General features: G+C 42.7%; 6 protein-coding genes and 1 long non-coding RNA gene across 27 annotated transcripts; 3 read left to right on the top strand and 4 right to left on the bottom strand.

The window, feature by feature from the left end:
* The first annotated feature begins 11,143 nt into the window (after positions 1 to 11,143).
* ZC3H8 (zinc finger CCCH-type containing 8) lies at positions 11,144 to 53,173 on the top strand. Of its 4 annotated transcripts, none has more exons than XM_008520269.2 (9): positions 11,144 to 11,343; positions 15,245 to 15,341; positions 25,333 to 25,567; positions 26,526 to 26,659; positions 28,299 to 28,421; positions 28,819 to 28,930; positions 29,942 to 30,051; positions 30,940 to 30,989; positions 43,872 to 45,844. In XM_008520269.2, the coding sequence occupies exons 1-8, from the start codon at positions 11,264 to 11,266 to the stop codon at positions 30,967 to 30,969; spliced, it is 921 nt and encodes a 306-aa protein (XP_008518491.2). In that variant the 5' UTR covers positions 11,144 to 11,263; the 3' UTR covers positions 30,970 to 30,989; positions 43,872 to 45,844. The 4 variants fall into 4 exon arrangements, with proteins under 4 accessions (XP_008518491.2, XP_070428256.1, XP_070428254.1 ...); XM_070572153.1 differs by lacking the exon at positions 43,872 to 45,844 and adding an exon at positions 52,619 to 53,173 and having other exon boundaries at positions 11,156 to 11,343; XM_070572154.1 differs by having other exon boundaries at positions 11,156 to 11,343; positions 43,316 to 45,844.
* Positions 53,174 to 58,564: 5,391 nt separating this feature from the next.
* On the bottom strand, positions 58,565 to 103,070 carry FBLN7 (fibulin 7). Of its 2 annotated transcripts, XM_070572151.1 has the most exons (9): positions 101,789 to 102,899; positions 88,228 to 88,308; positions 82,385 to 82,544; positions 77,897 to 78,067; positions 68,728 to 68,853; positions 66,431 to 66,571; positions 65,278 to 65,415; positions 64,426 to 64,564; positions 58,565 to 63,008 (listed from the first exon to the last, which is right to left on the bottom strand). In XM_070572151.1, the coding sequence occupies exons 1-9, from the start codon at positions 101,861 to 101,863 to the stop codon at positions 62,636 to 62,638; spliced, it is 1,404 nt and encodes a 467-aa protein (XP_070428252.1). In that variant the 5' UTR covers positions 101,864 to 102,899; the 3' UTR covers positions 58,565 to 62,635. The 2 variants fall into 2 exon arrangements, with proteins under 2 accessions (XP_070428252.1, XP_070428253.1); XM_070572152.1 differs by lacking the exon at positions 88,228 to 88,308 and having other exon boundaries at positions 101,789 to 103,070.
* A 16,528-nt stretch (positions 103,071 to 119,598) lies between these two features.
* On the bottom strand, positions 119,599 to 174,706 carry TMEM87B (transmembrane protein 87B). 4 transcript variants are annotated; one of them, XR_011525905.1, is made up of 19 exons: positions 174,033 to 174,688; positions 170,392 to 170,452; positions 165,663 to 165,754; positions 163,039 to 163,170; positions 162,025 to 162,078; positions 160,656 to 160,746; positions 159,125 to 159,186; positions 158,670 to 158,853; positions 155,646 to 155,745; positions 150,711 to 150,804; positions 148,775 to 148,845; positions 142,658 to 142,767; positions 142,515 to 142,573; positions 140,468 to 141,085; positions 139,203 to 139,276; positions 130,793 to 130,866; positions 128,720 to 128,772; positions 124,684 to 124,714; positions 119,599 to 123,548 (listed from the first exon to the last, which is right to left on the bottom strand). XR_011525905.1 is itself a non-coding variant. In XM_008520266.2 (19 exons), the coding sequence occupies exons 1-19, from the start codon at positions 174,348 to 174,350 to the stop codon at positions 123,489 to 123,491; spliced, it is 1,824 nt and encodes a 607-aa protein (XP_008518488.2). In that variant the 5' UTR covers positions 174,351 to 174,706; the 3' UTR covers positions 119,599 to 123,488. The 4 variants fall into 4 exon arrangements, 2 of the variants coding, with proteins under 2 accessions (XP_008518488.2, XP_008518489.2); XR_011525906.1 differs by lacking the exon at positions 148,775 to 148,845 and adding an exon at positions 144,437 to 144,508 and having other exon boundaries at positions 142,658 to 142,766; XM_008520266.2 differs by having other exon boundaries at positions 140,982 to 141,085; positions 142,658 to 142,766; positions 148,774 to 148,845; positions 174,033 to 174,706.
* A 20,038-nt stretch (positions 174,707 to 194,744) lies between these two features.
* On the bottom strand, positions 194,745 to 319,318 carry MERTK (MER proto-oncogene, tyrosine kinase). 6 transcript variants are annotated; one of them, XM_070572136.1, is made up of 21 exons: positions 319,097 to 319,318; positions 302,424 to 302,516; positions 297,330 to 297,641; positions 271,276 to 271,696; positions 261,112 to 261,212; positions 258,970 to 259,143; positions 243,988 to 244,074; positions 241,082 to 241,197; positions 235,826 to 236,009; positions 228,570 to 228,721; positions 220,884 to 221,070; positions 218,234 to 218,387; positions 215,647 to 215,732; positions 213,796 to 213,891; positions 213,003 to 213,083; positions 209,293 to 209,385; positions 207,837 to 207,955; positions 204,550 to 204,659; positions 202,560 to 202,719; positions 201,728 to 201,864; positions 194,745 to 195,766 (listed from the first exon to the last, which is right to left on the bottom strand). In XM_070572136.1, the coding sequence occupies exons 1-21, from the start codon at positions 319,140 to 319,142 to the stop codon at positions 195,271 to 195,273; spliced, it is 3,405 nt and encodes a 1,134-aa protein (XP_070428237.1). In that variant the 5' UTR covers positions 319,143 to 319,318; the 3' UTR covers positions 194,745 to 195,270. The 6 variants fall into 6 exon arrangements, 5 of the variants coding, with proteins under 5 accessions (XP_070428237.1, XP_070428238.1, XP_070428241.1 ...); XM_070572137.1 differs by having other exon boundaries at positions 220,917 to 221,070; positions 319,097 to 319,204; XR_011525899.1 differs by lacking the exons at positions 297,330 to 297,641; positions 302,424 to 302,516; positions 319,097 to 319,318 and adding an exon at positions 296,722 to 296,936 and having other exon boundaries at positions 194,745 to 195,002; positions 195,137 to 195,766; positions 220,917 to 221,070.
* Positions 319,319 to 319,331: 13 nt separating this feature from the next.
* On the top strand, positions 319,332 to 429,291 carry ANAPC1 (anaphase promoting complex subunit 1). Of its 4 annotated transcripts, XM_070572134.1 has the most exons (49): positions 319,409 to 319,680; positions 320,301 to 320,421; positions 321,718 to 321,954; positions 322,998 to 323,159; positions 328,022 to 328,073; positions 328,287 to 328,387; positions 328,986 to 329,068; positions 330,161 to 330,234; positions 331,962 to 332,107; positions 332,329 to 332,549; positions 333,231 to 333,440; positions 335,957 to 336,052; positions 337,209 to 337,299; positions 337,391 to 337,456; positions 340,302 to 340,436; positions 343,157 to 343,297; positions 344,093 to 344,153; positions 346,294 to 346,481; positions 350,168 to 350,242; positions 353,490 to 353,758; positions 355,067 to 355,158; positions 355,933 to 356,081; positions 360,578 to 360,656; positions 361,051 to 361,087; positions 361,180 to 361,250; positions 366,314 to 366,492; positions 368,807 to 369,021; positions 371,192 to 371,310; positions 375,951 to 376,222; positions 378,826 to 379,060; positions 381,077 to 381,168; positions 382,539 to 382,673; positions 382,849 to 382,931; positions 383,809 to 383,887; positions 384,614 to 384,688; positions 395,512 to 395,588; positions 396,121 to 396,211; positions 396,310 to 396,363; positions 397,340 to 397,533; positions 401,630 to 401,716; positions 403,552 to 403,669; positions 404,605 to 404,682; positions 405,289 to 405,356; positions 406,386 to 406,524; positions 408,380 to 408,466; positions 409,693 to 409,788; positions 411,717 to 411,915; positions 422,801 to 422,935; positions 428,940 to 429,291. In XM_070572134.1, exons 3-49 carry the CDS (start codon positions 321,742 to 321,744, stop codon positions 429,053 to 429,055), a joined length of 5,835 nt encoding a protein of 1,944 aa, XP_070428235.1. In that variant the 5' UTR covers positions 319,409 to 319,680; positions 320,301 to 320,421; positions 321,718 to 321,741; the 3' UTR covers positions 429,056 to 429,291. The 4 variants fall into 4 exon arrangements, with proteins under 4 accessions (XP_008518483.1, XP_070428235.1, XP_070428236.1 ...); XM_008520261.2 differs by lacking the exon at positions 320,301 to 320,421 and having other exon boundaries at positions 319,332 to 319,680; XM_008520263.2 differs by lacking the exon at positions 320,301 to 320,421 and having other exon boundaries at positions 319,675 to 320,020.
* A 9,617-nt stretch (positions 429,292 to 438,908) lies between these two features.
* LOC103551009 (putative speedy protein E7) lies at positions 438,909 to 444,394 on the bottom strand. Of its 2 annotated transcripts, none has more exons than XM_008520257.2 (10): positions 444,293 to 444,394; positions 443,203 to 443,314; positions 442,917 to 442,985; positions 442,646 to 442,759; positions 442,263 to 442,460; positions 440,690 to 440,748; positions 440,239 to 440,324; positions 439,549 to 439,723; positions 439,360 to 439,456; positions 438,909 to 439,084 (listed from the first exon to the last, which is right to left on the bottom strand). In XM_008520257.2, exons 2-9 carry the CDS (start codon positions 443,216 to 443,218, stop codon positions 439,397 to 439,399), a joined length of 777 nt encoding a protein of 258 aa, XP_008518479.1. In that variant the 5' UTR covers positions 443,219 to 443,314; positions 444,293 to 444,394; the 3' UTR covers positions 438,909 to 439,084; positions 439,360 to 439,396. The 2 variants fall into 2 exon arrangements, with proteins under 2 accessions (XP_008518479.1, XP_008518480.1); XM_008520258.2 differs by having other exon boundaries at positions 443,203 to 443,282; positions 444,293 to 444,372.
* Positions 444,395 to 494,560: 50,166 nt separating this feature from the next.
* On the top strand, positions 494,561 to 504,859 carry LOC139075699 (uncharacterized). Of its 5 annotated transcripts, none has more exons than XR_011526362.1 (3): positions 494,561 to 494,879; positions 495,716 to 500,889; positions 501,381 to 504,859. It is a non-coding gene; the product is annotated as an uncharacterized lncRNA (long non-coding RNA). The 5 variants fall into 5 exon arrangements; XR_011526363.1 differs by having other exon boundaries at positions 495,716 to 500,342; positions 500,572 to 504,857; XR_011526361.1 differs by having other exon boundaries at positions 495,716 to 501,607; positions 502,092 to 504,857.
* Positions 504,860 to 531,231: the final 26,372 nt, after the last annotated feature.

Genomic DNA, 531,231 nt, shown 5'->3' with positions numbered 1-531,231 from the left:
GCGTGACCTTTAGAAATTTTTAATGGCTGGTCAATGTTGTGGCCTCTAGTATATTACTTCGTTTTGAAGGAATATTTTTTATTAAAATGCTGGACATAGTAATTAATTCTCCCAAACGTCTGATTTCCTGTCTTTGCTTAGTGAATGCGTTTTGCTAATGCATAAATGCAGTGCATTTAGAAGCAACTGCAATGAGTAGATTAAAAATAAAAAGTCTTGGATATGTACGTTGAAAAATCGCACTTTCTCTTTTTCTTTTTCTTTTTTTAAATTGAATGCAGCCATTGACAGGACCTGTACGTAAACAGGTCATTCTGCCAGCACTGGCAACATTTGGACATAATATGTTTCTAGGAAACTTTCAAAAAACAGATCTATTTTGTCTGGAGTAACGGTAACTAGCATTTAGAGTTACATTAGCATCTCATGGCTTTGTCTCTACTGTAACCATTTTGCTTAATATAGGTGTTAGTAGCTGATTTGGATAGCCCATTTCTTTGAGTTTCCAAAGGCATTTGAGGTAAGCAGTTGTCCTCCTTTCTTTGCATTTCAGTTTTCCCTGTCACCTATATCTGGAGGCCTTAGGATCTCTTTCAAACCTTCTTCAAGGTCTTTGGTTTGTTACAGTGTGGGACAATGCAATTCTCCCTGGACAAAAAGCCTCCTTTCCTAACCCTGGGTATGCACCACTTATAAGAAGTTTACCAGCTAAAATGTGGCGTTAGGCCCTCGTCCTTTTCCTTCCATAACAAAGCGAGTGAGCCTGTGGCTGGCATGCAGGGCAGGAGGCAGTGCTTCTAGACATGCTCAGAGATCTGTTAGACAAAATATTTTTTTAAGTTAAAGGCTAAGCCCAGCATTTCTCAACTTGTTTTAATTGCCCCTGTTAAGAAGGAGTGCATCCACCACTGAGATTAGACTAGATCATTAGTTTTCAACCTAATAGATTTTACTTGACAATGAAATATGGACCCTAAGAACTGCAAAACTCTCAGCACAGAACAGCTCTACCTAAACCTCTGCACTAAAAGATGTCCATGCTTTAGCGTGACTTCTAGCAGCATTAGGCTGTGTCCCTAGGATGACCCCAGCCCCTCATTAAAATACTTGCCTGAAAATGCTCAAGGGCTGCCAGGAGAATTACTGGCAGTCCTAGCCAACACCTGACAGAGGCCCCAGACCTCCCATTCTTAGAGCATTTACTAAAAAGGGCTTACAACTGTGAATCCTTCCTCTGTCTCTTTGAGATGTACGTGTATCCCCTACAACTCAGGAGTGTCTTTCCTGAAGACCTGAAAGCCATTCCTTGCTCTGAGATGTAATCATCAGGAAGGATAGGTGTCTGTCGCCCAGTCTCCGTGGGAGGGTAGAATCCTAATTTACTAACTGCCACTAAGCAGACACAGCGGACCTAATCGCTTTACACTGCCCAGCCCTTTGCCATTTTGCACTTGCGGCGGTGGGATGAGGCCGCCTTCTCCCTCATTCAACCTTTAAAGCACCGGGTTACCTCTGCACAAACCGGAGTAGAGCTCTGCTCTTTCCCCTCAGCCAGTAGTTACTGAATAAAATCTCTTTTCACTGATTTAATATCTGGCTTTGTTTATCTTTGACAATCCCCACCCACCCATGCACACAAAAATAGTAACCAATATAAAGGTGCCAACATTTTATTTTGCCAAATAAGGACATTTAATAACCATATCATGGTTATTTCATAGAAGAAAGGACATTTTAACACCAAGAAAGTAGAAAGGGTATGCGTATCATAAAGCCAATTCTTTTTAATTGAATATATGTAGTTTTAAGAAAAATTCATTTCATTTTCCTTGTTTTGTCCCAAACCAGTATGATTAAGCCCTGGCATACCAGGATTCCCAATTATGGCAAAAATTTCAGAGGCCTAATGTGACCCAGGAGGAGCATACCATTAGACTTTCAAAGAGACCTGTCAGCCTTGGACAAAAAGGGTCTCCTTGTTGATCATCCTAGATGGAGGATTCCAGGCCTTTTCCTACCCTTCCTGGTAGCTTGTAAACTTCCTAAATGCTCTTGGGCCCTATGCAGGGGGAGGGAGCTCCTATCACAACTGTGTTTTCTGCCTGTCTCCCAGGATAGGGACTTAGAGTTGTATTTAATTTGGGAAAAAAAAATCCATATACAGTACACTTTGAGATTACAAATGAATACCTGCTTTATTCACATTCATTGGAAAGCTTCTGGATCTGGATATTAGTCTATTCTTTGCAAAAGTACTTTCAAAAAGTTGCCTCCTAACAAGATAAAGATACTGGCACAGTTGGTAGTCTTCATCTTCAGGAAAGATCGCAGTGGCCCTTTCTCTATTCTTGCTCCCTGGTGACCTTAGATGGAAAAGGTCAGGATTGGTCCATAGTACACTTTAGGTAGCTGTCTCAAAGGCAGAATTTAGAGGTCAGTTGTGTCGTATCAGCACTTCCTTAACCCTGTTGCTTAAATACTTTATTATTCTCCCCCAAAAATAATGAACTCAGAGGCAGCTCTCAGCTGTTGTGAAAGCATTTTCTGATACAAAAAATACAATAGTCTTTATTTTAGGATATCACTTGTGTACATCTGCAGTAGAAAGGTGGGTTTTTTTCAGTACGAAGAGAGATATGTGCTGAGCTATCTATACTCCCCTCATCCCTATCCCCTTTAAGTTGGAAGCCTTGATACATTCATTTGTTTATTCAGCAAGGATTTACTGATCATGTCACTATGTTCGAGATATTGTGCTATTTTCTGAGCATAGGTTTGTTCATATAAAACTTGGGATAGTTTTCCTTATGGAGCTTAGAGTCTAATAATTTGTATTTGTGAAGCTTGCATTTATCAAAATGCTAATTTCAGTTAAGCATGCTTAGTTAAAATTGAACTTGACTTCGAATAATGAACCCAACTACATGGCTTAGCTAAATACAGGTTTTAATTTTCTCTAACAACAAGATATCTGGGGGGTAGGAGTCCAAGACTGATACAATTGCTCACAGAAGTCATTAAAAACACAGCCTGCTTCTAGCATCTTGCTCTGCCATCCGTAGCCTGAAGCTTTCATTCTATAGCTGATAAAATGCTGCTTCACCTCCAAGCATCCTTTCCAAGCTCTAAGCAACAACAAGGGGAAGATGAAAAGGCAATGCCAGCTGAGTCGATTTCTTTTTTATCAGGGATAAAATATCTTTCTCCTACACTTCTCTAACACTTATACCTCGTTTGAAAATGTAAGGAAAGGTTTTCCTTCTCTGTGTATGTATGTACTCATGGATTCTTTATTCTACGGATTATAATTCATCACTATCTCTATTTATTTTGATGCTCAAATTGTCCAGGTTTGGCCAGCTGGGAGCCCCTTTAGGCTGGCTCCTGTGTCCTTTGACATGTCCCTGTTTTTCTTTGATTACTTCCTGGTGCAGTAAGATGCTACAGGCTCATGTTATCCTTTACCATCTTCTGCCTTGGAAGCAGGCATTTCTTCAAAGATCTGGTGCTAGATGTGCTCGTGCTAATGCAGTGTCACTGCTTCTAGATTCTGTCTCAGGGCAGAGCTGAGAAATAGATACATATAAACATACATATCTCTAGCTAGCGAGCTACCTTCCTACCTAGATATAGATGTAGATAGATAGATGGATGGATAATCTGTAATTTTCCATTCTTTTAATATTTTTGCCTGGATTTATTATCAGGGTTATGTTGACTTTGTGGAATGAATTGGGGAGTATTCCATGTTTTTTTAAATCCCTTGAAAGAGTCTGTATAAAGCTAGAATTTTCTGTTCCTTGAAAGTTTAGAAGAATTTGCCTACAAAACTATCTGAACATGGCATTTTCTCTGTGGGAAACTTTTCAAACCACTGCTTCAATTTCTTATAGCACTATTCAAGCCTTTTATTTTTTCTTCAGTCAGTTCTGGGAATTATATATTATCTGTGGATTTATACATTTTATCTAAATTTTCTAGGAATTTGCCCATGCCAGCAAAGGTTTCAAATATAATTGTTAATGGTATTGTACTATTAGTCTTTTAACCTCTATTAATTTGTAGTTATGTCCCTTTTTCGTTGTAGTGTTGATCAATATCATCAGGGGATTGTCTGTTTTGTTAGTTGGTTTTTTGTTTTGTTTTGTTTTGTTTTTTGCTGAGGAAGACTAGCCCTGAACTAACATCTGTGCCAATCTTCCTCTACTTTATATATGGGTCCCCACCACAGCATGGCTGACAAGTGGCATAGGTCCAGGCCCGTGATCCAAACCTGCAAACCCAGGCCACTGAAGCTGAGAGCACCAAACTTAACCACTAGGACATGGGGCTGGTCCTGATTTCTTTTTTTAAGAGTTCACCTTTAGATTTATTGTGTTTGTTATTATTTTCTATATTTCTGTATGTTATTATTTCCTGCATTTATTTTTTATTGTCTCTGTTTCATTAATTTTAACTCTTATTTTTATTATGTCTCCTGCCTTTTGGGGGGTTATTTTTTCTTTTCTGAATTCTTCGCTCATTAATTTTGATGCATGTTTTTCTAAGTTTTTTTTGTTTAGATTTTGTTTTTGTTTTTTGAGGAAGATTAGCCCTGAGCTAACATCTGTGGCCAATCCTCCTCTTTTTGCTGAGTACGACTGGCCCTGAGCCAACATCCATGCCCATCTTCCTCTACTTTCTATGTGGGATGCCTGCCACAGCACGGCTTGCCAAGTGGTACTGTGTCCTCAGCCAGGATCCGAACTGGTGAACCCCGGGCCGCCGAAACGGAATGTGCAAATTTAACCGCTGCACCACCAGGCCAGCCTCACTATTATAAGTTTTTAATGCTATCAATCTCTCTTTGAAGAACTGCTTGAATTGAATCCCGTAAGTTTCAATATGTGGTATTTTCATTTTCAGTTATTTTACAATTTTCTGTATACTTTAACCCCTTAGTTACTTAGAAGCATTTTTACCTTCTAGCTTAACTATCATGTGGTCATAGATCATGGTCTGTATAATGCCTATTCTTTAAAATTTGCTGATGCTTTATGTACATGATTAATTTTTGTAGATATTTCATGTGTGCATAAGAAAACATAAATTCTCTTGTTGAATGCAGAACTTTGCGGTTGTCCATTAGGTTAAGCCTATTTATTTCAAAGTTCTTATCTTCTGTATCCTTGCTGATTTTTCTCTGCCTGCTTGATAAAACAATCAAGTAAAGTATATTGAAATCCCTCACTATGATGTTGGATTTATCAATTTTTCTATAGTTGTTTCACATTTCACTTTATATATTATAAAGATGTTTATTAGGTGCATAAATGTTTAAAGTTGGTTTATCTTCTTAGTGAATTATTTAGTAACTTTCTCTATTTCTAATTATGCTGTTTGTCCTAAATCTCTTTTTTTTTTTTCATTTTTTGTATTTATATAGCTACAGAAGCTTTCTTTTAGTTTTTACCTGACTGGCCTTTTTAAAAATTGTTTTCTCAGCATCTCACAAGCTCAAGGCACTGTGTTACCCTGATTTTAATGTGGAGGACCCCTGTGCCAAGTGTGGGTGCAGTTACTCTTTGTCTAAGGCAATGGTGGAGGAAGCAAGAACACAGTAGAACAGCTTATTTTTTATTTTCTCTTCCCATAACCCTTCCAAGGTGCCTCCTGTTCCAGGCCTAAGACACCAACCCATGGACATGATTTCAAAATAACACCTAGTCCCACAAACTCCACCATCACTCTTGGATCCCCAGAGGTTCCTCACAGTTTTCTCTATTTCTTGTTACTTTGTTAACATTTTACTCTACTTGATTTGGTGCTCTACCAGTTATCGATTCTTCCCTCTATCCATCCATCAATCCATCTAATTTTTTGACACATTTAAATATTTTCTGTGGCTGCTTTAATATTCTTCTCTGCTTTTCTGCAGTTTCACTATGATGTATCTAGGTGTGAATTTCTTTTAATTATCTTGCTTGGTATTTGTTGAGGGTCTTGATCTGTGGATTGGTGTGTTTCATCAGTTCTGAAAAAGTCTTAGCTTTTTCTCTTCAAACATTTTCTCCACCTTGTTCTCTTTCTCTTCTCTTCTCATGTTTACAATTAATTATATACTAGACATTTTGACCTATCATTTGTGTTTCTAACATAGTATTCTCCTTTGTAGATTCACTTTTTTAAGGGGAGGTTTCTTTACAATGTATTCTGGATAATTTCTTTTGACTTGTCTTCCAGTTTACTAATTTTTTCTTCAACCCCGTCTAGTTTTCTATGAAAAGCCAAATTATTAATGAAGATTCAATCAGAGAAGCAGAATCACTAGGAGATAGATCTACAGGGACTTGGACTTATGCAATTGTGGGAGCTGTTTAAAATAGTCTCTGTAAAGCTCTTGCCTGAGGCTGAAGCTTAAGATCTGCAAGGCAAGTATTCAGGAAGGGAAGTTGGATATAAAGTGAAGGAGAGTGAAAATAAACTGGGATCCCTAAAGACAAACTAGAATCTGCAGTAGTCTCTCACTATATCCAACTTTTATGATGTGGGTGTTCTGCAGGAGAATCTTGTGCCCTTTATCTTGGAGCTAAACATATACCTTGCCTAGAATTTGGAGAAGCTGAAGGAAGATCTGGGGGAAGGTGTGTCAGCTGAAGGTCTGGGTGTTGCCCCATATCAACAAGGTGAACTAGCAGATAAATGGCAACATGCATGAGTTGCAACAGCATTTGTTGCCTCTTCACTGACCTCCTGCATATAAAAACAATATGGCTGCTCTTCACTTCTGCCTTCCAAATTGTTGAAAATCTCTCTTAGAGCTCACCCTAACTGAAACATGCAGGAATAGGAATCCTAGAAAACATAGTGCAGGCTGCTAACCAAGATGGCACATTATGAATCCACCAAGTATATACTTTTCAATGATGCACCCATAGGTACACCTTTAACTCATACTTTAATTCATACCAGAAAAAAAGACAATAGCAAAGTCATGCCTCTGCCTATCATGATGCAACTACCCCACATTCAACCAAAAACATGCTAACCTTTTACTCTAGAAAAGGATTAAAAATCTCTTTTCCATCTTTGGGTAATGTTCATTCTTCTTCTAATTTTTCTTTTAGCTCAGTCACACTCCTACTTTCATATCTGATAACTTACGTAATAAGATGTAAAGTTAATTACTATTAACATATGCATTAGATGCTAGGGGAATGGGAGGGAGAAGATTATTATTATTTATATTTGTCTATATACTTCACATGCACATATGTGTACACATATATATTTATATCAAATTAAGGATGAAATAGTCATAACTATCACAATCATTTTTGCTGCTGGCCATGTGGCTGTAATTGGTTTATAACTACCATCTGCCTCTATGCTTTGCCATGTTCACTTTGCCCTCAGCTGGTCTTAGCTCCTTCTTGGTAGATAACTCAAGCCTTCATTTCCGAAGGATTTGGGCCATCAGCAGTGCTGCTTGTGGGGTTGTTGTTTTCTATTGACTTTAATCACAGGACATAGGATTACTTAGAATCCCTGCAGGAAATTTCCTGCATTCTAGACATATTTTTCCTTATCCCCATGTGTAGCCAGGATAACTTGATAGTTAGGATTATTCACCCCAGCCAGTATAATAAGCCCCTTCTTTATCTGATGATTCATTGGCCTGAGGAGCCGTAAGTGGCCAAATGCCAGTCTCAACTTCAAGTTTAATGTCCTGTCCCTTGATGGCAGCATTTCTACTTTTGAAATTAATAACTCTAGACCAGTGGTTCTCAACTGGGGATGATTTTGCCTCCCAGAGGATATTTGGCAATGTCTGGAGATATTTTTGGTTTCACAACTGAGGAAGGAGTGCTACTGGCATCTAGTGGGGAGAGGCATGGATGCTGCTAAACATCCCAAGATGCACAAGACTGTCCCCCACAACAAAGAATTACCCAGTCCAATGTGTTAGTAATACTGAGGTTGAAAAACTCTGCTCTTGATAAGCAGAGTCCAAAATTGTGAGGATGGGAAGAAAAATTTTGCTAGGGCATCACTAGGGATAAAGAGAAGATTTATTCCCATTTCCATGGCTTGATTCCCAGACCCACGAATCCTGGCATTAGGAGAATCAGCACTATATATTGATTGTTGATTTGCAGCATATGTCCACAAAGTATGTACTTTGCACTAACTAATACTGTAACTGAGTCCTCAAGAGGCCTTTCCACCATTTTATCATGCCAGTTGCTTTCTTGTATTGTGGTAAAATATATATGACATAAAATTTGCCATTTTAACCATTTTTAAGTTACAATTCAGTGGCATTAATTACATTCACATTGTCGTGCAACTATCACTGTCCGTTTCCAAACTTTTTCATCACCCCAACAGAAACTCTGTAATCATCAAGCAATAACTCCCCATTCCCCCTCCCCTAGCCCCCAATAACCTTTAATCTATTATCTGTCTCTATGAATTTGCCCATTCTAGGTATCTCATAAAGTGGAATTATACAGCATTTGTTCTTTTGAATCTGGCTTATTTCACTTAGTGTACTGTTTTCAAGGTTCATCATGTTGTAGAATGTGTCAGAACTGCATTCCTCTTTATAGCTGAATAATAGTCCATCGTATGTATATATCACATTTTGTTTATTCATTTATCGGTTGATGGACACTTGAATTGTTTCCATGTTTTGGCTCTTGTGAATAATTCTGCAATGAACACAAGTGTGCAAATATCTGTTTGAGTCCTTGTTTTCAATTCTTTTGGGTATATACCTGGGAGTAGAATTGCTGGGTCCTATGATAATTCTATGTTTAAGCCAGCTGCTTTATAATGATAAGGACATCACTTTGCATAGCAAATTATCCCAAGACTTTGTGGTTTACAGCATAAACATTTATCTTCTTATATTCTCTGTGGGTCAGGAATCCAGGAGCTACTTAGCTGGGTGGTTCTCACACAGAGTCTCTCATGAGGTTGCAGTCAAGATGTCTTCTGGATTGACTAGCACTGAAAGATCTGCTTCCAAGGTGGCTCACTCACATCTGGCTCTCCTCAGGCTGCATGAGCATCTCATAGTGTGGGAATAAGGCAGAAACTGCAAAGCCTTTTATGACCTGGCCTCAGAAATCAGGCACCATTACTTTAGCCACATTGTATTTGTTAGAAGTGAACCACTAAGTCCAGTCCACATTTAAGAAGAAGGGAATAAATAAGACTCCCCCGTTTGAAGGGAGACATGTTAAAGGATTTTTGAACATATTTTAAAACTACCACACCATCCATTGGGTTTTCATTTTCAGTATCATATTTTTTTATTTCTAGAAGGTGTGCTTGGTTTTTTTTTCAATTCCTCTATGTCACTTTTTACAGTTCCCTTTTTATCAGCTAGATATAGCTGTACCATAAACTACTTTAATACTTAGTGGCTTAAAACAATAACCATTTATCCAGCCCACAATGCTGTGAGTCAGCAGTTTGGACTGGGATAATCTGGGAGGTTCTTCAGTTTTCCACTGGGCTCCATCATGTGTCTGTGGTCAGCTGTGTGTTGGCTAGGTGGCTCTGCCTTTAGGATCTTGCTGGCTGTTGACTGGATGTTTTTGCTCTCCTCCACTTGTCTTATCCTCCACATGTCTCTCACTTATCTTCAGCAAGGTAGCCTGGGCTTGTCCTGGAGGAAGCAGAAGGTCAAGAAAGAGAGCAGACACATACAGAGCCTCTTGGGGCCTATGCTTGGAATCCTCAGGCTATTTCTGCTGCATTCTGTTAAGTGAAGCAGGTCACAAATTCAACTCAGATTAAAGAGGAGGTGAAACAGACTCCACCTCTTGGTGGGAGGAGCCTCAAAGTCATGTTTTGAAGGATTTGCATATAGGGAAGGGTGGAGAATTGGGACTATTTTTGGAATCAATCTACCACAACCATATGTAGCCTTTTATAGTCTTTATCTGAAAATGGTAGTGTCTGATGCCTTTGCAGGTCAATTTTTCTTGTTGGCTGTTTTTTTACCCATCAATTTAATTTCCTATTGTGGCCTGGACAATTTCCTTTTGCTGTATGCTGGATATTTTATATGAAAACTCAATAATTTGAGTTCTGTAATATAATACTTTCCTTCAAAGAAGGGGTACTACCTTAATTCAATTTTCCTCTCAGTTTTTAGTAATGATTCACATACAAAAGAAGGTGATCGCCTATAATATAAACAACAGGGGAGAGCACAACTTCCCTCAGGAAGGTGTCTGGCTTCAAAGAACTTCCCTTCACAGTGGGTTCCCCCTGCTGGTTGCCAAAAGGTGGCTCTGGATATGGTGGAATCTACAAACTCATCATTATATTTTCATTAAAAAAAAAAAAATCAAGAACTTCCTTTCACTTGTCTGCGACTTGGACCCTGATTCATGCCAGGAATCTAACTGTCCCTCATTTATAGAAGCAAGTCAAGTTCTCAGTCATTGGCCTAACCCACCGTCTGAGCCTTCCTCCCTGTTATTCCTCTATACTAGCATTATATTAAGCAAAACTGAACAGTTCCCTGTTTTCCAAATGTGTACTCTATTTTCCCGCCTTGATACAATTCTCTCCACTTGGGATGTCCATTTACCCCTAACTCCATCTCTTCTTAGGGAAATTACGTCAAGATCGAGCTCAAACATACCCCTTTCAAGAACCCTTCCTAACCAATGTGCTTTTTTCTTTTCGAATCCTCTTAGCCCGTGGTACTTTTTAATGGACTTTCTGCCTTAAAGTTACGTGTTTATTTGAAGCTCGTTAGATTGTAGAGACTCTACAAGTCACACGGCCTGCTCACACCTTTGTTTACTCATCTGACAAACGTGGAAGGGACTAGCACAAACCTTCCAGGGCCAGTATGAGGCGGATCAGGTGAGCTAAAATGTAAAACGAGGCCTGTCATAGTCAGTGCTCAAATCAATGTTAGCTACTGCTACCATTCCTTAGAAGCATTGTGATTTCGATCGAACAGTTTTCACCGAATTGAAAGAAAGGATAATTCGAAGAACTAAGCCTGAAAACTCTACCAAATATTTGAAACAATTGATCAAAAACCCCGTCGCAAAGAAAGCAATTACAGCGGCGCCTGCGCAGAGCTCCGGAGGACCCGGAGAGAGCGGGCGTGCGCAGAGAGGGGCAGGGGGCGGGGCGTGCGCGGGGCGGGGGGCGCGTGCGCGGAGCTGCCCGCGGCCCTGTGCGCGGCGCTGGGTCCCTCCTCCTCACGCTGTGGTGGTTACCCTGTAGCTGTCCGGTTCTCCAGAGGATGATGGATTTTGAGAATCTTTTCTCCAACCCCCCCAACCCGGCCCTCGGCGGAAAACTGGCCACGGACTCTGACGAAAGGTGATCCCCGTCTTTTCATGCCTTGGTCGCAGGGGCCCCAGCTGGGTTCCGCGTCTTGGTTCCGTCTGGAGCCCGCCGGGCCACGTCTGGGCCACGCCGCGAGGTCCCTCGGGGAGCGCGTGGGGCCGTCAGGGCCAGCGCGACAGTCGGACATGGAGAGGTCCTTCGGGGTTGGGGGGATAGGAGCCGCAGTTGGCGTGCAGTTCGGGGGCCGCCGCGGCCGGAGGTCCCCGGAGCCTGGGCGAGAGGAGCGGCGGGGTCCAGGCAGCGATCGGGGCGAGGCGAGGGAGGCTCCAGGATGCCGCCTGTCCTCGCGCTGCGGCCCCTCTGCGCCTGGGTAGGGTCCGCCTCCGTGTTCCCATAGCACCTGTGCTTCCTTCCACCAGACGCTACGCTCCTAGAGGGCATAGATCACTTGTCATTTCTCGCTGACACGTGCTGGGCACTTTAATGTAGAAAAGACGAAACCCTGAGTTCATTAAATGGTGAAGGATAAGTAGTGAGTAGTCTGCCTTTAGTCCACTGATTTGTATCAAAAGACCGTAAAGACCATAATAAAGCAGCAACACGTTTTGGATTTAACATCTCCTTCAGCTTGAAAATGGAACTAGGCCTAATGGCGCCAATTTATTGATCTCATACTTGGCGACAGGTATAGTGTAGTTTGTTTATAGCCAGATAGTCATTGTTGTTGTTTTTTCTGAGTTTGAATTGCTAAAAACCATCTTTTCTTCTAAGCCTGGGTCTTTGCCCCAATTTCCCTAAGCCGTAACCGTGACACACATCCTTTATTTCTCTCATCCCCGGTATATGTTATTCTGGTTGATTTTATCGCTCGATATTACTTAAATCTGTTCACTTCTCTCCGTCTTAAATACCTGAATTGAAACTCTTAATTTAGGCTACCACCACTACTACGTGCTTTGCCTGAAGTGTGTTATTTAATCTTCACCAAACCTTTAAGAAAAGATATTATCCTCATTTTTGCAGTTGAGAAAATTGAGGCGCAGGGAGGATAACTTGCCAAGATTACACAGTGTAAGTGGCACAAATAGGATTCAGTTACCCAGACAGTCTTACTCCAGGATCCATGATTTCATCACCATGCTTCTAAGGCAAAATGACTAAAATAAAATAAGACCTATAAATATTGAAAAGAGACAAAAACACTCATTGCTCACAGATGATATCATCATCTACAAAGAAAAACAAGAGGAACCAATTAATAAACTATTACAATACAATAAAAGATGAATTCTGAGTGCAAAGTGAATCATCATCAAGAAGACAGTAGCAGCTATCAGTTTGAAAATGTGTTGGACAGAAGATTACAGTCACAAGAATTTTACTGGACTACATAAAAGACACTTTTGGATTTTTGTCCAAATGTTAGGTGAAGAGTGGTATTGAAGTATGGTGAGCATCTGTGAACTGTGTCTTGTTCTTATGCTTTGCCCATTTTCTCTTCCTTGGTCTTTCTCGTTAAAATTTTAGAATCTCTAGTCTGCAGATATTTTACCCCCAATTTGTGATTTGTCTTTTGACTTTGCCTGTGGCATTATTTTTAGTGCATAAAGATTTTTTGTTTTAAATGCAGTCAGATGAATCAGTCTTTTATAGTTTCTGGGGGTTTTTCCCTAGTAATTTTATGATGGGACTACTCATTTATTGAGCCTCTGCTATGTATGAGACATTATTCTAGGCCCTGGGGATGTAGCAATAAATAAACAAAAGAGATAAAAATTCCCGTACTCATGAGATTTTTATTCTTGGGGCACAAACAATGCCTAAATGTATAGTAATTTAGGTGATGATAGATGCCATGGAGAAAATGAAAGCCCGGTAGGGAGGTAAGAAGGGAGGATGGTATGGTAGGGAGGCTATGGCTGTTTTAAAGAAGGTACTTAAAGCCTCACTAATAACATTGATAAGTAACATTTGAGTGGAGACCTGAAGGAGATGAGGGAGGTTGACATCTAGTGAGGAGAGTGTTCCATATAAAGGTCCTGAGTTGGGGTGATTGGGTGGTGGGAGCAAAGTAGCCAGAAGGACAACTGGAGTGGAGTAAGAGTGGTAGGACTTGAAGAGAAGTAGGCTTGGGAACGGGGTAGGGCAGGCAGATCATGTAGATTATGGCATCTTGTAGGTGCTGTAATAAGGACTTTAGCTTTACCCTGATTGAGATGAGAGGCTGTTGGAGAGTTTTCAGCAGAGTGACATTTTAGCAGGGTCATTCTGGTTGTCTTGAGAGTAGAATGTAGAGGGGCAAGAATCACTTGGATCATAGTATTAGTGGCAAGAAGTGGTCAAATATGGACATGTTGAAGATAAACTAGATTTCCTTGCAGACTAGATGGAGGAGATGAGAGAGCAGTCAAGGTGAACTTCAAGGTGTTTGATCAGTATCATTAGAAGGATGGAGTTGCTGTTTAAGAGAGCAGGAGGATTAGATCAAGAGTTCAGTTTTGGATATATTAAGATTATGTCTAGTAGATATTCAGGTGGATATGTTGAATAGGAAGTTGGCACTGCCTGCTTGGGCTCAAATCTCAGTTCCACCATTTACTGTCTGTGACAAGTTACATAAGCTTCCCATAATTCAATTTTCTCATCTGTAAAATGGGCTTTTTAACAATAGTGTGTATGTCGTAGGGTTGTTGTGATATGTATAATGTGCATGGAACAGCACCCGGCACAGTGTGAGCATAACGCAAGTGTTAGCTGCTGCTGTTATTGTTGTAGTCATGATTGCTCTAAGGAGAGGTTGCTTCTTATTCCGTAAGATGATTCATTACTGAAAACTAGAGTGATGAAGGTGCACAGTGTTTATTTTATTGGCTCTTGAAATGATGGCTTTCCGTAGAAGGCTCACAACTTGGTACCTCATCTGAAGGATGTAACTCTGAAGCTCTGCCTCGGGACAGATCACTGGTAAACTGCTGCATTGGATGAAGCTGTGAAGCCTGAGTTCCTCTCTAACTTTGAAAGAAGCACAAAGCCACTGTTCACGTTCTTGTGCTGGCAGTGCTTTCTGTTTGTAACATGTTCTTTTGAGAATGTACATGTTGCCTGGTCCTTGCCTTAATCTGGCATATAACCTGTATCTTAAGCTTTTATTCAGCAGTCACTACTTGCTGAGACACACTTGTCTTATTTCCCATCTTCATCTTTTTGGGTTCATTTTTAGTTTTGCTGGAATATCCAAGTAGTTGTCTCAGACAATGTCTATGCATGTTCAACTTCTCAGTCCTTGTGAGTCTGAAAACAACTTTTCTTTTTCATCTCCCACTTGCATATAAGTTTGGCTCTCTCTTGACCTTGGAAGGCATCCTGTGTTCTACCTGAAATGCTCTTCTCTCTCATGTTCCTCTCGTTTGCTAACTCTTACGTATCTTTTAGGTTCAGCAAACCTCTGGCCCCCAAATCTTGGTTAAGTGTTCCTCATATATGCATGTGTACTTGTCACACTGTATCGAAATTGTTTTCTTTCTTTCTCTCAAGCAGATAGAAAATTCTCAGAAGGCAGGGACAAAGTCTGTCTTTTTCATTGCTGTATCCCAGGATTTAAGGCCCAGGGCCTGGTATCTGGTGGACATTCAGTATTTGTTAATGAATGGAATGATGAATGAATGGGCAATTTATATAGCTGCTAATACTTTAACATTAAGGTTATGTAATCTAAAATTTCAACTTTACTGTTTACTTATAAACATATTTTGACATTTACTGCTCATCATAATTTTGTACCTTATTTCTCTGGAGTATTTGGAGTAGAATTTGAATTTGGAGTTTCTTTGAGGGCAAGTTGAAGATAAGCCGAAGCAGTGAATTTTAATGCTGTGGTATGAACCCTTTTCAGGTTGAAAAAACCCTCTTGTGTTATTTGATATTTTTGCTACAGAATCGATGATGAAATAGATGATACAGAAGTTGAAGAAACACAAGAAGAGAAAATAAAATGGGAAGTAAAACTGGAGTGTGAGCAAATTCCCAAAAAAGTAAGATTAAGTTGGCATATTGAAAAAACAGACAGGAATGGATGTGAGAGATTTATTAGGGATCCTATATTGTCTCATTTTAGTCAGCACTTGAGACCCAGTTACTTATCAAGGAAACCTCGTTACATTTTTGAAAAAATTTATCATTCAAGAACTTTGTTGTCATTTAACTTGAACTGTTTTTAGTGCATTGCTTTTTTTTGGTTTTCCCTATTTCTGAAATGGGTTGTAAACTGTTTCAAAAACTTCTTCCTGTTCAAATTAGATCAAAATTTTTAAGGATTTTCATTTACTAATTTAACTAACTTTACTGATTTATAGTTTAAAGCTTGTGTTAGTTTGCTAGGGCTGCTGTAACAAAGTACCACAAACTGGGTGACTTCAACAGAAATTTATTGTCTCATGGTTCTGGAGGCTAGAAGTCCAAGATCAAGGTGTTGGCAGGGTTGGTTCCTCCTGAGCGATGTGAGGAAGAGTCTGTTCCATGCCTCTCCCCTAACTTCTGGTGGTTTGCTGGCAATCTTTGGTCTTCCTTGGCTTGGCTTCCAGAAGCCTCACCTTGATCTTTAACTTCATGTTTGAGTGGCGTTCTCCCTGTCTGCATGTGTCTGGGTCTCAATTTCCTCTTTTTTAAAAATTAAAAAAAATTTTTTTTATTTTGAGGAAGATTAGCCCTGAGCCAACATCCACTGCCAATCCTCCTCCCCCTGCTGAGGAAGATTGGCCCCGAGCCCACATCCTGCCCATTCTCCTCCCCCCAACATGTGGGACATCCGCCACAGCATGGCCCACCAAGTGGTGCCATGTCTGCACCCAGGATCCGAACCGGCAAAGCCTGGGCTGCCAAAGCGGAACATGTGAACCCAACCTCTGGGCTACCAGGCCGGCCCAACAAGTTCCTCTTTTTATAAAGACACCATTCATATTGGATTAGAGCCTACTCCAATGACCTCATCTTAATTAATTTCACATGCAAGGGCCCTATTTGCAAATAAAGTCACATTGTAAGTACTGGGAGTTAGGACATCAACATAAGAATTTTGGAAGGATACAGTAAATCTATGACAAAGCCACTATCTGCTCCTCTTGTCTCTTTTTCGCCCTTTTTTTTTCTCCTGCTTCTCCCAAAAGCCCCCCAGTACATAGCTGTATATTTTAGTTGTAGGTCCTTCTAGTTGTGCTATGTGGGACGCCACCTCAGCATGGATTGGTGAGTGGTGCCATGTCCGCGCCCAGGATATGAACTGGTGAAACCCTGGGCCGCCGAAGCACAGTGCGCGAACTTAACCACTTGGCCATGGGGCCAGACCCTCTTTTACTTTTCCTTTTTTTTTTTTTTTTTAAAGATTGGCACCTGAGCTAACAGCTGTTGCCAATCTTTTTTTTTCTGCTTTTTCTCCCCAAATCCCCCTAGTACATAGTTGTATATTTTAATCGTGAGTCCTTCTAGTTGTGGCATGTGGGACACCGCCTCAGCATGGCCTAATGAGTGGTGCCATGTCCGCGACCAGGAGCCCAACTGGCGAAACCCTGGGTAACCGAAGCGGAGCGGGAACTTAACCACTTGGCTCGTGGGCCGGCCCTTTCTGTTTTTTTAATTGTGAAATTTAACACATTACAAAAGAATGGGTTTGAATTGGCAGTGCCTCTCACAAGACGCAAGTAGGCTGTAATATGACACTCTTATACTTTGCTTTATAAAAGGATACAGGACAGAAAAATACAGCACGTACAGCATCTTCCTGTCCTCAGGAGGCCTCTCAGCTAGACAAGTATGTAACTTCTTTTGCCCTTTGGGGCATGTATGGCTGCTGTGGACAAGAGCTGAGGTTGACGCTGAAATTGCAGTTTAGATGTCCCACAAATTTTTTTATGCTGTTTTAGTCACATGGGCCCCAGTCCTTCATGCCCCCAATATAAAGTCCCCCAGTCCACGTATAACCCCATACAGGAGATAGACAGATACAGCATTCTGTGATTATTTTAAGTTTTGAAGAAACAGTACTGTGAGAAGATAGTCACCTACATGATTCCTAAGTATACTTGCTTCAGGCGAGGCTCTTTGCTTACAAGTACATAAAACATCAATGGATAGTGTCACAGCTAATTAAAAAGAGAACACCCAGGTAAACACTTTGTAAGTCAAGAAAGCACATTACCCACAAAGCCTCTATCTATGCCTCCTTTCTCAGTCATATCCCCTTGTTTTCTCCTAGAGATAACTACCATCCTAATTTATATACTGATCACTTCCTTGATCTCTACAGGTTTACTACTAATGCTGTCATCCTTAAGAATACAGTTTTTTCTTGCCTGCTTTTTGCACTGTATGTGTTCTGTTCGTCTTTTTCTCAACATTATATTTATAAGATACATAGATATTGTGGTATATACTTGTTTGTTTTCTTAGCTGCATGGTATTTCATTATTTGAATGTACTGGATTCTCTTGTTGGTAGATACTTGGTCTGATTCCCAGATTTGGAGGTTATGGGTAATGCTGCAGCATTCTTTCAGTTGTATCCTGCTGCACATGTACTCTGCATTTACCTAGGGGAGGAACTGCTGAGTCCAAGACAATAAGCATCTTTACCTTTACTGTAATGTCGCACTGTATTCCTGGGTGGTTCTACTGATTTTTATTCCCAGAGGCAGTGTATGAGAGACTGTTTCTCCTGCTCCACACGTGATATTGTGACCTTTGTTATTTATTGCTGTCTGGTGAGGTATGTCATTGTAATTTGGTTTGCATTTTCATGATTACTATTGAGATGGAGTATTTTTTCATATATTTGTCCATTTGGATTTCTCTTTTTTTGTGCCTGTTCAAGTCTTTTTTGTCCCTTTTTGTTTGTTTGTCTGTGGTTGTTTTTTTCTTGTAGTTCTTTATTCTGGATATAAGGGGATTTTTCCTTTCATTGTGGATTACGTGTTGTAAATATCTGCTCATTTTGTAGTTTTCTTTCCACTCAATGGATTTTTTTTTTTTTGAGGAAGATTAGCCCTGAGCCAGCTACTGCCAATCTTCCTCTTTTTGCTGAGGAAGACTGGCCCTGAGCTATGCCCATCTTCCTCTACTTTATATGTGGGACGCCTACCACAGCATGGCTTTTGCCAAGCAGTGCCATGTCCGCACCCGGATCCGAACCGGTGAACCCCAAGCCGCTGAGAAGCAGAATGTGCAAACTTAACTGCTGTGCCACTGGGCCGGCCCCTCTACTCAGTGGATTTTCTGATAAAAAGTTTCTAATTTTAATATATTCGTTTATTAATCTTTTCTTTTGTAGTTAGCGCTTTATGTGTTTTATTTAAATATCCTGAGATAATAAAAATATTTTCCTACAGTGTCTTCTAAAAGCTTTAATATTTTGCCTTTTGCATTTAAGTTTATAATCACTTAAATTGACTTTATGGTCACTTTAAATTGATTTTTGTGTATATGTATACAGTGAGGTGGGGGGACCAAATTTTATTTTACCTTTTTTTTTTCCATTATCCTACACCATTGTTCCAGCACCATTCATTAGGGGAAAAGAACTGTCTTTTCCCTCACAGGTGTCTAGTGTCACTGTTGTCAAAAACCAAGTGTTCGTGTTCAGGTGGGTCTGTTTCTGGACTGTGTTCTCTGGCACTGGGGTATTTGTCTCTTCCCCCAGGACCCCACTGTGTTAATTACTACAGTGTTATGATGAGTTTGGAAATCAGGTAAACAAGTCCTCTCACCTTGTTTTTCTTCTTTAAGTGTCTTGTCTGTTCTTAGCATTTCCATATAAACTTTAGAATCTCCTTGCCAAATTCCACAGGACATCCTAGTGGGATTTTCATTGGGAATGCATTGAATCTATAGATCATTTGGGGGAGAACTGAGATCTTTAGAATATTGAATTGTGCAATCTAAGGTCCTCTTTAATTTCTCTCAACGGTATTTTATAATTTTCTTTGTAGATGCCTTACATCTTATATACCTTTTGTTAGATTTATTGCTAGCTGTTTGATGAGGCTACTGTAAATTATATCTTTTTTTGAGTATTGTTTTCTAACTGTAGGTTTCTTATTTGGCTGATGTACACTGTTATACAGGAATGCATGGAATTAAACTTTTGAGTTCTTGTTAACGTTTCTGAAAATATCTTGAATTTATCCTCATAGTTGATAGGTAGTTTGGCTGAAATAGAATTAAGTTTGAGATTGTTGCTCCCTTTTCTTCTCCTATCCAGTGTTGCTGACGTGAAGTCTTACCAATCTGCTTCTAGTTCCTTTGTAAGTATCCTGTTCTCTCTGGAAGCTTTTAGGTTCTCTTTAATTCTTGGTGTTCTTAAAGATTGTGAATCTTTCTTCATTCATTGTGCTTAGTATTTGGTGAGACGCTTCACTCATACTCTTCATATATGAGGCATATCTTTTCTTATTTTTATTTTCTTTGTCTTTTTTCTTTATATTTAAGAAAGTTCCTCTATTTCTACTTTTCTTTATTTTGTAAATCGTAATTTTACTATTAGCGTTCTTTCTTGTTCTCTGTTTTGTTGTTTTAACTTTCTAGGATTTTTTAAGATATAATAACATCTTGAATATCTTTGGGTATTTTTTTTTTTAATTTTTGAGTTCTTTTCTTTCGCTTGAATCATATTTGTTTCTTCTGGATCAGTTTTTCTCTTTTTTTTCCCGCTGCTTTTTTGTTTTATTCTCCAGATGAGGAGTCAGTAAACATTTTCTTTAAAGGACAAAATAGCAAATATTTTAGGCTTTGCAAGCCAAGAAGCAAAATTGAGGATATCATGTAATATAATATAATGAGAGAGAGAGAAAACAAATTTACACAACTTTTTTATTGACATAATTTAACATATAATAATAATTGCGTTTTTGTAATATGGATTTACTAATGAGAAGAATGGGATTCTTCTTTTGGGGATAATAATTTAATTGGAGTTCAAAGTTAGTGTTCCTTATCAAAATTGATTGCAAAGATTCATCTGTTAATGCTCATCTGTAATTAGAGTCTATACATTTCAGCTTTCAAGATGTCTTTTCACTACAGATAGTTCACCAGCTAAATACTCTTATTAGTTCACCAGCATGATTTTCATTGAATGTATTCATTGCTTGGAAGGCATTTGTAGAATTTTATTAGATTCTTCTCTTGAGGTTTGTCTCTTAGCGTGTCATTACGTTGCAGATTAATCACTCCAGTTGAGGGTTAGGTAGTAACTCTGCAGTTGCACAGTTAAATGGATTTTGGAATGGCAGTTTCCTTTGCTCTTGCCTTAAAGTCTGAAAAACTCTGCAGGAACTGTAGTTTGAGCCTGGAAACTATATCTGCTGCAAATTTGTGTGGGAGTGGAGGTCTTGCTTCTAGTTTTAACTTTGGACAGCATAGTGATACTGAGCAGAATCAGTAACATCTGTCCACTCATCAAGAGCCAAGGAAAACAACTTGATATAATTCTTCTTCTTTCTTTAATTATCTAAGTTTCTCCAGATTGCCTCCTGTCTTTGAGCACCTGCTCTTGCCAACAGGCCAATTGTCTTAAACAGCTTTATTTTCTCTGGAAATTTCTTCAAGTGCTATAATCAGACATGATTTAATTAACTCACCATCAGCTTCTTTGATTGGCAAACAAGTGAGCCACTCAGAAAGTTACTTTGCAGCCTCTTTTTCATTTTTTATTTTTGTAAAGAAATAATTCTGTGGTGAGATATTTTGTTTATGTTTTCAAATTTTTCTGACCACTGCTTTCCTGTGAGTTGGGACTATTGTGATGAATGCTTAATACTGTAATGTCAACATATATTATGTTCTTTCAGCACTACTGTAGTATCATTACCTAATAACCATAATGCTTTTCCATCTAATTTGACAATAAAATAATCTTCATTGCACTGTACCCTAAATACATGGCATTCAAAGCCTTTTCATGTTTTGACATGGTTGGTATGCACTGGTAATGAAAAAAAATGACATGGCATGGTGATATGTGAGGTACTCAAAATGCTGTCAAGTTATAACTGTCATTGAAATTTATAATGCACTCAGCATCAGTGTAAAGTGATGAGAGAGCTATAGCCATATATGGTCTCTTTTGCAGTTACTCTGCTGTTGTAGTGTGAAAGCAGCCTGTATAATATGTAAATAAATGAGCATGGCTGTATTCCAATAAAACTTTATTTATGGATGCTGAAATGTGGATTTTATATAATTTTCGTGTGTGTGGATAGGTAGGTTTCCAGCAGCATAGTAATTCTTAACCTTTGTGCTATGCATCCCCTTTGGTAGTCTGGTGAAGCCCATTGGCCTCTTCTCAGAATAATATTTTTAACTGTATAAAATAAAATATGTTGGATTACAAAGGAAATTGATTTTATTGAAATACAGTTATCAAAATATTAAAAAGCTGGGGCCGGCCCCGTGGCCGAGTGGTTAAGTTTGTGCTCTCTGCTTTGGCGGCCCAGGGTTTCGCTGGTTCAGATCCTGAGTGTGGACATGGCACCGCTCATTAGGCCATGTTGAGGTGGTGTCCGACATACCACAACTAGAAGTACTCACACCTAAAATATAGAACTATGTACCTAGGGGATTTGGGGACAAAAAGCAGAAAAAAAAAAAATATATTAAAAAGCAAATGCAGGGGCTGGCCCCATGGCTGAGTGGTTAAGTTCGCGCGCTCCGCTGCAGGCGGCCCAGTGTTTCGTCGGTTCGAATCCTGGGCGCGGACATGGCACTGCTCGTCAGACCACGCTGAGGCAGCGTCCCGCATGCCACAACTAGAGGAACCCACAACGAAGAATACACAACTATGTACCGGGGGGCTTTGGGGAGAAAAAGGAAAAAATAAAATCTTTAAAAAAAAAAAAACAACAACAAATGCGATAAGAGTAATATGTTCTTTATTAAAGCACTAAGATCCAGCAGTACAAAATTATTGTAATTTTGACATAGTGATGAACACAAAAGATATTTTGAGATCTGCAGCAACTATAATGCCATATATGAAAGTAGCTGTGATTTCTGTTGGTGACAGTTGCAGGTGCTGCTGCTACTACTGTGGTTTGTTGCCTGTGTTCAAAACAGAAGAAAATGCTAAATGTCAATTTAGAGGTAGATGAAAATATTATGTGATTTTTATTCCCATCCAAGTTCATTGAATTCTTTCCATAGACCCTTGGGGAAGGGTCTCTGGACAGCAAGGTCAGAACCTCTGTTGTAGGGTGAGTGGATGGAGTGTTTTCCTGGTGGGGGCTGCTCCCAGATGCTAGAAGGTGGAGGATTTCACTCTGGGGTCTTAGCACTCACACAAGAAGACTTGGCTTTTATCAGACATTTTTTTCACTTCCTTTGGAGAACAGCCCTCTGTTTTTACCAGAATAACTTTCTGTTGGTGTTCTGGTGAGGGATGGGGCAGAGAGAATTTGTTGTAATAGTTTTGTCTGTTTTTATGTAGAAGTTTAATGCATCCCCATTTATAGCCCCATTTCCCACACTTTAACCTAAGCCCAACTTCCAGATCATAACTTGCTTTTTGTTTATCAAAAATTTACCAAGAATTTGTTGAACTCTTGTCAGTTACTGATGAATGTACTTCATATCCCCCTATACACTATTGTGGATCTATTAATTTCTGTACTTTTATTTCTGTGGAATCTCAGGAGGCCATACTAGTTCAATAAACCACTCTGAATCAAAAGCAAGAAAATCTTTTACTTAAAAAACAAAAAACTTTAATTAGACTCTTTTATAAAAGGGAAAAAAAGTTGTAATATCATGTTTGTATACTTTCTAAATTATATAGACACCAAAACAAACATCAAAGCAATGAGTTTATCGCTAGCTGCATGAAGGAAAGTATTTAAACAATCGTTTGTATTTTGTGTATTTTGGTGCCCTCTGAAAAGAATATCAATTAGAATCATCTCCAGTGTATAATAAAACGACCTAGTTGATGATTGTCCTGGTTTTATTAATGTTACCAAGTTATCTCTTCTTTTTTTTAAGATTTTATTTTTTTAACTTTTCCTTCTCCCCAAAGCCTCCCAGTACATAGATATATATTTTAGTTGTGGGTCCTTCTAGTTGTGGCATGTGGGACGCTGCCTCAGCGTGGCTTGATGAGCAGTGCCATGTCCGTGCCCAGGATCTGAACTGGCGAAACCCTGGGCCGCTGAAGTGGAGTGCACTAACTTAACCACTTGGTCATGGGGCCGGCCCCAAGTTAGCTCTTCATTTAATACAAATAAATCAAACGTTATTACTTAGAATAAAAGGGATCTGCTTCAGTGCTCTAGGCCTACATGTTCTGTACAAGGCGGGCACTTAATCACTCATTTGGACTCTTGTAATATTTTCATTCAGATACGCTGAGTAGGATCTCATCTCTGTGTGTTTAGCTAAGTTAAACTTTGGGGGAGCTATTTTGTATTGAATGATTTTTTTGGTTCTGCCTGTGCCGACTAAATAAAGTTAAAGGCCAAAACCAAGGTAAACAAAATAATGATCACAGGAATCTGCCAACATTTCATAAAGGACAAGGTAGTGTTCTTTTTGACTTTGTGAGCCATATAGTCTTTGTCACACTAAGCAGCCGTAGATAATACATGAATGAATGGGTATGACCGTGTTCTAGCAAAACTTTATTTACAAAAACAGGAGGCCAGGATGACATTTGCCACCCCGACCAGAAGTTATGTTTACAAGTTTGCTCTATGATATTAGTTGGGGAAAATGTGCCCTTGCTTGAGGAACTTGGTGGCCTGAAGATTGTGGGATTGGTTGGTGGTCTTGTCTGGTGTCATGCAGGTAAGGTGTACAGTGAGACCATTATCAGGTTAGGAAACTTTCTTGGCTTGTTTGGATTCTTCAAGCAGGGAGCACATTCATTTTCCAGGCCTACGACCAATCCTCTGGTGGTACAACTCCTAGCTTTGATGTTAACCATCAGAGGTAAACCATTGAATTGGACCACCTATATTTTATAGTAGGGATTCGTCTGTTTTGTTTTTTGTTTGTTTTGAGTTTGCTGCCTTTATCAGTTATGTGAAAGTAGATAAGAGACCAGGCCCGAAAGCATGCTCTGGAGCAGGATCACTGGCCAATTTAATCATAGATATGTCATCTCTTCCTGACATCAAAATAGGAGCCCTTTGACAGTTGGACATTTTTTTTTTAAATAAACTTTTTAATTGAAATGTAGCATACATACTAATTATAATTATGGACCTTGATACACCTGTGTCAACAAGTATAGACACCTATGTAACCAGTACTTGGACATTTTTATACACAGAGTGCTTTAAGTTGTCTGCTATGATCACCTCACGTGGCTCCAGGGTCAGCTGCCATACCTGGGTTCTGTTCCAGTGGGTGCCTGTGTTTGCAGCTGTCACCCTGGAGCAGCTCCTACAACAGAGTTAGAAAACAGTTTCTGAAAGTGAAGTTAACTTGTTTACAGAGAACAGGGCAATTCTTTCTTCCTTGTCATTGCTGCCACCTCCTCTGCCACCAGTGCTGTGAGTTATAGGAAAACGAATAGGCTTTGCTAGCTGTGATATATCTTAGTATAGTAGATTTTCTGCTGGACAATTACAGTTTATTTGCTCTTTTATCAGATGATGAGTTATTGTATTAAACTGTTTAAAAGTATAGTATAGTCGATGCAAAGGGAGAAATAAAATGTGAACTATAATACTGTAATTCCTTTGTATCAAATAATTAAGATTTGGAGGTTTAGTCTTAATTCAGTAAAGTACATAGTATACAAATCAGAATCTTCCCTCAAATTATGTTTAAGGATGAATATGTCATGCTGGCTCTTTTTTTAATTCTGGGAAATTTCAAATACATGAGATTGGAAAGAACAGTATATGAACCCCATGTGCCCATCACCCAACCTTAACAATGATTAATTCATGGCCAGTCTTTGTTTCTTCTTTATATGAGATTGTTTTATTGTTTTGACTCATACTAGGTTTTTATAATTGAAAATTTAATTTTTACTTAGTCTAGGCACTCAGGAAACTCTACAGCATCATCGAAGAATTTGCCACATAGAAAATCAAGAAGTAAAGACTATGATGTGTACAGTGATAATGATATCTGCAGTCAGGAATCAGAAGATAATTTTGCTAAAGAGCTTCAACAGTATATACAAGCTAAAGAAATGGCAAATGCTGCTCAATCCTTACCATTTCCTGAAGAATCTACGAAGAAAGAGGGAGTGAAGGATTCCCAAAAAGGTAAGGGTCAAACTATTTTATCATAGAAGGTTTATCTAGAGAAGCAATCACAGGTGCCCACACAGGGACTTGGGGGGAGTTTTTTTCCTGCATTGTATCTCATGATAACATCATGGTTTTCATGGATGTTTACACCAGATGTGAGCTTGCATGGCCTGAGACACCCCCGCATCCCCCTGCTGAGACCTGAATATTCAGTGTATAGGTGCTCAGTTTGCAGGAGGAGCCAAGAAAGCAGGGTGGGTATCAAAGACCATGACTGCTTTGAAAGGGAGAATGCTAAATCCCTGGCCTCTGCCTGTACGGAGGACCCAATATGCCTGTTTGTATTGCTGTTGTCTAAAGAGGAATTGACTTTATGTCAAGGTTGTTAGTGTGTCAGACTAAACTCAGAAATACATGCTTTTAGATTAGTAAAATGAAATTTAGCCATAGATATGAGGACAAATGACAATTGTAAATAAAATTCTTCATCCTCTCCTTTTTTATACTTGTCTCCCCCTCTTTAAATGTTTTTCTGTTTAAAATGGGTCTGTGGATGAATTTAATCTATATTAAATGTTTTCAGTGAAGAACCTGACAGTAATATATGAGGTCATTTTGAACATGTGAAGCTCTTACTATGATAGTGCTGTGGCCATTCCTAATTAGATCCATCATACTTGAACACTTCCAAAGGATTTGGCTTGTGGCTAGCAAGATGGATTTCGTTAATTATCTTGCTTTTGTTCTGATAGTAGCTTATATATTTTCACAAAGAATGAATTGGGGATCCAGAAAATATTGATTCTTTTTTTGGTCTCTTAATCACAGAGTTTCTAGAAAGACAGGTCAGCATCATACCGGTTTTCACTCACCAAGCGAAAGAGAACTTTTCTTGGATTATTATAGAATATACTTCTTAAGAACTGCCATTGTACTTGTATGTCATCTTTAAAGTTAACTTTCCTGGTTTTAGCTGTTAAACAAAAGAATAAAAACCTTAAAGCTGTTCGCAAGAATGGTAAACAGAAGAAAATGAAGCGAAAATGGCCTGGCACTGGAGACAAAGGACCAAATGCTTCATTGAAGGACAGTGGCTCACAAGAACAGGTACAAGACTGTATGCATGGAGGAGGACACCTGCGTGCTGTTGGAATTTTGTGTTACACCTCAGTGACAAGCCTTGTACAAGATGAGGGTTATCCGATGGTGGAAATCTCTTCTTCCCAGCAGTGGGCTCTCCATGTTCTTTCTTCTCCCTGTTGCAGCTGCCTTCCCTCTCACTCGCCAGCTGCCAGCACCCATTTTAAGCCTTAGTGTTGTGCCTGTTGCCTCTGAATACATGCAAACAGCCCCTTGATTTTTGAGTGTTGTATTGTCAATGACTATGGAAAAACAGAGGAAGCAGGAGAAGATTAATAGCCATGAGGACATTTCAAAGGCCACAGAATCTCACAAAGTTTCTACTGTTATGGTCCCTGATTTATTGCTTTTTGACTCCCTCTGGAAATTAAAAATGAGTATTTCTGAATATTGGCCTTACCAAACACCACCTACCCTCCTGGTATTTTGATTTTGCTTTGTAGAAGTTGTTCTTTCTTGGTCTGCACATCTAATAAGGATACAACAAAAAGTGACTACTCTGGACTCTGCTTTTCTGAGGGCCTCCAAACTGGATGGCAACCTTTTTTGTTAGGCTTGGTCCAGGAGGCAAGGGTTAAGGGTGGTAAAATATTAGAAGTACCAAATATTATAGATTGAAACATATTTATATAAAATGTTGCCCTGCCTCCATATTTAACAAATGAGGAATCTGAAGCCCTAGGGTTCAGGTAACTGCCCATGATCACACAGGCCAGGCCAGGGCTAGAACTTTGTTTCCTGATCACTGGTCAGTATTCCCTTTCATTTGGTTTATGTTGACTCAAATGATTATTCAACTGACAGCCCTTTTACATGAGGAACAAATTGTAAACTTATATGTTAGAATTTAATAACATAATCAAATAAAACCGAAGATATAGACCGACACATATTTATATGACATAATTTTGATGGTACTAAGTAGAAATTTGACATTGCAAAGCGGATCACCTAAATGTACATCTTTGCATGTACTGAATTCCTAAATCTATATTCAGAAATCTGGTATGCAGAAGTTGTAAGTTGTACCACAAGTTAACGCACCAAAAGTGATTTATGTTTCTAAAGAGCTAAATGTATTATGAAATTCCCCTTTTGTTTTTGTATAAAAGTTCCCTTTGTTTTTATACTTTTACTACCAACTTTGAGGGTGTATTTCCAGTTTGGTTTGTTGATTTGAGCTGGTCAGTTTACTTAGCTCACACCAATGACCATCTCATTGAAATTAAAGATTACACTGCTTTGCATTCACCTTATGATTTCCAGTGTTGTCTCCATTGTTCTAAAGAGGCTTGTTCTTAGACTTTGCTTTTTATCACAAGTAGTAGCACTTTCATTTTTTAAATTTTTATTCATTTTTAAAGGGCAAAGTACAATAAAATATTCACATTGCACCAACACTAATGTTCAATGATGGAATGCTATTGAAACTGACAAAGCATTTGTTTTTCAACTGATAGAAAAGTCCGAATCTTACACACGAAGGCCAATTTAGAAGAGCCGCTTTTTAATGTTTTCAAGGTGGTTTAAAATAATTTTGTGCAGTGGAATAAAATATTTAATTTTCTGTTTCTTATATCTAGTTTTTTTGTTTTTGTTTTCAAAGGATGGTAAACCTAAAGAGAAGCAGCAGCAAGTGAGAATGAGCCAGGCGTTCATCAACCAACACACAGTGGAACGCAAGGGAAAACAAATTTGTAAATATTTTCTTGAAAGGAAATGTATTAAGGTATAAAAAAATGTGTAAGCAAAAATGTACTAAAATGTAAGGTGTGGCAAAAATGTACTAAAATGAGCTCCTGTTTCCATTAGATACTCTAAAAGCATACCTGTGTGTTTTTAAAACTGCTTCCTTCTGGGAAAGGTCCAATTAAAAAGTTTTACTGAAATACTCTTTTATGTTTAAGAAAGTGGATAATTTCTTTGAAATGCTTTTTGTTAAAAATGTTTAGGACTCAACAAAATTTTAAGCAGATATAATTATAAGATAGCTCATTAAGAATTAAATTGTGCTGGTTCTAAGGCTTTGTTTTTCTCTGGAGTCATTTGCTTATGGAAAGTTTTTTAGGAATTGTAATGACTTAACTATGAGAAATAATGGCTTTTCCTTCTTTCTTTTGGCCCAGGGAGACCAATGTAAATTTGATCATGATGCAGAAATAGAGAAGAAAAAGGAAATGTGTAAGTTTTATGTACAAGGATATTGTACCAGAGGTGAAAACTGTCTGTATTTGCATAATATCCTTTATCACAAGATATAGTAACTTTACGTTTCATAAATATTTACATAAAAATTTTAAATATGTAAAATTTTGAATGAAACCAGTGTTTTAGCTATGGCAAAATTATGTTATTCAAGCCTGACTCAGCCTCAAAGTGATTAAATTGTACACAGAACTTTTTCCCAAGAAAGAGAAGAGGGATTCTTTAGAAATTCTCTCAGTTGAAGATCCTTTCTACTCAACCTGGGTAGTAGCATAGAAGGTTCAAGAGGCCTAGTCAAGTCTCAGAACAACTTTGTCAGAATTTCTGCTGTGACATTTGATAATTGAATCTGTATTTATATAAGCTACTTCATAAAAAGAGGCAAGAATTGCATAATTTGGGAATACTTGTTTTCTGTGTATTCTGTGCCGTATAAAGGTTGTTGCTTAATTTGAAGAACAACTCAAACTCTTCAGTGCAAACAGCACAGATATGTTGTAAAAACATGGAACATAAACATTTTAGGGTAATAGCATGTCATCACAAAAGTTGTTTTCCTTCAGTCATTCAGTACAAGGAATCTCAAATTCTAACTTGAGAATTTATTTCTAAAAAACAATATTGAAGTTGTGTAAATTGATTCTGTTTTAAACAAGCCTAAATATGAAGGATCCAGATTTGTAAGACATATCATTGTCATTGGCTTTAATTCCTCTACCCCAAAAGAATGCTTTAAAAATAATCACACTTCAAAGTATTTAAAACACATCCCTTTCTTGTATCAGTGAAACATACATGTAGTCTATTATAAGAATGGATATAAAGGAAAAGGCATCCTGTGATAGCCAATACACTTGATGTATGTAATCATCCTAAAATTAGATTTTTCATGTTACCCAATTAATAATTATCATATTTTAAGTAAAAAAGTCCATGTTTCTACTGGTAGGAAAGGCCTTTACATAGGAAAAGGAAGTCATTAAATCAAGAACAGATTATTTTAGTTGGATTTAAAATTGTTCTTTTCCTTAACATTTGGGTTACATGAATATCCCTGCAAGTTTTACCATACAGGAGCAAAGTGTTATCAGGGAGAATATTGCAAGTTTTCACATGCTCCACTGACTGCTGAAACACAAGAACTGTTGGCTAAAGTAAGTACCATTTTAATTTTTTTCTTTTTTTAAAGAGTATGTGTGAACAAAGGGTGAGTGTTTGAAAAGATAACGGTTCTTTAAGGAGAATGCCTCATAGCTTAGCATATAGGATATATCAGGGCTAATAATGTAAGAATTTACTTCAGTTTAGAAGATTATTATTCATATGTATATTTTTCCTTGTAGCTTAACGGAAAATTTGTACTTATTGCTAGTATAAATTGGAATGGTCTTAAAACCTTCAGTGTAGTTAGCAACCTTAGTAGCTAAGCTAACCAAAGGAAAACAAAGCAAATAGGAAAAACTGCTCCTGTTATACCTTTAGAGGCAAAGTTAAGGATCATTGGTTGATAAATATTTTAGAGTTACATCAAAGTTTACTCAAATAGTTATTTCAAAGTTTTCTTTAAATATTCTTTCAGTCTGTGAGAAAAGGTAATTGAAAAATAATAGTTGTTTATGTTCTTTATTTTCCCATATGTTAGTTGGAGCTAGTCTCTTCAAAATTAAATTGAAATATAAGTGAAAATAAAAGATTTCTTTTAAAACCAAACTATACCATCTTATTGCAGAAGTTCCCTTGACCATGTGCTGCAAACATGAGGTCAGAGGTGCTTATTTCTGATATTTTTAGGTTGTAAAATATGAAGGGTTACCCTGGAATTAGAAGCCATACCAAATATTTGGCTGTTTAGTAGTATGAAATATATATGGAAAAAATGATATATGTAAAAGTGGTTTTCAGTTCCTTTTATAGTAAATATTGTTAGATGATTACTAGAATGAATATTATTGGAATTATTGAAAAGTTACAAGAGTATGCTGATGTACCTTCCTTAGATTTTAATGCATAAAAATGATTATGTGATTTGTTTTTCATATTAGGTTTTGGATACTGAAAAGAAGTCATCATGAAAATAAAATACATAAAAAAGGTAAAATTAGAATTTAGCACTTTTTCTTTTTTGAGGAAGACTAGCCCTGAGCTAACTACTTCCAATCCTCTTCTTTTTGCTGAGGAAGACTGGCCCTGAGCTAACATCTGTGCTCATCTTCCTCTACTTTATATGTGGGACGCCTACCACAGCATGGCATGCCAAGTGGTGCCTTGTCCGCACCTGGGATGCAAACCGGCGAACCCTGGGCCGCTGAAGTGGAACATGCGCACTTAACTGCTGCGCCACTGGGCTAGCCCCTAGCACATTTTTTTTCCCTGAAACATCTCTAGAAGTTGGCATGGAAACATAGGGCTTTTTCTAGTTTCTTCAACAGAAGTCTTTTTCTCTCTTCCCCCCTACTGAAAAAAATCCATGTGTATGGAATATCTTTCCATTTCTTTATGTCATCATCGATTTCTTTCATGGTGTCTTATAGTGTTCATTCTACAGGTCTTTCACCTCCTTGGTTAAATTTATTCCTAGATATTTTATTCTTTTTGTTGTGACTGTAAATGGGATTGTATTCGTGAGTTCTCTTTCTGTTAGTTTGTTATTAGAGTATAGAAAGGCAACTGATTTTTGTAAGTTGATTTTATACCCTGCAACTTTGCTGTAGTTGTTGATTATTTCTAATAGTTTTCTGATGGATTTTTTAGGGTTTTCTATATATAAAATAATGTTGTCTGTGAACAGCGAGAGTTTCACTTCTTCATTGCCTATTTGGATTCCTTTTATTTCTTTTTCTTGTCTAATTGCTCTGGCCAAAACTTCCAGTACTGTGTTGAGTAAGAGTGGACACCCTTGTCTTGCTCCTGTTCTCAGAGGGACTGCTTTTAGTTTTACCCCATTGAGTATGATGTTGGCTGTGGGTTTGTCATATATGGCCTTTATTCTGTTGAGGTACTTTCCTTCTATATCCATTTTATTGAGTTTTTATCATAAATGGATGTTGGTTCTTGTCAAATGCTTTCTCAGCATGTGTTGAGACGATCATGTGGCTTTTATTCCTCATTTTGTTACTGTGGTGTATCACATTGATTGATTTGCAGATGTTGAACCACTCCTGTGTCCCTGGTATAAATCCCATTTGATCATGGTGTATGATCCTTTTGATGTATTGGGGTATTCAGTTTGCCAATATTTTGTTGAGGATTTTCGCATCTATGTTCAGCAGCAATATTGGTCTATAATTTTCCCTCTTTGTGATGTCATTGTCTGGCTTTGGGATCAGGGTGATGTTAGCCTCATAAAAAGTGTTAGGAAATGTTCTGTCATCTTCAATTTTTTTGGAATAGTTTGATGAAGGAGAGGCATTAAATCTTCCTTGAATGTTTGGTAGAATTTTCCAGAGAAGCCATCTGGACCTGGACTTTTATTTTGGGGAGGTTTTTGAGTACTGTTTCAATCTCTTTACTTGTGATGGTCTCTTCAGATTATTTCCTCTTGGTTCAGTTTTGGGAGGTTATATGAGTCTAAGAATTTATGCATTTCTTCTAGATTGTCCAGTTTGTTGGCATATAGTTTTTCATAGTATTCTTTTATAATCCTTTGTATTTCTGTGGTATCTGTTGTAATGTCTCCTCTTTTCATCTCTGATTTTATTTATTTGAGCCTTCTCTTTATCTTATTGAGTCTGGCTAAGGGTTTGTCAGTTTTGTTTATCTTCCCAAAAAAACAGCTCTTAGTTTCATTGATCCTTTCTAATGCTTTTTGGTTTCAATTTCATTTATTTCTGCTCTTATCTTTATTATTTTCCTCCTCCTGCTGACTTTGGCCTTTGTTTGTTTATCTTTTTCTAGTTCTGTTAGGTTTAGTTTTAGGTTGCTTCTTTGAGATTTTTCTTGTTTGTTAAGGTGGGCTTGAATTGCTATGAATTTCCCTCTTAGGACTGCTTTTGCTGTATCCTATATGAGTTGGTATGGTGTATATTCATTTTCATTTGTCTCCAGATATTTTTTGATTTCTCCTTTAATTTCTTCAATGATCCATTGGTTGTTCAGTAGCATGTTTAGTCTACGCATTTGTCACTTTCCCAGCTTTTTTCTTATAGTTGATTTCCAATTTCATGGGATTATGATGAGAAAAGATGCTTGATATGATTTCAGTCTTAAATTTTTTGAGTCTTACCTTGTTTCCCAACATATGGTCTACCTTTGAGAATTTTCCATGTGTACTTGAGAAGAATGTGTATTCTGCTGATTTGGGATGGAGTTTTCTATATATATTGATTAAGTCCATCTGGTCTAGTTTTTTAATTTAGTTCCACTATTTCCTTGTTGACTTTCTGTCTGGTTGATTTATCTGTTGATGAAGGTGGGATGTTAAGGTCCCCTACTGTTACTGTGTTGCTGTTAATATCTCCTTTTAGCTCAATTAATAGTTGCTTTGTGTACTCTGGTGCTCCTGTATTAGGTACATATATATTTATTAAGTTTTATGTCCTTTTGATGGAATGTCCCTTTATCATTATATATTGTCCCTCTTTGTCTCTCATTGCCTTTTTTATCTTGTAGTCTACTTTATCTAATATAAGTATGGCAACACCTGCTTTCTTTATTTGCCATTAGCTTGGAGTATCATCTTCCATCTCTTCACTTTAAGCCTGTGTTTGTCTCTAGAGCTGAGATGTGTTTCCTGGAGGCAGCATGTTATTGGGTCTTGTTTTTTAATCCATCTAGCCACTCTGTATCTTTTGATGGGAGAATTCAATCCATTTACATTTAGAGTGATCATTGATATATGAGAGCTTAATGCTGCCCTTTTGTCACTTATTTTCTGGTTATTCTGTATTTCTCTTGTTTCTCATCCCATGTATTTCAGACTGCCAATTCAGTTTGATGGCTCTCTGTGATGGTTTTCTCTTTATGTATCATTTGTGTCTCTGTTCTGATTTTTTCTTTAGTGGTTACCATGAGGTTTGTATAAAAGATCTTGTAGATGAGATACCTCATTTTCTTATCTTTTTTTATGAGGAAGATGAGCCCTCAGCTATCATCTGCCGCCAGTCCTCTTTTTGCTGAGGAAGATTGGCCCTGAGCTAACATCTGTGCCCTTATTCCTCTATTTTATATGTGGGACACCTGCCACAACATGGCTTGATAAGAGGTGCTAGGTCTGCACAGAATCCAAACTGGTGAACCCCTGGCCACTGAAGCAAAGCTCACAAACTTAACTGCTGCACCACCTGGTCAGCCCTGTTAGTCCATTTTCTGATAGCCTCTTGTCTCCTAGTGTCTAAGCTATCTTTCCTCTGCCCTGTCTAAGCTATTGTTGTCGCAACTTAATCTGTTTTGTCTGTGTTTGTGGTTAAAATGAAGTGATTATATTTATTCTTGATATCTTCCTTCCCTTTATCTTTAATGGTATAATTAAGTGTTTGCCAATCTGTTCTGATAGAGACTTGCAATGATGTTGTCTGTCTCTTTTTCTCCTTGCTCAAGGCTTTGTAAAAACCATTCTTTTTTTTTCAGGTATGAGAGTCTTATTGATTATATCTTGTAGGGGGTTCTTGCGGTGATAAACTCCCTCAGCTTTTGTTCATCTGGGAAAATTTTTATTTCTCCATCATTTCTGAAAGCTATTTTCACTGGATAGAGTATTATTGGCTGAAGGTTTTTGTCTTTCAGAATTTTGAATATATCATTCCACTCTCTCCTAGCCTGTAAGGTTTCTGCTGAGAAATCTGCTGAAAGCCTTATAGGGGTTCCTTTCTAGGTTATTTTCTTCTGTCTTGCTTCCCTTAATATTCTTTCTTTGTCATTGACTTTTGCCAGATTTACTAATATATGCCTTGGAGAAACTCTTTTTACGTTGATGTAATTAAGAGTTCTATTAGTTTCTCTCACTTGTAATTCCAGCTCCTTATCCTGGTTTGGGAAGTTCTCAGCTATTCTTTCTTTGTACCACCTCATTATCATTATTATTTCTTTGTAGAAAATCCTTTCTCCCTCTCTTTTCCCTCTAGAATACCTATAATCCGTATGTTGCATTTCCTAATTGAGTCAGAGATTTATTGGAGAATTTGTTCATTTCTGTTTAGTCTTAGTTCTCTCTTCTCCTCCAGCTGAAGCATTTCTATATTTCCAACCTTTAAATTGGTAGTTCTGTCCTTTATAATATCGGGTCTGTTATTTAAGGACTTCAGATTTTTCTTTATCTCATTCATTGTGTTTTTCATCTCCACCATTTCTGATTGGTTTTTCTTTGTAGTTTCAATCTCTTTTGTGAAGAATTACCTCTGTTCATTAATTTTGTTCCTGATTTCATTTAACTGTCTTTCTGAGTTCTCTTGTAACTCATTGAGTGTTTTTTTTTATGATAGCTACTTTGAATTCTCTGTCATTTAGTTTTTAGATTTCTGTGCCTTCAGGATTGATTTCTGGGTGTTTGTCTTCTTTCTCCTGGTCTGGATTATTAATATACTTCTTCATACTATTTGATGGGGTGGATTTATATCTTCACATGGTGATACTGTCTAGTTGCAGATTTCACCTGCTGCCACTGGGTGGGGTCAGGCAGGAGCCGTGTATTCTGAGCCTGCTGTGATCCTTGTCAGCTGTGCCTGTCCAAGCCTGGGCCACTCCTTGAGACCGCAGTGGCCCTGCAGGCTCTCCAACCGAATGGACAAGCGATCACATGGGGGCTCACGTCTGCTGCTGCCTGCTCTCCTGGTCCTCCCGAGATATGCTTCACCCTTCAGGGCCTCAGCGGTACTATAGGCATTCATGGCAGCCAGTAACTCGTTTGCCTGGGGGTGCAGATCCAGGTCCGTCTCCACCTGGGTGGCACCAGCTGTTGTGCTTGGTGGGTGGGACCTCCCTACTGGGTCAGAGCCAGAGCCACTCCCTGGGACTGCGGCAGTACTGTGGGCTCTTCCACTAGACAAGAAAGTGATCACACAGGGGCTCAGGGCTGCTGCCGCTTGCTTCTACAGTCCCGACAAGATGCATTCCCTGTTTGAGGGCTGCTGTGGTACTATTCGTGGGGGTGGGAACTCTTTCACCTGGGTGCACAGATCCACTGCTGTCTCCTCCTGTGTCATTGTGCTTGGTGGGCAGGGCCTCCTCACTGGGTTTGAACCTGTGCCACTCCCTGGGGACTGCAGTGGCACTGTGGGCTCTCCCACCAGACAAGAAAGCAGTCACGTTGGGGCTCAGGGCTGCTGTCACCTGTTCCTACACTCGTGCCGAGGCGTGTTCCCACCCTTGGGGCTGCAGCGGTGCTGTGGGTGCTCCAGCCAGGAGTGCAGTCACATGTGTGTACAGGGCTGCCACGGGGCTGGAGAGTGCTCACCTCTTTCTACCACCTCCCCAGAGGGTAGTCCATCCACCTCAGATGTATAGCTGCATGGGTCTCTCAGGTGTCCTGATGTGCTGTCTGGGTATCCTCTGCTGATCAATGAATGTCCCTTTAGTTGTAATTTAAAGGGGGAAAGACAAAAGGAACTGCTCGCTCTGCTGTGTTGCTGATGTCGCTGTCCTAAATTTTCTTTTTGTATATAGATATCCATTTGTTCCAATAGCGTTTTTTAAAAAGACTACCCTTTTCCCACTCTCCAGTTGTTGCATTGGCACCTTTGTCAAAAATCGGTTGACTATAAATCTAAGGATTCCTTGCTGGACTTTCAGCTGTGTTCTATTGATCTGTCTGTCTGCTCTTATATACTATCACATTGTTTTGATGACTATAACTTTATACTAACTTTTGAAGTAAGGAGGTATAAGCTATCCAGTTTTGTTCTTATTTTCAAAGATTATTTTGGCTGTTTTGTGTCTTTTGCTTTTCCATATACACTTTAGGATCAGCTTGTAAATTTCTGCAAAAGACCTTTTCTGGGATTTTGATAGAGATTGCATTGAATCTGTGGAGAAGTGGCATGTTAATGTGGAGTCTTCTGATGTACACACATGGAATGTTATCTCCATTTATTTAGATCTGTACGTTCTCTCAAAGAGTTTTATAGTTCTCAGTGTGCAAGTATACTGTTTACACTTCTTTTGTTAAATTTCTTCCTACATATTTTATTCTGTTTGATGCTGTTGTTGAATGGAATTGTTTTTTAAACTTTATTTTTGGATAATAGTATATAAAAATAGAATTTTGTATATTGATCTTGTTTCCTGAGACTTTGCTGAACTCATTTATTAGCTCTAGTGGGTTTCTTTGGTTATACATATGTGTGTGTGTGTATGTCTGTTCCTGAGGAATTTCTACGTATAGGATCATGTTATCTGAGAATAAAGACAGTTTCACTTCTTCCTTTCTAATCTGATGACTTTTATTTCTTTTTCTTGGCCTGATTTCATTGGCTGGAACTTCCTATACAGTTTGTAATAGAAGTGAGAGCAGACATCATTGCCTGTTTCCTGATATCAGGCAAAAAGCATTCAGTTCTTCACTGTTGTGTATGATTTTAGCTGTACATTTTTCAAAGATACTTTGTAAGTTTGAACAAGTTCCCTTCTGTTCCTAGTTTACTGAGAACTTTTATCATGGATGAGTATTGGATTTTGTCAAATGCTTTTTCTGCATTGAGATGCTTATATCATTTTCCCCCTTATCCTATTAATATGACAAACTACATTAATACAACATACTGCTTAAACTAGTCTTGCATTCTTGAGATGAATCCCAGTTGGTCATGGTATATAATCTGTATGGTACATAATATTTGCATTTGGTTTGCTAATATTTTATTTTAAGGATTTTTATCTCTATTCATTGTGTATATTCATGTGTAGCTTTCTTTTCTTGTGATGTCATTTTCTAGCTTCAGAATCAGGGTAATACTGGCCTCCTAGAGTAAATTGGGAGGTTTTCCTTCTTTTGCTCTTCTCTGGAAGAGTTTTTCAAAAATTGCTATTATTTCTTTTTTAAGTTTTTGATGTTCACCAGTGAAGAGAACTGAGCGTAAGCTTTTCTTTAACAGAAGATTTTACAAACTGATTCAATTTCTTTCCTTTTTATAGTTTATTCAGATTTTCTTTTTTCTTGAATCAGTTTTGGTAATTCATATCTTTATTTTCTATTAAGTTTGCTGTTTCCTCTAAGTTGTCTACTTTGTTGGCATAAATTTGTTCATAGTATTGTTTTATACACTAATTCATATTTTTAAAGTTGATTTTTCTGAATTAGTAACCTTGCTCATCTTTCTATTAAATTTGATGATTTTAAATTTTTTCTGTAGACAGTTATCTGCAAATAATGATTTTTATTCCTTTTACAATTCTTATTTCTTTTTGTTTTTCTTGTCTTGTACTGCTGACTAGAACTTGTAGTACAATTTTTTAAAAATCAACTATATTGAATTAACATTACATTCAATAAATTGCATCTATTTTAAGTGTACAGTTCAGTGAGTTTTGACACATAGATACACCCATGTAATCACCACCACAGTAAGCATTCATCACTCTGAAATGTCCCCTCGTGACACTTCACGATCCATTCTTCCCCTCCTTCAGGTCCCAGGCAACCACTGGTATTCTTTCAGTAAGGATAGATTCATTTTGCCAGTTCTAGAATTTCATGTAAGTAGAATCCTATAACATGCATCATTTTGTTTTATGTCTTTTGCACAGCATAGTGGTTTCTTTCAAGTTTCAGATTTTGCAGCTATCAGTAGTGCATTTCTTTTTATTGCTGAATTGTATTCCTTTATATGGATATACTTCAGTTTAATATTTATGTACTCATCTGTTAATGGACATTGACTATTACAAATAAAGCTTCAGTGCACAGTTATGCTCAAGTGGCAGTACAATTTTTTTTTCCTTTTTCTCTCCAAAGTCCTCGGGTACGTAGTTGTATATTCTTCGTTATGGGTCCTTCTAGTTATGGCATGTGGGATGCTGCCTCAGCGTGGCTTGATGAGCAGTGCCATGTACGCGCCCAGGATTCGAACCAATGAAACACTGGACCGCCTGCAGCAGAGCGTGTGAACTTAACCACTTGGCCACGGGGCCAGCCCCCAGCAATACAATTTTAAGTAAAAATAATAGTGCGCTTTATCCTAGATTTTAAAGGGACTGCTATTAATATTTCCTGACTGATTACAATGTGTGCTGTAATTTCTGGTAGATACTCTATTGGGTTAAGAAAATTCTCTTCAAATTGTAGTTTGATAAAAGTTATTGGGCTCTTTGTTTTATAATTGTGGATAGATGTAGAGGCTAGATTTAGAATTCTTTTTAGATAATCATAGAGTTTTTCTAATTACTCTGCTAATATGATGAATTTTATCTTTGGGTTTAAAGGTGTTAAGCTGCCATTGTGTTCCTGAGATAACTAAATTTTCCAGTTTAAATTAAAATTTTTCAAATGTTTTGGCATAATGTTCATGATATTCTCTTTTCTTCTTGATGTCTGGAGCATCTGAAGTTATATCTGTCCTTTTATTAATTATTTGTGCCTTCTGTTCTTCCTGGTCAGTTCGTCTGGAAGTTTGACCATTCTATTATCCTTTATAAAGAACCAAGTTTACTTTTGTTAATTCTATTTTATATTAGTTTTCCATTTCATTCATTTCTGTACTTTGTTATATCATTCCTTTTGTATTCTTTGGGCTTATTGTGCCCAGGGATTGATTGTTAGCTTTTTTCCTTTCCAAGACATGTCTAAACCTATAAATTTCTCTCAATCTACCATTTTACTTATATCTAGAAGTTTATTTCTTTCATTAAATACTTTTTATCAAGGTAATATATGCAGATAGTTTTAAAAGCCATGTGATTTTACAAGAATTAGCAACTTGTAAAAACAGCAAAGCAGTAGTCCTTCATTTCATGATTGTTTCTGTAGTTGCCAAAAAGGCTTCCTGCAAAATTCAGCACTCATTCCTTATTTAAAAATAAACACTAAAGGAAATAGGAGTGGATAGATACTGTTTTTGGTCATTTTTTTACTGTGGTAAAATACAGATAACATATTTACCATCTTAACTATTTTTAAGTGTACGATTCAGTAGTAGTAAGTATATTCATATTGTTGTGCAAGCCTCACCACCATCCATCTACAGAACTCTTCATCTTGCAAAACTGAAACTCTATACCCATTAAACAACAACTACTCATTACACCCTTCCCCCAAGCCCTTGGCAGCCACCATTCTACTTTCTGTCTCTCTGATTTCGACAAGTGTGGGTACCTCAGATGAGTGAAATCATGCGGTATTTGTCTTTTTGTCACTGGCGTATTTCACTTAACATAATGTCCTCCAGGTTCATCCATGTTGTAGCATACGTCAGAATTTCCATCCTTTTTAAGGCTGAATCATATTCCATTGTGTGTATCTACCACGTTTTGCTTATCCGTTCATCTGCTGATGGTTACTTGGGTTGCTTCCATGTTTTAACTGTTGTGAATAATGCTCTTATGAACATGGGTGTACAAATACCTTTTTGAAACCCTGCTTTCAATTCTGAGTGTATACCCAGAAGTGGATTTCTGGATCATGTGGCAATTCTATTTTTAATTTTTTGAGGAACCACCATACTGTTTTCCACAGCAGCTGTACCATTATACATTCCCACCAATAGTGCACAGGGTTCCAGTTTCTCCACGTTTTCACTGACACTTGTTATTTTTTGTTTTTTTGATAGTGGCCATCCTAATGGGTGTGAGGTGGTATCTCATTAAGTTTTGATTTGCATTTCCCTAATGATTAGTGATGTTGAGCATCTTTTCATGTGCTTATTGACCATTTGTATATCTTTGGAGAAATACAAAGAACTGTTCAAGCCCTTTGCCCGTTTTTGAATTGGGTTATTTGGTTTTTATATTGCTGAGTTTTAAGAGTTCTGTGTGTATTCTGGATATTAATCACTTACGATTTATACGATTTGCAGCTATTCCCTCCCATTCTGTAGGTTGCTTTTTCACTCTGTTGATAGTGTCCTTTGATGCATGACATTTTTTAATTTTCATGAAGTCTGATTTGTCTATTTTTTCTTTTGCTGCCTATGCCTTTGGTGTCATAGTTATGAAATCCTTGCCAAATCCAGTGTTGGGAAGCTTTTATCCTCTGTTTTCTTCTAAGAGTTTTATAGTTTTAGCTCTTGCATTTGGGTCCTTGATTCATTTTGAGTTAATTTTTGTATATGATGTTAGGTAAGGCTCCAAATTCATTCTTATGCATGTGGACATCCATTTGTTGAAAAGTCTGTAGATTACCCATTGAATGGTTTTAGCACCCTTGTCAAAATTATTTGACCATATGTGTGGAGGTTTATTTCTGGGCTCTCTTTTCTGTTCCATTGGTCTGTATGTCTGTCTTTATGCGAATACTACGTTGTTTTGATTACTGTAGCTTTGTAGTAAATTTTGAAGTCAAGAAGCATGAGCCCTAACTTTGTTCTTTTTCAAGATTGTTTTGGCTATTTGGGGCCCCTTGAGATTCCATATGAATTTTAGGGTGGATTTTTCTCTTTCTACAAAAAATGTCATTGTGATTTTGATAGAGATTGAAAAGAAACTCTAGATTGCTTTGGGTCGTATTGACAAGAATGTTAAGTCTTCTAATTCATGAACGTAGGATGTCTTTCCATTTATTTATGTCTTCTTTAATCTCTTTTAATAATGTTTTATAGTTTTCATTGTACAAGTCTTTCACCTTCTTGGTTAATTCCTAAGACTTTTATTCTTTTTGAGGTATAGTAAATGGAACTTTCTTAATTTCCTTTTCAGATTGTTTATTCCTAGTATATAGAAATGCAACAGATTTTTGTGTGTTGACCCTACTACTTTGCTGAACTTATTTATTAGTTCTAACAGGTTTTTTTTGTGGAATCTTTAACGTTTTCTACAGATAAGATCATTGGATGGATGTTTTCTTAAAATGAAAACATATGTTATACCTTAGTAAGAAAGTCAGCATCATACTTAATGGGGAAACAGAGGCATTTCCACTAGAAGAGTTTATGTTCCAATGGGACTGTCTAGTTTCTAAAATTGAATAGAATTTCCCTCTGAAAACATCTGCATCTGGTCCCAGTTTCATTTAAGAATGTCCTTGGTGAAGCAGTAAAAATTATTAATGTTATTAAACCTCAATTCTTGAGTAGATCTCTTTTCAATGTTACATATAGCAAAATGGCAAGATGTATAAGTATTTCTATATACTGAAGTGGTGTTCTCTAGGAAAAGCACTTGTGCTGTTATCTCAGTTGCAAGCTGAATTAGCTGCATTTTTTCATGAATACTCTTACCTGAACAACTGAGGGGAAGACTGGTTTTTTCAGGTGAGACTGTTTGGCAGGCACTTTTTCATAAATGAACAGAGTGACCCTGTCACTTTAAGGAAAACAACTGAAAATATTCATTATCAATGATAAAATTCTAGCTTTGACAAGAAATTATAGTTTTGGGACATTTGATCTACCTCTATGAGCTTTAAAGCTTTCCTATACTTAAAGTCTTTTTGGTGAGATGGGTTGGTGATATTAAAGAATGGTGATATTATTGAAGAATGTGGTTTTGGGGGCTGGCCCCTTGGCTGAAAGGTTAAGTTCGTACACTCTGCTTTGGTGGCCCAGTGTTTGCTGGTTTGGATCCTGGGTGCAGACCTACACACTGCTCATCAAGCCATGCTGTGGCGGAATCCCACGTAGAAGAACTAGAGTGACTTACAACTAGGATATACAACTATGTACTGGGGCTTTGGGGAGAAAAAAAAAAAAGAGGAAGATTGGCAACAGATCTTAGCTCAGGGCCAGTCTTCCTTACCAAAATGCATACCTTTAAAAAAAAAAAAGGAATGTAATTTTTTTAAAATACTGTATAATGAAATGTTTGAAAGATCTGCATAAATTAGTAAGCTAATATTTTCCAAATAAACAATGCATGATGTTACAAAGTTATGCATGGGTAAAACACCCATCCAACCTATAATATAGACTAATGTGTTTTAATGTGACAGTACAGAAAGTTCCTTGATATGGTTTCAGATTCTACATTGTAACTGGAAATTTGCTTGCATTTGCTTTTAATATTCATTTGCCTGTCATTTTATTTTTAGCTTTTCTGAGTAAGTCTTAGGTTTGTTTCTTGTATGGAGGATACAGTTGGGTTTTGCTCTGTGAGCCAAACCAAAAGTCCTTTTCTTCTTTTGAAAAGTGAATTAAGCCTATTCACATTTATTGAGATGACTGAAGATGTGGTTTAGCTTCTGTCATTTTATATTATCATTAATGTTTATATTATGTTACATTTGTGTGTTTTCCTCTCTATGATGCATTTTCATTTTTGCTCTTTAATAAATTTTACTTTCTTCATCGCATTTTATTTTTAACTGATTTTTTTTTCTTCTTCTTCTTCATCTCCCCAAAGCTCCCCCAGCACATAAGCACGTAGTTGTATACTCTAGTTGTGAGTACCTCTGGTTGTGCTTTGCGGGATGCTGCCTCAGCATGGCTTGATGAGCAGTGCCATGGCTGCACCCAGGATCCGAACCAGCAAAACCCTGGGCCCCTAAGCAGAGCATGCAAACTTAACCACTCGTCCACAGGGCTGGCCCCTCTTCATCTGATTTTTATTCTTTTTGTTCTTTTCCCACTTTTGTCCAATATACCTTTATTAAGTTTCCATTTAAATCTGTTCTGTCTTGTAATATAGTCTTCATTTTGATATGATTTTTTTTTCTTGTATCATTTCTGAGATCAGTCAACTGTTGTTTCATTACTTCCATTTTTTTGTTCAGTTTTCATCTTAGTTTTTGAATTTCAGTTCAAGTTGTTTTTTCATATTCCTAAACAGGGATTTTTAATTCAGTTTGGGTTTTTTGTGTTACAGTTTTCTTCTGCATGTTTTTTTGGGGAGAGGGAGTTGGGGCTAAGTTGATCATTTTCAACAGCTGATGTGTTTTGTTTTCTGTTTTCTTCTATAGCTTTGTATAGTTGAAGAGTGCTTATGTCTATGGCTGTTCAAGACTGTTCAAGACTGTTGATTTGGAGTAGTTTATAAGAATTCTCATTTAAAGTGCCCACCTGTGTCATTGTGATGATGTGCAGCTTCTTTAATGGATGGTGCGGAGGGACAGAGTCTAGTGTATAAGTCAAGGGGTTGGTCTTCACCAAGATGTCCCAGCCATTGGAACAGGAGAGGAGCATAAATGGCAGAGAAGCTGGCTGGTGGGTAAATGTTTTGGTAGTAAATTGTGGAAGTCTCTTTTGATTGAGTTTTCTCAATAAAATAGGAAGCAAGGTTAGACTGAGTGAGCATGGATGAAGAGGTGTAGGGGATTTGAAGGCAGAAAACTGTTAGATTTCTTTAGGAAGATGTTGGAATAGTAGACGATGAATATACAGTTAGATCTTCTCGTGTCATTCAATACATTCACAACATATTTTTAATAATTGCTCACAGTTCTGTTTTATGGCTTAAATTATCATTCAATGATTTTTTAACCAATTTCCTGTCGTTGGACATTTACTATTATAAATAAAGTGGAACAATATCTCTTGTTATACCATTCATAAACTTGGAGTTCTTAACGTTTTTGTTGTTAAGATATAAGAATTGTTCTTTCTCATTGGTTCATAAAGTGTAGACAGATTATACACTTGTGTAAAATGTAAATGTTAGGAGTATGATGATGTCTTTAACATAATATTCAAATATGAAATTTGCCAAGTACAAATAATAAGATTCTAAATATGCACTTTTATATGCTGATGCTGAGTATTGTTAGAAAAATACCGTGAAACTGAAACTGTCATTATCATATTGTTTTATTACTGGGGAAAGTAATAGCATCATTGACTTGCAGTATACATAAAGCACACCGGAGTTAGTGACACTTCTTAGCAAAGTCCTATTTGAAACTAGGACTCAAAGTTGTTTTAGTTGTAACTTAATCGCTCTAAAGCAAGAAAGGGAATTGTGTATACTCCAAGCAGACCTAGGAAGGATGAAACCAGGATAGATCCTGGGCCCTTAGTGTCAGGAGTCTGTGAGCTGGGTGTGAGTCATCTCTCAGTGCCCCATTGCTGTCTGCTGGGTTGACTGGTTCACTCCCTGGCTGTGGCGGGGGAGGAGGGCAAGACAAGGCACTAGAAGCTGCCAGAGGAAGTCACAGAAGAGAGAGGCTGAGTTGACACTTTGAATGGGTCCATTACAAAAACCTTCAATAATTCAATGAAATTGTGCAAGGGAATGCTTATATTATCTGAAGAATCAATACTTTGTATCTTCTTTAAAGATCACATACAATTTAAAGAAATTCAAGAGCTTGTCATAGCTCAGAAGTGTAGAAGGTAATTTTTATGGCAACATGTGTGTAGGCTCACATTGGCCAACACGTCAGTAAGCTAACATGAATGTACACTTACCATGCGCAAGCACTGTACTGTTTTATTTAATAATGTTTAACTTTCTTATTTAAGCCTCATAACCCTATGAGGTGAATAATGGGATCCATCGCATAGAAAAGGAATAAATAGGAACAGTTACAGTTTTTCTATTTTCATGAGCCTTGAAAAATACTTGCATTTAATCTTATGACAATTTAACAGTTTATTTCCTTATGATATTACCTCATGTATAGTTTAGTAATTATGAGGTATAAATGTTTATATATAAGGTTTATATGTAAGAAAAAATAATTCTTATATTCCAAGAAGCAATACTCGTCTCACCTGTAAACTTAACAGACCAAGCAGAGGTTTGAGGGACTGAGAAGTCAGAGAAGTTAAAGAAGCTCTTATTTTACAAAGGCGAGCATGTCTGTGTCAGTGAACTCTCTGAACTTGTTCTGTTAAATCAAGTGGAGGGAGAGACATATTCTTTTGGATGTGCCCATTGCACCTAAAGCAGCTGTGGATGTCTTATGTCTGGGTTATTATAGAGCCTTCTCATTGACCTCTTGCCTCTGTTTTCTTCTTTCTTCTCGACAGTTCACTCTTTTCCTCAGTTAGAACAGATTTCCCAGTGTACTGCTTCAGCCATGCCTCCACTGTGTAGTACCCTGAAGCAAGATCCATTTGTCCACCTGGTTTTAAGTGCTGTGTAGTCTGGCCATCTCAGTCATACCAAGCTTTAGTTCCTGCTGCCCTCTGCTCCCCGTTTTTCCTCCTGTGAAGTAAATCTCAGTGCTTTCTTGATGCAGCTCCAAGCAAGTACACATATAATAAAACCATTGGCGGTTAGAAAAATCTGGACCAAAGGAAATATAAGTAAGAAAGTTGTAATGGGAAGAGCTGTATATGGATTTACATGTCACTTGGCCAGCATGGTTGTCATGGCTGTATTAAATTTATCTTTGATCTGTTTTGGAGCCATATCAAAAGCGATGAAGTGGTTATCTACTTACCTCTCATTATCAGAAAGAAGGTAGGGTGCAAAAACCTAACCTCTCCTGGTAATGATTTCATAAAAACAATTCTTATGTAGGTCTTCATTGTGGAAATCACTGAGTAGAATGGACAGAATTCTTATTTCTAAGATTCTCTGTGACAGATTTCATAGAACTTTTTTGTGGTCACTTACCAAAAGCCACATGACAGTAAAACCCAATTTTTGTCAGCTGGTAAGATATTCACATATGTGGTCTTTTGGTGTTTTGACTTGATCCTATTGTAGAACTTAAGGAATTCAGATGCACAGATGTTAAATGACTTGTCCCCTGTCTTAATAGGTTTCCTGACCTCCGTACAAGCTTCTTAGTTCACTGACTAGTTCTGATAAGCATAACCATTGAGGGGTTACATTCAAGGATTTCTTCTGAGCTGTTGTTTGTTGAGATCAAAATACTATTTGGTTTGGTGATCTGGCCTAAAGAATATGGGGTTCATATTGCCAGTTAGAAGCTCAAACACCACATTTGGGCTGTAGTGAGATCAGAATGTCTCAGGTTCAGGTTCAGCACCTGCTGAATGCTAGGGTCATATATATGAAATCCTTTTTAATACCTATTAGAATTCTATAATAGGGATTATTATAGTAATAGTAGTTGTTATTACTATTTACAGATGAGGAAACCAAGTCTGTAAGAAGGCATTACCTTCCCCGAGTCTCCATAGTTTGTATTCTTAGTTGTATACCGTCACGTATGTTTGCTCCTCTTCCTAGCAGAATCTCAGTTTTGTTTAGGTGTCCTTCCCTCCTCCATGACATCATCTGTGCTTTGTGGATGATGGGCCCTGTCCCCAACCCTTAGGGTTGTACCATCAAGGGTCTAAAGTTGTGGTTCTCAACCTTGGCTTCACATTGGAATCATTTGGGAAACCTAAAAAAAAAATGCTGATGCCTGAGACTGACTCCCAGAAATTACGATTTTTTTCTGGGTTGGAGTGGGAGCCCTGGGGTGTGGACATGAGATTTTCAGTAGCTCCCAGATGATTCTAAGGCAAAGCCAAGGGTGAAAACCATTCATCTCAACAACTAATGGAAATGCCATTCTTCTGGCCAGTCGTTGGTTTAGACTTAAAATATGAATACATGTCGTCTGGTGCACTTCTGGAAAAGTTAACATCTCTTGAGATACACAAAGAAGAGGCTGGACATTGCTGTGTCTAAATATGACACCCAGAACTGATGGAGCTATCGATGACCTCAAGGGGAGCTAGCTAGCCAGCTGAAGATGATAGAGAGGAAAGGTGGGGAGAAGCTGGGTCCTGGATAACAACTGAGCTATGGAATTCATGAACCTTAGAAAGGAGACATCCAACCTTCAGATTGCATGTTATACCACATGAAATAACATATTTTCTTTACATTTAAGCCGTTTTGGTTTGAGTTCTCTGTTACCTGCATCCAAAGGCAAGCTAATAAATGTGAGCCAAGAATCAAACTTACATGCATTTATCCAAAGTCCATATTTCTCCCAGGGTCTCCACCCCCCTCTTCACTGACTGCGTTCACTGTCTCAGCCCCTGCAGACAGGACACAGTAAGAAACAGGTGTAAGAAAGGAGGAGACTTGACAACAGGGAGGGCAGTTTTCACGACACCGAGCAGAAACTGGGAAGGAGCAGATATGTTTACAAGGCTGAAGAGGAAAGGAGGGAATGTATTTGTGGGTAGGGAGGGATAAGATGCCCAACTCACCTCAAAGTGGTGTTGATTCCTGTGAAATGTGTAAGACTGTTCACATTATTTTAAAATAAAGTTAAAAAAAATGGCACTTTTTTGGTTAATATATGTCATTAATTTTGAGATACACATTTATTTTCATAGTTAACATCTCTGAAATTGGAATGTATTTTAAGTTGTTAGAATATCACATTTTAGTTGCCAGGTTATTTTTTTCTTGTTGGTACATAAAAAATGGTGGATCTTAAGTTAGTGATATATTTAGATTTGATTGAATGTAATTTTTAACTGAAATAATATATGTATATAGTCAAAAGCTTACTGTGAAATAAAATTTGTTATGAAATTTATTTTGGATTAATAAATTATGAAAACATAAAAAGGTTTTTTAATGAAAAAGAGTCATTCCCTGCCTCCCCCACCCTCTTTGTGGTAGGCGGAATTCTAAGATGGCTCCCAAGATCACTTGCCTCTGGTGTACGTGACCTGTATAAACTTCTCCCTTGAAGTGTGGGCATTACTGTGAGTGTGATTCATTTCACTCCCATGATTAACTTAGATTATATGTCAGAAGAAGCAGCTTTACCTTTAATATATTCAAAGTCTCAAATCAGTTGGTTTTGAATTCATCAAAAGGCAGATCTAGGTGGGCCTCAACTAATCAAATGAACACTTAAAAGAAACTAGGCCCTTCCTGAAGTCAAAGATTAGAAGAAGCATTAGAGAGGTTCTCCTACTGGCCTTGAAGAAGTAGGCTGCCATGTTGTGAGAGGGCCATGTGTCCAGAGCTAGAGAGCAACCCTCACATGACTTGGAAGAAATGGGAACTTTGGTCTGTCTTACACCCACAAGTTACTGAATTATGCCAACAACCTGAATGAACTTGGAAGAGGTGCTCCAGGCTTATTTTGTATGTTCTGACCCAGCCCTCAATTGGCCATTTCTCTAAGGAGCCCAGATTCCTTTACAATCCAAGATCTAGATGCTAGATGTGCTCATTGCTTTTGAGTCTGGTCAGATGAAGACAGGCCCTGAGGATGTAGTGTGAGCTGTCATACAGATCAAAAAGTGAGAGTTTCGGGGGAAGGGGGCTTTCGAGCAGTCCCAGATCTGTTCTGCCCTCTCTGGTGGCGGCCAGGGCACTGGTTCTCACAGTTACTGCTGTTGCGGGGCTGTTGATCTGCAAGGCTACCGTGAGCTGGGGAGGGGGAATGAGGTTAGGGCAAGCCATTGCCACAAGGCATTTTACCAAGATTCAGCCGATTCTCTTGAGTAAATTCTCTTTGAATTGTTGTAAGCCTTTAATTTTCAGAATTCTGATAAAATTGATTTTGACTGTTTTTGCCAGTGTTCTCCCAAAAGTAGAAACTGGTTCACTTTTAACTACTGTTTGACATAATACCTTCTTTATTTCATATCTTCTCTTTAGAAATATTTCTTTATGACTGATATGAAGACTGAGTGTGTGCCATCTTCTAGTCATTTTATTTCAGAATCCCCCTTTCCTGCCTGCTCTCCAGGGACTCATCTTCCTGGCTGGATGCTCCTCATTCCTGAGTATTTAGGACCTTTACTCCTGCTCCAAATTTTTAAACTACCTTTTTTAGAAGTTCCACAGAAGTAGCCTTATTTACCATTCATATAAGTCTTAAATAAATATGAATTTTGTATCACAGCTGTATCCTAGACAAAAATATTTCAAATTTATTTGCCGAGATATGTTGTTTGGCAGGTATATTTGTTACATAATAATGTAAACTGAAAATTAATCTTGGACTTCCTGAACAAATTTGTGATTCAGCCCCATATCTGCTGACACACCAGCTCTTTTCAGCTTTCTGTATGCCTGCAGACTGCAAGCCAATTTAAACTTCCTTGTGTAGCTGAACTCAGTTAGGTGAACCCGGAATCAACAGAAATGCTCCTTTTTTCAGCCAAATGCACATAAAACAGTCATTTCAGTCCATGAAGAAGGAAAACCTGGACCCGGTGAATTCCTGATTGTCTCAGAGGCTGAATGCCTGTCCTTGTGCAGCTGTGAAGGGTTCTATGTTCTCCCCAAGCTGGGAAGATGATGTGAGCGGCCTCTCAGGAAACAGAAACCTGCCCAGCCTCCCCTGGGCCCTGCTGCTCTAGTCTGCCAGCATTTCTGCAGGGCTGTGTTCTTTGGGATGCGCCCTACAGCTAAATCTGTACCAGGAAGAGGAAAGAAGGGGAAAAATGACCTTAATTTTAGATAGGATGTGTAGGCCCTGCTGTCTGAGGGGCCAAAAGGCAGGACAGGGAGCAGGGGTGCCCTGTAGCAAATGGGGAGGCCTGGGAAATACTCAGCTGGGAAGATACTCCTGGTGCCCACGGCCTTTGTTCTGTTAAACCTGAATCTCCTCAGTGGTCTCCCTCTTGCTTCTGAGACGTCACCCTCACTTCCTCTGTTGTCAAGGAGCAGCATTAGTGTACATCAGGCAAGGGCACCAGTCACCCTGTACCCTATTTTGGGCTCAGCAGCCCTCACACCCCTTGTCTTCAATTGACGTCCCTGATATTCTGGAAGCAGCACAAGGGCCTTCAGTATCTGTCTTGTTCAAGGCTGTATTCCCTGAAAAGATCAGGCACATAGAAGGCCCTCACTCCATATTTATTAAATCATTAAAATATTAAAGGGGCACTGTTTTTTTTCCCCCAACCATATGAAAAATGGTGGACCGTTAGAGGGCCAGCCCCATGGCCTAGTGGTTAAGTTCAGTGCGCTTCACTTCGGCGGCCCGGGTTCGGTTCCCAGCTGTGGACCTACAATGCTATGCTGTGGTGGCGGCCCACCTACAAAATAGAGGAAGATTGGCACAGATGTTAGCTCAGGGCGAATCTTCTTTAAGCAAAAAGAGGAAGATTGGCAACAGATGTTAGCTCAGCCTGCCTCTTCCTCAGCAGAAAAAAATACAGTGGTGCATTAGGTGAACGAATTAAAAGGGTTTTGTTTTTTAAGGGTTTTTACCACCTTGAAGTGGTAGAAGCCAAACCATGAAACAACGCAGCTGGAGATGATGTGTCCTTCTGCTCAAGAAATTCAAGAATTCCCCAGACAAAGGCAGAAATGAAGGCGGGTGGCTGACAGAGAACATGTGCCATCAAGCACAGCCAGTGGTTTCCCTGTGCGTAAGCCTGGTACATCCATGCCTCCCTGTGTGTGACGTTCACATGCACATGTGAGGTGCTGTCTAAGGCCAGTTCCTCCTGAGCAAGCCATCCTCTCGTCTCATTTCCTAACTTGGGACTCGTAACTAGTACCAGTCACCAACTACCTAGTACGCGCCTCACATCACCACACACCAGTGGATCCAGACACCCATGGTGGAGACCACTGGTGGTTACTTGGGAGTTGCTGCCCATCAGTCAAAGACCACCAGAACCCACTTAAGAGTCAACAAAGTCAGGTTTATTTGCTGGAGCAAAAGAGAATGCATATCAGGAGCTTGGGGGACATCTCAACAGGAGGGAGTTGGGGAAAGAAAATGACAGAGTTTTTGAGACTAGAGTAAGTCATGGGATGGTCTTGGTAGGGGTGGGTCAGATTTTGTAAACTAGAGTTACTGGAAGAGTCAGTGGTCTTGTCTTTGTGAATGAGCAAGTGTTAGGAGTTTACGCTGAAATGATTTGTGACATTCATGGTCTGAATGGGTGCAGTTATGGGGTGTGAGTCCTAGAGCAGCCCATTTTGAAAAGTTGTGGTTTCTATTTTCAACGCTCAGTTCTCCCCCACAGCCTAGCTGGCAGCAGGGCAGTTTTTCACTCTCTCGAGGGGAAAGTGTGATGATTTCTCAGATGCGGGCAAGGCCCTGACCTCGAGAGAACTTCTGTGGAATTCCCGTGTGTTCCTCTTTGGACTCACTTCTGAGCTAGCGTATAAGTGTGTTCCCCTTCCATTTGTGTAAGAGGAAGAGGAAACGGGGGTTGCGTGTTCTGGTTCTTAGGGCAGAACCTGACTCTAATCTAGCAGGTTGATTCACCTGCTCTGTAAGGTCAGCTGATGTTAATGAAAGCAGGGGTTACCAGGGGAGTTTCAGTCAGCCCAGCTCGTTCACCAGAGAGGAGGGGCTTCCGTCGCTGTACTTTGGGAGCGGAAGCTGCCTCACCTGCTATTGCAGGAATATTGCGGGAGAGGAGGGAGAGGAGGGGAGGGGAAGAGAGGGCAAGGTGGGGTGGGAGCGGTGGGGGAGGGAGGAGGGGTGGAGAGGGAGCTTTTGATCCTGTGGACCCTGAGGGGAGAAGGGTTTTGGTTTTGTTTGCAGTCCTTGAGGCTAATCCAGGGTTGGAATTACGAGTCTGAATTCCTTCATCATCCCCGGAGTCAGTGACTCTCTTTATGAAATATGCTGATCGAATCCTTTGTTACAGCGTTTACTGCTGTATAAGGAGAATTGTCATTACTAGTTACAAAATTAGCCAACTTCTCTTTCAAAAAAAGAAAAAAAGCCACAATGTTTGAAAATCAGCCTCCTGAATGTCCCCAGTGTGACTCTGCACTCAGTGCAAAATAACCTTCTTCTCTGACTCTAAATTTAGTGGCAGTTACACTAATAAAGTGATCATCTTTGTCGCTTTTAAGTGATCCAAGATTATTGACAAAGGAAAGGATGGCTGGGCTGAGATGTGGACTTCTGAAGAGAAGTGTGCTTGGCAGCTGGTGGCTGTCCATGTTCCCCAGATGGAGAGGAGCTCTTCCTCAGCAAGGTGAGGTGACGGACCCTCAGCAGATGTTCTGGACAGGAGACTGCGATACAAGGTGTATGGTGTATTCATATCCGTTTCCTAGGGCTGCTGTACCAGAGGACCACAAACTGGGTGCCTTAAAACAACAGAAGTTGGTTCTCTCACAGTTCTGGAGGCTGGAAGTCTGAAATCAAGGTGTGGGCAGGGCCGCACTCCCTCTGAAGCCTCCAAGTGATTATCCCTCCGTGCCTCTTCCTAGCTGCTGGTGGTTATGGGGCAATCCTCGGCGATTCTTGGCTGGGAAAGCATAACTCCACCTCTGCCTCCGTTTTCTCTCCCTGTATGTGTGTCTGTGTCTGTTTTCTTGTAAGGATACCAGTCATTGGATCCGGGCCCACCCTAATCCACTATGACCTCATTTTGATTTAACTAAATACATCTGCAAAAAAATGCTCTTTCCAAGCAAGGTCACATTCACAGGTGCCCCAGGCTTTAGGACATAAACATATCTTTTTGGAGGACATAATTCAACCTACAACACAAGGCCTAATCTGTTCCCAAGGCGAGAGGTTGGGATAGAGCTGGGGTCTAGCCTTTAAGATCTCCTAAAAGCCCTCCATGTTGCTGAGCAGCCTCCCTCCACCTTTGAGACATCCCAATCTAGCCTAGTTTTGCAATTTATCAATGTGTGTGTGTGTGGGGGGGGGGGAGTTTGTTTGTTTGTTTTTTATAAAGCAGGTGTAAGGAGTTTATTCCACCCCTCAGTCCATAGCATGATCACATCATCAATGATGGAGGGATTCTCTCTTATTTTTTCCCTTTCTGCCCTGAATCAGTCAAGATAGTTATGCTGGAGGAACAAACAACCCTAAAATCTCCATGGCTTAAAACAGCAAAGGACGATATTTTGCTCATGCTGCTCACATCGTGGGTCAGCAGTCCACTGTATCACTCAGGCACCTGAGTGGGGCCAGTTCCCGTACTAGAGTGAGGAGAACTCGGGGAGTTCCAATGTCTGCAGCTAGATACTTGGCCCAGGGAGACTTGGACCATATCTTAGCCAGGACCAGTCCCACTGCTACGTCCAAGCACGAGGGGGCAGAAATGCCAGTGAACCATGGGCCCAGAGGTGAGAGAATGGGAAAGATTTGGCCAAATTCACTGATGTCTGCTACGAACACCGTCTCTTTTATTTTGTGGCTTGTCCGTCACCTTGTCCATGGGTTTCCATTAAGAATTTCCATCTTGGGGCTGGCCGCCATTCCAGGTGGCGCAGCGGTTAAGTTCGCACGTTCTGCTTCGGAGGCCTAGGGTTTGCTGGTTTGGATCTCGGGTGCAGACCTATGCACTGCTTGTCAAGCCATGCTGTGGTAGGCGTCCCACATATGAAGTAGAGGAAGATGGGCACAGATGTGAGCTCAGGGCCAGTCTTCCTCAGCAAAAAGAGGAGGATTGGCAGCAGATGTTAGCTCAGGGCTGATCTTCCTCAAAAAAAAAAACAAAAAATTTCCATCTTTAGGAGGCCCTCACTCTCCTGTTTCCTTCCCACTTGCCTTTCTAATATTCCCTCCCCGACTCCACTGTCTGAGGGCCTGTTCTTTACAAACTAAACTAAAGCCAAGTTGTTTGTGGCAGCGATGGGTGGCCCCTCTTAGATAATGTATTCACATTGCTTCTCTTGATTGAAGGTTCTTGAGTCATCAGTCAGTAGACAAGTATTGAGCACCTGGGTGGGCAGGTGCTGGGACTGTATCAGGGAGCATGAGACAGGATGTCTGCTCTCATGGAGCTGGGATTCTAGCCCCTTACATCCAGGATGTCTTGGGCTACAAACAACAAGTCCCTCTCAAACACTGAAACCATAACCACGTTATCTCATATAACAGGAAGACCAGAGGCTGGAGAGTTTCCAGGTGCATTTCGACTGGGGCCCCAGCTCCATTTCCTTTGGCTCTGCCTTTTGCCAGGAGGCTTTTTCCTTATATTATTATATTATATGTAATATATATTATATTATTGTATTATATTAGCTTCATTGTCAAAAAATGGCTTCCAGCAGCAACTCTGATTCAGTGGGAAAGAAAGAGACCTTTCCAACCTTTCTTTTCACTCTCCCTGGGACAATCCCTGCACGCACAGCAGTCACCCGGGGAATGCCATGTATGGCTGGCTCCGGTCTGGGTCTCTGACACTCATTGCTAAGGATGATTCACTGTGGGTGCCTTGGAGCCTGGAGGGTGGGGGTCACCTTCCCCCAGGGTACAGGCTGGAATTGGGAGTATGTTAGATGCTACCATAACCAGGCACCAAGGACTGGGTGGCATAAACAGCAACTTTATTTTCTCACAATTCTGGAGGCTAGAAATCTGAGAGCAAGGTGTCAGCAAGGTTGATTTCTCCCGAGGCCTCTCTGCTTGGCTTGAGATGGCATCTTCTCCCTCTGTCTTCACATGGTCTTGCCTCGTGTCTGATTCCTAATCTCCTTTTATAAAGACACCAGGCATATTGGATTAGAGCCCCCCGTAACGACCTCATTTTAACTTAATTCTCTCTTTAAAGACCCTATCTGCAAATACAGTCACCTTCTGAGGTACCAGGGGTTAGGACTTCAACATAGGAACTGGCGCGGGGGGGTGGGGGTGGGGGTGGCACAGCCCATAACAAGGAGGGAAGGGGGTCTGAGCAAAACAGGTTTCTTTTCAGAAGGTAGAAAAGGGAAATAGATACTGGGTGGGCAACCAACAGAGTCCATGTACAGAGAGAGACAGAAAAAAAACCAAGTAAACAGATAATTTGAGATGGTAAAAAGTGCTTTTAGAGAAAATGAAACAGGGTTAGGTAATCAAGAGGGGCTGCAGAGGGATGAGCAGCATTGGCAAGGGTGGCTGGGGTCGCCTCTGAGGAGGGGATGTTTGAGCTCACAGCGCGTGGAGAGCTGAGCTAGGAGCACTGCAAGGGGGAAGCAGCAGGCCCCGAGGTGGGAGTGGGCTTAGCAGGGTCAAGGGGCAGAAAGGAAGCCTGTGTCTTTGGGAGCATCATGAACAGGGGGCCAGGAGGTGGGCAGAGCATTCGGGGCCGTAGGGATTTGAGGTTGCACCCTAGGATCCAGCTGCCTTCGGGGAACCACAACAATTATGATTGGACGTGGAGTGTGTTGAACTTCCATATAGCCAAGTTACTGCAAAGATACTGTCACATGGGCAGACTCCAAACTACCTAAAACCAGCATTGGAGGGAGAAAGACCTAGAGGATGTGTTCTTGTCTCCCGCTTTCAAGGCCCAGCCCCCAACCAAGTGTGGCACTACCTGCCGGCAGAAGGCAGGAATGAAGGAACTGGTACGACAACTTCTCTTAACCCACAGGACTCCATCCAGCAAGAGGTGAGGAACAAACTCTTCCTATGAGGGAGCTTGATGGCTTGGGTAGGGAAGATACATGAGTCTGTCTAAGAAGCAGCGATCTTTATCTACAGAAACGTGTCTGCCCAGTCAGTCAACTACAAAAGGAAGGCTAGTTCTTGTACAAGTGCCACTGTGTGGCTGTTGTGAATCCTGGTGTAAGCAAGCAATGTATACATACCATAGAGCCTGTTTTTCCCTTAAAAAGTATATCTAAAGAGCTTCCTGGAGATAAAGAGATTGCTAAAATCTAATTTTTCAGTTGAAGGTGGTCAGATTCAGAAAATTCTGTCAGCCCAAACCCAAGTTTTCACCAAGTCAAACTCTTGTTCGCAAGTCAGCTGACATTTCTGTGGCTTTGCCAATGCTGGATTTTGTTGGGAATGCTCCTCATGAGGATGTGGCCTGCATTTCCCACTAGGGTTCCTCTAATAGGAACCATTTTCAGTGCCAACTTGTCCATGAACTGGTCCTGACCCTTCCAGTGGTGTCTTTCCCCCAAGCTCTGACCTTGAGCTTGCAGCTCATGCACACTGGACTTTAACTCTGTTTCTCCCATTGTCAAAAGTACCCTCTTGTGATATAAGTAAAGATCTTATCTCCCAACTTGAATATAAACCCTGTCTTAGGCAAGGATCATCTGTTTGAAAAGAACACCCAAAAGAGCTTGAGCAAAGAAGGACTGAAAGGACACATCTGAAAAAAACCCACAGGCCTGAAGCCAGATTTCATGAGGCACTGGAACCCTAAACGGGAAACCAGGGGTGGCAGTTTTAAAACATGGTCCTCAAATCCTTGGAAACATCTCAGTTCAACTCAACTCTGAGGACTCACTGGTCCATGTCCACTTCTCTTTACTCAGTGGCTGCTTGTGACTGCTTCAACCAACAGGGTATGGCGGAGGTGACCCTAAGTGACTTCCAAGGCTAGGTCATAACGGCCATGCAGCTTCTGCCTTGTCTTCTGGAATACTCACACTAGGAATCCTGAGCCACCATGCCAGAAGTCTGACTACTCTGAGGCCACCAAGCTCTGAGAAAGCTAAGCCACATGAAGGATAGCTGTTCCAGTTGTCAGTCCTAGTCTTCAGGGTTTCCTGGTCCAGGTCAGGCATGCGAGTGAGTGAATGGCCCTCCAGGTAAACACAGCCCCCAGCCATGGAGTCTTCCCAGCTGAGGGAGGTGCAGACATTGTGGAGCAAACATAAACCATCCCCGTGCACTCTATCTGAATTCCTGACCCACAGAATCCATGAGCATAATAAAATCATTATTTTAAGATGCTGAGTTTTGGGCTATTTTATACAGCAATAATAACCAAAACACAAAATTAGGCTCTATCTCGGCAAGTCCCCGTGGTCTTGTTTCCTCTCTTTCCGTGTCAGCATCATTGTTCTCTTTCTGTGTAGATGCCTTTCCTTTGGGCACACGAGCCCAGTGTGGTCATCCCAGGCCTTGTATCACAACTTCCTTTGTACACTTGAGATTCTGAGTCATAATTCCAAACATCCAGGAAATGCGATCCAAGCATCACCACACCATTACAGTGTCTGCAACATCTAAGAGGCATGGATGGTATATCTACGTATATTTACGCATACACTTACTATATACTGACCAGTCTCTGTTGCTGCTTTTATTTTTATAGCACTCATCCCTCTTTGAAATTACATACTTTGCTTGTTTACATGTGCATTATCTTCTCGCTTGGTAAAATGTAAGCTCTATCAGGTGAGGATCTCTGTCAGTCTTATCATCTACTGCATCCTCAACAACTAGAACAGTGCCTGGAATACAGCAGACATTTAGGAATATTCATCCAGCTTATAAACACCTGCAGATTTTCATATGTATGAGGCAAAAGTTCTAAAAGTCCACCTTTCCATCTCTGCAGCTGAGCTTGGTAGCAGCTGAGGCGGTGGCTGGTGGAAAGTGACTTGAAGGTCTGACTTCTTCGTGTCTCTCCTTGGGACGTATGCTCAGATTCCCCATCATCCCACCAAGTTTACTGTAACTGTGCAGTGATATTTTGGTTTGGGCTTATTTTCCTTTTTGTTTACTAGTGTTGGAGGTGTTACACTTTAGAAATAAGATGATTTTAAAAAGTCATCCAAAAACCTAGCTAATTTTGCATCGCTCAGGAGCTAGTGATCCAGTTGGCTTGCCTCTCATGTCTTCCTGGTGGCTGTTGACTGCCACTCAGAAGTTCAGGACAGGCAAGTGGGCTAGCTGTGGAGCAGCCCTCCATTCAGGCCTCTCCGTCCTTCCAAAGGAGGGTCCTGTGGGTACGCACATGTGAGAACCTGGGACCCCACTGGGGCCTTCTATGATTGAGAAACAGAAACTCTCATACATTGCTGTTGGGGATGGAAAGTAGCATAATCCCTATGCAGGAAAAACTGGTACCAGAGATAATAAGGCAAAAATACAAGAAGACATATGCGTGTTGCTGCAATATTTTTAATAGCAAAGGACTGGAAACAACCCAAATGTCCATCAGGAGTATCGTATGTCCTCAGAATGGAGCATTTTGTAGAAAACCATTCTATATGGTTCTATGGAATGATATCCAATATATTGTTAAGGGGAAAAAAAAGCAAGATCAGGAAAAGTGTGAAATAGGATGTTATCATTTATCGTTTGTTTATATTTTTTAAAATGGAAGGGTAAAATGGAAAAAAATTGATTATAGCAGAAGGAGAGAATAGGGTGGAGGAGACTGGGTTAGAATACAGACTTCTCTGAATACAGCTTATTTCGTGGATTTGACTTTGGAACCACGTAAATAGTTTACATAATTTTAAAACAAAATTAAAATTAAAAAGCAATCTCTAAAAATTTAAGCAAAACAAAGTGAATAACCATAACCCTGATTCAAGTTTGGGGCACAACCACTGAGAGGGGAACTATTCCAAGTTATTTTAAAACAGTAATTTGACTGCACATCCCTAAAGGCATAAACCCTAAGGACAAAAAGAATTGCAAAATAAAAGTTTTAACTCTTTTCAGTAATTATTTTTTGTGATAATTTTGGCATTGTTATTCTGAGGATTTAAAATAATGTGTAATTATTTTGGTGATTTTTGAGAAGGAGGTTTTCAGAATGAGAGAAAGAAGAGCAGATATAAGATCAACGAGGTTACATGAAAAACCTGGTAGTCCTGAGTTGAACTGGAAGCATCAATATAAACTCATATAGTGTTTTTTCGTTAAAAAAAAACACAACACATATTTCCTAGCTCTGTGCACTAAAAACAAGAAACAATGACCAAACCACTACCAACAAGCACTCTTAGTACCCAGATTTTGATCTCTAATCATTCCCCACTAAAAGGAACCAGGGGTCTTTGGGGAAAACTGGATGACTTAAGGGCTGGGGCATAAAATATGCAAGATGAACTTGAAACATCTTGTCATACAAGATAACTACGAAACTATCAAAGACCACCAGGGTCATGTCAATGGACTCAGCCAACATGAAGCAGTTCCCAAGGGCCAAGGACAGGACAGTCTGAGCAACAGTGAGAATAATAACTGCAGTGCATTGAAACACACATCAAAGTCTGTTTAAACCGAGTCCATACTGTACTCAAAGAAGCAAACAGCTCTCCCTGAACAGCTTGGAAAGATGCCCAGCAAGCACCTTGGGAACTGACAGAGGCGAGAAAGTCAAGAATTTATCCTGCCTTTCCTATACAAACCAAACCTCAGGGTAACCACATAACTGATGAAAGGAAGTTTCTCTTTATAAAGTATGCCAGCTAATAAACAAAGAAGAAACCACAGCACTAAGAATATTATTTGCAACCTCTAAAGAAGTATTGGATCTATGCAATCATCATCAATGACTGCTAACATCAGAAAAGAGGCAACTAGAGACCATGTGGCTCCCACTGGAAGTACCTATCACCACCAATAAAGTAGTCTTGCAAAAAGAAGCCTGACTGGTCTCTGATTAAATCTCTAGATAGCACTACTGATACTTAAGAAACAGGACAGTGGAACATGTTAAAAGACACCACAGAGATGCACTTAGGAAAACCCAGACTCTGAGAAATTCTACAGGACAAAGGACACAGTACTCTAACAAGCCTCCAGGTTATTCCCATACAGGCTGAAATGTGAGAACCACTGCTACAGATTAAAGGAGACTTAAGAGGCATATCAGCAGATTACAGAGAGTGGACCTAATTCAAACAAACAAATCATGAGCCGCTCAGAAATTTGAACAATGACTATTTGAAGGTATTATGGAATTATTGCTAATTTTTAAGGTGTGATTGGTATTGAGGTTATGCTTTTTTTAAAGTCCTTATTGTCTAGAGATACATGCTGAAATATTTACAGATGAAATGATATGATGTCCAGGATCTGCTTCAAAATCATCATAGGGTAGAGTGGAGAGTAGAGATGAAAAAAAGATTGTGTTAATTGTTGAAGCTGGTGACTCCAACAAGGGGTTTGTCATACAATTCTATTTTTGTATATGTTTGCAACTGTGCATAATAAAAATTTTAAAAGCCCCTGCCAAATAATATAAAACTATATTACCTTAAAAGGGGTACAAATTAATACTACTAGCACTCTGACCTAGCAGAGATTGGAGCTATGTAAGGACAAAGGAAGAGTTGGTTTCCACAGAGGAAGGTGAGTTGAGAAGGTATAGAGAACAAGACATTCCCCAGGGAGGAAGGGCCCAGACATAATCCTCAATCCATAATCCCAAGCAGACAGTCATATGTTGGTGCTGTTGGGATTGGGGCTCAGTGTGGGATTTCATAAACAGGAGTCAGGTTTGATGATGGCAGATCTCAGTGATGCAATCCATTGCTTTAGACTGGGCCTGGTTGGCATCCAAGTCATCATTATACACCAGGTTAGGTGGGGCACCTGTTCTGTAGACCCCCAAATCACTCCTCACCTGCTGGGAGGTAAGAGGCTTGTCCCTCCGAACCAGCCCTGCCCCCAGCAGGAAGGAAGAGCACACCACTATGACATCTTACTTTCAGGAACATGGGCCAGGCCCTTGCACTCTCCCACTTGGTGTTCTGCACAGGCTGGCATGCAGGCATGCTTCTGACCTGTTAACAGCACGATCTGGAAACACAAGGCTCTGAATGATAGTTTTAATAAAGTCTTGTAACAACCCAGAAAAGCAGATTTGCGGGCCCATTGTTCCGTTGTTGGAGACATCACAGCTGAGCCCGATGTCAAGAGAAGAAAAATTTCGAAAGCAACTCTCGACTGTCTCACTCTTTGTCTGATAAAATAAGACAAGAATAGGTGTCCTAGAAACCATCTTGATGTACGGTTTGGTCACTAAACTGGCAACATTCTTCCTCTGTTTCCCTCTCTTACCAAGGCAAATACAAAGAATTTTTAAATAAAATGTGTGTGATGAAATCTCATCAGTAGATTAACATGTATTTGGATACTAAAACTTCCTCAGAGCTCAGCTGGCTTCTAAGTTTTAATTTGAATGGTCCCCCCCACCCGACTCCATCCCGCTCTCAGTCCCAGCGAGGGTTTCCTTTATTTCAGTCACCTGGAGGGCGTCACCCCTTGGCTCTTCCATCAGAAGTAGAATGCCCTAGAATCAAGGCAATTCAAGCACTTTCTTAAACTCTCCGTGGCCAGATGACACCTTACCAAGCTCCCGTTTGGCCAAACCACATTTCTATTGTTGGGAGCAATCCCAGCATCGTTGTGTTTTTTTCTTATTCATCTATCCCAGTGGGTCCAGCCTAGACAGGAAGAGAGCCAGGTATCCTCTCCTAGAAGGAACTGGGCTAGCTCACGTTCAGGGACAAGCCAGGTGGGCAGGGGGAAGCAACAGACTTTGTTTCTTCAGCTATAACATGAGGTTATGTTTTGAGATGTGACTTCGCAAAAAGGAATTAATTCAGGCAGAAACTATGCTTTAACACTGGTTCCTTGGTCTAGAAGAATCTGTATGGGAGTCCCAGGCCCTGCCATGCCTCTCTGATGAGAAGGCTGGCAGGCATGTCACAGAGGAGAATGCAGACAAGAACACCATGCTGGGTGGTGGCAGGAGACCCACCGCCTGGGCCACAGGTGCAGGGGCATCACTGGGCCCTCAGCATGGCTTCACAACAAGCCTTCACTGTATCAATACAGGAGGACTGACAATCATCTCAGACACATACCGTGAGCTTTTCCCTCCCAGCCAGTTCAAACTCACAGTGCCATTCACACAGCATTTTGGAAGGATGCCTATTCCCCTGTGAAAAAAAGTTGAGAAAGTTAGTGCATAATCTAAGGGAAGGGCCTTAAAGCAGGAAAAACTGTGATGGCAGCAGTTTGGGTTTTGTGGCTGCCCTTCTGTGCCGCTCCATGGGACAGCCTGCGGCACTGCCCTGGAAACCCCGGTGCACAGGCTGGTGGACAGGGGCAAGGCTGGGGGGAGATGTCTGTTGCAGTCAGTGCCCACAGCTGTGTCTTTGGGGAAGAGAAACGAGCCCGCATCTCCGCACCCCTGTGCCCCCCTGGCACTCTTAGAAGTCATAAGGGGACACAAAGATGGTAACCTTGGACACGTGGTTGGCCTGGAAGGAGCGGTCCAGATATTCTGACATGTCAACGTCCACCTCTAGTGTCTGAGGCCCCTCCAGGGTCTGGACCAGGATCAGTTCCCCCGTCTGCCGGTCTGAGCGCTGCATCACAAAGTGGCCCCGGCTGTTCCCACCCACGATCCCAAACCGCAGGCTGTTGGGTCCAGGTCGACCGGGGGCTGAGGCGGTGGCCATGCGGAAGAGCGTGATGGGCGTCTTCAGGTTGGAGGGCAGAGAAAGGTAATGGAAGGAGATGGTCTTGGGCAAGTGGCGGCAGGGTCTGCTGTCCATGGGGCAGGGGTTTCGCTCACACTGGCTGGAGCAGAGAGGCAAAATGTAGGGAGTCAGCCTTGGGGAAACTCAGGAGGGGCTGCTCTGACCTGCCTTGTCTGCCCCGCCTGCCCTCTTGCAGAGGCTGCCGAGTGACCTTTCCCAGCCACAGGTCCCTCACCACAGGTGCTCTGGAGCTACAGGCAACAGAGCGTGGCTCTGTCAGACGTGGCCAGGGCAGAGCGGCTCCCCTGACCCACCTGTATAGGTATGCATGTGTGTGTGCGCCTATATGTTTGCTAGTACTGTAGTTTTTCCAGAAAAATAAAGCTGGGGAAGACTAAATAATGATGGTGCTGGTATTCTAACCAGGTGCCCCTTGTACAAGTGCTGAGACCTCTCTCACTAAGAGTGGGACCCCAGCAGTTAGCTGGCAACATCCTGGAATGTGCTCCACCCCGGGTGAACTTTCCAAACACCCAATGTTCATTCTTAAAGCAGGAACCCGTCTTCCTTCCCTGTGGGGCCGGGGTCTTGTGGAAGTGCTTTGATAGTTCTCTACCTTACCCAGCATAAAAGTCAGATGCCATTTAGCATATTTGGTGACTTGTGTCATCATGGTTATGCAGGTCGAATATCACATCCAGCTGTTAATCAGCGATGTCCCCAAAGGCTATGACATACAGGTCCCTCTGTCCCTTCACTCATTGACTCTTGAGGAAGGTCCCGGTGTCTTCACTCTCAGTGAATAACTGCCACTCTTCAGTGCCACTGACTTCCTTGCTGCTTCTAATCTGCTCTAGCCCCAACAGCCATTCAGGTATCTGAGCTTGTGAAGTCATTCATTCTTACGACAATAAGACAAGGTAAGGCTCTTGTGATCTCTTTTTCAGAAGAAAATACATGTACTTTGCGACAGTTGTTGTTATTCTCCTAAAGGCCTGTCTTCCATCTTTTGAAAAAAAAACCTCTCTTAGGTGCTAAGGTTACTAGAAGTCAAACCTCCTAGTACCAGTGGAAAAGTAGAGTGATACAAAGCAAAGTGTACAGGATACACAGTCTGACCGGGCTCTACTAGTGACCAGCTCTGTGAACGTGAGAAAACGGTCCTCTCCCAAATCTGTCTGATATCCACCTGCCTCCTGCTAACGTCACCACAGCCATCTTCCCTCCAGTTGCCCTCCCCAACAGTGCCATCATCCCCCATGTCAGCAGGGGAGTACTTGGAACATCACTCCTATCAGGGCAAACTGGCTTCTTACTGCACAGAGCAGCAGTGCATTAAATGCAACCACTCATGGAAGCTCGGAGAAGCCAGACTCCCAGCTCCCTGCCTTCATCTTTCCTTGGACATAACTGTACCTTCTCCCAAGAACCTCCGGGAAGAATCTGGCCCAGCCACCCCGGGAGGCCTGGGTGAGGGATGTACATGCCCAGCTGTGGGTGGCCCTGGCTATACTCACAAGGGAGATGTCTTCACGTAGCTCACGTTGCCGCTGCCCTCGGGGCACTCCGGGCTGACGCACTGGAAGCCTCCACCCGTGTTGATGCACAGGGTTCCCCGGGGGCACACGTGCTGTGGGCTCGCACACTCATCGATATCTGAAATACGGGACACCCAGTGAGGGTGAAGATCCTCCGATGTCCCCTCCATCACTGACACAGCTGCACCAGAATGTGGTGCTCCACACGTGGTGAGCGTTCCAAATACCCCACGCTTCTTAAAACAGGAAACCCTGTCTTCCTTAACCATTTGAAATCCAGGTCTTGTGGAAGTGCTGCAGAACCATGCTGGGGAACTCCCCTCCCCGGGATCCTGTCCTCCTTCCCCCGGGTATGACAGGTTACAGAGGTGCCCAGAGCATGAATGAGTGGTACCGGTCACAGCACTTCTCTCAGACCTGCTCCTGCTCAGCCAAAGTGCCCTGGAGTCTCCCCTCCATGGCTACTGTGACGCCCTTTACATCCTCCTCCTTCTTGGTATGAGTTCTCTGCTCCCTTCCAGTGTGGGTTCCCCGGCTAGAGACTGTTTCTTCCCAGCGCTGCACAATCCTACCTGGGCCTTCACGAATACTTGTGGGATGGATGGACGGATGGATGGATGGCTACCTGGATGGCTTTTCCCCAGGTTACCCACTACTCTGAACCCTGCACTGGAGCCCCACTAGGATGTCACTGGGGAACCATCTTTTCTCTCATTCCATGTCGGCCCATAGAGGAGCCCTCTTCCCTGTAGTTCAGAGCCATTGTCTGCTGAGACCAGCTGGGCTCTGTCCAGCCCCACAGACGCCTGCCTCTGCTGCCGTCTCACTCACCCTCACAGCTCTTCCCGTCGGCCAGGGTCCGGTATCCGCTGGGGCAGGCACAGCGGTAGGAGCCCGGGGTGTTCACGCAGGCATGCATGCAGAGCCGGGGGCGTCCCTCCTGCCCATAGAGCTCGCATTCATTCACATCTGGGGATAGATGTGCCCAATATGACTCCAGGAACCATGCAGTGGGTGTACCCCCAGAACAGCTGTGCCTCGATTCCTGGAGGCATGGCAGCAGTGGCTAAGTGGTTGGATCTGGTGCGGCCACTAAGCCCTATGCCCGCAGAGCACTCAGAAGAGGAGCAGGCGTGCTCCCCTTTCTCCCCAGCCAAGGGCCCAGAAGGCTGAAGGGAGGCGTGAAGGCAGACCCTAGGTGGGCTCCTCTGTCTCTGGCTGAAGACTAACTGGGGAGACCCTACAGAGGCTGCAAGTCAGGCTGGGCAGCCTAGGGAGCAACGCTCGGGGCTGCAGACCCACACTTCCAGCTGGGTTTGCAGCCCCATCTTAACTCTCCTCCTCTTTGGCCTCATTTTTGGGAATGGCCTAACAGGGTCTTGTTTCTGCTGCTGTACAATAAGGCTGTTAGCACCAATTGATCAATTCTCAGGCTTGAACCCGCTGGTTTGAGTTGTTTTCAGAAGGAACTTGGGTAATCAGGAGAGGTTAGCAAAAGTGGGCCAGTCGGTAAGCTAAACCGAGAGGGGACCCGGGAATGAGTCCCAGGTGCCTGCACAGCTCCGGGGCCTGTCTCCTAGCTCAGCGGCTCAAGCTCCTCGCCGCCACCCGCGCTTGTGATTCCAGCCAGGATGGAGGGGATAAGGGGGCTCAAGGCTCTACCAGGCGAGTGAGCTTGTGGGGAGGCCCTGTCAGATTCTGACATGGGGGCGAGGCTGGGCTGCTTTCTCTACAGTCTTGCTTTCTAAGGACCGCTGATGTCTGCTGATGTCTTAGCAACCATTAGGTCAACACTTACCTAAAACGCAGCGTGGGCCGGGCTGTCTGAGACTGCGCCCAGGAAGCCGCCCCGCAGGTCCCCTGGACCCTGGGCGCGAGCTGCGTGCACCCGCGGCAGGAGGCTGGCGGGGGGAGCCCCTTGCCCTCCCGTGTCCTCCCCCCACCCCCCCCGCTCTTCCCCCATCCCGGCGGGGTCCGCGCCTACCCTGGCACACGCTGTCGCCGGCCGCGGCGCCGCTCAGGTGGAAACCGGCCTCGCAGCTGCAGTGCTGCGCCCGCTCCACCTGCGCACAGCGCGGCGCGCGGCTGAAGGCGGGGTCGCCGGCCACGCTGCCCTCGGCGGCGGCTGCGGGGAGAAGACACCCTCAGTGCAGGGCCCTGGCGCACCTGCCGTGGGCCCAGCCTTGGGGAGGGGCCGGGAGGAGAAGCAAGCCGGGGGTGTGGCCCTTTCTCCGAGCTTACTCTGGAGTAGGGAAAGGAAAGACAAGCAATTAACCAGAAACCCCGCAGACGGTCCAGGGCCCACCCAAAGGGGCGGAGGGCAGGGAGCGCACCCGAATGCAACTTGGCACGACAAAGCAGGCAACGCAGCTGCACGCAGCGAAGGACCGCAGTGATGCTAAATCCACGTTTGCACTTAAAAAGGCTTAACAAACACCAAAATGCTAACGATGATCACTGAAGTTTAAAACTATAAAGTGTAAAACATTGTTTTCCTTTGTTGTATTTTTTATACCTTTCTAAAGTGTCTAAACTTTTTGTTTTTTAACCAAGAACGTAAATCAATTTTCTAATCAGAAAAAAGTATTAGTTTTTGGAAGTTATCAGAGGATTTACAGCTCTCATAGGGTTAGGGGAGACGGTAGAGAAACCGGTGATAAAAGGAATGGGTCACACAAGGGGACACATACTGCATGATTCCACTTATGTCAGATTCTTAGAGACAGAAAGCAGGGTGGTGGTTGGGAGAGGCTAAGGGGAGGGAAGTCAGTGTGTCACAGGCATAGAGTTTCAGTTTTGCAAGATGAAAAAAGTTCTGGAGATGGATGGTGATTGCATAGCAATGTGAATGTACTTAATGCCACTGAACCGTATACTTAAAATAGTTTAAATGGTAAATTTTGTTATATATATCTTACCACGATTGAGAAAAAGGTGACTGGATTTAAAAAAAAAGTAATCGGAGAGAGGCTCCCCTCGGGGAGCTGGAAAGACACAGGCAGAGCTGACGGGAAGGCAGGCTCCAGGCTGAGAGACCAGGTGAGCAAGAGCCTAGGCTGGGCTGTTCATAGATACTGTGAGCATGCGCACTGGCTTTGGGTGTGCTTGCTCACTCCCTCCTTCTCCTTCCTGGTGGAGATTCCTGTCATGGGGATACTTTAGGTATAAAGTGCCCCCTGGACCTGAGGAACAATTGCCTGCAGGTTCTAACAGCAGAAGCCCTCAGATGTGGGATTTGGCACCCTCAGTGTCCAGGACCAGAAATCTGGGGTTGAAAGGGGGCCCATTTCTTTTTGCTTCTTGTTTGTAGGTAGGAGGAGAGGCAGTGGGGCTGGTCCCCGGCCTCTGTTTCCACAGCCTCAGGGACACGAGCTGTGAGGGGGGCCTCTGGGCCCCGTGGGGAGGACTGCCTCACTCTGAGAAAGCGCTCAGCAGGCTGACTCAGCTGAAGAGTCAAGAGACATTAAGCAGCAAATCTCTGAGGGCAATATTTAAAACTGACCTTGGGCTCGGTCCAAGGCAAGAATATCAAGTATCGACAAAACTTCAACTCCCTGGACACTATGCTAACCACCAATCCTTCCTCCCCACACTGAGATTCCACACAGGAATCAAGACAGCCAGACAGGACACTCCAGGCTTTTCTGGCCAAGGAACAGAGCATCTTTTGGATTTGACTTTTATATAAGAAACTTAGGTTGCAGCATAGTGTGGGAACCCCCATCCAGCCCCCATAAATTCCTTTACATTGGATTTTCTTGCCATCTGCAAAAACAGCCAGTGTGTAACTTCTAGACCTTCTGGCTGGGGATATGTTGGGACTCAAGATGTGGATAATAACCTCATCCCAGTCAAATGTCCAGTTATCCAGCTCTGAAAACACTTTGGCCTGTAATCAGTAACAATAACTTTGCTGGATGCGATGGGAGCCTTTGAAAGGAGAAGCTGTTCTGCTGATCTCCAGAGGAAATGATGACCAAGTGAGGGTGGCAGCAAGGAAATTTCTGGGCCAAATTCCCAGTCTGGGGAGTTTTCAGGTTGGCAGTCAGTCCTTCCACTTGCATTTTCTTCCATAGGAAGGATCAAAACTCTGGTCACACAAAAGAGCTAAACTCCATCCCAAATAGCCATCTCGGGGAGCCGGCGGGATCAATGGATGAAAAGCCCGTGTTCCTGAGTGGGGAACTGAGCTCCTGACCTGTCTGCATTTAGTGACCCATGACCAGGTCCTCCTCTCTCTGCGGTGGGACGTCCTCCCTCAGCCCCACAGCAGCTACGTACCAGTCTGGGCCTGATGCTGACAGCGGCTCCCAGTCCTTCCTGGAGGGCAAATGCATTTGTACTGGTTGACTCCTTCTACACATGTCCCACCATTCTGACAAGGCTGGCTGGAGCATTCGCTGATATCTAGAAAAATAAATAATTTTCAAATACAAGTATGTAAGTTCCAATTCTAAAACAAAAAACAAAGGTTAACTTTCTTTACATCACAGGATGACTCCAGCTTTCCACCTCCTTACTCTGCCCTTGCCACCGTGCCCACCAGCAAGAGCTGGGTGGGGGCCAAGGGGCTGAGATGTAATCCACCCTCCATTCAGCAAACCACATACCCGGGCACACACTGTGCCCACCTGGAGCTCTGCCTGCAGGAGCTGGTCCATCACCCCGCCACATTCCACCCAGAGGCAGCATTTGCAAGTGTAGACAGCTGTAGCCAGGCAGAGACAGCTGCCTGTAGGCATGTGCCCATATTGCCTTTGACTCAAGCCCTACTGCCCCCCAACGCTGCCTGTATCAGCCAGCATGCAGGTAGATCATCTTTTAAACAAGAACTCAATTCAAGGGGGTTACAGGAGGGAGGGATGGCCCATTGGAATGTCCAGAGATGGAGAAAATCAACTCTCGCCAATTCCCATGCAGAAGCCTTCCCGTGCGATCGAGGAAGTTTCTCTTTCTTAATGTTGGAAAGAGAAATGTTCCGTGCTCATAGACACAACAGTCCTGTGGAAAAGCTATACATAGAGAGAGATGCATATTTAAAAGTTTAATAGGTTTTTCTCTGTGTGGTAGGATTACAGGTAATTTTTCTTCGTTTATTTACATTTTTTTCGTACTCTTCCATTTTTCCTAAATGAACATTTATAAATTTTCTAATGAGAAAAAAATGAATTTTTCAAAACTTTGGGCCACATCCGCTTGTTATGAATTCCTTAAGCCCAGTTTTAATGCACAGAACACAGGCCATTTCCAGCAGAGAGAGAAGGTTTGTCAGTTCACTGACTGGACCATAGCATCTTGGGAAAGAAAATTGGAAACATCTCCTGTTGGCATAGAGCATCCTTTCCTGCTGTGTCCGTCAAGAGGAAGAAAAAGGTGCTTTGCTCCTGATGAGAACAACAGCTTTGCTGTGGGTGGGTTGGCAGGGACTTTGGCTCCCTTCAGCCTCCTCGTGATTGGGATGTTATGTAGACTGTTACATGGTTTCTATTCATCATGAAAGGACCCAGACCATCCAAATGCTGCTTATGAGGGGGAAGGAGCCATCTCAGTCTCTCAGTAACCTCCGCCTGGTTATGCTCTCTCCTATACGTTCTGCTTTCAGATGACTGGTTTCCAAGAATGTGTCTGGAATGACCCCGTGTACACAAATGCCACAGAGCTTGAAATTCCCATTTCAACCCATTGTCCAGCCCCATCATTGCTCACCAGTGGAGTCTGAAAGTGGGCAGACCACTAGGCCGTGAAGTGCTGGGCAGAGAGCCAGAGAGTGTGAACATTGGTATCTTTCAGTTTGACCCCAGTGGGACCGGCGCCACTGTCTCTCCCCTGCTGGGCCTCCAGTGGAAGGCACCTGGCCGGTGGGGGTCAGGGGTGGACTGGGGGCATCATCGGCTCGACAGAGAAATGCACGGGTGCCCCAGGATGCTGTGCGCTGTCTCCCCTCTCTGGATCTTGTTACCCAGGATTTTCATTTCTAGACAGGCTCCAAACAGACCTCGTTGTTTCTTATCTTGATATGCTGTCAGGGGCATTCCGTGGCCTGAGGCCCAGTTCTGCCGTCCCATCTGTGTCCTGAGTCAAGTACAGTTGTCATCACATCCACACCTGTCCAGGCTGTGGCATTTAGTTAATGCAACCCATGAGCTGTAGAGATGGCACTGGCAGAGGCTGCAGGAGAAGCTGGTGGCCAAAAGCGTGGGTGATAATTCTCTTTTAATCTCCTGTTTCATGGGCACTTACTACCACCCGGGAACTGAACTGTGTTTTACATTCGTGATCTGATAGTGTTTTTTATTTGTAATTCTTTCCTGTGTTCTGTCATCTCGTTTCAATTCTCCGTTTCTCCAATTACCTCGTTTCTGAGGTTTTCTAATTTTTTTATCTTTTGAAAATTTCTTTCAGCTTGTTTGGAAATACTAGGTTTACAGTTTTCAACTGTTTTATGGGCATGTCTTTCTGGCATTTCTTCATTGTCTATAGAGACTCTATTTTCTTTTTTCTTATAGTAGTTTGTGTGGGATTTGACTAGTGTCCTTTTCTGTTACTCATATTTAAGTGAAGCAAGTTTTTGCATATAGCTTTTCTAGCTTCCTGACTCTCAGTCTCCCACTTCTGTGGTTTTCGATGCAGCTCTCACAATGTCAAGCTCTGACTTTTTACTCTCCTCTCCCACTTTTCTCTGGACCGTCTCTTTCATTTACACCGATTTTCCTCATTGGGCTCAATTTGGATTCTCCTCCCAGTAAAGTCTCCTCAATATTCGGGTTTTGTCCTGGAAAGTTCGAGAGTTCCTCGGGGCCAGACTACTCCAGCAACTGAAACTTCCTATTAGAAAGATGAACCCCACGCCTGGGAAAATTGGCCCAGGAAGGCCAGTACTGAGACAGATCCCAATAAAATTATTGGATTTTAAAGAAAAAGGAAAAATCCTTTGGGCATTCAGGCAAAAAGACCAAGATACTTATGATGGCAACAATGGTATCAGTTAAAACAGAAGACGTAGAGGAGCACATGCAAGATACTCAAGGAAAGAAAATGGGAGACAGGGATTTGATGTCCAATCAAACTGACACCCAGTGGTAATGCTGCACACTGCTTGAAAGTGCAAGAGCTCAGGGAACTGCCCCTCTGAGTCCCTCCTCAGGAATCGACTGGAGAGTGTCCTCATGAGGATGGCAGTGTTGCTCACTAAGGTGCAGCGTCACAAGCAGAGAGATGACTGACAGCAGGGACTTCCTAGCGGAAATATATACAAATGTCTTGCCCCCAAAACAAGAGTCTCACCTGAATCTGATCAAGCCCCTGGAGTTAGCTACCAGAGTTATAGGTAAAACAGAGACCAGAAGATCACGTTAAATGACCCCACAGGGATGCGGTTATTAGGAAAATCTAGGCTGTGAGAAACAACGCATTTTCTTCAACAGATAGACTGCAAAGGAATGAGGTGGCAAGAGGAAGAAGACTATCAATTTAAAACGATGTAAGAGACACATCAACCAATTGTAATACATGCAACTTATTTGGACCCTGGTCCAAACAAAGTGTTAAAAATATGTGTGACAATTGGAGAAATGTTTACACTGACCAGCTATTTAATGATATCAAGGAATTTGCCGTGTTGATGATTACTGGGCTGTGGGTACATGGGGGTCATTATACTATTCTTTCTACTTTCGCGTGATGGAAATTTTCCATAATGAAAAATGTTTTAGATTGCCTGTCTTGGCACAATTTATGATTATGCAAACTTGGAAACAATAGAGGAATAGTGAAGTATAGAATAGCCCTCATGAGGAAGTGCTTCATAATCATGAAAAGTTTTGTTTTGAAAGAAGAGTTAATGGAGATTTGCTCGTGTAAATATCTATACACAGATGATATTGAATAGGTAAAACTTGCATATATATGCCTGCATAAAAGTTCATAGTTTTCAAATGTAATCTCTTATTCACTCATTCAATCATTTGGTAAACCAGCCTGCCAGTGAGTCACTCAGTAACTATTTATTAAGCGACTGCCATACCAAAGGCAGCTCTTCCTACTCAAATCCTTTCTTAAAGGTCTCTGAGGAAAGGCCTCATGATACAGAAGGTGAGTGAACTGGAGCTGTGCTCTCTTCTGACACAAAATAACCTTCAGACACCCAGTCCAGTGCTACGACCCAGCTTTTCCGCAGTCTCCTTGTGGATTGCCTCTGCCGGCTCTTCCGTCTCCCGTGTCCTCCTCCAGCTGACCTCTCAGGGCCGCTCAGGTGTCCATCCTGAGCCACTTCTTTTCTATCTCTACCCTCTCCTCTCAGGTGCTCTTCACTGTCCGTGGATTCAAATACTAATATGCTAATAACTCTCAACTGACCCTCCTTCGCCCTCAAGCTCCAGACTTTCTATCCATCCGTCCACCGGACATCTCTGTTGGGAAAGGCAGCCTCATGCATGTGGTCCTCCCACCCTCACTTGGCCAAATAAGAATGGGTCCTGGGCCTGGAGCACTTCCTTAACGTGAGATGAAGAGCCACACAGCCTGGGCTGGGCTTACACCTTGTGTAGGAAGTTCTTTCCCTATTTCAAATTCAATGAGCGCTCTTTTGTTCTGCTTTAGTGTGTATGTCAGTGGCCCTCAGGCACACCCTCAGCTTTCGGTATTTCAGACTCCATGGGGAAGGGGTTGGGTCCTTCCCCTGCAGCATGAGAAGCGTATACACAGGCAATTTGCCCTGTGTTGGCTGCACAGAGAGACCCACTGGCCATGGGTCCAACACACATCACTGGAGCAGATCTTGCTCTGTCTCTTTTCTATGTGAGTGAAGCGTTGTTCCATCCAGGGCCCAACTGCATTGTGTTTTCCTTGGTGACTCCGAGGCCAAGATGCAGTGGGCAGAAGTGTCTGGAGTCCTCGCTGGGATTGGTAACCAGTGGACTGTCTGCTCCCTTGGAACAGATAACCGGTGCACAGTGTTCTGCTCAAGGATCTCCACAGGTTGAATTAATGGATCTCCACTAGGATGTCGCACAGACTTTTTAACTTAACGTGTCCAGAATGGAATTCTGAACAATGACTCACACACAGGTTGTTTAGACAGAAACCTGCATCTGTTGCTCAGTCGTCATTATCTCTGCAAGTGACACCATGCACCCTGTCACCCACAGCGGAGTCTGGGAGCCTTGACTTCTCTTCTGTGCTCACAGCCCGCCTGGGATAGCAGCAAGTTCTATCTCTAACTTTTCTTTCAATCTCCCCTGCCATATCTCTCCCCTGGACTTCTCCAACAGCCACCTAAGTGGCTTCCCGGCTCCCATTCTTGTCACTGCCAGTACATTCCCTACATGGCGGCGGCATGCACATCCAATCACCACCTCTTAAACCTCCTTATTAAACCTGTTTGTTGTGCTTGGAACTAAAATCCTACCAGCTGCATGGCCTCCATGTCTTCACAAACTGGCCTGGTGTCTCTCCGCCTCTCCTGGCTCACTCTCAACTCACATGTTGTTCCAGCAACAGGGTTCTCTATTTTATTTGTTCATTTCTTCAAGCATGTCAAATTCTTCCCTTCATCAGGGCCTTTGCACATGTTATTCCCTCTGCCTGGAATGGTGTCTTCCATGTGCCACCCACCCACCTGATGGCCACATGACTAGATCCCACTCATGCCTTCAGTCTCAGCATCCTTGTCCTGGCCTCAGAGAGGCCCTTAGCTGTTCCTCACCCCCATGGTGTTTGTCCCCAGTCCCTTCTTCGATCCCTTCAAAGCAATGACCACAAATGTCTATTCGCTGACCTTTGTGTTCGCCTACCTGTTTGCTTCCGCCTTAGAATGTGAGCCACACGAGGTTGGGCAGTGTCTTGAGATTCAGTGTTGAATCTCTGGTACTTGGAACAATGCTTTGTGCATAGATGGTGCTCAATGAAAATTAGCTAAATGAATGAATGAAGGTTAATAAAGGGGGGGCGGCGGGGATGACCAATAAAAATAGTTCTTTTTTCCCAGCATGGTGGTAAGGGACAAAGCCATTTATTTCTCTCAAGTTTTCTCTTTGGTTACCCATGTTGTCAAAGGGACAAGGCCTGTGGCTATGGTCCTCCCCAATTCAGAAAACTTCAGATCTTAAAAACACGCCCTTCTGAGAAAGAAGGCAATAAAAGAGAAGTAATCTGGGAAGCCAAGTGGCTGCTTTCCATTCTGGAGTTCTAGAGCCTACCTCTGCCTACTGGGTTTTTTAATGGCATAATCATGTGTAATTTCCTATTATGCCAAGTTGGGTTCATCGCCTTCCTCCGAAGCAGTTGACTAGGGATGGGGGGAGGGGCAGCTATTAAGAAGCTGCCACATTTTTCATTGACACTGACATTTTGGATCTTGACATGACTCCTGTGATTAAAAAGATTATTGTCCCCCCTGTGTTCACAAAACACAGTGACTAAGACTGCTGATATGGAAAACGAAGGGGATGCACACAGCAGCTGCTGATAAGATTCTAGAACCACCCTGGGGGTGGGAGGGTCCACCAGATTGTTGAACTCCAGCCCCTGTCCTGCCTGCACTGCTAACACTGTCACCACTGGTCACCAAATAGCAGACAGAAGCTCTTTTTCTCTCTCCCTCTTGGCAGGCTTGGGTGGCACCTTACTGGAGAGAACATCCATTCATCAAATAAATTCCTGCTGAGAACAGAAGCGTCAATGCAGACACCGTCTACTAACCTGGGGAGAGATCATGTCCAGCAGCCAGTTGAGCCCCGTGGCTGTGACACACAGTGTTTTTGTTCCATCACCACCAAAGGGTGAACTCCCCTGCCCTGTTTACACTTAAAGATGAAAAATATCCATCTAAGATCTCAGTGTGGACTGGCCACCACCTTGTTCCTTGAGCCAATCCTTCCCAGATTTTCGATAGTAAATATGGCACTAGTAGAAGTCCAGGGTGGGCTGCACCAAGTAGGCCTCTGGGGTGGAGGTCAGGAAAGAAAGAAAAATGGCCAGGAAGGAGGCTGGGGGGAAGGGGAGACAAAGAACACACAGCAAATCTGGAATGAGCTGGTAAGTTCCAGGGCAAGAACAGGAGGAACACTGGGTCGGACAATGGGAAAGGTCAGGAGACTTGCTGGCCACACTTGGCAGAGGTCCTCCAGGGAAAGTCTGGCCTCGACAACCCAGGAAAGGGGACTGCTCAGGGGGACGGGTGCCCTGATCCTTGTAAGGGCTAGCTTGGCCTTCCCTGCCCAAAATGTCAGTGCAGGTGTAAGAGAGCACGCACAGGTATGGCTCACCTGGCCAGGGCTGACACACGCTTAGTCAGCACATGACCTACTGTTGGCTTATGGCAGGCAGCCATTCAGATTGGTTAGGACCCAAAATACATCAGCACTTCCAAATGTTCAGTTTCCTTTCTGTTTCTGGCAGTGGCAAGAACCTATAAAATGGTGTTTCTCAAAATTAAGATATCATCGGAATCTAATTGCAGATTTCCCGAGTCTCATCTATAAAAATCTCACCCAACTCAGTAGATGTTTTGAGGCTTCAGAGCCTGCCTTTGACAAGCTTTCTGGGTGACTCTGGAGCACCTGAAAGTTTGAGAACCCCCCACACAAGTCCTGGTTCAGTAGGACCCTCTTTCCCATTGAGAGGATCCTGCTGCTGGGGGACCAGGCGCTAATACATAACTGATGCATGCACGTTCAAGAGGGAAGCGGGCAGACACACCCAGCATCCTCTGGGAAGGCATCCTATTCAAGCTGCTAAGATGGAGCTGGGCCGTGAAGAGTGCTTTGGGTCCCCACCATTGTCAACCAATGGCGTGTTCCTTTGCTCAAGTCATTTCTTAAGACTGTTCCTGAGCCTCTGATGTTTCCTACCTATCTGCCTAAAACTGCATTCTTTCAGCTCTCTTCTCTGACAGACTCATCTTTGCATTTAAACCTCATGGTGCTCACTCTACATGTATCTCACCACTGAGGACAGAATGTGTGGCCAATCCCTGAGCTCCACACATGGATAAAATGTGTTTCTGCCTGCAGACTGCCAGGGAGTGTGGGCTGCTGCAGCCCTTTTGAAGAGCAGCACTCGGTTCAAAGGAAGTGAGCATACAGCCAACTGCCCCCAACTCCAGCCCCAGAGAGGTGGCCCAGAGGCAAGGGGAGGTCAGAAGACCTTGCCAGTACTGTTTGTGGTGGAGGATGATGTGGCCATCAGAGGCACCTGAGCGCTCCAAGAACGAAATCAACTGGGGTCTGTAACGCAATGTGTAAGTTAAAAATACAGAGAGCCAAAGCAATGAAAATACAATGTCGTTGTGGTCCCCCCTTTGCTGCCATAGTTTATCACCCACAAGGTGCTTAACCTGGATGGAGATCTTTCAAGGTCAAGGGTAAATCCAGACACTGGCATTTCCCTGGTGTGTTTGCACGTGACATGGCTCATATTTCCTGGTTGGTTCCCAGCTGGGTCTGAGAGCTGGAACCATTAGAACCATTAGATCTTAGAACCATTGTTCTTCCCAGGAAATGGGAAACGGAAGTCGAGCTCCATGACTGTGGTTCTGGTTGCCCTGTGCTTCTCATGTCAATCCACACTCATCTCTAGAGATGGCATATTGTCGATGTTCCTTTATGTTTTCAAGTTATTTATTCATTCAAAGTCCTCTCATGCTGCTCTTCACAACCTACTTACTTATGTAATATTTACATTTCTCCTTCAACTCTTGGGTTAAAATCGTGGACATTCTGCCCCAGCAGACATCCCATGAACCCTGCTCTAAAAATGACTGGTATGCAAGATTTTTTGACCATAGATTTTTGGAAAGCCAACACATTATGCGTGCCAAGTCCAATTTTCCTCTACATCAAGAAGGTACTGTTTTCAAGCCTACTGCAGACAGAAGAGAAGTCTTTCCATGCCTCCCTCTCATATCAGTGGTCTCTCCCGGTGCCTGTCTACACCAAGTGGCAGAACAGACACAAAGGACTCCTGAGGAATTTCCTCAACTCTACAGGTCACCAGCAGCCTCACAAACAAACTGCAGCCCCAGGACAGAGCAGCCATGAGGAATATTTCCCTGCATCCCTCCCTCTTGTCTTTCCCCCCAACCCACAGAAGTACCCCGATGTCGGTAAGAGCAGAGTGAGGCGTTAAGGAACATAGACTCTGGGGTCAGAGTGTGCATCAGCTCAGCCTGTCCCCTGCTGTGTGACCTTGGGCAAGTTCCTTCACCTCTCTGTGTCTCAATTTCCCCATATGCACAACAAGACTAAATTGTTGGGAAGGTTTAGTGAGCTCATGCAGATAGAGGCCAGCCCAGGCCTGGTGTGGAGATGAGTCATCAGACACATTAGCCTCAGTTGACGAATGGTGGAGGAATCAGGCAGAAAGTGTCCCACGAAATGACCCTTGCTACCCAGTGGACCCCTGCTGGGCTTCAATGGGTCCAGCCCAGGGGGCTGGGGAGGAGGGACTGTACCTTTACAGCGGGGCTGCTCCCCCGTCCAGGTGCCATTGGGAAGACACACCACGCTGCTGGGCCCAACCAGCCGGAACCCGGGGTTGCAGGTAAAATGGACTTCATGATCCACTAAATACTTGCTTCCAAACTTCCTGCCATCCAGAGGGGCATTCAGAGCAGGGCAGGAAACTGTAAGGAAAAAAGAAAGGACCACAGCCATTTAGACGTCAGTCTTGATTACAAGGCTGCTCATCTTTAAGTGCCCTCTGTTAAGTGCCTACTCCAGGCTGTGCACTGGGCCAGACATCTTAAATGCGATGTCTCGTGGAATCCTCAAAGCACTCTTGGGCATGGGTAATACAATACACGCCCTCTTAGTGAAAGACGAGGAGACCGCAGCTCAGAGACACCAAGCGTTGTGCCCAGGGCCTTGCAGCGAGGGAGGGTCAGAGCTGGGACTCCCCGCAGGGGTGGCTGACCCACCCAACGGGTCTGCTTTCTCCCAGCTCCAGCCACTCTGGGCTTCCCAGGCCTCCAGAACAGGCCCGCCTCGGCTCCACCTCCAGGCCTCGGCTCTTGTTCTCTCTGCTGGAATGTTCTCTTCAGGAACTTCTCATCTCTGGCTCCTCCTCGCTCTTCAGGTCTCAACTTGAATGCCACCACCTCCCAGAGTGTTCTCTGACCACGTGCCTGGCTAACACCCCGCCTAGACCCTCTATCCTGTGAGCTCACTTTGCGTTCTTCCTCGCCTTTGTAACCATTGGAGATAGCTTATTGGCGTCAGTCTTCTCCCTGAGAATGCAGTTCGAGAAGGCAAGGATGACGCCTGCCTTGTGTCCCTGCTGCATCCCCGGCACCTGCCCCATGCCTGGCATATGGTGAGTGCTCAATAAGTAATTCTTGACCAAACAAATGAACGAAAAATTATTTATTGAGTCCTTACTATCTGCCAGGCACTCTGTTAGCCACTTGGGATAATCAATGAACAAAACTGACAAAACCCAGCTCTCAGAAAGCCCCTTCTAGCAGGGGAGACAATCGATAACCAAGATCCATAAGCAAGTGGCAGAGTGTGACAAGTGTCATGTAGAAAATGAAAGTAGGGAATAGTGCTGGGGGTGCCAGAGGAGGGGCGCCACTGTGAACAGATGGTCAGAGTCGGCCTCACAGCAGCAGAGCAGAAGAATGCAATGGCATCACCAGGCAGTTAGCTGAGGGTCACCGAGGGAACAAGCCAGAGCAAAGGCCCTGAGATGGGAGAGTGCCTGGCAGGTGTGAGGAACATAAAGGAGACCGCAGTGGCTGCTGTGAGCGGACAAGCTGGAAGGTAGTTGGGGATGAAGTCAGAGAGGCACCACGGGGCAAGAGAGCACAGCTGCACAGGGCATCGGAAAGGAAACAAAAGGCCAAGCAGCTTGCTCTCTGCGTGAGATGGCGCCACTGGAGTGTCTGAGCTGAGGCATGAAGTGACCAACTCGCACGTTAACAGCCGCACTCTGGCTGCAGCTTGACTGTGCAGCGTCAGGTGCAAGAGGGGAAGGGAAGGGACACAACACGGGGGGCATGAGGAAGGCGGCTCAGATCGGGGCGAGCCGGGAGTGGAGGGAGATGGCTTGAGCCCTGGCTGGGCGGTGCAGGCAGAACCCACCAGGTTTCCTGAGGGCCCTCGTGGGCTGCAGAGAGCCCGAGGAGCCCTGTGCCTCCTCTACCTGCAGCCCAGGGCCACACCGGCCAGGCACTTGTTTGACCAGAGCGCGCCCACACTCCGGACTGGATTTCATTTGGTCGGAACCTCAGAGCTACTTCTGAAACGCTTTAAAGTAAGTTCCAAGTGTCCTTTGTAAAGATACTTTTAGGGTTTTAGACATGAAAGCAAAGCTGTTGCTTCAACCGTATAGGCTGCAGCGAGGGACAGACTCACACGGTGTCCACCACGCGGGGAACATCTGCCCACACGTGGCTCAGGGGAGCAGGCGGCCGCTGGGGCCCTGCCCACGCGTCCCACCCGTGTCCTGCCTGCAGCAGCCACGCAGCCTGGCCTGGGGAGGGGGCGGGCCCCTCCGGGATCTCAGTGCCCTCGGGTTGTTGGGAACACGTGACCGTTGCTGCCTCACAAACGTCTGGCTCAGCCCCAGTGGTGAGAAGCTTGTGAGGAGGAAGTGAGGGTCAGCTCCCACCCCGAAGGCGGGGCGCTCCCAGGCTGCGGCCTCGCTCCCTGCCCATAGCCAGCTTTATAGCTCTCTAAAAATTTACTACTTTATTGTACTGAATAGGATTCAAATGCTTTGAGGGAAAGGAGCAGTGTCTATTTGGGCATGAGAAATCTTTCCAACTCTCAAAAAAGAAAAATCACCTCCTAGGGCAACTCACAGGTAAGTCGCACCTGAACAGATTAAGCAGCAACTGGCAGAGAGCAGGCGCTCCGTGAAGGGTAGTGGGACTAAGGAATGGATACGGGTTAAATAAAAATCAGTTGGCAGTCACTTCCCAAATGGGAGCCAAAGGCTTCTGTCCAGTGGTGGAAGGATGTGCCCCTTGGCTGGTTCATTCCACTGTGAGCACATCCTGGTGAGTCTACACGGCCACAGGGAAGCTTCCTGCACCTTCCAGAATGAGGTTAATGTGTAAGGAATGAGATCAGCAGTGGAGCAAGCCTGGCGATTTGGGAACAGGAATGGGATGAGGCTGCCTGGAGAAGCCTGAAGCTGATCAGTCGTGACATTCCCAGGAAAGAAAGGCCGGGAAAATAGAGGGAGATACTCAGATCAGAAGCCAGAAAGAGGAAGCTCCAGAATTCTGCAGGACTAGACATTATTCTTCCGGACTCCCCGCAAATGCCCTTGCAAAAGAAAAGCAAAAGATAATTTTCCCACTGTCTGCAATTTGATCTGGGGGCAGCGCTGGCTTTCCCCAGGCACAGGCAGGATGCTGACAGCTGCCTGCCCCCTACCCCAACCCTGTGTCCCACAGAGGGGAGAGACACCACACCGTGGCAATTTTTCAAATAGAGAATTGGCCACTTTAGAAAATCTTGCATGGTGCATGGAAGAAAGACCCTGAATCTGGGGATGTGAGGATTAGTAGTTTAACAACAACTACCTTTCTGTCTGTACTAGTGGACTGAGGCCCCTAACGTGGGCAGGGAAGTTTTATAAATTATCTCCTGTAGGTTCTTCTTTGAAACTCCCAGGGACTGCACGCAGCTCCGATGCCAGAAAACAGAAAGGATCTCTGGAGTTGAGCCTCTAGCAGCAAAAAAAGAGAAGAAAATCACCAGATCTAGGCCCTACAACTGCTAACTCACTTCTCTCGGCCTCAGTTTCCCCACCTGTAGCAGAAAGGAAGGATGTCCTGCTCGCTTCTCGGAGTCTGGCTATAAGGAGCCCCACTGAGGGCTGGGGCCTTACAGCGCCCGGAAAGCGTGAGGAAATCTGGCAGGTAGGCCTCGTTCTGCACTGGACGAGCCAAGGAAAACAGGAGTCGACTCAGGGCTGCGGAGGCTCTGGATTTGCCTCCAGAATCTCCTTTTCAGGTAGGAAATCCAACGCCTTCCCCAGGAAACTTCATCTCACACAGCAAAGAAGGCCCTTGAGGAATGTGTCTTAAGTGAGGAAATGACCTCAGATGTTCCAGAGGCACATGACTTAGAATGACAGGAGGACCTCCCACCTGAGACCCCCATCACCCTGAGGAGAAGCCAAAGGAAATCCAGCCGCCCATTTCTGGGCCTCGACAATGTGACAGCCGTTACTGGAACAACCAGGAAAAGGCCCCAGTGTCTGTGAGAGTCCTCCCTCAGAGGAGGGAGTCTGGGGGGCCCACTGTAACCTCACCAGACAAGCGGGCCTTGCCATTAGCAGCCCCTCCCTCCCATCCCACTGGCTCTAATGGGGGACTCATGTCACAGGACTAATTTTCAGGCCTGAAAAACTGAAGCCAGTGTTGGTTCACTGACTGTCCCAGGCGTGCCACCCTGGGGCGGGGCATTGATGGGGGGAGGTTGCGTGTGTGTTCAGGGAACGTGTATGTGGGAGTCCTCTGTGCTTCCTGCTCAATTTTGCTGTGAACTGAGAACTGCTCAAAAAAATAGCCTATTACATTTTTTTAAAATGGAGCCAACTGGAGTCTGGCTGGAAGGGGACGGGGCAGGGGGAAGAAGCTCATGCTGTAAAAGTGGTTCCTTTCAGCAGTTCTCTAAAGACAATATGTAGACATGCGAACTGTTAAGCCTGGGATGAAAAGGTCTAAGAGGAAATGGGTGACATTCAGACAGGGGGACAAGACAGCTGGCAGACGCTTTTTCAACACACTCACCTCGCACCCCCTACCAACCAGAGTTTAAAAATGGGCCCCAGATTGAGGGAGAAGCAGGGAAAGGCCTGGGAATCCACCGCGAGATACGGTGGCGGGTGGTGGGGAGTGGGCAGGTCGGATGGGGAGAGGACCCACAGGTGAAGGGCCTGAGTGTCCTGTGGCTGCAGTCAGGGTGCCGACTTGGGGACCCACCGGGGGGGGCGTCGGGGCCCACTCTGTTCACAGAGTTCTGCAGCGCGGCCAGCCGGCTCTTCATGTGGCGGATGCCCTCGGCGAAGCGCGTCTCCTGGCCCTTCAGGAGCTGCTGCAGCTGGCGGATGGCTGTCAGGAGCTGCTGTTTGTTGAGACAGTTCTGGGGAGAGAAAAAGTCACCATCACCCGCCATTGGGGCTGCTTCAGTCCCACACGCTCACCGGGGGCTTCCAGAAGTCACCCGCGCCCCGGAGCCCAAACAGCCCTGTGGGTCACTAAGCACAATGTGAAGGTGGCCTCACCGGGCGTCCTTCCCTGCCCAGTGTTCCAGCTGGACGGCACCATCTGTTGAGTTAGGTCCCCAAACGATGGCACCAAGCACACACATGGTAGCCCCACTTCACCCCCATCAAAAACGAAACTCCCATTTTCAGAGCAAAGGGCAGAATTGATGATTCTAAATGATTGGGTAGCTGAACAATGATTTGAACACAAAGTGCCTTATAATGAACAGTCTGTTACTTCCTAATTCTTCTCTCTAAATTAGTGCTCTGAAATCTGGGCCTTGGTGAATTTTTTCTTTCTTTTTCCCTTGGACATTTTAAAAGCAGATGGATGATAAAGCCTATAAAACAAGCAAAACAGGAATGCCCAGTGGTCCCTAGACTTTTGAAAGTATAACAGGGCAAATGAGAAGAAAACTCAATAGAGTGAAAGAAGCATCCGATCAAAGTCAGCACCTAGTTCTGATGATTTTTAAAAAGCTTAAAAAACAAAAAGTTGGGGCTGGCACAGTGGCACAGTGGTTAAGTTTGTACGTTCTGCTTCAGCGGCACAGGGTTCACTGGTTCAGATCCCGGGTACGGACATGGCACCGCTTGGCAAGCCAGGCTGTGGCAGGCGTCCCACATATAAAGTAGAGGAAGATGGGCACGGATGTTAGCTCAGGGCCAGTCTTCCTCAGCAAAGACAAAAAGGAAGCTCGTGCTTATTATGATGAAGACTAACTTAAAGCAACACCCAGCATTATACTTGGTGATAAAAATGTCAATGTTTCCAATCTCAGTTGTCTTTAAGAGCCGGGACATGAAAAGGAGTAAAGGAGGGGTGAATTCAGTAATAGCACCTTGGCCTTCAGGGGGGTCACGTGGGGGTTGCGTGCTAGCTCAGCATTGCCTCGTCTAACCTGGCTCATATGACCTCTACAGAAGAAGAATGTCAAGAAGATATTGATGGTGATCTTGAGAGCTAGACTTGTGGATTATTTTTAATTTTATACTTAATTTTTTCCTACAATGAGTATTAGTTTTGTAATTTAAATTTTTTTCTAAAAGCCAGCAGGGTGGCTGGAGGCATGTGGCCTCACCAGTAGTGCGCTGCCACCACGGTGGAAACAGAGCCACCAGTGCACTCCCAGGGAGGCTGCCAGGCCACTGCACCTCGGAGATTTCACCAAACAGATGACTCACTGGCCTGATTCAATGGACGCTTTTGACGGAGCTGAATCCCCACTTGCCCCTGGACCTCATTAATCCATGGGGGCTCCTTGGCCTCCACCCTAACCAGGGCCTGACTGGGCCTGGCCCCAAAGGCAATTGCTGGGAAGCCAAGTTTTGTTTGTTTTCCTTCCTCCTCCCCCATCATGGTCTTTCTCACGCAGGTTCGGGGGCAGCTGGGCAGTGACCTCCTGCAATCCCGTACCTGCCCAGCACTGCACAGCCATCCCACCCAGACCTGATTTCCCACACCCACATCCCCTCCCTTTAAAAAACAGCTGCTTTTAGAGAGGGCTTCATAGCTTATGTGTGACTTACATTTGTGAACTTCTTCACAGTTTACAGAGGTATTTGCTACTTCAAAGATCACTACTGGCTGGCAGCAACTCTGTAAAGAAGGCCTGAGATTGTCTCTATTTCACAGATGAAGATATAGAGGCTGAAAGTCAAGCGACTTGCCCCAAATCATGCGGTTTAGGTACAGAAGAGCTGAGCTGGGAACTCTGTTGACTCCCATCCCAGCGCCCACCACCACCACCGTAAGGCAGCCGTGCCCCAACGGACTGTCTCATCCTGTCTCATTTGTTCCTTGCATGCCCCCGTGTGACAAATGGTCTTAGTGATTCATTGTCACTAGGGATTGATAACTCTAGGACCCAAGCGAAATATCCCACAGGAGTGCATTTCTAACCCCTGTGCAAATTTCAGGTTGGGGAGCTTGGGCAGTGGGGGCAGGAAGACGGGAAGGAGTGTGGAGAAAACATCCCTCGCCACATGGAGCCAGGCAAGCAGCTGCCTCCCTTTTCTACCAGCCGGCCAGGGCCCTGACAGCTGGGCAAGGGCTGGCTGGGCCGCAGCTGCTCAGGGGGCACAGAAGGGCTACGTTTTGAAGTGGGGAGAGATCAGTGCCAAGGCCTCTGCCAGGAACCTGGGAGTGGCGACATGGGGTTCTGGGAAGTAAAGAAAGAAGGGCAGTGTGTGTGAAGGGAAAGGTTCCACGTGGCCACTGGGCAGCCCAGTGTGTCTAACCTTAGTGCTCTAGGTCCAGGCACAACTGGCCTCTGCTTCTAGGGGCACTTCCTGGAGTCCTCGCACCTGCCCCGTGGACACCAGGCACCAGCTGCTCTCCCTCTAAGTGCTCATTACAGGTGAGATGTGCTCATCTCGCTGGAAGAACTTCAAGACAATACGCACTGAGGCCGCCTCCCAGGTGGGGAGGGAGATGGCGGGTTTCAAGCAGACTTGCTGAGGAAAGGTCCAGAAGCCGGGCCCATCCCTACCTCCAGTCTTGCTGGGGTGATGTTAACAGAACGAAGTGTAGTGCAAGGAAGAGCCTTGTGAGCCCAGAAATAAACCCATGCATATGTGGTCAATTAATTTACGATAAAGGAGCCAAGAATACACAATGAGGAAGGGACAGTCTCTTCAAAAAAGAGTGTTGGGAAAACTGGAGAGCCACATGCAAAAGAATGAAACTGGGCCACTGTCTTACACCACACACAAAAGTCAATTCACATTGTATTAAAGACTCGAACAAAAGACCTGAAACCATAAAACTCCTATAAGAAAACATAGGCAGTAAGCTCCTTGACATGGGTCTTGGTGACTATTTTTTGGATTTGACACCAAAAGCAAAGGCAGCAAAAACAAAAGTAAACAAGTGGGGCTACTTTTTTTTTTTAAATCAAACTAAAATGTTTCTGCACAGCAAAGGAAACTGTCGACAAAATAAAAAGGCAGCCTACTGAATGGGTGAAAATATTTGCAAATCATTTATCTAATAAGGGGTTAATCTCCAAAATATATAAGGAACTCATACAACTCAAGAGCAAAAACAATCCAATTAAAAAGTGGGCAGAGGAAATAAATATTTTTCCAAAGAATACATACAGATGGCCAATAGATGGACATACATGAAAAGGTGCTCAACATCACAATCATCAGGGAAAAGCAAATCAAAACCACAATGAGTAGATCTTAAAAGTTCTCATCACGAGGAAAAAACATTTGTAACTATGTGTGGTGATGGATGTTAACGAGACTTACTGTGAGCATTTCACAATATATACAAATATTCAATCATCATGCTGTATGCCTGGAACTAATATAATAAGTTAAATATCCCTCAATTTAAAAAAACACAACGAGATATCACCTCACATCTGTTAGAATGGCCATCACCAAAAAGACAAGAGATAATAAGCATTGGCGAGGATGCGGAGAAAAGGGAACTCTTGTGCACTGTTGGTGGGAAAATACATTGGGGCAGCCACTATGGAAAACAGTATGGAAGTTCCTCAAAAAATTAAAGATAGAAGTACCACATGATCCTGCAATTCCACTTCTGGGTACACATCCAAAGGAGATAAAATCACCATCTCGAAAAGATATCTGCATCCCCATGTTCATTGCAGCATTATTTTCAGTAGCCAAGACATGGAAACAACCTGTGTCCATTGATGGATGAGTGGATTAAGAAAATGTTATATCTATCTATCTATCTATCTAACATATTTATATATTATATATAACATATAAAGCATTATTTATGTACACATATATAATTCAGCCATAAAAAAGGTGGAAATCCTGCCATTTGCAACAAGATAGACGGAGCGTGAAGGCATTATGCTGAGTGAAATAAGTCAGACAGAGAAAGACAAATACTGTACGATCTCACTTATATGTGAAGTCTAAAAAAACCAAACTCATAGGAAAAGAGTAGATTGGTGGCTGCCAGTGGTGGTGGTGGTGGGGGGAACCAGTGAAGGGGGTCAAAACGCACAAACTTCCAGTTATAAAATAAATAAGTCCTGGGGGTGGAACGCATAGCATGGCGATTATGGTTAATAATGCCGAATGTATATTTAAAAGTTGCTAAGAGAGTACGTCTTAAAAGTTCTCATCATAAGAAAAAAAGACATTTCATAAGGAAAAAACAATTTGTAACTGTGTGAGGGGATGGATGTTAACTAGACTTATTGTGGTGATCATTTCGCAATATATACAGACACCAAATCATTATGTTGTCTGCTTTGGACCAATGCAGTATCATGTGTCAATTATATCTCAGTAAAACTGGGGTGGAAAAAAGAAAGTTCCCAAGGGGAGAAAAAAGGGAAGATCCTTGTGCGCTTGGCAAGCCAGGATGCCGGGGGCAGGGCCGGGGGCCAGGGAAATGGGAAGAATTCTTGCCTTGGACCTGCGGTTTGATGGGTCTGTGTGGCAGCTGCTGGTAACAGGGCAGTTCCTTGATCCCAAAGTGCTCGGAATGGAGCCCATGGGAGCCATGCTCAGAATCTGTCACCTGGAGTCGGACTTCGGCACAGGCATAACTGAGTTTACCCGCAGAGTGGGGTGATGAGGCTGGAAGCCTCAGACCAAGTCAGGTGCTCAAGAGGTCTGCATTACGGGGACAAATGAGGCCATGGGAGGGCCTGAGGACCTAACTGCTTCCCCTTTTCAAACCAAGGAAGCTTTATCATTTTGCTTGATCATAAAAATAAAACATACTCGCTACAAAACGATTCAAAATACAGAAAAACACATCAAAGAACAAATCCCATGACTAGCGACAACCACTGTTAACTGTTGGTTCAGTTTCAGCTGTTGGATGACATACACGTGCCCACAGCACAAGTATCATCTTGCACAGGCTGGACTGTAGGACACAGGTTCTGCGTCAGCTCTTTATTCTCCACACTGGGTCCTGGCATCGTTTTCACGTCAACAAGCAGAGCAACTCCTCGGACCCTGGGCCTCGATTTCGCTTCTGTTCCTCTGTGCTCTTTTCAGTCTGGGGAGGGGGCACCTTGCCCCCCTCCATTTGTCTCCCCACTTCCCCTCCCATACTCCCCACTGTCTCCCGCTCTGGGCCAACAGAAGCATCTCCTTCTTTGTCCCTGATGAGGTCAGCCCAAGGGGACTGTGAGGGGCTTCTAGGGCCTCCAAGGCTGGGGGACAGGAAGCAGGCCCGACCTTGGGTGGCAGCCACCTGCACTTCAGTCCGGCCCGGCCACAGTGAAGGGCTGGCTTTGGGCAGTCCCTTCCCACCTCAGGGTCCCAGAGGCTGAGGAAGCTGCAGAGTCAGGGCCCCCCACTTTCACAGGCCTCTTCCAGGGCCCTCAAGGGGCCCTCATTCTTAATATTTTTCTCAAAGAGATCCCCTCAAATGGCATAAGTTTCCATCCCTTCAAAACCTGGCTTCATGCCTGGCTTAGGCCATTGACAATAAATAATGAAAAATAGTTTCCATTTCTTTGAGTTATTAACTTATTTGAAATGGAACCAAGAAAAGACATTCAGGGAAACTCTTCCATCTCTGAGGAGAAAAAGATCAAGATTTACCGTTTCTGTTATCAAACTCTTCTTCAGAGGGGCGGGCGCTTCATCTAACTCCACACCAACGGCAGTGTTTGCAGAGAAGACCTGAAGCAGTGAGAGAAGTAGCAACAGAGGTCACCCCCCAGCTCTTCCCAAGCTGCGGTGGAGGTGGCAGAGATGGTTCTAGAACACTGAGTTGAGACCTGGGGGGTGGGAAGGGCTGGTCCTACGGCTCCTGGGAGGAAGGAGGCCACAGAACCATACTCCATCCACCCCACCCCACCCTCAGGGAAAATCTCGTGCATCTTCTCCCTAACCCATTCTCTCAGAACATTCACTCTGGTGACTCCTCAGAGCTAACAATGCTCCTTTCTCTGAGACTGACCCACGCTCCAGTAGAGGTGGGCCTCCAGAGCCATTTTGTACCCCAAGACCCCACTTACTTGCCCAGGTCTAGATACAGACAAGGACCATGTGTGTCCCTCCCAGCTCATCCTGTCGCCACGCCCGAACATGTAGGCCTGACCCTTCCCACTCCATCCAGGCTTCCTTGCTGTTTGGGCTCAATTTATAAATGAAGTTCATGACCCAGAGCCTGCTCTCAAGGCACTGAGGGCACAGGTGACGCTCCAGGGGCGTGTGGGGACACAGGAGGGGATCCGCAGGGCTTTTGTTCTTATGTGACCTGGCTCAAGGGTCTTCCCTACAGTGACAGTCTTGGCACAGTGACTATTTCCTAGAGCCACCTCTGTGACGGTAGAACCCTGAGACCAATTCAGGTGGCCACAGATGACCCCTCGGACCTCAGAGGCGCCGTCTCTCGCGCCGGTTTCTCCTAAGCCACAGCTATGCGTCACGTCAGCGTTTTGTTAACGGGAACACAGATGTTTTGATGCCTTTAGGTCTATGAGAGGACGAGCACACTTGCCAAATGTGTGCCTGCTAGCCAAGGCTTGAAGCCCTCGGCTCTGAGTCATGTCGAATTCGTGCATGTTTTTTCTCCAGAAGTTATTTTTGTTTTAGACCAAGTCACAGGCAGGTTATAACTCGGACTTCTCTCATCCCAGTGACCTCAACATAGAAGAGGAGCACCCACACAGAAGAGGAGAGAACGTGGACGCTTCCGGGGAAAGTGAGGGAATCTCGCTTGGGGAGCTGCCCAAGGCCCTTGTATTAGTCAGAGTTCTCCGGAGAAACAGACCCGAGAGCTTGTATGGTGTATATGTACACATCCTGGAGAGAGAGAGAGAGCGAGCGACAGATTTATTTTCAGGAATTGGCTCATGCGGTTGCGGGGACTGGCAAGTCGAAATCTGCAGGGCATGCGGTCGGCTAGGGCCCCGGAAAAGTTGGTGTTGTAGGTCGAGTCCAAAGCCCGAGGAGGCACAATTTTCTCCTTCTCTGGGGACCTCAGTCTTCTGGATGCAGCCCGCCCCCATTACGGAGGGGAATCTGCTTGACCCAAAATCTACTAATTTAATGCTAATCATACGTAAAAAATACCTTCACAGCAACATCGAAACTGGTGTTTGCCCAAATATCTGAGTGTCCAGCCAGGTGGACAGATAAAAGTAACCAGCACAGCCTTCCAGCCGGAGCCTCCCTTCAGGGCTCTGCACCCGGCGTGCTCAGGGCATCTGGGCTCTCACCATGCTGGCTGCCTATTCTTGTATGTTTACACAGCAAGCCCCCTTCCTGTCTAGTTTTTGTAACGGCCACGGCAGCGATAACAACAACAGTGGGAGACGAGAGCCAGCACCGCGACCACACTTCACACAAGTAGCCCGTCAGATGCTCATGACAATGCTGGAATGTGAGCGCCATGATTACTACCACTTCCCGGGCGAGGAAGCCAAGCAGTCGCTTGGCCACAGTGACACATGCAGGATTCAAACCCCAGCGCGCCTTCTCCAGACCCTGATGTGACGGGATGGTGGACCCACTTTAGAGAGGAGTCCGCAGAGAACCCCCAGAAGACCTGCCTCTGCCCATTTCCTGACTCCTCTCGTCTTACAGCACCCCCTTGCTGGCCTTGACAGTCACCTCTGGTCACCTCTCCTCTGACCCCTTTGCAAGCTTGCGGGCAGAAAACAAGTTACAGACAACTTGGAGTCCTCGTCACTGAGGACAGGCTCTGCATACACACCGGATGCTCATCTGAATGAACCAACAAGCAAATGAATGAATGAAGAGTGAAGGGATGAAGTAAGTGGGAGCCCAGGACAATGTCACTCATCTTACTACCCAAACCCACCTTATTCTTCCACCTGGCCCTGCGGCTCTCCCCAACCCTCTCTCCACAACCTGAGGACCTCCCAGCTGCAGAAATGGGGCACGTGGTCCTTTTTTCCTTTTGAGATTTAACCCAATATGATATAATGGGAGAGAGAAAGTTTAGAGAATAAAGCGGGAATAAAAGAGGAAAAGAAATTTAATATATTGCATCTTCTCGTTCATTTATTTTTTGTTTGGTTGGTTTTTATTATTTTTTATATTATGTTTTTTTATTGAGGCATAAGTGACATACAACATTGTATTAGTTTCAAGTGTACAACACGATGATTTGATCATTCATTCATTTATTCATCATTCCACAAATATTCACCAAGGACCCCACTACGGGCCAGGCACTGATGTAGAAAACAGAACCATCCTTATCTTGTTTAGTCCTCCTTGCAGCCCTATGAGGCAGGCGTTATTATCTCCATTTTACAGCTAGAGAAACTGAGGCTGAGGGCACCCGGCTGGGAGATGGTGGGACTACCATGCACTACAGTGCATCTATCCATCCATTCGGAAAGCAGGGTCTGCCTTCTTTTTTCAGCCTGAGGGAACCAGGACGAGGGCATCAGAGAAGGCCCAGAGTTTGTGAGCGGCGCCTTTCAGTCCCCCTGACACGCGCACACACACAGACCCTTCCAGGAACATTCGCACTGGGTTGCTGGTTGTTTTAGTGTGTGGCACATGTGTGTATGCACATTCACACGTGATCCAAGATTTATGTGGCTTGTGAAAATCGACATCTGGATTTTACTGGAAAGCCAGGTCTCCTGCCCGTGACTCTGGGGAGAGAGGGCAGGGCAGGGAGAGGGCCTGGTTCTGGCAGGCAGCAGGGGCAAATCGAATGGGAGGGACAAAATGACCACTGTGAGCTGGGGCAGGACATGAGATTTGGAGCCCGGGAGCCCTTGTTCTTAGAGTAGCTAACCTGGATTGTTGTGAAGGCTCAGTACAAGGTGTGGGGGCTTTCACATCTTCTGCTCTCTCTAGTGAGAAATCCCAAGTGTTCCTGGGTGGGTAGGCCACAGCACAACTGAAACGACTCTGCCCTGGACCACGGCGCCTGTGTCCCACCTGTTCTCCCCGTGTCCTCACGTGCCCTCCCACAATCTGTGCTTCCCAGGGACAGAGGTCAGAGGCCAGACGGCAGCACTTCCTCACTTAACCCTGCCGCCGGCTCCCCGCCCAGGACAACAAAGGCAGGCTCCTCATCGTGCAGCTGACACAGTGCATTCGCTTCCTGCTGCTGTAACAAATCAACATCGACTTGGCTGCTGAAAACAACACAGATTTATTACCTTACAGTTCTGTAGGTCAGAAGTCCAACATGGGTCTCACTGGGCTGAAATCAGGGTAAGATTCACAGGTTTTGGGGATAAGAACATAGACATCTTTGGAGGGCCATTATTCTGCCTGCAGAGCCATATGTTCAAGCCCTATCACCTCCAACTGTGCCCAGGTCAGGTACCTTCTGTCCACGGAGCTCCAATATTTGGACCGCCTCTGTGTTTCTCCGCACACCTCAGTAAGCTCATTTCTAGCTCAGGGCCTTTGCACTGGCTGTTTCCTCTGCCCAGAAAATCTGTCCCTGGTCCTCGAAAGTCAGGCTCCTTTCTTTCCACTTTCACTTAGCAGTCCCCTCCTCCAAGAGCTCTTACCTGCCTACTCGATGTGGAGCAGCCTCTTGGCCACCCTCCAACACAGCACCCCATTTCAGCTGTCCACCTTCTGATACTCTGCAAGTTCGTCCTGTTTTTCTCTCCCTGCTTGGTAGGCTGTGTGAGAGCAGGGCCTGTGTCTGCCTCGTCTTTCTCTCCCTGACACATACTGAGCTCTTACTGTGGGCCTGTTCTTTGAATGTCATTCATTTTTCTCCTTACTAGGATCCCATGAAATGGGGATGTCTATTATCCCCACAGTATGCCCCAGGACCTGGCCCCAGGTCACCCAGCCTGGAAGAGTGGGAGCCAGGACATGGACCAGGCACTGCATGTCTTCACTTCCTCCCCAGGCCCAGAACAGCATCTGGCTCAGCAGCAGGACAGGCTCTCAAGACATAGTTGTTGAATGAGCACATTATCTTACTAGCTAGATTCCTTCTGGGAGGATAAAATCTTTAATTATGTAATCAGAGAAAAGGCTTAAATTGCAGGAGCCCCAGGGTGATACTGACATGTTCAGGTGATACTAACATATTTGTATGTTTTCGCACTACAGTGTAAATGATTGACAGGTATCTGATGCCTCTCCGGATGCAGTTTTTCCTTTTTTTTTTCTTTTTTGCCTCTGATACACAGACACCCCTGCCTTGGAGCTCTGTGGCGCTTTCTCTTTCTTCCAATCAGTGGGGAATCACCTGCTTCTCTCAACTCCCTGGGCAGCACACCCAGGTACGGGCCACTCTCTCCCACCCCAGCCCTTCCTGCAGAGATGGGAAACGCAGCCCGGGTGAGGAGAGGGAAGGGCTCCTCCTGGGCTTGCAGTGCGGCCTCCCCTTCTGTTGAGGGTCTAGAGATAACTTAGTCTCCAGCATAAAGAGAAGTGTCTGAGGCAGTGGCCAACCAGATGGCAACAGTGAGGCCATGGAGCAGCTTGGGGACTTTTGAATCCCCTCCCAGCTGCCACCTCCCTCCCCTGATCCCTTCAGTCTTTGATGTGAACAATGGGCACCTTCTAGTCTTATGTGGAGACCCAGCCCCAGGTTGGGTTCCTTGGGCCTCATCTCCCATCTAGGCTGCCTCCCTAGGGAGATGCTGGTCCCCAGACTGCCAGAGTGACCCCAGTTTCCTACACACAGGGGAAATAAATGATTACTTCCAGGAGGCAGAGATTTTACTTACTGAAAGGGGTAGGTTTGGATCCTGTCAAATTATAGGTGCTTATTTTTTCTTTAGTGAAACGTGTGTAATGGCCCTTATTTTAGGTCCCAGGCAGTTACTGAGAAGCATGGAAGCCTCTGGTGGAGGGTTTGAAAGGACACAGAAAGTTCTAGCCACCCAGGGAGTCTGCCCTGTTGTCCCCAGGGCCCTGGGGCTGCACGAGCCTTGGGAAGGTTGGTCCAGCAGCCCCACCATCGTCCCTATGGATCAGGATCAGGGGAGTGACTGGCACAGTCAGGCCCCTGTCAACAGTCAGGACATAGATGCTTCTCCTGGGGCAGCCCGGGCATGGGGCTGGCTGGGATGCAGCTCAGGGTGGCATGTGCAGGGAGGGCTGGTGCTCAGATGGTGAGGGGATCAAGTCCGATGTCAAACAGGATCCTCCAGGATGAGCTGGCCCGCGAGGGCATCAGGGCCTGACTGAAGGACTCCAGGCCGACCTGAGAAACCACTGCACTGCCCGGGCACATCTCCTGCACCAGCTGGTCACGTCTCAGGCCACATTCTCAACCCTTACTGCCCAGAGCACCTGGGGCCAGAAAGTGCCCCAAGGGAGCAAAGGGGCCTCCATTCTTCTCTGTAATCAAAGCTTTCCTTGACAGGACTTGAGTTCCATTCCCGAAGGTGCCAGGGAAAGATGTCAGCTGCTGCAGAAAGCAGAAGATGGCAGGGAGGGCTCCCTGTCACCCATCCTCGCCCTGACTCCCCCCATTCATCTAAACACAGGTGCCTGTGGGGAGTAAATCTCGGGGTCACTATGATGGAAGGTTTGCAGAAATGGCACAGTCCTTGTCCCCCACCACATCCATACCACTTGCAAGGAAGCTTTGCTGTTCTTCCCATCAAGAGAAAAGTCTGTTTTCCCATCTCTGGATATGGGTGGGCTGGTCTTGTGACTTGCTTTGGCCAACAGAATGCAGTGGAAGCTTGGCACCAGTTCCAAGGCTGTGTCTCAAGAAGTCTGGTGTATTCTGCTCAGTCTCAGCCCTCTCCCACTGCTACCACCATGTGAAAAGCCCGGGCTAGCCGGCTGGAGCTGAGAGGCCACGTGGAGCGGAGCCCAGATGCACCAGGTGAGCCACCCTGCGCCAGCCAGCCCCAGCTAACTGGGCAGCTGTCCAGAGAGGAGTGAGCGAGTCCAGTCCAGACAAGCTGGGTCTGGAGGTGATTAGCAGAACAGCCCAGCTGAGCCCAGTTCAGACTGCCACCCTGGTCTGCCAACTCCGGATCCAGAGCTGCTCTTTCAAAACCAAAAGCAGGGTCCTTGTCTGTTTTGTTCCCAGTGCCTGGGCCATTGTAGGCACCAAATATCTGTTTTATGAAATACCTCTTTTTAGATCGGAATGGTTCACGCATCCCTGTCACTTCAGTTTGTCTCCATGTGTTCATATAATACAAGGGCTGGTGTATAAAAATCCCTACTGTAGGGGCGGCAAATACTCCTGGTGCTGTGACCATGCGGACTCCACTAATCAATCATGCTGGCCTTTCACACTGAGCTCTACAGTGACCAATAACCCGCCTCGACCTAGATGCCCAGCAGCCCCAAGCAATCGATCCACACCGGCAGTTACTGTGACACTGATGAGCCGACCACACCACCTGGGGAAGGGATACTCTTGGCTTGTCATTTTCCCACCCTTCTTCATCTCATTTGTTCTCAGACTAAGGAAGAGGTCTCAAACCCTCCCCACCTCCCTCCCCCAACTCAGTCAGGGGGGACAGGGGACAGGGTCACCTTTCCTCCTCTCACTCCCAACATTAGGACTCAGCTGCCACTCTCTTGGCCACATCAGGATCCCCATCTACAGCATGGGGACAATGGTGCTACCGTTGACTGCTTTCAAGTTTTTCTGTAGAAAAAGGGGAATTTCTACAGCAGGAAAGTGATTTGGGAAGGCCTAACGATAGTGGATTAAAAAATCATTTTCCCGAGGATGTGTTCAAAAAAACAAGGGAGTAAGCCAAGAAAGAGGAAGACATATGATCTAGAAAACGTAAACTCCAGCTCAGGCCAAAGTCTCTGGGTAGCCGCAGGGCCAGGAGCCCAGAGAGGGTCAGCTGGCCCAGGGAGGACGGGCTCCAGGGACAGGCAGCCTGATGGAACGTCAAAGAGCAAAGAGCTTTTGGAAACAATTGTGCTCATGTAGATGATGGACGGGGCAGAAGAGAAAAAAAGTTCAGGAAAACCAAAGAGTTACACAAGAAAGGAAGTTAATCATAGTAGACTATTTGGCCCTGCAGTGAACAGTGGAACAAAGCATTCATCTGTCATTACAGGAGATCAATTGTTCAGAAATGTGGAGTCACCTCCAGGGTATTTAAAAGCAGTTGCCTCGAGAGAGAAGACTACGGAGCAATTTCTTGAAAGCCACAAACTACCAAAAATCGCCCAAAGCAAAAAAAAGCTAAATAAAATAGTTCTGTATCTGTCAAAGAAATTGAATTCAGTTAAAAACCTTCCAGAAAAGAAATCTCCAGGTCCAGATGGTTTCATTGGTAAATTCTACCAAACATTTTAAGAGGAACTGACAGCAATTCTACACAGTCTCTTCCAGAAAACAGAAGCAAAGGGAACACTTCACAAGTCATTTTATGAAACCAGCATTACCCTGGTAACGAAACCAGGGCAAAGACAGGAGAATGAAACTACAGACCAGGAATCAAACAAAGGGATGTGCAGAGAGAGGGCCAGAGAGGAACAATGTTCATCTTTGCATCCCATATGGTCTCTGTTGCAACCACTCAACTCCCTGATTGCAATGCAAAAAGCAATGAGATGATAGGTAGAGATGACGCGTCAATGGATTGGTGTGGCCAGACTTGACCAGTAGTGGGCTGGATGTGGTTCATGGTCCACAGTTTGCTGACCCTGCTATACACCAATATCCCTCATGAACATAGATACAAGAATTTTCACAAAATATTAGTAAATGGAATCTAGAAATATAGATGTATAAGACACCACAATCAATTAGGGTTTATCTGGGAATGTAAGGCTGGTTTCAAAATTAGAAAGTCAATCAAGGTCATCTGCCTTATTAATAGACTAAAGACAAACCATAATGTCATATCCATTGAGGCAGAAAAAGCATGTGACAACATTCAACGTCCATTCATAATAAATACTCTATCAAACTATGACTAGAAGGAAATCCTAGTCTGACAAATGGCATCTACAAAAACCAACAGCTAGCATCACACTTAATGTTAAAAAAAAAGTGTTCTTTCTAAGTTCTAGAACAAGGCAAGGATGTCCACTCTTTTACTCAACATAGTACTGGAAGTTGTAGTCAGTGAAATAAGGCTAAATAAATGGCACATAGATTAGAAAGATCAACATAAAAAAGTCCAATGGATTTCCATATACTAGGAACACACCATTGGAAATGAAAATTCAGAACAACAATACCACTTAAATTAGATCCAAAAATGAAATACTTAGATATAAATCTAACAGAGCATGTATATGTTAAAAACTAAAAAATGCTGATGAAAGAAATCAAAGATCTAAATAAATGGAAAGACATATTATGTTCACAGATTGGAAGACTCAGTATTGTTAAGAGGCCAATTTACCCCTAACAGATCAATAGATTTAACACAATGCCAATCAAAATTCCAGCAGGATTTTTCAAAGAGATAGACAAGCTGATTCTAAAATTTTAATGGAAAGACAAATAAGCTAGAACTGCCAAAACAATTTTCAATAATAAAATGTTATAATCTACCTGATTTTACGTCTTACTACAAAGTTGCAGTGATGAAGATAGTGTGTTATGGGCAGAAATAGACCCATACATGTATGAAGTATTGACTTTTTACAAAGTTGCTAAGACAATTCAATGGCAATTCAACAGTCTTTTCAACAGATGGGGTTGGAACCATTGGATATCTATTTGCAAAAAGTGATCCTCAACGTAAACCTCATACTTTATACAAAAATCAACTCAAAATGGATCATAGCTCTAAATGTGCAAATGCAAACTACTAAAGTTTAAGAAGAAAATTTTCATGACCTGGGATTAGGCAAAGAGTTCTTAGCCCTGACACTAAAAGCACCACCCATAAAAATAAAAAATTGATCAATTGGACTCCATTAAAACTTAAAACCTTTGCTCTGGGAAAGACGCTGTTAAGACAAGCTACAGACTAGGAGAAAATATTTGCAACTTACACATCCAAAAAGTAGCTGTATTTAGAATATATAAAGAATACTCAAAATTTAACAATAAGAAAACAGACAACCATTTAAAAATGGGCAGAAGGCTTAAACAGACACTTTGCCCAATAGACCATTCAAATGGCAAATAAGCACATGAAAAGATGCCCAATATTATTAGTTATTAGGGAAATGGAAATTTAAACCACAAAGAGATACCACTACATACCTATTAGAAAGACTTGGAAACAAACGGACACACCTGACAATACTAAGTGCTGGTGAGGATGCAGGGTAACCGGTCTTTCATACATTGCTGGTGGGATCATAGAATGATACAACAGATATGGAATATAATTTGGCTGTTTCTTACAAAGGTAAAGAAACATTCACGGTATGACCCAGGAATCCCACACCTAGATATTTACCCAAGAGAAGTGAGTATTTACATTCACATAAAAAGCTGTATGGGGATGTTTCTAGCAGCTCTATCTATAACAGCTAATAACTGGAAATGACACCATGGGTACCATCCAGCTCAATGGGTGAACTGATGATTGTACTAAGTCCACACGATGGAATACTACTCAGCAATAAAAATGAACGATGCACACCCAGAACCACACGGAAGAGTCTTAAATGCTTTGTGCTAAGTTAAAGAAGCCAGACTCAAAAGGCTATGCACTTTCTGATTCTGCTTATATGACATTGTGGAGAAGACAACTCTCTAATGAAGACCAGATCAGTGTTGCCAGGGGCTGGGGTGGGTAGACGGTGTGACTACAGAGGGCAGCGTGACGTAGTTTTGGGGTGGTGGGCCTGTTTTCTCCTGACTGTGCTGGTGGTGATCACATACAGAATATAGTCCTATGGTTAAAGTCAGGGAAATGTACACCAAAAACATTTTTTTCCTTTCAACTGTAAAAAGCAATGTATCAAATGGGAGCAGGCAACCAAAAGAATGAACCTCTAACGGTGGAATTTGGACCCCTGTGACATCTGGTCACAGGAGAGGTTCTGGAGAAGGGGAAACCTCCTGAAACACCGTAGCACCCCCACCCCACAGGCGAGGAGGAGGCTGAGAGCTGTTGTTGGGGGAAGAGGATGAGGCGTGGGGGGGTGCTAAACATTCTCTCTTTCCTGTCTCCCCAGCAAGGCTGTTTCTCTTCCAGCGGGAAGGCCACAGAGTGGGCAGTGGTGTTGAGAAAGGGCTCCACTCGTGGGATCCCCACACCGCTCCACCTGCCTCCTTCCCCGTGACCACCTGCTCTCCATCAGCTGGTCACAAAAAACCTGTACGGTGACTCAGGACAGACGTGCTGACAAGAGGGACACATGTGAAAAGCCATGGAGGACCGCAGGAGGGAGAACGAGACTGTCGGTCACCCCAAGTTCACTACTCCAGACCCTTGGCAAAAGCAGCTTCTACCACCTGTAACACACACACACACACACACACACACACACCGAAGACATGCACGCCCCTACACACACCCTCACACACACAGTCACTCAAACATTCACACAGTCACAGGCACAGGCACATAAAGACAGGCACAGGCACACACACAGATACACACCCATCATGGTTGCCTTGGGCTGTCACCTAACACAACGCAGTGAGCACATTCACAGGCAAACAGGCAAACCCTGCACAGGGCTGTGGGCTGCTGCCACGAGGAGGCCAGGCGCCTCTATTGGGGGTCCCTGGGTCCATCTCCTCTGTGGTGGGAGACGGTCTCACGGGTACACTTCATTCTCTGACTCCTGCCGAGTCTCCACAGGTCTTACCACTGGATCCAAGAGCCCCGGGCTCCCACTACACTCTGATCAGGTAAACCCCGGGGGATTCACCCTGACTCCCCTGCCCTCAGCCCTCTCCTAGGTCGGTCCACGGCTTTCAGCTCTGAAGGTTCCCCCGGGTCTCAGGCTCCTGCTTCATTAGAATCACTGGGGACAACTCTAAAAAACACATCAGCATCACCCTGAGCCCCCACCCAGAGCAACTGAGGCAGAATCTCTGGGGTGAGGCTGGCATCAGGATTTCTACAAGCTCCCTAGGTGACCTGATGCACAGCCAGATCCACTCAGAGACTGCCCAGCCCCATCCTGCTTGGACCAGTACCACCATGACCAGGCCCCATTGATTCCGCTGGGCCCCTACCATGTGCTGGTCCCTGGACAAGAACCCCAGGTGTGGTCCCTGCCCTGGGCCCTTGTAGTGGGGAAGACAGACAATAAACTCGAAACTTACCCAAATAAACCATTGTGAACATCATCAGTGCTATGCCAGAGCCCTTCAGAAAACCCAAGGGACGAGAGGGGCCCTGTTTAGAGAGGGTTGGGGAGGCCTCTGCAAAGGGGCACTTATTTGAGCAGAGACCCAAAAGATGAGAGGGAATGAGGTAAAGAGAGCTCCTGAGGCTCCCCGAGATGGGCTGAGGGAGAGCCACCCACCCCCCACCTCCACCACACAGGACTCTGGATGAAGGACAGGTTCAAACCAATTTCTGTGGACAATCCCTTTTGCGGCCTTCCCTCTGCCCGCCCCCCCCACCCCACCAAGCCCCAGGAGGCAGGTGCTTTTGCAGATTTAGAAGACAGGAATTTGAGAAAGCCTGGATGTGGCAGGATTTGACCCGGATCTCCCAGGTACAGAGGCTGCGACAGCTCACTTCTCTGCTTCTGCAGCAGCCGCAAGCATCTGAAAACTGCCACAGTGTCCCCTGTCTTCCAGGTAAGCTCCAGAGACAGCACTAGCGCCACAAAATCAGGTAAGGGCAGGGCAGGGCAGGGCTCCCCAGAAGCTCATCCCACGTCCTGCCCCCCGCCCCTCCGCTCACCCTGGCTGGGGAGCTGGTTTCAGGATACACCTACCCGTGTTTCTGGCCTTGGGCTCTGGGCCTGATGTTTTGCTTTGTTTTGTAATCTGCAAAGTGGGTGGGAAACCCCTCGCTCTGCTCGGTGGGTTCATTGTGGCCCCAGACCAGGCCTCTGCAGCCTAGCGGCTGAGCGGCTTCCTTCGCTGACCGCTCACCACTTCTGCACTAACGCCCACCATGTCTGCTTGGAACTGAGCTCTCCCCGCCTGGAATCTTCCTGCACCCCAGGGGCTTGTGGGTGGTCATGGACATGCCTGTCTGGTTGAGGAATTTAGTCTGCAGACGAGTGTCTGTGGGGAAGGCGAAAGACTTGGAGAGAGACTAAATTTACTCCCATCCTTCCTGGCTGCGTGACCTTGAGTAAGTGACAATCTCCCTGGGCCTCAGATCTCGCATCCACAAAATGGGATGACAACAGTCCCCACCTCACAGGGCCACCCCGAGAACTAAGAGGCTGGAAGTTGCTTAGCAAGAACCTGGCAGTCATCAGGCGCTCAGGCTTTCCTTCCCTCCGCCTTCAGGTACTGTTACTGCTGCGGTCGGTATTGTTGGGGTGGCAGCCGCAGCCCACAGGCCACGCCCATCACAGAGGGCGGTGTCTCCGGCTTCCAGAGAGAGTCTGGTGGTGGGTGCCTCTGAATTCCGCAATTCCAGGTTCACCTTCGGAAGACGTGTTTTTCTCTGCATTCTTACCTTAATTTTAACCATCAGTTCTTACTGGTTAACAGAAAGGTGAATCCGGTCTGGTAAGTAAATCCAGTGCCACTCCAACAAACACAAACGGCAAGGGGAGAAAAACCAAACAGCAAGCTGCGCGTATGTGTGGGAAGAAACGCAGTCCCAAACCTGAGGCCCAGCGGACTCCAGAGGAGACCGCTGCACAACCCCAGCCTCCCCTGCCTGGAAACGTCGAGAACTGCTAAGAAAGTCCTGTGCGTGTTTAACAGTTGGTAGTGGTAAGAACGGTATTTCAGTTCGAAATTTAAATGTTGGAGGTTGGAGGGAGGGGACATTCTCTACCCCAATGGGGCGACCCGGATCTCGTGGGGAGACCCAGGAAAGACGGACGTCTCACAGATCCTAGGGAGATCGTCCTCCAAACCGCGGTTCTCACGACGAGCCCGGTCCGCAGCGGACCGAGGCTTTGGCACCAACTGCTCGGCTAGACCAGCCGGGTTCTCCCAGACGCCGGGCCAGCGATGCAGCTGAGGTGACAGACGGGGGACCCTACACCTCTCTCTCTGAGAACTGAAGCCCAGCCCAAGGCTCGCTCCAAACCCCCAACCCGAGCATGCCCGTGGAATGGGGCAAGCCCAGGTCCTCCGGCCTTGGCGTTGCCTCCCCTGCAAGCGGGACAGGGGAGAGGCGGGAGGGACACTGACCTGGGAAGCCCGCGACTCGGGGCAGGCGAGGAGCAGCAGCAGAAGGAAGAGCGCGCGGGGACAGCTGGGCACCATCTTGCCAATCGGAACCTTTCTGCTTGGGAAAGGGGAAATAACCTTGCCTTCGCTGCCCAGTTTGTCGCAGCCGATGCCGCAGCCGCCCTGGCAGGGCGCAGGGCGCCGCGCGGTCCCGAGCGGCTCCGGCGGGGAGGGAGAGGGAGCCCCGGCGCGCAGCCCGGCCGCCGGGCTCCGGAGGCGCAGTCTCGGGTCCAGGTGCGCCGCGCGCCGACCCTGGAGCACCCGCGGCCACGAGCGTCCGCAGCCGCCCGCACGAGACAGTCCCGGCGAGGCGGGGAGGCGCCAGCCCCTTGGCCAAGGCCGAGGAGGAGGGGCTGCCCGGCCAGGAATGCGCCTGGGAGCGCGCCCAACCCGCGCGGCTCCCGGAGGAGGCCGGGCGCGACGCCGAGGACGAGCGCGGGCATCCTTAGGGCCCCGGCCGGGAAGGGCGGCCGAGGCAGCGCGGCCGGTGCCCCGCACGCGTGCGGGAGACTGGGAGCCCCCCTGGGCGGGGCCGCTCCTGACCGTCCCCTTTCCCAACTGGGGAGACTGAGGCTGACATCACCCGGCAACGAGTGGCAGAGTGGCGATTCGAATCCGGGTGTGTCCTACTTCAAAGCCGGCGCACGGACACCTTCCTCCGCGGCATTCAGAAAACACGACCAGCTGGCCAGGAGATGGGCTTCGCAAACTTCACACGAGTTAGACTGAGTTCTCCATCCGAGTAGACTGGGGACCTTTTAAATAATGCTCTTGGGGTCCAAGGACACACGTGCACTGTGACTGAGAATCTACAGTCCCCCGCTCCCCAGACAGAAGGAGAAACTCAGCTTAAAATGGAGGCCGGCTTATCGGAACGTTGGAGGCTTTGCTGAAGTCATGTGGGAAATGCCCCTGGGAGGGGCAGACAGCAGCCGACTGAAGTCCCCTGCATCCAGGGGCCGTGGGAGGAACCAGACGGTCTCAACCTCAAGCTCCTGGAAAGCGTTAAGTTCTTACTGGAAGAATGTTTTCAGAAGGCAACACAGCAGATGTCATGGTGCACACCAAGTCTGGCCAAGCCTCAAATCTGTTTTTCCTTTTCCGCATTTCACTTAGCAGAGCCCACTCAGAGCTCAAGGAAGGAAGCTCAGAAGACCGCAGCCTCTGAGCAGGCGCTGTCTTCCATTGGAAAGCGGGAAGGAAAGTTGGAGTCCCCTGAAAAGCATGGGGCATGGTGCTAGCTGGCCACCTGAGCATCATTACCCGGGAAATCCTCCCGTGCTCTCCCGCCCCCTGCCTGCCGGCGGAGGGAGAGCAGGCCTATGGGATCTCGCGTTGCATTCCTGCTTCAGCACCTTGAGGAGACACCTGGGCAGAACGCTGCTTCTCCCTGGCCAGGTGGAGGGAGCGGGCAGCAGCGGCCCAGTCCGGGCAGCCTGTGGGAGCTGTGGTTTTCTGCCCCTCAGGTCTCTCATGTGTTTGCTGTCTATGCTGAAGCCCAGTGTCCCCCTCTCTCTTTGTACTCCCTGTCCCACGAAAGGATTCGTTCTGGTCAACGTGGCCTTGTTTATTTTGTATTTTCCCCCCGTGTCTACATGGCCACCTCCCTGGAGGCCTTCTCAGGCCTGTCCTGGCTGTGCGCTGGGAGCCAGACATCGGCAGATGGAGGCGAGCCTTCTGCTGTCTCCTCATGCCCTCTGCATGGGTTCATAAAGGTGGAGGGCACTCCTGATTTCACGGAGGACGGAGCTGAAACAGGAGGGGTGGGGGTGGGGGTGGCCTCTTGCCCAAGGGAAGCAAACTCAGGTCTTGGGGTGTCTGGAGTGCAGCTGGGCTGTTTCCAGGACAACCTGCCTTTGACCTTCTCCCATCTTTCTCTCAAGTACACGATCATGGGCTTTCAGGAATTTTATTTACAAGATAGACTTTTTTCCTTTTTTTTTCTTTTTTTTTTACTTTTCAAGTGTTTCTAAGTTTCAACAAGGTTTTTTATTTTTCCTTATTTACTAATTTCCATTTGTTACTCTTGTCCTGCGGCTGCCTTCCGTTGAGCGTTCTGGTGTCTGGTCTGAATTAACCTTCTAAGGTCCCACCGCCCCGGCAGTACTGTCCCTTCTCTCTGTCCTCAGCTGCCCTGACCTGCAGTCATCAAGGCAGGCCCTGCGCAGCCCAGGACGCGTCACGGCTGTCTAAAAGCAGACAGACCGTGAAAATAAGCCAAGCGCCCTATATTCAGGGCTCCAAAATTTAACCTTTGCTTAATAAGATAGGCCTATCGGCTATACTGTTTCTTCTAATATTTAGCTTTCAAGAGAATATTCTGGAGTGTTGGGGGATTGGGGAGGGTCATACATGTAAAGAAAATATTTTTAAAGTTTTCCGGCAGAATCGATCGCCGTCTCCTGGCATGAGTGCTCTGATACACTCGTGTTGCCTGAATCGATCGCCGTCTCCTGGCATGAGTGCTCTGATACACTCGTGTTGCCTGTGTGATGTCGGAATGCAAAGTGAGACTGGAAGATCCTCTGTAGAAATCTGTTTAAGACTCGACCCGAAGCAGCACCCAGTCTGAAGCAGTCACACCAGAGCTGTCCTCTAGGGGCCTCAGGGTCCCTCCTGGTGCCCACACCACATTGCTCACCCTTCGAGGTTTCATGGGCTTCTCTAGGGCTGAATCTTGCTGACCGCTCATTCGGAGTGCTTCTCTGCCTTTCTCTCCTTCACCCCACATCATCTGTGATTCCTAATGTCATCAGCCGCCACTAAGCACCTACAAAGGGTCTCAGGAACAAAGGATAACAGGGTAGGAACGGGGAGGGGAGGTGTTCTAGCAGGAGTGCGTAACAGTCCAATTCATTCATCATGCAAATATTTATCCAGTGCCAGCTGCAGGCACGGCCCGTGTAAGGCGCTACGTCATCCTTTCCCACTCCCTTGAGAGCCCTAGCCAGCCACACTGTGCAGCCCTGTGCGGAACTCTGAAGAGATTGTTTGCTTGAGGATGATGTCATGACCGCTAGAAGACACGTTTCTCCCTAGGAAACTGTTTCCAATTTCATAAAATGAAAACTGTAGGAAAACATTTAATTGTGCCGTGATTAAAGACCAACACCAGTTAACATCTGCCGGAGGAAGAAAACGTTGCGAATCCGTGAGTGCCATTCACGGTGACTTCCAAATGCCTCTGGAAGGTGCAGAGGGGCGGATGCAGCCAAGGACACACTGCCCTTGACATCAGACATGCCTGGGTACAATCTTATCCTCTTTCTGCTGCCAGTGTGGCCTTGAACTCTTCTAAGCTTTGCAAGCCTCAGTTTCTTCCCTATATAGTGGAAATGGTATTTATCTGAAGACTTATTATGAAGTTTCAAAATAATGAAAATAAAGTGCCTAACAGTGGCTGGCACATAGTAGGTGCTTAGTTAAAGGGACGTTGCTTAAATTGCCTCGGATGGTCCCTCATCCTGGGACAACATATGAAGGGAACCAATACTTCTTGAGCACCTACCACGGGCCAGGCCCTCTGTTAAGCACTTCATGAGTGTTCTCATTTATTCTCCTTCAACAGCCCAGGGCAATAAGTCCCATTATTATCCCCATTTTGCAGACTGGGAAACGGAGGCTTAGAATGTTTCAGTAAATTGCCCAAGATCAAACATCGGGTTAGTAATTGGGAGGAACAGGATTTACGTTTGGGTGTGTCTGATCCCGAAGAGCATACTTCTGCCACATCGCACTGCAGGAGAAACCAAACACGAGAAGTGGCTCATTCTCCCCCTAGAACAACGTCTGATATTTTGTAAGGCAGATATATCAAAATTAGCTTCAGGAGTAATTTTTCAAGGATATATTTTGACTACAAACTGAGATCATAACTATACAAGTTAGGCTGAATTGTAATAACCTCCAAGGAATTGTCAAAGTTAGTTCCTGGGTCTAGAATTTCATACTCAGTACTGTTCACAATAGGATGACTTTGCCAGGTGACTCTACCTGCCCTTCCAGATGCCCCCTGCCCCCTTTCCCTCCCTGCGCTCTGTCTCAGAGGCCAACCACAGGGGCTGCATCGACAGGCTTGCCTGCTCTCTGTCCTCTGGTTGGGTTTGGCCAGTGGGGGCGCCCAGTGGGAGACGAGATGGAGAAGAGTGAGGTCATGAGATTGAGTCAAGCTGGCTGTGGCCCTTAATAGAAGATCACTGCTCTTTTCAAGACGACCTGTTCTCCTCAGCTCTCTCCTTGGAGATTCCAGCAGCCTCTCTCCCTCTCATCCACCTCGCCTAGAGATAGTAACAGCCCCGCATTAGTAGCCCTGAGATAGGGCTCTCTCCTGGTTGGTACTTCTGCATCCCGTCCACATCTTTGTAAATAAATCCTCTTCAAGTTATCCTAACTTTAGCAAACCATCTCTTAGCTTTTGACTGATAGAGTGACCATTGGCAATAAGTTAAAAATATTTTTGCCTCTAGAAGTGTGGCTCTAACAGGACATGAGGTGAAACACACACGATTGAGCCTGTGCACACAATCTCTGGTGGAAGGCACTGAGAGGATATTGAATACCCAATATCCAGTCTTCTCCCTGACCAACACAATCTGATTTTTGTTCAGAGCTCTAATGTACCCAGTTAAAAACATCCCTGATGGGGCCGGCCCCGTGGCTGAGTGGTTAAGTTTGCTCACTCCGCTTTGGCAGCCCAGGGTTTCGCTGGTTCAGATCCTGGGCGCGGACATGGCATCGCTCATTAGGCCGCATTGAGGCGGTGTCCCACGTGCCACAACTAGAAGGACCCACAACTAAAACTAAAATATACAACTATCTACTTGGGGGATTTTGGGAGAAAAAGCAGGGGGAAAAAAAGGAGATTGGCAACAGTTGTTAGCTCAGGTGCCAATCTTTAAAAAGAAAAAATACCCCTGACTACCACCTCTTCAGACTCCATTGCAATTAGACTCCCTTAGTTCAGACTCCCTTGGCTGTATGACCTAGTTCCGGCTAATGAGATGTAAGTGAAGTCCACTGGGTGATATTTCCAGGAAAGCCACTGTTTTCTTGATTAAAAGAAACAGACTCAACTGGTGTCTGTCCTCCTTCCCTCTGCCTGGAGCATTGGACCCAATGCCTGGAGGTGTGGCAGCCATTCTATGACCACGAGGACCGGAGTCAAGTGCTTAGGATGGAGGTTTTAGAAGAGAAAAGGTAGAGGGAGCTCACTGCCTTGATGATTTCCTTGAGCTTTGCCAGCCCTGTGCCATTTTACCTCCAGATGTCCTGTTTGCTAAGTTGCTGGTTGGATTTCTGTTTCATGCAGTGGAATCCAAATCTCTGAGCTCATGCTGATATGAATAAATAACTGAACAAGTAAATAAAAGGGGGGAAATCAACAACTCTTCCTTACAGAAAAATTACAATCAATAAATGTAGAAAAATGTAAAAAATAGAAAAATCACCATTAGAACACTATAGTAATAATAGGCTCTGGCCTAGAGGGATGGTCCCTAGCCAGTTGGTACTTAGCCCTGGAGAGACTGTCATGGGGATAGTGTCCCAGACTGCAGGATAAAAAGAGGCGGGTCACATGGACTTCAAATTGGTTGGTTTGCCTATCAAAGGCAAGTCGTTTACTATCTCTATGAATTGGAAACCCTGGGTGGGGCAGTCCCTCCCTAATCAACAAGGCCCCTGATGTCAGATCATCAAGAATATATTTTTCCAAAGAAGATATTATACAGATGACCAACAGGCGCATGAAAAGATGTTCAACATCACTAATCATTAGGGAAATGCAAATCAAAACCAAGTGAGATACCACCTTCCACCCATCAGAATGGCTATAATCACCAAGACAAAAAATAACAAATGTTGGACAAGATGTGGAGAAAAGGGAACCCTCATACACTGCTGGTGGGAATGCAAACTGGTGCAGCCACTATGGAAAACAGTATGGAGATTTCTCAAAAAATGAAAAATAGGTCGTAGTTAACATATGGACAAAGAGAACTGATTGGTGGTTGCCAGGGGAAAGGGGGGTTGGGGGAGGGCACTAGGGGTGAAGTGGTGTACCTACAACATGACTAATAATGATGTACAACTGTAATTTCACAAGGATGTTAACTTTCATAACCTTAATAAAAAAAAATTAAAAATAGGAATACCATACAACCCTCCTATCCAACTACTGGGTATCTATCCAGAGAACATGAAATCAATAATTCAAAGAGATTTATGAACCCCTATGTTCATTGCAGCACTATTCACAACAGCCAAGATGTGGAAGCAACCCATCAATTGGTGAATGGATGAAGAAGCTATGGTACATATACACAATGGAATACTACTCAGCCATAAAAAAGACAAAATCATCCTGTTTGCAACAACATGGATGGGGCTTGAGGGTATTATGCTAAGCAAAATAAGCCAGACAGAGAAAGACAAAGATTTCATGATTTTGCTCATAAGTGGAAGATAAACAAACACATGGATAAAGAAAACAGATTAGCAGTTACCAGAGAGGAAGGGAGTTGGGGGGTGGTGAGTGAAAGGGGTAAAGGAGCACATATATGTGGTGATGGATAAAACTTAGACTTGGTGGTGAGCATGATGCAGTCTATACAGAAACTGATACATAATAATGTACACTTGAAATTACACAATGTTATACACCAATATGACCTCAGTAAAATAATTGAAAAAAACAGAATACAGAAAATAGAGTTAATACATTATTATTTTCTTTCTTTCAATTTCTTTGGATTTACTCTGCTCTTCTTTTTCTAGCTTCTTAAGGTGGAAGTGTGGATCATTGATTTTATGCCTTTCTTCTTTCTTAATATAAGTAAAGTTATAAAATTCCCTCTAAGCACTGCTTCTGCTTCATCCCACAAACTTTAACATGTAGTGTTGTCACTTTCATCCAGTTCAAGATGCTTTCTAATTTCCCTCATATTTTTTTCTTTGAACCATGGGTTACTTAACTGGGTTAATTTCCACCTATTTGGTTTTTTCCTAGATAGCTTATTATCTATTTATAATTTGATTCAACAGTGGTCAGACACTCAGTATATTCTCCATCTTTTTAAATTTATTTAGAATTATTTTATGGTTCAACATATGATCTACTCAGGTGAACATGCAATGTGTACTAGAAAAGAATGTACATTCTGTTGGATGCAGTATTCTATAAATGCCAGTTAGGTCAAGGTGATTGACAGAATCATTCACGTATTCTATATCTTTACTAATTCTTTTTTTTTTTTTTTAAAGATTGGCACCTGGGCTAACAACTGTTGCCAATCTTTTTTTTTTTCTTCTGCTTTATCCCCCCAAACCCCCCAGGTACACAGCTGTATATCTTAGTTGCATGTCCTTCTAGTTGGGGGATGTGGGACACCGCCTCAATGTGGCCTGACGAGCGGTGCCATGTCCGTACCCAGGATCCAAACCCTGGGCCGCCGCAGCACAGCGCACAAACTTAACCACTCGGCCACGGAGCCGGCCCCTTTACTGATTCTTTTGCCTAGTTCTATCAGTTGCTGAGAGAATAATGTTAATCTCTCCAACTAAAATTGTGGATTCATTTCTCCCTTTAATTTGTTCAATTTTTGTTTCATGTACAATTATGCGTCACTTAACAACGGGATCATGTTCTGAGAAATGTATCGTTAGGTAATTTTGTCATTGTGCAAACATCATAGAGTGCACTTACAAACCTAGATGGTACAGCCTACTAAACACCTAGGCTATATGGGACCACCATCATATGTGCAGTCAATTGTTGATTGAAACATCATTATGTGCCATATGACTGTATTTTGAAACTCAGATGCATATGCATTTATGATGGTTATAATTTCCTGATGAATTCACCTTTGTATCATGAAACTTCCCTCTTTACCTCTTTGCTTTGAAGTCTACTGTATCTGGTGTTAATATAATAACTTCAGTTTTCTTGTACTTAACTGTTTGCATAGCATGTCTTTTTCAAACTATAAGCCTTCAACCTGTCTTTGTATTTAAAGTGTGCCTTTTTTAGACAGCATATAGTTGAATCTTGCCGTTTGATCCATTGTGAAAAATCCCTACCTTTTAATTCAAGCGTCTAGTCCATTTAGATTTAATATAATTATTGATATTGCTGAATTTAGGCCTACCATTTTATTGTTTGTTTTATATTTATCCCCCTCTGTTTTTTATTCCTCTGTTCTTCTTCTCCTGCTTTCTTTTAGATTAATTGATTAAATAGTAAAAATTCCATTTTGATTTATCTATTGGCTTTTTAGCTATACCTCTTTCAATTATTATAATAATTTTTTAGTGCTTGTCTTGGACCATAGTATGCATCCTCAATTTATCACAGTGTCCTTAGAGTTAATATTGTACACATCATATAAAATGTAAGAAGTTTGCAATCAAAGGAGCCAATTATCAACTCCTATAGTTGTCCTTATGCTATAGTTGTCATATGCATTACAACTACATAGGTTATAAATAGCATAATGTGATATTATAATTTTTGCTTTAGTCATATGTGTTTTAAAGAAATTTGTAGAAAAATACTTTTATATTTATAGATGTATTTACAACTTCTGGTGCCCTTCGTTCCTTCTTGAAGATTCAAGTTCTCTCAGAATGAAGAACTTCCAGTAGCATGTTTTGTATTGTAGGTTTATGGCAACAAATTCTCTTAAATATCATTCATCTAAAAATGTCTTTATTTTGACTTTTTTCTTGAAGGATATTTTTGCTAGGTACAAAATTCTGGATTGACTTTTTTTTTTTTTTTTTTTTACATTCAGCACTTTGAAGATGTCATTGGCCTGTTCTCTGGCATCCATTCTTTCTGATGACTGACCAGATTCATTTCTATCATTGTATCTATCATTATATCTGTATGTAGTGGGTTTTTTCTCTTTGGATGGTTTCAATATTTTATTTTTATCTTTGTATTTCTGCAGGTAAAACATGACTAGGTGTGGTTTTCTCTGATTCTATTCTGATTGGTGTTCAAATAGGCTCTTGAAGCTATAAATTTGTCTCTTTCATCAAATTTGGAGAGTTTGGGCCATTATTTAATCAAAACATTTTTCTTCTCCATTCTCTCTCTTCTCTCCCTTTGGGACTCCAATTTCATTTCAGGGCTTTTACTGTTATCTGATAGGTCCCTGAGGCACTGTTCTTTGCTTTTTATTTCTTCTTTGTGTAGTTAAGATTGGATATTTTCTATTTATCTAGCTTCAAGTTCACTGACTCTTCTGTTACCTCAATATGCTGTTAAAACCCTTCAGTGATTTTTTAAAATTACCTAGTTTATGTTTATCTTCTATAATTTCCTTTTATTTCTTTGTTGTAGTTTCTGTTGAAATTTTTATTTTCTGTTGAGATTTCTTATTTGCTCATTTATTATAGACGTTTTTCTTTAGGGTTCTTGACTATAGTTATAATTACTGCTCTAAAATCCTTGTCTGTTAATTCACCATCTGGTTCCTCTGGTCAGTAACCATTGTCTTCTCAGTATGGATCATTTTTTTCTGGTTTACTGGTATGCCTAGTTATATTTGGATTGTACCTGGTATCCAAAGATTGTGAATGATATCTTGTAGATACTCCTTATTCTGTTACGCTGAATATCATTTTAAAATTGAGATATAATTCACATACCATAAAATTTACCATATTAAAGGGTACAATACAGTGAGTTTTTTAGTATAGTCACAAAATTGTGCAAACATCACCACTATCTAATTCCAGAACATTTTCATCACCCCAGAAAGAAACCCTGTACCCATTAGCAGTCACTCCCCATCCCTTCATCACCTCAATACCTGGCAACAGCTAATCTACTTTCTGTCTTTATGGATTTGTCTATTCTGCACATTTCTAAAAATAAAATCATACAATTTTTGGCTTCTTGTGACTGGCTTCCTTCACTTAGCATAATATTTCCAAGGCTTGTCCATGTTGTAGCTTGTATCACTGCTTCATTACTTTTTACAGTTGAATAATATTCCATTGTGTGTATATACCATATTACATTTATCCGTTTATCAGTTGAAGGATAGGTTGTTTCCAATTTGTGGCTATTATGAATTGTTCCACTGTAAGTACTTGTGTACAAGTTTTTGTCTGAACACATATTTTCTTATCTCGTGAGTATATACCTGGGAGTGGAATTGTTGAGTCATATGGTAACTGTTTAATCATTTGATGAATTGCTAGACTGTTTTGCAAAGTTACTGTACCATTTTACATTCCTGCCAGCAGTTTATGAGGGTTCCAATTTATCCACATCCTAACCAATATTAGTTATTTTCCTTTTTCATAGTGAATAGAAAGGAATATTATTATTATTATTATTATTTTAAAGATTGGCACCTGAGCTAACAACTGTTGCCAATCTTTTTTTTTCTGCTTTTTTTTTTCTCCCCCAATTCCCCCAGCATACAGTTGTATATTTTTAGTTGTGGGACCTTCTAGTTGTGGCATGTGGGATGCTGCCTCAACATGGCCTGATGAGTGGTGCCATGTTCATGCCCAGAATCTGAACCAGCGAAACCCTGGGCTGCCAAGGTGGAGCACACGAACTTAACCACTCGGCCACGGGGCTGGCCCAGGAATATTATCATTATAACCATTTTAATGGGTCTGAAGTAGTATTTCATTGTAATTGTGGTTTGCGTTTCCCTGATGACTAATGAGGGAGAGCACTTTCCATAGCCTTATTGGCCTGTTGTAGATCTTCCTTGGAGAAATATCTGTTCAGATCTTTTGCCACATTTAGGTTGGGTTGTCTTTTCATTATTGAGTTGAAGGAATTCTTTATTATTTTTTTAACATAAAATCTATTTGATATTTTTAGACTTAGTTACTCCAGCTATGGTTTGGCAAAGCCTCTTTATATAGCTGAGTTCTTTATATAGTTGAGATACAAGCCTCTTATCAGATATATGATTTGCAAATATTTTCTCCTATTCTGTGGTTTAAATTTTCACTTTCTTGATGGTGAAAGTTTTCAATTTTGATGAAGCCCAATTTATTTTATTTTTTATTCTTCACACTTTTGTTGTCATATCTAAGAATCCTTTGCCCAACCCAAGTTTGTGAAGATTTACCTGTATGTTTTCTTCCAATAGTTTTATAGCTTTAGCTCTTACATTTAGGTCTGTGATCCATTTTAATTTTTGTATACGTTGTGAGGTAGGAGTCCAGCTTCATTCTTTTGCATATGGTGCTCCAGTTTTCCCAGCACCATTTATTGAAGAGACTATTCTTTCCCCTTTGAATGTTCTTGGCACGCTTGTTGAAAATGAATTAACCACAGCTATATGGGTTTATTTCCGGATTGTCAATTTTATCCCACTGATCTACGTCTGTCTTTGTGCCAGTACCACACTGTCTTGATTAAGTTGCTTTACACTAAATTTTGATATTGAGAAGTGTGAGTCCTCCTACTTCTTTTCTTCTTTTTCAAGATTATTTTGGCTATTCTGGGTCTCCTGAAGTTTTATATTAATTTTAGGATCAGATTTTCAATTTCTACAAAGGAGTCATCTGGGATTCTGAACGAGATTGCATTGGAATCTGTAGTTAATTTTGCAAATGTTGCCATTTTAACAATGTTGTCTTCTGATCCATGAACATGGGATTTTTTTTCAATTTATATCTAATTTCTTTCAGCAATATTTTTCAGTTTTCAGTGTACAAGTTTTATATTTCTTTTGTCAGATTTATTCCTAAATATTTTATTAGTTTTTTTTTTAAGATTTTATTTCTCCTTTTTCTCCCAAAGCCCCCCAGTACACAGTTGTGTAGTTTTAGTTGTGGGTCCTTCTAGTTGTGGCATGTAGCATGCCGCCTCAGCATGGCTTGATGAGTGGTGCCATGTCTGTGCCCAGAATTCAAGCTGGCGAAACCCTGGGCCACTGAAGCAGAGTGCATGAACTTAACCACTCGGCCACAGGGCCAGCCTCTATTTTATTCTTTTTGATGCTACTGTAAATGAAATTTTTTTCTTAATTTCATTTTTGGATTGTTCATTGTAAGTGTACAGAGATATGATTGATTTTTGTATATTGATCTTGTGTTCTGCAACCTTGATAAACTCATTATTAGTTCTAATAGTTTTTTAGTGTATTCCTTAGAATTTTCTGTATATAAGATCATGTAATATGTGAATAGAGATACTTTTACTCTTCCTTTCCAATTTCTTCTCTGATTGCCCTGACTGGAAGCTCCAGCACAACGTTGAATAGAAGTGGTGAGAGCAGACGTGTTCATTTTGTTCCTGATCTTAGAGGGGAAGCATCCAGTTTTTTGCCTTTGAGTATGATGTTAGTTGTGGGGTCTTTGTAGATGCCCTTTATTGTCGTGAGACACTTCCCTTCTATTCCTAGTTTGTTGAGTGTTTTTTAATCATGAAAAGGTTTTTTGGCAAATGCTTTTTCTGTCATCTATTGAGATGGTCATGGCATTTTTGTTAGTTTGTCCTATCGGCATGATGTATTATATTGATTTTCAGTTATGAAATGATCCATGCATTCCTGGGATACATCCTGCTTGGTTGTGGTGTAGAATTCTTTTTATATGCTGCTGGTTTGCTAGTATTTTGTTGAGGGCTTTGCTTCCATATTCATGAGAAATATTGGTCTGTAATTTTTTTTCTTGGGTTGTCTTTGGCTGATTTTGGTGTCAGAGTAATGCTGATCTCATAAATATTTTTTGAAGAGTTTGTGAAGAATTGTTACTAATTCTTCTTTAAATGTTTGACAGAAATCAATGGTGAAGCCATCTGGGCCTGAATTTTTGTGTGTGTGGGTAGTTTTTTCTTTAAATTGCTAATTCAATCTCTTTATTTATTACGCATTTATTTAGATGGTCTATTCTTGAGTCAATTTTGGTAGTTTGTGTCTTTCTAAAAATTTTTCATCTCTTGTCTAATTTATTGACATAATGTTGTTCATCATATTCCCCGCTCTTTTGTATTTTTTTCTATATGTCTCGTCTGTTTTGTCCCTTAATTCCTCCATTACTGCCTTCTCTTGTGTTCAGTAAAATTCAGTGGTTTACCCTTTTAATTTCCTTACCATTGTTGTACCACATATTTTTGAGTTATTTTCTTATGGTTGCCCTGGGGTTTACCATTAACAGCTTAATTTATGCTTTAGTTCTGATTAATACCAACTCAATTTTGATAATATGCAAAACCTTTGCTCCTATATATCTCCTCTCCACCTATCCTTCATGATGTTATTGTTACAAATTACATCCTTGTACATTTTGTGCCAATCAACTTAGATTTATAATTATTTCTTTAACGAAGCTTTCTTTTAAATTTTGTAAGACAAAAAAAGGGGTTACAAACAAACAATACATTTATACTGTTTTTTATATTTACCTACATAATTACGTTTGGTGATGTTCCACAGATCTCCGAGGTTCTGTTCGTTTTTCTTCATTCTATTTACTTTCTATTCCCGAGACTGAATAATCTCAATTGACCTATATTTGAGTTCACTGATTCTTTATTCTGCCTGCTTAAAACTGCTGGTGAGCCTCTCTAGCACCTTTTTCATTTAAGTTGTTATACTCTCCAACAGAAATCTCAGTCCCACATCTCCAGCCGTCGATGGGGTGCATGGGGTCTGCTCCGTACGTGCACAGTGCAGCGTGAGCTAGTCATCTGGCGAGTTTACACAGAACGTGGTGCTTCCTTCCTCTGGTTCTCTCAGTAATGCTCCTTTTACTTTCTAGCTTCTGTAACTCTTCTAATCTCCATCTTCCAGTTCAATAAGTGAAATGGCAGGTTTTGTTTCTGGGTTTAACCTCCCCAGTTGGCACCAACTGTGGCCTGCTATCACTGTAAAAGCCATAAAAATAGGAAATTCACCCAGCGCAGCTCCCTTCCTCCAGACGTTGAGTCTCTTCCAGGGTCTCCCAGCTGTGTTTCTCTCCAGTGTCTTTGTAGTTGTTTTAATTTTGTCTAGAATAGTTATTGTGGGGAAGATTGGTCCAACAGAAGTATTTCTCCATTATCAGAACTTGAAATCCACAAATGCAGTTTACAATAATAAATTCATTATTTAAAAAGCAATTTCCTAGTGAAAAGGCCAGCTTGCTCATCTCCTCTTTTATTATTAGAAATGTCTAATAATAATTCTTTGGAAGCAGATACATTAATACCCAAACTTTCTTTTTTAACAAAAGGAAGATAGGGGTCAGCCCCGCGGCATAGTGATTAAGTTCAGCACCCTCCACTTCAGCGACCTGGGTTCGCAGGTTTGGATCCTGGACGTGCACCTACACCACTCATCAGCCATGATGTGGTGGCAACCCCCAAAGTACAGTAAGACTGACACAGATGTTAGCTCAGGGCTAATCTTCCTCAGCAAAAAAAAAAAAAAAAAAAAAAAAAAAAGGAAGATAAAATTTATGGAATAGAATATTTTCAGTAGTGCTAAAAATAAAATAGACACTGTCTCTAACTCTCTAGACTCTACTGTGCCCCAGGAAAATCTCTACTTATCAAACTAAGAAGCAGAGAATCAGAATTATGACTATTTATGTAGAGAGAGAATTTGGAGGCTAGAATGAAAGACAACAAAGTCATATAAAATGACAGCAAGGGATAACCAAGGCACATACTGCAGCCCCCTTACCTGAAGGCTTTGCTTTCCGTGTTTAGTTACCCGCAGTCAAGTGCAGGCCGGAAACAGAGGATCCTCCTTCTGACCTATCGTCAGAAGACCAGTAGTAGCCTAACACTGCGTCGTAACGCCTATGTCATTCCCCTCACTTCATCTCATCATGTGGGCGTTTTATCATCTCACATCATCACAAGAAGGGGGAGTACAGTCCCATAAGATATTTTGAGAAAGAGACAACCTTCACATAACTTTTATTACAGTATATTGTTATAATTGTTCTATAACTAATTATTGTTAACCTCTCACTGTGCCTAATTTATGAATTAAGCTTAATCATAGGTATGTACGTATAGGAAAAAACATAGTATATTCAGGGTTCCATAATAGCTGCAGCGTCAGGCATGGGGTCTTGGGACGTCTGTCCTGTAGAAAAGGAGGGACGACTGTAGAGTGTATTTCAGGTTCTGATGCGCAGTTCAACCCTCCTGGGGTACCCCTCTCCCTCTGACCCCCAGGATCCAGAGGAAGGAAAAGTAAAGTAGGAGATGGGCTCCAACTCTGGCCTGAGCGATCTGGGGCCAACGGAGCCTTCCGACCGCCCCATTTTCTCATCTGTAAAATGATCTCAGAGGCCCCTTCCGGCTTTCAGGTTCTAACGCTGAGGGAGACTGGAAACATACCAAAATGGTACCTGTTTTGCCAGGATGTTGGTACTCTCTGTGTACATTTTTTTTAAAGTTTTCATTTCACCTCTAAATTTGTTTAATGGCATTTGGTAAGTAAAAGTAAATTTATATTATTTTTAAAGGAAAGAATGAGACCGAAAATGTTGCTTAGACCTCTTCAGAGACATTACTTTGGCGCCATCTGCTGGATGGCTTTTAAAGTTTTCCGTACATAGTCTTTCACTGCAGTTTCTTACTACATTCCCAAAGTGACTTAAAGGAATACTGCCAAAATTAGTCCCATCTGAATTCAGTTCCATACCAGCTTATGTAAGGAGGAATTTGGCTATAAATCCACCATCTCTTACGGGGCACGGAACTTGCCCTGGGTCCTTCATTTTAACACATGTAAGCAAATCGTAGATTTACTGGTTTTGAATTTACGTGGAGGAGTGTTTCAGCTGAGTCTCAGGAGCACCGAGGACGATCACTCCTGCATTCATCACAGCCCCCGCTGTCCCTGGAAGGCCCGTGCACCAGGCACTGTACCTACATGATCTGACTGATCCTCTAACAAGCAAACGCATATTAACTGAAACTTCCTCTCTTTCCGGGACTTGAGGACAATCCTTTAAGGATGTTTCCCAGGAGTTTTATACCAGCTTTGTCACTTGTCAGGAGGGTGACTTTTGGCAAGTTACTTAGCCACTCCGAGCCTCAGCTTTTCTTTCTTTCTTTTTTTTTTTTTTTTTTGGAGGAAGATTAGCCCTGAGCTAACATCTGCTGCCAATCCTCCTTTTTTTGCCGAGGAAGACTAGCCCTGAGCTAACATCCATGCCCATCTTCCTCTACTTTATATGTGGGACACCTACCACAGCAAGGCTTGTCAAGTGGTGTCATGTCTGCACCCAGGATCCGAACCAGCAAACCCTGGGCTGCCAAAGCGGAATGTGTGCACTTAACTGCTGCGCTACCGGTGGGCCCCCTCAGCTTTTCTTATCTATAAATACCTTGGCTATACCTACCTCATTGGCTACTATGAGACTACAATGGTTAACAAGGCCTGGCGCTAAGTACTCCCTAAATCGTCATCTCTGTTATTACAATAGCCCCCACTTTTGCCCTGGGACTACCCATCTTGGCTGCCCCCAAGGCTGGGAGAATTCCCATGAAGAAAATTCTCCTGTTCCACCTACTCGGGGCAGGATGCATTCTATTTATTAATGGACTAAGCTGTGATCTGAGACCACATTCTTTTCTAGACTTTCTGATATCATAAAGCCTAGTTATGGCACTATCATTTTTCACATATTTCTTTCTCAATGTTTACCTTAGACAATTAGGAAAACACAGAAAGGAAGAAAAGCTTTCTCCCCTAGTCCACTGCCCCAAAATAATCAGCAGCAGGAGCTGTTAGCCGTCCACCCAAATCCATCCTCTCCTTTCATAGAATAGATGGCAGGCATACGACTCTTGACGTTTCCCTTCTAGCTGGCAGTTTGGTGTGGCCTTGTGACTAAGTTTTGCCCAATGGAATACGCTCAGAAGACAGACACCCCTGCCAGGTCTAGCCCCACAAAACTCCCCAGGCAGTCCCTTCCCCTTCTGCTGTCTAGATGCAGATGGCAGGCCCTGGGAGGTGGCGGGCCCACAGATGGAAATAAACCTCCAGTCCCTGAGGGGCTGTGTGTGTGGGGTTGCCCTGCCCACCTCTACAGCCACCCCAGAACTGTTCCATGACCAAGAAATAAACCTTGCATCTTAACCCGCTGAAACGCTGGAATCGAGTTTTGACCACAGGCTAGCTGAACCCATTACAATACTAACGATGAGCGCCGCTGGGGTGCGTTTCCACTCAATCCTTTCTCTACTTTGTGCTTACACAGATGTGAGTTCACATATGTGACCCTGTATCACATTTCTTAAAAGTATTTGTTGTTATAAATGCTTCATAATAATTTAATGGTTGCACAGTTTTCCATCAAGTAGCTGGTTAGACCATAATTCACTTAACCATTCTATTGTTGACATTTAGTTTGTTTCTAATTTTGTCTCTACTTTAAATAATGCTGTAATAAGCATTTTTGTGCAGAAGCCTTATTGCGTATTTTGAATCACTTTTTTAAAACATCACCAGAATTGGCATTTTTCAAAGATTATAAACACATTGTTGAACTTCTTTTCACAAAACTTGATTCAATTACATTACCATCGAGTGTGTTCATTCATCAAACTTTGAAAGCAAAGAAACTTTATAAATACATAGTAGTATAAACTTATGTTAATTTGATTTTAAAATTTCCCTTATTTTGCATTTTTTGGTCATTACTGAGCTTGAACACTTTTCCATGTTCGTCGTACCTCCTCTTCTAAGGATCTGCTGATGCCTGCCATCTACCAGAGCCTACATTTCCTGAGGTTTTACATAATCTAGTACTAACAGATATCACCAAGAATCAACCATCCAGAATTTCAGAAACCATTTTATTAAAAGTCAGAACAAATATTAAAGCACAAAAATACATCAATTTTTTCAAAGAAAAATCTCTGAAATAGTTTTGTCCTACATTCAAAGCAATTTCTTCCAAATTATACAATAATTTAATCTTTTAAATAGAAAAATATAACTTCTTAAAACCCTAAACTTTCTCCCCAAATAAATGAATGTTTTCCTAGTTCTAAAGACGTTTCTTAATGCACTATTGAGCTCCTGTATTAGAATGTAGATTTCCTTAAAAATCTAGCTTTGTCACTTACAGACACCCAATATATTCAGAACTTTCACCAACACGTTGAACGTCTTTCCTGTAAGCGATAGGCTTGGAGTTTTGTATTGCTCATTGCCTGCTGTTGATCATACAAAGAAACAAGTACCAAAACCAGTGACTTATAAATCTAGCCTAACATCTCTCAGCGTTGATCTAGTCCTGTATAGCCTAGTGCAACAGACTCAAACCCTTTTAAAAAAAAGGGATATAAAACCCATTCCTAGATGCCCATTCTTATACTTTCAGTCTTGACGTTCTAGTAGTGCAAACACCATGCGCGTACGGTGGGGGAGAGTTGGTGTTCTCCACAGGATATGACAGATTTTTAAAAAGGATTTTCTTTATGGGGAAAGTATGGGAACATCATCTCTTAGGCTTAAAAAATTCATATATTCACCTATTTTTCCTTATTTTTGAAATAAACTAAATCAACTATGATTTAAAAAATATTTAAACATTAATCTAACTCAAATCATGAAAATTCCCTTTTATGCAAATTTCACACATCATATAAATCTAACATGATTTGCATAGGGACACTTCAGCATTTTACCTAGAAACACATACAACTGGATTCCTATCTTCAGATCCCTTCATTAACAGGGAGACCCATCTTGATGGCTTCCTAAGAATAATGGATCTGATGGCCTCAGGGGCCTGCTGACCAGGTTCTGGAAAGGGGCAGCAGCAAGGATGATGAGTCCTAGTGGTCCTGGGCATAACTTCCCCCCACTGTCCTTCACATGAGCTACAGCTATGGTCCCAGGGCACCTCCTCCTGCTCACAGCCGGGGCTGAGAAGGCCCTCCACAGGATTATTCAATCCAGGTCATAAGGCATCAACAGATGACACAATTTTCACTGCAAGTGACAGATACAATACATGCCCTTTAAAAAACAACATTTCTGACAAGGCTATCAGGAGGGAATCTTGCTTTTTCTGGATGGAGAGAAAAGTGTGCATTTCAGCCTGTACCTGATGCTCTATAGGGAGCATCATGTATCCTTCCATCAGCAGAAAAAAGTGTTTCTAGAAACACTCGGGAGGTCATGTGAGAGGCCATTTCCCTTATTATCACGCTTACATCAACTCCCCACTCCCACTGCACTAGATCTGCAGCTCCTACTGGCTGGGAGCCCAGGATTCTGCGCTTCAAAATTCACCTGGAGCCAGGTGATGAGCTGGGGGTCAACCTGCCTCAAAATCTGGGGAGTGGCACTAGGGAAAAACATTAGGACCGAGAAGGCAGTGGTCCCCTCCAGCTCTGAAACAACGGGGCCAAGGGTAGAATGCACCAAAACCAGGATGGACATAAATGCTGGGAAAGGCAGTGGGTGCGAGCCCATTGCTGGGGCGGAAACTGAATAAGGACTGGAACCCACACTGTTAACTTAGACCTTCTTTTCCTGGGAAGCATGTCCCGAGCAATGGCATCTTGAAAACCATGCCTTTTCAGTAAAGTTGGCCAATACTGTTCAACGTTCACTATTGAAAATAAATTTGAGCATATCTTTTAAGAGACATCATGACTAGAAATAAATCTTTTTTACTAGCCTGTATGATATGAGTAAATGAGAAACAAATTCAAAAGGTAGACTTCTGAAAGAAAAAATTTTTGTGGCTTCACAATGAAAACGAATGGAAAGTTATATTTAAAGTGTTTGTACTGGCTAAGACTTTAATGATTCTCAATCAAAATTCTCTGAAGTCATTCTCAATGACAAGGTTAGAACTCTTTCAAAAGAAGACATACAAGATTCTAACTGTAACTCCTATTCTAAATGTTCACTAGTCCTGTATCTTTAGTCATGAAAGCAGCGAAACAGTCACATTTGCACCATACTACATTCAACTGCCTTTCAAGTTTAGAATAGTCTACATTAAAAAAAATTAAAACAAAAAATTTCACATCACACATTATACATTAATGTAACAAAATAATGTATAAAACATGGTTGAAGGTTAAGAAATTAAGTACAAGATTAATAGTGCTGTCCTGTGCAGTTAAAAATATGTTTTATTATGAAACCAAATATGCCAAGATTACATAAAGGATAGGGTTCTAGCTTCCTCAAGGTTCCCTGATAATGAGTCTCCGGCTTGCAGGGGAGGAAGTACTCTGGGGAGCCATGTGGCCGGGTACCCACCTACCCCAGGCAGATTCAGCAGCAGCACATGCACAGACAGCCTGGGTGAGGGGACAATGGCAGAGCAGATCTTTGGAAGTGACCTTCAAGACCTCTCTCTCTGGGTACTGTGTTCCCCTGAACTCAGAGAACATCCAGCTCCATGATCTGATGTGCATGGTGATATTTACAAACAAGGGCTCTGTGCAGACGTGTGCACTCACATAATCACACACACATGGGCTTTGTGCAGACACGTGCACTCATGATCACACACACATGGGCTTTGTGCAGACATGCACTCACAATCACACACACATGGGCTTTGTGCAGATGTGTGCACTCACACACAATCACACACATAGGCTTTGTGCAGATGTGTGCACTCACAATAACACACACGCATGGGCTTTGTGCAGATGTGTGCACTCGCAATAACACACGCACATGGGCTTTGTGCAGATGCATGCACTCACACAATCACACACACATGGGCTTTGTGCAGATGCATGCACTCACACAGACACACATATGGGCTTTGTGCAGACGCATGCACTCACACAATCACACACGGGCTTTGTGCAGACACGTGCACTCACACAATCACACACACGGGCTTTGTGCAGACACGTGCACTCACAATCACACACATGGGGTTTGTGCAGACAAGTGCACTCACACAATCACACACACGTGGGCTTTATGCAGACGCATGCACTCACACACAATCACACACACATAGGCTTTGTGCAGATGCGTGCACTCACAATAACACACACATGGGCTTTGTGCAGACGCATGCATTCACATAATCACACACACATGGGCTTTGTGCAGATGTGTGCACTCACACACAATCACACACACATGGGCTTTGTGCAGATGCGTGCACTCACTCACACAGATACACAGCAAAACTACCCATATAAATATGCTCATATTCCACCATTAACCAAGTTTTACTTATTATCGAATCACTTCAGTATAAGGCAAAGAAAATTACTGCTGCATCAAGTAACCACAAACCCGAGAGATGGAGACACTGCTTGACCGCGCTTCAGAAGAATCACATTGTCTCTCTCAAGGGTCAGCAGAAGGACAGTAGGAGTGCTTTATGTAAAAAAATTTTTAAATCTGGAATTGCCATATTTTCCACAAAACAGAGAACCCAAATCCACACACCTGCCACCCATCAGCAAATGACATTTGGGCATATACCTTTATCATAATACTTTTCTCAGGCATTTCCAAGTCCAGGCAACTTAATGGACCTTAAACTGACATTCAAGAGTCAGTTTAAAAGGGTTGCAGAACTCTCCTACCGCCTGAATTCTTAATTTTAACACGTAGATTTCCAAGAAAATGGAACAAAAACTTGTTGCCCTATATCAAAGCAAGCCTCTCTTCTAGTCTTGAGGAAGGACACTCCTTCACCGTTAACCAGGTTTCATTTATATGGTTTCCAATCACATTATCTTTTCGGAAGAGAACATTTTTTCTGCCATTTCAGACCTGGTCATGATTTCCTAAAAAGAAAAGAAAAGAAAAGAAGATATGCATCAAATGCTGATACTCCTTCCAGAACCTAATCTTTCAACAGTCACAGTTTTGTTTTGTGGGGAACTAAGTATATTCCACGATACACACAGAGGTATCAGATACAGAAAAAAAACCCATATAATCCACACTTCCCAGTAACGTACAGTCAATTATCTGCTGCTAAGTTTAGCAAATGGTAATGTCTTGCAAGCTTGGGTTCAGAATCACAAGTGAGAGGCAGGGACAGAGCTAAAATGAATTTCTGAGGCATAGCTTATCTAGCGATTTGCCTCACTTTATGCAATTAACGTATTTTTGAAATTATAAATCAACTATTTATCAAAAAATACTATAAATGCCCTTTTAAAAGTAATTCTGTGGTATCTTCCTGTAGAGTCATAAATCCTGAAGTTCAGCTGTTTTCTTGAAGGTACAGGCACACAGCAGCCTCCTTAAAACTTTCATCCGACACAGTCAAACCGACACGCCGACACCAAGGCCATTTCCCGTGCCTTTCAGTGAACAGAGCTGTGGCCGCTCTCAAACTCTGCAGCCACCACAGGAATTACTCCTTAGCTACCACTGACTTCCCTCTCCTCTTCCTGTGTCTAAGCTCACGTCCCACATCCATCCTCTAATTCTTACCCTGCAGACTTCCTGTCTTGGGCCCCTCTTCAATGTCCAGATGATCCATAACTAATTTTTTTTCCCTAAAAACCGTCCTAAATCCACATCCTCTATTCAAACTTCCTGCTTAGTAAATGAAAATGAGATAGAAACTTAATACCCCAGAAAAATATCTACAAGTATAAGAGATTAATTTAGACAAACTGTCATCTTAAAGTCTTCTAAACTCTCACCTATATACAAAGTATTAGAAAATTATAGACTCCAAATCTCACAAATTAATTCTTCCTCTCTTTCACACCAACAAGTATTTATCTTGCTCCTGTTTTAAATGAGGATCCAGCTTCTTTAAACTTTACCCACAAATCAGTGCACAGTGTCTCCAGCCTGCTCAATTTGTATCCATATTAAAAAGCAACTTTCACACTTTATTTGTGAAGTACATTTCTACTTTGCGAAAATAGCTCCACGAAGATAAGCAAAAATAGATTTTACCTCATCTGAATCCACTAACACCGGAAGAGCACTGAAATAAAAGAAAAAAACATTTGACGATGTTATCAAAAGGCCAGTGTCTCGACTAAAGCTGAATATAGGTGTATTCCAGGATCCACCAATTCCCACTCTTGGACAGACAGAGCTGACAGAAATGAACACCTAGGTTCTCCAGTGGACATGGAGAAGAACTCAAACTGAAAATAACCCAAATGGGTAAACCGTGGTCTATTCATACAATGAACACTATACAGAAGAAAAAGTGAATCAACTATCGAGGAATAACATTTTAAAAACTGACACAGGGGCTGTCCCTGTGGCTGAGTGGTTAAATTCATGTGCTCCGCTTTGGCAACCCAGGGTTTTGCCAGTTCGGATCCTGGGCGTGGACATGACACTGCTCATCAGGCCATGCTGAGGCGGCGACCCACATGCCACAGCGAGAAGGAGCCACAAGTAAAAATACACAACTATGTACCAGGGAGCTTTGGGGAGAAAAAGGAAAAATAAAATCTTTAAAAAAAAAAAAACTGACACAAGCAATCTAAAGTTACAGACGTTAGGAGAGCAGTGCCTTGGGAAAGTGGGGTCATGATTTGGGAGGAAAACAAGGGGCTTTTAGGGCACTAGTGATTTCTATTTTTTGATCTGGGTGCTGGTTACATGAGTGTGTTCATATTAAAAATTTACTGAGCTGTACACTTACGTAGGATCTGTTCACTTTCCAGAATATGTGCTATACTTCAAAAATTTCAGTGAAAAAGCAACTAAATATGAAAATAACCATCACTTCAAAATGGAAACAAAAATGAAGCAAGATCAGCAATTCTACAGGCGAGTATGTGGGAGGAATATCAATGACTAAACCATACAAATAAATATAATTCCAAACACAAGTGACATCCAACTACACATTCACTTTTCCAGCCCCTGCTATTTTTCACTTCGAACAGCTGAACAAGTGTCTGAGTGGTGATGTGCTAATCTGAAAACCCACGTCATGTGCTTTTGTGAGAACTTCAGGGGGATGAATAAGCCTGACTGTAGAAATCATTTCATTCTGTATATGTATATATCAAAGCATTGTGTTGTACACCTTAAATATATACAATTTTTATTAAAATATATATATATATATTAAAAATCAGGATGACTAAACGTATTATGAAAGGTAGTATTTATGGAATCAAGTATTTATTTAATACCCATGTCATTATTACCATTGACTGGATATCTACCAGTGAAGGGTACTGGAGAGAGAAAGAGTTACACAATACAACCTTTGCTTGGGAAAGATAATATGGATAAAAAGAAAAGGAAAATGCATAGCCTTGCTGTGTGGTAGAGCACTGACAGAGCCTGGAGGAAAAGTCTATGTGCTAGAGTTACAACATGAATGTCACATCAGTGCACAACGCGAAGACAGAAGAAAGAACTTGGAGACTGACCAGATGTGAGAAAGGAGCCAAGTTAGATTGTTTGGAATAATTCTATTAAGGACAATCCAGAGGAGAATGTTTTAAGAGAGAAATGAACCAGAGTTAGACGCCCAGAAGACAGTCTGCTGGGTGCATAGCACCTTTTTAGAGAGAAACACTAGATAAAATCTCAAAAATTGTTCTTTCTATGAGGTTAATGATGATTTAAAACCTATTAAGATGTACTCAGTACACTGAGAAGGCGAACTGTGCTACGCTGACCTGTATGGCTTATCAGAGATAAGGGAAAATCCTAACAAAGGCCATAGGAATCTCTCTTAATACAACAGATCACATGTTCATTCATGATGCTTAAATTATCTTATGATTTGCAAAATTTCAGTCCCATTTCTACAGATGTATAAAAAAGGGTTTACATGTGTAAGAAGTGTAAAGTCTAAACTTGCTTCATAAATTGTACATGAATTTTGGGTAGCACTGTGCTAAATTTCCTGTGTTGAAGTTTTCAGAAGTGAACAAGCATGGGTTCCCAAGAAACTAAAATGTTGGAAACCACCTTGGATTATACAACTCTATGGGGAGATGGAGAAAGTAGCTCAACACATCCCCAGGAGAACATGCAAAAAGAAAGCCACACCTAGCACATCACACACACACGCCAAATATAATGAAAAAATCTGAAAAGCAGCAAAAAATAAATGATACATTATACACATGAGAACAGTACAACCAATGACTGAGTTCTCTTCAAAAACAATAGAAACCAGAAGATATTGGAAGGACATGTTAGAAGTGCTCAAACAGGGGCCAGCCCAGTGGCTCAGTGGTTAAGTTCGCATGTTCTGCTTCAGCAGCCCGGGATTTGCCAGTTTGGATCCCGGTACAGACCTACACACTGCTTGTCAAGCCATGCTGTGGCAGGTGTCCCACATATAAAATAGAGGAAGATGGGCACGGATGTTAGCTCAGGGCTAATCTTCTTCAAAAAAAAAAAGAAAAGAAGTGCTCAAACGAAAGTCAATCAAGATTTCCATATCCAGCCAAACTATCCTTCAAAAAAAGAAAACAAACAAATACATTTTCATGTAAAGAAAACAGAGAATTTGTTGCTAGCAGACATATACTACAAGAAATACTGAAGAAAGACCTATAGGAAAAGGTGATAACTCAGATATACAGGAAGGAAAGAAGAAACAATAAAGGCATGGGTAAATATAAAAGAATATATATATATATATATATACACACACACACCTATTTTTCTTTTCTATTAAAAAAGTGTTATAGTGTATTGTAAGTTTCATAATGTCTAAGCAGTCCTCACTTTGTACAAATCCGAAATGCATGAAGTCCAGTTCCTACAGTTGAGTTAAACAACACCAGTCCCTCCACAAGACAATTCAAATTTCAGTTACTCAAAAGCACAATGAGATGCCACTTCACAGCCACTAAGAGCTAAAATCAAAAAGGCAAGCCATTAATAACAAGTGTTGGCAGGGATGTAGAGAAACTGGAAGCCTCATACATTCTGATAGGATTGTAAAATGGTGCAGCTACTTTGGAAAACAGCTTGGCACTTCCTCAAAATGTTAAACACAGAGTTACTATGTGATCCAGCAATTCCATTTCCAGGCAAATACCCAAGAGAAATGAGAATATATGTCCACACACGTCTAGAATCATCATATTCATAGTAATAAAAACCACAGATAAAGAGAAAATCCTGAGGGCAGCCAAAAACACAAAACCCACATAACATACGGAAGAGCAAAGATAAGAACTAAATCAGACTTCTTTCTGAAACCAAGAAAACCGGAAGACAGTAAAGTGACAATCTTTGAAGTGTTGAAAGAAAAAAATTGTCTATAACCAGCAAAAATACCTTTCAAAAAAGCTGAAACAAAGACTTTTCAGACAAACAAAACCTTAGAGATTCATCACCAGCATACTTGCACTACCAGAAATGTAAAGGAAATTCTTCAGGTGGAAGGAAGATCACACTGGACAGGAACTATCTAAATAGGAAGATGGGAGCAGAGAAAGGAAAGAGCAGCATGTGGGGTTATCACATCGGCTCTTCAGACTGTTCTACTGTGCAAACAGCGATCTGCAATCCTGCCTCAAACAGAGCACAGATAAAGGCAGCTGATCACTCACAGGTCCCAGAGGGGCCTCCTCTGCACCTGGTTTTTCCTATGCTCATGTTTTCCTCCAACAGCTTCCTCACCACACATGGTAGTGTGGTTACCTTTGTAAAAAAAATGTTTTACACATGTTTGAACTCTTCCATAATAGAAAGTTAAAAGAAAATAAAATGCTGCTGATCCTGATAACCTTAGATCAGAAAAGGGTGGAGCTGGTTACAGGGCACGAGCATTAAAATAGCTGTTGTACAGTGAAAAAGGAAGGAGAAAGACATGAAGGCAGGGCTGTTTTCTCTGCAGTTCGCTATGAAGTCAGTCAGTCATTCACTGGTGACGTGGGTATACAAAACACCTGGAGGGGTGCGGTATGACAAGCACATGACGAAGAGGGAAAATTAACCCTTTATACTATGGACTAAAGTTTACACCCAAACTTTAACTGGGAATATTTACACATCTGTGAATGAAGAGGGAATATTTTCTTCCACCCACTTCAAATCTTCATCCTGTAGAAATAAATATGTATATATTAACATTTGCTTATTTGCACCCAAAAGCAGAATTTTTAAATAGAATGTTTAATATAAAATTTAAGTATTTAAACATAAATGCATGACATTCTTTTAATTTTCATTAGGACAGTCTTTTAATGTCCTAATAAGTTGGCACTTATGCCACGCAGAAATTATGCTAGTATTTTCTTAAATAGGCAAACAAACAAAAAGTTGGATTTTGGATTTTTGTACTTCCTGGTTTTAGTTAGATGCACGGGTGTTATTTTTTGTGCTGAAAAACCACAGTAAAAATACAAAGAGTTGATTTATAAGATAGAAAATAGCAAAAATATTGATTTATATTGATTTTTTTGCTCTCAGAATTCGTCTTAATTTGTTCAAGTTTTTATATTATGAATTTATAATTCTTAACTATAACTTAGAATTTTTCAACAGAGAAAGACTATGGTACAAATATTCTAACATTACAAGAGCCTTTTTATTTCTATCACTGGTATTTATGCTCATCTCTCTACAGCAGACAAGAGAAGAACAGCAGGTAATCTGGGGTATCAATTTTTTTATAGAAACTTGCTTATAGTTATCTCACTGGGAGAAAGAAAAATAGTAAAAGGTATTTCGAATATTTTGGTTTACAATGTAAAATAAATCAAAATGTTTCTTTGTGTGGTCTACCTGGCTACATGGAATACTCTGGTTCTAGTGTTAATCACATCTTGCTCACCTAGAGAGAGACAAAGACACTGAGCCAGCCCTAACAGAGACCCCACTCTCTGAGTGAGTCTCAAGTAGAAATAAGTCAATGAGAGACAAGGCCTCTGACTTCTGATCAAGAGCGGGACTGCGTTCAATTTAGAGAAATGAAAAAGTATTTCCTTGATGTGTTTGCAAATACTGCGCTTTAAAATAAACTGAAATATATCCCTAAAATAAGAGGAAAATACCTTAAAAAACTGAAAGTTTTACAGCCCTAACACCAGATAATTAAAACTACTGTAGTTTTTTTAAAGTTTAGTTAAATTACCACAAAACTACTCAAAGAACATATTTTGAATAATTTTTATATTACCAAAAATAAAAATCAGAGAATTTACCAAATCCAACAGATAAAACTGTTCTCATATATAATTTGTCCTGTCAGAACTTATACGGATACATAAAGTTTCATACAATATTAACCACAACATACATAACAGTAAAAAAAGCAGAACATAAAACTGTATGATAGGGATTTTCATTTTGATTAATTACTTTAATAATTATCACTTTCATGCATAAATTATACCCATATTTAAAAACTCATCTCTACCCTACATTTTACCATTTTATTTACCCTTCCATAGTTAAAAAAATGCTAATTTTGGTAACTGCATAGGTAATACATAAAGTCTTTTTCCAAACAGTTAACAAACGTTATCCGAAATGGCTTCAAAAATCACTTTAAAATGCTGAAAAGCAGGCTGCCCGGTGGCGCAGTGGTTAAGTTCACATGCTCCGCTTCAGCGGCTTGGGGTTGGTGGGTTTGGATCCTAGGTGTGGACCTACACACTGCTCATCAAGCCATGCTGTGGCAGTGTACCACACACAAAACAGAGGAAGATTGGAACAGATGTTAGCTCAGCGACAATCTTCCTCACCAAAACAAACAAAAATGCTGAAAAGTGAATACAAGCTTTCACTTAAAGCTTCTCAGCCTTTCATGTGCATGTGAGCCATCCACGGAATCCTGTTAAAAAGCAGATGAGGATTCAGAAGGCCTGCAGCAGGACTGAGATTCCATGTTCCTAACGAGATTCAGGGGTGCCCCTGCTGCTGGCGCAGGAATAGCACTTGAGAAGCGAGGCTCTCTAAGTTACAGTTATCAGACAACTAGGATCACTACCTCGTAACATTTATTTTCATATAAAAAATCTTGGTAAAAAAACGTTCTCCTGATGGTATGAATGTGACACTCACATAGACTTCTAAAGTGTTAAAGACTAAGATTCTATTCAATATATACTATACTCACAAAATTATCAGAAGTTGCAGGTTTAGCTGTTCCATTGGAAACCGTTTTTGAGACTCTCAGTTTTACTCCTTCAGCTATAATGAGAAACATTTTAGAGATATATACATATAAAATATAAAATAACAGTGTTTTCCTTTACAGCCTCACATTTAACAATCCAATACGGAAACATACTACACATTTTCTAAAGGAGAGTGAACAGTGAAAGCTTTGGGCAGGTGCTGGCCTTAACATACCACCTGGAAATGTAGGAGGTGTGCAAAAAGTTAACAGATTTGACAACTATTTGCAACCACCACCAGGTTTTCAAGTTAGCAACTTGAATTCGCAGTCTGAATACTAGTTTTAGAGGAGTTTAAACAAGCGAGCAAACTCACATACATACACTTCACCTTAGATAGTTTCAACACATTTTAAAGTTTATGGAATTAAAAATCTTCAGGATTTTGCAGTATCATATTCAAGAAGAAAATAACTTTGGCTATCTGTTTCCTTCTGATGTATGAATTGTTGGAATGTGCTTATGGTACAAATAAAACAGGGAAGAAAAAGGTTTTCTCTGTATGTGACCAAGGCTCTTCTGTCAGCACTTTCAGTAGACCTGGAACCAGGCTGCCTCATGCGGAATTCTGGCTCGAGCTGTGCAACCCTGGGCAAAGCAATTACCTTTCTCTGACTCAGTGTCCCCAGCTATAAAAAGGAATAATAATATCTACCTCATAGAGTTTGCATGAACGTTAATCAAGTTAGCGTATATAAGATGCCTGACGCACAATCTATGCCCAGTAAGTACTTGCTTCTGTTACTGAAGTAATTTGCAAATAGTGCCCCTCCATAAACTAGGAGGACAACTGGTACATTATGAGGAGGTCAACAGCATAAACTGATATAGAGAACAAAAGTGAGATTCCTCAACCTAACAATGTTTCCACGGGGCATTTGAAATCCAAGCATTTGAGATCTATTCTCTTAAAAGGGGCAATACACTGATTTTTTTAAATTGAAGTATAACATATATAAAAAAATACACAAATTTTAAATGTACAGTCTGAAGAGATTTTTACAAACATATATATTTATGTAATTACCATCCCAACCAAGACACTTAACATTTCCATCATCACAGAGGGTTCTTTAAATTCCTTTCCAGTCGATCTCAATCCCATCAGATGCAACCACTAGTCTGCTTTACATAATCACCACAGCCAAGTTTTGCCTGTTCTAGAACTTCATATATAGAAGTATAATCTATGGACTCTATATTCTTTTGGATTTGGCTACTTTCACTCAACACGGAGGTTTTGAGATTTATTTATGTTGCAGAATGTTGGTTACTTTTGATTACTGAGGAGTACTCCACGGGATGGGGACACCACAATGACTTTATCCGTTCACCTGTTGATGGACATTTGGTTATTTCCAGTTCCGGACTATTAAGAATAAAGCTGCTGTGAATAATAGTGTAAGTTAGCCTCTTCCTGTGGACATCCGCTTTCATGTCTCCTGGGTAAGTACAACCATGGTGGGTTGTGTGGCAGGTGTATGTTTAGCTTTTTCAGAAACTGTCAAATTGCTTTCTAAAGTCTTACACCTTTACATTCCTTCCAGGAGCGTATGAGCAATCCAGCTGTTCCCTATCCTCTCCAACATTTTGTGTTATCAATCTTTTTCATTTTAACCATTCTAGTGGACATGTAGTGACTTCTCACTGTGGTTTTGATTTGCGTTTCCTGGTGACCAATTATATCAAGAACTTTTCATGTACTTATTGGCCATTCCTTTGTCCTCTTTAGTGAAATGTCTATTCAAGTACTCCGTCCATTTTTTTTTTTTACAAATTGAGTTATCTTTTATTGATTTATAGGAATTCTACTTATATTCTGGATACAAGTCCTTTGTCAGATATGTGTATTTTTATATATGATATATGAGAATATTTTATCCCAGTCTACAGAAAGCCTTTTCGTTTTAAGTTTCTCTTGAGGAACATAAGCTTTTAATTTTGGTGAAGTCTAATCTACCAACTTTTTGATCTTATAGTTACTGTTTTTTGTGTCCTAAGAAACTGACTATCTCAAGGTCCTGATATATTTTCCTGTTTTCTTCCAGAGGAGTCATATTTAAGCTTTTACATCTACGTCTATGATGCATCTTGAATTAATTATTGTGTGATGTGCATGGCAGGAGTCTAAGTGATTTGTTTCCCTTGTATTTATCCAGTTGTTCCAGCACTGTTTGTTGGAATATTATCCTTTCCTAATATAAAGCCTTAGTGCTTCTATCAAAAATCAACTGACTATACATGTGTGGAATTATTTCTTGACTCTGTTGTGCTATCCTTATGCCAAGAGCACATTATCTTGATTAGTATGACTTAAAATTTTTCTAAGTCTTGGAATCAGTCTAAGTCCATTAATTTTATCTTATTGAGATACATAATTCCCACACCATAAAATGTACCATTTTGAAGTGTGCAGTGCAGTGGATTTTAAGACTCTCGAGCAAGTGTGCGATCATCACCACTATCTAATTTCAGAGGATTGTCATCACCCTAAAATGAAGCTCCACACTCCCCACTCACTCCTTCCTCCAGCCCTGACAATCACTCACTCACTTTCTGTCTCTACGGATTTACCTGTCCTGGTCCTTTCCTATAAATGGAATCATACGGTATGTGATCTTTTGTGATTGGTTTCCTTTACTTAGTGTAATGTTTTCAAGAGTCATCCATGTTGTGACTACAAACGCTCTTGTAGGTCTTTTGTTTTTCCACATACACTTTAAAATCAGCTTAACCATTTGTGTTTTTTTAGTCAGCTAGAGTTACGACCGGGATTGTACTGAATCCACATATCAGTTTGGGGGACTGCCAGCTTAACAGTTTGGAGAGTTACAATTCGTGAGTATGTTCTCTCTCTATATTTGCGTATTCTAAAATTTCTATCTGCATTGTTTTATAGTCTTCAGTGCAGAGGTTTTGCATATTTTTCATTAAATTTATTCCTAAATATTTTATTTTTGAAGCTATAGTAAATAGTATTTTTAATTTCATTTTCTGTTTTAACTGACTATATAGAAAAACAACTGATTTTTGCATATTGGACACATATTCTACGACTTTGCTATATAGTCATGTGTCATTAGCAACCGGGATACCTTCTGAGAATGTGTCATCAGGCGATTTCGTCACTGTACGAACACCACAGAGTGCACTTACACAAACCTAGCCAGTACACCCTACCTCACACCTAGGCTATGTGGTACTCACCGTCATATATGTGGTCTGTCACTGACTGAAACATTGTTATGCAGTGCATGACTGAATTCACTTAGTTCTACTGTATTTTTTTCTTTTTTGTAGACTCCTTAGGATTTTTCTACATCCAGAATCTTGTTGTCTGCAAATAAAAGCAGTTGTATTTCTTCCTTTCGACACTTTATGCCTTTTACATCCTTTGGCCTTTGTTTGTTTTGCCTTCCTGCACTGGCTAGGACCTCCTGTATAATGTTGAATCAAAGTGGTGAAGATATCCTTGTACTTTGTTCCTCATCCCGGGAGGAAAGCATTCACTATTTCACTATTGAGTATGATTTTAGCTGTAGAGCTTTTTCATACCATTCTATACTTAGTTTGCTAAGTGACTTTTAAAAAATCATGAATAGGTATTGAATTTTGTGATATGTATTTCTGCATCTACTGAGATAATAATGTCATTTTCTTCCTCATTCTTTTAATTTAATAAAAGGTGAATTACACTGACTGATCTTCAAATGTTGAACAGACTCGTAACCCTAGGATAAAGGCCATTTGACAATGATGGTCTTTCTGTATTCTGTTAGATTTTATTTACTAATTTTTTAAAGGAATTTTATATCTCTACTCATTAGTGATATTGGTTTGTAATTTTTTCTTGTCTTGCCTTTGTTAGATTCTGGCATCCAAGCTGTGCTGGCCTTATACATTGAGTTTGGAAGTAAAGTATTCCCACCTCCTCTACATTCTAAAGAGTTTGTGTAAGATTGGAATATTTCTTCTCTGAGCATTGGAAAGAATTCACTAGTGAAACCATTTGGGCCTGGTCATTTTGGGGAAGATTTTAAATTCTGAATACAATTTCTTTAATAGATATAGGGCTATTCAGATTTAGCGGCATAAGGTTAAAATTAAAATTAGATTAGGGTAGTAGTTTCTTAAGTGTACTTTTCAAGGAATTTGCTCATTTCGTCCAAATAACCAAATGACCAGCATGAAGCTGTCCATAATATTCCCTTACTTACCCTTTCATACTGTAGTAACGTCCTCTGTATTATTTTCAACATTGGAAATGTGCCTTGCTGCGCTGTTTTGTCTTTATTTCTGGTTTAGACTACGGAAAGGTGAATCCATTTGTATTAATCTTTTCAAAGAAATTATTTTGGCTTTGTTGATTTTTTCTATTTCCCCGTTTTCTATTTCACTGATGTAGGCACACTTAACTTTACTATTTCCTTCTTGCTAATTGCTCCAGGTTTAATTTGCCCTTCTTTTTCTAGCTTAAGGTGGACACATAGATCACTGATTTTACATGTTTCTTCTTTCCTGTTCTTATTGGCAATATAAGCATTCAAAGCTATTAATTTTCCTTTAAGGACTGATTTAACTGCATCCCACAAAATCTGACATGCTGTGTTCTTTCATTTAGTATGAAATGTTTTCTAATATTCTTTCAATCCATGAGTTACTTAGAAATGTATTGCTTAATTTCCAAATGTCTGATTATTTTGTAGATATCTTGTTATTAGACTAATTTAACCTTTATCGTCATAAAACATACCTATACGACTGCAATCCTTTGAAATATATGGAGAGTTTTTTAATGATCTATCTTATTCCATGTGGACTTGGTCATTTATTCTGAAGTTGCTAAATGTAATGTTCTATAAATATCAATCAGGTCAATGAGGCTGATAGTTTTATTAAACTCCTGTACATTGTTACTACTATATGTACTTGTTTTATTAATTACTGAAAAAGGGATATTAAAATATCAAACTATGACTGTATTTGTCTATATCTCTCTTTAGAGCTTCAAAATTCATGAAACAAAATTTGACAGAACAGTTATTAGTTATATACACATTTAGGACTATCTCTTTTTGATAAATTCACCCTTTTATTATTAACAAATGACACTTTTTAAAATCACGGGTAATACTTTCCTGAGGTTTACTTTGTCAAATACTAAAACAGCCACACTAGCTTTCTTATGTTCAGTGTTTCCATGATACACCTCCTTCCATTCTTTACTGTAACCAGTCGGTGTCATTTTTAAAGTGTCTCCTGTCGACATCGTATAGTTGAGTTTCACTTTTTTGCTTTTTTTACAGTCTGACAATCTCCGCCTATTAACTTGAGCATTTAGTCCACTTGCATTGAATTTAATTATTAAAATACTTAGGTTTAAGTCTACCATTTGCTATTTGTTCTACATTTGTCCCCTGTCCTTCCTTCCCTGTATCCTTTTAGGTTAAAGAACATGCTTTAATATTCCATTCTATCACTTCTACTGGCTTTTTAGCTATATCTCTCTGTATTTTTAAATTTGATCTCCAAAGAGTCCAATATGCTTCTTAGCTTATCACAATCTATTCTGAATATATCTAAGAACTATAATACAGTACTGATTTCATTTACCCCTCTCCTATCCTTTGTGCTATAGTGATATATTTTACTTCTATGTTATAAATCCAATAATACATTATTTTTGCTATAAAATGTCAACTGACTTTTAAAAGATTAAAGAAAAAAAAAAGGAAAAACCTTTTACATTTACCCACGTATATTTTCAGTGCCCTTCCTTCCTTCATTCAGTTTCTTTTATAGCTGAATTTCAAATTGACAGCATTTCTATTCAGTCTGAAGAATTTCCTTTAGCGTTTCTCCTAGGACAGGTCTGCTAATGACCAATTCTTTCAGCTTCCAATTATCTGAAAAATATCTTTATTTCATCTTCATTTTTGAAATCTATTTTTGCTGGATACAGGATAAGTTGACACATTTTTTCCATTCAATACTTTAAAAATGTCACTCCATGGTCTTCAGCACTCCACTGCTTCTGAAAAGTCTGCTGTCATTTTTATTAGTGAACTCCTGAATCTAATGTATCTTTTCTCTGGCTTCTTTTGAAGAGTCTTCTTTGCCTTTGGTTTTTAGCAGTTTGACTATGATGTCTACGTACGGTCTTCTTCGTGTTTATCTTGTTTCCCGCTCACTGAGCTTCCTGCATCTGTGGGTTGCTCTTAATTTGAGACATTTTTTGGCCAATATTTTTTTCAAACATTCTTTATGCCTCATTCTCTCTTCTCCTTCTGGAGCTCAATTACATATTTGTTAGACTGTCTGACACTGTTCCACAAGTCACGGAAGTCATGTTGACTTTGTTTCCGATCTTTTGTCTCAGGGTTTCAGCTTGTAAAGTTTCTTTAGTCTCCAAATGTTCACTGACTTTTATTTGGTTGTATCCAATCTACTCATCTACTATCAATCCCATCCAGTGAATTTAATTGAGATATTCTATTTTTCAGTTTTAGTATTTCAATTTTTTTGTTTCCCTATCTCTCCTGAAATTTCCCTTGTCTTTACCAATGTTTTCTTATAGATTCTTTAACATATTTATCTTTAACGTCTTTTATATCTTTAAAGTCATTCCTGCTTAATTATAACATCGTGTCCACCTCTAGATCTCTACTGACTGATTTTTCCGTTAACTATGGGTCACAGTCTCCAGTTTCACACCATATCTAGTAATTTACTATTGCATACTGGACACCGAGGATGGTATCATGTAGACTCTGGATTCTCTTACCTTTGTCTGGAAGTGTGGCATTTTGTTCCAGCAGGCATTAAATTACTGCTGGATCACTTTGGTCTTGTGGAGACATGCTTTTAGATTTTACTAGGATGGGTTTATTTCAGCTTAGCTTTAGTCCTAGGGTGAATTTCAGTGGTCCAGAATGTGGGCTTTACTTCTAAGGAGTGGCCCTGCTGGGGTTTTAATGGAAAGCCCAAGGTGTTTAACCAGGGACTTCTAACTTGCCGAGATTCAAATTTCAAACTCCATGGTGGGCAGCTGCTGAAATTTCTGTTCTGCTTCTTAGCCTAATGGCTATCGTTTCTCCTCTGGCCTCTTGGAGTCACTTTGCCCATGTCCAGTTCAGGCATCAGCTAAGAATTGAGAGACTTTATAGATTTTGGAATTTCCCCCTTTGTGGCTCTCTCCTCAGTGTCCAGGCATTCTTACAACCCTAAACTTCACTCTCCAATTCCTTGCATCAGTAAGATTGCACCTATCTACTTGAGCTCTAACTACTGTACCATCACATCGACTAGGATGCATTCTGGACCAAAGCTCCATAAATGAGGAACTTATGAGGAGTGTGGTTCTCTTCTTTCAATCGTTAAATCTTCTCCAGTTTCTGCCTGCTTTTGGTTGCTCTCCAGTGCCTTCAAACAGTTAATTTTTAAAAATATTCTGTCCAGAGTTTATACTAGCTACCATCAGGAAGGTTATTTAGTTCAATACAATTCACTCCATTAATATTGGAGCCAGAACCTTAACACACTGAATTTTAATATCTTTGTTGTAAGGTTTTCAGGTTTCCTTTGTTAATAGTAAAGTCAGAAAAACATGAAAGAAGTAGTTGTACGTGAGAATAAGATGAGAGGAGGTAAAAGGAAGTGGGGACACTGAAGACATATTGATTATGTTGCAATTTTTGATGAGGGGTTAGACTATAACATTTTCACAGTATTTTAGACAATTAGAGCACACAAAAAAAATTGTGAAAAAGAACGCTACTAATAAGAGAAACCAAAGTAAAGCAAAATGGAACTAATATAAAATTACTCTCAATATCTGAATTACTTATTGATGTTGCCTTAACCAATGCTTAATTAGAATATTACGGTAAAATTAATAAAATGATAAAATGCTGTGTAGAAATTAATAGAAAGATAAAAATAGCACTAAAACCACAATGAGGGCATGACCAGGAAATTACTGATGTGCATACTTTTAAAAAAGCAAGATGTGATTCAGAGAAATTTAGCAATCATCATTAAGAAGACGAATATTATTTAGGAGCTAAGCACAATATATACCAAATCGCTCTTGTGAAAAAGTGTACCTACTTCAATACTCACACTTTAAGAGAAAACAAGTAACAAAAGCTCAAACTACATTAACAATCTCAAAAATTTCATTACTGACTTTTCTTTTTGTGACTATCTACCATAATATAGGTTTCTGCAGATACAGTTTTAAAAATATCTTATAGGAAAAAAAGTATGTGACCTTGCATCACAGTAAAGGTACAATATTTCTGTTACAATATGTACATTGGTCATTTAATAAGAAAATATATCACTCACTTAAATTTTCAGATGTCACCATGAATTCTTCAATTTCATCATCAGAATCATCTATTAAGGGCATGAAGGCATATCTATATCAAAAACAAGGAATAGTTTTACTAGTGTGTTTAAACCTATTCAGTTTTCCATTTATATCTTAAAAAGTCATTGCATACCAAAATATCTACATTTTAAAAGTTTCTCATAAAGTAAAATAAAAATTTAATTATTTTACTCTCAAATTAGCAAAGATTATTGTTAAGAAACTGAAACTGGAGCTCCTAAACCCTGTCAGCAAAAGCATAAATGGATAAAATCTCTCTGGCAAGTAACTTTGCAATATACAATGAATGTTCAGAGAAGGGAACTTCCTGCTGTACTTTTTTCTCCATGTCACGTTTACCTGCCTTCCCACTACTTTTTAGCTTATCCCCTATTGAAACAGAAGTTGCTAATCTGAGAGGTGAAAATAAAGCACACTGATTGAGCCACATTTACTAGGTCCAAAAGCATTCAAAAAGCCTTGCTGATAATAGCAAAAACCTAGAAAGAAAGTGTCTAATAATTAGGGACTGCTTATGTAAATTATGCAACACTCATATTACAGAATGCCGTATAGCCATTGAATGTGGTAGATCTATATAAGATGATATGGGAAGATATATCCTGTGGGTTTTTTTCTTTGATGAGGAAGATTGGCCCTGAGCTAACATCTGTTGCCAATCTTCCTCTTTGTGCTTGAGGAAAATTGTTCCTAACATCTATGCCAATCTTCCTCCACTTTATATGTGGGATGCCACCACAGCACGGCCTAATGAATGGTGTAAAAGTCTGTGCCTGGGATCCAAACCCACAAACCCCAGGCCGCCAAAGCAGAATGCACAAACTTAACCACTGTGCCACCAGGCTGGCCCCAGGGAAGATATGTCTTAAACAAGAAGGTGTAGAACAGTGTACATATGTACGTGTGTATTATTATTACTATATCACTTTAAAAAGAGCGGGAGAAACACACACAGTGGTATATTCCTTCTTTCTTCCTTTTTTGGTGAGGAAGATTAGCCCTGAGGTAACATCTGTGCCAAGCCTCCTCTATTGCTGCATGTGGGATGCCTCCACAGCATGGCTGATGAGTGGAGTGGAGTAGGTCTGCACCAGGGATCCAAATCTGTGAACCTGGGCAGCCAAAGCGGAGTGTGCACAACTTTAACCACTTGGCCATGGGGACAGCTGCTGGTATATTCTTTCTCATTTTTTCCTAAAAAAGCGTACAAGAAACTTACCAGCACTTTCCTTGGGGATGAAGAACGAGGCAAGGGAAGGTGGGGCTTCCTTTCACATGCAGTCGACAGCACAACTTCCTGAACTTGGCTTTCAAGCTCTACGATTTTGGTCCCACCCTTCCTTTCCAGCTTTCTCTCCCTCCAATGTAAGTAGTATTAGCCATGCCTCAGAGACCTCCAAAGTATACCATGTTTTTTCCCACTACCCCAGAAAATGTACATTCTTTCATAGCCATCTTTCACTGTCCTGCTCCGTTCCTCAAAGCATAACACAAACACTGTCTTTCCATAGAGCCTTCCTCACCCCTCTCCTATCTTCCCCTGGACTACATTTATACATTTCTTCCTTCACTGTCTTGCTTTGTTATGTCTGTCTCCCTACGTGACTGTATACTCCTTTGAAAGCAAGGACTATTTCCCCACAGTTTCTACAAATGCTTTAGGGAAGCCTTTTAACACCGTAGCAGGTGATCAACAAATGCTTGCCGAACTTGAGTTTTCCTACGTTAGGTACCTTTGATTATTTGCTGATGGTCTCCACAAAAACATTATTACAATAAGAATAAGTGAAAAAAGGAAGCTCCAAAATGCATCATCAACCCAGCGTTCCATCCAATCCTATAACAAGGACAATTCAAACATGAAGTTATTTTTTTTTTCTGCTTTTTCTCCCCAAATCTCCCCAGTATATATAGTTGTATATTTTAGTTGTGGGTCCTTCTAGTTGTGGCATGTGGGATGCTGCCTCAGCATGTCCTGATGAGCGGTGCCATGTCGGCGCCCAGGATCCGAACCAGCAAAACCCTGGGTCGCCAAAGTGGAGCACACACTCAGCCACAGGGCCAGCCCCCAAAAAAGTTACTTTTCTGATAAACATAAACATACAGATTTCCCATTGATATAATGTACAATGACAAGTACTAATGAAATCTTTCCAACTGGTAAGTCTTCCAAATAAATAAGTACATATTTTTTCAAGAAACATAAAAACTAACACAAAGTATCTTTATAAAATCAACATTAATGCTTACTTCAGCCTTATAATCAATGAGATGAATAAAATCCTAACATAAATTACATAGTTTGGTATCATAATAAAAAGAATTTCAGAGTTTAAAGGGGCTTTGAAGGTCATTTACTCTATTTTCTAGATGAGAACAGTCATGAGGCAGGTTAATAGCAGAATTAGAACCAAGCTGACAATGGGTCTTTTTGACACTGCTGACCTTAGACTTTCTGATACAAAAATCTCAACGCAGTATTTTTCCCAATAGGTTATTTTGCTTTTAATAAGACAGGAGATTTTATTATATGGTGGTAGAAATGTTTCTACAGGGCTGTTTCACATTATAAACATTCCCTTCCATAAAATTTTAGGGTTAACAGAAAAACTTAGAAAACAAAAAGCCAAAAGATACACTTGGAATTCCAAGTGAAAAATAAAACGTGAGGGAAGGGGAAAGAAAAAATTCAGTCTCTCCTCTCACTAAGTTATCCCTAGGCAGCAGAAGTCCCAGAGTTTTAGAGGGCTGCTTGTAATTGTTCATACAGAACCAGAGACAAGCTCCAAATCAAGAAGCCCCCAAAAGAGGGCCTTCCACATGTTAAGTCTAACAAACGCATCTTCTTCTAACTAGAGAACCCATGGGGAGTATCTCCTGAATGTTCATAATGACTATACCATCCTAGAAACACGTCAGACTGAAGGTTTACAGCTCATTCAGACACAAACAACCCAATTTCATGTTATGCAGGAAGCAAAAGATTTCCTGTTATCTTAAATTATATAGGGAGAGAATTATTTTTCAAAATATATAAAAGGAAGTTCAGAAAAGGGCATAACTGGAAAAGTAGGTTTAGGAGGAACTTTTTCAGATTCATTTAAAGGAGGTAAAAGTTTTTATAATTCATATACAATAATCCAAAGTAAACAGAAAAATCTCCACTAAAATTACTTCTCTTTACAAACACAAACTAAATTCTTCAAAATTACACAAAATAGTATAATTAAAAATGGAAACTGTTTAAATAGGAAGATTATACTTACTGATCGACATTTTGCAATTCTAAATGTCTTAACTGTCCACACCATAAACACTACAGAAGCTGAAACACACCAAAAAAGTCAGCTTTAAAGGAACATGCAATACTGCAATAATTTATTATAATGAGGAAAATTAAATTGCTTACCCAGTACAGCGAAGATGAGAGTATTTGTGAAGTGCCTGTATAAAGAAAATTTCACTGTGTTCTTTCTTAGCCTTAGAGTCTTCATAGTTTGTGCCAAACTTATAAAGATGTGAAAAAAGTTAAGGGAAAACATTTTACATAATAATAAACAGTTAAAATAAAAAACAAAATAAGATCTACTGCATCTCCAAAATTAGTACTGCTAAATATAGTTCCTATAATTTAAAGTTAATAAAAACAGAGAAAACGTTATTTCAGCCAATATTGTATGACCATGACACCAATTTTATCACAGAATTTGCTTTACGATGTACCATTGTCTGAACTAAATGAACTTCAAGGACCACATAAGCAAGAAGATCTGTGATGTGCTCCTTCAATGCCAAGCTCCCAAAACACAGGATGGAGTCACCCCCTAAACGCCGGGTCCCCCAGGCTGGACGCTGTTTAGACACATTGTGACATGCTGTTGGGCTTGTGCTTTTCTATCTCTGTTTCTTTCTTATTTTATTCTTTCCAGTCTATTCCCGTTTTATCTTCTGAATGACTGAAACTAAGAAGTTAGGTCATCTACCAGTTCCATTCTATAAATTTAAAAACTGAAGTATGTCAAATAAAACGAATCTGGACTTGGGTAAGGAGTCGCTTTACTGAAAAGGTTCCTGCAATGGAGATGGAGGATCAGCACAACAGGGAGAACACTGCAATCTGCACGCTGAGACCTGCACGAGGCCCAGAGTCAGGCAGGGCAGGGCTTGGCTTTCACAGGGAGGCGGAGGTCTAGGGGAGTGGGTGGTGTGACTGATCAGGAAATGACCTTCCTTGGGGTCAGATTCTCAGGAAAGGCCATTAAGGAAGGCTGTGGGGGGACAAAAGCTCAGGGACCTGGGAGAAGGAGACCACTTGGTTTGGTCCAGTCTGGTATTTGTCCAGGTGGTCAGTGGGGGCACAGGTCTGTATCTGGCCTTGTCACAGGTAAACAAGGGGCATCTGGGAAGCTCACCCAAGTCCTGTGGGGAAATGGGGTTCTTTGTAGTAAGCCTTTTCCCAGAACATCAAAGGTTACGCTTCCCCTAACCAGGGCTGGTTTCCAGGAGCACAGGCTCAGGGAAAGCACAGCACGATCCAGTGTGAACAGGCAGAGAGGGCTTCCGCACTGGTCCCGCAGCAGCGCAGCCGGGACTCAAGCCAGAGCCCCCTGTCTGTACTTCCTCTGGAGCACACCACCAGCTTTGTTCATGAACCAGGCACGGAAAACAACCGAGGTGAACAAAAGAACGGAAGCGGCAAGTTTTGCACTTATGCTTTCTATTTTAAATTCCAAATACGCCACTGATCGAAAACTTCATTTTAGTTCTAAAACTACCAAAATTGCTTTTTCAATTTTTCTAAATGACCAGTAAATTGCAAAAGAAGATCAATTTCTAAAATAACACAATCCAACCAATTAAGGCCACTCTCAGAATTTCCAAAAACACAAATGTGCTTTAACTCTTTCAACATATGAAGACAAATACTTTTTAGAAATTCCTGACCAAAACCAATTTCCTATGTTAAAAACCTAATCTTGTTTAATAATTTGAAAGCGTTTTTAAAAGCCAAGGAATAAAAAGATCAAAAGCACCTCCCAAACTGCCTAAGGCCCACTTACCAAGGCACTGCTAATTTAGGCAAAGCGTGAACCCTTCTCCCGGTTAAGGAGGGCAGGAAGGAGAGCAAACGGGCCCATCAGCCCAGGGAGAGGCAGCATGGCCGTGCGGCTGCGGCAGGAAAGGATATCCACCAGCACAAGCCAGAGTCAAGGAGAGAGAGCGGCAGGCTGGCCAGCAGCACAAGATCAGGGTCATCTGCCTGCAGCAAAACAGCAAAAAACATCAAACAAACAAGCAGGAAAAAAGAGGTGGCAGGGCTTCATGAGAAAGGCTATGGCTTTTGAATTTTTCAGGCTGTTTTTCTCTATTACTTTAGAATTAGATTCTTACAGAATCAGCTACAGTGAGTTCATGAAAATCAAAGGCAGCAGGTCATTATCCAAGCACTCAAGTCTACATGTGTGCAGTCCTGCTGCTTCCGCTTGTCGCTTGCAATCATTTGTGAAACCCGCCACCTTTCTGCACAGACAAAGCAGACTTTTCATTTCAGTAGTGACAGTGACCAAACAGCAATCTAAAAACAAACATCAGAAACTCAAGTACAAGCAGAAATAGACAATAAATGTCCCTTCTCTCACCACGAAAAGAATCAAGATAATTTTAACTTCTGGAATTAGGACTTTTATCTTAAACACCTTTATTTAAAATATTAACAACAAGCAAACTAAATCTTTCGCCTTGTTTTCCTTATGCTCTCACCCCAATTTGCCTGCTTATGTGTTGGAATGGACCAAACCAATGCTGTCCACAAAGGTGATAACTTACTCTCACTCAAATATAGATGGAACTAGAGCCTTCATAGCTGCTTTTCTCTGGAATTTCCTGCCAAGTGGCATTACTTTGTATTTTGCCCAATGGACTACCTTGTGGATGGTTAAAACAAGAAATCTTTGACGTACATATCTGTAAATTACCAGGAGAAAAGATAATATAGTTGGTTTTTGTTTTTTGTTTGTTTTGGTGAGGAAGATTGGCCCTGAGCTAACATCTGCTGCTAATCTTCCTCTTTTTGCTTGAGGAATATTGTCCCTTAGCTGACATCTGTGCCAATCTTCCTCTATTTTTTGTATGTGGGACATGCCACAGCATGGCTTGATGAGTGGTGTGTAGGTCTGTGTCCAGGATCCAAACCCATGAACCGCAGGCCGCCAAAGTGGAGTGTGCGAACTTAACCACTATGCCACAGGGCTGGCCTCATATAGATTTTTTTAAAATGCAAAGTCTACAGCTCAATTAATTGATTCAAGAACATAACTCTCTTACTTGTTAAAGGTTCTAAACATATACAATTTTAGAAATAAGACAATTCCAAATTGAACAGCTATCTTAAGCTCATTCACTAAACACATAATGACTGAAGAAAAGACATCAAGAACTGGAGACAGTAACGCTGAGACCAATAGCTAGCTCATCTTCACTGCAGTTCTGCCCATCCAGATTCCAGGCGTGCTTGCACTGCCTGCCCACTGTTCTCCAGTCAGGCGAGACCCCTAACAAGCGCTGTGGCGCAGCCCCGGCAGAGCCGGCTCTACAGGCCTTGGGGATGAGCACTCGGAGCTGGAACACTGATCGCGTGCAGAATTGAGGAACGCACTTCACCTTTTTAACAACTGAACGCCTTCACATGTTTTTTAATGTAGAAAATATCAAAAACCACACTAGAGAAAGATATTTATATCACTCTCTGAGAAGAGTGGATTTATTTAACTATAATTTTATTCAGTAAACTTGGATTCTAAACTAGTAGCTCTCAACACAAGTAGAATACAATTTTTAAGCAATTCGGTTAGAAACAACTCTATAAATCAGGTTGTATCTCTTAACTAGACATTCCTCAGACACTGGGGGTCCGTGGATATAATTTAGGAGGTTTTTGTTTTGTTTCTTTTGTGAGGAAGATTGGCCCTGAGCTAACATCTGTGCCAGTCTTCCCCTACATTACGTGCGATGTAGCCACCACATGGCTTGATGAACTGTGCTAGGCCCATGCCAGGGATCTGAACCTGTGAAGCCCGGGGTGCCAAAGTGGAGTGTGTGAACTTAACTACGCCACCAGGCTGGCCCCAAGGAGGTTCCTAAATGCCCCAGTGCACACCAAACTCCTCTGTGGGGTATGTGTCTGTAATCTGTGAAGAGAGACTCCACAGCTTTCATTAGCTTTCAAAGGCATCTCTGATCCCAGGACACAAACATGGTTAAGAACCACTGCTTTAGAGAATAAAGATAATAAAGGAAAAGGTTTTTGTTTTGTTTTTAACTTGGAAGCATACCAAGAATTCACAAACAGGGAACTTGAAGAATAGGCAGGCCAGGCTTAGAAAAAACCACCCACAAGGGATTCAGGGAGGCCTATCAAAAGACCTGTATTTGGGGCTGGCCCAGTGGCGCCGCGGTTAAGTTTGCACATTCTGCTTTGGTGGCCCGGGGTTCACCGGTTTGGATCTGGGTGTGGACCCACGCACCACTTATCAAGCCATGCTGTGGCAGGCGTCCCACATACAAAGTAGAGGAAGAGGAGTATGGGTGTTAGCTCAGGGCCAGTCTTCCTCAGCAAACAGAGGAGGATTGGCAGCAGTTAGCTCAGGGCTAATCTTCCTCAAAAAAAAAAAAGAGCTCTATTTGCTAGCACACCTGCAGAAAGGGAGAGCTTCCTTGTAGAGAAGGGACACAGGCAAATTCAAGCCCTCTGGCCCTTCCTGTGAGAGACAAAGATGAGAAAATGGAAAAAAATACAAGAAAAACAAAAGAACATTCAACGTTCACAGCTAAAAAACGACTATGAAAGACAGTAGACACAAAAAGAACCTGGTAAAAATAAAGTCATCTATAGGAAAGAGTTTCAAAGAGGACACGATGTAGAAGAAACAGATAAAAATGTGCTGGGCTCTGCCTCACCCTGCATTCTGCTGTGACCAGATCATAGTTTCTATAGAATTCCTCCTATTTCTGTGAATGCATTTTAGAGGGCCCTGTCTTGGAGGAAAAAGCACTGGAATTCCCCAGGTACAATGTGAGTCACTGCATCAGTGAGGGGGGGTCCCCCAGGATCAGTTAACACTGCCTCTAAAACTTTTCCTGCTATAATATGGCTTCTGCCTCACCACCTTCACTGAAGCCACTCTCCTACTGTCCCCACTATGACCTCTGGAATGAACAAAGCCACATAGGTGCGCCTTGGGAATTCACCTCTCTGCTGTACTGGCTACTGTTGACCACCTCTCCTTATCAAAGCTCTCCCAGTCTCCACTGCAGGACAATGTCCTTCACCCTGGTGTTCCTTCCATGCACACTTCCACTCCACTAGGCACCATCCTGGCTCCTCTCTTCTCTTGCTGGTCTACACGTTCTTCTTGGGTTGCTTGCCACAGCTGCAACCTTCTCCCACACAAAGATGACCTCCAACTTTCATCACCCGTTCTGACTCCTGCAAACCCAAGCTGGGGTTTCCAACTCTTCACACTAATGCCCCAGGCAGCTCAAACCTCATCCATTATGGTCCCTTCTCCAAGTTCACTGCCTGGAGAATGGCAACGCTGCCCCCGGCCACCCAAATGAGACATGCAAGATATCTCTGAAGCCTTCTCTCCCGTCTTTTGCCACCCATTTCTAGCAAGTCTATTATTTAGAGTCTTTTTTCCATTTCCTCTGCCCTATTTCTAATCCTCACCATCTCTTCTTTGAACTACTGCAAATGACTCCTTACTAGACTTCCTGTCTCTAGTCTCTCCTTTCCCAAGCGATCTTTTCACGTCATCCTTGAGTTCTTTCTAACACAGATTTCATGTTATTCACCCGTGCAGTTTCAATTCCTCTATTTTCTACCTTCAGAAGGGACTCTAACTTCCTGAGCATGTCATTCTATCCTATTCTTCTGGATCCACCTTCCATGATTCTCCCAACATGCTCACCTACAGGCAAGCTACTCTGGGACAGTCTGCCACTGTCCCTATATTTTCATGCTTCCAGCTATTTGTTCCCCTCAATTCTTCCCAGAAGCCTTTTCCCCAGTTCTCTTCCTACTAAACCTCTATTTGTTCTCCTAGTCTCAAGTTAAATGTTACCATCTCTATGAAGTCTTTCCTGACTTTATGCTAGAATTAATTTCTCCCTTCTCCCTGTTTGCAGGGCACCTTTCTAAAATGGCAATTACTATTGCTGTATTGCTCCTAGTGATGCATTTGTCTCCCCTACCAGATCCTGAATTCCTTAAACGCAGGGACAATACCTTTTCTTCCATACTTCCTCAGTATGGGGCACATACTGAGCACTTGTTTGCTGAACTAAGTAGAGAAAATAAAGATATTCTTTGCTTGGGGAATTGTTACTTTTTCACCCTCAACTAAATTCCTATATTCAGGTAACAACAATGTCTAACTATATTTCTTTCTATTATTATTACAAATTAAATGTAATCTGATTTTAATGATACAAAAAACTATCTTAGAAGGACATAGTAAAGGATATGAACCATACAACAATGGAGTCAATAACTGCTAAAATAATGTCACCCAAAATAACCGCTAAATGGTCAGAACCCTGAAAGATAAAAATAGGAAAATAGTACAGTTTCATTATACTATAGGAATTATCATCTGATGAAAAACAATTTAGCTCATCTCATCACTTTAGAAAAGCCACAAGAAAGGTTTTATTTCCTAATAGAACTGCACTTAAGCACATGGAAATTATCTGTTTTGGCAGCAATATATGTTAATTTGTCAACAACTTGTTTGACGTTAAGGTAAAATTGTACACGGAATGGCAAATAAAAAGCATCGTGTCCCCAGTCCCACTTAGGTCAACTCGTTCAATCTCTCCCCTCTCCGCACCAAACCTACAGCCAGCGCTACTAATGAAATGGACTCCTGATCTTTCCTCCTGCACCTGAAGGGACGTGAAGGAAAGTAAAACAAGGAGAAAGAATTGTGTGGAAGGGTGTAAACAAACCACAGATGAGACACTTACTCTAACTAATCAAGAGTTGACAGAGAATCACATTTAAAACAGTACAGTAGTCTCCACTTATCCCCAGGGGAAACGTTTCCAGACCCCCAGTGGATGCTGAAACCAAACAGTTACCGAACCCTATATACTATGTTTTGTCCTAATAGGCCAACAGGTGGGTAGCACAGATATAGCGTAGATACACTGGCCAAGGGATAATTCACGTCCCAGGAGGGACGGAGAAGGGCAGCACAAGATTTCATCATTCTACTCAGAACGGTGCACAATTTAAAACTTATCAGTTGTTTAGTTCTGGAATTTTCCATTTAATATTGTTGCATCACAGCTGACTGCAGAACTGAACCACAGAAAGCAAAACCAGGATAAGGGAGGACTACTGTATATGTAAGGTGTTGACTAGGAAAATTTTAAGGAAATATAATGTATATACTACATCTACATGTGGGATATTTATCTTTTCTATTTTCTTTCTAGCAAAGATTTGATTCCTGTGAATTACACATATAAATGCAGAATATTCAATGGGTCAAAGTCGAAAAGAGCAGGTACACCTAACACAGAATGCAGGTGTATCAAAGGCAACAGGAAGAAGAATGAGGCTGTTAACATTATTGGACAAATGTCCTGCTTTAAGGATCAGGTCAAAATACATGAAGTAAACTTATGTGGCAATATACAGATTAACCACTCCGTGCACAGTGATCTGATTTATACATCTAATCCAAAAGACACTTTGGGGAAAAATGACAAGGTGCTTTGAATCAAGTAAAATATCATAAGCTTCCCAATCACTTAGTCATCAACCATATTATTAAGAAAAACTGAGAGCTAGAAATCTAGGGGTCTTCACGACATAAGTATTCTGACTCTTCTCTAGAGAGCAAAGCATTGCTGCCCACATTGCCAGAGTCATTTTTCCCTTGAACACTATCTCCTTCCTGTCCTTCCTAGAGTGAGGTCTGCTGAATCCCCAAAATATTTCCACAAGAGTCGAGGAGAAAATGTACAACCAAACGAGACGTAAGAGAGACGAGATATAATGTCTGTATGCGTGAAGGGCCTAAGTAACTTTCTGTCCACTTACATATGTTTAAACCAAGGATTAGGGAAGAAATGAATGTGTTCGAGACTGCATAATGACAAAGACAAATGTTCTTTATAAAGGACAACCAGGAATATTTTTGAGATGAAGCTAATTCCTGAAATGACATCAACTGGTGCCTTCATAATCAATCATATCATTTTAAGAAGCACTCTGTTTAGTCTTTTAATTTCAGGAAGTATTAAAAAGGGAAAATATTCCATAGGGGAAAAAACTCAAATTGGGCCTTTTTCATAAATTTCCTACTTTAAAAATTCATCTCAGGAGATATAAAGTAAGATCATATTTATAGCAACAACAAAAAGAGGCAGGAGTGGAATTACACTGTTTTTACCCTGGTGACTCTCATCACGCCTTCAACAGCCGCAAAGACAAAGTAGAGAAGCCCCAGTCCAATCACCCGGTGCATGACTGCTCCTAGACGAGGCCTGGAACGAGGAAGGGAGGCAGAGAAAGAGGAGGCACAGCTGAGTGAAACGCAATTGAATTCAACACGGCCCCATTCCCAATACCAGAGGAGCTGCTACCTAATCAATCAGTTCGCCTCTGCCACTGAGCGACTTTGTTTCAGGAAACAGCATATTTCTTGAAAACAAAGCAGAAATAGGCTCAGAATAAGTGGGCCTCCTTCTCTAGGACTTGAAGCTGTACTGATGCCCATGAAGCAACATTCTGAGGCCAAACAGGTGCCAGAGAATTGCTGCTGAAATTTAAGCAATATAATTAACATAACCCAGATACTATTTCCACAGAATGGAAGAGTAGATCGGCGAAACCTAGGAAGGTGGGTGCCAACTTCTAAGTGTCACTGGCAGAAATAATCATTTAATTCTCCCACTAGCACTGATTAGAAATCATTCTGAGATATATAATCCACTGATTTTACGAACTGGGCAGAGAAAGAGCAGGATAGTAGGAGATCGAATTGCATTACTCTCCTTCTCTCAAGACCCAAACCAAGAGTGCTAACAGACTTTAGTTTTCATTCTTTACATTGAAAAGAATTAAAATAACATTTTTGATTCTTTAAAAATATAAATGAGATGGGAAAATGCAAAGATGGTGACTTTTGCAATTAATACTTTGAAAATAGAACTGAAATTTCATGACATTTGCAAATCAGAGCTTATTGTACACACGTTTTAGCTCAAAAACCCTCTTCTCAGAGTAACTACAAGAAAAAACCAGTTTTGAAAAAATACTTACGATACTCATTTTAAAACAAAGTCTAATTAAAAACTAAATTAATATTCATAGCTCGTATTTAAGACTACATATCTAATTTAGTTAATCTAAATTCTGATTCATTGTAGCCAGCTAGCTGGAACACTCCAAGAGTCAGAATTATTACTGCTGTCACTTTGGAAGAGTGGACTACAACAAGCTGACAGCGAATGGAGTCATTCACAAACGGCTTGTGTCCTTACACATCAGTTCAACTTTTATTCCTTTTGTAGCAACCACACTCCACACCCAGGCACCTGATGTTCGTAACTAGAACCATGAGGTACCACAAGATTCCACGAGAGATTTTTGTTCTGTTTCCTGTACTAAGCGTGCCCCCCATAAAAAAAGCAATTTGGGAAGGAATCTCAATAAAATTCCAACGAAAAGAAGGGTTCCTGGCTAAAATCCTGCTAATGACACGAATCCTGAGCTCACAAGCATACGTGCGCATTTGAAGCATACTGACTGAGTGCCTGCTGGTGTCGGGGACTGCACTGGGGCCTCAGGGGAAAGCAGCACACAAAACAGGCAAAGCTCCCACTCCAGTCAATGGGGGGAGAAACAACAACTACTAACATATACATCAAGAGGCCTTGTCAAAAGGATGAGGGGTCAGAGTGACAGAGGGTGAGCACTCTGCAGGAATCCTGACAGGGATGTCTCACCTGGGAGATGACAGTGGAGCAGAGACCTGAAAGAAGTGAGGGGGCAAACTCTGCCCGGGCTCTGGGGGAAGAGGCTCACAGGCAGAGGCTCCACTGCATTGTGAGGCAGAGTTTATTGTGTTTAAGGAACAGCAACAGCATGAAAGCCGACAGGATGGAGCAGAGTGTTCAAACGGGCGAGTGGCAGGAGGTACATTTTAAAGGATCATCTTGGCTCCTGCTTTGTCTGAAAAGGGTGACAGGAGACCAGGGCAGAAGCCAGTTAGGGAAACCAGTTAGGAGGCTACTGAGGTAGTCTACACAGGAGAAGATGGCAGCGTGGACCAGGGGGGAGGCTGTGGAAGGGATGGGAAGGGCTCACTCTGGATGTGCTCTGAAGTTAGAGCCACATAACTGGATGGGAGACCCCAGGGGTGCAAGTCCTAGAGCAGAAGTGGGGCCTGCACCTGGGTGCTCCGATGCTGGAGCTCAGGAAGACGAAGAGGGTCCAGAAGAGACCAGTAAGGAGCAGCCAGGGCTCCACGACCAAAGCTGCTGACCGGGTCCTCCCACAAAGGCTGAGCAGGGCCACGTGATTTGGCAAGGAGAGGTCAAGGTGACCTTGACAAGAGCAGTCTCAGTGGAAAAATGGGGCAAAAGCTCATTAGGGTATGTTCCAAAGAAAACGAAGGAAGTTGAAGTGGCAAGTACAGACAACTCATTTGAAAAACTATGCCGTTCACTGAAATCAGAAATCCCAAGAGTCCCTTGCACCCCTATGTTCATCGCAGCATTATTTACAATAGCCAAGACGTGGAACCAACCTACATGCCCAGAAACTGATGATTGAATAAAGAAGATATGGTATATATACACAATGGAATACTACTCAGCCAAAAAAAAAAAGACAAAATTGGCCCATTCGCAGCAACGTGGATGGACCTCGAGGGTATTATGTTAAGCGAAATAAGCCAGTCAGAGAAAGACGAACTCTATATGACTCCACCCATAGGTGGAAGTTAACATATTGACAAGGAGATCTGATCGGTGGTTACCAGGGAAAAGGGGGGGTGGGGGGAGGGCACAAAGGGGGAAGAGGTATACCCACAACATGACTAACAATAATGTACAACTGAAATCTCACAAGGTTGTAATCTATCATAACATTAATAAAAAAAAAAAGAAAAAAAAATGGATGGCAAGTGTACTGCTTACAGCTCTGCTTACTTGGAAGATTTCCCTTCACCACTGTCCTTTAGGGCCACCCTTGATTAGGCCTGTAATTCAGCAGTTAAACATTTTTGGCTTGTACCAACCACCTGTGAACTTGGGCCAAGATCTTTTCTTCTCTGTAGTTGGTCATAGAGAAAAAAAAAAAAAAACTATGCTGTTCAGGGATGAAGAGAAATGAAGTAGAAGCAGAAGAGAGGGCTATGTGGGATTGAGGGAGGGTTCTGCTTCTGAAGATGACAGAAAATGACAGCATGCAGATGGGAGCGACGCAACAGAAAGGAGAACTGATGATAGAGGAGAAAATGGAACTGACTGCTGGAGCAGTTTCTTTGACGGATGAGAGGTAACAGGATCTAGAGCACAAGGACGGGGGCAGGACATCACCACCAGCAGGGCCAGTCTGTGCCTTTCAGAGAGGAGCAGAATCCTGCGTGTGGTCCACGTGGGGGAAATGACACAGACGTGTGGTGGAAACACATGGAATTCCCTTCTGATAGCTTCTATTTCCTCTGAGAAAAGAACCAAGCTCAGCTGAGGTGGATGAAGGTAGGAAATCGGAGGTGTGAGGAGAGGGAAGGGGTAAAACGGTCTTCTGCAGAGCGGGAGAGTGGGAGCATAAATTGACAAGGGGTCTAAAAGAACTGCCAGCAGCAACGAGGGTGGACTTGAAGCACAGGGTCAGGCAGCGAGACGAGCCCGGGCAGTGTGGTCGGGTGTTCCGGAGGCAGATGCCGCTGCTCAGATGTGAGCCTGAAGCAGATGCAAAGCTGGATTAATCAAGGGAGGCTGATGAAGAGCCAGGCAGAGGTTTCAGGTGGATGCAAGGATGTCGGTAGCCTGCTGGACCAGGAATATAAGCTAAAGGGAGAAAGCAAGGACACGAGCAGGGGAGGATCAGTGGGAGGCGGGAGGACCAAAAGGCCAGATGCCATACCAGGGTCACAGAATGACCGGAGCTGACATCAGAGAAAGCAAACAGGAAAGAGAGGAGGCGACAGGTGAAAAGTGGACTGTTTAAAATGGCGATTATGAAGAGGGTGCAGTTTCACATAAGGATCAAGTTTAGCAAATGGCCATGGAAGTCAGTAGCTGAGGTGGGGGCGACAGGCAGGGCAGCAGAGGTGAGGAGGCAACAGCAGGCTACTTAAAGACTCCTCCACACGGGTACTGAAATCCCAGGGAGTTCTGACAGATGAAGCCTGAGGAGACATTGAAGCACGTGCTCAGAGGTAAGAGATGTGGGGAGAGATCTGGAAGTCAACAGGGGACCGCAATAAGATGAAGCAGGAATCCAGTCTGAAGGCATGGGCTTCCAGGGATCAGAGGGTTTTAGGGAAGAAGGAAGAAGAATGGTCTGAAAAAGGCAATGAGGACAGAGGACAAGCCCAGTGACTCACAGGTATGAGAGAAGATTTGCTTGAGAGGGTCCAGAAGAAGGAGGGTCTTCAGGGGATAGCCAGGTTTCAGTCAGAAATGTTGCTGACCTGGTGTTTAAGCTTCTCTCTCCCAGTGCCCAAACATAGTCAGAGAAGGAAACAGAAAATGGTTCCAACTTCAAGAACCATTTTAAATTTTCCACTACCCTTAAAGTTGATTATTTATTCATCTAACTAACAAAAGTTACTGGAATTCAAATTCAGGATCTTTATTTGAGGACAGTATAAAACAGCCAATACAGTCAGTGACCCATCGCTTGACGACGGGGACATCTTCTGAAAAGTGCGTTGTTAAGCAATTTTATTGTTGTGTGAACATCAGAGTGTACTTACACAAACCTAGATGATATAGCCTACTACACACCTAGGTTGTATGGTACTAATCTTACAGGACCAGCAGCGCATACGCAGTCCGTTGCTGACCAAAATGTCATTATGCAGCGCATGACTGTACACGGAAATCCTTTAAAAACATGTTCTGGCAGGTATTTCCCTATGGGATCTGTATTACGCTACTGAGAAGTTTCCAGTTTCGCAGAGGTCATGCTGTTTGTTGTTATGTGCTGTCAAGTCAGCTCCAACTTCTGGTGACCCTAGGAATGAGTGATGTCCACAATGTCCCGTGCTCAACAGCCCCACTCTACCGCATCTGTAGACTCACGCCTATGGCTAGACAGACAGAATCACAAGACTGGAGACTCGCTATCTTTTCAACACACCAATACTTACTTCACAATGCCATAACCCAGGCTCACAATGATCACAAGGAGGCGTGCCAATGTCCTCTTAATCGCAGATATCAACTCCGCAAATATCAATAAACCCTGGGCTGGGGGGGGGAGAAAGAAAATAATTCACTCTGGGTACACCTGAAGGCCCACCACCCAGATTCTAAATATGTACTCTGTACAATACATTCTGACCTCAGATGAATTAGCTACATTTGATTTAAAAATCATCTAATCCAATTGATGTTTGAAAACCCCAGTGGAGGGGAATTCACTATCCCTGAAGAGCTCACTCTGTATGAGCTCAGCTCTGTTGGACACAGCTTTCTTCTATCAACCTGAACTCTTGTCTCCTTAGCTTCCCTCTGTTCTGTTTTTCCCCCGTGAGGTTACAAAGAACTCTGTCCCTCTTCTTGTCCTGTGAATATCTGAACACCATAATGTCCTCTGGAGTTCTTTTCTCCAGGAAGTCTTCAGCATTTATTCAGTAATGCTCTACTGAGTGGCTATAATAGTAAAAGATACGCCATGATCCCTGCCCTTGGAAGCTTGTACTCTGGTTAGGACAAGTAAATAGAACTCAGGATGGTAAGTGCTAGAGGTAACACAGTATCTCCCAGGACTATGAAGACAGCGAACCTAATCCACATTTGGGGAGATGCAGTGTACATGGGTCCAGAAAAGCTTCTCAGAGGAAGAGACACCTAAATCGGAATTCGAAGGCTAAGTAGGTGTTAACTATTTAGGGGAGGGAAAGGGGAAAGCAAAGGAAATAGCACATGCAAACAAAGGCATGGAAGAGAAAAGCGGAAAAGCAAAATATGCTGCAAGAAGCGAAAGTTCAGTATGTCTGCAGCAGAGACGATAATGAGAGAATGTCAAGAAGAGAGGCTAGGGATAGAGGTGCGGATCAACCACATAGGGTTTTTAGGCCATACTATGAGTCTGGACTTGATGCTAAGGGCAGTGAGAAGTCAATGATAGTAAACAAGGAACCAGCAAACTACAACCCACAGGCCAAATCTGGCCCTACATTTGTTTTTGTAAATAAAGTTTTATTGGAACACAGGCATGCTCATTTGTTGTCTGTGGCTGCTTTCATGCTACAATGGCAGAGCTGAGTAGTTACAATAGAAACAGTATGGTCCACAAAGCCAAAAAATTTACTATTGGACCTCTGGAGAAAGTTGGCTAGCCCTTGGAATAAAATGGACAGCTTTATTTTATCAAGATTGCTCTACTTAATGGCTTGGAGAGGAACTAGACTGCAGGCGAGGAAAACGCTCAGGAGGTTATTCCAGAAATCCAGGTAAGCGATGATGAGAGTGCTGGCAGTAAAGATGGAGAGAACTACAAAGATATTCAGAAATCAGTTGTGAATCCACCTAATTATTTTTGTTTTCAGCTCAATTTCTCCATCTTGCCTACAAGAAATCACAAGAGACCTCGTCAATACCTTGAAGAAGTCCAGATATACTAAGTTTGTTACATTGCCCTACTGCCAACCTAGAAGCACAAAAGAAAGAAGTTAATCTGACACAATCTATTCTTAAGTACTCATGTTGGGTCCTAACAGTCACTGCTTCTCATCCTTTCAGAAATCTTTCTAAGGCCTCTCCTTTCAGGATCAATGGAAAAGACAGCCTAGGTTACAGAATTCCCACCTAGCAAAATCAGAAACAACCTCGGCCCGTGCCTGGTCTTCTGGCAGCTCTCTTTTTCCATAGGATCCCTCAAAGACACCCACAGCAGCCTGGGGGTTCTCCTCCAAGCTGTTCTGGTGTCATCTCAAACAGTGGGGCTTAAAATGGTCTCTCAGCTCTTCATGGATCTCAGGCTTTTGCTGCCCTCACTGAAGTTCACACCACCCTTTCCTCTCTCTAGACAAGCGATGACACCACTAACAGCAAAAGAGCAGAAGCGCCTTCTCAGACATTCGAGAATGCTTAGTCCTCAGCACTAAGAGCAGCCCCATCCTTCCTTCCTCACCAGGTTTAGAGCACACACACACACACACACACTAAAGTATCAGGAAAACTTCTTACAGAGTAGTAATTCCTCTAATACGTCTGCATGGATGTCTGTCCTTTCTTTATTCTTTTGTACGGGTCCTTTCAAACTTTTTATTTTGGGAAATTACAAACATTCCCCAACGTACAGAAAGTGGTATAATTAACTCCCATGTACCCATCACTCAGCTTCAAAGATTATCAACATTATGCCAAATTTGTTTCATCTATATTCAAACTCAAATTTTTTTTTCCTGGAGTATTTTAAAATAAATAGCAGACAACCACGCCCTTTGAAAACCTGTACCAAGATCATTTGTGACTGACCACTCAGAAGCACATTCCTATGCACTTCCAATCCTTCTGAGCTTTCTCCCTTTCCAAAGGTTCAGCAATAGAATTAACTGTACTTTCCTTCTCTGGCCTTTTCGAAACCTGCCTTCTAGAAGTTTGGGGGACACATCTGAGGATGCCCAACCATACACCCTCCCCGCTTCACACACACTGTGTCGGCTGTGACAGTGCCTCCAATGGTCTCTGCCAGAGCAAGAGGAAGAGAGAAGGCAAGAAGGCTGCAGGCACCGCTCACCCCGGTGCCACCGATTTCACTCCCTGTGGCCAAGTTTTCTTTTCTTTTTTGGAAGAGAAAGGAGAAGAAAGGGGATGGGAGAAAAAACAGACAAATCCGTTAAAAGGATTGGCAGCATCTAAAGTTCCCCGTCTAGAACTCTGTGCTGTTTTCATCCAATTACCGGTAGCTGAGCTTTAGGGAAGGGGAGGAAAGCGAGGGAAAGTCAGCAAGAAGGAAAACAGAAAATGAAGACAGCCACATGCTAGTCTAGGTCAGAGTGCTGCTCTGACATTCTCTGCTGGGCTTCCCTCCTCTTCATCTTCGTCTCTCCTCTTATAACACGGCTGTTCCCAAACCACTGTAGAGAGGGGCCTCCCACAGCTCTGCTCACAAATGCTAGGAGCCAGTGAACCACACCATCTTCACGGAGACAATCGCAACTTACTTGATAGCCCAGTGCTGTTGATGTTTTGGTATTCAGAATAAAAAACTGCTTTTTCGAGCATTCCCAGGAAAATAACAGCTGCGATCCAGAACTGGATTCTTAATATGTCTTTCCAATAACAGGCAGACCACAGCAGCCAGAGTATGCCATATAAAATATAAACGATACACATCACCATGTAAAACTGTAGGAAGAAAAGCAATTTTAGTCAGTTAAGCCTTTGGATTATTTGAAAACTGACATTTCTACATTCAAGTATCCAATCCTTTATATTCCAGTCACTCTGGAACCAGAAATAGAGAGTATGTCAAAGCATTAGCTCCTAAGGGATTACCACCACTGAGCTCTTAAAATTTTAAAATTTTCCAATTAGGATACAAATTCTTAAAATTAATTAAGAATTCATTCTTAAAATTCATTAAAAAAAAAAGGAAAAAATGATGAGAAATACTCACAATCATAAGAGGCCAATCTGATGCAGAGATATAGCCATGAGGTCCCATCATAGAGAGAGAAACTGGCGAAGGTGAGGGTGGGAATAAAAAAATTAAAGAGTTAAATTAACAATCAGTTTTTTCCTAAGTTTATAAATGTAAGCTCATTTCCAAGAAGGCTCCAAGAATACAAACCAAGCTAAAAAACCCCCTGAATTTTTACCTAGCACACACATGGTATGGGGTAATTACTAGTTATTTATGTAATCTTATCAAGATACCTCTACTTGTACACATGCTGTTGTGAAACCTGAGCCAAATCTGGTGGTATACAGAAGGAAAGGAGTACTAGCCTTAGACAGGCCCCTTGCTGAGTCACTGACCTCACCGAGAACTTTGTCATCCTGAATGTAACTTGGGATAAATTACTGAACTCAAGCATCTAGTCTGGATTACTGAGACAGCAATAAAAAACTGAGTGTCAAATATAGTGCAAGACTCACAGGGCTCAGCAAGTGCTCCAGTGACTAACTAGCAGGCGCTTAAAACTGCCTGCTGGTGTCAGGAGAAAAGACGCACCACCTGGGAAGGAAGGGCGCACAAAGCTAGGTAGCAGAATGGTGTCAAGGTCCCTGCTTCCTCTATTTGGCATGGTCTGGCCCATTATGTCTTTTCCGGAAGGAAGCCCTACTTCTCACTCTTCTGGGGCAGCCACCTCCATCAGCTTCCCTCATGGAACACCAGCTCTGCGCCTCCTCTGCAGCAATGCCAGTCTCATCTCACTGCTTTCTGCCTCCCCACTGGACTAGGCACCTCTCAGAGGCAAAGCCTGGCTTCACCTCTGTGTCCCCAGTGGATGAATCAGAGCAGTTTGTAAATCCCCAGGAGCTTCCCATGCTACTTGGCTACTGTCAGCCCAGGAGATGCCCGCTCTGGAAAACGACAGCCAGTCAATTCTAGGATAGGTGAAAGTATTCATTCCCTTGAAAACTGCTTATTGTGAGCCCGCTCGTGCACTGGGCACTAGCAACTACAGCTTAACAAAGCACAAAAGGCCTATCACGGTTGGAAGGGCGGGGGTAGAGGAGCTCGTAGATGACGTAAGCCACAGTCAGCAGACATATTACTACTACTCCCAGGCTACAGACACAGGTTTAAAAAAATTTTTTTTTCAAAGAACAAAATTTTAAACCCCTGACGATGGCCATTTTCAAGAAACATAATGTAATCCACTTGAAATACAATTAAGATGTTGCTTACATGTTAAAAAATTTCTTTTAATCTGGAAGGATGGAGAATTTATCTCACTATGAAGTTTAAAATCTTTTAAATTTATCTTAAATTAATTTTAAATTTCCAATTCACTAAAAAGAAAGTGTTATAGTTAAGATAAGCATGAAGTTTTAAGTCCCCAGAATAGACTACTCATTTTTATAACAGAAATTCATTTTTGAATGATGTTTTTACAGAGAATATAGAAAATCTGAGTCAATGACAAAAATACAGAATACAGTAAAAGCAGACAGTAAACATGAATACAATTTAACTATACCATTTAAATTCCACCTTGCATCTGTTTTTTCCGTTTTAATAGAAACAATAAAGATATGAAACCCATCTCTCTGTGTTCTGGCTATAACATCCTGAAACAAGAAAAAAATATCCTTTATGTTATTTTTTTTAATTGCTATATAAGATACAGCTAAGCAATTGTTCACCACAATTTAAAACCACTTCTAGTAACTGAATTAGGTAACTTTTAGAAAATACAAATAAAACAATGAAAAGGAACAGCAGGCAGAGGAAAGACAGTGCACAGTGGAAGGGTTTCTCCCTTAGTTGTTACCACCACCCTCCTAGACCCACAGAGATGGAGAAGGAAAAAAGCTTTTCCCACTCTTCCACGTTTTCTACTGTTCTGCTTCTACAGGTTTTCCCCCTAATGTTACCATTCTATGTTTTACTTAATATTACCATTCAAATATTTTTTCCAGTATTACTCTTCCCATATTTTATCCTAATATCATCAAGCAGTCGGTTTTTAAACGTCTGTTTTTTAAGTTGAATTGGGGGAGGAAGAAGTCAGATAACATCGTTAGAAATGACTCAGATTCAGCAAACAGGCTAAATTATTTAAATTCCTTAGTGTACTATGTTACTAGTTTAGTCCCACTGAGGACTAAAACTGCTCATTGTAAAGTCTATGAACCCTCCATTGCCCCACACAGCGGGACCACACTTTTCACATTCCTCTGTCCTGAATATTTCCTATCCTTCCCTTTCACTTCCTAATCCTCCACCTGCAACAGAGTTTGCGCAAAGACGAGAGTTCGTCCCAGCCACTGCAGAGTGAATACCTGTCCACTGTCAAAATACCCTCTGAGACGGTTGAAGAAAACAAGAAATGTGAAGAGTCACTCACAGTATAAAAGCAAACATTGAGCTTTCCAAACCTGCTTTCAGTCCCTACCCGCAACTCCTTCCAACCCTCTCGACCTCTTGGTCTTCTGACTCTTAGTAATTCCCCAAAATACCAATACCACCTACCCGCGCCCATGCTTCACTCATGACTTAAATTTCTTTACATCCTTAAGGACAAGACATACCAGCCCACTGCTATGCTGTCTTGGGCATTTGAAAGTGGAATTTTATTTTTTAAAGAAAAGAAAGGCTGCATAGAAGTTAATCTTAAAGTACACTTTAAAGAGATTTTTTAAAAAAACAAAGACTAAAACAAGTATACACAAAATTCATATAGACATATGTGAGAAAATACAGTTTTAAATAATGTTTCTTTTTTCTTTCCCAATCCTAACAACCCTACTGTATATCACTCTCCAAGTATCTATCCATCAGCAGATTCTTTTAAGTTTTACTATAATTTGTATATATTTGATTTAAAGACAAATAAAGTGACTTACCCTTGATCCTTCGTGGTTTGAAACATTTCTGATATTTGTTGTTAGTTCTTTATTCTGGGGAAAAAAATGCATTTTATATTGCTGCATTTCTATGGGGAAATAGCTTTAATAATTAAGAAAAAAACAGTTTAAGAAAAAAATACATATTTGAAGGCTGAACACCAGAGAACAAATCTCACTGTACCCCAAACGTGAGTTAACAAAATCCTGCTTTTGAAAAATTACTTCCTTAACAAGAACAGTGGTTAGTGGGAGATTATCAGTCACTAAAAGGGGACTCTAGGTGCTAAAATGGTCTGTACTTGATCTGGGTTACACACGCGTGTGCAGGTTTTGAAAATTCATCAAGCTGTATACTTCTGATATGCATGCTTACTGTGTGTTCATTATACTTCAACACAAATTTTTTAAATGATTCCTTTAAAATTTTTAATGAAGACCTATTTTCATTTCAGAATTTACAGAATAAAAAATAAGTTAAAATGACCCACAGTCTCACTACCCAGGGATGACAGCTGTCGACATTTTGGAATCTAACCCTCCAAGCTAGGAAGGAGAAAGGACGTGCAGGAGGAGAGTGCTCGAGTGTGTAAAATGCTGGTGAGTCGAGTAAGCTGACAGACCTTCGGGAAGGTCAGTGGTAAGAGACCACTGGATTTAACAACACAGAGGTCACTGGTGACTTGACTAGAGCTGCTTTGATGGCATGATAGGGGCAAAGGTCTGACTGAAGTGGACAGAAGAGAGAATGAGAGACGAAGTGACAGCAGATCCTGAAGGGAAGATAAAAGGATCCTCTTTCCTGAATGCTGCTGCAAAGGGGCACGATAAACAGAACAACGGTGCCAACACCTTACTTATTACGTACTACCACACACACCAAGAACTATACCTAAAAATTAACCAACTAAGCACTTCTCTTTATCAAAATACTGATAAAACAGAATTAGAGTTGACACTTGAATGTACTAAGTAAAATAAACTGTATGTTAACACGGCAAGACAGATACTCACATTTAATGAGGGAAACACCTGCGAGTCACTATCGCAGTCTAAGTTGTCATTTTTTGTTGTCCAACATTCCTTGTTCTCGAAATAATGACCACAAAAGTCTTCATTAACACTGTCATGTTTCTGTGACAGCTCCTACCCAAGGCAAAATTCTCTGTTATATACCAAAAATTATTCAGTTTGGAACACTGAAAATATGCAGCAGAACAAAATACCGAAAAGAAAAAAGTTGTGAATATCTTTTTTTAAAAAAAAGATTTTATTTTCCTTTTTCTTCCCAAAGCCCCCCGATACACAGTTATATACTTTAGTTGTGGGTCCCCCTAGGTGTGGCATGTGGGATGCCGCCTCAGCATGACCTTACAAGTGGTGCCATGTCCGTGCACAGGATCCAAACCAGTGAAACCCTGGGCCGCCAAAGCGGAGCGCGCGAACTTAACCACTCGGCCACCGGGCCGGCCCTGAATATAACCTTAAGAATCATTGAGGTAATCATAATATTTTAGCCATTCCAATGTGCTCAGATACAGTAATACATAATACAAGCATAATCTTACAGTAAGAAAAGTGATTAAGATATTACTACAAGGAAATGGTTCATGGAGAAATAAAACATACTTTGTCCTGGGCCTACCCCCATTTTATCCCATATATAAAACATTTTACAGAGAAAGAAAGCAGCATTTGACTACAAGAAAAGATAAACCAAACACCTAGTAACATAAAGCGAAGATGGCAAACCCACTGAGTGCAGGGGAGACGCTCATGCACACATCAGTGACCTGAGGTTCTTCGCCTCCCAGATGGATGAATAAAACCATGCCCCTAATGGCAGTACCCAGTCATCAAGAAAAAGTTGAGTTGGCTGCCACTGGCCAAATATGGGACAATCTGAGCAAAATAAATAAAAATAGTAATAGATTATAACCCATATAACAGAGTAAAAATCAGTGAGTTCATACTCATGACTGACTGACTGACAGACAGGTAAGACAGGCAAAGAGAGAGCTCATCTTCACAGCAGAGTGCTAATAAATATAGAACAAAACAGAGAATTAGAAAATCACCAATTAGCAATTAGCATAGTAGTAAGTAACTTATCAGGCAAGAATCAAAGGATGTTAAAACAAGGATCGATGAAAAAAGAGTGTATTTACATACAAATACAAAAGTATTTCTTGACAAATTATTGTTAAAGCAAAGAGGAAAACTAGTAACTTTACAGTAGAGAAACCTGGCAGAAACTTCCTTAACCAATGATCAAAGTTAAAACCACTGATGGCCAAAACTGGGACAAACCAGTAATTTCCGGTATACCTGCCAAAAATATAACCTGAATTTAATCATGAGGAAATATCAGAAGTAATTAAAATTGAGGGACATTTTGTAAAATTAAATGGCTTGTACACTTCAAATATATCAATGCCATGTCACGAAAGACTGAAAAAAAAATCATTGCAGAAACGCAATGTGATCCTGGATTGGATTCTGTACCAAAAAACAACAACAACAACAAAAAACACCCACTGTTAAAAAGGATGTTCTTGGAACACTGGCAAAATTTTAAAGAAGGTCTGTTTATTATATAACAGTACTGTATCAATGTTAAATTTCCTAAATTTTATAATTGTACTGTGTAATCTAAGCAAATATCTCTGTTCTCAGGAAACACACACTGAAGTGTTTAGCATGAAGGGGTAAAATATTGAGGGATAAAGTCAAAAATGCAGTATTGAGGAAAATGGCATCCTTCACAGCAAATGGAAAGACAACACAAATAAAAGCATGGAAACCCGCACATTATTCAAGCTAGGAACCAACGGATAACAGAGAAGCTGAAAAGGAAACCATTCCAAGCAACCAACATGAGAAACAACAAAAGGCCTTAATGAGGGACACAAGGGCCCAGGGGACACTCCAGGGGATGGGGCCCAGGTTCAGACCCAGGGGAGCAGAAACCCTAACCCTCTTTTTCCTCCCCTCACATTCTCCCCTCCTGTCCCCAGATGTCTCCTTTCCTCTACTTTTCCTCACCAAATGTACTCATCCTCACTAAACTTCTAGGTTCCCTGTTACTAATGTTTTGAAGGAAATGAAACTTTTATATTTCTTTCTTAAATTAGGTTGATTTTTATTTGTTGACCCACAATCTCTTTATCAACAGCTCCTACATGTCTGATTTAAGCACTTACTAACATTTTCCACAAGATACAAGGAAAGTAAAGGATTTGTATTCTTCTCAGAAAGCATACACTTCAGCATAATTAAAGCATTTATTGCCTAAGTCCCAAAATAAATCTGAGGTACTACAATCTATACTTCCAGCCTAGGGCCAGCCCCAGTGGCTTAGCAGTTAAGCTCAGCATGCTCCCTCTTTGGTGGCCTGGGTTTGGTTCCTGGGAGCAGACTTACACTGCTCTGATAGTGGCCATGCTGTGCTGGCGGCCCACAGAATAAAAAATAGAGGAAGACTGGCACAGATATGAGCTCAGGCCAAATCTTCTTCAGCAAAAAAAGAAAAAAGTTTTTATATTTCCAGCCTCCTCACCTGATGAGCTAATAAATCTTTACACTCATAACTTTTTCTTCATAGCTTTATATACATTAAAAATCTGTGTTTTACTTACTTCCAGTGCAGGATATTCATTGTCACAGGTATAATACGTCAAATACCACTGTATGGTAAACTTTACAGGCCCGGAACAACTGAATGACTTAACTGTTTAGAAAAAGAAAGTCTCATTTTACAATAAGAATATATATACTCTAATATAAACTTAAGGGTTCAAGAATGCAATTTAAAATAGGCTACTTTAATGAAATAATGAGTAAAATATTACCTAATTTCTCCAAAAAGTCACTGCAAAATGAGACAGATAAATTCATTAAATTATTATAGCTACCCAAAAGTTGCTATAATACTATTTATTTCATCGCTATGCTAAGTCCAGTGTCAAAATCAACTGAGTAGCCAGATATGCCAAGTCACTGTTTACTTCACTCTAAAGTGTTCTCTTCATTGACTTATTCATTCAAAAAACACTGAGTGAGCACCCCTTGTGTGCCAGGAAGTGACATGATGGTAAACTAGAGCAATCCCTGTCCTTGACGTAAAAGGTACTGGGGGAGGGAAGGGCTAACAATTAAACAGGCAGGGCTCCTAACACAGCCTAGGAGAGCGTGAAGAATGGGGTCCTGGCAGGCTTGCTGGAGGAAGAGACCTTTAACATGAAGGAAGAGCAGGAGGTACCGGCAGGCTTGCTGGAGGAAGAGACCTTTAACATGAAGGAAGAGCAGGAGGTACCGGCAGGCTTGCTGGAGGAAGAGACCTTTAACATGAAGGAAGAGCAGGAGGTAGCCAGGTGAGGAGGAGGGTGGAACAGTACATGCAAATGGCCAGGGTGAGTGAGAGCACGGCATAAGTATGACCACTTGAAAATACTGTGCCATGGTCAGAAGACAGATTGGGGAATGGCAAAGAGCTGAAGCTGGAAAAGAGCGCTAAACAAAATTCATAAGGGGTATCATGCTCCGCTAAGGAGTCTTCCTTTATTTAGAATATTACAAAGCACCACCAAAGGTTTCAGGTAGGAAGGTACCATGATAAGGCAGACTGGGAAGGATTAAGTGCAGAATTAGAGAAAGCTCTTTTAAGAGTGTCATCACAACATGGTGGCTAGCTTCCCCCAGAGCGAGTCATCAGAGAGAGCAAAGAAGCCACAGTATCTTTTAAGACCTCGTGTCAGAAGTGATATGCCATTACTTCTGCCATGTTCTATTGGTCAGATCAACCTTGATATAATATGGTAGGGGACAACACAAGGTCATGAATACCAGGAGGCCGGGATCCTGGGAGTCATCTCGAAGGCTGGTAACCAGAGGGAATCCAAACTGAGCTCAGAGTTCAACAAGCTGAGGCTAGTAAAATTTCTGGGGCAGAATACCCAAGAGTTGGGAGCTGCTCTGAGAGAGGGTAAAAGGAATCTGTATGGAGATCCCCTTGAGAGTCTGGCTGCATAGCGGCCTCCCCACATATAGGGAGAAGCCCAACAATTCTCAAAGTTCACACAAGTCTGGGAACTTTGATTTTCCACTAGCCAGAGTGGAGAGGCCTCATTAAATACACCAAGCTTTCAGGAGAGACACAGAAGGGTTGCGCCTTAGATGTGGTGCTAAATTAGCCCTACAGTAAAGGCTACTCCAGATCCATCCTAAAAGAAATTAAAAACAAAACTGGAAAGAATCAAAATGACCCAAAAGAAACTGAACTGTCTGCCAGGACAAAGTTGTTAAAGCAATAGAACATAGCACTCAAGAACGTAAAATTCGTAATATCCACCATCCAAACAAAAACGCTAGTATAAAAAGCAGAAAAATTTGACTCATAACCATGACATGAATCAATCAATAGGACAAAGATAACAGAAATGATAAAGACGATGGGATTAGCAGACAAGAATGTGAAAGCAGTTATTCTAAATATTTTCTGTATGCTCAGAGATGTAAAGGAAAATATGAAAATTCTGAGGAGAGAAATAAGATATTTTTTAAAAGAACCAAATTTCTAGAGATTAAAAATATATATATCCAAAATAAAAAAGTTTCATTGAATGAGATTAAGAGATTAGATACTGCAGAAGAAAAGAACACTGAACCCGAAGACAAAGCAATAGAAATACCCAAAATGAAATGTAGAAAGAAAAGAGATTGAAAAACAATTAACAGGGCCTCAGTGACCTGAGAGACAATATCAAGCAGTCGAACGTATGTGTAAACGGAGCCTCAGAAGGAGAGGACACAGATGAGCGTATAGAGTGTCTAAATCCATGATCCGAAGTAAGAGTTGAGATTTATTTTTTCAGTGTGGATATCCAGTTGTTCTAGCATCATTTGTTGAAAAGACTATCCTTTCTGCAATGAATTAGCTTGGCACCTTTGTTGAAAATCAGTTGACCCTGTATATGGGGGTTTATTTCTGAGCTCTGTAGTCTGTTTCATTGTTCTCTATGTCTATCCTTATGCTGGTACCACACTGTTATGATTACCGTAGCTTTAAGTTTTGAAATTGGAGAGTTAAAGCCCTTCAACTTTGTTCTTCTTCAAAACTGTTTTGGCTGTTCTAGGTCCTCTGTTTTTTTTTTTGGTTTTGGTTTTTTTTGAGGAAGATTAGCCCTGAGCTAACATCTGCTGCCAATCCTCCTCTTTTTGCTGAGGAAGACTGGCCCTGAGCTAACATCCATGCCCATCTTCCTCTACTTTATATGTGGGACACCTACCACAGCATGACTTGCCAAGCGGTGCCATGTCTGCACGTGGGATCTGAACTGGCGAACCCCGGGCAGCCAAAGCGGAATGTGCAAACTTAACTACTATGCCACCAGGCCAGCCCGGGTCCTCTGTATTTTAATATAAATTTTAGAAACAGCTAGTCAACTTCTACATAAAAGTCTGAATTTTGATTGGGATTATCTGAATTTATTGATCAAGCTGGATAAAACTGACAGTATGTTAGAGATAGATTCTTCATAGGTGCCCCTTATGAAGTTGAGGAAGTTTCCTTCTATTTCTAGTTTTCTGAGAGTTTTTCTCATGAATGGGTGTTGAGTTTTTTCAAATGCTTTTCTGTATATATTTAGATGACAATATGGTGTATTTCTTTTATGCTGTTAATATGGTGAATTACAGTGAGAGATTTTCAACAGTGGCTCCACATGACTCCATCTTGAATGCAGTAGCAAAAGAGGGGTCACCTAAGAGGACACCCGATGTCTGATCCAGCATACAGCATGGACACATATCCAAGGGACAAATCTTAGCTTTGCAGCCACCAAAATCTAGTTCTGTGAGAACAGACACTCAGACTCACTTTTTCACCACATCACCAATGTAGTATATGAACCAGAATGCCCAATTACTCACTTAAAATGAATAGTAACGTAAAGTGGATATGTAACGATCAACCAACTCTCTCCCTTCAGCATGCCTTCCTGGATGCCCAATGGTGATGAGACGGTTGCTTAGCAAGCATGGCACCAGAACAAGGAGGCTCAAGGAGGTGGATGCTGCATCCACACCTGCCAGCCATATGTCACAGCTATAGTCATAGTTCAAGAACACTTCTCTTCCAACGATGCTTTTGGACATTGCCCGCTTTTGCCTGACTAAATCCTCATTTTTTTATACTTTTGCTCCTAACTCCCTCCTGCTGCCTCATTCTTTCTATAGATACATTAATACCACTGTCTTAACCGTGGTCTACTCTGAAGCTGATCTCAGAGATGACATATTGATTTTTTAAAAAATCAAAGTCTGTGTTTCACTGGTCCACATAACTTGCTTTTTCCCATGTAACTTTTTTGTCTGCACTAGTCTTTTAAATCTTGTTTGTCCAGACATTGAGATATGAATTCATTAAAGCAATTAGATGCCAACATTTTTTCCTCACCCACCTTGGACTTCAATTTCCTCTTACCAAGCTCTTAACACTACTGATGATCTATGATATCACCAAGTTGCTTTGAACCACCTCTGCTTTCTAGGTGATGGCTAGCCTACTGCCCTCAGCAAAGGCCCACATATGGCAGAGTCACCCAACGATCAGAGGATGGTGTGACAGAAAAAAGGGGCATGGCTTTGGATCCCCAGGAAGCCAATTTGCTCTACCCAGCAAAAAACTACTCCTTATCCCAAAACTTTAACCCTGGCAACCAACTTGCCTAGTCAAGTTACTGGAAACAGTAATAGGAGTTAGATCACAATAAATATGATCCAGTGTAAACCTATTAAAAATACTGAAAACCTCAAGATCTGTAACTTGGAGCCCTCGCACATCGGTATTTACATAGACAACACAGTCTCTAACAAATATTTTCACTTTCACAACCTCTAAAATCCTAATTAAAACGTTAGTGTCTAGTAATTTTTCATACTATGATCATGTGTATATTCCAAAAATTTTCAGAGGCATAAAGGTTTTATCACAATCATGACATTTCATTATATTCATAAAAAGAATTTATCTAGTTTTAAAAGCTGGGACTCAGAGTCAAATTTCACACGAGTCAAATACTTTTTTGCTGAAGCCTACTTTATGAGACTTTAATTATAAGTTTTAAAGAATGATCATATTAGATTTTCTGAGACAGGATCAGAAAAATCCATACTTGAAAATAACTGAGCTTTGACTGAAACAAAAGAAACCCTTAAAATGTTAGAAACACTTAAAAACAAAACATTTGCCTAGTTTATAATATGTAATATATTAGTTTACATCAAGTTAATGTATAAGTTTATATTATATATTACTCATTTATAATATATTGTTATATTAGTATTATATTAGCTTAATATACTTACCAGAAAACTTGATCTCAGTAGAGTTAAACATAGTTTTCCTAAATATCAAAGGTCCTGATTTCTAAAATGAAAAACAAAGAAACATAAAAAGATTTTGTTAAAAAATTTTTTTCTCTACTGTTTAAGAGTATAGTCTTACCTTGGAAAATATATAGTTCTAATCCTTGCACTGCTCTCTACGACCAGAGTGATTAATTTTTAAAAACGTAAATCTGATCACATGACTCTCTTGCTTAAGGCCTTGTCCAGCATATTTACTCCCTGCAGGTGAGATGAGGCTCGGTAATGCTCCTGCCTCTAGCACCTCAGCTGGGACAGCAAGACAGGAGCTAAGGGCTGCTGCCTTTGCACGATTACTGCCGCTCTGACGTAGAGCCATCTGTGCATTTGCACGTGCTCTCTTGGTACCTATATGAATGTACTTCTGATAAACCACCCACACCTCTCCCTAAAATGTTATGGTTACCAGTGTGTACTTAAAACAGACCAATTCTTACTGCAGCTGACAGTACCCTGCATAGTCAAGGCCTGCCCACCTCTCTACCACCTTCTTTTCAGTTCCTCAAAAGTATGATATTCCTTCCTGCTCCAGGACCTTAGTGGTCAACCTGAAAACTTACTGAAAAACCCTTCCCTCTCGCTCTTTCTTCACCTTGTTGATTCCTTCTTACCCTCCAAGCCCAGTTCAAAAGTCCCTTCCTCAAAGTCTTCCGCGATGGCCCACACCAGGCCCGGCCCTCGCTCACACGGTCTCTAGGACCCAGCCTTCTTCACAACCCTTTCCACAATTAAAATGAAATAAATAATGTATTAGTGAGTTACTTAATGTCTGCCCTCACCAAGAATAAAAATGCTGTGAGAAGGGATTGTGTTAAATGAACAAGTGGTTAGGAATGAAAGAGAAACACCAATAGGACAGGCAGCTCTTCCTGATATCCTCCTCCCCCGCCCCAACGGTCTCAACAGTAACGCTAAAACCATCAGCCCGGATTCCTGCTCTGAGCTTCCGAACCACATACCCAGCTGCCTAAAGGTCATGTCCACTGGGATGTCCAACAGACATTTCACACTAACCTGCCCTAAACCAGACACATTCCTCGGCTCCTCGCCAACTCTACCTACACTGCAGGTGATGCCACCCAGTCACCGAAGCCATAGCTCCTTCCAGTCCATCATCTCCATTGCCCAATCTCCAAGGCATGCCTACTTTATCTCACAAACACTTCCCAAATTTACCTCTTCCTCTCCATTGCTGCTACCACTGCCCTAATCCAGGCCCTCAACATCTCCTGCCCACACTTCCGCAGTAACTTAACCGGTACCTCTGCCTCCAGATCTGAGCCTACAGACATCCTTAGACAGCAGCCACAGTGATTAGCATTATGTCTAAAATCCTTCCATGACTCTCCCTCATTCACACTCAAAAGTTGCTAAAGGTGGCCTGGGGGCCTAATCCAACCTATAAACAGGGTTTGTTTGGTCCAGAAGGGGCCTTTTTTTAAAGTTTTGAATTAGTTGACATAATAAAGATATGGATTCTGGCTTCACTTGAAAAAAAGGAGACAGGGCAATTTTGTGCCTATGCTGCCAGAAGGGGCATGTAACCTGCGATCTACCACACCACTCGCCCGCTCCAGTCCTGAACTGAGCTCAGTTCACTCAGTGACATGACTTGCCCCAGCTCCCGCAGGCCTGAGGGTAGACCCCTGGCCACAGGCTCAAGGCCAAGCTCAAGCTTGGAAGGCTTACAGTGACCCGAGTCCCCTCTATCACTCCTGCCAGAACTTCACTCAGCAGAAACACAAAGAATTTCCTGCACCGCTCCTGCGGTACTTCCTCATTGTTTTTCACCAAGGTAACGTCTATTCATCTTTTAGGACCCAGCCAGGCACTGACTCCAGCAAGCTGGGCTGGTTACCCTCTCCATGCTCCAGTAACATCTCAAGAATGCTCTTTACTCAACCAATTCCCCGAGAATGTAATTACTACTCATGAGTGTGCTGTTCCTATTACTGTGTGGGCTTCTTGAGAGAAGGGGCTGTGCCTAAAATTTGTCTTTGCGACAGCAATGGCCAGTTTTGTGTACGGCTCACAATAGGTGCTCAAGCTATTTGTTGACCTTTACAATCAAAGGAACCATTTCTTGAGATTTGCAGTACAAATGAAAGCAAGCCCCGCTCTCCTCTCCTGTTTTGACAACTTGAAATGGGAAAAAATCAGCCTCCTCTTTGCAAAAGTCTTCATGGACTGCTACTGGCCTGAGTCACACAGGACTAAAGATCATGTGGGACTCAAGGAAAAATTTCTTTCTCATGCAGAAAGCAAAGCCGTGCTTTCTCCATGGCCTTTGGAGTCTCTACATCCAAAGAATACTTGGCAAAGAGCTTTACAGATATGTCAAGTAGTTTAATGATCTGTATGGAGCTCATTCACTTCCAACATTGTTTATTCTGACTTAGTTTATGATATTGCCCCTTCACTACAGGAGCAGCATGAAACTATGAGTGCGGTTCTCTGAGCTTTGCTTTTACTGTTCAGAGAAATTCAATAACAGAGATATGCACGCTCTATCACGAACACACATACCCGGGCACCGAGCCAGGAGAATCCTGGAAGAAATGGTTCTACTGGGTCTTAAAGATTCAGAAAGGTACCTGCTTTCATTCGTCTGTGTAGCTTTTATTTTGTAGGAAGTATTTGTAGCTTCTGGTGCTACTTTCTTTTCCTGATTGAGGAAATCGAAATACAAATTCTTCTTTTAGAACATGGACATCATTTCAATGCATATGGAAAATACTCATCTCAAACAGCTGGATGAGTCAACTGACTCTAGAAAAGCAAGAGATACCACCTCTTCCCGATTTCCCGTCCCTCTATAGCAAGACTTTCCAAAATTCTACCCCTGCATTCCTCCCACATCATCTCATGTAACTACTGGATGCCAAGTTCCCAAATGGCCTGCCCTGGAAAGGAAGTTTCCACACACTCCTGCCTCCAGACTAGGCTTTCTAACACTCCATCACATCTCACCTCTCTCCACACCCCGACTCCCGGAACTGTGATGGGAGCCCTAGAGAAATTCAGGAAGCAAGGAAGAGGGAAAGGGGGTGGCGACTACTGCAAGTTCCCTTCTCATTTAAAGACAAAAACGAAAGCGGCACAGGCGCTTTCTAAGTTTCTGCCGAAACTGAAGCCCTAGAAAGTGCCCCCTGTGGCCTCACGAGTGTGGCCCTATGGCTGCACCCGGGCACCAGGAGGGGTCAAATACCAAAGACGCGGCTAGGAGTGCCGAGGGGTTGGGGGCTCAGGTCTGAATAAATAAGGACCTGACCTAGCCAGAACACGTCAGGGCAGAGCGAGGGGCCAGGACTTCGGGAAAGGGGATCCTCAAGATCAGAAACAGCGTTTAGAAAGGAGAGCTGTCCCCACGCAAGAGCTTGACCAATCTTCCCCACAGGCTGGAGGACGGGGCGCTCCCCCAAAACAGACATAAGGCTCAGGGAGCGTGTCAGGGCACGCGGGGCAGGCCCAGCAAGAGGGCCAGATGAACAAGCCAGGGCCGGGCGCTGGGGCCGAGCGAGCCCCGGGACGACCCTGAGGGCCCGACACGCGCCACGCCTCGGTCTGTGCGCTCCACTTACGTCGTTGACCGTCGCCGCCCAGAGCCCGAGCTCAGGGACGGCGCCCACAGGCGCCGGGGCCCAGCACAGGAGGCAGAGGGCGACGAGCAGCAGCGGGTCCCCGGCGGGAAGGCGGCGGCGCGCCGGGGGCCAGGCTCGGACGCGGCAGGCGACGGCCATATTGACGCGGAAGCCGCACCTGGCGCTCCGCGGCGCCCGCCACGCCCCGGGCCCGCACCTAGCGCAGGTCGGCCTACGGGAGGCCGGCTCGGTCCGGGGAGCGCGGCTCGGACAGGGAGGTGGGGGAGGGGTCGGGCCTGGGAAGCGGGGCGGGGACATGGAGGGCGGGGCCCAGGCGCGGAGCTAGAGGAGGAGCCGGAGCGTGGACTTGAGAGGTGGGCGGCTCAGAGCGTGGAGGCGGGGCTGGGCTGGAGTGAGGAGGTGGCCCTGCGAGGAGGCGGGGCTAAGGGCCGGGCCAGAGTGGGGAGGCGGGGCCGGGCGGGGAGGCGGGCCTCGGGGGCTGGGCGGGAGGGAGGAGGCGGGGCTGGGCCGGAGTGGGAGGCGGGGCTGGGTGGGGAGGCGGGACTAAGGGCTGGGCCGGAGGAGGGAGGTGGGGCCGAGCGGGGAGGTAGGGCCGGGCGGGGGTTGGGGCGGGGCAGGGAGCTGGGGCTTGGGGCAGGGCCGGAGTAGGGAGGCTGGGCCGGTGGGGGGAGGTGGGGCCAGGGGCATGGCCGGAGTACGGAGGCGGGGCCGGGCGGGGAGGTGGGGCCAGGGGCACGGCCGGAGTACGGAGGCGGGGCCGGGCGGGGAGGTGGGGCCAGGGGCACGGCCGGAGTACGGAGGCGGGGCCGGGCGGGGAGGTGGGGCCAGGGGCATGGCCGGAGTACGGAGGCGGGGCCGGGCGGGGAGGTGGGGCCAGGGGCACGGCCGGAGTACGGAGGCGGGGCCGGGCGGGGAGGTGGGGCCAGGGGCATGGCCGGAGTAGGGAGGCGGGGCCGGGCGGGGAGGTGGGGCCAGGGCCATGGCCGGAGTAGGGAGGCGGGGCCGGGCGGGGAGGTGGGGCCAGGGGCATGGCCGGAGTACGGAGGCGGGGCCGGGCGGGGAGGTGGGGCCAGGGGCACGGCCGGAGTACGGAGGCGGGGCCGGGCGGGGAGGCGAGGCCGGGCGGGGAGGCGGCGCTGGTCTGAGGCGGAAAGCTCGGGCTCCAGACTCGGCGTGACTGTATTCAGATACTTAGTGGAGAGTATGGGATGGGGTTGCGAGCTGAATTTCTTCTGCTCTGTGTGTCTCAGTTACTGAATTCTCTGTCTATTCCCCTACCCTGACCCCCTCAGCTCAGGGGAAACAAATTGTTCTCTAAATTCATGGAAAGTGCCTGGAAAATACGTTAAAGTCAGGGTCAGTTGAACTCAAAGCATTGTGTTGTGAGCATAACGTCGGTAGGACAGTTAATAATTTTCAGAACAAATAAAATTGCCTGCTTACTTAAAGCTCAGAGGGGCAAGGCTTGGGTCTATCTTATTGTGTACTTCGTCCAGCATTTTCAACTCTGAAAGCTGAATAAATGTCTTGCTGTCAAAGAGAACAACTGTATTTACTATCAAATGTAAATAATAATGTCCAGAGGGAGAATACAATCCTGGATGAACAATGTCATTAACATAAAATAGGATCGATTTATAATCAAGAGGCCCTGGCTGCCTTATCAGTCACCCTAGTCGCTTATTCAGCTGGTAATTATTGAGGGACTAATACATACTAAAGATTGCACATGCATCCGTGCCTTTTCCAGCAAGCAGTGTGATGGTTTCTATGTCCGTAGGAATAACAGTGTCGGGGGATCACATGGGAGCATCCACCAGAGATTTCGAAGGTAAGTCAGGTGGGAGGAGAGGACATGAGATGACATTTCAACCCTGCAGGAAGAGTTATGGGTGAGATAACTGTGGGAGCAAGGGGTTGGTTTGAAGGTGTTTTCGTTAAGAGAGAACAGCCTGTGCCAAGGCCTGGAGGAATAGAAAGACCTCTAGATGACTAGATACTGGTGTGAGATGGACACTGGCAGGACTTGAGAATATTTAAACAGTACCAGAATATACAGATCCTCCTAAGCCCTGTTAGGAAGATAGTGTTTTAGTCTAAGAACATCAAAGAGGCAGGAGTGGTTTTTTAGCAAGGAGGATGAGGTGACCAGAAAGATCATTTTGGTTGTTATGAGACACTGTGTTAAGGTGGGCCATGAGATGACCAGTGAAGAATATTGCAATAATTTGTATGATCAGCTAAGAATGTCAGTAATTCAGAGATGGTAGCCTCAACCACAGGAGCAGCCATGAAGATGGACATTTGGATAGATTCCAGAGACATGGGGATGGAGATTTTAAATAAAAAAGCATTGGTGATTGGTTAGATATTAGGGCTTAGGGAGAAGAGTTGAGGCTGGTAGCAAGGTCTTTGGCTGGAACAACTGAAATGTGGAACATCCAGAGGAGGAGAAAATGTGAACAAGTTAAGTTCAAGCTGCCCATGCAATGGCCAGTGGAGCCATACAGTGGATATGAGTCTGATGTCAGGAAAAGCAATTGGGACTTTGTGGTCATCCTCAGGTAGACAGAGTTTAAAGCCATGGAAGAAGGTGAGACTGCCAAGGGAGATCAGAACAGTGAGAGAAGAGGAGCGCTGGAGGCTGAATCCTGAGGAATAAAGGGTCACGAAAAGAGCAACCAGAGCAATTAGATCAGTGGGTCTCAACCCTGGCTGTGTAGGAAAATCACTGAGGAGCTGTACAAAATATCCAGTCACTAATTCTGGAAAGATGGTGGCAGTGGAGATTGTATAGTTTTTAGTCTACCTGGATTCTCCCATAATCCTCCACTAGGACAGTATAACCAAGAACACACAGGCAAGATGCACAACACAAACAGGACAAAGTATCCCACAAAACTCCAAATACAAGAAGGTGCTATGAGCGTCTGGACAGGAGGAAGCAGGGGAAACAGTGGGATAGCAGATGGACCTGAGCACAGGAGAATCCCACATCCTCAGCAGGTACTCACTGGAAATCCAAGAACGAGAAAAGGTTTGATGGTCCTGCAGGAGTTCGGACCTTATGAATTCTTGAATCTAACAAATAGAAGTTTCCATCCAAAACAAAGCCCCATGGCGAAAAGAAACTGTCAGAGGCAGAATTCAAATCCAGCAGGACAGGGACAGCAGAAGAGAAAGTTGAGATAAAAGTGGATGAGGTGAACAGAGCCAAGAATCTGAGCAAGTTCAAGATCATTTTCTTAACGTATTTCACAAAAATAAGAGAGAGCTCTAGAGGATTAAGCTAAAGACTTTATTCAGTTCAGTACTTCCTAAAAGTTCAGGAAAATTAATTCCACATAAGATGAGCAATACTAAAGTTATTATATATATAAAGATATTATTAGATAAATGAGAATATGGAGTGGAATACATCTTTTCAGAAAATGAAAACAGGCCAGAAAGAGATGCCCACAGAAGAGTTGAAAACTGCAACACACTATTTCAAAATGAGTTAAAAGAAATTAAGAAAATGATAGGAGAGAGCCAGCCCTGATGGCCTAGCTGTTGAAGTTCCACGCTCTCACCACTTCAGTGGCCCAGGTTTGGTTCCCTGTCACAGAACCACACCACTCGTCTGTTGGTAGCCATGATGTGGTGGAGGCTCACACAGAAGAACTAGAAGGGCTTACAACTAGAATATACAACTGTGCACTGGGGCCTCAAGGAGAAAAAAAAGAGGAAGATTGGCAACAGATGTTAGCTCAGGGCAAATCTTCCCCAGCAAAAAATAGAAAATTATATGAGATATGAATAAGCAACATATATCAGAGTTAGAAAACTTAGGGGAAAAGGTGATAGACTTCCCACTGTCAGAGAAAAGTTTTCAAATATGGAAATGAGAAGAGCTAGAATGAACTCTATAATATTGGCTTGTAGCTAAAGATATCAGTATGAATTCATATTTCAAAATTAGATATATAGAGGTAGATATGCGTGTTTTTATTTTTTTTATATTTCCTTGTTCTGATCACTGATAGGACCTAGAAAAAGTGACACCCTCAGTAGCAACGAGCATGTCTAGTGCTAGATCTTGGTTTATAAATACCATTCTCCATTAAAATAAAGCAGGGCTCCTTGGAAAAGTGGCTAATTCCGGGAATGGGATAGAGAAAGTTATGATGAACTTGGAGCATCTTGTTTTGCCAGAAAGTAAGGAAGCAGTCAAAGATTGATGAGGACATGTCAGAAGAACACAGGTCCCAGCTTGAAGGGATTACCTCCCACTGATCAGATCTGGGGCAATTTTAGCACTAAAATAAATAATGGTAGTAATGGATTGTCACTCATTGAATCAAATAAGAATCCATGAGTCCATATTGATATAAATAAATAAATGGGAGAGAAATAAAACCTCTGCCTTACAAATAAATATAGAAGGAATGATGGAGTTAGAAAATTGTCATTTGGTACCTGTCATAGTTACAACTGATTCAGAAAGAACCATGAGTTAGATTCTAAAATTAGTCAAATAAAAGTTTGACGAGGAAGTATCTGGCACAAACTACTTATTAATTACAAAGAGAAAAATAGTAATTTTACAGTAGAGAAACCTGATAGACAACACCTTAATGATCAAAGTAATAACAAAGAGTGGGACAAATCGACATGACATATCTAATGATATGATGCCCTGAAAAGAAACGGCATCATTTTTGTAGTATCCTGCCAGAAATGCATTACCTGAATCTAATCATAAAGAAATCTCAGATAAACTCAAACTGAGGAACATTCTACAAAGTAACTACCTGGTACTTTTAAAAAATGTCAAGGTCACGACATAGAATCTGAGGAATACTTACAGACTTAAGGGACATGATAACTAAATGTGACCTCTGATCCTAGAAAGATAAATTGTTTTTTATATAAAGGAGATTATTGGGACAATTGGTGAAATTTGAATAAGGATTGTAAATTAGAATATAGTATTGTATCATTTTCAATTTCCTGAATGTGAAAACTGTACTGTTATTACACTGTAAAAGAATGTCCTCATTTTGGGGAAATACAGAGTATAAAGGGACATCGTGTCTGAATTTACTCCCCAATGGTTCAGAAAGAAAAAATACTCACCCAGAATGAGAGAATGATAAAACCAATGAGGTGAATGTTAACAATTGGGGCATCTGGATGTTCTTTGTTTTTTTCTTGCAACTTTTCTGCAAGTTTGAAGTCATTTCAAAATAAAACTAAATTTCCAAAACTGAAAAAGAGAATGGGTATCTCATGTCTTCCAAATCTCATACAGGGATCTCTGCCTTAGTGTCCTCCACAGTGAATGAAAGATTTATTACTTGGTAAAAATGGATTGATGATTGACTGATTGCTAATCGGAGTGCTTTATGCATTCTCTTTTGAGTCTTATGGATTTTTTAAAAATTATAATATAAGTTTTAATTTATAAAATTATATCCTGAGACAAACAAAGGAACAACAAGTAAGCAAAACTTTGTGAATAGCTGCCTGTAGGCTGGAACTGAAAGATCCCTACCGCGGGACCAGCTCTCTTCTAGTGGAGTTTATTGCAACTGATGTAAAACTGCATCACCGCCCAGAGGTTACTGTGGGAGGAAATGAAAAGGCAGCTGAGAACATGGAACATCATGCATGAGACCCTGAAATTCAACACTGATAATTAGAGACTTCTGGGTATGGTTAATACCAAAAATGAGTAAGTGCTATTTTGCATTAAAAAAAATTGTACATTTGATTTATTACTTTTACTTAAAATATTTGGGTTATATGAGACATATTGAAAGATTGTTATATAAAGCACCTTTTTCACACACTTCCAGTAGCTTCATTTAACTTTTTTTTTCTTAATCAAAAATCGTCCATTTCAATTTTGAGTTGAGCTGCATGTAAATATGAGGATTGAATTTCTGATAGTTCTTTTTCACAGGAAACTTGTAATTATATATCATATATTTTTCCTATTGGGTCAAATTTTTATTGTTTACTAATGCTTCAAACAGACCCCTTGTTATACGACCATCAAAATTCAAGAGCACTAAGAAATAGAATTATTTCTAGAACACGAGCTAACCTTCACCAGTAGGTGACACTAGCAGACTGAAGATATTTTATATAAACTAGTGTGTAAACGTCTTTTTAATCTAGAGTTTTCAGCTTCCAACCTCAATTGATGATGCTCTATAGACCTCCAATTTGCACCACTAAAACCTTGATTCAGGCAACAAGCATTGTGTGCCTTACTCAGTGCCAGGTCTCACACATTTGTACCGACGGCTGGGAGTGGACTCAGCGGGGATTTTACATTATTAAAGAACAAATACTTTTATTTGTTATTTAGATTTTTTTTGCTGTTCTATTCTAACTTGGCTTCCAAGGCAGATTAGAACTAATGTCACTGACTTAAGCTAGTCAAGCAGCATTGGTATCTCCTACATCCAAGGCACTGCCTGGGTAGGGATAAGATCAGTGATAGGCAGGATGGTCCCTGCCATCACTGCGAGGAGATGCACCTGTAAAGAGCCAACAATACACAGCAGAAGGGGTAAAGCCCTAAAGTCTGGCTATCAAAAGTGTGTTAGGGGTCATTTGGTTATTTTTTGGAGTCCTTATCTTTTAGAGCTTTCCTTCATGTGAGTTCCCCCAGAAGCAGACCCTGAGATAAACATTTCAGTGGAAGTGGTTCATTTGGGAGGTGCAGTAAACACCAGTACAGGAGTGTTATGGGCTGAATTGTGTCCCCCTAAAATTCATGTGTTAAAGTCTTACCCTCCAGTACCTCAGAATATGACTGTGTTTGGAGATAGGGCCTTTAAAGTTGTAATTAAGGTAAAAATGAGGTCATTAAGGTAGGCCCTACTTCAATATGACTGGTGTCCTTATAAGAAAGAGGAGATTGGGACACAGACACACACAGAAAAAAGACCATATGAAGACACAGGGAGAACACGGCCATCTACAAGCCAAGGAGAGAGGCCTCAGAAGAAACCAACCCTGCCAACACCTTGATCTCCAACACCTTGATCTTGGACTTCTAGCCTCCAGAATCAGGAGAAGACAAATTTCTGTGGGTTTAAGTTGCCCAGTCTATGGTACTTTGTTATGGCAGCCCTAGCAAACTGATACAGTGAGTGAGCACATGTCACAGGGAAGGAAAGGAATGCACGTCATAAATGGGGCATTGTCAAGTCAGCTACCATTGTGAGCAAAGGGAACATAATCCCATAGGGAACTTAGGGGAAAGCTGTGAAGCGCATACCTCAAAGTCACCTCACACAAGGGATGAGGGAGCTGGGATATTTATATATTCACACTCATTAGTACTTGGGTGAGGCTGTCCCTGGGAGGGCACCAATTACACTGGTAGTTCCAGCCTGCTATGAACAGGGCACAGTAGCTTTCCCCACTTTTGAGAAAAGCTTTTAAGCAAAGAGATGCAGACCATGAGAGCTAGAAGTCGGTTCAGGCACACTTAAGTGAAAAGACAGGAGGAATATTGGCAGAGCACTGACAGGCATCACTGTGGAAACTCACCCTGAAATATTTACAGATGAGCTTACATGATGTCTGGGATTTGCTTCAAAATAGTACAAGAGGGAGAGAAGTTGGGGGGGCGGGGGGCACAGATAAAACAAGCTTTACCACAAACAGATCATTTTTTAAAGCCTGGAGATGGATACATGGGCACTTACATGATTATCTTGCCTACTTTCGTGTAAGTTTCACATTTTCTATAATAAAAAGTTTGTAAAAAGTGCATTAGAGGTGTCTGCTAAATAGAGTAATAGGGACCAAATTTCCCCTCCTGCCTAAAACAACAACAACAACAAACAGACCAAACATATAAAAGAACAATTTTCAAGACACTGGACATCAGACAAGGAAGGAAAGAAAGAAAGAGGAAAAAAGGGAAAGGAAGGAAGGAAGAAAGGAAGGAAGGAAGAAAGGAAGGGAAAAAAAAGAGAGATGAGCCCTATGATTGGTCCAACTTACTGGTGAAAAAATTTCCAGGCCACAATACAAGGAGAAGAAACCAAAGCAGAGCCTGGCAGATTCCCTGAGTTTAGAAGACCAAGCTGGGAATCCAATGTGAATAAGGCAAAGTTTGCAGAACTAGAAATATGGAGAGGAGAGAGAGTGAGAGAGGGAATCCTGAAATCTATGGCAGTTCCCCCATAAACTGTCAGCAGAGAACAGATCAGCCTTTGCATGTGCATAAACTGGCTGAGGCATAGAAAAGAATCATCAAAAAGAATAAGAAGGAACAGTACCACAAAAAGCTGGCGAAAGTGCCTGTTCCCATCAGCTAACGTAGAAAACTTCATAATTTGTAGGGCATTGGGTGGAGTACTCAGAAGTTTCTTGCTTCAATAGTGGGGAACAATTAGCCTTAGATTAAACAGGGATCTGATCTCAGTGAACAAATCTTAAAAGCAAGACCCAAAAAGATCATTTTTCAAGTAACTGTGTCCTAGAACAAAGCTCAACGATATTTACAGGAATATAAAAATCTCCAGCATTCTACATGGTCAAATCACAATTGTCATCCAATCAAAGATTACCAGGTATGCAAAGAATCAGGAAAATATGAGACATAAGGAGGAGAAAAATCAATAGAAATTGACCTAGAACTGACACATATGTTAGAATAACCAGAAAAGGACATTAGAACGTATTGTAATTTTATTCTATACGTTCAAAAGTTAAGTAGAGACATGGAAAACAGAAAAAAGACCAAATCAAATTTCTAGCAATGAAAAATACAGTGCCTGAGATTTAAAAAAATATACTGCTTGAGATTAATGGCAGATTGGCTATTACAGAAGGAAAGATTAGTGAACTTGAAGATGTAGGATTAAAAACCAAAATCTCAAAGAAAAAAAAGAATAAAAAAAATTAACAGAGCACCAGTGAGTATTCAAGTAGTCTAATATATGTGTAATTGGAATCCCCAAAGGAGGGGAGGGTCAGAAAAAATATTTGAATAAATAATGGCTGAAATTTTCCCAAACTTGATGAAAACTATACACCCACAATCCAAGAAGTTTAATTAAAGCCAAACAAAAGAAATACAAAGACGATTACACCAAAGCACATCATAAGTAAATTGCACAAAATCATTAATAAAGAAAAAAATCTTAAAAGCAGAGAAAAAGAGACATGTTACATACAACGGAAAAAAAAGATAAGGATGACACCAATTTCTTGTCAGAAACAATGCAAGCAAGAAGACGGTGGAGAAACATCTTTAAAATACTTAAAGAAAAAAAATCTTTCAACCTAGATTTCAACACCAAGAAGAAGTATCTTTCAAAAACAAAGGAGTGGGGCCAGCCCAGTGGCACAGTGGTTAAGTTCACATGTTCTGCTTTGGTGGCCCAGAATTCCCCAGTTCAGATTCTGCGTGTGGACCTGTGCGCCACTTGTCAAGCCATGCTGTGGCAGGTGTCCCACATATAAAGTAGAGGAACATCCATACGGATGTTAGCTCAGGGCCAGTCTTGCTCAGCAAAAAGAGGAGGATTGGTGGCAGATGTTAGCTCAGGGCTAATCTTCCTCAAAAAAAAAAAAAAAAACCCCAAAAAACAAAAAACAAAGGAGGAATAGAGACATTTTCAGATATAGAAAAGCTGAAAGAATTCATCATGAGATGACCAGCCATAGAAGATATGTTCGGAAGATATTTGCAGATGGAAAACTGGATTTACAAAAATGAATGAAGAACACTGGAAATGGTAACAACATGTAACAACATGTAAATGTATAAGATCTTTTCTTATTATTGAAATATATTTAAAAGATATTTTACTGGTTTGTGGTTTTTTTTTTTTTTTGCAGGGAAAGATTTGCCCTGAGCTAACATCTGTTGCCAATCTCCCTCTTTTTTTTTTCCCTCCCCAAAGCCCCAATGTATGATTGTATATTCCAGTTGTAAGTCCTTCTAAGTCTTCAATGTGAGCCACTGCCACAGCATGGCAACTGACAGATGGGGGTAGTGTGGTTACACAACTGGGAAATGAACCCAGGCCACCAAAGCAGTGAGAGCACCAAATTTTTAACCACGAGGCCATCAGGGCTGGCTCAAAGATATTTTACTGTTTAAACAAAAATAATAACACTATTGTGAGGTCTATGACATATGTAAAAGTAAAATTCATGAAGCAATAGCATAAGGCCCAGGACAGAAGAAATGGAAATATCCTCTTGTAAGTTTTTTATATTGTATTTGACATGGTATATCACTTGAATATAGACTGTGATAAGTTAAGCATATATACTATAAATCTTTTTTTTTTTTAAAGACTTTACTTTTCCTTTTTCTCCCCAAAGCACCCCTGGTACTTAGTTGTATATTTTTAGTTGTGGGTTCTTCTAGTTGTGGCATGTGGGACGCCACCTCAGCATGGCTTGATGAACAGTGCCATGTCCACGCCCAGGATCCAAACCGGTGAAACCCTGGGCCACCAAAGTGGAGCGCATGAACTTAGTCACCTGGCCATGGGGCTGGCCCTGATACTATAAGTCTTAAAGCAACCACTAGAAGAATAAAATCAAAGAGTTACAGCTAATAAACCAAGATAGGAGATAAAATGGAATCATAAAAAATATTTGATTATTCCAAAAGAAGGCAGAAAAAGTGGATAAAGGGAATGAAGAACAGATGGGACAAATAGAAAACAAATAGCAAGATGATTGACCAACCATATCAATAATCACATTAAATGTAAATGATCTAACTATCCTAATTAAAAGGCAGCAATGTCAGATTGGTTGGGGAAAAAAACCCTAATTATATGCTTCCTACAAGAAAGTCACTCTCAATATAAAGACACAAACAGGTTGACATAGAAAGAATGAAAAATGATATAATATGTTAATAGTACAAAGGGGAAAGCTGGAGTGACTATATTCACATCAGATGAAGTGGATTTCACAGTAGAGAATATTATGAGGGATATAAGAAAGGTCATTTTATAACGATAAAGGGGTCACTTCATCAGAAAGGTGAGTCCTATACATCTATGCTCCTAATAATAGAATTTAAGATGAACAAAGCAAATACGGCTAGCAGGAAATGTAGAAAAATCCACAATTACAGTCAGCTATATCAATAGCCTTCCCTGAATAATTGACAGAAAAAGTAGACCAAAAACCTGTAAGAATATAGTAGACTTGAACAACACTACCGACCTGCTCGACCTGATTTATCTTAATAGAGCATTCCACCCCAAAACAGCAGAATACACTTCTTTTCAAGTTCACATAGAGCATTTACCAGATAGACCACACTCTGGCAAAATGTTCACATTGGTGAATTTGGTGCAGTGGATTGATGAGTGTTTGTTATTGTAGGGGAGGAAAAACTTAACCTTTTTCCTCTACCCTCCTGGATTTTCTGGCTAGGACCCTAGAAGTTAGACTGACAAAAAAAAGATTAACAAGAGAAATACAGTTTATTAACATATGTACATGTGGGAGAACTCGGTGGTGGGTAATTCAATGAGGTGGTTAGAACTTGGGGCTTACATAACATCTTAACAAGCAACAAAAAAATTTGTAGGGAAATGACAAGACAAGCAAAACAAGTTTTTGGCTTCTAAGGGTAGCAAACTGTGGGAAGGTAAATATATGGGGGAAACTAATGGAGTAAGGTTTATTTGCACGAGTCCATCTTACCCCTGACTTTCCCAAGGAGAGGAAGTTTATGGCAGTCCTCACTTTTCGGAAGTTTCTGCTTTCAATCAGATAAGAGAAGCTTGGGGAAATCTTCTTTCTGCATCTGTTGATTCTCATTTGCTTTCAGTTCAAAGTAATTCTTATGCCAAAGTGGCATATTTTGAGGTGGTATATTTTAATTTTCTATATTATATTAATATGTATAATTTTCTATATATTTGAAACATGTTTCTAATTTAAAACATTGTAAAAACTTCAAGTTTTCTCTAATTTTTTAAAAAGTTAAACAAAAATGAAGAACCATCTGTTGATCATTTTAAGGAGTCCTTAAGAGCTTGCTTTTCACCAGTCCCCAGCTCAGAAAGACAGAGGACAAAGAAGGATTTGAAATGTCTGCATGAGAAAATAATACTTTTTAGAAAACAACTTTATTGAAGATATAACTTATATACCATAAAATTCACCCATTATAAGTTAAAAGTCAATAGTTTTTAGTCAGTTTTACAGAGTTCTGCAACTATTACTACGATCTAGTTTTAGAACATTTCCATCTTCCCTTCTTTGGACATTTCATACAAATGGAATTATACAATATCTAGTCTTTGGCATCTAGCTTCTTTCACTTAGCATAATGTGTTTGAGATTCATTCATGTTGTAGTATGTATCAATAGTTCATCTCTTTTGTTGCTAACTAGTGTTCCATAATTTGGATATACATTTTGTTTATACACTCACCAGTTGATGGACATCAGAATTGTTTCCAGTTCTATGCTATTACAAATAATGCTGCTATGAACATTCACATACATCTTTGTGTGGACATGTTTTTATTTATTGGGTAGTTTCTAAGGAGTCAAAATCCTTGGGATTATGATAAGTTTATTTTTAACTTTTTAAGAAACTGCCAAACTATTTTCCAAAATGTCTCTACCATTTTCTCCAATAGCAATGTATCAAGGGTTCCAGTTTCTTCATATCTTTGTCAACACTTGGATTGGTCCTTCTGATTATAACCATTCTAGTGGGCCTGTAAGGGTATCTCATTGAAGCTTAATTTGCATTTCCCTAATGGCTAATGATATTGAATATTATTATGTATTTTCATTCTCTTAATAGTATCTTTCACAAAGCAAAATGTTAAAATTTTGATGAAGTCCAATTTATCCATTCATCCTTTTATGGACTGTGCTTTGAATGTTATGTCTAAGACCAACCCTTTGCCTAGCCCAAGGTCACAAAGATTTTCTCCTATGTCTTCTAGAAATTTCATAGTTTTAGCTGTTACATTTAGGTATGTAATCCATTTTGAGTTAATTTCTGTGGATTTTATATTTTTGGCCTATGGATATCCAATCGTCACAGCACCATTTCCTAAAAAGGCTTTTTTTTTTTTTTTTTTTGGTGAGGAAGATTGTCCCTGAGCTAACATCTGTGCCAATCTCCCTCTATTTTGTATGTGGGACACCACCACAGCATGGCTTGATGAGCCACCGGTGTGTAGGTCCCCACCCAGGATCCAAACCCACAAACCCCAGGTCATCAAAGTGGAGCATGTGAACTTAACCGCTATGCCACCAGGCCAGCCCCTTAAAAAGCTTTGCAATCACATGGTTTTGTCTTCCAACTTTCTTCTTTTTCCAAAGTGCTTTGGTTCTTTGCATTATCATACACATTTTAGGATTGACTTCTCAATTCCTACAAAAAAGCTGCAGGGTTTCTGATGGGGATAATGTTGAAATTATAGATCAGTCTGGGGAGAATTTTCATCTTGACAATTTTGGGTGTTTCATTTTATGAACATGAAATGTCTCTCCATTTATTTAGATCTTCTTTAATTTTTCTCAGCAATATTTTGTAGTTTTCAGTGTACGTCTTGCACCTTAGATGTTAAATGTGTTCATAAGTGTTCTATCCTTTTTGATACTATTGTGAATAGAATTTTTCTTAATTTCATTTTTAGATTCTTTGTTGATAGTACAAATGCAACGATTTTTGTATATTGATCTTATCTCCTTTGACCTTGTTAAGCTTATTTATTAGCTCTTATTTTTGTGTGTGTGTGGATTTGGGGATTTTTCTACGTACAGAATCATGTTATCTGTGAATAAAGACAATTTACTACTTCTTTACCAACCTGGGCACCTTTTTTTTCTTTTGTCTTACTGTATTGGCTAGACCCTCCAGTCCAATGGTGAATAGAAGTGGCAAAGCAGACATTATTGCCTGTTCTCTATCTTAGGGGAAAGCATCAGTCTTTCACTATTAAGTATGATGTTAGTTGTTTTTCGTAGATGCCCTTTATCAGGTTGAGAAATGTCCCTGTGTAACTAGTCTTATGAGAGTTTTTGTCATGAATGGGTGTAGGTTTTTTCCTACGTCTACTGAGATGATCCTGTGGGTTTTTTTTTTTAAAGTTTATGCTACTAGTATGGTGTATGACATTGTTTTTTTACAATAGCTTTACTGAGAGATAATTCACATATCATAAAATTCACCCATTTAAATTATCTGGTTCAGTGGTCCTTAGTATATTCAGAGCTGTGCAAGCATCATCCCTGTTTGAGTTTAGAACACTTCCATCACCCCTGAAAGAAACCCTGAACATATTAGCAGTCACTTTTTACTCCTTCCTCCCACAGCCTCTGGCAACCACTAATCTACTTTCTGTCTCTCTGGATTTGCCTACTCTGGATACAGCACATAAATGGAATCATACGATATGTGGTCCTTTGTGATCAGCTCCTTTCATTTAGCATAATATTTTCAAAGTTAATGCAGGTTGCATCATGTATCATTTGTCATTCCTTTTATGGCTGAATAGTATTCCATGATATAGATATCCCACATTTTGTTTATCCATTCATCCATTGATGGACATTTAGGTTGTTTCCACCTTTTGGCTATTGTGAATAGTGCTGCTAGAAACATTTGTGTACAAGATTTTGTATGAACATATGTTTTCAGTTTTCTTGGGTATATACCTAGGAATGGAATTGATGAATCATATGGTAATTGTATGTTTAAACATTTGAGGAACTGCCAAACCATTTTCTAAAGCAGCACCATTTCATAATCCCATCAGCAATGTATGAGGGTTCCAATTTCTCCACATGCTTACCAACACTTGTTATTACCCGTCTTTTAGATTAGAGCCATCCTAGTGGCTGTGAGGTGGTATCTCATTGTGGTGTTGATTTGCATTTCCCTGATGACTAATGATGTAGACTATCTTTTCATGTGTTAATTGGCCACTGTATATCTTTATAGTAGAAATGCATATTCAAATCCTTTGCCCTTTTAAAAATTGGGCCTTCCCCCCACCCTTTTAATAATTAGGCTGTCTTGTTATTGTTGAGTTGTAAGAATTATTTACATATTCTGGATTTAAGTTCTTTTTATCCAGCCTGACACTCTCTGTCTTTTTGATGGGAATGTTTAATCCATTCACATTTTAGTGAACTATTCATCACTGACTGAACAGGAAACATTGCGAATGCAGGGCAGACTTGTAAACTTCCTGAACTTGAAATATATTCTCCAAGCTATAGACAGATTCATAAAGAAAAGGTGGAGGCCTTATTGGCTTAAGATGTTTAAGTACAATATCTGACCAATGATTGGCTTATTACTAAGCTATGTTGACTTAGGGGTGACTCCTTAAAAGCCAGACGTAAAAAAAAAACAAGAATAATTTTTAAAAAGCAACTGAGCAGAGAATCAGTGCTCAAATACTGCAGGAAAAACACAATCTACAGGATTAGTCCAGGCGAGCCACTAAACGTAAGAAATAAATAGCAATAATTAACCACCCCTGGAAGGAGGAACAAATGACAATCCATAGTTGCTGCAATATATGATCTGAAATATCGAGTTTCAACAGAAATACATGAAACATACAAATAAACAAGAAATTTAATGCATACACAGGAAAAAAAGCAGTCAATAGAAACTGTCCCTGAAAAGGCCCAGATGCTGGACTTAGCAGACACTTCATTATTTAAAATAGCACCTATTTATACACATGTTTAAAGAACTAAAGAAAACCATGTTTTAAAATTTTTCACTTAAAATCAAATAGAGACTATCAATAAAGAAATAGAAGTTATTAAAACAACTGAATGGAACTTCTGGAGTTGAAAAAGTACAGTTACTGAAATGAAAAACTCACTTAAAGGGCTCAACGGTACATACGAGCTGGCAGAAGAAAGAATCAGCAGACTTGAAGATAGATCATTAGAGATTATCTACCCTGAAGTACAAGAAGAAAAAGACTTCGAGAGCTACACATTTTTGTGATGAAAAAGTATCTTCTGTTTTTGGAGAACTAAGTTTGTTCAAACAAGCCATCAGTACTGATGGAGTTAAGCAGCTGGCCTTGTCTAGAACTGCTCAGATGGTGGGATAATGGAATTTTGGTTTTCAGACTCCAACTGATAGGCCTTTAATTTTGAGTCGCATGGGGCGAAGCCTTAGAGCCTGCTTCCGGGGAAAGCATCTGATCTCCAGTTCTGAGGTGCGTTGGACTTTAAACTGCATCTGCAGGCTTGGCTGAGCTGCTTCACTGTGGTATTAATGGACTTCAACAAAATGCAAGTCAGAGCATTCCGAGGAATATTCTTTAAAAGAAAGTATTCATTTTAAGCCATCTATTCTCTCCTCTGGACTGTTATTCAAGACAGCAAGGCCTGGATTGCTGTTCTTTGCAAGAGCCCCGTGTCCAGAACAGAGCGTTCCTCTCAGTGACTATTAGTAAATGGATGAGTTGACTGTATGTGTCCTCATATGACTTGTTCGAAAACCCTTTCTTGGTTAGAATTTGTAATTGTGCAGTCTCGATAAATCCACTAATTAATTTAAAATTATTGTGTCGTTAAGAGGTAGGAAGGGGTAATATATATAATTCTCAAGTTACTCTTTCAAATCTCTATACATGGAGTCCCATTTCAATAAAACATATTGTACATGGAAACATTCTAAAGTAGTGGTCTTTTTTTTTTTTTTTTTTTTTTTTAAGATTTTATTTTTTCCTTTTTCTCCCCAAAGCCCCCCGGTACATAGTTGTATATTCTTTGTTGTGGGTCCTTCTAGTTGTGCCATGTGGGACGCTGCCTCAGCGTGGTTTGATGAGCAGTGTCATGTCCGCGCCCAGGATTCGAACCAACGAAACACTGGGCCGCCTGCAGCGGAGTGCGCGAACTTAACCGCTCGGCCACGGGGCCAGCCCCTAAAGTAGTGGTCTTTGGGTTACAGTTTCTAGAAATAAGTAATTTGGGCATGCTTTTAAAAGTTAAATAGAATGGCAGTTTCACTTGTGTTCTTAGACTTTAAAAGAGAAAAAAACAAAATCTAAATTAGAAACATTGTACAATACTGAAATGTTCATTAAAGAAAACAAAACTTCCTGTTTTCCCATTTGTCATCCAAGGTAATTAAACATCTTTAGAGAAGTTAAGTTGCTGTCATAGCTGGTTTATTTTGGGGTCAGTTATTTTTCCATTGACTCTGCAGAAGTTCCAACTTGCTTTCGCCATTGACCAGGAGAAGTTAACAAAGGTCTTGGCTTTCATGAGTCAGGGCTAGTGTGGCCAGAATCAGTCTGATTTCTAAGATAAGAGACTGGTTTGGCCTGTTTCCTGAGCAGGGAACCTCTGCTTGGTCTGAGGGATACGGTGGCAGAGAGAGAACCTCTGCCTCCCCAGAGGGAATTCGGACCCATCTCAGGTCCCCAAATCCTGTCGATAAAGCCACTACTGCTTGCCATCATCCATACAGATAATGGGAGGGATGAGTACTGAGGCTCACAAGTAACCAAACTCCAGGATGAGATGGATAGCAGAGGAACCTTTGGGCATCGATGTGTGGGGAGTTGCTGTCTCTGAGCCCAACAGTCATTTGAAGTGAGAGATGAGGGCCAGTCGCCTTCCCTGTGTCAACTTCCCCAACTGTGTGCATCACTGCAAAGACTAAATTATTTTTATTTATTTATTTTTTTTTTAAGATTTTATTTTTTCCTTTTTCTCTCCAAAGCCCCCCGGTACATAGTTGTATATTCTTCGATGTGGGTCCTTCTAGTTGTGGCATGTGGGACGCTGCCTCAGCGTGGTTTGATGAGCAGTGTCATGTCCGCGCCCAGGATTCGAACCAACGAAACACTGGGCCGCCTGCAGTGGAGCGCGCGAACTTAACCGCTCGGCCACGGGGCCAGCCCCTAAATTATTTTATTTTGGAGTTAGTTTGTATTATTTTGGAGAGAGTTGATAACATAATCAGGGAAAATATTTCTAATATGACAAACGGTGAGTTTGCACTGCATAAGGAATGAACTGGAGAAGCCTCTAATTGGGAAATGCTGCTAACAGGTATAAAGTTTTCAAAGATCTCGTCTCCTCCCCTTCTTACACACCCACCTAAGGGATTGCAGGAGAAGTCTTTACTGTTCACTTACAGAAACTTGGGCTCCAGGAGAGCCACATGACCCACCAAGATTGCCCAAGGAATGCTCGCCAGTCTGGTTCCTCACCAGCCCAAGGGGCCTTGATCCTCGCTTCTCCTTTCTACTCAGAAAGGCCAGAAAAAGGGAAAAGGAAAGAAACGAAAAGGAAAGAAAAGAAAAAAGGAAGGGAGGAGGGAAAAAAGAAAGGAAGAAAAAAGGAAGCAAGGAAGAAAAAACCCTCTTAAGGCAGAGCTAGTCTCCACCTGTGGGTCACGAGTATTTCTGGTATTTGCTTATTTCTCTTGCCCTCCTGACCTCCCCAGCCCTGTCCCAGCCGAGGGAAGACAATGACCCGACTTGTCTCTCCTTGTTTTCCCTCCCCCACTTTTAGCCCAAAAGAGCCACTTACAAAAGCAATTTGAGTTTATACAAAAGAGAACTTGAAAGGCTATTTTCAGTTCATGCTCAGAAGACAGTACCGGAGTTTGCCAATGATTGGGTCCTCTGAAGGTTAGTTCTTTCAAAACTTTCAAACATTCAAATATGGCTAAGAAGAGCACTGTGGTTCCAAAGATCTCAATGAGGAGATTTTAAATGGCTGAATAATGGCAGTCCAGCTTCATTCTCCTCTTGGGAAAAGGAAGCTGGGATGGGAAGGTGCTGCCCATCACACTCCATTGAACTAAAGCCCTGGTGCATGGCTGTGGGATGGATGAAGTGAATTTCTCTGCTGTTTGTTGATGTCTCTAGAAAAGCCAGAAGCCACAGCTTGCTCACTTCTCTGCACTCTCCTATGGCAGAATTAGCCCAGCTTCCCGAGTTTCTCAGGCCACACAGCATAAACTGAGCAAACCAGATAGGATTTAGGGGGCTGTGTGCATTCAATGAACTATTCATTATATATATGTTTACATTAATTAAAATTAGAAACAAACACAAACTATATTAGTTTAGCTATTTAATATTAAATTTATAGGAAAGTAACAGTTTTTCAATTTGCTTACTTATCTTACAGACATGAACATACCTTTTTTTTTTTTTTTTTTGGAGGAAGATTAGCCCTCAGCTAACTACTGCCAGTCCTCCTCTTTTTGCTGAGCTCTGAGCTAACATCCGTGCCCATCTTCCTCTACTTTATACGTGGGACGCCTACCACAGCATGGCTGCCAAGCAGTGCCATGTCCGCACCCGGGATCCGAACCAGCGAACCCCAGGCCGCCGAGAAGCGGAACGTGCGAACTTAACCGCTGCGCCACCGGGCCAGCCCCTGAACATACCTTTTTCCATTGGGTGTTTTGCTTGAACTAGCCACAGTCAGTTCCTGATCAAGACTTTACTGACAAGCTGTTCACATTCCTGATAGTCATCATCAAGAGGAAGCTTTGTTTGTACAAGTAGGTGATAGAAATTTTTTTTTTTGATTTTTTTAACCATTCAAAAATTTCCAACAGAAGAATTTATCTTTATAGGATCTAACAGGATAAAATGTGATGCTGGTATTTTTGGTACCAACGGACATTGTCTTGTAACCCTCAGACTTTCTTGTACGGCGCATTTCACAGTAATAGTGGAGCCAGCTCACCCGGGAGACCGGGGCACCTGGGCTGGCAGCTGAGACCAGGACCGAGGCTGTGAGGGCCACAACTCTGGGCCCGGTGCAGACGCTGATCCTCAGGCTGGGTGGCCTAGGTGAAGCTGCTCACAAGTATGGGGCAATGGGCCTGAGGATGCCAGTGGCCCTGGGCCTGCATGGCTGCCTTGAGGGCTGAAGGATCAAAACTTAAACTGACTGCATCAGTCTACTGCCCTGACTAGAGAGTAAGTTAGCCTCTTCCTGCCTCAGTCGGTCCATCTGTGAAGTAGAGATAATGGTAGTACCTACCCAGTAGGGTTGTTAACAGGATTAAATGAGTGCCACGCCTGGCCACATAGTAAATGCTATCTATGTGTTTATTACATAAAAATAAAAGGTGGGGAGGCTCTGGAGCAGACCTCCAAATCACACACTTAGAGCCAGCCAGCATCAGATTGCTTGGTTCTGAGTTCTGGCTCCACCTCTGCCTAGATGTGGGCCATAGCAGGTTATTCAACCTTTCCAGCCTCGGTTTCCTGGCCTGTACATGAGGATGGCACTGGTGCCCACGGTAATGATACACCGATTAAATAGGACAGTTCACATAAAGTGCTTGAAAGATAACAAGCGCTCAACAAGTACGACACAGCCGAGCCAGGACGTGAACTCAGGGGTGCTGAGCTCTAAGCCTGTGCCTACTGCCCGTGTCTGCCTCCCACGAGTAACGCTTCCCCAACAGAAAAGTGCTTCACCTGTCAGGCTCTCTTCTATAATTTATTTAAAATCATTCCACAAAGATTTGTGTTTTTCAACCTTTCAGTATTTTTGGTTCTTTATCTTTGGACTTTCTGGAGTGGCTTTTCCATATCTTTAGAATGATGCCAAGAATGGTCAGAGCAATTGCATGGAGGGCCAGGCATTCCTTTGCAAAGGCACCGAGGCTGCCAGTGCCCGCTGTCTTTCCAGGTCTCAAGTAAGTACAACACATCCTTCCTCCTTCATATTTTATTAGGAAGTCATGTTGAAGAATTAATCAGTTATAAAACGTTACCCATTAAATGAATCATTATCGAACAGATGATTCCTTTCACAAGACCAGAAGAACAAACATGGCATTTCATTTTACAAATATTTTTACATTTCATAGTCGTGAAAAAGAAAAGAACTTACAAAAAACCAACTTTGTGCAAATGTAACCATCCAGGAACAGCTGTAGAGATGGGGCTGTTAAAGCTTAAAGTTTAAGATCTGCAAGATAAGTGACAGGAAACAAGTCATCTTTTATTAAAATATACTCTTTGTCTCTTTCCACCATATACATATATAGATAGAAATTTTCTCTTTAAATAAATATATATTACGTATTTTTAATGGTGACTCACTTGACAACATTCATCCGGTGCTTTTGGGCCATGGCGTTTACTTGGTAAGGAGGACAAATACCAAAACCATCAAGCTACATGGACTCTCCTAAGGCAGAAGAGCTCCTTGGTTTGGGAATGTCTCTCAGCTCTCCTCACACAAGGACTTCTGAATCTTCTTCTGAGTCGTCAGCAAACAAAAGTTCATCAGGCGATGGGTTCCCCAAGGGCAGCGTGCTGGAATGGGACCAGGAGACCCCATTCCTCATAAGTCTGTTCCTTCCCGTTGTCCCCGTCGCCGGGGTGGCAGAAGGCAGATCTGCCCATTCCTCATCGCCCCCATTGAGGATGTACCTTCCTTCGGGAGGTCTGTTCTCATGCACTTCGGCTGTGACCACGCTGACGGTGGCGTTGGGAGCACAAGAGGCAATTCTAGAGTCAGGATTGATGTTCATGTCCAGCTGAGGCAGCTCAGCGTCCTCTGCCGGGCCCTCACAGCTCTCGGGAAACTGTGTGTTGACATAAATGATGTCAGCTTTGTCCTGAACTTCAGGCAAACTTTCCAAGAACTTTTCTAGCTGCAGCTTCAACACTGTAAAGGTGGGTCGGTCCAAGGGCTCAGCTCTCCAGCAAGAGAGCATTATTTCGTACCTACAAGTAAAGAAGAGCAAGTTATCTCCCGCACAGCCCCCACAGCCCCAAGTGCCAGCCCCCCTCTTGTTTTCACCTAATCTTTGATTTTATCACATTTTAATCTGCACTAATTCCACTTTTTTGGAAATTACTGAGGTTTTCTTTATGGCATAACATTGGCTCAACTTTTATAAATGTCGCATGGGTATGGGATAAGTGATCCTCTGTCTCCAGGAACAGAGGACATATGTGGCAATTATATCTAACTTTGCAAAGAAGAAGTACTTCAGGTCCTTTCCTTTATATGAGAGGCTGGCAACCTACAGCCGATGGGCCAAACCCAGCCCACCGTCTATTTTGAAAACTGTCTTATTGGAACACAGCCACATTTATTTGTTTACATATTGTCTACAGCTGCTTCTGCTCCAGTGGCAGAGGTGAGGAGCAGCTACAGAGACCATACGACCCGGAAAGAAGAAAATATTTACTATTTGGCAGTTTAAGGAAAAGTTGGCTGACCCTTGTTCTATACCATCAAACTGGCTGTCACCAGGAGACCTGAGTTAGAAGGGCCCTGAGGCAAGGGCTAAGAAGGCCAGGGGGGGAGGGGAGGGGAAGGAGGAAGGGTGTGTGCCTCACTGTGCTAGTTTTGTATGTGTCACTACATCTAATCTTCTCAACAGCCCTGTCACTGTCACTTTGCAATAAAAATGAGAGTGGGCTCAGAGATGTTACAGAACATGTCATGGCCGTGTGGGCAGCAGAGAGCACTATGGGAACCAGCCTCCGACTGGATAGCTAGACCCCAGAGCTGCTCATGACCCCTCTGCTGTGATCTATAGGGGATGACTCTCCCTTCTGGGTGGTTTCTTCATTCCCAGTGTCCAATATAATTGAGAATTACAGTGGAGGGACATTTCCAAGAGCACGATAAAACAGAGAAATGACTGAATTAGGAACCACTAGATTGAGTCATACCATCATTTCATTTTGATTCTTTCCTGTTTTGAGAAACTGATATTCACGTCACTGTATAAGAAAACGACCCCAATTTAAATCACCTGACACGCAGATTACTGCTATCTTATGAACATAAATATGCAATTCTCATATTTACATTTAATCACATCATGTAGATCCTTTGGCTAATTCTACTAACATGTGGTACTTCATGCAAGTACAGATCTCATTCAAGTAGACATATCACAATCAATATCTTTTTTCTTTTGGTGAGGAAGATTGGCTCTGAGCTAACATCTGTGCCAGTCTTCCTCTATTTTGTATACGGGATGCCACCACAGCGTGGCTTAACATGGCTTAACGAGCGGTGCGTAGGTCCATGCCCAGGATCTGAACCGGTGAACGCTGGGCTGCTGAAGCAGAGTGTGCAAACTTAACCACTATGCCACCGGGCCAGCCCAATATCTTTTCATTTGTCTACTTTTACAGCCTCTATCAACAGGTGCACATGCTTCTGGAAAGCACTCTGCATATGAACAGACCGACTGTGAACACAGGCACTGAGCTAAGGGCAGGGGCACGCTTCCCCATCTGATAGTCCTGATTCTCATCTAGACTTCAGGCTGAGGAGTTCTTTTTATTTCCCCTTTGACTTTCCTTAGATGGTCACTTAGATGCGACAAACATTTTTTATTTCTATTTTTGAGGTTTTCATGGTATAAATCAAGTTGCATGACTTCCTTTCTTCCCACAGAGCCTTGACTGTTGGCAGTCTGAGAAGAGCTTCGAGAAATTCTGTCTTTAGAGACACTCTCCTTTTTATTACTTCATCAAGGTGTGTGCTATTTAATTCTTTTTCATGAATTCCATGTCTTAGGAGAAAGAGTTTAAATAACCTCTTTTCTCCATATATGGCATAGTAGCAATATCCTTTTGAAACCTATTTTTCTTTTACTTTCAAGACTTTACGAAATATATAAAAATACAAATATGACCTTTAAAGACATGGTGAGCATGTACCTTGTCTAACCTATTCCCAAAGGGCGACCCCACAGTAGTGGACCAAGGACAGTAACAACAGGGCCTGCAGCTGGCGAGTAATGGGAGGGCTGTGACGTTGCATGATTTCAATTTTATGGATGGAAAGAAAAAATAAGTTCCGTGGCGGCCCTTGTAAATGGTCGTTTTTGTTTTTCTGTTGAGAGTTTATAAAAGATGTCCTCATAGGTTGCCAGGCGCTCAGGGGAGGACAACGGGGAGCTGTTGTTTCATGGGTACAGAGCTTCAGTTTGTAAAGTGAAAAGAACTGTGGGGATGGAGAGGAGTGATGGCTGCACAACAACGTGAGTGTACTTAGCACGACTGAACTGGACACTTAAAAATGGGTAAGATGGTAAATTTTACGTTATGTGTATTTTACCCCAATTTTTAAGAGATGCCATCATACAAATTTACAGAACTTATAAATTTATGAATTTACTCATATTTGTCAAGCACTTGCTTTGTTCCTGGCTCTGAGGATGGCTGAGGGCAGCATTTCAAGTCTGCTCAGAGAAATGACACCCAAGGGCGGATGTCATGGGTCTCCACAGCGCCAAGCCACGGTCTGACCCTAGCTCTGCCACTCCGCCAACGGTGACTCAGTTTCTCTCTTTCTCAGGGCCTGGGCTGCCGCAGGTGGAAGTGGAGGGTTGGTCAATAAGCAGAGCAGAGTTTGAGAGGGGGAAAGTGGGTGTGAGCTGGGGTCCTTGGAGCAGACAGGAGTCAGAGCTGCGCCACGCCCACCATCGTTCCAGGCCCCGGGAGGCACGATGAAGGAATCCCGAGGTCGGTGTGGGCCTGGTCAGGCATGTGAAGAAAGAGGGCAGGGCTGGAATGGCAGCAGGTGAGCCTCTGGCCTGCCGAGGGAGCCCAGGATTCTGGGTGGCTGACACAGACATGATCTACGAGGGCCGGCCATGTGTGGGGCTGCTGCGCCTCAGCCATCTGATGTTGCTCAACCAACAGCAGCTCCGTGGAGGAGAAAGGCAGTCCCACCGCAGACGGGGCTGCCGAGGCTCGGAGAGGAGAGGGCCTGATTTCAGTCACACTGCCCGCCAGTGGCAGCGTCGAGTCCTTCTCTCCCCCATGACCTTTACCTCCTTCGATAAAATTAATCATTGCTGACCTTTTGTTCGTGTTTATTATTTGATAGCCATTGTGAGAAATACCTTTAGAGATATTAGCTTCCCAATCAGCACAACAACCCCATCACACAGGTACCATTATCCCCATTTTACAGAAGAGGAACCTGAGAGGGTGACACTTGGTCCCAGGACGAGGGTGAAGCCCTGACCAAAATCAAGGGATGTCTAGCACCACTACGCATGTTCTTAACCACTCAACTACCCCGTCTGCCACAGTCAGATCCCGACGGGTTTAGTTTTTACCCTATGGTCAGTGGGGAACTATGGAAAGATTACGTTTAGGTGGTCCCATGATCACACTATAATTTTGGAAAGGTCACTCTGGTTGCCACCCAAAAGATGTATCAGGAGGCTGGGGGTGAGGAGAAGAATGAGACGGGAGATGGAAGGGCCTGAACTACTCCACAAGAAACAACACTCACCCTGGCCAAGCGCTCATCCACTTATTTACACTGTGATTTCACTGTGCCAGTGTTCCTCATATGTGATGAGAGAGTGGGACTGGATGACCCCGGGCCCTGCCCAGCCCTGGGCTTCTAGAGTTTGACTATTAGGGGTGGAACGGAGGGGTGGGGGGGTCTCTGACAGACGTCTGCCGGCTGATGGGAAGTGAGATAAAGAAAGAACGAGGTGGCTCCCAAGTGTCACACTGGAAGCCAAAGGGAATGAGCACCAGTGTGATGAACCATAGCGGTCAGCTGGTGGGGAGCGTCTGAGGGCTGCAGCCAGGAGGCCAGGAGCTCAGCTGAGGAACGTCCCATGGAGGTGACAGGGACATCACACAGAGCGGCCTCTTAGGCAATGGGACACAGGGCCTGCAGCCCGGCCATTCAGAGGAGGCGTGATCCATGAGAAGAGGCGGCTCTCCAAGGACAGGATCGGAGAGCAGGGCACAAAGCACACTCTCTTATTTACATCATTATATTTCTTAGAACTGACTCTAAAAAGACCCAGGGGCAACTAAACGTGGGAGTGAACTCATCTCCACTAAGGTTAGACAGCAAACACAGAGGAGAAGCTCAGAAGTCTCTGTCTCATTTCTAAAAGGAAATGCCCCCGAGATGGAAACACGGAGGCCTCTCTAGGGGATGCTGTTGCTCCCCGGCCTCCAGACCTAAGGGGACCTGAGAAGAAGGCCTGGTTCCCCAGAGCCTCTGCGAGCCTGTGGTGCGTGGGGCCAGCCCTGAGCATGGGGACCACAGATCCCTCTGCTTCTGCCCGACCTCCCCAGCCACCCGCGTGTGCTGACTCTGCGACTCTCTCACCTAAAATCTCCCACAGAAAACCGACTCAGCATTTCCCCGTTTCGGCTCTACGTGAGACATCTAAAGGCCACAATGTGACACAGCTTAGTCCTCCCTAAGACCCAAATAATAGCTGCAAATACCAACTTCTTTTAGCGCAGAAGAGACGCTAAGAAAGAAACAGCAACAAAACTTTTCATTCAATCTTGTTTGATTGAAACTGCTTCCTCGTTTTCAGAAGCAAACATTTCATTAAGGTGGCTCTTTTAAAAACTACCATGAAACCCCAGATCTAATTTAATTAGGATTTCATGATGTTTTGATCTTTTGTTTCTGTTCTCAATGTCATATATTTACAACCACAATAATCCCCACCAGCACCACCCCCGAGCAGGGTGAGGCTCTGATGAACGAAGTTTCGTCTTGTCTGGGGTGGACGGGATCCGGGAGGCCCACATGCAAAGTGACCTGGGCCCCCTCACCCTGTGAGGAAACAGGGCCAGAGCGTGTGTGTTTGTGTGTGTGTGTGGGGGGGTCCTGCACATGCCCACCCACCCCAGCGCCCCAGCATGGCGTTCCACGACAGAGCCTGCCGAAATGTTCGTGCTAATAAATAGGGTGAAAATGCCCCTTTCCAAGCCCATGCCCCTTGTTATGTTGAGAAGAGACTCACCATTAGGAAGGGTCAAGTCATCAAGCTAGCAATTAGAGGAGATTAATCTGTAATGATGCTGTTAATAATCGGTACCATTACGTGACTTCCTCTGCGTGCCTCCTGCAGAATGAGCACGCCACACACTTTCTTCTTTAACGCTCCCAATACCTCTCTGAAGAATGTGTGACTATACTTTTTTTTGTGGCTGATAATGAGGCACAGAGAGGTTAAGTCAGCTGCCTTGGCCACACATGGGGCTGGTTAGGAGGCAGAGCCTGGCCTGTCGGACTCCAGGGCCCGGTTTCTCCCCACACTGCCGGCCCTGAAGAGAACAGCGGCTGTCAGGACGGGATGAGCACAGTGGCCCTGCACGCTCCGAGCTGGGGGCTCGCACGCCTGGCTGAGCACAGTCTCCCAGGGAGCGTGCTAAAGCACACAGTCCTGGGTCCACTTGGCATCAGCAGAATCACGATCTCCAGGCGCAGGGCTGAGGAATCACACCGTCAGGATATCCCTCAAGCAATGCTGATGACTAGCCTGACCTCAAAACCACCGGCTGAGATTCCTCAATTTCCTGATTACAGATATTACTGTGATTGCTTTGTGCGAAAAGCTGTATAGAAAGAGAAGGACGACTATAGCAAAGAGGGCGGGTAGCTCATGCGCTACAAAGCCAACCTATTATCTACAGGATGTATTTCCTAGAGGTGCTTACAGAGCTGCAGGAAATGCACGGCTTCACTAGAGATGTGCACACATCGTACCCCACACCAGGAAAGGCTTCTGGCCTGGGTTGTCTGCGCGAGCCGCCTTCCGCACACACTCGCTGGCTAAGAGTATCCCCTCCCCCTGCGGCTGTGTGTGTCCCTAGGTCTTTGCAGAGCCAACTGACTGAGCCCTGCAGGGTGCCCATGATTCGGAGAGGCTCACTCACAGCTCATCCAGGCAGTCTTCGGGCTGCTTCAGCCTGTGGCCATGGAGAAGATAGTCATACATTTCGTGGTTCTGGACTCCGGGATAGGGGGTCATTCCCCGTGTTGCAATTTCCCACATGGTCACGCCAAATGCCCACTGAGAACAAAACAACAGCAAGTTAGGAGGCAAGTCTTTTCAGAAAGGCTGAATGGACTTCTTCATTGGGAAAGGTCACTTCCTTAAAGCCCCGAGGATCGTGCACAAAGCTGACAATTATGTCTGAGACACACTGCTCTCCCAACACAGCAATAATGTGAGGTCGGGGCGTCACAGTTCCCCATTTTCACTAACAGTGTTTCGGGAACTTTGACAAAGGCAGATATGGCCTTCTCTCACATCATGCTCTCTTTAATGCTCTGCTCCACTGTTGTCAAGTGTTTTCTTTTGCCCATCTCTGGTCAAGGGTATAATTACACGGTGCCTTTCATATGGCATCTTGGTTCCAAAGACCCATGGGATGAACTCATTCATAGGAACTCATTCATATTCACACAATATGAATATGAAATATCATAGTTGTGGGCGATAAGTCACCATATTGTAGCAAAGAAAAATGGGAATAAATTAAGGCCTATGCAAAGACAGATCTTCTGGATGTCAGGAGACCACATCAGAATCTAGTGTTCCACCAAATTAAAGTATCTAGTGATGAGTACAAGAGAGGTGTGAGCAAGCTCCCAATCCTCAGTTTATGAAAGAGGACAATGTCTTGCGATACCGGCTTAAGTCACTTCCTTCAGTGTACCTTCGTCTCTGCAATGTGGGGCCACAAATCAAAGCCATGCACATACCACGTCACTTTTACTTGTGTAGACTCGGTCTGCGAGACTCTCTATGGCGATCCACTTCACAGGCATCTTAGCGATGCGGCCTTGGCGGTAGTAATCACCACTGTAAATCTTCTTTGAGAGGCCGAAGTCCGCGACACAGACAGTCATGTCATCTCGCAACCTACAGAGAGTGAGTTCAGGTCCTTAGCGACCTCAGAGGCAAAGCCTTAAATCACAGGTCTACATCAGACGCAGCCGAAAACAAGCATGATAAGTAACCAAAAGATAGAGACCCCATCAGCCTTCGAGGTCCTGCTTTGTGACCAATGGCAAAGCAAGTGAGGGGGAGCCAGAAGGGTTATAACCTTGTACCCCTCTGGTCTGTGTGGGGATCTGGAGCAGCAAGGGCACCTGTGCACGGAGAATGGGGACACCTGGAGGGAACAGAGGTGCTGCACAGGAGGCGCAGAAAGAGCAGCAGCTCAAATCCAGAGCCCTCTGTTGGACTCATCCAGTGCCCAGGAGCCTTCCTGCCTGACGTCTGGAAGCAGCACTGGCTCTTTGGACTAGCACGCCTCCTGGCAGCTTGGTGAGGGGTGGGGAACTACATGTTCAAGAGGGGGACACTGGACTTCCTGCTGAGATGGCCAGGTCGTACTTAAGGAATTAACTGGAAAATTAAAGAGATACAATCGCATTAATAGCCCAAGATATTAAAACAGATGCTAGACAAGAAGGAGGAGGAGGAGGAGGAGAAATGAGGGGTCTGGAGGTAGGGTGACCATCTTGTCCCTGTTCCCCTATCACTGACTTTTAAAACTGAAAGTTCCATGTCCTGGGAAACCCCTTAGTTCCAGGCAAACTGGACAGTTGGTTACCCTACCTGGTTGGAAAAACATAAAGGAAATATTAAGGGGAAAAAAAGGTTTTCATGATTCTTCCTCTATGGTAGGAAAATTATTTAAATAAAAAACAAACACAAGACCCTTCTGGGTTTTCAAAAATGAAGGGAAAGTCAGGGGCCAGCCCAGTGGAGCAGCGGTTAAGCGCGCATGCTCTGCTTTGGCGGCCCGGGGTTCCCTGGTTCAGATCCTGGGTGCACATCTATGCACTGCTTATCAAGCCATGCTGTGGCAGGTGTCCCACATACAAAGTAGAGGAAGATGGGCATGGATGTTAGTTTAGTGCCAATCTTCCTCAGCAAAAAAAAAAAAAAGAAAAAGAAAAGAGGCAGATTGGTGGTAGATGTTAGCTCAGGGCTAATCTTCCTCAAAAAAAAAATAAATGAAGGGAAAGTGGTAGAGGGCCGATGGACGGGGTAAGTCAGGAGAAGTGAGGAGGCAGCCCCCACCGTCACATCTCCTACCAAGAAAAACAAATAAGAGCAATGCATTTAAGGAGTGCTCCCTCTTCTTGCAATAGTAAACTTGAAATTAAGAAATAGTTTTTGTTTTTGAAGATCTGCAGCAAACAAGGGCTCTGTTGAAGCAGGCTGTAGAGAAGGAGAGAGCTTAAGTTTACAGTGTTTGTCTAAAGCCTTGTCTCTGCTGCCGAAGGAGAACTTCAGTGTAGTCACAGGACCAAACTTCTTTGCAAGGCAGCTTCATGAAAACTCAGGGACAAAACCTTTATGGTTTTCATTACTGTCTCCATCATTAGCTGAATTATATGTAACTCTGGGTCCAAAGCTAGCTGACAGCAACGGGGAAGGATCACAAAAGTCACACTGGGCACTCTTAGCTGAGAGAGAGTGTGAAAACAAAAAAGGAGTCACAGCACAAAGTTCTGGAGGCCAACCAGACTCCTGGGGGCAGAGGCAGTTAAACCCCCAAGTAAAAACCCAGTCATACATCAGAGCCACACAAATCCGTCTCCAGAGCCAGCCACACGGTCCCTCCCAAACCTAGCTCTCGTCTGTATTTTCACAGCCACAGGCCACCCCCATCCCTCCCCCAATAAACATCTGACAGCATGAGGTCCAACCCCTTCCAGGGAGGGCCAGGACTCTTACATGCAGTTCCGAGCAGCCAAATCTCGATGAAGAAAATTCCTGTTGCTCAGATACTCCATGCCCTGGGCAATATCCACCATGAACTTCAACAGCGTCTGCAGAGGAATATGCTAGCGGGTGGACGGAAGAAGAAGAAAGATGACTATTTAAAAGGGAAACCTGGCAAGCTATTTCCATATGATGGGAGAAATGAGGGGCGTTTTTATTTCTTATGAGGGCCGTGAAATCAGGAAACACACCTTTCATTTCCACATCACTAAGATCACAAATAAGGTTTTAAAAAAGAAATGAAAACAACAACAACAATAAACCCTAACACTCCTTGGCAAATATCACATTCTCTTCTCCCCATCTTTAAAATAAAGTATTGACAGTGAAGAACATTCTTTTCGCAAGTTATGAGGTCAAATGCGATCCTCCGTATCCTTCTGGGTGGCATCGGGACAGAGCATCCATGCCACGCAAAGAGGAGAAAAGAGGGGTGGTCTGGCTTCAGCGGGGGCGGGTGTGTGTACAGGGGCCTAATATTTTGGAGGCAAAAGCCCACTTAGAAGGAGCTGTTTCCAATTATGCATCCACATCTGCTACCATTTTACTCTGAAATGTTTTGGAAGATGCTTTTCTTCTTCTAGACCGAAATTAGTATAGTGTTCGCCCCTTCTCACAGGACCAAAGTACCCCAAGTAAGTGTTCAGGAATTTTTATTTTGTTTCTCTAGGGCCCTCCTGTAAGTTTCAAGCATCCAGTATTTTCTCTATGTTGTAAAAATCAAACTAGACTGTGTTGGAAAACCTGTCATGTTGGAATTGTTTGCGAGGCTGAGGGCTGATGAAGACCTCTGTGTAGTAACTAAATGTCAGAACTAAAGAAAAGGGTTTACTTCAAGTTCCTGGCAATCATGAATGGGTCCAGCTATGACATACTCTCCCCAACGCACTGGATTTGCATGGCTTATTCTCTATGGAACATGACTTTTCCAAAGTGGTACTCCCGAAGATAATGAATTTTTAATAACTTCTATTTCCCAGTTAAGACACATGTCAATCACATACTCCATATATAACAAAATCCTTTAGTTATCCTTTACCCTTACATAATGGAGTTGTTTAAAAAAATGTAAACTAAGCAGGCATAAAAGTCTTATGCCTCTGTTCTGTATATTTAGGGTATTTAACTTTCTGGATGCTCATTTCCAGGAAGGGGTTTGGGTGCTAAGAAATATCAAATCTGAGGCTGGCTTCATGGCCGAGTGGTTAAGTTCGCATGCTCTGCTGCGGCGGCCCAGGGTTTGGATCCTGGGCGCAGACATGGCACCGCTCGTCAGGCCACGTTGAGGCGGCGTCCCACATCCCACACCTAGAAGGACGTGCAACTAAGATACACAACTGTGTACAGGGGGTGGGGGGGGATTGGGGAGATAAAGCAGAAAAAAAAAAAGATTGGCAACAGTTGTTAGCCCAGGTGCCAATCTTTAAAAAAAAAAAACAGGAAATATCAAATCTGTCGACATTCATTAAGGTAAAATGAGTATCAGATGCTATTCATTTGTGTTATTTTTTTCTAGAACAATTAGGTTATCCTTGCAGACTCTGACCAAAAGCCATTTAAAAGATAAGATAACTGTGCGCAAGAACTAACAAATGAGTTCAGCAAGATTGCAGAATACTAGATTGATATACAGGATGCTGTGCAGCATTCACAGCCAGCTGTCTGCAGGCTGCCCTGTTGAGCAGAGGCGCACACGGGATGGGACAATCAGAGAAGAGCTGAAGGCCCGGCATCTGCAGCTTGCGGGCCACTTCTGCCTCCACTACTGCCTGATCTGTGACACAGTTTCCCCATCTGAGATTCTACTAGTAACTACTTCCTATGGCTGTTTGTTCTGCCATTAACTCATTAATATATGCAAAATACAGGCTGGGCTCTGCTAAGTGCTTGAGAAATGTTAGCTACGGTTGATGGCCTGCAGGCAGGCGCATACATGTGAACACGCAGGCGTGGAATAAACAGTTGGGATGTGCATGTCTGAAGATGCCAATGATTGTGCTATGATGTTGGGAATTGTGGGTCACTTTTTCTTCTTTCCCAGGCTTCTTATAATGCTATTGTTTTTCTTTTAGGGAGAAAAAGAGAAGGAAAACACTCAGCCGTGCTGGGTCCCCTACTTCGGATTAGGCTCTTCACCTCTCAAGGATTCTATAATAGCTCCGTGATGTGGCTACAATTTCCTGTCTCTGGTTAGTATTTGTGCTGGTGAAAGACTTCAAAGAAGCCAAGAGGAAGAGAGAAAAATACGTCCGAGTATGGGACCAGAGAGGCAGCTGAAGAAAGAAAGGGCTCACTCTCCTGTTTAGCTCACTTACACCTTTCCTGGGAAGAAGAGAACAAGGAAAAGGAAAAGAAAACCAAAGCAAAAATACCCTCCCTCATCTGTGACACACAGGGGCAGCAGGACACACGAAAGAAGGCTCCAGAATATGTTTGCCCTAAATTGGTTCTCAAGTTTTTGTTTTTCAACTGCCTTGCCAAATTTAAATGGCTATTCCTACAGACTTCCCTTCTCCTGAGTTGAGGCCTTTCCTCATTAAGCCCCACAGTCATCATTCTTGTGGTCAATGTTTCATCAACCCCATCAATCACCTGTGACCTGTGGGCCGCATGCCAGTCGGGCGTGCGCTTCAGTCTAAGGTCCTATTTCCGTTTGGTGTTTGGTTTCTCTGTGCTGTGCGGACTCAGGGCAGGGTTTGCGCCATGGGGTCACTGCCTGTCTTAGGGGCACTGCTTAAGAAGTGCATGCTGGTCCACCAAGTCCCAACATGCTTTCTGACTCTGAGGATGGAGGGGCTCAGGAAAACGAGAAAGATGGATGCAGTAAATTCACCCTCAGTGTCTCTGACAAATAGCTCCTTGCACTTCCCTCTGGGAGCTGAAACAGATCCTGTATCCAGTGATTTCAGAGTGAACAAGCTAACAGAGGAGACTTCAAGAGAAAGAGGTCACTCTGACAGCACGAGGGGCCCACCGTCTCCATTGTGATGATGCTTGGGCCGTGAGACTGTGCTCCCAGCCGGCTCCCTCCTTCCATAAAACAGGAATAATAAGGCCCACGAGCAGGCCTGCTGGGGGCACAGATTCCACATTTCATCCTGCAGCGCACAAAGTGAGCCCTGAACAAAGGCCAACAGCCTCTCCTTCCCTCCTTTATCGTCAAGGGTAGATGCTGAGGTTGTCCAGGCCTGTCACATAAGCCTGAAAACTTTTCAGAGGCAACACAACTGGGTCCTTACCTTTGGTCCTGTCTCCAGTCGGGAATAGAGCAGGTAGGTATGCAGATCCCCATACTTCATGAAGGGCAAAATCACCATGGGCTTGGGGATGCCTTGCGAGCTCATTTCTATACACACACCTGAAATTAAGAACAGAGAGGGAGTCACAAAGAGTCCTTGTTACCAGTGACCAGAAAAGCACTGGACAAATGGAAACCATGTGCCCTCCAATTAACAGTTAAAAAATAAACACTCACAACTCACACCATGCTGCAGAATATGGAGCACACACTGGCTTCACTCCTTGGTAATTTTTTTCTTTCAGATTAGTGCCAGTCTGTGCATGAGAGCTCTCAAAACTTGATCTATGGCAAGTAGAGCCATCTAGAAACCCAGGGAGTTCTTGTTACACTGAGTCTGAGTGGGGGTGGTGACCACAGTAGAGTTCAAGGGTAAACTAGTTTCATGTGACAGTTAAATACTTAATCATACGAAGGAGTCCACTGCAATCAAATGCTTAAAACTATTAAAAGAATTTTGAGGGCCAATAGGTAAAATCCACATCCCTAAATGTTAACGGTTACACACAGGAAAAGCTGCAACCCCACTGATCATGGAATGCTAGAACTGGAGCCTGTCTGTCACCTGATACCAGGCTTGCAAAGCTCTTGCACGTCGTGGGGCAATTACAAAGTGCCATTGTTCTCAGAGTCCGCTCAAGTCAATAGCTGCAAATGAGTAACAGTAGTTTCTTTGACATAACATTGTATCTAAACATTGGTTTTCACATCTCTCTGCAGGGGCAATCATAATAAAACTTTGAAAGTTCCCCAAAGAATTTAGCATTTATCAGGTTACAGGAGAACCGAAAAAAAAAAAAAGGTCAGCAGAATATTTAATTATTTTTAGGATGCTCTTCCCTCTTAGAATATTATCGCATAGCAACCACTCCACACCTGCTCTCCTCTTTGGTGTTTTTTAGCTAATGGTGCCACAAAACCAAATGCTGACCATTAAATCACGTCCCATGAAACTGTCAATGTAGATCCTAAGAAACTGGTGCTTGAAAATACATTAATAGTTTCTCAAAGATCACCTATGGCGTTTGTCTACTTTTACAGCTTTACCCACTGGTATTCGACTCATGGCTAACTTTAAGGCAATAAAAATTACGGCAGGACCAGCTCCCATGTCTTGCCTTTGAGTAACTGGGGGCCGTTTTAATGCTCTGTCACCTAGACCTCTGTGGACACTAAATGTTCCTGAGCCCAACAGTGTCCAAGAAACGCAGGCCCCTTTTTTACCATCAGCCTCAGAAAACGTAACTGTGAGAAGTCTTTTGGGTGAAACACTCAACGTTATAAATTATTGTGGGGTTATACAGAGTGTATAACTTCCCTACCCCAAAGACCTCCCCTTTGGCACAGAGTGGACAAGCGGGCCCCCTGGCCACCCGTCCTGCCCGTGTCTGAGGTACCTAGGAGCCGGATCACGTTTGGGTGGTTGAAGTCTTTCATGCATGCTGCCTCACTGAGAAACTCCTCAATCTCTCGCTGAGAAAAGTTGTCCACTAGAAGAAAAGATGGAAACTGTCAGGCACGAATAAAGTACTCAGTGAGGGAGGGGGATATTAGCAATTTTCTTCTCTAAAACTAAAATCAGGAAAAAGGCAAAACTATGGCGACGGTAAACAGGTGAGCGGTGGTCAGGGACGGTGCGGGAGGGACGACCAGGTGGAGCACAGGGGACGTGAGGGCGGTGAAACCTCGGTATGACGCTGCAATGGTGGACCCGCGACATTCTGCATTTGTCAAAACCCACAGAATGTACAACATGGGGTGATCCCTAAGGTAACTTAAGGACTTCATTAATGTTAATGTTAATAATGTACCAATGTGGGTCATCAATTGTAAAAAAAAAAGTCCCACGCTAAGGCAGGATGCTAATACTAGGGGAGACTGCAGGGACAAATGGGAAGTCTCTCACTTTTAGCCCAATTTTTCTAAAAACCTAAAACTGCTCTAAAAATTAAAGTGCGCTAGTTAAAAAAAAACTAAAACCAAACCCAACTGATCTGTTGCAACTGTTTTTGCCTTAAAAAAAGAAAGAACAGGGGCCAGTCTGGTGGTATAGAGGGTAAGTTCACTAGCTCTGCTTTGGCGGCCCAGGGTTCGCAGGTTCGGATGCTGGGCACAGACCTAGCACCACTCATCAAGCCATGCTGTGGTGGCGTCCCACATACAAAATACAGGAAGACTGGCACAGATGTTAGCTCAGCGACAATCTTCCTCAAGCAAAAAGAGGAAGATTGGTGACAGATGTTAGCCCAGGACCAATCTTCCTCACAACAACAACAACAACAACAACAAAGTAAGAACAGGGGCTGGCCCAGTGGCATAGTGGTTAAGTTCATGCACTCCACTTCGGGGGCCCGGGGTTCACAGGTTCAGATCCTGGGTGCAGACCTACACATCACTCACCAAGCCATGCTGTGGTAGCGTCCTATATACAACATAGAGCAAGACTGGCAGAGACGTTAGCTCAGGGCTAATCTTCCTCAAGCAAAAAATAGAGGAAAACTGGCACAGATGTTAGCTCAGGGCCAATCTTCCTCACAAAAAAAAAAAAGAAGAAGAAGAGGAAGAAAGAAAGAACACATGCCTCTCTCTATTAGCACGTGTCCTGCAAGTCTGGTTGCTCAATCGTGCCTTGTGAACTAGATACACTTTCATACCAAGTTTGTGGAATTAAACCAATGTAAGAGAGACATTCAAGATTCTACACTATGCTAAGTGAAATAAGTCACCAGAGGACAAATCCTGTATGATTCCACGTGTCTGAGGTACTCAGAGTAGTCAAATTCACGAGACAGACAGTAGAATGGTGGGTGCCAGGCATGGAACGGGGTCTGGGAGAATGGGGAGCTCTTGTTTAATGGGTATGGAGTTTCAGTTTTTCAAGATGAAGAAAGTTCTGGAGACGGACAGTGGTGATGGTTGCACAAGAACATGAATATACTTACTGCCAATGAACTATGCACTTAAAAATGTTTAAGGTGGCAAACTTTATGTTAGGTATATTTTACCACAATTAAAAACAAACATAAATCCAGGCGTGCCTTACAGAATTTGCTTTAACAGGATATAAATACCGACTGAAATCATGTAAGAGAGTATCTAGCACAGTGTCTGTACATCTATGTGCTTAATATATACTAATCTTCCTATTAAAGCAAGTTTAAGAAAAAAATTCTATAGACTTGCAAAATGGCTGCCAACTTTGCCCTCACCTATTGCCTTTGCCACAAACTACTAGGTGGGGGGAAGGGAAGGGGTAAGGTCTGTCTGTAACATCCTCCTCTCCCAAGGGGCCAAGGCCCGAGGCAAAGGCAGATGAGCTCAGGATTGGAGGCTGGCCACTCTTTCAATCTTTGATAATAAGCATGGATGCAATTTGCATGCAAGCTGTTCTAATTCGGTTGGAGAACAGCAGAGGCAAGGCCTGAAAGGCAACAGGTTCCAGGCTCCGCTTCTTCCTCCCCTCCAAGTCTACTACTCGGTTAATGGGGATAACAGAAGGAGCCTTCCCCGGGACACATGGTAAGGTTCAAATAAAATAACGCGAGAGGCAGGCATGGTGCAGAGTGTGGCGCAGCACCAGACTCGGCTCCACGCCCACCGGGCTCGGCTCCAGGGATGCTCCAACTTCGGGGTGTCTTGGTTTCTGGGGGAGAAGACTTGAACCCACATCCTAGCTGTGCTGATTGCCCGTTGCTGCTGTAGTGATGAAATGCGGGAAAAACTGTGCTGTGCTCCGGCACAGTGAGTATTACATAAGTTGTGGGCGTTATTATAGACAGAAAAAGCCTTAAAAAGCAAAAAGCACAAAGCACCAGCCCATGTGACTTGCTGGTCATTAGGGTTCCTTTTTAGAACTGAAGTAAAACTTCAGCCTCCAATTCAAGTTAAAAATTAAGTCTCAGTCCACGCTTATGCCTCAGGGCCCAGTGAACAGTGCATTTAAATTTTAGGAGGAAACCAATGTCACTTCAGTCCTTGATCAAAAAAATTAATACGGAATATATACAGGTGGTTAATGAGGATGGAACAGTAAGAACATCAACAAATTAAGCACCAAAAAAATCTCCCTCCATATGAACGGTGAAGACAACTGCTGATGAAACGGTCTATTTTATGATCACGGTCTGTTTTATGAGTGCCTAGCTGGACACCACAGACAACAGTGTGTCCCCAGGCCCTGGAAATGCACTTCCTGCAGAAGGGCGTAGGGAAAATGCTGTCATGTTCTGCCACTGCAGCCTGGTCAATGTACAGTGACGAAAAAGTCCAGCACCCCTTCCCTTCCCCCTTCCTGGCTATTTGACTTGGACACGTCCTCATGTCTCTGAGCCTTGTTCCCTTATCCTGGGAGACATCTGCACAGACTCTGGGGACCCCTAACCAGCATCTGCCACTATTTTTGTCAACACTGTAATTTGTCCTCCTCCACACTGCCACCAGAGGGAACTTTCTAGAATGTAATCTGCCCTTGTTCCTCATTTGCTGAAGACTCGTAAGTGTGCTCTACTACTCAGGGGATAAAAGCAGATTCTCTGAGAGGAGTTCTAAGGCCCTTCCTGACCCAGCGACAGGCTCTCTTCCCAGCTTGCTTGGAGATTCTAGTTTCTGATCACAGCTCTTCATATGCCTTTGACTAAAGAATATTCTCCTCTCTCTGGGAAACTTACCTTCCAGGCGGCCCACAGCTTCCTGAGGACCATGCAACCATCCTCAAGTGAGGAAGTGACCCCACCAAGTTAGCCACATCAGCCTGACCAACCCCTGGTTCAGATGCTGCCACCACATGAGCCCTGCCTTGGAAATTCATGCCTTACTCTGCAGTCATTAGCTTTACTACATGACAAAGAGAGAGACAGAGAGAGAGAGAGTAAAAATAACAAATGTTACTGCCTTGAGTGTAAAGAATATATAATGCAGGTATGAAGGGTAACTTTCCCTCTGTTCGTACAGTAACACCCCTTTGTGAACAACAGTGTTCTGGATGGCCTTCTGACCCATCGGTGACGGCGATCACGACATATGAACTCCACCACTGGCCTTATGGAGCTCCAGATCCAGAGGCAACCGCCCACCCCCAGAAGAATCCGTTTAATCAGTGATAACTCACACTTCATGGTCTTCACTGCCACTTTCTGAGAGGTCCCATCTTGCTGATTAAGATTTCCTTCCATCACAGACCCAAATTCTCCTGGGAAGTGAAACAACATCTATGTTGACTCTGTGCAAAATCTCCCTTGACCACAGAAATGCACCAGTGCCAGAGCAGCTGTTTTCATGTGGTCCAAGAGGGACCCACACACGGTAGCCAGGCAGAGCCTGCCCAGGCCACCCACACTCGCAAGCCAGGGCCATAGCCCACACACTAGCCTCCTGCTTGTCACAAGCTTGCTTGGCTCGGCTCACTACCGGATTAAGCATTATAACTGATCCAAGAAACTCACAGGACAACATGGAAAATGCTATTGCAATTCATAAAGCAGAAACTCTTAATACCATTATCATTCATCTTAAGATCAACTTGACAAGGTAAACATGTATTTTCACCTTTGTTCTTATTTAACGAATAGGAAGATGCCAAGAATAGTAACCTTAAGAACTAGAATAAATTTAAAGTATATAGGAAAATGACCAATGAAAATATGCTTTTCAATGAAGGAAGGGAATTAATATTTTTCAAGGGCCTCCTGTGCGTGCTAGGCACTGCAGAGGCCTCTTTCATATGCGAAATCTCAGTTTCAAAAATCACTATTTACTTTTTTCATTTTAAATTATAAAAGAGAACTATTTGTATTATAACAAAGTCACAAAAATGGTATTTTATTTAATAAATACACATTTAGCAAATTACCTTAAACTGCTTACCTTCTTACTTCACATTTTAAAAGAATTCAACTGCTTACCTTCACCGAGAATTTTTCCAAGAATTAACAGATTCCGGTCAATCACAACATCTTCGAGTTTATTTTGCAGCTCCTCGCTGACTCCCAAGCTACGTACTATAAAAGGAGTGACAGGGGATGTGTGAGAGTTGTCATTGTGCTTCCTTCCATTTGAACATAACTGAAATTGTATACAAGTCCCATAAAATAGACATCTTAAATTTTTGTATCCATAGCTCTCCCTTGAAAATGCCAATAGTAAAATATCACACAACTCTACTATGATTAAAGTGAGTAAAATGAATCCTTCAGGGCAAAATTAATTCTGAAGGATTATAAAGATCAGAACAAGGGGCCGGCCCCGTGGCCAAGTGGTTAAGTTCGCATGCTCTGCTTCAGTGGCCCAGGGTTTCCCAGTTCGGATCCTGGGTGTGGACATGGCACTGCTTGGCAAGCCATGCTGTGGTAGGGGTCCCACATATAAAGTAGAGGAAGATGGGCACGGATGTTAGCTCAGGGCCAGTCTTCCTCAGCAAAAAGAGGAGGATTGGCAGCAGATGTTAGCCCAGGGCTGATCCTCCTCAAAAAAAGAAAATCAGAACCAGATTTCTTTTCCATGCGCGCAGCAGCAGCCACAATCAGATCACGTAGGGGAGGGCTGCCCCTGACTCAAAGCAGTGAGGAGGGTCGGCCGACAGGTGTTTTCCAGTGGAGAGTTTACATTAGATCCCTGACTATGCTGCACAAAAGAGCCCTCGGGACACCCCCTCTGCCCTCCACGCCAGGGAAGGAGGCCCAGAAACCACAGGAAGCATGGAGAGAACACGCTGTCGTCCTACATATGGTATAGGGGACCTCACCAGAATGACATGGAGAGTGCTAAACTGAGAGCTTCGGAGGAACTGGGGAATAAGATCCTCCATAAGGAGGTGTGGATCGGCACTGACAATCAGGGTCATCAACAAGAGGAATTAACCAGGAGAGGGACACCAAGTCAATAACTATGGGGCAAATGATTCAGTTTGTGCCATTGTTAACGCATGAGCAAGCCTTTGAAAGAAAACAATGTGGGTAATTAGAAAGGGCACATTAGCTCTTAGAGAAAAAACTTTACCCAAATGGTCCTGCAACCAAGGAAATAAACTGGTCTAAATAAAACAATTTTTAATGCAAGAACAGACATCTAAAAGTCAAAACTTCTAGATCAGAAAACTAAAGAAATTAATAACATTTACATCAAACGAGCTCTTATTTCATGGCGGCCCGTATTCCATCATTCTTATATTTGTTTCTTGTTGTTGTTTTTGGCAAACATCCAGAAGATGGAATTTGGTAATATTTACACACACTTTCTACACTGTCTCTGAAACTATTCAAGAACGCAGCTATCTGTTTATTCCCACTCCGCAACCTGGAAGACCCCACTCTGATTCAGCAAAACTCAAACCATAATTGTCACAAAGTATGTCAGAGAAGTGTTCTCTGAGTTGGTGGCCAGGAAGAAACAGGAAATGAGCTCTAGACTATGTCAGTTGCTTTGCCATTTCCTTTAAATCCTAGACCTCTACCCACATCTTCTCCGTCACCCCGGAGAGTTCCTTTTTCCCTCTGAGTTTCATGGTAATACAAGTCCATAACCCCCGCCGCTCGACCTCAGGGCCAGCTCCAGACTCCCAGGAAACAGCCGGCAGGAAAGCACGTGGCCACGTCTGACTAGCCACCTGCCGGCTTCTGAAGACATTTTCCTATTTAAAATATCCATTTTTCAACTCCTTTGGCTTTTCTTAGAAATCTGTCACTTAATTTGTTGTTCTTTCTTTGCTCTCAACTATTTTAACTTTTGCCAAAAAAGGGACATGAAGGCCAACTTACGGGTGAGTTCAATGGCTCGCCGACAGAAAGACTTCTTTGCTATATAATTGACGACTAATTCCGAATCCTCCTCCGTGAAGGCGTTCCTGGTGAAGGAAGACAGACATCTCATGCTACAGAACCAGGGCTGCCGAGGCCAGGGCCGAGGCCAAGGGATGCTGCTCAGCTGCCCCCCAGTTCAGAGCGCTCTTCTACAACAGAAACATTTCCCCCTGGGAGAAATATGTCTCTTTCTTTAGCTCTATTTCAGGCTTACCTGGTAACATCAAAACAGCTCTGTGTAGGTACCATCGGGAGCAAAGAACAACTGACAAGCTCCCAATGGCCAAAGCTGTCACAATCTGAGCAACAAAATGAAGTATAAATCAAAGTACAAAATGAGTATCTATGAGTTCATATATATATATGACCTTGGAGACCATTCAGAGATACATAATACAAAGGAAGCCTGGAAAAGTTAAAAGACCTGTTTAAGTGACAGAATTAATGCTGGAAGCCAGGTGTCATATCTTCTAGTCCAGTGTTCTCTCCTCTGTGTTCTAGGCTCCCTGCCACCACAGGGCCTTTGCATGCGCTGTTCTTTCTGGCTGGAATGCTCTTCCCCTTCTCTCTCACCTAATTAATACCTGTTCTTTCTTCAGATTTTAGCTCAAGTGTCAGCTCTGCAGGAAGGCCTTTCCTGACTTTCTTAATGCAGTCAAATTCTCCTGTTAATACACACTTACAGGTCCTTGTATACAGAATTTACCACAGTTGCCAATTTATATTTACTTACATGATTACTGCCTGAATCCCCATTAACTTTGAGCCCCCTGAGGGCAGGAGCAGCGCCTGTTTTTGTTCACCCCTGTATCCCAGGCTGCCGCAGTGCCCAGCACCTAAGGAAGCTTCAATCCGTATTAATGAGCTATGTTTACAACTTCCTCAGAGGTTCTCTGTGCTTGTTTCCTAACGAGCCCATAAACTATACCCAGACTTTGGGATGTATTTTAGTCATCTATACGTTCAGGATTTAGATCAGATTTGACCCACTTCCTTAAAATAGTCATTCTTAGAATTTGCATACTAAGATATACTAATTACAAGGACAGAGTTGTAAGTACTGTGGGTGCCTGACCCCTACAACTGGGATGGACACAAATAAAGGGCAGTCTAGCCTCCACTCTTTTTTTTTTTAGGTATGCTTTTTTTTTGGTGAGGAAGATTGGCCCTGAGCTAACTTAACACCTGTTGCCAATCTTCCTGTCTTTTTTTTTCCTCCCCAAAGCCCCAACACATAGTTGTATATCATGGTTGTAGGTCATTCTAGTCCTTCTATGTGGGATGCCACCACAGCATGGCTTGATGAGCAGGGTGTAGGTCGGTGCCCAGGATCCAAACCAGCCAACCCTGGGCCACCGAAGTGGAGTGGGTGAACTTAACCACTCAGCCATGGGGCTGGCCCCGAGCCACCACTCTTGTGCCCCGTCTCTGGGCCCATGGGAAGTTTTGCGGTGAATGGAACACTCTCACGGCATTCTCCAGGTGGAGCAATGAGAGAAAGCTGCTCAGCTCCCTCCAAAACACAGCCACCACCCCTCCCTCATTCTGCTCCATTCCAAGCTGTCAACAGCTTGCCTCTTAGAAATACTTCCTCCGTCCCATGAGTGGTCAACTGGATTTCATGGGAATCCAAACGCACTTCAGAGGCACTGGAGTAGAAAACAGTTCCAGAAACAAGATTTACACACAGCCTTCTTTTCATAGGTTGCTTTAACACAGCTTCTCATTTTTGTTGATATTTAACTACTGTTTGGTTATAAAAGTCAGATGTATAGAAAATAAGAAAAAGAGCTGCTCTCTAAATTTAATGTGAAAATACAGTTTTCCTCTATTAGAAAAATAACTGAACATTACAGAAAATGTGTAAAATACAGCAAAAAAAAGACAAGACAGAATCGCCCACCATTACACCATCCAGCATTGCTAATGCTTGGGTGAATTACCTTCTAGTATTTTTATCTATACATACATTTCCTCTGTTTTGTTTTGAACAATTAGGATCTTTTTTTTTTAAAGATTTGCACCTGAGCTAACAACTGTTGCCAATCTTTTTTTATTTTTTTGCTTTTTCTCCCCAAATTCACCCAGTACATAGCTGTATATTGTAGTTGTGAGTGCCTCTGGTTGTGGTATGTGGGACGTGGCCTCGCCGTGGCCTGACAAGCAATGCCATGTCCGTGCCCAGGATCCGAACCAGCAAAACCCTGGGCCGCCGAAGTGGAGCACGTGAACTTAACCACTCAGCCACAGGGTGGCCTCAATTAGGATTATTTTAAAGACTTCTAATAAAAATCCTCATTTAGCAGCACCCCAGTTTGAGGAGTGAAGGCCTACTGATGCCGTTCTTGGTAAATGAGCTCCTTGCAAGGCTGGCTGCCTCTGCAGCGCTGGCCTAAGCAGCGCTGGCCTGCCCCGCAGGTGTGCATAGCACAGGGCATCGAGCTGGGTACACGTGAAGAGCTGGGCCGGCAAGAGAGGCCTTATCACTGGGCATAACAACCTCCCTGATACCACTAGAGAAAACATTTTAAACTGGGAAACTTACCCGAACTTTGTCTCCTGGACTCTTTTTCTGATGGCCAGAGAAATATACAAAACCAGCCCAATCAAAACAAACCCGCAGAGGCAGCCAAGGATGACGAGCACAGGATCTGCACTGCCAGGGGCTGGAGTTGACGAGGGGGCAAAGTCCACCAAACCTGGTAAAATACCAACAGAATCAACTCAAAACATCTCCTTGGGATCTCAAATACATAAGAAGCATCAGCCTGTCATAGGGAAGAACAGAGAGTCAAAGGCTCCAGAACTTAGTCCTTTTCTATTCTGTGATCTTCGAAGGCAGGGCGTCCTCACTCAGATGGTGCAAACTGAGGCTATGCAGAGTGATCTGAACAATCAATGGAAACTCTCCCCAGGTCGGTTATAAATGTATAAGGCGTTGAAAAAATTACATTTATCTGGTATGCCATAATTTAAAACACTAGAAATACTGAGAATTAAGATGTTTTATTTCTTTGTGAAATAGATGAGAAATCAGCTATTTTGCATTGCTCGTAGGCATTTTATAGGACGAACAATCCTGCTCACATCCAGAGTCTGGACAGTAGATAAGGACTTGAGCTTAGGATTCCAGCCACAAGGTCCCACTTTGCTTTCCCTGGGGCATCTTTTAAAATAACCACTTAGAGTTGAGCCCTAGAAAAGTCAGTGACCTCCTAACTTATAAGGCCCAAATCACCTTATAAGTAATAGGTCTTGCTACCCTGTTCTCTATCTTCTGCTCCCTGGTGACCTGGGACAGAGGACTGCCCTTCCCTGGGCTGGTTGGTGTCCTTCCACCCACTCCCGCCCCTGCCCCCGGGTTCTGGGATTTGTAAGCAATAAGTCTTGTGACTTTACTTCCTCTGGGTGAATATACTGAATATTCACTGCACATTCAATCAAAGTGACCCTAGGGGTTTCACTTCCCCACAGAGGGAGCTCGGATGCTGAGGGAACTACCTGCTGACCCCGGGCGGGCCTGTGCCTCCTCATTCATTGGGTCATAATCTGCATACTCTTAATTTAATACACCAACCACAGGCCCCCCAAGAGAAGTGTGAAGATTTTTCCTAACTTCTTCTGGGACATCTTCATCCTTTTCGGTACAACCACTTCACTCCCGTGGGTAAGTTCCCCCGCACTGTGTTCCCCATCTGCACGCCTAGAGTCTATGAATGGCGGCAGGACCAGCATTCCCATCGTCCACTGCTTCTCCCGTAACTCCACGGATGTTCAACTCAGATTCACTTCTAGCACTATCACTTTTCCTTTCTTTGCTGCACTTTCGTCTTTGTTCGCCAACTTCCTCTTTCAATTATCCATTTTTGTAAAATGTCATGTGGGACTGTCACAGGGAGACAAGAAAATAACACAGCTGTATGTCTTGTTAGATGTGCGTGAACTGAATAAGGAAAGCATAGTGACCAACCACCGACAGACTTTGAAAGAAGTGATGTGCCAGTCACGATCATGACACGCATCTCTTATTTACGTAGCCATCCGTGGACTGAAGACTGGCGGTGAAGTTTATACTGTATGCAATTACTCACAGTTCATATATGATGATAACTCAAACTTGAGCCATATTGTTGGGGAACTGGTGTTAACTAAACTGTGGTAACCGAAATATATGCATATTGGAATCACGCACAGCAAAGACTGTCACTCTAGCAAAGCTTTTTAAAATTTTGTAGAGCTTATTATGTATGAAGATGAAAGCTCTGTTGTCTTAAACTCTGATGTTTTAACCTGTGCCTTTAGAATCAGAATCTCATTGTTTTTGAATTTCAACCAGGCAGACACACCTTGCGTCCCCATCCCCAAGTACTAATGTTCCCCAGGTACGGGGCCTCCGGGCTGCAGGAACTGCAATCTGGCTCCAATTTAGCACTAAAAGGAAAAGCGCGTTTGAGAGTCCCTGGAACTGACAGACGGTGACACAGTGGTCTGCTCACAAACTCTGTTATGGGTACGAAGGCCATATTTGGCAAGAACTTGTAAACGCACAAATCACACTGACGAGATGTCTGTGCATGGAGTTTACGACAGCAGTGCAACATCAAACAACCCAGGGCAGGTCAGAGTCAGAACAAAGGCCGCCCCACAGGTCTATGGAATGCAAGTTTGGGCCGCTTGGGACACCCTAGTGGCACCTCGCCAAAGGACACTCCAACAATATGCAGAAGCCAGCAGGTGGGGCCGGGCCTTCAGCTCAGCGAGCCTGGTGCCATCGAAGGACGGCTTCTGTAGGAAATACTGCATGTTCTGTATTGATTGGTCATGAAGCACGGTACCCACGGCTTGAATGAGTAACAACATGGCAAAACAAACACTATCCATAAAGAGTGCCAACTACAGAGAGCTAAGGACTAGCCATACTGTCTATCCAAAATTCAGTCATGTATCCATCATTTAAACCAAACTCAATAGGTCAACTTGCTACTCTGAAAGGCCTGACCTTCCTAAGTAAGTTATTACCATTAACAGGAAGGGCAGCGGGAGGACTCAAGCACCACTAGCTTTGTGAAGCTGTGTTAGCACGTCAACTATCTTTATCATTGCAAAAATTCCTTTTGGCCTTTCTTTTTCCTTCTTAAACAAGCCGTCCATCCCACAGGTTACCCTCTGGCCATCTGTGCATTGCTTGGACTCACGTTTTATCAGCCGATAAGGGCGCCAGCTCTCACCGTTTGGAGGGATGGGTATTTTCACTGGGTCACTGAAGGGCCCGACTCCCCCTCTTGTGACAGCTGCAATCCTCACGGTGCACGTGGCGTTGTGGACTTGAACAGAAATCTGAGCCCGGCTGCCGTTCTGGCCGACTTCTTCAGACAGCTCTTTCTGGGGACAGAGAGGAAAGGAGAGGGAATGAAATACTGAGACGCCAGGGGCTTGTCGCCTGCTTGCCCCTAGTTCCTTCTTCCCACCCATATCCCGGGGGGCAGTGGCTGTGTTTCCACAGCATTCCTTCCTCACTCAGGCCACAGCCAATGACACCAAAAGGCGGGCAGGGATGCGGGACGGGCTATCAGCAACCTCAGGCCTAGGGGGCTTTGGCCAATGAGGGCCGTTGAGGGCACGGCACTTAGAGTGGTCAGTGAAGAAGCCTCTGGAAGAGAGGGACCATGTAGCAGATGCACCTAGACAGTAAGAACAAGACTGACTCCTTGACACCCCTGCCCTCAGAACTACCACAGAACATTGCCCAAGAGCCACACTGTCCCTTGACATCCACCACCTGCCAGCCTCCCCTGAACCAGCACCAATGGGCTCCTTTCCTTGCAATTATAAGAGTTTTGACTAAAATCTACATTTAGGAGGGCACTGACACTCTTTTTTTCCTCCAGTGTGACACATGCACAATTTGCCCGATTTTCAAAAATCTGTTTCACTTTTACTTATTTTGTTTTAAAGCCATTGCTGTGTAACAGCAGCCATTAAAACATAGGAGGAAATGATTTTTGAAAAAAATAACCAGAACTAAGTGTTTACACAACACTTTGCCCTTTGTTTCCAAACCGCGACTATGACGATGTTCTCTAGTGAAGGAAACTGTGTATTTAGGGCTGGCTTTTCAAACGGCAACTGGAGGGTTTGTGAGGCTGAAACGAAGCCCTAGGAATATGTCTTTATCTCTGAATGTTGGAGATTTGATTTTACGGAAGAAAGAGATAAATGTTACGTCATGCGGAGCATACCTATCGTGGATCACCAATGAACAACGGGGGCTGGTTTGGGTAGTAACTTTATTCCCTGTCACGCAGTCTCATGGCTGGTCACTCCTAACAGGGTTGCAGGGTGGGACAGCCCAGCCCTTCAAAGCACAACAGCCTTCATGCCTCACAGGGAACAGTGGCTGCTTCTGGCTTCGTACTTCTTGTTTATGAAGACTCAAATAAAATACATCATTTATGAGAGAAGTCTCAAAACAAGAGGAAATGCATGATTGCGAAAGAATTAAATCCCTAAAAGAAGAGAAATCCTAACAAAAACAAAATTATCCTTTTGGAAATAACACCAACGTAGTTTATAATACCCATTCACTTAGGGCCTATAACTCACAATGAACACCCAGAGAAGTTACTATTTCATTTCCACCTCCTAGTCCCCAAGTGAGTTAACAGATGCAAAGAGCTAATCCGTGTGAAGTGCTTGGAAGAGTGCCTGGCCCTGTTCCAACAGGGGGATTATGAGATTACAGGGTAAAAGAGCGAATGTTACCCACGGGTAGCAATGGCCATCATCATAGTTGTTGCTGTCATCATTCTGAATCTTTTTTTTTTTTTTGAGGAAGATTAGCCCTGAGCTAACATCTGCTGCCAATCCTCCTCTTTTTGCTGAGGAAGACTGGCCCTGAGCTAACATCCGTGCCCATCTTCCTCTACTTTATATGTGGGACGCCTACCACAGCATGGCTTGCCAAGTGGTGTCATGCCTGAACCTGGGATCTGAACCGGCGAACCATGGGCCACTGAGGCAGAACATGAGAACTTAACCGCTGCGCCACTGGGCTGGCCGCCTGTTCTGAATCTTGAAGTATGGAAATGATGCCAGCCACTACTTACTGATAACACATTTTGGAACTACATAAAGAATTATCCCATTTTAGGGGTGGGATTATAATATATGTTAAAGTAGTGATTAGAAAAATATGTGATAAATATTTTAGTGGAGGTGTAACAATTTTCTCTAAGAATACCTCAAATATAGTTTAAAGACGATTCCTGTTTTTAAAAATTGATGCAATTTGGGGGCTGGCCCTGTGGACAAGTAGTTAAGTTCGTGCGCTCTGCTGCAGGCGGCCCAGTGTTTTGTTGGTTCGAATCCTGGGCGCGGACATGGCACTGCTCATAAAACCATGCTAAGCCAGCGTCCCACATGCCACAACTAAAAGGACCCACAACGAAGGATATACAACTATGTACTGGGGGGCTTTGGGGAGAAAAAGGAAAAAAAAAATCTTTAAAAAAAAAACTGATGCAATTTATCCATATTGTTCTGATGCCAAATATGTAAAGAAAGGCATGACCATATTCTTATTCCCAAACATTTATTTTAATTTTGAAAGTAGACAGAGAAATCCATTTAAAATCAGACACACACGGGAGCCACTCTGTGAGCGTCACTCCCTAACTGTCAGGTGCCAGCCACATAAGGTGGGGCCATTTCCCAGGCACAAGGTGGTCTGGTCCTGGGGCACACGCTCTGGGCCAACTGCATATTTCTCATTCAGTGAGCTTTCATTTTTCACCAACACAGGCCCATATCCTCAAGGACTTAAAATCTAAGAGCGTTTTCAGGTAATGAAATAGGATTTATAATATGACACTCGATCACAACTTTACTCACACAGAAAACACGTGGACCTTGCCTGTTGGGGAAGGTAACAGCCCATCTTTGGGAACACGACTTCCTTTTTCCCGTGTGTGGCATTGGTTAGTTGGGGCAACTGCAGTGGTATTTGTTTTCAGTTATCCAAAGACGTTAATATCTCTAACTCTCTAAGAATTCACGACCCTATCATTCGTAACTGTGTTTGAGAATGTGGCCCGTTTTACAGCCACAAAGAAGAGTAACATTCAGTGGGGAAAGGACTACCAGATAAAAGTTTCCGTCATGCTACAACAACAAAGGTGACTTGTTCAAAAGGGCTTCACATGCACAGGCATCAATGCAAATCTCTCACATCTTACTCTTCAAACGTGTGCTGTTCTTTCTTCTGCTAAGACGCCACACTATGGAAGTGGAATGACAGACACTCTATCATGAAGAAAGCCAACGGCATCTGGGAAAGAGTAGTGGGGCTCTGAAAAGCACTCGCTTTGGAGTTAGCCAGACCCAGGTTCTTATCCCAGGGCTGCCAATTCCAAGATCTGTGACTCTGGCTAAGTTATGCAACGTCTCTGAGCTTCAGTTTAATCAAATGAAAACTGAGAATAATAACATCTTCCTCACAGTGCTTTTGTAAGAGTTGAGTTCCTTTATGTAAAACACTTCGCATGCAGTCTGGCACACTGTAAGCAATCAATGGTGGGGATTAGTATTCCTATATTCCCATAGCACCTATAAGGCGCTATATTTGGGACTTCTTTCCCTGTAGATATAAGGCCCTCTTACAGAATTGACCTGGTAGTATCTTTCAAGTCTTGCTGCATTAGAGAAAATAATCAAGGCTGTCTAGCTTGCAAAACCAAGAAGTTTATTTGACCCATTCATTGAGTTTACTGCCATTGTAGGTTCTTCCTCCAGGCAAAACGTCCTATCCTTGATTGATCCTTGGGTTTCAGACCCCTGGCTGGCCTGTCTCCCAAGAACCTCGCCTTTTCCTCAGACCTTATGATGACACCAGCTCAAATGCTCTGCCTTCCTTTGACAGTGAGTAAGAGAGAGAAAGAAGGAAAGGAAGAGGCAGTGGGCACACGCCAACGTCCGGGCATGCAGCTTGTTAGGGAGGCAGGGGTCAAGGCCCAAGGAAGGAATCTTGAGAGCACTGCGGTGGTCTTTCAAGAAGTTAGCTCTACACGTCACGTTGTGTCTAAGCCCTCAATAAGCTGCTAGGAAACTTCCTTCTGACCTAACATCTCCACTCTTTCCAAACACAGTTAAATGAGCAGTAGAGCCACAAGCCCAAAACAACAAGCTCTACAAGAATGACTCCTATAAAAATGAGTCTCTGTCTAACGTTTGGGCAATTCTGAGTCAAAGGTAAACAGACTTATTTACTGCAGAACAACAAAGAGCCTTAAACTTGCTAGTCTATACTGTGGGTCTTCAAGAAGGGGTACAATATGCAATATTTTGTAAACTTATTCGCTCCCTGAATTCTTTTCTTACAGAAGGTCCACGGACACCTCATGGGAACAGGAATGGGATAGGAAACACTAGCCCATGCTCATCAAAAGACTGTCCCATTCACAGAGAGGAATTCTCTAGCTAGAATGGATGTCAGCCCGGTCCACGCATCAAGTCCACGGTGCCATAAATGCCCACAAAGTTGAAGGGCCTGTGTTCAGACGGTACAAAGATGAGCAAGACATGGCTCCAACTTCAAAGAGAACAGATTATACTTGCTCTGAAACTTTGGATTTGAGCTTTCATTTGGAAGGCAGGGGATATCAAGAAAAATAGAACCAAATAAAGTCGGTATCTTCACCAAGGTACAGCAAATGTCTATACAGTAAATATTAGGAATTTCTTAGTCTGAAAGTGACGTAACGGTTGTGGGATAACAAAGCTCCAAACTGAAAACGAACCCAAAGACCACTTCCAAGAAAGTTCTAAAATTGCATACACAAAAATCACCCTTATTAGAGTAATAAGTAGGAATATCTTTCAAAAATATCCAATTCCGTTGCCTTGCATAAAGAAGGTGTAGCTTTAGTGACAGTTTTCTAAAAATGGAAATGAAAGGACAATTTTGAGAGATGAAGTTGTGTCTAACTCTCGCCCTTCTGAAATGAAAGGAGTTCAAGAAGCTGAGGGGATGGGTGCAGAGATTGTTCCAAACCCCACTTTGGGCATGGGTTTTAGGCTCCTTCCAGAGTCGGCTCTTCTTCAGTATTTTTATTAGGCTCCAGCTGTGGTTCACGAGCTTGAAGCTTAGCTGCAGCAGAGAATGTTACCCAAAGTAAAGTGAGCCACTAAGTCTTTTGTTGTCACAAGACCATCGTGATGCACAAAGCATAGCATGAGTACAATGCAAGTGACCTTCTCACTGGGAAGACCCAGCATCTCCAAGGAGGTACCGCGTGGAAAGGTCACGGCCCTGACTGTGGTGGTATTGTTCTCACCGCAGAGGGGACCGTTCTGAACAAAGGGCAACAAGTACGCACAGCACAGCTGAGTGTCAACGGCATTTATTGCTTTAGGTTCTCCAGCAGCGTCATTCCTAAGGTGTCATTCATCACGCTTGCTCTTCAGCACAAAGACCTCAGCTCAGGAGGTCCACTCCAAAGAGGGAGCTTTCACCCATGCCAGAAGGAGAAGGAGAAAGGACGACCTGCAGCTCTTTAAACAAACTGGCTTGTTTTTAGACCGCTCGAGTGTCTGCTGGAAACACAATGACTGGACCTTCAGGAGCTATACTAAGAATGCAGCATTGTGAAAAAGAGATTTTCTCTAGGAGAGGCACTTGATTCCCCTGACTCAACCAGTGTGGAAATGCAGACCACAATCAACAGGCACCTTGCACAAATGTTTTGGGACAAAAGACCAGGAAATGACAGGCTGCTTCTCTCCTAGCTGCAACTATTTAGCAGGGTTTTTACTGGTACTACCAACAAACTCTTATCATTTACTATGAGGCAGAACAAATTGTGGACTTCTAAGTCCTCTTCTTTTTCCTCTCCTTCCGTCACCTACTGTTTCCAACAGTCTGCTTCCTGATAGGTAAACTGAGGCAGGAAAATAAAAAGAATAAATCCCAACTGGCCTTTTGGAAAACAGAACTTTTGGTAAAAGCTGGATGACGTGAGGTTGAAAATGACGGAAACAAAGCTTTGACGTCATCAGTGGGTGCAGCTGTTCACCCGGCCCTCTCTCCTGCCAAGAAGCTGTATTCCTCTTGCGTGCTGCCCCGTACAGACGCCGTGAGGACGCTAACATCTGATCTATCACCAGGGTTAGATTGATAAGGAATGTGGCAACACAAAAGAAGCATGCTATCCATGATGGCGATCAAGAGACAGTTCTGATGAAATCAGTGCATCTGCCCTTCCAAGAACGCTCTGTGGCACAAAGCGGTCAGCGTCACGTCAACCCTCTTCCTTTTGCAAGGGGGTGGGGGCCTGTCTGGGAGCTGCCTATGCAACCACACTCAGGCGTCATCACTCAGCTGCGCCCCTCACCTCTGTCTTGGGCCAAGTGTTCCCACCACAGCAGTGATCTTTAGACCTCATAGCAGTCCAAATCAGATGGCCCTCTGGGCTTGACTGGACTTGTGCCTGATAAAGTCATTCCCCCTGGAAGGGCACTGGCTGGTACTTAGCGAGGTGATGGGCATCTCACACAAGACCCCCTTTGCTTTTTAGTTACTACTGTGAAATGAAACCAGCAATTACACTACAGAGTCCTCACTGAACTACCGAGGATCTTGTCTGTCTTAGATTAGAAGGCAGGGCTGATCTGACACTGTGACATTGACATACCCCCCAGTTCTAAGAACAGACTAGTATTCAAGAAACACTCGTTGACAACTGTGATGGCTAACTTTATGTATCAACTAGGCTGGGACACGGTACCTAGCTATGTGGTCAAATACTAGCCTAGATGTTGCTATGAAAGGATTTTTTAGATGAGAGTAACATTTAAATCAATAGACTTTGAGTAAAGCAGGTTACTGTCCATAATGTAGGTGGGCCTCATCCAATCAGTTGAAGGCCTTAAGAGAAAAAAGACTGAGGTCTCCCCAAGAGAGAGGGAATTCTGCCAGGAAGGCTACAATATCACCTCTTTCCGGGATCTCCAGCCTGTTGTTCTACCCTGCAGATGAATCCTGCGAGCCAATTCCATCTATTTCTTTCTTTCTTTCTTTCTATCTATCTATCTATCTATCTATCTATCTCCCGCTATCTATCTATCTATCTATCTATCTCCCGCTATCTATCTATCTATCTATCTATCTATCTATCTATCTCCCGCTATCTATCTATCTATCTATCTCCCGCTATCTATCTATCTATCTATCTATCTATCTATCTCCCGCTCTCTCGACACACAAACACACACACACTCTCTGTGGCTCTGTTTTTCTGGAGAATGCTGGCTAACACAGCAATGCTGTAAGCGGCATGGTGGGTAACGAATCTTTGGACTATGGAGCAGCAGTCCTGTCCCCCATCATCTAGCACTACAACCTTGATTTTCCTGGGAGCCTGGTTACCCCTTGCCATTCTCTATGAGCCTGGGGTCTTCCCTGACAATCTTCAGAAAAGCATCCTCTGGAATTTCCAAGAGGCCATGAATGGCCAGACTGCTGAGCCCTGTAGCTCCTCGACCTTCTGCTACGGTTACCTGGATAGTTCACAGTGTCTTCCTACAAGAGTCCAAGTTCCCTGAGGCAAGAATTAGGTGATAACAGAGATGAATTCTATGCATATTTACTGAATAGATAGATGAATGGATGAATGAGTGAGTGAGGAAAGCCCCAAAGATTCCTGGGAATTCTGTAACTATTCAGTCACCTTTAATTTTTACTACACTCTTCGTATCCCACTGAAAGGTGCCTTGTCTAACTCAATCATCTCTGGTCTCCTCGTCACAAAGTGAAAACTTCTAGAACAGTATTAAACCAGTAAATCCAAGGAGACAAGAGCACTCTCAATTTCAGAGCTCAGACTTACAGAAGTCACTGCATTCTGCCACACGTGAGAAATCCGGAAGCCCAGCAGTTCCCCATCTTGCCGCTTAATCGGAGGCTGGATCCACCGGATGTCCACCTTATCACTAGACTCATTCAGAGACACGGTGACGTTCAAAGGCGCCACTGACGGGGCTGCAAAAGAGAAGGAGACAAGGATGAAGAACCGCAAAGAAAAGTACACAGAGATTCACTCCCTTCTGGGTTTGGAATGTTCTAGGGAGAGCTCTCAAACCAGACTGAGATTAACAGCAGATTGTCACTCTCTTTTCAATTAAGGATCATTGAGATCTGATATTAGTTTTAAAAAGTAAGCCCTTTCCAAACTAAAATAACAAAGAAGAGGCAGGCAGGCAAGGAGGTGGGCGGCACCCACGGACTCCTCCCGGGAAGCAGAGCAGACGCAACTGGAACAGAGCTCTCCCGGAGAGAGCTGGGGGAAGAGGGCCAACCAGATGGAGTGGAGATTAGTGCTGTGTCAGTGAGATGGGCCAGGCATGGGGCGCCACTGAGGAAGCCACCATTTGAAAGCCCAGAGGCAGGTTACCGACAGTCCGAACAGAGCTCATCAGTCAATAAATTGTTTTAAACGTGTATATGTAAGACATCTCATTATTGAAGATCAGAGGGTCAAATGCAAACTACTGGGCTGGATGCCAAAACGTAGACTTCAGCACAGGTTTTCACTCTCTGCTTTATAGTAAATTCTGCTTAAGTCACATACCCATTTTATGTCAACATGTCTGCTATCTCTCCCAAAGATGAAATGATAATAAAAGGTAAAGCGTTTTGGGAAAAAAGTATGTATGTATGTATGTATGTATGTGTACAAAATAATTTGGGAAACAGGTCAGGTATTAATACTACATTCTTTTTCAGGAGGAAAGTAACTTGACTATATTTATTAAAATTGAAAATAATATGCTCTTTGACCAAGTATTTTATTTCCAGGAATTTAATTCAGAAAAAGTCTTCTGTAGGTGTTTTATTCATTGAAACATAATAGTGACCCCAAAAAAATCAATGTTATGCTGAATCAATAATTATGAAATAATAATTTTGATACATTGTCCAATGGAATACTTGCTACCCAGCCACTGAAAAGAATTAGGTAGATCATGTGTACTGATATGAAAGAATATCTAACGGAGGGAAAAACTAAATTGCAAAAAAGTACGTATTGATGATCTATTGTAGAAACAAAAAAAAAAATAAGGTATATAGAAAGAATAAAAACAGTTGGAATAATATACTAAAACATTGCCTATAGTTGTATTCAGGGGAGATTAAATTATATTTTCCTGATATGTCTGAAAGGAAAACTAAAGGGTACTATAACCCTCTTCATCTCTGTGATTCCAGGAGCAGTGAGAATGAATTTTAGCTCAGGAAACGTCATCCAGCTAAAGCTGTGCCTATGAAGAAATCACATACTTCCAAAGTGTTGTAGAATTCATGGATAAACATGGCTGACTCAACATGTCTTTATGTCTGCTCCCTCCTAAAGCCCCTCTATGATGACAGCAAGGTATTTAAAACAGCATAAACTCATAAGGTAAAGAGGAGTCAACAGTGGAAGAAAAATTTCAACATACATTTGAAAGCTGAAAAAGAGATGAAGAAGGTGTAATTAGCCCAACAAGCTGATTCTCCCCAAAGGACCATAAGAAGGCTCAGAAGTCGTGGGCCCAGGTACTGAAACTGGAAGATGGAAAGTCTGATGAGGAGGTAGTTAGTCCCTGAGATGCCTCTATCCTATTCCCCCACATCTGGCAGGTACTCCCTCATATTCCCACAGGAGATAGGATGCTTTACTCTCTGAACTGAAAAACCTCTGGACTCGAGCACCAGCCCTATGGAGGTGCAGTGAGGGACCAGACTGACAACTGTGGAAATAAGTGAAAGTGTGCACACCGAATGAGGAGGACTCCGTCTCACCCCTCCCTCCTCACCCAGCTCCTAGAACATCACCAAACACGTTTACATTCCTGAGGCAGGGGACAGGAGACTTCTTTTCTAAAGAAAGTGAGTGATCCAAGAGGAAAGAAAATCAATATTGACACCTGGGGGCATCCAAACCAACAGGTAGGTCACCGCCCAATCACCTGACAGTGAAGTCTACAAGCCCCGCCCACGCTCACAGAGCTTCTAATCAAATTGCTGGTTCTTCACTCTTCAGTAGGAACGCACAGCGGAAGACTAGCAGGTCAGGGAAGCCTCCTTCATGGATATCAGGGGCCAAAACAACACACAGGACAGAGGGCTCAGAGCAGACAAAGCCAATGCCGGGAACTACAGAAAACGAAAAACAAAACTGATAATTAATGATACCCAAAGATAAGAAAAGTTTCTCATAATTGAGAACCCAAAAAGATCGTCAGTGAAAAAGAAAACTTGAAATTAGCAATATGATAAGAAAAATGAAATATTTAATAGAAGAATTAGAAGATGAATCAAGCAAATCTCCAAAAAAGTAGGAAAAAATTAAAGAAGCCAGTTTGAGAAAAGAAAATTGAGGAAGCAATTGAAGAGGTCCAACAACTGTCTAATACAATTTCTGTAAAGAAAAACAGAAGGAGACCATTTTCAAAGAAAAAACTGTGTAAGAAAAAGTCTCAAAACCAAAGCAGTTGAATTTCTAGATTGAAAGGGCCATTGAATGCCCATGATGATGACTGACACAAATGCCAGATCACACATCATCACAGCACCACGATTAAAGAGAAAAGATATTTTAAAAAATAAAACTTAACAGTTCACCTAGAAAATTCAAGTGTCACAATTCTTCACAGCAACCCATGAGGCTAAAAAACAATGGAGAAATATTTTTAAAATTTTGAGGGGAAATCATTTCCAACCTAAAATTCTATACTAAGAAAAATGATCAATCCAGTACGACATAAATACATGCAATTCCCATAGTTTTTATTTTTACACATACTCTCCCTGGAGTTAACTGAGAATGTGCCCCATGAAAATGAGGGAGTAAATCAAGAAAGACAAATGCCCAGGAGAGAGCAATGGAATCAGTAGGATGACTGGAGGAAGACAAGAAAAGAGCAACAGGAGAGAATTAAAGATAACAGTGCCTGGGCCTCACGCAGGGCCAGGAATAGTGCCTGTTCTCATCAATCAGACAAGAAAAATCTAACGATTCAAGGAGCACTGGGCAGAATATGCCTAATGGTCGGTCTTGTCTCAATAACGGGTAATAATTGACCCTGGATGAGCATTCCACTGGTCCTGCCTAACAGATCTTAACAGCGAGATCCAAAAGGATCAAATTTTTTCCAATAGCTTAACTGTGCCCCAAAGAAAGCTCAATACTTACAGGAATACAAAAATATCTAGCACCCAAGAAGGTTAAATTCATAATGTCGGGAATCCAATCAAAGATTATCAGGCATGCAAAGAAATTTGAAAGCATTATCCATGATAGGACTATAAATGAATCAATCAAAACTTCCCGAGAAATAATACTGATGTTAGAATTAGCAGACAAGGACATTAAAACAGTTATTTAACCTGTATCCCATGTGGTACAAAAGTCATATAGAGACATGAAAGGTACAAAAAAAAAGAGACAAAAATTATAATGTGAGAGATGAAATATACACTGGATCGGATTAACGGCAGATTAGATACTGCATAAGAAAAGATCAGCAAATCTGAAGACATAGCAATAGAAACTATCCAAAATAAACCACAGGCAGAAAAGCAGAGGAAAAAATGAACAGAGCATCAGTGAGTTGTGGGACAACTTCAAGTGATCTAATATACGTGTAAGTGGAGTCCTCAAAGGAGAGGAGTGGTGGGGAAAGAAAATATATCTGAGGAAATGATGGCCAAAATTTTCCAAATTTGATGCAAACTACAAATACACAGATTCAAGAAGTTCAGTGAACCCCAAGCTCAAGGGATATAAAAAAATTATACCAAGGCACATCATGATTAAATTGCTCAAAATCAATAATAAAGGGAAAACCAGAGACAAATGACACATTCCATACAGAGGAACAAATTCAGAACTACCACAGATTTCTTACCAGAAACAATGCAACCAAGAAGACACTACAGAATTTTTAAAGAACTAAAAAAAAAATTGTGAACCTAGAATTCTATATCTAGCAAAAATATCTTACAAAAATGAAGGCAAAAGAAAAACACCACAAAGGTAAAATAAAGACTTTTTTTTTCAGACATACAGAAGCTGAATTCCTCACCAAAATCCACACTACAAGAAATGATGAAGAGTCCTTTAGGAAGAAGAAAAATGATACCACATGGACATATGGATCCACTCCAAAAAATGAATAACGTTAGAAATGGTAACTACACGGGTAAACATATTTTTTTCTAATTATATGTCACTCTAAAAGATTATTGATTGTCTGAACAAAAATAATAACAATGTAGTGTGGGTTCAGAACATATGTAAAAGTAAAATAGATGACAACAATAGCACAAATATACAGAGGAGAAAAATGGAATTACGATTTTAAGGTTCCTGTACTGTACATAAAGTGGTATAACATCCATTGAAGGTAAATGGTGATAAGTTACACATGTATACTGTAAACCCTAAAGAAACCACTAAAAGAACAGAATAAAAGAATTATGGCTAATAAGCCAACAAAGGAGATAAAACAGAATAAAAAATATTTAATTAATCCAAAAGGAGGAAGGAAAAGAAGAAAAGGGGAACAAATTACAGACAGAAAAAACAGAAAACCTGATAGATTTAAACCTACCCATATGAATGATCCTATTACATTTTAATGGATTAAATAACCAAATTTAGGGGCTGGCCCCGTGGCCGAGTGGTTAAGTTCACAGGCTTTGCTGCAGGCGGCCCAGTGTTTCGTTGGTTGGAATCCTGGGCGCGGACATGGCACTGCTCATCAAACCACACTGAGGCGGCGTCCCACGTGCCACAACTAGAAGGACCCACAACAAAGAATATACAACTATGTACTGGGGGGCTTTGGGGAGAAAAAGGAAAAAAATAAAATCTTAAAAAAAATAAATAACCGAATTTAAAGGCAGGGATTATGCATGGATTAAAAAGCAAGACCCAAGTATATGCTGCCTATATGAAACACATATTGCATACAAAGATAAAAATATGTTGAAAATAATTATGAGCACAACCAGAAGGACCTACAAGTAGAATATGCAACTACATACTGGGGGGCTTTGGGGAGAAGAAGAAGAAGAGAAAGAAACAAGATTGGCAACAGATGTTACCTCAGGTGCCAATCTTTAAAAAAATAAACAAAATAAATAAATAAAAATAATAATTATGAATAAAAGATATAAGACGTAATCACAAGAAAGGCTGTAGTAATATCAGACAAAGTAGATTTCACAGAAAATAGTATTACCAAGGATAAAGAAATAATTTCATAATGATAAAGTGGCCAATTCATTAGGAGAGCATAGTAATATTAAACATTTATGCACAAAATAACAGAGCTTCAAAATATTTGAAGCAAAACCTGCTAGAACTGCAAATAGAAATACATAAATTCACAATTATAACCACAGATTTCAATGCCCTTCTCTAAACAATTAACAGAAGAAGTAGGCAGAAAATCAATAATACAATTTGAAAAACACTATCAACTAACTCGACAAAGTTGACATTTATGGAACACTCTATCTAACAAGAGCAGAATACACACTGTCGTCAAGTGCACACAGAATATTTTGTCCAGAGAGACCATATTCTGGGCCATAAGATGAGTCTCAAAAAATTTAAAAGGATTCAAGTGATAGAAATTTTGTTCTCTGGCCCCAGTAGAATGAAATTAGAAATCAATGATAACAAAGATCTCAGGAAAACCCCAAAATATTTGGAAACTAAGTTACACACCTAAATAACTAATGGGTCAAGGAAGAAATCAAAACAGAAATCAGAAGGTATTTTGAAGTGAATGAAAATGAAACAGCATATAAAAACTGTTCTTAAAAGTTTTCCTCTTGGGGGGGCTGGCTCCAAGGCCGAGTGGTTAAGTTCGTGCGTTCCGCTGTGGCGGCCCAGGGTTCGGATCCTGGGCACGGACATGGCACTGCTCATCAGGCCACGTTGAGGTGGCATCCCACATCCCACAACTAGAAGGACCTGCAACTAAGATATACAACTATGTACCGGGGTGGGGGGGGCGGTGGTTGGAAATCAAGCAGAAAAAAAAAAGATTGGCAACAGTTGTTAGCCCAGGTGCCACTCCTTAAAAAAAAAAAAAGTTTTCCTCTCTCCTTTGAGAAAAGAAGATATTTTACACTTTTGGCACTAGTTTCATTTGTGCAAGGATCAGCCCTAACAATGTACATCCCAGACCTGCCCCACAGTCTGTATTAAGACTAGAGCTGATTATGTGAGGCTGGAGTTAAGGGCAAGAAAGAGGTGCTGAGTGACCTAGAGCTCTAAATTGAGAAGTGATGGAAACTATGCAATTCAAATTTAACAGAACTACAATATTCATAGAAAAGGAAAAAAGTCTCAGAAATCAAAAGCAGCACACAGGTGCCAGCCCCATGGCCTAGTGGTTAATGTCGGTGCGCTCCGCTTCGGCAGCCTGGATTCGGTTCCCTGGTGTGGACCTAGACCACTTGTCATGGGCCATGCTCTGGCGGTATCCCACATACAAAACAGAGGAAGACTGGCACACATGTTAGCTCAGGGAAAATCTTCCTCAGCAAAAAAAAAAAAAACAAAAGCAGCACCCAGAAAATTCTCTGAAGTTTAAAGATATAAATAAAATAGGCTATGAACAAGATCACCTAGAGATAATAGTACCTACTTCATAGGGTTGCCATGAGGATCTAATGAAATAATGCAAGTAAAGCACTTAATATGGTCCCTGGCACATAGTAGGTGCTTGTGAATGTTAGCCACCTTCACATTCATTAGTTCTCTTGAGTTTGATACTATGAGTAATAACTTTTATATTATATTTTAATTAAAATAGCATATGCTATAAAGAGCGTGCTGCTATTAATACCTTCTTGTGTGAAAGAAAATATGCTTATATAGTATGTATAAGTTTTGCCACTCAACCCTTTTAAAGTTTAGAAGGAAATATCTTCCTTCCCATTTTCATTGGCCACCTCGATAAAATTCTCCTGCAGAGACAAAGACTGCTCAAGGCAAAATTTACTCTAAATCAGGCCGCTGGGGAGGACTTGTTTCATCCCACACCATCAGGGGCACTATGCACTCCGAACTCCGGGAATTACCTCCTTCGGTCGTGCTGGCCAGAATCCAAGGGCTCAGTGCTGACCAGCCAATTTCATTCATGCAGGACACACCAACGCTGTAATTAGCCAGAGCCTGCAGCTGCTCAATTTGATACAGATGTGGAGAAGCAGAGGTGTTAAAAATCATGACTGAGCCATTACTCAGCGGATCAACTTCCTTCACCTACATGAAAAGTAAGAACACAGATCAGGCATTAGTAAGGCGGAGGGAATGTCAGACGTGGGGCACTGGTGCATTCGGTGCACATGGCCCTTCCTCTCCTCTGAAGGGATGTACCTGCTTCCTTTCCTGCCACACACTAATTTTCCTCCCTGTGTTACTGTGTGTTACTCACGCTGCATGAGCAACAATTGAGGACCCGAGGAAAAATGCCTAAAACAAGTGTTCTCACTGTGCAGGGGACAGAGCAAATGATTATCAGTATAATATTAGAATTACTATAATTTGTCTTATAACACAAAATAAAGTAGCCCTTCTTCTCTCAGAATCACCTCAATTCTTGATTTCTTCTTTCAGCTGTTTCACAGAATAGGCAACAGAGACAAGAGACATCATATGTAGTGGCAAAGGCTAAAATATTTACTATCCGGTTCTTCAAAGAAAACATTTCCCATCATACTTTAGAAGATGAAATACTTGATTAAAAAAAAAATCTGTATTTCTTCTTATTATGTAACCTGAGGAACTCTGCTCTTGCCTTGAGGCTAATTTGAGCATGTCCTTTATTTCTTAGCCAGGCTCCCACCCCAATATAAATTCAACTCCCAAACAATACACAGATAATGTAGATTTTATGACATTTTTTGGTGGAGAGATACAGGAAAAGGTCATTTGCACCTCACCCAACAAACTTTTCTTTAAAACATATCAGCTCTTTCCTCTGAATACTTCTCTTCATCTTTCCCTGCATAAACTCCCCAGTCTCTCCACATCCCTCTCCAGATGCCCTCTATGCCCAGGCAAGAGAGGGGGAATTCCAGCAAAAATCTAGTCCTAACCCGAATTTCTACCTTTTTCCTTACGCATACCTCCTGTCTGGGAATGGGGATAAGGGAGCGTTTTTTTTCCACTATACATTTTTCAAATTTCTACAATATGTAGTACGTATAAATCAGAAAAGACAAAATAGTATTGGATTCCACAGAAGCAACCAAAAACAATTTGGGAAAAAAACCTTAAACCCACAAAATGTATTGCTGATAATAATGGGCTTGCAATTATGGGGTGTGGATAAGCAATGCTGTTATTTCAGGATATATGTGTTTGAAATTTAGGCCAAGGGGCCACGAATCAACATTTTGGAATTCCAAATCCCCTAGTGAACACCACGACGGTGGTGTTCGGGCTGAGTCCGTCCTCTGGTGCAGACTCTGCTGGTTGACAAGAAGGCAGCAGTTGGCCTGAGAAGCCAGCAGAGGAGAAATGAAGAGCTGTGTGCTTCTGTTGGTGGTGGTTCTTGGCAGAAATTACTTTTTGTTTCTTCACTTTAGAGCATGCACCTACTTCCTTCTGACCAACCACTGGAACTAAGGTCAAGGAAACCTCTGGCTCTCCACCCACCCCATTTCCCGAGCAAATGTGGAGCATTTCCAGGCACAGGGACACTCATTGAGAGCATGGTCCTGAAAAAAGCTGGGGTTTCTATAACAGTCCTTGTCAGTGGGTCCTAGGAGAAAAAAGGGCATGAAACGGCAAGAAGTACGTGAGAGAGTTAAAAATAGAAATGGAGTATGCAGCCTAAAAATGGGTGAAGAAAGAACTAACATCAGAACCAAAGGAAGTGAGAGGGTGTGTCCCACTAGTGCGTGGATCTGAATCTGATCCAAAGCATTCATTTGTGACCAAGTCAGAGTTTAAAATTGTAATGAATTGGGAACCTGCTACAAAATGATACTTGGCTCCTTCAAAAATGAGAATACACAGTTAATCATCAGAAAATAAAAGTATAACTTACAGAGCCAGTCCTAACTCTGCTAAGACTGCCTAAAGAAAAAAAGGACACCCAGTTATATTTGAATTTCAGATAAACAACTAATAATTATATGTATACGTATGTCACAAAACTACTCATGTAATTTAACTGGGTGTCCTGTATTCTTAGTTGCTAAATCTGGTAACGCTAGCAGAGATGGAAAGGAGAGTGGGTGAAGGGAGGTTCAGCTGGCTGGTGGGGCAAAGCCAGAATAACCATGTCTGGCACCAAAGGATCCCAGGTGGGCAAGAGGTGCCCGAAATTTGGCAGTCACAGGCTGATTTTTCACTCATGCCATGGCCACCCAAAGCCAAGGCAAAGAGAGAGCAAGTAGGTAAAGCTTGTGTGTGATCATCTTCCACCTTCGGGGTGACCTGGTGTTTTCAGACCTTCCAACTACCCTGCTCCACCTCATGTCTACCCTAGATCCACTCTCTCATGGCAGGGCAGTACTCTTCCTCAAAGTCGCCCTGAAGGTGACCATCCTCATGTTCCCTTGGACTTTTCATTCAGCTCAGCAGCAGTTTTAAAAAGGGCTGGTCCATGCTTCAGTTATGTCCATATATGGGGACAGCCATGTCCCTATTTAGGGACACAGGCCCTGGTTGTTCCTAACAACAGAGCGCTGAAATACAGGAAGCAAAAACTGATAGAATTGAAGGGAGAAACAGACAATTCAAAATTGTCTATTCAAAATTATTATTCAAAAATAATAGTTGGGGACCTCAATTCCCCACCTTCATTAATAGACCGAACCACTAGGCAGATTAACAAGAAAAACGAAGAAGTGAACAAGATATAAACCAACTAGAACCTACCAGGCATATAGAACACTCTGCCCAATAACAGCCAAATACGCCTTCTCCTCAAATGCACGTGGAACATTCTCCAGGGTAGAATCTATACTAGGCCATAAAATAAACCCTAACAAATTTAAAAGGATGGAAATCACACTAACTACATCCTCCAAACACAAAGGAATAACATTAGAAATCAACAAGGAAAGAAAATTTCAGAAATTCACAACTATGTGAAAATTAAACAACACATTCCTAAATAACCAATAGGAAAAAGAAGAAATAAAGGAAATGACAAAAAAACTTGAGACAAATGGGGGAAAAAACCCAAATACCAAAACTTATTGGATGCAACTAATGCAGTGCTTACAGGAAAATGTACAGTATAAATGCTTATATTAAAAAAGAAGAAATTCAAAATCAATAACTTAACCTTTCACCTTAAGAAACTAAAAAACAAAAGAGCAAACTAAGCTAAACCAAATAGAAGAAAGGAACTAAAGATTAGGGTAGAAATGAATGAAATAGAGAATACGAAAACAATAGAAAAAAATTCACAAAACCAAAAATTGGTTCTTCAAAAAGAAATCTATAAAATTGACAAATCTTCAGCTAGACTGATCAGGTAAGAGGTAAGACTCAAATTACTAAAACCCAGAATGAAAGAGGGGTCATTACTACTAATCTCAAAGAAGAAAAAGATTTTAATGGAATATTATGAATGATTGTATATCAACAAATTAGATAACCTTGAGGAAATGGACAAATTCCTAGAAACACACACACTACCAAAACTGACCCAAGAAGAAATAGAAAATCTGAATAGATCTATACTGAGTAAAAATATTGAGCTACCATTCAGAAACTTTCCCACAAAGAAAAGCTCAGGACCAGAAGCCTTCACTGGTGATTTCTACCAAATATATAAAGAAGAATTAACATCAACCTTTCACAAACTTTTCTAAGAAACAGACGAGGAAGGAACACTTCCCAACTTACCCTATAAGGCCAGTATCACCCTGACACCAAAACCAGAAAAAGCTAACACAAGAAAACTACAGACCAATATCTCTTATGAATATAGACACAATCAGATAGTGGTGATGGTTGCAGAACTCTGTGAATACACTAAAAACCATTGAATTGTACACTTTAAATGGGTGGATGTTATGTATGTGAAACACATCTAAAAAAAAAGCCATTAAAAAAAAAGAGGTTATCCCTGGTGAGGACTTTGTAGACACAATAAGAACCCCTAATTCCAGTACACTGGGGAGGTTTACAAATAAACTTGGGTAAGAGTTAAGCAAGGCTGGGGGTGGCAAGGTGAGGGTGGAGGCTATTTTGGGGATAATACATGTTTTTACCCTTCAGAGAAGGAACAGCTGTTAGACAAGAGGGGGAGGCAACAAGAGCAGAGAAACCAATTCCATTTGGTACTAAAAACACCTGGTTGTCAACACAAAATTCTTCAGAAGTCATTTCTCTAAGCTGAGTTGGCATGACTGGCCTGTGTCAGGTTAACTTGTTTTTAACTAATAAGACGAGACGTTTATGAAACTAAGAACAATTCCCAACCCCACTGTATGATCAAGTCCAAGGCAGAATCCACCCACGTTTTCAGTGGATGATCCATACGTGTTCAGTTACCTGTTCGCATGCACCATGTCTGTCCTGAGACATGGAGGACCAGAGGGTTCTGAGCACTGCTTTGGCCATCAGAGCTTCCCAGGCTTGAATGCTGACTCTGTCACTCACAGGCTGTGTGTGCACTCTGAGCCTGCAGCACTGGCGTGGGTTTTGAGTAAGATAATGTCTGTAAAGTCTCTAGGCCATTGTGGGCACTCAGTGAAGGGTAGAGTTATTGCTTTCCATTTTTATAAACACTCAGAGCAGAGGCTACACCATGGCAAGGTATCATTTTAGGATGGCTAACCTGTATTTCTTACAGCACTATTTTCTACTGATTTTAGGTAGTGGTTAAAAATGAGTGAAGTCTCTGCAAGGCCGGTAATCCCCAGGTTTCCCCGAGAGCCACAGGCCAGGGTGCTACATTGAGCAGCCAAGATGACCTGTCTCGTGCTTGCCTGTCTGTCCTTCATGGCCACCAGCCCAGAGGATCCAGGTTGGGAAGTACCTGGCTTCCTGAAGTCTTGGTCACGAGCCAGTCCTAATTTAGGGACACGTTTTCGTACCTTCAAATTAATCCTCCCTGGTCTCATGATATTCTGTCTTATAAACATGTTTCCCTCTGGTTGAGCCCTGGACCACATACAGGAAGAAGGCGGCATCCCGGGGCAGAACGCTGGAACTTGGCGCATGCGCGGCAGACACTGAGCAGCGGGGAGGTCAAGGGACTCTGAAAGGAGGTGTTGAATGCTCAGCGCCCATCCTCAGGAAGAAGAAAAGTCAGGTAAACCCACAGACACCAAACAGCTACTTCCGTCTGCACCTGAGAGGTTTACCTGAATGCTGCAATTCCTGAACGGGGAGTAGCCATCAAAACCCGGGACCCAGGAGATCAGCATGCTGTGTGCGGTACTGTTGTGGACGCTGACTTCCGTTGGTGGGGAGGGAATAGCTACGCAAAAAACAAAGACACACAAACACAATTATAAACCACGGGAGGCGACGGCTACCAAACAAACCCGTTATACCAAGCCTGCTTCTGTTTCTTACGATTTAGAAAACTGAACACAAGTTTTAGAAAAGAGCCACCCTATTCCTGAGGGTAATGGTGTTAGCTTACAGATCGGTCTTCCAGGGGTAGGAAGGTGCCGCCAGGGCGGGAGAAGTGGAATGCAGACCTGCTTTCCTGCCCACTGATGAAGCGAGCACTTTCAGCTGGAAGAGGATATGGAGATAGACACACATTTCCTTCCCTGAGCTCGAGATCACCACCCTACTGTGTGCGGGCAGGTTGCTGGGCACTAGTGCTCTAAACGGGGATGAAGAGCCAAGGCTGTGACTTCGAGGAACACACGGTCCAGTGGAGGAGACCCATAGTAACCAGGAGTACCCTGTACCAAGAAGAGAGGAGTGCCATGGGAGTGTGAGTGTGTGCGTGTGTGAGTGTGTGCGTGTGTGTGTGTGTGTGTGTGTGTGTGTGTGTGTGTGTTGGGGCAGGAGCGGCTTCCTAGGCTGAGGAAATAGGTGAGTCAGTTCAAGCAAAAGAGCCAACTGCATCTGCTCTGTGGGGAGAGGGGAGGAGATACCATAATGAACTTGCGATGACCTCGGCCACTTGTGCAAGTGGAGAGGTACTTCAATTAGAATCTAAGAAGGATCCACTGTTTCGGGAATCCTATTTTCTTGTGCTAAATTTAATTCTTACTTAATAGTAATAATCATACTTACCAGCAAAAACGACGACTAAAGTTTCTGTGTGCTTACGATGCACCAGCACTTTATGAACTTCATTGAATCATTACTAGAAGCCTATCAGAGAGGTAGTCTTGCAATTCCCACTTATGGATGAGGAAACTGAGGATCAGAGGAGTTAAAAAGTTGCCACAGGTCACAGAGCTGTAAGCCTTTGAATGGGGACTTGAACTCTGCCTGACCCCAGAGCTTGTGTCCCTCAGCAGGACACTGGAGGCTGGTTGTGGGAGGCAGCAAGTGGACCAGGTGAGTGCCACAGGGCCTGGGGAGTCTGTGGTCACCACTTGGCTAGCTGTAGGGCCCTAGGCATGGTTAAAAGCCCTCTCTAAACTCGGTTCCCTCTTCTAGTAAAGGGCGTAGATGATAGGATGGACAGGAGAGAAGGGGAAGGAGGGCTGGGACCACATTAATTGCACACTGAGCACCGTGTTGAGGAGCTTCGGTTTTACTAGTAGACATGCAACTTGGCGAGTGGGAAAGAATCAGCATTTTGTTTGACTCACTTCCCTAAATAGATTATTTGTAGAACTGCCCTAAAATATCTGCCTTTCCAGATGAAAATATAGCCACATAGACTACAGTCAATAACAGATTAGAAGAAGGGAGTCTTGGTTGCTTTGACATAAATTTTTAAATAAATGAAAGCCAAGAACATAAGCTCTGAAAATAGGCATTGTTAAAAAAAAAAAATCTTAGCTGACCTTCTGGAGGAAGCATATAATTAAAGAAGTGCTTCTCATTTTATGGATTTTTATATTTTAAGATGTTTCTGAAAATGTCTTTATAAATTTAGGCCCACTCCTGAATTCCTGAAATTCCCAACGTGTCTTTCGAAAACTGTTCTAATGGGATTGGTCACGAAGGAAGGAAGTGATACAGTTCCCCTCCAGTACTGAGTTCCAGTGTGCTCACTTTTTTCTTCCAATGGACTTTAGAAAATGCCCTCTCACCACCTCTGAGTTGATTTGCTGGAACTAAACATCAGTAGTGTTTTAAAGTGTCACTCCTTTTGTAATTTTAAGTCCCCTGCTGTATGTTACCCAACCTTCAACTCATTATTAAACACATTCTGCTTCTTCCTCGTGATGTTGTTTCCCCAGGGATAAGACCAAAAGGAATACAAACTCAATATTTGCTTCTCTTAAATTAAGAACAAATACTAAAACGTAAAGTTTGCTTGAATTTCTATGAGAGCGTAAGGAAGATGATTTGAAAAGGGATAAAGAGACAGTATTTACTTCTAGGTTTTCCTTTCAAGTTTCGGGTTTAAACACCTTTGACGCCACAGAAGGAGGAGGAAGAGGCAGGTGATTGGAATAGAAGGTCTCCACTAGTTTGGGGGACCTTCAGACACGTCTCCCCTTATGTTATATCCCAGCTCAGAGAGAGCAGGAGGGAGAGGGAGATTAGGAGAAAGAGGGACAGGAGCATTGGGCCCCAGGAGAAGAGTGACTCTGAGCTGCTCTCCGCTCCACTCTCCCTCCCTCAGAGCAGCTGGTGGACACTGGCTGAATTCAACTCCAGCTGCCCTGGGAAGGAGAGAGCCCTTTCCTTCTAGCCCAAAGCCACCACACCCCCAGGGGCTCTTTGGGGCAATGGGGACTAGTTCAGGGTGGAAGAGGGAAAAATGAAAACAGGAGCTAAGATGATCAAGGGCACACATTTCAGCCTATTGTCTTCTCAGACTCAGCAGAAGGAAACTAGCTAATGCTTATCAAAGAGTAAGTGCCAGACACTGTTGGGACTCCCATCAGTGCTTTTACCTGCATTATCTCATTTAAGTCTCAAGAATAGGTAGGTTCTGTATTTATCCCCATTTCACAGAGGGGAACACTGAAGCCACAGAGGTGAAGTGGCTTATCCAAGGTCACAGAGGAAGTCAGTGGGGAAGCAAGGGCCCAAACCCGGGCAGCTGGCTGCAGAGTTGGTGCTTGTCTCCCCACCAGCTGCCAGAACACGCGCGCACGGGGGACCTGGCCCCGCTGCTTACCTTTGATGTTGATCTGCACGCCCTTGGACACGGTCAGCCCTTTGTCATTGTGGGCCTCACAGCTGAAGACCGCTGCCTCGGTCAGACCTGGAGTGGAAGGAGACCCGGTGAGAGCAGCCACGGAGAAACAGGCTGCTATTTGCCAGACTCCTACTGTTGTCAGCGTTCTTTTACTTCTCGGTCCATTGCTTCAAGCCGTAAACGCAAAGTTAATTTAAAAAGTGTGCTGGTGTTTGAAAAACAAACAAGGGATTAAACTCTAGGCACCAGAAGCAAGGCAACCGTGGGCCTAAAAGGCAGCTATTCTTCAGTCAAATCCTTTATGTTTCCCTGATGGTGAGACGTTAGGTACCAAAGCAGCATCATTTAAATTTTTAAATTTCTGCAAGGAGGTATGGCAACTGCTGGCCCTAATACCAAGAAAAGTGGTTTCTGAGGCTCACCCCGACAGTCCCCTGCTGCTCAGCCCCCCAGCACATACTATGTCACACACTATGGACACTTCAGAATGAGTACCAGAAACAGCAGGATAAAAGTCACAGTGTTTACAATTTCAGATGACCTGTCATAATGAATCCTTTTTTAATAGTAAAAATTGGTCAATTCATAAGGAATCATTATATTAACACAAGGAATTATTATTCCTCGAAGAGAAGACACTAGTGCTGAATGAAGAAAAATTCTGTCATTTCAGAGGTTTAAAGCCATCTTAGAAATAAAAAAAAGAATTGATTCGTTAATTTTAAATAGAAAGGAAGAGAATTAACTCAGGTCTTGGTTTCTAATACTATTCTCCAATAATAGGAACCAGAGCTCCTTGGAGAAATGGCTGGTTCTCAGACTGAAACATACAGGATGAGCCTGGAGCTAAATATAAGACAAACATACAACACACACACACACACACACACGAGTGAGCACAGAGACACAGGAGCCAACTGAAAGAATTCCCAATGGCCAGAGCTGGAACAATTTGTGCAGGAAAATAAATGAAGTAGCATTGGGCTGTAACTAACCCAAAGTATAAAATAAACATCCATCCATGAGTCCACATTGATCTAAATATATGATTAAATAAATGGGGAAGAATAGAAAAATCTCCCATGCAGAAGAATTCCAAATCATTTATGTGGATGCTCTGCCCTCAAGGAGGTGGAGCATAACTCCCAACTCCTTAAGTATGCACTGCATACAGTGATTTCCTTCCAAAAAGGACAGTATGGAAGGGGAATAAAGGAAAAACTTTAGAGTGGAGAAAATGACCAACACTACCTCGGCCAGATGATCAAGGTCAACATCAAGAGTGATAAGTCCTGTGGACAGAATGTGCCCTCGACATGATGTGATGCAAATGGTACTTCCCCTCTGTGGTCTTCTTCCCGAAAACACATAACCCAAATCTAATCATGAGAAAAATGAGAAAAACATCAGACAGGACTAAATTGTGGGATACGCTAAGAAAAACCTGACTAGTAACTCCTCACAACTGTCAAGGTCATTAAAAACAAGCAAAGTTTGAGAAATTGTCACAACCAAGAGGAGCCTAAGGAGACAGGACAACTAAATCCTAGATGAAATCCAGGAACAGTAAAAGGATAAAAGGTAAAAACTGAAGAAATCTGAATAAAGTATGGACTTCAGTTAAAAATAATGCATCAGTATTCGTTCATTAACTGTAACAAATGTACCACATCAATGTAAGATGTTAATAACAGGGGAAGGTGGGGGTGGGGTTTATGGAAATACTCTGCACTATCTCCACAACTTTTCTATAAATCTAAAACTATTCTAAATTTTTTTAAACATACCATCTAGTTGAATCTGGAAACTTCTCTATCTCTGGCACACAAAGGTGTCGTCTGGCACAGAGTTCAAATCATGAACTGAAGACAGATAAAATTCTTGAAAATATCCCATCATTTGCTTCTTGCCTGAAAAGCTTATTTTGTTTTCTTCTATCCATCTACTTGTATGGGAAATTTTCCATCTGATAATTTTGAAATTCAAAGTTTGTCACTAATGGAGTAATTAAATATTTGAAAAATGAAAGAGGAACGAGCCATTAAGGGAAGCCCAGCGGGCATCAGCCAAGCTAAGCCATGTTGGATGCCCACATGCCCAATGCTGTGCCGAGGCTGCACCAGGTGGCCAGAGGACCGGGTCTGGGAGAAGTTCTAGGAAGAAATGCAAATCTGATCTCTTTTATGTCGGTGCTTCTCCTCAGGGGTTAGAAGTGCACAGAAAAATCAGCACTGTTGGGTTTTTCTCTCCCATCCAGCTGGAAGTTTGTCCTGGTTCTGCAGACTAGACACGGCCCACCCCTCAAGGGGGAAAGGAACCTGTCCATCTCTGTCCTACAATTCTGTAGAGACTTTTTACTTCTCTAAAATAACATTATATCTGAATGTGACAGCTACTTCAGGTATTTCAATTTTCCAAGATGAGGAGTATTTCCCTCACACGGGAGGAAAATCCTAAACTAGATTGCTTCATTAGATTCTCTGGACAATTCCAAGCGCCAAGAAACTAAAATTCCAGGTAGGACTCATCATTTTTCACATTTGGTCACCTCCTCTCCAGTGAGAGATGAAACTGCTAATAGTCGGTGTGATGGTTGAGAAAATATTTATTTCATTCAAGAGGAATATTTATTTCCAACCCGTTAGCCACATCTATAAAAGCACACGTGTGAATATTCTGCCTTAGTGGTCTTCATGTCTTCTGCTTTTATGCCTCCCAAAGAATTCTGAAAAATATACGCAGCCTCTCACACATTTTGAGGTTTGCATCCTAAATGTTTCATAATTTAAACAGCTGCAAAGAATGTAATTTCAAGTACCCTGAATACCCTGATATTTTAAAGTAAAACTCCTTTAAAGGGTCCTATGCAACATACACACTACTAGGATGGGAGACCCAGTGTTATCCTCTGAAACAATGCTCCCCCAGCAGTCAGAAGTTTTCCATTATGACTTTTCTCTTTCCCCTGCAGAATTTTATCCTAATGGCATTCATGTGTGTGTTTGAAAGTTATTGATTAATCACCCTATGATGCTTCTTGGAAAGAAAAATACACATTTACACTGAAATTGGAAGAAAGTTTTCTTCTAGCTTGACTGTCCTTACAACTATTATTAGGGCACAACTGATCAAAATAATATAGATAATTCTTAAATGTAAAAATTTGTTGGAAAGGTGACTCTTTTGCTGAACAAAATTTAGTATTTGTGTGGTCTGGAAATTGTAGTGGTCTGGAAATTTCTTAACCTCGAGCCGATATAGTAGTATATATTCTCAAAGTGTAGTCTAGAGACGCCTGGGTGTCCCAGAAGCCCTTTTAGGGGTCTTAAGGTGAAAACTATTTTTGTAATAATAATATGTTATTTTCCCTTTTCACTCTCATTATCTCAGGAATGTATAATGGAATTTTCCAGAGGCTGTATGATATGTGATGATGTCATAGCTCTATTAGCTACTGGAACATGTGCTTAAGTATTCTTGTTTTTTAAAATTTTCAGTTTTAATTTATAATTCAGTAAATATCATCAGATGTAACTTACATTAAAAAAAAAACTCTTTGGTTCTCAATAATTCTTAAAACTGTAAAGGGATCTTGAGACCAAGACATTTGAGAACCGAGGCCCCACAGTAACCCCAGACAAGCCAGAGGTCTTTATTCTTTTGTAAAGTGTGGGTGAGATGATGGGGAAGCAGGAGGTGGAAAAGAAGAAGTGGCGCAGTATCTGGACTTCGGGCACGTTGTCAGGCACTGATTTTAGGAAAGAGGGCCCACACTGGATGAGGATCAAGACACCCATCCCTCTAAGCCACCACCTGGGGCCCGTTCTGCCGATCACTATTTCACAGTCAGGCCTGGGACACATCAATGTTCATGCTGAAGTATCACTTTTAACCTTCCAGGTCACCAGCTCCCAAAGGAGATGCCCATTTCATCAGGCTCCGTGAACTTAACAAAACCTGGCTTATATTTAGAAAAGCCGACTTTGGCTCAATCAGAAAATACAGGCAGTTGCTACACAACTTATATTTTTTATATATTCAAGCAGACATTTACAGGTTAAAACCAGTCATTTGACTTCAATTTCTCTCGTCGAAACTCTTGGGGAACACTTGAGTACAAACTACAAATTCCATTCCCAACTAGCTGTGATGGGGAGCGGCCCTGCCACAAAACGAGACGATGAGTTTATTTCATTGAGGTCTGTTACCCAGTTATGATCCCAAAGAAAGATAATGTCCTTCCGTCCGGGCGAGGTTTATCAATGCGGAAAGTGAAACTGCTTATCAAGGGACAAGATTTTAGGTTAAGCAGGAAGTCACTTTTCCTCTTTGTGTTTCTTTTCAAAGTGTATACAAAGTCAGGAAAACAATCTGCAGAAAACTCCCTGGCACCAGGCACCCACACCAATTCAAGTGCCCAGAAGCAGCCAAACCACGTATGACAGCAGCTCTCCACATGGTCTGAGGTGGTTAATGCCCACAGCCCTCAGAGATGCCAGCAGAGAGAAATGGAAACTGGTTCAAACCAAAGTTAACTTTCTCCAAAACTAGATGGGCGCTTAAGGCCAAATACAGTCTTCTTGGCTTAATGTATTCAGTTACACGTTTCTTATTTAATGGGACTAGCTTCCCAACTAGAGACTCACTTATAAGCCTGGGTGGAATACAGCAGCTAGCGTGCGCTAGGAAAGACAGCTCTCCTCACCTTCTTGTTCTCCCTCTGATGAACAATAACCACCAGGACTGGAATAGACCGTGAAGTTTTATAGCCCAAACCCTGTGGCTTTCCAGGGAGAAGATCATCCACCCCCTCCCACCCCGCCCAGTCTCCGCCCTGCCACCCACTGTCTCCCCACGGCCCCAGCAGCTGGAGCCTCCAGTCTCCCTGAGCCGCCTCCTCTTCCAGCCGGCCATCCCCCTCTCTCCATTGCACATCACTTAGCTCCATTATGGTGGTCCATGCCCCTCTCGCCTGGTCCTCTGCTGGCTTAAAAAGAGAGAGTTTCTGACACAAGGTCTGAAAGATATTTTAAGGAATATTTGGGGACAGGATGTTCCCTTGAGGGAAGGACAATCAGAATCACTGACGAAGCAACTTTTAAAAAAGAGCACAGTTAGGCTAATTCTTTGAGTTCTGGATTAAGCAATCTTGTCCTTTTTTTTTTCCCCCTAGTGTCCATTTTTCTATGAAAAGAGGCAACAAATAGAAGAATATGCTGCATAAATGAAGTAGCTTATTAACTTGGAACTTACTATCTGCCCTGAATCCATTCACTCGACAAATATTTACTGAGTACTTACTCTGCGTCAAATGTTTTCCCAGGCACTTGGTATTCATCCATGAACAAAACAAAGATCCTTGCCCTCACAGAGCTCACATTCTCATGGAGGGATGGGGGTGAGAAGTAAGAACCTTAATAAATAACTAAGCTGCATGCTCCATCAGAAGGGAATTAGTACTATGGAAAAATAGAAGAGGATCAGAGGGTCAAGGGTGGGTGAGGAAGTGGGTTGTGATTTTAAACATGCGGGTCAGAGGTGGCTCCTTGAGAAACGTTTTCTGAGGATAGACTTGGGGTGAGGACATGGGCCAAGTTTATACAGAGGAGGGGGGTGGGGGGGGAGTGGGGGAAGGTTCCAGGCAGAGGGAAAAGGTAGGCTAGGGCTTTGTTTCATTCTCTAAGTGGGATGGGACACCTACCGCTCTGAGCAGAAACCTGATCTGCTCAGATCAGAAACATGATCTAACATGTTTTATCAGGATCATTACAGTTACCATATAAAGACTAGACCTTAAGCAAGTAGGTCCCTTAATTGCTCCAGACTTTTTCCTGATCTGTAAAATGAGTATTAAAAATGCCCAACTTTATCACAGCTTGCTATCAGGTTCAAAGTCAATCTTTACAGAAAGTATTGTGAGAATTACGAACTGACATATAAATTCTACTTATTTTTACTGATGTTATTACAATGAATATTAATAATTATATCCAACTAATTAAAACAGAAGCTCGCTTAGCTGTTGCCTAACTGTAGATTTAAATGTAAGCATTTTTAAAAAATAAAAGCCAGAAAGACCATCATAAGTCCATCACTCTTAATAGAAAGGAAGCTCAAAATTGATACTGAGTTAGTAACCATCGCATATAAAAACAACACAAAAACTTCTAACAAATAGCATTTGCCATTCCTGCAGGTTGCCCCTGTACCAAGGGCTTTCCACTCGTTATTTCACTGAATGCTCATAAATGTTCCATAAGTGGATACTGTTATCATCCTTATTTTCTATAAAGAAGGGCAGTCACTTGCCCAGGGACACAGAATGGCGAAGTGGTATCAGTCCACGTGTTAAAGCTGGGATCCTAACCACTAACCTCTAATGCATTCCGCCACGAAACACCCGCAACAAAAGCTTTTTTGCAGTTCTGCTCTTTATTTTGGGATTTGGTTTTTCCCATGACAAAGCTTCTTTAAAAAAAAAAAAAAAGAACTTTGTTTTGAAATAATTTTTGATTCACAAGAAATTGCAGAAGTAGTACGGAGTTCCTGTGTACTCTTCACCCAGCTTCTCCTAACGATGAGATCTGATGTAATCATAGCACAATGATCCAAACCAGGAAAGTGACTTGGTGTGATACCATTAACTAAAAAACAGACCTTATTCAAATTTCACCAATTTGTGTTCTGGGTTTTTTTAGGCGGGGAGTGTATAGTTCGAAGAAATTTTATTACAGGTATAGATTTGTGTACAGATACAGAACTGTTCTATCACCAAAGAGAAGCTCCCTCATGCTACCCCTTTCAGGAACATCCTACCCCCATCATAACCTCTGGCAAGAGCTGATGTGTTCGCCATCACTATAAGGCTGTCATTTGGAGAAAGTTATATAAATGGAATCACATAGCTTGTAACCTTTGAGACTGGCTTTGTTGACTCAGTAGCGCCCTTTAGACAAAGTACTTCTTTGCTCATGTCTGTTAAAGACAGCTCTTACATCACAGAGGGAAAAAAAAATCTGATATCAAGAGGGAAAAAGTATATGACCTTCCTGCTCATAAACGTGCTTGCTCAAAGCAGTCGTTAACAATCAGGGCTCTTGAAACCACTTCCCTGCTTATTAACATTCTATCCATAGAAGGGATCAGAAAAGTTTACTTCAGGTTAATTTCAAGACAGAGAGGCGTCTCCCTGCAGACACTCACGGCCTTACATCAGCAAGTGAGGCTTGGCTTGGGCCAAAGCCCCTTTAAGGCATCTCTCGTCACAACAGCCTCCTCACCTAGTTCGCCAAACATGAACCCCTGGGAGGGGCTCAGATATCACACTAAAGCGTTCTCAGAATTCAAAACACATGTAGCAGCCGGCCCAGTGGTGCAGCGGTTAAGTGTGCACGTTCCACTTCAGCGACCTGGGGTTTGCCGGTTTGGATCCCAGGTGTGGACCTGGCACTGCTTGGCAAGAAGGAAGATGGGCACGGATGTGAGCTCAGGGCCAGTCCTCCTCAGCAAAAAGAGAAGGATTTGGCAGCAGATGCTGGCTCAGGGCTAATCTTCCTCAAAAAAAAAAAAAAAAAAAGATGTAAATAAGAATAACTTTTTATGTAGTTCTTTTACAATGTTACAAAATTCAGCTGCTTGGGAACAGTCTGCATATAGCTGACTTGATAGGACTTGACAAGTCCAGCACAAGCCTGCACTCCGGGCTCTTTCTCCCTGGACTTATTGAAGTCCTTGGGGTCCGCAAATGGATATTTAAAAATCCTGTTCTACTAATTTCACAGAACTGGTTAGAAAAGAGATGAGAAAGAGTTTAAATGCAAAAATAATGATACAAATACAAGTTACTTCACTATCACTATGTCCCTTTGTCCCAGTGAAGGGATCTAAGACTCAGAGGATGTTTGTAACTCATTCATTTGTTCAGTAGCTCATTCATTCATTCACACGGTTCTGATGTGGCAGGCACTGTGCTGGGTGGTGGGGATTAAACTAATTAGTAATTAATATGTAATAATCACATATTAATAACCCGGGGTGGGGGCAGACAAGCAGATGGTTGTGCTTCTATGTGCTAGGGGGGCACCAGAGTTACAGAAGAGACAATGTGGGTGCACAGACAGGGATGTGGTGTCCAGCAAGGTTTTCAGAGAAGAAATACATATGGGAACAAAGATGTCTGCAATAAGTAACAGAAAAAAAAGTTAAAACAACCTAAATGTTCATCAACAAGGGAGTGGTTAAATAAATTATGGTCCACCCACACAATGAAGCAATTGTCACAATGAGATGGGCCCATGAGTACCTACGTGGAAAGATCTACATGTCTTGGCGATGGATGTGTATTTGCACATATATGAGTGTATTTCAAGGACTAGAAAGGGCCCGGGAGGAAGTGAACCAATGGTGGACACTGGTCTCCTCTGTACAGGGGGGTGAAAGTGTGGACATCAGAGGGAGACCTTCACTTTTCGCTTTGGTATGTCACTATGATGTGAATGTTTTACAACATGAAAGCAATCTGCACCTGTACTCTCATGCTAATTGAAGGAAAATCACTTATATACATATATATGCACACAAACATATACTTAGAGAAAAAGTTTGGAAGGAATCAATCGGTATTTTCATTGTAATTGTAAATGTGTAGTAAGATCTAAACATACTTGAGTGAATTTTCTACATTTTTAACATAAAATCATTTCATAATTATGTAAAATAGAGTACTAAAAAAACTATTTTGAAATAATTATAGATTCACAGAAAGATGTAAAGAAATATACAGGGAAGTTCCCTGTATCCTTCACCCTACCGCCCCACTGTTAACATCTTTGTTTTTTCTTTGAGGAAGATTGGCCCTGAGCTAACATCCATGCACATCTTCCTCTACTTTATATGTGGGATGCCACCACAGCATGGCTTGCCAAACAGTGCCATGTCCAGACCTGGGATTCGAACTGGTGAACCCCGGGCCGCCAAAGCAGAACTTGCAAACTTAACCACTGCGCCACCAGGCTGGCCCCTGTTAACATCTTAAATAACTCTAATACACTGTCAAAACCAGGAAATTGACACTGGTACCATCCACAGAGCTTATTCAGATTTCACCAATTAGATATAGACTCGTGTGTGTGTGTGTGTACAGCTCTACGTAAGTTTACCCCATGTGTAGCTTCAGATAACCACCATCACAATAAAGGTTATTTTAAAACGCACTTTAAACTGCTCAATTTCTATTTTATTTCTATCCTTTCTACCAATGGAAAAAATCTTCAAGTCAAAGAAAGTAAAATGAAAATTGTAAAGAACTTGAAACCCAAAATACAGTTGTAAGGGTATATTACCATTTAGAAATAAGTCAGACCTCTAAGCTGAGATAAATTATATATAGCCTTGAGTATTATAAGAATTTGCAGATCTTATCACAGAAACACATTTCTAATTTCTGAGAAAATATACAGAAGAGGAAAAGTTCTAGAAAAACAGAGATGGAGAGGTTTTGTCCCTATTTTCATAAAGAAAATGACATTGATTCTTGTAAGTACAGAGTTATTGAGACATAGAAACCCACAGCAAAATTTAAGAGGGGGGTTATAAAATTGGTGCCTATAAGAATATGGAAAATGGTCATACCTAGGAGGTCAGCTCACCAACAAGAAGTCAAGTCTGATTTCAAAGCAAACTCCAAAGTGATTTCCTGTCTTTCTGTGACAATTATTAGCCCAATGTATCAAGGAACATCTCAGAAGACAAGATGGATAAATAAATGGTGGAAAAAATAAAATTAAGCAGATTTACAACTGCCTGAAAGGTAGCCAAGAGAGCTGACTTAATGAATGGATGTCAACTCACAGGATGCCTTTACGAATAGGCCACTGGGCTCTGCCCTCAGTTAGATTAGAATCCACATTTCTATTAATGGCTTGGAAGAGACAAAAAAGGCAGCCGGTGCAAAGCAGGAACATGATTTGCTAATCCAATGAGAGAATCAAGGTTCAAAATGGCCTCGGTAGGCTGGGACAATGGATAAAATTTTGTTAAGCATAAATGTCAAACGCTAGGCTGAGATTTCAAAAACAATTCAATATACATACAAGGAGGAGGACAGCTTTGACTCTGCAGCAATTAATGAGAAAAAAAGACCTGGGAATTTCAGTTAACTTCAAACTCAACATTAACCAATACATTAACCTTCATCAAAAAGGTAATGCAAACTGCATTAGCAGAAATAAAGTGTCCAAAACACAAGAGGTTACAGCCTCCACTGAATTTTATGCATGTCTTTTCAAAATAACACCAAAATGACTAAACTCTTGGCAGAAAACAGAGGAGGTGGGAACACTTTCCAAGTAGTTTTATGAGATCCACAATAGCCTGTTACCAAAAACTGAGATAATAAAATTACAAATCAATTTCCCACATGAACATTGTTGTATAATAAAGAATTTGGCTTTTGTCCCTTGCAGTTTCCTGAGGGATTCAAGTGGATGTATTATGCTAACAAGGTGACTCATGGGCCCCTAGATAACTTCAAGACGGGGACTGGTCACCAGAATGACCAACCACGTGATGAGACGGTTGGGGCTTTGAGACTCATGATACTAGCCCATCCTCCCAACCTGTAGGGAGGGGCAGGAGGTCTAGAGGTTGTGTTCAATCACATGGCCAATGATTAATCAATTGTATCTATGTAATGAAACTCCAATAAAACCTCTGGACCCCAAAGCTCAGCAGTTTCCTGTTCAGTGAATACTTTGATGTGCCAGGAGGGTGCCACCCTAAGTGATGTGCCACCCTAATTCCACGAGAGACCATGGAAGCTCTGCATCCGGGATCCTCCCAGCCCTCACCCTATGTGTATCCTTTGTAACAAAACTATAATCCTAAGTATAGCACTTTCCTGAGGTCTGCAAGTTGTTTTAGCAAATTATCAAACTGGAGGGGGTCATGCGAACCTCCAAATTTATAGCCGGTCAGTAAGAAGTGCAGGCGGCCTGAGGACCCCCCAAGACTTGTAGCTGGCACCCGAAGTGAGTGCCGTCTTGTGGCAGGCTTTGTCCTTAACCTACGGGATCTGCACGAACTCCCCGCAGTTTGTATCAGAATTGAATTGCAGTACATGCAGTTGGGGTTACCCAATTTTGGGGTGAAACAGAATAAACATAAATACAAAAATCTTTAACTAAATATTAGCAAATTGAATCCACTATACTACATCATGACCAAGTAGAGTTTTTCCCAATAATGCAACATTGGTTTAACATTTGACAATCAAATCAATGTAATTTAACATATTAAAAGAATAGTGGAGAAAAACCATATGATTATCTCAGGAGATGCAGAGAAGAAATTCAACAAAATTTGACACCCATAATGATAAAAAATAAACTTTTCAGCTAACTGGGACTAAGAGGAAACTTCTTCAATCTAACCAAGGGCACCTACAAAAATCCCACAGTTAACAAACATCACACTTGATGATTGGGAACAGAGATGTCCATGCTTCCCACTTTTATTCAGCATTGCGCTCAAGGTGCTGGCCGGTGAAATAAGGAAACTAACAGAGATAAAAGGACAAGGTTGGAAAGGCAGAAGTAAAACTATCTTTATTTGCACGTGACATTATTGTCTAGATAGAAAACCCAAGGAATCTACAAAAAAAACCTCTTAGAATTAATAAGTGAATTTATTTAGCAAGGTTGTAGGATGTAACATCAACATACAAAAGTCCATGTATTTTCTATATACTAATAGTAAACAATCGCAAAATGAAACAAAAGATGCTACTTACCAGCATCAAAAACATAAAATATTTAAAAACAAATTTAACAAATGACAGGTACGACCTCTACATCAAAAACTATAAAAAATTGCTGAGAGAAATTAAAGATGACCTAAATAAACGAAGAGAGTGTGTTCATGGATTGGAAGTCTTGATATTATTAAGATGTCAACTCCCCCTAAACTGAAGTATAAATTCAATACAATTGCAAATAAAATCATAGCAGACTTTTCTGGAAAAACTGTCAAGCTGATTCTAAGATTTATGTGGAAACAGGCAAAAGGCCTGAAGTGACACTTCACCAAAAAGGATATATGATTAGTCAAGAAGCACAAGAAAAGATGCTAAAACAAATCCTTTCTAAATCTAATCTAAAATTAGACAGGGAAACGAAATGCAAATTAAAACCACAATAATTTACCATTTCACTAGAACGTCTAAATTTGTAAAAACCATTAACCATATCAAATGTTGGCAAGGTTGTGGACAGAACAACTGGAACTCTCGCCCACTGCCACTGGGAATGTAACTCGAGGCAACATCTTTGGCAAACAGTTCGGTGGTGTCTTTAGAAGTTAAACATACATCTGTAACACAACCCAGCAGTTCCCTCCCAGCTATTTATTCAAGACAAAGTAAAAACATATGTCCTCCGAAAGACTTACACACAAATATTCAGAGCTCCTTTATTTCTGATAGCCAATAGCCAGAAACAACCCAAATGTTCACCAAACAGATAAACAAAGTACAGCGATGCATACCACAGAGTACTATCAACAATAAAAATTACACTGCTGATACCATAGTGTGGATGAATCCCAAAAACACCGCGTGGAGGGAAAGAAGCCTGACACAAAAGAATACATACTTATGATTCCACTTATTTAAAGTTCAAGAACTGGCAAAACTAATTTATGATGATGGACGTCAGAACAAGGTTCCCTGGGGGAGGTGGGCACTGACCAGAAGGGAGCACGAGGGAACTTCTGAGGTGACGGCAATGTTCTATATCTTGACTGAAGAGGTGGTTCCATGGGTGTCTACATTTATCAAAACTCACTGAGTTGTGCACTTAAGTTCTATGCATCTAACTGTATGTCGATTTTACCTCCACGAAAAAAATCTTTCTTTACGGGACTTCCTAGCAACCATGCTAGAAAGGGTGAATGTATTTTTAAAATTGATTTTGAGCAAAGAAGTCACTTGCTTATCAACTCCTTGGAGAAACTCAAAGAAAACTCAGATAGAGGCAGAGAAAACCGTAATGTTCCTCATGGAGTCAGGCGTCAGAAAAGTGATTCAGAGACAAGACCCAGGGGCTAGCAGTCACTTGCTGACCCAATCTTGCCCTAAGTATTCAGTGAGTATTACCATGAGTCAGGCACTGCCTCAGGGGAGACAAAGTCCTTGTCCTTCTGAGGATATGTTCTCTAGAAAGACAGACGAGGAGACTGGAAAAATAAACAGGGTACTTACAGACTGCGATGAGTGCAATGAAGGAAGTCCACAAGAATATGTGATCGTGAGTCAATAAAGGGGAGTCAATACTGGGGTATCTTAACTAAAATCGTTAAGAGTGACCAGGGAAGGCCTCTTTGAAAAAGTGATATTTGAGTTGTGTCATGGGACGAAGGGCAGATGGAAGAACATTATAGGCAGACAGAAGAGAGAGTGCAAAGGTCCTGAGGCAGGAAGGAGGGCAACGTGTCTGAAGAAATGAAAGATAATCAGTGTGACTGTGCTTAATAAGCAGGGAGGAGAGAGTGGGCTGGGGTTCAGCGAGAGAACTGGGCAGGGACCAGAGCATACAGGGCCTAGGGGCAGGGACAAGAAGGACTCTGAATGACAGTCTAAGACAATGGGAAGTCACAGAAGAGTTTCCAGCAGGTGGATGATGTGTGATCTGCCACTGAGGTGGGTGGATTAGAGTGGGGACAAGGCTGGAGGCAAAGGGATCAGTTAGGAAGCTACAGCAGCAGTGTTGGCAAGAGCTGGCAGCAACACGGACCAGGGCAGTGCAGCAGAGACGGAGAAAAGACAGACTCCAGATACACTGAAGAAGCAGAACTGACAGAACTGCTGACACATTCAATGTGGAAAAGGAGAAGGAGGAAGGATGGGCAAATGGTGACATCATTTACTAAGATGGGGAATTCTGGGGCAGAACAAGTCTGGGGGGAAAATCAAGAATTTCATTTTAAGACGCCTACATACCCAGTAAGTGGCAATGCCAAGAAGGCAGCTGGATACAGGAGCCTGAAGCTCAGGAGAGAGGTCTGGTGGAGACACAAAGTTCGAGGTCATCATCGCACAGATGGTACTGAAGCCAGGGGCTGAGAGGAACTCTCCCAGGAAGGAGTGTCTCAGAGGGAACAGAAGTGGGCCCAGGACTGAGCGCTAGGACGCCCCAAATTCAGAACTCCCGCAGGGGCAGAGGAGGAGCAGCGAGGTGGGAAGAAAGCCAGGAAGACAGTGTCTCCAGAAGTTCATCACTGTGATCTCAGTGCCTGGAACGGCCTCTGGCACAGAGCAGTCCCTCACAGAACATTTGCTGAATGCACGAAGAAAGGAAGGATTAGGGCAGATATTGCTGAAAGATGCAATGAGAGGCGCCAAAGAAGAGCCCGTTGGTTTTAGCAGCACGGGCAACATCCATGGCATTGACTCTAAGAGCACTCAGCAGTGATGGGAATGAAGCTGGACACTCCCGTTCAGATGGAAACCAAGATGAACGCTGACTGTCAATGCAGCCACAATCCCACAATGACTCAATCTTCCCACAACAGCCCCGTGACCAATGCATTTTCCTTGCTGTCAAATCTCACGGAGGCCTTCACATCAGTGGTCCCTGAAGTGCAGGACCTGCCAGGCCAGCAAGGCCACAGCTACAACGGGAGATGTGAGTGGGCCTCCCACTGCCTGGGCTCGGGTATTCTGGCCACTTCAGCCTAACCACAGACACCTTCAGGGCACTCACCCACTTCCCAGCCCTGGCCTGTGAACGTTCACCCCTCAGATTCCTACCTGCCTTCCCAGCCACCCGGCCCCTAACCTCAGCTGCCACAGCTGTGTTTTCATCCTCCTCCACTGCTCGTTGCTGGTGCACAGCAGTGGTCACCAAATTTTGATCCCTTCCTCTCTTAGAGAGAACATGACCAATGAACCACACAGCTCGGACTTACCAGGAACAGTCAGAACGGAGGGGGATTTTTCAGGCCCTTCGTTAACACGGCTGCTGTTCTGAATCCAGAATATGGTGACAGGCTCAGGCGGGCCCACGGCCTGACAGGTGAGGTTGAAGGCTGTGTTTCTGGTGACATTCATGCTCTCAGGCTGCCTGGTAAAGTGAGGAAGTCCTGCAGAAAGAGAGTTAAGTGAAAGAATGTTTCAGATCCACAAGGAAAGGCAGAGCACGGGGAACAGAAATTGCACTGGAACTTGGCAACACATTTCTTTCCCTACCACCCCAGGTCTGAAACGGCCAGCCTCCATCTCCCGAAATTTGGGTAAGAAGGGACAGAGGCTCATTCCTACGTGTCTAGCTCCAGCCGGCTTTCTAGGATACTTTCCCGTAGGGGTTGTAATGGTGATTCAGAACTGGTTCTACCAGAAGGGAGGCCTGGCAATTCTGAAATCAGGAGTGGCTCACACTCCTGGGGCAGGTTGGCAGGTTTTCAGTATTCCTTACCAAAATAAACACAGAGTAAAAACCAAGCCATGTAATAGGTCTGCGCATTTTTGAGGACAATCTATTGTGTGTGAGTTTCAGATGAGTGATCACAAATGTTCAAATCTGTACACTCGTACAGGGCTGAACGCTTTTTAAAGCACATTCTCATGGAAACAGTGTAGCCACAGTAACAATCCTAAGATCTCCTACTGGAATTCCAGAATCAGGGTCATAAGGAAGGGGACTTTAGGAGCATCTCAGAGAAAGCCAGTTGGTACTTATTTGGGGCATGTGCCAAAAATTTAAGCTAACTGTCCTCAGGCTTTTAAATTGTGTTCTTTTGGGATTAGGAACTCACAGATCTGGTCCCAGCAGGAATGATGTGGGACAGGTAAAATGGGACACTTTTTTTTTCCTATATCAAAGTTCGAAAACTCCATTTGGACCTAATGTGTTCCTCTGGGCATTTTTTTTGGATTCTGACAAGTAAAATGTCCTTTAAATATTTTTCCCAGATTAGCAGCAAATGTAGGGACCACCATGCCCCTTCTGGCTGATGCTGACACAACCCTGAGGCCCTGGCTGTCCAGCTTGGGATGGGCCTAGAACAAAGCTCTGAAAGAGATTCCTCCGAGGGAGGAACCATGCACCGTCCTGTAGTATTTTGGGGGATCAGGTTCAGGTTTGCAAAAGAATGGGTCACAGAGGAGCCTTTTAGTGGGAGATGCTTCTGGTTGAACGTCCCTAAAAAGCTAACGACCTGGTCTAAAGACCCAGATGAGAGGGTCAGGAGAAAGCAGAAAAGAAGTGGGTCTGATGGCTCTGCTGATAGGGGCACCTCAGAAACGCAGGAGGCCTGGAGGGCAGCCCCAGGCTGGTGGGGAGCAACCACGTGGGGTGGTAATAAAGGGGCTTCCTCCTTGAAGCCGTTCTTCACAGACCCTGCCACTGCAGAACCAGGCATGCCAACCCTGAGACCCAGGACCTGGGCTCACCTGGCCTGGCTCACCTGGGCATCAGCTCACACTCCCCCCTAGCGTTCAAATTCCTCGAGGGCAAAGCCTGCCTTCCCCTTGACTGATGTCTCCCTTCTCAGCCCCCACCAAGCCCATCTCACATCACGTCATGGAACTGCACTGAACCACGCGCCCGACAAATCCCAGGGCCTAAAAGGAGTCCCAGCCCGAGCCTCGACTCACTCAGGAAAACCACTCACCCTCCCTGATTTCACACACGCAAGACGGGAAAAGATGCTGACCAATAAGCAAGTAGCCACTTGCCCAGGTGAGTGGTATCTGGTGCCAGCACTGAAACCTGGATCATAGAATGCATTTTGCTTCCTAAAATGAAAGATTTCAGCTTTTTTTAAACGTAAATAACCTGAAGAGAAGGAAGTTCATAATCCTTTTTGTATCTCAGCCCTAGTGCCCAGGATAGAGCTCAAACTTTAAGAATTGAATTCAATTCATTATTACCTAAAGTCTAAAAAGAAGATCGCCTTGTCAAATTTCAGTGCTCGTGGATCTGCAAGGTTTGCATACAGAATTATAAACGGGCATGCCAAACTCTAGAGGATTATCCATAAAGCACATAATACAGGATCTAAAACAAACAGCCCCGGGGCAACTGGACACTGTGCAGGCCCTGGACTTACCTTGCACCTCGACGTAGATGGGGTCAGACACAATCTCTTCATTGTTTATTTTCATCTTACAGATATACGACCCATTGTCTGAACGCTGCACACTGGATATGCTTCAGAGAAAGACACATAAAGAGATTTACAGTGACTACCCTTTGAGTTTCTACTATAGGAACAGAACGTTCTTTAATGTCCTTGTCACATGCTGTGACGGTTAATCTTATGCGTCAACATGGCTAGGTCATGGTACCCAGGTATTTGGTCAAACATTACTCTAGATGTTTCTGTGAAGGTATTTTTCAGATGTGAATAACATTTAATTCAGCAGACTCTGAGCAAAGCAGATTACCCTCCATAATAGGGGTGGGCCTCATACAGTCATTTGAAGGCCTTATGGGCAAAGGCTGAGGTCCTCCAAGGAAGACGGAATTCTGCCTCCAAACTGCCTTGGGATCCAAGACCGCAATACGAACTCTTGCCTGGTCTCCAGCTGACACCCTGAAGATTTCAGATTTGCCAGCACTCACAATTACATTAGCCAATTTCTTAAAATAAATTTCTCTTACTCTCTCTTTATACACACACACACTCCATTGGTTTTGCTTCTCTAAAGAACCCTGACTAAGGCATACGCCGTCACTTGTCCTGACTTCTATGGTAGATTCTCCAGCAGGGTTCTCAATATCCAGGTACCGCCCCATCAAGGCATTTTGCAAATCTGTAGGGTTGCTTTGGATAGTCACAATAACTAGGGGACACCACGGCTTTTAGGGGCCAGAGGCAACTGTTCCATATCCCAAGTGACCTTCTGAGACTTGAATTCAATTCCACTTTACATACAAACAAAGTATTTTGCCTGGTTTTCATATCCACCTCATTTCCCGGGACCGTAACAATGGAGGGCCACGATCCCTTCATCCTGTTTGGGACTTTGCGGTGACTCGGTCATCACTTGGAAAATGAATCACTGACAGCCCTGTTCCCTCTGCAGCTGCCACGTGCGTGGGGCCATGCCAGGTTCCCCTGTGTACTTTATTCTCTCTCCCGGTGTGGTCATGCCCAGCATTTACAAGTTCACATTCACATTATTTTATTACAAATCATCTTTCTTTTGTTTTTCTTATATTACAGTTTGAACACTGCATGTTAAAAAACATCTGAGATAAACCCAGGGCCTTGGCTGTAAGAGGCTGTGAATCTTGCTTTTCACCTTTCCGACCTCTTTACAAACAGAAAGTTATGCAACAAATGTGCAACCTGCACTTTGCAATGCTCACAGATGCTCTTCAACAGAGAATGCCTTTATTGGCCCAAAGGCACTGATTTTTTCTGTGCTCATCAGACACAGCGAAGAGGACCATGACCAGAGGAAAAAGAAGAAGAAAAACATGGAGGGGTGACCTTCCTTCCCAGCAGCCGGCTCGCCTGATACAACTTATTTATACCAAAGCAAAATAAAACCCATCCCTCAACCTGTAAAGGTCTGAGATGCAAGGTTTAAGAGACCAGGAAGCTAGCAAGGTCAGAGGGGCTGCATCCTGGCCCGAGGGCAGCTGCCAGCGGTTGGCGCGGTTGGCGCGCTGCAGTTAGCATCGAGAGCCAGCACACGGCAGTGAGAGCTCCCAGCCCTCGAGGAGCCACAGTTCCCTTCGGTTGAACACACAGTTTTCGGACCAAACACTGAACATTTTAAATACAACTTGCCCCCAGCTATACCATTTTGCAGATGCCTGTTAGCCTATGATAAACAGAGTAACTAAAATACATGCCAAGATTGGTGTCAATCAGAACTAGGGGGACCAGCGCTGCTTGGGTTAATATCACCTCCTTATTATGCCCAGGACTCAGCAGTGTGACTGTCACCTGCATTTCCTGATGTGCCAATCTGAGCAGTGCCCCACTGACTTGGAAGACTCCGACTCCCCCTCTCCCCTCATTCCTGCGTAGGAGTGATATAATTCTGGAATGCACCTGGGGAATGAATGTTGGGCTTGGGGAGGACCCAGGGGTCAAGGAAAGGCCGGATCTCTCCATGCTTTAGGGCAGGAGGCAAATGTCACAATGTCTACAGGTCACTAGGAGAAGACAGAAAGAGACCTCACAGGACAAATATCTCCAAACAAGAGGCTAGCTCACCTTTCCCTGACAATCTCCCTGAATGTCAGGGTGACAGGAAGCAGCTGAAGAAACGGGGAGAGAAGCATGTATCTAGAATGGTGCCCTGCCTGTCGTAGGTCAGGACTAGCGGCTGAACGGTGCACCCTGGCTTTCAGCAGCTCCTGAATATTCTGTACAGCTGACCAGTCTAACCTTCTTTGCAGTTCTAAGGAAAATCCAGGTCACAGCTACTGAAGAGGGGGTCCTTTCCACATATTGCACAAGTTCAACATAGAAGAGGCGTCATTTTCTTGAAGCAAGGCCCAGGGGCTCGACAGAGTGGGTGATGAGATCTGACAGGCTGAGGACACCTGTACTTTGAAGACCGGGCTCTGGCTCAGGGCCTGGGACCCCACAGTTGCAACAGATTTGTCACATGCCTTAGGAAGACAGGACCAGCGAGAAAGTGAAAGCCAGAGAGGGATGCAGGCATAGCCCCAGAAAGGGAGCCAAGGGGGCTGCACCCAGCCCAGAATGCAAAGTGCACCTGTGCAGAGGCCCCAGGGAACCCGAGAGACCACCAGGCACAAATCACAGTTTAGCAGCACATTTTGTGGCTGCAGAAATCAGACTACACAAACAAGTCCAGGAGTACCTTAAGCCAACCAGCAGGGAAAATTCAGGCCAGGAGAAGGAAAAGAGAACACAAAAGAAAAATGATCAAAACTTTACCTTTAATCATTCAAGTCAGGAAGAGTTTAACAATTGTTGGGTGAGAAGGACTATGTGACTACATTAATTAGTAAGTCCAGATCCATCGTACCTATAGTACAGGAAAGGTTTTTCACAAATAATTCTACTTGTTGCTTTCTACACATCCAAGTAAAGGCTCTCATGTGAAGGCAGCGTGGGGTGGGGTGGGGCTGGAGACGAGAGGAGTAGTTGTCCCCGCCCAGCAGGAAAGGCTCTGAGCTCAGAGCTGCAATCTAGGTTCCAACAACTGAGTTAGAGGAGTTCCAGAAAGAACACCGAAAGGGGAGGGGCGGCATAATTCAAGAAAAGGCCCCCAAACTGGAGATGTGGATCTTTCCCACACGGCCTCCTAGGTGGGCAGCACAGTGGGAGAGAAAAGTCCCACCAAGGGGCTTCTCTGGGGATGTCACAACTCCAAGATAACGTGAGGATCCCAAAAGCTTCCAGGTCATTAACGAGTGACTCAGGACAGCACCACAGTTCTCAAGAACAAATCCGGGAGTGAAAAGGAAATAGAATAACGACTTCAAAATGACAACAGAAATTATTTTCCTTTCAAATTCTGTATCCGGCCAAACAACCTCCAGGTGAGGGTAGGAAAAAAATGGCATTTTCAGACATGCAAGTCTCAGGAAGCCATGGGACGGTGGGCTCTATGCCAAAGGGAGCGGGTGAAGGCCAAGAAGAGGGGGGCCTGGGCTCCAGGAAGCAGGAGCTAGAAATCAGGAGGAGTGAGGGTACCCACAATGAGGGCAAAGATGGCTCCGCTGGACCCCAGACCTGGAGGGCCGCCTGCCCGGACGGCAGCAGGAGAGGGCTCCAGGACTGGCCTCTCCAAGGAAAAAACCTGTCCTGACCACTCTGTCATTTTGAGACGAGGTGCATATTTTCCAATAGAGTTTAGGGAAGAATGAGTGATTGATCCTTAGAAAATTAAGCAAACTGACAAGCAAGAAAACTAGTAAATTCAAGAAAATAAAAAAGCTATAAAGAAGTAAAATGTAATTACAGGCCAGTACATGATTCAGCTGAAAACAGTACTTACGTAGCTGAAAAAAATGTGAACCCTGGGTATTGATTTAATCACAACTGTGAGTAATAACACACCATACTGGGGCCTGCACACACACACACACACACACACACACACATAACTCACATGGATTGAATATCGTCTCTGGAAAGATACTCAAGAAATGGGTAACCTCAGCTTCCCACTGGGAAAGAGCTGGGGGTTGAAGTGGGAGAGAGAATTTTACATGTATGCACTGCTTTAAAAAAAAAAAAAAAGTATAAAAATCCTATCAGATTTTGGCCAAATACAAACATCTGAACCAGGGAGGACCAAAGAAACCATACAGACTCAGCCATGGTGTCTAGACAGGAACCACCTGGACAAAGCCACAGGGCCAGCAGCTGCAAAAGCCGGTCACCACAGGGCAGCCATGGCTGGGTTAGCCCCGGGACCTCCCGCAGGGACACACAGCCTCTCCCGACCCTCAGACCTGTCACCACTATGCTGGCCTGCTCAGAAATCGCTTATAAGTAATAAAAAAGCTCTAGGGTCTTCTTAAAAGAAATGCAAAAGAGGACCAATATTGGATGATTCCACCTACACGAGGTGCCTAGAATAGTCAGAATCAGAGAAAGAAAGGAGAACAGCGGTTGCCCAAGGCTCGGGAAGGAGGTCTGGGGGGTCAGTGTTTGATGGGGACAGAGTTTCAGTTTCAGAAGATGACAGAGTTCTGCGGATGGATGGTGCAATGGTTGCACAATAATGTGAATGTATTAATGCCACTGAATTGCACAGTCGAAAAGGGTTAAAATGGCAAATTTTATGTTATATATATTTTACCTCAAAAAAATTAAAAATGAAAAAAATTTTTGGAAAGAAATACTACGATATTTAATAATAATAAGTGTCCTATTTTCCCGTCAAAGTTCAAATGGTGCTGAGAGGATCCAGGGATAACCCGAGCGCAGACACCTTGGATAAACTCTGAGCTGAAGGGAAGTCTTCTGGATATGAAGCAGGTCAGAGCGTCAGGGATCTGCGGCTAATAATTTTTCCGGCTGATAGTCTGGCTTCACAAATTATGTTCTTAACTTTCTACATGTTTTGCGGATTTTGATATGTAATTCCACTTCTGGGTCACCAAAGGCAGCAGTATAAAGAACAACTGGCAAGAGGCATCCGCAGGCCCACAGAGGGCAGGCCGTGGGCTAGGGGCTTAGCACACAGCCCCACAGGGGCCCCGCTAACACGAGCATCTCACACGGATGGGGCGGGGGTGTGCTGCAAACGGCACAGGGTTTTAGCGGACCCAAACTACCCACTTAACATGTTTACAAAGAAAATTTATTGAGAAAGTAAAATCCTGCCCGCTTTAGCTACTGGGAACTGTGCCAGAATTTAAAGTGCACTGGGAAACCCTAGACTACACAGAAAACAAACACCAAATACTTTCCCTTTGCCACAAATCCCCCAATAACTAAACCTGCAGGGCCCGCCAGCCTACAGGAGCATCAGCATTTGTTTTTGCTTGAGAGTTGGTCTCCCCAGTCTTCTGGTTTGATGACTAGTGCCTTCCTGGAATGTTCTCCCTGACGAGAGAGCATTTCCACCTAAGCTAGAGAGCTCTTTACGCCCTACCCCAGACCTTAGAGCTAATTATATCCCACAAATTACTCCCTCTTTTAGAGGCTCCAGGGAAAGGTCTTGGCCAAGGAACGTCCCAGGGCCCTGACAAACGGACGCACTACAGTTTCAAGCTGATAGCAGTCAAGCTTGATATCACACAAGATGGGATGCTGGTTGCAGTGCCAAGGGGGAAGCCCAGCCGGCTGACTTAAGTCACGCAAAGGAGGTCCCGTAAATGTTCTCGAGTGACGCAGCCTGAGTCCCATACCATCCACGACTAGGCCGGGTGGCATGGGGTGGGCAAGTTGGGGTGGTGGCATGGATTTTCACTATTAACCCCCAGGCCATCAGTTAGGAATATCCCAACCCACTAGCAGATACTGAGTGCTTTCTGCCCCTATTAATGAAAGACAACTCTTGGCTCTAACAACAACAACAGATAGCCAGTGAAGTAGGAAAAAAATGTGTATTAGCACAGAATGAACCCAGCTCAAGAGGGCATCTGGACTCCAAGTATCATATCAGTTACTCCTTCCCTTATATATGCCCCCAACCTTGGCATTTTGAAAATATTTAACGTTTACCCATTATAATTTCATTTGCATTCTTCCATATTTGCTTCTGTTTTATAACAGCAAATTACAGTAGCATATAGCAGCCATTAAAATATTTTGAAGACTTTTAATAATGTAGGGAAATATTCATAATATAATGTTAAGAGAATGAAACAAGACATCTATTCATCTATGTAATAAAGTACTAATCTATTTCAAGACTATTAAATTTACATATGCTTGGAAAAGTTTTCCAAGCATGGTGTTGTGGGCCATGCTTTCCTTCTTTGTATTTGTTTGGTATTTTCCAAGTATTTAACAAAATACATATTTTACTATTAAAATAATTAAAAAACACACACATACAGGAGCTAAGACCAAGTAGTTTCAAATACCTTTCAGGGACATTCTCATGCATGATGCCAAATCTCCTGTAACCTTTGCAGAGTATGTGGGATTCATACTTAAATGCCCATTAGCTCCTCCTACCATTTCCACCCCTATCCTAACCGCCAGTTTCAATAAGCTGAGGTTTGACCTCTTTTTTTCTTTTTGAGGAAGATTAGCCCTGAGCTAACATCTGCTGTCAATCCTCCTCTTTTTGCTGAGGAAGACTGGCCCTGAGCTCACATCTGTGCCCATCTTCTTCTACTTTATACGTAGAAGCCTACCACAGCATGGCTTGCCAAGCAGTGCCATGTCCACACCCGGGATCTGAACCAGTGAACCCCAGGCTGCCAAAGCGGAACGTGTACACTTAACCGCTGCACCACCAGGTCAGCCCCAATAAGCTGAGGTTTGACTGCAAGATGTGGTTGCTCCTGAGCAGCACAAGGGTCCTTCCCTGGGTCCTGAGGTCACATCCTCTCCCCTACTTCAATACTTCAAGGCCAAATCCAAACTTGGAGGGAAACCCTCCCTAACCATATGAGCACTGCCTTAGCACTTCCGCACTTGACCCTTGACTCTCCCTTCCCCTCCATTCTGTTCACCAGCACAAACAGGAGGACAGGGACCAGGTCTGCTCCCCTCATCTCAATGCCCAGCCGTTCCTTCAGTTAGTTCTTCATCCCACAATTAACGAATTGCCTGCAAACATCTTCCCCAGCGAGGCTGGCTGTTTTTAAACCAGGGGGCCGTTGCCTAAGTTGTAATTTGGAAAAAATCTCTACTCCTGTGTCTAAAATGATGTTACTAGTGAATGTTAAAGCTTTCTCTGGTGTAAATTACTTTATCACATCCTTTTCTTCCTTTGGAAGAGAGGGAGCAATATGACAGCGTGAGGCCACTGTGGGAAAGAGGGGGTCAGAAGCAACGGAAGGAATAACAGAGAAGGTTCTGCTGCATTAGATAGGCACGCCTCCCAAACTACACCTTCTACTAGGACAGGTCCTGTTTTAGGATCAAAGACCAGATGCTTCACTAACCCTTGTTTTTAGAAGGAGGAATTGGGGAATTTAAGTGTAGGGTAGGCAGGAGGCAAGAGTTCGCATGTTATGGAAGAGAAAGGTGCAAGCAACATCCAGCTGAGAAAGTTAAATACAGCTTCCATAACCCCGTCAGTCTCCAGCAACTCACAAGTGCTTCATATTTAAAGGATGAGTGCAGGGACTAACTGTGGAGTCCTCAGTCTGGAGACCTCATCATTTTCAAAATTCATGTCAGAATTTCGACATGTCCTAATAACATCTTTCACAAAAACGGTCCCATGACCCAACTCAAAATACCATGTGTTTCTCTCTATAGTTCCTTTAACCCCTGCCAATATACAGATAGCCATATTTTGTGTTCTCTTCCCTTCATATTATTTCATCTGCAGGTTCCCTTGAATAAACATGGTCTGTACATGTACTGTTGATGGCAACTCCAACAAACCTGCAGGCTAATGAATTCCTCATAAAACCGGATACATTGAAAGCCTAGAACTAGTTTTTAACCTTTCACTGTTCATGGGAACCAGAGTGGATTTCCTTAGGGCACAGGAGATGTGAGAAGACGGAACACGGCAGGTGTGCAAGTCGGGTTCCCTGTTTAAGGATGACTAGCTCACTATCTAGTGACCCTGGGAAAGTCCCCCTATGCATAGGGACCTCAGGGTCCTCATATAAAATATACCACGTTTCAGATCTCCAACATCCTTCTCTCTTGCCAATAAATTATGCAAATATTTATAATCTTGATTAAGTCACTATAATGTACTTCACAGACGCACTCTATAGCTACTGTACCACCTGAATACGACTTTAATAAAGTCGAAGGGCATTATAATGGTGTCCTTGATGTTGCACCAAATGCTACTCAATTCAGCTGAGTGTCCATCATTTGTAAGAATTCTGATCACTCAATTTGCCTTAAGGCTTATTAGTTTGAAGGTCAAATAAGATTTTTCTCCTTTAGAACGTGTTTATGTATAATAAACTGAATACATACATAAGTCTAAATTTTTCACTAAAGTTCTCAAAATATCATTCAGGTCACCTTCTGAACTTTAAGGGCAAAAGTTCAAAACAAGATACTGTCTAATCTAAGTTTAAAAACTCTCCAATTTAAGTCCTGTGAACATCTCATGGCCCCTTAGAGCACACTCGGAGCTGGTAGTCATGTGGTCCAAACCCATCTCTCTGGCAAGAAGGCCAGAGAAGATGCAGCAGCTCACCCGTAGTCTCCCCGCTGGCCAGGGGCAGGACTCCTGCTTAGCAGCCCCAGCCCAGAGAGCCAGCAGGCCTGTGTGCCCCTCCTAAATGATGCCTGATGAGACCAATGGGCTAGGTTTCTGTTTCTTTAAGCCTTTAAACTGCTCCTTATTCATTATTAAATGGTGATTTTACTTCTCCCATCAGAAGTTGTGTCCCCTTAATGGTAAAATGTCTGCAATTTGTAGTTGATTCAGAGAAAAATATAGTCAAAGCTCCTGAATGGTCTCAGCCACTGGCTGAGAAAGGCAGTCTGAGACCCAGCCAGAGTTTAGTCAATCAATAAAAAACATGGAGGTTATTGTGTTCTCTGCCTTGACTCTGACCAAGCCTATAACCTGGGATAATATGGGGAAAAAACGGCACATCTTATGGAAGTGTTGACACTAAACTCTAACTGGAATCGTTAGGTCTGTGGTAACTCTGAGGCGGTTTTCTGAAAAGGAAACATAAAATGATTCACCAAAAGACAGGACACTGTCTGGGACTGCCCCGCGGATCAGGTCAGAGAAAGTGAAAACAGACCAGATCAAAGAGGGCCCCTCGCCAGGGCGGAGGCATCCCGGACAAAAGGCCCTCGCCTCAACTCTGCGTGCCTCTGACCTCATTCTGATCTTCTAATGACTACAGGTCCACCTAACTCTACAACTATACATGCAAGGAGGTCCTGACATTTAAACAAACGAACAAAGAAAAAACACAAAAACCCTCCTGGCTGAGAGGAAGGAGTAGCGAATAAGAAAGGGTGGTGAGAAGAGAAGCAGCTGGCCAGTCTCCAGCATTCTGAAATATGCTGACTCAGTCCTGGGAACAATGTATTCCAGACATACGTCCTGGCTTGGCTTATCTGTGTCACTCCCCTAACTCATGTGGCTTGCCCCTGCCAACACCAAGTGGAATACCGACCCACGTGGCTGAAGTTTGTCTAGTTTCCCCAAACTTTACAGACTCTCCACCTTTTTCCCACCCCAGTGCACATGATCTGCACGTCAGTACCATGATCTGCAGCCGCAGCAGGGGTGTTGGGGAGAGGCGGAAGGGAGCGGGGACCGGGCATGTGAAAGGGATGAGAGGGTTGCATTGCTTTAAAAGCTCCACACCCATCAGGTGATTTAGATGTCTCCTCATACCTGGCAAGAAACACCGTTCCCACTCACTGGGAAAGCTCTGGAGTCAAGCAGGACTTGACATGACTTGTAGGTCAGCTGGGAAGTGGTCCTCCAGAACCAGAACATCTGATAACCAACATTCCAGAGGGAGCAAGAGCCATTTAAAAGAGGTCAACAATACAGACCGTCAGCTATTAATCTATACTCTAAATGGACCAGTGGGGTTGCTCACACAGAAGACAAAAGGATGTTTTTTATTGACAAGGTCTTTTACTTTTGAGCAACAGCATAACAGCATTAAAAAAGAAAGGAAGAAAGAGCACACGTACCTGAAGGAAGCGATTATTGTTGTAACTTCATCATCTGTATAAAACTGAGTAATTGCATGATGTGCCCCAACCAATTCCTTCCCGTCTTTCCACCAAGAAATAACGTCGGTGTCCTGGTACACATTAGGTATACTGATTGAACAATTAAACTTGACGTCCTTATGTTCGGAAAGTATTATGTGGCCCACCGTGTGATTAAATGCAAGAGGCGGGAGGAGCTTTGACCTGGCAGAGGTCACCCTGGGAAGGGCTGCATTTCTTGTATGCAGTCTTCTGGGCTGGGTTGGCGAAAACATCAAGGCAGGCTGGTACCCACTGGTGTGAGGAAAGGAGGCTGGTGTGTGGTCCGCTGGCAGGCTTCCCGGGGCAGGTCCTGGGAGTGGCACGTTGGGCGTGGTTGCCTCCCTCACCTCAGCAACAGCTGGAAAACAGAACATTCGATTTTTAGCCTTTTAAATAACGGAGCTTTCCCAGAAGGTACCCAACTTATTAGGCCACAAAGAGAGAGAAATGGGGTATCCTCAGTGTCCTCAGAAAATTCGAGCAGGATTTATTTAACACACACGTCTGGACATATATTCTCACTTACAAATTCATTCGTTTACTTACCGCCTTCTAAATAAAGCTTAAGATACATAATTCACCCATCAAAAAATATTTTCTTTTTTATTGAGATATAATTGACATATAACATATTAGTCTCAGGTATATGACATAATGATTCGATATTTGTTATATATCACGAAATGATCACCACAATAAGTCTACTTAACATCCATCACCACATACAGTTACAAATTTGCTTTTCCTGTGATGAGAACTTGTAAGATGTACTCTCTCAGCAACTTTCAAATATACAAACAGTATCATTAACTACAGTCACCATGCTGCACATTACATGTCCAGGATTGATTTTATAGCTGGAAGCTTGTACCTTTTGACGACCTTCACCCATTTTTAAAAAGTGTGACTCATTCCAAGTCCTTCATACCCAACTCAGCACCATGGCAGGAAGGTGATGGCACCTGAGATCACTTGTCTCACTGTCTGCTCAGTCCTCGACTATGTCGCACATTTGGCCAACAGTCTTGCAAAGGCTGCTACTCGTCACAAAGAGACAAGTTTACAATTCTTGTGCCTCAACAGGACCCATCCCTAGGCATGGGGGAAAAAAATCAACATGCACTTATGTCACCAGCTAGAATGACTTGGGGCTTCCAGCAAGATGCTTGCCTGCTGGAATGGACCTGGAAATTTTTGATTTCATCTGGCCCACAAGTACTTCTAAGATAGAAACAAATATTTAAAAAAATAATAAATATATGTAAATAGAAATAAACATAAAATAAAATTAAAGGGGCCGGCCCCATGGCCGAGTAGTTAAGTTCACATGCTCCGCTTTGGTGGCCCAGGGTTTTGCTGGCTTGGATCCTGGGTGCAGACATGGCACTGCTCATCAGGCCATGTTGAGGCGGTGTCCCACATGCCACAACTAGAAGGACCCACAACTAAAATATACAACTATGTACTGGGGGGATTTGGGGAGAAAAAGCAGGGGAAAAAAAAAGAGAAGATTGGCAACAGTTGTTAGCTCAGGTGCCAATCTTCAACAAAAAAAATTAAAAACAAAAATAAAAACTCACTTCTAGTTTTTTTAATGGCATTTTGGGACCATACATTCTATACTGGTTGTTATTTATTCAAACATATTGACCGCATGTGGGTGAGACAGGCAGGCAGGAGAAACACAAGCCTGGCATTTTGTGGGTTAGTGACTGGGGCACACAGAGGCGCCCCATCCCCACTCGAGGGCTGTGCCTCCTGCCACACTCAGGTGTCACACTCTCCTGGGCCCCTGAGTGTGTGTGTGCAGGGAGTAGTGTGGTCTCTTTTTAGGGTCGTGCGAGATTTAGCAAATAAGAACACAGCATGCTGAGTTAAACTTGCATTTCAGATAAACAATAAGTCATTTTTAGTCTAAGTATCCAGCTAAGTACTTATTTGGCTAATGGAGGGACAAGCAGGAGATGTGAGGGCAGAAGGGAGGACCTGGGAATTTATTCCTCTGGGTCCCTCCCTGCCAAGTCACCCTGGACTGCACAGCTCCCTCAACTAAAGTCACGGCCCCTGTTGGGGAGTGCTTTCCCTACAACTCTTGCTCCTGTACCAGGGCCACTCTCACGGCTGCTGCCAGGCTGGAGGACAAGAGATTCCACTCTAAGAAACCAGGGACGGCTCACTGCTTGTCCTCAGCCTGAGGTCTCAGTGGGTGCGAGAGGGCAGGGGCCCTCTGCATGCTCTGGGGGCGGATGAGGTGGGTCAGCTGCGTGATGGCCTTGAGCCCAGTCATCCACACAGATGAGTATGCCGTCATGGGAGCGATCATTTACTCCAGGGACTGGAGGTCAGGGTGACTCCACAGAGAGGGGCCCCTGCCAAGCCAAGCAAACCCTATGCACAAGTGTGTGCCTGTGCTCCAAGCAGGAGGTGGCGAAGCTCAGTGCCTGGGTCCCATCCAGCTCCCCCGTCTTCCTCTGATCTGGGGACACTTTCTGGCTGTTTGTCTGGCTGTTTGTCTTATCCCTACAGACTCTCCTCCAGAATACCCTTTTTCTACAGGCTTCGAAGCACTTACACTTCACCTGGACCTCAGATGAGCAAACTTCTCTGGAGTCCTTCCCCATCACTGAGTTCCTCGGGAGTCAGGGCTTTTGTTCAAATAACTATTTTTTTTTTCTTTAGATATATGTCCTTTTCACAGAAGGCGAAAAGTGGAGTGAGAAAAGCAAATAATATTGTCTTTGGTTTGTTTAACTCACTTAAAAATATTTAACCTTTTTAATTATAAAGGTAACACAAGTCTGTTGTGAAAAATTCAAGTATTTATAGAAAGATAGAAGGTATAAAATGGAAACCTGTTTTGTGACCCCAACCCTGCAAGATTACAGTTTGGGGTATAGCTTTCAGTTTTCTATGAGCCAAGCTGCTAACTGAACAAACTAATGGCAAGGCCATCCACTCAGATGACATCACAGAAGTCGGGGAGCAGCCAAACCCACATTGCAATCACTATGGATGATTTAAAAGACAGATAATTTCCACAATTTGATTTGCCAGAAGTTGGTAGAATCATTTAATTGCCAACAAATATTTATACAGTACCTCCTGGGTCTAAGATTTGCTGCGACAGTCTAATGGGATAAAGAAAGCCACCTGTCCCAGGAGAGGAGCAGCAGAGGGTCCCAGGAGTTAAAGGTGAGATGGGACACAGCTAACTGCCGGTGGGGGGGAGGCTGTCCCGATAGTGTCAGGGAGGCCTCCCTGATTGCCTCCCCACACACCCCTAGACAGTTAGGCTGAATGTGGAGAGAACTGAATCCCAGCTGAGGCAGTAGAAATTCTGATACTGGCTCTGATACCAGATTCCCCACATTAAACACAGAATATATTGGGGTTAAAACCAAAGCACTCATTCCCTGCTTACTCCCTGGCTTCTCGGCTCCAAAATACACTATTCTCCACGGAGACAGACACAGCCAACGACAACCACCTGGATTCGTTATCTCCTCCTCCTCCCCACCAAGGAGCTACAGGCTGGTGGGAAAGCTCTGAGCAGTGAGGTCACGGGCTCCCTCCTCTCTGCAAGTAGTCTCAAGGCCAAACACAGGCTGATGGAAAAGCTCTGATCAGCAAGGCTATATGCTCCCCCTCCCCTACCTAAAACCCCAAATAAAAACCCTTCCTTTTAGCTTTTCGAGGAGTTTGGGATTTCAGCATTGGCTGCCCTTTTTCCTTGCTCAGCACTGTGCAATAATAAAATTCCTACTTTCTTTCACTACACCTATTGTCAGAGACTGGCTTGCTGTGCAACGGGTGAGAGAACTCACTTCAGGTTCGATATCAACTCCTGGAAGGTTTCTGAGCAGAGGAAGGAGAAGATCAGAGCTGCACTTGACCAGACACTGACAGCTGGCTGAGCGAGAGGAAGAGGAACAGGAAGAAGGCCAGGAAGTAGGAAACCCTCCAGGAAGAAATTGAAGACCTAACTACGGGAGTGGCCAGGCAGTCGGAAGGATGCAGAGACAGAAGAGCGGCTGAGGCAACAGCATTCTCAGTATCGCCATCATTTCACAAAAGAAAGGTCAGTCTGACACCAAATATTTAGGAAGGATGAAATCTCACAACACAGGACAGTTCTCAGGAGTGGTCAGCTGGCAGCTTTATACTGACTGCTGCCTGAAGACTGCAGGCTCTCAGGCTGCTTCGGGTTCAGTTTCCTCACAGGGAAAACAGGACCATAATGGTGCCTGTTGGGTTGCCATTAGGAATAAAGGAGTCATTATGATGTCTGGCTCATAGTAAGCACTCAACAATGTTAGCTATTATTACTTTGATTATTTTCCCTTTTTATTGTGAATCAGTAAAAACCTGCCATGGTCTCAACTTGAGAACTCCTGATTTACATGGTTGGTGCTGACAGTGTAATGACCACACATACTTGGTGAGGTTGCTGAGGTACGCACTACACAACTTGTGGGGAGCGGGTGTGGCCATTCACATAGCTGTCTGCGTAAATGGTGTTCTAGAGTTGTCGCCAGCCATATGCGAGGGCTCTGAATGATCATGGATAATGTGAAAAAGGCAAAATGAAAACCATTCCAAGGTTTTGGACTTAAGGGTCACGGCAATGATGAGTTAGAAATGACTATTTAAGCTGCTAACTTTTCACTGTTTTGATGACTTCAATTGTATAACTTCAGTCTCCTTGTTTTTCCTCACAGAAGTGGAATACTTTAAAATTATTTTGTGGGGAGTGACGGTAGGAGGATGAGGGCAGACTAAAGATTTAAAAACTTTTGATTTTCATTAACATGTTCATGTTAACTCAGCTTCAAGATGACAAAAGCACATGTGGCGGGCCTGTGTGATGATCACCATTTTGGAGACAATGTTTAGTCAGTGTGAGAGATGTATTAAAAAACCCACAATTGGAGACTTAACTAGAATCTGGTCCTTTCCACACAGCACACACGGAAAAGTGGGCTGACTCTGGCTGTAATTTACAAGAAATCTTCACCTTGCCCCTCCTACCTTCTTTTAAGGTCGTGTCTTCCTGTGGACTGGATAGCAGCTAAAGTGGGAATTTAACCTTACAAGTAAATGCAGCTAAGCAACCTTGAATAAATGGCCTCCTGCTCAGGTCCAAGAGTAACTGCCCAGGTGTTCCATCTGCCAACTCCAGGGAGCCGCACTCATCCAGTCCTGGAGCTGCTGATGGAGTGACCCTGCCGTGTGCCATGTGTTTCCAATCACCACCAGCCCTTAACTAGATTCCAGTGCCAGCTTCTTAAAGACAGGGATTGTGTCTCCACCCCCTTCTTCCAGTGGCTGGCACAGGGACAACGCCCTGGGTCATGGGTAGCAAATGTTTATTCACCCAAGAAACAAACGGGTTAGGTATACTGTCCCTTGTCCCGCATGGGTTTGCCTTGTTTTTCTGAACAAATTTGTCTATAGCTTCCTAGAAGGCTGGAGGCACTCTCTGAACCCAGCATGATGCATGGCATGGAGCTGATACGCAGTGAGCATCTGTGGAATAAATGGGTGTGATATGGGCAGGGTTCTGAAGGGTGAGAGGTGGTCCAGGCAGGGACACTGCTGTAGGGGGGAGTGGGACAGCTGTCATGCCTCTGAAGCAGCACATCTTCCACCAACCACACAGAGCCGCAGCGATCAGACATTTAGGCACCTTAGTCTTTTAGACTCAAAATTGGCCAGCTGGAGGATGCTAGCAAAGAGGCTATTTTCTGTGTGATCAGCTAGCGCATCCCACCCTTACATCCATGAATATTTGCTGAGTGCTTGCTGAGCATGCCTGACGGCAAGCGGGTTGGCCAGCAGCTCTGCAGTTAGAGAGCCAAGACCCATGCAGCCCCCTGCTGCCCAAGACAGGACCTCAGGAAAGCTCTTTAACCTCTCTGCTCTCCTGCAAGGATAGAGTACCTCAGTGGGAGGAGATGATCAGAATTACTGGTCCACCAGTGTACTCCACAGATATTGGCTGAGGTTGTTGCTGTCTTGCACGTGAACCTGGGCCTGCTGGCCCCCTGAAGGAGGAATTTCTGGGCTTTGTGGGAATGAGTGCTGAGATCAATCAGGGAGGTCCATCTCAGACAGTACATAGCGCCACTAGAGCAACGTAAATGCCAGCCTTGAATGAGAGAGAAAACACACTTCTGGCTTGTGATGGCCAGCGGGCTCTGGGCTCTCTGGAACTTCTCTATGGCTGGCCTCTACAATCCTTTCCCAGCATGAGCTCCTTTAAAGTTCATTGAAGCCTCAGGATCACAGCCCAATGAGATACAGGAAGCAGCAGCAGCAGAAATTTCAAGTCCCAGGATAGCGGGAGGCCCCCCAGGGTGTGGAAGGGGGCTGGAGAGCAGGCTGGCGAGCCCTGTTTTGTTCAACCCTGCCCTTGGGTGTTGTGTACCATCAGCTTGTTTTACAATCCCGGGTATCTGGGGAGGAGGAGGAGAGTGCCTTGGCCGCGGTGGTGGAAGGGGTCCTCGCAATCCTCTGAGGGGCCAGCCACCGGAACCCACTTCCCCTGCTCTTTCCACTCTTTCTCAAACAAAACAACGGACAGAGGCATCAGCCGAGCTCTCTCAAGTTCAACCTCAAAATCAAGAGGCCCAGAGGAGACTACAATAGAGTGAGGACTTCTCCTCGAACTCCTATGGGTTCTTGGCTTCCCACCCGAGGAGCAGATGTGGGGCAGGGGCAGCAGCCAGGCCAGGGGAGCAGGGACCAACCTGGCAGGGAGGATGCGCTTTGCTCAGGCGCTAAGGCTTCCTCTCCCGCCTTGATGCCGGCGGCGGCGTGGCTTTGCTATCAAGCAGCCAGCGCGGTTGGGAGGAGAAAGGCCCCTTTCTGGGGCGGGTTTGCGGTTTACAGGAAGGCTTTTTGTATCCAGACTCCTATTTATGCCCTTATGCCCACGCCCCTGTCCCCCTCCGCTGCCGCGCCCTGAGTCCCCACCCAGGAGAAAGGGCGTATCGGGACTGGTGGCCCCCACCCCTGCCCCACTCCAGACGATATTTGAATCACTCCCCTGAGTGGCTTCTCTGTCACCTAGGGTAAGACTCCGCCCCCTACGGCTGCTGGCTGAGGCCGAACACAATACAAACTTTCTATTTAACATTGTTTCACTTGAAGCAAACGTGATTGATAAAGACGTGATTGATAAGGATAAAATGCGAGTGATAAAGAGTAGCAGTAATACTAAAGAGAGAAAATTTTTTAAACCTTCAACCAGAAATAACCAGACCTGATTGTTCCCAAACTGTAAGCGGTAAAATAAACATTAACTTCGCTGGAATAAATGCCCTCCACCACTTGGAGAAAAATGGGGGGAAAAAAAGGCCATTCGTGGGATGAAAGTGATTTCCTGGCCCTCCCATTGCGCCAAGTGGAGCAAAGTCCCGCAGGCGGACCCGGGGGAGCTGACCCCGAGAGAACCGGCCCTGGCAGGGGCTTTACTGGAAAGGAAGAGGAGTAAACAATCTGGCTGCTGTGCTTGGAGGGTCACAGCTGCGGTGTGACAGTGGAAAGGCGGGGGAGCCAGTGAAAACCCACTGAGATGCCTGCACAGAGTTGGCGGGTTGTGCCAGTGGCTCAAATTTTCCACATGGGCCCCAGCGGGCATAGGGTTGCCAGATAAAAAACAGGAGGCTCCAGTTACACTCGAATTTCAGATAAATAACAAATATGCGGGACATACTTAGTCAAATAAATATAACTTAATATCACTTAGCTGAAACCAGCTGGAGCCAGAGTACCAAGGAGTTCACTGTCGCCCTCCCACAGGCGGGCCTCCTGGGCGGAGAGCAGGGGGAAGATGAGTCTGCAGGGGCAAACAGGGATCCAGCCCACAGAGCAAGCTCTTCAGCCTCTGAGCCCTCACCTGGAGGGAGTGAAGGGGCTTGGACCTCTGAGCAAAAATGATGATAATCAGGGTGACCTCCGGCCACTTCCCCTGGTCCCCATACATTCTTTTGGGCTCAGGAGAAAAAAAGAAAAAGAGTAGAGCCCCACGCGTGTCTCCCCTTGGCCTCATGCACACACTTCAGAAGTAGGGAGTCCCTCATGATCCCCTTCAGCCTGCATCCCACTTTTTGACTTGGGTATTTGACTTTTTCTTGGTACAAATGTTTTGCAAAAGAAGCTTCCCAAAAAGACCGCAACCCTCAAGTCCTTTGTAAGCGGGCACCCATGCGACCAGAAAAGAGAGTTCCAGAATCGGACTGTGACTCTTTACCATCATCTTCCAACTCTCCACCATGTTCTCAAACCTAGCAAAACATTGGAATCTCCAGGGAAGTTTTTAAAGCTCTGATGCCCGGCTTTCCCCCAGAGCTCGAGTTTACTGGCCCCGGGTGCAGCTTTGGCATTGGAATGTTTAAAAATTTCTTCTAATGATTATAATGGGCAGTCAGGGTCAGACCCTCTATTCTAGGGAATGGATCTGGTGGCCAAAATCACCTGGGGCAGAGGGGGAGGGGGGCTCCTGAGGGTCCAGCCCAGGAATCCCCACACAGAAGGCCCAGGTTGGAATGCATGTAGCTTGGGGGCATGGTAAGAACAAGAACTCTGGAGTCAGAGGGGCAAGGGGGTAGCCCCAGCTCAGCCACTCAGAGGCCAGATGACCTTGTGCAAGCCACTTGTCCATCTGAGACTCAGTCTCTCATCTGTAAAGTAAGACAGATAACACCCACTTCTCTCAGAGACAAGAGCAGAATACTGCACATAAGATGCTGTGCACACTGCTTGACATGCGCAGACATGCAATAAATGGCAGTTATTTTCATAACATGAAACATCTGATCTGTCTTGTTTAAAAGGTGCAACTAGTCATGCCTGGACTACCAGTGCTGAACATATGGAACCAATTATGCTGGCTTAGACCATTCACCTCCTGCAGTGAAATATATATGTTTACTTAACCAAGGGGTTTCCTTCTCTTTCCCCTTTGGCAACATACCAAGTGTCACAGAAAGACTCTGAGGGAACATTTTCTGGCCAGATTTCACGAAGCAGCTTCCCCCCTCACCACCCCCCATCCCCACCCCGCACCCCCCCCCCCCCCCGTGCCCAGGGTTGTTTATCCCCAAGAACCAGATGTGACTTTCACAAGACCCAGAAGAGACCCTCAGACTCCAAGTTTAACTCCTCCATCACGCTGCCCCTAACACATGCCCTCTAGCCACCAACATCTGAAATCCTATTGATAAAAAGGTATTCTTTTAAGGAGAAAAATGTTTTCCTTTAAAATGTGACTATCTGGAAGACCAAGCATTTTAGCAAGAATAGTTTGTCAGTCTTTCCTAAGTGACAGAGGGCAAAGAATTTCCTCCAAAAACAGAGTAGATGTACTTTTTTCTCTATTCCTCCCACCACATACACCAAAAAAACCACTGGACATCATATAGAAAACAAACCCTGAAAAGTGGACAGAAGGCAGACTAAGGACCTCAGGACCCAAGAACAAGATGGTGATGAATTCTTTGGGTTTTCCTTTTGCCCCACATGTCCCAGTTTGGAAATGCTAATAGGCAGAGACAGCAACAACAAAAAAGCCTGTTCTCTCTCTTCTCTCTCAGTCAAAAGACCAAGAAAGGGGCAGCCCAGCAAGACAGAAGACTTTTAGACATTAAACGCTCTCCTCCAGTCAAACAATCCAGAAGAAACTATGGCTCCATCCCCACTCATGCCAGCAAAGGTCAAGGGGGGAGCCTAGACTTCCACCATTATCAGGCTGCAAAGAGGTGACACAACTATTCCACTGGGGTGATATCAGATAGGGCCAACTAGAGAGCTGGGATTTCACCTCCACTGGCAGGCGTTAGTAAAAGACCATGTGGGGAGCCTGGACTTCCACTCCCTCCTGGCATTAATGAGGCATCCCTCCTCGTCCCCACTGGGGTGGTATCAGAGGAGGCCTAGTGGAGAGTCAGGACTTTCACTACTGCCCAGGGAGTCCCGCTTTCCCCCTGCCCTGGTGCAGTGGAGATCAGGCAAGGAACAGTCTGGAATGTAATAAGGCCTTCTTACCCCTCCCAGCCAAGGAGGTATCAGTGGAGGCCTGGTGGGTAGCCAGAACTCCCACCCCACGTCCAACCAGCAGTAATAAGGACCCTCCCACACTCAGATGTCAATGCAGGCTGAGTAGGGAAGCTAGAATTCTACCCCCACCAGGCAGTCAAGAGGGAGCACGCCCTCCTCCCCTGCCAGAGCAGTTCAAAGGAAACCAGGTGGAACAAAAAACTTAAATAAGAGCCAGACTGTCATCATATAATACCGACAATGTCTAGGTTTCAATAAAAACTTTGACTTCAAATTGAATGAAATACCAACACGACAGAGAATTATCCAAAAAAGCTATTAAAGAAAGAACCATAAAAATACTTCAATGAGCCATTACAAACATGAATCACATAAAACAACAGAAAGTTTCAGCAAAGAAATACAAAGTCTCAGTAAAGAAATAGGAGATATAAAAAGAACCAAATGAAAGTTTTTTAACTGAAAAATACAATAACCAAAATAAAAATTCAGTGGATGAGAGGCCAGCCTCACGGCTGAGTGGTTAAGTTTGCACTCTCCACTTCAGCAGCCCGGGGTTCGCTGGTTTGGATCCTGGGCACGGACCTACTTGCAGCTCGTCAGGCCATGCTGTGGCAGCATCCCACAGAGAACTAGAATGACTTACAACTAGGATATACAGCTATGTACTGGGGCTTTGGGGAGAAAAAAAAAAAAAGAGGAAGATTGGCAACAGATGTTAGCTCAGGGCCAATCTTCCTTACCAAAAAAAGTATTAAAAAAAAAGAAGAGAATCATAATTTTTAAAAAAATTCAATGGATGGGCTCAACAGAAGAATGGAGGGGCAGAGCAAAGAATCAGTGAACTGGAAGACAGAACAACAGAAAATTATCCAATCTGAACAACAGAGAGAAGAGACTGAAAAACACATGAACAGAGTCTCTGAAACTTGTAAGACTATTAGTAAAGATCTAACATTTGTATCATCAGAGTCCTGGAAGGAGAGGAGACAGAGGGCAAGGCTAAAAAAGTACTTGAAGAAATATTGACTGAAAACTTCCCAAATCTGACAAAAGATATAAACCTACAGAATCAAACATCTGAGTGAACCCAAAATAGGACAAACTCAAAAAATATCCACACCAAGATACATCACAGTCAAAATTTTGGAAACTAAGGACAAAGAAAACAGTTTGAAAACCCTGAGAGAAAGATGACACCTTACCTATGGGGAAAAACAATTCAAATCACAGTGAATTTCTCATCACAAACCATGGAGGACAGAAGGAAGTGCGCCAACATTTCTTAAGTGCTGAAAGAAAAGAAATAACTCAGAATTTTTCAGGAATGAAGGAGAAATCAAAATATTCTCAGGTGAAGGAAAACTAAGAGAGTCTGTCATCAGCAGACCTACCCAAAAAGAACAGCAAAAAGGAAATTCTCTAAACAGAAAGGAAACAATAAAATAAGGAAATTTGAATCATCAGGAGGGAAAAAAAATGTGGAAAGCAAAAATATCAGTCAATACAATAGACTTTCCTCCTCCTCTTGAGGTCTCCAAATTATGTCTGATGGTTGAAGAAAAATTTTAACACTGTCTGATGTGGTTCTATATGTGAAGAGGAAATATTTAAGGTAATTATGTTTTAAATGAGGGAGGGAAAGGAACTTAAAAGGAGGTAGGGATTCTGATAAACTGATAAAATGTCAATACCTAATATATCAATAACTCCATTAACTATAAATGATCTAAATATATCTATTAAAAGACAGAGATTAGCAAAATGGATTAAAAAAACATAACCCAACTATCCGCTGTTTGTAAAAAATTCACTCCAAATATAATGATAGGCAAGTTGCTCCCAAAAGGATAGAAGATGATATATCATTTCAATCATGTTTTAAACAGAAGAAAGCAGGCTGGCTACATTAATATCAGATAAAGAAAATTTCAAAACAAATGACCAGACACAGAAAAGCATATTATATAGAATGATAAAAGAGACAATCTACCAAGAAGACATAGCAGTCTTAAATGAGTATGCACCAAAGCAAACCACCGCAAAATACATGAAACAAAAACTAACAGAACTGACAGGAGAAATAAACAAATCAACAATTATTGTTGGAGACTTCAACACTTCTCTCTGAACAACTGATTGAAGAACTATGTAGAAAATAAGCAAGGATATAGAAGAACTCAACAACACTGCCAATGAAAAGAATCTAGTCTATATTTATAGAACATTCCACCCAATAACAGCAGAATACACATTCTTTCCAAATGACGAGGGGATATAAACCAAGATAAACCATATCCTGGGCCATAAAGCAAATTTCAACAAATTAAAAAGAAAACTGAGGTCATACAGTTTGTGTTCTCTGACCACAATGGAAATAATTAGGAATTAATAACAGAAAGGTAAAAGGAAATTTTCTAAATACTTGTAAACTAAACTTCTAAATAATAGATGGATCAAAGAGGAAGTCTCAAGGGAAATTAAAAAAATACACTTAATGGAATGAAACTGAAAACACAACATACCAAAATTTGTGGGACACAGCTAACAGTGCTGAGGGGAAAATTTATAGTACTAAATGCATACAATGGAAAAGAGGAAAAGTCTCAAATCAGTAGTCTAAGCTCAGAACATAGAAAAAGAAGAGAAAACAAACCCAAAACAAGCAGAAGGAAGAAAATAATAAACATAAGAAACAAAATTGAAAAAAGAAAAGCAATAAAGTAAATCAGTGTAAGAGCTGGTTGTTTGAAAAGATTAATAAAATTGACAAATCTCTAGCAAGAATGAGAAAGAAAAAAAGAGAAAACACAAATTACTAATACAGTATCAGGAATGAAACAGGGAATGTCACTATCAACTCTGCAGACATCGAAAGGATAGTAAGTAAATACTCTGAAAACTCTACACACAAATTTGACAACATAGAAGAAAGTGACTAATTCCTCAAAAAACACAAACTACTGTAATTCATCCAAAATGAAATCGATAACTTGAATAGCCCTATAACGATTAAGGAATTTGAATTTATAATTTAAGGAATTCCCAAAAAACAAATTTCCAGGCCAAATGGTTTCACTGGAGAATTACACTAAATGCTCAAAGAAGAATTAACACCAATTCCACGTGATCTCTTCCAGAAAGTAGAAGAGGAGAGGGCATTTCCCAATATATGTTATGAAGCTAGTGTTGCCCTGATACCAAAACCAGATAAACACAGTATAGAGAAAGAAAACTACAGATCAACAACATCCTTCATGAATATAGATGCCAAAAATCCTTAAGAAAATATCAGCAAATAGAATTTAGCAAAATATAAAAAGAATTATTTACTACAATCAAGTGGAATTTATTCCACAGACAGAAAGTTGGTTCAACATATGAAAATTAATCAAGGTGATCCATCATATCAACAGGCTAAAGAAGAAAAATCACATAATCATATCAATCATCTAACGAAATTCAACAACCATTCAACACCCATTCATGATTTTTTTAAAAACTCTAAGAAAAATACAAAGACGGGAACTTCCTCAACTTGATAAAGAGCATCTACAAAAAACCAACAGCTATTATTATACTTCATGGTAAAAAACTGAGTTCTTTCCTCCTTAGATTGGGAACAAGGCAAGCATGTCTGCTTTCCCCACTCTTAGTCAACATAGTGCTGAAAGCTCTATCCAATGCAAAAAGGAAAAAGAAAAAAAAGCAAAAAAATAAATAAAAAGCATCAGAAAGCAAGAAATAAAACAGTCGTTATTTGCAGATATGACTGTCTTCATAGAAAATCCCACAGAATCTCCAAAAACCCTCCTTAGAGGTAAGTGATTTCATCAAGGTCACACGATACAAGATAAACATACAAAAATTATTATATTTCTATATATTAAGCAATGAACACATCGATATTGAAGTTAAAAATATAATACCATTTATAATCACTCATAAATAATGACATACTTAGGTATAAAGCTAACAAAGCACATACAGAATCCTATCCTGAAAACTACAAAACACTGACAGCAGAAATGAGAGAAGATCTAAATAAATGGAGAGACATACTATGTTCATAAATTGGAAAACTCAACACAGTACAGATGTCAGTCTTCCTCAAATTGATAGACTGATTGTGGTATAATAAAAATATATCTGGTCTTTGTCCCCAGTTCCTGACACAGAGCTCCTAAAACTCTTGGAATTTCCTGGGTAATAGGAGCGTGTTTTGTTATTTATAATGAGCCCCTCTGGAACACGTCTGCATCTATGCTAATGAAGTGACTCAGGGTAGGGCCCCTAGATAGCTTCAGGATGGGGCTGCTCACCAGAATAACCAACCATGGAATTAGAGGGTTAGAACTCTCTGTCCCATCCCCCAACTCAGGGGAGGATAGAGGGGCTGGAAATTCAGTATAATCACTAATGATCAGTGATTTAAACAATCATGCCTATGTAATGAAACTCCATAGACAAACCCTAAACAACCAGGCTTGGGGAGCTTTGGGTTGGTGAACACATGGATGTGCTGGGAGAGTGGTACACCCTGAGATGGCAGCGAAAGCTCTCAGTCCCTTCCCCCATACCTTGCCTTGTGTATCTCTCCCATTCGGTTGTTCCTGAGTTGTATCATAATAAAAGTGTAATCATTAGTGCTTCCCTGAGTTCTCTGAGTCATTCTAGTGAATTATCAAACTCGAGGAGGGACTGAGGTCATGGGCATCCCTGAGTTACAGTCAGCTGGGCAGAAGTGTGGGGAGCCTGGACACTCCATTTGAGCTGGTATGTGAAGTGGGGTGCGGTCTTATGGGACTGAGCCCTTAATCTGTGGGGTCTGTGCCAACACTAGGTAGTTAGTGTCAGAATTGAACTGAATTGTAAGATACTCAGTTGATGACAGATAACTGGACAATTGGTTGTTGTTGAAACAATGTATTTGGTGTCAGAAGAAAACCACACACAGATTTAATACAATTCCTGCCAAAATCACAGGAAGAGTTTTTTGTAGATATAGACAATATATTTCTAAAATTTGTGTGGAAAGGCAAAGGAACTAGAATAGCTAAAACAGTTTTGAAAAAGAAGAATAAAGTGGGAGGAATCAGTCTATCCAATTTCAAAACTAATTACACAGCGACAACAAGCAAATCGTGTAGTATTGGCAGAGGGAGACACACACAGAGATCAATGGAACAGAAGACAGAACCAGAAAAAGACCCACACAAATGTACTCGACTGCTTTTTTGGCAAAGGTCAAAAGCAATTCAAGGGAGCAAAGAAAGCTTTTTCAACCGATGGTGCTGGAGGAAGTGGATATCCATGGGCAAAAAAATGAACTTTGACCTTATTGGGTATCTTCCACCTTATTCAAAACTGAACTCAAAATGGGCCACAGATTTAAATGTAAAACATAAAGTATAAAACATTTAGAAAAAATCTTCCAGACCTATGGCTAGGCAAAGTGTTCTTACGCTTGACACCAAAAGTACGATTCATAAAAGGAAAATCTGATAAGTTGGACTTGCACGCGTCAAAATTAAAAATGTTTGATCTGCAAAAGACCCTGCTAAGAGGATGGAAAAACAACTACAGACTAGGAGAAATCATTTGCAAACCACATATCTGACAAAGGACTACTATCTAGAATATTAAAGAGCTCTCAAAATTCAAGAGTAAGAAACAACTCAATTAGAAAATAGGCAAAGACATGAAGAAACATTTCACCAAGGAGGATATACGGATGACAAATATGTTCATGAAAGTGTTGAACATCATAAGCCCTTAGGGAAATGCAAATTAAGACCACAGTGTGGTATCACCACATACCTATCAGCATGGCTAAAATAAAAAATAATGACATCACCAAATGCTGGAGAGGATGTGTCATTACAAGGGCTCTTAAAATGGGGAGACGAAGGCACAAGAGTCAGTGTCAGAGTGATGCGGTGTGAGAAGGACACGACCCACACCTGCTGGCTTTGAAGATGGAGGAAGGGGCCCTGAGCCAAGGAATAGGGGCAGCTGCTAGAAGCTAGAAGAGGCAAGGAAACAGATTCTCTCCTACAGCCTCCTGAGGGGAACAAAGCCCTGCAGGTACCTTGATTTTGACCCAGTGAGACCCATGTCACACTTCTGACCTACAGAACTGTAAGATAATATGTTTCGTTGTTTCAAGCAACTAAGTTTCTGATAAGTTGTCATGGCAGAAAATGGAAAACTAATACAGTATGATTGCATTTACATAGCATTTTTGAAATGACAAAACTATAGAAATGGAGAACAGATTAGTGATTGCCAGGGGATGAGGAGGTAACAGGGCAGGAGGGAAGTGGGTGTGGCTATAAAAGGGCACCTGCAGGATCCTTGTGGGGATGGAAGTATCCTGCATATAGACCACATCCATGTCAATATCTTGCTTGTGATACTGCACTACAGTTTTCTAAGATGTCACCCACTGGGGGAAACTGGATAAAGGGTACATGGGAGCTCTCTATACTATTTATTAGAAAAAGTATGAGAATCTAAAATTACTATTTATATAAAACTTTCTAACATGTGCATGGCAGCTGCTGCTAGTGTCCTGCTCAATGGTCATTCCCCTAGTGTGAAACTGTCTTTTGTCCTTCCTACTTCTTTCTGCTTGGAATACAAATGAAATGCCCAGAGGTACAGCAGCCATATGGAAACAACAGCTCTAGAACAAGACACTAAAGACAGCAGAATAAAAGAGCCATGAAGAACCAGGTCCCTGACCCTATCATGGAGCCTCTATTGCAACCCTAGCCTGGCTGCCTTCAAGCTGCTGGTTATATGAGAGAAAGACTTCCTCTCGGTTAAGCCACTGAAGTGAGGTTTTCTGTTACATGCAGCCAAATGTAAACCCTAACTAACATGGTATAAACAACACCATAGAGTGTTACCAATACCATGTGTGGCCAAAGGATAAAGAGATGTCCGGGAACTAAAACACCTAATGTGGGGTAGTGGTTTTCTCTGGGGGGAGGGAGAGCAATGGGGGACTTCAACTCTATTGCTAATGTCTGATTTCTTAAGCTGAGTGGTGAGTACAGATGTCACTTTTATTATCTTTTATATTTTTTTGTGTATCCTAAATGTTTTACAACAACATTTGAATATAAAGAAAAGAGAGTAGGTGCTGAAGAAAAAATGTAATGGTAAAAAGATGATAACTAAATGGCAAGCAATAGGATATACTGGAGTATATGCAGAAGCCACTGGTGTTAAACTCACTGGGCCTGACCTTGTTTTTCCAAAAGGGCCTGACATGGCCACTGAGCATATCTGCTTTAAGCATTTGCTATGTCCCAAAGACAAGAACAAATGCCCTTAGGATAAAGACGCAACTTCCCCCACATTGGCATTTCCTTAAGGATAAGCATCTCTAGGCTAGGAACTGATTGCTTTGCTAACCCTGGACCACTCAGCTCGAGACAACAGACAGGCTACCTGCTGTGTCCACCAAGACAGCAGACCTACCACCTGCTGTGTGAATTGCTGTGCCAGCAGAGCAGTCTCGTGACTGTTGTAAAAGGGACATTCCAATCATATGTGATATATGCTCTTTGACGGTACATAACCACTCTGTACACCCCACTTCTTTGGTGCCCTTCCTTCCTCGGGGAACTAAGGACCCAGGCTAGTCCTCAGATCTGGCTCATAAAAAACTCACCTCAATTTTGATTTATAGATTGGTTATGGATTATTTGCGTCGACAAAAAGAAAGGCCTTTCTATTTACTGGTTGGCCCACCTGATAAGAATGATGGACTCCTTTCCGCAAGCAGCTCACAGAGATGACCTGAACCCTCCTTCCACCTGTAGCTGCTAAAATCAAAAGGGCACCTGGCATGAGGAATCATCCAGCCCCACAGTTCTCAGCCTGGTCCAAGACTCGCCACCTTCCTTGGATAAACATAACTATCTTATTCCTACGCTTAGTGGCCAGGTTCCGATACACGCCCCTCAGGGGGAGGGGGCGCAGGGGGCGGTGTGAGGCACCACACCCCTCCTAAAGAATCAGACACTCTGGATGAGTGGACTGTAACAGGAGATGTGGCACAGAATGGCCTGGACCCACACAGGACAGGGTCGCACTCCAAAGACTGAGTCCACATGTCCTGGGTAGGGCCTGGGCTTCTGCCGTTTGGAAAAGCTCCTAGTTGACTTCCTCCTTATCCTCCCAGCTAAAATGCTTAGCAGCTTTATATTCTACAATTCATATTACAAAATATTTTTTTTATTTCCAAATATAAAATTACACCATAATATTGAATGAATAGACTTTTAAAAATGACATCATTCGCTCTACCCCCTGGGGATTCTGCTGTGCACCCTGGGGAGACGTGCCCTACTGCAACCAGCCCAGAAAGACTGATTCAAACATCCCCCCAGAACCCAGGAGTCCACGCTCCCTGCAAATTTGACAGTAAGAGGTCATAACTTGTTTGGGCAGGTCCAGTGTTCTCAGAAATACACCTCTGTGTTTCTAGACTATTCTACTGCCCCAGACAGAGCTGGAGGGAGTACTCACAGAGGCACAGACAGCCCAGGCAGCAAGAAATGGCAGCTACCCACAGTGAGGAACCCACTGGCATGACTTGTTTTTAAGAAATACCCGGCATTGCCTCTGGTCCCATTTCTAGGCTGATGCCTGAGGACACTCACAGCCAGAGCAGGTCCAGGGGTGGGGACGGGGTCGGGGGTCACACTCATGCTAAGGCACTGTGTCTAGAACCGCACTGTGAGAAAGCGTCCCACTTTCAAATGGAATCCCCTTCAGATGGAGTCTGTTTTCTGCCCAGAAGGGACCCCAGAATCACCTATCTGCCCTTCCATTTGATCAATGCGGATTTGGAGTTTCAGAAAGATGAAACACCATACCCCTGGCGCCCCTGCATGTTAATATCAAAACTGGGATGAGAATTTCCGTCTTTGGACTCCCAAAGCGGTAATTTTTGTTAACTAATGCTTTAGATGTAATGTTAAATCTAACAAGCTTCCTTTTTCCTCTGCCCCAAAACTTTCAAAGAACATTGTTTTCCATCAACAAATCTTCAAATCACGTGCCAGAACTGCAAAAAGGCTTAAAGGCTGGTTTCACTTCCTGAGTGGAGGCAGCCTGCCACGAACTGCACAGCCTCCAAATACAGGCAACACTGGGAGCCCATGAATATTTACTGCCTCACTGTGCATTCACTAAGTGGGGCCGGGCCAGAACACAACTTTCAGCAAGTTTGAGTCTATGTTCTAATATTCTCCACCAAGACAGCCTGTTCTCACTGGTAAAAAAGATCATTTTCAAAAACCATAATGAGGCCAGTCTACTATTAGAAGCTTAACAAGCCCCAAGGCTTAAAATAGCAAAACAACCCCTTCTCCAAAATAAACAAGGCTTTCCTTTGTGCGTCTAAGGAGAGGCAAGACCACGGCTAAAGCAAATTCTAAGACGTTTACTGTCCCTGAATGCTGAGGAAATTGGAGCCCCCCCACCAAAAGCAGATTACACAAAAGGGGATCTGCTCCAGAGCATTTGCCTGATTGTCAAGTGCCAACCTGAGACTCAAATCCTGAGGATGGGCTCCCTCTCCGAGGGAGCTAGGACAGAGCACTAACCCCGTGACCATCAGATCTGGCTGGGGCCTTGGCTTACTCCACAGACCCTAGACAGAACCTTGGAGGGGACCAACCGAGAAGAGAAATATCTGAAAGATACCGTTAATGACTGAGGACCAGGAGACACATAAACGCATAAAATTTGCTGCCACAAAAATCTATATATTGAGATACGAAATGAAATGAGTTTTCTCCAGGCATAAGTCTCTCAAATACGCTTAGCTTTTGGTGTAGAACTTCTCATATATGATCTTGGTCCAAACATAAAATCAACATCTGTCCCCTCTCTCTCTCTTTCTCTCTCTCCCCCCTGCTCCTTCCCCCACCCTCTGCCAACCCCAAAACTCATGGAAAATCCATTTTACCATTAAGTAGAAGAAACAATGACAGTGGATGAAATGGGCAAAGGGAAGAAATAAATAAAATGCTTTAGAATTGAGCGTAGGTTTCTCAATGAAATGTTGGCGGCACAATCAGCCTTTCTCTCTTTATCACTTTAAAACGGGGGCAGGAGGAGGCGACCTGGACATGGCAGCCTAGGGCTTCACCCAGGGGCCAGGCCCACTGGATCCTGCTGCCTGACAGAGGCCAGAGAGTAAGAATGGCACAGTTACTAAGAAGGATGGCTGCCCAGCTACTTGAGGTGCAGCTGAGGGCCAAGCTGCGAGGTCTCACACAACTCGGAACAACAGGTCAGAAGACCCTGGCCCTCTGTGTTAAGAACCTTCCATATAGTTGAACAGCTACAATTCAGACCAAGAAAATGAAGGCCTAGGAGGGGGACGGGGCCAGATTGGCAGGTCTCAGTCTCCTGCTCGGGGGATCCTCATGGAATTCTCAACCCCTACCAGGCTGCATTTTCAGCATTTCAGCTGGAGGCAGGAGGGCCGGACAAGGCAGAGGTGAAGACAGGGAGCAGGTGACTTTCCAGTGTGGGATGAGCAAAAGCCCAGAGTGCAGGATGCAAGGAGGCAGGGCTCCCCTCAGGGTGCCTGGGGGCTGCACATACCTGCCACTGGCTAGGAAGGATCCAGGAGCCAGGAGTGTGCCCAGGGCCCCCTGCCTGTTCCATTTGCTAGAGGACGGCCTGCACATGCACACTCAGACACGTACACAGAGTGTAACCTAAGAAACAAAGGCTCACGTGGCAGCCACTGCCGCCAAAAGGCTTCACTAGGGAAACCTAGTTTTAGCAGGTAAAAAGGCAAGGGACTTTCGAGATGTTTATGATCAAAAAACCAAAACCAAAACAAATACAAAAACAAAGCCACACCCACTCTGGAGTAGAGTTATATGGGAAAAGTTAAGCAGGAATTGGACTTCATTTTTATACCTTCCTGAGAGGCACATGACAGGAAGCTATTCCTGTACTATGCTCTAAGGCTGAATTCAACACGGGAAGGCAATGGGGGGGGGGGGTGGTCAGGGCAGGCCCTGGCTCATCCAACAGCGTGGGTTTTGCTAGCAGAACGCCTATGGAGCAAAATCCTAAAAAGCCACAGCAAGGACTTCAGTGCTCTGGGCCAGAACCCATCACAGCTTCACTAAACTGCCATGAACAGTGGCAGGGGCCCGCAGGGCTGCCCTCATATTTCAAGTTGCAATTTAGGATACTTTTCCATGAGAAAAGAAGAATCTTCTCCCCTGACACCTTTTGTCTAGGAAAAGCAATTACCCCAAAATCTGAGTGCAGAAGAACAGAGGGGAACCATTGGTAATAATGGCTAATATTTTTGGAGCACTTACCACGTGCCATTAGCTCATTTCATCCTCCCAAGAGTTCCACTGTACCAGAGAGGAAACTGAGGTCCAGAGAGTTAGCCACCCGCCATGGGGCCCCCACAGGCCAGCCAGGCTGGACGTGAAGCAGGGCTTGCTGGCTGGCTGCTCAGCCCCTGAGCTGAAGCCTCTGTTAACATTTCCATTCCCGTTCCAAGAAGTACACATGGTGAGCCTACTTTTTTTCAGTTTTTATAACAATTAACTTCCTGCTGAGATGCATCCCAACCCAGAGCCATGTGCTTGGTTAAAGTTAACTTAGTGACAATGGGCCAAAGTCAAGGGGCTCAGGGTCACAACTACCTGGGCTGATAGACAACCTGCCCCTGGTTCAAGAGTAGCTAAAACTGTGTTTTTAACATGCAAACTCAGCTTCTGACTTTTTTCCTAGTTGGAATAGTTAAGAGAATATAAAATATGTTAATATTGCCATATTGGGGTTAACATAGTCCCCAAATCTATCTTCTTTCAATGTCCTAACTTTTCTAGTAATGAAATCATTTTGGCGTCAAAGCAAAATAAAAGATTGTTTTCTATCCACCAAGCCCCGAGCACAAGGGAGGGGAGCTGCAGCAATTCTGTTTCTGGAAAAGCCAGTAGGAAGAGGGAAGGGGGAGGAGCACATGGCGAGACCCGCAGAGGCCTGGTTCTTTGATACTATCCACAGATACTCACCCAGCACCTGAAACAGGCTATGTGCTGTGCCATTTACTGTCAGGTAGTGATAAGCATTATCAGGAAATTAAATGTAACAGAGAGAGAGAGAGTGTGTGTGCAACCTTGGCTGGGGGTGGGAGTGAGGGAAGGCCTCTTCAGGAGACCATCCAAGCTGAAACCCAAATGACAAGAAGGAGCCAGCATGCAGAGATCTTGAGGAAAAGATTCCAGCCAGAGAGAACCTCCACGCAAAAGTGCTAGAAAGAAGACACTGTGGCTGGAGCAGCATGAAAAAGCAGGGAGCAATTGGAAATGAGTCAAAGGGAGTGGGAGGCCCTGCGAGTCCTTGCAAACCCTGGTAAGGAATGGGAAGCCACTGGAGGATTTTAAACAAGGGGACAACACAATCAGATTCATCTTCAAAATCTCATTCTGGCTATTACGTGGGAAGCAGGATAACACATGTGGGATCATTGGCAGGTGAGGGGAAATCCATTTAAACCAAGGTTGGGGCTTCCCTACCTGGCATCATGTTCCCAATTCACAGACATCTAAAGAGTCAACCTGTTAATAACCAGGCCGGTCCCTGATTCACTTTCTTAAAGTGCTGAGTGGAACACAAATATTTAAAAAATTTACCATAGGGTCCGGCCCCAGTACCCATCAGAGTTGGTTATTTGTGTTCCACTCAGCACTTTAAGAAAGTGAATCAGGGACCAGCCTGGTGGCACAATGGTTAAGTGCACACATTCCGCTTTGGCAGCCTGGGGTTCGCTGGTTCGGATCCTGGGTACAGACATGGCACCACTTGGTATGCCAGGCTGTGGTAGGTATCCCACATATAAAGTAGAGGAAGATGGGCACAGATGCTAGCTCAGGGCCAGTCTTCCTCAGCAAAAACAGGAGGATTGGCAGCTGTTAACTCAGGGCTAATCTTTCTCAAAAAAAAAAAGAAAAGAAAGTGAATCAGCATTATTTTTAAAAAGTGCCCTGCATACTTCCAAAAAGCATTTGAGGCCATTGTGATAAAGCCCATAAGCAACAGGACAACTAAAGTTCTCCCTGGGAAAATGTCTATAATATATGGTAATATGAGTTACAGCATCAGTTGGAGAGAGAAACACAAACAATGAAGAATTTTAAAAGCCCAATTTGTTCTAAGGGTTGAGTTTAAATGCACGCATGGCTTCATCACGGGCTGAGTCCTTCACTTTTATCCACTTTTCTATTTCTCCTCCTTGTCCTCTCCCCTGCCCACCAGCCCGTCACTCTTTTCCTGGTTTTCTTGCTCACTGGCACCCCCATCAGAGACTGAGCAGAAAGGACGGACTGGAAAGCCTGGAAATGCCCCTGGGTCAGCAGTTTCAGTTCTCTGTGCGAGTCTTTGTGGGATGGTGTTTGTTTGCATGGGGTTGGTGGCAGGATTCCTGGGTTAAAGTGATGCGTAAATTTTAATCATTTATCCATTCCTCTAAGGTGTAGAGTCAACACACATTCCACCCTGTCTTTCTCTCTCTCTTTCCTGTCTGCTAAGCAAACCACTTGCACCCACAATATGCAAAATTAAAATCTTAAAACTACATTTTAATCTCTTCCTATTGCACTCTTACCTCTGCTCCAATTCTGCCAGTGAGAATCCCATTCTTTAGCTTTTCACAAGGTAAGAGGTAATACCGTCAGACATCTCACAGGTAAGTGTAAGATAAAAAACAAAAGGCAGAAGAAGAAACATTGGAGAAATGTTTCATTCTTCCTGCTGGGGCAATTTTAACAGACCTTTTATGATTATCTGACTAAACCTGATTGTCAGCTACAAAATTTTTTATTTCAGCTTTCAAAAAATTTCGAAAAAGAAAAACTCCATTTTTTTACCATCTTACACCAAAACTATTGTTTCCGTTACTTTCCCATAATTTTCACCACATTCACTACCTCCAACACCTCGCCAGTAGCAAAATCTAACAGATTTACTGCAGATTATGAAAAGTGGAGCTGGCTAAACGCTGAGGGATTTCAGGGTTTGGGGGAGTGGAGAACAGAACTGTTTTAGTTCTTTGTTTGGTTTTGGATTTTGATGTTTGTTTCAAATTGCTGTGTTGCCCCAAATTATCAATTGCTTTTGTAATTCCCAACGGGACCTGCCACCAACTGCTTAAGGTTTCATTTGAGTAACTGAGATTTCAAAGGAAAACTTCAAAGGAAGAAACTTTCTATAAATTGCTTACTATAAATTGAACTTTCCAGGTATTCTTTAAAAAACATCTTTATAATAGGTGAAAGCTACTCAGCCTTATTCATGGTCAAAAGAGACAAAAATCACATGCTAAATGGTAATAGAAAATTTTTAGTTAAGCAAAAATGCCTGGGATGTGTTTATTTAGCGTATCTTATTTTTTCCCTTTCTTTTTCTTTTTGGTAAAGCCTGGTTAAGAAGGGTCCAGCTCCCTTAAGAAACGCATCAGGGATCAAACTTCTAGCCTGTCATCACTTCCCTCCAAACAAGCTGTCGATGCAGAATGGGACCTGCCTTACCTTGCCTCCACTTATCAATCCAGCATCTTATTCTGGAATGCCTGTTGCACTATTTGGCAGAACTGAGATAAACCTAGACCCTGTCCAAGCACATTAGATTCTATTCAGCAATAACAGAGGTGAAAAGAATGCTTCCCCGTTTTCCAGGGGCCCCGCACTCACAGGGTGTCCCTACAAAAGGGTGCTAATATTGCCCATAAGGACCCAGTGGGAGCCGCTGGGACCCCCGTCTCTCCCCAGCCGACTGCCGGCGTTGGTGGATCGCAGCACCGGGGGCGTGACCCCCACTCCCGCAGCGTGCTCGTCTCCGGGCGCGCGTCCCTCGAGAGACAGAGTCTGCGGCTCCCAGAACTCCCGCCGGAGCCGGAGTCCAACCACACGACGATGTCTAGAAAGTTTTCGGCGCATTCCCGACCGGACCTGCCACCAACGTTCCTCTCGGCAGAAAACTTCGGGACTTGCAGCGTTCCCGGCCGAGCTCGATGTCCTCCTCTGCGGTAAAGGGGGGCCCTTGGTGCCCACTGATACCCGGCTTCTCCGGGACGCCTACCCACGACCCAGCCTGAGTGCCCTGTCACTGGGCTGGTGGGTGCCCCTGCGCTCCACTCCCGGGCACCGCTGGGCGGCGGGAGGTGTTTGCAAACCTGCCCAGCAGCCGGCGCGCTCCCTCCTCGAGCTCCGGGCCGCGAGCCCCCGGCCCCGCGCCTGGCCCCCGGCCCCGCGCGCTCACCTCCTCTCCAGAACGCGGGGAGGAAGAGCCAGGGCAGAAGCAGCAGCAGGGCCTGTCCCATCCTGGGGCCGCGGATCTGGAGATTCTCTCCGGACCGACGGACAGATGGACGTCCTGAACCTGCCGCGGCGCCGGCCAAGCGCGCCAGCGAAGCAGCCTGGTCCGGGAGGCCTGGGCAGCCAGCGCCGGAGTGGCGGGACTGAGCCGCGGCGGGAGGAGCTGGGGGCTGGAAGGGGCGGGCCGGGGGCCGAGCCGGGGCCGACTGGGGCTGGAGGGGAGGGGCGGGCTGGCGGCTGAGTCCGCAGGACGGAGCCCGCTGGGGTGGGGAGGGGGCGGGAAGGAGGACGGGAGGGGCGGGCCGCGAAGGGGAAGGAAGGGGCCGGGGCTGGACGGGAGAGGCGGGGAGGGGCGGGCCGGGGCCGAGCCGGGGCGGACCGGGCTGGGGGAGGGAATCGGAGACCTGTAGAAGGGAGGGAGGGCCGAAGGTGGGGAGGAGAAAGGGGCCCAGGTCTCTGCGCGGGCCCGCTGTCCAGCACGTGGGGGTGGGAGGGGAGAGGGAGGAGACCAGGTTGGAGAGGAGTGGACGGCACCCGACGCAGCCGCCTCACCTACGAGGAGGGTCCAGCAGTTGGGGTGCCGTGGCGACTCCGCCGTCCAGGCGTAGCGGACGCAGAAAACCCAGGCAGCAAGGCTCCCAAAGGCTAGGGCCACCGCGGCCCCGCTCCGTGCTGAGCGCCCCCTGGGTGCTGCCAAAGGTGTGAGAGCCCGCCCGGCGTCGAGGAGTTCTTTGCCTCCTGGGGAGCGGTTCTTGGGGAAGAAGTCTTTGCTGGGCCCCGTTGAAGAGTCAGAGAGAGGTGAGGCTTGTGGAGGGAGATGAACCTCACCGAAAAACTGCAGCGCAGGATTGGAGAGAGACGGCTCTGCAGCAGAGAAAGTTAGTCATAGAGGAGATCTAAGCCGCTTTTACCAATAATCGCAACAAGTTACATTTATATACATTCTTGCTTAAAGGAAACATTTTTAATGTGAGCCTTTCACAACGTGAGCCAGATCATGCCATTCCTTGCTCATAACTCTGAAAACTCTACAGTGGTTCCTGTTTTCTCGCTGCATAAGAGCCAAAGTCCTACCTGTGGCCTACAAGGTCCTCCATGACCTGGAGCACCCTTTCCTCTCTGACCTCATCTCCTTGCTCCACTGACATCCATGCTGGTTTCTTGTCAAGCAGTGTGTGAGCCCTAGGCTAGCTGGTCTCTTCAGGTAGATTTGGCTCTAAGGAGACAACCAGCCCAAATAATTTGGACAGGTTATTACTTATACTGACAGCAAAAGCAAAATCAGCATGGTGTCCGCTCCTTGAGTCCATAGCCCCACATGGTGACACCAAGCCAGAGGGGCCAATGAAGAGACATGAGCAGTGGGCGGCTCTGCTGCTAAGCAACCAACTCTAAGCTGCAGCCAAGCAGTTTTATAGACTTACACAGGAGCCTGAGGCTGTATCCTTGGGGGAAGGGGGAGTCATGGAGGGAAGAAGACGGAAAGTCCTGTGCTCAACTGAAAATATAGAGAAGGAAGAAAAACAGCCTTGCAGCCATCGCCCACAAGATAGGGATATGAAACTGGCTCCCAATAGCTGCTCACCAGGCTTACCTCCCCTTGCTCCAAGGGGAATCATAGGGCAGTCCAACAAGACTTGGGCGAGACTGCAGTCCGGCCTTGCCCACATGCCTGTGTGGAGATGTGCCAGGTCGCCAGGGCGTCTCAGCAGAGCAGCTCTCCTATAGCCTTCTTGCTGTTGCTCATAGACACCAGGTACTCTTCTCCCTCAGGGGTTTGCACTGACTGTTCCCTCTACCTGGAAGGCTCTTCAGCCAGTCTCACACCCTCTCAGTTAACTCTCCTCCTTCAAATCTTTGCTCAAATCTCACTTTCTTGATAAGGCCTTCCTTGTATAAAACTGTTCTAGTTATCTCTTGCCGTGTGACGTACCACGCAAACAGTGGGGGTAAACAGCAGCAGTTATATTAGATTCGTGGATTCTGGGTCTGAGATTTGTACAGGGCACAGGGATGGTAGTTTGACTTTGCTCTTTGATCTCTGCTGGGATCTTAGGCTAGGGACTAGAGTCATCTAAAACAGGGGTCAGCCAACGGCAGCCTGCAGGCCTATTGCCTGTTTTTGTAAATAAGTGTAATTGGAACGCAGCCATTCATGGGCTTATTCTCTCTGGCTGCTTTAGGGCTATAGCAGCAGGGTCGAATAGTTGTGACAGAGTTAATATGGCCCACAAAGCCATCGGGTCTGGCCCTTTACAGAAAAAGTTGGCCAACCCCTGGCCTCGTTCCCTCACATAACTGGCACTTGCACTGGGATAACTGAAAGATGAGGGCTGCAGACCGGGGCACCTGGAGGAGTCTTCTCCATGGGCGCCTCAGGAGGTGGAGGTCTTGCGTGTGGGCTCGGGGCTCCAAGAGCAAGCATTCACTTGCTGAACAGCATCCTGAAATTACAGAGATCTGGTTCTCATAGTTTCTTGGGATTGGCTGACTATCTGGCTTTCTGCCAGATGGTGGACAATAGAAAATCTGATTGGTAATAATTTTTGATTGTCTGTTTGCCCTGGGTACTCTGTCATCTCCTGGCATTCTCTATGCTAGTTGGCTTGTTTGCTTCCCACTAGGAGTGCAATTCTATTAAAAAAAAGTGTGTGTGTGTATGTGTGTGTTTGCTGGAGCTGCTGGACCGGTGAGTTCCTGAGTCCTATATGGCCTTTTGACGTGTGCTGAAGCTGTAAAACCTAAGCTTGTAGTTCTTTTTGTTTGTGTGAGAATTTAAAGAGAGGACAAAAAGGCTTCTCCCTTTTTCACAAAAGCAAGATGTAATAATTAATCTTTTACAAAGGTTTGTCTGTAACTCTTTCTATATTTCTTTGTTTCTCAATTTGGGGGGATAGACAGATCATAAAAGCTTATCATTGTATGTGCCGTCTAGCAAATCTGGTGCAGACACACAGATCTTTCTGATTCCTTTGGTCAGGGGAGAAAAATGTACACAAAGATTGAAGGAAATATTTTAACCGGCTTTATATATTGAGGAGAACGAATGGGCAGACACTTTTAAGAGAGTTTTGCTTGGTTTGGGTAACAACTGAACGAAGGAGCTGGAATGTGTGATGCCCAGGGAACAACTGTTTTTGGCTTCTTCCAAGTTTCTGGTCTTTCTGAGAAATCTAGAGTTTGGAACACATGGCTTTCTCTCTCCTTTCTCCCAGAAGAAATTAGTGTGTGTGTGTGTGTGTGTCGGGGGGGGGGGGGGGAGTGTCCCAAAAACGTTCACATGACTCAATCGAGATGTGAGGGAGAGCTCCATGGGCAACAATAAAGAGTTATTAAATCTGAAAAGATGTGCCCCAGCTTGAGCCCCAGTGTGCCTGGACAAGTACTACAACAGAGGACTCAGAACAAAATAGCTGGAGTTAATCCAGCTGTTAACACCTCCGGAGGATCCTAGCTTGCCCAAGGGTAACTGGTCTTCTGGAAGAAACATCAAAAGAGCCACACTTGAAGGCTATATCATAGATAATAGGCTTTCCAGAATAAACTGACAATGCCAACACGGACTGTTGTCAACCTGAACTTAAGACCTGAGGTGGAATTTGCAGACTCTTTACTCCAGAAGCAGACAAATGTGTGAGAGTACTTAACTCAGTAAGTACTGACTAAGTAACTTGACTTGCTGCTTAACTCAGGAGCCACCGAAACCTACTTTTGATTTAATTATGGATAATATTCTATTTTTGGGTTTTTGTGTGTGTGTGTGAGGAAGATTGGCCCTGAGATAACATCTGTGCCAATCTTCCTCTATTTTATGTGGGGTGCTGCCACAGTGTGGCTTGACGAGTGGTGCCAGGTCTGCACCTGGGATCCAAACCTGCAAACCCCAGGCTGCCAAAGCAGAGCACACAAACTTAACCACTATGCCACCAGGGGGGCTTGCTTAACCATGTTTAGCAGAGCAAAAACTGTTAATTTTTATGAAATCCAATTCACTTTTTTTTCTTTTTTGTATTGTGCTTTTGATGTCTTATCTAAGTTTTTTTTTAAAAAAACTTTGCTCAGATATATTTCATATAACATAAAATTCTCCCTTTTAAAGTATACAGTTCATCAGTTTTTAGTGTATTCAGAAACTTGTGCAACCAACCCCACTATCTAATTTTAGAGCATTTTCATCACCCCAAAAGAAACCCCATACCCATTAGCAGTCACTTTCTCTTCCCCCACACCCACTTTCTGACCCAATCTCCAGCCCCTGGAAACCACTAATCTTTCTGTCTCCATGGATTTGTCTATTCTAGGCACTTCATGTAAATGGAATTATACGTGTCCTTTTGTGACTGGCTTCTTTCACTAGCTTTAATGTTTTCAAGGATCATCCATGTTGTAACATGTATCAGTACTTCTTTCCCTTTTAAAGCTGAATAATATCCCATCTTATGCCTATACCACATTTTGTTTATCCATTCCTCAGTTGATGGACATTTGGGTTGTTTCCGCTTTGAACATTCATGTAAAAGTGTTTGTGTGAACATATGTTTTCAATTATCTTGGGCATAGACCCAGGAGTAGAATTGCTGGGTTATATGGTAACTCTAGGTTTAATTTTTTTGAGAATCTGCCAAACTGTTTTACTAAGTGGCTGCACCATTTTGCATTGCTGCCAGTGATGTAGGAGGCTTCCAATGTTTCCATATCCTCATCAACATTTGTTATTTTACACCTTTTGGATTATAGCCATCCTAGTGGGTGTGAAGTGGTGTCTTATTATGGTTTTGATTTTGCATTTTCCTTGCAAATGATATTCCTTGCTAATGATATTGGTTATCTTTTCATGTAATTGTTGGCCATTTGTTTATCTTCTTTGGAGAAATGTCTATTCAAATTCTTTGTTCATTTTTAAATTAGGTTGTCTTTTTATATTGAGTTGTAAGAGTTCTTTCTATATTCTGGATAGTAGACTCATCAGATAGATGACTTGCAAATATTTCCTCCCTTGCTATGGATTATCTTTGCACTTTCTTGATAGTATCCTTTCAAGTGCAAAACCATAAAATTTTTATAAAGTCCAGTATATCAGTTTTTTTCTTTGGTTGCTTGAGCTTTGGGTGCCATATCTAAGAAATCATTGTCTAATCCAAGGTCACAAAGATTTACACCTATGTTGTCTTCTAAATGTTCTGTAGTTTTACTCTTACATTTAGGTCTTTGGTCCATTTTGAGTTAACAGTGTGAAGTATGGATCAAGATTTTTTTTTTGCACATAGATATCCAATTCTTCCAGCACTATTTGTTCAAAACCACTATCTTTCCTCCATTGAATTGCTTTTACAACTTTTTAAAAAAAATCAATTGGCCCATTCCTTAAATGAAGGCTGCACATACTGTCTTCTTTCCAAAGAGAACAATATGGAAATTGGGAAAAGTAACTTCAAAGTAGAAAAACCTCACAAACTCTACCCTAGCTAGGGGACCACAGTTAACATTAACACTGGTATGTCATGTGTTTGGTATGTACCCTTGATAGGGTGTGATGAAAAGGCACTTTGTCTCAACGGTCTTCTTCCCCAAAATCCATATCCCCAGTCTACCATGAGAAAAACATCACACAAATTCCAGGTGAGGGATATTCTACAAAATACCTACCAGTGTTCCTCAAAATTGTCAAGGTTATCAAAAACAGCAGGAAGAGCCTGAGGAAATGATGACTAAAAGTAATGTTGTATCCTGAATGGGATCCTGGAACAGAAAAAGGACATTAGGTAAAAACTAATGAAATCTGAATAAAGTATGGATTTTAATTAATAATAATGTGTTGGTATTGGTTCATTAATTTTAACAACTGTACCATACTAATGTAAAATATTAATAATAGATAGAGGAAACCGGGTGTGGAGTACATGGGAACTCTCTGAACTATCTTTGCAGTTTTTCTGTTAAACTGTTTGAAAAAATAAAGTTTATTTTAAAATATCAATTGGTTATATTTGTGTGTACCCATTTCTCAACTATCTGTTCCGTGGATCTGTGCGTCTATCATTTCTCTTATAACCCACTCTTTTTTTCCAGCTTTATTGAAGTATAATTGACAAATAAAATTGTAATATATTTAAAGCATACAATATGATGATTCAATGTATGTTTACATTGTGGAAGAATTCTCTCCATCAAGTTAAAGTTAATTAACACATCCATCACTTCACAGATTTTCTTTCTTTTTTGTATTTTGGAGGTGAGAACACGTAAGTTCTACTCTCTTGCCAAATTTCAGTTATTCAACACAATATTATCAACTATAGTCACTAAGTTATACTTTAGATCCTCAGCTTTTATTCATATTGTAACTGAAAGTTTGTACCCTTTTGCCAAACTCTCCCTATCACACCCCCACCCCATCCCTGGCAACTGCCATTCTGCTGTTTCTATGAGTTAGACTTTTTTTTTAGATTCCACATATAAGTGATATGATGCAGTATTTGTCTTTCTCAGTTTACCATATTTAACTTAGCATGATGCCCTCCAGGTTCATCTATGTTGTTGGAAATGGCAGGATTTCCTTCTCTTTTTAAAGGTTAAATAATATGCCATGGTAGATATATATACACACCACGTTTTCTTTATCCACTCATCTGTCAACGGACCCTTAGGTTCTTTCCATACCCTTGGCTGTTGTGAAAATGCTGCAATGACCATGGGAGTAAAGATATTTGAGATAATGATTTCATTTCCTTTGAATGTATACCCAGAAGTGGGATTGCTGGATCTTATGGTAGTTTTATGTTTAATTTCTTAAGGAACCTCCATACTGTTTTCCACAGTGGCTATACCAGTTTACATTCCCACCAACAGTGCACAAGGGTTCCTGTTTCTCTACATCCTCACCAACATTTGTTAACACTTATCCTTTTAATAATAGACATCCTAACAGGTGTGAGGTGATATCTCATTACGGTTTTGATTTGCATTATCCTGATGATTAGTGATGTCGAGAATCTTTTCATGGACCTGTTAGCCATTTCTCTGTCTTTGGAAAAATGTCTATTCAGTCCTTTACTCATTTTTTAAATTGGGTTATTTGTTTTTTTGCTATTGAGTTGTATGTTTTCCTTGTATGTTTTGGATATTAATCCCTTATCAGATACATGGTTTGCAAATATTTTCTCCCATTCCATATGTTGCCTTTTCATTTTGTTGATGGTTTCCTTTGCTGTGCAGAAACTTTTTAGTTTGATGTAGTCCCACTTGTGTTTTTTTTTTTTTTTTTTTGCTTTTGGTATCAAATCTAAAATATCATTGCCAAGACCAATGTCAAGGAGCTTTACCCCCTATATTTTCTTCTAGGATTTTCCTGGTTTCAGGTCTTAGATTCAAGTCTTTCATCTATCTTAGGTTAATTTTTGTGTGTAGTCTAAGTTCAGGGTCCAGTTTCATTCTTTTGCATGTGGATGCCTAGTTTTCCCAGCATCATTTATGGAAGAGACTATCTTTCCCAGTTATTTATTCTTGGCTCCTTTGCTGAAAATTAGTTAGCTGTATATGCATGGGTTTATTTCTGGGTTCTCTATTCTGTCCCATTGACCTATGAGTCTGTTTTTATGCCAATACTATTCTATTTTGATGACTATAGCTTTGTAATACGGTTTGAAATCAGGATGTATGATGTTTCCAGCTTTGTACTTCTTTCTCAAGATTGCTTTGACTATTCAGTGTCTTTTCTGGTTCCATACAAATTTTACGATAGTTTTTTCTATTTCTGTGAATAATTTCATTGGAATTTTAATAGGGATTGCATTGAATCTGTAGATTACTTTGGGTGATATGGACATTTTAACAATATTAATTCTTCGAATCCATGAACACAGAATATCTTTCCATTTATTTATGACTTCTTCAATTTCTTTCATCAATGTGTCATAGTTTTCAGTGTACAGATCTTTCACCTCCTTGGTTAAACTTACTCCTAAGTATTTCATTCTCTTTGATGCTGTTGTAAATGGGATTGTTTTCTTAATTTCTCTTCTGATAGTTCACTGTTCAGAAAAGCAACTGGTTTTTTTGTATGTTGATTTTGTATCTTGTGTTTTTACTGGTTTCATTTATTAGTTATGAGTGTTTTGTTGGTGTCTTTAGGGTTTTCTATATATAATATTATGTCATCTGTAAGCAGAGACATTTGTACTTCTTCCTTTCTGATTTGGATGCCTTTTGGTTTTTTTCATGCCTAATTTCTCTGGCTGGGACTTCCAGTACTATGTTGAATAGACGCGGTGAGAGTAGGCCCTCTTGTCTTATTCCTGATCTTTAAGGTCACTGTTGAGTGTGATGTTAGCTGTGGACTTGTCATATATGGCCTTTGTTATGTTGAGGTACATTGCCTCTATACCTGTTTTGTTAAGAATTTTTATCATGAAAAGATGTAAAATTTTGCCAAATGCTTTTTCTGCATCTGTTATGATCATATGATTTTTATCCTTCCTTTTCTTCCTGTGGTGTATCACATTTATTGATTTACATTTGTTGAAACATCCTTGCAACCTAGGAGTAAATCTCACTTGATCATAGTGTATGATCCTTTTAATGTAGTGTTGAATTTGGTTTGCTAATATTTTGTTGAGGATTTTTACATCTATGTACATCAGGGATATTGGCCTATCGTTTTCTTTTCTTGTAGTGTCCTTTTCTGGCTCTGGTATCAGTATAATGCTGGCCTTGTAAAACGAGTTTGGTAATCTTCCCTCCTCTTCAATTTTTTGGAAGAATTTGAAAAGGCTTGGTACTAATTCTTTAAATATTTGGTAGAATTTACCAGTGAAGCCATCTCATCCTGGACTTTTCTGTGTTGGGAAGTTTTTGATTATTGATTCAATCTCCTTACTAGTAATTGGTTTGTTCAGATTTTCTATTTCTGCGTGATTTTGTCTCGGTAGGTGGCATGTTTCTAGGAATTTATTCATTACTTTTAGGTTGTCCAGTTTTTTGGTGTATAGTTGTTCATAGTAGTCTCTAATGATCCTTTGTATTTCTTTGGTATCAATTGTAATGTCTCCTCTTTCATTTATAATTTTGTTGATTTGGCTCCTCTCTCTTTTTTTCTTGGTTAGTCTAGCTAAACGTTTGTCAATTTTGTCTATCTTTTCAAAGAACTAACTCTTAGTTTTGTTAATGTTTTCTGTTGTTTTCCTGTTCTCTATTTTATTTATTTCTACTCTAATCTTTAATATTTCCTTCCTTATGCTAACTTTGGGCTTAGGTTGTTCTTTTTCTAGTTTCTTGAGGTTGTTTATTTGAGATCTATTTTCTTGATGTATGCATTTATAGCTATAAAATTCCCTCTTAGAGGGGCTGGCCCCGTGGCCGAGTGGTTAAGTTCACGGGCCCTGATGCAGGCAGCCCAATGTTTCGTTGGTTCGAATCCTGGGCGCAGACATGACACTGCTCATCAAACCATGCTGAGGCAGCGTCCCACATACCACAACTAGAAGGACCCACAATGAAGAATATACAACTATGTACTGGGGGGCTTTGGGGAGAAAAAGGGGAAAAAATAAAATCTTTTAAAAAAAAATTCCCTTAGAACTGCTTTTGCTGCATCCCATAATTTTTTTTTTTCTGCTTTATGTCCCCAAACCCCGCCCCCCGACACAGTTGTATATCTTAATTGCAAGTCCTTCTAGTTGTGGGATGTGGGACGCCGCCTCAACGTGGCCTGATGAGCGGTGCCATGTCTGCGCCCAAGATCTGAGCCCTGGGCCACCACAGCGGAGCGCGCGAACTTAACCGCTCGGCCACGGAGCCGGCCCCCATAATTTTTTTTTTAAAGATTGGCCCTGAGCTACCATCTGTTGTCAATCTTTCTTCTTATTCTTCTTCTCCCCAAAGCTCCCCAGTACATCGCTGTATATTCTAGTTGTAGGTCCTGCTAGTTCTGCTACGTGGGACACTGCCTCAACATGGCTTGATGAGGGGTGCCAGGTCCATGCCCAGGATCCAAATTGGCGAAACCCTGGGCCGCCAAAGTGGAGCACGCGAACTTAACTACTTGGCCACTGGGCTGGCCCTGGTATGTTGTTTTTATTTTCATTTTATCAAGATACTTTTTTACTTCCCTTTTAATTTCTTCTTTAATCCATTGATTGTTCAGGAGAGTGTTGTTTAATTTCCACTTATGTGTGAGTTTTCCAATTTTCCTCCTGCTATTGAATTCTAATTTCATACCATTGTGGTTAGAGAAGATAACTTGGTGTAATTTCAATCTTCTTGAATTTGCTAAGACTTGTTTTTTGCACTGACATATGATCTATCCTAGAAGATGTTCCATGTGCTTGAGAATAATGTGTATTCTGCTGTTGTCAGATAGAATGTTCTGTATATGTCTGTTAGGTTCATTTGGTCTATAGTATTGTTCAAATCCTCTGTTTCCAGGAGCAAAATGTTGAGACCTTGTATTTTGGAATGTGTCTTTATTCTCCTATTTGATTGATAGCTTTTCTAGGTTCAGAATTTTAGGTTTATAATCTTCCTTTAGAATTTTATAGAATTTTAGAATTTTATATTGCTTTCCAGCTTGTAATATTGATGTTGAGGAGTTTTGTAATAGTTAGGTGTTGTGTATAACAAACCATCCAAAAACTCAGTGGCATAAAAAAATCATTTATTATTGCTCATGAATCTATGGGTTGTTTGGATTTTTGTTTTGTTTTGTTTTTTTCTTTTTTTTCTTTTTGGAGGAAGATTAGCCCTGAGCTAACAGTTGCCACCAATCCATCTCTTTTTTTGCTGAGGAAGGTGGGCCCTGAGCTAACATCCATGCCCATCTTCCTCTACTTTATATATGTGGGACACCTGCCACAGCACAACTTGATAAGCCATGCATAGGTCGACACCCAGGATCCCAACTGGCAAACCCCAGGCCGCCAAAGTGGAGTGCACGAACTTAACTGCTATGCCACTGGGCAGGCCTCTGTTTTGTGTTGTTTTTTAAAACTTTTTTTTGCAGGGAAAGCTTTGCTCTGAGCTAATATCTGTTGCCAATCTTCCTCCTTTTTTTTTTCTCCCCAAAGCCCAGTGCATGGTTGTATATCCTAGTTGTAAGTCCTTCTAGTTCTTCTATGTGAGCTGCCGCCACAGATGGCAACCGACAGATGGGTGGTGTGGTTCCACCACCATGAAGTGAACTCGGGCTGCCAAAGTGATGAAAGCACCAAGCTTTAACCACTAGATCATCAGGGCTGGCTCTGTTTTGTTTTGTTTTATGTGTGTATCTTGGCTGAGTTTATCCAAGCATGGGTAATTCTGCTGATCATGGCTGGGCTTTCTCCCATGTTTGGTGATCAACTGTTGGCTGGTCTAAGATGGCCTTGGTTCTTTCCCACATGTCTTTCATATCTCTGTAACCCACTAGCCTGTGCATGTACACATGGAGACTCAGAGAGACAAGAGAGGAAGAAGAAATACGTAAGCACTTCTACCATCCTCTGTGTCAAGTTTACTCCTGTACCTTTGGCCAGGGTATGTCACATGGCCAAGGCCGTAGAGTAGGAAGGGGCTACAAAGTTACAGGTAAAAGCTTATGGATACAGGGAGGCCATTAATTAGGGCCCTTAATGCAATCAAGCTACTACAAGTCTGAAGCTATTCTGGCTCATAACACTTTGTGTAAGATCTATTTTATCTCTTCAAAAATGTATCTTTTCTTTATCCCTATTATTCTGAAATTTCACAGATAAGCCTTGGTTTACATCTTTTCTCATTCACTGTAACGGGCATTTGATGGTTCTTTCAATAAGTAAATCATATTTTTCTGTTCTGGAAATTTTCTTGGTTTTATTGATTTTGTGCTCTCTCTTTTCCCTGTTCTCTCTTTTTGAAACTCTCATTTGGATTTTGATTTCTTGGACCAACTTTCTAATTTTCTTACCTTTTTTCCATTTCCTTGTCTTTTCGTTCTACCTTCTAGGAGATTTTCTTTGTTTTCTATTATAAATCTTCTAGTAAGTTTTTTCTTTCTATGATTATATTTTAATTTCTTAGGATTCTTTTCTGTTCTCTGCTTATTCTTTTTTATGGTATACTATTCCTAATTCATGTTGTAATATCATTTTTTAACTTCTCTTAGCAGTTTGAAGACCTTAATTTTTTTTTGAAGTTGTCTTCTCTCTCCCTTTGTTCCAAGTTGCTTTTTCTTCATTGCTTTTGTTTTTAGCATTAGAGGCTGTGTTAGTTTCTAGGGCTGCTGTGACGAATTACCACACACTGGGTGGCCTAAAACAACAGGAATGTATTCTCTCACCGTTCTGGAGGCCAGAAGTCCAAAATCAAAGTGTTTCCAGGGTTGGTTCCTTCTGGCGGTTCTGAAGGAGAAACCATCCCGTGCTTCTCTCCCTGGGTCTGCTGGTGGCCAGTAATCCTTGGTGTTTCTTGGCTTGTGGCAGCATGACTCCAGTTTCTGCCTCCATCTTCACATGGCCATATTCCTTCCGTGTGTGTTTATGTCTCTGTGTTCAAATTTTCCTCTCCTGTAAGTATCCTAGTCATTGGGTTCATGCCAACCATAATCTGGTATAAACTCACTTTAACTTGATCATATATGCAAAGACCCTATTTCAAAATTAGGTCACATTTTGAGGTTCCAGGTGGACGTGAATTTGCAGGGTAGGGTAGGGGATACTATTCAACCTAGTACAGAGGCTTTCCTTGATGTCTGCTTATTCCTGATTGTCTGTCTCTTCTAGATATCTTCGGCTGCATAACAAGTGACCCCAAACTTAGTGGTATAAAACAACAAACATGTGGTTATGCTCATGAGGTCTGTGGGTCAGGACTCTTCCAGGACATGGCAGGAATGGCTCCTCTCTGCTCCACAATGTCTGGAACTTCACTTGGGAAGATTTGGACAGCTGGGGGCTCAGATTCATCTGCAGGTTTCTTAACTCGGCGCCCGCCAAAGCTGAGATGACTCAAAGGCTGGGCTCAGCTGGGACTTTCGACCAGAGTGCCTCCACGTGGCATGAGTTTTTCACAGTGTGAGGGTCTCAGAGTTGTCAGACTCTTACATGGTGGCTTACAAGAGTAAACAAAATGGGAACTGCATAGCCTCTTTTGATCTAGCCACAGAAATAAGGCAGCATTACTTCCACTGCATTCTATTGGTTAAAACCAAGTAACTAAAGCCAGCTCAGATTGAAGGGGACATGAATTAGACCCACCTCTCAGTAATAGTGCAGCCATTTTTAAAACCACACACTGTTTATATTTAAGAGTAGAGGACTAAAAGATTGCTTAGAAACTTTGACTGTATGGATAAACTTGTTGACAGTGAGATTTCTGGTTTGGGAACTCCTGATATCAATGCCTTTAGATTTTTTTCCCCTTGGCATACTTAGATCCTGCAGAGAAGACTCCCATTCTCCTCACTGAACAGTAGAGACCAGTTGCTGGATTCTGGGTGATTATAGGAGGGGACTAGAGTGGAGGTTGGTGTGGAGGTTTGCATGTCAACATTCAATATGCCACATTTCCTTATTTTCACCACGGTGTCACCCCCTTTAACTGCGCTTAGTGTTCCCCAACCAGAGACTGTCTGTTCATCTCTCCAGGCTTTTGTCCTAACGGGGGAGTCACAGTTATTTAACTGTGGTGGGTAGGAGTGGGGAGATATGACACATTTTTAAATAGACTCTCAACCCAACCTTCTCATCTTAGCACTCTGTCACCTCTGTCTTCACACCCACATCTAGAGGTACCTGATGCCACCAACTCCTGAGACCTCTGTGGTTTTGTGGTATAATCTGGCTTAATGCTTACCTCTCCTCCATTGTTGCTAAATATTCAGTTTTCCTAAGTAACTTAAGTAATTTGTCACTCTGCTGCTTTACAGCTTCCAAAATATTGGAGCTATTGTCTCCTTTCCCATGCACCCTGTCCCCTTAAGTTTGTTCCTTAAAAAAATCCTTTATTGTTGTTAGCTGCGTTTGGGGAAGGAGCACTCTGTTTAATCCACCATTTTTACCTAGAAGTCCCCTATAGTTGAATACCTAGGTTGTTTCCATTTCCCTCCATGATGTAAGCAGGCTAGTCTATTCATCTTTGCCCCGCTGTCTGTCTTCCTGAGAAGTGTACCCATTTACACTCTCGTTGCCAGTGCCTGAGAGTGCTCACTATTCCCACCTTCACCAGAATCTGGTTTTGTTGCTCATTCATGCATGCATTCATTCACTCACTTAAAAAATATGTATCGCTCATCCTTTCTATTCCAGGCTGAGTGGTATGTGCTAAGTGGAGGGTGCTGCCCCACTGTCATGAATAGGAAGGAGCTTATAATCTAGAGAAGGAGTTAAGAAACAAATAAATAAATGTTTAAAAAGAACAACTTGTGGAAAGTTTTATAAAGGGAGTAAACTGGGTCATAGTGTGGGACTTTGGGTACCAAGTTTAGATAAAGTGGTCAGGGAAGTCTTTGAAAAGGTTGCATTTATTTATTTAATAATTTATTAATATTTTTGCTTCTTAAAACTATTTATTGAGGAAAATTTTAAACATAGGCAAAAGTGATTCCACTTTTAGTAAAGAACCCTCACCTACCCATCAACAATTATCAATATTTTCCCAATCTAGTTTCATCTATCTCCTCCATCCCCTCGTTTTTAGCTTGAGTACTTTAAAACAAATCCAAGACTTATTATTTTACCTTAAATTAATCTGCATCTCAAACTGATACAGATTTTTTAACTTAATCACCATTATTATATGTAACAATTAACAATTTATAACAAATTAATAATTCTTTCATGTCATCTAATACTCAGTACATATTCAAATTTCCTTGGTTGAGTCCAAGACGTCATTTAACAGTTGGTTTGTTCAGGTCAAAAGAGTCAAAAAAAGTCTTCATATTGCATTTTGATATGTCTCTCAAGTCTTTTATCCTAGAACAGTGAATTTCTAATACTTCCAATACTTCTCTTTATTAACTGGGGTTTCTTTATAAGAAGAACTTTCGGGGCTGGCCCGGTGGCACAGCGGTTAAGTGCGCACATTCCGCTTTGGTGGCCTGGGGTTCACCGGATCAGATCCTGGGTGTGGACATGGCACCGCTTGGCAAGCCATGCTGTGGTAGGCGTCCCACATATAAAGTAGAGGAAGATGGGCACGGATGTTAGCTCAGGGCCAGTCTTCCTCAGCAAAAAGAGGAGGATTGGTAGCAGTTAACTCAGGGCTAATCTTCCTCAAAAAAAAAGAACTTTCTTTCACCAACTCATCGGTTATTCAGAAATACAGAGATTACAGAGGAAGGACTGGATAAATGCTGGATTCTTTCACCATAATTATCAAATTTCAGAGAAATGAGTTAGTGCATAGCAAGCTCCAATGTTAACCAATAAGGTTTTCTTTGTGTAGTATCATGATGAATGCATACATTTTTACCTATCTGACATGTTTTAATCCATTGTGATCATTACTCTTCATGATGCTCAAATGACCCCATTAGGCTGTGGCACACCTTGGCGCTGGCTTCTTTGTCCTTTTGGTGTGATTTTAGACACTTCCTGGATAAGCCTCCTGGCCTGCCATTCCTCTTTCCACACATACTCCTGGTTTTATTTTCTCTGCTCCTAGACTTCTTGGGGTTTTTGCAAACCAGCCAAAGACTTTTCACCTCCACGCCTTTGCTCGAGCTGATTCCTTTGCCTAAAATGCCTTTTCTTATTTATGCTCCCCACTAATTTAGGTGTCCTTCAAGACCCCTTTTATGTAGTTTCCCCAAATCCCTCAAATAGAGTGAGACGTCATTCTTTCTTCAGTGCTGTGTTAGCCCTGATAGCACTGACCTCTTCGTGTTCATCATTGTTTGCAACTCTGCGTCCACACTGTGAGCTCACTGAAGGCACAGGCCTTCACATGGTCATGTTGTAGCTCTGAAGTCCCTGGTACATGAAGGCTTAATAAAGTGATTCTAAATGAATAAATCCATCCATTCATTAAACAGCTTTACTGTTTACTATGGAATAGGTGTTGAAGATTCTGAGAGAATTTGTACGGCTCACTGGATGATAGAGAAAACAGACAGAGAAATAAAATACAGTGTTATCATGCTATGATGGTATTTTCTGTCTGTGGGTATAGCTCCATTTCCTACTTTCTGTTCCTTCTTCCCAGAATGCTCCTCACCCCCACCTCATCTTCTCACAGCTGGCTCCTCCTCATTGCAGGTCTCAGCTAAAATGTGCCCTCCTCAGAAAGACTTTTCCTCACTCACATAAATTATCTGAAGCGGCCAACAGCCAGCTCTCTTACATAGACTGTAGCACTCATTTTGCTGGAGTTGCTTGCTTTCTCCCTTGATGGTTTTGAGGAAGCAAGTGGCCATGTTGGGGAACCCCATGAGGCAAGGAACTATGGGTAGCCTCTTGGAACTGAGGGTGACTTCCAACCCACAGCCGGCAAGAAACCAAATCCCTCAGTCCTACAGCTGCAGGAAACTGAATTCTGCCAAGAACCTGAGTGAGATTGGAAGCATAGCCTTCTTTAGGAGAACCTCAGAAGAGACCACAATCTCAGCCAAGACCTTGATTACACTCCTGTGAGACCCTAATCAGAAAAGGCCGGCCCTGTGGCATAGTGCTTAAGTTCAGTGTGCTCTGCTTTGATGGCCCAGGTTCCTGGGTTCAGATCCTGGACACAGAACTACACCACTTGTCAGCCATCTCTGGCAGCGACCCACATACAAAATAGAGGAAGATTGACACAGATGTTAGCTGAGGACTAATCTTCCTCAGGAAAAAAAAAAGAAAAAGAGCCACTTAAGCCACGCCCAGATTCCTGACTATAGAAACTGTGAGATAACAATAAATGTGTATTGCCACTAGGTTTGTGATAATATTGTTGCACAGCAAGAAATGACTTTATGAAATTTGGTTCTATGTCTTTCAGTTTACTCGTATAGAAGAAACTTTGATATTGGAGAGGAGGTGCTAGTTAATAATAAAATTTCATTAAAATGGAAGTTATACTTTGCCATTTTGGGAGACAGTTCTTCATGGGTCTCTTATGTTTCTGCTTGTCTTGCTAAGGTAGCCCTGTTCCTTTGTGTAGGGGACAACCTTGGAAGATAGAGATAGTGTCTGCCTTTGGAGCAAAGGGCAGGTTTGCTTACAGCCTTAGAAGATGGAGATCTTGTCTCCCTTTGAGCGAAGGGCCGACATTCTCACTGCCCATTATTACAGATTTGGGTTTCCTAAATTCACTGTTCCTTTCCTGTGATGCAACCCAGTGTGTTTGCAGATGTCATCTGGCCTTCTTCATGTCACCCTGTCACCCTGTGGGGATTAGGGCTCAGGGAACTGGCCCGAAAATGCTGATACTCTGCTGCCACTGCTGTAAGTAGTAAATTATTCTTCACCTCTGACCCAGCAGATTGCTGGCTTCTACCAGCGTTCATGGAACTGTAGCAGGCAGACAGGGTAAAATCTCAGACACCTCAGAGTTCTTGAAAAGGTATAGAGAATGATGTAAAGCACACATTTACCTGTGGAAATCGGGAAGCATTTTTTTTGCAGAGGCAGAAATGTAAATACTATACAAGTTAACTCTAAACCTATTAACTAGGGAAGTGAGAATTCAAGCCTTGTAATTCTTCTCTCTCAGCATATGGTGTCACTCCTTCTCTACCAACCTCGACTACTGACCCTTGCTTGGTAGACTCTCCACCCCTGGGATTAGTTAGGAATGAACAATGGCTAAGAATACCGTTACCATGGAGGGATTTTAGAAAGTATTTTCTTGGTTGTTTGTTGCATTACTAGGGCTGTCATCCCATCCACAGAATGACAGCTTGGTGCCATTTGTAGCTAGTGTCCCCATTCAGTACCATACAATAACATATTCACTGTACTAGGAAAAGTCCATTATGGTCACAATCGCAACTCTTGCTGCCCACTATTTTAGCAATTATAGCAATAGCAAAGAGACCCAAAGGCTTAAAATAGTAAAATATTCCTGGTTAAAATCAGAACCTGGAAGCGAGAACTTGATACAAAGGGTACTAATCAATTTTCCTTTGATTACATCAGAGTTGCCTCTGTAGAACAGATGGTTGAATCCAATCTTTTATTATTTAGTTTCCATATGCCACCTACTCTGAATTTAATCTATAATTACAGCTCTCAAAATTGTTGAGTTTTTGGGGCCAGCCCTGTGGTGACATGGTTAAGTTTGGCATGCTCTGCTTCAAGGGCCTGGATTCATGGGTTCAGATCCCGGGTGTGGACCTATACCACTCGTCAGCCATGCTATGGCAGCGACCCACATGTAAAGTGGAGGAAGACTGGCACAGATGTTAGCTCAGGGCTAATCTTCCTCAAGCAAAAAAAAGAGGAAGATTAGCAAAAGATGTTAACTCAGAGCTAATCTTCCTCAGCAAAAAAAATAAATAAGTAAAAAATAAAAATAAAATTGTTGTGTTTTTCTTGGGGGAAGTGGGTTATTGACATTGGAAAAGGTACTATATAAATTGTGGAATAAAAATATTGTAAACACTCTCTTTCAGAAGGAAAAATTTTAAATCAGAAATATGAACTTCCCCTTTAAGATGGGACAAGCTTTGATTAAATGAATAAAGCCCCTAATTTCCCAGAATTTTAGACTTCCTGTCTGTTCAGTGCAATGCTATAAATTGCCCCTGGTCTCAGAACTGTTGTGACAAATACCTTGTGAGACATAAAGTTGGCCAGCCAGACTAGCCAGAAGTTTGCAATGCAGAAGACGTATTTTATATGCTCTGGGTTTCATTTCCCTGCAATATCCCAGTACCCAAGGTCCCAGAAGGTGAGGGTTTGCTCAGATGTTTATAAAGCCTGACTTTTTTCACTTTGAATTAGGGTGACCAGTAGTCCCAGTTTGTCCAGGATGCCTGGTTTTAAAACTGAAGGTCCCATGTCCTGGGAACCCTCAGTCTTGGGAAAACTGGGACGGTTGGTCATCCTACTTCAAATATAAATCCTAACTCCTAAGCTTGAATTGACTTCAAGTTTGTGAACGATGTATTGGAAAGTTGAATAAATTCAGAAAACATGGTTATGTGACAGTTCATTAATTATACCTGTTGTTCATCATTTACCATGTAAATGAACTGCTAGTGAACTCCATATTTTTTTTCTTTTTCCTTTGTTCTCTGACTTTTTGGGTCCTGTTTTTCTAACCCTATAAAAATCAAGTATGATTTCAGGTGTTTGAGAAGCAGCTCGTTTTCCCTGTTTCTCCTCTGTAGTAGTAGTTAAAAAATACAAGACATTGCTTTAACAAACGTCCATTGGGTAGTTTCTGAGACTGTGAGATTGTTGATAACTAGAGGGTGAGATGAGGTTGGCTGTAGGGCCCTGTGCAGGCCCAGAGACAAAGGGCTGAGGGCAGGCAGTGGCAAGGGCTCAGAGGAGAGGAGGAGCCTGGCATGCATTTCACTGTCTTGGCTAAAATGGGTAGTTTATAACCTTATAGTTATCAGACAGATATTGGAGACCATAGTAGGTAGGCTGCTTCTGAGATGGCCCCCAACGACCCCTGCATCCTTATGTAATCCCCTCCCTCTGAGTGTGACTTGCTTCTAACCCTCAAAGGTGATGGGCTGCTACTTCCATGATTAGATTATCTAGGATTGTGACTGACATTTTGCTGGCAGACTCTATTGCCTTCTTGGCTTGCATGCTTTGATGATGTTGGGGAACCCCATGTGGCAAGGAGTTGTGGATGGCCTCTGGCTGCTGAGGGCAGCCCCTGACTGTTAGCCAGCAAAATACCGAAGCCGTTAGTCCTATAATCACAAGAAACTGAATTCTAAGTGAGCCTAGAAGCAGAACTCTCCCCAGTTGAGCCTCAGATGAGACCACAGCCCAAGGCAACATCTTGATTGCAGCCTTGTGAGACTCTAAGCAGAAGACCCATTCAGGTCTGGACTCCTGACACACAGAAATTGTGACATAGGGGCCGGCCCTGTGGCTGAGTGGTTAAGGTAATGTGCTCCTCTTCAGTGGTCCAGGGTTTCATTAGTTTGGATCTCAGGTGCAGACATGGCACTGCTCATCAAACCAAGCTGAGGTGATGTCCCACATAGCACAACCAGAAGGACATACAACTAGAATATACAACTATGTACTGGGGGGCTTTGGGGAGAAGAAGAAGAAGGAAAAAAGATGAAATTGTGACATAATAAATATGTTATTTTAAACCACAGAGTTTGTGGTAATATTTTTATGCAGCAATAGCTGCTAATGCAGAGACTTGTATATTTTGTCATAAATAGATTAAAAGTGTGAAATAGGGATTTTAATTATTCAATTTTTTTGCATACCAATGACATACGGAGAATTTTGCTAACTACTGGGATGAGTACAGCAACAAAAGAGGTCTGTTTTATAATACTGGATATATCTGTGTCTGTGTCCAAAATGCAATTTCAGGAGCCCTCAAAGTAACCCGTGCTTGTTTGGAGGACACAGCGGAAGTGCGACGAGTTGGGCGTCTGCGGGAGTCCACACCAGGGCTTACCTGTTCTGAGCCAAGCAGATACCTCAATGGCCAGCAGTAGAGAATGGGAAGATGATGGTGATAACAGGAAATTACCATTCTCTGAAACTCCTGGATTCGTGGTTTGGACCCCATGAGCAGAAAGGCCAATGGCAGAAGCAGGATTTGCTTTCTTAACAGACTGTCAAACCATGAGCCCACACGCTGTTGTTAATGACTCTGGAGTGCTGCCGGCACTGCTCTGGGCCCTGAGGACGGATGGTCTTTGGGAGTTCTGGAGGGGAACTGTCAGCATGGATCTTGGTGTCCTCACAGAGGACATCGTCGGCTGAAGCCACAGAAAGGCATCTGGAGAGAATTTATGGGCAGCAAGGGAACGCCCAGGAGGGAGAGCTGGATGAACCCCTTTAGTGACTCTACTTCACAGATTGGACAGTTAGCAGCATAAGACACGCCTTGTGGATTGTGCTGCCTGGGTTCCCCAGAAAATAAAGCCTGAGGCAAGTTTGGTGAGTGCTGACGCTTTAGCTCAAGACAGAGAGAACGAAGGGAAGGGGAAATGAAGCAGGGAAGGATGAGAATTACCCTACTAGGGCTGCTGCATCACAGGCTGCCCAAAACGCAGCAGCCTGCTCAGCAGGTGTGTCCGCTCAGCCACACAGGACGTCTCCCGACAGGCTGTGCGGAGAAAGCTTGCCTTGGAACAGTATACCAGGGAGAGAATAAAAGGGAATTTATTTGTCTGGCTCCTTCCTGCCTTGTTCTTATTGATCAATTTGCCTTGATCAAAATTTGCTTCCTCAGGCCAGGGAAGTCCAGGGATATTGTGGTTTCAGGTAAATGACTACAGGGAAAGGCAGGTCCACTCAAAGTTCTGAGAGAGGCTCTATCTTAGTCCTTTTGGGCTTGTATACCAAAAATACCAGAAACTGAGTGGCTTATGAACAAGAAACATTCATTTCTCACAGTTCTGGAGGCTGGCAAGTACAAGATCACGGCGCTGGCAGATTTGGTGTCTGGCGAGGGCCCGCTGTCTGATTCATTGACAGCTGTCTTTTCTTTGTGTCCTCACTTGGTGGAAGGGGCCAGGGAGCTCTGTAGGGTCTCTTCTATGAAGGCACTAATTCATTCATGAGGGCTCCAACTTTGTCATCTAAGCACCTCCTAAAGGTCCCTCCTCTTCATACCATCACACAGGGCATTAGGTTTCAGAGTATGAATGTTGGGGGGACACAAACCTTCAGTCTTCAGGAGGCTCCCTCCTGTTGGAGTGAAGCCTTCTGAGGAGGCATTTGAGCTAAACCCTGAAGGTTGACATTCCAAATAAAAGGATGAAAATAAACCAAGATACCAAGACCACGCGGTGCCAGGTGTGCTTGGGGACTCCCAACGGGCGATTTTAGCGCAGACATAAAGTTTCAGCCAACTTTACGTTTCTGGACAAAGAATTTGAACTTTATTTCCCAGGCAATAGGACGTCTGTCAATACATTCAACCTAGAGATACTAGACAATGGGAGATTAGAGCTCAAGAAAGTTTTCTAGTTTCCCAAAGTATGATACTGTACAGTTGAATCCATAAACATGGAGGGAAGGATAAACCTGGGATTCTTAACCTGGGTCTGTGGAATCGCCTGGGGAGCTGTCTGTGAAGCTCTGAAATTGCACGCAACGTTTTCGTGAGGGCCTCCATAGCTTTCATCAACTTTTCAAAGGTTCTGGACCCCAAAAGGTTAAAGTGCATTGGTAAAAAAAGAGAAAATCAGCAGTCGTCTTGTCTCCCCCAAGCTTGGAGGTACTTACCTCCCATTTGGGGGTTGGGAGACGAGAGCGGAGCTAGCCAGAACATCTCCTAATTCAGAGGTAGGAGGCAGTTCAAGCTCGCAGTGACATGACCTGGAGAAGATCTGGACGCCAAGAGCGTCCTATCACAGCACAGACTTTTAACAAGCTCAACCCATCTTCTGGGCTCGGCGCCGCGCTGCGGAAAGCCGTGGTACCTAGCCAGTTCCGCCCTTCCCACTCTTCCCACAACTGCGCAGGCGTCAGGGCCGCGGGCCTGCCGCGCGCCTCCCGCGATGCCCCGCCCCGCCCCGCCCCGCCCCGCCCCGCCCCGGCGCGAGGCAGGACGGGAAAGCCAAGATGGACGCGTGCATTTGAACATCTCACCTGAGTGGCTCACCCGCACGCCTGCCTGTCGTTAGTAGTCGCGCCCGCAGCTGCTGCCCATTCTTCCTCCGGAATAGTGGAGGAGGAGGGAATGAGAAGCTGCAGCGTCCGAGGAGTCACCGTGACCGACCCTGCCGCTACCCTCGGGCCTCCTTGGCCCTCGCGCCTCCGGGGAGCAGCCGGGGCTCGCCGCGCCTGACGCGTCCCGAGTTACACAGGTGCGGGCCCGGACTCGCGGCGCGCGGTGGGTTCGTCGCGTGTCCTCTGACCCTCGCGCCCTGTGACCCGGAGGCGGGCCCTGAGCGCGAGCCGGAGCCGAGGGGGCCCCGGCCTGCGGGCTGGGCTTTCCGGGGTGCGCCTCCCCCCTCCCCCCTCTCCTCCTCGCCGACTTCCTTCCTGAGCTAAACGCGGAGTCCCATGTGGGCCTGAGCTGTTTTCTGTGTCGGCCCCTTGCCCTTCCGACAGGATTTTCTGAAGCCCAGGCTCTTAGCCTCTTGGTTTCCCCTAACCTTTAAGAGGCCGACCAAGCTCTCCCTTTTTGCGGAGACTCAACTCAAGGTGCCCTTCTGTGTGCATTCGGGTCTCTTCTTGCAGCAGCTTTGTGGTTACCTTAGGCAGGATTGTTTTTGTTCCTAGTAAGCGATGCTGCTATCTTGATTTATAGCGTATCAGATTAATATAGTACTTTCGTGTGTGGCTCTTTATGTTGCCCTAATAGTAAAAACATAAAAGTTTGGGGTACTGTAAAATTTTTGATATGCTGCCTTAATCAGTACAAAAAGATACTGTACTGTGAAAATAATTATGAGATTAATAATTTTGTAATTTTCTCTCAAAGTTTTAATAGAGTAACATTTCAAAGTTGTGCAACTGAAGTTGGATAAAGTGGCAAGTTCTTTAATGTTGGTTATCCTGTTGACTAGAATATAGGAAGACGAGCTGAATTTTGCTGTTTTCTTGTAAGTTGTATAAGGCACTATTTTAGTTATGTCCCAAGTTCAAGTGTTCTCAATTCTGAATTTTAGCAGGAGGAAAAGAAAAGCGTCACGATTGTGGCATACACTTATTTCAGGAGTAACATATAATTCACAGTACAATAACCTTGCGATTTTAGAGGAGCTGCATGGAAACTGCAGAGGCTTTGAGATATTGCAGCAAAGAAAACTGATGCCAAAAAGACCTCAGATGAGAAATCTAAGTCCAATTTAATTAAACTCTTGTGAGTGCTGTTTCAGACACTCTTTCTAAAGGTTGTCTATAGTGCTCACATCACGTTTGTTTTGATTTCTGTGTGTGAGGATTGCAGTTTAAATGCGATGCCACAAAACCCTTTTTTAATGTAGGTGTTGTATTGGAGGTGGGACTGGCATCCACCTTATAGACAACATTATACAGCGTCAGAATTTTACTAGTTGTTAATCACTGTGTGTAGAAATGTATTTGAGGTAAAGGAGCTTGTTTCTATTCACCACTCATCCACATCTTTGTATAAGGAACTGTGCTGTAACAGATGATATTAATTAAAAGCCAGAACTCTTAAATTTGCTACAAACATAACTGTTCCATGGCCAGAGTTATTCATGCCTTGGTTCCCTGGGTTTGGACCAAGAATTGGAATTGATCGTAGTCATCTGTTTAAGTGGATGGGGGTGTCAAAACTGCTGATGACATTTGATAGTTTATTACGTCTTTTGTGGCTTGGTCAACTGAAATCAATAGTTCAACTTCTGATGAATTAGAAATAATATGTGGGTTTTTAAAAAATTTGTTTCATTCCAGTATTCCGGTGATCCTTTAGGTGTGCTCTTCAAATGGGGTTCCAGCATCTGAACAGAAATGACCTTAATGTTGTGAAGCCAGCTGGTCATGGGACTATAAAGTACAACTATAAAAAGTACAACTATATGAAGTACAACTTGTCTAAATACTTCATATGTGAAGTGTGGAGAAATAAGTGTATGATAGTAGGAAACGTAGGATAGGTGTGTGGGACATAAGTGCTTGTCTCAGCCCAGTGGTTTCTGACAGTGGTAACTGTCTGTTGGTCAGTCTGCAACAAAAATGTGGCAATAACTCTAATTACCTGAAAGAGATCTGGAATGCCTTTTGATATTACGATTACTCTTACACCTGCCATATAATGGGATTAATTTGACACTCATCTAAGGATTAATGACTCTTCTGTAAACTTTTATGACATTTTTATTCTGGTTTTGACTCTAGAAGCTGACCAGAATGTGTTTGAATTCATACAGAAATAATGTTGATATTTGGAACCCATGTCGAACTTCTATGAAGAAAGGGCAACAATGATTGCAGCCGGGGATTTGCAGGAATTTGTTCCTTTCGGTCGAGACCACTGCAAACACCACCCTAATGCTTTGAACCTTCAGCTTCGCCAGCTGCAGCCAGCCTCTGAGTTATGGTCTTCTGATGGTGCCGCCGGCTTGGTGGGATCCCTTCAGGAGGTCACAATCCACGAGAAACAGAAGGTTTCAGGAAGTTTCCCATTATGTTTTGAAATGTAGAGTGATGTAATCTGCCTGTAATTTAAGGCTACCCAGATGCAAACGAGAAATGAGTATGATGCTATTTCTAGGGTAGAGGTTCAGATTTGGTAATTTTAAGCAAGGCTAAAATAATGACTTCATTGTATTAGAGTGTCATAGCTGTTTATTTAGACGTGTAACTCATGGTTTTATAATGAGAGTCAAGTTCACTGCTGTGATTATGGTCCATTTTAAATCTCTTTCTCTTCACTTAGTATGTGGGGACCAGATTTCATGTTATTTGATGATTAGATGGTAGAGTTAGAAATGGTCCCTGTTGTAAAAAACTTACATTTCTAGAGGAGGAAAGAAATGCTACATAAGTAGATAAAGCAGCAGTTCTTAAATAGGGGGGTGAGATGTAAGTGTGTGTGAGAAAATCAGTCTTTCCCATCTTATTCCATTCTCATATCCATGTGGGATACCAAAATCTCAGGATGGGGAAGTTTATGTAGTTAGAAATCTAAATCTTTTTCTCTCTCATTCATTTTGGTGGGCGGGACAGGGGGAGAAGGTGAATGTGTGTGCAGTTGTGGAGCAAGGCAATCTGCATCGTGCATCGACTCCCGCAGTGATTCCCACGTGCCCCTCACTGCCCTCCATAACCCCCACAGGTGCTTAATGTGCCTTTTTAGTCTCCCAAACATGTTGGTTTCAGTTTTGGATCTATAGAGAAGGTATAATTTTTGTTTATTTTTAGTTTTGGTAGCATAATATAAAACATTTCATATAGAGAATTCTTGAGTATCTGTTCTTACTCCTGAAGTCTTGTAAGATAGATAACACACACACCCACCACCGCACTGTGAATCAGCGGCACCAGACCTTCTAAGAGTTGGGCTTGGACTGAGTCTTACTCCTCAGGCAAAAAGAGAGTGGGTGACTTGTATGTGGATGACTCTTAGGTTTAGTTAATAAATGTTGCTCTATCCTGTTGAAAAAGAAAAAAAGGGCTTGAACATTTCTTACGTGTGCTATTTTTTAAGGAAAGCTGGCAGTTAAGGAAAGGTGTAAGCGAAATTGGAGAAGAAGTGGATTATGATGAGGAACTCTATGTGGCTGGAAATATGGTGATCTGGAGCAAAGGAAGTAAAAGCCAGGCATTGGCTGTTTATAAAGCGTTTACAGTTGACAGTCCTGTTCAACAGGTGAGTTGAATTTTAGCGTTTGATTGACTATTTAAGACTTTTTTTAGGAAAAGCTTTTGTTTTAAAATTTAACAGAAATGTTAAGAACATAGCATAATGATCCCAGCAGCTGGGTGTACATTTTAACATGTAGTGAAGTTAATGGTAAAAAAATAAAAATTTAATTTATTTTCTATATCATCACTTTTTTTTGCACTGTCCTTTGTCAGTTGAATGAAAATCTTTAAACACTGTCCTTGAGAAATTTGATTCATTCATTGTCAATAAAAATTTATAAGACATTAAGGGTCTTAAAAAATATCTTAATGTATGGTCATTATGATTAATTGCGAAGTACTGAATAAATAAAAATTGGGTTCATAGTGATAGAAAGAAAGGGAAAGAAAAAAAAATCTTAATTTACTATCATGCAGTTGGCTATTCTACCTAACTGTTCTGAAATGGTAATTAAAGGGAAGGAATTAGGCATTTGCTTTGCCTTTTTAGGAAGACATGCAGTTCATCTCTAGTTAATGAAGGAGAACCCTTCCTTACAGAATGCCAGTAAATAAGTAAAAAGGGATGATAGAATTAGAAAAATCACCATTTCGTAGCCTCCATTATAATAACTGATTCAGACAAGGATTGTAAACAGATACTAAGACCTTTGGGTAAAAGGATATTACCATGGCACCAGGTATCACCCTGTGGATTATTTGGTAAATGTGAAGGAACAAACGTATCTCTTTGGAGATATCTGTTGGTCTCCACCTCAACCAGATAATTGAGTTTATCATCACTAATAGTGGGACAGAGTAGTATTACGTACCTCCAGCTGTAATGCAGCATGAAGTACGTGATATTATCTACTAAGCTTTCTTCCAAGAAATAGTTCACCTGAATATCTAGACCTAAATTCCAGTTATAGGAAATATAGGGACTAGAGGATCAATTTTTAAAATATCGTGAGATGAGGAGTTGGTTGGAGCTATAGATGAAACAAGAATGGCCGAAGGTTGATAATCATTGAAGCTGGCTGATGGGAATCCATTATGTTATTCTATTTACTTTATATCTATTTGAAATTTTCCATAACAAAAAGTTTAAAGAAAAAACACAATGAGAAAACAGTTAGGGGGAGAGTCTACATTCTGGTTTCTTTAAAAAGTCATGGAGGGGCTGGCCTGGTGGCGCAGCGGTTAAGTGCTCACATTCCGCTTCGGCGGCCTGGGGTTCGCCAGTTTGGATCCCTGGTGCAGACATGACACATGGCACTGCTTGGCAAGCCATTCTGTGGTAGGCTTCCCACATATAAAGTAGAGGAAGATGGGCACAGATGTTAGCTCAGGGCCAGTCTTGCTCAGCGAAAAGAGGAGGATTGGCAGCAGATGTTAGCTCAGGGCTAATCTTCCTCAAAAAAAAAAAAGTCATGGAGAAAGAAAATAAGATGGAGACTGTTCTAGATTAAAAGAGACTGAAGGGACATCACCAAATGCAATATTTTTTCAACCTTATTGAATGAGCTTTGAATTCTGGTTCTAGAAAATCAGCTGAAAAAGACAATTTTGGGAAAATTTGAAAGAGTTGCAAATGGACTGGATATTGGGTCATGTTAGAAAATTATTTTTTTTTTCCTCAGGCAGGATGATGGTTTTGTGGTTATGTAGGAGAATATCTTTTTTTGATGTACTCCTCTAACAATTTATTGGGAAGGATAAACCGAATTATTCCAAAATTTGAGGTCATGTGTGAAAGCATTTCTGTGCAGAAGTGTTGAAGCCAGTGATCTTTTTGATGATGATTTTCCCTGTGGAACCCTGTGCTTAGTGTAGATGTGAAAAGTAGATTCGATGATGTCCAAATAGTTCTTTGCTTCTGTGTTTCCATCTTTATTTCTCCAAGGAATGGTTGTCTGCTTACAGCATTGCACACATGTGCAGTTAGATGTATTGTCTCCTTGCTCTTAGAATCACGCATGAGTGGAAGCATAAGATTTCTAATTTCAGTCTTCTTGCTAATATGGAGAAAAGGTAATTTTGCATTTTGGTTAAGAAATAATCCCAGGTGTACGTGACTCAGATTTAGTTTATTCCTTCCTTCATTCTGCAGTTGTTTAGTGTCATTCTGTTTCAGACTGTGCTGGGGCTACAAAGATGAATATAGTTTCTGCCATTGAAGACCTCATAGTCTAGAAAGGTAAACAGATAAACAGATAAACGAAAATGCTGTATTCGGATAAACTAAAGTGCTGTATGGTGGCTTTGTGTCCACAGTGTGGTGAGAGCCAGGAGGACTGAACTCTGAAGGGAGGGTTTCTCAAAGAAGATGCTGTTTGAATTGGAAGTTGGTAAAAGGGCATTCTAGGCAGAGGGAATTGAGAAAAAAAAGAATTGTGGAAAAACATGATGTTTTCTAAATTCAGAATGGCTGTACAGAGGGCGTGGCTGTGGAGAGATGCTAGCAGGTGTTGGATGGATCCAAACTGAAAGGTCTCGTATGTAAACCAAGGAATTTTGATTTTAAAGTGTATGCAGGAGGGAGCCTATCAAGGATTTTAAAATGGAAAGTAGATCATCAGTTTTGTATTCTGAGAAGAGATTACTTTGGTGGCAATATATAAGACTGACTGGAGAGTAGAGAGACTAGTGTCAGGGCTATTATTTTGTGGTACGTCAGGTGAAAGATTGGCACCTTGAAGAAACAGAAGACAGGTGAGAGACAGAGCTGAGGGAAATATGAAAGGGGCTAGTGATCTCTAAGATATTAGGGATAAAGAGGAATGATAAAAGATTTAGTTTTAGAGACTGAGAGGATGGGATTTCATAAAAGGAAGTTGAGACTGTAATAGGTACAGTGTAAATTTTGGACGTTTCAGATTAAAGTGCAGCTCTGATGCCTGTTTTTCTTCATGAATTTTCCTTGGCTAAAATGCCATTAAAAACTCCTATAACTTGGGGCCAGCCCAGTGGCCGAGTGGTTGGCTTTGTGCGTACCACTTCAGCGGCCCAGGGTTTTGCCCATTCGGATCCTGGGCATGCACGTGGTGCTACTCATCAAGCCATGCTGAGGTGGTGTCCCACGTAGCAGAACTAGAAGGACCTACAACTAGAATATACAACTATGTACTGGGGGGCTTTGGAGAGGAGAAGAAGAAAAAAAAAGAGATTGGCAACAGATGTTAGCTCAGGTGCCAATCTTTAAAACAAACAGACAAACAAAACTCCTACAACTCAACAAAACAAACAGTCCCATTAAAAAACGGGTAAAGGACCTGAAGAGACATTTCTCTAAAGAAGATAGACAGATGACCGATAAGCACATGAAAAGATGCTCAACAATGTTAATCATTAGGCAAATGCAAATCAAAACCACGATAAGATACCACTTCACACCTACTACGATGGCTGTTGCTAAAAACATGAAAAAAATAGCAAGTGGTGGTGAGGATGTTGAGAAATTGGAATCCTGTGCATTGTTGGTGCGAGTGTAAAAAAGCACTGTGGAAATGTTTGATGGGGCCAGCCCGGTGGCGCAGCTATTAAGTTTGCACATTCCACTTCGGTAGCCCAGGGTTTGCCGGTTCAGATCCCGGGTGCAGACATGGCACTGCTTGGCAAAAGCTATGCTGTGGTAGGTGTCCCACATGTTATAAAGTAGTGGAAGATGGGCGTGGATGTTAGCTCAGGGCCAGTCTTCCTCAAAAAAAAAAAGAGTTTGATGGTGCCTCAGTAAGTTAAATATAGGATTACCATATGATCCAGCAATTCCTCTTACAGATATATACTCCAAAGAATTGAAAGCAGGGCCTCAAACAGATGCTTGTAAACTGATTTTCATAGCAGTGCTAGTCACAATGGCTAAAAAGTGGAAACAACCCAAGTGTCCATCAACAGATGAATGACTAAACAATATGTGGTATATGCTTATAATGGGATATTATTCAGCCTTAAAAAGGAAGGAAATTCTGATGTATGCTGCAACATGGATGAACCTTAAAAATGTTATGCTAAGTATAATAAGCTAGACACAAAAGGACAAATACTGTATGAGTCCACTTTCATGTGGTGCTTAGAATAGGCAAATTCTAAGTAGGCAGAAAGTAGACTAGAGGTTACCAGGGGCTGGGAGGAGGGAGAAATGGGGAGTTATTGAGTGGGCACAGTTTTTGATTGGGATGATGGAAAAAGGTCTGGAAATGGATAGCAGTGAGGTTGCCTAACATTGTGAATGTATTTAATGCCACTGCATTTGTACACTTAAAAATGGTTAAAATGATAAATTTTATGTTATGTATATTTTACCACAATTAAAAAAACACATAAAAATGCCATTAAATAATTTCAATAAGTGATTGTCAGGCATGCCAGTTAAAGTTTAATGGCTTTTCCTAGTTTATGTTTTCTAAGATGGGGCCTTTAGAAAGGGAAATGTTAGTTTTTCTAAAGAATTTTTCTAAAGTGAGTCTAGAACAGTCTAAGAATGATCATTAGATAAGTCTGGAAATTATAAAATAGCTTGGCAATTTTCAACTCTTCTGATAATCTTTAGTTTTGTATAGGATATAGGGTTTAATATGGGTTGAGCCACTATTTGAACTCACTTTTGTCGTAAGGCTTCTATCTAGTAGGTTTTTTGATTTTTGTCTTCCCTTCTTTTTTCATAAAATTATTTGCAAACATAGTTTATCTTTCCTTATAGTATTTGTCATTAATTAGTCCAATTTTATTTTATCTTGTTCTTTTCTGTTCCCATAGTGTATGTGTTGAGCTAATGAGGAGGGGCAGTTATTATGTAGATGCCATTATTATTATTTAGATACCATAAGTTAATAGGTTACTGTTTGGATACAGTTTTCTTAGGTAAGCATTTTGTTTTCATTTTAGGCATTGTGGTGTGACTTCATTATATCACAGGATAAGTCTGAAAAGGCCTACAGTAAGTTTCTTCTTGAAATTTTATTTCATCTTATGATTCCAAATGTTTATCTCATTGTTTTTTCTTTCCATTCAAAATAAGTAGCCACTAATAGTGGTTTAGCCTAAGCATTTTTATATTATGCATTGAAGAATTTGTGAGTTGGGATTGCAATTTTTGATTGTTGAGATTTTTTGGGGAAAAAAGCATAAATCTTGTACCCTTTCTTTTTAGGTAGTGATGAAGTGGAAAAATGCATATGTATATTGCAAAGCTCATGTATTAACATGCATAGCATAGAAGGAAAAGATTACATAGCTTCTTTACCTTTTCAGGTAAACTTGAGTGTTTCAATGCTTTTGTGTTTTGTTGGAGAATATTCTTGAATTAATTGGTTTCAGAAGTATTGCTACTCTTATATCTTGTAGTAATCAAGAGTGTTATTTTTCACTCAAAATAAATTTTAGCAGCTTTAGTGGCTTATGTTTTCATCTTTTGCATAAAAAATTATTTAATGAAGTAAATTATGAAGTCTTTTCTAAGTTTTTTTTAGTTTGTGATAAATACATCGTTTTGATTAAAGTACATGAGCAATAGTCTTTTTCCTGTTTTTCTCATCATCTTTTTATGCCTAGTGCTATTGTTAAAATTTTATCACATTGTCATTTTGGTATTGATATTAGCCACTGTCAGGAATTTGCCACCAGGAATTTGTCGGGAAGAGCCACCATTGAACTCTTCCTTAGATTTGATTTTGTCTTAGACTTGCTTGTTAAAATTACTTGTCTTTTAAATATTATGATTAATGGTCGTGTTATTTTGTAAAGCTCTTACTAAATTGGAAGAAAATCTAATGTTCTATAATGTCTCCTAAACATGTTACAAAGAATAGTTTCTTTTACTTCTGTTTTTTGCTACGCTTTTACCTGAAAGGTTGCAAATGTTTGGCCCACCAAATACGGACTGTTGTTCGAGCGAAGCACTTCTTCGCATGAGGTACCTCCAGGTCCACCCAGGTAGTCCGTTTCCTCAGTTCAGAATATTATTACTTGGGCTTTTTTTGTGTTGGTTCTTAGGTAAAACTGTTTACCTAAAAGTTGGGGATGATAATTTTCATGCTAACAGCATAGATAGATGCCGTTTTCTCTCATCTCAGTATTGTACACTTATGAGTTCTGCTTCTCACTTGGTACTTAATTCTCTACAGCTTTTTTCCCCCAAGTTGTGAAATTGAACAAGCACATGACTTAAAGATAACAAGACTCATTCTTAGCTCTGCCATTTTTTTCATTGGGTTACTTTGACCAAATCATTAGAGCTTTCTTAGCTTTGGTCTCCTTATCTGTTACAGAAATACTATCATTTACCTCTTGGAATTTATGGAAAGATTAAATGAGCTAAGGTATATAACCTTTGACGCAGGGCTTAGTACCTACCTGTTAGGTACGCAATATGGTAGGCGCTTATTGGCAGTGTGTTTACCTTGTTTCCCTAATAAATTGTGAGCTCATTGAAGGGAAGGAACATACAGTACCTATCAAAGTGGTACAAGTAGTAGATACTGAGGTTTTAAAAAATTGCTTATAGATTTTAATCTTTATCTCTGTTTAGGTAGAAAGCCTGTTTTTGCCCTCTTTTTTCAATTACTCTTTAAAAAATGCAGGCTTTTTATTTACTTGAAGTTTTTCTTCTTTTTAAGTGCACTCCTTTGTAAATAGGTGTAGAAGACTAAATTCTTTTTCAGCTGCCAAAGCCACACTGCCATTAAGTGAGGTAAAAAAAAAAAAAGACTGCTTTATGCCCATTACTCCACTGGTTCTGTAATGTGACGATTGGCATCTGTAGATATTTCCTGAGCTATATTGATTTCCCTGCGGGTGTGTATGTATAGAATTAGCCTGCATAAGAGGAGAGATTTCTAGGAATGAAATAGAAAGTACTATGAAAAACAGTATATAAAAGGTTTAGAGGGTTGCTTTTTAAGATGGTAGGTTTTTAGTTGCTTGTGTAATCTGGAGAAGATATTTCCTTGCAAGAAAAGTGAAAAATTTGTGCACAAATGGAGTCATCTTGTGTTGGTGATTGACCGGTTATTTGTTTATTCCTAGGGAACCTTTACCCACTATGTTCAGCATGCTGCATCCACTAGATGAAATAACCCCACTTGTTTGTAAATCTGGAAGTAAGTGTATTTATATAAGTTCTTTTACATGTGCTTTTTTTTTTGAGTTTGGGGGATGGAAGGAAATGAAGAAGCTTATGAAAATTTGGCTTGTTTTATAAAAATAATTTAAGCATTTTACAGAAATAATTTTTTTGTTATGAAAATAACTCATATTAAAGCAAGAACTCCTTGAATACCATGCTATTAACTATATTAGCAGTTATTCTTTTAGTAAAAAACGGGCATTATAAGTCAATGATACATTTGTTGACCTATGTGTAGATGACTCTAGACTCTGTTCCTCAGTGATTAATAAGTAAATGAATGATACTTAGATGAACTAAAATTGTTTCTGAAGAAAAGAATGTAGGGTCTTAGGCCTGTACTGTATAAATTTATAAATTTTAATATTTCGTTTTCCCTACTCATAATGACATAATTTGTTAGGGCTCAGAAGTTTTAATATTTCCTACAGTTATTTCTAGATGGTTATTTTTAAATTGTAAAAGTGGCTAAACATGATAGGTAATTGTAAATAATGAGGACTTGAAAGCAAAAAAATTTATGTTCTTTGACCAATTTTATTTTTAGACCTTTATCCCAAGTCCATATTCTGAAATACCACCGAGGTTTTTGTCTTCTGTATCAGGGCTTGGCAAACTGCAGCCCGTGGGCTAATAAATGAAGCCAACAGCCTGTTTTTATAAGGCTTATAAGCTAGTAATGGTTTTTACCTTTTTAAAGCGTTGTAGACAAAAACCGAAACACATGTGGCAGAGTCAGTATGTGGTCTGCAAAGCCTAAGCTGTTTACTCTTTGGTCTTTCACAGAGGAAGTCTGTTGATAATTCTATGTTGGTAACAACCATAGACAACCTAAATAAACATGTTAGAGCCTGTGACTGAATGGTATGCAGCCATTATTGATCATGTTTTTGAATGATAGTTAATGACCTCAGGAATTGCTTATTCATAATGTTAAGTGGGATATAAAACTAAATACAATATGATTCTAATTTTGTAAAAACATAAAAAGTGTGTGTATGTGTATAGCAAAAAAAACTAGAAGGAATACTCCCTTACTATATTAATAGTGGATATTTTGAGATGGTGGAATCATGAATGATTTTTATTTAATTTTTTATGAAGTAGTTCTTATTTTTATAAAATTTTTTTATTTTCTAATATTTTAACTGAGAGGGAAACATTAGGAAGCAGTCAAATAAGGATATAGAAATCACTTCATGGTAATATAGAAGTGTAAGCTAAATTTACTAGGAAAAAACTGATTTTACATGTGTGATCAGTAAAACAGAGATAGTAGTATTCTGTTCAGCACTGTTTGAATAGTTACTATAGAGGACAGATTTCATCCCAAAGAAAAGAACCCATAGGAATTCAAACTTGACAGAATAGTTGCTTGCAATTTATAAATAAGTCAGCTATTGAAGAAGCCATGAACTGTTTACCTGTGGCTGATGAATTTAATGGTGGGTCAGCACAAATCATCAACAGTTAATTGCATGTATGTAAAATTGAAACTGGTAACACACTCATCTTTAATGTATTTTAAGGAAGTTGATGCCCAAAGTAAATTTACTAAAAATTCAAGGTGAATTATGTAATGTATTCATGGAGTTTATGTCTTAATTGGCTTGGTTTATCTTTATTTTTAGGAATTGCAAGAGAGAACGGTCTTGTAAAGTCAATTATTCAATACCTGGTCATTTCTGTTTTATCTTTAAGGTCTTTTTGGTTCATCACGGGTGCAATATGTTGTAGATCATGCAATGAAAATTGTTTTTCTCAACACTGACCCCTCCATTGTAATGACCTATGACACTGTTCAAAGTTTGCATTCTGTTTGGGCTCTCCGGAGAGTCAAACCAGAGGTAAGGATAAAGGGAAATCTCTTCTTAATATGAAAGGATGATTAATATTGAGAACTTTTGCATGTTTTTGGAAGAATCATTTGTGAAATAGATTGAACTTCTTAGGAAAAAAAGCAATACTGTCTTTAATAACTGACATCTACCCTGAATTTTCACAAGGAATTACCCTTTTGATCTAATTATTGTGTGTTTTTTTTCCCTTCTCATCATTTTGCCTTAAGGAAGAGAATGTTGTTTTAAAGTTCTCTGAACAGGGGGGTACCCCACAGAATGTGGCCACTAGTAGCTCTCTCACAGCACACCTCAGAAGCCTCTCCAAAGGAGATTCCCCCGTGGCTTCACCTTTCCAGAATTACTCCTCCATTCACAGTCAGAGTCGCTCCACCTCCTCACCCAGTCTACACTCTCGTTCACCTTCTATTTCCAACATGGCAGCTCTAAGGTGGGAATTACATGTGGAAGTGTTTCTTTGTTTTAAACAAGATACCCCAAGAAAAATATAGCTTTTTTTCAAACTTTCTCTTATGTTTTGAAGGATTTAAAGTTTCTTTTGACTGCTTCTGGGTATTTCTTAGGGAAAATAGCCATTATCCTAGTAGTGTTAGTTTTATTAAGACTTCTAGATCCATGTTCCTTTTTTTCAGGAGTCATATTTAGAAGCTACCTATGCTTGTCATGAGAGTGATTGCCTCATTTCTAATATTAATTGCAAAAATATTTTGGTACTGTTTTATTTTTTCTTAATTTGCCTTACCTTTTCTTTTGTTTTTGTTAATATCTATCTACCTGGTGATGTAGGGACTGATGTTGTTGCTATGTATATGTCTGAATATAAGGAACATAGTTTAGACCTTTTTAAGTAATATAAATAATTCATTTTCTGAAGCAGAAAGTGAATTAATTTTGAGTTTTAAAAGAATGCTAACAATCTTTAGAATACAGTAAAATACATTAACATGAACTATTTGAGTCGCTATTTCTTTTTTAAAAAATGACTTTTCTGACCGGAATTGTGCCATGAATGCTCTCCATATGTGGAATTTTGGGAAGTGTTCTTGGAAAGTGTGTTGTATCAGCGTGCATTGTTGACTGGGATGCACTCTCTTCTCTGTTTCTTTTTCAGCCGTGCTCACTCTCCTGCCTTAGGAGTGCACTCTTTTTCAGGGGTGCAGAGGTTCAACGTCTCAAGCCATAATCAATCTCCAAAGAGACACAGTATTTCTCATTCTCCAAATAGTAATTCTAATGGCTCCTTTTTTGCACCAGAAACAGAGCCAATTGTTCCTGAACTTTGCATTGACCATTTATGGACAGAAACGATTACTAACATAAGGTTTGGAGTATATATTTTTATATTGAAAGAAAAATGTTGCTAACAGTCTTAGAAAATACTTGGTATTTTGCTTAAAGCTTCCTAATTTGTTATTAGCACTTATAAAAATAAATAGAAATATATATTTAGGCCACCTCAGTTTCAGTAGAGGATATTAATGTTATAAAAATGGTCATAAAAATATTCTTGTGTCATTTGCTATTTCTTCCTTAACTTAGTAGTAATAGTCTCTCAGATTTGAAGTGTTTGATGTTTTGGGGGAAACAACTAATTTCTGTGGATTAAGCAACTTGGGTTATATAGCAGTTTTCTTAAGTTTTATCTTTATGTTAGTTGAGTCAGCTGTTCTTTTTGGGGAACACAACTCAGACCTCTGTTCTGTGTGACTTTTCTGCATTTATGTTCTCTTTAATTATTCACTCATTAATTCAGCCAATTCTAGTGTGTGCGCTGTGGGTTAACAGGCAGATTGGTCATTGTCCCTGTCCTCAAAAAGATCCAGCTGAAGGATGGTGGCACAAGGAGGCAGTGCCTCTTCTGCTGGTAGGCCTTTGGAAAGATGAACAGGTATTTGCCGGGCGGGAAAGTGGAGAGGGGCGTAGGAGGCAGGGGCATGAGAACAGAAGTTCAGAAGTGTGAGTGCGTGGTATCTTCAGGGATTTACAGATACTCTCACCTTGCTTGTTCCAGGAGGGAGGAAAAGGGCTAAGAAAAGAGGAGGCTTGAGAGAGAGATTCCCTTTAGGGTTGTTCTATTTGAGAGCTGGAAGAAGGTGCTTTATATCTGGGTTGTAAACTTAGAGGAAAGAGCAGAACAATAAATGTGGGACTTGTCCGCTTATAATTGGTGATCGAGGCAAGAGAGGTGCATTGGAATTTAAGGAGTGTGTAGAGGTTGGGTTTCGGGGTTCCTAGGGGCCCTGTGAGTGAGCTTGTGGTTGCAGGGGTTCTGGTAACCCTCTGGAATCGTGAACAGCCATTCTGTGTATGCGTAGTGTCTAGGCCTTTTCCTAAGGAGAGGATTTAACAATCATAAGATTCTCCAAGGGATTTATGACCTCCAAACAGTTAAAACCCCATGCAATAGAGTCAGAAGAGGGCTAGGGACTGAAGTCTTAGAAACTTAAGATTTTGAGGGTGAAAAGAAAAAAGGGACAAAGCTGCTGCAGAAAGACAAAGCAAGAAGTCAGGTGGGAGAAGCAGCAGGAAATGTGGAACACAACAGAGAGCCTTTAGAAAAGAAAGCGCCAATATTGCCAGGTGCTCGTGAGGTGTGGCACTAAGAGATGAGCTCAGAGAGGAATTACCTGGATGGCAGTGAGTTAACTGGTGACCTCGGCCAGAGCACCTGGTAGTGGGGGGTGTGTGGAGTAGAATGGGGTGGAAGAAGCAAATGGGGACTGAGGAAGAGAAGACAGACATCTTAAGGTGTTTGCCTTTGAATGGGGATGAGGATACAAAACTAGCTAGAGGAAGTCTCAGGGTCAAGGGAGAGTTTTGTTTTTGCTTAATTATATTAAAGAAAATGTCTTCATGACTGAGTACCTCATTGTGTATCTCTAAAAAGTAAGGTTGTTTTCTTACCTAACCATAGTACCATTTTTACACCCATTCAGTTTACAGTAAATGTTTTATATCATCTAACATACAGTCCATCTTCATATTTCAAGACTTTTATCTATATGTGAGAGAGTAGGCCACAAGAACTACACCCAAAGCAGAGAAAGCATTGAAAATACAGGGGAGAGGATCAGAAACCAGAAGGGAGCCCAAGTTGAGGGATTAGCCTCGGAGAGAAAGAAGGTGATGGTTATCAGGCAGATCGGGCAGGAGGTTGGGCTCCAGCTTATAGCCTCATTTTCTCTGTGAAACAGAAGGCAAATGCATGTTCTTGGATGGGATAGGTAGCTGGAGGAAAGTAAGATGTGAACACAGTGTTGAGGGAGCTTCTCTGTTTTTGTTCCTCATATACAAAATAAAAACTTCTTACATTTAAAAATCATTTATCTTTAATACCTTATTGGTAAGTTGAATATATTACCGATCTTTATTTTGTAGAATTATGGCCTTCATACCACTCTAGAAAGAAATCTTTGGAAATAGAGGTATGGTTTAAAAGAGAGGGATGAAGTGGAACCTAATCTGAGAGAAAGAGAGAGAGAGGGAGCACACACAAGTCTGACCCCTTAGACCCTTTAAGGATAGAAATTCAAGTTTGTATTACTTTAGCAATAGGAACTTGCGTAGGAGGGAATTAAAAAGGTCCATTGATAATGATTAAGTTTATTGTAGTTTTTCCCAAGAAAGCTGTGAAATGGACTCAGAGTCAAAGAGCTGAAAGGAATCTTAGAGATTATGAAGGTCAAATCTTAGAAGTGTTTTTGGGTCTTCAAGATTATTGCTTGGCCCAAGTAATTTTTAGATTTCCTGCAGAATATTTTCAAAGACTTTTTATAGTTACTATGGTAGATTTTTGAACCACTGCTGACAGTTACTTTATTAATGTATCTGTTGCAGAGAGAAAAATTCACAGGCCTCAAAAGTGTTTATTACATCTGACCTATGTGGGCAAAAGTTCTTGTGCTTTTTAGTAGAATCCCAGCTCCAGTTACGGTAAGTGCAGATGTGTAAATAAACTGAGGACTGCTTTTTTTTTGTTTAATTAGCTTTATTGAAATAATGTACATACCATAAAATTGACATGTTTTAAGTGTACAATAAGTGATTTTTAGTAAATTTACAGAGCTTTGCAATCATCACCACCACCCAGTTTTAAAACATTTCTATCACCTTAAAAAAATCCCTTGTGCTTCATTTGCAGTCAATCTCTGGCCCCATTCCTAACCTCAGGCAACCGCTCTGTGGGATTTCTGCCTACAGAGAGTTGGCTTTTCTGCACATTTTATGGAATCATACAAAATGTAGTTTTTTGTTTCTAGCTTTGTTCACTTAGCATGTTTTTTAGGAGTCACCAGGGTGTGACATGTTGAGTATGTTATTCCTTTTGCTGTAGTAGTTCATTGTATAGATACATCACATTTTGTTTATCCAGTCATCTGTTGAACATTTGGTTTCTTTCCCCTTTTTGACCATTGTGAATCATGGCGCTCTGAACATTGGAGCAAAAGTCTTTGGACATCCGTGATTTCTTTTTTCTCTTGGATAGATACCTAGGAGTGGAATTGTTGGGTTGAATCTTCTTAGGTGAAATGTGCATTCAAATCTTTTGCCCTTTTATTTACCTTTTTATTTTGAAACAATTATAAATCACAGGAAGTTGCAAAATAGTAGAGGGGTCCTGTGTACCCTGCACTTTTTCCCCCAGAGTTAACATCTTCTATAACTATAGTACATTATCAAAACAAGCAAAGTGACATCAACATAATCCACAGACCTTATTCAGATTTCATCAGTTTTACGTGTACTCATTTGTGTGGGTGTACATGATTCCATGAAGTTTTTTCACATGTAGATTTATGCAAACACCACAATCAAGATATAGAACTTCATCACCTCAAAGATCTCCCTTATGCTGATCCTTTATAGTCACAAACGTCATACCGACCCAGCCCCATCCCTAATCCCTGGCCACCACTCATCTGTTCTCCATCTCCATAATTATGTCATTTGAAAATGTTATGTAAATGGCATCATACAGTATGCAACCTTATGAGACTGGCTTTTTCTGGTTAGCATAATACACTTTAGATTGGTACAGGTTGTGGCATGTATCAATAGTTTGTTTCTTTTTTTGTTTTTTGTTATTTAGCTGTGTAAAGTTTCAAGAGAGTAATGATAAAACCCAGCTCATCTTTGGCTCTGTCACTAACATACAGGCAAAGGATGCAGCGCCAGTGGAGGTAAAATGCAGGCACATTTCTTGAGAAGTTGAAAATCGTTGTGCTTCATAATTTGCACAGATTGGAAGATAAAATTTTTGTCTTTTTTTAGAAGATAGACACCATGCTGGTCCTGGAAGGCAGTGGAAACTTGGTGCTGTACACAGGAGTGGTTCGGGTAAGTAATGAGTAGCATTTCATGCTTTTGTAGGACTACCTCCTTAATTATTTTTTAGTGTTACTTTAGTTTGATATTTACTATTTGTTGTGTCCTGTCTGCAAGATTTTGCAGATTTTTCTAAGAGTTAAAAATGAAGTCTCCAATTTAGGTTGGTTCTAATTTGGAAGTGTCGGACTCACTGTCATTATATAGATTGGCACTATGGACCTGGCACGGATGGGGAACTTTTAATGAGTATAAGTAGATTATTAAAAAACAAAAAAGTCAAACTGAAGTTTTATAAAGAGTGTAGGTTTGAAATTCACATATGGGTAGTTCTGTTAAGTCTTAAAGTTTTTGAAAAGTTTAATTATATTAATATTGGCTGTATTTTTTTTAACAGTTGTAAAATTTACATACAGAATAATGTAAATTTTACGAATTTAAATTATGAAATTTAAATACATATACACAGTTTATTCCTTTCCTGATTCTTTGGTGAGGGAGAGCAGTTGCTTGGGCCTATTTTTTGTCTGCTCCCGTAATGAGCTTGTGGTCTGCCCCAGCTTCTGTGCTCCCTAGAGGCCAGTCTGAGAATTCGAAGGTGCTACAGGCCAGTGTTGAGTTCTCACATCTTTTACTGTGTCATTGTTGGCAGTTTCGCGCGTGGGTCACTCAGAGGCCTGCGCAGGATTTCATACGCAGCTTTAGAAAATCCTTTTCTCTGTCTCCTTCCTCTCCATTCCTCCCCTCACTCCCTGGTTGGGACAGAGAGGGGTTACTGCCGTGTGATTGCAGGGTAGGTTATTGCAGTGCTCCACCTGCAGTTTCTGTGGGGAGGGGAAGGGGGGAGGTGTGCTGCCTGTTTATTATAGAGCAAGGATGAAAGCCAGGCTCCTCCCCCTTCACAGTTGCTGCACGTCAGGGGCGGGTGAGAGGGGCTACCTCCTGGCAGTGAAAGCTGGCCTCTGTCCGCAGTCTGCAGCTGCAGTGCCTGACGAGGAGGGGAGGAGTGCCACCTAGTTACTGCAGAGCAGGGCTGAAAGGTAGGCCTGGCCCAATCTCTGTGCTGGGGGAGGGTCGCCCCCTAGTCCTTGCAGGTAGAATGGTAGACAGGACTCTGCCCATAGTCTCCAGACTACAGCTCCTGATAGGAGGGGACTGAGGGCCATGGCTTTTTTCGTAGTGTTTGCCTGGAGTGGGGCAGGTATGGTGAAAATGTTTCAGTCCTACTTGGTCACTCTTTTTCTGACACTTTGGCTAGAAAGAGCAAGGTTTTCTTAAGGGGCCTCTTTTGGTCTGCGCCTGTGGGCGTTTCTGGGTTGCAGGCTCCTCAAGAGCTCAAGGCCCCGTTATGGAAGGAGTTAAAAAAGAAAAACAAACCTAGGGGCTGGCCCAGTGGTCTAGTGATTAAGTTTGCATGCTCTGCTTCAGCGGCCCAGGGTTCACGGGTTTGGATCCCAGGCATGGACCTAGCACTACTCATCAAGTCGTGCTGTGGCCGCATCCCACATAACATAGAGGGAGATTGGCACAGATGTTAGCTCAGGGGCATCTTCCTCCTAAAAAAACCCCAAAACCCCCCCAAAACCTAGAGAATTCATCATAGCTCATTCCTGGTTCTCAGGTCCCTAGCCAGTCAGTCTTCTTTTCCTCACCTTCTGTTGCATTATAAACTTCCTGCAATTTTTTTTTTTGTTGTAGTAGTTAGTGGGAAGAATAGCATGGAATGTGCTTACTCCATGTTTTCATTAACTGGATGTCTCTGGTAGCTTTTTAAAATCTTTATACTAGTTCCACTCTCATTTTGCTTTTTAATCCTAAGGATTTTATTTGGGTAACTTTTGTAATTATATTAGCTGTTTAGTAGTATATTGACATAAATATGTATATTGTTAAAATTTCACTTTGGTATTTAGTTGAGTATTTCCTTTAATCTTATCAAGAGTTTTCAGCCTGTATGGGGGCCGGCCTCGTGGCCAAGTGGTTAACTTTGCATGCTCCGCTTCCGAGGCCTGGGGTTTCGCCAGTTTAGATCCCGTGGGTGCAGACATGGCACCACAGACATTGTCAGCCCATGCTGAGGCAGCATCCCACATAGCATAACCAAAAGAACCTGCAACTAGAATATACAACTATGTAGTGGGGGGCTTTGGGGAGAAGAAGAAAAAAGAGAGTTTTTAGCCTGTATGGATGTGAATTTCTGTTGTGTTTTTCCTGAGAACCCTACGGATAGCTAAAATAAGGGGTGGTTAGCATGAGTTGTCAACTCATTATTTTAAAGTCAATGAAGAATTTACTTCATGTAAAGTTTTTTTGAGGAAGAAGTATTTGAGAGTTTATAATGGAAGACAGATCGTAAGCTAGAGCACAGTTTGAGTTAGGTTGGATTTAATTTCTTGAGCATCGCTCAGTGTCATTTTTTTAGCCCCTGAGAAGTAATTGGTGTTCTTTCTCTCTGTCTGGAGAATTAGTTGACAAGATTGCTGCTTATAGTGTCTGAAAGTTTAGTCCCTGCTGTCTTTACCGCTAATAAGGTAGAAAAATGCACATAGTATATGGGATTTTGTATAATGTGTGAACTCTATTAATATTCCTCACCCTTTCCTGTGGGGGAGAAAAAAAGGTCCTCAGCAATGAAGAGAAAGAATCAGACCAAGAGAAATTATGCCAAGATATTTGTAGTTGGATGGTAGAATTCGGTACATTACTAAAGTTTTAATTCTCTTTATTTTTTAGTTTTGTTTGGTGAGCATAAAATTTGAAATATCAAAAGAAATATATGCTTACATGTCAAACATTTTATTTAAAGATATGATACATTAAAGCCAATATTTTTTCCATATCTTCTTATTGCTTAAAGGTGGGAAAGGTATTTATTCCTGGACTGCCGGCTCCTTCCCTGACAATGTCCAACACGATGCCTCGGCCCAGCACTCCACTTGACAGTGTCAGTACTCCTAAGCCTCTTAGTAAGCTACTTGGATCCTTGGATGAGGTGAGAAATGAATTAGATGTTGTCAAAAATTAATAGTGTTTTTTTTTTTTTTTAAAGATTTTATTTTTTCCTTTTTCTCCCCAAAGCCCCTCAGTACATAGTTGTGTATTCTTCGTTGTGGGTTCTTCTAGTTGTGGCATGTGGGACGCTGCCTCAGCGTGGTCTGATGAGCAGTGCCATGTCCGCGTCCAGGATTCGAACTAACGAAACACTGGGCCGCCTGCAGCGGAGCGCGCGAACTTAACCACTCGGCCACGGGGCCAGCCCCAAATTAATAGTGTTTTAAAGAAGTTTGGTCAAATAGTCTTTCCGTGGTTAACTTTTTTTTTTAAAGTGATAGAATTGGAAGTTTAGCGAATACTTGTACAATATAAAAGTTTTCAAACACAAATGATTCAGTAAACATACATTGACCTCCATTGTGATGTGTAAGGTACTTTTGAAAGTGCTACAGAGATGAAAATGATGAATGCTTTTCCATCTAGGGATCTCACAATTTACTTGGGTGGAAGAGATGTATTATCTGCATAAGAAATTATAATTTCAGGTAGACTGTTAACACTTATGAATGAGGAACAAAAAGTACCATAGGAGATTCACTGATAGGAAGATACATCCTGATGGGTTGATGTGGCCGAACCAAAGGCTTGTCTCTGAGAGATGTGTCTAACTTGGTTTGGACCTTGAGGATAAGTAGGATGTCTAGATGGAAAGGGGCGTTCGGGCAAAGAAGAATCCCAGGGGCACAGGCGTCGAGGCAGGGGAGTGCAGAGCAGTTTTAATGCGTATTTGTATCTCCATCTCCAGCCTACAAGTTAAGACTCGCAAGTCTGGAATGAATGAGTGCTTATAAAAGTACCAGTAGTCTGTTGGGTGAGGCAGGGCAGGGGACGGGATAATAACAATAACCTGTTCTTGAGTGTTTTCTGTGTGCTAGGCACTGTTCTTGGTGTTTTTTGTGTAGTAGCTCATTTAATCCCTTAGGACAGCTTTATTGGGAAGTTATTGATACCTGTTTTACAAATGAGTACATAGAGTTAGAAAGAGGTTCCTTGTCTAAAGTCATATAGCTAACAAGTGATAGGGCTGGGATTTACACTCTTACTAATGTACTCTTAAAGGAAGAAAGGAGGAATAGGTGGTTTTTAGTCAGAATGCATTCACCAGAGCATTACAGATTTTTGAGGACGGAGTTATGAGTGTTAGGATCTGTGTTTTAGGTGAGTTTATCTTGGTATTGAAGGTAGAGAGACCAGTTAGATTCCAAGGGTTGTGTGTGTTAATTTAAGGTGTGCAAAGAGGGTCTGAGTTACGGCAGGATATTGGAAAGGAGGGGAGTGACCTGAAAGGCCTGGAGAGATGGAAATGACGGGCTTCGTCAGCTGATTGGTTTTGTGCTGTGCTGGAGAGAGGTGTTGGGAAACGAGGCTCCGAGTTCTCTGAGCAATCTGGCTGGATGCCCATGCTTACTGAGTTAGCAGCCTGCAGAAAAGCCGTCTGGATTTGAGAGACATCTGAGTGCAGATGTTTAGGCGCAGTACAAAGTGAAGGTTGGTACTGGCAATTGTATTGGCTATTGTCCAGGCTCTGATTTTATTTTTTAAATGTGTGCAGTGTGAACTCTTTCCTTTTAAGCCAGGACATTTGCGGAACTTCCACATGGGGAGCTGGTGAAGTGTCAGAGAGTTTTATCTAATTTGGACGAATTTTCTTATACTGTAAAATCGTTCCCAACTTTCTTAGAATCCATTAGCCCAGGAATGGTTAGTGTCTTTACGGTAGCCCTGAGATCACAAGGAAACCATAGGCTAACACATTGGCTGATGGCGTTCCCGCTTCTCTGGTAGATTGTGCAACTAGACACAGATTTAGTGCCAGTGGAGCTCAGGGTCTTTTTAGCAGCTTTGGAGTAGAAGCCAGAATATAATAAACACATCTTAGCTTCATTAGCTCTCAGTGTTGACAAGATATTCACTTAGAGATGTTCTATAAACTGAATTAAAGGAATACAGAAAGGGTCTGTGGTCATGACTGGATCTAAAATTGGAAGCATCTGTTTGTAATTACTAACTAAGATCATTTAAAATTTTTGTTTGCATATCTACAATTGTGCAAATAAATGTCGTTCTTGTATTTTCAGAATAAACATTTGCCTCCAGGGGAGCTACACTAAGTACCTGTCTCATTTCTTTGCTTTCTCATTGCTCTCCTTTTTCTCTGGGGTTTTAAATGCTCAGGTCATATCTGCCGTGGCTGCTTCAGATTACAGCTTATGTCCCAGCCCTGTGAGACTGCCGACAGTGTTGCTGCCTCTTCTTCCTCTTAGCCATGCCGTCCTTACGCGCTCTCCGTCTACCCATATTGTCCCCCTGCAACTTCCACCAAATATTGCAAATACCCAGAGTGGGAAAAGCAGTGTAAGAATTTCGGGCCACCTCCCTGTGGTTCCCTTCTTTCTCTCCTAAGTCTTGGCCCCTCAAGTCCAGGTTGTCTCCACAGCTCTCCAGTGTTATTGATCAGATCTTTTGCTACTTGATCTACTTTTCCTAGTTGCTTTTGGTGAGGACCTTGGTCTGCTACAAGGTACTCCATCATACCTAGGCAGAATGATTTTAAATCATATACAATTGTTAGTTGGACCATATCCAAAAAAAATTGTTTCTTTATCCTTAATTTCTCAAAAAATACTTCATATATGTTGTATTTATGACTTTTTACAGGTGGTTCTATTATCTCCTGTTCCAGAACTAAGGGATTCTTCAAAACTTCATGATTGTCTCTATAACGAGGATTGTACTTTCCAACAGCTTGGAACTTATATTCATTCTATAAGAGACCCTGTCCATAACAGAGTAACTCTAGTAAGTATATTTATTTTTAAAAGATTAGGTAGCTTTCCAAGAAAATGGCTGTCATTTCAAATTTGTCAGAGTGTAGAATTTTGTCTAAAAAATGGAAACAGCATTTCTCATGATTTTTAAAATCTATTGTGTCTTTTTTTTTGCACTGTTTTACTTTAATTTTGCTTAACTTTTCTAAAGTTTCTATGGTATTAAAAATTATTGAGGGGCCGGCCCAGTGGTGCAGCGTTTAGGTGTACATGTTTTGCTTCGGCGGCCTGGCGTTTGCTGGTTTGGATCCCGAGTGCAGACATGGCACTGCTTGGCACGCCATGCTGTGGTAGGTGTCCCCCATGTAGAGTGGAGGAAGATGGGCATGGATGTTAGCTCAGGGCCAGCCTTCCCCAGGAAAAAGGAGGATTGGCAGCAGTTAGCTCAGGGCTAATCTTCCTTTAAAAAAAAAAAAATTTAAAATAAATCTTGTTTAATCAGTTGAATTTTATATTGACATGAATTTTGTGTTTTCATTAAAAGTTAATCTTCTTTTGGTGATGGTGACTCTTAGTGTCTGTGTAAAAATTAGACAATGAAAACAAGAATTTTTGGAAATGTTTTTCAAATAAGCACATTGACAGTTTCTGAAATTTGGTAGTATTCAGTTCTGTTCGAAAAATCTTGTTTTTCATTTATTTTATTCAGTTTTGCTTTGATAGACCAACAGTCTTATAAAGCATTGGCTATTTTTAAAACATTCAGAGACTTAGAATGCACAAATTCTATTTACTTGCTCTTATTTGTTTCCATTCTTTTTACTAGGAACTGAGTAATGGCTCCATGGTTAGGATTACTATTCCTGAAATTGCCACCTCTGAATTAGGTACGATTGAGGGTCAGACCTCACTTCCATGTATTCTCAGTTTGACTGATAAGATTTGGAGTAATTGCTGATTTACAATAATAATCGGAGTTTTCAAAATTCTGCTGTTTTTGAAGCCATGGGATCAAGTTTTTTACTTTGCAGAGAAGCTGGAAAGAGCTGGGGAGCACTTTGCGATGTCCATTCCATGTGTGCTCTAAGGCTGGGGTACACTTGAAGAATGTGCTAGTTCTGTTTTTCTGAGATTTTTTATGTTGACGAATGCCATGCAGTGAAATTACAATACATGGATATGTTTCTTGCAAGAAAATCTGAGAAGTAAATCTAAGCAACTAAATTTTTGGCATATTTGATAATTTTTAATCCTAAAATAAATCTCCTGTTAGATAAATTGAGAAATGAACATAGTTGTCTTAATTGAATAAAAATATTATAGTTGAAATACAATCAGGAGTATTCTAATAAAATGGGAGTCTGCTTGAATTATTATTGAAATGCAATTTGGAAAATAGTAGATGGAGAATATTTCTGAACAAAGAATAGTACAGAAAACTTTAGAATTGAAAGGATTTGCCAACAATTGTAAGTTAAAACAGTGCCTGTATGATATAAGAAAATTCATGACATTTATTAGTTTCAAAATCTAACTGCTAAAGCAAAGCATTGGTAGATTGTGTGATTTCTGGAGTTTGGTAAGTAGGCTGGAACGACTTTTTCATTTTAGGGAACATCTTTCACTGGTGTGGTAAAGGATATTCTGAGTGGTATAGAGATACCCTGCTTCTCTACAAGGTATTTAGCCAGTAATTGCAAGGCCATGTATCTAGAAGTATAACCCTAAACAAATATATGAAAACAAATAATGGATTAGATAAAATAAATAAAAACAAAATAAAATCATACTCTCTCACAGCCACATGGAAGTCACATAGTTCATGCACGTAAGTTTCTGCATATGAAGTGTTCCTCAGCCCCTCAGGCAGTAGCTAGTTTACATTTACTTTGGATTCAGCCACGACAAACTTGGTTATTTGGTTTTCTAACGTTTATTCCGTTTGATTCCAACCTTTGCTGTATGCGCGCACACAACAAATTGATGAGAAAAAGGATATGCTGCTGAGGAGGGGCCTGGTAGCAATGACAGTGGGAAGGGAAGAAAAGAATCTTCTAAAGAGAAGATAGGAGAATACAAAAACTTTGCTGTTTGGGGCCATTTACTACTGAAAGCAGACCCAGGCCTCTTCACAGCAGTAGCCCTTGCCACCCTAAGGGGGTCACTGTATTACAGTGTAGCACTGTAAATTATTAATGACACTGAATCATTAAGAAAGGTGTAAATTACATGATATCGACTGATTTAAGACAGCATGTAAAACATTTTAGAAACTGCTGTCAGAAATAATTAAAAGTTATGATGCTTTGGTTAACGGGAGTGTTCACTCACTTAGAATATCTTTTAATGCTAGTTAAGCTTTGCTATTTGTGGTTGTATATACAGTTGTGTGTCGCATAACGTTTTGGTCAGTGACAGACTGCATACGATTAGTACCGTAAGATTAGTACCATATAGCCTGTGTGTGTAGTAGGCTATACCATCTGGATTTGTGTAAATACATTCTGTGATGGTCACACAATGATGAAATTACCTAACGATGCATTTCTCAGAACATAGCCCCATCGTTGAGTGATGCATGACTGTGTTGAATATTATATATTTATTACTGAAGTATTTAAGCAATATTTCATATGAATTTATTCATGTAGAAATGTATTTTTGATAGAATGACTTTTAATGTCGAAACTAGGACATTTTTGAGAGTGAAATAAGGAGCTGTTAATAATTGTGGGGGCAGTAAATGTAAATCAGTTCTGTCTCAGGTAAACTGGACTATTTGCTACCTTATTTCTGATTCAAAATGAATGATCGACAGGCTGCCCTGAGACCTCTTGCAAGCCCTGTTGAGTTCAGTAGTTGGTTTAAGTTTCAAATGATTGGCTAGGTTATGTTTGCATCCTATTGGCACTTCTCTTTTCTTAGTAATTGGCCTTGCATAGTAGTTGTTAAAAAGCTTTTTTATTAAAAGGGAAAAGAAATACATGTATGAGAAGCATACTAAAATTAATCCTTTGCTTTTAATAGTACAAACATGTTTGCAAGCAGTTAAGTTTATCCTGCCGAAAGAAATAGCCGTTCAGGTGCTTGTCAAGTGGTACAGTGTCCACAGTGCTCCGGGAGGACCCAGTTATCACTCAGAGTGGAATTTATTTGTGATTTGTCTCATGAACATGATGGGTTATAACACGGACCGCTTAGCATGGACCCGAAATGTAAGTACATGCAATTGTTTTTCTTCCCCAGTTATTCTGTTATCGATATAATGTTTGCGTAGTTGGTAATACAACATTCAGGTCATGTGATAGATCAGTTTACTAATAGGTATGCCTTATTCAACAAAATGGAATAATACGAAGGCTTATTGTATCTATGTATTGTAAATCAAATAGTATTTAATATTTAATGATAATTTTTTACTAGTAATTGTGTTTTTTTAACATGATAGAGTACGTTTGACTATTATTTTTCATTTATTTTTGTAAAATGACTACAAGTTATCCAAGGATTAGAAGTAATGTCTTGGTTTTATTTATGAAGAAACTGAATCACACAGAAATCACAGACTAGAGATTTGGTCAAAACTAGGCCCAGACTGTGTCTTCTGACTCAGGGCTTAATGTTCTTTTCTGGAGCCCAGACTCTGTTTTCACACACAAATTGCTTGGTCTGTGATGATTTGATTTCAAGGGGATTGAAAGTGGTTTAGCCTAAGTACCTATTCTGTTCATCATATAAAGCTATATCCCTCACCCCCCCCCCCCCCCCACAAGAAGCTTCCTTCCAGGCCCTTAGGTTATTTGCAGAATCGGCAGGGTCGTGTCTTCAGTGTGGGTGATTTCCTTTCGGCTCTGGAGATCACTCCTAGGACAGCCTTGCCTGGGTTACTGGGAAGAAATGACTCTAGGATGCGCTTCACCTTTGTCCTGGAACTCAGCTATAGCTTACGTTGTCCCCACCGCACTGGCTTCATTCTGTTCCCTGAACACCCCAAACGTGTTCCTGCCTCGGGGTCTTTGCACTTGCTGTTACTTCTGGAAAAAATACCTTCCCCCAGACAAGACAAGCTTAGGTCTTTTTCAGATGTCACCTCAGTGCAGCCTGCCCTGTCCATTCTATGTATGTTTGTACCCACCTGTGCTTTTTATCTCCTTTACCTGTTTTATTTTTCTCTTAGCACTAATTAAATATATACTACATATTTTACTTACTCGTCTGTGTCTCTCCTCCTCCCATTGGAATGTAAATTCTACAGAAGCAGTGATTTTTGTTTAGTTTTGTTCACTACTCAATCTCTAGGACTGAACAGTAGTTCCTGGCATAGATGGATGCTCACTGAACATTTTTTGAATGAGTGCCCTTTTCCATCTGAATTACATATTATTTTTAAGAGTTTGTGTCTGTTGTAACATATGAAAGAATTGCCCTCTGCAGTTTCCTTGAGAAAAATCTTACTGGAAAAGGAGGGATAATTTTCTTATTGCAAACAATTGCACAAAAACTACCTCATTCCAGAATTTTCTTTTCTTTATTAAATAAGAAAAAATTGAGCCTTTTAGAAACTGAGGATTTCTACAGTATGAATAAGTCCACTTTAGCTTTTTGTAGCTATTGTGTATTACTGTGCTGTGGAACTCGTTGAGGAATACAGATCATTATGCTCCATTCTCTAGGAGGGAACCAGTGTCCCTTCGTATTATGGAGAGGACTGAGCATCCACCAGTTTTTCTTTTGTAAAGAAGGACTTGGCGCTCTGACTTAATTGCATGATAGTCCTAAAGGAAGGAACAGGGAAATCAGTTCCGAGGCCGAGTTGCTTTGACATTTATTTGTGGGACTGCATGTTAAACCCTTGCTGTCGTTTGTCCTTACAATCAAAGCTCAGGATGAAATAGTCTTCAATGGCAAGTGGCTTTCATTTTGCTTTGTCCAGATTTATCTTCTTTTAAATAATGGGATGGAGGCTAGGAAGTGCAAAATTCGTGCCAATGACTAGTTATGTGATTTTTGGTATTTCTTTGGGCCTTCCGTAATTTACTGGTGTGTTAAATGAGAGCACTGGACCAGATGATGTTTCCGTCCAGTTCTTACATTCTCTTAATGGTTGTACCTGGGGTTAACTTTTTGTGCCCTTTGAGATGCTCATATTTTCATTAGATGGGTATTGAGCCCCTGCCGTGGGCCAGGCTTGATGCCAGGCTTTTCACATATGCATTAGACAAGACAGATAGTTCCTCTCAGGGAATTCACTGTCTCAGGGAAGGCAGACAAATAAATATTTTACATCCACATTATAGATTGAAGTCAGGAGTCCACAGGAACATATAACAGGGTTGGCTAACCTGCGAGATATTAAAATAATGAAAATAAAAGGGCAGATCCATATATGCCACAAAGAGGTATCTGTATCAGACAATTTCTGTTGCTCTTTCCCATACCTCCAGGTCTTATGAATCTAATAGCAGGGACATTCTTTCTGACTGTAAGACTTAGACTTTGTCTGTGTGAGTACTATATTTTGGTTGAAGTTTTAGGTAAGATAGCTATCATTTCATCTGCTGCTTTGATTTTACTCTTTTTTGTTTTTTTACTTATTTTTGTTTTGATAATATTGCGTGTGAGTTGGCCTTTGTTTTATTTGAATGCTTCACAAGAAAACCTTTTCTCTTGATCAGCTTCAAAAATTACTTTATTCAGCTTTATATTTAAATATTCAGTTTCAAAATTACTTTATTGCTATCCATGTTTAGTTTTTATATAGAAATAAACCTTCGGATGAATGAGATTAATTGATAAATGTGTCCGTTTTTAAAACATAGGAAAATAGCCATTGGCGTTTATAGAGTTACGCTTGATTAGTTGCTAGTTCAGTGCCCATGTGAAGCAGCAGACATAGCAATGGTTATGCCAGGGCAAGTGAATAAGAATAAATTTTTAGAAAATTTCTTTTATGTGACTATTAGTTAGGATAGGCTAACTGTTACAACAGAAAGTCCTCAAAAGATCTAAGGGCTCGCACACGATAAAAATGTATGTCTTGCTCTTATGACAGGTAAACAGGCCATGCACTTATTAGGGACCCATGCTGATGGAGCGTCTGCCATCTTTAACATGAGGCTTCAAAGATTTCCTGAGGGTTTACTCGATCCGGTCAGGTGCAAGGGAAGAGAACCTGGAGGGGCATGCATGGGAGGTTTTTATGAACTGGGCCTGAAAGTGCTGACGTTGACTTTCGCTCACAGTGACACTGTCACAGGGCCACACCTAACTCTGAAGGAGGCAGGGATGTGTAGCCTGGCTGTGGGTCGAGGAGAACAAAGATTTTGGAGAGTGGCTACCTGTCGCTGCCATGGAATTGTTAGACTGTTCACTGTAGACAGACTAAATAAACATCTGCTTAATTCTGACATTTGACTAACATTGGGTTGATTCTTTGAGACCTGGCGTATTTTGGATGTGGTTAAAGGTCCTATTTTCACTAAGGAGTGATGATCTGTGTTATCACAGAAGCAGAGGAGGAAAGAAAACTACCACTGCAATGCCTGTGAGCCCAGGCACTGTACTACGTGCTTTACACATGTGATTTCATTTAATCTGCACAGTGACCCCAGAAGAAAGGTATTTGTGCCATGTTTTTCCAGATGAAAAAGTGAGGTTTGAACTTACAACTCCAGACAACTATGTATGGGGGCTTTGGAGGGTAAAAAGGAAGAAAAAAGGAGCAAGATTGGCAACAGATGTTAGCTTAGGGCGAATCTCCCCCGCCTCCCCAACAATAGAATTTTGATGAGTTTCCTCAGTTTCTCTAATTGTTAGAATTGATTTCTGAATCTTTTAAGTTGACCAGTGGACAGTGATAAATTTATATGATTTTGTCTTCTCTTTTGGGATTATCTTCCAGTTTGACTTCGAAGGATCACTTTCACCAGTCATTGCACCGAAAAAAGCCAGGCCTTCTGAGACAGGATCTGATGATGTAAGCGTTATTCTTTCTTTCTTTTTTTCTTTTTAAAGATGTTTTATTTTTTTTCCTTTTTCTCCCCAAAGGCCCCCGGTACATAGTTGCATGTTCTTCGTTGTGGGTCCTTCCAGTTGTGGCACATGGGACGCCGCCTCGGTGTGGCTCAATGAGCGGTGCCATGTCCGCGCCCAGGATTCAAACTGACGAAACACTGGGCCGCCTGCAGCGGAGCACGCGAACTTAATCACTCGGCCACAGGGCTGGCCCCAGCATTATTATTTCTTGCTAATATAAATTAATTTGTGGATACTTGTACTAATCTCCCACTTCTGTGATAATCCTGTTGATTTGTGTACATTTCTAACACCTTTTGCTTTATTTTAATACTGAATCACAGTTATTTTGAAGTATATGGTTCATTATGTTTTCTTTGGTTATTTATTCACTTTTGTCTTTAGTGATCATCTACATATTACTAAACATGCATAATGCTGCATGATTTAAGTTTGGGTTTATAGATATTTTATTGCTAATTGATCCTCTAATTTAGGTTCTCAAATGTATCAGATTCCATGGGTATATTCTTAAGTGGTTCAAAAAATTTTTTTAATTGAGGTATAATTTACATAAATGGGCAGATCTTAAGTTTACAGTCTAATCAGTTTTGGCACATGCACACTGGTATAACCCACAGCCTTTCAAAACACAGAACCTTTCCATCATTTCATAAAAATTCCCTTGTGCCATTTTTAATCATCCTTTCCTCTCTTCTTGAAGCAACCACTGATTTGAATTCTATCACCATATGTTAGTTTTGCCTGTTCTAGACTTGATATAAATGAAACAATATAGGATGTAATCTTTAGTATAAGGTTTCTTTCATTTAGCATAATGTTTTTGAGATTCATCCCTGTTATTGCAGTTATCAGTAGTTTGTGCCCATTTTTTTTTTTGAGGAAGATTAGCCCTGAGCTAACATCTGCCAATCTTCCTCTTTTTCTTTTTTTTTTCTTTTTTGCTGAGGAAGACTGGCCCTGAGCTAACATCCATGCCCATCTTCCTCTACTTTATATGTGGGACGCCTACCACAGCATGGCTTGCCAAGTGGTGCCATGTCTGCACCCAGGATCCGAACTGGTGAATCCCGGGCTGCCGAAGCAGAATGTGCGCACTTAACCGCTGTGCCACTGGGCTGGCTCCATGTGCCTTTTTATTTTTTATTTGTGAGGAAGATTGGCCCTGCCCTGAGCTAACATCTGTTGCTGATCTTCCTTTTTTTGCTTCAGGAAGATTATTGCTGAACTGACATCTGTGCCAGTCTTCCTCTATTTTATGTGGGATGCTGCCACAGCGTGGCCTGATGAGTGGTGCTAGGGCCATGCCTGGGATTTGAGCTGGTGAACCCTGGGCTGCCATAGCAGAGCACGTGAACTTAACCATTTTGCCACCTGACCAGCCTGTTTATGCCTTTTTATTGCTGAGTAGTATGAATATACTGTAGTTTGTTTATCCATTCTTTTGCTGATGGATGTTTAGGCTGTTTCCATTATTGGACTGTTATGAATAAAGCTGCCATCAACATTCAGTAACAAGTCTTTGTGGACATATATTTTCATATTTCTTGCATAAATACCTAGAGAATTTGTTGGGTCATTGCTCTTTCCCAAACTGGTTGTCCCATGTTACACTCTGACCAGTAGTATATGGAGTTCCTCTTGTTCTTTATCTTGGCCAACATTTGCTGTTGTCAGTCTTTTTCATTTTAACCATTTGAGGCTGTGAAGTAGTTTCTCTTGTAGTTTTAATCTGCCTTTTCCTGGTGACTAATGATCTCAAGTACTTTTCCACATGCTTGTTAGCTACTTATGTATCTTTTTATGAAGTATCTGTTCATATCTTTTCTTTTTTTTTTCCGATTTTAGTTTTCCTTTTTCTCCCCAAAACCCCTCGGTACAGAGTTGTGTATTCCTAGTTGTAGGTCCTTGTAGTTGTGGCATGTGGGACGCCGCCTCAGCATGGCCTGATGAGCAGTGCCATGTCCACACCCAGGATTCAAACCAGCGAAACCCTGGGCCACTGAAGCAGAGTGCGCGAGGTTAACCACTCAGCCATGGGGCCAGCCTCCTCTTTTGCCTGTTTCTTAATTGGACTTTTAAAAATGTTCACTGAGCCACAGAAGTTCTTTATATATTCTGATGTGAGTTTTTTGCCGTATATATTTTGGGAATGTTTCCTCCCAGTATGTGCACTCAATAGTGTGTTTTTTTTTTTTTTAAAGATTTTATTTTTTCCTTTTTCTCCCCAAAGTCCCCTGGTACATAGTTGTGTATTCTTCGTTGTGGGTTCTTCTAGTTGTGGCATGTGGGATGATGCCTCAGCGTGGTCTGATGAGCAGTGCCATGTCCGTGCCCAGGATTCGAACTAACGAAACACTGGGCCGCCTGCAGCGGAGCGCGCGAACTTAACCACTCGGCCACGGGGCCAGCCCCAATAGTGTGTTTTGATGAGCAAAATTTTTTAAATTTTAGTTGTTCAATTTATCAGCTTTTTACTTTTATGGTGGTTATTTCTGTATGTAGTCCAAGAGTTTTTAAGTTAGAATAATACACTGTATTAAGCCTCACAAATACTGCAGTAAATTCCAAGATCTGAAAATAGCATAGACCACATTCTCTTATACAATAAATCAAAAGTAGAAACCAAAACAGACTCAATATTTGAAAAATGTGGTACAATCAGTCCGAATATAAAATTCAGTTGACTGTTAGGTTATTACTAGGTTCAGCATTTTATAAACATAGGAAGATAAATACACTAACTGGGTACAAGTAGCCCTCCTTTTACCAAAATGCACCTCAGTGTAGTGGTCACTAAACCTGCCTGTCTAGACTTCCCACCTTTCATTCTTTGCTTTTGGCTTGATAAGACATCACCTAAGATAATGTTAAATTTTCTTTCTCAATCTCTGTGTAAGTAGTAGGATTCTTCTCCCAGAGTCTCTTCCCTAACATGGCATGACTAAATTTTTTCCAATAGGTTTTAACCGTGGCTTGTCTTAATGTTTATTGCTGGCATCTGGAAATTCCTTAGCTATTTTGATGATGATCCTAATTTTTCAACATTGTGATCTTTTTCATATTTGACATCAGTTTAATGTGAAAATGGAACTTGAATTGTTTTAAGTGAATTTGGTTTTTTTTTTAATGTTGACGTTACAAAGAAGCATTATTTAAAAAATTAATATCTTCTTGATTCTTCTTAGGACTGGGAATATTTGCTGAATTCCGACTACCACCAGAATGTTGAGTCTCATCTTTTGAATAGATCTTTATGTTTGAGTCCTTTGGAGGTTTCACAAATGAAGGATGAGGATTTTTCACAGAATCTCATTCTGGATTCTTCTACCCTTCTCTTTACTCACATACCTGCGATTTTTTTTGTTCTTCACCTTGTCTATGAGGAGCTTAAGTTGAATACTCTAATGGGAGAAGGAATTCGTTCACTTGTTGACCTTCTCGTTCAGCTGGCAAGGTAAACATTCTTTATAGTTTAGAAACTGCTGAGAGATCCTTAGATGTCTTGATCTTAGCCATGAATATCATATAAGAACCTTGTAAATAAATTTCTGAAAATCTACCTTCTCAAAAAATCAGAGCATTTTCTATAAGCCACTGAATTGTTTGAAGATACTGGCTATGTAGGGCCTTGTGGCCCATGCTGGGGTTCCTAGTCTTTGTCCTAAGATTAATGGGAAGTTACAAAAGTGTGTTAAACAATGGAGATGACCTGCTCAGCTGTCCATTTTGACAAACTGGCTGCACGGTGGTGGAAGCTCTGTAATAACACCTATTGTTTTATAATAATACCTACATTCAAATAGTTCTTACAGTTGACAGAATTGTAGTTTGCGTATATAAATTCTCAAATAAGTATTATGGTCCCTATTTTAGTGATGAGGCAACTTGCCCGTGTGTTTCTGAGAACGTGAATGCTTGCGAGTCCTAAGCTCTTTTTACTGTGCTTTTGTTGTCACAGTCTGTTGTTGTCCCTGTCTTTCAGGCTGTTGTAATGGATCCACAATAGGATTATTCTAGTGACATGTTTTAACAGCATTTCTAGCACCTTGTGTTTGGCACTGAATTCTAAAGGTCTTGCTTAGGCGGTGTTTGAGTCCTTGTGACCCTTGGTGAGAAAGAAAGTTGAATTTGAATTGAAATGTCAGCCTCTGAGTTAAGATTATAGCACATTTTCTAATTTCTGTGATCTTGCTTGAGATACTGACATTCTTTTCTGAGACATGGCAATTTTAATTTTGTCAGTTTCTCTTATGACAAATCATTAGTGTCATGAAAATTCTTTTGTAATGAAATGATTTCCAAATTCTAATTCTGGCTTACTGAAATAAGTAACATTTGTGTAATGTTTTACGTTTTATAAGGTATTTTTCACGTATATTATCTTATTTAATCTTTAAAACTTCTGAGTGAGTTAACTGATATTTCCCCATTTTCTAGAAGAAAATACTGAGGCTCATAGAGGTGACTTCCTGAAGATCAAACGGCTAATAAATAACAGGGGAAACTAGACCACAGTGTCTTTACTCTAGTTTTACGTCCACAAAATTTATCTAGCAAAAGGAGTTTGGGTTGCATTTGTCATATTGGGCAATTTAAAGTCTGGAAGTAGAATAAAGAGACTCTACATTTGATTATCTTTTTTCTCATAAGTAAATTTTTTTAAATTGAGAAGTTCAACTGATGAACCCTTCTCACTCTGTGGGGGAAAATGCTGTAATACCTTCCTTGTTATTTCTTTTTTTATATGGTCTTATTCTTTTAGGGATTTAAAATTGGAACCTTATGTAGATCATTATTATAGAGATTACCCAACGCTTGTCAGAACTACTGGACAAGTGTGCACAGTTGATCAAGGTAAGTGTTTGTGTCATTGAAGATTTTCTATAGTGACATTTGCTTGCATCCTTCTCGGCGAATAGCACATGGTGTAATTCTTACTGTTAGCCTCTAAGTCAGAGGCAGTGTCTTTCCATCAGGCGGATTTTAGTTTGTAGTTCTTGATCTCTGACTAGTAGTAAGCCATAATGTCTTCAGTGTGTGGGAAAAATTTTACCCATTCCTTAGTGCCAAGGATGCTTTGCCCTAGACCTGTGCTGTCCAAATAGTGGCCACCAGCCATATGTTATTTAAATTAGCTGATATTAAAAATTCAGTTCCTCAGTTGCACCAGCCACGTTTCAAGTGCTCAGTAGCCACATGGGGCTAGTGGTTGCCGTATCGGACAGTACAGATATAGAACATTTCTGTCATCACTATACTGTCCTAGACTTCGAGCTAAAGGGATTCAAGATTGGGGCCCAGTTGTTGTAGTGGAATCCTGGGTGTGTCTTCTGTTTTCTCACCTTTAGGGTTAGGGCAAAAAGTTTTGGTTAGATTCTTTATATGCCTTGAGTACAAGAAATTGCTAAATTTCCATCCAGAATGGGATAAACTAGTAGTCATTTAAATTCTACATATTATAATCAGTTAATTACTGTGGCAGAAAAGATGAAGGATTTTGGAGAATACGGAAAAATGTTATTCTGATTGTTTCCAAATGACATAGTGTTGATCATTTTTCCTTTAGAATAAAATAGTTTTGTCTTAATGTATTCTTATATCTTTATAAACATTTATCTAATTCTAAAGGTCAAACAGGATTTATGCATCATCCATCATTTTTTACTTCTGAGCCACCAAATATTTATCAGTGGGTGAGTTCTTGTCTGAGGGGCGAAGGAATGCCACCCTATCCTTACCTCCCTGGAATCTGTGAAAGAAGCAGACTGGTAGTCTTGGTATGTATTCAGAGTGTTGCCTAATTTGTTTATTGTTTTTCTTTTTAAATTTAATTTAAAAAATTATCATACCAAAAAACCAACTTATTTTCATTTTGTGTACTCTTCTATGAATTTCAACAAAAATATGGATTCATGTAGTCATCACAATAATTGGGGTACAGAACAGTTCCATCAAGCCCCAAAAATTTCCTCATGCTTTTGAGATGTGTCCAACTTGTTGCCTATATCAGCAGTTCATTGCTTTTAATCTGCTGCTGTATGTATCACATTGGTTATCCATTCACCCATTAGAGATACTTGGGTTGGTTCCAGTTTTTAGCATTTATGAATACAGCTACTAGAAACATTCATGACCAAGTTTTTGTGTGAACATAAGTTTTCATTTCTCTAGCGTAGCTACCCAGAGGTGGGATTGATGGTCATGTAGTAAGTATATAGTTTTTTAAGAGACTTCAGCTATTTTTCAGTGACTGTACCATTTTACATTCTCACCATCAGTGTGTGAGATTTGCAATTTCCCTACATCCTTTCAGTGTTTGGTATTGTCATGATTTTTAATTTTTGCCACTCTGATAGATGTGTAGTGTTATCTCATTATGGTTTTAATTTGCATTTTCCTAATGGCTAATGATGTTTTGAGAGTCCTAGATAGGAGTTTTTGTCAGATATGTGGATTACAAATGTTTTCTCCTGGTTTGTAGCTTGTCATGTCTTATCCTCTTAATGTTTCTTTTGCGGAGCAAAAAGGTTTAATTTTGATGAAGCCAGTTTATCCAGTTCTTTCTTTTATGGATAGTGCTTTTGGTGTCATGTCTAACAATTCATTGTTTAATTTCGGGTCACAAAGACTTTTCTCCTGTATTTCCTTCTAGGAGTTTTACAGTTTACATTTAGATGTATGATCCATTTTGTTAATTTTTTATAAGATATAAGGCTTAGGTCGAGGGTTTTCCATTTGGATGGCCGATTTCTTTTAACGCCATTTGTTGAAAAGACTATTCTTTCTCTATTGCTTTTGCACTTTTGTCAAAAATCAGTTGACCATATTCTTGTGGGGGTCTATTTCTGGACTTCCTGTTCTGGTCCATTGATCTATGTTGCTGTCCACACTGACCTGATTACTGTAGCTTTATAGTAAGTCTTAAACTTGGTTAGTGTACTCCTCCTTCCATTACTCTTCTTTTCCAAAATTATTTTAGCTCTTTTAATTCCTTTGCCTTTTCATTTAAATTTTATAATGAGCATGTGTGTAGCTATGAAAAAATCCTACTTGATTTCTTTCCCCAAAGAAAGGCATCTTTATTTTTAAAAATTAGTTTGTTTTGAATAGTTAATACATGTTCAAGGTTAAACCTTCAAATAGAACCAAAGGACGTCAGTAAAGTTGAGTTCCTTCATGTGTCTGTCCCTTGGTGTCCCCACCCCGGAACAGCTTGCTTACAGATCCTTTGTGGGCCTTTCCAGAGATGGGGCCCTCCCAGCTTACAGGAGAACCATATGCTTTTGTGTCCTCTCCCAAATGTCCATGGACTGTAAATGTCCTTGCACCCCACCTGTCTTTTTCCTTACATTCTCCTTTGCTTCATGTTGAGAAAGGCTCAGAGCCTTCTGTGTCTTTGAAACAGACACACAGAATAGTGATTCTGCTTTTTTTCAAAATCCTAGTAAAATATACGTAATGTAATATTTATCTTAACTATTTTTAAGTATACGATTCAGTGCTATTAAAGAAGTTCACAATGTTGTGTAACCATCATTACTATCTATACCCAAAACTTTTTCCTCATCCTCAAGATAAACTTTGTACCTATTAAACAGTGATTCCCCACTCCCCCTCCCCTCCAGCCCGATAGCCTCTGTTTTTCTTTCTGTCTCTTTGAATTTGCCTATTCTAGGTATCTCATATTAGTGGAATCGTACGATATCTGTTCTTCTGTGTTTGACTTATTTCACTTATTGTAATGTTTTCAAGGTGCATCTGTGCCTTAGCACGCGTCTAAATTTCATTCTTTTTTAAGGCTGAAGAATATTCCATTGTATGGATTACCACATTTTGTTTATCTATTCATCTCTTAATGGACATTGAGTTGTTTCTCCCTTTTGGCTACTGTGAATAATGCTGCTATGAACATGGGTGCACAACTTGCTTTCTGTTCTCTTGCATTTATACCTGGGAACGGAATTGCTGAGGAATATCATAGTTCTGTGTTTAACTTTTTGAAGAACTTCTTAAACTGTTTTCCACAGCAGCTGCACCGTTTTACATTCTTACCAGCACTGGAGAAGGGTTCCAATTTCTCTACATCCTTGTCAACACTTGCTAGTTTCCTTTGAAAAAAAAATTACAGTCATCCTAGTAGGTGTGAAGTGTAATATCTCATTGTGGTTTTGATTTGCATTCCCCTAATGATTGGGGATGTTGAGCATCTTCTCATCTATTTATTGGCCATTTATATGAAAAAATATCTATTGAAGTTCTTTGCCCATTTTTGAATTGAGTTGTTTTTTTAATTGTTGAGTTGTAGTTGTTTTTATATCCTCTAACTATTAATCCCTTATCAGATATATGGTTTACAAATATTTTTTCCCATTCCATAGGTTGTCTCTCAGTGAAACTCTTCAGTGCTCAGTTGACCTCTGGGCTTTCTCCTTCGTTTACTTTTTATCCTCCCAGTATTCCTTTATAACTTGCCACCTCACCAATGTACTTAGAAAATTTTTTTTTTTGAGAAAGATTGGCCCTGTGCTAACAACTCCTGCCAATATTCCTCTTTTTGCTTGAGGAAGATTGTCGCTGAGCTAACATCTGTGCCAGTCTTCCTCTATTTCGTGTGGGATGCCACCAAAGCATGGCTTGACCAGTGGTGCTAGGTCTGAGTCTGGGATTGGAACCTGCAAACCACGGGCCGCTGAAGTGGAGCACTCAAACTTAACCCCATGCCGCCGGGCTGGCCCCTCACAAAAATATTAAAAAAAATATTTTATCTAGATTGTTTAAGTCTTTGTGGGAGGGTTGGTCAATAATACTTCACCAAATTGTTGGAAACAGAAGCCCTTTTTGATAGATTTTTGTTTTGTCATTCTGAGTTTTATTGGATTTTAATTGTTTTTGAGGTGATATTTAGCTAATGAGACATTTGCAGCAACCTGTATCAGGCCTTTTGAGTTTATTAGTGGCTCATCACTGTTGAGTCACTTGTGTAAGAGATAGTATCTTTTTGCTGTCTTTTGAAATGAGCGAAAGGAAAGTAAGGAAGAAATCTAACTTTTATTGGTGACCTGTTGTCTTGAAGGAACTTTATGTACATTTTCTCATTTAGCAGAAAGATAGACCTGATTGTATCTATTACTGAGTTGGTTTTGAATCATGTAATTTACAGCTAAAAAACTTGAGATGAAAAATAGACTTTTGCATTTGTGTCATATGCTAAGTATTTTAAACTCTCTGAAGCTTAATATATTTTCTCTTTGTCTTATTTATGTCTTTTTTCCTCCTCAAGCAAATACCACTACAGCTCTTTTGGGCTTAGGGTGAGGACATAGAGATATTTAGTAAATAAAGATGTTTTAGCCTGGTGGTTAATCCCACCTATTTCCAAGATTGGTTTGAGGCAGTTAACATTTTTAAAATAGTCTTTGGTGATAAGACTCTCTCTTTAAAATAATTACCTTACTTTAGCAGATGACCCTGAGTCAAATAATTGGTTTGTAAATTTTTTTAGTATTGTTTGTAAATGAACATGATAGTTTAAAAGCTTGTTAAAGCCACAGTGAGCTTTTACTAGACACCTATTGGGATGACTAAAAACCCAAAAAAGTTTTGATGAGGATATGGAGCAACTGAAACTCTCATATGTTTCTGGTGGGATTGTAAAAATGGCATAACACTTTGATAAAGAAGTTCTTACAATGTTAAACATATACTTACCAGAAGACAAAGCAGTCCTACTCCTTGATATTTACTAAAGAGAAATGAAAACATATACACACAAAGACCTATATGTGAATGTTTGTAGCAACTTTACTCATAATTGCCACAAACTGAATACATCCCAAACGTCCATCAGTTTATGAGCAGGTAAACAAAGTTTAGCACATGTGTATAATGGACTACTCAGCAGTAGAAGGAAACAACTACTAATACGTGTAGTGATGTGATGAGTTTCAAAGGTATGCTGAGTTAAAGAGGTAAGACACAGAAGACTACGTGTTCTGTGCTTCCATTTACGTGACATTGTAGAATAGATCACGCTACAGGGAGAGAGAACAGGCAAGTTGTTTCCGTGCTGAGTGTAGAAGGAGCGGATTGACCACACAGGGTACAAAGGAACTTTATGTGTGATGGAAGTGTTCTGTATCATGATTGCGGTAGTGGTTATAGGATTGTATAACATTTGTCAAAATCCAGAGCTGTACACCTGAAATGGATGAATTTTCCTATATGTAATTATACCTCAGTCATTTAAAAATATGTTAATTTTCTCCTTATGCAGAGTATTGCACTCTACATACTTGGTGATGAGAGCTCTGTTTCTGAAGAATCCTCACAGTATTTATCTAAAATAACTATAGGTAAGTCAACGTAATGTTAGACTTCCCAAAACAAATTTTTCTAAATGTCGATGTCACAGTTGAAATAAAAAAGTAAAAATTTTGTAAGTGTTTGCTTTAGGGGCCGTGTGTTGCCCCATTTTAGAGGCAGCATCTTGCACTGTTGCAGTTTTGCACAACTGATTATCAGACCAGGATTACTTAAAAATCTTAAGTTTGTATTTTCGGTATGCCTAAAAAGACTATTTTAGCCTCAGGAAAGTTAGACTTTCCTGTCTGCCTGAGTACTGCTTATTTTATTATTTTTTAGGAGTTGTTTGTCAATGAATTTTTATTTCCAAATGTCTCCTGTGTGTGATGTGTTTTCTTTACTAGGATAACCATCAAAATAAAGTTTCATTTTATTGTCTTTTAGCCCCCCAACAGTCTCAAACAGAACAAGAGGAAAACAGGTAACTTTTATTCAGATTGTGCTTTTATATTAAGAATATAAAACACTAGTGTGTTTTACTGTTCTGTTTAATATCTTCTTATTCTCTTACAGGTTTAGTTTCAGACATGCTACATCAGTTTCTAGTCTAGCTGAAAGATTAGTTGTCTGGATGACTAATGTAGGTAAGGTAGTCTTTGTTACTTTTTATATGCTTTTGAAATGCCCTTGAGAAACCTGCTTTCCCTGGACACCTCTTTCCTGACTAGGCCCTGCTTCCTCAATGCTAACTAGAACTGGGAGGCCTGAAAAGGGGGTCTTGCACTATGGAAGGGTAGATTATGGCCCATCAAGCCACACCTCCTTTACTTGACAATTGCACAGCCTCCATGTAATAATATGTGGGGTAGCAGTTTTTTATCTCTCAGTGGGTAAGAAATCTTTATTTGCCATTTATCTTAGACCAGACAAGGCTGTGGCTATGTGGACTAGCCTCAGAATAGAGAACTCTGATCACTACTTAGTCAAACTTGAAGCCGTTGTAATACTCAGATATCAGAAGTGAGTATTTCTGGCAAGATCTAAAAGAAATTGTATAAACATTTCAGGGTATGCTTTTGAAGGATATAGGCCAGGGATTTTAGGCACCAAGATGAAGATTCAGCCAGGAAGAGGGAAAGAGAAGGAAAAGAGTTCTCTGTTCCCAAAGCCCGTGCTCCTAGGTTTATTTATTTTTATTTTTATTTAATTTTTTATTGAGGTCATAATAGTTTACAACGTTGTGAAATTTCAGTTGTACATTATTTATCTGTCACAATATAAGTATTCTCCTCCATCTTTTGTGCCCATCCCTCATCCCCCGTCCGCCTAGTAACCACTGAAGTGTTCTCTTCGTATGTTTGTTTATCTTCCACATATAAGTGAAATCATATAGAATTTGTCTTTCTCTGTCTGACTTATTTCACTTAACGTAGTACCCTCAAGGTCCATCCATATTGTTGTGAATGGGACGATTTTGTCTTTTTTTAAGGCTGAGTAGTTTTGCATTGGATATATGAAATGATGCGGGGTCGGTGAGCCGAGGAGTCAAAAGAAAGATTTCTTAGACTCTCAAGATCTGGCAGTAGTGCTCTTTTATTTAGAGAATAGTGTGGAATAGCATGGGGACAGGACCCATGGGCAGGCAGAGCTCCTGCTGCTGCCCTGAGTTGAGGGTTAGGGCTAATTTTATAAGGCATGGGTACGTGACTTATTTTTACTGGAAAAAAAGAAAAAGATGATGTAAAAAGTCATTAAAAGATTTCAGTTCAGATGGGGTCTGGTTATTGTGCGGTCATATAACTTTAGATACGAATCTGGCCATATAGATCGGCATGCAGGTGAGGATGCCCCGGGCTTCTCTCCCTGGGGCAGTCCTAATTCATACCATAAAAAAAAAGTTCACTGGGTCATATAGTTTGGCATGTAGGCCAGGTCACCTTGGGCTTCTCTAGCTGGGGCAGCCTTAATCCACATCATAAACCACATCTTCTTTATCCAGTCATCAGTCGATGGGCAGTTGGCTTGCTTCCATGTCTTGGTTATTGTGAATAATGCTGTAATGAACATAGGGTATGTAAGTCTCTTCGAATTGTTGATTTCATGTTCTTTGGATAGATACCCAGTAGTGGGATAATATTTCTATTTTTAGTTTTTTGAGAGCTCTCCATACTGTTTTCCATAGTGGCTACACCACTTTGCTTTCCCACCAGCAGCGTATGAGGGTTCCCTTTTCTCCACAACCTCTCCAACATTTGTTATTTTTTGTCTTGGTGATTATAGCCCTTTTAACAGGTATGAAGTGATAGCTCATTGTAGTTTTGATTTACATTTCCCTGATGATTAGCGATGTTGAACATCTTTTCATGTGCCTATTGGCCATCTGTATATCTTCTTTGGAAAAATGTCTGTTCGTCTCCTCTGCCCATTTTTTGATCAGGTTTTTGTTTTTTTGTTGTTCAGTTGTGTGAGTTCTTTATATATTATGGAGATTAGCTCCTTGTTGGATATATGATTTGCAAATATTTTCTCCTAATTGATGGGTTGTCTTTTTGTTTTGATCTTGGTTTCCTTTGCCTTGCAAAAGCTTCTTAGTCTGATGAAGTCCCACTTGTTTATTGTTTCTTTTGTTTCCCTTGTCCAAGAAGACATGGTATTTGAAAAGATCCATTTTAAGACTGATGTCAAAGAGTGTACTACCTGTATTTTCTTGAAGAAGTTCTCTGGTTTCGGGTCTTACCTTCAAGTCTTTGATCCATTTTGAGTTTATTTTTGTGTACAGCATAAGATAATGGTCTACTTTCATTCTTTTGCATGTGGGTGTCCAGTTTTCCCAACACCATTTATTGAAAAGACTTTCTTTTCTCCATTGTATATTCTTAGCATCTTTGTTGAAGATTACTTGTCTGTAGATGTGTGGATTTATTTCTGGCTTTCAATTCTGTTCCATTGATCTGTATGCCTGTTTTTGTACTAGTGCCATGCTGTTTTGATGACTATAGCTTTGTAGTACATTTTGAAGTTAGAGATTGTGATGCTTCCAGCTTTGTTCTTTTTTCTCAGGATTGCTTTAGTTATTCGGGGTCTTTTCTTGCCCCATATGAATTTTAGGATTCTTTGTTCTATTTCTGTGAAGAATGTCATTGGAGTTATGATTGGGATTGCATTGAATCTGTAGATTGCTTTGGGTAGTATGGACATTTTAACTATGTTTATTCTTCTGATCAATATGCATGGAATATCTTTCTATTTCTTTATGTTATCAATTTCTTTCAGTAATGTCTTATAGTTGTCAGTGTATAGTCTTTCATCTCTTTGTTTAAATTTATTCCTAGATATTTTATTCTTTTTGTTGCGATGGTAAATGGGATTGTATTCTTGAGTTCTCTTTCTGTTAGTTCATTATTAGAGTATAGAAATGCAACTGACTTTTGCATGTTGATTTTGTACCCTTCAATTTTACTGTACTAGATTACTTCTAATAGTTTCCTGATGGATTCTTTCGGGTTTTCTGTATATAAAATCATGTTGTCTGCAAACAGAGTTTCACTTCTTCATTTCCTGTTTGAATTCCTTTTATTTTTCTTGCCTAATTGCTCTAGCCAAAATCTGTAGTACTATGTTGAATAAGAGTGATGAGAGTGGGCACTGTTGTCTTGTTCCTGTTCTCAGAGGGGTGGCTTTCAGTTTTTCCCCATTGAGCATCATGTTGGCTGTGGGTTTGTCATATATGGCCTTTATTATGTTGAGGTGCTTTCCTTCTACTGCCATTTTGTTAGGAGATTTTATCATAGATGGATGTTGGATCTTGTCAAATGCTTTCTTTGCATCTATTGAGATGATCATGTGGTTTTTATTCCTTATTTGGTTAATGTGATGTATCACATTGATTGACTTGTGGATGTTGAACCATCCCTGTGTCCCTCGTATAAATCCCACTTTATCATGTTGTATTATCTTTTTAATGTATTGCTGTATTCAGGTTGCCAATATTTTCTTTAAGATTTTTGCATCTATGTTCATCAGCGATATTGGGCTGTAGTTTTGTTTTTTTGTGTTGTCCTTGTCAGGCTTTGGTATCAGGGTTATGTTGACCCCATAGAATATGTTAAGAAGTGCTCCATCTTCCTCAATTTTTTGGAATAGTTTGAGAAGGATAGGTATTAAATCTTCTTTGAATGTTTGATAGAATTCTCCAGGAAAGCCATCTGGTCCTGGACTTTTATTTTTTGGGAGGTTTTTAATTATTGTTTCAATCTCTTTACTTGTGATTGGTCTTTTCAAATTATCTGTTTCTTCTTAGATCAGCTTTGGGAGGTTGTAAGAATCTTAAGTAAATTTATCTATTTCTTCTAGATTGTCCAATTTTTTGGCATATAGCTTTTTATGGTATTCTCTTATACTATTTTGTATTTCTGTGGTATCCATTGTAATTTCTCTTCTTTCATTTCTTTTCTTTAAGATTGGCCCTGAGCCAACATCTGTTGCCAATATCTTCTTCTTCTTCTCCCCAAGGGCCCTCAGTACATAGTTGTTATAGGTCCTTCTAGCTCTGTTATGTGGGATGCTGCCTCAGCATGGCTGGATGAGTGATGCTAGGTCCATGCCCAGGATCTGAACCGGTGAAACCCTGTACCGCTAAAGTGGAGCACGTGAACTTAACCACTTGGCCATGGGACCGACCCCAAATATATGTGTTCAAATTTTTTGTTTTGTTTTCTTTCTGTGGAAGATTGGCCCTGCACTAGCATCTGTTGTATTTCTTGAGAACATTAATAGTGTAGTAGAGGGCGATTGTGTATCTACTCCTGCATGGTATCCTCTTCCCACACACCCCTACCTAAATTTTGTATTACTTTCTGTTGTTTTTTTTTGTAGTTTTATCATCTTTATATTTTGCTTAGTATTGTCTGTTTTTGAACTTGTATGTAAATGGACGTAGATATAAATATGTTTTATTTTCTTCACTCAATGTTACTTTTTAAAGATTCTTCCATACTGACTTATGTAGCAGTAGGTCATTCATTTTCTCTGCTATATAACCCATTGTTTGACTATATCACAACTTATATATCCATTCTATTGATGATTACAGTTATTCTATTTCCTCCCTTCCCTTTTTTTTCCGTAATGAAACAACATTGCTGATGACTATTTTAATGCTTGTATCCTGGTGCACATGTGCACAAGATTCTGTATGGCTGTTGATGGACCATAGGGGTGGATCTGTCTGTACATGCCAGATGTTTCCCAAAATAGTTGACCAGTTTGTGCCACCACTAACTGTGGCTGAGAATTAATCTTGCCCTGCAGAGTTGCTAACAGTTGGTGTTGATTGACCCCAATATTTGTCTGTCAAGTGAGTGTGAAATTATATTTCTAAGTGCTTTTAACTTGCATTTCCCTGATCACTCATTGTATAGTGCATATTTTTATATCCTTGTTGACCATTTGTGTTTCCTCTTTGGAAAATATCTGTCTGTCCTTTGTGTTTTTCCAATTTGATTGTCTTTTTCTTAAGGTTTTTAGGAGTTCTTTAAAGAGACCTTTTATACCAATCCCTGATGTCAACATGCTAGTCTAGTAGTAAGATGAATGAAACAAAGTTCTTTCTTACTTGTCAGGATAGATTTTACTAATTTCAGTGGAAGAATAATTAGGACAGTGGTAAGTCTAAATGAAAAATTTTCTCCCTTCATTTCACCATAAGGTTTCACTTTAAGAGACTTGGAAACTCTTCCCTTTGGAATTGCTCTTCCCATCAGAGATGCAATTTATCACTGTCGCGAGCAGCCTGCTTCAGACTGGCCAGAAGCTGTCTGTCTCTTGATTGGACGTCAAGATCTTTCCAAGCAGGCCTGCGAAGGAAACTTACCTAAAGGGAAATCTGTGAGTGTCAACGTAGAAAGTTCAAAGTTCAGTTTTAGCTTCAATAAAATCCAAGTAGAAATGTTTTTCATTTTCCTTTGAATCTTTTTGCAAGTGTGTATATCTGATTGTCTTTTATATTATATGCAAGATGGGGTTTATAATTGGACAGATCTTTTCAATTGTAAATTGAACGTGGGAACAGGAGACTTTGTGAATGCTCTGTCTTGCCAGATCTTTCTTTGCCTTGAGTCAGGACAAGTGCTGAGCCAGTAGAGCAACTGCCGTGGTTGATTCCCTGCTTGTATCATATTGGTGATTAACTATTTTGTAATTATCATCTAGAAGAAGGGAGAGCACATATATCCTGAATCTGAATAGTTAATATATAACCATTTTCTCTTTCATACTTTTGTGATGTGTTGAATTTTTTGAATTTAACCTTTACATAGGTGTAAATATATTTATTTAATTACATAAAACTGAAGCCCCAGGAAAAGGATTTTTTGGTAAGGGCAGGCACTCAAGTTGTCCCACCTGAAATACTGTCCTTCGTCAGTCTTCAGATCTGCTTTTTTTTTTAAGACTTGGTTCTAAGAAGACTACAAATAGAAAGTGAAATACATCATTACTCTACAATTCTCTCTCCTTTTAAAATTAGCCTGTTTAAAACTTACTTAAAAATGGAACTTTTAAATCTTATTCTAGAATTCCAATTAACTTAAAAAAAAAAATGAATGGTAGCATTGCATTGCCCTGAGGATGAGGGAGGATTCAGGGATGGTTGTTCCACTCCTGGTGTCTCTCCTACTTTGTTTATGTCTCTGAGAAAACTGCAAATTTAGCTATTTTTTATTAGCTTTTGAACCAACACATAGTAATTTGTGCATTGTAACTGTTTCTAATGTTTAGGTGTTAGGCTATTTAATGCTTCTTCAGAGCCTCTGTCAAAATTTTTTCCGAAGATCAGAGTTGCCTAAAGGATCCACGACAGAAGCAGTTTCCATGGGGATCTGATCTCCAGCAGGGTTGTCTCAGCTCATCTCTCTTTTAATCTGCACTTAAATGACAACTCTTAGTTCAATTAGTGTTTGTCCTGTTTTAAACAGAAAACCAAGGTTTTTTTGCTAATAATGTGGTTATCCTTTCCTTGACCAAGATAAGGTTTTAGCATTTAGACCTCTTTTGTTACTATGAGCGGGAGCAATTTAACATCATTAGCACTAAAACCAAATGGTATTAATAATCATTCATCTGTATTTAAATGTCATTTTAAGTAATTCTGTCTGAATTCAATTTATTCAGTTATTTGAGGCTATATTTTATGGCTAATCTCATGTAAATTCAATTTTTCATCTCTTTGAGTCTGTATTTTATAGCTAACTCACCCATTAGAATATAGTGTCCTTTAAAATTAGATATTCCATAGGAATCATTCTTTTTATGAACTAAGTGATTATCTTAGTTCTATTTGCCATTATTATTTTCAGGCTAATGTTACTTCCACATTAAATGTTGCAGAACTTTAGTGTTCTAACTAGGAGTGCTTAATCTTTTCTTAAAGGAGTATAAAACTCTTTTTGGGAGAAAGTGAGAAGATTTCATGCTATTCTTGTGTGTTCGAGTCTGATTGAATTACTTGGACTGGGAAGGCTTATATTAAAACACATGCTGAGCGTCTGAGGACCGAATGATAATCAAGGAATTAATCTTCCCCACTTGTTTTGCTGTACTCAAATCTCTTTCAAGGATTTGTATTTGGAACATACTTATTAAAAAAAAAGTGAAAACCAACCATTAGCAATTCTATCTAAAGTACTAAAGTAAGGAAGTATTGTCCACCTTCCTCCAGCCCTTGTTGTATATCCTTTCAGGTTGTTTTCTTCTGCTTATATTAATCAAAGATAATATTTAAATTAGTGTGGGTTCTTCAGTAATAGGAAGGGGGGGTTCATATTCTACTTGCAATAGGAACTAGAATTCATATTGCATGAAGTCATTTCCTTTTCGAGATGTTTAAGATACAGTTAGATTTTTATGGTTTCTTTAGAATGTTTCTCCAATGTAATCAGCCTCCTGACTATTGTCCTAAATTTAAACCTTTTCCCTTGACTCAATAAAGAATTTTCCCAAGTGGGCAATATAATTGTACTTTTAAAAAAGATTTCTAGGTTAGAGTCCCAGTATACGTTGGGAACCCAGTCAGCCCTGGTTTGGAATACGTATTTTCTCTGTACTGATATAGTCTCGGTACATCATCCTATATATCCTCGTGTTCAATAAGTGCGTGTGGACTGGTTTTTAAATTATTATTACAGCCAAGTCTGTTACTCAGGTGCTCTCATCAGATGTTCCTTCAGGAACAGAAACTGAGGAGGAAGATGATGGCATGAATGACATGAATCAGGAGGTTATGTCGTTAATATGGAGTGAAGATCTAAGGGTGCAGGACGTGCGAAGGCTTCTTCAAAGTGCTCATCCTGTCCGTGTCAATGTAGTGCAGTACCCAGAACTCAGTGACCACGAGTTCATTGAGGAGAAAGAAAACAGGTAAAGGAGAACACGTCATTCTCTCTTGGCAGAGTTTTTTTAAATGCAAAACACCCTAAAAAGATACCTTAAAGTACCTTGTATTTTAAGTTTTTATCCAACCTCAGTAAACCATACATGTTTCAACACATTTTGGTATTTGGTGACATAAGTGTTGTCTTTCAGCTGTATGCTGTTTAGAAAAGGTGAAACTGAAACCATTGTGCTTGTAGTTAAGAATTTACAAATAAAGCAAAACAGTGAACTCATTCTTCTCTATCTCGATCAGGAAAATATTTTGAGGTGTTTTGTTGTTTTTTTTTTAAGTGTAGTTTAGTTTAAACTTATACCAGTATTTTTTCTTTTTTGGGTGTGATAGGTAATACTCTATAAGCCTTCTTTCCTGCCATCCTCTAACATAGTATATCCCATGATGAATTCTAAGACTCAGTAGTAACCAAAGTCATGTGCCTGGGACATTCCAGAACTGTTGCTTTGGGACAGTTCAACTTATATTTTAAAGTTCTCTCCTGTCTTTGTATTTGCCTTGTCTCTCTCACCTGTCATTTTTCTGCCACTATTCTCTGGTTCTCCGTACCTTACTTACAGTGGTACTGCTTCAAGGGGAAGGACTGGCCACACTTAGCCGCAGCCTGATGAAGAACTGAGTTAGTCCTAGTCTCCCCATCACTGTTCCTCTCCATATGTACCCAGGTATTAGTCACCTGTAAATGAGGAGATGGAGTGATGGGGAATTCGGATGAGAGCATAGTAGTTATGACATGGGCTCTGGAGCCAAGCTTGGCCACTGTCTGCTGGCTGACTTTGGATGAGTTACTTACCCTCTTCCTGTCTCAGTTGCCTCAACTGTAAGAATAGGCAGGAGTGTTGTATTCATATGACATAGAGTTGCTCTGTTTATCACTGAGTTATTTCTATGTAGTACTTAGAACCCTAGCCAGTACATAGTAAAGCTCAGTGCAGTCAACCATTATTAACAGAGTTCATTGACTATGATGCTATTTTTTTTTTACCTTTTAATATCTCTGAAATCAGAATATGTTTTTCAGTTAGTAGGTGTTAGAGTTTAATTGGCAATTTTTTTTCTTTCTTTGTACCTCATGAAATAATGCATCTTATACTTTGTAGCATCTTAAATGGAAGAGATACACTATTACTGTTTTCACTATTATAATTTTATGGATTATGTGTAAGGTTTCTGCTAAAAAATTCTATGGGATATAGCTTCCCGGCCTTGAATTTCCCTAATTCTAGATTAGCATGAGTGAGTGTTCCCAAAGAATCTTAGGACAGCAAAATTTTCCTCCCTAAAGAACTAGAAAAGCAGCTATATGTATGTATATTTAGGGAGAGAGCATGTTTGTGAATAGCTTTGTCTGCAGAGAAAATGTTAGCCTCTGAAGGGATATTTCTGTGTCTTTAAATATAACTTGTGTTAAGAGTTTCCTGGTTATAAGTGCTCCTACTTCAACAATTTGTTTGATTTTGTTTTAAGCAGCTGTGTGGAGTGTGATTTATTTTAACATAGAAACAAGTGAAAGAGTCATGTGTCAGTTTCAAAGTATAGCCTGTAGAAGCATTTTAACTTTGAACATAACTGATATGTAGTGCTGTTAGTTCTATAAATCCTAGCCTTCATGTAAGTGAAACTAAGTCTGTATTTTCCCTGGAGACACTAAAGTCCACTGACCTTCAGTTTAGGGACTCCCTTTCCTTCCTTGTGTACAGGCCACAGAGCTGCCTCTCCTGAGGCTGTATTGCCAAAAAGCATAGGAGAAGCATCCCAGCATACTGAGGGCAGCTAGGCTGAAAGTAATACGATGAGGAAACCCAAAAAGTAGAAATTTCCTTTGGGAGGGTTAGCATCAGTTAGAGTGGAATTTTTGGTTTCTCTTTTTGGATACCTAGGGAGAGTAGGCTTGGTTTATAGACCAGCTGGTTTTCATCAAAGCAAACGTGAGACAGAAGAAAGGAAATGTGTCTCCCTCTTAGAGTTTCTAATTGGAACAAGAGTATTAAAATGAGCATAACTGTGTTTAGATGATTCATCCACATCTTTCTATGGGTTTGCTTTGATGTGACTTCCTTTTGAAATATTTGCCTACCGATTCCATTCCATTTATGTTTTGCTTAAAAATTTTTCACATGTTGGTTTTAATTGTAATTATAGATTGCTCCAGTTGTGTCAGCGAACTATGGCCCTTCCTGTAGGACGAGGAATGTTTACCTTGTTTTCATACCATCCTGTTCCAACGGAACCGTTGCCTATTCCTAAATTGAATCTGACTGGTATGTTAAAAATTCTGGGCTCAAAGAGAAAGGAAAATGATTGTGTGTATATTTTGTGGAGTTCTTTTGAAATATTTTAGTTAAAACCAAATAAATGTTCTTTCTATCCCCAGTGATTTTAAATATTGTTAATAGCTACTGTAGCGGTTATCAAAGCCCAAATAGCAAATCAAACTAAACATTGAGGGAAATAGAATGTACCCAATTACCAGTTTTTGCTTTTAATGAGACCTTTTCAAGATATAAAAAGCCACTTGGGAAAGTTTAGAAAGATATTGATAATAGTGAGATTATTGAACTTTTAAATAATCTTAAAGTGTAATATGTAAAAATATTTAGTCTTAAAATGTCGTTATGTCTTATGAATATATGATTTTGTACAAAAACTAGGAAATATACTAAGCAAAAGGAGAAAAAAAACAGTCACTTATAGCAAGTCCTACTTGTCAGAGTTCACTAGTGTTAACATTTTGATTTATATATTTCCCAGTTTTGTTTCTCCATTTTAGAATTTTATATTTGATTATCAGAAAAATCTGTTTTAGAAATTGTTTTTAAAATTTACCATATAGTGAGCATCCTTCCATATCTAGCATATGTATGTATACAATTATGTATGTGTTTGTATGTATTATGTACACATATTTTTAATCAACAGCTTTGTTTTTATTTGCTCCAGAGTATTTCATTTAATGGAATACAGTTTATATAAACAACCTGATATTGTTGGAAATAACCGTTCTTTGCTATTATAAACATAGCAAAATGTTGGGATATATTCATTTTATTTAGGATAATTGCTTAGAAGTAGAGTTCTTAGGATAGCAATATTTAAAAGCTTTGATGTAACGTACTGTCAAATGCCTTTCTGGTTGGCTGCATAAGTTTTTACTTCTGCCAGATAGAAGTGTGCTCATTTCCCAGTATTATTGATTACCATGGATTTTGCAGTGCCTGTCCCACCTGATGCTGATTTGAGTGTGTTCTAAAGGTGACAGATGTGTACAGTTGAAATTATCATTGAAAATCCTTTAAAGTATATGTGATTTTGTGAGACTTCTGCACAGTGTGTATATGACGCATGCAGTAATGTATAGTATGTAATATATGCAAATATAATTCCACAATATTTTAAGTTATGTAAATTAAAAATCCAGGGCCCTGCTCAGATTTGTAAAGAGCTGGTGCTTTTTGCATCATGTGGAAAGTGAGATCAGCTGAGTGAAGAACACATCCTCCCCTGCCCCCGCCAGCTCCCATATCACAGCTGTTCTGGGGCCCTAATCTCATTGAGAGACACCGCAAGCAGAGTTGCCTTCAACATTTTAATTGTTCTCTCTCTTAGAGGTAAAGCAACTATAGCCAGATTGAATCTTGATGGAGAGCATGGTATACAGGTGTTCATTTTATTAGGCTTTCAACTATTTGAATGTTTTCATATAAAAAGTTTGGGTTAAAAAGAGAACAATCTTATGCAAAACTGACAAATGTTAAAATCTCTTAAATCTGGGCAGTGATGCTTGGGTGGGTATTAAAAAATGGTATGATGTTAATCCAAAGTTTTATTCTTTTAGACATTCTGGTAGACTCCCTCCCCCAAAAAGATTATCTTGTTTAATAATAAACTCATTTAGGAAAAAATATTTTCTTAAAATATTTCCTTAACTTGCACTGATATGGCCTGTGGTACTTTTTCTTTTGGTGAGGATATTGGCCCTGAGCTAACATCCATTGCTAGTCTTTCTCTTTGCTGAGGAAGATTAGCCCTGGGGCTGGCCCTGGCGAGTGGTTAAGTTCACTCGCTCCGCTTCGTCGGCCCAGGGTTTCACTGGTTCGAATCCTGGGCGCGGACGTGGCACTGCTCATCAGGCCACGCTGAGGCAGCATCCCACATGCCACAACTAGAAGGACCCACAACTAAAAATGCACAACTATGTGCCGAGGGGCTTTGGAGAAAAAGGAAAAATAAAATCTTTAAAAAAAAAAAAAAAAAGAAAAGATTAGTCCTGAGCTAACATCGATGTCCATCTTCCTCTATTTTGTTTACGGGATGCCGTCACAGCTTGGCTTGATGAGTGGTACATGGGGCTGCTCTTGGGATCCGAACCTGTGAACCCTGGGCAACCGAAGTGGAGCATGTGAATTTAACCACTACACCACCGGGCTGGCCCCTGGGCTACTGTACTTTTGTATGTTGTTAGTCTTATTGAAGAAAAGTTGCTTTAGCTTTTGCTTTCATTTTCTCTTGTGTGTAAATATTATTTCATCTACATATGACGAGTTGTTTTAGAAAGTACACTTGTTTTTTCATTATTAATCTTTGCCTTTTTTTTTGTTTTTTTAAAGGTTTTATTTTTCTTTTTTCTCCCCAAAGCTCCCCAGTACATAGTTGTATATATTTTAGCTGTGGGTCCTTCTAGTTGTGGTACGTGGGACGCCACCTCAGCATGGCCTGATGAATGGTGCCATGTCTGCACCCGTGATTTGAATTGGTGAAATCCTGGGCCACCTCAGCAAAGCGCACGAACTTAACCACTCGGCCACGTGGGCAGCCCCTAATCTCTGCCTTTTTTGAGAAAGTAAACATATAACACATGAACTTCTCACTCAGTATGGTACTGTCATGCACCAGCATTTGAGTTAGCTCTTAGGTACAAAAAGCAAGTGGTAAAAACAAACATATTTTACTTTGTGCTTGTGTTTGTGTATATGTGTGTACACACCACAAATAAGATACTCTGTATCTATGTAAAATTTATTATATGTGACTTTCAGAACTCTCTGAAACCATATTTTCAAACCTTACAGTGAAGTGTATAATTTTATTTGGTATTTAGAATATTTACTTTAAATGTTCATCTATGACTTGAGTTAATACAGAATATTAAAAATATAAAAAGAATTAAAAAAAAAGAATTCAGTATTTGCCTGTACACAGTGTAGATCAAACCAAAAGACTCAAGAAAAGGAATTCAAAGCGAGTGTAGCATCATGAACATTTACTTTACATTGCTCTTAAATAAATTGACCATAAAATTAAATTTAGTAAATACTCTTTTATGGTTCACTAGGTAACACAAGTCTGTAAAGTGATGCTTTTTATATAGCTATCTCTGAAGGCAGTTTGACGTTTTTAACAGTAGCATGGGATTAGGTGTCTACAGCCAGCCCTGGTGGTCCTGTGGTTAAGTCGGTGGTCTCACTGCAGTGGCCTGGGTTTGTTTCTCAGTCAGGAAACACACCACCTGTCTGTTGGTTGTCATACTGTGGTGGCTGCCTGTTGCTGTGATGCTGAAACTTAGGCCACTGGTATTTGAAATACCAGCAGGGTCACCCATGGTGGGCAGGTTTCACTGGAGCTTCCAGACTAAGATGGATGAGGAGGAAGGACCTGGCCACCCACTTCCAAAAAAAATTGGCCATGGAAACCCTATGAATAGCAGCAGAGCATTGTCTGATATAGTGCCAGAAGATGGGTGGATGGCACAAAAAAGACCAGGCAGGGTGTGACTTTGCTGTACATAGGATTGCTTGGAGTCAGAATGGACTCGACAGCACTAACAACAAAAATATACATATAGAGAGAGATGAGCATATATAGATAAGAGATAAAGATAGAGCAAATTGTGAAGGGTCTTTTCTCTCTCTCTTTTTTTTTTTAAGGAAGATTAGCCTTGAGCTAACATCTGCTGTCAGTCCTCCTCTTTTTGCTGAGGAATACTGGCCCTGAGCTAACATTCGTGCCTGTCTTCCTCTACTTTATATGTGGGACGCATGCTACGCTTGGCTTGCCATGCAGTGCCGTGTCCACATCTGGGATCTGAACTGGTGAACCCCAGGCCACCAAAGCGGAACATGTGAACTTAACCACTGTGCCACTGGGCTGGCCCTGGCCTTGTGTCTTTTTTAAAATGTGAATTTTCCTTAACGTCTAGAGGAAAATATGGGATGGCATATTTGAAACTAACCTCAGTGTTATCAATCATGTCGGGATTTATTATTCATATAATTTAACTGTGATATAGTTTTCATTTTATTTTATTACTTTTTAAAGTTTTGCTGAGGAAGATTTGCCCTGAGCTAACATCTGATCCCAGTCTTCCTCTTTTTACTTGAGGAAGATTCACCCTGACGTAATATCTGTGCTGGTTTTCCTCTACTTTGTATGTGGGTGGCCACCACAGCATGGCCGCCAATGAGTGGTGTAGGTCCCTGCCCAGGGTCTGAACCTGCGCCACCGAAGTGGAGTACACCCATGGTTAAATTAGGCCACAGGGCTGGCCCCTCAGTTTACTTTTTAATGAGCTTCCTGCTGTTTGAAAGAAATATTTCAAAGCAATGGGTATCCTAATCAGATCTGTATAAAGTTAAGTTGGTATTAGTTATCTTGTAGCTCCATGTATTTTAACAAAAAGCACAATGAATTATTTTAAACAATTGAAGTTTTCTACCTTGCATCAAGTTTGATTCACATGTATACAAATTTAAGTACTCATCGTAACATAGGTATCATCCCAGGTACAAGGGGGTTAAGGGTTTCAAATGTAGAAAAAATAATCTCTTCTCAAAAATGTCAATTTAACAACTTTGGCTTTGTGAAATTTTATTCTGTCAATTTTAAATTTCATTTGCCTGAATAGGGCGGGCCCCTCCTCGAAACACAACAGTAGACCTTAACAGTGGAAACATTGATGTGCCTCCCAACATGACAAGCTGGGCCAGCTTCCACAATGGCGTGGCTGCCGGCCTGAAGATAGCTCCCGCCTCCCAGATCGACTCAGCTTGGATTGTTTATAATAAGCCCAAGCATGCCGAGTTAGCCAACGAATATGCTGGCTTTCTCATGGCCCTGGGTCTGAATGGGCACCTTACCAAGCTGGCTACTCTCAATATCCATGACTACTTGACCAAGGTGAGAACTTGCGCTCCTAGCTCCTGGCATTGTACCTCACCTGGGCTGCTACCTTAACTCCTGATAGTTCTGTTGTGCCCTTCCATTCTTCTCATAGCTGGCAGAGTAATCTTTCTGAAGCGTAAATTAGAATGTATCACTTGCCTGGTCAAAACTGTTGAGTGACCTAGCATTGCTCTTAATGTGTGTTCTGGGAATCTGTGTGATTCTGCTTCTCCAGCCTTTGTGCCACTCTTCCCCTTGCTCCCCACATTCCAGTCACAGGGACTGGACATTTTAGCTCCTTGGCAAACCAGACTCTTCCACTTCAGAGTTTGGCAAAACAAACTCTTCCTCTTGGCGTAAACTCTTCCACTTTTATGCTATAAAAATTCACCCATTTAATAAGCCAGATAGAGAAGGACAGTCTCTGTATGACTCCACTCCTATGAGGAATTTAAAAATGCAGACAGAGAACAGATTAGTGGCTACAGGGGGAAAGGTGGTTAGGGGGTGAGCACAAAGGGTGAAGGGGTGTACCTACAACACGACTGGCAAACAGTAGTGTACAACTGAAATTTCACAAGATTGTAACCTATCATTAACTCAATAAAAATTAAAAAAAAAATTCACCCATTTAAGGTATACAACTGGTTTTTAGTATATTGACAGAGTTGTGCATCCCTTAGCACTGTTCACTTTAGAACATCTTCATCACTCCATAAAGGAAACTCATACCCTGTAGCAGTTGCTCTCTGTTCCCCTCTCCCTCCAGCCCTTCACAATTACTGATCTACTTTCCATCTGTATGGATTTGGTGATTTTTAACCTTTTTTATAAATGGAATCACACAATATGTGGTCTTTATGACTCGTTTCTTACCATGTTTTCAAGGTTCATCCATCTTGTACCATGTATCAGCACTTTATTCCTTTTTACTGCTGAATAGATATTCCATTGTGTGGATATACCATATTTTATCCTTTCACCAGTTGATGGATATTTGGGTTATTTTTACTTTTTGGCTATTATGAATAATGCTGCTATAAACATGTACACATTTATGTGTGGATGTATGTTTTCATTTCTCTTGGGTATATTCCAAGGAGTGGAATATACCCAAGGAGTGCTGGGTCATATGGTAACTCTTTGTTTAAGTTTTTGAGGAACTACCAGTCTCTTTCCAGAGTAACTGCACCATTTTACAACCCCACCAGCAATACATAAGGGTTCCAATTTCTCCACATTCTTGCCATGCTTGTTATTGTCTGTCTTCTTATAGTGTCTTTTTATAGTAGCTCTTCATTGTGCCTTTGATTCACACTTCCCTGATGGCTAATGATGTTGAACATCTTTTCATGTATTCCTAGGCCATTCGTATATCTTCTTTGGAGAAGTATCTATTTAAACTTTTGCTTAATTTTTTTTTCTTTGGTGAGGAAGATTGGCCCTGAGCTAACATCTGTTGTCAATCTTCCTCTTTTTGCTTGAGAAAGATTGTTACTGAGCTAAGATCTGTGCCAGTCTTCCTCTATTTTATGTGGGACACCACCACAGTGTGTCTTGACGAGTGGTGCTAGGTATGTGCCTGGGATCTGAACCTGCAAACCCTGGGCTGCTGAAGCGAAGCGTGCAAACTTAACCACCAGTCTGGCCACACCTTTGCTTATTTTTAAACTGAATTGTTTTTATTGTTGAGTTGTAAAGTTCTTTTATGTATTCTGAATACTAGGTCATTGGCAGATAAATGATCTGCAAAAATTTTCTCCCATTCCATGTGTTGTCTTTTTACTTTCTGATGGTGTCTTTGAAGCACAAAAGGTTTTAATTTTGATGAAATCCGGTTCATCTGTGTTTTCTTTGGTTGCTGTGCTTTTGGTGTCATATCTAAGGAGTCATTGCCTAACCCAAGGTCATGAAGATTTACACCTATGTTTTCTTTTAAGAGTTTTATAGCTTTAGGTCTTATATATAGTTCTATGATCCATTTAGAGTTAATTTTTGTGTATAATGTAAGGAAGGGATCTAACTTCATTGTTTTGCATGTAACTTTACGGTTATTGCAATGCTGTTTTCTGAAAAGATATTTCTTTTCCCATTCCGTTATCTTGGCACCTTGTGGTCAATTGACCATCCATGTGAGAGTTTATTTCTGGATCATCTCAGAGCCGTTTACACATTGTTCTCTCACCTGACGTCATTCTCTCTCACTTTCTAAAGTCGAGTGCCCTGCTTTCTGCCACTTTTCCTGGCTAATTTATACTCATCCTTCTGGTCCTATTGTAAATTTTATTTCTTTAGAGATTCCTAATAATTCTCCAGCCCCTCCAAATCTAAATTAGGCTCTTTTAAAATGCTCTTTCATATTACTTTGTACTTTTTTATTATACTACTTTTTAATAATATGCTGGTGTATTTTAGTTTAACACTTTTTTCCGCCCATTAGGGCACTAACTTTATGAGAGCAAGGGCCATATCCGTGTAGTTTGCTCTTATATTCTTGGTGCTCTCATTGTGCCTGTCAGATAAAAGTACTTGTTGAAAGTATTGACAGGCAATATTTTATTGGAAACTACATATTTGTTTTGGTAGTGACTTAAGTTTCATTCTCCTTTCTATCTTAGGGCCATGAAATGACAAGCATTGGACTCCTCCTTGGTGTTTCTGCTGCTAAACTAGGTACCATGGATATGTCGATTACTCGGCTTCTTAGCATTCACATTCCTGCTCTCCTGCCCCCGACGTCCACGGAGCTCGATGTTCCTCACAATGTCCAGGTGGCTGCAGTGGTTGGCATTGGCCTCGTGTATCAAGGGACAGCTCACAGGCATACTGCAGAAGTCCTGTTGGCTGAAATAGGTATGGCGTTAATAGTGCTGTGTCTTCGTAAGCATACATTTCCCATTGCACAGGAACCAAGGTAAAAATGATAGTAAAATTATAAAAATTGAAAAATAGTAGCTTTTCTGAGGACAGGATGATGTGGTATTAAAACAAAAAACATAATAGAAAACTACAAGTAATGTTTTCCACGGTTGATATTACCGTGCAGGTTATTAGTCTGCATATTTGTTTGTCAGCCCATTTTTGAGCTTCAGTGACCCCATTTAATTAAGGGGCCTCTGGTCTTAACCACGTCCGTGAGCATGCTGTTTGTCTCGCTGTGTCTTTAGCAGGCAGAGTCGAAGGATGATGTGCACTTAAAATTTAAAGCTGCTGATTTATTTTGGTCCCTGAAAACACAGTGTTTATTCTGTTGGACAACAGCACTTCCAGGAGAATGGAAGTGATTGACTCCTGCTTTCCTCCTTTACGTATTGGAAGGTGTGCTAGTGATGAAATGCATTTTCTGTTTTTAATTGAGTCTAAACTTTTTGGAAGTCTGTTTTACCTGTTATCTTTTTCTGACAAATGTAAATGCTACTGGCATTATTACTGTGTTCAGTAATTTAGGTATATACTTGCATGCCTTGTTCTTTCCTTTTGTACGTATATTTCAGGGTATATTGTTAACAATATATTATTCTCTAGACTGATTGTATCAGTTAGCTATTGCTACAATAATGCTACATAACAAACAGCCACAAAATTGGTGGTGGTGCAGTGGTTAAGTTTGTACATTCCACTCCCCTGGCCCGGGGTTTGCTGGTTCAGATCCTGGGTGCAGACCTAGCACTGCTTGTCCAGCCATGCTGTGGCAGCCATCCCACATATAAAGCAGAGGAAGATGGGCACAGATGTTAGCTCAGGGCCAGTCTTCCTCAGCAAAGACGGGGAGGATTGGTGGCAAATGTTAGCTTAGGGCTAATCTTCCTCAGAAAAAAAGGCTGGCTTTTAAACCTTGTTCATCTACAAGGTAATTTAATATTCTTTACCTAAATCATAATGCTGTATCATCATATAACCCCTCAGCCATAGCACATCTCTTTCATATTTTTTCTGGAGGATTTCATCTGGATTCACATGCATATGCTCTTTTATATCATTATAGTCAGAATGTGCATACTGTTTTTATGCTATCCTTTTCATATAGTGTCACAAATGTTTTTTGAAATTAATTTGTGTAATATCTCATTCAGTTGGTGTTCTATAAATTGCCTAATCATATTCTTATTTTCAGGACTTTTTAGGTTACTTCTAATTTTTTCCTGTTATACATATATATTACACTGATTACTTTTGTATAATATTTATTTTTTTCCTGGGGATAGAATCCCAGGAGCGTGAACTTTTTTTGGTTCTCAAATATAAATGAGGGGTCTTTATATATAATACATTTTGCTGCCTTAAAGTGTAGGGTTAGAATTATGGAGTGCTCTTTTAAAAGTAGGAATTATACATTCAGCCAAACTTTTAGGATCAATACACAGAAATTCTCCCATAGTAGGGCTCAGTATTATATAGATTCAAAATATGTGTCTGGAAACATTATTTAACATGCTTAAAAACTTAAAGCAAATGTTCTTGCTGTCCATTGTTAGTATTTCAACATGTTTTCACCACATCTGATGAATGATTTGAAAACAAGAAAATAAAAAAAAATGCAAGAGATTAAAAATTGACTTTTCTTGAGCACCCGTCCCTTTAAATTTTTTTTCCTAAGTCTTGGTAATCTTTTTTTTAAATAAAATCCAAGATTTTACAGTATTTTAAAGTCACTGCTTTCAAATTGGCAAATAAAAGAACCATTTTGGGCTTTAGTTTATACTGAACTGACAGTTGTGGACACCATTTGTGATAATGTCGTGTCTTCCTGACTAGGGTTATATTGAACCCTTAGTTCTTCTGTGACTTACTGGAAAGTTAACTCTCAAACTTTTATGAATTAGGATTGTAAGGAGGCAAGCTTGAACTGTGCTGTTTTCTGTTTTACAGGACGGCCCCCTGGTCCTGAAATGGAATACTGCACTGACAGAGAATCCTACTCTTTAGCTGCTGGCTTGGCCCTGGGCATGGTCTGCTTGGGGGTAAGACAGTCTGTGCCTTCCGATGCTTCAGTTACTTCATGTGCATGTTGAGACAAATAACCTTGACACTTTACTCTGAATAAGTACCACTCTGCCTGACTGTGACTTGACTTAACCTCATTCTCAGCTCTTTTTTCCTTCTGGATATTTTTCAAAGTGCTGATTTGGAAATGGAGAGAAATTGTAGTGATGAGTTGGGCTTTAAGCTTTCTTTCCCCCGGCTTAGATATAAGTCTTCATGAATGAACTAAGGGAATGAAATTTCTCGAAAAGAGTTTGAGACGTAAGATGGAGAAGAAGTGACAGCTCACTCAGACAGAAAGCAAAATAGTGAAAATCTGTGTACGATGGGGAGCTTTAAGAGTCTGTAGTCATTGCTAGAGATAAACCATAACCTTCTTTTGGCACCCTGGTGTTCACTAGGTGTCCAGGAATGTTGTTGCCACAATAGCATTTGCTTTGTGACAGAATGCAGTATCTTTTTGACCCATCTTTAACACCATCCATGGGACATAGTGTAGAATTATCAAAAACATTTCATTAAATGACTATGTCAGCTGGAATGTGGGTCCTTGAAGAACCACCAGCATAGTGTTATACTGAAACTAAATTATATGAAGAAAGTTGACTGTTAGGTTTTTGACACTTCACATTTGACACATGGACTGAAGAGGCAGATGTTACAATGGAAAAGCATCATACTGGAAATTGGAACCCGAATTCTGGTCCTGACCAGCGAGTCATGACATTTAGTTGCACCGTAGTCTAGTGGTTGGGCAACTCCATAGGTTGTGGAGCCAAACTGCCTTCTTTTATATCCAGCTGTGCCACCTGCTAGCTTTGTAACCTTGGGCTTAACCTCTTTACGTCTCACTTTCCTCACCTATGAAATAGTAGCTATTTGATTATTGTCGTATTGAGAATTGTCGTATTAAGTGAGTTAATGCATGTTAAACACACAGAATTGTGCCTGCAACAGAGTGTTTAGTAAGTTATTTTTATTATTCTAATTATTGTTGTTGGAATAGTTCATAGGCACAGTAATGAAAGGATTCAGATGTTCATAGTTCAGGTGTTTCATTTATGTATGTCGTATTTTCTTTTTCTGTTAGTGCAGTTAACTGTGTATTGAAGCCTTTATGTATTTGGTGAAATGAAAGTACTAACTTGAACATATAAGTGTTATAATATTTAATGTGAATTATTAATAGCTTGAGTATTAACTCATGAGTAATAGTTATTTTAATTGGGGAAAAAAGCCCCAAATACCCTGCTTTGAAGTTAGTTCATTCTTTTATTTGTCATGGGTGTATGTTATGGATCTTATTCCATAAGCTTTCCTTTGACATGTCTGTTGTTTCATTTTCCAGCATGGCAGTAATTTGATAGGTATGTCTGATCTCAATGTGCCTGAGCAACTTTATCAATACATGGTTGGAGGTCATAGACGCTTTCAAGCAGGATTGCACAGGGAGAAACATAAGTCTCCAAGTTATCAAATCAAAGTAAGTCCAAATCAAAGCAGCAGATCAAAATTCTGGAAGCTAAGAAGTTACTTTGAAAATAATAATTTTCATATGAACATTTGTAAATGTGTTAATTTTAAGCATAGGCTAGTATTCAGAAGCATTTTATAATAATTCAGAACTCTTTTACATGAAGAAACTTTTCTTTTCATAGGAAGGAGATACCATAAATGTGGATGTCACTTGTCCGGGTGCCACTCTAGCTTTGGCTATGATATACTTAAAAACCAATAACAGGTATTACATCCCCTGACCCACCCTTCGCCATGACAATGACCTCAGTAATAAAACTAAATTATCGTAATGTGTTTATTTCTTCTGTTCTAGATCAACCTGGTTTTAATTCTCTCAAATACCACGTTATATAGATTTTTATCAAGAAATAATGTATTTCTCTATTTTAATGATATTTGACAATATAATTGCCAGTTTTTATTCATTTCTGTTTTACAGTTGATGTCTGTGACAAAAAATGCCCAAATTCCTTTTCATTAATTTTGCATGTCATTATGAGGACTGGTTAAGCCAGAAATATTAGCATTCTATTCCTGGTTATTATTTATATAAATGGTTTCTACTTAGTTCAAGAGCTTCCCTAATGACCACATCATCTACTTCCCAACCCCCAGTAATTACTGCTAACACTTGAAACAGACCTTTGGCATTTATTCTTTTATATTTTGTACAGAAGAGTAATCTGAGTAGGAGACATTAAACCATCTTTTAAGTCTTCTAATTTAAAAAACACTTTAAAATTCAAGAAATTTTTCAATATTGTAAATTCCTCCTCTTAGAAAAAGTGAATGCAAAATTAACAAAGTTGTTAAAAACAGATATTTATTCATCTGTTATTTGGGTAAATATGTATGTCAGTGCTTCTTGGCACTGGAGATATTTCAGTGAACAAAATAAAACTGAAATTATCTGCCCTTGTGAACCTTCTGTTATAGTAAGAGATGTTTACATACATAATGAATATTACGTTTGAAGGTGTAGAGAACTATGGGAAAAAATAGGGCAGTGGATGGAGGGGGAGAAATGTTTGGGAATCTGTCTTGGAATTCTTGAGTATTTTGCCCTCTACCTGAGCAATAATGGTATCCTCCACCAACAGATCCATTGCAGATTGGCTCCAAGCTCCCGACACCATGTATTTGCTGGATTTTGTGAAACCAGAATTTCTCTTGCTTAGGGTATGGTACTTTGCAGTTTTTCATTTCTGTTAACATAAGGAGTCTGTCATTCTCAAGTTTCACTTGCAAATATAAATATTTCTACAAGGGGAGCTTTTACTGCTAACCCATCGTGTATGTGTAATTGATAGTGTTCTTTTGAAATTTCTCAAATAGAACCCTAGGAATGCTGCTGGAAAGGCAACCAAATTGATACCTAATACTTGGAGTTGACATTTCAGCTTCCCACATTATTACTCAAAACTTCCTGTCAAGTGACAACTGATGGGGCTTCATTACTGCTTTATTTTACATTCTTTCAATATTATTAAGGATGCAATATTACTATTAAGGGTATAATTAATGACATAACTGACATAATTGTCTGTTTTTCCCTCTGTAGTGTTTAAACTTGAATGTTTTTAGCATATGAAAGCCTTTAAATTTATGTCAACAGAGCTATGATTCTTTTCTTTGTGATTTTTGTTTCATGGAACAGGTTTTTAAAAGTCCTCTCCAACTCCAAATTTCGTGATAATCAATTCAATTTTTTGTTGTTGTTAAAATCTAAATCTTCAGTTTATTTTAGTGAGTAGCTTAGGTTGATACTGTATACTTACTTTATTTTTCAAAACTGCTGTCAGTTGGGAACTGATTTTTAAATTATTCTATTTAATATTATTGTTGTTATAAAGTCTGTGAACTTTGCCTGCTCTAATTAGTTTTATCTGTTTTACATTTTTTAAGACTCTTGCTCGATGCCTGATTTTGTGGGATGATATTTTACCAAATTCCAAGTGGGTTGATAGCAACGTTCCTCAAGTAAGTAAATATAATAAATATTGTTGTATCTTTAATAGCATAAAATTATGATTTCTTATGGGATTTTCCAAAACCCTATGAAATGCTTTTTCTTCTGAAGGTGCTGTTGATGATTATGGTATCTTTTGAAAACATAGGAACTTTCATTTCAAGATCGTATGCTGACCACAGACCACAGCCTCCCCTTTCAGCCTCAGATCCTAAGAAATTGTAGTTTTAAAAATTAAATATACCAAAGTACCCTAAACAAGTATTTTTGACATTTTTATCCTAATTAAGTACACATTTATCTAAGATGCTATTTTACTTTGTGACAATTTTAGATCTCCTGTATAATAATGTGTTTTAATTAGTTTGTCGTATATTTATCCAATAAGCCAAATAGTTAAAAATAAGCAGACACTTTCGTGAAAACTCCAAATGAAGTATCGTAAGTAAATATTGCCCTTTAATTAACTCACCATGTCTGATGGTCTCAGTTCCTTTTTATTTATAAAATAAATCTATTTATCCTTGAGAATGCTAGAGAGTTCCCCCTGATATTTTAATAAGATAAATTTCAAAATAAAGTTTGAAAGAGCTTTATACAAACACCCGTAACACCAATTAGATTCTACAGTTAGTGTTTTACTGTATGGAGTTGTTTAATCACATGTCTATTAGTTTCTTCTCTATCCAGTCCATAACCTTGTGATGAATTTCAAAGTTAGTTGCAGTTAGTAATATACTTCTCCCTAAATATTTCAGCATGTGTATCGTTAACTAGAATTCAGTATTTATTTACATTTTTTTCTTTTTAGGATAAAAATTTATATACAATGAAATGCACAAATCTTAAGTATAGTATTTGAAAAGATTTGCCTAATGCGTGTGCTCATGGAAACAAATCTCTGTCAAAATGGCCAGAAGTTCTCTCCTTCCTCTTTGTAGTCAGTCCCTGCCCTCACCCCCCACCCTCAAGGCACCAACGTTCTGGTGTTTTCTACTTTGCCTGATGTAGAACTTTGTATTAATAGAATCACATACAGTGTATACCCTTTTGTGTAAGACTTCTTTCACTCAGCATGATTTTGGATATTGAATATATCAATAGTTCATCCTTTTTGTTATTAAGTGGTATTACATTGTGTGAATATACCACAATTTCTTTTTCCATTCTCTTTTGTTGGACACCTGGACTGGTTGCAAGTTTTAGCTATTATGAGTCAGAGTACCATAAATATTCTTATACACATATTTTTGTGAACTGATGTTTTAGTTTCTCTTGAGTAAATATTTAGGATTGGAATTACTGAGGCATGGAGTAGCTGATGTGTTTAGTCTTATAAGAGTGGTAAACCTGTTCCCAAAGAGCTCGTACTGTTTTACACTTTGACCAACAATGTATGAAGATGCTGGCTGCTGCACATCTCACCAATATTTGGTATTGTTAGTATTTTTAATTTTAGCTCTGCTGGTAAATGTCATCATTGTAGTTTGTTTGCATCTCCTTGCTGGCTAATGATGAGAGAACCTTTTCATTTGCTTACTATTCCTTCACATATCTTTTTTTGTGAGATGTCTGTTCATATCTTTTGCCCGTTAAAAAGAATTATATTGTTTGTATTTTTATTATTGTTACCAGAATTATTTTTAAATTTTTTTGAGGAATATTAGTCCTGAGCCAACATCTGCTGCCAATCCTCCCCTTTTAGCTCAGGAAGACTGGCCCTGAGCTAACATGCGTGCCTGTCTTCCTCTACTTTGTATGTGGGATGCCTGCCACAGCATGGCTTGACAGGCTGTGTGTAGGTCTGCACCCGGGATCCGAACCAGTGAACCCTGAGTCGCCAAAATGGAACATGCCAACTTAACTGCTGCGCCACCAGGCCAGCCTGAGTTACTAAAACTTTTTGTCTGTTCTGGAAACCTACCCTTTGTCAGATGTGTTTTGCAAACATCCCTCCCAGTCTGTGGTTTGCCTTTTCATTTTCTTAATGATATTTTTGATGAGCAGAAGATGTTAAATGCTTGATAATGTCTAATTTATCATTTTTTTATTTTATGGTTACTGTTTTTTGTCATGTGAGGCAAACGTTTGCCTAACCCCAAGTCCTGAAGATATTCTCTTATGCTTTTCTCTAAAAGCTCCAATGTTTTAGCTTTAGGTGTATAGTTCTGTAATCCATCTCAAAGTAATTTTGTTTATGTTGTGAGATAGGGGTTGAGCTTTGCATTTTTTAATAATAGGATATTTAGTTGCACCAACACTGTTTGTTGAAAACACCCTCTTTTGCCTGTTGAATTCCTGAGGCTCCTTTGTCAAAAATCAGATGACCATGTAAGTGTGGGTTTATTTCTGGACTCTATTCTGTGCCTTTATCTATTTCTTGATCCTTATGCCTGTATCATACTCTCTTGATTACTGTACCTTTATAGCAAGTCTTGAAGTCAAGTAGTTCACGTTTGCCAATTTTGTTCCTTTTCATGATTTCTTCGAATACTCTAGGTCCTTTGCATTTCCATATAAAATTTAGAATCAACTCATCTATATCAATATAAAAGTCTGGTGAATTATAATTTAATTTGGGTTAAATCTATAGATAAACTTGTGGAAAATTGATACGTAAATATTGAGTCTTCCAGTCCAAGAGTATAGAATCTCTCCATTTATTTAGGTCTTCTTTAATTTCTCACAGAAAGGTGAGGGTCTTGAGCAGCTTTTAATAACTTTATTCCTAAGTATTTTATGTTCTTTCATTCTACAGTAAGTGAAATCTTTATGTAGAATTTCGTTTTCTAGTTGCTTGCTGCTACACAATTGATAGAAAATATGAAATTTGTATATTAACTTTTTAACTTGTGACATTTAAATACATGTTAGTTCTTGTAGTTGTTTTGTAGATTCTGTGGGATTTTCCATGTAAATACTCATCTTCTTCAAATAGACATTATTCTAATTCTTACTTTCCCATATTTATGCCTTTTATTTCTTTTACTTAGTTAAATGGTAGGGTCTTCAATACAATGTTGAACAAAACTGAGAGTGGGCATCCTTGCCTTCATTCTGGTGTTAGATGATAAGTGTTCAGTATTTCACCATTGAGTATGATTTTAGCTGTAGGTTTTTTAGATGCGTTTTATCAGGTGTTGAGGAAGGTTCCTTCTATTCTTAGTTTTCTGAGTTTTTATCATGAATGGATGATGAATTTATCAAATGCTTTTTCTGCATTTAAGATTTTTCTGTATTTTCTAATTGTGCATGTGGTATTTCTTTCTTCTTTTATTATGGTAAATTGCATTGATTGGATTTTGGACCAAGGAATACAACCTTGTGTTCCCAGGATAAATCCACCTTGATCCTTATTTATTATTCTTTTTATATATTTCTGTATCTAGTTTGGTAATAATTCATTTGTAATTTTTTAATATCATAATGTATGACACTGTAATTTTCTTTCTTCTGTTTTTCATAATATCTTTGTAAGATTTTAATAGTAGGATTATGCTGGCCTCATAAAATGAGTTGGGACTGTTCCTCTGTTTTCTGAAAGAGTTTTAATATTGATGTTTTTCCTTCTTAAATTTAATGTTTGATAGATTCACCAGTGAAACTTGAGATGTTATCTCTTTGTAGGATTAGTTTTGTAATTTTTTTTGCGAATTTGTAATTTTGGTTACATAGTTGATTAATAGATAAGGGCTGTTCATATTTTCTGCTTAATTTTCTGGCAGTTTTAAGTTGTCTTTCAAGAAATTTGTTTATTTCAGCTAAGTTGAATTCGTTGCCATGAAGTTGTTCATAATATTTCATTATTATCTTTTTAATGTCTATGGGATCTATATTAATAACCTCTTTCATTCTTCATACTGGTAGATTTTTTTCTTTATTGGTCTAGCTAAGGGTTCCTTCATTTTGTTGTGCTTTTAAAGAAGTGATGTTTGCCTTTGTTCATTTTCTCTGTTGCTGACCTGTTTTCATTAGTTGATTTCTGAGCTTACTTTTATTTCCTTCCTTCTATTTGCTTTGGGTTTACTTTGCTTCTCTTTTTCTGGAGTCCTATTGTAGAAGCTCAGGTCATTGCTTCCTAGACTTTCCTTGACTAATACAAGCATTTAAAGCTATAAAGTTCTCTATAAGCATTGCTTTAACTGCATCTACAAATTTTGATATGTTGTATTTTTATTATTTAATTTGAAGTATTTTCTAGTATCCCTTATAATCTGTTCTTGACAGATAGATTTTTTAAGTGTGATTTTTAATATCCAACTATTTGCATTTATTCTGACCTCATTATTGTTATTCTCTTCTAATTTAATTTTCTTGCGCTCTTATTGAAATTTCTATGACCCAGCATATGGTCTATCTTGGTAAAGTTCTGTACATACTTAAAAGGAATGTATATTCTACATTGGTTAGATGCAGTATTTTATAAATTTGAGTTCTTTCAAGGTGGTTAATAGTGGTGTTTAGATCATCTGCATTTTTACTAACTTTTTAAAAATCTGGTCTTTATATGTTAAAGTCTCTTAGGATGACTGTAGAATTGTCTATTTTTCCTTTATTTCTTTAATTTTTGTTTCGTGTATGATGAAACTCTTAGTAAATTTAAACACATTTTTGATTGCAACGTGTTCCTGTTGAATTGACAGTTTTATCATTATGAGCTGTCTCTTTCTTTCTGTGATAATATTCTTTCTCTTGAAGGCTACTCTATTTAATGATATGGTAGTCATTCTGGCCATTTTGTTTGTTTCTGTTTGCATGATCCACCTATTTGTTTTGCAACCTGTTGGTGTCTTTATGTTCAAAATGTATTCTTTCTTTTTGCCAAGGAACAGTCGCCCTGAGCTAACGTCTGTGCCAGTTTTCTCTGCTTTATATGTGGGTCACCGCCACAGCATGGCTGACAAGTGGTGTAGGTCTACACCCAGGATCCAAACCTGTGAACCAGGGCCGCTGAAGTGGAGCATGCTGAACTTAACCACTCTGCCATGGGGTGGCCCCAAAATGTATCTTTTATAGACAGCAAACGCATACAGTTGGATCTTGTGTTTTATCCATTCTGACTTTTTGCCTTTTAATTGAAAGTTTTAGTCCCCCTTAACATTTATCTTTTGCTAGATTTTTGTTATTTCTGGTTATCTCCATTTGTTCCTAAAGATTCGTGTTTACCTCTGATGTCATTTCCTTTCAGGCTAAAGAAATTCTTTGCTTTTTATAAGGCAGATTTACTGGCAGTGAATTCTGTTTATTTTCTTTTAGGCTCAGACTGTTTTAGTATGTGTTTGTTTTGAATGGTATTTTTGCTAGTTAGAGAAATCTGGGTTAGTAAGTGTTTTGGAGCCCCCAAAAGCATTCCCAGTTTTGATGATTCATTAGAAGGACTTTATAGGACTCAATATATAATCATACTCATATGATATATTACAATGAAAGGAAACAAATGAAAAGTAGTAAAGTGTAAAGGTGGATGGAGCAAAGTCTAGAGGAAACCAGGCTCAAACTTCCAAGAGTCCTTTCCCCGTGGAGGCACGTGGGACACAATTCCTTCAGTATCAAATTGTGACAGCATATGTGAAGTGTTATCTACCAAGGAAGCTCATTAGAGAGTCAGTGCCCAAGGTTTTTATTTGGGGCTGGTCAGATAGGTGCACTCTGTCTAGCATGTACCAAAATTGCAGACTCTTAGAAGAAAGTATGTATTAGTGTTAACCACATTGTTTGTACATATAGTTAAGGCACAGTAAGCCACCCTTGTCATTTAGGGAAAATTCTTTATGAATGTAGGAAACTCTGCCATTCAAGCTTCCAGATGCCAACCAAGAGCCAACCTTGCAAGCAGGTCTTTCTTTGGATAGCACTCCTAGGCCTGCTGGATGAACTCTTTCCTGCATAAGGAGATGGTGGTGGTTTTTTGTTCCTTTGTTTTGAGCACATTATAGATGTTACAGTGTCTTCCATTTTCTGTTATTTCAGATGAGAAGTCATTGGAATTTTACGTGTATGTAATGTGTCATTTAGTTCTTTAGCTGATTTTAAGATTTTTCTTACTTATGTATAGTTTTCAGCAGTTGACTGTGATGTGTTTAGTTCTGGTTTTCTTTGTGTTAATTCTTGTGGAGCTTTTTGAATCTGTAAGTTTATGTCTTTCATTAATTTTAGGGGAATTTTAGCCCCTATATCTTCAAACATTATTTTCTCCTCTGTTCTCTCTATTCTTTCATTCTTGGCCTTCAATTATATGTATGTTAAAACCTTTGGAAATCATCCCAGAGCTCCCTGTGGCTCTCTTTATTGCCTTTTATTCTTTTTTCTCTCTTTTCTACAGATTGTGTAATTCGTGTTGATCTCTTTTTATGTTCACTGACTGTTTCTTCAGGCATTTCCATTTTCCTGTTAAGTCCATGAAGTGAATTTTAAAGTTTCATTTATTGTACTTTTTAGTTGTAAAACTTGCTATTTTCCTTTTTTATAATTTCTACTTTTTCCTGATGAGATTTTCAGTCTTTCCGCTCATGATGTGCATCCTGTCCTTCACATCCTTCTAGTTGTAAGAGGTGTAATAAAATCCTCTTTTAATGCTAGCAGTATGATCATTTCAGGATTGTTTTCTATTGTTTTTTCTCTTAAGAATGTGTTGCATTTTCTTGTTTATTATTGTGTTAAATAATTTTGAATTGTATCTGGGACATTGTGAATGTTGTCTTTTGAAGATTCTGGATTCTGTTTGTATTCTTCTCCAGAGTGTTGATGCATACATACATAGATAGATGTGTGTGTGTGTGTGTGTATTTATGTATACACACATAAACAAATACATTTTGTTTTAAAGCAGGCAATTAATTTACTTGGAATCAAATGTCAAACCTTGTCTCTTGAGTGCCAGCACTAATTTCAGTTCAGTTCTTTTATCCTGTGGGCTGTGAGAGTCTGCCCTGCTCATGCATGGTTCATGAGTTAGGCAAACATTCGCACAGAATTTATACACAGAATTTGGACATGCCTCTGCGGCTCTGTTCTTTACAGTATTCGTTCCTTACCTTCTTGTGGCTGTGGTTTCGTAAGCTCTGTATTCTGGTTGCTTAAGGCAGAAAAAATGTGAGTTTTTAATTGGAGTTTTAGCTACCCTTTATGGCACAGACTATCACCTGCCCTCAGGCCAGAAGCCATGAAAAAGGAAACTTTCCCAGTGGTGTACCTATCTTCCTAGTGTCATCTGCCCTCTAGAAACTGCCTGCTTTCGATTGATCTCTGGTGCCTTTAGGTCAGGCGTGGGGGAGCTACAGCCCACTTGTTTTTATAAGTAAGGTTTTGTTGGAACACAGCCATGCCCATTCGTTTACCTGTTGTCTGTAGCTACTTTTGTGTTACAACAGCAGATATCAGTAGTTGCTTCAGAAACTGTATGGCCTGCAACCCTAAAATGGTTACTCTCTGGCCCTTTAAGGAAAAGTTTGCTGACCCCTCCCGTGGTATTTGGTGTTTATATTTTGCCCAGAGTTTATACTTGTTGTCTGCAAGAGGATCAGTATGATAGTTTATTTATCCGTTACCTGAAGTAAAACTCCTAGGGGCTGACCCTGTGGCTGAGTGGTTAAGTTCGCGTGCTCTGCTTTGGCGGCCCAGGGTTTTACTGGTTCAGATCCTGGGCACAGACATGGCACCACTCGTCAGGCCATGCTGAGGTGGCATCCCACATGCCACGACTAGAAGGACCCACAACTAAAAAATATCAACTATATACTGGGGGGATTTGGGGAGAAAAAAAGTAGGAAAAAAAAAAGATTGGCAACAGTTGTTAACAAGCTCAGGTGCCAATCTTTAAAAAAAAACAAAAAAACACTTCTCAATTCTTAAAAACAAACAAACAAAAACATTCCTAGATTTGTTTTTTTGGGGGTTTTTTTGAGGAAGATTAGCTCTGAGCGAACATCTGCTGCTAATCCTCCTCTTTTTCTTTCTTTCTTTCTTTTTTTTTTTTTTGCTGTGGAAAACTGGCCCTGAGCTAACATCCCTGCCCATCTTCTTCTACTTTATATGTGGGACGCCTGCCAAAGCATAGCTTGACAAGTGGTGCGTGGGTCTGCACCCAGGATCTGCACTATTGAACTCCGAGCCGCCAAAGCGAAATGTGTGAACTTAACTGCTGCACCACCAGGCCAGCCCCCTAGATTTGTTTTTATTTGTTTAATTTTTCCGGTTTGGTAATCACTGATGTGAAACAGATCAGGAAGAGTTGTTTTAATGGAGTCAGCCATTTGTCACCAAAACTTAACTCCTAGCACATTCTGATGTCAAAGATGTCAGTTCTTTTTGAATGTGCCCTTTAAGTGTATATTGTAGGATAAAATTATACGTTTTCTTCCATTCCTTCATTCAGCAATTATTTGTTGATCCTTTGCAAATAAAGACGCCATGCTAAATACGTTTAACATGTGTCTGACATGTAGACTGCCCTCAGGAAACTTTAGTTTACTACGTTTACTAACTTTAGTTTACAAAGTTAGATTAAACACGTATACAGGTGACTGTATTCCAAAATGGAAAGTGAAAATTCATGTCAAAAAGTTCTCTTTTTAACTTTTGTGGAAATATGGTCCTTGGACTTTTAATATAAATTTATCTTTCTGGCATTTCTTTTACTTCAGACTTAATAAGTTTAAATTTGGTCTTTATTACTTCAGGGATCCCCAGATAGAACATATAACAAGTTCACAGTTTATCACTCTCCACTTTTCTCCTAGTTCTCACCCACTCATTTTATTGACTCCATAGCAGGACCTCTTGTAGGGAGCAACCTAGCATCAAAAGGGGAATTAAAAAGGTCACTTTGTAAACTGCTTGTTTGTTTGGACTAAAGGCATGTATAAAATAACAACAGCTAGCATCTTCATCGTGCTTTTTCTGTCATTAAAACCTTTTCTGTGTGCAGCCTCCCGTCATTCTCGTATGCAGTGCTGTGCTGTAAGTTGTTCAGATGTTTCCCCCAGTGTGTGGGTGGGAATGATGTGCTATTTTTGATAGTCTAATTGATGCACAGACATGCAGGTAATGAACTTCTCAAGGTCAGTGGTGTCTTTTCTGTCTTTCATTCCTAACAGTTGGCACATAGTAGCTAGAGTTCAGTCCATCATTGTTACATTAAAAGAGGACAGACTGGTCCAAAATCATCCAGCTGGTAAGAGGTGGGGTAAAACTGAAACCAGCTGTTAGGACTTCAGAGCTTAAGAGTTTTGTGTTGGACCCTGTACAACACAGAGGAGTTTGGTGGTCTTTTCTTGTTCATTTCCTGTGTGCCTAAGCTTACCCTTAAGGGCTTACATCTCTCCTTTTGATTACTCCTTGTGTCTTTGATTTTTTTTTTTTAAACTTTAGGGGACCAGATTGAAGAGGGGTTTTCCCTCTCACAGTTATTTATCACCCAAGTTCTTAGTGATCTCTTAAATGGTTTATGATCGAGGGTGGTGTTACTTATGATAGGGGTGGTACACAGATCAATGATAGTAACAACAACAACAGCTAACACTTATAAATGACTTACTATGTACCAGGCATTAATTTTAAGACCTTTGAGTAGATTAAGTTCTCTAATTCTCGTAGAAATCTGGAGCAGTCAAGAAACTTGCCTCTGATCACAGAGCTAGTGTGTGGCCCTGCTGGGATTCGAACCTAGGCCTTCAAGCTCCAGGGTACATGCTGTTTTGAAGACACAAAGCAGCTTATAAATACTTTCTGTCAAATTAGAAATATTTTACTCCTGTATGATGTTACAGCTTAACACTTTAATTTATATGAATGTTATAACCAGGTAATCCATGTATATATGAATTACTCACTTTGGAGTTATATCAGTTTTTCAGAATGTCACTCAATTTCTGAGTAAATAACATTCAAAATTAAAAATAAAGACTGGAGAGGAAGAAAGATGGAAGTAGTTATCAGCCTATATTACACAGTCAACGTAATTGGTTACCTCACTGAGATTATCAGAGAGAAAAGGTATTTCAAGTTTTTTGATTTGGCGATATTCAGTACGTAAGAAAATTGTATCATAAGTGCCTTCTGAGTATTTATTGGTTTATTATAGAAAGCATCCTCAAAGCTTATTCTCCTGAGCAGTCTTCTAAAAACAATTATAAGTAAATTTTCAGAGTTCTTCTTCTATGTACTTGCATTCATATGTTTAGAAAATATATAGCTTTTTCTTTTTTGTTTTTTTTTAAGTGGAGAAGATCAAATCCATTCTTGGTTGTTAAAGCTAGATATCCTCTGTATGTTTTTTTGATAAATTCTTCTTCATCACCTATACTAAAAGGAAAGGGTTGTGTTTCTAAACGATCGTTACAGGTTAACATATTGATAGTTTAGTTTAGCTTGGGTAATTAATCTAGTGACTAACCTCACCGCTGTTAGGCTTAATGCTAGAAACATCCCATGAATAAGAAGTATATGTTTCTGATTAGAATTCCAATTGCTTTCTTTTCTCATGGGATGCTTCCCCGCACCCATGCCCTGCCTCTGCCCTCTAGCTGTCATCTTTGCATTTCAGTTCACTGGTGTGAAATGTTATTACTCTGTTACTGATTTAGAATATGCTGAAGTCCTCCACGTTATCTTCATTCACTCCTGTTCAGTTATTGTTCTTATTTGGCCCATCTTAGATTTGAAATTGGTTTGCATTAAATGTGATTAAAATATAGGCTTTTGAATGAAAGGGTTTGATAAAAACTTATTTTATGTAAATATGGCCATTTGATAAGTAGTATGTTATTTTTCAAAACATTAAATATTTGTAACTTGAATACTAATGTCCCAGTATTCTTGCTTTCTGTCTTGACAGATTATAAGGGAAAACAGTATCTCTCTCAGTGAAATCGAATTGCCTTGCTCGGAGGATTTGAATTTGGAGACTTTGTCGTAAGTCATGAAATGTCTAATACAAGTGAGCTATCCTAGCATCTGTCGGAGGAATGAAGTCTACTGCGTAGGAGCAAGGCTGCCCTTGATTTTAGTAAATCTGAATCCCCCGTATTTCTAACCATTGTTTATCAGACGGTCACGAAGCTGATTTTTTTATTGTTTTTTGTTTAGGTCTCAGAAATGTAGAGCTCTTGCCCTCAAAAAACAATGTCAGAGATTTAATTTGTAGATATGCCTCTTTTATCTTTTCCACTTTTAAGAAACATTGGCAGTGATTTTTAAAAATTTTCTTCTTTTGTTGCTTATGAACTGTACTATCAAGAGGCGCACTGTCAGGACCACACGGTGCTCTGCTGAAGAAGACTACTCAGAAGTCTGCTGACTGATAGAGACATAGCTGAGCTTTCCCAGAAGAATAGGAACTAGTTTAGAGAACAGGAAGATTTATATTTTTACCCTAAGGTAATGGTAATAATGGATTTTAAAGCAAAATCATGCTAGTATTAAATTTCTTATAATCTGTTTTCAGGCAGGCGCATGTCTACATCATTGCAGGAGCCTGTTTGTCTCTGGGTTTTCGATTTGCTGGCTCAGAAAACTTATCAGCATTTAACTGTTTGGTAAGAAGTGTCTTAGTTTACTCTGGTTTTTGTTTGTTTGTTTTAACAAAGCCATAATATACTTGTTTTAACTTTAAATTTTTCTCTTGTTTTTCCAGCATAAATTTGCAAAAGATTTTATGACGTATCTGTCTGCACCTAATGCTTCCGTAGTAAGTCTTTGTATGATGGTTCTTGGGAATACAATTAAACTCAAAGAAAATGCACTGATAATTTCATTACTTGTGTGTTGTCAACTATCTCTGTAGTTTGAATTTAGAATGGGAGATTTGAAGTTTTCACTCATCTTTGTATTTTTGTTCTGGGATATTAATAGGTGAGAATATGATTACCTTTGAAGGATGCCCAATGTCTGATTCTTATGATGAGAGAATAAATAAGAAAAGCCATATCCTTCATGGATTGTCATGCCATGTGCCATTCTCTCTCAGTACTGAGTATTGGTAATTGCTTTTTGAAAAAATTAGTACTTAGTAAAAATACAGTTGCTTTTGAGGCAGTGCTGCCCTCATGACAGGAAGACTGCATGATTTTATTTCCTGGTAAAAACCATACAGATTTATGCAATATTATTTATAATATGAGAAAATTGGAAAAATCAAAAATTCTAAAAGTTAAATAAATTTGATTATGGTGTATACACACATTATTATAGAATGGAGCTATCAAAATCATATTCTATAAGAACTTTTTATGAATGAAGATTGGTTATAATATAATAGATTAAAAAGGTTAAAAATGTGTATAGTAAATATCTCAGTTTCATTTGAAAGAAAAAATACAGATATGGGAAAAGATTTGGAGAAAAAGAAAGCCAAAGTGTTTACAGCAGTTCTCTTTGGGGGTTAGTATTCCGAGTGATTGTTATGTCCTTTTTGATACTTTATTTTCTGAATTTTTTACATTGAACTTAATTTCATAATCAGGGAAAATATTTATTTTTACAGATTTTGTAAAGTTATAAACTTAGTCTAATGGCCAATTTGGTTTTGATAATAAAAAAAATGTAACACAACAGTTGCAGATTTTATAAAGTTATAAACATTTATAGTCTAATGGCCAATTTAGTTTTGATAATAAAGAAATGTAACACAGCAGTTTCAGTAGGTCATGTTTTCGCATTTCCAGACAGGTCCTTACAACCTGGAGACTTGCCTGAGTGTGGTGCTGCTGTCTCTCGCCATGGTGATGGCTGGCTCCGGGAACCTGAAGGTTTTGCAGCTTTGTCGCTACTTGCACATGAAAACAGGTGGTGAAATGAACTATGGTTTCCACTTAGCCCATCACATGGCCCTTGGACTTCTCTTTTTGGGAGGAGGAAGGTAAGTATATTTTCTCTCAATGGAAAGATCTCATGAGCAAAATCTGTTAACAGTGACTTATTTTGATTTTGAAGACGCGTGAAAATCTAGGGGCATTATTACACTTTAAAAGAGCTTTTTACTAGTTAACCATCAATTTATGCCCTACTTAGAGTTATCGTCCTCTCTGCATTTCTCGGAAGAGTCTGTACTCGCTTCTTCAGGGACTCCCTCTTGTTCCCCACTATTTAATGACTTTACCCTTCTACTAAACTGCTTTCTCGTAAAGGTCACGAACATGATCAGTCACCAAATCCTATGAGATTTTCTTAGTTTTCAACTCTACTGCTCTGTTTCCAGCATCTGTTATTCCTGACTACCTCAGCCTTTTGTAAGACTTCCTGGCTTTTAATGATTTGTATTAAAAAAAAATAGACATACAGAAAAGTGTACAAATCATAGGAGCACAGCTCAATGACCTGTCTCCAATAAGAAAATCTGGTACCATGTAGATCAAGATATAACTCAGGACAGCCGTCTCCTGCCCTGCCGTGTCCCTCCCAATCACTATTACTTTACTTTACTTCTATCCAAAGAGAGCCACTATTTAGTTTTAGAACACCTTAGACTAGTTTTGCCTGTTTTTGAAATTCAAGTGGAGTCATCCACTATGTATCCTTTTGTACCTTGCTGCTTTTGCTCAGCATTATGTTTGTGAGATTTATCCATGTTGCATGTAGCAGTGGTTTATTCGTGTTTCAGTGCTATTGAATTCCATTGTATGGTTATACTGCAGTCACTGATCTACTCTGCTGTTGATGGGTATGTTTGTTATTTTTAGTTTGGGGTTGTTATGAATATTCTTGTACGTCTTTGATTTTGTTGTATATAGCTCTGTGAGTGGATTTGGGTCATAGGGTGTATATAGATGTTCAGCTTCAGTAGATAATGCCATCATTGTTTTATAAAGTTCCAGTTAGTCCCCATCTTTGTCAGCATTTATTATTGTTAATCTTAATTTTAGCCATCTGGTAGTAGTATCTCATTGTGGTTTTAATTTCCATTTCCCTGAATAATGATATTTAGCACCTTTTTGTGTCTTTAATGGCCAACTGGAAATCTCTTTTGTGATGTCTAAATCTCTTGCTGCCCGTTTTCATATTGGTTTACTTATCTTAAATGTTTATTTGTGGTAAAATACACATAACAAAATTTATCATCTTAACCATGTTTAAAGGTACAGTTCAGTAGTGGTAAGTATTGTTCACATAGTTGTGCAGCCAATCTCCAGAACTTTGTTATCTTGCAAAACTGAAATTCTATATCCAACTCCTCATTTCTTCCTTCCCTCAGCCCCTGGCAACCACTGTTCTACTTCCTGTTCCTGTTAATTTGACTGTTCCATACTGGTTTATCATTATGATCCCCAGACCTTTGTCAGTTTTGTATGTTGTAGTTATCTTCTCCTACTCTATGACTTGCCTTTTAACTCTTTTAATGGTGTCTTTTGATGGGCAAAATTATTAGCATTTTTCTTTCATGGTTTGTACTTTTTTGTCCTTCTAATGAATATTTCCTTACCCCCCCCCCCATGAAGGTATTCTCCTGTTTATCTTCTAGACATTTTTTTAGCTTTTCCATTCGCATTTTGATTTCATATCTACCTGGGACTTATTTTTCTGTATGTTTTTTCCCCAATTGATGCCCCACTCTTATTGAAAGGTTATCTTTTCTCCACTGTTCTGCAGTACCACCTTTATTATAAAGTAAGTGTTCATATACATGTGTTTATCTCTGAGCTATTAGGTTTATTTGGTCTGGTTTTCTATACTTGCACCAATACCACACTGTTTTAATTACTGTAATTTTATAATTAGTCTTGATATCCAGTTGAGTAAATCCTCCAAACTGGGATTGCTTCAATAGTTTTTTCCTGTTCTTGGCGCTTTGCATTTTCATATAAACACTGGAATTCACTTGTGATTTTCCATGCTAAATAACCTGATAAAATGTTGATTGGAGTTGCATTGAGTGTATACATCAATTTGGAAGGAATTGAAATCTGTTACAATATTAAGTCTTTAATCTGTGAATATGGTGTATCCCTTCATTTATTTAGTTCTATGTGACCTTGGTGAACTGATAGAATTTCTATAAGTCATGTAGGTTTATTTTCCCCTCTTCTTTGAGATTAAGTTAAACACTGGAACTCTCCTTTCCAGAAGTAGAAAAAGTAAAGATTATCAGAAAGGTATGCATTCCCTTTTACCAGGTTTTATAGAATTGTTCTTTCTTTAACTGTTTAGAATTAAGAATGGTTAAAGAGAGCCAGCCACGGTGGCCTATTAGTTAAGTTCAGCGTGCTCTGCTTTGGAGGCCCAGGTTCTGTTCCCAGACACAGACCTACACCACTCATCTGTCAGTGGCCATGCTGTGGTGGCGGCTCATACAAAAAGAGGAAGATTGGCAGTGGATGTTAGCTCAGGCCGAGTCTTCCTAGCAAAAGACAGAATGGTTAAAGAAATATTACTGTGAAAATTCTTAAGATTTTTGAAAATTTATTTTCGTTTCAAAATAAGCTCCTACATTTATTCTCTTATTCAATCTGATCTTTTGCTGTTCCACACTATATGACCCTGCTTGCTTTTCTTTCATATTGAGGTTTTCTCCCACTTTGCTGCTGCTTTTCTAGTCATTTCTGGTCTTTAAATGGTTATGTGTACTCTGTGACAGCATTACATTTCTCATAGAATAGCAATACCCTCATGTTTTACCTCATAGTTTCTAACATTAATATCTAGTATATATCTTTGGATTTTGGTTTTATTGAAATGATAAAGAGAAAATGTCCTATTCTATGCACATCTAAGTAGATGTATTTCCTTAAATTTTGAAATCTCTTCTTAGTTCATTAGATATGTGTGCATATGATAAATGCTAAGTTCTTACTTGATACCCTAATTATTTGAAAAGAAAGACAAGGAAAGAGATTTGGGTATGTGTGTGTGTATGTGTATAATAAAATATACATGTATATTGAATAGCTACAACAGTGGTTTTATGAGATGTCTTATACCATCTTTATTTCAAAATATTTGTAAGGAAAACTCTAGAACTTTAGACTAATCTACCTGTTTGCCATGCTGAATTTGAGCAACAGTAAAATAATTTAGGCCAACCCTGGGGATCTAGCGGTTAAGATTCTGCACTCTCACTGCTGCAGACCAGGTTCATTTCCCAGTCAGGGAACCACATCACCCGTCTGTGGGTTGTCCTGCTGTGGCAGCTGCATGTTGCTGTGATGCCGAAAGCTATGTGACCTGTATTTCAAATATCAGCAGAGTCACCTATGGTGGACAGGTTTCAGTGGAGCTTCCAGACTAAGACAGATTAGGAAGAAGGACCTGGTCGCCCAGTTCAAAAAAATTGGCCATGAAAACCTTGTGAATATTAGTGGAGCATTGTCTGATAGAGCACCAGAAGGTGAGAGGATGGCACAAAAAGACCAGGCAGGTTTCCACCCTGCTGTGCACAGGGTTGCTGGGAATCAGAATGGACTCCATGGCACTAACAACAAAAAATAATTTAAGGAAAATTTTAAAAGATTTTACTCTACTAAGAGTATGTGGCCTTTATAAAATGTTTATTATATTGACGGGAAAAAATGTATTTTGAAGGATAGTTGTTTATACATTCACTATAACTTTTTAATGATAACTTTTGCCTTTTTCATTTAATGCATCATTCTCAAGAAGTGCTCTTGCTTTAGAGAAACGGAAAAAAATGTTTGAGATACTCAGTAAAAAACTTGTATTTTTAAAAGTAAAGTTGTTAATTCTATAAATAGTTATATATCAAAATGGAGGAGGAGGTGACATACTTTATACATGACGTTTTCAGTACCTATGATCTTTAGGATTGTACACATGGTCCTCACTCCTATGCTGTTTCAGATTAAGACTTTGCTTATTAATTCAAGTTTTAAAATTTAAGGACTAACTGACCGGTGAAACATTCACAGCATTGACACCCTTGCGTTTATCAGGATTCTCAAGAATGCCTCGAAAGTTTGTGCAGTGTGGTTAATGATGTCTGCCCTCCCGCATTTATTCTGCAGGTACTCTTTGAGCACATCAAACTCCTCCATTGCTGCTCTCCTCTGCGCCCTTTACCCGCACTTCCCGGCCCACGGCACTGACAACCGGTGAGTCTAGTGACTCTGTCCTCAACGGATCTTTCTTAGGTTCTCTGAGGGGTGATTGGATTGTGTTCAGGTCCATGGATTCGTTTCCAAATTAGCTTTATTCTGTTCTTGAACGTCGTTATCTTCTTGGCTAATATTTTAAAAAGTTTCTCTCACAAAGTATTAGACCAGAAGAGAACTTTGGGCGCCTGATGACTGATTAGTCTTCTGCCATTCTCCAGTTAGTAGAACTGCTCTAAACCCAGAAGTGGGCCGAACAAGATTATCCTTAGGGAAAAATTTATCAAGCAAAGGATTGGAGCCAAGAAAAGCTGAAGACAATATGTCTTGTGCTATGATTGTTTAATTCAAAGAGAGGGATTTGTCAGGTTTGGTGGCAGTGTCTCTGTGAATTCCTTTTTACATGAATGTCGAGAAGTTTTGTATAAATGACATAGAAGGGACAAGAAAAGCAAAATGCAGCAAAAAATAAGAGACAATTTAGAAGTGGCACAGAGCAGTAGAACCTTAAACATGTAGAAGCAGTCTCATAATACAAAAGCTCTGCATTTTGGAGCACAGAGAACCACCAACACTTCAATTTCCCGAGAAGTTTCCGGCACAGCCAACCTCTGCTGCACGTGGAGGAAGGGAAGAAATTAGCTCCTTATGTCCTCGTGACATCCGAGATGACCAGTGTGCTTAACTGATTTGCCCAGAGAAGGATCAAGGGATGGAGCCTGCGTTGTAGTAACTAAGCCATCATTTTAAACTACAGTGTAATGTAGTTTAAAATAACAGTAATAAAAAAAAGATAACTGTTTTACAAAAGTAGCCTGATCTTAAGTCCAAAGTCTGAAGATAGGGGGAGCATAAGAATATTCATGTTAAATTAGTACAACTGTGACATGTGGTCCCTTGCTTGTCAATTTAGGAAAGATTTTGAGTTGTTAAAATCAGTTAATGGTTAGGTCCAGTGGAGAGCACAGTCATGTATTGGTCAGAGTATCAGTTGGTTAGCTCTTTTAAACAAAGCAATTTGGCGATAAGCCCAAGAACCTTTATGTAACTGATAAATATTGCTTGTTTTCTGCCTTAATTCTGTTTCTAATAGATTTATAGGAGTGGATAGATTTGGGTGGGAGGAGGGAGGCTGTAACTAAAAACTAAAAAAATTAACTAATAACTAAAAAAATTTGAAGTTTCATTTTATTCTTCTTTTGTGGGATCTTAAAATGTAAAAACTTCTTTTGTGTGTTTAAATTCTAAAATATAAATTTTAAAGTTTAAAAAAATTTTTTGAAAACTCAGAAAAGCACACACATACAGAAACAGGAATATTGTAATAATCTCACCCATTAGTTTTTGATATATTCTTTTCTGGGTCTGTGTGTATATGTAGAAGAGCTTTGCTCTCTGAGGAAGACTGGGACTCCTCTTCCCCTCTCTTCCCTACCAACCCTTAAGAAGAAAAAAGAAATAACTAGAAGTAAATCCCTTAGAAGGTGAAAGGAGATGCCTGTGTTGGGCAGAAAAGGATATTTGAGAACTGATTTTGTATGATGGATTTGTTACTAAATATTTTCACGTTAAGATAGTTTTTACCTCCCTATAAAACCTCTTAACTGTGAAAAGTCAAAGAATTCTTGGGTCAAGGATCATGTGTCTATAATTTTTTAAAAGAGCATTTCTCCATTGCTCCTTAATTGAATCTCATCATCTTCCTTTAGGATTGCTGTCATTGGAAGGTACAGCTCTAGCTTCTGTCTTGGTTCAGTTTGTAGGCAACAGCAGATTATAGAGCTCATGCTGTTGTCAGCTCTTTGTTACCTTCTCTCTGTGTTTTCTGTGTACAGGTACCATCTCCAGGCTCTCCGGCACCTGTACGTGCTGGCTGCAGAACCAAGGCTTCTGGTGCCTGTGGATGTGGATACGAACATGCCCTGCTATGCCCTCTTAGAGGTTACCTATAAGGTAACCTTCCCCCTGTCATTTGTTTGTGATTTTATTACCACTCATCCATCTTTGTACGTCAAAATATTTCAAAAGTGTTGTGCTTTAAAAGATGACAGTAGTAAGTTGAACTCTCATAAAAATTGAAGCTCCAAAAGTTCTTGTAGATCCTGCCAAGCCGTTCAGGCTCATTTATGGTCTCTGGTATAATGTTTTAGAGATCAACAGCTGCTCTTTCGTCCTTAGAACTTGTAGTTTGAAAATGACCCTGTTAATTTCACATGGCTGATAGTAGTGTTCTAACAAATGAACTGAGTTAGAACTATTCTGAGATTTGTTAGCAGAGTGCTTTAAAGCCCGAGATTGTATATTCGATGAGAGAGCTTTGATGTAGATGTACAGGTAGATTACAAGTCATGTATCCTTCCTTTATTCAGCAATTTATTAAGTGCCTTCTATGTATCAAAACATTGCTAAACTCTGGGATACAAAAATGAGATGACATTGTCATTTTCCTTAATTAACTTGTATCTGTTTGGGGGCCAGGCATAGATGCAGTAAGAATCGAGTGTGATGATTGGAAGTATGTGTAGAATGCCGGGGGAACAGAGAAGTGCTCCCATCCAGCTGTGGGTGTTTGGAAGGTTGTGGAGGTGGATGCAGTGTTCAGGCTGAGATTTACCAGCTGAGTGCACATTCCCAGCAGAGAAGACAACATGTGCAAAAACCCAGAGGCCTCACAAGTGCAGATGTTGAGTACTGATGGCATGTGGAGTGCAAGGCTCAAAGTATAGAAGGTGCTGCAGGCCCACATTTTGAGTGTCAGAGGATTTTATGCCATTTGACAGTCTGTGTACAAACTGTGGGCAAGGAGAAGTGTAGAGTGGAGATGTTTCTTGTCTGTAGCCTCCCCTAATTACATAGTGAACTGTGGCTCTTCTTTTACACTTGGAAAGGGCACTCAGTGGTATGAACAAACCAAAGAAGAACTGATGGCTCCTACCCTTCTTCCAGAGCTCCACCTTCTAAAGCAGGTAAGTTGGGTATGATTTAGGGAGATTTGTCCAAGGGATAAATTCAACTAGAACAGCATAGCATTAAAGATAGCTAAATAAAAGCCTATGTTTTCTCAGTGTTTTATAGGAGATAGGAAAGCAGCCCCAGAAAGAATTGTCGTGAGGAATAGAGAAGGTCTTTACTTGGAGAGCTTTTTTTTTTGTCCCTAAGCCAACATCTCTTGGTAATCCTTTTTTTCCTCCCCAAAGCCCCAGTACATACTTTTATATCCTAGTTGTAGGTCATTAGAGTTCTTCTATGTGGGGGTGCCTCCACAGCATGGCTTGCTGAGTGGTATGCAGGTCTGTGCCCATGACCTGAACCAGCGAACCCCAGGCCGCTGGAGCGGAGCATGCAAACCTAACCACTTGGCCACAGGGCCGGTGCTTGGAGAGTTTTACTGATAGGTTAGATGGCCTCAGAAGATGATTCACATACATTTTTGTCTGGAAATGAAACTTGTTGACCTCTTGATGTCTTTCTAGTCCAGTTATTCTTACTTCCTCTGAGAAGCATGGGTTTCATTTTGCCAGACTGGCACTTTTTCAGCATTGGATTGACTGTATTTACATTTATCTTGGCAGATTAAAGTTAAAGGCCCACGATACTGGGAACTGCTCATAGATTTAAGCAAGGGAACACAACACTTGAAGTAAGTATATTGAATTTCTCAGATGTATGTGTGAATTGAATAGAAGTATGGGGAAGGTATAAATTACAGATTATTATCTAGAATGGTCCTTGTCATCCTTTGATCTTATCCAGGACAATATGTACAGTATATGTTGAATAAAGTGGTCTATATCTTTGAAACAAGTTTGTATTAGAAAATGAAAACTTTAATTTAGAAATCAAACCCTAGAGATTTGTATTTATTCACTGAGAAACTTGAAGTTACTTAAGTTGAGACAGTATTGGAATTGTCTGTTGGAGCAATAATGAAAGATTTAGTTTAAGAGAATAAGGCTGAAGTGTATGTCCACAAAGGGAACGTTATAACTACTGATGTTTGTCAGATCGCATCTTCTGTTGCGTCTCTTAACCATTCTTTGGTTAGATTGTTCTCATTAAATTAAAATTATGGTAGGTTGCTTTTGGGTAGAAATAGTCATATGCAAGTAATTACTTCAGTGAACAGAGAGTGTTAATAATTTTATACTTTAGATAGTATGTAAATTAAGTCTTTATATTTCCAGAAAGTTTAACAAGCTTGTAAAAGTTTTTATAGTTTAGTCCCAATTTATGTTTTTCCTAAACTGTCTGTATAATAGCTATTTTCTGTATTGTTCTGGCTTTGGATTGGCGGCATTATTTTCTTTCTGCTGCAAACCAGTCAGCAGGTATTTAGGACCTCCAGTGTCCCACGCTTAGTGCTAGGCGATATAGGGAATATGAAGAAGTGTTAGATAAAATACTGCCTTTGAAGCTCTCACTTGAGCAGACAGTCAGAAAGCCTTCTTATTTAACAAGTTCCATGAATCTAGACAAGAAAGAAAAGCAGAACTTAATTTTGGCTTTCTTGTAGGGACTGATTTAATTTTAGATACAATAAATAATCATATACCTTAGTGGAAAATGGTAAAGACTTCATTTCGCGTGAACATGATATTGGGAAACACTACATTTCCAGCCAAGAGATGCCAGTAATACCTCATATAAGTTTATTCTTGTTTTCTTTCAGGTCAATCCTTTCCAAGGATGGAGTTTTATATGTTAAGCTCAGAGCTGGTCAGCTGTCCTACAAGGAAGATCCGATGGGGTGGCAAAGTTTGTTGGCTCAGACTGTTGCTAATAGGAACTCTGAAGCTCGGGCTTTCAAGGTAGTATTGATTGGTAGAAATGACGGACGGGAGGGAATAGTTCCAAATCTCAGTAGCCCACCCGCAACACATACCTCTGTGATAACGTTTATGGAGCCGTTTAGTTGGATCTGTTCCCTCTCATTGCTGCAGATCATAAAGACTGAATGACCTTCATCTGCTGTTTTATGTGGTGACCATAATAAAATATGGACCATCTGCCAGACTCTAAGGATGCAAATACATTTAGTGGCAGGGATAGTCACAGTATAGCTTAACACCATCAAAATAGTTTAATAATTTTACTTACTAATTCTCAAATCTGTTAAGATTTACTTAATTCGTGGCAAAAATATAAAAAGATTTTTGCAAGGTAGCACTTATTAGTTCATTTTTGAATCTCCATTTGTTGTTTAAATCTTAGGATGAAATGATGACAGATTTAGCCTTATTAGTCTGCTTTATTCTCAGAGTACTTGACTGCTAATATAATAGTATTTGGAATAAATAAGTTAGAGAGTATATGAAACAATCTCATTCCCATGGAGGTCAGTACATATTTTGCTGTATATTCTAGAACTCAAATAAAACACTAGAAATGTGTTCCATAATCTACCATTAAAATTTCTGAATTTAACCCTAGTTTTCAGGAATTCTATGAGCAAATGTTTTCCTACTGAAGATATACTGAGAAGCAGTCTAAAGTAGTCAAGACCCCTAAGGATAGTTACCTAGAGCAAAAGTGTGGCAGATGGACTAGGCAAGTGGCGTCCAGAGGACTGAGTTGGCATTCTTTGTTTTTCCAAGTTGAGGAGACAGCAGTTTATTTTGATTCAACTTACATTTCATTTTAGGTTACTGAACCTTTATAATTGTTCCCAGGGTTTAAATAGATATAGTTGATTTCAGAGAATTTTATTTGGCACTGTTCAATAGGTTGTCTGTGAAATACTTTTGAAGGATTTTTAGACAGAGTTTGACTTAACTTAGCACTGTTGCTTCTTATATAAATTAGAGCCCATCTTAAACACCTTAATCCAATTTGTAAAGACAGTGGATAAGTTTAAACTTGAATTTGAATGGGGAAAGCATATAAAAATTAAGCCATCTCAATTTCCTGCCTGCTGGGAGTTCAAAAGTGAAATACAAACTTCAATGGAAAATGGTAATACCTTCATATTCCGTTTTCGGTCTTAACCTTGAGTGATACTCTTTTTTTCTTCCAATTTTTTTTATTGTGGTAAAATACACATAAAATTTACTATCTTAAACCGTTTTAAGTGTCCAGTTCAGTAGTATGAAGTACATTCATATTGTTGTGCAACCATCACGGCCATCCTTCTCCAGAACTCTTTTCATCTTGCAAAACTGAAACTTCATACCCATTACACAGTAAGGCCCCATTCCTCCTTCTTCCCAGCCCCTGGCAACCCCCGTTCTACTTTCTTTATGTTTTTGACTCTAAGTACCTCATAGAAGTGGGATCATACAGTATTTGTCTTTTTGTGAGTGGCTTATTTGAGTGATAGTCTTTTTTCCTTACCTTTTCAGTAACAATTCTAGTTTCTAGTTTGCTTTTCAGTTAGTCAATGAAAGACGGGGAAAGCCTTTTTTGAGTGAGTTGTGTAAGACCTATTTATTATCAGCCTTTTGATAAATCAGTAGCTCATGTTAGCTTATGCAAAAAGCTTCTTGCAACTTCTTAGCAGAATGATTGATGAAGCTCTGGCAAGTTTGTACAACCTTGGGTTTTGTGGGAATCTTGTGTGAAAAAAGTGAGATAGATATCTTACAACTGCATACATTACAATTTGAGCAATAAAGAAAATAATCTTTATCATCCCACTTATATTTGTTGTTATTTGTTTATTTTTAGCCTGAAACGATTTCGGCATTCACTTCTGATCCAGCACTTCTGTCATTTGCTGAATATTTCTGTAAACCAACTGTGAACATGGGTCAGGTATTTGTTGTGTGGTTTGCTCAAGACTAAAATTGTTATCATTTCTATCTGTGGACACCACCAAAAAATCTATAATATCCATGTCTGTCTTTGAGATTTGATAATATGCCTCAGGCACACTGGATGGTTTTTGCTTGGCAAATATAAATTTTCCATAGTCTAAAACTATTAAATTCAGTAACTTTCTCCCTTGATAGCAGAAACAACTTAAAATTTCTAAGACACCAGTTTTGATAGGTGACACTTTCTTATGTCCATTCTTGTGCTGATTTATGTTTTCAATGTTTACTACTCTCTCTTATTTTTACATCATTGTATTAATTTTATTTCCTCTGTATTTTATAACCCTTCTTTCTGTTGGTCATAAAACTGTTCTCTTCAGGATTCGAAGGTTGTTTAGCAGAGTGTTGATTTAATCCACCGTTGCAGATGGCAAAGATTGGCTGCAGGAATTAGACGGTCTGGGATTGATGGCCTGTTGCCTATAAGTATTTGGCCTTGGGGAAATTTTCTGCCTCTTCAAAATGTAGTTTCCTCATTTCTAAAAGCTAGATTATAATAGAACCTACCTTACGTTGTTGTTTTGAGGATAAAGTAAAATAATTTCCTCCTCCTTTTATTGAATCTTTACTATATATCAGACACTGCTCAGTACTTTATGTAATTTTCTCTCACCCTGAGAGTAGGTACTTTATCATTCTGCATTTACAGGTGAGGAAGCTGCCACTCAGAGATGTCGCATGCCCAAGATCACACAGCTAGTAAATGCTGGGCATGCACTCAAGGCCCCATGTCTCTGATGAAAGCCAGTGCCTGCCCTTAACCCCAGCTGGACTTGGCTGTGCTGCCTCCCCATCCTTGTTGAGCTCAGTGTTTCTATTGCATCTTTGTGGATTCTGGTTCCCTTTCTGGATCCTGCTCTTGCCAGCCCAGCCACAGCATATCCCTGTGATGTTCTGTTTCCTCATTTTACCCCAGCTTGATCCATTCCTCTCCTCCACAGCACTTATATCCTTACCTGCCCCTTAGGACTTAATTTTGGTTGTATTTTATTGATGTTTAGTGTTGCGTATGCTATGATTTTATAAGGAGTTAACTGTTTTACCCTTTTATATAAATCACTGTGGAGCTTAAGAATGGGCCATAGTAGTTGCTATACAATTATTTCTTGAATTGATTTTGGAGTATACATCGATGTGCTACAAACAGCTTCTGATTTTCCACAGAAACAGGAAATTCTGGATCTCTTTTCTTCAGTACTCTATGAATGTGTTACTCAGGAGACCCCGGAGATGTTGCCTGCGTACATAGCAATGGATCAGGTATGTTTCAAAAAACCTATTCCAATTCTGATGAGATTTATCCTGCATTTCAAATAACATACTGAACAGTGAGGTAAGGTACCCTGTGTGTCCATCATATTAGTTTCTCATCTGTGTTTAGAAGTTCAAAAAATGAAACCCTATTAAAGTTGAAAGCTCTCTCTCTATATATATCAAAAAACTTGGCATTTATGATGACAGGAGTGTCCCTTGGTGGGCTCTCTTACTCTAAGGGTTCCCATTCTCCCCTTCTTCCTATTCTCCTGACTGGGAGAGGAAGAGGACATTCCCCACCCTTCTCCCCTAGCGTCCTTGTGTGGTCTCTTGCCTCCCTGCTGACAAAGCCTCTTCATAGAAAAGACGATGCAAGTGAGCAGTGAACAAGCAGTGCCCTAGTGATGGCAGTAATGTGCAATTAGACCTGCATAATCAAGCTTGTAGGAGCTCCCATATCAGTATGTAGCAACGTAGGGCGCTGCAGTTCATTTCCAAATTTGTTTGTGTTAATGCTGTTTTAAAAGCGACTAAAAGGGGTAATGCAGAAAATAATGCTTGATAGCTTTCCTAAAGAATCAGACCAATTTATTCACTTGAGGTTATTAGTAATACATATACCTTTTATTAGTATATCTTTTCAGACCCAAATTTGTAGTTAGGTTAAGCTAGTAGTTTTTAACTTGGCTAAAATTTATCTGGGGAATCTTTTTTTTGTTTTGTTTTGTTTTTTTTGAGGAAGATTAGCCCTGAGGTAACTACTGCCAGTCCTCCTCTTTTCTGCTGAGGAAGCCTGGCCCTGAGCTAACATCCGTGCCCATCTTCCTCTGCTTTATATGTGGGATGCCTGTCACAGCATGGCTTGCCATGTCTGCACCCAGGATCCGAACTGGCGAATCCTGGGCCACCGAGAAGCAGAACGTGCGAACTTAACTGCTGCGCCATCAGGCTGGCCCCCTATCTGGGGAATCTTAAAAATACAGATCCTCAAGTCTCATTCCACATCTACTGAATCAGAATTTCTGGGATGAGATCTGATCTGTAGTTTTAAACAGCTCTTCAAGTGAATGTGATACATTGAGTTCACATAAGCATTTGGGATTCCAGTGTGTAGAGCCAAACGAAAGAATCTAATGGCAAAATAATCTCAACTGAAAAGCTGAGTGGGAAAATACACACAGGCAGGGGATAATTCCCCAAAACCTGAAAATTACACTGTGTTAAGTAACGTTGTTAAATAAAAGGCAAGTTCCAGTCCAGGAGGCCCAAAATGCCATTATTGTCTGGTATTCACCTTTTTTGATTAGAAAATATGAATATGTGGTGTCCACATTGGCACTGCTTCTCATACTGCCTCTCTATATGGCAGCTAAGTAATGAGTTGTGCTTTTCAATTGCTGGCTGAGAGTGTGTCCTCTTTTTACACTCTGAACCTTCACCCCTTTGCACTCATGGGCAGATGTCTATACTAGAACATCCCCTCTCGTCACAGCCATGGTGACTTTGCAGGTGGGTCCCAAGAGCAGTGTTATCAATAGTACTGTTTTTGCTTCCTGATCCCTGGGATGCGTGGCCTGATGTCCGCCATGTCCCAGCCAGGTACCCCACCTCGATTTCCCAGAGGTGACTGGCTATAAAGCTATTTGGTCTTTATGCTTTGGAGCCATTGAGCCAAGAGTGAGCCCGTTTGCCTTTGCTGCTTTCACCTGAAAGCTGTTCATGTGGGGACCGTATTGAAGAGAGTGGGCCATGTGTCTATACCCAATAAAGGGCTCCTCTGTGGACAGACTGCATCAAAACAGAATGGAATCCCCTCTGCCCTCTATTGATCTCATGAGCCATGTTTAAAAAATACTCTAGTGTATGACGCTGAGGAGGAGACAGAGCAACTGGACTGTCATGAGATGGATTGTTGTTCCGCTTTCCTCTTCAAGGCTATAAGAAGACTAGGAAGAAGAGAAATGTCCGAGACGTCTGAACTTTGGCAGATAAAGTTGGTGTTAGAGTTTTTCAGCTCCAGAAGCCATCAGGAGCGGCTGCAGAACCACCCTAAGCGAGGGCTCTTCATGAACTCTGAATTCCTCCCTGTTGTAAAGTGCACTATTGATAATACCCTGGACCAGTGGCTGCAAGGTAATAATAGCTTTGTGCCCCTCATGCTTTTAAGATACACTGGGACTCAGGCTTTTCTGTTTTAACATTTTTTTCCCATTGGTAACAATATAAATCTGAGTATAAGCCAGAATGGCTATAGATTTAATGTTTCCAATTAGGTGAATTAGACTCTGATTATCTACTTCAACTTCTTTAAAAAATACATTTAACTCTGCTTTATAAACCACGGCGGGAATGTATATAGCATTTTAAATACTACTTGACGTTTAAGCACTTGTTTTATCTTTTCTAGCATCAGGTCATGTTTTCTTTCCAGTGCCTCTGTCTTCTCTTTCTTAGGGGTGTGCCCTGTCACCTACCTGACACCAGCAGCTGTTTTCTTCCTTTTTTTGTATCTGTACCCTGTGTACACTAAAAACTTGATGTGCTTATTGGGCAAATGTTTATCTACCAGTTCTTTGAGTCAAGGAGAAACTGGGACATCATGTAACTGGCTTTCTGTCAGTGGAAGTACTGACTGTGATTGCAAGAGAATTGTGAAGTTACTGCCGACAGTGTCGAAGTAATTCTGCCTACCTGAGACAAGTGCTGGGGCCCTTTGATTATGGAAAGCTGTCTGATAATGTGATGTGTGGCCAAAATTGGTTTTTAATAGTCAACTCCTTTGTCTTTTTATTCTTTTTGTTCATTCAAATGCTTCCAATACAAACCTGACAGCAACCTGCTTTGGGTAGAATAATTAGACCTAGTAATGTTAGTGGTAACAATTCTTGATTCTTTAAAGCTATTACTAATCAATAGAACCTAAGAGTTTGAATATAATTAAGTTAAAAACTATCTACCTGTAATATTACAAAATAAATTTCTGAAAAAATTAAATTGTAAACCAGATTGTGAGGGGTATACATGGAAAACAGCAATTTCAAACTCCCAATATTTGTGTTTAACACCTGCATCCAATTTGACTTGCCACTGTGATTGCCAAAATGTGTATTTATTTTCTAGTGAAGAACCATGACTTTTTAAAACTCTTACATGTATGGTCTCCTCTCTCAAAAGTACTAGCTGTTGGCTTTGGGATGGAGTGAAGATGTAGAGCCTGGGCATCAGCAGTGGAAAATGTCGTTCATGTCTGTGTCTCAGCAAAATCACAAATGCACATGTGAACTTCGAGAGTCAGACACTAATAACCCAGACTATAGTCATTAAATCTGAAAATGCACTGGATTTATCATTTTGTGTAGATCTTTTGTGTGTGTATCTCCTTAATTAGATTTTAATCTTGAGCAAAGAAAATGGGTTTTAATTTTAAGAACTTAAAAGGGCTTTACTAACTTTTTAATATTTTGTTATGGAAAATTTAAAGCAATACAAAGTAAACAGAATTGTATAGTAAACCCATCTTCAATAGTTGTCAACATCCTGCCATTCTTGTATCATCTTTACCATCACCCATTGCCACACTCCCATTATTTTCCAAATTGTGCCATTTTACATTCCCACCAGCAGTGGGATGCAGTGCGATTGTTGGCATTGTCGATTGTTTTAATTTTAGACAGTTTAGTGAATATGTAGTGGTATCTTGTAGTTTTAATTTGCATTTCCCTGGTGACTAATGATGTTAACTACCTTTTCATGTGCTTATTTCTTATTGATATACCCTTTGTGAAGTGTCTGTTTAAACCTTTTCAAATTCTTTTAATTGATTGTCTTTTGATTATTGAGTTGTAAGAGTTTTTACATATTCTGGCTACAAGTTCTTTGTGAAAAATGTTCTGCAAATATTTTCCCCTACTTTATGCCTTACCTTTTCATTTTTTAATGATGTTTTTATTTTATTGAGGTCATTATTTATAAAATTGTGAAATTTCAGTTGTGCATTATTATTTGTCAGTCACCATATATATGTGCCCCTTTACCCTTATGCTCACCCCTAAACTCCCATCCCCTTTGGTAACCAATAATCTGTTCTCTTTGTCCATGTGTTTATCTTCTACATATGAGTGAAATCATATGGTGTTTGTCTTTCTCTGTCTGGCTTATTTTACTTAACTTAATACCCTCAAAGTCCATCCATGTTGTTGCAAATGGGATGATTTTGTCATCATTTATGGCTGAGTAGTAGTCCATTGTATAAATATACCGCATCTTCTTTATCCAATCATCAGTTGTTGGGCACTTGGGTTGCTTCCACATCTTGGCTATTGTGAATAATGCTGTAGTGAACATAAGGGTGCGTAGGTCTCTTTGAATTGATTTCATGTTCTTTGGATAAATATCCAGTAGTGGGATAGCTGGGTCACATGGTATTTCTATTTTGAACTTTTTGGAGAAATCTCCATTTTCTTTTCCATAGTGGCTGCACCAGTTTGCATTCCCACCAGCAGTGTATGAGGGTTCCCTTTTCTCCACATCCTCTCCAACATTTGTTATTTTTTGTCTTGGTGATCATAGCCATTCTAACAGATGTAAAGTGATATCTCGTTGTAGTTTTGATTTGCGTTTCCCTAATGATTAGTGAGGTTGAACATTTTTTTACGTGCCTGTTGCCCATCTGTACATTCTTTTTGGAAAAATGTCTGTTCATATTCTCTGTCCATTTTTTGATCAGGTTTGTTTTTTTTGTTCTTGAGTTGTATGAGTACTTTATATGTTTTGGAGATTAACCCCATGTTGGATATATGATTTGCAAATATTTTCTCCCAGTTGGTGGGTTGCCTTTTCATTTTGTTCCTGGTTTCCTTTGCCTTGCAGAAACTCTTTTGTCTGATGTAGTCCCATTTATGTTTTCTTTTGTTTCCCTTGCCCAAGTAGACAAGGGATTCAAAAAGATCCTTCTAAGACTGATGTCAAAGAGTGTACTACCTATATTTTCTTCTGAGAGCTTTATGGTTTCATGTCTTACCTTCAAGTCTTTAATCCATTTTGAGTTAGTTTTTGTATATGGCGAAAGGTAATGGTCTACTTTCATTCTTTTGCATGTGGCTGTCCAGTTTTAGCAACACCATTTATTGAGGAGACTTTTCTTTCTCCATTGTATGTTCTTAGCTCCTTTGTTGAAGATTAGCTGTCCATAAATGTGTGGTTTTATTTCTGGGCCTTCAATTCTGTTTCATTGGTCTGTGTGCCTGTTTTTGTACCAGTACCATGCTGTTCTGATTACCATTGCTTTGTAGTATATTCTGAAGTCAGGCGTTGTGATGCCTCCAGGTGTGTTCTTTTTTCTCAGGATTGCTATAGCTATTTGGGGTCTTTTCTTGCCCCATATGAATTTTAGGATTCTTTGTTCTATTTCCGTGAAGAATGTCATTGGGATTCTGATTGGGATTGATTGAATCTGTAGATCTCTTTGGGTAGTTTGGACATTTTAACTATGTTTATTCTTCCAATCCATGTGCATGGAATATCATTGCATTTCTTTATGTCATCATTGATTTCTTTCAATAACATCTTATGGTTTTCATTCTATAGGTCTTTGACCTCCTTGGTTAAGTTTATTCCTAGATATTTTATTCTTTTTGTTGCGATGGTAAATGGGATTGTATTCTTGAGTGCTCTTTCTCTTAGTTTGTTATTAGAGTATAGAAATGCCACTTGTTTTTGTAAGTTGATTTTGTACCCTCTCACTTTGCTGTAGTTGTTGATTATTTCTGGTTGTTTTCCACTGGATTCTTTAGTGTTTTCCATATATAAAATCATGAAATCACGTTGTCTGCAAACAGCAAGCATTTCACTTCTTTTTTTGTTCTTTCTTGTGATAAGGAAGACTGGCCTAGAACTAACACCTGTTGCCAACCTTCTTTTTGCTTGAGGAACATTGTCCCTGAGCTAACATCTGTGCCAGTCTTCCTCTGTTTTGTATGTGGGATGCTGCCACAACACAGCTTGATGAGCAGTGTGTAGATCTGCTCCCGGGATCCAAACTCGTGAACCCCAGGCTGCTGAAGCTGAGCCTGTGAACTTAACCACTATGCCACCAGGCCAGCCCCTAGAGAGTTTCACCTCTTCATTGCCAATTTGGATACCTTTTATTTCTTTTTCTTGCCTTACTGCTCTGGCCAGAACCTCCAGTACTATGTTGAATAAGAGTGGTGAGAGTGAGCATCCTTGTCTTGTTCCTGTTCTCAGAGGGATGGTGCTCAGATTTTCCCCATTGAGTATGATGTTGGCTGTGGGTTTGTCATATATAGCCTTTATTATGTTGAGGTACTTTCCTTCTATCCCCATTTTGTTAAGAGTTTTTATCGTAGATGGATGTTGGATCTTGTCAAATGCTTTCTCTGCATATATTGAGATGATCATGTAGTTTTTATTCCTCATTTTGTTAATATGGTGTATCACATTGATTGATTTGTAGATGTTAAACCATCCCTATGTCCTCTGAATCTCACTTGATCATGGTGTATGATCTTTTTAATGTATCGCTATATTTGGTTTGCCAACATTTTGTTGAGGATTTTTGCATCTGTGTTCATCAGATATTGGCTTGTAATTTTCCTTCTTTGTGTTGTTCTTGTCTGGCTTTGGGATCAGGGTGATGTTGGCCTCATATAATGTGTTAAGAAGTGTTCTGTCTTCAGTTTTTTGGAATAGTTTGAGAAGTATAGGTATTAAATCTTCTTTGAATGTTTGGTAGAATTCTCCAGAGATGCCATCTGGTCCTTGACTTTTATTTTGGGGGAGGTTTTTGATTACTGTTCCAATCTCTTTACTTGTGATTGATCTATTCAGATTCTCTATTTCTTCTTGATTCAGTTTTGGGAGGTTTTATGAGTCTAAGAATTTATCCATTTCTTCTAGATTGTACAATTTGTTAGCATATAGTTTTTTATAGTATTCTCTTATAATCCTTTGTATTTCTGTGGTATCCTTTGTAAATTCTCCTCTCTCATTTCTAATTTTATGTATTTGAGCCTTCTCTCTTTTTTTCTTTGTGAGTCTGGTTAAAGGTTTGTCACTTTTGTTTATCTTCTCAAAGAATCAGCTCTTGGTTTCATTGCTCCTTTCTACTGTTTTTTTGGTTTCTGTTTCTTTTATTTATGCTCTAATTTTTATTATTTCCTCCTCCTGCTGACTTTGGGCTTTGATCTTTTTCTAGTTCTGTTAGGTGTAGTTTAAGATTGCTTATTTGAGATTGTTCTTGTTTGTCAAAGTGGGCCTTATTGCTATGAATTTCCCTCTTAGGACTGCTTTTGCTGCATCCCATGTGAGTTGATATGGTGTTTTTTCATTTTCATTTATCTCTAGATAGTTTTTGATTTCTCCTTTAATTTCTTCAATGATCCATTGGTTGTTCAGTCGCATGTTGTTTAGTCTCCACAAATTTGTCACTTTCCCATCTTTTTTCTTGTAGTTGATTTGCAGTTTCATAGCATTATGGTTGGAAAAGATGCTTGATATGATTTCAGTCTTTTTAAATTTATTGAGGCCTTGTTTCCTAACATATGGTCTATCTTTGAGAATGTTCCATGTGCACTTGAGAAGAATGTGTATTCTGCTGATTTTGGTTAGAGTGTTCTATGTATATCTAAGTCCATCTGGTCTAGAGTTTCATTTAAATTTACTAGTTCCTTGTTGACTTTCTGTCTGGATGATCTATCCATTGATGTAAGTGGGGCGTTGGAGTCTCCTACTGTTATTCTGTTGCTATTAATTTGTCCTTTTAGGTCTGTTAATAGTTGCTTTATGTACTTTAGTGTTCCTGTGTTAGGTGTGCTTATATCCATAAGTGTTATGTCCTCTTGGTGGAGTGTCCCTTTTATCATTATTTACTGCCCCTCTTTGTCTCTCATTGCCTCTTTTATCTTGAGATCTGCTTTGTCTGATATAAGTGTGGCAACACCTGCTTTCTTTTGTTTACCATTAGCTTGGAGTATTGTTTTCCATCCCTTCACTCTGAGCCTGTGTTTGTCTTTAAAGCTGAGATGTGTTTCCTGGAGGCAGCATACTGTTGGGTCTTGTTTTTTAATCCATCCAGCCACTCTATATCTTTTGATTGGAGAATGCAGTCTATTTGCATTTAGCATGATTACTGATACATGAGGGCATAATACTGCCATTTTACCACTTGTTTTCTGGTTATTCTGTATTTCCCTTATTTATTCCCATGTATTTCCAACTGCCAATTCAGTTTGGTGGTTCTCTATGATGGTTTTCTCTTTTTTTGTTTAGTGGTTACCATGAGCTTTGTATACAAGATCTTGTAGATGAGGTAGTCCATTTTCTGATGGCCTCTTATTTCCTTAGTCTAAGCAGATTCAACCCCCTCCTCTTCCCTGTCTAAGTTATTGTTGTCACAACTTATTCCATTTTGTGTTGTGAGATTGTGGTTAAAATAAAGTGATTATATTTATTCTTGATGTGTTCTTTAATGTTATACTTAAGTGTTTGCTAACCTGTTCTGATAGAGAGCTGCAATGTTCTGATTTTGTCTATTTATCTCCTTGCTCAAGGCTTTGTAAATTCTTTATTTTTTTTTTTTGGTAGGGGCCTTCTTGATTGTTTCTTGTGGTGGTGGTGGGGTGGGTCTTGTGGTGATAAACTCCTTCTGCATTTGTTTATCTGGGAAAGTTTTTATTTCTCTGTCACATGTGAAGAATATTTTCACTGAATAGCATATTCTTGGCTGAAAGTTTTTGTCTTTCAGAATTTTAAGTATATCATTCCACTCTCTCCTAGCTTGTGAGGTTTCTGCTGAAAAATCTGATGAAAGTCTGATAGAAGTTCCTTTGTAAGTTATTTTCTTTTGCCTTGCTGCCCTTAATATGTTTTGTTTGCCATTGACTTTTGCCAGTTTTACCACTATATACCTTAAAGAAGGTCTTTTTACATTGATGTAATTAGGAGTTCTCTTAGCTTCATTTACATGTAATTCCAGCTCTTCTTCTGGATTTGGGAAGTTCTCAGCTATTATTTCTTTGAAGAAGCTCACTGCTCCTTTCTCCCTGTGTTCCTCTGGAATACCTATAATCCTTATGTTGCATTTCCTAATTGAGTTGGATATTTCTCAGAGAATTTCTTCATTTCTTTTTAGTCTTAGTTCTCTCTCCTCTGAAGCATTTCTATATGTGTCGTCTAAATTACTAACTTCTTCCTCCATATCATCAGCTCTGTTATTTAAGGAATTCAGATTTTTCTTTATCTCATTCATTGTGTTTTTCATCTCCAACATTTCTGATTTTTTTTTATAGTTTCAGTCTCCTTTGTGAAGAATTCCCTGTGTTCATTAATTTTACTCCTGATTTTATTGAACTGTCTTTCTGAGTTTTCTTGTAACTCGTTGACTTTTTCTATGATAGCTATTTGAATTCTCTGTCATTTGGATTGTAAACTTCTGTGACTTGAGGGTTGGTTTCTGGGTACCTGTCATTTTCCTTTTTGTCTGGAGTGTTAACATACCCCTTCATGCTATTTGATGGGGTGGGTTTGTGCCGTTGCATAGTGGTAGTATCTGGCTGCAGATTCCAGCTGCAGCCCTGTGGTGGGGCAGGATCTGTGTATTCTGAGCCCAGCATGATCCCTGGCAGCTGTGCCTGTCCTTTAGAAGCAGTGCTGACATGGCCCGTCTGCATTTGCCCCATGCCTGCTGCTGCTTTACACACATAGGTGTGCAGGTGCTCTGGCAGGTGTCCCCTGCTCTGGCCAACTGACTGAGCTGGTGCACAAGGTGGCAGGGAGGGGCACTTTCCTTTGTGCAATCCGAGGTGTTCCCACTCTGCTTTTGCTGTCTGCCCTCCTGGTCTTCTTGGCTTGGTGAAGACCCCTCCAGTATTGCTTTGCGTCCTCGGTGTGCAGCATTCCCACAGGCTGGGAGGCAACTCTGAGAGCAAAAGCATTCCCACGGAGGGCTGCGCTTTCTCCCCTGTCCTCTCAGAGTTGTGGGCCGGCCACCACACATGGTCCTACGCCCTAGGTCACTGTTTGGGGAGGGAGAGGAGATCCCCTTACCTCCTTCTGTTGCCTCCCAGGGGGTCCAGCACCTCTACCTTCAGACCTATGGCTGCGTGGATCTTCCTGACGTCTGTTGTGTTGTGGGAATGTCCTTTGTTGGTTTGTGAATGTCCTTTTCATTGTATCTTAGCTGGGAGGGACTAAGGGGAGAGCTCACTCCACCATGATGCTGACATCACTCTCCAAGGGTGTTTTTTGATGAACCGAAGTTCTAAATTTCGATGAAGTCTAATTTATTAATTTGTTTTATAGTTATTGCTGTCTGAGTGCTGTCTATGAAATCTTTGCTACTCCAGGTCATGAAGATTTTATTTTAAGTTTTCTATTAAATGCTTTACAGTTTTAGCTATTATATTTAGGTCTATGATTCATCTCAAATTAATCTTTTATGTGTTGTGAGGTAGGAGTTGAAGTTCCCTTTTTTTTTTTTTAAATACAGATATTCAGTTGTTCCAGGACCATTTGTAGAAGAGACATTTCTTTCTCATTGAATTGCCTTGGTGCTTTTGTTGAAAATCAGCTGACTCATTAAGTGTGAGTCTGTTTCTGGACTCTATTCGGTACCGTTGATCTATTTATCTTTATGCCAGTACTACACTTTCTTAATTCTTGCAGGTTTCGAGTAAAGTTTGTAATCTGGTAGTGTAAGTCTTCCTGCTGACATGGTGTGGAGAGGGAACTGTATAGCACTGAATGCTTATCACAGTATAAAAGAGGAAGGGTCTCAAGTCAGTAATCTAAGTTCTTACTTCAAGAAACTAGATAAAGAAAAGCAAAATAAACCCAAAGGGAGCATATAAAAGCAGAAATCAGTGAAAGTGAAAGCAGAGAAAAGAATAGAGAAAATCAGTGGAACAAAAAGCCAGTAGGCATGAGAAAGTCACTGAAGAGAGACTGAACTACCATGGGCTCTCTTTCCTTTCATAAGCTGTTCAGTCTCTTTTTGCCTCCTTTATTGCTCTCCTTCATTGCTCTCCTTTGGCTGCCTCTCCAGCCCCCAAATGTTTCCACCTTCTGATGAACTAACACCCTCATGGTCATGTTCAGTGGACTCTCGATAGTTTTCATCTCACTCCATCTCTACCATATTGAGGCTTTTAACTACTTCATTCTTATTGAAACAGACCTCCTTTGACTACAGTGACAGCGCACTTTCCCAATTCTTTTTTTTTTCCCCACCTCTCTGACCATTCTTTCCCAGTATTCATTGCTATTTCACTGTCATTCCTTCGTGGACCTTTCTGGGAGTCATCCATGTTCCTTCCTCTCCTTTCCTTCTCTGGTTACTCTTCTGCCGTAACCAATCCGTTATCACATTCTTTCAATCCTAGTTCTTAAATATTTCTTGAGTCCATCCACGTTTTACTACTGTCCTAGAACAAAACCACTGTTATTCCTGTCTGAACCACTGAGATGGCCTCCTAAGAGCCTTCTTGCCTTTTATTCTCATCTCCCTTTTAACCATCTCCAATCAGCTGACAGAGTGGTCTTTTATAAAGAGTAAACTTATCTAACACTCCTGCTTAAAACCTTTCAAAGACTGCCAGTTCAATTGTAAAAAAAAATCTTTACGTTTTGGCCACCAGGCCCAGCTTAGCTGGCAAGGCCCCTGTTTTCCTCTATAGCCACTTTTTACACCATTTGCTCCTCATGAACCCCACTTTAGCCACCTTGGTCCCTTCCACTTCCCCAAAAGCACAGAGCTCTTTCTCAGCACAGGACTGTTGAATATGCTGCCTCCTCTCCCTAGAGCCTTTTCCTTTCATTCTTTGCCTGCCCAACTCATTCTTCCTTGCTACCTCACTTTAAATGCCCCTTCCTCATAGGCCTTGGGAGACCATACTACCTCAGGTTGCTTTCCTCCTATCTTTATTTTTCTCTCTCTCAACCATTCTTTTTGTATCAAAACGCCTTGCACATAACAGAGGGCCTGACTCAGCCTGGCTTAAACAATAAGGACATGCAAAAGCTTATATTATTTGGAAGTCCACATGTAAGGTGAGCTTGAGAGTCATCTTATTCCAGTGGCTTCAGCTCCATTTCTCTGAAGTTTTGTCAGTTATACTCTGTGCTGTGGCTTTATTCTCAGAGTCCTTTTTTCTCGTGGTAATAAAATGGCCGTAACAGTTTCTTGTCTCAAGCTCAGCGTTTTGCACAGAGGAAGAAGAGTTGCTTCTAGAAGCTTTGCCATAAGAATGAGGGAAATTTCTTTCCCAGAAGCCTCTAGCAAACATGTTATTAAGCATCTCCTTTTGTCTCTGGCTTGAATTGGAACTCCTGCACATTCCTCAGTTGATCCCTGTGGCAGAGGATGTCTTGCTGAGTGGCTTAGGTCTGTCTGTCCTGAACCAGTCACTGTGTCAGGGGAATGAGATTGGCTTGACTGCCCTGGACCAGGTTCTCCGCGTTCTCCCTGGAGCAGCAGCAGCACCTGGGCACTTGCTGGAAATGCAATTTTTCTGGCCCTACCCAAGACCTACTGAATCAGAAACTGGGGATGGGTCCCACTCGTTTGTGTTTTTAACCAGCTCTCCAGGTGATTCTGATGCATGCGAAAGTTTGAGAACCTCTGGCCAAGACTAGTCAGGATCCAGTGCTGGAGCTGAAATTGCCCCCTCAAATGTTGCATACTGGAAGGAAGGGTGGCAAAGTGGATATTTTGGGAGATAACAGCAGTGACCACCCAGCCTTTATAGCACTCATCACAATTTGTAATTACATTTTTGTTTGCGTCATTATTTGTATAATATCTCTGTTCCCCACAACACTCTAAACTGCTCAGTGATAGGCACTCTGTCTGGTTTACCACAGATGCCTTACTGCCCAGCATTGTACCTGTCTGGCATGTGCTCAGTGCTCAATGAGTTCTTGGTGGAAGACTAAAAAGAAGGCATTCCTTATGTCTCTTACTTCTGTAATAATTGGTTCTGTTCCATATGTGTTTCTTTCACAGCGGGGGGTGATGCATGTGTGCACGCCTACCTCAGTGGGCAGCCCTCTGAGGAATCTCAGCTAAGCATGCTGGCCTGTTTCCTCGTCTACTACTCCGTGCCAGCGCCCCGGCACCTGCCGTCTATAGGACTAGAAGGTAACTGCATTTCTGAATCCTTTTGTCAGTACTTGTATTACTGACTCACTTTATGTGTTTAGTTTCTTGGTAGGAGGAATTTCTAGTGAGTTATTTCCTCTAGTTAGGTGTTTGTTTTCATTCATGTTTGAGTGTTATTGTTGAGAACTTGTTTTTAGAAAAAACTGTCTGAACTTAAACATGTATAAACTTTTATTTCTGTTCAGAAAAAGATGGATTCTTCTTCACAGAGCCCCACATACCAGTGTATACTAATAAACTGAATGTTCATCTTCTTCTTTCTGTTAATTGACTTCTAGTAAAAGTATTTTCTGGGCTTTCAGTTTGGGTTTTTTTTTAATCACATAATCTTAATTTCTTATATTATAAAGCTTTAAAACGAACAGGTACCTAATTTTGTATGTGTTCGAATGTTTTCATAACAGAGTTTAAAATATTAGCACCTGACTGTGTTTTTCAGAATATGGAATCAGATACAAAGTTTGTCCAATAAGTTGGATAAAATATAATTAATTCTAAGCACCATTAGTTATTTTTATCACTTTCAAATTGCTGCCCCTAATTGAGAGTGAAAAAATATTTTTGAGAAGGGTAATGATTGCTCCATTTAATTGTTTAAACTTAAAGTTTAATGACATTACTAGCTTATTGCTACTTTGAAAACCTCAGATAAAAGTGTACTGTCTAGATTCTTCTAGTTATGGCCATGATGGAATTGCTTATATTGGACTGACTCTCCCACAAAAACAAATATAAAAGCTAGACAAATGACATAAAACAGCTGGTTAAAGGAATTGGTAGCAGCCATGCTGGCAGGACTTGTTTGAGGGGCAGCAATCCCTGAGAGAAGAGAAGCACAGTGAGAAAACTCCATGTTTACTCTGGCTTTCCCGTAGAGGCATTTGCCAGTTCCCAGCACAAGAAGTAGAGTCCCAGCAAAAAGCAACAGTGCTGCTGGACAGAGGAGCCAGAGGCTGGGTTCATGATTGCCCAAGAGGCTGCCGAGAACTTGAGGAGCCAAATCCCAGATGGGAGGGAGCAACAGGAATAACAACTCACAAACCTGGATGCATTCTTCCCTTGAGGCATTTACCAGATCTTAACGTACACATGCACAGGATGAGACTTGAAGAAATCTAGCAGAAGCCAGAAGGCTAAAAATGTGAGCAAGGGTTTTAGCAGTAGCATTGTGCAAAGGAAACAAAGGGTGGAGTTCAAGGCCGCCAAGGTGCAAAGTGGCTGTGGTCAGCATCCAGCCATTCAGATGAAACGGTTGCAGGACCGAGCTCTATGAGTAAAGGTAAAATGGAAGCAGAAGAGACCTGATAGTAGCCTAAAGCAGAATTGAGGAGATCTGCTTGCATTCTACCAGCCTGATAGAAGAAAACTTAACTTTCTTAGAAAGAAGAAAATATATCCAGACCTCTACAACTTTTAATATACAGTATTTGGTGTTTAATAAAAATTTACAAAGTGTAACAAGAAAAGGGATATTAGAAACAGACTTTTATGTGATCCAAATATTGGAGTTATCAGACTTGGACTTAAGATAACTATGACTGATATTTCTAAGAAAATAGAGGAAAGGATAAAGAATTTCACTAGAAATCTTGCATCAGTTAGAAAGAGTTACATGAAAATTCTAGACTGAAAAATATAATTGAAATTAAGAGTTCAGTGTTTGGATTAAAAAACATATTAGACACAGCAGATAAGTGAACTGGAAGACAGCTGCAGAGAAAGTAAACATTGAAGTACGGAGAGAAAAATGGATGGAAAATACAGAAAAGAGTATGAGAGACATATGGAACACAGTGAAAGACTCAAAGTGTGTAGTTGAGATCCCAGAATAAGGGGAGAGAGAAGATGAGATAGAAGCAATATTTGAAGAGACAGAGGCAAAGAATTTTGAAAAATGGATGATGGACATCAACCTACAGTAATCCTAAGCAGTATAAATTCAAAGAAATCACACTTGGTCACATAATAATCAAACCATAAAAAAATAGGAAAAAAATTTTGTCGACGAAAATAATCCATAACCAATCTATAAATGAAAATTTGGGTGAGTGAGTTTATTCTGAGCTAAAATGTGAGGACCATGGCCCAGGGTCTTTCTTCCCAAAGAAAGAAAGGGCACCAAAGAAGTGGGGTGTACAGAGTGGTTATATACCCCCAAAGAGGATGTTTCACATATGATTGAAACGTCCCTTGTACAATAGTCACGAGACTGCTCTGTTGGCACAGCGATTGATGGACACAGCAGGTAGGTCTGCTGTCTCGGTGGACACAGCAGGGTGGCAGGTCTGTTGTCTCGGGCTGGGTGGTCACAGGTGAGCTGGGTGGTCAAAGGTGAGCACAGTCAGTTCCTGGCCTAAGAAAAGATGCTTATCCTTAAGGAAATGCCAATGTGGGGGGAAGTTGCACCTTTATCTTAAGGCTATTTGTTTTTGCCATAGGAAATGTTTAAAGCAGGTATACAGTGCGTGCTCAACGGCCATCTCAGGCCCTTTTGGAAAAACAAAGTCAGGCCAAATTAGGTTTATACCAAATGGCTTCCTCATATACTCCAGTATATCCTATTGCTTCCCATTTCTATTTATCAATTTAAAGCATAGACTTCCTTTTCTGGCCAGGATGGAGTAACAGGGATCTGATTTGCTCTCTTGCCTGAAACAAAAAAAACTGGACAATGCATATGAAACAGTGTCTTATGAGACATTGTATATCAGGCAATGAAGAACAATGATCGTTGAGAGATGAGAAACAAATGAGATAAATCCTGTGATTGCCCTGGCTTACAGCCTTGAGAAGGTTTCCAGACTGTGGGGTGGGGAGAGGGAACCAGGCAGAGCCTGGAAGACTCCTTGAGTTGAGGTGACAGAGCTGAGAATACAGGGAGAACAAGGGAGCTGGAGTTTACAAGATGGGGTGCCACAGAGGAGAGAGCTACACACAGAGAGGATGCCAGAGTCCCCCTCGCGTGTCAGAAGAGTACTTAGTGGTTAGCACATGCCTGTGAAGATATTATCTGAGGCTGAGGGAAGAACTATCTAAATGCAGTAGAGGGCGCATTACCGATTGTTCATACAGTGCCTGTTCCCACAGCTTCATAATTTAAGGAGCATTAGGCAGAGTACTCAGAAGGGTTTTGTCTCAGTAATGGGAAATATTTAGCCCTAAAGAGAGTTCTGGTGCCATCTAACAAATCTTAAAAGCACAAGTGTTTTTCAAGTAATTATATTCCAGAACAAAGCTCAAGAAGATAGAAGTACAAAATATCCAGCACCCAACAAAATAAAATCCACAGTATCTGGCATACAAAGAAACAGGAAAATATGACCTGTAATGAGGTGGAAAAATCAAGGACAGCTGACCTAGATTAGATGTTAGAATTAGCAGACAAGGACGTTAAAACAATTGTTATAATGGTGTTTGATATTTCAGAACATTGAGAGACATAGAAGATATAAAAAGACTCTTAATTGAACTTTTTGAGATGAAAACTACAATGTCTGAAATGAAAAATACACCCTATGGGTTAATGGCAGATTAGACATTGTATAATAAAAATTAGGGGCCGGCTCCGTGGCCGAGTGGTTAAGTTCATGCGCTCCGCTGCGGCGGCCCAGGGATCGGATCCTGGGCGCAGACATGGCACCGCTCGACAGGCGTTGAGGTGGCATCCCACATCCCACAACTAGAAGGACCTGCAACTAAGATATACAACTGTGTACAGGGGGCGTTTGGGGAGGTAAAGCAGAAAAGAAAAAAAAAAAAAAGATTGGCAACGGTTGTTAGCCCAGGTGCCAATCCTTAAAAAAAAAAAATTAAAAAAATTAAAAAATTAATAAACTTGAAGACATAGCAGTAGAAACTATCATATTTAAAAAGAAAAAAAGAATTAAAACAAAAAAGGAATAGAGCATTGAAAATGAAGTAAGCTGTGGGACTTAAAGCACCCAGTTTACTGTGATTGGAGCCCCTGAAGAAGAGAGACATGAAGGGGACAGAAAAAATGTTTGGAGAAATAATGGCTGGAAAATTCTCCAATTTGATGAAAACTGTAAATCCACAGATTAAAGAAGTTCAGTGAATCCCAAGCCCAAGAAACATGAAGAAAATTACCTTAAGGCTCATCATAAGTAAATTGCCCCAAACTGATGATAAAAAGTCTTAAAAGCCACCCGAGGAAAAAGACATGTTACACAGAGAGAAACAAAAATAAGAGTGATAGCATATTTCTTGTAGGAAACAATGCAGGTGATCAGTTAGTGCAGTAACATGCAAAAGACTCGAAGAAGCGAACACTATCTAGTTAGAATTTTATTCTCAGCAAAAATACCTTTCAAAACTATCGTGAAATAAAGCCTTTTTCGGACACACACAAAAGCTGAAAGAATTCATCACCAGCAGACCTTGGAAATGTTCTATAGTAAGTCCTTCAGGCAGAAGGAAAAGAATATCAGGTGGAAATATGGATCTACACAAAGAAATGAAGAGCATGGGAAATGCTAACTGCATGTGTAAATATGCAAGGGTATTTTTTCTTTCTAATCTTAAAAGACAATTAACTGTATAAAAATAATGACTATAGAATTTATAAAATATGGAAAGTAAAATGACTGACAACAGTAGCTCAAAGGCCAGGAGGGGAGAAATCAAAGTATTGTTGTAAGACTCTTACGGTATAGTCTCACTGGAAGGTAATTAATCTGTGATAAGTTAAAGATGTATACTGTGTCATAAAGCAGCCATTAAAATAAGAAAAAGTGTTAGAACTAATAAGCAGCAAATGAGCTACAATGGAATCATAAAAGTACTCAATCCTAAAGAGACAGAAACAGAAAAAGAGGAAAAGGGGCAACAGAGAGCAGATGAAGCAGACAGAAAACAAATAGCAAGATGATACATTTAAACCCCACCGTACCAGTCATCACCCTAGATGTAAATGGTCTGTGAGATTCCAGAGTGTATCAGAGTGTCGGAGCTGTTTTCATATCTCCCTGTATGTATTGGTTCTCTCTGCTTGCATTTTAGCAAGGTCTGGGGAGCTCTATGGAGTAACAATTGGATAGGAAATTTGTCCTAATTTCTGTTGAGGCTTATTAAACACTTTTAATTTATGCTGACTGGCGGAGCCCAATCATAGGAAGTACTTAGGAGAAGTCGTTGTCTTCCTTATATTCTGTGCATCAGGGGCTCTTTTTTTGTTATTTGTGCTTTTATCAGAAAGCCCTTGATCATAGCATGAGACTCTTCTCTGCCCATCTCCATGGGATCCCGTGACCCCACCTGTACCCTTCTGCTGGCTGCATGTCTAGTAGGATGCTTGCTGTGGCTTAGAGAGTCATAGGGATCAGATATGTACGTATGTTGACTGCTAGGGGAAAGGGAGCTGTGGACAGTGCGTGTGGTGGGAGATGATGCTCAGTAGAAGTTTGAGGTAGTGCGCTTCCCACTTCCCTTTAGAGCGGTGGTTCTTGACCTTAGCTGCACATCAGAATCACCAGAGCAGCTTTCAAAACTCTGGATGGCCAGGCTGCAATCCACATGAATTACTTCAGGATGTCTGTAGGACCAAGGTCAAGAACCATCGCTGCTCAGAGGACGAAGAGGCATTAGACTAACTTCTCTGCTACTCATTTTGAGCCTGTGTTCTTTTTTTTAGGTAAAGTATTGAGTGCCTGGAGTTTGGTAATTGAAGATAGACAGGCACATTTATTATATTTAAGTAATATATATAATTAAACAATATTGATAGTTTCACATACAGTTATAGGTCACTTTCTGAAGTACAGAATGGATAAATTAAAATTTTATACCAAATCATATTTTACAATGCATTAGGGAAATTCAGAATTTAAATATTGTTTGGGTAATTGTTTTCAAAGGGAAGAATGCCACCTTTAAATGTGATTGTGTATCTGAAGCTTCCTTGAAAAATGCTATCTGGCTGAATTTATTTAGAGGTGTGACCTTTTCCCTTGTTCCATTTCTTTAGGGAGCACAAGCTTTGCTGAACTCCTCTTCAGATTTAAACAGCTGAGAATGCCAGTGCGAGCTTTGCTGAGATTGGCTCCTTTGCTTCTTGGAAACCCACAGCCGATGGTTATGTGATCATGCCTGCTGGTAACCTACCCTGAAACGTGACCAAACAGCAAAGTGAAAGAAACATTTGTAAGTTTTATAATATGACTAGGGGGAAATGAGCTGCACAAACCTCAATGTATTTTAAAATCCAAATGTTTTAACTATTCCAGAGACTCTGTTGTTGTCAGCATTAACATTATATGATATATAAAAATGAGTTAAAATTTACTTTTGTAAATAAAGTTTTTTGGTTTGTTTTCAAATCTCTTGATGATTGCTTTAGTTTGGAGCTTCAGAGAATACATCAGTGGGGTCTGGGGTGAACATTCGTTTTTTAGTCTTTAACCTCTGGCAATTCAGGTGAAGTGACTTTATGCTCAGAAGCACAAAGTTTTTAAAGAAGCTCTGTTATAAAGTTTTACTTTCTGCAGCAACAAAAGGGCTCTTAGCACTTCCGAATATGTCACAAGCCAGCCCTGGTGGTCTAGTGGTTAAGGTTTGGTGCTCTGCCCTCTACGGCCCAGGTTCGTCCCCCAGTCAGGGAACCACACCACCTGGCAGTTGTCATTCTCTGGTGGCTGTGTGTTGCTGTGATGCTGAAAGCTGTGCTACTGGTGTTAAATGCCAGCAGGGTCCCCCATGGTGGACGGGTTTCACTGGAGCTTCCAGACTAAGACGGACTAGGAAGAAGGACCTGGCTACCCACTTCTGAAAAAATTGGCCATGAAAACCCTGTGAATAGCAGCAGAACATTGTCTGATAGAGTGTGGGAAGGTGAGGGGATGGCGCAGAAAGACCGGGCAGGGCTCAGCTCTGCAGTCCCCAGGGCACTAGGAGTTGGAATCGACTTGACAGCACTAACGAAAAAGATGTCACAGTTATCCTGTCTAAGTTTTTACTTCCTGCAACAATGCCAGGCATTCTCACAGAGTGATAACCTTAAAAAGGAGATGTATACCCTAATGAAGAATTGCCCAATGTGAAGCCTGCACTGAACAGAAAATATGAAATTTTCACTACAGAGAGGGCATCAGAAACTGTATTTTAAAATAAAATTCAGCTTCCACCCAAGATTTAGGTAATGCACCTCTGTATCAGGGGTTCCTAGACTAGACGATGATGAAAGATTCATATATAAAGGTGTCTCTAGCTTTAAGTTTTCAGTACAGGAGGAAAGCTCCTTGCTGTTCAGATTCTGACACATATGCCCTGTGCTTTCTGAATGCCCAGTGGGACCATAAACTGTAGAAGATCCCCCTAATGATTGCACATTTCCACGTCCTGAATTGTGGTGTTTAGCTTTAAAAATAAAAATTAAACCAAATACAAATGTCTCATTGAGATTTTGGCAAGAACCCGTGTGGCATTTGCCTCTGCAGAGGGGCTTGCATTTATAAGGCATGCATCTAGAGGCAGAGTGGTTCTCTCTGGACTCTCAGTGTTCATGTGCATGCCTGCCCCAAGGACTGGCTCCTGCATGTGAAGCACAAGCGCGATGTGGCTGACTGGCAAGATCTGACTCCCACTAGGTTCCTATAGAGAACATCTCTCTGGCACCTGGGTCACTATGGTAATGGATGTTTGAGCTGTTTTTCAGGGATTAGGACTGCTTGTCCAGTTCAGGCTGGTTAAGACCACCAACCCATCAACTGGGCCTGTGCAGATGCTCGACAAGTGACATTTCTGACATCAAAGAGCTAAAACTCCAGCATCATATTGTGAGGTCGCTGCCATTTTGTGAACATACGTCCTATGAAGAGGCGTGAAGTCTGACTATGCTTGCACAGATCATCAGCTACCTCACCTCCAATCATCTTTCTCCACGTTTCAGACCACCTTGCCCCCACCCCATAAATATCCCTGAGCCCCCATTTTCAAGCAGGCGGATTTGAGACGACTCCTCCTTCCTCACTTGGCTGCCATGTGATTAAAACCCCTTTCTCTGCTCCAATCTCCTGGTCTTGATGGTTGGCTTTCTGGGTATGGGCAAAAACAAACCAGGCTTAGTAACACTGGGAGGGCAAGATGTGCTTCCCTTCAGACTTAAGTAGTTTTCCTTCTAATTAAAAATAAAAGGAAAAAAATGGTAGATTATGGAAATTCCATTTGAATCAAGATTTAAAGAACTCAATATCTGGGTGACTGTCACTATCTTCACTTTTGTGATATTGTGATTTATAAGAAATGTATATATTTATTTGGTCATTCAGATGACCAAAATATATTTCTCAGATATATTTGGCCTTCATCCACAATTTCTGGCTGACAGCTCCCAAAACCCTGGGAATTTCCTGAGTGGTAAAAGCGATGGGAGCATCTTTTGTTAGAATACTTGGCATCTTGTCCTCAGTTCCTAAAAACACTTCAGGGCCATAGAGGTGAAATAGATGTTTTCTTTATGTTAATGAAGGTGACTTTTGGACCCCACCCCAGGGCGGGGGCTGGTTGTCAGGATAACCAGCCACGTGGTCAGAGGAGTGGAATTTTCCGTTCTACCCCTGATTTCTGGAGAGGGGGCCTTGAGGTTGAGTCAGTTGCTGATGGCCAGTGACCTAGTCAATCATGACTGTGTAGTGAAGCCTCCGTAAAAACCCAGAAGGACAGTTGAGTGGGCTCTTTTTCATGAGCTTCTACACCGGGGCACCAGAACGCTTCCACGAGCCACTGTGCAGGGTCCCAGGCTCCACAAGGACAAACTCCTTTGCTTGGGACTGACCCTATGTCTCTCTTCATCTGGCTGTTGATTTGTATCCTTTAATCTCTTTATAATAAATCAGTAATCTAGTGAGTAAACGAGTTTTCCTGAGTTCTGGGAGCCTTTCTAGCAGATTAATCAAACCTGAGGAGGAGGTTGTGGGAACCTCTGATTTACAGCCAGTCAGTCAGAAGTTCAGGTAACAACCTGGGCCGAGACTGGCGGTCTGAAGTGGCGGGCGGTCTTTGGGACGGAGCGCTTTACCTGTGGAATCTGATCTGTCTCTGGGTAGATGGTGTCAGAATTGAGTTGCATTCTCAGACACCCTGCTGGGGTCCGAGAACTGCTTGGTGTGCAGAAACCTCCACACACACGTTGGAATTGGGTCCAGGAACCCTTTGCAACTTTCAGTTTATGATTTGTATTCTTTTTTCTGGTTGAAGAATGCTTTGCGAGACAGTTATTTACACACATAAGAGCTTTCGTATATGAGGGAGAACAGTCATTAGAATGTTGTCAATGAAAGCAAAAATCAGGCTTTTTAAGAGAGAGCAGAATAAAAGATTGTAGACAGTCTGGAAACTGCATTGTCTTTATATTTGGGGCCTACGGATTAGTGGCAGGGAGCAGAGAGCATATTCTGGGCAGTCTGCTCTTGAGCAAACATTCTAGGATCATCAAAGAAATCAATTCCAGCTATTTGTATGTTCTCAAAAAGAGTGTGGCTCTCACCATCCAGAACATTTCAGCCTCCTCAGAGCCATGGCAGGAGAAGAGCTGGAGAAATATGGGGCTCTTACATGTTTGGCCCAGAAGTGGCACACATCACTTCCGGTTACAGCCTATTGGCAGGAAGTCCTCAAATTGCTCCATGTCACATAAATCCTCTTCCATGAGTCCACGAAAAGGAGAACCAGATGCTGCTGAGTACTAGTAGCGTCTGTCACCGTGTGGTTCCTAACTCACTAATTCCCTACATCCTTCTTTTCTACTTAACACAGATAGAAATGCATATCATTGCTTCCACGGATGGGCATCGTTAAACAGTACAATCACACACACACATACATTCCCCAATGGACCCTGACCTCTGTGCTCCTCCCTTGAGTGTCTTACAAAGGAGTGAAGGCATGAACTCTGAGGTATAGATGCTGGGCCTTAGCAGGAGGAGACCATCAGGTTAAGCCCTACAGAACTTCCCCTTTGTGCTGCCTAATCTTACTTGAGTAAGTCCACATTGTCTCCCTTTGTCTAGCAACCAGCTGACTTCATAGCTTATGATGAGGGGCATGTCCCTGCTTAGAGGACCTCCCGACAGCCCAGAGGAAGCAAGGAGAATGGAGTCTCTCATCTCTCAGATTGTATGATCAGTGTGCAAACCTATTAGGTGGGAGGCCAGTGGGCCTGTTGGGCAGGCAGGGCAGAGTGTGGGAGCCAAGATTTGGAAGTAAAAGCCAGAGCATGTAGGAGCTGAGGCAGGAATTGCCAGAGGAGAGAATTTGTGTCTATTTTGAGGAAAGCCCATGCCAAAGCCCAATCTGAGGGACAGGAGTGAGCCAAAGCTGAGAGGATGTTGTGAGATGGGTGAGAGTGGAAGACCATGTACCAATTTGGGATCCAAACCAGGAAGACTTTTTGCCTCCTCCATGCAATGTGGGGGCCCCTCTTCTGGGTTTCCCCGTCCTCATACTGACCAAATTTTGTGGAAAACACATCACCATGTGAAGATCTCCCCAACTTAGCTATGGGCGAGGGGACAGGATCCTGTCACCTCTGTACCCCCAGTGTCTGCAGTTTTCAACCAGTAGTGGAAGCAACAGGTGAGGTCAGAGAAGCAGCTACTCTGGTACAACTAGAGGTGTTACCGGGGCTGGAGGCCTCTGTCAGCACTTAATAGCGCCTTGCAGATGCCCATGCTGATTTACAAAGTTTCCCATGTGACTGACTTCTGCTTCCAAGGGCTGGCCAGGTTCCCCCCACTCACAAATACACTGGTTGCTTCTCATTACGGTCACAAGCTGCTGAAAAGTCTTTGGTAAATTAAAAGAAAAGCCCCTAAAGCCTTATCTTTAATTCTTCCCTATGGATAAGGATGAACTTGCCTTTTGACCATCTTGCTTTTGCTCCATCTTGTGTCCTTGAATGAAAGTGAGGGTGGGGTGGGGAATAGGGGCTGCTCAGAGGGCAGGGCATTCAGGCTTCAGGGGAGGAGAACCCATCCATCAGGGAGCTGCATAAAAGGCACCAGAAGATCACTTAGCTGGCATCTGGTCCTGCTCCTCTTTCTACAGCTGAGACCCCTGAGGCTCAGGTAGGGAGGGGCTGGTCCAAGGCCGCACCACTCCCCATGACAACCCTATCTAAGGATGGGCCCCCAGATCACACTGTTTCTACCCTGAAGCTGTCCATTACTGCCTTTCTTCCTAGTCCAGAAGATGCTCAGGAGGAGGCAGATTAAATGGACATTGCACGAGCAGAGTTTGTGGACACCTTTGAAAAGCAGACAGATTAACTCTTCCTTTCTCTGTGCATCTTTGGAAAAACAGAGGTCTTTGTGTAATTTCTTGGAGTTAGATTAGTTCAATTAGTCTGTGTGTTGCTTGATCATTTAACAACCATCTTAATTCAAATTTTTTTTCTCTTTTAGCTGAAAATATTTCTTCCTATTTTGTGGTACATTATAACATGAAATAGGAAATTTAGAAAAAATTAATTTTATACTAAGTTCAATAAAATCAATGAAAATCTATAACTAACTGCATGTTCTTACTGTCCACTGCCTTTAGTCCAATATTTAGGTGTGAAATCTATTGCCTTGTCTCTGTCGCTAATGGAGCCATCTCTAGTCTTATATGCAGGTACTGTGCCTTGTGAAGCTGTGGACTGTGTGCCTTCAGGACCCAGAATTGCTAGATGGTGATCTGGATAGCCACGTCACTGGGGGAACTTTCCACAGGAACAGTGGATACACGATAGTGCCACTTGTGTTTCTTTCATTTGTCTTGTGTTCTTTTGTGTGGGTATCTTTCACTTATCATGAATATTTTAAATTTGCTTATCATACCGTTTCAGAGATTAAAAAGATAGTTTCATCGATTGGAAGTGTGAGTAAATGTGGGTAACTGAGTTGAAGGAAGAATTATTAGCAAATCCATTGTAATTAGCATCTTTAGCTGCAGTCTCCCTGCCCCGTAAGATCTAGATGAGATGAGCCCCAACCCTCACTAGATGAAATTTCCGCAGATCCCCAGAGGAGGGTGTGGATGCTGTCTTGTGTCACCTTGCTCCAAACTCCCTCTCTGCTCACTAAGCTCACCTGTGGGTCATCTCACTGCGCCCCGTGCGTGGGCTGGGTGTCAACTTCCAGCATCTTCACCACCTCCTCTCTTCTGGGCCTCGAACTTTATTTCCCATGTGGGGCCAGATAAGAGTGTGCCAATGGGAGGTGCCAGTGGGAGATGCCCGTGTGAGGCCTGGAGATGGAAGACGGGTGAAGTCGTTCCTCTCCTGCCTGGTTACAGGCAGACATGGAGGCAGATGGTGCACGCTTGAATGCAGGAAGCTGATACCAGCTGAGACAGGTGCCCCCACCCCTGAGTTTCTGGAGGTTTGCAGGGGCTTCTCCATCCTCTGCTCCAAAAACCACTCAATCTGCTTCCCTTTATCAACACCCTTTCTTCTCGGGTTCCTGAGCAAACCCTGTGATGCTACGTGGGATGCAATGACCCACATACAAACTCAGTCCCATCCCTGAGTCCCACAAAAACAAACCCCCCTCCCTCCACCACTGCTCGGCCTTCCCTAGGCTTTGCTCGTGGAATTTCCAGCTCCTTGGTTATCTCCCCTGAGCTCTCAGCGCTGTTCACTTTCCTTTTCCATTGTCAAACCCTCAGTTGCTCTTGGAAACGCCAAGATTTCTTTGCAATCTCGTAATCACTGCACCAACTCATCTGGATGGCACCAGCCTCAGAGCTCCAGTGGCAGCGACTCCCTGAGTGCCTCGGGTTTCTCCCTAACATGCTGAGGGGCTCCTTGACTAAAGGAAGAAGGCATGGTCTTTTGGCTGAGTAACTGGGACGATTTGGGGTTGGCCCCATTTTGTGTCAAACTTCGTGGGACTGAGTCTCAGATGTGTAAATGGGAACACTGTGTGCCTGGTTGCCCGGTCCTGTTGGTTCTGGGTTTGTCTCTCTGTGGCTCCTCTGGGGCGAGAAACAACCCCTTAGCCCAACTGTTTCCACCTGGGCCTTCTGGGGCAGCATGGGCCAAGTGTCACAGTTCATAAGGACTGGGATTGTTGGCAGAGGACTCAAGAAGGAAATGCTAAACCCTCAGGGGACAGAGAGAGGGTTGATCAGCAGTTGTATTGCTTCCAGAAAGGAGTCAGCTTTTTACGAGACTTGCTGTTCTGTCCAACACTTGACTGTGAGGTTCCTGGGAACCTTGTAGTTATCAGAAATTTTGTGGCAAAATAAGTCATTTCCGCAGGAGAAAAGAAGTGAAGAGCTAGACACTTTCTGTCTAGCAATTGTAGTTATTGCCTAATAATACCATGTTGCAGATGCCCAATAATAGAGTTTCCTGTCAAAAATAGATATATATGTATCTACAGCTGTAAAACCTAAACATTACTGAGCAAATCAGGCTTCAGTGGACCAGCCTGGGCCCCTGGGATCTCCTTTAACACTGGGCACTGATCCTGGTCCCCACCCCAGCCCCCACCCCAAGTGTCCTTCCCGGTCTCTCTGAAGGATTCTGAGCCTCCGTTTTCTTCCCCCTTGGTGGCAAGACCACAATTCCTACTCTCATCTGAGGGTGTCTGCTTGGTGTGCTTCCTCTGCTTATTTTTAGCTCCTCTCAATGATTTAAAGATAATTTCTTACAAACCACACAAAGCTAGGTTTTGCTTTGCAAGCCAATCTGAAAATCTTTTCCTTTTAGTAGTGAGTTCAAATTTATCAAGACAAATAATATGATGGATCTCAGTTGTCTCATTTTTATACTGTATTTACGGTATTTCATTCTTTCTTTTTTTTTGGTGAGGAAGATTGGCCTTGAGCTAACATCTGTGGCAGGCTTCCTCTATTTTGTATGTGGGATGCCACCACAGCATGGCTTGATGAGTGGTATGTAGGTCTGCACCTGGGATCCTAAACCATGATCCTGAGGCTGCTGAAGCGGAGCATGTGAACTTAACCACTATACCAATGGCCCAGCCCCTACTGTATTTTTTGTATTTACTCTGTGCCTTTATTTGCTTTTTAAAAACTCGTTGTATTCATTACTCTTGGTATTTAGGGTGGCTCGTGTTTTTGTGAATACATTTAACACTAAGATCTTCACAGGACTCATTGAGTCCCTCTCTCCCTTACCTCTGCTTCCGCTGTCTTGTTTCCAGCTATGGTGGCCCCCCGGGACCTTCCCACCTCTCCCCCAGCAGAATTCATGCTTCAGGGGGCCCTCCCTTTTTCTCTCCCTTCTCCTCTTATTTTGAAGGTTGGGTTATTTCTATGTTGCCAGAGTGTAGGATGGCATGCGATCCCACCCTTGCCCCCCACTTATCCAGCCTTAGATCAACACAGCAATACACTCATGCCTTCTGCTAGTCCTTTGGCTGAAAGGTCCCACTGTCTCCTCCCTGGGTAAAGCTGCTCTCTTTCCAGCAGATTGTCAGGCAGGGCTCTGAGTACAACCTTCCCCGGGATGCTGATTGTCTCGAAGGGGCTCGACTCCTGCTCTCTCCTCATGTGTTTCTGCCCTTCTGTCTCCTCTTTTCCTCGCCATCTTCCAGTCTTTTCCATCCTTCAGGTTCTTGATCCGTGGTCCTCTTCCTGGACTCTCCTTCCCTTCTGCCTCTGCCTGTCCTCAGTGTCCGTAGAGGCTTCTGCTTTGGTTGCCTTGAGTGCCCCTCCACATTACTGCTAGACCCTTCCAGCATGTCCAGGGGTCAGGGCCTTTGTTGGCTGACACCCCTGGAAGTTTGGGTTCAGCTGGTTTTGGCATCTCGGGTTCAGGCTGCTGTGGTCCCGGCTCTGCCTGCACCCTCTGTCCTGCAGGGGGTTGAGGAAACTTGGGGGCCCGATGCTGATGCCGTCCCTCTGAGGCTGCCTGGAGCCTGGAACGAGGCAGCAGCTTCTGTGTTGAGGGGTAGCGGGAATTCAGGGAAAATCAGCTGTCATCCTCATTGCTCTTAGTGACCAGACCCAAGATAGGCCCCAGTAACTGCTTTTCTTTTTTAGTGAGGAAGATTGGCCCTGAGCTAACATCCATTGCCTCTTTCTGCTTGAGGAAGATTGTCACTGAGCTAACATCTGTGCCAATCTTCCTCTATTTTATGTGGGATGCCACCACAGCATGGGTTGATGAGGGGTGCTGAGTCTGTGCCCAGGATCTGAGCTGGCTGAAGCAGAGCCCGGGAACTTAACCAGGCTGGTCCCTTTTTTTTTTTTTTTTTTGAGGTAGATTAGCCCTGAGCTAACATCTGCCACCAATCCCCCTCGTTTTGTTGAGGAAGACTGGCCCATCTTCCTCTATTGTATATACCAGATGCCTGCTATAGCATGGCTTGATAAGCAGTGTGTAGGTCCGCCCCCGGGATCCAAACCTGCAAACCCCAGGCCACCAAAGTGGAGGACATAAAGTTAACCACTATGCCACTGGGCCGCCGCCCCCGGGCCTTTTCTTTTTTTATTGTAGTAAAAATACTGTTTTTCTTTGGAATTTTGAGATTCCTGATGCACACAGTTGTTCTTAGTCCTTAAATGAAAAGCCTGCGGAAGCATTAAACTGTATACAAAGTCGGTTTATCTCAGAGCACACGTGACCCGCTTTCCTGTCTCCCTGTTTCTTTTTTCCTAGGGTCAGAAACGACTGCCTTACACCCTGCAGCGAGCGGGAGTGGCTCTGTTTGCAGGATGATTCCAGTCGAACTGTCTGCCCAGACAAAGCATTCCTTATGCATTTCACTGAAGGTCTCCCCCCACTTCAAGTAAATCCAATACAAAAACTAAATTTAAACCACAGAAAGCGCATTCTAAAGAGCGTGATGCTAGTTAGGGGATGGCGTTCTGTGCTGTGTCCTCCCAGTTCTGTACGTGTACTTGTTTCCTTTTTTCCAGCAACCTTCCAGCGACCCCACTTAGGGTAGCTTGCTTCACGTGGGAGCGAAACACACAAAACTTTGGATGAAATGTTAGCATCATTTATCTTTCTCTTTTCTCCTAAGAACCACCAAGGTAACAGCCCCTTTTCCAGAAAGGATGACCTCAGTGTTTTTCATGTATTTTCGTTTAACATTTTTAACTCAGCTCGAGACTCTGCAGAGGTTTGCATTACTTACATCAGCGTTTCCAAAAGTTTCCCTAAAAAAAGAAAGAATGTGCAGATTGGGACCTTGCGTCGCACAGTACATGATTCCACAGTCAAAGTCATTGGGAGGATTTTGATATAAACACAGGTAACTAGTTTCTTTACCTGGGGAGTTCTCAGAGCCCTTGCTATGCTAACATGCATTGATGGGTGCAGCAGCGCTCCCTCCTCATGCCCAGCAGCCCAGGAGGGGACTGCAGGGGCACAGAGGGTGGGGCTGACCCTGCAGAGCTCCCCGCACCCCACCCCTCAAAGCGCCCTCACGCACCTGGACCACCTGCAGCCCCGCTCCATTCCCTGGGAACCTAGGGGGCGCACTGGCGCACCCGACTCCAGACCCAGTGATGTGGGTTCTGGGCCTGGATCTGAAAGAGAAACGCCACGGGGTAAGCCCCTGGAGGAAGGGCCCAGCCCCACCACCTCAGGGGGTGCCCCCTGGCCGTCATCCCTGACAGACCTCCTCACACAGCTCCGGGGTGACCCAGGCTCGGAACCCCATGGCGTAGAAGAACTCCACCTTCAGCTTCAGGAACTCCTTGTAGAGGTCTGGCCAGTGCTCCCTGCCCAGCAGGAACTGGAAGATGCTCCGCTTGGACATGGGGTTGTCCTCCTCCATGTCGGAGGCGATGTAGCTGCCGCGGGAAAAGAAGACAAGCTCGTCCTGGCCCCAACGACTCCCAGCCTCAGGTGGGACAGTGCGGAGAGGCTGCAGAGGTCACACTGGAGGAACCAGGAGTGCCCGGGGCAGTGTATCCAGGAGAGCGAGTCTGGGATGTGTATCTGCACGGGGACCTAGGTCGGTAGCGGCAGCAGCATCACCCTCAGCCCCAAGCCTGCAGGCCTGTGCCATGTCCAGCCCCGCCCAAGCTCCAGGCTGCCCGCCATTTCCCTGTGGCTTGCCACCTCGAGTCACTCAGTCTCTGGGCAGCAAGTGGTGTTTCCCAGCTACTTCGTTATCTCTGGACCTTACTCATCGCCTTACCCTCCTGCAGGACCAGGTGACCCCTAAAGGCCTTGTCTGCTTTGTGGCCAATGGGAACCACCACGTGGGACCCTCAGGATGGCCAAGCCGTCCCCACGGGGGTGGCGAAGCTGTGGGATTGGGGGACTTGGCAGAATGGAGGCAGGTCCCCGTGGAGGTGCTTACAGGGCCAGGAAGAAGTGGATCCTGTTGTAGAGGTGTCCAGGCAGCCCCACGCGGCCGAAGTACTCCACCACCATGGAAAGCAGGTACTGTGTGTCACAGAAGCGGCGTGAGGGGGTGGCCAGGGGTGAATGAAGGGGAGAGTGTTCTGCAGGGGCTCTGGGTCGTGCCCCCATCCAAAGGCCATGGCAGGAAAACTGCTCAGGGTGGGACTTGCTGAGGGTCTCAGGGTCCCTTGACAGGTGGAGGTGAGCTGGCAGGAAGGCCAGGGAGGAGATGCCCAGTGGGCAGGGCAGGGCGCCGGTAATAAGTCTTTTCTTCCTCTGACATGCAGAGCAGGTCTCTCCAGGGCTTCTCCTGCCCAGACAGAAGTCTTATTTCTGTACCTGCCCCCCCATAGGGTGGTGACTCTGCAGACCCCTTGGGCCCCTCGTCATTTTGGTGCTGCAGGTACCTTGTCAGACACTTTGAGGAAAATGTCAGCTTCCAAGAAGCTCTGGATAACGGGATCCTCTGCAAAAGAAGGGAGAAGTGATGAAGGCCTTGGAGCAGCCGTCTGGGAGAAGTGAGCGTGGTGCCGTGGACATTTCAGAGGGAAGGAGGGAAACCGGAACCTTCTCTGAGTTCCTCTATCTCACAGAAGTGGAGGCAGCTCCCTTTCCTCCAGGAGGGTTGTGGGCTTAATATCGGCAACAGCTGCTAGTCCTTCCGTTGACTCATGTAGAGTGAGTTTCAACTGTGGGGCAGGGATTTTGCTATTATTATTTAATCTTCAACACTTGGGAGATGGTAAGTGCATTTACTGCAGAGATGTGACCTGGTTCACAAAGTTTCCAAATTTACCTTAAGCCAAAAGCTTGGATGGGCCTCTGTGACACCACATCCTTGTCACTTCATCATGCTGTGCTTGCCCCATCTGATAACTGAGCACCCTGGGCGGGTGGTGGAGAGTTCATAGTCCCTGGGGTCACTGGGCATCCTGCCCTCCCTTTCCGGGATCTCCTCACTCCCGCAGATAATGGCCTGGCCTCCCCTCCCCACAGCAGGCTCATTTGGGGTTAGAGCTGTCCTCTGGGGGTGCCATTTTCCAGTGAAGACCTGAGAATGTTGGGTCCTGTCTTTCCTTCACCCCTTGCCCAGGACAATGACGTTTGCACAGGAGGGGGGATGGAGGGGTCCATTTCGCCCTCCTGGACCCTTCTCCCGTTAGCCTGGCCCTCAGAAGAGCACTGCCCAGTAGAACTTTCTGTGATGATGAAAATGTTCCATATCCGTGCTGTCCAATATGGTAGCCATTAGGCACGTGGAGCTACCCAGCACTTGCAATGTGGCTAGTGAGACTGGGGAAGTGAATTTTAAGTTTGTTTAATTCATTTAAAATTAAATTTCAATAGCTACATGTGTCTGGAGGATGCTGTATTGGACAGTATGAACTCAGCATCGTCCCCAAACCTGTCACACTCAGTCCTGCCTCTGGTCCTCACTCACCTTCTCAGATAGACCTTTCCTGAGTTTCCCGTTTCATAAAGCTCTCCTACCCTTGCTCCGTCCCCATCTCCAGGTGTCATTGCCTTTTAAAAAATTTCCTTCTCTGCGTTTGTCAGTGGCCAAGAGCAATTTATTTCTGTACATGTTGTTTGTTTTTTGTCTCCTCTCACTTTGAGCATAAAGACAGCAAGATCTAGTTTGTCCTGTCATCACTAATCTCTAAAATCTTAACTGCGGGGAATAAATTAATGCGTCTCGGTGGTCAGAGGACGCACTCCTTGCTTTGTCCTGAAGTGTCTTGTTAATAGAACACTCAACTGTGAGTCTCTTTTCCCTCCCTCCCTCCCTCCAAAACTTGTCTCAGAAAAACCCGTGAGTACCACAGGAGAACCAGGGTTGTTCTGCTTCTCTGCCAGCAGGACACCTTACAGCTTAGAGCCCCAGGGGGAGGTTCAAGCACGGTCCCAGAGCCTCTGTGCCCGCCATGATTTTCTCAGTTTAGAAGGACCCTGAGCACGCCACCAGCTCCGAGCACATACCCAGAAGCCGGTAGAATGCTTCTTGGTCTTCAGGACGGTAACTGGGTCTTCTCCTCTTGTTCATCCTGAGTTTTGTTCCCTCAACATGATTGACAGTCCATATGTTTCTCTTCTCCCCCCTCTTCTTCCAGGACTTCAGCTCAGAGACAGCTTCTGAGGGGGTGGAATTGGAGGCTGGGGAGCTGCTCTGCTGGGCAGCTGCAGGAACAAAAGGCTCCATGTGAGCTTGGACCTGACCCACCTGGGAAGTCTGAGTCCTTCTCTTGCCGCTCACCCTGAAGACTGGACCCTGCCTCGTGGGACAAGATGACAAGTGGTTACTCAGCAGTAATTGATGCTCCATGCTGGGCCAAGGAAGCTGAGGGATGCCTGAGGGCACATACCTTCCTTGACATCCGTTGGTCTCTTCCTCTTCTGGCCTCTCCTCCTGGTTCTCTGCTCAGGGACAGCCTCTAAAGAGGCGGAACTTGAGGCCAGAGGGCTCCTCTTCCGAGGAGCTGCAGGGAGAGAGGAAGGACCCTGTATGATCATGGGAGGGACCTGCCTGGGAAACACTTGGCTCTTCCCTTCCCACTCACCTTGAGGATTTTGCTTGGGACATCTGAAGGGTTGAGAGAAGAATGACTGGAGGGTAGGAATTGAGTTAATATTTACCTTTCTTTGCCAGGCAAAAGCTGCTCTCCTGTGCCTCTTTCCATGGATCTTTCTGCCTGGAGGACACCTCTATGGACAAAAATGTGAATTCTCTGGTCATTGAGGTCTTCAGTAGCTTCAAAAGTGATTGGGATAGTGACCTCCCTGTCTCATCCTGGGCACCCTTTCCCCTGCCCATGCAGACCCATGCTCCTGAGAGTCGAGAAGAAGTGATGCCAGAGCCATGCTGTTCTAGCACCTTCCTTCATTCAGAGACTGTGGGTAAAGGGTGAATGACCTCACCAACCTGTCTTCCCTTCCATGCACGCTCTTTTCCTCTGACCCTTCTTTGCTGGTCTTGTTGTCTTGGAGCAGTCTCTGAGGAGGCTGAGGTGGAATACAGAGGAATCCTGTCTTCTCTGGGTACAAAAAAATGGAAAGGAACCAACCTGATTCTGACTAGGCTGTGTCTTTCTGCTTAACCTGCTTCTTGTGAAACCTAATAATAATTAAAGTGACAATAATAGTAGCTGATAGTTATTGATTGCTTGTTGCACTTCAGATATTGATCTGAAGAATTGTCTCATTCAATCCTATAAGGATCTCTAAGTTAAGGTGTATAACTTACCTCGTTTACAGATGAGGGATGATGACTTAATTTGTCTAGGATTTGTGCCTTAACTGTGGCTAAAGCTCTTTGGATTTGGGATTAGAACTCGTGTCTGACCAGCACTCAAGGGAAGAGTGGCCAGTGGCAGCGACTGTTGAGCCTCAGTCGCATTTCCATTAGGGTTAAGCTGGATGACCTTACATGCCAATGTCATCAGCTCTACCTAACTATCCCTGTGAACCATTATAAAATCATGGGCAATCAGGCCTGGCAAAAATATGACCAGAGTGGCCCATGCCTGTCTGAAACGGCCCTTGAAGCTGATTGAGGCAGTGCCTAGTGCCCCCTCAAGAAGGCCAGTGCCTTCTACCCCATCTGAGGGCCATATTCCTCCTGACTGACAGAGTGCTCTCTCTTCTTGCTCCTCCCCACTGTCCTCACGGCTCCCGAGGTTCTCAAGGCGGCCACTGATGGCCGAGTTCTCTGTGAGAGTCAGCCTTACTCTCTCTCCTCCTTCCCCCAAATTCATTTTCTTCTCTCTTTTGCTCACATCCCCTCATGTTCTCTCTTCTCCCTAAATCTGAGACCTATTTTTATTCCTACTGCATCCCCAGTCACACATCTGGAGACTCACGGGTGACCCCTTCCACATGCCCTTCCACATCCTCCGGGACTCCTTGGAGGAACATAGTTCAGGATCCAAGACTCAGGCTAGTATGGGAATGGGGGACACCCACCCCTAGTGAACACCTCGTGTCTCTCTCAAGATCTAGGCCCTCATGCTTACCTAGAGCACAGCCTCACAACAGTGTGAAAAGAGCACTGGCTGTAGCCAAGTGTTCAGGATCAAATGGCTTCAAGGATTCCGGAGCCCTTACATAAGTCACTGATGACATCACACCATTCCACCAGGAACTGCCCTTTGGTTTATAAAAGGCGTGCTAGCAAAAGGCCATGGGGGAGGGGGGTGGTGTCCCAGCCTGCACACTGGGGTCACTTCCTCTTATCCCACCATTCCCTCTACTTTGAACCACGTCTTGTGTTTAACCAAATCAATTAATGCTTCCAAGTGAAACTGATATATCCACATACCAAAAAATTGAGAAAATACAAACTTAAAAGTTGATTAATCTCTCATCCATAATAAAAAGTTACTAATGTACTAAAAAGTACATTTTTTACTGCCTTTCTTATTTGTGTTTAGCTGTGATCATATTAAGATTAAAGATTTTTTAACTTTCATATTTTGAGGTACAGTCATGCATCGCTTAACAAGGGAATATGTTCTGAGAAATGCATTATTAGGCAGTTGTGTATTATGTGAACATCATAGAATGTACTTATACAAACCTAGATAGTATAGCCTACTACACACCTAGGCTCTATGGTACTAATCTTACGGGTCTGCTGTTGTGTATGTGGTCCATCGTTGATGGAAACATCATTTATGCAGCACATGATTGTAATTCACATTCAATTCAGTTCACATTCAATGGTAAGAAATAATATAGAGGGATCCTATACACTTTCATCAAATTTCTCCCAAAGGTAACAACTCGCGTAAGTATAGTACAATATCACAATAGGAAATTGACACTGGTCTAATGACATGGTGCCCTATTCAGATTTCACTGGTTTTATATGCACTCGCTTATGTGCAGTTGTATTTAGTTTTATGCAATTTTATCACGTGTACACTTTTGTGATCACCACCAAAATACAGAACAGTCAAGGTACAGAACAGTTCCATTAGAAAAATACCTCGTGCTCCTCTTACCTACCATCCCCCCAACCCGGCAACCAGTAATCTCTTCTCCATCTCTGTAATTTTATTTCAAAAATGTTGTATAAATACAAACAGACAGTGTGTAATCCTCTGAGATTGGCTTTTTTTCACTCAGTGTAATTCCCTTGACACCATTCAAGTTGTTGCATAAATCAATAGTTTATTCCTTTTTATTGCTCATGATCCTTGGTTGTATGGTAAAGTGCGTACTCAATTTTGAGAAGAATTGCATTAAGCCTTTTGACTAATTTGGGGAGAATTGACATCTTTACTATGCTGAGTATTCCAATCTATGAACATGGTTATGTCTGTTTAAATTCTATTTATACATCATCTATTTATAGGCCTACCTATAGGTAATCTATTTAGGTCTTTGATTTATTTTATCAGCATCGTGTAGTTTCCAGTATAAAAGTCCTGTACATGTTTTGTTTTATACATAAGTTTCTTTGGAGTGATTGTAAGTGGTATTATTGTGTCTTTAGTTTCAGTTTCCACATGTTTATTGTTAGTATATAGAAAAGTGATTGAATTGTGAACTGCAAATTTGCTGAATTCACTTATTAGTTCTAGGAGTTTTTGTGTAGACAAGCACGTCTTCTGAATAGGGACAATTTTATTTTTTCCTTTCCAATCTATATGTTTTTTATTTCTTTCTCCTGTCTTATTGCTCTGGCTGGAAGTTCCACTGGCATATTGAATAAGAATGGTAAAAATTGACATCCTTGCCTGTTCCTAAAGTCACTCTTTCACCATTAAGAATAATATTACTTGTAGGATTTTTTAGATATTCTTTATCAAATTGAGGAATTTCCCCCTCTACTCCTAGTTTTCTGAGAGTTTTTATTATGAATGGGTATGGGATTTTGTCAAATGCTTTTTATGCATCAATTAATACAATCATGTGATTTTCTTTTTTAAGCCTATTGCTATGGTGGATTATATATATTGATTTTTGAATGTTGAAACAGACTTACATACCTGGAATAAGTTCTGCTTGAGTTATGGTGTATAATTCTTTTTAGACATTGGTGGATTTGATTTGACAATATTTTGTTGAGGACTTTCCATCTAAGTTTATAAGAAATATTGATTTGTAGTTTTCTTTTTTGTACTGTTGTTATACTGTTTAAAATGAGTTGTGAAGTGTTCCTTCTTCTTGTATTTTCTGAAAAAGAATTTCTAAAATTTGTGTTAATTATTCTTTAAATGTCTGGTAGAATTTTCTCCAGTGAAGCCATTTAGACCTAAATATTTCTTTTTTGGGAATTACAAATTCAATTTCTTTAATGGTTATAGGACTATTAAAGTTGTCTATTTCATCTTAGTTGAGTTTTGATGGTTTGTGGTTTTGAGGAATTGGTCTATTTCTTCTAAGTTGTTGAATTTTTGATCATGAATTTGTTCATGGTATTCCCTTATCATCCTTGTCCTGGCTCTGGATCTGTGGTGATACCCCCATTTTCATTCTTGATATTGATGATTTGTGTCTTCTCTCTTTTCCTTTGTCAGTCTTACTTGAGATTTACCAATTTTACTGATTTTTTCCCCAAAGAACCACTTTTTGTTTCATTGATTTTCTTGTTTTAAGTTTTGCTGATGTCTGCCCTTGTCCTTACTATTTCATCCATTTTCCTTGCTTTTGGTTTAGTTTGCTCTTCTTTTTCTAGTTTCCTGAGGTAAGTACTTGGATTATTGGTTTTAGGTCTTTCTTCTTTCCTAATGCAAGTATTTCCTGCTATAAATGTCTCCCTCACCACTGCGTTAGCTGCATCCCACATATTTTGATATGTTGTATTTTCATTTTCATTCAGTTCTATGTATTTTTAAATTTTCTTTTGAGATTTCCTTTTTAACCCATGGATTATTTAGAAGTATGTTGTTTAGTTTCCAAGTGTGTGGAGATTTTCCTCTTATTATTATGTTGTGTTGTTGATTTCCAGTTTGATTCCATTATGGTCAGAAAACATACTCTGTGTGATTCCAATCCTTTTAAATTTATTGAGTTTTTTTGATATTACAGTAATAAATGTATTAGTTTAAATACTTAACTACTTCCTTGTCCCTGTAACTTGCCTTTATTGGCATTAACGTCTCTATTCCCATGTTTTTCACACTTGTTTATGCTCAAGTCTGCTCCAGCTTAAAAAAAAAATGTTTGGGAAATTGTCCACTTCCCTCTATCAACCAAAGATAACTCTTTCTATCCTTTTTAGAGCCGATTTGAGGGAAAAGGGATCCACACCCATGGCGTCACCTTTCCCACCTGTCACTCGCTTCCTGAGAAGGGAAGGACCACACTAGTCAAGCCACCTTGGATGGTGTGCATTCCCTTGGAGTTCCAGGAAGCATTTTGACAACCTGGAGAATTCTGCCAGGGATGGACAGACGGTGAAGAGTCAGAATTAATAAAGATTGTAGTAATTTGTGCTAATGAAATACATTTAGCCAGGAAAAGATAAGACTTTGGAGACTAAAGAAGTGCTTTTCAAAATATTTGAAGATTTGCCAACTGGAATAGGAGCCAAAACTAAACTTGGTGAAGTGATATTATAGGGATCTTAATCTCTAGCTCAGAGAAATTAAAAACTTTTTTCCTCATTATTGTAGTACAAAAACTTTCAAATATCCTCAAAATTGAAATAATTGTATAGTAAACACACGTATACACATGACCTAGACTCTACAATGAACATTTTAATATAAACGTTTTATCACACACATCCGTTCATCTGTCCATCCCTCTATCGGTTCTTCAACCCTACTTCTAAACAGCTTTATTGGCATTTAAGTTACATAGCATAAAATTTACTCATTTTAAATATACAATTTAAAGAATTTTAGTGTGTTTATACACAGTTGAACAACCATCACCGTGTTCAAACACCGTTCGAAATCACCGTTTTAGAACATTTCCATCACCCCGAAAGATCTTTCCTGCTCATTCATTTGTAGTCACTCCCCATTCCCACCTCCAGCCCCTGGCAACCACTAATCTACTTTCTTTCTCTAGAGATTTGCCTTCTTTGTAAATTTCATATAAATGCAACCATGCAATATGTTCTTTTGAGTCTGGTTTCTTTCATTGAGCATAATGTTTTTTGAGGTTCATCCATGGTGTAGCATGTATTAGTACTCAGTTACTTATTATTGCTGAATTACCTATTGCGTGCAGATACTATATTTTGCTTATCTATTCACAAGTTAATGAATATTTGTTTTTTTCGTTTTTCGGTTATTCTGGATAACGTTGCTATGAAGGTTCACATACAAGTCTGTGTGTAGATGTATGTGTTCATTTCTCTTGAGTGGATAGCAAAGGAGTAGAACCGATGAGTCACATAGTAAGTTTGTGTTTAACTGTTTGAGAAACCGAGGCAATATTTTTCTTTTAAACAACTTTGTTAAGCTATAGTTCTCATACCATGCAATTCACCTGTGTAAAGTGTACAGTTCAGTAGTTTTTAGTATATTCACAAAGTTGTGCAATCATCACAACAATCTAATTTTAGAACATTTTCAACATCCCTCAAAGAAATCCTGCATTTCTTAGCCCTTTCCCCAATCCCCCCATAGTCTCCCATTCCTATGCCCAAGCCCTACGCTAATTTACTTTTGTCTCTATATTTTTTTGTCTCTATATTTCTATCCTTTTGTCTCAATTTAATTTTCTCTTATAGTTTTGCCTGTCCTGGACATGTCGTATAAATGTAATCATAAAATATGTGGTGCTTTGTTGACTGGCTTCTTTCACATAGCACGATGTATTCAGGGTTCATCCGTGTTGTTACGTGTATCAGTACTTCATTCTTTTTATTGTCAAATAATATTCCATTTGTGGATACACTGCATTTTATTTATGCAGTCATCAGTTGATGGACATTTGGTTGTTTCCACTTTTTGGATACTGTGAATAATGCCGCTATGTGCATTTGTGTATAACTTTTTGGGTGGACGTATGTTTTCATTTTTCTTACAGTTATCTGGTAACTCCATATCTGTCCTTTTCAGAAACTGCCAGACTATTTTTCAAAGTGGCTGCACCGTTTTACATTCTGGCAAGTAGTGTACGAGGGTTCCAATTTCTCTGCATTCTGTCTTTTATTACCTTATGGTAACAAGGTATTAACCTGTATTTTTACTATAGCCATCCTACTGGGTGTGAAGCAGTATCTCATTGTAGTTTCGATTTGCATTTCCCTGATGGCTAATAGTATGCTGTTTGTTGGCCATTTGTATATCTCTTTTGGAGAAATGTCTAGTCAGATCCTTTGCCCATTTTTAAATTGGTAATCTGTCTTTTTATTATTGAATCATAATTGTTCTTTATGTATCCAGATAAAATTCCTTTATCAGATACATGGTTTGCAAAATTTTCTCCCATTCTATGTATTTTGTCATTTTCTTGATGGTGTCCTTCTGAAGCATGGAAAGTTTTAAGTTTTATCCCATTTACCTTTTTTCTTTGGTTGCTTGTGCTTTTGGTTTCATATTTAAGAAACTATTACCTAATCCAAGGTCATGAAGATTTATTCCTATGTTTTCTTCTAAGACTTTAATAGTTTTGGCTCTTACATTTAGGTCTTTGATCCACTTTAATTGTTGTATATGGGATGAAGTAGGGCTCCAACTTCATTCTTTTTCACATGGAGATTCAGTTGTCCCGGGACCATTTGTCAAAGAGACTATTCTTTCCTCATTGAATAGTCTTGGCACTCTTGTCAAAAATAGTATGAAAGTTTTTTATTTTTATTGAGGTTATGATAGTTTACAACATTGTGAAATTTCAGTTGTGCATTATTATTTGTCAGTCAAATTATAGGTGCGCCCTTTCACCCTTTGTGCCCACCCCCTCACTCTCCTTCCTTCTGGTAACCACTAAATAGTTCTCTTTGTTCCACATATGAGTGAAAACATACAGTGTTTGTCTTTCTCTATCTGACTTATTTTGCTTAACATAATACCCTCAAGATCCATCCATGTTGTTGCAAATGGGACGATTTTGTCACTTTTTATGGCAGAGTAGTATTCCTTTGTGTGTGTGTGTATATATATATATACATACCACATCTTCTTTATCCATTCATCAGTCGATGGGCAGTTAGGTTGCTTCCATGTCTTGGCTATTGTGAATAATGCTGCAATGAACACAGGGTTGCATAAATCTCTTTGAATTGCTGATTTCAAGTTCTTTGGATAGATATCCAGTAGTGGGATAGCTGGGTCATACGGTATTTCTACTTTTAGTTTTCTGAGAAATCTCCATACTGTTTTCCATAGTGGCTGCATCAGCTTGCATTCCCACCAACAGTGTATGAGTGTTCCCTTTTCTCCACAACCTCTCCAACATTTGATATTTTTTGTCTTGGTGATTATAGCCATTCTAATGGGTATAAGGTGGTATCTTAGTGTAGTTTCGATTTACATTTCCCTGGTGATCAGTGATGTTGAACATCTTTTCATGTGCCTATTGGCCATCTGTATATCTTCTTTGGATAAATGTCTGTTCATATCCTCTACCCATTTTTTGATCAGGTTGTTTGATTTTTTGTTGTTGAGTTGTGTGAGTTCTTTATATATTATGGAGATTAACCCTTTGTTGGATAGATGATTTGCAAATTTTTTTCCCCAGTTGGAGTAGGAAAGTTTTTAAACATACAGAACTGCTCACAAGTGGGACAGGCTGCCCGGTGAGGTGTGAGTGCCCTGTCTGAGGCACATTAGGTTAAATGGAAGCACTAGGGAGCATGGAGAGAAGACAGTAGTGGGGAAGGAGATGGGCAGAGGTTTCTCTCTTTCCTTCTCTCTCTTTCTGTCGAAAAGGCTTTCTAACACTAAGGTGCTGTGACTTTTGTGGGGTGGTGACAGGGATGTGTGTCTGTGCGTGAGTCAAGCTGAATAACGGGGTCACATTGCCTTGCTCTCTCATTTCAAACAGACCAGTTTCATTTGTGTCTATTTTGTTTACTGAAATTGGTGGAGAAATCAGTTTGAAAAAAAGATTTCACTGCTGGAAGTCATTTGAAACTTATTCATTTCAAGCAAACAGTGGCCCTGAGAGCACCAGGGTCCTGCCCAAAACCACACACAAGCACCACGCGCAGGGCCAGGTCCCTTGAAGAGTGGTCTTTCCACTGGGAACCTGAGTGCCAAGCTTTGGTGTGGAGTAGCCACAGGCTCTGCTGTGGTTCCCTCTGTTTGTTGCCCATGACAGCTGCCCTGTGGGGTCCAGAGTTGAGGGAGATGGGGAGCAGCCATGGTCTGTTCTCTCTCTTGGACACTGTTCCTGACCCTAGTTGGGTCTGTGGTCTCCATCCCCGATTCTAGCCCACAGAGGGATTATCACTGAAGCCAGTACTGCCCTTCAGCTTGATGGTTAGATTCCTGCCTTCTGCATTCTTCAGATTTTACACCAGGTAAGTTATCTCCTAGCGAAATATGACTCTTGGAGGGCAAGTTGTTTTTTTTCTTTTTGGGTTGGGGATGGGGGAGAAGAGAGCAGAGCAGAAGCTTCTTTATGGAGTCTCTATATTCTGGAAGTTTTTCTTTCCTTGACATCTCCAGCATAGATGGTGGGAGGGAAGACAAGTTTGGCATCATCACTGGCTTGGACTTCACAACAGACTCCTGCTGGGAGCGGTCAGCAGCACCCACGGAGAGGCCAGCCCAGAGCCAGAGGCTAGAGGGCTCGAGAGCGTATGTTCAGTCAAGGGCAGCAGCTGTCACCCGTGCCCCCCAGTTCCATATGTTGGCTTAGATGGGAGATCCATACTCTAGGAGGTCAGGGGCTTGTGATCTTTCAAAAGAAGCCGGAAATCCAGACTTTAGTGTTAAATCTTCCAAACTTTAAGCAATGGCAACAAATTTAAAAATTTTAAGAGTGCTCTATGGGGGGCACACAGGACAGACCAGCTGCTGAGCCTGGAGAGGGGCTCTGCTCTTCAGGACCAGCTCTGAGGACCATTGACGGGGGACTCCAAGGGGGATGAGTGATGGGGGTCTTGACGGGAATCGTTCTGTCCCCTCTTCCTTCTCATCGTCAGGCAGAAGCTGTGTCTATGCAGGGCTCAAAGGAGGTCGTGCTTTGCCTTTAGAGCATTCCCTCTCTCAACCTTCCTGCGAACTTGGTGTTAAAGAAAGTGTTGACGGAGCCAAGGGGAGGAAAGTTGAGTTGTGCGTCCTTCCCTCCCTTCCTGATGTTGTCAGCTCCCCTAGGAGGAAGGGGGAATGAGGTGGGGGGGGGGCAGGGAGGATATCTTGGTCTATCACTTGTGCTTTTACCTCCATTTCCACTCTTCCTGTGACAGTGGCGCTGCAAAGTTTGTTTCTTTTCCTTTAGTGGTGGTGGTGGTGGTGGCAATGGTTGTGGTGCCAGCTGCAGTGTGGCCTCTATGCTCCTCTTTATGAGTTTGCCAGTAGCAGGGGGCAGCTGGGCCCTGTCTTTGGCTGATGATACCAGGACGATGTCTGTGGGTTTCCTTCATTCCCTCTGGGGTGTGTGGGAGCTCATGAGTGTAGCCTCTGTCCCTCCGCACCCAGTTCCCTCTCTTTTGGTGTCTACTGATAACCCACCTGGCTGTCTTTGTGGGTGCTGGTGTTGGTGATAGGATGTTGGCTGTTCCACACCCTATTCTTCCCACTGGGGGTTTGCCACTGTGAGTCCAGGAGGGGATGAGGAAGCTGACTCTTGCATCACCCTTTGAAGAACACCGTAGGGACTCCACAGTTGTTTCTGGAATGGATCAGTATGGGTCGGCATGCATGTTTGATAGATGCCATTGCTGCTGTTGCTGCATGTTAGAAGGCAACCAGCTTTCCCGAAACACGTCACCGGTCCGGGGGTATGAGGGCATCCCTCTATGCTTTCTGCTGACCAGGTCATATTTGATTACTGGAATTAGAGGAGGCCTTGTCATGGTTACACCTTCAGCAACAGGGGAGGAAGGATGATCTCACATAGGTACAGCAGAGGATGGATGGAAGCAGACCCCAGGGGGCTCACTGTTTTTCCAAGAGTGAGGCCTACGATGCCCCTGCACTGAGAGGCAGCATCAGACCAGGGACCAGGTGTCCTGGATTCAAGTCACTCTGACTAATGTGAATAACTTTGGGCAAGTTAGGTAACTCCTGTGATCCCGAAGGTACAGTAAGATAACAAACATGAAGATATCTTTGTGAACCACACAGCAATATATAAACACACTATTACCACAGTAGGGACTGATGACTTAGTGACATTGCATAAAGGTGTAGAACAAGGGCAGAGGCCACAGCTTAGACCAGGAGGGTAAAACCTAGTCCTTTGCCTTACAGCTGAGTAACTACAGCTCACTCTGGAATGTGCCCAGGGACCCAGCACAGTACTGTACATCCATTTCTTGGAAACACTAGTGACAGATAGATAGTGTCAGCCAGATGCTTTGGCAAGGTTTGGAGATGATTTTAGATTGTGAATGGACATACGTTGGATTCACCTGGACGGTATTCAAGTCAGAAAAAAGAATTCCACAGACAATGACCCTAAACCCTACATGAGCGGTCGCCTCCCTGTGGCCATGCACTGCCAGCACTCTGGCCTAAGATGGCCAGGGCTTATGGAGGAGCTTGTAGCACTGACCTGAATTGTGACAGATTTGGAGGAAACCTCATTCTCAAAAGTCTTGAATCACCCCTCCCCACACCCCTCTACCCACTCCCTTGGTGCATCTGAGACTAACATCTATTAATATGTGATCTGCAGGGTGTGGGTGGGAACAAAGAGGAGCACTCCTTTTGTCCTGTGGGTCTCTTGTCTTGCCCCTCCGCTTAGCTAAGGCTTGGCTGGCGTTCTTGGTGGAACAGATCTGCTGTGGGATAGCCTTTTTCTCAAAGACCCTCTTTGTGTACCCGATGCTCATTTTCTCCCATTTAGAAGAGAAGAGTAAGCTTGGTCCCTTACGTCACCATTACAAAATCTCAGATGGGCAATTAAAGAAAGTACTTGGAGTTCCCAAGTAGAGTTATCACAGGGTTGGCTTTGAGACAGAACTTGGAATTATTTCAGATATTTTGGGAACCTTTAGATAACATTTTCTATTATACCTCATGAGAAATTTTCTGTGCTCTGAAGTCTATTTGATATGAATATAGCCACTCTGCTTTCTTTTGACTGATGTTTACATAGTATATCATTTTTACATTCTTTTATGTTCAACCTACCCATGTTATTATATTAGAAGTGAATGTCATGTAGATGGCATGTAGTTGAGTCATGTTTTTTAATCCACTCTGTCAATCTCTGTCCTTTTGTTGTTGTTGAGGAAGATTAGCCCTGAGCTAACATCTGTGCCAGTCTTCCTCTATTTCATATGTGGGATGCTGCCACAGCATGGTTGCTGATGGGTGGTGTAGGTCCTCACCCAGAAACTGAACCTGGGTGGCTGAAGTGGAGCGCACTGAAGTTAACCACTAGGCCACAAGGCCAGCCCCAATCCCTGTCTTTTACTAGGTGGATCTAGACTATTTACACTTAATGTAATTATTAATATGTTAGAGCTAAGTCTGCTATTTTATTTTTGGTTTTCTTTTTGTTCTCTGTTTTTTGTTTCTGTTTTCTCTTTCCTGCCTTCCTGTGTGTTGCTTGAACATATTTTAAATTCTAGTTTAGTTTGTAGTGTTTTTGGGTGTATTTCTTTGTATTAATTTTTAGTGGTCTCTCTAGATATTATATTCAGATGGTCCCCAACTTATGATGGTTCAAAACTTATGATTTTTTGACTTTATGATGCTACAAAAGTGATATGCATTCAGTAGAAACTGTGCTTTTTTGAATTTTGACCTTTTCCTGGGCTAGTGACGTGTGGTACGATACTCTCTTATGATGCTGGGCAGCAGCAGTGAACTATAATTCCCAGTCAACCGAGTGATTATGAGAGTAAGTAACCAGTACACTTACAACCATTCTGTACCAATATAACCATTCTGTTTTTCACCTTCACCACAGTATTTAATAAGTTACATGAGAGATTCAACACTTTATTATAAAATAGGCTTTGTATTAGGTGATTTTGCCCAACTATAGGCTAATGTAAGTGTTCTGAGCACATTTAAGGTAGGCTAGGCTAAGCTATGATGTTCAGTAGGTTAGGTATATTAAATGTATTTTCAACTTAAATGATATTTTCAGTTTGGGATGGGTTTATTGGGACATAACCCTGTCATAAGTGAAGGAAGATCTGTATATACAAGTTACTTAGCACGGTCTACTGATGTTGTTTTAGCAGTTCAAATGAAGTGTAGAAACCTCATCTCCCTTTGTCTCTTTACCCTCCCTCATTTATGATATAATTATCTTAAATAGTCCCCCAAATACATGAGAATCACATCAGACACTGGTATACTTTTTGCCTCAGCTATTAAATGTAGTTTAGAAAACTCCAGAAGAGAATGTAAGTAAGTTTATAATATGTATTTATCCATATTTTTACTTTTTTGTTCTTCTCTCTTTCTGGTGTTCTGAAATTCTTTCTATTAGCATTTCCTTCTATCTCAAGTAATTCCTTTAGCAGTTCTTTTAGGTTAGGTCTGCTGACAACAGATCCTCTTACTTTTCTTTCATCTGACCGTTTCTTGACTTCCTCTTCATTCCTGAAGGATATTTGTGCTGGATATAGAATTGTGGGTTGACAGTCCTTTTCTTGCAGCACTTGAAACATGTTGAGTCATTTTCTTTTGGTCTCCATTGTTTCTCATGAGCAATCCATTGCCATTTTCCCCCTATAGGTAAAGTGTCATTTTGCTCTACCTGTTTTCAAGGTTTTTTCTTTTTTTTCTTTTATTTTCAGGAGTCCAATTATGATGTGTCATAGCATGGATTTCTTTGGGTTTATCCTCTTTGGGATTACTCAGTTACTTGAATCTGTAGGTTAATATCTTTTGCCAAATTCAGGAATTTTCAGCAATTGTTTCTTTCACTAGTTTTTTCAGCCTTACTCTAGTTGTTTTCTCCTTCTTGGTCTCTGAGGATACAAATATTAGACCTTTTAAATATCCCCACAGGTCCTTGAGGCTCTCCCCCCTCCTTTTTAGTATATCTTCTTTCTTTTGTTCAGATTGGGTTATTTCTGTTGTGCCATATTCAAGTTCACTGATTTTTTTCCTCTGTTCTCTCCATTCCGCTGTCCAGTTCATATACTAAAATTTTTATTTTAGTTATTATATTTTTTTCAATTATAAAATTTCTATTTGATTCTCCTTTATGTCTTTCTATTTCTTGGCTGAGAGTTTCTATTCATTCACTTTTTTCAAGCATGTTCATAATTGCTCATGGAAGCATTTTTATGATAGCTGCTTTAAAATCCTTGTCAGATAATTTCACCATCTATGTCTTCTAACGTTGGCATCTGTTGCTTGTCTTTTCTCATTTAAATTGAGATTTTCCTGGTTCTGGGTATGACAAGTCACTTTTTATTATAGCCAGGAAATTTTGGGTATTATGTGATGAGACTGGACCTTATTTAAATCTTCTGTTTTAGCAGGCCTCCTCTGACACATGCCATCAGGGGAATGGGGGCCCTGCTTTGAAAATGTCAGACGGGAGTGGAAGTCCAGGTTCCCCCCTTGGCTCTGTTGACACCCTGGCTGGGGATGCCTTCTGGAGGGGTTGAGAGTCCAGGATCTCCATGTGGCTTCCTCTGGCACTGCAAGGGGTGGGGCTTGCCTCATTATTGCCAGGCGTGGATGAAATTCCTCGCTGTCACTCAGCCTTGTCTATCACCGCCCTGGCTGTGGTGAGAGGAACACAGTGCCTTGTTACAACCAGGGAGGGTGGAAGTCTGGATTCTCCACTCAGCTTTTGCTAGCAAGTGTTGTGCTGGGATTACAACTTCTTTTTTCATAGTTTTTGGCTGGAGTTATTGTCTGTAGGTTTTCTGTTTTGCTAGGCTGCTCTTTTCTTGATCTTTTGGCTAAAGAGAACAGACTTTTCTTGGGAGCATTTTTTTTTTTTGATCTACACCCATTGGTGTTTCTGGGTTGCTGGCTTCTCCAGCCCAGTCTGAGATATAAGAAGCCAAGAAGAAAACCCAGAGAACTTACTGCCATGTTGTTGCTCAGGGAAACTTATCCAATCTGCTTTCTCCTCTCCACCTTTCAGAGTCTTTTCATGCTTCATACGTGATGTCCAGGTGTTTTCACTGTATTTTTCAGGAAGAATAGGGAGAAGTTCATCTACTCCATCTTGTCCACAACCAGAAGTCCAAGACAGTAACTTTTTTGTTGTTAAATTTTGAGTTTCTTTATAAGCCATTATAATTAACAAACTTTATTTGACACAGGAAGTGGTTTCCCTAAAAGCTTCATTTATTAAAAAAATTACTAGCAAATTAGGAAGAAAAATGCAAACTGGGAGTGCATGATAACTTCATGTACACTTCTTTCCCTTTCATTTGGTCATTGTTACACCTAAAAATTCTGAGGATGGAGAAGTGGCATTAACAGCATTCTGTCAATCCATGGAATCAAAAGACACTATAAGGCACCTCTTTTTAGATTTTTAAATAAGTGAAGGATGGAATACTACTCAGAAATAAGAGAAAATCTCAAGGGGACTATGTTGAGTGAAAAAAGTCAATCTCAAAGTTTATGTACTGTGTGATTCTCTTCATATAGCATCATTGAAATTATAGAGATGGAGAACAGTTTAGTAGTTGCTAGAGATTAGGGCTGGAGTACGAAGCGAGGTCGCAGTGGCTATTAGAGACAGCTCGGGGAATCCTTGTGATGGAACTGTTGTGTATCTTGACTGTGGTAGCAGTCACACAAATCTACACATGTGATAAAATTGTATAGAACTAAACACACACACACACGCACACAACTATGTGTAAAAGTAATGAGATAAAAATAAAGTGGTTGGATTGTATTAATGGCGATTTTGTGGCTGAGGCCAGATGCTACCCAGAGACCTCAGACCCCTCTTCTGTTGGTGATATGGTGCTATTATTATGCAAGTTGTTACCACTGAGAGAACTGGGTGAAGAGCACGTAGGATCTCTGTATTATTTCTTACAACTATATGTGAATCTATGACATTTCAAAATAAAAAGTTTTTACAAAGGAAAGTCAAGAATTTTGCTGTTTTTCACTTTCTTCCTCTGCAGACTCTCCCCCTACCCGCTTCCCTGGTGCAAGCCAAAAAGAATGGACAGCCGAAATAGGTTTCTGCTTCAGAGTCTCTGTGTGCACAGAGAACCCATTTTTCTCATCTAAGGACCAGTTGCCTTTTTTTTGGTGAGCTGTTGCTTGGGTTTTGATGGAGCGAGCGGAGTTAGGATTGGGAGACTGACCTCTGCAGGCACAGTTGCTCTCCCTACTGTGTCCTCAGTGCCCTTCTGAATAGCTTGGATTATTTCCTCAGTGTGGTCCTGAGGCTGCGTCCACTGAGACAGGCTCTGCACAAAGATGCTGAGGGCCCCACACTCCCAGGAGACCTCAGTCCCCCCTCTCCTGCTGGCAGACAGCAGAAGAGACATGTGAGTCTCCCGTGGAGGCCAACGTTGCATGCAGACTGTGGCCTCGAGGTCTCTCTTGAGACGCCAAGGGCGAGAGGAGTGCCTGTGAGCTGGAAACCTTTTGTGACTATCAGGAGGAGACCAGAGTTAGACCCTAGATTTGTGAGCTGCTTTCTGCTGTTCTGAGCACTCTCACATCCCTAAAGGTAAATTACAGGATCCGCCTCCTGGGTCAGGTAGACGAAGTGGCCCTGTATTAGTGAACTGTATCATCTGACTTTAACAGAAAGTGGTTATATTTGCAGAAACTGAGATGCAAAGAAATGAATGAGCTTATGGAAACTTTGCCACAAGATGCAAAATACGTGGAAAGCAGAGAAAATACCCTTATGTTTATAATTTAGTGCAGAGTGGATGTGATTGCTAGGTGAAATGCAGAGAATTTCTCAGTGTTCACCGAGTATTAGGGGTCTCAAACTCAAATGTCAATAAGGGGCAGAAGAAAACTTGAATATATGAAGTAAGTGGATAAATAATAGGAGGTATGGGGAACTGTCAACCAACTGGAGATCTTGGACTCAGAACAAACGTTTGCAAATTTAATTTTCAAACCTTGTGGTGCCCGCAGCTGCTCGCAGCCGTGGGGGATAATTCCAGAGAGACCGAGGCCTGTGCACCTGACAGTCCCAGACATCTGGCAGCTTCAGCACCAACCATTGTGAATGGTTTTTCCATGTTACGAACACAGGAATTAAGCTTGGCTGGGTATAACGAAAAGACAAATATCAGTGGCTTAAGCAAGATAGGGTTGCCTGCTTCTGGTTATGTAGAAAGATGTGAACAATTTCCTCCCATGGTGGTAACAAGAATTAACCACATGGAACAAAAAGTATACTTTTCATGGGACTTTTGAAGATTGGTAGGTGTACAGAAGCTCTGGTGGGCTGAACCGCAGAGGGGCACGCCCTCCATAGGAGGGCAGAGGGCCCTGGAGCTCCATGGGGCAGGTGCCTGGGTGAGCATAGCTGTGAAGAGCGGCAGGCTTGCCACAGACGGGGGGCTTTGCAGCGCTGAGAAGAAGCATCCTGGGTCGGGGGAGCGATTAGGATCTGGGGGCATTCCAAATGAAATATCCATCTCTCAGCCCAACAACTCTCTCCCCTTCCTGGGAATTTTGCTGGGAAGGGCACTGGAGAAGGGGCTCGTAAGCAGAGAGACTGCGGGCAGTCTCACACGTTCCTGTGGTGCTTGGGTTCTGAGCTCTGCAGGAGGTGAACCCAGACTCTCCAAAACAATGGCCACCCCCACCCCAATCACCAGGAAAAGACCAGTCCTGTAACGGCAGCAATGCAGGAGGTTGGGGTTGGGCTACCAGAGTTTCTTACATTAGGTGTAAAGAGGTATGATATAAATTCAAGGTAGAAATTGCCAGACTGCATAAAAAAGCAAGACCCAACCGTATGCTATTTACAAAAAACACGCTTTAAGTAAAAGGATGGAAAAGGAAAAACATGGCCACGCCCAGAGTCAGTGTGGGAGGGAACTGACATGGAGCTGTGGCTCATTGACACTGAGAGGTGTGGTTCACTGGGGGCCACCTGGCATCTGAGGTGTCATGGCAGGCAGGGAGTGAGAGGCAGTTCTGGCCTCGAGGAGCCTTCTGTTGCCCCTTGATTCCTCCTCTGGAAATGGCTGCTTCTTTTTCTCCAAAGGAGACTGAGAAATGCCCACTGCAAGTGGGTTGTCCAAGGACCCCCTAGACCACCCTGGCCTTTCTCTCTCTCTCTTTCTGGGACCACTTAAGCCTGGCTGCATGTTCTCCCTGGTGAGGGGAACATGGCTGTGGTCTTTCCTGGGCCTCCTTTCCTTTTCCCTTCTTAGGTCAATGAGAAAGAAAGAAGACTGATGTATTCCTTCATTTTAGGTAGACGGGCTTTGAGGATTGGAGGACGCCTTAAGGTGTTCCAGGGTGTAATTATACAAACACTTTGGCACTGAATATGGGATCACGAATCCTTGATTCCTTTGCTGACCCAGCCAAACCCCCACCTCCAGGAGTCGTTGGGAAGACTGGCTGAGGCATGCTCCGTTTCTAAGCTGCTGAGGCCTCGCCAGGTGCCGGGTGCTATGGCGGCTTTTGGACACGCTTAGGCTGGCTTAGCGTGCCCCCTACTGGGAGAAGGCCTGGAGAGCGAGCATCCTTGTCACTGTGCAAGATTGCTGAGTCAGTGTGCTGAGTGACTTCGGGGAGTATATATGCTTAGGGGACTTGTGCTTAAACTATTGTGAAAATGTTACTATCTTAAACTGTTAACGTACAGGAATTTTATTTGTGTCCATTGTGAAATAACCCAATAGGTTAGAGATTTCACGTGGTGCGTGAGGGACTACCACGATAAAGTGTGGAGAGTGTTTTGAAAACGTAAAGGGTTCCGTAACTGTGAGGAATTTATCATGTTTTAGTTAGAAATAATGTGTAGCATTTATAGGACAGCTTATTTGGACGCTCAAATGTATTTATGGATCTTGATTAATCTAGGGACCATTTCTTTTTTGGAGAAGTTGGTAAGTATTTTTTATTCCTGTCGATAGAGATCGGGTCCACAGTGATGCTTCCTCCTATGTGGGCTTTTCGGTCGTGTGACGGTCAAGGTGAGGAAGGGCCGTGCTCATGCAGCTCCAATCCTGAGTTACATTGATGGGGCCATGCGGTCTGAGGTTCCCATATGGCGGATACAGGGCTTCTGGGGGGTCTACAGGGTCAGTGGGCAGGGCCAGAAAATGGGCCACTGAAATCATGGTCATGGCTGGGAGTAATATGGCCAAAGAACGGGGTGTCACTCTCTGAAATGCGAAGTTGTTTTCTCTTTGGCTACTGCTGAGCAAAGACGTGACAGGAAGGTGAAGGTGATAATTTACTTGGTCCTCAATTTAAATTAAGAAAACGTTGTTCAAGGACTTGATGTCGGTTTCCATTCTCTTATTTTTTTCTATTCTGTTGTTCATCACAAAAATTTAGTTAAGTGCCTGGATTTACGTGCATGAAATAAATTCAGTATCTACGTGTTGGGTTCTTACAAAAGAAGAATAAAAAGATAAACTAGGCAGGCACCCTGAAGCCACCTACACAAACACATCAGGGTTCTCAAGATGGCCTTAGTATGAGTTCCCATGAGGGGGCAGTGGGTCTATAGACTGGCGAGTGAAAAGGCAGTAAGAATGGGGCATGTTCAGATAAAGCGAGTTTACAGTGTAGTAAAAGATGACAAATGCTATGGAGAAGGAAAAAATAGAACCGAGTGAGGAGAGTCAGAAGTGCCGATCGGGAAGCGGGGAGCTCTGATTATGTTTTACTTCCAGTGGTCAGGGTCATCCTCACTGAGACAGTGACCCCTGCGCACAGACAGGGCTCCCTTAACGCTGGACCTCTCCCTCCCTGCATGCCGACTGTGCGGTCCACTACAGGGGCACTGAAATGCGGTGAAGGTCCGGGAGAATGGAGGGAATGTGCCAGGGGAGGTAGAGGAAATGGCCCAGAAGCAGCAGGGTCTGCGAGGGGACCAGAGGGGGCGGAAGCTTCTTCCTGGGAGGAACGGGATGGAGGGTAGGAGGTGAGAGGCTCCAGGCGGTCAGAGGTGGTGAGGGCACCAGGACTGGGCTAGGCTGGGGGGAGGCTGTCCTCGTCCTCCCTGACCTGGCCATGGAGCCCATCAATGATATCTTCACATGTGGCTCTTGAGAAGCCAGAAAAGTGGCATTTTGGTGGGTACAGAGGAGGAGGGAGAAAGTGACAGCAAACCCCACCTGCCTGTCTCCTGTCTCCCCAGGGCTGCCTCTGTGCAGCCTCACCTGGGGTCCCTGTGACTGGGTGGGTGGAGGCTGGAGACTGCAGTGGTCCCTACCACGTGTCATTCTGGAGGCCAGAAGTCCCAGGGGTCCTGTTGGGTTTCAGGATATCAGCCCTACAGGAATACAGTGCCAGCTGCTGTCCCACCTCAGCACCTGGGCTGGAATCCTCCCACCCTCCACCACCCACAAAGCCCGTTGGGCAGTGGGCTCCTGCCCCGGGCCCATTCCCTCAGACAGCCACCTAGGAGAGGGGGCCTGCTTCTCTGGGGGTCTTCACTCCTAAGGCTGCTCATTCTCCCAGGGAGGGCCTCGTTATTTTTGCTTCAACTGTTTCACGTTGTTTGGGGAGATAAGGTGAATCCTATTAGAATTACCTTTAATTCTTTTACTTAGCACGGTGCATTTGAGGCCAAGCCACACTCAATATCTGAACCCAAACTCTCTCCGAATGACGTTTTCCCCATGCTTCCAGCTGAAATAATGATCACAACCTTCCGTAGGGAATGGCCCTCAGGAGGGAGAAACTCACTCTGCCGCGTCCAGGGAGAGGCTCCTCTGGGTGCTGCGTGGGTCCGAGGCCAGCTGGGAACCGGATTGCAGACCTCTGCTTTGTCAAGGCTGCAAGTCACAGGCCAACTCCAGGATGGGGCAATACGCTCCGCCCACCGGGAGGCCGTGACAAGGACGGGGATCTCTAACTACAGGGGCATGAAGGACCATCATTATCACACGTATGAAAAATAACCATGTGTTTCGCGGCTTGAGAGCTCCCCTGCCCGGGAGTCACCTCCTCTGGGGTTGACAAGGAAAGGGTCTACAGCTTTCATCCAATTCTCAAACTTCAAGAGTCATCGCTCTGCATGTCGGCTTCCACATAGGATGAAGAGGGACTGAATTTACCCTCCCACCTGACATAACTAAACAGGGGACAAAATATCTGGGGAAAAAACCCCTGAACAAGCCAGTTTTCAAGACACTGGACATCGGGCAGTGTGGAAGAGTGGTTCCTGAGACAGGGGAGACAAATGAGGTGAGCCCTAAAATTGCCCCAGATTTTTAACTGCCTGGAGAGTTTCCAGGGATGTGGCTGCCCATGTGAAATCTCTTCCCAATGTGTCCCCCATGGAACATTCTTTCTGATTTTTCTACTGTCAAGTGTTATTTTCCTCCATTGTCCAAAAGGGGGCAGGGGTGACATGCCCCACTCATCTGGAGAACAGCGCAGACAGCCTAACTCTATCCCCCCTTTGCTTTGTAACGTGTTGGACGAACCAGTGAGCATACCGTGGTGCACCTCTGGCATGTATAGCTCCCCCAGATCCTTTCATCACCCTCTTTGCAGTCTAATTGTTCCCCACAGTGTAAATCCTACCTTCCAAAGTGGAACTCCCAAACACTCCATTTCACAACCTTCTTTGCTTTTAAGGTGCAAACGCGATTTAGGGTCTGGTCTGGTAGTCACCCGCATCGACTCAAGCGTTTGAATCTGGACAGTTTCCATTTGCTGGTGTGGATTGTGATGGAGGGGCAAGAGCTGGGCCCACAGCCATGGCAGTGGTTTTCTGATTCAAGATGGCGCCAGAGTGGCTGCCCTTCCTTGGGTCAGTTCTACGGTGAGGCACTGGTAGGTCTCTTTCTCCAGCACTCAATGATTTGCTATTCTATCTTTATCTTGTAATAAACAGTTTATTCCTTAAACTAGCTAGAGAGGATTCTGGTGTCTATAACTAGAAACACTGATCAGTACACTTGCTTTTAGCTGTAAAAAAGGAAAACTCTAACTCGTCAGGCCTGAACACAACCGGAGGCCCAAGGAGGGGGCCCAGGGCTGGTGATTCAGCAGTTCGACAGTCTCATGGAGAAGCCAGTTCCTTCCATCTTTCCACTCCTTGTGGACACCTTCTTCCCTTTTGTAACCTGGAGCTACACCTCCCCATCTCTAGTTTCTGCCATCTCTTCTTTTCCCTACGGTTCCCAACAGGTCATGGAGGGCAGCTCTGATGTTGGCCAGGAGAACCGGATCCATGCACGGGAGTCGGCTTCTCCTCGGAAGCAGACATCTCCCTTTTCATATCCGCAAGGAAGAACCGGAAGGAGAATTAGAAGCTGCGGGATTTCTCCTTTCCCCCGCGTGCCAACACTTCCACTTTGGCCATGAGAGAGAGGGCCAGCGTCAAGGGAGCCCTGTCACTGCTCAAGGGTCACCTTCTCAACGAGCCCAACCCTGGCCACTCCATGTCAAATGTAGTCCTGGCTGCTGCTTCCCCAAGGGCACTCATGATTCTCCTCAAGCTATTCCACTTCTTTTTTCTCCACAGCACTTATCATCTTCTACTACACGATGTGACTTATTTATTGTTGTGGCTGTCTCCCTCTTCTAGAATACAACCTTCGCAACGGCAAACATCTGTCTCTCTCGCTCACTGAGCTATCCCGATTGCTTAGAACAGTGCCCGACACAGAGTAGGTGCCCAATAAAGAGTCTGTGGATAAGTGAGTGAATGAATTCTCAGGCTTCTTAACCATATGAAGCCACCAGAAAAACTTACCTGCTGGATTCCTTCAGAAAGTGGTCATCTTGGGTGGGAATAATTCTATATAAAACCAGGGAGAACTACAGATGCGGATTTTTAAAAAATTTGTATTTACATTTTTTATCAATGTAAAACACACAGACTGAAAAGTGCACAAATCATAAGGGCACAGGGGACCGCGTAGCCGGCCGGCTTGTCTTTTTCAGGTGCGTTGAAGCATTGTTGACCTGGGTGGAGTGGTCAGGGAAGGGCCCTCTGAGGCTGTCCTGCAAAATCCCCTGGACATTTCTTACTCTCTGTCATTTGTGACCCTCCATGTCCTTGGTCTTGGTGACCCCAAGCTCTGCTGGTTTCCCTACCTCCCTGCTTGCCCCTCTCTGGTCGCTCCCCACCCCCTGACCCAGACACTGAATGTTCTTGGGACTAGGCTACTTTATTTTCTTGCTATATTCTCTTTCTATTTAATTTCATTCTTCCCTGTGTCTCTGTTGGTCATTTATCATCCACACGCCGAGGGCACCCGATTTTAGACCTCTGGCTGTCTCCATTGTGGCCTCCCACATCTTAACCTCAACATACCCGGGACTATGCTCATACCTTCCAGCTCAACCGTGCCCTTTTCTGGTGTTCTCTGTTTTAGAACATGTCACTACCATCTTCCCAGGGGTCATCCTAACACCCCACACCTAACACCTAACACCTCCCCTCGTTTCCAATCCATGAGCACATTCCCTTGATCTTAATTGCTAACATTTCCTTGCACCTGGTCCTTCTCCCTAACTCCAGTGTTGCCCACAGACCAAGCCTCCACCACCTGTCACTGGGTGGCCCAAGTAGGGCTTACACTGCTCTCCCCTCATTCTCTCATGCACACTCCAAACCATTCTCTACTCCAACACTGGAGCGGCTTCTGAAAAGCTCATATCGGGTCGTGAGTTTAAGGAATTCCCATTGCTCTGACGTCGTTGTGACATCTTTAATGGTGAAGGGCCTCGCCAGCCTCCTTCCCCTCCTCTCCCTATCTTCCAGCCACCCTGACGTACTGTCCAATGGCCAATGACCTGCGTCTCTCCTACTCAGGGCTTTCCCTTCTCCCTGGAACACTCCTCTTGCCTGGCCTCATGTGGCAAACACCCACATAGTCCTCAAGTCTCTCTCAAATGCCCCATCCAGGGAGGCCTCCCTGACTGCCCCAGCCCATGCACCCTGGCTCGGTGGGAGCATTCTGTTTCAGGCTTCCTCCATGTGCTTTCTGCTCTTGTCATTAAATAGCTCTGTGTTTAATGCCTGCACCCTTCTCTTGACTGCCAGCCCCTCGAGGGCAGGGTCTGGGCTGGCTTGGACATTAGCTTGCTGAATCCACGGGGCTGGCGTAGAGTAGATGCTCAGTAAATATCCTGTGAATGGATAGATGTCTCACTGTGGGTGGAGCTGTGGGGGTTTCGTTTTGAGAGAGTGTAGACTCCAGATGCCTGTGCTGCCGTGTGTTGCTTCCTCTAAGAATCTCCAAGGGCCCCTCTGAAATCCGCCTGAGTCGTTATTGTCTCCCTTTGATGTTTTCCTCCACTCCATTCATGCCACCATTTCAGGCCTTCCCAGCTCTCCACAAGCGTAGCCCTCCCCTCCAGCAGTCAGGCAGGTCCGCGTGGTGACAGGGAATCTCTGCCACTTTGTTTTGACATTCCCCTGTTTATGGCTCTTTCTCTCTCATGAGAGCCTGTCACCTGTTCTTCTCATTTCCTGCCTTCCTTGCTGCAGCTCTGATGGAGGATTGCTTTTACCTGGGCTTCTGAAAGGATTAATTTCAGCAGAAACACAACCGAGTAGAAAGGGACCAAGGAGACTCAACTTCTAATCTTGTCTATACCGTGAAATGCCTTCATGATTTCCCATTGGTCTTGGGATTAAAGTCTTTAATATGCTTTACAAAGTCAGGGTGACTTTGGGAAAATGGCTCAGCCTCTCTAGGCTTGTTTCCTCAGGTGGGACATGAAGGCGATTGGATTAGTTTCCATCAACAATCTTTTCCAACTCTTACGTTTCCAGAATTCGTCCCGGAATCACAGAAATGAATCTTGTTCTGAGATGGCATCTTCAGCCTTGCAAATTAAAAAAAAGTCATTGCGCTGCTGAGATGGGCCTTGAGCCAGTCACATTTCTCTCTCTTCCCTCCAGACATCACACTTCGTCCTCCTCCTTCTGCCCCTAAAACAGAAATATCCCCCTGAGGCACACACCCTCCACCCCACTCCCCCTCCGCGGCCAGATTTCTTTTAAAGTCAAGGAGAAAGGAAATTGTCAGGGAGGGATCGTGAATAAGAACTTTTTATGAGTCTTATCTTCCAATTTCCTGTGCACCAGAGCTTCTTTCTTTCTTTCAGGTGGCTTGGTACCCAGGGGCATATACGAGCATGGCGCCAGGAAATGGAATTTCCATTTGATTCTGCCTCAAACCTTGAGCAAACAGCCCAAGCCCTCTGCCTTCCTCACCTCGGGGGAGTGACTACCCCACCCTACAACCTTCAGGGATCAGCAAGGAGTTATGTTATGAAAACGGCCACCAGGGAGCTTTAATAGGTGCAGAGGGCTAACTAAAGAGATGCAGGTGCTATTTTAAATCTCGGCTACAGGCAGGCTGTGCCCCACAGGCTAAATCTGAGTATAAGGCACCCCCCAAAATAAATAATCTGATTCGCCCTTAAAATCTGTGTTCGACCCACTGGTGTGGTCCTGGCTCTCCATGCAGGCCCATGGCACGTGGGGCTCCCCGCCTCAGTGAAGCGGGTTAGGTGATGAGGAGGCAGTGGCCCCCCAACTTTGTTAGAGTGCAGGCCTCCTTCCCTCTCTGGAGTAAGATGCGCTCTTAGAAATGCTGATGGGCAGTAGTGGGAGCATACCGCGTTTTCTCTTTCTTTCTCTTTAGGACAGACTAGGACGTGCTGTGAGTTGGTTGTCTGGGGCTGGATGGGAAAGAGGAAGCAGAAGGGGTTTGGGGTCAGCGAAGAGACAGGGTTTCTAGAATCCTGTCCTTAGAGGGGTGGGTCCTTCCTGCTCTCTGGGAAGGTTGTCATGACAACGCATTCTTTTCCTAAATGTCAAGCCTGGCTCTAAACAGGACACTACTGATTTTGTTTTTAAGCAAACACAGGAGGACATACACTTTCACGGGTGCAATCCTGTTAGAAGTGGTCACTTGGAGATTTTACATCCTGTTCCCATTATCGCTCCAAACTCTTTGAGTATGGGCTTCAGAACACGAATCTCCTCAGTGGTGGCAAATTTTCATGATTTAGGATTAGTTTTTATTTGGGAAATGGCCAGACACTCGCTGGCATCACGGGTGCCCCCCCACGAGGCAGGCGCTGAAGCGGATCCAACCCGCTCTCTGCCCGGAGCCCTGAAGACGGTCCATCCGTATTTGCTGAAAGGACCCAGAAATGAGGCAGTGGCTGCAAAGCTGGGGACACTCATTTGCCTGTGGGACTTTGAAACAGGATCTTCCAGATTGTTAAGGGAACTCTTGGAAATCTTTAGGTTGGGGTGATTGCTTCGGAAACAGACGAAAAAAGAATGATGACGTTATTGCTCCACTTCCAAACAAGCTCGCCAAGAACACTTTGTTTCCCTCCGTGTGTCAGAAAGGTATCAACCCCGTGCTGGACCCTCCCTGTGCCTCGGTTTCGTCCCCTCTAAGATGAGAATAATACAACCTACCTCATAGCGTCACAAGGATCAAAGGAGGTGTAGTTGTCGACTGCTGCTTGGCAAATGCTATCAAGCTGCAAACCGTAGTGGGGTGCACGCCCCTCATCTCCAAGTCTGAACACACCTGTAGAACAATGCCTGGATGTCAGCTTCCCTAGTCCTGGAGAGCCCTTCTCCTGGGAGCAAGAGACCCAACAGGCTGTTCCCTTGATAACAGCTCAGGAGACCGGGGCCCTTTGTTAGGGGGCACAGGCCCGGAGATCGGTTTCAGCGTGGGGTAGTGGTTGGTGGCATCCCCCAGTCACCTCCAGCCCTGCAGGTTGGCAGGACAGCGGTTCTGGTGGGTTCACTGTCAGGAGGCAAAGCCGGGTCCACCCCCTTGGTGTTGGGTGTGTGATCCCACCAGTGGCCAGTAGGTGGCACAAGGCACACACCACTGACGCCAGCTTTGCTCCATGCCGGGCTTTTTCCGAAGGAAAAGGTCTATTTCTAATCCAGCCGGGGCTCCATGGCAATCCTTAATCACATGGAAAGGAGCATGCAATAACTACTGGTATTTCTGTAAACATGCATGCTAAGAGCAGCTGCCAGTTGGAGATGAGGACAGAGGGAACGCTCGGTGAGAGGTCTCCTGAGGACAGTCTATAAAAGGAAAACCCTGTGGGTTTTTAATTTGAGAGCCTTGCAGTTAACCTTTTGTGACTCATCGAAAGAAGCATTTAGAACCCGGAAGGACAGTGATAATACATTTTGTGGATTGTAATCTGGTCCTCGGTCCACCCTGCCCCCTAAACCTTCCCCCAGATGGCAAGTTTCAGAGGGAAAGACAAGATCTCTTCACACGGGGCGGGTGTGCCCGCCTCCCGCCCCTGCAGGGCCGGGCTGTGGGGCAGAGCGGGCGCCTTCTGAACTGACGCTGGCTCGTTTTCCTGTTCCTTGGTCCTGGCGAGCTGCCTGCTTCTTGGGTTCGTCCTTTCTCTGGAGGAAAGTTGATTTGAATCTCATTCTGCCATTTAGAAAATTGGCACCAGATGGCTGTGAAGCTGAAGAAGAGACGCATCATGGTCAAACAAAAAGTGGAATCTGGTCAACGCTGGGGCAGTAAGGATTGGTGCTTTTAATGTTAGTGTATGTGGACACTTTAAAAAAGTTGGGGTAAAATACGCATAACATAAAGTGTGCCATTTTAACCGTGTTTAAGAGGTAAATTCAGTGGTATTTGATACATTCACATCGTTGTGCAGTCACCACCACATCCATCTCCTAAGTTTTCCTCTTGTAAAACTGAAACTCTGTATCCATTAGACACTAACTTCCCCGTCTCCCCTCCCCCAACCCTGGTAACCACCATCCTACTTTCAACCTCTGCTAATTTGATGACTCTAGCTACCTCACTTAAGTGGAACCACACAGTATTTGTCCTTTTGTGACTGGCTGACTTCACTTAGCATAGTGTCCTCAGGGTTTGTCCATGTGGTAGCATGTATCAGAATTTCCTTCCTTCTTAAGGCTGAATAATATTCCAGTGTGGGGACAGACCACATCTTGTTTATACATTCATTGGCTGATGGACACTTGCTTCCACATTTTCGTTATTGTGAGTAATGCTGCTGTGAACACAAGTGTACAAACATCCCTTCAAGAACTTGCTTTCAATTCTTTTGGGTACATACCCAGAAGTGGAATTGCTGGGTCATATGGTAGCTCTACTTTTAACTTTTTGAGGAACTTCCATACTGTTTTCCACAGTGGCTGCACCATTTTACGTTCCCACCCACAGTGCACAAGGGTTCCAATTTCTCCACATCCTCGCCAATATTTTTATTTTTTTAAAGATTTAATTTTTTTCCTTTTTCTCCCCAAAGCCCCCCGGTACATAGCTGTATATTCTTTGTTGTGGGTCCTTCTAGTTGTGGCACGTGGGACGCTGCCTCAGTGTGGTTTGATGAGCAGTGCCATGTCCGCACCCAGGATTCAAACCAACGAAACACTGGGCTGCCTGGAGCGTGCGAACTTAACCACTCGGCCACGGGGCCAGCCCTGTTTTTTTTTTTTGATAGTAGCCATCCTGGTGGGTGTGAGATGGTGTGTGGACACTGAGTTTGTTTTTTTCTAGAACTTTTTCTTGAGTGGGCTAGGCTCCCTGATATCTTCTTATGACAGTGGTGTCACCATAAAGAAGATGTCTTCCCCCACTCTCTCCTCAGAGCCTCTGCCCACAGAGCCCTCTTTGTGTGGGTACATCTTGGTCAGTCCCCTCCACCCCGGGGACCCACTGGACAACAGCTTCATTTGGACAAATCTCAGGTCACTAGAATTTCCTGAGGTGTCAGCAGGCTACTGCTTTGAAGCAGACACAGCTTCAGCTTCTCTGAGGACAGGAGCAAGGCGGCTGATCTGGGTCCTAGGAGTCCCTTCCTCACCGGGCCTCTCCCCAGTGGGGCTGGGGAGGTTGGGAAGCTCGAAGTCCGCAGCCTGGCCACTGAGCTTTAAGGCCTTTGAAATAGCCAACAAAACTGCTGGGGACATAGCTCAGGCACGTTTATCCAAAGGGAGCAGGGCTCGCTGGAAGTGTCTGCCCAAATATCCTTCAGTGGGCTCCCAAACGTTCTCTTGGGATCAACTGCCACGTATTGTTGTGGGTTGACCTCTTATCCCTAGATTCATTTATTAGAAAACGTCCTCGCACCTCTCCTAAGAGATACGCTCGGTGGCAGATACAAATCAGAGAAAGGCAGCCAGCCCCACAGGGCTGGGGTCCGTGGAGGAGGGAAATGCACGGCTTGGGGTGAGATGAGATTCTCAGTGGAGGGTCCAAGAGCTGGGTAGGGGGTGGGGCTGTGATGCCCTGGGGCAGGCCTGCACCTCAATCACAATTTGGCCACTTATTTGCTCAGTGTCCTTGGTGAAAATGAGGGTGATGACAGCCAGGACAGAGTTGTTGGGGGTGTTTAAAGGAGCTAAGGATGCACCTAGAAGCACCTGGAATAGCGGGGGTGCTTGTCAGTGTCCTCCCTCTTTCCTCTAGTCGTCTGCTCAGCACGAGATGGGAGAAGAGCGCTGATGAGCCCAGTTTGGGCGGAGAGAGGAGGAAGGTCAGGGTGTGAGAGCGGAGCCTGGCTCACCCACCGGCGTTCAGTGGACAGGTGACAGTGACGTCTGCCCGGCAGACAGACAGACAGACAGACAGACATGCTCCCTACAGTAGGGAGAGGGAGGCGGCTAGCGAGGAGCTCCTGCTCTGACTCTGTGCCCCAGGCCAGGGGTAGGTCCCCACACAGCTGCGGCCACTTTCTGGGTAAACTGGGGTTCGGCCTTCGGCAGGGCTCGGCTTTCCAAGCGAAGGCTCTGCCCAGATTTCTGCTTTATTCCTGTGTCAGCCAGCTGCCTGCTGCCCAGAGGCAGGGACGACTCATCTAAGTGCGGAAGAATTCCAGTTTTATTACTTAAAACAAAATCAGATTCATTGAGCATTGTAAGCTTTGAGATCTTGTTGGCCGATAATTAATGGGCTATTCGTGGGTAATGGCTTTTTATTAAATGGAAGTTAGTAACCTCGTGAGCTTGTCCCAGTCATCATCTCGATGAACAGTCTCTAGTTTACCTTTGCCGATTTCGTCGCATTCTCTCTGTAGGACAGGCCTGTGAGAAGCCTAGTTTGTAGCTCAGCTTTAGGGCAGGTGATTAAAAACACAACCTACTTATATCCACAGGTGTGGAAGGCGGGGAGAGGCCCAAGTGAACACAGATTCCTGCTCAACCATGCGCGAGCTACGCGACCCTGCCCATTTTACTCCCTAGCTTCCATCTTTCTCCCCATCACAGCTCTTCTTCTGTTGACTCACCAAGGGCAGAATATGATCGGTCAGTTCTTCTCCTGGAGGAGCTAAAGAGCACAGAAGACAGTGAGGAGCACAGCCCGTGGGAGCAAGGAGGAGCAGAAGGTGAGGCTGGCTCACGCGACACGGAGCTTGAGAAGCGCAAAGGTTCACTACTCTCTGCTGAGTCGGGGCGTTAGTGATCTTTACTTTTTGCAAATTCACTGGAGTTTGGTTGCAAAGGGCCCAGCACCCTCCTGTGGCTTTTGAAATCGGGAATGTGGGCAGTGTTCAGCAGAGACTGAGGGCCACAGCTGGGGGCGCCCCCACAGTCCTTTCATGCCTGGCAGTTGCAACCTTTCATTTGGGGACTTCTGTGGTATTGTTGGTGTTATTCGGGGTTTTGGCTTGAAGAGAATCTGTGATGATTTCTTTGTTGTTTCACAGAAATTGGTCCCCGCAGCTGGCACGTCATGTGGTAGCGTTGTTCCCTCGTCTTTGCTCAACACCTTTCCAGGAGAGCGAGGCGGAGCGGGGGGGAACGTGGTCAGTTTGCTGATCTGCAAACACCAGCTGCGGGTACCTCACACTCTTGCTCAAGAATTCTCCCAGGCTCCGTACATTTGTAAGTTTGTGAAAATAACATAGTTGACCCTCACTGCTGTCCTCTAAAGAAGAAGCAGCTTTGTGGTTTGTTTCCTAGCGAGGAAGAGAGAGAGGATTTTGGTGCTCTAGAATCTGGCCAGAACTTCCAGGGGTCACAGGTCTCAGTACTTACATTTGCTGTATTTCTGTCCCTCTGACTTTCACAGACTCGTCTTATTCGTTTCAACTACAGGTGCTCGTGGCTCATACTCCTCCTGATCCTTCATGTCATTTCTGGTAAATTTCTAAAGATCACACTGGCCTTTTTTAGGTGGTCCGGGAACTCAGAGGCTTGATCCTGGAGGCCGTGTTCCCCTCTGGGCACCTGGAGCACCTGCTCCGTCTTCGCCTGTGTGCCAGAGTGGTGCGGCCACTCCACGAGTGGTCACCTTGGACACGTCCCCTCGTCTGTGGGGGTCTCCCCTTCATGGGGGGGACGGAATGCATCATCTTTGGGGTGGAATGCTTTATGTCTGCTTGCTTTTCCTGGCATCCATCGGCGGCCAGGCTGTGGATCCCATTCTGGCTTTCTGAAGGTGGTCGTGACATAGACCCCTGTGTTCTAGAAGGGAGAGGACACCAGGGCTTTCCTCCCAGCCTCTCATTCCACATAACCCTAGCTTTCTGCAGGAACAGAGGCAAAGACAGCAAGTTCAGTAAAGAAGGACAGGGACAGAGTCTGTAGACTGATTTTTTTGGAGAACGAAGAATTAAATATTGATATTTAATTGACATAAAATAAAATCGACCCATTTTAAATGCCCTCAGTGAATTTTGGTAATCATATATGGTCATGTAACCACCACCACAGCTGAGATACAGAGGACTCGGTCACTCCAAGAACTTCCCTTAATCTCTTTGGAGTCACCCCCCTCCCCTTGGCCCCGGCAGCCAGTGACTTGTTTTCTAACACTACAGTTTTGCCTTTTCCAGAATTTTCTATGAATGGAATCAAACAGTATGTAGTCTTTGTGCTGGCTTCTTTCACTCAGCGTGAAGTCTTCGAGACGCGTCCATGCCATTGTGTGTGTCAGTGGTTGGTTCCTTTCTATTGCGAGTGGTTTTGCATTGTCTGGGTGCTCCACAGTCTGACTTCCCATTCTCCAGTTGAAGGACATCCGAGTCGTTTCTAGTTTTTGGTGATTATGAATGAAGCTTCCATGAGCATCTATGTACAGGTCTTTGTGCGGATTTCTGTTTTTATTTCTCTTGGGTAAAAACCCAGGAGCGGTTTTACTGGGTCATATGGTAGGTGGATGTTTAGCTTTGTAAGATACCACCTCACTGCCTTCCCAAGTGGCCATACCAATTTGTTTCCAAAATGGGCACTTTTAGTCCAGGACATATAACTGGGCTTCCTGATATCCACGGGCATCTATCTGTGCAATGGTTTTTGAGTTTATGGGATCCCACATGTAATTAAGGTACATGGCTTTCAGGAAAAGACGATTACACGTCTATGGATGAGATGACCCCAGTTTTGGACCCTGAGTGATGTACAAAGGTTTGCTCTGTCTTCCTGAAGAAACCAATACATTCTGCCACAATGCAGGTGTGAATCAGGTCTCCTGAGTGTCCTTCCATCCCTCCCAGGACAGTTCAGCACGTGTGCCTCAAATGGCAGTTTCAATCCATCTTGCGTTGGGATAATGCCTGCAGATGAAGGAGAAAATATCCATGCCTGTCAAGTCTGGTGGGAAATGATTAATCACGGAGACTTTCATGGCACACTGACCTGTTTCTCTTCACGACATTTATCCCACGAGTGGCAGGGGCAGGCAGGATCAAGGTTAAATCTGAGATGACATGTGTCGGGCGCTAAGGAAGGTTGCTGCTGAGTGCTTGGCCTGGGGTCAGTGGCTCTGTGTCTCACACCTGGGGAAAACCGACTTCCAGTTAAAAGGAGAGTTATGGGTCTGAAACCCTTGTTGACTTGGCTTTGGGCTAGAACTTCCTGCAAGGTTTTCAGGACCAACACACCTTCTGGCTGTGTTGGAGGCATCCTGGATTTACGCAGCAGCTGAGTCCCGGTCTTTTCCTTTGGAGGTGTCTTGCCCACAGCACCTCTGTACCTTCCCAAGTGCAAAGTGGCCGCTTCTCCCGAGTGCCTCAATCTCCTTCTCGGGGAGTCAGTTTTGCCAAATTGAGCTTGCCTATTTCATGGCAGGCACCTCTGTGCCCGTGGGCCCCATTGTATCTCCAGATTGTGAGATTTGTGACATTTAGACAGCATTGTCTATTTATCAATAGGTAAAATTTAGCTTCTGACAAAAAACCTTTCTCCATTGTCCTAAATTCTCTGGATGCTGCCTCACTCTTTTGCACCAGTTTCTTAGGCTGCGGTTGCTGTGGGACCCCGTTTATTTATGGGGGCTCAGTGGTGAGAATCCAGGCTTCAGTTGGGGATCCACATGGAGGTTAAGGTCAAGGTCAAGTATAGGTGAGGTTCACCCCATCTGAAGCCTTGTTTGGGGGCGGGGTGTCTCTATTTTTTCATTGAAATCAGTGACTAGACACCAGAATATGTCACCCCATGAACTTCTGGACTATAGCTCATTCTTTGCAAAGGCGTAGGTCCTGTCCCAGGGCTGGAAGACCCTGTGAGGCCCACCCTGTCGTCCCAGTGGGCAGTGGGAGGCCATCTCTGGCACACAGCCCTCCAGTCTCCAGAGGCTGAGTCTTCCCTGGGATCAGCTTCTCCTGTTACCTCCACTGGTCTCAGCGACACGGTCCCTGCCACCCAGTGTGCCCCTGCCTCCCGTAAAACCCAGCTGTGGAAATCTCTCTGAAAGGGAGCAGCGTGCAATACTCCCTCATTTGTCTTTACTCCAGTAGTCCCCGGGTAATTGCGGAGAGGAAAGCGGCCTGCTGTACGCAGCCCGGCTTACTCAATAAGGAACATGTTGGGAAACGGCACTATTTTTCTGTTTTAAAATAAGTAGGTTTGGAAGGAGCCGGGAAACTGCGGGGTTTAGTTACAAAATGACTATAATTGTGGGAGAAGAATTTTCTTTCAATTTTGAAACACATTAAGCAGGATATACAATTTAGAAATAATTTACAGTTCGAGGAAGTCTCTTTCATCCGAGGGGGGAACACTTGCCCTGGCTGCAAAGGGTGGTCCTGGAGGCGGTGGGTGCGGCTCCAGGTGAGTCTTCTCTTGTTCTCTTCCAATGTCAGTGCAGCCAAATGGAGTGGAAGGTCACAGTGTAGAGGGAAAAAGCCCCTGTTTTGTCTCCTAAGAAGCAGGATGCACTGGGCTGGGCACAGATTATTAGAAGGAGAGAGCTGTGCTGGCAGACTGGCTTGAAGCTGGCTGCAGATGGAAGGCTGCCCATGGGCCTTGTGGAGGGCCACAAACGGGCATCGGTCACCTACGGCGCCATGATGGGTGGCCCTTCCCTTTGCCCACACAACTTTCATCAGCATTGTGAACAAATGTCTACTGAATGCCCACCCTGTGTCGGGTACGGTGCCCGGCATTAGGGAAGCTGGGACACAGGGATGCAGGCCTCCCCTCCACCAGGAGAGAAAGAGCTCATGTTACGGGACAGCATATGGTTCGTGCCTGGTTAATGGGAAAGGTCAGAAGCCTAGGCCTGGCCAGGGAAAGGGGATGTCGCGGGGGCTCCGTGGGGCAGGGGTCACAGCATTGCCTGTGGGGAGGATGGACAGTCTTGGATGGCATAGTGGGGATGAGTCAAGCAGAATGGAGGGATGGGGGAGACCCTCCTACAGAGGCAAACGGTGTGAGCCCAGGCACTCAGGCGTGGGCACGGTGTGTGAGGGGGCAGTGAGGGGTGGGACTGGCCCTGAGCAAGGCTCCCACGGAGGAGGAGTGGAGGTGGGCTTGGGAGGCAGGAGTATGACCTGATTCTGTGCCCCTCAGGGATCAGTCCAAAGCGTTTGGACAACGGGCTGTCTTGGATGGTTCTGGAGGGGGACAATGCGAAGCCTTGTTGTAGACAAACTAGCTAGAGGGCCCCAGGCTCCTTCACAGGGCTTGTTCCTCTTTCTCTACTCACTCTCTACGTGAGTAGCTGTGTCTGGCTTTAGATTCCTCCTAAATGCTGTCAACTTCCATCTCTCCACCAGCAAACATCTACGTTCTGTCGACTATCTGAATGTCACACACATACACCACTACATGTAGTGTGTGTGTGCATGTGTGTGCGCACATGCAAACATGTCAGATACTAACTACATGCTTTCCACTGTCCAGTGTTAAGTGTCCAGTCTGGAATCTTCCCTAACTCCAGAAGCATAGAGCCAACGGCCCACTGCACATCTCCAGCTGGATTTCTCTTAGGCATCTCGAACTCAACATGTCCCAGACTGAACTCTTTATCCATGCTCCTTCCCAGCCCATTCTGCCCCCAGGCCCCCGCTCTCCCAATCTCAGTAACGGGCTACACGTTCTCCCAGCGACTCAGGGTGAAAACCAGGAGTCCACTTTGACTTCCTTTTATCTCTCACACCTGACCCCAGACCCATCGGCACTCCTGTGGGCTCTCCCTTTGAAATATGCCCAGCATCCATGCACTTCTCCTCCCCGAGCACTCACAGCCACCACCATCACACCCGGTCTGGACCACTGCCGGTGCTGCCTAGCTGGACTCTCTGCTTCTCCCCTGGCCCCACTGTGGGCTGTTTTCTGTATCCTTTAAAAACAAGTCACATCATTTCACTCCCCTGCTTCAAACCATCAAATTGTTCCCCATTTCCCTCAAAATAACATTCCAAGTCCTTTCCATGGCCCACAAGGCTCTATGTAGTCTGATCTGTGGTACCTCTGAATCTTCACCTCTGACTCAGTTCATCCCATTTACATTGTCTTCTTTTACCAGATTCCTTGACATTCTTTAATAAGCGAGATGCACCTGCCTCAGGGCCTTTGCATTAGCTGTTTTCGCTACCTGGAACATTTTCCTTCTGATATCTGCATGGCTAGCTGTTCCATTCCTTTCAGGTCCTTTATCACAGAGGCCTTCCTGGGCCACTCTATGTAAAATAGTAGCTTCCCCCTCCATCATTCTTTTCTTTCCATTTTTTTTTAAATAACCAAGAAATAGTCTTATGTCATGTGGTCTTTATTAAAATACCATAACAGAAAATCTTTTAACAAAACATTTCTATTTTAGAGACTTGCTCAAGCATTAAAAAAAATTTCTAGTTTGCTTGAGTTTACAGAGGATTTCATCCTCTTTTGCACTGGATTGTTGCATTGGCCATGATGAAGATGTTAAGAGGCCAATTGTCACCCGAGAAATTTTGTGAACATTTGCAGTAAAAGAAACCCTCCATTATTCCTCTATCCCTCAACGAGCTCTGCTTGTTTCTTTTTTATTATCACCACTTGATATTACTTTTGTTAATTGTTTGTCTCTTTGCCCTTAAGGAAATATGTGAGGGCAAAGAACATGGTCTTATTTTTCTGATTATCACCAACACCTAGAACAGTTCTGGCATTTGGAAGCAGTGTGGTAAGTATTTGCCCAATGACCTGAACAAAGCAGTCTATTAGTGGTGTTTGGAATGACTGGCCTGGGAAGACATTGGATGCTATTGTGGCAATCCAGGCATGAGAAAGGCTTAGCTTAGAGGGCGGCTTCAGGGATGTAAAGGACGGAATGAATGGGGAGAGCTCTTTAGATTGGAGATGGCAGGAGAGGGACGCTTACTTGTCCCTGCTTTGGATGACTCTTTATACGAGCCGCATTTCAGACTCACGATGTGATTTAACCATAGGTTTCCAGACACCTCCTGCTATCTGTTCCACTCCCATGCCAGCCCCTTGGCCTATGACCCCAGGCACTGCCCCAATTCCTCAGCTCTCACTCCGTAACCTTAATCCAACTGGCTAAGCCTGAGGGTTCAGACTGACCTTTGGAGGAAAAGTTAAAGTGTCTCTCTAAAGCAGAGTGGGCAAGACCAAAATAAAGTTGAGCTGTGACGTGTGTAAAATGTAAAGATGTGTAAAGGTACCAGGTTATACCTGGGTGTTTGAATTTCTTTAAATTTTGTCCCCGGTTGAATGGCCATTTGAAATTAGTAATTTAATATTATGCTTAGTTTTTAGTATGTAGTTCATTTTCATAGAAGCGTGGAGTTATCTGTGAATCTGTGCTTTGGTTATCCAAATTTTTGGTCAGGAAGCTGTAACTGAGTATCACCATTAACTTGCAGGAAGTTGCCCAAATCGCCAGCAGAGGGCCTAGGAGATGTCAAGAAAAATTATCCAAAATTTGGAAATAAGGAAAAAGGATGATTCCATGTCCTTTCAATGTCATACCAGAGCATTGCCTAATAGGTCCACTTAAGGATTATTTGAATCTATAGGAGAATGTACCTTTGTTTCTTGTACTATTTACTAATTACTATGTACTAATTACTAATTACTAATTTACTATGTACTAATTACTAATTAGGACTAAGATTCTATGAAGTTACACGTTAACTCATAGGAGATAAGTTGTATATAATTTTTGTCCAGTAAAATGTAAATGATTTTTGTCTAGCTGAAAAGATAACCCCAAATGTTACAGTTTTATTGTATCAAAGAATATTGATCAGTTTTGTATGTAATTTAGTGCAATGAACTGAATGTTTGTGTCCCCCCCACAGTTCATGTTGAAATCCTAACTCCCAAGGTGATAAGATTAGGAGGTGGGGCCTTTGGGAGGTGATTAGGTCCTGAAGATGGAGACCTCACGAATGGGATTAATGCTCTTAAGACAGAGACCCCAGAGAGCTCCCTTGCTCCTTCACCGTGTGAAGACACAGTGAGACGGTGGCCGTCTATGCACCAGGGAGGGGGCCCTCCTCAGATGCCGAATCTGCTGGCATCATGATCCTGGACGTGCCAGCCTCCAGAACTGTGAGACATAAACGTTTGCTGTTTTTAAGCTGCTTAGTCTGTGATGTTTTGTTCTAGCAGCCTGAACAGAATCAGACACTTAGCGAACTTATTTCAGCATTTTTCCTCCAACTGACTATCCATCTCTGCTCTTCAAATGCTCTGAGACCCAGCTTTACCATCCTCTTGGTTCCCTCATTCATGGGTTGAATAAATGTGCTTAGTATACTTATGACAGTAGGAGAGCCAAGCTTCTAGTATTTTGAAAATGATGCCTTGACAGAGGAGATAAAACGTCTCCTGTGCTGGCTTTGTAAACCCAAACCTACAAAACGATGTCAACGTCACAGAATAGAGATAAAAGACAGCCTACTTCTTTTCTTGTTCTATTTTTTAGCATGCATTTTTCATGGACAACTGTTCAAACGGTGGAGAAAGAATGTCACTCTATCAACTCAAGTTAGACCAGCCGTTTTGCTCTGCTCATTCACTTCCTGTTTTCTTTCAATAGATTGTCTTTAAAAACATGATGACTACGATCCAGCAACAAGTCCCGGCCCGTGCCTACCAAGTGTGTAATTAAGATTGGGGGATGAGTGCCAGGACGCGTTCTCTGCCGGGGTATGAGGGGCTCGAAACTTGATCTTGCAGTCTGCTTGTGGGGCAGGGCACCGGGCTGGGAAGTGGGAGAGGTAAGTTAATCTTCCATCTTAGGAGATGCAAGGTCTTAGCAGAGCTGCTGTGTGGAGCAATGCAGGTCCTGGTCCACCCTATAATCCTCATGCCCTTGGCTTCTGTGAGATTGGCGCCCCCTGGAGGTCTCAGTTGTGCTGCAGCTCTAGCTTTGTATGCAATTCACACCGAGGTTGCAAATCACTATTTCCCCCGTGTGGCTTAATTTTTCCCTAAGGGCCAACAAGGAAAACTCACCTCCCTTACCCACCCGCTAGAGATACGGAGACAAATGAGAGCAAGAAAGCCTGCGTGGAAAAGACTGAAACATGTTATCCAAAAGTTGCAAATAAGGGTGAAGGACAACTCCGTGTCCTTTCAGTGTCATACCAGAAAAAACTCCTCTGGGCAGTCTCATCGTTCCAGATGGGAGAAATCCATGGGTGCTTTTGTCCTGGGGTCCACCTCACCAGGACCATCCTTTTATCTCTGAGGTGATTGGGAGCAGGGAGGAGAGAGGTTACAGCATTCTAGAAATTGTCGTATTTTGTGTTTCCTCAGGTCCAAAGTTGAAACAGCTTTCCCTTCAAAGAACCTTTGGAAGTGGTTCTTGTTTTTCGAAAACCATTAACCGAACATTACAAAAAATCATCCGTAAGAAAAATTAAACTGAGGCACTGAGCTGTACTCCAAGTCGGCGAGCCTTCAGTGTCCCTGAAGTACCTGGCCAGGCCTGAGGGTAGTGGGGAGCTGTGACGGAACTGGGCGCCCCCAGCGGAGTTTGAGGAGTGGACCCATTTTGTGCAGCTGAGTGCTGGCAGGGCTGGGCCAGGTAGGGTGGGTCCGGGGTGCTCTGAGCTCACAGACAGACTCTGATCTGAGAGTGGGTCTGTCCTGAAATTAGAGGGAGTCGTGGAACAGGCTGCTCTGTGTAGATGCCTTTCTCTTTCTTAGTCTTGCGACTTTTAAAGGTATTTGCCTCCTGGGTCTCATTTAAAATGCTCCTTTTTACAACGTGCCTTTACCAGGAGACATAGCCATGGATGCTGTGTTTCTTTCTTTTTTTTTTTTTGAGGAAGATTAGCCCTGAGCTAACATCTGCTGCCAATCCTCCTCTTTTTGCTGAGGAAGACTGGCCCTGAGCTAACATCCATGCCCATCTTCCTCTACTTTATATGTGGGACGCCTACCACAGCATGGCTTGCCAAGCAGTGCCATGTCCACACCCGGGATCCGAACCGGCGAACCCCGGGCTGCCCAAGCGGAACGTGCGCACTTAACCACTGTGCCACTGGGCCGGCCCCGGATGCTGTGTTTCTAACGTACTGTGCTGTTTACCTCATGAAAAGATGGGCCTGCTTTTACATTATTGACTCAGCTTGGTGGAAAATATTACCCTAGTGGGCATGGGGATGGGGTCTGCCATTTTGAAATAACGACATAAGTTCACCTGTTTAGCTCCAGAATGCGGATTTTCATAGTAAACACAAACGGATTTTGAAAATTTTGAAAATGCAGTGGGACTGGTTTCTTTCTCCTTCCTTACTCCTTCCTGAGGGCGACATGTGTGTGTCTATAACACACATACCACTCACACACAAGGGGATATTTTTGAACCATGACAACACTGCAAAGAGGCTCATTTACCATCAGAGCACAGAGGAACTCTGCTATGGTGAGCTTAATTTCGACAGTCTGATTGTCTTGTGGTTACTCTACCCTGAGGCCAGACCACAGTGAGGGCCTCCCCCCTCCCCACCCGACCACACCAAAGCGGGGAAGGGGCCACGGGGAACAAAAGAAGAGCTTTCCCCCATCACCCACGAGAGGGTGACCACAGGAGCCTGGCTCAAAGGTCTTGGGGTGAGGGTGATGGCGGGTTCCAGCCCCTGTCCCTGTGGATTCTGTAAGAGTTGGAATATTTAGCCTGAGATGAAGTAAAGGACGGTCTTGTGTGTCCATCTGGACTCCGAGCATGCATGCCTGGCTGTCAGTAAACCATTGGAAGTGGACTGGAAATGCCCCTCCACTAACGAAGGCAGAGTGCAGTCAGCACATGTGACATTGCTAACCAGCAAGACACATTTCTGGCAGATAGCACTGTGAATAGGGAACGTTTCTTTGACCTTATTCTAGCACATTTCTTCTCCCCCACCTAGTTTCCTGTCCTTCAACACCTACCCATCCATCTAGCAATCCATTCAGTTAAATATTTTCTGAGTCCCATGAGGCCTTGTTTTGGAACCTGTGGACTCAGTAAATAAGGCAGATCCCGTGTTTCCATAGTCCTCTCTTGTTACTCAGAAGGAAGAAAGTAACTCGTGACATGATAAGGGCTAGCTGGACTTTGTAGTTTCTGTGGTTGAAGGAGTAGATTTTTTAGGGAGGCCTCATAGCAACATGGCCGAGCTCCTGGCTTGGTCATGAGAGAGGCATGGGCTGGAACACTGGCTGTGCCTGTGGGCCTCAGTTGCTTATCTGGAAAACGGAAATGATATGCCTGCCCCACAAGGCTGTGGAAAGCTCTGAGCCTGGGGTCTGGCTCATGGGAAGGGAGTTCTAGGATCTGGAGGCCATTATTATTGTTGAGGAGTGTTCCACGGTAGGCAGGCTGAGATGGTGCAATGGGCCCTTGGAGGAAGAACTGGGTGGAGCCCTGATGGAGAAAAGAATGTCCCCAGCCTCAGCTTCCACACGGGAGGAGCAGTGAGCCCCCAGCTGGCTAAGCCAGGGAGGGTGTGGGACTGGGCCACCCCAGCTCCACCTCTTTTTTCCAAATTGGTTAGCAACCCCAGAGTGAGCAGGGGCTCAGTGTGGATGGTGACTCAGGGGGAATGGCCTGAGGTAGACGTGCTCAGCGGGCAACCACTGCCAGGGACAAAAAGAGGAGGGATGAGGGGAACACAGACCCTCACGCAAAGGAGTGGGTTTTGAAATCAGGGGGCGAACCACTTTTTGTTTTTTGAGGGGAGTCGTCTGACTATGGGTCATAGGTCACAGTCTTAGACAGCCAGCCCTACCTGTCTCGCCTCATCTGACTCTTGGATTTTGTGAATGAACAGATCAAAGTCTTCTAGCCAAACGCTTCCAGGATGGACTCATTGCAAAGCCTTGTGCGGTGTTCAGAGCAGGGTGGGCTGCAAGGGGCCAGGACTTTCCTTTGCGGGAGCTCTGCCCCCCCGGCTGTGCCCTCAGACTCACCCCTTCTGGTGTCTCCATGGGGCACACACAGCTGAGACCTCCCTGGGGAAGGTCTGGGCTCTTACTGGAAGCATCAACCTTTAACTCAGCCCTGAAGAGAGTTAGAGAGAATCTGGCCGGAAGAGGGGTCATTAGTGATCTGGCTTCCTCTCATCTTCCTCTGGTCATTTCTGAACTAAAACCTGGCCCCAGCCCTCAGGCGTGACCCCCACACCCCAGACACCTGCAGATTCTGATTTCCTCCCAGGGTTCTGGTAAGCGATCCAGCGGAGGCGGCCAGCGTTGAAGTGAAGCTGTTGACGTGGCTTCATTTATTGCATATTATTAAAAAAGCAGATCAAAAGATCTTGATGACAAATGGTTAAATAAGGAATGCAAGTTGTGGAATGACACAGGTAGCAAATTCTTATTAGAAATGTATGCAAATATATGTGGTTCTGGAAGGTTGCCCACTAAACCATTGACAAAGGATGAGAGTAAAGGAGAAATTGAATTTTTTAATCGGTAGACTTTTTCCCCCAGGAATTTCAGATATCCTGGAAAACACGATTTGTTACGTAATACACACAGTGTGTACTTTCCCTGCCATCTGAAATACCTCAGAAAACAAAAGGTAATCCCCACACTGACGACTTCTGTTGACTCTGACATGAAGAAAGCACATACTCTGAAAACTTCAACTTCTCTCGCAGACTTCTAGTCCTAATAACTCCACTCCTAACATTTCAGCTAAAAGTCCTTATTCGTGTCGTCACTGTTTGCTAATTTCCTTCATCGCCATGGGCTTTATTATTGTCAATTTTTCTTCATCAATCTTTAATTTTACAAAACCGTCCTGTACGTCCTTCATCCTTTAGCGAAGCAATTTTGGAAGACATTTTCCACAATGCAAGAAAAAAAAAATCTAGATCAATGCAAACTCAAGGAACGTTAGGGGAGTCTTAGGATTGTTTTTGATTTTTTCTTCACTTTTTTTCTGATGTTTTTTCACCATAAGTTGCCTTTGCTTTTAATTGTGCATTGCTTTATTCTCATATACTTCGATTTTTTTTTTTTTAAATGAAGCTGCTAGATTGATGTAAGACTGTCCTGAATGCAGAGGTTCTCTTGAAATAGTTTCACCACCTAACTATTCTCTGTTGATAAACTTAACGTAACCAAGTTCTTCTATCAGAGGACTGGAAACTTCATATGCGGTCAGAGCTATAGTGAGTGTTAAATAGCAAGATGCATCCTCTGAGGCTTCTGCTGATTTTCCGCATCAAACGCTGCTTTCCTTGCTCCACAGGCCTCCACACATCGCCTGCGGCCTCCTTCCACCTCCTGGATTCTGCCCGGAGCAATCGGGTAATTAATTCCTAAGGTGCTAAGGGGCTGTTGAGGGGCCTGAGCCTGGGCGTGTTCTCAGCATCCTCTTCCTCCGGCCATCTGGCCTTCCCTGCCTTTGCCATCGGGCTTTCTCTGCTTCCGCCATCAGGCCTTCCCTGGCATCCTCCGGCTGCCCTGTGCAGGCTCTCGCCTCCCTCTGCCTCCTGCCTGTTGGATTCCACTGTCTGCAGACAGCTTGGACCCTGGGGTCAGCTTGGTCTCTCCCGGAGTAACTGGAATAAGAGGACAGCACGACTATGGGTGTGCACAGGCCCTAGCGTATCTCTCTAGACTTTTGTAAGGTTTGCACGAGTAAGGACTCATCTATTACTTGACTATTTAACGAAAAAATAAAAAGAAAATAATGCTACAAGAATAAAGAGGGTCCCCTTCCAGGGCTGGCCTCTCTCATCTGGGAAGGAAACTACTGGAAATCGCAGCTGCTGGGAATGATGCTCATCTTTTGCTGTGACTGGCTGCTGTCCTGGGTCTCTGAGAGCCTCGCTGTGGCGCCGGGAGAGGGTTATTCCTTAAGATGTCTCTCCCTCTCCTCCAAGACTCAGCCACCTAAGCCGGGAGGGCTCTCTGAGAACCCAAGGGAAGCACTGGAACAGCTCCCAATGAAAATGCTCTGAAACTGCACAGCTCGCGTGCCATCTTAGAGCCCCTGGGCCTGGGTTAAGACCTTGTGTCTTAGGGAAGTGCCTCCTCCCTGAGCAAAGAGCTCTGCCCTCTGCCCTCCTACACCAGGGACCTGGGGCTGTGAATCCTTAGCAAGAGGAAACAAGACTGGTGATGCTTAGGGTGAAGGCAGGGATGGTCCTGGACCCCGAAGGTGGCCTGGGCTGCAGGGTGGCTGCTGCTGGCAGGGCTCTAGGAGACTGCAGAGTCGTGGGGAGCCAAGAGCACAGACAGGGGGCCCCTGAACCTCCACCTGAGATGCCTGAGCGACCCATGGCATTTCCTGTCATGCACTCGTCGCTTCTGCTAAAGCTCTTAAACCTGCCCAGGGCACCTAGTCAGCTGGTGGAGGGCCCGTTCCAGTTGGACCAGGCTCTGGGAGACGGAGTCGGCCCCATCCTCGCCACCCCTTCTCTCTCTCCTTCTCTGTTCTCTCTCTCCAGCCTGAGCTGCTGTAGCATCACGGGAGCTGCAGACACCATTGGTTTTGTGGTTCGCAAAGTCTGCGAGGGTCTGCGTTGACATTTTGGTGAAAAGGGGCTGGACCGCACCTTGCGCAGTCCACCTCCATTCCCAGCCGTGCCACTGACTTGGAGTGACAAATCCTTAGGTAAGCTACCCCTCCAGCTTGGATTTCTTTCTGAGTTGAGCCTGGGCATCTGGCTGGTCCTGTTTTCACTTGACAATAGGGTGAGTTAGTCTGCTGCGACATTTCAGGACAGTGGGGCGGCCAAGAGCCAAGGACTCAGAGTCGGCCTGGCCTGCACTCAAATTTAGCTGCTGGGTGACCACTGGCAATTTCCTAAACTCCCTGGCACTCAGGTTCCTTGTTGGTCAGTTGGGATGACAGCAGAAGCCACATCGTGGGGTCGCTGAGGACGACGTGAGATCATTGTTACAGAGTTCAGCTCTCTGCCGTGCACTCAGAGGTTCTCAGAGTCATTGGCTCTAATTAGGGTTTAGCGCAGGACGGGGAGGGGTGCATTTCTGAGCCACTTCTCTGGGCAATATTGTCTCATATTGCCCTTTCCCCCCACATCGCTGTACACATACTTCTTTACAACTTTGGAGAGAGTTTTTTTTTTTATAAGATTTTATTTTTTTTTCTCCTTTTTCTCCCCAAAGCCCCCTGGTACATAGTTGTATATTCTTCGTTGTGGGTCCTTCTAGTTGTGGCATGTGGGACGCTGCCTCAGCGTGGTTTGATGAGCAGTGCCATGTCCGCACCCAGGATTCGAACCAACGAAACACTGGGCCCCCTGCAGCGGAGAGTGCGAACTTAACCGTTCGGCCACGGGGCCAGCCCCTGGAGAGTGTTTTTTACAATTAGCAGATTGAGTTCAATGAATCGAGAAACTTCTTTATTAAACATAGTGATGACAGATGTGACTGGTGGCTGTTCGTTCATTCATCATTCACTTCTCCTGTCTCCAAATAGTGCTGGCCGCCTCTCCATTCTGACAAGCAGGGTGCAGGGGACCAGGCGATGCGGGGGGGCCCTCAGTGGGGTAGGCTGTGAGATCAAGCTCCTCCCGGGGGGAGAGGTCTGCTGGGCGCTCGCCAGCCTGGGCAGGGGGTCGGAGGTGGCTGCCCGAGGACTGTGTTAGGACTCATTTAGGACTCATGTGATCTGAGCTGTGGCCACTGCACTTGGAGGGGTTGAGCTTTTCCTTTCCCTGGAAAGTTCTTTTCAAGTCCTAGGAGGGGAATGAAGACTTCATCCACGTGTCCCCCAAGCTGACTCACTGTGGTTTTCGTTCCCAGAACCTCCTCCGGGCTGTTTCGGTTTGAAGGGAGCGGTGTGTGTCCCGTGCTTCTCCCACCACTGAGAGGGCCTCGTCTCACACCTTGACCACACCCGACCTTCCAAGGAAAACTCCTGGCTGGGCGGTGTACAGTTTTCTAGCGGTTGAGAAAAGAAAAGGAGAGTGATGTGCTATTTTGCATGTTGCGAACGTTTTTAGTACAATGAAAACAACAACATACCAAAACCTACTTTCCACTTAACTCACCTTTTAGAAACACCTCATGCCCTCTTGAACTCAGCTGGCACGGTGCCATCTCCGGCCTCTGCTGGTGCAAACCCTGCTCACACTGGGTTCCCGGACAGGTCTAACCTGCTCTGTGAGTCCTCCGCAAGCCACCCCGCCACTGCCATGGGGCTTCCTTCCTCACTGGTCAAGGCAAGCTTCTTACATTTTCCGTTTCGTTAGCTTATCATAGATGGCCCCAACTTCACAGAGGGTCCCTGAGGACAGGATCTTTTCAAAAGATTTCTGTACAAGCAAAACATACTCACTGTAAATGGAAATCATTCAAACACAGGAAAGGGCGTGGAAGAGAGTCAATTTCAGCTGCAATCCAGCCCCGGAGACCCCCACTGCCCATGTCCTCTGGACATCCCTCTGGTTAGCGCTCTCTGTACCTGTGCCACGTGGTGTTTGCATAGTTGTTATGCAAATAGGATCATCCTAGCCATCACTATTGTGGGAACTGACCCACACTTCTCTATCATTTCTTTCCTGCGTCTTCCCCTTCCTGATCCTGAGGCCGAGTATCTAGAAATACTTTGTAAGAAGTTGGTTTCTGACGGCCTTGATTGATGACACATTTCTTGAGAGGCAGAGTGATGAGTGGTTAAGAACACAGCTCAGTAGCCAAACTGCCAGGGTTTGGAGCCTGACTTTGCCAATCTGACCCTGGGCAAGGACCATAAAGTCTCCATGCCTCAGTCTGCTCATCTCTAAAATGGGTTGATAAGAGTGCCAGCTTCATACGTTTGTGCTGGTGCTTGACTGTGTTTTAAACAGAGCCTGGTGCGTGGCAAACCTTTGGTGAGAGTGATGTTGACTATTAACGTGTAAGCCCAGGAGATATGGGGAGGGAATGCCACAGCAGCTCTCACTGACGCACACAGTCAGGGCTGTTGGGTAGAAGTCAGCTCAGGATTTCTATCTGTGGCGATACCCAGGACAGGCACTTAACCCGATCCGGGAGGGGCCAAGAACGTCCGCCTGCAAGGGGGCACCCACCTTCCTCACTCCACGTGCACACGGAGAATGACATTGGTGCCACACACAGTGGGCCACTGTGGGAGGAGGCTGCTCTCGCCTGAAGGTGACCAGCTGAGTGGCCTTCTCTAGGCATTCTAGTTCCCCCCTTCGCAGCCTCCCCCGTAGGGGATGGAGGTGGGCAGGTTGGTGAGGGACTCTGATGGGGGATGTTGCCTCTGAACATCTTGGGCGGTGACCTCTTCTTGGCCCTGTCTTTCCTCTTCTCTTATGGCTGCATCCTTGACTTTAGTCGAGGACCCTTTTCTTTTTCCTCCCTGCGTTCTTCATCTTAGAGGTTGGTGATCCTAAGTCCGAGGGCCCCCATGGAAGCAACAAGAAGCTCAGAAATTTATTTCTGTCCAACAAGGAAAGATCATGATTTCTTTGGTTTTCTGGTGCCGATAAGAAAAAGGAGAGATGGGGAGAGGACAAGCTCATTGGTACTTTGATTATGCCCAGACAAGCTTTTAAAAAAAAGCTCACAGCAAACAGCCTTCTTTCAAGGATGCTGAACAAAACACTGCCCTCCAGGGCTCGCCCTCCATCCTGGACCACTGCAGGGGGCTCTCATCTGTCCTCGTCTTACCGTGAGCCATGGCAGAGGAGTGATGTATGGTTTCCTGAGGTGAGAGTGAGCGGGGATTCCTCAGCGGTTTTAAAACCCACCATTTTGGTTCCATTCTCTTATTCTGTCAGCTCCTACTGGATGGGCCCATCACATAAGTCAGTGCTGAGGCGAGCTGCAGTGTAATTCCAAACGATATGTGATCAACACGTCTATTTAGCAGTGGGACTCATGGTTTAAGGTTTAGTTACAAAATTTACCCTCATAGCATTGTGTTTGGGGTCATATGGAAGGGAGGTGCATGAGGAGAACTCGGTGGAATGCTGGGAGGTGACCTGGGCGGGTGGGCAGGAGACCCGGGCCAGGTGCCTCTGGAGGGGGTAGACACAGGTCTCGGGCTGCTCTTGACTCACAGTGAGCTGGTCGCGTGACCTCGGGCAGGTCCTTCAACCTTTCTGCTTCTCTTTCTTCTTCCTTAAAATGCAGAACAGGATACGGTGTTCCAGATGCTGATAGGCGTCTCACCTAAAAGCTTCTCTGGTCCAGTGTGTCGGGAGCACGCGCCGTCCGTGTCCTTTCACTCACAGAATTCACGAGCCTGTTAGAGCTCTGACGATGTCTGCAGGGAGAAAAGTGCTCAGGGCGTCCAGCGAGCATTTCCACCCACTTTTGGACCACAGACCCCCTGTGTGTGGTGATGGGAGTCTAGAGTGGGAAATACGGGTCTAGATGTCCTTCCTGCTCTCAGCGCTGTGAGGTGAAAATCATTGCCGGCAACAGTGCACGTTGGTGACCAGGGCCTGCGCCTTACGTGCTTGAGGAAGGAAAGCCCTGGGCAGCGTCGCACAGCTCAGCCCTGTCACTAGCTTCCCGGAACATGGCATCCAGAGAAGCTCCGGTCCCAAACCCGCCATCTGAAATCCTTACAGGATGCTGGGGGCGTGGAGCACACAACAAAGAGCCTTCCATCATTTCCTCTGTCACTCAGGCGCGCACTCCCCAGCGGCCTTTGGGCATCCCCATTCTGTTTCCTCCCTCCGGTGTCCTCCCTGCCAGGTTCTCCAGAACAGTGCTCGCAGGCCCTGGCTCTCCTCTGCCCTCCCCCCGGACCACTGTCATTAGCTGACCCCAGCCTCCCCACTCCCTCTGCCTGCCCTCCGCCACCCCGAGGTTCTCCTCTTAGGAGAGGGGACTCCTCTGAGCTCCTGTTATCCCTTCCTCCCCATCCCGCGTCCTCGCTTGAGGCAGGAACTGATCAACTCTTATCTGCAGTCACTAATGACTATATCCTTAGGCTTACTGTTTTCTATGGCTTGAAAAAATTAAAAAGAAAATCAAAATAACTTGCAGATACACAGCTTTTGCACTCTTCAAAGCCCTCACTCACCATCTTGTGTAACTGTCTCAAATTCCGAAGTCTGGAAGGGCAGCGGTCAGAGTTGTATTTGTAGACCCTGGCACCACAGAGCAGCAGAGGCCGAGGGCGCCCGTCACGTTGTCCTGCAGTGGCAGGAGCCCACCCTTCACGCCCCCTGTACCACGAGGTCTGGCCGACTCTGCAGACCAATCGTTTGAAGAGATACTGAAGGAAGACAGATGGGATAGCCCTGGGGACATGTGGATGATGACGCAGGCGCACGCCACCATGTCAGGGACAGGTGATCGGTGCTCTGTAGGTGCTGACCAGGGAAGACACACCTGCCCCGCCCTGCTGGCTGCCTCCGCGGGAGAAGGGCTCGTCAGTCTGGCCTCCTCTCTCTTGCAGCCCGGGCAGATTCAGAAGCTTCCACCAACGCTGCAGGTGGAATTGCCCATGGATCAGAGCTGTCGCGGGACAGGGAGGCTGTGGTCATCGTCATGCTCCACGTGGCGGTGGATGAGCATCTTCGGCACCTTCATGTATCCTGTGGTTTATACCTGATACATTTTTTTTCTTAAATCTCCCACTGTAAACAGAGTAATTATACAACCTTCTCCTTTAACCCATTACAGCCTTGAAAAAATCTTGAAAGACACGAAAAACAAGTGGATGCTCTCAGTCAGGTGAGCTGAGACATTTTGGGTGCGTTTCAAGCATTACTGCAGTCCTTTGCCTCCCAGCCTTAGCTCCTGCCCCGTTGTTTCCTGCAAACAGGGATGGGAGGCTGGCACCGCACGCCGAGCTTGGCTCCGCCGAGGCAGAGACTGACCAGGGCAGCATGGAACCGAAGTTCCACATGGGGAATTTTCCTATGGTTCCAAACTTGTGCTGTTAACGACGGAACATTTTTTTCTTGTCATTTTTGGTGGAAATTTCTGATCAATGGCTTTTTAAAATTATAAACACAGCATGTAGAAAATAATGAAGGCACAAAGGAGAAAATAAAAAAGAACCATAATCTCACCAGGCAGAGATAGCAACTTTTGGCATTTTGTTATGTTTCTTTCCAGTTATATGTATACACACACATAGGTGTGATTTTATTGTACTTTTGGAATTCGTTGTGTATATAACTAGTTATAGCTTATAGCTTTAATTTTTCACTTAATATTGTAGCTTAACTGTGTTTCGCATCATTAAATAGCCCTGAAAAACACCATTTTGAAATTGCTGCTGTTTCTCCCATCTTGCGGATGTCCTGTAAGTTATTTGACCATCCCCATGTTGGGAGACAAATGGACTTTTTACAACTTTTTACAACTATACATGAAGCTTCAGTGCACATCTTTGTAAATAAATCCAGGCTTCTGACTCGTTCTTGCTAATGAGTTGCCAGAGGATCATTGCCAGGTAGAAGGGTATAAACTCCTTTTTCAAGGCCCTCCACCCAGATTGCCAAATTGCTTTCCAGAACAGTTCTTCCAAGTGCAGATGGGTGAGGCTGGCGGCACCTGTCAGCACCCTCAGCTGGGGACGGTGGAGGTGTCCAAAGGGTCCAGTTTGCATTTCACTTGCTGCCTTTCATTCCTGAGGTGGAGAGAGAGGTTGAGATTTGACTTGTTACTTGAAGAGCTCTGGGCCAAAAAGGAGGAAGAAAGTGAAGGAATATTAAGAATTTACCTTGTTCCCACTCACCCTGTGGGAACAAGAACAACAATAATATGATACCTGGGAAGAAACGCTTCTAGAACATGCCACACACTTTCTGGGCTTCATAGAGTCTTTATTAAAAGGCTTGTTATTTTCACCTTTAGAGCACCCAGGTTTTAAAGACTTTGTATATTAGGTAAAAGTCATATAAATCACCCACGTTGTGACAAGCAGTAATGTCCAGTGGGTGGACAGACTCCTGGGCACTGGCTGTTATTGCTTCTGGCTTTTCTCTGCTTCTGATCAACAGCCAACGTGTCCTGGGCACACTCAGGCCCAGGCTGCACGCTCCCTGCAGGGACTGCCGCAGTCGTCACATTACACGTCCTTCTAAGTGTGTAGGCTCTGGGCAGGCGATCTGGAGGGTGTCTAGAGAAGGGTGTTGGTTTTCTGAGATGGTTTTCCTCTTTCCTTCAGGTTCGAAGGATTTTTTTATCCTGCTCACTGCTGAGTTCAGAGCCTCAGGGATGCCGTAGATTCTGATGCAGAAGTGGAACATTAAGATTCTCAAATTTAGGTTTCTTTCTTTTAAATATCCATAAAAAAGATTTGTAGAAATGTCTTAGCTAAAAACATGACATGTGCAGCCAGCTGTACACCAGCCAGTGTTGGTGACAGGGACCTGAAGGGACAGACGGTACCCAGGGAGGCGTCCTCCCGGGGGGTAAAAGCTGCTTTGAACCGCCCACCACCACCTTCTCCGGAGACGCCCCGGGCTGAGGACCACCCTGGGGCAGAGGGTCAAGCATTAGACCCTCCAGGCTCCTTTTTCTCCAGGGTGCTGGCCTCGGCCGGGTGCCAGCAGGAAAGTAAGAAACAGTGTGCATGCCAGCGTGTGATGCCACAACGTAACGGGCGGCTGTGTCTGATGTTCATGGATTGAGCTGGTGCTCCAACCGCAGCCTGCGTGGCCCTGCCAGCCTTACGTGAACTCACCCAGCTTCAGGCTCTTCATCTGTAAAATGGGCTCAGGGAACTCCCACCTCTAAGTTGGCTGTGATCCTACATTGAAAGGTCCTGTATTGGAGATGCAGTAAAGAAGCTTGGAAGGGGCTGGATAAATATCTCCTTTCTTGTGCCTCATCCCACAGAATAATCAAAAGGGGACCAGAGACCAACCACCTAGAGTCCCTGGGATGCTTCTAAGGAGGGACTTTCAGTAGGTGGAGAGACCCTCGAGGGAGAGATTCTTCCACGAACAGAGAGAGGTTTTCTCGTGGCCTCAGATGGAGCTTACACCACAGGTGTGATGCAGCGCAGCCCCTGCACGTGGGGTCTGGAACCCCAGCCCCTCCTCACCGTGGCACCCCAGGCAGCCCCTTCATTCTCCCATCCTCTGTGTCTTCTCTGAATCCCTAGCAGCTGACTTGGCTGGGAGGCCCTGAGCGCTGTGCCCACCGTCAGCTGTCAGGGAGCAGTGGTGTTCTCTGGGCGTCTGGGTGGTCTGGGGATTCACAGGGAGCCCAGCCGGGCGCAGGGTACAGCAAGGCGGGGGAAAGGAGGCTGCAGAGCCCACGGGCAGTGCTGAACCACGGGCAGACAGCGGTGGGGCCGTCCATTCTCCTGCCCCTGCTGTGACCTCAATGCTCTTGTCAGACCCTGAGTGGAGGACTCTGATGGGGTCAGAGGGCTCCAGTCCTCCCCAGGGCACTGCTCGGTGACAGGGAAACTTCATGGCCCACTGAGCTTGTCGTCCAGCCCAAGGAAGGCAGCCTTTGGCTGGTGGCCCGGGCCCAGTTCCCGCCGGGTGTGACCATGCGACCTGAGCTATGTGACACAGAGCGTGGCAACTTGCATGCTGGCTGCCTCTTCTGCCATGGCTGTGGGGCCTGGCTGGCCCCTGTGCTCTCGGACAGCTGGGCTTGTGGCCGTTGGCCCAGCTAGCAAGGAAAGGGCCTTGACTTGTGCCTGGCGTGTGGCAGACCCTCCGCTCACGGGAGGTGACTGAGTACAGGACTGAGTTGGAGCTCACTAACCCCAGTTTCCAGAATCGTGTGTATGTGGTGCCCATCCTGGGGGCTGTATTTTTTTTTTTTTTTTTAAGACAACAAAAGAAAAAAGAAGAGTATCTTTCTCAAGGTGTAAGTAACTCTTCACATCTATTCCCAGGGCACAGAGGAGTGAGCATTCTTGATGTTTTCTCGAGGTTTCTTAGAGGAAATCTCTCACCCATTCTTGCGGGTGTGGCACTTGGCTGCTGGGAACAGACACAGTTTATCTTGCAGAAAAACTGTTTTGCAAGAGGTTTCCCACAATTATGGTCTAGGGAGGGTCCCTGCCAGCTTTTCTTAGTCACTTGGGCTTCGGAGGGGGAAGGTGGGTTTTTTTTTTGTTGTTCTCTCTTTTTTTTTAATCTAAAGGCGAGAGCCATCTGGGAGCAGGCACACATGGGTAATTACCCGAGTTAGGAGACAAAAGGACTGCTGATCAGCAGTTCTCAGTGCCGCTGCAGGTGGCTGATGGCTTTTGGTGGAATGTCACCAAGTGCTCAGGCTGGGCGGTGAGTCAGAAATCCTTAGGTCACTTGCGGTTTTCTTTCATGGTTTTGCTGTGACTATTAACTTGTTTTTACTTAACAAGAAAAACAGGTGCCTGGGTGTCTGTTTGAAACCGTGTTGCCCTGCTCTTAACAGCTTACTGTAGTCACATGGCAGCCCCGGTTCGGTTGGCACTAAATGGATAACTGAAAATAAGGAGTAGCCAGCAAGCCCTTTAGACAGGGCATCCCTGGGCACCAGGACCAGGCCTGGAACCTCAGATCCTTGTGAGGTTCCTGAGGAGGGAAAGTGAGCTTGGATTAATCAATTGGGCGATGGACTTGAGCTGCCCACTTGTTGCCCTCGCAGGGCCCTCTGGAGCGAATGCCCCCCGTGGAAGGGAGCACGTGTGCTCTGACCTTGGCTTTGATTTTTTACAGGCCACCTGGATGGGCTGACGGCTCTCACCTTGAGTTCCGTAGCCTTTGGGATGGAAATAAAAGCAGCGCATTTGTCCAAACACTGCTTTGGGGCGTCTTTCCACCTGGCCAGGCAGCCAGGCATGGAAACACTCTTGTGTTTCCAGGACCTGAGGATGCACAGGACCTCCCGCCTCCCCGGCTGCAGGTGCTGGCTGCTTCCCTCGGGTCCTAAGACCTGAAAGGATGAGTTTCAGGCTTTACTGAAAAGACCTTCAGAAATGAGAATATTTGGCTTCAATCAAGTCTGCTCTATTTGCAGGGATGAAAGAGAAGGAAGGTGCCAGCTTGAACCCGTGGCCTTGGGACTGGAAGTGGCTGGGACCTGCCAGAAAAACATAGACCTTTTTTACCAGGAGTTAAAAGTGGCCCCAGATGTCCTCCTTTTGGCCTGTCCTCACTGTACCTGCATTATAACTATGTTCATGACCTTTAGTCACGGAGAACGGCAGGATTAGGGTTTTCATCCGCTGCTGGCAGCACAGGTGGTTGGGCTGCCAGTGATTGCCCAGCGTGTAACTTCCCAGTTGTCTGCCACCAAGCCAAGGCTGCAGGGTCCCCTGGAAATTGTGGGGTGCTTGGACTTTTCCCTCTGTGGCTGGGAGCTCCCAAGATTTGCTGCCTAGCCATGTCACCACAGCTGGCAGGAAGAATCAGGGTGGCTGGATGAGTCAGACACTCTAGGATATTAGAGATGAATGTCACAGAGGTCATGTCTGAGGGATACGGCAGGCACAGCACTGCAACCAGCTGCTCTCCAGGAGGTGCCAGTGGTACAACCGGGAGAAAGAGTGGCTGCAAGTCCCCCTTGCTTTCTTCCCTGCTGTGTCCCCAGTCCTCGAACGTGCATAGTACACAGTAGTTAATTCATTGGTGGGATGAATCCATTTTCTTCTTTTTGGGAGGAAAGAGGCGGTGCAGGGGGGCACCTGTCAATGCGTCACTCGTCTCTTTACAGGCTATCTTTTATCTTCCTGTCCCCATATGTGATTATTGGAGGGACGTGGAATGGTGTAAGCAAGAGGGCTGTTGTCAATGAATGAGTAGATCAGATTGGGGCTCCTGGGCCCCTGCCCTGCCCTCGCCAACGGGTGGATTGCCTGTGGGAAGCAGGGCTGGAGCGGGGCCTGCAGGAACCCTGGGCAATTGGGCAATGGTGGGGAAGCCGGCTGATGCAAATGACGAAACAAGTGGCTTGTGGATAAAGTGTTCTCTCCAGCATGTATTTGCCAGAGGCTGAAAATTCATCAGGATGAGGCCCAGCATGTGCTGGAAGCTGCCCTTGCAGCAAGTGGGAGATTCCTTCAGTAGCTGCAATTCCACACTCAGGGAGCCTGTGGTCAAGAGGCCTCCGGTGGCCTCACTCCAGCCAACGAAGCCGGAAGGAGCTGCTATGCAAAGGCTGACAGCTTTGAAAGTCTGAGCTTTCTCTTAGGTGCTGGGAGCCCCTTCAACTTCTGAGCGCGTGGATGAGATGAGGCTAGGTGGGGAGACGTCCACCTTGCTGGCCACACTCATCACGTGCAGAGATGGCTCTGTGACCTGGTCACCGGAGGCATTTGTCATGCTCATGGGGACCATGAAAACCCTGAGACCCGGAGGCTCAGGGTGAGAGGTGGACAAGGGTCTTAAAATCCACATGAGCTACTTAGGGTTCCCTTGATTCACTCGCGTGGATGGAGCACCTATTGCACATGAGTAACTGGACCAGGCTCTAAGGACAAAGCTGTTGCTGGTAACAGATAAGATCAGACGTCTGAACAGGAGCTGCTGTCACCTGCCCGGAGCCTGAAGGTGTTTCTTAGGGAAACAGGGGAGGGGCGGCCCTTAGAAACTGCCAACAGAAGAGAAGTGTTTATTCTTTTATTTAAAAAGTCCAGTCCCTGGTTTTTGTTGTTCCATCTGGCGGTAGCTCTAGACGCATAATTGCCCCAACACGCTTGCCTTCCGCTTACCTGCTCAGCCTCATCTTCCCATCTAAGATGGGCTTGGGCGCAACACGTGGAGGGTTGGTGCCCAGAAGAGGAAACAGGAGGAGAGGAGACCCCACAAAGCAGCCTGATGGCGCCCCCTCCTCTGTCTAACTGGCTTCCAAGGAAACCAAGGTGTGTCTGGGGCGAGCCTTGCTGTGTGTGTTCCACTGTCCCTTTCCTCCTAGTGACAGGCAGTGCATTCCCCTTATTCTCCCATTGTGTCAAATGACCGCCATCTTCCCTTCGGCCATAGTCAACGCTCCACCAGAAGGAGTTCTCACTTTGTGCCAAGTAGCGTGTGGCCGGGGGAGAGAGCACCAGGCCTGCTCTGTCCTCAGAGAGCTCTTCCTTCAGGAAAGAGAAAGGAGCACAGGAAGCCCAGTGCAGACCCTCCCAGCACAAGCCACGTGCTCCCGCTCTGAGCAGTTGAGAGGCCTTGAGTTGTGGACGTGTGGGAGGTGTTCCTCCTAATTTGGGTCTCCCTTCCCAAGAATCTGTGAGCCCACTCGTTCAGGAGAGAGTGAGTCGTGAAAACCACTTTAACACAATGTCTTAGAGAGAACGGTGGACCAACAGTACCTAAAATCCTTTAACATGGTGTCCGTGTGGGGATTTCCTTCCCCTGTTCTCAAGGCCACCTCGAGGGGAGGCAATTTCCTGCCCCCCATCTCTGGCAGTGTTGGGGTGAACGCTTTGTTTTTCTCCACCCAACTTACTGACCTGCCCCCCGGGGAGAAGCCATGTCGTGTCTGACTGGGGAGACTGGTGACAGCCTGAATATGTTGAGCTGCATTTACAAGGGTGGCCACCATTTTGTTTTCATCAATGTTCTCTTTCACCCACGTGCACACCACTATCATCTCACTCCTTTAGGTATGGCCAGGGCTGCTCTCTGCTGCCTTTCCAGAGGACAAGCATCTCTGGGGTAGACTCATTCTCTCTCACAGTCCATTTCTTTCCTGCCATCTGCAGGACCTGTGGGCCAGGCATAGCATTTTACAGAGTGCGCAGCAGACCCAGCCTCCCCTCCGGCAGGTCCATGGCCTGGACTTGGGTGGTGATGCTCGGAGCCTCCAGGTTGGCCTCTGGGACCAACCACATTCTCCAATCCAGCTTTTTCACGGAGCTAGGAACTCTGCAGCTTTTGGGCCACTTATTCCTTATTTTCATCAAGTTTCTTTCACGTGTGGGCTGTAAGATTTCAAGGAAACACAGTTTTCTTGAGCACTGACTTATCACAAATACTCTTAGAAGTGACAGCATTTAGTAACAAGTGTGCCTTCCATGTCCTTGTTGTAGAGACATCTGATGAGCTGCGTTGTCTTTGCTTCATTGAGTCTGGGGCCTCAGCTGCGCAGATGGAAAGGCTGGTGTTGATGCCATGCTGAGGGCTGGAGTCATCCAAAGACTCGTTTGTATTTGTAGAAGTTGATGCTGGTCATCAGCTGGGAATTCGGCTGGCACTGTTGGCCAAAACAACTATGTGAGGCCTGAGCTTTCTTTCAGCAGGGCAGCCTCAGAGGGTCGGACTTCTTCTCTTGGGCTCAGGATTCCAACCACAAGATGGAAACTGCCTCACCTTTTTATGACCCAGCTTTGGAAACCTGGTGTGGCACTTTAGCTGCATGCTTTTGGTCATAAGCAAGTCTCAAGCCTGCCTCTCGAGGAAAGGAATCACATCCCACCTCTTGAGGAAGGTTCTGGAAGAGCATGTGGTGGGGACGTATTCCTGTGGCCACCTTTGGAAACACACTCTGCCACAGAACAGAGAGAAGGGAACTGCCAATGTTCCCTATTGTGTCTGTCTAGGTCTACCGGCAGCACCAGGTTGAGACGAGCAGAAGCTGGCGAGACAGCTCTTGGGAACAACCAGTGACAGAGAGGGTGGTGGGTTTCTCGTATGTTTGAAATACCCATGTAGAGGGCAGGGGGCTCAGGGACCGTGGCTTTGGGATATTGTTTACTGGCTGCACGTTCTGTTCTGGACTCTTAAATCTCAGCTCTTGCATTATGCGGCTAAGCAGCCCTCCCCTTTACATTTTGGGCCCAAAATACTGCCAGGAAGGGGTGGCAACAGTTTTCCATGAAAATGCCTTGTGCGGTGCCTGGGACCTAGTACATGCCTGACAAATAAGGCCATTATTATCCTGGTCTGACTCTCTCATAATCTGTAATGAGTGCTCCAGGCAGGGGAGCAACAGGCCCTTCTCTTTTCAGACCTATCTGAAGATGGAAATACGTGAAGGAGGTTTCCACCTGACCACTGCCTTGCGGATTTAAAAAGCTGACTCTCACTCGTAAAAATTGCTGAGAGGCGAGGAGCTTGGTGATAATTTTAATATTCAGTGTCTATTTAAATAGGTAGAAAACTGCCTTATTTTAAATACTTTATATTCTAAGTACTTTTTTATTATGTTGTATTGGGCATCTGCTTCATAAATATATCTTATGTGTGGTAAATATAATTTTTTTTTAAAGTATCTATATTCTAGGATCCTGTCATATCGTTTTCTTGGGCCTGCGTGCTGGATGTCCATCACCATTGCTGTAGGAAAGAAAGTTCATTGGCTCCTCCACTATCTGAACTAAACTGAATGGAAATATCTCAAGGGCAGGTAAATTTGGGCTGAAAGGCTTGAACTTCAGGGCCTCAATAACTTTTATTGTAGGGGTTTTTTCCCCTTCTTTTTATGTCTGTCATGTTTTTGTGTGTGTGTGTGTGTGTGTGTGTGTGGAGGAAGATGGTCCCTGAGCTAACATCTGTTGCCAATCTTCCTCTTTTTGCTTGAGGAAGATGGTCCCTGAGCTAACATGTGTGCCAATCTTCCTCTACTTTGTATACAGGATGCCACCACTGCAGGGCTTGATGAGTGGTATGTAGGTCCACGCCCAGGATCTGAACCTGCGAATCCCAGGCTGTTGAAGCGGAGTGTGTGAACTTAACCACTCTGCCACCGGGCTGGCCCCTATGTCTATCATGTTTTGATATTTAGAAGCCTAGATTCAAAGCAGTAGCCTTGTGGGGACCTAGCGCATGACCTGGAATGCCAGCAAACAGACACATGTGGGTGTACATTCTCCGCTGGATGGGTCCAAGACCAGGAGGACAGGAAGTCTGCCAGCTTGAATGCCAACATCAAGTAGGCAGATGGTCCTGGCAAAGTTAGCAGCCTTTAAAAGTCATGTTTTCCAAGAATATTTAATGACAGAGGGAAATATGATCTAATGGTAAGTGAATTGTATCCAAGCTCCGAACTGTGTACCCTGGACGGTCTGGGGAGTCAGCTAGAACAACCACAGGCACGAGGCGGTGCCAGCCAAACCCTGCTTACTCATTCCTGAGGAAGGGGAGATGGGGAGGAAGCCCCCACAGGAGGGGCAGAGCCCTCGAGATTAGTTAACGCCTGACTGACAGAGTCAGAGAGGAGGAGGATCTTGACAGGCAACCAGGAGGTGAGACTGCTAGAAGGGGACTGGGGACACTATAGGGAAAGCTCATTGCTGTGGACCATTTTCCCATGAGTTGGCCCTGGGCGTGTCATCCCCAACCTATCCTGCATGTTTGACTGGAGGCCATCGGTTGCTGACCTCTTGTTTGGCATTCCTTTGGGCTCCCCTAAAGTCCTGTCTGTATGGTTCTTATCTTATTTTAGAGTACCGTTTGAGAGGTAACTTGAATGCAGTCTAGTCCCACAACTAGAAGCTCAGCTTAAATGAATCTACGTGGCTTCAAAAATAAATCGCACGCGTGTTTTTCGGTCGTCATCACTAACAGTTGTCAATAACTTGCTTTGGGAGGAGTTGCTCATCTCCGTGGGCTTAAGATGTTCACACGAATGGAAGCTGTTAACACGGATTGGTGTGGCCTTCGCAGACAGAGGTGCTTATTTATTTACAGACTTTGGTTTAGATAGAAATGAAAGGAGAGGAAATCGTTTGTATTATGAAGGTGAGGAAATGGAAAAAACCAAATTCTGGTTCAAAGGGACTGCTTTCTGTGTGCCATTGGCCCGTCGCTGCCGCCCCCGCAACCCCAGGTCACTTAGGGAGAGAATGAGGAGGAGAGCAAGGGGTTCCGACTGTCCTTCAGGGCCCTGGCAACCGGGGGCTCGGCCGCCTCTGTGGCTGCGTGGTATTCAGGCGGAGGGCATCCTAGTGCTCGCTGGTCAGGCAGTCGTCTGCCCTTACCCGCTTCCTCCAAAGTTAGTTACAGGTTTCACGGCGTTAATTGGGATGTGTCTAAATTCCTTATCAAGGGAAAAGTTTTGGACACTTTTGTAAACAAAAAGACAAAGAAAAAAAGCTGGTATGATTTCGGGGCTGGCCCCGTGGCCGAGTGGTTAAGTTCGCGCGCTCCGCTGCAGGCGGCCCAGTGTTTCGTTGGTTTGAATCCTGGGCGTGGACATGGCGCTGCTCATCAAACCACGCTGAGGCAGCATCCCACATGCCACAACTAGAAGGACCCACAACAAAGAATATACAACTACGTACCGGGAGGCTTTGGGGAGAAAAAGGAAAAAAAATAAAATCTTTAAAAAAAAAAAAGCTGGTATGATTTCAAGAGGAATACATGTTTGTTGTTGACAATTTGCATGTTGACTCTGCCATAGTCCTTTTGGTTCTTTTTTTAAAAAACTTTTATCTGGATTTATTATAGATCCACAGGAAGTTGCAAAGATAGTGCAGATACAGTTTGTCTTACAGAATTATGGTCCAATACCAAACCGGGAAACTGGTCTTGGTGCAACATGCATTTATAGTTTTATGTCATTCTACTGCATAGATGCCTGAAACTGCCACCACAATCAGAATACAGAAAAGCCCCATCACCACGCAGATCCCCTCATGCTCCCCCTTACAGTCACATTCCTCTCTCTCGCCACCGTCCCTAACGCCTAGCAACCACTAATCTGTTTTCCATGTCTGTTGTTATTATTTTGAAAATGTTGTGAAGACGGAATCATACCGTACGTGACCTTATGAGGCTGCATTTTCTCTATCAGCAGAATTCCCTTGAGACCCATCCAAGTTGTCACATGTACCAATAGTCCATCCCTTTTGCTTGCAGAGCAGAGCTCTACTGTGATGCTTAATTTTATGTGTCAACTTGGCTAGGTGATGGGACCCAGACATTTGATCAAAGACTATTCCAGATATTTCTGTGAAGATATTTTTAAGGTGAGATTAACAGTTAAGTCAGTAGACTTTGAGTAAAGCAGATTACTCTCAATAATGTGGGTGGCCCTCATCCAATCGGTTGTAGGCCTTAAAAGAACAAAGACTGACCTCTCCCAAGGAAGACAGTGCTGCCAGCAGACTGCCTTCAGATGTGAGCTGCAGCCATAACTCTCCTGCGGGCCTCCAGCCTGCCAGCCTAGCTGCGGATTTTGGACTTCACAGCCTCTGCAAATGCGTGAGCCAATTCCTTAAAATAAATCGGCTTTCTCTCTCTCCATCCTATTGGTCCTGTTTCTCTGACTAATATAGATTTTGGTGCTGAGAGTTTTCCTAGAAGAACAGAAACTGAAGGGAGTTTTCTGAATTGGTTCTGGGGTTTCTGGAATTAGTTCTCTAATCTGATTACATCTGAAGGACAAGTGGAAGCCGCTAGAATCACCTCTACCAAGGAAAACCAAAAGCAGTAGCACGTGCCCAGGGGGCTGCAGAAATTAGTGCCACCATCAAGGACTTGAGAGATGCAGGGGTGGGGATTCCCACCACATCCCCATTCAACTCTCCTGTTTCGTCTCTGCAGAAGACAGATGGATCCTGGAGAATGATAGTGGATTATTCTAAGTGTAACCAGGTGGTGACCTCACAGCTGCTGTGCCAGATGGTTTCATTGCTTGAGTAAATTAAAACACTCCCTGGTACCTGGTGTCCAGCTATTGATCTGGTAAATCCTTTCTCTCCATACTTGTCCGTAAGATTCACTAGAAGTAGTTTGTTTTCAGCTGGCGAGGCCAGCAACACATCTTCACTGTTCTAGCTCAGGGCTATGTCAACTCTCCAGCTCTGTGTCATGATTTAGTTCACAGAGATCTTGATCGCCTTTCCCTTCCACAAGAAATCACACTGATCCATTACACTGATGACCTTATGCTGATTGGACCCAGCGAGTAAGAAGTAGCCACTACGCTAAACTTATTGGTAAAATGTTTGTGTGGCAGGGAGTGGGAATAAACTAAAAAAAAATTTAGGGGCCTTCTACTTCAGTGAAATTTCTTGGGGTGCAGTGGTGTGGGGCATGTTGAGATAGCCCTTCTAAGGCGAAGGTTGCATCTGGCCCATCCTACAACCAAAATAGAGGCACAGCGGCCAGGGGGCCTCTTTGGATTTTGGAGGGAACATACTCCTCCTTTGGGTGTGCTACTCCAGCCCATTTACGGAGTGACCCAAAAAGCTGCTAGTTTTGAGTGGGGACCAGAACAAGAGAAGGCTCTGCAATGGGTCCAGGCTGCTGCGCTCGCTGCTCCGTCACTTGGGCCATAAGATGAAGCAGACCCAATGGTGATGGAGGATGTCAGTGGCTGACAGGGAAGCTGTTGGGAGCCTTGGCAGACCCCTCTAGGTGAATCACAGTGCAGGCCTTTCAGATTTTGGAGTGAAGCCCTGCTATCCTCTGCAGATAGCTACTCTTTCTTTGAGAAATAGTTCTTGGTCTGCTACTGGGTCTTAGTAGAGACTGAATGTTTAACCATGAGCCACCAAGTTACCATGCGACCTGAGCTGCCCATCATGAACTGGGTATTATCTGACCCACCAAGTCATAAATTTGGATGTGCACCGCAATATTCCATCATCAAATGGGAGTGGTACCTACATGAGAGGGCCTGAGCAGTCCCTGAAGGCACAAACGTGTTATATGAAGAAGTGGCTCAGGTGCCCACGCTTCCCACTCCTGCGACACTACCTTTTCTCTCCCAGCCTGTGCCTGTGGCTTCATGGGGAGTTCCCCACAGTCAGAGGAGAGTTGGGCCTGGTTTATAGATGGTTCCGGCAATACGCAGGAAGCACCTGGAAGTGGACAGCTGCAGCTCTACAGCCCTTCCTGGGACATCGTCTCCGTGGCCAGATCTTCAGGCAGTGCACCTGGTGGTTCATTTTGCTTGGAAAGAGAAATGGCCAGATGTGCGATTATATACTGATTCATGGGCTGCGGCCAACGGTCAGGGACTCAGAAGGAACATGATTGGAAAATTGGTGACAGAGATCCAGGAGGAGATGTGTGGCTAGATGTCTCTGAATGGGCAAAGAACATGAAGATATTTACATCCCATGTGAATGCTCACCAAAGGGTGACCTCAGCAGAGGAAGATTTTAATAATCAAGTGGATAGGATGACCAAATTTCTGGATACCAGTCAGCCTCCTTCCCAGACACCCCTGTCATCACCAAATGGGCTGATGAACAAAGTGGTCATGGTGGCAGGGATGGGCTCAGCAACACGGGCTTCCACTCACCAAAGCTGACCTGGTTACAGCTGATGCTGAGTGACCAGCTGCTAGCAGCCGACACCAACACTAAGTCCCTGATGTGGCATCATTTCCCGGGGTGATCATCCGGCTACCTGGTGGCAGGCTGATTACACTGGACCCCTTCCATCATGGAAAGGGCAGGGTTTTGTTCTTACTGGAACAGACACTTACTCTGGGCATGGATTTGCCTTCCTTGCACACAATGTGTCTGCCAAAACTACCATGCATCGTGGACTTACAGGATGCCTTATCCACTTCATGGTGTTCCACACAGCATTGCTTTTTTTAAAAAATTATTTTGTTGGGGTCATATTGGCTTACAACATTGTGTAAATTTCAGGCGTACATCACTATATTTCATATTCTGTATCGACTGCATTGTGTTTACCACCAACAGTCTAGTTTCCATCCATCACTGTACGTATGTGCCCCTTTAACCCTTTCACCCTCCTCCCACCCCCTTCTCCTCTGGGAACCACTGATCTGTTCTCCTTATCCATGTGTTTGTTTGTTTATCTTCCACACGTGAGTGAAATCATATGGTATTTGTCTTTCTGTGTCTACACAGCATTGCTTTTGAGCAAGGAACTCCCTTCACAGCAGTCAAGCGTCTCAATGGGCTCATGCTTATGGAATTCATGGGTCTTACCATGTTTCCGTCCATCCTGAAGCACTATCTGGCTGACTTGATAGAACAGTGAAATGGCCTTTTAAAGACTCAGTTACAGTGCCAGCGAGGTGGCAATACCTTGCAGGGCTGGGGAAAGGTTCTCTAGGAGGCTGTAGACGCTCTAAGTCAGCATCCAGTATATAGTGGTATTTCTCCTACAGCCAGAATTCACGAGTCTGGGGATCAAGGGGTGGATATGGAAGTGACACCACTCCCTGTTACCCCTAGAAACTCAGGAGCAAAACTCTTGCTTCCTGTCTCCGCGACCATATGCTTTGCTGGCCTAGTTGCAAAGAGAGGAATGCTTCCACTGGGAGACACGACAATGATTCCATTGAACTGGAAGTTAAGACCACCACCTGCCACTTTGGGCTCCTCATGCCTCTGACTCAACAGGAGAAAAAGAGAGTTACTCTGCTGGCTGGGGTGATTTGATTCTGACTACCAAGGGAAAATTGGATTCCTACTCAACAGAGGAGGTAAGGAGGAGTCCAACCGGAGTAAAGGGGGTTCTGTAGGGTATCTCTTAGTATTACTATGGTCTGTGAGTGTCAACGGAAAACTACAACAACCCAATCTAGGCAGGACTATGAATGACCCAGACCCTTCAGGAACGAAGGTTTGGGTCATTCCATCAGGTAAAGAACCATGACCAGCTGAGGTGCTTGCTCAGATCTCTCTCTCTCATCTGTCTACATCTATATCACCTATGTCTACATCTGTATCTAGATCATCTGGAGAACCCTAATATATCCATAGTATGGTTATATCACACTTTGTTTAACTGTTCACCCATTGAAAGACATTTTGATTATTTCCAATTTTTGGCTATTATTAAAAAAAAGCAACAATAAAAATTTGTGTATAAGTTTTTGTGTAGGCATAAGTTTTTATTTCTCTGGGATAAATACCCATAATTGCAATTGCTGGATGATAAGGTGAGTGTATGTTTAGCTATTTAAGAAACTGCTAAACTGTTCTCCAAAGTGGTTGTACCATTTTACATTCCCACCAGCAATGTATAAGGGGTTCCTCCAAACCCCCACCAGCATTTGGTATTGTTGCTAATTTTGTTTCAGCAATTCTGATAGGTATGTAGTGATATCTCATCATGGTCTTAATTGGTATTTCTCTAAGGGCTAGTGCTGTTGAACATCTTTTTGTGTCCTTATACGCCATGTGTATATCCTCTACAGTGAAATGTCTCTTCATCTCTTTGTCCATTATCTAATTGGATTTTTTTTCCTGTTAAATTTTGAGGGTTAAAAAAAAAAATATATATATATATATGTATATTCTAGATATGAGTCCTTTATCAGATACATGGTTTGCAAATATGCTTGGTTTTCTCCAAGTCTGTGATAGGCAGAATTTTAAAGATATCCCCCCAAGGCTCCCATTGCCTGATTATTCAATCAAATATTAATCTAGGTACTGCTGTGAGGAGACTTTTCAGATGCAATTAAAGTAACTAAGTGGCTGAGTTTAAAACAGAGAGATTATCCTTAGTCATGTGGATGGGCTCAGTGTAATCACATGAGCTCTTAAAAGTAGAAGAGGAAGCAGGAAATAGAGAGAGAGGAGGAAGAAGGAGAAGAAAGAGAGGAAGAAGAAGAAGCAGAAGGAGGAGGAGAAAGAGAAGGAGAAGAAGAATCGGGAGGGGGAGGAGGAGGTCATCGTGATTCAAAGTGTGAGAAGGATTCAATCAACCATTGCTGACTTTGAGGACAGAGGGAGGGGGACCATGAGCCAAGGAATGCAGGAAATGTCTAGAAGCTAAGAATGACCCTGGGTCAACAGCCAGCAAGAAAATGGGAACCTTAGTCCTACAACCGCATGGAACTGAACTCTGCCAAAAACCCGAATGATCCTGGCAGCAGATTAATCATCAGAGCCTCTAGAAAAGACTCCGACCCTCCTGCTATGGGGGATCTAGAGCAGAGAAACCAGCCGAGCCTACCAGCCTACTAGCCTACGAGACTTCTGACCCACAGGCTGTGAGATGATAAATGGGTGTTGCTTTAAGCTGCTAAATCTGTGGTCGTTATGGAAGCGACAGAGAACTAATACACATTCTGTAGCTTGTCTTTTCATCTTAATAAGGTCTTTCACAGAACGAAATTTTTAAATTTTGATGACATCCAATTTACCAATTATTTTCTTTTATGAATTGTGCTTTTGGTGTCGAGTTTAACAACTCCTTACCAAGCCCAAGGTTCAGAAGATTTTCTCCTATGTATTCTTCTAAATGTTCCATAGTTTTACACTTTACATTTAAGTATGTAATCTATTTGGAGTTAATTTTCGTAGAAGATGTGAGGTGTGAGGTGTAGGTCGAGGTTATTCATTTATTTTTGCCTCTGGACGTGTATCACTCCAGCAACATTTGCTGAAAAGACTACCTTCCTCCGTAGAATTACTTTTGCACTTTTGTCAAAAATCAGTTGGCTGTTCTCGTGTGGGGCCGTACTTTGGTTTTCTGTTCTGTTCTGTTCCATTGGCCTGTGTCTCCTCCTCTGCCCATACCGTATAGCCTCGATTACTATAGCTATTTAACAAGTCTTAAAATTGGGTAGAGTAACTCCTCCCATTTTCTTCTTCTTTTCTCAAATTGTTTTAGCTATTCTAGTTCCAAAATATAGATTTTGGAATAATTTTGTTCATATTTACAAATATCTTGCTGAGCTTTTTTTAAAGGAATTATGTTAAACCTGTGCATTAACTTGGGGAGAATTGACATCTTTACCTTGAGTATGACCGTCCTTGAACACAGTGTATCTTTCTATTTGTTTAGGTCTTTGATTTCTTTCATCAGCATTTTTTAAGGTTTAGGATACAAATCCTGTACATGTTTTGTTAGATTTCTACCTAAGTATTTCATTTTTTTAAAAAAAGGACTGCTGTTTTTTCTTTTTTTTTTATACCTTGGCACCTGAGCTAACATCTGTTGCCAGTCTTCTTTTTTTCGCCTTCTTCTCCCCAAAGGCCCCCAGGACATAGTCGTATATCTAGCTCTAGGTCCTTCTGGGTGTGCTATGTGGGGCGCTGCCTCAGCACGTGGCCTGATGAGTGGTGCTATGTCTGTGCCCAGGATCCAAACTGGTGCAATCCTGGGCCACTGAAGCTGAGCACGCAAACTTAACCACTTGGCCACGGGCCAGCCCTAGGTATTTCATTCTTTAAGAGACTGTAAATGGTACAGTATGTTTGATTTTGGTTTCCATGTATTCATGCTAGTGTATAGAAATATAATTAATTTTTGTATTTCGGTCTTTTACCTTGTGACCTGACTGGAGTCTCTTAGTAGTTCCAGGAGTTTTTTCGGTGGATTCTATAGAGTTTTCTACAGAGGCCATCATGTCATCTGCAAAGGGCATCACTTGACCTTCTTCTTTTCTGATCTCTGAGCCTTTTATTTACTTTTTTTTTTTGCCTTATTGCCTTAGCTAGAACTTCCAGTACTAGGTTGATAATCGTGGTGACAACAGACATCCTTACTAACATCCTTACCTTGTTCTTTTTTTTTTTGCTGAGGAAGATTCACCCTGAGCTAACATCTGTTACCAATCCTACTCTTTTTTTTGCCTGAGGAAGATTAACTGTGAGCTAACATCAGTGCCAATCCCCCTCTATTTTTTTTCATATATGGGACACTGCCACAGCCTGGTTGGTGAGTGGGGTAGGTCTGTGCCCAGGATCTGAACCCATGAACTTGGGCCGCCAAAGTGGAGTGCATGCAACCGTAACCACTCAGCCATTGGGTTTGGCCTTCCTTACCTTATTCTTAATCTTAGTGGAAAGAATTCAGTCTTTCATCATTAAGTTTGATGTTAGCTGTAGTTTTGGTAGGTGCTGTTTATCAAGATGAGGAAATTCCCCTCTATTCCTGTTTCTGAGAGTTTTTGTTACAAATGGATATTGAATTTTGTCAAATGTGTTTTCTGCATTAATTGATATAATCATGTGATTTGCCTTCTTTCAGCTGTTGATGGGCCACACTGATTGATTTTCACATATTGAACTGACCTTGCATTCCTGAAATAAACTCCACTTGGCCATGTGGTATTCTTTTGATATGCTGCTAAATTTAATTAACATGTATATTCATGAAAGATATTGGTCTGTAGTTTTCTTTTTTTGTACTGTTGTTGCTGGCTTGATATCAAGTAATATTAGGTCCATAAAATAAATTGAGAAGTGTTCCCTTCTTTCCTATTTTCTGGAAGAAATTGTGTAAAGTTTGTGTTAAAACTTTTTTAGACATTTGTTGAAATTCCCTTCAGTGAAATCATGTGGGCCTGGAGATTTCTTTTTAGGGAGTTTTAAAATTATGAGTTAAATTTATTTATTAGTTATAGGGCTATTCATAGTATCGATTTCATCTCGGGGGAGTTGCGGTGGTTGGCAATTTTCAAGGAATTGTTTCATTTCATCTAAGTTGTCAAATTTCTGCATGTGACGCTGTTTGTAGTATTTCCTCATTATCCATGTGATATCTGCTATATCTGTAGTTTTATTCCCTGTTTCATTCATGATATTGGTAATTTGTGTCTTCTCTCTTTCTTAGATTTGTTAAACTTGCGAGAGGTTTGTTAATTTCACTAATCTTTTTAAAGAACCAGCTTTTCATTTCATTGATTTCTGTTTTCAATTTTAGTGATTTCTGCTTTTTCTGATTTCTGGGGTTCCCCCTCCTCCCAAACAGGAGAGGCTTGAACTGGGTCACAGAGGTGAAAGTGGAGAAGTGAGTGGGGGTGAGGAATTTATTTCCATCCTTCTGTTTGGACGGTTGCCTATGGGAGGAGTAGAAAGGAACAGCCCAAGTAATGGAGAAGGGGCCCTCCAGCAGATCTTGTAGATTCACTCACTTCCTGACTCCAGGTTGCATTAAGGAGGGAGCTAGAGGCAGTGAGGAGGAGGAGCCCCGACTAGAGACTTCCAGGCTTCTCCTGAAGGGGATCCTGGATCTAGCAGCACTGTGGGTGCTGGAGGACACTATCCCATTTAAATCTCAAACCCGGCCGGGAAGAACTGGAAGAGGAAGCTGAGACTGTTATCCCTGTGTCTTGGAATGCGCCTCTCCCTCTCCCAGTGCCAATTTGGAGAACTCTACATTTGCACTTAAGGACTGCTGCTTGGGAGAAATGTTTCTGAAAATGCGCATTTGGGGACTCAAATGTCCTGCCTGGATCCAACAGTTCTTTCTTGTTTGTGAAGGTAAGTTGGCCTGGATAGTGCCCTGCCCGACCTTCTGCCCTGAAAAGCCTGGGATTTCTTGGCTCCTCAGCTTGCCCAGGTTGTCATGGGGGCAGGTGGGGGCGGGTGGGGTGAGTATGGCTGGCAGTGCAGCAGGACACTCTGTTTAATAGGAGGACCCAGGCTGTTTTTCACATATAAATATACAAGAGGAAAGTTTCCCAGAACGTTTGGAGTTCAAACAGCTCTATAAAATGGCATTTTGATGAGCTGAGCATAAGTGAATTGGAAACATTCAGATAACATCTCCCCAGGGTTTAAAAACTGAGGAGAAAAGTGCTTGGCGAAGGGTCTAAGGGGCTGGCCAAGAGTTTGAAAAACGATTTCAGGTGTCATGATGAACCCAACTACCACCAGTTTCTCCCATCTCAGCTGGTGCAGAGAACCAAGGAGAGGCAGTCTCCAGACAGGGAAGAGGGGAGAACTCCTTTCTCTCCCAGGGAGTGGAGAGAGAACCTTTGAAACCATGGTCATCTGTGTGGGGCCTCCCACCTGGCCTGAATTTGCTGTCACATCTGTTGATCCATCCATCCAGCCAGCCAGCCAGCCAGCCAGCCATTTATTCGTCCATGTGTCCACCATCCATCCATCCTTCCTTCCATCCATCCATCCATTTATCTGTCCCTTTGTCCAACCATCCATCTATCCATTTATCTGTCCAACTGTTCATCCATCCAATGAGCACTTATTAAGCACCCACTGTGTGCATGGCTCTGGGAGCGCAGAAGGTAGTGAGGCTCAGCCCCTGCCCTTGCAGAGCTCAGCATCACGGTAGGAGAAACTTGTTACAATGTCTTGAGGACAGGCAGGGTGCTACAGGAGCCCTGGGAAGAGTGGCACCCCTTTGAGACTGTGAGGGTGACAAGCTTGCCGAAGTTTCCAGTGTCACCCTAGTGGGGTGCTAGGATGCCTCCAGGTTGGACCAGGGATCCCTAAGATGAGATGTCATTTGGGATGAAAAGCGAAGGAAGGAGTTCACTCTTCACTTGAGCCCAAAGCTGCACAGGCCTGCTCCAGGACAGTGGAATCTAGAGACCCCAGCAGTGGGAGGGTCCTCATTGCTAAGGGAGAGCCCCCTCCTTCTAAATACTGTCCTAGACCATTTCTTATTACCCCATGCAGCCCCCACCACAACCCCGTAGAGTAGATACTCTTGTCCTCTCTCAGGAAAAAGAGGCTTAGGGTGAGTATGCAGCCCAGGGCCACCTGGCTGGTAAGAGGGGAGCGGGGACCTGAATCTGGGCTCACTGCCCCTGAATAGGTGAGGGGGCTTCTCTCCAGCAGGTGAGAACAGAGCCAGGGTGCCAATTGCTACAAAATTCAGGCTCTGCCACCAGGCTGGGGAGGTAGCGTTTGGCCTTAACCAGGAAGAGAAATTACTGAGATGGGCAAGGCTGCAATCCACAAGGACATCAGCCCCGGGAGGTCTCTCTGTGAATTTAAGTCCTTCTTGGTGCGGAAGATAGAAGCTTGGAAGGGATTTGGAGGCCATAGGTCCAGATTCTGATTACACTGACCCCATCCTGTCCCCAAAGGGGACTTTCATAACCTGGACTTTTTTCTCTCTTGGCCGCAATTATGCTTTGGGTCAGCAGTGTAAATTTAAATGCTAGGACCCCAAGATAAATATTTCAGCCTTGTTTTCCTCACCCATCCCTCTAACTTGCTGCCTGGGGAAGCCCCTTGCACTGTGCCCTGTGGGCGAGGGGATTCTCTGAGTGACTTCTGCACACTGGCCTGCTTCTAAACATAGAATCCCCACAAACGCGACAGCTACACGTGCAGACCAGAGCAGGGCGTGGTGCTGGCGACCGAAACACCTGGAGAGCAACGGTGTTTGTGTCCCATTGTCCAGACAGGCTCTTGGAAAGATTCCAAACAAATCGAAGCACGGTCTTCTCTACATGTGTGCAGTAGCTGATTCCTGGGAGAGTCAGTGTATTTTAAACCTTGCAACAAAAATACACCCTGTTTACACGTCAATGGAGAGCCCTTCAGGCTCAGGTGACAAAGAATGGATTTTCACCTACCTGGATGTCAAGGAAGATGTTTGAAAATCACACGGGATGTGGCGTGATTCTTTGTCGTGAGGGACTCTCCCGGAGTTCTTGATTTGCATCTGACAAATGCTGTCAGTGTCCTTCCCCCATCATGGTGACAACAGAAAGTTCCCACCGACTTCTTAAGTGTCCCCGAGGAGGCCTTGTCCCCCATGATGAAACCCACCTGCACGAATGAGACGTTTGGAAAGAATAAAGGGTGGGCTGCAGACATCACAGCCTCCGTTTGGCAATGGGATGCTTCTCTCTTTCCCCCTGAGAACACATGACCATTCTAGAAATCTAGAAACTTCTGAGGCCCATCCAAAATTAGCCCCTTGAAACACAACAGGTTACAATGGTTTTCCTGGACAGGTGATGTTTTTCTTCTTATACTGCTCGAAATGAGACAGTGACTATCGTATTCCAAAACAACAACCAACGAAAATACCCTTTAGACAAACTGATGCCTTAGAAGGCCATCTGCTCCTGGTCCAGCACTTATGAGAATGTTGCCAATTTCTAAATACGGGGCGTGAAATATCATATGCTTTATGACCCCAACCACCCTGTGGATAAAGGCAAAATTCTGTCGTCAGCACCCTTGGGGTGTCTCTATTGCCAAGAAGCTCCCGGCACAGCGTCTGGCCCAGGATGCTGCAGTGTGAGAAAGTGCCCAGGCTCTTTTGCTGGCAGCAGTTGGAACTCTGAGGCCCCTTGATCCATAGGTGGGACCCTAGTGAAGGCACCAGAGGACGCTGTCCTCAGCCAGGCTGGGTTATCCACCCATCCCTGGTGTCCCCAGCAGGCGTTGGGGTCAAAACCAAGAGGCATTTAGCAGGCACCATCCCAAACATGGTTCCATCCCAGTCAAGAAGGCCGGACCTCTGTGGGAGCTGACTCTTCCCCATCGGGAAGGTAGTTTGCACAATAAAAATTTAGAGCTCCTGCTTATGTACTTGGCATGGTGATGGGGCCAAGGAGAATAAATAAGAAGTGGAAAGCTGGTTCCTCACAGGAAAAAAAATCTGAAAGTGACCCACAAGTTCTCCTTGAGCCTCCGTCAGCCACGGGCTCGGCTTTTGAAGCCCACCTCATAGAAACAGCTCCGTGTGCTTGGGGCCAGGAGTGTTCCAGACGCTTCCCATGCACAAGGAGGCCCGTGACGCAAGGCCACTCTGTCCCTGATTTGCAGGGCAGGTGGTGAAGTTTGGACAAGGAGAGATGCCCAAGCTTTGTCAAAACCACATCTGAATCCGTTCACTCCCTGAGGTGTGGCAGCAAGGCTGTGGGATGAGAGGTGGGTATGAAGGCTGTACTTTCAGTCCCTGCGACTCCCGATCCTCTGGCTCCCTTATCCTTGTTCCTCTTATCTCTCACCACAGCCCTATGAGGGAGATGCTATCAACGCCCTCAGGTTACATACGAGGAAACTGAGGCATGGGAAGGTTAGTGACTTGCTCAGAGCCGCCTGCTGGTGAGGACAGCACCGAGGCCAGAAGCAGGACCCTCTGCTGTGCTTTCTGGAGCCGGCAGTGTTCTGATGCTGGCAAACCGAAGACCCGGGTTCTGGGACCTCTTGGCCCAGGGAAACCCCTCACCCGGCAGCAACATTGCAGATCTAAGTTCTGCCAGGGCAAGCCCGTCTGCCTGCTGCATGAGAGAATAAGAAACCCGAGGGCCAGCCCAGCCTCCTCAGTAAGGTGGGCCGTGGGTGGAGCCCAGCGAGGAGGGAGAGCAGACCGGGGCTCACACTGAGAGCTGAGGCCGCAGGGCCCTCCCGCCCCCTCATTATCAGAAATCCTGCCGTTGGAGAAGGGGCTCTGGGGCTCCTTGAATCATGTCTTGTCATCTCAGAATGCTTTCAAGACAGGTGTGGCCCAAAGGGGCCTTCAGGGACTTTTAGACCACCCACACACTCTCGGTGAGCCTTTCCCCTCGGTGCGCTGGCACATCACGGTCGACGCTCACTGAATAGTGGCAGCTCTCCACTTCCTGGTGTGGCAGGTGGCACTTTCCGCCCCTGCAGGTGGGTGGGGCAAGTGACTAGTTCTGGACGGTGAATTGTGAGCCAAAGTGATGCTGTTAACTCAAGCGCTGGTGCGAGACCCTGCAGACTCCCCTTCCTCCAGTACAGAGGTGGGCCCCATTCCAGGCGGAGGTTCCTCTATCCATCGGGGTCCCTGAGTGACCCAGTGAGCACTGGAGGTTGGGGCTGCAGTACAGTGAAGGGGGTCTCCGGGGTATCTGGCAGGGAAAACCAGAACAAGGGAATTGGGCATTCAAAGAAAACGTTACTCAGAGAGTTTAGGCACCTGGGGTCAAAACTGATGTGGCTAGAAAGCAGGGAGTCAGGCTTCGAACCCAGATATTTCCAAGGTATAGGCGTCCTGCCTCCTGATAACTGACCTGTGGTCCTAGATGCAGCAGCTGTGACATAATGGCTGGGACAGGGCCAAAGGGTCAGTGTCAGAAGGCTGCTTCCCAGAGGGCCTGGCTCTCCGCACACACAGTGGGTCTATACTTAACTGGGGCAGAAGATGCTCTGGGAAGTGGAGCTGAACACCGGCCCGGGATGACTCCGAAAGCTCTTGTTAGTTACAAGGTGAGTGGGCCAGCCTTGTCCTCTCATTCTCCCTCCCTGCCCTTTACTGGGCACTGATTCCATGTCAGGCACTCACCTGTGCAGGCAGCACTTGCTGTCCTGTGTCACAGAGAAGGCCTGGGAGTCTGAGAGGACAGCGACCTAATCAGCTCACTGATGTGGACCAGCCTCACATCACCTCCTCTCCTCACTAACTTCAGCCCTGCATGGCAGGAAATGGGAGCGATTTTAGGCAATCACTGCCTGGCGTGCATCCCTCTGTTCTCAAGCCTCGGCCTGGGCGGGGACCGAGGTAGACCAGTGTAGGGAACAGGGGACGTGTTCCATCTCCGCTGTGTCTTTAGTGCATTTTGCAGAACAGAATGCGTTACTTCTCGTCCTTGGGTGTGTGGTTTACACCGGGGCTCCTCAGCTCTAATGTGCACACGAATTATCTGGAATCTTATTGAGAGGCAGATTCTGGTTCAACAGGTCTGGGGTGGGGCCTGGGACTCTGCATTTTCTCCAAGCTCTCAGAGGGTGTTGGTGCTGCCGGTGAGGACCACACTTAGAGGAGTGATGGTCTATGTAAGCAGAGCTCCTTCTAAGAACAGCGAGCGCTGTGCTGGGGAGATGACGCCAGGCCCCTCTGAGCAGGCGCCCCGTTGTCCCTGAGCACCCCTTGGCGGCTTGCAGTGCCTGAGGCGTCCAGCATCCTGATAGTAGTAACAGCTGATAAGAGACTTGAATGCCAGGCCTCGCACAAACAGGTTTCAGAGTAGGCTGGATTTTATTTTGGTCTCTGAAATTTTGCCAGTTTGGCCACAGAATACATTGTCAGCTCCGAAATAAGATTCATTTTCTGGCATATTGAAATAATTAGAAATAAAGGACCTTTTCCTGCTCTTTTTGGATAACGAAAACAATGAGCCAGGTGATGCAAGGCCAAGCCGTTGTGGTAGGTGGACTTCTAAGATGGCTCCCAAGATCCGTGTCCTTGATGCACGTTATTCAGCACCTTCTCCCATTTTTTCAGTCAAACACTAATCTAGGAGCTGCTGTGAAGGGATTTTTGCAGATGCAATTAAGGTCCCCAATCAGTTGACTTTAAGGAAAGGAGATTATTGTGGGTGAGCCTGGCCTAATCAGGTGAGCCCTTAGAAGGGGCTGGACTCTTCCCGGCAGGAGAGGTTTGAGGTGTGAGAGGGACTCCGTGTGAGGGAGATTCTCCTTTGCTGGTTTTGAAGATGGAGGGGGCCATGTGGCAGGGGATGCAGGTGGCCTCTAGGAGCTGAAACTAACCCTTGGCCGAAAGCCAGGAAAGAAACAGGGAGCTTAGCCCTACAAGTCATTCATCCAACAACCTGAACGAGCTTGCAGGCAGATATTCCCTGGAGCCTCTAGAAAGGAGGCAGCCATCTGATACTTTGACTTCAGGCTTGTAACGCCCCGGGTGGAGAACCGGGCCACGCCAGCCACGGACTTCTCACTAACAAACTGGAAGCTGACAAATGGTGTTACTTTAAGCTGAGTTTGGGATAATTTGATGTGCTGAAACAGAAAACTGATGCAGCCACAAGAGGGGATCTTTACGACCTTAGGAACACACGTAGTGGCATAGCCCTGTGCACATGGTCATCTTTTTATACTGGCCTTCTGGGTCAGAATCGTCACAAATCAAGTGCTTGGAATCTGAAAGTCATAATTTTTCTACTTTAAAGCTAATTTTGTATTCACACTCTGGTTTCTTCTCTTTTTCTTGTAGGAAAAAACGTAAGACAATACATGAAGACAAGAACTGTTGTTTCCTTGAAATGATTGTGCCTGGCAAAGACAATTGTAATATTTTAAGTATGATATTTATGTTTTTCTGCTCCGTCCAGTAGGAAAAATATAGTTTGAAAATATTTGGTTAACCGCTTATGTCACACAGGGAGGTGGGCGTGGAGAGTGGAGGCAGAGAGTGCCGAAGCTCAGGCAGAATGTTGTCATATGTTGCATGTTGACTTTTTCTGGTTAAATGTTATTCAGTTTTCTAAAGGAGAGCTCAGTTGCCTTCTTAGTCAGCTCAGACTGCCATAACAAAATACCGTCGACTGGGTGGTTTAAACAACAAACATTTATTTCTCACAGTTCTGGAGTCTGAGAAGTCTAAGATCAAGGGGCCAGCACATTCGGCTCCTGGTGAGGGCTCTTTCCTGGCTTGCGAATGACTGCCTTTTGTTATGGCCTCTCGTGGCCTTTCCTTGGTGTGTGCTGGCCAGGAGGTGGGGTGGGGAAGAGAGAGAAAGGGAGAGAGAGACACGGAGAGAGAGAGAGAGTTCTGTCTCTTCCTTTTCTTATAAGGACATGAACCCCAACATGAAGGCACCACGCTCAGGACCTCATCCAAATGGATCCACTTCCCGAAGACCTTGCCTCCACATACCACCACACTGGGAGTTGGGACTTCAATATACAAATTTGGGGGCGTCCTAAACATTCAGTCTGTAACAGTTGCTTAGATAAAAGGCAGACAACAGCCAGTCTTACTGCCCCGACATGTTGTGGGTAGTCTTTCCCACAATGGATTTGAAGAAATGCTCCCCAGAGGCCATCTCATTCCTCTGTGCTCCCCAGCTCCAACCACCGGGGAACTCTGAGCTGGTGACATCAGTTTTAAAGACTCTGAAGAGATCTCGATGAGGGAACTTCTCACGGATGATCACAGGGTTCAACACAGTTTTCAAGTAGCCCAACATCTTTTATGCGATTACCGTTTCATAATTACCGTGATGATTTATGTGTTTTAATGGGGGGTCCAGATGGCCGATCTTTGGGAAAGTCCATGTTATATTCTTTAATTCCAAGTTGAAGTTTTTCAACAGAACTGGATTAATGTGGGGGAATACTGGAGTCCTCTCTTTGCCACCTACATGTTAATCTTTCCTCAATCTCAGTTCTCTTGCGTATCAGAGGAGGTTAATGACCAGACCTAAGTTTAGGGTGGTTGTGAGGGGTAATTTAGCTAATCCACGTCCAGTGCTTGACTTGTATGTCATTGAGGGGTCTACCTAGACTCATCTTATGGGCAGAAGGTTGGGGGGCATTTGGGGAAGGCGTGAACAGACGTGCCTAAGCTGGGCATGATGTGACCCGGTTTGTGCAGTAGCAAGCTCCATCTGCGGTGGAGCGCAGAAACATGGCTGACGGAAAGGACCACAGAAACTGCACTACAGGAGGCCATGTGGAGCGGGAGGGCCGTTTCAGAGAAGGGAAGCTGGGAGGCGGAGGTGAGAGACTGGTGATAAACTGGATGTGGGTGGTGCAGAGGGCAGAGGAGGCGGGCAGGACGGCAAGGCTTCCAGCCAGGACACGTGGGCAGGCGGAGGTGCAGGAAGGAAAGTACTACAGAGATGGGTGGCTGGAGCAGGGGTGGCCTGGGTTCCACGTGTGATGTGCTCCGTACGTGATGCACTTGACGTGCCCGGGGACAGTCAGCTGGAGAGATTTAGAGTCTCCTTAGTCCAGAGCTAAGGAGAGGGGCGGGGATGGGCTATGGAGAGCCACTGATAACTGTATTTTCTAACATACCCATTTTTATTAACCCTCCCCTCTGACCAGCCCCTTCTGTATTAGTTTCCTGTGGCTGCCTTAACAAATTACCACAAACTGGGTAGCTTATAATAACACAAATTTATCCTCCCACAGTTCTGGAGGCCAGAGTCTGAAATCAAGGAATTGATGGGGTGCCTTCTCTCTGAAGCCTCTAGGGGAAGACCCTTCCTCATTTCTTCTAGCTGCTGGGGGTTGCCAGCAATCCTTGGTGCTTGTTGGCTTGAAGATGTGTCACTCCAGTCTCTGCCTCCGTCTTTCCGTGGCGTCCATCACTGTGCATCTGTGTATCTCTCCTCTTCCTTTAAGGACACGTGTTGTATTGTCTTTAGGGCTCACCCTAATCCAGTATGACCACATCTTAACTAATTATACCTGCAAAGGCCCTCTTTCCAAAAGGACACTGAGGTTCCAGGTGGATACGAATTTTGGGGGGACACTATTCAACCCAGGACACCTTCCTTACGACTTACATTTCAAACTCTACATGAGCAGAATGTTGAATTCTAATTTCAGGGCCACGATTGCAAACCACAGTAGTATTAAAATTTGTGTGTGTGGCACCTGGCTGTCCTAAAGCCAGCATTGCCTGTTTCTACGATGTAAGAGTAGTGTACTTTGGCTCTGGTACTCGTATTTTTCTCCACCTAAGACCAGTCACGGAACTCAGTGCCTTTCCAGCTCCCCCAAAAGAAGCCAGTCATATGAAAACATTACACACCACAAAACTATCAAAAATTTTAGGGAGGGTGTGATCCATGCCCACCAGCTGGCCCATGCACACTGGTGTCGGCGGCATTCTCGAAATTTCTGAGTCCTCCTCCCCCTAGCCTGGGCTTGGTGTCTCCTCTCACCCTCCAGGACTTCTTCCCCTCCCTGAGAAGATTCCTGCTCCCTTTCCACGGCATGGAGTTGTGGCAGGAAGCAGCTGCCCAGCCAGGGGCCACGTGCCCCGTCCCACTTGCATCTAGATGGGGCCCCTGGACCAGTTCTCACCAGTGAGATGGGAGTGGATGTGATGTGAGTCACATCTTGACCCAAGTGGTTGTCACTGGCCGGAGCTGGAAGGATCCTGGATCCCTGAACTGCTGAACACACGTGCTGGATGGCCTGTGAGCAAGGAAAAGCTTCCTTGTGAGAAGTCTCTGAGCCGGGAGGTACCACTCACGGTGCTAGTGTTCTTCTCTCGTACCACCCGCAGTGCAGCTGCAGTCTCATCCCTCGATTGCCAGGAGTGACTCTGCTCTGCCTCAGCTCCAGTTCCCAGCACACGTCCCAGCCCTGACCCGGGGCTCAGTGGAACGCATGGTGGCCCAGGGAGCGGGGCCCTCCTCTTAGAGGGTGGTAGGAATTGTTCTGGAGAAGGTTCAACTTAGACAAATATGATGCTTCAGGATTAACTGGGGATGGGGAGGTGGGGGACAATCCTGCAGCCTTGAGGACCTGAAGGAGGCTCTGCATTACCCAGCACAGGCGATGAGTCCTGCTCCTCTCTGTAGCTCCCAGACAGTGTCCCATTCTGTCATTTAGAAATTGCCCACGTCACTTTCATCCCTAACATGACCTAATGTGACTAATTCTATTCTCTGACAGGGTATGCGCTGCGGTGGCTTTTTTTTTTTTTTTTTGAGGAGAATTGAAGTTTTTTCACCTGCTCATCTGAAAAATTCAGTCCTTGGTGCAAGACGATGGTACCACTGATGCGACCAAGGCTTTCCACCCTATCTCACGTGGATGCAGGATATGTCCCAGGGGATGCTGTTGACAAGAAGTTTCTCGTTGGCTTTGCAGTCTCACGAAGGCACACAGGAGTCCTCATTTCAGCACGCAGCTGTGGTTTTTAAAATGACAATGCAAGCCTGTGGGGTTTGATCCTAATGTCCATTTAACTTGACCTCCTCTTAAATGTGGCCACTTTTCCTTTTAAGCGAACTGTGCTTTAAAACATTTTGTAAGACATCAGTTATTTCAGCAATTTCATTCTCTGATTCATTTATTCAGCAAATATTTATTGAGCTGATGTCATGTACCAGGGACTGTTAGAGGCCTGGGGATCTCACAGTAAGTATAATAGACAACCTGGAGGTTGTTTTTTTTCCCCACTTTGTAATTAAGTTGTAATTAGATTTACACTATTTCTTCTTATCTTCATCTTTGCCTTCTGCAGCTGCGTCTGAAGCTGTGAGAAGGCGATAGCTTCGGGACCTGGCAGACAGGACCTGAAATCGCCCCTCTGCCCCTGGGTTTTCTGTGGGTGCCGTGAGGCTGTGCTCCTGTGGGGCTGGGCATGTCGGGTGCCTGATCAGTGAGAACCAGTCGGCGAGTTACTTATTTTGCAGGAATAATGCGTGACCACTTTGCATTTGACAAATCAGCTCATGTTAGTGCAAATTAATCACCCTGTTTTTGGTTTACCAGATACCTAAAATATCACACCATTTCCCAGGGCAGCGGCCTCCTGGTCCCTCTACCCGCTCCCCCGACTCAGCATCATTAGGTAAAAGAAGAACACAAGCTTCGGGGTACTCTCCACGAGTCCTGACTGCTTAGGAGAAGGGAAGCAAAGGACCAGACCTGGGGGAAGGGGCAGTGCAAGGCCAGCGGTTAAGCCACCCACCGGCAAGGCCAAAGGTGATTTGATTGGTCTCCTTTGCAGAACAGAACCACCGTCATGGATTTTCTAAGGCTAGTCCTTACTCTTAAAGAACCGAGGTGTGGATGGCTGGCATTCTCACGTTTGCATTTTCTGATTTAGAATTAGAAAAGATGTATATTTTTAAAGCAACCAGCATGTGGTTATTCTAGCTGCGATTACACTGCTGAAAACATTTCTTCCCTTATGGCTGGGACCCTGTCACTGGATGCCCCCAGTAGGCAGAAAATGTATCTGTCACCTTGGACTGGCTTGGCTTGATCTGTTGCACACGATGATGTTCCCCAAATGCAATTTTGCAAGCGCCTGGTTCTATATGGGTCACTAGGGCTCTAATTCCTATTCTATGACAAAATGGTGTAAACGAAAAATAAATGAAATCTTATTGCCACGAAAATTACTCCACTTACTTTGAATTGATAGGTTTTTATTTATTTTTCGTTTTATATTTTCTGATGATAAAAATAATATATACCCATTTTCCAAAATATGAAAATCAACAAAGCACTAAGAAAAAGGTAAAAATCTCACATAATCGCACCCAGGATTTGCATTCTCACCAATTTTATTTTGGGTTTCCTTAATCTACCTGTTAATTCTCACTGTCTCCCTCTATCTCCTTAGAGCAACAATTCCCCACCTTTTTCTTCCCTAAAAGTCTCTCGAATGTGTTTGGCATCTCTCTTAGGATGTTCCTGCTGTTGGAACTCAGGGAGGGGTGTGACCCCTGGCCTTTCCTGTACAGGTGAGCTTTGGGTCAGGGCTATGTGGAAGCTACCCCAGATCCTGGGGGAAGGTAGCTTTTGTTAAAAAAGGACATTCAATGTGGATCCCAAGAGTGGAAGAAGGGGACGGACAGAGACTTTGGAGGACACACCCATAATAGTTGGGGCCTCCGGGGGCAGGCACTGGTCCAAGTGCTTGATGAGAATTAACGGGATTCCCGGCAGACACTGTGACTGTCTCACTGCAGATACCACAGCGGGTGAGAAGATGGGTGAGCTTCCTGTTACAGGCCTTGCTGGCTGGGATGATGCCCTGTCTGTGCTGTGGTATCAGCCACTCTTGTATGGTACCTGAGTGGCTGGCAGATACTAGGGACCCCATAAATAGTTATTTAATGGCTCAATGTATGGTGCTTTTAAATACTAACCAATAATTAATGGTATTGTAAGAAATAGTGTTGTTCCGAAAGAGGAAAGTCCCTGTGCCACCCCAGCTCTGGGTGCCTAACTGCTGAATCCTTCCACTGGGCCCCTCTGTTCTTGTCCACGCAGGATGGCCAACTGGGTTTCTCTTGGGTTGTCATACTCAACCGTGTATGCCTCTATGCCATTCCAGTGGGTTCCCACGGTTGGGGCACTCTGGTGCTTAGTGCAGCGGAAGCACAAGTCACCCGCAAGGCCAGGCACCAGCTCCCGAGCCTTTCCTGCATGTGGTTGGATGAGAGGGGCCGGGCCCTGTCTTCGGCTCGATTCTCAGGTCTCTGAGGGATATTTCCTTCCATGAGAAGATTAGCCCTGAGCTAACATCTGCTGCCAATCCTCCTCTTTTTGCTGAGGGAGACTGGCCCTGAGCTAACATCCGTGCCCATCTTCCTCTACTTTATAAGTGGGACACCTACCACAGCATGGTGTGCCAAGCGGTGCCATGTCCGCACCTGGGATCTGAACCAGTGAACCCCAGGCTGCGGAGCAGAACGTACAGAACGTACGAACTTAACTGCATCACCAGGCTGGCCCCTAGCGCTAGTTTTATCTTCCTTTGACTTCTATTTTAAAATCGTTTTTTGTTTTGAAAAACTCAACAAATACACAGAAGTACAGAGAACCTCCAAACCCCTGTGATCATGCCATTCAGATGGGGTAGTTAGCACCACCTTATCATCTCTGTCGCATGTTGTCGTTGTGAGGTATGAATAAACAGTGTGGGTGAGGTGGGGTCCGCTGGCGCTCACCCTGCACCCTCTCCCCGTCCCCCCAGGCCCCACCTGCCCCAGGAACTGCCGCCCTCAGGATAGGCGTGCTTCCTTCCAGTCTTTTGCTTACACTTTGGCATACAATTCACATACACGGAAGCAGGAAGGTGTTCTGAACTCCTGTTTACCTGGCACTTAGCGCCAGTGGTCAGCACGATTTCCCCACATTTGCTTAGTTCCCTTCTCGTCCTCTTTGCTGGGGTATTTTATAACAAACCCCAGTCACCAGGTGATTTCATCCTGACAGCAGTTGGATACGCTAAAACGTATGGACTTTTATGTTTTTTTCTAACAGAACGACAAAGCTACCATCAAATGTAACAAAACGAGTAACAATTCCTTATCATTTAACACCCACTCCATAATTGGATTTCCTTTATTGTCTCAAAAATATCTTTTTTTTTTTAAAGATTTTATTTTTTTTCCTTTTTCTCCCCAAAGCCCCCCGGTACATAGTTGTATATTCTTCGTTGTGGGTCCTTCTAGTTGTGGCATGTGGGACGCTGCCTCAGCCTGGTTTGATGAGCAGTGCCATGTCCGCGCCCAGGATTCAAACCAACGAAACACTGGGCCGCCTGCAGCAGAGCGCGCGAATTTAACCACTCAGCCACGGGGCCAGCCCCTCAAAAATGTCTTTTTTAATCTGTTTGTGTCAGAATCCAAGCCCTACCCGGGAACCTCCCTCCTGACCCCACTTCATCTTCATGCTAGGAGCCCCCGGAAGGCGGGTCACTTGCCTGGAGAACAGTCCCATTCCGGGGTCTCCTTTGCTTTTCTCGGAGTGTCAGGGACCTCTGTCTGAGTCTGTTCCGGTGGCTGTAAGCGGACTGGGTGGCTTACAACAACACAGCTATTTCTTGCCGTTCTGCAGGCTGGAGCTCTGAGGCCACCGTGCAGCGCGGTCGGTGAGGCCTCGTTCCTGGGTCACGGACGTCTCGTTGTGTCCTCACACGCTGGAAGCAGCGAGGGAGCTCTCTGGCGTGGCCTTGTAAGGGCACTGACCCCATTCATGAGGATTAACGGCGAATCACCTCCCGAAGGCCCTTCTTCCTAACACCATCACCGTGGGTCTTAGGTTTTCAACACGTGGATTTTGGGGGACACAGACATTCAGACTTTCGCAAACCTCATCCTCCATGGCTGTGTTCCCAACGAATGGAGGTTCAGCTAAAGGCTGGACTTTAGGGGCAGGGTCAACTGTTTCGGCAAGAATTCTTCATAGACGGAAAAGATTTTTTTTAACTCATCACCGTCAAGTGTGTCTTTCCAGAGCCTGACGAGCTGCTTCCATTTACCTGTGGAACAAGCCCCGTCTCCTCCATTGGGCCGTCGGGGGATACTCAGCCGTCCCCACCCTCAGGCTCTTCAGCAGAGCTGCAGCGCACGCCCTCGTGTGCACACGCGGAAAAGGGTCTCGAGGGGTTTTGCCCAGGTGTGTGGTTACTATGAGCAATCTTTTCTTTATTGAAGTAAAAATACCTCACTACTTATGATAACTATCTGAGTCCACAGCACTAAGCAAATCCAAACATCGATGCTCGTGTAGTTGAGGCCTGCATTTAAACTGGCCTCAGTTTACCTCCTGTTTTTCAAACAATGGATAATTTTTAACTTTCACTTTCAAATAATAGATGCAAGTAACAAAAATAATCAGCCAATAGATTAATTTATAAAGGAGACATCACTCTATAACCTAGTCTTGCTGTAAGTTACCGAAACCGAAGTGGGCTCCCTCCTGGGGAGTTAATTTAGACTCTCCACCAGAAGTGGCTCTCCCACAAAGTGAAGTATATTTGCGGCAAATAGGAGACCGTGAGGAAGCATTTCAGAGTCATTGTGTCCTGGGACAAAGGGAAGCAGGGACTTTTATTTTGGATGGGGAATGAATATGCCAAAGGGCGAGGTGGGCATTCGCTTGTGCAGGCTGAGTTGGAAAACATGCGTCCAGGTACACTGCAGGTTATGGGAATAAGGCCTAAGCTCCTCCTGAGAGATCTTAGCGTTAAAAATAAGGCACAGGTCACAGGCATAGCTTGTGGGGAGGCTTGCTCTGGTTCAGGGTGGTTCGTGATTGCATCTCCTTAACATGACAAAAGGAAAAAGACAATTTGGAAAAACAATTAAAATATCCAAACCCACCCTTGAGTTCCTTGGGGTGACTAGTCGGTGGCATAACCATGGTTAATAGTTTGATGACTGTCCTTCCAGAGTTTTCCCTATTCATACACGAACATATACAAATATAGGAGCATCCCATTTATCACAAAAGGAGTCCTAATACGCATATTTTTCTACGGCTCTATTTCTTTTTCAAATTTAATATTTCGTGCACGTCTTCCCACATCACGTGCTCAAATCCAAATCATCTCTTTTAACAGCTGGGCAGCGTTCAATTGCCCAGGGATGACGTGAGGGTTAATTTCATGTGTCAGCTTGACGGGCCACAGGGCGCTCAGATTAAACCTTATCTCTGGGTGCGTCTGTGGGCGTGTTTCCAGATGAGATGAGCATTTGAATCCGTGGACTCAGGGGTGGGAGACGGAGGCTGAGGCTAGTGTCTACGCTTAAGGCCATGATTTAATTGTGCAGGTGGCTGGGGACCTTTAGTTTAAAGAGCAGTTGATTCATAGGGCATTGTGTCTGGTTCAGACTCGAGAGCCACTCATCTGCAGGTGTGAAGCACCCGTTCTGTGCCCAGGCCCATGCTTGGTCCCGTGCAATTGAAATAAAAAATAAATTAAAAAATCCAAGCTTCACTTAAAGTTATTAACAAGTGCAGTTTTTTATAGAGGGCCTCTGGGCTGGCTGCCTCAGTTGGCTGTTGGGTTAGGCTGTGCTAATACCTAGGTCTTTCCTTTTGGGCACATAAAGAGATGAGGTAGCTAGGTCTGCCGGTCATCTTCGCTGGTGTTAAATTAGACCCCTTTGAAATAGGCTTGGTTCTCAGCACGGTGCTGGTCTGCAGAAGCAGCTTGGTCCACAGTGTCCACGTCTCGTCACAATAGTTATGGCTGTTCACATCCCGCAGTTGCAGGCCCACCTCTCTGTGCTTCTGGGGAGGGAACGTCTCAATTGGGGCTGCCCTCTGGGCACAAGGCACTCGCTCAGCCAGAAGTGTATTTCCTCATTGCTGTGTGTTTCAAAATACCACAGTGCCCTCCCAGCCACGAGGCCCCCTCCTGAGGGACAGCTCAGGGAGCTTATGTGCTGGAAGCGGATAAGGACTGGGGGCCCTGCTGTAGCCTTATGCTGACTGTCCCTCCCGGGAAGGACCCACAGCCCAAGACCACTCTTCTGGCCATGGCCCTGTGTGCCGAAGGGGAATGAGGGTGGGGATCTAGCAGGTGGCACTTTTGAGGAGCTTCTGGTTGTTTTACAATTGATTGATTGTTGGGTTGATTTGCGAGGCTGGTTTGGAGACATCTTGGACCATCTCCAGTTATTACAAGATGGTATCTTAAACCTTGCAGGTTCCCGTAACGAAATACATTTAAATGTATTAAATCTACATTCCTTCTCAAACCAAGCCAGCACGTGAAATATGGAGTGGGTACAAGGCAGTGGAAAGGGCGACCTCGTGTAGAGCTGGTGGGACTGCAAATTAGCCACTGCTCAGGTGGACATTTGCCCGGGAGAATGACAGCCGGTCGTGTTCGCAGTTCCCCGACTTAACCTCCCATGGTTTACATGAGTCCTTGATGCCACCTTCACCACTGGATGTACCGTTGGAACTTTCCTGTCTTATTTGTCCCTGTGTCCCCAGACTGTGCCTGACACATGGCAGGTGCCCCCAAAAAAGAATAAATGAATGGATGCTATTTTATATTTAATGGCTGAGTTAGTGTTTGTGACAATTTTAAATTAATCAAGACAGAAACTTGTTTAGGAGAGTCTGAGATTGAGTCCGTAAAAAAACCCCGTCCCCCCACATCTGCACGTGCACACTCTGCAATAGCTAGACTTCAAAATGTCAGCTGTGCTGTTGACTGATGGAGAGGCCCCGGATGACCTCCTAAAACATATTTAAAAAATAATTTTTAATATTTTCCAAAATGTCATCAACAAGTATGTATTGCCTTTATCATGTGACCAATCAGCTTAAAGGAAACAAACCAAAAGCCATATATTTTACATTTTCTTTTCTGTGTAGACTAGAGAGTCATAAAAATCGAATAAGTAGTGGAGAAGAGCTGGGCCCTCAGTGGTCGGGAGTTTCCAGCCTGGATCACATGGTTGCATGACTTAGCGGTTGGACGTGTCTTAGGGGAAGAATAAAGATATTTGTTTACGCTTTGGCAGCACCGGAGCAGGCACACGTGATTCCACCAGCGTTGCTGGGCTAGTGGCTTGGCACGAACGATTCATGCGAGCTTGGTTCTTTATTGCGTGCACCAGATCTGCAGTGGAGCGTAACCAGTGACACAGTGGACGTCTTAGCCATAATCCATTGGGAGTGAAAGTGTAAGGCAGAAATCGAACTGAACGATGGAGCGTCTGAAAACTGAAGAGAAACCACCCGTCGGGCATACTCATGGATGGCAGCAACAGGACCACACCTGACACTGTCCTCGGTGTGTAATATGGCTCAGAAAGGAATGGAATTCTTTGGTTCTTCTGGCTAAGTTCAAACCTTTGCCAAGAACTGCACCGTGGAGAGAGCCAGACTGGCTGGAGCCGTCCGCCTCTGGACACTCATCTGTGCCATCACCTTGGTGTGGGGCCTCAGTTGTCTCTGCAGAATGCGGGTCATCGTGCCTCCCTGCAAGGTTGTTAAGAGTCAGTGAGGGGCTCAACACATGATGACTCTCCTATTTCCTTTCTCTTCCTGGATGGGGCTGGTATCCACCTCCCTCATTTGAAGGGGTCTCTTCATGCCCTACTCCTCTGCTGTCTTTTCCTTCATACCAAAATACCTCTATCCAGTTTTAATAAAAAAACTTTCCTTTCATCTAATGTGTGTCCTTTTGGGCTTAGGGATTATCTGAACAGAATTTTCTGGATCAACTCTTCCCTTTAAGACATGAAAATCTCAAATTAAGTTACATTTATTGAATATGTGCTGTTTGCCTTTGTCTGTAATATGTATACCACTGAGAAATACAAAATCATAGAAGATGATGCTTTTCAAAAAGGGGTTTTCCTTCTTATTTTCCCTCCTTTGTGCCTGAAATGAATATCATTTTAATAAACTCTTTGTTTCAATAGAACCTTGTATAACTATTGGTACTGTCAGCACCATTACCACCACCACCATCACAACAACACACACCATCACTATCACCACCAATGTCAGCTCCACCATAGTCACTGCACACACAACCTCCATCAGCATCACCACCTCCAACCATCACTACCACTATCACTACCACCAACATCAGCTCCACCATCACTGCCACCATCACCAGCAATGCCATTATCATAAAACTGCCACTGCTACCACGATCACCATAATCACCAGCAATAACAACACTAATACCTCCATCATGATCACTACTTGCATCCCCACTTCCATCACCACTGTTAAAATTACACCACAATTCCAATGATCACTGCTACCATTATTGCCATCATTACCACCACCATGACTTCCATCCCTATCTACACCACCACTACTGCCACTAACAATACCATCACCATCACCCTTATCACCACCTCTGCCATCACCACTATCACTCCCACTCTGACCACCATCACCATCACCACTTCCACCAGAGTTGCCCTACCACCACAATTATCATTACCACCCTATTGCCATTACTACTACTATCCTCTCCTCCATCACTATCTCCGTCATCACCACCATCAATGACAACACCACCATTTCCACTACCACTAGCAACACTGTCACCACTCTTACTCTGGTCCCTTATATAGGTCCTTACATATGGACCTTTAGCAAAGGTTTTCAAATTACACCTGTGAAACTCTCAGACTCTGATGAACCCCTGAGGGGTGGAGTGAAGTGGGGACACAAAGGCCACTAAGCAGATGGGACATCAGGCCCATATTCTTCCACTCATGCTTCAATCTGAGGCACCCCTCATTATCTGCTTTTCACATTGGGGTTCCTTGTAAAATTCCATCTGAAGAGTTCCAGACCTTAAAAGTATTTTAAATCGTGGAATTCAGAGTGCTCTGTCGATTTGTTTATCATGAGAGAGCAGGGTCATCTTGGGTGGTGGTGGGGAGAGCCCAGGACTCCACACTCCTGGACTGGCATCAGAGAAGGCAGCTGGAAGGAAGTGAAAGGGGAAAAGAAACTTCAAGGTAGAAAAGGCAAATGTTGTTTTTGTTTCCAAGGTATTTTCAGGATGAGATTAGGTTAATCTGAGTTTAGGAAGAACAGCCGGGGAGGCTGGGAAGCTTTCCTGGAGGCCGAGGGCGATGACAAGCGTTCTCTTCCCGTCTGCGGCCCCTGCCAGGTCACTCCACTCCGATGCCAGGCCCAGGCAGGCTTTTCTGGGAGGTTTCTTCTCTCTGCACTCACTTCTGGCACGTCTTATCTTTGGGGTCCAGGGCCTGAGGCTTGTCTCTTTTGGATAATAAGCGTTGGAGAGCCTTATTGGATAATTCCCTCCCTTGAACTTTACTCTCTGAGGAAAAATACATGCTCTCATTAGATATGAAACGTATCATGTTTTGTTAAAATCCAGCACAGAAACAGGTCTGAGCCTTACAAGCAGGTCCAGCACTGAGGACAAATGCTTCATCTATTTCCTCAACAATTAATTTTTTGGACCGCTGTGTCAGACTCAGAAACACTGTGAGGCTGGGAGACATTTCTCACATTCCAGATGCTAGCTGAAGTTTTCTTTCTTCTTCTGCTCTGAGGAGCAATTAGATGAGCATAGAGATGAGGATGGGGAAGTTGAGGCAGGAGAGGGATGTGTAATGAGAAGGCAGAGGGGCCTGGGGAGCTGTGGGGGACACAGAACTCCTGTCCCATCTAAATGGAACAAAGCCACTCTTGGCCATGGGAAAATGAGAGCCCATCGTTGCCACATTTTCTGATTTTTTTCCCCCAAGAGAAGCTAGAATCTGGATTTTTTACACCCCCAAATGCCTGATTTTTAAATGTTGACAACATATTACTTTGCAAAAATTATACTACTGTGCAGGCCAAATGAACACATTTGGGGGACAGTAACTTGCTTCCGATATTGGATTTTCTTTCTCCATTCTATCCAATAAAGAACTTTTGGTCTCCAGTGAAGGTACAGAGAACATGTCAGAATATCTACATCTGAAGATG

This window comes from Equus przewalskii, chromosome 14 (assembly GCF_037783145.1).
Source record: "Equus przewalskii isolate Varuska chromosome 14, EquPr2, whole genome shotgun sequence".
Classification (NCBI taxonomy): Eukaryota; Metazoa; Chordata; class Mammalia; order Perissodactyla; family Equidae; genus Equus; species Equus przewalskii.
The sequence above is the reverse complement of the archived record's forward strand: the minus strand, read 5'-3'. Positions and strand labels throughout refer to the sequence as shown.

What these genes read in the sequence shown, in the direction of transcription:
- ZC3H8 (XM_070572153.1), top strand. Translation starts at nt 11,264, where the DNA reads ATGATGGATTTTGAGAATCTTTTCTCCAACCCCCCCAACCCGGCCCTC. An exon ending in ACAGTGGCTCACAAGAACAG is followed by an intron (nt 26,660 to 28,298) that starts GTACAAGACTGT and finishes TTGTTTTCAAAG; the next exon opens with GATGGTAAACCTAAAGAGAA. An exon ending in AAACTGTCTGTATTTGCATA is followed by an intron (nt 28,931 to 29,941) that starts ATATCCTTTATC and finishes CATTTGGGTTAC; the next exon opens with ATGAATATCCCTGCAAGTTT.
- FBLN7 (XM_070572151.1), bottom strand. Translation starts at nt 101,863, where the DNA reads ATGGTGCCCAGCTGTCCCCGCGCGCTCTTCCTTCTGCTGCTGCTCCTC. An exon ending in CCGAGTCGCGGGCTTCCCAG is followed by an intron (nt 88,309 to 101,788) that starts GTCAGTGTCCCT and finishes TCACTGCTTCAG; the next exon opens with GTCTTCTCTGCAAACACTGC. An exon ending in AGAGTTTGATAACAGAAACG is followed by an intron (nt 82,545 to 88,227) that starts GTAAATCTTGAT and finishes TTCTCTCCCCAG; the next exon opens with AACTGTCTCAACAAACAGCA.
- TMEM87B (XM_008520266.2), bottom strand. Translation starts at nt 174,350, where the DNA reads ATGTCCCCGCCCCGCTTCCCAGGCCCGACCCCTCCCCCACCTCCCTGT. An exon ending in TACTGAGATCAAGTTTTCTG is followed by an intron (nt 165,755 to 170,391) that starts GTAAGTATATTA and finishes TTTTCTAAACAG; the next exon opens with TTAAGTCATTCAGTTGTTCC. An exon ending in ACTCCATTGTTGTATGGTTC is followed by an intron (nt 142,767 to 148,773) that starts ATATCCTTTACT and finishes AACTTTTTTCAC; the next exon opens with ATCTTTATAAGTTTGGCACA.
- MERTK (XM_070572136.1), bottom strand. Translation starts at nt 319,142, where the DNA reads ATGTTCTGGCTAGCTCCGCTCTCGTCTCCCAACCCCCAAATGGGAG. An exon ending in ACAATAATCGCTTCCTTCAG is followed by an intron (nt 261,213 to 271,275) that starts GTACGTGTGCTC and finishes CTTTCTCTGAAG; the next exon opens with CATATCCAGTGTGCAGCGTT. An exon ending in GAAGACTGCCTGGATGAGCT is followed by an intron (nt 195,767 to 201,727) that starts GTGAGTGAGCCT and finishes CTTTACTTGTAG; the next exon opens with GTACGAAATAATGCTCTCTT.
- ANAPC1 (XM_008520261.2), top strand. Translation starts at nt 321,742, where the DNA reads ATGTCGAACTTCTATGAAGAAAGGGCAACAATGATTGCAGCCGGGGAT. An exon ending in TGGGCATGGTCTGCTTGGGG is followed by an intron (nt 381,169 to 382,538) that starts GTAAGACAGTCT and finishes TTCATTTTCCAG; the next exon opens with CATGGCAGTAATTTGATAGG. An exon ending in TACTTAAAAACCAATAACAG is followed by an intron (nt 382,932 to 383,808) that starts GTATTACATCCC and finishes CTCCACCAACAG; the next exon opens with ATCCATTGCAGATTGGCTCC.
- LOC103551009 (XM_008520257.2), bottom strand. An exon ending in ACCAACGGATGTCAAGGAAG is followed by an intron (nt 442,461 to 442,645) that starts GTATGTGCCCTC and finishes TTGTTCCTGCAG; the next exon opens with CTGCCCAGCAGAGCAGCTCC. An exon ending in ATCCACTTCTTCCTGGCCCT is followed by an intron (nt 439,724 to 440,238) that starts GTAAGCACCTCC and finishes TTCCCGCGGCAG; the next exon opens with CTACATCGCCTCCGACATGG.